Below are 576,716 nucleotides of genomic sequence, written 5' to 3' on the forward strand. Positions count from 1 at the left end.
ACTTCAGTGCGTCTAATGAATTAAATTTTTTTAAATGTCTGTTTTACTTATGTGCTTGCTGTTTTTATTTTGCTGATTTCATTTGTTTATTCAAAAAGGAAGAACAGGCAAGGGAATGATCTTTATTTAAATAGTTCAGTAATTCAGGACTGAAGTCCTGACCTATCAGTAAAAGCATTTGACCTATTTCGCAGCAAGTCATTTTCCCCTCATTAGGAATAATATTAAAGTTATGTTCCCAAGTAGGGATTTCACATGCAATCACGTTACAGTTATGATAACGAAACAAAGATACAACTGTAAGCATCTGTATTTAAACATTAGACTTTAAGATCTGTTAAATTACTTTAAAATCTACTGATCTTAAAATACTGAAACACATAAGAAATTATACTAAGAAAGTATAAAATCATATAAAAAATACAACTGCTAACATGGAACCAAAAATTAATGTTTATAATAACTTTTTTTTTTCTTTTTTCTTTTTAGAGCTGCACCTGCAGCATATCAAGGTTCCCAGGCTAGGGGTCAAATCGGAGCTGTAGCTGCTGGCCTATGCCACAGCTTCAGCCACAGCAACCCAGGATCTGAGCCACGCCTGTGACCTACACCACAGCTCACGGCAATGCTAGATCTTTAACCCACTGAGTGAGGCCAGGGATCAAACCCACATCCTCATGGGTACTAGTTGGATTCGTTTCTGCTGTGCCACAGTGGAAACTCTTATAATAACTTTAATTTTGTTGATAATTGTGCTTGCCTTCCTAAAATTTACAACTATTTAGAGATAAATTTGAAGAGACGAATTATCAAATACATATATGGCTGTTATTGGAAGTCAAGTGATGCTGAGTAGCCAAAAGCCAAATGTCTACTACACATATGAAGTATTTGGAGACCGTTGCCTTATGTCCCCTGAAACTGATAATTTTAAGTTTAAACATACCATTTTCTTTCACCCACCCCTAATACCAATGTCTCCTTTCATGATGGCCCCTAGGCAGACTGAGCACAACAAGCTCTGAAGCAAGCATGGATTGATGTCACTTGGATTGAACACTGAAGACACTGAAAACCCTAGCCTTTACTGACCTTCAGAGAAAGTCATTGCTTGAGTTCCTGCTGTGGCACAGTGGATTAAGAATCTGACTGCATCAGCTAGGGTTGCTCTGAAGGTGTAGGTTTGATCCTCAGCCCAGGCAATTGATTAAAGGATCCATTGTTGCCACAACTGCAGCATAGGTCACAGCTGTGGCTCAGGTCAGTCCCTGGCTTGGGAACTTCCATGTGCCGCTGGTGTGGCCTTAAAAAAAAAAAAAAAAAAAAGCATTCCTATTTAAGCTTTTTCCATTCCAACATCAAAGGCTAAAAGGGAGTGGGGGTAAAGAAAGAGAGAGATGAACACATAAGAGTTCACAAATGAGCCTATAGGTCAGTTTCCTCTAAGCATGTCCCTAACTCACCATCAGGTTGAAACAAAGCCCTAGAAAAGAGGGAATGATAGTTCAGCCACATATGTAGACTGAAACATATGAATAGTCATAGCTAACTCAGAGCTACATAGTATATAATATGTGCTAGGTGCTGTTGTAGGTGGCTTACATGTATTAAACTTACCCTCACAAAATGCCTATAGATAGGCATCTTTTGTTAGTTCCTTTTGAGTATGAGTACACTGGAATTTAGATTAAGTAAGCCAAAAGTCACATAGCTAATAAGAGGTAGAAAAAGGATTCAAACCCTGGATGTCTAGCATTTAACCACTATACAGTATTTTCTAAATAGTCTTAAAATTTGGAATGAAAGATGTGGGAAGATAGGACCAACGTTTTAAGACTGTAGGAGAATGCTGCAGAGGATCACGTGAAGCTCAGACATTCTATAATAGGTCACCCAGCACTTTCACATAAGTCCCAAAACTCCCTAGAAGGCATTATGAAAGGGATTAAAAGCTGCTGTGAAACCCCTAGAGAGAATGGCCTGAGAAATTAACAGACTCAATCTAAAGGAAGGACTTTAAGAGTTGGATGTTAGAAATCAGAGGTTTGGAATAAATTCCTCAAAAAAAGAAGCAAACCTACTTTGGAAGGTTGAAGAAGCAGTAAACCTAGTCCTTTGTCCTGGGTGTATCCCATGCACACACCAACCAGAATCAGAACCTTCACCCAATGTGGTGAACACCACAAGAAGCCACGGGATGGGGATGCTGTAACTCCCTCCTCCGTTAACAGGCGGGGTTCACCTGCCCCGAAATACACCTGGGTTTGCCTTCAGCCTCCAAGCCATGAACTTTGAAAGTGGCTCTGAGCTGCACTGAATATTAATTTAAAGAGTAGCTTCACCTCTCTTCATATGCTTTCTCTTTTCTATACACCTTAACTCCAGTAACTTTATGCTTCTGTCTCACCAAAACAAACAACAACAAACATAAAAAACAAACACCAAAAATGAAAACCACTTACAGGTGATTTGTATAGAAAAACCTTTTATTGATAAGGCTTCAGGAGAGAAGAATCTATAACTTAAAATTTGGAGTTCCTGCTGTAGCACAGCGTGGTCAGTGGTGGTGTTTCTGGAGCACTGGGACACAGGTTCAATCCCCAGCCCCACATAGTGGGTAAGGATCCAGCGTTGTCATAGCTGCGGCGTAGGTCACAACTGTGGGTGGGATCTAGTCTCTGGTCCAGGAACTCCATATGCTGCAGGTGGCCAAAAAAGAAAAAAATTAATCCTAAATAATCACTTATTTTTTAAAGAGAGAGGGAGAAAGTCTAGAAGGAATGAGGGAGAGGTGATGAGGAGAGAGAAAGAAAGAGAAAAAAAGAGAGAGATTGAGGTAAATAGAGAAAAAAAGAAAAGGAGGAAATACCCTCAACCGTTTATTGATATTCCTTCCTCTTGCCATGATTTTGGGCCTTATTTCCTTCCCTACCTCTACTCTTCTGAAATTAAGAACCAATTCTACCAAGGTTTTTTTTTGTTTGTTTGCTTTCTTGTATTTGTATTTTTGCTTTTTATGGCTTCACTTTTGGCATATGGAAGTTTCCAGGCTAGGGGTCGAATCTGAGCTGCAGCTGCCGGCCTATGCCACAGCCACAGCAGGGCCAGATCCAAGCTGTGTCTGCAATCTATACCACAGCTCACCGCAATGCTAGATCCTTAACCTGGTGAGCAAGGCCAGGGATCAAACCCACATCCTCATGGATACTACTCAGGTACTTAGCCCACTGAGCCACAATAGGGACTTCTACCGTTTTCTTTTTCTTTTTTTTTTTTCCCATGCTCTTTAAACAGAGTAATTTAGTTCTCTTTTATCCTCACATACAGCTACAGTCTCAGTTACACATAGCCAAATTCATCAAGTTGCTTAGTTCAACAAAAGAGCCTTTCGTTTTAACAAGATACACTCTCCTTTGAAGGCAATTGTTACAAATAAATACCGCCTCACAATTTTATAGGAATTACACATTTAAAGTAAATCCAATTGCTAAATCTGTCATAATTTTTATTCAGTATAATAAGCATGATGTTTTAAGTCTCCAAATTACACAGAATGCATTCATTCCTCTATATCATTTGGTTTCAACACTTCTGAAAACCTGACTTTTGATATGTGTTTGAGATTTTGTCTCACATGTTTAAGTTAATCCTTTCTCAACCCATAGCAAAGCAACTAACACATTAGAGGGGGACCAAGAATAGGACCCAGGACGGCAATCTAGGTTCCCAAGGAAAAGCAGAGAGCTCAAAAATCTTTTTTTCATGTTAAATTTTACCTATGGCTATTCCTAGTCAAGTCAATTAAAATAATCATTTATTTTGATGGCCTAGGTCACAGAGAAGTGACCTAGGCCATCAAAATACTGAAAAAATACAACACAGCATCTTTATCCCTGCATCTTTATTTTACTTGCAAGAGGAAGAAGATAACTGTGGGATGGGTAATGACTAGGAATTGGGGGAGAGAAAAGAAGGAAATGACAAACTTTAATGTTTGGTCTAAAGCTGGCCTTGCTCAACTAAACTGGAATTAGAGGCATCACCAACTTTTGGGAGTTAGTCTCACTAGTTCCAGCAGATGGCAATGTTGCCTAACATACAGTTCAAAAAAAAGCAAGAAAAAAAAACCAAACCCCCAACTTTCCTGAATCTCTGAACCCTTTAAGAAGAGAAAACTTACAAATGATTCCTTTTTAGAGTTAAGAGATAATTTTTTTGTCTTTTTAGGGCCACACCTGCGGCATATCGAAGTTCCCAGGCTAGGGGTTGAATTAGAGCTGCAGGTGCTGGCCTATGCCACAGCAAAGCAGGATCCAAGCTGTGTCTGCCACTTACACCACAGCTCACAGCAACACAGGATCCTTAACCCACTGAGTGAGGCCAGGGATAGAACCCACATCCTCATGGATCCTACTCGGGTTCATAACCCACTGAGCCATAATAGGAACTCCAAGTTGAGAGATAATTATTAAAGTATAACCCAATGCCTTAAAAAATCCCTGTTTTTATTTAAGAGAAGCCAAACACAAACCCAAGTCCCAGCAGTCCCAAAAGTCCCAGACACCCTCTGCATGCCCTAGCCAGAACAATTATTAGGGTCAGCCTGTGTCTGGTTTGGCATCAGCCTTAAGTATCTGCTGGAATCCCAGGTCGCCACATAAAACATCTGCCCCACAGCCTTCTCCCTTACTCCCGGGCATCTTCCCCTGAAAAAAGTAGAGGCTGATCCCAACCCCTTCAAATCCATACCTGGGTTCCTGGGAACCATCTCACACATTTCTCCAGTCCATCATGAATTCTTCCTCTCCTAACCCCCAGAGGCTGCAGTGCCCTTAGCCTCGAGTCAGCATTTAAAAACAGCCTGGGATTGTTCCCATCTGTGTTAGTTTCAATTTACCAATTAGGCAGTACACTTGAGATCCTGGTATGCGTATTCTGAATTTCCCACCATATATAACGTGGCACCAGATTACAAGGTGGTGCTAGATAAAAAGTTATTGGTTGATTAACTCCTCTCACCAACTCTTAAAAATGTCTGCCAGCATGTGGCGTGATTTTCAGTAATGCCCTATGAGGCCTGCCACAGGTCTGGGCTAGACTCTAGATAGGGACTTCTGCTCCTAGCCAAACCCTGGCACAGGATTTTGGTGTAAAGTAAAAAAAAAAAAAAAAAAAAAAAAAAAAAAAAGCAGCTTGTGTGGTCCCTGTAACCAAAACCCCATCTTTTCACACATGAGGCTCACGTGCTCCACATTTTCTGAATTTTCCAGAGCTCCCTTGCATGGGCAGTGTCTCAGGCCTGGGCCTCCCACTCAATCTGAGCACAAGAGAGCTATTTAACTAAGCCTATCTGAGTTCGACACAGTTGTATCATTTTTTATTCAGGCCTCAGTCAAAAGTTTTGATTAATTAATATATTTCTACCAACTCTTTGCCACCTGTATTCTCTTTCCCAAACCTGCCCTGTGATACTCAGTACTCTGGAGCTCCAGCTTCTTATGGAACACTCCTCATAAATAACTTAAATTGTGACCCATTTAAGCTGAATTTGGGAATATCTAACATACTCTATGCATGCTGGGTTCAAGAGCAATTTCAAGCAAATCTGACCTCAGTCAGCCCCATTCTTGCTGCATTACAGTTCTCCTTAGCAGTTTCTGCGGTCATTCTTTTCATTTGTTCATTTGTTTGTCTTCATTCTTTCATTCTCCACATATTTATTGAGTGAATACCTATCAGGCACCGGACTCAGTGGTCAGTCAGAACGATCCCTATCCTCAGAAAGCTTGTGGTTTGGGGGGAAGAGATGACATTTAAAAATAAACACATAAATGAACATGTAATATGTAAAATATGTTCTTTGAAGGAAAAGATAAGGGTGGCTATGGGAACGAGTCAAGAAGGTGGTGATGATGGGGCAGGTCATTTAGCTAGAGGCAATGGTTAAGGATGGACTCTCCAGGGAAGTGACATTTAAACTGTGGTCCAAAAGATGAAGGGTTGTCCAAGGGATCAACATATGCAAAATGACCTGGCAAATGGATAGAGCAGGACCTTTTAATGTCAATACAAATCTTAAGTGGGGCATGCATTAACTTCTCAGAAACAGAGTGCCTTGTACTTAATTTTAGGCCAACCCTAGATCCCAGACCCCTCAAAGAGGCCACTGACATTTAAATAATTAAGAGTAATGATGAGTAATAGTGATCACTCTCTTCCAGAATTCAGCAGCACTTCTCACATATTTGGCATCTCCTTAAACTTCAGGTAGAGAGATCACAAGGGGGGCTGGGAGAGAAGAAGGCAGAGTTTTAGCTTGCAGTGCCAACACCGGAGGAAGCTCACAGCAAGAAAGGGTCCCCTTTGAGCAGTTCCAAACACAGTTATAAACTCATTTTATTATGCTTTTGAAATAAGAAAATATTATCATAAATATCTGCTCTATTAGTGAAATCACAATCTGAAAAAAAGGCCAAATGGTACAGTGGATCTACGGAAGTTACCTATTTCTTTTGCTTTTCTACTCAATTTCAAAATAGAGCTTGCAGTGATACAAAGAAAAATTTAAGATGCAGAATCATCCCACCACAATTTTGCTCTTGATTCCACAAAACACATCATTCCCAGGAATCTCTGCATTTTGAAATAAACAGTATAGGCACCTGGAAGTTAACAGTAAAATTCCATTTAGATAGCAAGGGTAATCTCCAAGATCTACATTTTCCTTACTGGTTTTTGAAAAATGCCGCTCCCCAAAGAAAAGTAAAATACAAAGGTATGCATGTATAAAGTCAGAATATCCCAAATATTTTATACAAATTTTTAAAAGCTCTGATCTCTCTGCTCATTTTTCATGAATACTTATAATACTTTAAAGAAATCACATTGCGGAACCAGATAAAATTTTACTATGATCATCACTAGGAAAAAAAAATGTAGAAGAATAGCTGTATTTCTATTTCAAAAAATATTTAGGTTTGAAGATTCAAGAAGTGACATTTACTGTAAAGTGCTATTCCCAAAACATATAACTTCATTTTAACTTTGGCTTTATACAGATTTTCTCAAACATTGTTTTTAAATTGCAAATGACAAAGTAAGTGGTTTCACACTAAATTCTCAAAAGAAGTATAAAGATAACAGGAAACATTCAAATTTCTTTTTTTTGGAAAACACCTATGAAATATTAGTTTTCTGCCACCAAATTAAGTTAGCATTTCATTCCGAAAACAATGCATTAATATGTAACTTTTTGAAATAATCCAGTTTTAGGCCAAGACTCTTGCTGAACTTGCCGAGTCAAGCCAGCATCTTCCCCATAGCTGCGTTTTTCCTCTCGGGACCCCTGGCAGGGCATTTGTGAGGACTCCCCTGGCTTTTCAGAGTCAAAAATACTTCCTTGAGGTTCAGATTTAAATTTTTGAACAATTAAAATCCCCTTTAGGAGTTCCTGTGGTGGCATAGCAGAAACAATCCGACTAGTAATGCATGAGGAGGTGGGTTCGATCCCTGGCCTCACTCAGTGGGTTAAGGATCTGGTGCTGCCATGAGCTGTGGTGTAGGTAGCAGACGTGGCTTGGATCCTCCATTGCTCTGGCTGTGGTGTAGGCTGGCAGCTGCAGCTCCAATTTGACCCCTACCCTGGGAACCTCCATATGCCGTGGGTACAGCCCTAAAAGGAAATCCCCTTTCAACTGTATGACTTGTCCCTATTTACAAGTTCAACATGACTTGGGATTCAGTGTTATAATTTAGAGGATTTTAAATGGTTGGAGACAGGCAGGGGACCAAGACTTTCTCTTCTCCCCAAGCCCTCCCTCTTCAATCTGAAGACTTTATCCCTAACCACAGGAAAGTGGAGTACTTCGGAATGAGTAAACTATTCCAATCCAATGAGTTAGGGTATGTATGTGGAAGAGCTCTATAAACTGTGGAACATCCTTCCACTAACAGTCTTAACTTTGTCCTTCCTCTCGCTGATCACAGCTGTAATTTGTGAAAGTGTTATGATGCTGGGGTTAACCCCTGAGCCTCCTCATTCAGCTGAAAAGGTCCAAGTTTCTAAGGATTATCTGTAGAGTGATAAGGAGCAATGGACATTGGAACGAATATCAGCCTAGGGAGAAAGGAATCTCGCCTTCAGAATCTCTCTAGAATAATATTTTTCAGGCAAAACTCCTAAGTCCTCTTTTGGGTAATGATGAACCCAAATGATCTGAAAAGAAAACTCTCACCAGAGACCCGCTGATTCAAGAATTCAATTCCTGCCCAGTTGGAATGCTGCCAACATTTTCCCATTCCTAACAAGAATTGTCTAAAGTTTAAAGAAATCCTTTATTTCTAAAAGGAAAAAAAAAGGGGAAGTAGGAGTTCCCGTCGTGGCGCAGTGGTTAACGAATCCGACTAGGAACCATGAGGTTGCGGGTTCGGTCCCTGCCCTTGCTCAGTGGGTTAACAATCCAGCGTTGCCGTGAGCTGTAGGTTGCAGACGCGGCTCGGATCCCGCGTTGCTGTGGCTCTGGCGTAGGCCAGTGGCTACAGCTCCGATTTGACCCCTAGCCTGGGAACCTCCATATGCTGCGGGAGCGGCCCAAAGAAATAGCAAAAAGACAAAAAAAAAAGAAAAATGGGGAAGTGTTAGTGTTAACATTACTGATAAGATTTAGAAATTGCCCTTGTGTCTTGGTGTGTTCTGCTAAATTTCGAGTCAGTATTATATGTGATAGCCTCAGAGGTGGACGCCTGGTCAGGTGGAAGTGCCTCAGTCTTAGGAAAAGAGATTTTGGTGGTGGTGGAAAGCCAGGATGCCAAACCTTTCTTCTAGTGAAGTTTTTCATTAGGATTTTAAACAGGGTTATTGAAGAATACTTTAGATTCTTCAAAAGGCAATGATTAATACAGGACCCCCTTCTCCAAACAGCATTAAAAAAAACCCTACATGTCAGTGTTTCTCTTTATCTTCTAAGTGAGGAAGGAAGATGGAGGGGAACAGAGTTTGAGACAAAGCTGCTCCCTGTGTCATTTGTTTGAATCATACCTTGAAATTACCCCTATTTACAGCTAATTATATCAGCCTTGTCCTAACAACATTCTCCAAGGTGTGCTGCTCATTGCCCAAAAGATCTTAGTTCAATTATGAGTACAAATCCCAAATGAGGAAATTCTGAGCCAATCCAGCTTGTTTTGTTATTTGCTATTTTCCCCTAGAAACATATTAATAATACAATAAATTTCCTTGGAGGGCAATGCTTCTGACAAGATAAAATGCTTCAGAAACAGGTACAATCCAATGGTCCCTCCTTTCTCAGCCCTGAAGTTTCCTAAGCTCAAGGTCATTGGTCATGTGAGGTTGGAACCAAGCATTGCTATAGCCACAGATTCCCCATCCCTCTGATCTAATTCTCTGGTTACAGAATAAGCCACTGAGCCATTGGTCCAAAGCTGCAGCTTGGGATCAGATTCTTTGGCAAGGAACCGGAGCTGGGTTTTTTTCATCTTCTTCATAAGTCTGGCAAAGGCAAGCAACACAGAACTAAAGATCATGGAAAATCCACAGAGAAGAAAGGCTGCAGTGTAGCTGCCGGTCGTATCTACAAGCCATCCTGTAACAAGCAACAAAAAATGATATTGCTGAGTTGAACATTCAGTTATTTACTCACTCTATAATCTAATAATTTGTGAGGATAATAACAACAGACTACTAGCACTACCACTATAATTTTGACACAAAAAAGCAGTTCTCCTAAAAAACTGCACAGCAGCAGAAAAATGCATTCTATTTTCTAGGGAAACTTCTAAAATGGTTTTTAGGTAAAGTGCTTGGACATGTCAATTTCTTAATATTCACACAATAAATATTAGTACTATTAATCCCATGAAATATGGTAGAAAAGATTTTAAAAAGATCATTCAAATTACTATGTTGGGATTATTCCTTTATCTTGGGTGTTAGGAGAATATAATTGCACAGAATGCTAGTAGTAGTACTCCCAGCATCCTCTACTGCCTATATCCTAAGTAACATAAGATGCTTCTAGATACAGCAGAATTCAAATTTTCTATTAGATCCAGTCATCATACCCCACTCAGTTTGAAAATCAGATCTTTGGGCCAGCTTAGAAGTTTCAAATGCAAACTTTCAAAAGCTTAATTCTGTAATCACATCTTTTTTTTTTAATCTTTTATTACAACAAAGTAACCACAATATCCATTCCAGCTCTAAATTTGGAGAACCAGGGTATACGATACTCAAAATATAGGTCACAATAATCAGAGACTCAATGGAGTAAAATCAGAGGAAATTATTTTGCAGTTAAAAAGGTTTTTAATTCCTCCCAAACTTTACTTATATGCTAAGAAAATCCATCAGAGAAGTATATTTCTCCTCTCACCTACCTCAAATCTGTTAATCAAAAACAGTATGCAAAGAGTGTTAGAAGCCCCACAAAGTTTCCTGTAATCCAAATTACTCTCAGTTTTTTTTTTTTGTTTGTTTTTTGTTTTTTCTTTTTAGGGCTGCACCTGCAGCATATGGAGATTTCCAGGCTAAGGATCGAATCGGAGCTACAGCTGCCGACCTATGCCACAGCCACAGTGACACAGGATCTGAGCTGTGTCTGCGATCTACACCACAGCTCACAGCAACACCAGATCTTAACCCACTGAGTGAGGCCAGGGATTGAACCTGAAATGTCATGGTTCCAAGTGGGATTTGTTTCCGCTGCGCCACGATGGGAACTCCCAGATATTTTAGTTAACATGTGATTTATTTGTGCATTTCTGTAGCAGCAAATAGGAGACTGAGTAGAGAATAGACATATGTTTATTTTTTGTCTTTTTAGTGCTGCACCTGCAGCATATGGAAGTTCCCAGGCTAGGGTCAAATTGGAGCTGCAGCTGCCAGCCTATGCCACAGCCACAGCAATGTCAGATTCAAGCCGCAACTGTGACCTATGCTGCACCTTGCAGCAACGCCGGATCCTTAACCCACTGAGTGAGGATACTAGTCAGGTTTTTAACCCACTAAGCCATGGCGGGAACTCTGAGAGTAGACATCTTAAAGATAAGAGAAGTATTACAATAGCATCCCACACCCCAATCCTCTAATACCTGGCATGAGTATAATGTCTGATTTGCCAAATGAAGGCCATGGTTTGAAAAAAAGGATCCAGGAATCTCAACTTATGTCCTGTGACTTTGTAACAGAATTACACTATTCCTGAAGGTTAGTAAATACAAAAATTGGCTATGGAGGGAGACTGTGGGAACATCTAAGGGGCAATTCCCCGAAATGAAGCACTAAACATACAGTCCTATATCATGGAGTCTAAACTGATGAGAAATTCTCAGCTGCAGCCATCAAGCAGCCTCAATTTTCTCAAGTTTGCTGCTTTAGCAATCGCTGAGGTTTGGAAATAACCCTGACTCATCTATTCACAATGGAAGCTAAAGCAGAAATCCTGCCTTCTCCAAAAAATTCCCTTCCTCCTTCTAGGCAAATGCTTGGCTCATTTATCTTTTATCTGTCTTCAGAGACCTTCTTCACTCTCAGCTTTAATCTAGGCAGATAATAATCTGGACTAATTATTCTCAATCTTTGGTGTACATGAGTATCATAGGAAAACTGGCTAAGAATATAGATGCCTAGAACTCACCCCAGTGATTCAGATCATGCAGGAGGGCCAAGGAATCTGCATTCTAACAAGGGTCCCAAGGGATTCTAATGCAGGTGGTCCCAAGACCTCATTCTGAGACACCAGTCTAGACCACACACTCTAGGAAGGAGGAATGGATTCTGACCTGTTTGCTGCTGCACTGACAACTTATAGTGCCAAGCACAGTGCTGGTGTACCCAAGCAATAAATATCTGTTGACTTATTTAATGCATGCAATGAATATTTGTTGCATTACTTATTTAATCATGTTTTTAATTTCTATAGGATTGTATAGGTTACAAAACATTCTAGATGCTTTAACTTATGATTCCTAAATCTATATCCCCAAATCCAGTCTCTTTCTAAAGCTCAGATTTCATCCTTAAACAGTGCTGTGGAGCATTTTGTGGGGTACTTCAGGTATCCGAGTATGCCTAAATATTACATTTATTATTTTTCTGGCAAAGCTACTCTCTCCAACTTTCTTATTTCTTTCAACTATGCCATTATCTCCTAAGTTATCTTGGGCTTCTTTCCCTCCTCCAACCCCACATGCTAAATTCAGCTGATTTTTTTCCCCTAAATTTCCTCCTTGCCCCCCAGAGCTCACTCTCATGCTTCTCCCCTCAAGTGCCAGATCCATTACTAGATCATGCTTTCTAAAAATATACCCATTACCTTTGCACACAAGTTGTACTGCTATCCATAGTCTCTGAAGAATATATCCATAGTCTGCTTCAGCTGGCATTCAAGACACTCCACTATGACACCCACACTTTATCATTTCACCTTCACCACCTACTGCCCCTGTTGGAATCCTGTACTCCAGCCAGATTTCCCTCTGAATGTGCCCAACTTATTTATAAGTTGGAACAGCTGCTCATTCCATGGCTCCACTCACCAGTGTGGAATGGAATCAAGATCCTAATTTGAGACTTTTTCCTTCCAAGTAGGCTAAGGTGCCCCAGTTAGTTGGATGACGATTATAAAACAAGGATGTAGGTGCAACCATGATGTTCTGATGGCTCTTGCATCCTTTCTCCTTCACTCTTCCCAACTTACTTCCAATCCTCATGGTGTGTGTGTGTGTGTGTGTGTGTGTAAGTTCACTACATTTATATCAATATGACAAAGAGAATAAGTGACTGGGGGTTTTCTCTGGAAACTTACCTGCGATGGGCGGGCTCACCAAATAGGGCACTGCGTGAAGGAAATATACTACACCAAGTGCGGATGACAAAGAGGTGGTCCCCACTATTTCGGCAGTCACTACTGGTATCAAAGTCACATAGGCACCATCAAAGTAGCCAAAGGTACAAGCAAAAGGCACAAGCAGGGGGAGACTTTGAAGCATCGGGAGGCAGAGATAGCAGAGCCCATCCAGTCCCACGGCAAAGAGGTAGCAAACGTACTGGTAATTCTTCAGACACCTGTGGATTTGAAGAACAAGAATGAATGCAATAAGTACAGGTTCTACCAAAGAGCTTTAGAGCCACGACCAGGCAGTAGTAAGCACTGCAGTTATTTACAGAGATGGCCTCATCATTGTGGGTTTTCTACATTGTCTTCCTGTCTTTCTTTTCCTATGTGCAAATGCAAGGATGTATCTTCCCAGGAAGCATGGTATGGTAGAAAATAATACATGCTCCAAAATCAGAAAGATAGAAGTTTGAATCTAGTTCTACCAATTAGTTCTACTAGTATTTTCTAGAAGTCTACCATATTCGATGCTTTCAAATATGTCATCCATTGGTATCTGGCACATCATGTATGCTCAACAAACCAAGTGGTTATATCAAGAGGAAGCCATGATGTGAAGACATGAAAACGATTTGCCAGAGATTAGGAAGGTCTTCTACTAGGATTAAGTCTTATTTCAAGACTTCCGCACTGGTATTTCCATGAAGATTTTCCTTTGTAGGTCCAAACCCATCTGTGATATCAATAATTTTAAAGACTCTGTATAATATCAGCAGCACCAGCGATTTATGCTTTACAGATGTTTTTCCACCCATGATCTCATTTGAGCCTCACAAAATGCTACAAGGTCAATGGGCAAACATCGAGCTGGCCCGTTGGACAGATGAAGACGCTTGAGGATCTGAGAGCTAGGTGATTTTTCTCTAGGTCACAGGGACCCTAATGTGGGGGTAGAACCAGCCCAAGAACGTGGGTCCCATGCATCTCAGACTAGAGACCCTTCACCCAGACCTATACCAGGCTGCTTCGTATTGAGTTATTTGTTTGCAAAAATAGATACCCTTTGCTCCCGCCTCCTTAATCACTAAAAATGTGAATTCAATCTTAAATATTATATTCATAACACTAGAGAAACACATTTGGATCCTGATTAATTTCCAAAGACCTAACGCGGAGATGTCACATGATGATAATAGCTCTCCCAGGTCACAGTGCAAGTGCCAAGAGTCTATCACTTAGGAGCTTGCTCTCTTCAATCCAAACAGATCAGCATTAGCTGAAGAAACTACTCAATACATTTCTTATAACTTTGGTTTCTAAGCCTAAATTATAATGAAAGTATTTGCTATCCGCACTGGCAAACATAAATATGTGGCTACAGGCAACGTGTTATTACTGACTTGATCCTCCTGCCTAGACTGGATTCTGTTCCTCTCTCTATTGCCAGCCAGTCTCTGGGGTGGTTCAAAAGAAAAACTAAATGTCCAGCCAGAAGCTGTCTTACCAGAGGACTCACCTGACTTAGGATAGAAGTAAATTTGTCACCAGAACTTATAGCTACCCCAGGTTCTGCCATTTAGATATAGCCACCATTCTAAACCATCTAGAACAGGTGTCAGCAGGGAGTTCCCATTGTGGCACAGCAGAAACAAATCCAACTAGGAACAATGAGGTTTCAGGTTCGATCCCTGGCCTCACTCAGTGGGTTAAGGATCCGTCATTGCTGTGAGCTGTGGTTTCGTTCACAGATGTGGCTCGGATCCTGCATTGCTGTGGCTGTGGTGTAGGCCAGCCGCTGTAGCTCTGATTAGATCCCTACCCTGGGAACCTCCATACACTGCAAGTGCAGCCCTCAAAAGAAAAAAAAAAAAGAACAGTGTCAGCAAACTATGGCCAAATCCAGCCCAACACCTTTTTTTTTGACTCACTATACACTAAGAATGGTTTTTGAATGGTTGGGGAAAAAAATCAAAAGAACAAATAAAGTTTTATGACGTAAAAAGTACATGAGAAATTAAAATTTCAGTGTCCTTAGATAAAATCTTATTGGAACACAGCCACTATATTTTGATCACATTTTTCTTTTCTTTTCTTTTTTTTTTTTTTTTTTTTTTGTCTTTTTAGCTATTTCTTGGGCAGCTCCCGCGGCATATGGAGGTTCCCAGGCTAGGGGTCGAATCGGAGCTGTAGCCACCAGCCTACGCCAGAGTCACAGCAACGCGGGATCTGAGCCGCGTCTGCAACCTACGCCACAGCTCATGGCAACGCCGGATCGTTAACCCACTGAGCAAGGACAGGGACCGAACCCACAACCTCATGGTTCCTAGTCGGATTCGTTAACCACTGTGCCACAACGGGAACTCCCTTCTTTTCTTTTTTTTTTTTTTAATGACCATGCCCTTGGCCTGTGGAAGTTCCCAGGCCTGGGACTGAATCTGAGCTGCCGCTGTGGCAATGCTGGATCTTTATCCCACTGCACTGGGCCAGGGATTGAACCTGAGACTCCACAGCACCCCGAGCCACTGCAGTCAATTCTTAACCCACCACACCACGCTGGACACTTAGTTACATAGTTCTATAGGTGCTTTTGTGCTACAACAGTAGAGCTGGGTAGTTGGGATCCATATGACCCACACAGCCAATGTGACTTTGATAATCATCTGACCCTTTAAAAATAATATTTGCCGACCTCTGACTAGAAGAACCAACCAGAGAGTTGCCTTCAGATACTGAAAACTTGTTAAATTATTCAGACCGAGTATTCTAGAGGGTAAGGTCACAAAGCTTAAAGTCCCTGGTGGGGAACCAATGGTGGTTTCACGGATTTTACCTTCTGTCAGTTAGCCATCCAAATGTGATATTGCCAATAATGTCTATCACCCCAAGTATGGACATAAGAAAAGCAGCTTGCTGGTGACTCACTCCAACACTCAAAGCATAAGGCACCAGGTACACAAAGAGAGGGCTGCAGCCGTAAGCCATAAACAGAACAGAGATGGCTAACACAACGAAGTCTGACATCAGTAAAAAACTGTACTCCTGCTGCAAAGAGCCACAGAGGCAGGTGTGCACCCATTTTTTCGTCCAAGTCGAACAGGGAGACCCCTGCTTCAAGTCTTGTGTCTGAGTTCTGCACACATGGTTCTGCTCTGGAGTCGAACGGTCCTCTTTAAGAGTAATTGGCCGCATCAAGGCACCGCAAACACAGAGATTCAAAACGAAGCCCCCCAGGATGAGTAATGCTCCCCTCCAGGAGAACTGTTCAATGAGGAGCTGAACCACGGGGGCCAGGATGAAGATGCCAATGCCACTTCCCGACATGGAGATGCCATAGGCCAGGGCTTTCCGTCTGTTGAAATACTTGCCAACCATGGCAATGGCTGGAGAGTAACAAAGTGCAAATCCAAGACCTGGGGATAGAGAGAGCTCTGTGAGTGCTGGGGGTACACCGTGAAAGCCAAAGAAGGACATTTCTCAAAATAACACTGTGGATTAAAGCGAACCTGACCTTCAACTAAACCCTTGTAAAAGCGCTATCTACACCAAGCTGAAAATGAGTCTCCCCTCACCCGCCATCCACTATTTTGGAAAGGAAAGCCCATGTATGACTTTCTTCTTGGGAAGAAAAGTCGTAAGGAATATGACATAAGTAAGATGAAATGAACTTAAAAACCATTATACCAGCTAAATTCAAAATAACGAGAAAATCAGGATAACGCTGACCTGAGACATTTATTCTCCCCACCAATACTTCTTTTTTAACACGTTAAAATTAATTTTAATAAATTAATTTATCTTTGAATAATTTAATAATACTTAAAATATCCAGGGAATGACTTCAATTCTTGAGTGCCTGTGAAGACACAAACCTGATCATTTGGACCACTCTAGAATTTGGATTGAAATAGCATATGCGACCCCGGGAAAGTTCCAGAGTAATTTTACACGTTGGGAAACAACGTGCTAATTTTATAGCATGGACACACGGCAACCTGAAAGGGTCCCTTAGAGTCAGAAGAAAGCCTCTTAGAGATTTTCCACTTCTATTCCTTTTAAGTGAAGTAAATCTGAAGGGCTTTAAATCTGGAATCTAAATGTCAAGGGAGGAAAAGGAGAACTACCTGCAGCTGCTCCCATCTGCAGTGCAGATGCAGTGAGCCATGATCCCAATTTGCCTGGACTTAGGGGTCTCCTAGATGTAAGACTTTCAGCACCAAGACCAGGACAGTTCCTGGTGAACGGGGATGATGGGACACCCTCCCCTCACTGTCAGGCCCTTTGGGAACTGGGTACAGAGAAGTGGGTATCTCTTTTAGTGACAGAGGTAGATTTACAACCTCACTATGAGATTATATCCTTTATTGGCCTCATCATGCTACCCCAGTGGCCCAGACAAGAGTTAGTGCTACTCTCCCCTCTGAGTGATGGGGCTATTCTAGTGCCACCAACCAGACCACGTTGATCCTACAGAGTCCCCTTAAGTGTGATTTATGGCATGCATACATGTTGCTTCTCTTTCTCTGGGGCTCATTCTCTAAAACATACTTCCATAACCTTGAAAGAGACTGTACAATGTAAGAATAGTCACAAGGGACTTTCTTTTTAAAATTGTAACCCCCCATTTATTGGATAATAATACTCACTATAAAGTAAGGGCACCGCAGGTCAACCATGGATAGTATTTCAACGTCTCGGCAAAGATGTTTGGGAGAACGATCATTGCTAAACATTTATGTTGCCCTGGCTAATAGCTCTCTGCTTCTGAGTAAAGAATCTCAGCCCCACACTGCTCCCAAAGCCAGCCGGCCCTATGGTCCCGTGGCTGAATTAAAGTGGCGATACATTTGCACCACAGTACGATGGTCAATTGCATTTCTAGCTCTTTTGTTTAACTGCTAGGTAGGCAGACATTCAGCTAAATTATGCATCTAACAAAATGAATATTTTATGAGTTACTGCTCTGTCGGTAGGCTTGACAACCCCTGAATTGGGGGGTGGGGGAAAAGGGTGGTACAAAGTGCCCTTACCTGTAAGAACTCCCAGAGTGAGGTAGAGATGCTTCAGACTGGTGGCAAATGAGCCCAGGATGAGACCAGTAGATGCAAGCAAGCCACCCAGCATGATTCCCACTTGACAGGATAAATGGTTACTGACAACACTCCCAAGTGGAGCTTCAAAAACAATAACAAAGAGGTTCAACAGAAAGGCCTTGAGGGCAACGTGAAAAGGCTGCAGTGCCGCACTGGCAGTGCAGAGAACGATCCATCTTTAAAGCATCTAGTCCACCCCACCCATTCTACAGACTTGGAAACTGAGGAGAGAAGAAATGACTTGTCCATGGTCACCCAGAGAATAAGCAGCAAAGCTGGAATGAGGATCAAGTCTCCCGACTTGCATTTAAGTGCTTATCCACATCTCCTTTCCATGACAGTCACACTCCCAGGACCAAGGGGTGTTTTTTAAACAGTGAATCAGCTCCTTGTTTAAACTACCTGACACCTACACAGCAATGTGCCTTGTCTGTTTCATACAGTATTGATCATACACAATTAGCAATAAGTATGACAGTTCAATGGTAGGGAAGGAAAGTGGGTGACACTGTGTCACCAGCAGTGTTAGGCAGGAAAAGGCTGGGGAGAGAGACTGTAGACAAATTCCACAATCTGGCACTGCTTCTGGCCTTTAGGAAACCCTGTGGATGAGAAATCAAACCCCAGAAAATCTAGGAAATGCCATGATGACATTTTGGTAGGCCTCTCTATTTGTGGTTCAACAGTGTGTCAGAATGGTGTCAGCTTCCAGGTTTATAAAATAATAATTGAAACTGGAAGAGGTCAAAAAGAAATTGAAGTTTGGGGGATATGACATGCCCACGACTACCTAGAAGTATGTTGCTCAGGGGACCTGACACCAAGAGCAGGGTTATTTCACCCTGTTCATCTGGCTCCTTGGCCTCCCAGACTGATGGCAGAGGTGATGGGTGGGGAAAGCATGTAAGTTTCTTTCTAAAGAACATTCATGCCAACACCAGTACTCCCAGTAACAAGATCTGAAGAAACAATTCTCTGGGCATCTGTGGAGTATAATTTTTATATTGATCAGATTAAAATTGGGGACTGATTCAAATGTACATGATAGATTCAGTCATCAGCCTAATATCCCCTGTCTGGTTAGAAGAGTGGTTGGCTGTATGTATAACCTCTGGAGAAAATGAATGAGCGAATCCCCTGAAAATAGATAATTCTCTAGGCTGCTGCTGCTATGGTTATTGAAAAAATTTACACCAAACTCAATGAATAATGTTCATTTCTCTGTTCATCATAGGGCAGACATGGCATTAATGGGTGTCCTGGATGTGACTCTCCAGCCTCTTGTCCATACTCTGAGCTCAACTAATGTTACCAGGTGAGCAAGTGGATATATGGTAACTGGGTACAAAAGGCCTCAAGGCCTTGGAGAGACTTTAAAACCACCGAATCTCGCATGACCCTGCTTTAGCTCAACGCCTCACATGGTCATTGTGACCATCTGGATCACTGAAGGCCATTTATTCCTCTTTGGGGGATTATAAATATTCTCCAAAAGATAACAGTGAGAGAACTGAGTCGCCTGTATCCTCTGTGAAAGACAAGCATGGCTGTCTTGGCGTGTTCACAAAGGCTGTGACTAAGCAACTGACCCTGAAAACCAAGCGATCACCTTACTGGTTAAAAAACACAGGCTAGAAAATCCAAAGATAGGATTTTTTGATCCCTTATGACCTTCCAACATCATCAGTAGTAAGAGTCAACTTTAGCTGTCTCATGAAACATTTTAGTCCTAGAGTTGCTCTTAAATTCTTCCCAAAGAAATATATTTCAACACAATTCAATGGATTCCTGATTCCGTACATTTCTTTTTGTCTCTTTTTTTTCCCTTTAGGGCTGCACCTGCGGCACATGGAGGTTCCCAGGATAGGGGTCTGATTGGAGATACAGCTGCCGGCCTATGTCAAAGCAACGCTGGATCCAAGCAGTGTCTGCGACCTACACCACAGCTCAGAGCAATACCAGATCCTTAACCCACTGAGCGAGGCCAGGGATCGAACCCGTAACCTCATGGTTCCTAGTCGGATTCGTTAACCACTGAGCCATGACAGGAACTCTGTGACTCTGTACATTTTTAAAAAAAATAAATATGAATTAGTACTCAGAATGGAATAGATGACATTATTGGAGTTAGTAAATAATATCATAGTTCTCTTTGCCAAGACATGGCTTAAAGAGATAACAGTTTTCTAAAACATTCAGGAGCCATCTAATTGAAAGGATTAAATGTGCCTAGACTGCAAATAGAGCATTTCAGTTTGACACAATCTCAGAATATCTCTACAGCACTAATTTAATAACTTTGGTTGGAAGTTTTTAAAAAGAAAAATCTCAAGGTTAGTTTTCCTTTATTATACAGATGGAATGAGAGATTCCTTGAATCTTGAGAACACTCTGTACAACCTAGATAGTACATTTCAGGTCTCATGAATGAAATTACAGCCATGGTGAATATGTTTATTTCATGATTGCACCATCCTATTCTTATCCAATACTTCTCTAAGAATGAAGACTTATGCATGAATAATGAAATCCATGAGCCAAATTTTAAACCCTCTGAAAGAAAAGAGTGAAAACAAGACTTAAGATGCAATGCACATATTGTTGGCACTCATTTAAGGAGATCACAAAGAAATGGCTCATAGTGCTTTCCAATGACTGTTTACATGGCTGGGGAATGAGGGGACCACAGCATTCAGAAGAAAGCACACACATACTGTATGGATAACTGCTTCCAAAATCAGGACAAGTCTTATGATGCCCAGCTCCCTATCTCAACATGGAAGAGCCAAATGGTATGTGTCCATTTGACTGTATTAACTAGCCAGTCCATCAGCCAAGACCATTAATTCCAAAGGCACTTTGGCTGGGTTTGGCTAAAGGCAGGATGATTTTTTTTTCTTTTTTACATAGTTTTAGCCAATTTTTACCATGCCCTTCTACTCAGAAAAACTGGTAATCAAAGGCAGAGGAAGGTCATTGTCATGAATGGTTCAAGGGGAGCCAGTAACTGTCTATCTCTGGAAATACTCACCACAGAGCATGGTCACACAGTCTACAATGGAATGGATCCAGGCTGTCTGTGCATAGTCCTGAGAGAAGTATGTCTGGAACTCCACAAAAAAAATGGAAATACATCTGAAAAATACAATGCAAGCATTTTACACATGAAAAAATAAATGAACCTGGATTTGAATCAGAGTTTAAAGTTTTGGTTGAATCAGCTGTTTCCAAAGTTTTTTTAATTGGTTTTCAGTGGTATGTTACTGGGTTTTTATTTGTTTTCAGTGGTATGACAAGTGGGAAGTTAGAAAGCTAACAATTGGGACATTTTAAGAAATAAGCACAAGTTGGAGTTCCCGTCGTGGCTCAGTGGTTAAGGAATCCGACTAGGAACCATGGGGTTGCGAGTTTGATCTCTGGCCTTGCTCAGTGGGTTAAGGATCCCGCGTTGCCGTGAGCTGTGGTGTGGGTTGCAGACGCGGCTTTGATCCTGTGTTGCTGTGGCTGTGGCGTAGGCTGGTGGCTACAGCTCCAATTCGACCTCTAGCCTGGGAACCTCCATATGCTGCAGGAGTGGCCCAAGAAATGGCAAAAAGACAAAATAAATAAATAAATAAAAAGAAATAAGCACAAGTGTTTGTCCACTAGAGGGGCTGAGGAAGCCACGTGGATATGAAGATCACTGCTGGAGGGAAGGTCTTATGGCAAAATATGGCAGGTCAAAAACATGGATTCTTATTCATCTTAATATTTTATTAACATCTGTAATTTCTAAGAGGCTGTCTTACAAGTTACTATTTGATGATAAAGTGCTATACACCACACAGCAATTTCCCTTCTAGGTTTTAATCAAAGATAATAAACAGATGATGAGAATAACAATAACACATATAAAAGCATATATTCTGGAGAACTATTCATAATAGCCAAATATTATAACCAATCTTTTTGTCCATCAGTAAAGTCCTGATTAAGTAACTTATAGCATATAAACAAAATGAAATATTATTAAGTATCAAAAATGATTTGATTTGTGTTTATTGATTTGGAAATACATTCACAATATAATGTCAAGTAAAAAAGTAAGTTCCAAAATAGTTCATAGAGTAAGGGCTTATTTTTATAAAAACATAGTTCGTGTAAGTAGAAAAAGCCTGAAAGCATACAAACCAAAATGTATCCAGTCTTAAATATGAATGGTGAGGTTATAAATAATTTTTGTCTTGATTTGGCATTTTGAATGGTTTTACAGTGAACATGATCTCTTATACGATCAGAAATATATGTGTATGTGTATATATACATGTAATGGGGATATATACAGAGACATAAACAAAGAAACGGAAAGTTTTATGTTGAAAAAACAGCTAATTATTTAGGAAAAACAAGACATAAGAAAGCTAGAAGCAATAGCTTGTATCACTGTACAACTTGGAATGAAGCGCACACAGATTAGCACGGTGTCCTAATTCAGGACAGGAAGCTTTTAGAGTTCCATGATAGCTGGGAAAGAAATCAGGCCTTGCAGCTTGAGGATGAGATAGGAGGTTATCTGTCTCTTGTCAGGACTACATTCCAACTCATATGCTTCAGCAGCCCATAGTATGGTATGGGTTGGAATAAGAATAGCCTTTGTATTCTATTCTCCCTTTCCAGTTGCTGCTGGATGTGAAGGTGGGTGATGGAGAAGTTAAAGAAGCGGGAAGAGAATCATGTTGAATCAGGGCAGCTGTGTTATACAGATTTATGGTCTTAACAACCTAAACAGTTGCACAGAATCTGGCACTCTGAATCATTAAACCTGGTTTAATTCAGCTGTCACTGTCTTAAAATTCCTAATAATTTTATCTTGGAATTTTTGTAAGTGAAATCCAACGGGACAATGGAACATGCATGTGAGCAGAGGAGATCCACACATTCTTTAGTCTGCAATTCTTTGCCTTTCCATTCGCACATAGGGTTAGAGATGCCCCCAGGCACGGAATTCCAGTAGACTCTCATATGGGAGTCCACTAAGACTCAGAGTGAGTACAAGGTAAGTGTCTTTCTTATACCTTCAACTGAATGAGCATGAGTGTAGGGGAGTGAGGGAGGCCCTGCTTTCCTTTCAAACCAAAACGTACTTCAAATGCACAAAGAAGGCAATAACGTTCCAAGAAACAAAAGGGCCAAGGATTTCTATCAGATCCTTTCTTAATTCCTGGAGCTTCTCTGTACCAGCCAACCACTTATGCTAAAAATGATGACACAGAATAAAAGGGAAAGATGGAGCTACTGGTAAATAAAGATGAAGCGGTAAACATGCTCTAATTTAACATTTTCATTTTTCTCTATTTAGAACAACACCCAACAGAAAATTTAAAACATCATGAAAAATAGAGAAAAAAGGAAAAACTTTGTATGTCAGTACATTTAACGGTCCTTTATTTCCTGCCTTCTGAATAAGGGGTCCTGCATTTTCACCTTGCGCTGCCCCACAATTTATGCTGCCGTCCTGGTGAAAGGAAAGAGAAAAAGGGACAGGATATGGTGCTAAATTCTAAGTTCAGAAGATGCTGGGATGGGGTTTGATGTGCAAACTACAGACAGGGATCAACACTTGAGGAAGGAAAAGGAGAGCTTAAGCAAAGAGAGGGCCTGGCAGTCCTCAGCCAACCCCCAAAGTTGGGGGGACTTGACACACCTCGCTCCATCAATAATTGGATGTGGGCGCCCCTGAGAGAGCAAGCTCCTGGGAGAGGTAGCTCTCTGCAGGCAAGGGGGACCCTGTGGACCCTGAGAGCTGCAGGCTGCCTGTTGACATACACCCTGAAGCTGAGGCCCTTTGGATGGCTGACTTCCCTTTCTTGTTCTCCACACTGAGCACTGTATGTGATACTCTCAATTAAAGGGACATCAAAAATGGTCCTTCTCTTGGAGTCTGTGCTGTGGCTGCAGCGGGTTAAGGATCCTGTGTTGTCTCTGTAGCAGACAACATGCTACAGTAGATCGGATGCTAGGTTAATAAGTGTATCAGATTTTGGAGTACTGAAACATAGTCACAAATAACAATACAGAGAATGATACCATAAACTACCTGGCTGACTATATAAATTTAAATTTAATTAAAATATTGCAGAACATTTTTTAGAGCATGAATTAACTGCAACAGCCTTATACTAGTTTCAGTTCAGTGCAACCACAACGGAAAACTCTAAGATATTTCATAACGTCCTAAAGATTGCTAGATTAGTAGTAAGTCTATTATTTTCTCATAACTATGAGGTCTTCAAGTTAAGTGGAGAATGATTTCTTGGATTTAGCCTCATTATCAAAATAGTTAAGTTATCCTTAGCCCACAGGTTCTCAACTGAAGTACTACTGACATTTTGGACCTGATAATTCCTTGTCGTGGGGGTTATCCTGTACGTTGCAGGATTAGCAGTACTGCTGGCCTCTTCCCAGAATGTCTCCAGATATTGTCAACTGCCCCCCTAGAGAGTAAAATCAATCTGTTGAGAGTAAAGATCTAATCAGTTGCCAAGTTCTGCTTGTTCTCCCTTACACGGATCTTCCAAATGACGCCACAAATCTCCATCCCCTTTGTCATTTCTCGTTCATGCCAACACCTCTCTCCTGGGATGCAGCCAAAATCGTCCTAACTGATTTTCCTGAATTCGTTCTTGGCTCCCTTCATATATTCCATACTTAGTGGTCAGAGGGACCTCACTAGAATACAAATCAATCCTGATGCTCCAAACTTTTTAACATGACTTAAGAAACCCTGCATAAATGGGCCCTTCTTAGTGTCTCTCCTTTCCTTCCACCAATTCTTCCTAAGACTTTTGACATACGATGCATGCTTTTTCACACCTCTGAGCATTTTTTTCCCCCAGGATGCTCTCCTGGCCTCCTTCATTCTTTCAGTCTTGAGATAATAGTCAACACTTCCAGGAAGGCTTCCTTGGTTACCTGAGTCTGGGCTTGATACCTTAAGTATTTACACTCCATGCTGGACACTTACCACACTGTATGGCAATGCTCTTTCTATGTGTTTATATTGTCCACTAAACTGCTGCTCTGTGACAGCAAAGACCATGCCTGTCTTATCTTGCCCTGAATATCAAGAATCTGGTACTATAGCTTCCATGTACAGGGTGATCATTAAATATTGTTCAAGGTTCAAGGTATGGAGGGAAGGGAGGCTGAGAGTTGGTAAAGAGGTGACTGGAAGATAAAGAAACGAAGTGGTTGAGTAGCAACTTCAAGAAGGTGAATGAGAAAGAGGAAGAATGAGAGTTCCCTTGTGGTGCAGCAGGTTAAGGATCCAGCATTGTCACTGCAGTGGTTTGGGTTCTTGCTGAGGCTTGGGTTCCAATCCCAGGCCCAGAAACTTTTATATGCCATGGGTGCAGCCAGGAAAAAAAAAAAAAAAAAAGGAGTATGGCAGCTACCTAGGACCACACGGTTAGAGACGGTAAAGGAGAAATGTAAGGAATTTGTAAAAGGGAGCTGCAGAAGCTGGAGATGTGGAAGAACCCAGGACAACTATGAGAAAAGGGTCCCAGAGGATGATAAGATATTTTGGAACTTTAAATCATAAGTTCTTCTCTTCACTAAATCATTTTGGGATTTAATATTTGGGTGACTGTGTTTGGCTCTTACGACATTTTTTTTTTTTTAATTTTCTGTTGTTGTTCTGTTTCCTGCTTAATGGTTTTTCTCCCAACTGATTTAACTTGTCACATCAAACTTTAGGTATGCAAAATTCAAAGTAACACCTGAGATTCTTGTCAAAACACCTGAGTAGGCTTGTCAGAGATAAAATTTAATAACCATAATGCTTCTGAATGACTGTGACTTTTACAAACTATGGGAAGAATGATTGTATTTTAATTTGTTCTCAAAAGAGAAAGGACTATGAAATTTTTCAAATGGTAGTTTCATGATTTATGCCTTCTAAGTGCAAGCATTTCCTTCAAGAAAACACATTTTATTGGGAGCACATGCACTTCTCACTCAAGAAATTATTTTTGTTGTCCTTTGGAATATTTGTGTATCTCACAGATGTCAGGAGAACTGAGTTCTAATCTCTGATTCCCACATTGAATGACTGAGAGTTTTGATAGAGCTTCTTAATCTTTCAGGGTCTTGGTTCCCTTGTCTATAAGTTAAGCACTTTGGTGAGCATGACTGTATCAGTCAGAGCAGATTAGATCATGCTGCAACAAGGAACAAGCCTGAGCATCCTTCAGGGGTAGATAGGGGTTGTTCAAAATATCACCCAAGTGTTGTCCTTTATGAAATAACATTCTCAAAGATACGTTCTCTCAAGGGGTCAATATACCTGCTGTCTCTGTCTTATCACTCTGTTCTATCTCTGGCTCCTGTAGTGCTGGAAGCTGACAACATCTGATTTTGGCAAAGACTTTTTTCTGCTTGACGAAGTTTTATCCACTAAGTAGACACAGTAAGTAAGCCACTGGGAAGTGTATCCCAGTGGTTAAAAGCACCACCACTTACTAACCCTATGACTTTGGACACATTATTCAACCTCTGTATGTTATTATAAGGATTAAGTGACTTAATGAAAAGTGCTTGGAATAACGCCAACAAGCACAGAGTAAGTGCTCAGCTAATGTTAGCAATTATTTATAGGAATTCAGCTATTGTTTAAAAGAGTTCCCACTTCCACAGGACTCTAGACATCTATTGCAATTAAGTTAATTTATGCCCTGAAGCCTTAGAGAAAAACAGTTCTCAGAGCTGGCCATTTTATTTGAACATTTAAAACAAATGTGGCTTTTTAAGTATCAGTTCCAATTCAATTTGTCAACTTACTAATAGAATGTCATGTATTTTCACAATGAAATATGATTCTTAACATAGATAATGTGTTTGGTAATAAGATGTCTTGAAGAAAAAAAACATGTCATTGATGCACATTAACAAACACAGGGAGTAAATAAATAAGAATCCTGCTTTAATAGCCTGCATAAATTTAAGCTTTACATAAATTTTATGTGTAAGGAAACATCATCAGTTATAAGGCAAGAGCTGAAATATCAGGTTTAAATGGCCTAGATTATAATTATAGCATTGTTTGTAAAGCAAAAATCAGGAAACAATATAAATGTCCATCAATAAAAATACTTTACATAAAATTACGGACACATCCATATGGTGAATAAAAAAATTTTTTGGCCACATTCATTGACACGTGCAAGTTCCCAGGCCAGGGACTGAACCTGCAACACAATTGTGGCCCATGCCACAGCTGCAGTGCCAACACTGGACCCTTAACCCTCTGCACCACAAGGGAACTTCCCATATGGTGACATTTTAAGCATCTATTTTTCAGTGAGGTACAGCCATATGTGCTAATGTGGAAATAGTTTCAAAAGTTATTATTAAATAAAAAATAGTTAAAAACATTCTGTATAAAATGATCCTATGAGTGTAAATGAAAAGAGTATGCTCTATATATGGATATAATGTTTTAAAAAAAATTTTTGACAGACCTCAAGAAACTATTTATGAGATTAACTTTAGGCAATGAAACAGGGATTTCAGGAAGTGAGGAGAAAAATAATTTAGCTTACATATTTCTGTATTGTTTGAATTTTAACCTTCTAGATATATGGTTTAACTTTTAAGCACATTATTTAAATTGAAAAGGAGGGAACATTCCCAAACTCACTTTAGGAGACCAGCATTATCCTAATATCAAAACCATAAAAGACAGTACTAGAAAAGAAAACTATAGGCCAATATCCCTGATGAGCATAGATGCAAATATTCTCAATAAAATACAAAGAAACTGAATTCTGCAGCACATTAAGAAGATCATTGACTAGATTCAAGCAGAGTTTATCCCTGGGATACAAGGATGGTGTAACATATGCAAATCAATCAATCAATGTGACACATCATATTAATAGAATGAAAGAAATGAATTACATGATCATCTCAATAGACAAAGAAAAAGCATTTGACAAAATTTGACATCTATTCATGATTTTAAAAAACTCAATAAATTAGGCACAGAAGGAACATATCTCAGTATAATATAACTATAAATCACAAGCCCACAGCTAATATTATACTCAAAGGTAAATGGTCAGAATCTTTTCTTCTAAAAGGAGGAAACAAGACAAGAGTGCTTACTGTCACCATTTCTAGAAGTCCCAGCCTCAGCAACCAGGCAAGAAAAATAAATAAAATGTATTAGAATTGGAAAGAAAGAAGTAAAATTGTCTTTATTTGCAGATGATGTGATTTTAAAATCCTAAAATCCTAAAGATGTAGCAAAAAAGCTCTTGAGTCTAGTCCATGAATTCAGTAAAGTTGCAGGATATAAATTATCATATAAAAATCACTAGTGTTTCTGTACACTAACAACAAAATTTCTAAAAAAGAAATAAAGAAATTGATCCATTTATAAAAGCATCAAATACAATAAAATATTTAGGAATAAATTTAATTATGGATGTGAAAGATCTCTATGCTGAAAACTATAAGACATCAATGAAAGAAACTGAAGAAGAAGACAAATAAATGGAAAGATATCCCATGTTCATGAACTGGAAGAATTAACATTGTTAAAATGTCAATACCACCAAAAGCCATTTATAGATTTAATGCAATCTTTATCAAGAATCTGGTGGCAATTTTTACAGATGTGGATAAAAACACTTTTAAAATTTATATGTAAACACAAAAGACCCTGAATAGGCAACAAAGTCTTAAGAAAGAGATAATGCATTTCAAGGTTTCTACTGTATGAGAATGCTGTAGTCATCAAAACAGTTTGGTCCTGGCATAAAAACAGACAAATGGACCAATGGAACAGAACCAAGAACCCAGAAATAAACTTAAGCATCAACTAATATTTGAAAAGGGAGAAAAGAATACTAAATGGAGAAAAGACAGTTTCTTCAATAAATGATGCTGGGACAACTGGATAGTCACACGTAAAAGAATAAAACTAGACCCATATCTTAGACCACTCACAAAAATTAACTTGAAATGGATTAAAGAATTAAATATAAGACCTGAAATCATGAAATTCCTAGGAAAAAAGATAGGAATAAAGTTCTTTGACATGGATCTTGGTAATAATTTTTTTTTGATATGTCACCTAAAACACAGGCAACAAAATAAAAAAATAAACAAATGGGACTACATCACACTTAAAAGCTTCTGCAAAACAAAAGATTTCATCAACAAAGTGAAAGGAATAGGAAAAAATATCTGCAAACTGTACATAGGATAAGGGGTTAATATCCAAAAAATATAAATAATGCATACAACTCGATAGTAAAAACAATTTACATAATAAGACCTAAATAAACATTTATTCAAAGAAGATATTCAAAAGGCCAAGGCCGACAGGTACACACAAAGATGCACAACATCACCAGTCATTAGGAAATGCACATTAAAACCACAATGAGACATTACCTCATGGCTGTTAGAATAGCTATCATCAGAAAGAAAGAGAGAAAGAAAGAAAGAAAAGAAAGAAAGAGGGAAAGAAAGAACAAAGGTTAGCATGGATGTGGAGAAAAGGGAACCCTTGTGCATTGTTGATAGGATTGTAAATTGGAAGAGCCACCAAAGAAAACAGGATGGATAAAAATAGAACTACCATGTGATCCAGCAATTCCACTACTGGGAATAGATCCAAAAAAAATGAGAACACTAACTAGAAAAGATATCTGTACCCCCACGTTCATAGCAACATGATTTATAATAGACAAGACATGGAAGCAACCTAATGTCCACTGATGGATGAACGGATAAATATGGTGCGGTATGAATACACAATGAGGTATTATTCAACCAGAAAAGAGGAGGAAATCCTACCATTTGCAACAATATGAATGGACTTTGAAGGAATTCTGCTAAGTGAAATAAGTTAGACAGAGAAAGACAAATACTGTCTGATCTCACACATATAAGGAATTTAAAGTGACAACAACCAAACTCATATAAAAAGAGATGAGATTTGTGGCAACTGGAGGCAGAGGGTGGGGGAAAGGGAATTGGAAGATATAAACTTCCAGTTATAAGATAAATAAGTACTAGGGATATCATGTACAATATGATGACTACAGCTAACACTGTTGTATGGTATTATAGGAAAGTTGGTAAGAGAATAAATCCTAAGAGCACTCATCACAGGGTGAAAATTTTTTCCTTTTTTCTTTTCTTCTTTCTTTCCTTTTTATTGTAGTTATATGCAAAGATGGATGGTAGCTGAACCTATAATACATGTAATTCAAAACATCATGCTTACAAGTTATTATTATAAAATGACAAACAACAAGCTCCTACTGTATGGCACAGGGAACTATATTCAATATCCTCTAATAAACCACTGTGGAAATGAACATGAAAAAGAAAATATATATACATATACATGTGTATCTATCTGCCTCTCAGCCTCTCCCAGGACCCTCTGAAAAGACACCTTTGCCAGCCACAAACTCTTTTCTTGTTTCCAGTAGCCCTTCTTATAAAGCACTGAGCTCACTTCCAGAACTTTCCTCTCATGGTAATGATGAAAGCTTCCACGTGTAAGAACCAAGATGAAAGAGAGTCCTGGTAACTCTATGACCTCTTCACTCCCAGAACACAAGATTCATAATATAGATGGGAGAAAATGAGACTCAACCATCATTTTTTATGTTTATTTTATTTTATTTTAATTTTTTGTCTTTTTCGGGCCACACCCATAGCATATGGAAGTTCCCAGGCTAGGGGTCGAATTGGAGCTACACCTGCCAGTCTACACCACAGCCACAGCAATGCAGGATCAACACCCCCTCATTATAGCAAAACCAAACATCTTGCTTCTTTCCTATATTATCTATTTGTTATGGGGGAGGGGACATCGATGCTTTTATTGATGATGCCATCAAGTAAAGTAATGTAGTGCAAATCACTTTATTTTGCTGCCAGGGGAGTGTTGCCAGAGAAGGGCAACAAAGAGTTCAGTTTGAATGAAGGCACCTCTAGAGCAAAGAGCGAGTACATGTAGATTTCAAGTGTGTATTTATTCCAATGTAAATCAGATGAATGCATCTGAATGTAAGCACGTTTAACTGAAGCATGTTCAACACTACTCCCTTGGGTTAAAAAAAAAAAAAAAATAGGAGCCACAACCAAGTGAGAGAATAGAATCCCTGTGTTTCTGCTATTTCCCTCCTTCAACCTAGAAAGCAGCCTCCACTACCACAGCCGAATGCAAAATGAAGCAAAAGAATTTAAATTCTAGGCTTTAAGCTTCCAATGGCTCAGTATTCTGGTGAGCTGAGAGGGTTTCAAAGACTATTTTGAGCCTATATGTTTGTCCTTTGTGGGATGAGCTGCTTATGAAAATAAATGTCTGGCATAGCCATGATATTTAGTCTAAAAATGCCCTTACACTCCAGGTTTGTGTCAGATATTATAAAAGAGACCACCAGACTTTTAAGTGTCAGAAGATCAGAATTCCCTGCAAAGAAAAAGACATCTGAGCAAAGGAAATACACACACAACACAAAACATATATAAACATACATATATTTTCACAGTGACAGGTTCAGAAACAGAATAAAGCCATCTTAGGGGAAAAAAAAAAAAAGGATAAGTCAGAGCATCTAATAATAAATGAAGAAAAAAATCCTACTTACCTGGTTACTGCCCGGGTGCAGATGGTAACAAGGAAACAACCAGCCACAATCATCCAGCCCCAGCCTCCATCTGGAGGAGAGGTAGACCGAGCTCTATTTACTTTTGCCATGGTTTTTTTGATCCTTTATTCTTCTTTTCCAAGTTACTCCAACAGCCCAGTTATGATCTTGGAAGAGTGTGCCGTCTAGTGACTTCCTGTTGGCATTCAAGATTGGCATAGAGTGCTACCTGGCACATGGATTACTGGCCATCTAAAACCAAAAAGCAGGACATATTTGAATGTTACTGCCATATCCAAAGTTGGTTTTTCACTTGGTGAAAATGATTATTACCTTCCTGTTAAATATGATTATTTGGGAGTTCCCGTCGTGGCGCAGTGGTTAACGAATCCGACTAGGAACCATGAGGTTGCGGGTTCGGTCCCTGCCCTTGCTCAGTGGGTTGACGATCTGGCGTTGCCGTGAGCTGTGGTGTAGGTTGCAGACGCGGCTCGGATCCCGCGTTGCTGTTGCTCTGGCGTAGGCCGGTGGCTACAGCTCCGATTCAACCCCTAGCCTGGGAACCTCCATATGACGCGGGAGCGGCCCAAGAAATAACAACAACAACAACAAAAGACAAAAAAAAAAAAAAATATGATTATTTGTAGCTATGAAATGACTCTAAAGTAGCTATGAATGATGGATGGGGGCAAACACTATAGTTGTCTCTGGAAGCCACTCCCATTCTTCTTTTTAATAATTGATGCTCTCAACTTTTAGCCAAATCCATGGTGACCCAGTTTGATACCATTTTCCCTACCTTGAAGGTAGATGTGGCAATGTGGCTTAGTCTGGACCAAAGGGATGTGAGCAAAGAGTAATACGTGCCACTTCTGGTCCATCAGCTCAGAGGTAAAGGCACTTTCCCAAGACGTCCACCACCTCCTTTCCCACAGACTGGAACATGCATGTGGCACAGAGACAGCTCTAACCACACAGGCCCGGCATCGCCCCAGGGGCTGGCAGAGCTGCCGGCCAAAAGGAGCCTGAGTCCTCAAAGGACTCTGTGGAGAAGAGGTGCTTCTCCAGCTCTGGGCTTCACACGCCCCTCACTGTTACACCAAAGGTAAATAAGCTTCAGCTTTAATTAACGCTCTCTATTTTGGAGTCTTTCTGTTACAACAGCTCAGACTATATCCTAATTATTACACTGAATGAGTCTGACAGTAACTGCTTTGGCAGTTCTGCCTAAGAATGCCATAATTCTTAAGGGAAAAAATTGAAGCAAGAAAAAAATGAAGAATAAATGCAACAGAAAAGAAAGCCCAGAAGCTGTACATAATAATTCAATATGACTAAATAAGGGAGCAAGGAGGGATGGAGAAAAAGGATTGTTTGCCCACCACTCCAACAATGGGGTAATTTAAGATGTTTACAGTAAATGTTTCTATGAAATAAAGCCAAAGGACTAGAGAAGACTTTAAATATCTATACAGTGAGTTAGCAACTTAGCTAGCTTGTCACATTTTGGGGGTGGGGGGGTGTCTAATAGGAGCTACAGCCTACACCACAGCTCACAGCAATGCCAGATCCTTAACCCACTGATTGAGGCCAGGGATGGAACCCACCACCTCATGGTTCCTAGTGGGATCTGTTTCTGCTGAGCCACAATTGGAACTCCATCCTGCTGCATTTTTAATAAGATAATTTGTCTGTCTTACTAAGCAGAAGTCAGCAAACTACAGCCCTCAAGCAAAATTTGACCTGCTGCCACTTTTCCTAAAGAAAATGTTACCAGAACAAAACAATACCCATTTTTTTTTTTTGCATATTGTCTTTGTTTTCATGCTACAATGGCAATGGAGTAACTGTAAGAAAGTAAAAGCATTTAAGCAAGCAAATCTAAAATATTTATTATCTGGTCTTTTACAAAGAAAGCGTTCAGACCCCTATTCCAGAGAGGTGTGATGCATTGCTCTGCAGAAAGCCAATTTTGGGAAGATAGGGTAGGAGAGAATCAATATTTATGATGATGGTGGCAGAGCCCAGCATAGAATGAGAAGAACTAGCAATCAGAGAAGATTCAGGTCCTTCCTGGTCCTAACTCTCTATCTTATGGGTTTAATGAACTCACGCATCCTACCCGACCTCTCTGAACCTCGGTTTAAATATCCATAAAATGGAGTCAGTATTCTCACGGAATGCCATATAGATTAAAATGAGATAAAACATGAGGAGTATCTGCACAATACTATATATAACACTACTCTATATAAGAAAGATAAACAATAAGGACTTATTGTATAGCACAGGGAACTATATTCAATGTCTTACAGTAACCTACAATGTAAAAGAATCTAAAAATATTACATATGTAAATATATATATGAATCACTTTGTGTACTAAAACTAACACAGCATTGTAAATCAACTATAGTTCGATTAAAAAAAGTAATTGGAAGGGACTGGAAAAAAAAACCAGATGAATGGATAAAGAAGATGTGATACAGACACACACACACACACACACACACAGAGAAATAAATATACAAAGCCATAAAAAAGAATGAAGTTTTTCCATTTGCAACAACATGGATGGACCTGGACGGTATTATGCTTAGTAAATTAGTCAGACAGAGAAAGACAAATATTGCATGTTTTCACTTATACGTGAATCATGAAAAATAAAACAAAGGAATAAATATAAAAAAGAAACAGACTCACATATAGAGAACAAACTAGTAGTTACCAGTGAGGAGAGGGTGGGGGGAGGGGCAATTAGAGGAAGAGGATTAAGAGGTACCAACTACTAGGTATAAAATAAAGAAGATGTAAGGTAGAGCACTAGATATACAGCCAATATTTTATAACTTGAAATGGTATTTAATCTATAGAAATTATTGAATCACTATGTTGTACACCTAAAACTAATATAATATTGTAAATCGGTTATGCTTCAATATAAATAAATAAATAAAATAAAACACGAAGGGTATCTGGTACCAAAATATGCATCATTTGCCATGTGACTTAACCTGTTTTCATTAATTCATCACTCATTAATTCAATTAATATGTGCATCCACTATGCACCAAGTACTATTCTAGGAGCAGGTCTTAAAGCAATGAAGAAAATGAACAGTGGCTGCCGTGCCTTCAGGAAGCTTACTTCCTAGTGGGACAGGCAGTCGATAATCTGTTGAAAAATAATTTCTGAGCCTCAGATTCTGGTCTGTACAAAAAACAAAAAAAAATTCCCCCCTTCCTACTTTGTGGGACTGAAGTCAGATTCAGAAGAGAGCAGTCACAAACTGGCAGTAATGAGCAATTCAAACTTCAGGACACTTTTGTTAGGCCTACAGTGTTTTTAAAATGTTCTACTCTGGCGACCAATATGAGATTTACTAGATGCTACAGACTGAATTTCTCCCTTCAAAGTTTGTATGTTAAAACCTAATCCCCAATGTGATTGGAGTTAGGGCCTTTAGGAAGTGGTTAGGTCATCAGGGCCCTACCTAACCTTACAGAATGGGATTAGTGCCCTTAGAAAAGAAACCCCATGGAGTTACCACTGTGGATCAGTGGGTTAAGAACCCAACATAGTGTCTGTGAGAATGCGGGTTTGATCCCTGGCCTTACTCAGTGGGGTCAGGATCCAGCATTGCTGCAAGCTGTGGCATGGGTCCCAGATGCCATTCGAACCCCTGTCACCAGGGCTGCAGCATGGCAACTGCAGGAACTTTCATATGCTGGCCCAGGAACTTTCATATGCTGTGGGTGTGGCTGTTAAAAAAGAAAAAGAGACCCCAGAGAGCTCCTTTGCCCCTTCTGTCATATAAAGTCACAGCAAAAACATGGCCATCTATGAACCATAGTAGCTGGACTGAATCTGCCAGCACCTTGATCTGGACTCCCAGCCTCCAGAACTGTGAGAACTAAAGGTTTGTTGTTTAAGGCACCCCAATCTGGATATTTTTCTATAGCAGCCTGTCCCAACTAAGATACTTAAAAATTCCAATTTCCAAATTGTCCTGAAAACCTGAGAGCACTAAAGATTACAGGCTGGTATTCCTTCATGGCAGCCATTGGCTGGAATCAATTATTGGTACCCCTCCTCTGGATAAAGCCTGTACACCCCCCTTCACCCTGTCCCTGACTTCCTGCATTGTCCAACCCCTGTCCTGTTTCACAACTAGACAACACCTGCCAGGCCTCTGGAGGCAATAAGATCTCCCACTTCTGCCTATACCATGTTGCCATAATCAAAGTTTCTTGAACAGCCACATGTGAGTCATGTTTATGGCATGATTTACATCTAGCACTCTGGTCATTTCAATAGGACTAGCCTTCAAGATTCTACCTATACCTGCATACAAACACATACAATGTAGGAATTCCCATTGTGACTTAGTGGTAATGAACCCGACTAGTATCCATGAGGATGTAGGTTCAATCCCTTGACCAGCTTGGTGGGTTAAGGATCCAGTGTTGCTGTGAGGTGTGGTGTAAGTCACAGACATGGCTTGGATCTCTCATCGCTGTGGCTGTGGCACAGGCCAGCCAGCAACTGTAGCTCCGATTGGACCCATAGCCTGGAAACATCCCTATGCTGTGGCTGCAGCCCTAAAACAAACAAACAAACAAACAAACAAACCAAAACAAAACACACACAATGTCATAACTCACTGAGACCGGACACAATTAGGTGCTATGAAATGACAGAATTGGTTGTACAAATGAAAAAGCTAAAGCTTAAAAACCTCTGCCTTATAAGCCTAGCCTCTTCATAGGTTTTTCCAAATAGTCCCCAAGGTTAAACCATTTTCCAACTTAAGATTATAAATCCACCTACCCATAAACGGCCAGTGTAAGACCACCCTCAGTCAGTCCTGCCCAGGGCTATAAAAGGATGTTGAGACAGGCAGTACCATGCAACAGCCCTTCCGAAAGCAACATAGTGCATCGGATAAAGAATTAGAAAGTTATTCATATTCCTTGAAGAGCATTCTCAGTTCTGAGGCATTATCCTCAGAAAACAATTTAAGGGAAGCTAAACACTATGGGCAAAAAAACCCCAGCTGCTCTATGAATTACATACAAAACCAAAACTACCTAAATACTTGACAACTGGGAAGTGTTTTGAGAATTATGATACATTAAGCAAATGGGTTGTAGACAATCCTTTAAAATTATAAACAAGAAGATAATACTATAACATGGGAAAATATTTATGACGCAATGCTTAAACAAAAAGAGGACTCTAAAATTGTGTGTACACTGTGAACGAAGCCGTGCAGAACTTATATAAAAATTGGGTATTTGTAACTGTCACAAAGAATGCGAAGAACATGCAAAAAGAAATATAGGTAAGATGGTATAATTAAGATACGATTCATTTGAAAACTGCATTCGGTACCATTTTACGTACAATTTTCTTAAAAGATATTTCAGGTTATTCCTGCAGTGTAAATAGAAACACAGAAATCTCTTCTGTATGGTTTCTCCAGGACTAAAAATAACCATATCTATTATTGATGCTACACACTGAAAACTAGAAAACTAGGTGATTACACTGTAGAAGACAGCCTGAAGGTAACAAGCCCCTGGCAAAATAAAATGCTCCGTATCTTTACAAAGATATTAAGCGTCATTAATTTTTACCTTGTCTCTGCTATTCCCAGATGACTCCATTTTCATTTGTTTCAGTTGGACAACCTCTCTGGCATTCTCACCTTTTTAAAGTTAAGCAAGTTGGGGGGCGGGGGTGTGTGTGCTGGGGTTTGGAATGGAAATGCTATAAAATTGGATTGTGATGATCATTGTACAACTATAAATGTAATAAAATTCATTGAGTAATTTAAAAAAGTGAGAATTGACTGGTGAGGGTCTCTCAAAAATATAATCGCATAAATCCAAATAAAAAGTGTTAAGTAACTGCACAGTGAGCAAAGGTCTGTCATAAGTTAGAGTCAAGCTGTGTAAAACCACAGAACAAGGAAAATCCTCACAGAGTCCCAGGGTAGGGAGAAAGGACTTCTCTGAGAGCATCAGGATGTGAGACTGGGGAGTTCCCGTTGTGGCTCGGTGGAAACAAATCTGACTAGCATTCCATGAGGATGCAGGTTTGATCCCTGACCTTGCTCAGTGGGTTAAGGATCCAGCATTGCCGTGAGCTGTGGTGGAGGCTGTAGATGTGGCTTTGATCTCGTGTTGCTGTGGCTGTGGTGTAGGCCAGAAAAGGAAAAAAAAAAAAAAAAAGGTGAGACTGTTATTAATAATTCCTCATGAATAGCTGCCCTTGAGCCTCACGAGCCTTGGAGATGGGCACTAGATTCCCTCTGCCGCAATGATAAAGCCCAAGGTCACAGAGGTGAAGGGACGCTCCTGTCAACATTGTATCTGAGTGGCAATGGAGACAAGTAGCTCTGGCAGATTTTGGACAGTTCACTTGCCCATCTGCCCTCCAGATTTCGAAACTGTTATTGGGCTTTTCTGTCAATAAGCCATGGTGAAGCTTAAGCACCCGTGCATGTGAGGGACCATGACCAAAGGAAGCGGGGCAGGGAGAAGGTTAACCATGAGATTAACTCAGGGTATACTCCTGTTCACAAAACAACACGTGAGTTTCTTGCAAAACAGGTCATGTTGCAGATTTATAGGTCTTCAGAAGGGGGGCACAGGCTAAACAAAGCAACCCTAGTCTCCTAGAGACTTTGGAGCAGCCTGCAGTTTCCCGAGAATATGAGCCTGAGCATCTCGTAAATAATTAACCCACCTGACATGACACAAATATAATGGAAAAATCTTTATTGAGTTAATCGAATAATCAAAACTAGAAGCAAAGAAAATAAGTTACCACCATGCAATCTTCATTTTACTACACAGCCTCCCATTTGTTTTATTTTGACATCTAACCACTAAAATATAATTGCCTTCTGCATCTCATTCTGGCTTCAGAAAAAAACAAACAAAAAAACTGACTCAAAAGAGGCTCTATATTATGATGTTCCTTGAAGATTATTCCTTAACAGAGCAGGTTGGGATATATTTCCAATTTCACTTTGTCCTCCTTGCTTTCAAATCTAATTATTTGCAAAGAATTCAGTCTGTCGCCTTCCAGTAAATCACTTCGTGTGTGGGGTGTATCTTTCACACTGCCCTCCGTAAAGTTTTCTGAAGTGATCCTTTTTATCAGTAGAAAAACTATACATTACATAGTCAGTATGCAATTGGAGAAAAGGCATTGGTTTAGATTGACACCCAGCACTGTTTTTCCACTTTCTTTTTTCTTCCTCGATCCCTTCTATTTATTTCCAGTGCCTTAACCTTTAACAGGACCCTTAGTTTTTAACTTGGTTTGCAGCCACAAGAGAGGTAAAGGTACCTGGGTAGAAAGATACCAAGAGTGGGATTCAAGACCACTGGGTTCAAGTGACATTACTTAGTTGCATGACCCTGTGTGAATAATTTCCCCTCTGCTATTGTTTCTTAATCTATAAAACCAGGGCATCAAATTACGGATGTCTAGACTTTAAACCAGGTGAATGATTATCAAGTATCTCTTTCCCAATATTTAAGATTCCTGGTTGACTATGCACACTCAGTAAACTCTGACTTAACCCTTTGATAATACCCAATACTGCTCTGAAGGAGGCAACTCCTCTTTGTTATTACTTAAGAATCATGAAATCTGCCAGCCTCTCTCTCTCTCTCTTTTAAGGCACTTCTAAAATATTCCTGTACTACAGATAATATTTTCGAAATATCTCTTGATGTGTTGCCTTTTTTTTTTTTTTTTTTTTGGTAAGCCAGTTTCTCCCATTGGCCCCCTTCTAGCATTAAGGCTAAGCCAATAAGTTTATTGCCATAGGGAAAAAGAAAATGGGATCCATCCAGAATGAATCGCTCTATAAGTGAGAAGTCGCAGGATTGTGTTGTAGGGAAGTTCCCACCACACAGAAAGAGGGAGTAGCGGCCTCCCGAGAGAGGAAGGGAAAATATTTTTTTTTAAGGAAGAGTGATGAGCAGCCCAGGGTCTCAGGGACCATGTCTCCCTCCCACCTGAGTCCTGACCAGAGGTAGGACTTCCTTGGCAGAGAGGAAGCCAGAGACAGTGCCCGTGGACTGTCCCTCACTTCCCATGTGGCACAGGAGTGACCTGAGGCTCCCTCATGTTCTCAGTGGAGACTTGGAAGGCAGCTAAGAGAGGAGAGGCAGGGCTGGGACATGGGGGGAAAGTGACTCTGTGACCAATAACCTGAGCCAAGTGGATGTCGTGGCTGATCCTCAAGAAATGCAACAGGAAAGGTGAGGAATCTCCCCAGGGGCTGGACAGAGTACAAACTGTAAGTTCCACCAGCAGTAGATAAGTCAGCACTGTACTCAGTGAGGACAGAAGCCAATACCTAGAGACCAGCAAGGTGAGTTTCATCAGCAAAATGCCCAGTGACCAATACTAGGGACAATTCTGCTCAGGCCCATGAAGAACACAGAGATCTGCATGCCCACCACCTCCTCCACCGTTACCATGAGATCCATGAATTCTCCCCTAAACCAAACACTCCTACAGGAGGGGCAGGGATAAACACAATACAGGGGAGACAGGACCTTTATACAGAGATGAACCTTCAATTTGGACGAATATTGATTCAAAAACAGTGTGCTGGAGTTCCCGTCGTGGCGCAGTGGTTAACGAATCCGACTAGGAACCATGGGGTTGTGGTCCCTGCCCTTGCTCAGTGGGTTAACGATCTGGCGTTGCCGTGAGCTGTGGTGTAGGTCGGAGACGCGGCTCGGATCCCGCATTGCTGTGGCTCTGGTGTAGGCCGGTGGCTACAGCTCCAATTCGACCCCTAGCCTGGGAACCTCCATATGCCGCGGGAACGGCCCAAGAAATAGCAAAAAAAACAAAAACCAAAAAAACACTGTGCTAAAATGAAAGAGCATACTTTGGAGGGGGCGGGCAGGTCAAGCCTGCAGCATGCAGAAGTTCCTGGGCTAGGGGTCAAACCCATGCCATAGCAGTGACAACGCTGGATCTTTAATCCACTGAGCCACCAGAGAACTTTGAAAGAGATTACTTTAAACTTGCAAAACCTGCTAAAAACTTTTTCAGACTGAGGTAAAATTTACTTACATAAAACACACCCACTTTAAGTCTACATTTTGATGACTTGACAAATGTACACACTCATGTAGCCACAGTTGCCACAATCAAGATAAAGAACATTTTCATCATCCCAAACATTCCCTCATGCTCCTTTGCAGCTAATCTCCATCAGCCTCAGTACTGTGCCACTTTCTGTTGATAGAGATGAGAATATCAAGAATATCATAAACATGGAATCCCACAATATGGACTATTTTGCTTCTGGCTTCTTTCACTCATGATAATGTTTTGCAATTCATCCAGGTTGCTGTGTATATCTGTAACTGATTCCTTTTTATTGCTGAATAGTCATCTGTTTTATGGATGTATTACAATGTATTTATCTGTTGATGGACATTAGAGAAATTTCCAGTTTTGACCATTATGATTAAGGCTTCTGTGAATATCTGTATACAAGTCTTTTGTGGACACGTGTTTTCATTTTCTTGAGGAAATACCTAGGAATGAAATCACTGGGTCATACCATAAGTGTATATTTAACTTTAGAAGAAACTGCCAAACTTTTCTCAAGATGGCTGTACAATATTACCAGCAAAATATTAGAGCTCCAGTGTGTAATGGATTCTCACTGTGGTTTTAATTTGCATTTTCCTGACTACTAAATATGTAAACCATTTTTTCCTTCTTTCTTTCTTTCTTTTTTTTTTTTTTTTTTTTTTTTTGTCTTTTATGGCCACACTGGTGGTATATGGAGGTTCCCAGGCTAAGGGTCAAATTGCAGCTGTAGCTGCCGGACTACACCACAGCCACAGCAATGAGGGATCCAAGTCACGTCTGCAGCCTACACCACAGCTCATGGCAATGCCAGATCCTCAACCCACTGAGCAAAGAGAGGGACTGAACCCACGTCCTCATGGATACTAGTTGGGTTCGGGAACCACTGAGCCACAACAGGAACTCCCATTTTTTTCATGTTTTATTAACTATTCATACATCTTCTTTTGTGAAGTTTCTGTTCAAATATCATGCCCATTTTAATTGAATTGTCTTTTTATTATTGAGATACAAGAATTCTTTGCATATTCTAGATATAAGTCTTTCGTAGATATATGAATTGCAAATATTTTCTCCTATACCATGGCTTGTCCCTTCATTTCTTAATGGTGCATTTTGAAGAGCAGAAACTATTAATTTTGGTGAACTGACACTTATTATTTTTCCTTTGTAGTCAATTGTATTTCTACATTTTAGTAGTGAAAACTTAGGAATTGAAATTTTTAAATACCACTTTAGGAGTTCCCTGGTGGCCTACTGGTTAAGGACTTGGCATTGTTACTGCTGTAGCTTGCATGTGATCCATGGCCTGGCCACATGCCGTGGGTGCAGCCAAAAAGTGAAAATTAAAAAAATTAATAATAAATAAATAAATAAATATCCACTTTACCTTAGGCATTTCATCAAAAACAATGAGATGCCTAGGAATAATTTTAGCATAATATTTGCATTATTTATATATTAAAAACTACAAAACTGCTGAGAGAAATTTATAAAGGTCTCAGAGAGAGAGCGTACAAGTGTTCATTCCATGGAAGACTAAGATGTCATAACTACCCAAGTTGATTGTTTCAATGAAATCTCAATTAAAAGTCCAACGGTTTTTTTTAAAACAGAAACTGACAAGCTGATTCTAAAACTCACATGAAATGCAAAGAACCTAGAAAATCCAAAATAGTTTTCAAAAGATAGAACAAAAGTTGAAGGCTTATACTAAGTTCAAGACTTACTCTAAAACCAAAGAAATTGAGTATGACATTAGTATATTAGATTAGCGGAATGGCATAGAAGGTCTAAAAATAGATCCACGCAATTACTCATATGGAGTAAAAAAATGACTCTCTAGTCTGCCTCACACCATATACAACACCTGACTTGAAATAATATACCTACACATGAATGCAAAAACTATAAAAACTTCTAGAAGAAAACTCAGGAGAAAATCTTCATGATTTGGAGACAGATAAAGGTTTTTTAAGATAGGACATAAGAAGCAAAATGAACTCCCCACTCTTGCCTTCACAGAGGCTTGTGAAGAGGTTTAGATTTATAATAGCAACAAAGAAGCCATTTGTTGTTCTTGTTGCTGTTTCACAACTGTGTTGCAGTATGAGCAAGTCTCAGCCCTGCCACAACTCACTAGAGAAGATTTCCAAATGGACTCTGCTATTGCCTCCACAGTGGGAAAGTACTCTCGCAGGATACACCATTTTGCAGCCCTTTGGGTGTCCCACTTGCATCTGTTTACCTACTCCAGTCTCTGTAGAAATAAGAGGGACTGAGAGATATCATTTCTGATCATGGAAACTCAACGTCCTCAACCACAACTTGTTGGCTGAGGACTATTTGGTCCCATAGCCAGCCTATATATATGACCATCTTCTTAGCCAAATATCAGCCTCACTCCCACCTATCCCATAATACTATAAATTTCCTGCAACCCACTGGGGAAAAAAATTAAGCTTTATTACCTTTTTACCTTTATCTTTTATGCTTTTTTCTTTACCTTCAAATTCCTTCTTTCCTCACTTTCCCACCTGACTTTCTCATTTCTGCTTCAACTGCCTCCACCCTACCAACATCCCTCAAAGTAGTTTCTCCCTTTTAGAGACCCTTGGGGATCTCTGTACATGCCCCTCTTTGTCCTTATCAAATGTTGTTATCTATTTAATCTGGCTCTCTCTATCACAAGACTGTTCATAACTCCACAGAACACAGAAGCTATCTTTATTTATTTTCATTTATTTCTTTATTTTTGCTTTTTAGGATCGCACCCATGGCATATGGAAGTTCCCAGGCTAGGGGTCGAATTGGAGTTGTAGCTGCTGGCCTATGCCATAGCCACAGCAACGCCAGATCTGAGCCGCAACTGCGACCTACACCACAGCTCATGACAATACTGGATCCTTAACCCACTGATCGAGGCCAGGATCAAACCCGAATCCTCAGGGATCCTAGTCGGGATTGTTAACCGATAAGCTATGAAGGGAATTCCCAGAACAGAAGCTATCCTAAGTCATCTTTGCATCTCCCCCAATTTTCTCCACCTCCAAACCCCAACACACATACACACACAACACACACACACCCAATGTCTCTGCTGCAGAGTAAGATCTCTATCAGCGTCTAATAAATGAATGAAATAAATTCTGCCCTCACCAGAGAGAACCCCAACAAAGTCATAAGAAATAAATTAAAAGCATAAATAACAGTCACTAGTTTTAAAGCGGTAATTCAATAGAAAGAAACAGGAAAAGTACTTTATCTTCATCAAAAAGGTCTAATCTTCAGACATCAAGCAAGAAAATCAACCACCCCAACTAGAAAATAAAGACTATTTAGCACAGCCCGCTTCTCTCTAAATGATGCACACCCAGGAACAAAGCATCCATGTTGTGGAGGAACCAGACAGTATTTAGAGGTCAAGCCTCTAACTCCTGGGCCAGCAAATAAGCCACAAAGTTTAACAGTTACAACAATTACTCTTTGGGGGCACTTAATTCACCAGACTCTGAATTCACTATTATATATATGTCATCTCATTTTATATGCATCCCAACCCTGTGAAGGATGTATTATAATTTCCATTTTACAGATGAAAGTAAGGAATGTTCTAACTATCCAAGATTCATCCTTGAACTTTTTTTTTTCTTTTTTTTTTTCTTTTTAGGGCCATACCCAAGGCATATGGCAATTCCCAGGCTAGGGGTTGAACTGAGGGTACAGCTGCTGGCCTACACCACAGCCACAGCAAGGCCAGATCCAAGCCACATCTTTGACCTACACCACAGCTCATGGCAACACTGGATCCTTAACTCACTGAACAAGGCCAGGGATCTAACCCGAAACCTTATGGTTCCTAGTTGGATTCGTTTCCACTGTGCCATGATGGGAACCCCCAAAGTTTATGGTCTTAATCTCCACATGTTATTGCTCTCCACTGGCCTCTAAGCTCCCTCATGGTGGAAGCCACCAAGGTCATGCTCCACCTTGTGTCTCCAGTACCTAGAACAGTGCCTGGCAAATACCTGCTAAATGCTGTGGTGAAACAGAAGCCTCTAGTAGAAGAGAAAGACATCTTACTTCCCAGAAACATTTTTTTTTTTCTTTTTTGGCCACCTTGTGGCATATTCAGTTCCCAGGCCAGGGACTGAATCTGAGCCACAGCTATGACCTACACCCCTGCAGCATTGCTGGATTCTTAACCCACTGTGCTGGGCTGGGGATTGAACCTGCATCCCAGAGCTCCGGAGATGCCACTGATCCTGTTGCGCCACAGTGAGAACTCCCAGTCACATTTTGTTATACCCTCTTCCCAAGGATTAAATGTCTGGTTCTACCCCATTCAACACCCCGCTTAACATCCTGGTCCAGGGGATGTGTATTAAAGGGCCATCTTCCAGGTCTTCCATGAGGGGATTCCAACATTTTAATGCACAGGCTTTATAGAACTGGAACAAAGTGTTCCAGCTGAACCTTGCAGGCGCCTATCCAGGGGCAAATACAAATCCAAAAAGAAGTGAACATGGGAGGACGTTAAGGAAACCCCACCTCCCTGCTGGGGTTTGTACCGTTTCTGGCTCAGGGACCCAACTGTTTTTTTCCACTTGGAGTCCCTGGGCCTTAGGGATGCCTCCTAATGCATCTGGATTTATTTGCTTTTGTTGTTCAATGATATTCCACATATGCTATGAAAAATATATATTGCTTTTAGATGTAGAAAGACCAGTGATTTTGAAAGACTATTTGCTTTTTTTCCCCTTTTATTTTCCTTTCTGCTTCTCTCTACCTAGTCCTCAAACAGATCCTGGTAACAGGGGAGTAAATAATTACCGACTTCGACAAGACATTTTTGGATGTCTGTGAGGACCTTTGGGCACTAAAGTGAAACACCACCGACCTTTGCTAATAAAGCTGCTGACATTTCTACATTGTCTATGAAACTCTGAGGACAGGAGCACTGCACAAAAGACCCAGAATAAACAGCAGAGAGATTTATTTGGTATTTGGTCCACAGAAAGGGAGGAAAAGGTACAAATTGTGATTCACAAGAGGCAGAGAGTAGAAAGCAAGCTTCTTTCCCACCCTGTCGGTTCCTAATCCACAGAGTCGCTGATTCTAGGCAACATCAGAAAAAATGCTTACTCTCAAGTCTAATAGTCTGTTGACACTGCAATTCACAACCAGGAGCTTGCCCTCAGTAACCATTTTCTGCAGAAATACAATTCTTTCCTATTTGGAACTACATGTAAAAGAAGTGATAGGCCTGAGCTGTAGCCCTCTGATAAAAAAAACATAACATGCAAAAAATAAGATTAAATTAATAAAAAACATGAAATATATCTAGTACACAATCAAGTATTCCAGCGCTTAGCACATGTCTGGTGCACAATATTTGCATGGTTCAATAGAGACATTTTTGTGTCTAACTCAGTGACCTTGAAGAACCCTTTAATTCTAATTTTACACTCTGACAGCCTATGGAATTCAGTCAGATTATGTTATATCGGAGGCTGCCTGGCTGCACAGGAGACCCTCGGAGCTTGAGGTGCTTTTCACAGAGTCTTTTTGTTAGTTGACAGAGAGCCTTTTAGCGAAGAATCCTGTCTATAACACAACATTTTCTTTGCTCTGTAATCACTGTTCCTGCCATGCTGTTGACATGGGAGGGGTGCTGAGTGAAATAGTTCAGTTGGCTGGAAGTTAACCCCTCAAGTCACAGGCTGTTACGGAGAAGGAGTGTTTAAAAGAAAGTGCAGGCAGAAGAACTCAGGTCAGCACACAGCATGTGAGCTCCCTAAAAGCAGGGGCCCTGGATGCTTCAGGGCCTAGGATGATGGCTGGAAGAGCATAGCACTCAGCAAATATTTACGGAATGAATAACCCCAATTTTTAAATTCTGGATGTTATCTCAAGTCACACGGGGAGGAAGTACAGGTCGCTTGAGGAAGGGGGGGTGGGGCAAGAAATTACCCATCCTTTCTCTGCTCTTTTTGGCCACTGTCAAACCAGATTAACGAGCCTTCCAGCATCTGGGTAACAGGACCCTAAGTGACTATATCTCCCTGAGAACACAGGGGTTTGGCCAAGCCCTGACCCCACACAGGGCAAAACCTGGGAACAGAACTTCACTGCCAGGCTGGCCTTCTCTTCTTGCTTTTGCAGAGAGACTAAAAAACAAACCTGGGCTGCTGGGAGGCTCACCTACAGGGCCTGGCGCTTGGCCACTGTCTGCCCCACACTGCACAGACCATCAAATTCCACAGGCCCTTAGAGATGTTTATGTTTGTGCTCTGCAGACTCTGCTCGCAGCTTGAGCCATGGCAGGTCACACAAAGGACAAGGTGTGGCCAAGCTGAGAATGCAGTGTACTCTTGAGTGCAAGACCCAGGACCTGAATTTCTTTTGGGAAATGAAAGAATTAGAAATGCTTTTACAAAAATCCCTTCAAGATGTAGGTGGTCGTGTTTTTTTGTTTTTTTGTTTTTTTGTTTTTCTGTTTTTTTTTAGGGCCACACCCTCAGTATATGGAAGTTCCCAGGCTAAAGGTCGAATTGGAGCTACAGCCACTGGCCACAGCCACAGCCACAGCAACTCCAGATCTGAGCCACGTCTGCAGCCTCCACCACAGCTCACAGCAATGCTGGATCCTTAACCCACTGAGCAAGGCCAGGGATCAAACCCTCATCTTCATGGATACTAGTCAGATTTGTTACCGCTGAGCCACAACAGGAATTGCCTGTCTCTATCTTGACTGAAATAGTTAGGACTGAACCAGTTCATCCCACTTCCTTCTAGTTTGGGATCCATGGAACACCTTGTTCACAAAGGCCTTGGAAGTAGTTTCCAATGTTTTTGCACATGAATTCCCTTTTTACCTCTTAAAATATTTCTTTAGCCAATGAAGGCAATTGATGTTTTTAGAATGAGTTATCTGTGAATGAAGAAAACATGTAAAGACAAGAGTTAAAATGAATTTCATGGTATTTTCAAATACCTTTTTTAAATGTTATGAGTCACTAAGACACTCACAGACATTTGAAGAATTGTGATAACTGTGTAAGATACTATTCTGTCCACTGACAGAATGCTGTCATGTGCATGTGGATTTGCACACCCTGTACTCATTCTGTTGTCTCCTCCAATGCCTGAGACCTCCAGATTATTAAACAGCCCTTGCCGTGTTTATTAAGGGTAGGGCTAGTGCCTTGAAGAACATAAATTCCTTCTGGTTTACTAGGTATATTATTTAGTCAAGGTCCCAGTAGGAACTGGAAAACTGAGGAGACTTCCACGCAGATATTACTTATGAAGATGGGAGCAAGTATTTGTAAAATCTAACCAAGGTCAGTAGAGTCCCCTGGGGCCAGTAACATTACCACTTCTAGGCCTGAGAAGCAAAGGGAGAGAGCAATTACTGGAAACTTCTACAGGGTCACTGGATAAAGGAAAGCAGCCAGTCCACAAGGATCTGACAGTAGAAGAACCAAGGAAATAAATGCACCAACCTCACTCTCCTCCTACCTTCCAAGTGCCATCAGTGGCTGAATGCAACAGGAACCCAACCCAGCTTATACGTCAGCCTCCCAGGGCAGAGAGCTGGGTAGCGATGGGATAGAGGGGCAAATGGAAACTGTCCTGCACGCCAGGGCAACCTGTATGCTTGCCCTCAAGTGCACTAGAGCTGTGGTTAAAAACAAGGTCAAGTCCTGAGCCAATCAATGCTGGGTTTTGCCATCCAATTAGACCAGGCCAGTCAAGGTTACAACTCAAATCTTTTGGTGTATTTCAAATACAAAACTCAACTGTGGAACCGACTTCCTCCTTTTGTTGCCCATATTTAGACGTTCCCTTAGTTTTAGCCAGTGATCCCCTTTAAAAGGGCAACTCTGGGAGTTCCCGTGCTGGCTCACGATAATGAACCCAACTAGTATCCATGAGGATGAGGGTTCAAACCCTGACCTTGCTCAGTGGGTTAAAGATCCATCATTGCCGTGAGCTGTGATGTAGGTCTCAGACTCAGCTCAGATTTGGTGTTGCTGTGACTGTGGTAGAGGCTGGCAGCTACAGCTCGGATTCAACCCCTAGTCTGGGAATATCTATATGGAGCAGCTATGGCCCTAAAAAGACCAAAAAAAAGGCGGGGGTGGGGGGCAACTCTAGGATCTGCATCTCTTCTTCCCATCTTTCTCCCAAGTTGTTCTCCCAAGCCTATAAGGTACCTCAACCTCACATGTTTTAGCACTGGCTATTCTCTTCCTGGAAACATTTTATTTTCAAGCTTTCACCATTTTCCAACTAGTGTTGAGTATTTGACTTCTCCCCAAGTCTCTCAAGTGAGTCCAACTCTTACCACTTCTGCTGGTATCCTCCCCATATCTGCCCTCCGTTTTTAGTTTCCCATGACCTTGTACCTGAACAAAGTCAGAGCCTGTCCCAGCTGGCCTGGTTAATCCGGACTCTACCACTCAGAGTTTTAGACCTTCTCTGCACTTACTAATTATGACTCAGGGTCTCAGTGCCTCAGTTTCCTCATCTGTAGGGTAGATCCATGGAGGGTAACTACACCTGGGGACAAAGATATCCTCTCCATGACTGCACATGGCAGAAACTCCCGCAAAGCTTGCACCCCTGGCCTCTCTCTACTCCTCACTTACTTTTCTCTGCAGGAAGAGGGGACAGTTATCTGACTCTTGGGCTTGGGAGAAACAGGTGCACGTGCTCAGCTTTCTTTTTTCCCCCTGTTTTTTCCCTACTTGAGATCTGCCTACTAGTAAAGTGTGCTCATCCTTCTCAGCTCTTCCACCCTATAAATTAAAAGGAGGCAGGCACCCTTGAAAGGAGGCCAGTGGTTGTTTGAGGGCTGCCAGGAATGGTGACTGGGTAAGTCCATCTTTTATGGGGGTAGAGTGCTGCAGTCCTGCTTGGCTGGTGGTTCTAAGCCTCATTCCCCAATTATCAGTGTTATTAGTGCATATGCCAGTATTGTGATTTCTGATTCCTGTTTTCACCTCTAAATTGGTTTTGAATGTAGTGAGAAGACAAGTGTTTTGGTTTTGTTCTTGCTTTTAGGGTTGCACCCATGGCATATGAAAGTTCCCAGGCTAAGAGTGGAATCTGAGCTGTAGCTGCTGGCCTACACCACAGCCACAGCAATGCCAGATCCAAGCCTCATCTTTGACCTACAACAGAGCTCATGGCAATGCCAGATCCTAGCCCACTGAGCGAGGCCAGGGATCAAAACTGCATTCTCGTGGGTGCTAGTCAGATCGTTTCCACTGAGCCACGACGGGAACTCCGACAAGTGGTTTTTATTAATCCTTTTGATCCCAGTTCCTACCTCATGGAGTTGTTGAGAAAATGAAATGAGATAACCCATAGTCTATTACAAAGCATAGGATCTACTCATAGTAGGCATTCAAGGAAATGTCACCTCTTTTTACTATTATTGTTGTTGTTGTTACAGACTGCCTCCATGAGACTTAGGAAAGGGATAGGAATTTAAAAGTTCAATATCCTATGATTATCATAATATTTTCTATCAAGATAGTGTGGGAGAATAACAGTTACAACCAGCAGAACGTTGTAAACAGCAAAAGAAAATCTATTGCCATTTCTTCTCCAAAGACTTCATTGACATGTGTGCTGAAGCTGGGTATGAAAATTTTCTGAAAGACCATTTCTCTGAAGAGGCTTCCAAGAGGCCCTTAGGCCATGATACAGCTGTAAATAGTAACATAACTTGGCTCAGAAAAAAAAAAAAAAAAAGTTTTAAAAAGAAAAAAGAAGCCCAGATTCCTCTGACAGGATACCCCTCTCTAAAGAGTTCCAAAGGTTTTCCCTGCCCTCGTTACATCGCTGCTCTTTGAGGCCGTTAAGACTGTCACAACTATGAATGCTGCATTACAGTTTAAGCAGATAGACCTGTGCACTTGGCCTGGGGTCAGACACGGCTGGCTTTGAATACCCAGAGCAGACCATTCATAGCTGTCTGACCTTAGCTTCCCGAGTCTGTCTCCTGTTCTGCACACTAGAGTTAATAGTTCCTCTATTACAGCTTTAATAAGGATTAAAGAGCAAAATTCATGTAAAAGCGCCTGACACCTATTAAAATATTCACATAATAACCATACATTAACTTCCTTCCCTTTTATAACAGCAGATACATTTTCCGTCTTCATTTATTTCTTTCAATAATTTTCAAATTAAAATGTGAAGCAGACAAAGAAAAAAGCAAAGCAATGGTACAAGCTATACAATAGCATACAGTAGGCACTCAAAATACGCTTACCTAAGTTTTTTGTTTTGGGTTTTTTTTTTTTTTTTTTTGCTTTTTAGGGCCGCACCTTTGGCATATGGAAGCTCCCAGGCTAGGGGTCCAATCAGAGCTGCATCTGCCGGCCTACACCACAGCCACAGCCATGTAGGATCCGAGCCCATGACTGCGACCTACTGCAGCTCATGGCAATGCTGGATCCCTGACCCACTGAGTGAGGCCAGGGATTGAACCTGCATCCTCATGGATACTAGTCAGATTCATTTCCGCTGCACCACAAAGGGAACTCCCAGGCTTACCTAAGTTAAACTTATACCATTTACTAGTTTAAATAATGGCATGATTAGCAAATTATTAATAAATAAACATCTTTATCATAGGGGAAAGCAACCATGTTTCTCTTAGAGTGTCCAAAAGAAAAGAAGCTGAGCAGAGACCCAAATGTCAATTTTCTCTTATGACAAAGGGACAATACAAAAGAGCTAAATAATTGAATGAGGGAGAGTGGCAAAGAGAAAATGATGGGAGAAGAAATAAATCCAAGAAATGCTATGCTCTTTGAACATTAAACTAGTTTTCACTGCTTTGCAGTATTTGGTTGGTTCTTTTGAATTGCACATGGAAATTCTTTGCAGGCAAATATCTGTATATCACATATCTGTGTTCATGTTCTCTTCCCATTTTAGTGACTGTTCCTAAGTATTACACAAACGCTACATCCCACCCATGGATTATTATAAAGCCTTTACAAGTGCCAATTATGATGACTGTAGCAGTCACCCAATGCTGATGGGTGAATTCATAATCAGAACACAAAAAAATACAAGCTATGAATACAACTACAGAACATACATACACACAAGGACAAAATGAGAAAGAAATGCAGAGAAACAGAAAATAGTAGTGTGAGGAAAGTAAGGTTATGAATGATTTATTCCTGTATTTTCTGAACTTCTTGGAATATTCTTATAACCTTCTTATAAAAAGTAATAAAACTGCTTTTACATAGTTGTAATTAAGCGTGTCTTCCTATTTTATTTTTCCCATTCAACATCAATTCCTATACGCTTTTTTATACATTTGATAGAGCTGACATTTGTCATTTATACATTTACACATTTACCATCCATGGTTATGTTTGCCTTCTTCATTTAAGCTTGTCAAGACTTTATCCTCCTGGCATACTTAAGAGGGCTTTGCTTTGGAACCACACTCTTTTTTTCTTTTTTCTTTCTTTTTTTTTTTTTTTTCCTTTTGGGGCCACACCTGCAGCATATGGAGGTTACCAGGCTAGGGGTCTAATTGGAGCTATAGCTGCCAGCCTACACCACAGCCACAGCAACGCAGGATCCGAGCCTCCTCTGTGACCTACACCACAGCTACTGCAATGCCAGATCCTTAACCCAGTGGGCGAGGCCTGCAACCTCATGGTTACCAGTCATATTCGTTTCCACTGTGCCACAATGGGAACTCTGGGACCACACTCTTATATGTGGATTAAAAGTTACCCCTCATTTCTGTTCTGCCCCACAGGCTGGAAACAAGAAATCTATCTGCAAAAAGAGAAAGTTTAAAATAATGTTTTAAGGCTGTCTAAGGAAACAATCCCATTGACAGAATTTAGTTTGGATTTTTTTCCTCCAAAAAAGTGAATGTGTGTGTGTGTGTGTAAAATAAAGAAATTTATTCCAGTGAGGTCTTTCACTATAATTTTCAAAATTGTTTTCCTCTTACAAAGTGATGCAATATTTGATGAGTAAATAACAGGGAATGAAAAAGTTCACTTTAGGGCAACTGTACTAGACAGAATGTGAATCCCATGTTCTCTTTCATGGCATTTTAGGCTCAAGGATATTGCTCCCTTTTCTTTGATAAACTTCTTGAGAGAATGCTGACAATGACAAAACTGCCTTCGCCGAGGGCTAGGAGAAGAACGTATTACTTAATATTTTCAGGATAAAAATAGAGGTTTGACTTATACCGAATAGTTTTAGGATCTTAGAATGAGAATATAAAATAAACACTTTGATTTTTACAAAACAATTAATATTGAAATTGAAAATAATTAATACTGAAATTGAAATCGAAATTCAGTATAAGATTGAAAAGTACAGTTTCATCTCTAATCAATCTTAACCCCATAGTCTCACGTAGAAGAGAATGTTAAATAATACACATTTAATTTATTTGGCTTCTCTTTTCTCAAGAACACAACCAATCAAGAACACAGCAACAAAGGCTGGTAAATGGCCAAAGGCTACATTTCAAAGTCCAGTCTGTTTTTAACTGCGTCTTCTACACTAAAAAGTTTGGTTTTATGAGATTCATGCCCACCAATGATAAGCTATAATCAAAGCTATAATCACAGTGAGGGAGAAAAGCTGTCACACACAAATCTGTAAGCAAGTGTGAGGTCATTGTTAAGAGTCTAATGGCGGAGTTCCCGTCATGGCTCAGTGGTTAACAAATCTGACTAGGAACCATGAGGTTGCAGGTTCGATCCCTGGCCTTGCTCAGTGGGTTAAGGATGCAGCGTTGCCGTGAGCCGTGGTGTAGGTTGCAGATGAGGCTCGGATCCCACATTGCTGTGGCTCTGGTGTAGGCCAGTGGCTATAGCTCCGATTAGACCCCTTGCCTGGGAACCCCCATATGCCATGGGAGTGGCCCTGGAAATGGCAAAAAAAAAAAAAGTAAAAAGTCTAATGGCAGTAGGAGAGACCAAAAATGAAAAGAGAAAAAGACAAAAAAAGAAAAGAGCCAGGAAATTCAGCAGCTTGGAGTCATTTGGTGTAGAGGGAAATGCATCAACATGTCTTAGTCCAGAGTTTCCCAACTGCTGGACAGGGTTACAGGTAGGATAGGGATCTGTATTAGTCAGCTCAGGCTGCATAACAAAATAATAAATGTCAGGCTTAAACAGCAGACATTTATTTCTCATAGTTCTGGAGACTAGAAGACCAAGAGCAAGGTTCTGACAAGTCTGGTTTCTGGTGAGCGCATTCTTCCTGGCCTGTAGATGACCACCTTCTTGCTGTGTCCTCACATGGCCTTTCCTTGGCAGGTGTAGGGAGTAGTGGGGGTGGTGTTTGGCCAGTGGAAAGAGATATGGGGAGCTCTCTAATGCTTCTTCTTATAAGGACAATAATCCTATTAGAAAGGGCCCCACATTTATGACTTCACTGAACCTTAATTAATTCCTTAGGTGCCGTATCTCCAAATGGCTAATAGCGACACTGGTGGTCAGGGCTTCCACATACGAATTTGAAAGGGACACAAACATTCCATCCACAACAGGTTCCCTCAGTTGGCCAGTGCCCAGGCCAGGAACAGACTCACGGTTTACCCCAAGGTGGCTAAGAAATATCATGATTTTTGACGTCTGGCTCCATGAAAAGGAGGAAGCACTGTTTAATGGACCCTGCATGCAACACTGCACTATCAACCATTATGGTAATAAATCTCAATGACCCCTTAGAGTGAAGAAAAAAAAAATCACGATAATAATCAATGCTTAAATAACATTCACTATGTGCTGTACCTGCTCTTAGTGTTTCTTTACACACATTAACTCAATTAATACTCACGACAGCCCTCTGATATATGAAGTATTATAACACCAGGGGTCAAGAGACAGTCCTTTGTCACCAAATTGCCTGAGTCCCCACCTCAGCTTCTGCACTTTATTTTTTTATTTTTTGTCTTTTTGCTATTTCTTTGGGCCGCTCCCGCGGCATATGGAGGTTCCCAGGCTAGGGGTCGAATCGGAACTGTAGCTACCGGCCTACACCAGAGCCACAGCAACGCGGGATCCGAGCCGCGTCTGCAACCTACACCACAGCTCACGGCAACGCCGGATCGTTAACCCACTGAGCAAGGGCAGGGACCGAACCCGCAGCCTCATGGTTCCTAGTCGGATTCGTTAATCACTGCGCCACAATGGGAACTTCTTTTTTTTTTCTCTCTTTTTTTTTTTTTTTTGTAGCTTCTGCACTTTAAGCTCTGTAACCTTGGTCAAGGTACCAAGTCTCTCTGAATCTCAGGTTCCTTTTCTATAAAATGGGGATGGACAAAAAAGTGTACAATTCCCAAAAGATCTGAAAACCAAACATTTTCCATATGTTACTATTCATTTTGTGGCTATACCCAAACACTCATAGTTTTTATTTATATTTCTTAGTGGACTATTTTTATGACAGCGTGATTTGTAATTAGTGAATCACAGGGTACCCCCCCATCACCCCACCACCCCAACCCTGTTGGAGGGTTACAAATATATGCTCTACAAACCATAACAAAACACCTGGTTCTAAGGATTTCTGAAAAGAGTTCTGACTCGCAGTTGTTGTAAGAATCTACCAAGTTAACTAACAACACTTAGAAGAGTGCCTGGCACATGTGGTAAATGATAAACAAGTATTAACTGGTATTGTTGTTACTGCCATTCTCTAGATAAGGAAACAGAGGCAGAGAGAGATTAAACAGTCTGTCCAAGCCACAGTTGGCATGTGGCACAGCCGAAAGTGAACCCAGACAGCCTGGTGCCAAAGACTGTGGTCTTAAGCACTGCATTGTACCATCTCCACAAGTTATATACATTTCATTTGTGGTTCAATCATGTTCAGTGTGCCATGTTTGAGAAGGCAACAGCCTTATAAAATGTTTTTAGAAATCCTGTCCAGCTCAGTTTCAAGGGAATCCAGCTCCATCAATCAGAACAATCCAAGGGCAAGCCCTGGAGCACAGAGGGCTACGGCCATGTCAGTACTACCAGATCTGCACCTCCCTGGCCTAGCTCACTGAACTGGGAGGCCCCACCCAATCCAAAGGAACCAACCAAAGGCTGAACCAGACTCTGAGACTCTACACATTTAGAACTGGGAATGGGGATTGAGTCAGGCCAGAGCTGGGAGGTGCTGTGAGCCAGGCGGGGGAGCCATTCTCTGCCATGAAGTACATGGAGGAGCCAAGAGCCAGAAGAGGAAGGAAGCAGTTCCATGGAAACCAGTGGTTCTCAACCAGGAAAAATCTGGCCCCCCCATGAGGACATCTGGCAATGTCTAGAGAGATTTTGCCATCACAGTCAGAGTGCTTCTTTTTTTTTTTTTTTTTGTCTTTTTAGGGCTGCACCTACAACATATGGAAGTTCCCAGACTAGGAGTCAAATCAGAGCTGCAGTCGCCAGCCTACACCACAGCAATGCTGGATATGAGCCACACCTGTGACCTACACCACAGCTCATGGCAACGTCGGATCTTTAACCCACTGAGCAGGGCCAGGGATCGAACCTGTGTCTTCATGGATACTAGTCAGGTTCGTTATGGCTGAGCTACGACGGGAACTCCTGCACAGTGTTTCCCTGCAGAAAGGACAGTGGTCTGACTACAACAGCAGGTGTACGCTTGGGAAATTAAAGAAATAAACTGAAGTGGAAACAGTTTCAAAAGAATCATCAGTCTACACACCTATAATACAGGCTTGCACATCAGTGACTGTCCTGGGCCTAATTCATCCTTTGAATGGATTAAAGAAGAAAAGTACCTTGGGAATGTATACTCCTTGGCAACCCATTCCTAGAAACATGGCCTTATCAGTTAAAAACAAAAACGCAACAAGCAGCATTTTCCCCATATGTGCAGTACACTAAAGCAGAGGCAGGAATCTCTGACATTCGTGGCAATCAGCCAAAAGAGTTTTTAATCAATAAGCTCCTGGTCTCCTCATTCTCTTCTCTGGGTAAGATGGGGGGTTGGTGGGCAGCAAGCTGACGAAGGAGGGTCTGAGGGTGTATGGAAGAGCCCCATACGGCTTACTTATTTTTTTAAAAATAATTAAAAAAGAAAGAAAAAGTCCACCAAGACAGAGAAATGGCCTTCCCCTTCCCCTCAGTCATAAAAGCATCATTAAATCTTTCTGGAGGAATTCCATCGTGGCTCAGTGGTTAACGAATCCAACGAGGAACCATGTGGTTTCGAGTTCGATCCCTGGCCTCGCTCAGTGGGTTAAGGATCCGGCGTTGCCATGAGCTGTGGTGTAGGTCGCAGATGTGGCTCAGATCTGGTGTTGCTGTGGCTCTGGCGTAGGTCGGTGGCTACAGCTCTGATTAGACCCCTAGCCTGGGAACCTCCATATGCTTTGGTAGAAGCCCTAGAAAAGGCAAAAAGAAAAAGAAAAAAAAATATTTCTGGGGAAGAAAAAACAAAGAAGAGAGTCAAATACACATGCCCATTATGTGACTGTGACCTGTAATAGAAAAATGCCTAGAAACAAAAAGAGAAAAGGAAATGAATACTTTTAAAACTGAGGCCTCCTTAATGCCTTGTCTCTCTTTTTCCTCCCCTGCTTTTGAACATGGATGATGTGCCTCCCTGAGGAAAAGTTACTTTTGTAGTCAGCAGGTCAAAGGTCTTAGATCCCAAAATAGTCAGTACACAATGTTCCAGAGAGAGGTGTGTGGCTTCCTGGTACTGAATGAACCCCTGCAGGTCAAAAAGACACTGAAGGATGAAATCTGAAGCTGTAGGCTGAACACATACCCTTTCACTGCCAACGGTTGGTGCTTCAGAGGTCCATGGACAGCCACCAGGGACTCTTTTCACACCCGGTGGGGAAGGAGGCTGGGTGCTCTGTGGGATCTGTACAAAGGGTCAGATTCCTCTGAGTGGGCTCGACCATCCCGTTCCTCTAACGGGAAATAACATCTGACCAACTAGTTGGGTGTTTAAAGGAAATGCCCAGGATGGTGCGATGAAAGGACTCCTCAACATTTTAATTCCATAGATGAATATCACCGTCATTACGGCAGCCACTACTTTGTGAACATTTGCCTGTGGGCCAGGTACTGTGCTCAGGGGGTCAGACACGTGAAATAGAGTCATTCAGAAGGGGATCTGGGTACCTGCTCTTCAGCATCGGTGCAGCTTGGCATCATGGTACCACAATTTGGTCCAGCAGAATTTCAAGTTCCTTTCTGAATTAATGCCATGCCTATACAACGTATTAATAAGGGCTTGGGGGTGAAACCCTTCACCTCCAAACTGGCAAGCTGTGGGAGGGATTCAGTGAGGCTTTGAATGCAAGCTGGCTTTCATTTGTTGGGTCATTGCAAAGCCTGTGTCTGGGATAACGGCAGCAGCAACACACCAACAACAGTGATGGTCCTCCCCCCCACCAAAAGGATGCCTTAGAAATCTAAAGAGGTTCCTTTTTCCGAGTTGTATGGAGGATTTTCATAGGATCACCTCCCTCTTGTAGAAGAAGTTAGAAGCAAGGATGACTAGGATGCAGAGAGCTCATGGTGAACTCAGATACAAACTATACCCAGTAATACCAAGAGCTGTACCTTATTAGGATAAGTAGATAAGTAGAAGCTTTGCTATGACAAGAGTCAAAATGAAAACTGACCTGACTAGGGAGTGGCTTACATCCCTCAGCACAAGCTATAGTATGGCCTCTTGGAAAAAAGACTTGTGAGAGGACAGAAAAAGTGATTGAACTTTTTTTTTTTTTTTTTTTTTTTGGCTTTTTAGGGCCATACACAGCCACAGCAATGTGGGATCCAAACCAAATCTGTGAACTACACCACAGGTCAAAGCAATGCCAGATCCCCAACCCGCTGAGCAAGGCCAAGGATCAAACCTACATCCTCATGTGTACTAGTCGGATTTACTTCCGCTGTGCCACAATGGGAGCGCCTGAACTTTTTACTTTTAAGTAATCACCTCTAGAAAATGTGGGTATATTATAACGGCATTGTATCATGAAAAAGCCTTTGAAATTACTCTTGGTATTGTTTTCCAGTCAAGTCATTTAAATAAGGAAGCCAGGCTCACCTTTTTGTAAACACAATATTTTGAACCTAAAAGTACCGCCTATTTTAATAATCAATAACACACATTAGACTTGGTTCCCAATGACTTCTGATGTTTCCAAAAATTATATTCACCTTCTTGGAGATTGACCATAATAGCGGATATTCAAAAGAACAAGCTAAACATTTAAAGTGGTTTCAAAAAATGAGGCTTTAAAATATCACAAACTATGATAGCTTGAACTTAAAAATTCTTAAGGCTTTTAAGAGGATAATACCATTTGGATATATAGTTCATACTATATTTTTAAATATTTTATTACATATGTTCATACCTGTGAATATACAATAAGATCAGTTATTTCAGATATGATGGAAAAAAGGTGTAAAAGTTATTGTTGACTCATCCCTAAAGATATCAGTCCAATGTCCTTCTATGTTCTGTCTGCGGAGTTAGGCTGTGCAGCCCTCCCAGCAAGTAGATACATTCACCAACCTAGAAGTCCTCTGAATCTCTCATTCAAGGGTTTTTATAGGGCTCAATCTCTAGCCCCAGTTCTCTCCTCTCCCAGAAGATTAGTGAGCACACAGAGCTGAATATTCCAACTCTCTAATCACTTCTGGTCTTTCTGGAGACCAGCCCTACCTCAAGGCCATTAAGGGGGCTCTGCCCTAAATTACTTCATTAGCATAAACTCAGGTGAGCTCCAGGTGCTCCATAAGAGTAATGAAAGATACTCCAATCACTCAGGAAAACCCAAGGGTTTTCAGAGTGCCTTGCTGGTAGCGGGGACAAAGGCCAAACATACTTTTTATTATACTTAAGAGTGCGTTCCCATTAAAGTTTCAAGTGAACAATGAGACACCAATATCAAATGCTTTCACTGACATGTGGAATCTGAAAAAAGGACAGATGGAACTTCTTTGCAGAACAGATGCTGACTCACAGACATTGAAAAACTTATGGTCTCCAGAGGAGACAGTTTGGGGGGTGGGGGGATGTGCCTGGGCTGTGGGATGGAAATCCTGTGAAATCAGATTGTTATGATCATTATACAACTACAGATGTGATAAATTCTTTTGAGTAATAAAAAAAAAATGAAAAAAAAATAAAGTTTCAAGTGAGATACTGAGATAAAATTAATGTGACATTCTATTGTGATGGGCCAGATGACCATCTTCAGAATTTACAACCCCCCCAAAAAAAAATATCATTTTATAGTTCTTGGGCTCCTCATCCAGCTTGGAAAATACAAAAGGACTGGGAGAGTGGAGATTGAAAAGAGGACTTTAAAAAAGAAAAAATAAATAAAAAAGAAAAAAAAAAAGACAGTTTCTTCAGAGATGGAGGATACCCCCACTCCAAGCTTAGGGGGAAAAAAGGGTGTCAAACAAACCACTGGTGGGCCTAGTTGGGACTCTGCATTTGAAAACACAGTAGAGGGGGATCTGACTGCAGGTCCAAGGGGTCAGAAGAGAGGCTGGCAAATGGCTTTGATCTTGTCATAAAGGTGAGTTGCAATCTTCCTGGGGAATCGTAACTGCACGCCCCTCCCCTGGAGTGATTTCAGAGACCGCAGGCAAGTTTCCCACAGGCCAGTTACAGACTTTGCAGTTGAAGGAGCTGCCTGGAGTTATTATCCTCCTGCTCAAGAGGGCATCCTGGCCAGGGACATGGTTCTCTAAGGAACAGCAAGGGTCCGTAAGCCCCAAAGACAGGTGCAAGGGAGTTGCAACCAGCCAGAGGGGAAATACTGCCTGCTTCACAGAGGCTGTGCCTAGAAGGGATGAGCCAAAAAATAGAATAAAAATGAAATTATCTCCGAGATAAAGAGAGTACATACCAAGTATGGCTGCTACCTGGTCTTTTCATCTCCTCTCCCATTGAGTATGGCCCATTTTTCTTTTCTTTTCTTTTCTTTTCTTTTTTTTTTTTTTACAGCAAGCTAGGGGAGAAGGAACATTAGGCTGGAAAAGAAGGAAGGATTACACCTCCCTCTCCTGCTACAAACAGCCAACTTTATAGTGGCACTGCCTGGGGCAGAGGTAAGAACTGACATTACATTAAATTCTACACCTTTATTCTTTGCCTGAGTTAGATATTCCAGTTTCTGAATTGAGACTGCGACTTGAAGTGACGAGGAATAAACAGAGTGGGACCTGTCCAAATGTTCATGCAGAGATAGGGGAGGGCTGTCCCCCACTGAATGAGTTTTAAAGAGAAAATGGAGATTTAAAAAAAAAAAAAAACAACAACTTGCCATTTTATTACATCCTGCAAGTGATGCCTGCTACCATATCATATACACAAGAGGAAATCCATCACTGAGACCTATAAAAATTTTACGGAACTCATCTCTGCAGGCGATACCAATTGAAGTACAAATAGAGTCAAGAAAAGTTTAGACCAATTCACAGATAGTATCAAAAAAGATTACCAAGAGGAAGGTGGATTATTTGCAAGACACTGTCACACTTTGGACCTAACATGACATCCATGTCCTCCTCCCGGCTTCATTGTTTATGGTGTCACACAAACAAATAAAAGATCAATTTAATGTTTTAAAGCTGCAGCATGTCTTAATTGATTCTAACCATTATATACCAAGATGGAACAATCTATCATGACTATTGCTTCACTGACCAAGGCATTTTAAATAAGACTCTATAAAGATGATGATAAATGTATATAGATTATCCACTAAAGGTTATTATTGATCCTCCTTTGAAGTTATCCTTTATCTTGACCTGAGACATGAGAGTTTAGGCACAAGGATGGGAACAGTCCCACCATGCCCAAAAGAACTTGTAAAAACTAACTATAAATAATTTATTGTAGTACGTCTGCACTACTTAGCCATGGTTGAGTATCCATAAAATGAAATAAGAAGAATAACTTATATTTTCTGCATAGTATAATGGGCTTGCAATTCATAAGTATTACTGTATTTAAGCCTCAGACAAACTCGTGGGAAAAACAGAGACGGTAATGGTCATCTCTTGTTTCTGTTTTTGCTTTTTTTCTGCCCAGCACCCAGGCCATATTGGTTAGGCTGCAGCATCTTGGTTTTCCTGAGATGCTGCAGCCTAAACAATAGGCATCTTACCCATTCTCAGGTCATGTGCTTTGTTAGAGATACAAGGAGTCATTCAGAGATTTACAAACCAAACCAGACCAATGAGAGTCAGCCTTGCAGCATTTCTGGAACAAATGGGAAGAAAAGCCTTCTTTGGATGGGATTCTCAAGTCATAGAATAGAGCAGCTGGTGGCTCTCCACTGGGAGAGATCCCACCTAAAATGAACTAAACCCAGGAAAGAGAAGGAGTGAGAGATAGAGAAATACATATTTCTGAAATTGTGTAAACATCTGAATCAGCTATAACTAAATTCCATCCCTGGAGCTCTCTGTTCAGTGAAAAACTGAATTCACTTTTTGCTTTTAGTGAAGACGAATTTGATTTCTGTCACTTGCACCCAAGCTTCTGACTCATTTTTTGAAATACTGTTATTCTTGTCTCACAAATATGGTTTGGAGCTTATGTGATGGTCTAAGATCATGCAGCAATGTGTGACTAGGCCAAGATGCAAACTCAAAGCTGTCAAATTTCCCATCTGTACTTCTTTTTAATTCTTCAGTTTGGTTCCCCATCTCATAGAGTTATACTATCAACGTTTTATAGGCCTAAACAAACACATTTTTATCTCATTTTTGCACAAACACTAAAATAATCAGATGAGCCAACAGCCATATCAGAAGCAGGAGAATCAGGAGAGTTTGTAACATAAAGCAGATAAATAAAGGGTTCTCACTAAAGCAATTTCATCAGAGCAGACTAGTACCACATCCATCTTCAGTTCCTCTAATGCTTACAAGTCCTAGAGGCCTAGGAAATTGAAGCTTTGTGAGCCCTGGAACACAGTAAAAATAAAGATAAACCAAGCACTCATATTGGCTCCATTCCTCTTGGTAAACTAATTCAAGCATCCACAGAGGAGTTTTTCCTCTTGGAGAACTCTAATACAGTGATGTTCAGTATCAAATTTTTCAATTATCTAATACCAAAGTCTGCCCGGGTTATTAAATAACGCAAATGTTTTAACTCCAGCAAAGAAATCAACCAGTGAAAAAAATCAAAGATGTAAAGCTAGTTCATTAACAAAAATATATGTCCTATCTCATACTGTTGATAGGAGTATTAATTGGTTCAATTTTTTACAGTGATATTTTGAAATAGCTATCAAAAGTTTAAATGAACTTAACTTCTGACCCAATACTCCTGCATTATTTAGGAATCTGTCATATGGTAACACTCCCCTAAATGCTCAGATGTTTGTGCAAGGGTGCATTAGCATTATTTATAACTGCAAACACACTGGAATAAGTTTCTATTAGCAGGGAATCAACTGGATAAACTGTGGATAAACATTCAGATTCTCATTTATTATAGGTCGAACACATATGTTTATCTCTGGTCTCTCCTAAAACACCACTCACGGTAAAGGAATAAAAAGAAAGAAGCCACACAGATAAAAAGAACAGGAGAGAAGATGATAGCAGATAAGAGATGTGAACCAAATACTGGAAGCTTGGAAGTAAATGAACAGATGGCAGACGACTTGGCAAAACAGAGAACACTGAAACCTAAGCCAACAGGGAAGGAATACAGTAAAGAGTGAGCCAACTGCAGAGTCATAGAAAGACACAGGGATGAAAAAACAGAGGGTTTCTAGAGGCAGTGAATGTGGTTAAAAATAGGACTGATGGAAAATCTTTAAACTTTCTCTCCCATGCCAAGACCATTAGCCTCCTCATCTCCACTGGTAGAAAAAAAATGGTGTTTACTCTTGGCAGTGCTACACGCTATGCTACTGGGAACAGCAGCTACGGCTAGGGGTGGAGGGGGAAGGTGAGATGCCCTACGAAAACCATGTGAACAGTGACTACCCCATCCCCAAAACTGGCCTCATGTGACTCCCAGAACACTAGCGGCCAGGCTTCTAACCTCAGGGCAAAAAACTGAGATAAATCTTTGGAGAAACTGACCAAACTGAGAGAAAAGATACTAACACTTGGGTGATGCAGGAATTACATTCAACAAAACTGCTGGGTCCAGAGCTCCTCATTCACAACGCCAATTCACAGATTCTTCCATCCAATCAGCTTTCATTATTATTTTAAAATTATTTCTATTTTTTTCCATCCAATCGGCTTTTTAGTGTCTCATTCTCAAATGAGTGTAGACAACCAAAGATCACCAGATAATTAAAAGCCTCTCATCTAAAAGCTAGGATAGAGGGAATCAGGAGGGGCTAGGGAAAAGAACTCAGAGGAAATAAGGACAATGACACTTCAGGGCATGAAAGAGAAGGACAAGGTTGGGAAAGAAAGTTTTGTAAAAACTTCAGTTAAAAGCTTCAGAAGACATAAAGAAAAGATAGCACACAAGTGAAACAAGAAATGGAGGCTATAAAAAAGAAACATTCAGGAACTAAATAAGAACTCTTGGAATTAAAAATATGATAGCAGAAATTTAAAATTTAATGGAAGGCATCCCAAGAGAAAAGGAGACATAAACTGTTATGTGCCATGTCTCAGAAGTGGACTGGACTCCAAAGCTGCTGCTGTGGCCACAAAACCAGCTTTTTTTGTGCACTTCCCTAGGGTGGGAGCATGCAGGACTGTGGTGCTCAAACTGGACACTCTTTCTAAGTCACTGAGGACTCCAAATGCTTTTGGTTTATATGTGTTATATCTATAGATATCATATTAAAAAGGGAAAATGAGAAACATTAAAAAAATAATAATAATAGGAGTTCCCGTGGTGGTGCAGTGGTTAGCGAATCGGACTAGGAACCATGAGGTTGCGGGTTCGATCCCTGCCCTTGCTGAGTGGGTTAACGATCTGGCGTTGCCGTGAGCTGTGGTATAGGTCACAGACGCGGCTGGGATCCTGCATTGCTGTGGCTCTGGTGTAGGCCGGTGGCTGCAGCTCCGATTGGACCCCTAGCCTGGGAACCTCCATATGCCATGGGAGCGGCCCAAGAAATAGCAAAAAAAGACAAAAATAATAATAATAATAATAATAAAATTTAATGGAAGGATTGGAAGATAAAATTAAAGAAATACCCCAGAAAGTAGACAAAAGACACAGAGACATAGAATATTAGAGAGAAAGAATAAGAAAATTATTGCATTGGTTCAGGATATCAAACATTCAAATAATAGGTGTCTCAAAAACAGAGGAAATACATGATGAAAAAAATACCAAGGAGTTCTCCTAGGCCACAGCAGGTTAAGGTCTGGCATTGTCACTGCAGCAGTTTGGGTGGCTGCTGTGGCAAGGCTTTGATCCCTGGCCTGGGAACTTCCACATGCCAAGGGCACAGACCAAAAAGAAGAAAAAAAAAAAAAAGAAACACCAAAAAACATGTCCCACATTTAAATGTCCAACAAAATTAATGTAAACTTCTACAATCTCATACCATTTACAAAAATCAATTTCAGGTATACTATACAACAAAATATGAAAGACAAAACTATTAAGCTTTAAGAAGATAATATCTTGATGAATGGGAGGAAGGGAAAGAATTCTAAAAAGAGCTCCAAGAGCCCTGATCGTAAAGGGGAAGAGCCCCGATATATTTGACTAAATTAAAATTAGTAACTTATGCTCATCAAAAGATATGGCTAAAAGAGTAAAAAGACAAGCCAGAAAGTGGAAGAATATATCTGCAACATACATAACCTACAAAGCATTCCTATCGAGAATGTAAAAAAAAAAAAAACCCTATTAATCAATATGATCCAATAGAAAAAGGACTTGGCTAGGCCATCCACCCAAATGGAAATCCAATGAATACATGAAAAGATACTCAACTTTTTTGCTATCAGAGATACACAACTTAAAAACACAATGAAAGAAGTGTAAGCCCTAAAGTAAGCTATGAACTTTAGTTAATCATAACCATAATTATAATGTATCAATACTGGCTCATCAATTGTATCAAATAAACCACATCAATGCGAGATGTTAACAGGGGGAACCTTGGGGGGGTCAGAGAAAGAGTACATGGAAATGCTATACATTCTCCACAATTTTTTTGTAAAGCTAAAATTGTTCTAAGATACAAAGTCTAGGAGTTCCCACGTGGCACAGAGAGTTAAGGATCTGGTGGTGTCACTGCTATGGCTTGGGTCACTGCTATGGCGTGGGTTCCATCCCTGGCCCAGGAACTTCTTTTTTTTTTTTTTTTAATATATATATATATTTTTTATTTTCCCACTGTACAGCAAGGGGGTCAGGTTATCCTTACATGTATACATTACAATTACAGTTTTTCCCTCACCAGGAACTTCTGAATGCTGCAAGTGTGGCCAAAAAAAAAAAAGTCCAATAATTACACACACACCCACACACACACACACACACACACGACACCACTACATCAGTTTGACAAAAAAATTTAAAAGATATCAAGTATTGGCAAGTATGCAGAGCAATGAGAACTCTCATACACAATTGGTAGAAGAATACATTGGTACAATTATTTTGGAAAACCACTTGGCATTATCTAATAAAGTTAAAGACAGGATTCCCACATGACCTCTGCAAAGTATGTACCAACAGAAATGCATATAGAAATGCACAAGAGCATATGCATGAGAGTGTTTATGCGGGCATCTTTTGTAAAAAACTCCAAACTAAAAAAGCCCAAATGTCTATCAATAGCAATAATTTGAACAAAGGAATACCATATAGCAATGAAAATGAAAGAATCACAGCCACATGTGCCCACAGAGATGAATCTCAGAAACCTAATGATAAGCGAAAGAAACAAGTCCCAAAATAACAGGAACAATGGTATTCCATCCTCACAAACTGCATTATTTAGGGATATACATTAAAATGATAAATGTATAAAGAAAAACAAGGATGTAACATCCACAAAACACACGGCAGTGGTTACCTAGTTGGGGGGATGGAAATGTGGTCAAAGAGATCCACACACAGGCAGTGGGGCTGGAGGGGATACTGGCGATGTTCTATTTCTTAATCTCGAAGAAGAAAAAAGAGCAAAACACTTTGAAAATGTAACTTGCCCCTCTGGTTTTATCACTGTTGGTCACTTGCTTTCGCCAGATTAGTCGTTTCTCACAGCAGCCAAGTCAGAACATCAATAAACCAAGTTCTAGGGCCAGAAGGGACTAGCTCCCCTAAACGCTTTCATAGAACTATGTGAACTGTTTCACTCTCTGCCTTTATAAATGGTCCACAGGAGAGCTCTCTGGTTGCATCAACTCTGTAAAGTGAGGGTAGTTGACAATGATGATGGGAAGACACTGACAAGACTCTGACAGTGAACATTTTTGTTAAACACAAAAGGATATGATCAAATCTAAGCAGAGGTTTTCTTAGTGATTGAAGTATTTATTATGTGAGTGGTAAGATAGTTAGGAACTGTCTTTCACCTGTTTGGTGACATTAAGATATTTGAAGAGTTCTTCCTGTGGCACAGTGGGTTCAGAATCCAACAACAGTGGCTTAGGTTGCTACAGAGGCATGGGTTCCACACCCAGCCTGGGACAGTGGGTTAAAAAAGGATCCAGTGTTGTTGCAGCTGTGGCATAGGTCACAGCTGAGGCTTGGATTCAATTCCTGGCCTGGGAATTTTCATATACTTCGAATGTGGCCATAAAATAAATATATTTGGAAGGAAAAAACAATGTACATAAGAAAAGAATTGAGGGATTGAAGATGGGTAAATGGGCAAAAGGAATAAGGTACTATAAATAAACAATATAACTACATTAATAACATAAAATACAAGAGAAAAGGGACTGTGAAAGATCCTTTTTTTTTTTTTTGCATTTGGCTTTTTAGGGTCTTACCTGCGACATATGGAGGTTCTCAGGCTAGGGGCTGAACTGGAGCTGCAGCTGCTGGTCTATGCCACAGCCACAGTAACACAGGATCTGAGCTGCATCTTTGACCCACATCACAGTGCATGGCAAGCCAGATCCTTAACCCACCAAGCAAGGCCAGGAATCAAACTTGCATCCTCATAGACACCAGTCAGGTTCGTTACCACTGAGCCACAACAAGAACTCCTCCTTTTTGATACTGTACCAGAAACTAGAGGTTATGATCAATCCATTTAAAAGAAAAAAGTGTTCTGACACAAAAAGAAGTAAAAATTACAATTATTCTCCCCACCACTACCATAACATTAGGAATGCATCTGATTGGTTCTGACCTGTATAATGATGGCAACCCCTGGGACTAAGAAAATTTGGAGGAGCGTATTTTACTTCCCTACTTCTTCCTCAATAAGAATGAGTCACTTTCTCAAGAGAGTCGTGTCCACAGCTGCACAGAGCAATCCACATTTTGTCTCCTTGCCCCAACTATTCACGTTCTCTGTGCCACTGGGTACAGAAAAATCCCACGGAAGCCCACTCTCTGATCTCATCTCTTGTCCAACTTCTATGGAGTTTGAATTCTAGAAGGAAAGCCAGTCCATCAACATAAGACTGCATCAAGACACATGTAGAAGGTAAGAAACCATAGATTTACAGAGTTCTAAGGGGATCCTAGGAATCAACTAAGTTACGAGTACATGGTCATCTGGTACCCGTGAGCCAAAGACAACTTCCCAACCTCTTTTGTTTAGCCTCCCTGGTGATTTTTTAAAAATTAAAACCAGTATTTAATGTTTAAGAACCAGGCAATTTCACATAAAAATCCAGATTTCTTGCTTTGCTTTGATAATCTAGAGATTCTAACAACTCTGGGCCCCCATTTGGGCAACTGTATTTGGCTTCTATACTTATTACACCACTTATTACGCCCTTGATATAGTTCAAGATTCTCATTTTGCAGAGAGGAAAAGCTGATGATGCTCAGCAAAGTGACTCAAGATATCACACAGTAAGTTAGAAACATCAGTGAGATGAGAACAGAGGCCGGTGGGCCCTTGGCTATGTAACCCTGGAGACAGAAAGGTAGGCCGTTCTCCAGAGGTCATCCAGTTTGCCAACACCTTCATCCCTAAGGCTCAGAGCCATCTAGTCATATGAGCCACAGAGCAATGCTTTGCCATGAAGCCTGGCCCACCTGCAAGGAGCCCAGGAATTCAGAAAGAGCTAAGAAAAGCATGGTTCTAAGCTCTCAACTCTCCTCTACTTGTTTGACTGGAAGTAAACGCCTTTCATAGCTGCAGCTGCAAGTCAGGAAGGTGAGCACTGAATTCCTGGGCAGTTCTGACACTTTGTGAGCTGGGGAGGGAGGGGAACTGAGGGAGAGGAGGCCTGCAAGCCTCCACCTCTAATCTGCGCTTTAGTTAAAGAATATCCATGCTCTGCTTCTGCTCAGAAGTGATCTACTTGGTCATGCACCATGTTGACAGACACTTTCTCCTTGGCTCAAGGAGAGTATCAAGCTTCATTGGTTTTACTCATTCTTTTTTTTTCTCTTTGGAAGCTCCTGGGTCAGGGGTTGAACCTGTGCCACAGCAGTGACTTGAGCCACAGCAATGGCAACAATGGATCCTTCACCTGCTGGGCCACCAGGGAACACCCTCTTCATTTGTTCTTAAAGAATACAGGTGGAAACAAAGAAATTCAGAGGTTAACAGGTAGTATTCGTACCCATAACAAACATATTTTATTCTTAAGTCGAACTATAGTGTATTGCATTTTTTTGTATCAAATTGCTGAAAACTCAAAGACCAGTTTTCAGCTGAGCTAGAAAAGCATAATGGTGTGTGTGGTAGGGGTAACTGGAAAGCAGAAGGAGAGAATTCCACTTGGTGCAAGGAAAAGAGCACTGAAGTAGGGCCTCAGGAACCCAAGTCTTCCTACATATTCACAGCTGGTTAGAGGCAGAATGGAATTAAATTCAGATCTCTTGACTCCTAATCTAGCACACATCTTATTTCTGGGTATTGCTATCCTGTGTCCAACTACTGTTTAAGGATAGGAAGGGTGTAGACATCAGAAAGACAAAGAAAATCCAAAATGATTTCATTAAGAGCATGTTTTCTTAATTAAAGAAGACCCTTTCTAGTAAGATATAAATGAGCATTTTCCTATTGAGGCCAGAACTATATTTGATGTATATATGTTAACAATGTATTTATGCCCCTAATTTTTATTTTATCTACCTCTGTACTATTTGAAAATTTAAGAAACAAATATTACCATTACACTCAGTAAAAATAAAGAGAGTAACATTTCTAGTTCAAATAACTGAGTTAATTACATTAGCTATGGTCTCTCATTTATATACCATTGGCTGAAGAATAATTACTGGCAAGGGGAGTCATTTCAGATATACAGTTACAGTTATGTGAACAAATTAAGTTGTAAAACTATGTATGGTCTACCACATTTTCATCAAATATATATAATATATAAAATATCTACAAAACATCTGGAACATTACATTTTCAAAGGTTAAGATATAACAAAGGAAAGACCAAGGCAAAGGTATACAGCAGAACGAGGGAGAATGTTAACATAGATAAAATCAACTCACTTCCTGTGGGGAGGTCACCAAGGTTGGCCTTAAAATTTCTAGACATAGATGGTAAAGGAAAACCAGGCAGTTACAAGATTTGTAATGTCCAAAAGGTAAAGACAAACCAATTGGACTAAAGCCAGACAATGTTTCCTAACAGTAATAATAATGACACTTACTCACATGGTACTCTCCATTCACTTAATCTTCTCAATAATGACCAAAAGGGAGGGCTAAAAGTATTAGCATCATTGTACAGATGGGACAATAGAGGCACACAGAAATTAATGGCCCACCAAAGGTCACCCAGGTACTTGAACTCTGCCTGGAAGGCTGGCTCTATGGGCTCTGCAAATCCCATCTGAGGCTGGAATTCAGACAGTAATTTGTCTGAATGTATGTATGTATGTATGTATGTATGTATTTTGTCTTTTTAGGGCCTCACCTGTGGCATATGGAGGTTCCCAGGGGAGGGGTCAAATCAGAGCTGTCACCACTGGCCTACACCACAGCCACAGCAATGTAGGAGCCTTAACATCCACAACAGCATTCTTACAGCAGGCACAGAACAGGGCTACATTCTGGAGGGCTTTTTAGACTGGACTACGGATGTAAAGTTGGATGGAAGGCAGCACTATTTATCAGATCACATCCCTCCTCTGCTTCAGACCTCCCAGTGGTTTCTCCATTGCCCTGAGACTATCACTTATCCTCCTTACAGCACACAAGGCCTTGAATGACCCTGTTCAAATCTTCAAATGTTAGCTCTTACAACTTTTCCCCTCAGTCATGCTGATGCAGCTTCCCACATCCTCTTTAACTTCTCTGAATGTGCCAAACTCACCTCTGCCTCAGGGCCTTTGCACTGGCTCTTTGCCTGGAAAACTTCTCCACCCCCATCATCTTTATGAAACTGGCTCCTTGTCATTCAGATCTCAGGTCAAATGTCTCTGCCTAAGGGAGCTCTTCCCCACCATTATAACTTATGATGTACCCTGCGCCCCCCACCCCCCCAACCTCTAGTACCTCTCTATTAAATTAGGCTGTTTCATTTTCTTCATAGCACATTTATTACTATCTGAAGTTGTCTCATGTATTATTTGTTTATTGTTTGTCTTCACTTAAAAACTGTAATCTCCACAAGGGAGGAAATCTTGCCTATCTTATTTACTGCTGGGTTCCTAGCACCTAGAACACACCTAACATACAGCAGGTCCCCAGTAAAAAAAATTTTTTTTGTTTGTTTTGTTTTTTAGGGCTGCACCTGTGGCATATGGAAGTTCCTGGCCTAGGGGTCAAATTGGAGCTACAGCTGCTGCCTACACCACAGCCACAGCAATGCAGGATCTGAGCCACGTCTGAGACCCACACCACAGCTCACACCTGCGCCAGATCCTTAACCCACTCAGTGAGGCCGGCAGGGAGCAAACCTGCATCCTCATGGACACTAGTCAGATTTGTTTCTGCTGCACCGCAACAGGAACTTCCAAATATTTAATGAAATTGAAAAATTAACTGAAGACAACATGATCCTTACCATGCTGCTTTTCATCTCTGTTATCTAGGCTGGCTACTCACATGGCCCAGTCCTCAACTGCTTGAAAGCCCGGCCTCAGTTAAGGTGGTATAAGGAGTCTATGGCCTGCACAACCACCATTTGATGCTGGAATTTAGGCAAGAGTGACACCCGCGGAAATATTCCTGGTCCAGCTGTGAACTAGAGGCCACCTGTGTTCACCAGCTGGTGGGCAATGCCCCAGCAGAATTCAGCAGCTCGCCCAGGAGTTTGCAGGATTGCAGAGCCGCACACTGGAGGGCTGTCAAAAATGTGTCAAGTGCCTGGAGTACTTGGGATTATAGAAGGAAATAAACATCAGTCATCTTGGCTGTGCATCTGCCGGGCATTGATACAGTTGATACCACTTTCGTAAGGAGCATGCATTGGAGTTTCCAGCTGCCAAATCTCAGACTGAGGCCAACATGACATTTATAAATATTAATTTGGCAGAAAATCAAGAATTTCCCGACTTTGTATCAACTAGGCTTCCAACTGTTCAAAGAAGCCAGCAGTCAGCTTTCTCTTATCTCTTCATCAAGGGTTGACAAGATGAGGAGCAACCGTGACAGGCAAAGCTTAAGGAAACACGTGCTCTAACCACAATCAAAACCTCTAGCTGAGGTCAGGTCATGGAGTTCCCATCTGTAATAAAGACCTTGTCAAAAAAGACAGGTGCTTAATTCATTTCTCTCTAATGTTCTCAAAAGCAGCCCCATGTCATTCAAAAGAAGAGGCATTAAATACAATGAGGCAACACTCTCTTCCCGTAATAACTCTAAATTAATTAACTTATAGCAAAGAATTTCTTTCTCATGTAACTGGCTTCCACCTTCTTCTTCTTTTTTTTTTTTTTTTTGGCTTTTTAGGGTCGCACCTGCAGTATATGGGAGTTCCTAGGTAGCTAGGGGTCTAATCAGAGCTACAGCTGCCAGCCTCCACCACAGCCACAACAACACAGGATCCGAGCCACATCTGCGACCTACACCACAGCTCACGGCAACGCCAGATCCTTAACCCACTGAGCAAGGCCAGGGATTGAACCTGTATCCTCGTGGATACCAGCCAGGTTTGTTTCCACTGAGCCACGACAGGCATTCCCCTTCCATCTTTTTGTAAACATTATTTTCCCTTGACATTAAATACACCTCACCAAAGTGGTAGATCCTTGACTAACCTCATTACATAAATGTAGCCTTGTTTTATTTGAAAAAAGATTTTTAAATAAGTTGGACAAAATGGGCTTCAGCTAAAAAGACTCACAGACAACTAATGCAGTGCCCTCTAATCTACTGTTGATATCCCAATCCCACTTAGAATTACAAATGGTCCCTGTAAAATTCCATTAACCTGTGAAGAACCTCTCCAAAGGGCTCCGTGCCTTCTCCGTGTGGAAGCAGAGAACAATGAAGTTGATGAAGCGGGAAATGATTTCACTTGGAGAGGGTAGAGCAGAAGGGAGTGTCTGGTAAGTGCCTGGAGCATCTGGGTTTCTAGCTGTGCATAAAGAAAGAAGAGACACCAACAGGTGAGTCACCGTCAGTGACCTAAAAAAGGCCACAGGGCTAGGTGGGTCAGGACAAGTGGCTGTGTGCACAGTCATTGGAGAAGACAAGCCCCCAGTCAAGTGGAGAAGAGACTGGGAGGAAAGGGGCTTGCAGGGGAGTTTGCAGTTGTCCCCAGATGACCACTATGGCCTGCACGAGGCTGGGGCTACAACAATGGAAGGGAATGGCAGCCCTCAGAGAGTCTTTGCAGGAACATGAGCCCATGTGCCCAAAGGCTGAAAATGAGGGAGGAAGGGGACAGAAAGCCAAACCCCAAAGTCAGTGACCGCTTCTCCTTTGAGAAGTTTGAGAGAAAACTGAACACAAGAAGAAATGTTGAGATGTAATGAACAGTGATGCCTTACCCAGAGCGAACATGATTAAAAAGTGGAATCAGGGAGTTCCTGCTGTGGTTCAGTGGCAATGAACCTGTTTAGTATCCATAAGGACGCAGGTTTGATTTCTGGCCTCACTCAGTGGGTTAAGGATCCGAGTTGGGCGTTGCCGTGAGCTGTGGTGTAGGTCACAGATGCGGCTTGGATCTTGTGTTGCTGTGGCTGTGGCGTAGACTGGTAGCTGCAGCTCCGATTCAACCCCTAGGCTGGAACTTCCATATGCTGAGGGTGCGGCCCTAAAAAAAAGGGGGGGGGGATCACACTTTTGCCTCCTGGATACATGATCTATCCTCAGCTTCACCTCCTTCCACCTAAAAGAAACCCCAGATTTAGTGATCAGATCTCATTACTCCTTCTCACATCCACAAAAAACCAGCACACGTCCCAATAGCTCAAGCTTGGCCTGTTCCAATAGTCTGAATTTACTTCAAATTCTTGACCCTCAAACTAGGCAGTCAGAATTATTATGTCAGAAGAAACACTCCCCCCCCAAAAAAAAGGCTACCACAAAAGGTCACTGATAATTGATTAAAATAATCACATGTAAAGAGGCCCTGAACTAGTGCCTTTCCTTATCACCTCTTCCTGGTTCATCACTCTCTCTACTCCAAAAAAAAAAAAGTTTCTCACCAGCCTTTTCAGCCAGTACATGATCAAATATAGTAATTGAAAAAAAGAAAGGAATAAAGGAATAAATGATATTATTGTAAGCTGGACAAGCCTCATTTTCATACGGGTGGTAATCTGCTTCATGAAAGGGTTTCTTCCAGCTCTTTCTGAACTGGTACACATGCAACCTTTACTGCCTTTAGAGCAGACATACGCACTTGCTATGAGCCTTAAAACTATTTAAAAAATTACAAACTATGTAATTTCACAGAATAGGAAGAAAGCACCCTTCCTTTTCATTTGTAATCAACCAAGATGACCAGTCAAAACCTTGGTGAGTAAACATTACCTACAAAGGAGATTTCTGGGTGCTAAAAATCTAAATGCAGGAGGAAGATGCTCTCGGGCACCAGAAAGCCACATGCTGAGACCTGGTAATAATGGTATCTGTACTCTAAGCCACTGCCAGGAAGTCCTGTTTTTGCTTCACTGGGTAGAGGAACGCATGGCAGCTGGGCCTCAAGCACTGGAGCATCGGTGGACAGCCTCAGCCCTAGGAGGGTAGCAACGTGACGGCGCAGCAACAAGTCCAAAGTCAACAAGTATGAGGACCCACGTGAGGGCTGCACACCCAGGGGCAAATGGGAGGTACCGTCAACCTCTGAATTGATACAGCTTGATTCTGAGTTTCAAGCATTTTTTCCCAAGCACTTTTAACTACACATTTTATACATGCTTAACAAAGAAAAAAGTGAGAAGAGAACAAAAAGACAATAATAAAAAACATCTACATCCTACCAGCTAATAGTCACGGTTTATTTGGAATAAATTGTTTGAATTTTTAAAATATTATATATGTGTATAAATACATCTTTTTAAAAACAAAACTGACTTCACATTCATTACCATGGCAATTTAAAAAAAACAAAAACAGGAGTTCTCCTGGTGGCTCAGCAGGTTAAGAACCTGGCACTATCTCTCTGAAGATATGGGTTCAATACCTGGCCTCGCTCAGTGGGTTAAGGATACAGTGTTGCTACGAGCTGCAGTGTGGGTCACAGATATAGCTTGGTTCTGGCATTGCTGTGGCTACAATGTAGGCCTACACTGCAGCTGTAATTTGACCCCTCGCCCAGGAACTTCCATATGCCACAGATGTGGCTGTAAAAAGAAAAAAATAATAATAATAAATAATAAAAAATTATAAATTAAAACAAAAACAAAAAAGCTAGCCAGTGTTAGTAAGGATGTAGAGAAGTTAGAACGCGTGTGTATTGCTGGTGAGCATGTTAAAATAGTTCATATACCAGGAAAAACAGTATGGGGTTTCCTCAAAAAATCAGAAGTAGAATTACCACAGGATCCAGCAATTCCACTTCTGGGTGTACACTCAAAAGAAAGGAAAGCAGGGACTTGAACAGATATATGTACACCCATGTTCATAGAAGCCTTATTCACAATAGCCAAAAGATAGAAGCAATCGAAGTGTCCAGAGGAGTGGATGAACAAAATGTGGTATCTACATATAATGGGATAATATTCAGCTTTAAAAAGGAAATTCTGACCCATGGTGCGACATGGATGAACCTCGAAGACATTAAATGAGGTGAACAAAGCCAGTCACAAAGGGACAAATACTCTATGATTCTACTTATGTGAGGTACCCAGAGCTGACAAATTCATAGGCAGAGAATGGTAAGTTGCCAGGGGCTGGGGAGGGAGAATGGGGAGTTATGGTTTAATGGGAATGGAGCTTTGGTTTGAGATGATAAAAAATGTTCTGGAGATAGATGGTGATGACAGTTGTACAACAATGTGAATGTACTTTAATGTCACAGAACTATACTTTTTTGTTGTGTTGTGTTTTTTACTGAAACATAGTTAATTTACAAAGTTGTGTTAGTTTCAGGCGTACAGCAAAGTGATTCAGTAGTGAGATACATATACATATCTGTATATATATGTGTGTGTATACACATATATATATATTCTTTTTCAGATTCTTTAGAACTACAGTCTAAAAATTGCTAAAATGGTAAATGTTACATTTTATATTTTTTACCAAAAATTTTAAAAACCCTAGGACCCTCCTGTCTGTACTTTGCTCTTTTCACTGTATTTGATGCCATGAATGTTAATACATGTCCTCTGGCTGATCACTCAGACATGACTGCAAAGTATTTGACTGTATGAATGTACCATAACTGATTTCACCAATCCTCTATGTTGGACACTTGGTTTACCTCTGATTTTTCTCTCCCCAAAAGATGTTATGTCATTCAATCATGTGACACATCAGGTTGCATTCCATTCCTGATGTTCCTCCCTTTGGACTCATTATGGTCATTCACAAATATTTTGAGAATCTTGTATTTTAGTCAGCGAAATTTCCGTACCATGAAAAATATTTATTAACTACTTGTTTCTGTAATATATTAATAATTAATAACAAAGGTAATGATTAATACTTACTTTTAAATACCTGTACACTTTCAGACTTACTATGGAGGAGGAAAAAAAGTTAGAAACATTACCAACTGAACATGACACCATGGGCAAAATTCAAAATACTTAGCAAGAGGCTGACAGAGGCACCGTCACTCAGAGGAGAGGTTTGGCCGAACCATGTGTCAGCCAGCCCTGTGCCCACCATCTGACCAGTAGCCCTGACTAACCCCGAAGAAACCATTTCACCATGAATGTGGGGTTATATGGGAGTTTTAAAGTAAACGTTTCTGAACAGACCCTATTTTTCTTGGTTGCCCAAAGGAGAAAGAGCAGATTTGGGAAAAGAGGAGCCAGACCCTGGATTGTAACCTGTGGGACTTTGAAGTGGACAGTCCAGAGGCACCGTCGGATGACGGGTCTGGACCCCAGGAGAGAGGTCAAATGGACACCTGGAGGTCAGAGCACACAATCACAGTTAGTTACTGAGATCTTTAAAAGCAGGCCTTTCCGATTCCTGTGGGGATCTCCTGTTAATGGCAGAGTCAAATCAGAGGTCTGGGGGACAGCCTGAGATGCACATTTCTTTTCTTTTTTTTTTTTTTTTTTTTTTCTTTTTATAGCCACACCTTCGGCATATGGAAGTTCCCAGGCCAGGGGTCGAATCACAGCTGCAGCTGCTGGCCTACACCACAGCCACAACAATGCAGGATCCAAGCTGTGTCTGCAACCTACACTACAGCTCACGGCAACACCAGATCCTTAACCCACTGAACGAGGCCAGGGATGGAACTGCATCCTCACAGAGACAAACATCAGGTCCTTAACCCGGAGAGCCACAATAGGAACTCCTGAGGTTTGCATTTCTGCTAAGCTTGTGAGTGAGGCCTGTGCTGGTCCCCAGACTACAAACTGAGGAGCAGGGTGCTTGAGGTGTGGGCAGAAAAAAGGAGAGAGTAGGATTTTGAGGAACCCCCGTGTCCCAGGAGGAAGAGGAGGTTGCAAAGAAATTGAGACAGGTCAGAAGAAGCCCAAGAGAGCTTGGGGTCCTTGAGGCCAAAGAAAAAGGAACAACGTTACCAATCCTACGGGTGGATCAGGTAAGCCCTTCAGAAGAGGTACTGCGCCCGTCTTAGTCCGCTCGGGCCATCACCACAAAACGCCCCAGAGCGTGGCTTAAACACCAAACATTTATCCTCCCACAGTTCCGGAGGCTGGCAGTCTGGGGTCAGGGTGCCAGCCTGGTCGCGTTCCAGTGAGAGCTCTCTGCTGGCTTGCACACAGCCGCCTTCTCGCTGTATGCTCACCTGGCCCCTCCGTGGTGTGTATCTGGAGAGAGAGGGATTTCCCTCTCCTCCTCCTCCAAGCCCATCACAGGGCTCCACCCTCATGCCTCATCTAAACCTAATACGTCCCAAAGGCCCTACCTTCTAATAGCATCACATTGGGAGTCGGGCTTCAACACAGGAATTGGGGGTTGGAGTAAAAAACACTGCATACCTAACAGTGCCCACTGGACTTTGTGTAAATGTAAAGGTGCCCCGTAGGTGATGGCAGCAACTTTAAGGGATGATGCAATTACCTGAGGGCACAGAGATTCATTAGGACAACCCCAAACCACTTCTGTAATACTCACGGACTGTCATACTCTCAGGTCCCTCAGGTCAGGAATGCTGAGTCCCTGGCATGGTAGAGGCACTGCCTCCCAGCTCAAAGCAGCACCCCCGGGAGTTCCCGTCATGGCTCATCCAGTTAAGAACCCAACTAGTATCCATGAGGATGCAGGTTCGATCCCTGGCCTCGCTCAGTGGGTTAAGGATCCCGCATTGCGGAGAGCTGTGGTGTAGGTGGCAGACGTGGCTAGGATCTGGCATTGCTATGGTTGTGGTGTAGGCCGGCAGCGGCAACAGCTCCAATTAGAACCCTAGCCTGGGAACTACTAGGTATGGCCCTAAAAAGACAAAAAATAAAAAATAAAAAAAAAAAAATAAAGGCAGCACCCACGACACACAACAGATGGCAGGCGATCCCAGGAACACACGCCAAGAAGCTCCTGAAACAGGAGTCCAGGCCACAAACATTCACGTCCCTAATATCCATTAATTTGCTGAAACACAGTCCCCCTGGGCACTAAACAGAACAGTCAGAGTCAGAGGGCTCTAATCCCTGCCAGCAGCCTGCATTCTCTGTCTCTGAAACTATCAATTTTGCTGCACTGTGCCGGCCCAGCCGAAGTTCCATTTGTGGAAACTGAAGATAAATGCAGTCACAACTGCTTCTTATCCCCATTTTCCCACAAGAAGCTCAAAGAAAAGGCACATGGCTTCCTAGGGCCACGCTCCCAGGCCTGTTATTCTAGTGACCTCATCAGAGTCACCCTGCAGAAAACCAGGCTTGCAAGAGCCTTGCTTCCCTCCCCATGGGATGGCTTCCCCGAGAGCTCCTGGCTCAGCTCACAGCTCTCAGGCCCCGCCATGGGATCCACTGACTAGGACTAAATGGCACTAAATGTTCTAAATGGCACTCAGTCTTCATTAGGTAACCTCGGAAAGTCACCACAATTGATACAATGAGAGATGGAATGTCTCACCATGCTTTATTTTCAATTAAAACCAGAATTAAGGGAGGTCCTGTTGTGGCGCATAGGAAATACACCCGACTAGTATCCATGAGGATGCAGGTTCAAATCCTGGCCTCACTCAGTGGGTCAAGGATCCAGTGTTGCTGCAAGCTGTGGTGTAGATTGCAGACATGGCTCAGATCCTATGTTGCTGTGGCTGTGGCGTAGGCTGGCAGCTGCAGCTCCGATTCAACCCCTAGTCAGGGAACTTCCATATGTCACAGTTGCAGCCCTAAAACAAACAAACAAAAAAAACAGAATTAAATAAACCAGGGGCTGCCTTGGAGACTGAATAATGTTGTATAAGTGTGACTATTTGGTAAGTTAAGGCAAGAGACAGAGCATAATGCCAAAAAGAAGCTACCTCAACTTACATATTGTAATTACAACAATCTTGCCTATCCAGAAATATCAGCTACGGGGAAAAGGCCTAAAAGCAAACAAAATTGAAATCTGTGCAATGTGGTCACAAGAGCACATCAAGGCGTCTGATCCATTTACTTTTCCTGTAGATATAATTCTAACTGGCCTACTTATTTGTTTTTCAAGGCAGCAACAAATTAAAATGCAAACCCCGAGAGGGCAGGGATTTTTGTTGGTTTTTTTCACTGCTGTATCCCTGACCCCAAGAACAGAACTCAAGTGTCTGCCGGATGGTGAGAGAATGAACCTTTCCATGTTCTCCTCCACTGCAGAGCCCAGCCCCACCCTATTGGGTCACAACTCAGCTATTTCACACTTGAGCCCCCAAAGACCTGTGATTTTGCAATCCCTGCTTTAAGTGTTATGACAGACCACTGGCTTGTAAATGGATATTCTAAATAACCCATATAGTGTCTGGTAGGAATAAAAACATTCCCTCTGTGATCTTGTTTCCAGTAGTTCTTTGCTTAATGTCTTGTTTTTACCTGGCAAGGTAAACATCTACCTTGTTTCCTACCAGATTATAAACCTCTTCACACTAGTTATTGGTGCAAAGCGGTTAAACTGAGCTGGGAAGGGAAATTTTAACTCCGTGCCTAGCTTTCACTATTTGAAGGCTCTGCCAACAGAACTCCATCTAGAGAAGAAAAGAGTCTCCTAAAAAAAGAATTGATAAACGGAAACCTCAATTAAAGATTCAGGAGACCAGGAAAGGAAGCACTTGTGCCCTGTGACACTAACAGTGCCCAACAGGAAGAAGAGAGCCCCCTCTTCTTCCCTGGCAAGAGCTCAGCCAGTGAAAAGCCATGGACCCTTGTGTTCACCAGCACCCTCCCGACTTCCTGTCCCCCCCATAGACGAGTTCTCGGAGATCCCCTCCTGGCTAAGCGGAAACGAATTTGTATAACATCTCTGTGGAAGCAGGTTCGATCCCTGGCCTCACTTGGTGGATTGAGGATCTGATGTTGCTGTGAGCTGTGGTGGAGGCTGCAGATGAGGCTTGGATCCCAAGTTGCTGTGGCTGTGGCAAAGGCCAGTGGCTATAGCTCCAAATCATCCCCTAGCCTGGGAACTTCCATATGCTGAGGGTGTGGCCCTAAAAGACAGAAAAGAAGAAAAAGAAGAAAGAGTTCTCTCTTTCTCTGGCTGTGTGGGGACTTGCATGTGGCTTGCCATGGCCACAGACCACAAATTGTAATTCTCTGCTGATCGCAAATAAACCTATCTTTGTTAGAGAATTATCTGGCTGTCTGTTTGTTTAAGGCCAACAGTGTGAGTAATTGTTTTTAATCTGCTCTCATTACCTGCCATACCACTGGCACTAAGTGGCTTTGTCATTTCTCTTTAAAATACAGCACTTCTTTTGGATTAACATTCTGTTCAAGTTACAACAGTTTTGTGGCCAATCTGATGCTTCTAGTAATGGCTAGGAATTCACTAAATCCATAATAGGCAAACAGTTCTTGCCAAGGCCTGATTCAAGAAAAATTCAAATGTTTAAGAGCCATGTTTTAAAAATTCAAAATGAAAATAGCTTAGTGTCTTCTACTGGGAGAATGTGGAGATTAGAAATGTACATTTTCATAACCTACAACACCAAGTTTATTGAATAGAAAACTATTACTACTTGTTTAATCAGAAGTTCCTGTCCAGGCACCTCTATGAAATAACCCTGCAGGGGCAGGTGGGCAGTTTTCTTGCTTGCTTTCTTTCTTTCTTTTTTTTTTTTTTTTTTAAGCAGAAGTTCCCAGGCCAGGGATCGAACCCATGCCATAGCCGTGACAATGCTGGATCCTTTAACCGCAAGGCCACCAGGGAACTCCAGTTTTTCTGATTGTTGTTTCTATTTATGCAGAACTCTACCATTCACAATGTGGGTTATGGGGCATTACAGATTCTCCAAACCACTCCTCAAGGGATCGACCACACATGCCCACAACCCGAAAATAACAGAAATTGTACATTACCCCACAGACTTTAGAAACAGCCTTTCAAGAAAAAGGAAAAATTAAGAAACTCTGGGATATTAAATATATCTAGTGCTGATCACATCTTATTTCAGAAACATTAAAATGAGGAGGAAAGGCATTCTCTTTGTGTCTGAGTGGTTAATGAACCCAACTAGTATCCATGAGGATGCAGGTTTTAATTCCTGGCCTTCCTCAGTGGGTTAAGGATCCAGTGTTGCCGTGAGCTGTGGTGTAGGTTGCAGACGTGGCTCGGGTCCCAAGTTGCTACGGCTGTGGTATAGGTTGGAAGCTGTAGCTCCAATTTGACCCCTAGCTCAGGAACTTCCATATGCCACGGGTGAAGCCATAAAAAGCAAAAAGCAAAAAGGAAAAAAAAAAAAAAATGAGGAGGAAAAACTGTGCACCTTAGACTTGGGGAACCTGAGATTAGACTCTTCTGATGAAAGTGACTTGCCCAAAGTCACTCCATGATTTGCCTGCAGGACTAGGATGGGGGCATCTAATTTCTTTCCTGAAACAGTAGCTGACCACCAATACATGCAGGCACTAGAAAAACAGAGATGAGCAAGAGGCAGCCCCAGGCTGTGGTCCCCACCTCTCACTGTCAGGGGCTCTGCTCCCTGCCTGGGCAAGGCAGGACAGTGCCAGGCAGAAAGCCAGAGCAGCACAAATCGCTTCCCTTTCCCCAAAGGGTTGACTGCCAGGACACTCCACTGCTGCTAAACCTGGGAGTATCCTAGTTCCCAGAGCCCAGCCCCTCAGCCTCACCCAGGTAGGTCTTGGAGAGGACAGTGCGTTCCTGAGCCCCACCTCTACCCTCTCAGCAGTTCTGGCTGCCTGGATAAAGGCATGTCTGGCTCCCTTAGGTGATCTATATCTGCAGAGAAGGTAGCCAGGAGCACATCCCCCAACCCATTAGCTGTGCAAGCCTGGCGTGCTGCAGGAGGGAGTGGGGTACCTTTTATCCCCTTCTGTAAAGTCTGAATTATTTTAGACGTGATTTTGAAAATGCACATCTGGAAAAAGAAGCCAAGAAAAGCAAATACAAAACGTGCAATTTGGGTACAGAAATGTTTGGGTTGAAATCCAGGCCCTCTGGTTGACTTGCTGTCTAACCAGGTCTCCATTCTGCCACAGCACTTGGTCCACCTCTCCCATCCGCCATAGTCCTAGTGACACTGTGTGATCAGTCTGTTAGTGGGTCCCTCCAGGTAGGGGTGGTCCCACTCTTTTCCTTTTATCATACATGACACATTCATGTTTAAAATTACCTCAGGAGGAGTTACTATTGTGGCTCAGTGGTTATAAACCTGACTAGGATCCATGAGGATGTGTTTGACCCCTGGTCCTGCTCAGCGGGTTAAGGATCTGGCGTTGCGATGAGCTGTGGTATGGGTCAGGATGTGGCTCGGATCCGCGTTGCTGTGGCTGTGGAATAGGTCAGCAGCTGTAGCTCCAATTCACCCCTAGCCTGGGAACTTCCACAGCTGTGGCCCTAAAAAGCAAAATAAATTAATTAATAAATAAAATTCCCTGGGAAAAATTACAGGCAGAGGACACGACTGATATCGTATACACTCCACTCCCAAGTACGACTTTTTAAAAATCCATCTAAGAGTAAGGGCAGTTCCTTCCTCTGACTTCCTGTCACAACACAGCCTCATTCATCCGTGCACCTTGTGGGAGGTAGGGAGACTTGGGAAGAAGTATTTCAGGAACTGTTGAAGGAATTACATGGGGGGTAGAATCATAAGAATGAAAGGCTTTCTACTTCCTCTTCAACCTCAATAATAAATACTCCATGTTCACACTGAATCAGCAGAAATCAGTATCTCTCACTTCATTTTTCCCATCAGTTTATTCACAGGATGTCCCAGCATGAGAGCCAGAACCATGAATAAAAAGCAGATGTGTCTGAACAACAGGCCTTCAGGGAGTTGCTCTACATCCAGATAGAGAAACCTCATGAGCAGTAACTCATATTAAGGGGAGGATGAAGCAAGACGCACAAGTTTAGTTTCTCCACTGGACTGTACAACTAGTGGGGAGGAACTGATGTGGGCTGGATTTCCTCAAAACCCAGCATAGGCTGAGCCATTCGAACACCGTTTTTATAACTGCAAAGGGGGCCTGGGAAAAGTAAGTTAGGGGGTATCAGAATGGTTCAGATTTTCTGGAAATAATTTATGATCCCAGGCACATAAAAAGAAGAATGAAAAAAACCCATAATACCAAAATAACGCAACAATTGTATCATTTTCACTACTCAAAACCCTTTCACGAACCAATCAGATAACTCATGTAAAAATTTCAAACTCTTTCACCCAGCTATTCTCCTTCAAAGAAACTAGTATAAGGATATAGACTAAAAGAGTTCACGGCACAGTGATGTTCAAAGCAGGGCAATTTGCAACATCAAAAAAGTGATGCCCGGGAATTCCCGTCCTGGCTCAGCAGAAACGAATCTGACTAGGAACCTTGAGGTTGTGGGTTCAATCCCTGGCCTCACTCATTGGGTTAAGGATCCAGCATTGCCATGAGCTGTGGTGTAGGTCGCAGATGCAGCTCAGATCTGGCATTGCTATGGCTGTGGCATAGGCTGGCAGCTGCAGCTCCGACTGGACCTCTAGCCTGGGAACCTCCATATGCCGCAGGTGCGGCCCTTAAAACAAAACAAAACAAAAAAAAAAAGTGATGCCCTATATATACTGATTTCATTACTTGATAGGTCTCTTGACCACAAAGCCTCAATACAATACAAATACAATCTTGGCCTCTTCATGAGGCTCAGATGACACAACATGTACAAGAACCTAATACACATTTGTAAATCTCTATTTCAAAAGTGTAATGCAAAAAAAAAAAAAAAAAAGCTTATATTTGGGGAAAGAAACAATAGAAAGAAAAGCATCACGTATTCTAAAGATACTTACACAACTGTGTTTTGCAAATCTCCAGTGCAGTGAGCCCTGAACTAATGAGCTAAAGACAATCAGTGGCAGATAACAGAGCAATTGTCAAAGGCCCCACAGCCATCTGCCACTATGTAGTCACAAAGGCCAAAACAATGGAACCGCTGGGTGAAACTGAGCCCACATCTGTTCACTATCCCTACCCATGAGCCTTGCTGTTGTGGATCTCGGCTTCACTGAAATCAGAAATAAAGTGTTTTGCAGAGTGCCTTGAGTGCGACGGTTGCTTGATTTGTATTTAGTGAGTAATAACGAGAATGCATGTAAGCCTGTAGCAAGTGCCTAGAACAACTAAATCCCTGGTAAACAAAGATCTGTTATTCTTCTTAATCATTACCAATACCATTATTAAATAATTACCATTTGTATAGCTCCTTAAAGTTTACACAAAATGCTATTAACTCCCACAATGATCCTGTAAGAGCAAACAGTGGCTCACAGAAGTTGCTGATTTGTCCCAGTTCACACTGCCAGCAAATGCTGAAGTCAAGGACTTGACCATCATCCAAGGCTCTTTCCCCTTGACAAGTCTGGAATCTTTCAATGGCCTCAAGCCTTCTTTCCATCATGGAAGTGAGTCCCAATATCCAGTCTTTCCCAAATGGCTAACCAAGAACTACGGTGATCCCGTTCCCCCGCCAGTCGGACTGACTTCAGGAAAGGGCAGTGAGCTGATCCTTGGCAATGACTTAAGGAGATCCTGGGAAAGGTTTCCTCACTACTGAGGAGACCTGAAGACACAGCTTCTCTCCTTCCCCCGGATGTTCCTATCTCAATGTGACCCTGCAAATTCCTGTACCCATCTTGGGACTGTGGCGGGAGTCAGGCTGAGAATGAAAACAACACGGGGCACGAAAAGAGCCAAGAGAAGAATCACAGAGGAACAAACGCAGAGCCAGACATTCCACTGCTGGACTTTCTACTATACAAAGGAATTTTTTTTCCTTACTAGCAAAGCCAGTCCAGGTTGGAGTTTCTGTTCCTCACACCCCAAAACATCCTACCTGATGCATTATCTACACATGGCACTTGGGTGTCAGATCCGGCATGCATATGTTTTTCTCCCTGTGTGTAGTAGCTCCATATCTTCACATATGGGGATTTCTAAGCTTACATCATATATAATTTTGATTTCCTCAAAACCTAAACAGGCAGAAGAAAAAAGGAGACAGTGGTATGCACAGCTGTACAAAGGGAACATATATTGCTGGTTCCCATCCCATGGCTAACTATAGAAGCAGAGGACACCACACTGAGTCCCACGGAAGTTTCTGGCCCCTCTCCCACGACCCCTGCCCATATAAATCACAGCAAAGCTCGACATCTGGAAGCCTGATGATCCTCAACTGCCTCTCTCTGCCCAGAGAGTGTCCTACTGCACACGACCAGGAGAAAAGACAAAGGAAGGTAAAGCAAGAGGAAGAGATTTCATCAGAACACGGGTAGTCTTTTCTTTTCAGGATGATAATGGCAGTTTGGCTAAAGCACTCAAAATTGTTTGTGGGAGTTCCCGTCGTGGCACAGCGGAAACGAATCCAACTAGGAACCATGAGGTTCCAGGTTTGATCCCTGGCCTTGCTCCGTGGGTTAAGGATCCGGCATTGCCATGGGCTGTGGTGTAGGTCACAGACACAGCTTGGATCCCACGTAGCTGTGGCTGTGGTGTAGGCCGGCAGCTGTAGCTCCAATTCAACCCCTAGCTTGGGAGCTTCCATACGCAGCGAATGTGGCCCTTAAAAAAAAAAAAGAAAAAAATTGCTTGTGAAATGTGTTGTTTTGCCAATTGACACTTCAAATTCTTTTGTCAAAAATCACAGTGCAAAAGAGAAGCTATTCAACTGTTCTTTGACAAGGTTCTATTGAGACCACCAAGTGATTTCTGCTGCATGCCAGGTATCGGCTAACTTTTTGTATCTTTCCCTAAAACTATAATGTTCTTGATTTGCAGCTTTCTAAAGTCTGGACCAGTCCTTAGGGCTTCTCAGCACCATCCTTCCAGGAGAAGCGGGGACTAGTGAACATCTACCCAACATCTCTGTTGATATCAGCCTTGCCCTTGACCTCGTGAGCTTTACCTCCAACCCATTTCACAGATGTACTCCCAAAGCCACATCATCAACATATCATCATCTGTGCCTACCCTCACTTTTGAAATGTAGGGTTGTTGTGAGAATTAAATATCTGTCTCTAAGCCCAACTTTCTACCCCACCTCAAGTGTCCAGCTCCTCAACTCCCATTGCACCTGCTTTTCAACCTCCTTGAGCCCTTCTGCCCCTTGTTCCTCCATTTTCACCCATTCCATCAGCCTGTCCTGCTCTCCTTTTTCTTCTCCTTCAAGGCTAGAGTTCATGATCCACCACATCAATTTCTCTCTTTCCAACACCCCCTATCCTTCCAAGGCACCAATCCCCAATTCCACACCAATCCAAGTATGTCCACATCTATAACAGGTAAGGCAAGTTTTGCTGGAGGAAATCTCTCAAATTTGCAGATTGACGGCACAACATAATGATGATTTCCAACACAGGCTAAGTGCTCACAGTGACTCAGTAACAGTATACTGTACCAATTCCATAAACACATTGGTTATTGGTTATTCAAAATCTCAAGTATTTGACGTACCTGCCATTTCCAGCAAGAGAGCCTTGCATCCTGGTTCTGCCTCCTAGGAGCTGGACAACCTCAGGCAAGCAAGTGGCTTAACCCTTCCATGCTTTAGTTGTCTCATTTGTAAAATTAGGATAGTAATTCTATCTCTATGGGGTTGTTGCAAGAAATTAGTGAGTTAATATATGTAATTTTAAAACTGCATAGAGTGGAGAAAGTGTCCAAATCATGTCAGTTACTATTTTAGAGAGAATTGGGTCTTTGAATAAAATTTTCCCCTATTTCCTTTCCTTCAGTTCCTCCTCCAGTTTATTCACATCCACATGCATCCTTATTTCTTTTCAGCCTTTCTCAAAGAAAGATGCACCCACTTATATTTAATTTTCCAGTTAATATCCCATCTCCTCTTTTCTATAATTTAAGCTGGAGCTTTACACTGGGTCCTCTTTGACCTGTACATTTACTCCAGAGTCTCTCATCTTGAAAGCAGAAAGGAAGAATGGGCGAAAGGAAGGAAGGGAAAAGAAGCAAAGAGAAGGGGTGAGAATTCCACTCCAGGCTTACCACCCTTTCTAGCTACCGCCAATTACTTTCTTCCCTTCTCACCCCCTGCCTCTTTAGAACCTGTCTACACTGGGCGTCTGTCTGCTCACCTCTTTTTTCATTCCCATCTCCATGGAGTGGAATTTGCCACTTGCCTCCATTCACACCATTCAAGCTGTTTTTGACATTATCAGCAATGGCTCCTAATTGCCAGTGGTAGCTCTGCCACCCTTAATGAACTTACCCCTCTGTAGCATCTGGCCCTGCTGACCTCTCTCTCATTCCTGAACTCTTTCGCCCCTGGATTTCCACAACAGGAGTCTCAACAGGAATCTCACCCATTGAGCCTCCCTTCCCTCAGACCCATGCCTCTTACTTCTTTTGCTAGATCCTTCTTCCTCTGACCTCTCATTAGAAATGAGAGGTCAGAGGAAGACCCCCTCATTAGAAATCATTAGAAATGATGTCGTTTAGAAATGACATCATTAGAAATCATATCATTTATTCGTTCATTCACTTACCATAGGGGAGGTACCCTGACAGCTGCTAGAACCAGTTAAACAAGGACAGATGAAACACAACTCCAGAAGACAGGATTCGAGTTGAGACCAATAACTCAGACAGATGCGTGGTGCCTTCTGATGTCATGCAAGGGCAGGGACACTGTAAATAAGACTCCATCCGTGCCCTCATACTTAGTCTCATGAAAAAGATCAACACGGAACTAGATAGTCAGAGGACAAAAAGAAAGGTACAGTGACCCAGGTGTGCTCCGGGTAGAATGTGAACACACCCTAGTTACTCTCCACAATTTCTGGACCCATTTCGCACCTCCCACTTCCCACACTTCCCAGGTAATCACATCCCATCACATGATTTTAACTGAACCTATTAGCTAACATGCACAAATTTTGTGTTAGATGCAGAGAATTTCAAATTGCCTGCCAAACATCTCTACCACATGCCCTAGAGAGCACCAAGCACCAAGAATATTTACATATAAATAAAGCAAAAGGCTTGAGGAATTAGTCTCATTTGCTATCTGTACCCCTTCAGTAGACTCCCTAGTTTGTCATCCTCTTGGACTTTTCTTGAAGCCCAATTAAAAATTAACTGTTTGAAATAGACTCACAGACATAGAGAACAAACTTATGATTTGTTGAAGAGAGGGGGAAGAGATAAATTAGGAGAGGGGATAGGGAAGGGAGGAGGGGGAGGAGACAAACTGGAGCTCCGGATTAACATATACATAAAATAGATAAACAGTAAGGGCCTACAGGATAACACAAGGAACCAATTCGATATCTTGTTATAAACTATAATGGAAAAGAATCTGAAAAAGAATGGATATATGTATAACTAAATCACTTTGCTGTACACCTGAAACTAACACAACATTGTAAATTAACTTTATTTCCATGTTAAAAATTGGTTTAAAAAAACAGCAAGGAGTTCCCGTTGTGGCACAGCAGAAATGAATCCGACTAGGAACCACAAGGTTGCCGGTTCAATCCCTGGCCTTGCTCAATGGGTTAGGGATCCGGTGTTGCTGTGAGCTGTGGTGTGGGTTGAAGATGCGGCTCGGATCCCAAGTTGCTGTAGCTGTGGTGTAGGCCAGCAGCTACAGCTCTGATTTGACCCTTAGCCTGGAAGCCTCCATATGCCATGGGTACAGCCCTAAAAAGGAAGAAGAAAAAGAAAGAAAGGAAAAATAAATTTAAAAACAGCAAAAAAAAAAAAAGGAAACACAAGCAAGTTTTAGGACCAAATCTAGTCCTACTCCACTCTTCTGTTTAAAAGCCTTCAAGGATTACTCTTAGTGGCCAAAGCAAAATCGAAGCTCCCTGTCCCTCAGGGTGATACTCAGAACCACAAATGATCTAGCTCTTGCCTGCTCTTCTGGCATCTACGTGGCCATTTACATACCCGGCGCATCAGCCACATCAAACCACCTGAAGAACCATGTGGTTCTTTCACTCCACAGTGTACTTTCCCACCTCATTGCCTTTGTACCTATTGCTCTTGCTGCCTAGAACACCCTTCCTCTGGTTGTTCGCCTCAGGAATTTCTACATTTAATTGTTTGACCAATCTAGGCATCGTTAAATGCCTCTGGCTCTAAACTCCCACAGAGAAGTCGTTTCTGGGGCTCATCATGGTGCTGTAATTCTTTGTCCACACACCTGTCTCCCCTAGGAGAGTGGAAGCCTTTGCATAAGAAGCCTGCCTACTCCCTGTGAGCCTTCAGCATTGGGGGCAGCCTGGGTACTCAGCCTAGTGAAAAGGTAGACTCACTGAGTTATTTCAACATTGTTTAATCATGATATTATTTTATTAGTGACTTTAAAGGTAATTCATTCTATTTCATCAAATGCTTCTTCCCTAGAAGAGATTATTTGAGACTATTAAAAGGATCAAAGGCTAGGAGCTTCCTGGTGGCCTAGAGATTAAAGATCTGGAGTTGTCACTGCTAGATTCTGGTTCAGGTTCGCTCCCTGGCCTGGGAACGTCCCCATGCTATGGGCACAGCCAGAACAAACAAACAAAAAAACTATAAAAAGCTAAATTGAAACTTTACCATTCAGGTAAATAGCTATATTTGGAACTAATTAGGTATACTGTCATGCAAGAATTTATAAAGAAAGCAGAATGTGCCAGGACACTTCTGAGATGCCAGTTTGTGTGCATCAAATAAATGAATGTCATCTGAAATTTTATTCAGAACTTCAACTCAAATAAAATTGGGATATATGGTTACCTGTATTTTATCTTGTTTGAATGTGGAAAATAATCAAAGAAGACAAGACAATCTAAAGAAATAAAAAGGAGAGAAAAATAGGGGCGGCAGTTCCTGTTGTGGGGCAGCAGAAATGAATCCGACTAGCATCCATGGGGATGCAGGTTCAATCCCTGGCCTCACTCAGTGGGCCGGGGATCTGGCATTACCATGAGCTGTGCTGTAGGTCACAGGTGCAGCTCGGCTCCAGTGTTGCTGTGGCTGTGGTGTAGGCCAGCAGCTACAGCTCCGATTCAATCTCTACTAGCCTGGGAACTTCCACATGCCATGGGTGTGGCCCCAAAAAATAAAAAAGAAAAGAAAAATGTGTCGGGCTTAATTTTGGATGCAATGACCAGACTCATTATCATTGGAACATGCTAACTATTAAGTGAAATATTTTTTGACAGTATCTTATTTATAATTATTTATTTATTCTTTACCTGGGCACTTTGACTTTTTCTAAGAATGTTTATGAATGTTTTCATTAAGTTAGTACATTGCTCCCTGCTGACCTTGTAACTAAATTTGCCAAACAGCTGGCCAGCACTGAGGGCAGGGTCTGTGTCAATGAAACGAAAAGAAGCAAAGCTTCAGACTCAGGCAGAATGGACCTTACCCCTGGGTTCACTGGGATCACACCCAGAACCTAGCAGTTACTGCTCTGATTCCAAAAAAGAATATGAAGACATGGGGGAAGTGTCTGGATTTTAAAAGTCAAGAAACCACAATACTTCTTAAATCATTTTATGCCAAAAAATGCCACAATGGGTGTCTACACCGCCATATCCATTAGCTAACCACTCAGCTTTTATCTTCTCATTCTGCACGTGAATACCCATATAGAAAGAGCCCTACAGTTTTGTGCAGGATGTAGCATTTTTGAAGAGGAGATCTTCCCTGGCTGGCTTCCACAGCCTATCCTCTGACCCTACCAGGCTGCCCCCCAACCCCACCCACACATCTACATACACTCAGGCTCCAACTCTTCCAACAGTTCTGCACAAGCATATGTGTGCAAATAGCAAATTAAAATATAAAAAGGAAACAGCATTGACCAATGTGTATTGGGTTAATGTGAGTACAGAAGAGGGTACCTGACCTAGCACAGCTATTCCCCAGGATTTTATCTTTGACTCTCTGTAATACTCCCTGTGGGTAACTAGTTACACACACACACAACTTAACTGAGTCTCTATGTGGATAGCTCCCAATCTATATTCCTTTTTTTTTTTTTTTCTTTCATTTTACAGCCACACCCTCGGCATATGGAAGTCTCCGGGCTAGAGGTCCAATCAGAGCTGCAGCTGCCAACCAACACCACAGCCACAGCAATACGGGATCTGAGTTGCATCTGCAAACTATACCACAGCTTTTGCCAATGCCGGATCCTTAACCCCCTGAGCAAGGCCAGGATCAAACCCGCATCCTCCCAAAGACAACATCAGGTTCTTAACCTGCTGAGCCATGGTGGGAGCTCCCAATTGATATTTCTTGCTCAGAATATCTAACTGCTCATTTGGCTCTCTCTCCCCACAAGTTTGAGGGATATAAAGTTAACAAGACCCAAATCTTTCCACACTTTTTCAACACAGATGTACAGTAGGAGCTAGAAACAATTAGCCGCTACCAGAACCACATAAACCAAATTTGTCAGGGAAAGAAAAGCAGAAACTTAGAAACATGTGGCCTAGGCATTTACAAACTTGTTTTCACCAAGACATCCTTTGTTCAAATAAAATCTTGCTGGGAAACCCAAAATGTGAAATCAAGAACAGCCCACCTACCTGGGTTGCAGAAGAGACCCCTGAAAGGATTCTGGATTCCTTTCCCCGCCCCACAGTCCCCATGCCCTGTAAGAGCCCCAGAAGCTCCTTGAAAGTCCCAGAAATCTGCAAAACATGGTTCAAAACCTAGCAGTCAAGACCCATGACGCTGCTATTTTTAATACAAAAAAAATCAACAGTAAAAGCACAATCTTGGAAAGCTAACTGGTAACTTTGGGTAAAAATTTCTCTAAGTATTAAAAATAAAAGAACAAACATTAAAAATAAAGACAGTTCAAAGAAGTACTCTAGATCTCTTTTTTGAGTTCTATGTCTACCACTTCACCATATTTTCTCAAAGACAGTCTATCCCAATGATGAGGAAACACCTAAAATTAGTCATATTTTGTTTAAGTCACACAAGACTAGGTTTAAACTGCTTTCTTCCTCAGATGAGTCCCACAGAGTATATTTCTTATACGAAGTCCTATATTTTCAAAATCAATTTGGTACAATTAAATAAAAGGAAAAGGACCCAGAAGCAAATTTGAGCATTAGGATTAACAACTCAACCAGCTTAAGGAAACACATAATAAACAAGGACATACCTCTAAGTTACTATAGAGGAAACACACCCTTATAGAGGAAAACCCCAACTTACTCTCCTCAAGAAATATATCTATATGATACCACAATCAACAAGATCACGAAACAAGTTGGACAGCTGACTGGTTGGTTGACTATGATGATACCAATTTGGTTGCTTTGGTTATCATGACATGGCCCGCACATAACGTCAGTGAATCCCACAGAGGAGAAAAAAAAAATCAATGCAAATCCACCCAACCATTGGAAAAGCTTCCCATATACTAAGTGGACACTGTACAGAGAAATTACAAAAAAAAAAAAAAAAAAAAAAAAACAAAAAACTTCAGAAAAAAAGGATCACGTTTAAGTTTTTCATCAGATATGACAAAAAGATCCTACACCAACCATTTGTTTCAATAAAATTTACTCTGAAAAAGCATAAAATGATTAGGTATTAGATCAGTGGCTCTCAACCCTGGCTAGCCAGGAGATTCATCAGGGGAGCTTTAAAAATTCCTGATGCTGGGGAGTTCCCGTCATGGCTCAGTGGTTAACGAATCTGACTAGGAAACATGAGGTTGCGGGTTCAATCCCTGGCCTTGCTCAGTGGGTTAAGGATCCGGAGTTGCCATGAGCTATGGTGTAGTTTGCAGACGTAGTTCAGATCCCGAGTTGCTGTGGCCCTGGTGTAGGCCGGCAGCTACAGCTCCGATTGGACCCCTAGCCTGGGAACCTCCATATGCCGAGGGAGAGGCCTAAGAAATGGCAAAAACACAACAACAACAACAAAAAAAAATTCCTGATGCTGGGAGTTCCCATTGTGGCTCAGCAGAAACAAATCTGACTAGTTTCCATGAGGACGCAGGTTTGATCCCTGGCCTTGCTCAGTGGATTAAGGATCCAGCGCCATGAGCTATGGTTGCAGACATGGCTCGGATCTGGTGTTGCTGTGACTGTGGGGTAGGCCTACAGCTCCAGTTTGACCCCTAGCCTGGGAACTTCCATACGCCTCAGGTGCAGCCCTACCAAAAAAAAAAAAAAAAAAAATTTCTTTAATCTGAGAAAAAAATTTCTTTAATCTGAGTAAAAATTCCTGATGTTCTAGATCTATCCCAGTCCTATTGAATTGGAAATCTTGAGGGTGAATCCTTGGCACCAATATTTTCTTTTCCTTCCTCAGGTGATTTTAACGTGTTGCCAGGGTTGAGGACCCTGATATAGTATTGTTTATATAAACTTTCGATATTTTTAAAAATTTATTTTATTGGAGTATAGTTGATTTAAATGTTGTGTTAATTTCCACTGTACAGTTAAGTGATTCAGTTTTACATAGATACAAATTCCTTTTCATATTCTTTTCCACTATGGTTTATCATAGGTTTCACATGGGATAAACAATAATGGAAAATGAACATAGTTCCCTGTGCTCTATGATAGAACTTTATGTTTATTTATTCTATATATGATAGTTTTCATCTGCTAATTCCAACTCCCAATTCATCTCTCCTCCACCCCAATACAACCATGAATCCACTGATCAACAGAGTTGTCGAATACCAATCTGAATGAACCACTCCTTTTTGATAGCATCGATGCTTGTGAGTTTGACTCCCCCTTTCCATGATGGTAATAATGGTGGTTAAGGCTGCTTTTTGCTAGTTGTCTGATTGACTATATCTGACTAAAAATGCAGCACTCTCTTCTTTAAAGAAGATCTAACTCTGTTCTGAGCGTGGGTTTGGAAAAGGTTTTTGGTAGTTCCTTCCAGGGCTGTGCATGCCATTGTTTTAAAACAGAACCGAAATGGCTACTTTAAGAAATACAGCTGGTTTCATTGATAAATATAAGCTCACTTCCATGAAAAGTATTTCATCAAAAAAAATGTAGAATTACAACAGCACTGGTTGCCCCCGCCCCCAATAAGTAATGATGGCCTTAATCTGTAATACATTAAGTAAACCAGAAAATAGTGAATCATGCTCAAAAATATTCTGAAGAATTATAAAGCCTACAAATGTTTAAGTATGGGTAAAGTTAAGATGTTTTAAGTAGCTACTTTGTTTACATACATGAACCAGGGAGCCATAAGACAGTTTGAAGGGAAATGGGGTGTGATTTTTAAATGATTTACAAGCTTGAAAACTAGGTTCAAGTCTTCTCTATAATTTTAGGGACTGATATGACATCCATAAGAGGGGCTCATAAATATGGAATTTCTCTCCAGAGCCAGAAGGATGAGCTATTTTCAAGATGCGCCAGGGTACCCTAAGAAATTGAAATATTAACTCTTATAACTGAAGCTGTCGGAAGTCAATAAAAGCAGAGTCAAAAAGTTGATACATCATGTCTCAAACATTTTATTTCAATTTTAGTCACATACGTAAAAGTCAAATCATCCACAAATCTTCAGATATCAGGTCACCATTGCAGTTCTGTGTTGCCTTTCTTGGTTACATTATGCCCAGATTTCCTCCTTCCAATTCCTAAATGCACTTGTACCTTAAAGGCACTTGTGAAAAAAACTTGAGGGCAAAATCTTCCTAGTTTATTTTTTTAACTACAGTTTTCCAATTTTTTTACAGCTATCTATTCTATACCTGGGGAACAGAAGTTTGCAAAATTTTTTTTTTTTTCTTTTTTAGGGCCACACCCACAGCACATGGAAGTTCCCAGGCTAGGGGTCAAATCGGAGCTGTAGCTTCTGGCCTACACCACAGTCACAGCAACTGGGTCCTGAGCCACATCTTCAACCTGAACCACAGCTCACGGCAATGCCAGATCCTTAAACCACTGAGTGAGGCCAGGGATCAAACCCACATCTTTATGGATACTAGTCAGGTTCTTTACCACTGTGCCACCATGGGAACTCCCCTTATGACCATTTTTAAAGTTAAGATAAAATTCACTACTTTAATCATCTTTAACTTTAAAACTCAGTGGTTATTAGTAACTTCATAATGATGTAAAACCATCACCACTGTTGAATTCCAGAACCCAGTGATCACCCCAAAAAGAAACCCTGTACCCATTTACCATTCATTCTCAATACCCCCCCCATCCCATAACCTGGCAACCACAAAGCTAGGTCTTATCTCTACGCATTTGCCTATTGTGGATATTTCATATAAATGGAATCACACATGTGGTCTTTTGTGTCTACTTTCTTTCACTTAACATTTTCATGGTTCATCCGGGTTGTAGCTTGTTGATACTGTTTTTTAATATGGCTTATTTTTATAAGTCTATATGGCAATCAACTTAGTGTTCATAGATACGGCATTCTTTATTTAGTGCTCCCATTATATCAGTTTGTGTAATATTTAATTAAATTGCAAAATTACAAGAGCAAGTAAATAAGACTGTGACCAGACACCACTCTATGTGTGCACCTGAGCCTATAAAAGCAAAGTACACCAGTTTATTATGATGACAGTTATTTGCTACGGCGGCCTCTGTGCTCTAAGCTACAACCAGTACATGTTTCCAAGGGAAAAGAGAGTTAACCCTTGAGTTGGTCGGTTCTCCATTACCTAGGATGGAGCGGTATGCATGCAGAAGGTGTAAAGGTGGTGTCTATTAGACATCCCAACACAGCCTCAACTGTCCCCTAAAGGAAGACTTCCATATGTCCACATCTTCAAAAGAAGCAACGATGTGTTCCCATAAAGATGGGGATACCCTTCTATACCTAGATAACAGCTTTACTACCTTACCTGCCTTTCAAAGCTCAGCTCAAACATGTCCTCCTCTATAAAATCTTCCCTAAGCCTTGACTCCTCTGCGTGTCCTCTCTCCTTGCTTTTAATTTCCAAAGTAATTATCTATCGCTTACAGTGGTTATAACTGGTATTATATAGCTAGTTACATAATGTCCTTTCTTCCATATGATGCCTAAGCTGCTTCAGAATAGGTTTTGTGTTTTGACATCCCCTACAACCACCGGCACAAGAAAAGAGGGCGCAAGCCACAATCTGCACAAATCTGAAATGAGAAGTTCAATAAATATTTATTAAGTAAATAACGAATGAGCACATTGATTAAATTATTAATTAATGGTGTGTAAATTGCCACCTGGCTATACAGCAACACGCCTCTTCAATGTGCAGCAAAAGGGGGGTGGGAGGGATGAGAATCTGATGGGCAGAGTGGTAGGCAAAGGAAGAAAATCAACTCCTTTGGGTGCCTAGCAGCTATCGGAAAACATGACTCTCCCCCAAGCGCTTAACAGAGATCACTTTCAAACAGGACATGGTTAGATAATGATATTTCCTGATATCCTTTGATGTCAAACAAATTAAAAACAGACAGAAAATCTTTATGCTCAAAATCTCCAATGTCTTCAAGTGTGGGTTTGGTTTTTCTCCATTAAATTATTAGACCATCTGAGTGAGTTTTTCGATATTCTAGAAAGGTACTCATAAGAACAGAGATTCCAAATCTGCGATTTTTAAAAGCAAAGCAATTGGTTAGGTAAGGAATGCATAAACAACCGCAAAAGCTGCACTGAATACTTTTTTTGGCTGTATGCGACTGAAAAACTGCCAAGTTCATTTTGATAAGCCTTTGTTAAAAACAATAAACATGCCTAAGCTTGCAAACCATGCCACTTTGAAAATAAAAGCAATTGAGAGAATTAGAAAATGTTTAAAATGTCTGATTAAAAAGAATCCATTCTGTGGTAATGGATTGACCAATAAGTCACAACGCTGGGCTGTCTATTAATATGGAAGGGGGGGGGACAAAATGTAAAGTGAGACAAAATAAAAGCAGATCAGCATCTTCATAAATAAATAAGAAGCTACATCTTAAAACTAATACAATTTTTAGTCTGCAACGCTGACATGGGGGCACCAACACTATTGAGAAAACTAATCCTCTCAGGCTTCATTAAGTTTGATGTCACAACAAGGTCCTTGCACCAAAGGAAATGTAATTTCAGGGACTCCAAAAGAACATACATAAAATAACCAAACGTGGGAACTTCTATTCATGTAGAGTTCTCATCCATCTGTTCGTTAAAGTCAAAATAACTTTATCTGAATTTTCCACGATTATAAAATCAGCAAAATCACCGGATTCCAAGGAAGATAATTTGGAATATTTATGGTCATTTCCCTACTTTAAACAAAACTGAAATTCTCTTCTCTCTGCCAAACAAAACCCTGGAAAAGTTCTAGTGAAAACCGTAACTTGAGGTCCATAGGATCAAAGGTCTTTGTTTCGTTCACTGACAAAACTCAAGTGAACAGAACAGCACTGATCATATAGCAGGCATTCAATAAATACCTTTAAACTAAATTGAAAAAGTTTTTTAAAAAGGCAATGTACTACTAAAACGCTAAATAAGTCTGTTTGAAATTCCTTTCTCAGCTTTGTTATAGGTCATGGTGTTAATCACAACAGACAAATTGTCCTCATATAAGCCACTTTTCTCAAGCCTGCTCCAAAGTCACAAATCATACTTTTAACTCTAAACAATCATCACCACAGGGAGGTAAAAATCAGAAGAGACTCCAAGGAGGGATGAGGGTAAATTTTGTCCAACTGTTTTGATTACTTTTCTTCTCTTGGAAGGTCACCTGGGATGTATTTGCATATTCATCTTCTCATAAGAGGAATGTATTATATAAAATTATGGGTTTGTATTTTTTTTAATTATACTACAAAAGTGGTTTAACTAACCTCTCATCTATTTCAGAATCCCACCAGTTTTTTTTTTTAAGACAGATAAAGAAAAAAATAAGAACAGGAAAATGATATGATTAAGTGATTCTAGTCATCATTTTTGTTCAAAATGCCTAGAAGCAACATGCTTTGAAAAATGAATTGAGTCAGAGAGAGAGGGCCTGGATTCTGGTGTGGCTCCATCACTAATGAGTTTAACCAAATCTTGCAGGAAACTCAGCTTCCCTGGCTGGAGTTGAAGAGTTTGACTGGATGATCTCTAAAAACCTTTACAATCCCCAAAATCCTGTTATTCTAAGTGACCAAATCCAGTCACTTATCACTCCTCGGGAGAGTCAAACGCCATCTGCCTAGTTTGGCATGACATGGTGATCTCTGATACCCTTGGAGATAGTGTGGTTTTAAATTTGGAAGTCTGAAGACTTTCCTCCTGGGTTAAGCTGATGGAGCCACCAGAATGCCCAGCTCTCGAGCAAAGGAAACATTAAGTTGAACTAATTCTGAGTCCCTTCAGAATGGAAGGCTTAAACCAGTGTCCTACCAGGTCCCAACTGACTCAACACTTTGTTTTTTGTTTGTTTGTTTGTTTTTAAGGAAAAAAATAAGTTACAAGAGGTTCAGAAAGTTGATTTGTGAAACCCAAAGGCTAACCAAATAGCCCAGGACTTGCTGGAATTGTGCTTTTAAATTTTGCCACGAATACCTTTCCCTGAGTCTGCACTACAGATATCACTGATTTTCTTTAAGGTCAAGAAGCAACACAGAAATTAAGTCAATTGAAGGTTTTGCCCCCCCCCTCCCCATGAGGGACATGAGGAAGAGTTAAAAAGATAGAAAGAAGATACTCTGGACACGTAATCCAGAAGAAAGGCAGTCTCCCCTGCCTGAGAAGTCTGCATTTGGAAACCCCAGGAGATGAGGATCAAAGCCGCTCCCTCTCCAGCCACCTGCCCAGAAACTGCCCGAGGGCCGGCCCTACGTAGTCGGGGCCAGTGGGCACGTGTCTCCCGCCTGACCCAAAAGGCGCTTGGAGGGACCGGGTTGCGCTGGCGGGCTCCCCCAGCGTCTCCGGGCGCGGGGGCGGAGGGGAGCCAAGGGAGCGCCCTCAGCCAACCTCCGCCCACCCAGCCCTAGAGCCCGCCGCCCAAGCGCAGGATGCCCAGGTCACCTGTGCCACTGCGTCCTCTGCACAGCCGAGCCGGGAAGCAGGCAGGGGGTGAGCCGGGGGGATCCCCGGCCCCCGCGCTGGGGATCCGGGCGCCAGAGTGGCCGGCCAGGAGACTGCGCCCCAGCAGCCCGGCGGGCCAGGCTCCAGTGCTCCGCTGCCCGCCCAGACCTTGCAGACCCCCTGTCCGCCCTTCCCCTGCCCGCCGGGCCCCGCCACATGCTCACCTCGCGTGGACCGCTGCAGCCCGGGCGGTGGCGCGCGGACATGCCCCCGGGGCGCACCCAGCGTGCCGCGTGCCCGCGCGGTGGCCCCTTCCCCAGCCCCAGGCTCCGCGGTCCGCGCTTCGGAAGGGCGGGGAGCCGACGGGGCGGAGGCACGGGCGGGGCAGGAGCTGGGGGTCCCCCGCAGGCCGTGCGGGAGGCGGAGAGCGTGGAGGGGAGAATTGCAGTGCTCGACTCCCCCGGAAATGCACCGGCAAGTTCAGCGCCCCCAGCTATGCCGTGGACTCTCTGCCCCTCGGGTGAATGGACTTATCACCGGGCTCCGCACTACGTCCGGCGCCCTGGAGAGTGGTGAGGGGCGCGTGGGAGGAGGGCCGCCCCGCGGTTATGTAATAGACCGGCCCGCTGTGACCCGAGCCAACTCGCTTGGGGGCTGCCCGACCCTCTCGGGGAACAGCGGTGCGTGCCCGCGACCCAGGCGAGCAGTGGAGGGCCAGTGTTCTCAAAAAGAACTTTCCCCTGCAGGGTCGAAGAGCGAGCTCTGGAGAAGGCATCCAAGGGCTCCCTGAGGTGTATTTGGCAGGGGTCTAGTCTCTGCTAGCCAGCCCGTCCCGTTTCACAGCACAGGAAACAGGCCGCCAAGCGTTAAAACACCGTCTCTTGGAGTAAGGTGGACCTAGATTCAGTGTTTCTGAAAACCTCGGGACCTTAGGCAAGTTACTTAAATCTCTGAGCCTCAGTTTCTTCACCTGCAAAACGGCAATAGTAATTGTCCACTTCCTGTGGTTGCTGAGGCTAAAATGAGTGAGGCGCAGATTACACGCCCCCAGTAAACGGTACTGCCCTTGATTGTGCGAAGATTCGCCCTACTCCCCTTAGAGTCAGCTGTCTCCCTGGCTTGACGAAGGAGCTACCGGAGACCACCAAGAGGCACCCCAGGTAGACAGGTGCCCTGCTAACCTTCCTGTAAATTAGGCTCCCTGTCAGGAGCAAAGGCTTCGGAACTGACTACGTCTGATTTTAACTTCTTGGGGTCGACATGGTTGCTACTCACTGTCATCATCTGGGACTTTGCTTGAAATGCAAAACCTCAGGCCCAACCCCAGGAGGCTTCTAAGAAGAATCCGTAGGTGGTTCAGTCGGTTGTATGTCAAAGTTTCAAAATGAGTTCGACCTTTTGGAAAATTTGAGAAGGGGGCTAGAAAGTTATTGTGCTGCTCAGTGGCCACATAATACCTTAGGGTATTTTTAAAATAGACTACCAAAGCCCTTCCTCATTTTACACTCTGGCTGTTCTGTCCCTTCCTCTCTCCTCCTTCTCCTGCTCTTTCACTATAAATCTGGATCGAGGTCCTCTTTTCACTTGCAAAATCCTCTAGGTTACTTGTAAGTAATGATTAGTGAAGTTGGTCTAAAACACACAGAAGAATTAGCAAATATGGCTTGTAAAAGAATTCATTAACATTCAAAAGGGACTTAAAATATTAAGGCAGTGGTGAGCTCCGGGCTCTCATCTGTGAAGGTCTTTAGGTTAAAGGCTTGAATACCTTTGCAAGTCAGAAAAATTCTTCTCTTAGTTAAACATTGTTGTGGGTGGCAAAGAAGCCCCACTTTACATTTAAATAATGTAGGACAACTAGTTCCTTTAAAAAGTTTTGAAGAATAGAAAAAAACTTCACAGGCTTTCTTCCTTCTAAGTCACTAGTTATAGGGGCTCTAGCAAAGCCCAAAGCAATTGTTTTATTTTATTTTTTTTGTTTGTTTGTTTATTGTCTTTTTAGGGCCATACCTGCAGCATGTGGAAGTTCCCAGGCTAGGAGTCGAATCAGCGCTTCAACCTACACTGTGGCTCATGGCAACACTGGATTAACTAGTATGGATACTAGTCGGGTTCATTATCCCTGAGCCACAACGGGAACTCCCCCAAAGCATTTCTTTTAGGTCACTGAATGCTGTGTGTTTGCGTTGTTCAGATTAGGTTCGGCCGATCCTATCTCTGGCAGAATGATTTTCATCTTTTGAGAGGTGAGTTAATTGTGGATTGTTGATGCTCGTGCTGATAGTGCCTGATAAAGAAGGTTACTCCCATCTGCCTTTCCCTTGCCCCCTCCCCCACCCAAGGCTGCTGAACAAGCTGGTACCATGGGGAGGTAGAACAGGGGAAGATGGAATGAGGCGAGGAACCTCCATTCTCTGAGGCTGGAGGGTCAGAGGATCTGGGAAGGGGAGGAGAAACCCTCCTGCTTGTCTTGGAACCCAACCAGGGAAGAAGGAGGAAATGCAACATTTCTCCCAAACAGCACTATCCAAAAGAATTTTCTGCAATGATGGAAATGTTTACACAGTCCAAAATGGCTATAAAAATGTGGCTGTTTACATTTAAATTTTAATTAAAATTCAGGCTTTTTGTGTGTTTGTTTCTTAGTGCTAGTCTATTGCAATAACCACTTTTCAAGTGCCCTGTACTGATGGGTGGCTAGTAGCTACCATACTGGACAGCATATAAGACATTTCCTTCATCATGGGAAGTTCAATGGGACAGCAGTGCCTAGATGCCAGGATTGGAGTGAGAAGGTGAGCCCAGATATTTCAGCCTTTCCAAATTCCCTAGTCAGAATCTCATCTGTCCTAAGGCACCTAAAGGAGGTGATAATTAAACCTAGGCCATTGAGTCCTTGTGAGACTCAAAATGAGATAATGCATAGAATGCACTGAATGCCATGCCCTGCACATTGGAAATGTGCAAAAAATCTTAACCAGTATTAGTATTAATAGTCATTGTATATTTTAAAAAGTTGGGGTGACCCAGTACTACAGTTGCATTAATATCAGTTAAATAACCTTTGGCCGATGTTGTCAGCCACTCTGGTACTTCAACTGCCTTTTTTTTTTCCTTTCTTTTTTTTGGGGGGGGGCACCCCCATGGCATGTGGAAATTCCCAGGCTAGGGGTTGAATCAGAACCATGGCCACCAGCCTATACCACAGCGACAGCAACATGGAATCCAACACAATAGCTCACGGCAATATTGGCTCCCAGATTCACTGATCGAGGCTGGGGATCAAACCCTCATTCTCATGGATACTAGTCAAATTTGTTTCCTCCAAGGCACAATGGGAACTCCCTCAGCTACCACAGCTGTGCTCCCTTCCCGGGGCTCTTCTTCTCTTCTCTGAGCTGGGCACTACGTGCACTGTTTTGGCCTGGAGGCACAGCATACTTGGTCAAATCTCTACCATTTGTATGCAATAAATAACAAGTGTGTTAACTAAAATCACATTGCACCATGGTTCAGGAGAATCAATTTACAGATGAGATTCTCAGAAGCATGACACCTTAGGGTACATCCATTATGGAAGGAATTGTTTGTTCCTGTTATTTGGTCAAACAAGGATGTGTGGACTCAGCAGAGAGAAACGAGAACATTGGCTCCAGATAAGTAATATTTGGGGTGTCTCCGTCAGACTAGACGCTACCAGAAGGTTGGGGGTGGGCAGATGGAAACTTAAGGCTTTTGCTTAAATAGAATTTAAAAGTGCACTTCCATGGCTAATAAGGATTCTAAGGATAACAACGAACAGCATAAAAAAAAGATGCCAGTATTTTATGCTGTTGGTTCTGCAAATGAGGCCAGTACATAGAATGGGAGATTGTGAAATTCTTCCCCAGACAACAAGAAACAGAGTTCTGAGTAAACTTCTCAAATTCCTTTTCTTCTGACTTCTTCAATAAGATCACTTCCTGTGGGCACCTTTTAGATCCCAGTTTCTTAACTGTCTTCTTTGGTTCCTTTTTTATCGCTTTACTTCTTATGAACATTTTCTTAGATTTCAGTGCCTATTTCCCTGCTCTCCTTTCTTCACTCATATTTCCATCCCCCCTTGTCATGAGTGTGGCTAACACCTGCTTGACAGAGGCAGTGCATTTCCAATTTCTGACCTTGCTCTGAACTCCAGTTCTTGTCGCCAGACCCCCAGTGGATATTGTCACTTAACTCCTCCCCACTCCATCACTTCAAGTGTCAACCCATCAGGAACTAAAGTTGTCATTACAGTCTTCTCTAGCTCCCTGCAAACTTTCTAGTTTCTCTTCTCTAACATCACTGCCTTGGTCTCTGGCACTAAAACTGTCTCATTGAGAGAATGCCTTGACACTACAGAATCATTTTAACCCATTTTTCTTCTTCATGATGTCATAGTATATTGAAAGACACTGAATTTGGAATTGTGGGACCAAAATGAAAAACTCACTTTTGCGCAGTTTCTGTTGTGGCTCAGTGGTAACGAACCCAACTAGTATCCATGAGGATGCAGTTTCAATCCCTGGCCTTGCTCAGTGGGCTAAGGACCCGGCGTTGCTATGAGCTGCAGTGTAGGTCGCAGACTCAGCTCAGATCTCGTGTTGCTGTGGCTGTGGTGTAGGCCAGCAGCTGCAGCTCTGATTCAACCCCTAGCCTGGAAACTTTCATATGCCACAGGTGTGGCCCTAAAAAGCAAAAACATAAAAAAGTAAAATCAACGCTTGCTGAAAATACAATAAATACAAACACGCCTCCCTGGACCACTAGTTTATAAGCTGTTTGATGGCAGGAAGGTTCCCTGTCTCATTTACTGTTCCCCTAATGCTGACAGGTTAGGAACTTCAATAAATCTTTGCAAAATGAGTGAATGTTGGTGATGCATCATGTTTGTTGTCACCTCTATTGTTCTCCCTCTCAGAGATTCATTCCATTACTACTTAGGACATGTTTACACCAAACAAAGTCAGCAACCATGGGCAGGATCATGATAGCCCCATTTATAACCCTGTACTCTTTCTCCCTAGTTCAGAGCTGCTGTGCAGTTTGGGGGCTCTCTGACCCAGCTAGCGCTTCTTCTGAGAACACATCTGAGATAAGATTACATTTACCTGGACAGTAGGAAAGAGAGAGAAGCTACTGGTTTATTCATCCGACCAGATGTTCAGTATGACCAGAAAAACGGTGAGAAATTCCCCCTGGTCTGACCCACAGTCTTCATGACCTACCTTTTCTTAATCCTATAGGATCAGCTCACAGGTTCTACTGATTTTAGTAACACTGAGCTTCGTTTCCCAGTTAATTTCTTCAAAATCTTTCAAATGAATGCTCAGACTTTTATGTCACTTGTTTCTGAAGTATGAGTTTGGGTTTAGCATTTTGTTTCTCCATATCAAATGTAAATAATATCATTTGATTTTCATAATGTTAAGAGCTGACATACATCTCTTACCTGTCTCTGAACAGCTGGAGGCAGAGATGTGAGGGACGCATTGATGGTTATTGAGTTCCTATAATGTCCTGGGCCCTGTGTATATATTTCATCCCATTCTCACAGGACCTGTTTTCCAGATGAGAGAAAGTGGCTCAGAGGGGTTAAATAAATTGTCCAATAGTATGCAATTAGGAAACTGTGCTGGTATATGAAGCCAGGTCTGTCTAACTCTGGGGCAGATTGCAAAAACAGTTGCGATTCTCCAGCACTGTTTCCATACCCTTTGCAATGTGAATCAGCTCCCCCCCTTCGGAAGTGGGGCCTGCTTCCTGACCCCTTGAATCAGGGCTAGTCTGGTGACTGTTTTAGCCAATGGGAAGAGGAAAAGTGGTGGGCCAACACTGAGTCTAGACCCCAGGGGGCCATGCCCCACTGGCTCTTAGAACCCCTCATCACTGTGAGAAGGAGCCTGAGCTAGCCTGTTGGAAGATGACTGGACACATAGGGCCAAGCTCATTTAGCTCAGTCAGCTCAGCCAAGACCCCAAACACCAGGAGAGCCAAGCTAAGATTAGCAAAACTGGCTACTACACTCACAGCAGGCTTCAGCAGTATGAGCTAGCCAACCAAGGCCAGCTCAGATCAGCAGAATGGCCCAGCCAACCTGCATACTCACACACAAAAATAAAGGTTTCCACAGAGTTCCCATTGTGGCTCAGGGGTAATGAACCTGACTAGGATCCATGAGGACATGGGTTCAATCTCTGGCCCCTGTCAGTGGGTTAAGGGTCCAGTGTTGCCATGAGCTGTGGTTTAGGTCACACATGCTGCTTGGATTTGGCGTTGCTGTGGCTGTGGCATAGGCTGGCAGCTGCAGCTCTAATTCAACCCCTAGCCTGGAAACTTCCATATGCCAGAGGTGCAGCCCTAAAAAGCAAAAAAAAAAAAAAAGGAAAAGGTTTCCTGTGGTAGCCACTGGTTATGGTGGTTTATCATGCAGCATTTAATCAAGAGATAACTAATATAAGTTTACAATGTCTGCAGATCTCGCATTTACCTCTCTTGCAAACACATCTATCAGAAGTCTTTCTCCCCCAGTTTTTATCATGCTGTTATGTTCTTTTCGATTACTCAAAAGCGGGGGGGAACCATGTTATGAGCAATAGATTAGAAAAGAAATTATTCGTGTTTAATGGGCCAACTTAATAAGCAACTGAATTGCAAACTGAACCACAGTGCGTGTCTCTCCATTTCTATCATCAGACAAACCCAGCACAAACAAATTAACCAGGATTTTTGAGTGTCTAGCCTATGCACAGTACAAGAGTATTTTAAGACAGTTTCTGTCTTCAAGGAATTTACAGTCTAATTGAAGTATAAGTAGCCATGCAAATGAGAGAAGTTGAAGAACAATACAAGATTTCAAAAACACCTTCACCACATTACATTTCAGAAGAGAGTGCGGAGTTCCAATCATGGTGCAGTGGAAACGAATCCGGACTAGGAACCATGAGGTTGAGGGTTCGATCCCTGGCCTTGCTCAGTGGGTTAAGGATCTGGGGTTGCCGTGAGCTATAGTGTAGGTCGCAGATGAGGCTCGGATCTGGTGTTGCTGTGGCACTGGCGTAGGCCAGCAGCAATGGCTCCAATTAGACCCCTAGCGTGGGAACCTGCAGGGTGCAGCCCTGAAGAGAACAAAACAACAAAAAAAATTATATCCAAAAAGAAAGAGTGCAAGATCATTTTGATAAAGGAAGTCAACAGTTGGTAGAATTCAGAGGAAAAGCTAAATGCTTTGGACAGAATTGCCTAGGTGAGGATTGACTTTAGAGGTAGGGCTGGAACTCCTCGGAGCATTTCAGTAAGGAGATAGGAAGGCTCTCATAGGAGGTGAAACTGCAGGTTAATAATATTGGTGGTGGAAAAGTGCAGGGTGTATTTGGCAGTGAGTAAATAAGTCGTTTTGACGAGAACAGGGAAAATCAATAGGACAAAGTGACTGATTAGATATGGAGTGAAAGAGACATGAGAAGCATGTGTGTCTCCAGCCAGGAGGACAGTGATCATTAACAGAGAGAGGAGTTAAGAGGTAGCAGTTGGTGAACTATTCAATATATGATACATGGAGCTTCAGATGGGAGTGAAATACCCAGCAGACTGTTGGAAATTTAGGTCAAGGGCCAAGAGAACAGGTCAGAGTGAGAGATAAGACTTGGAAATCTTCAATGCAAGAGGGCAGAGATGAAACCGGAGCAGAAGGGCAAGGCTTGGACCTTGGGGAATGCCCGAAATGTCTAGTAGGGGAGATAAGATAGAGGCACAGCTGACTGCTAAGTGGGATGCAGCGAGTGCTACATGAGTCACAGAAGGGTGAGAGCCATTCAGAGACAGGAGAGGGGTTACACTAGCAGAGCGGAAACATTCTCCTTCAAGAGAGGAATGAGTGATAATGAGCAGGACCTTCTCACAGCAGGACCAGACGGCTGCTTTAAGTCATTTGAAGCGATGCGTGATTCTGGTGGACAGCTCACCTGCTAACATCAGAAACACAGTGGAGACTGATTAAACTTCATTTGGGAAAAAAGAAAAAAAAATCAGCCAGCTTTGTTTGGGGCTGAATTACCCTTTTTGACTCTCTGTGTTGATCTTCTTAATGGATTAATTAGCAAGTTGCAGCTTCACCTCTACTCATTTTGATAAATTCGGGAAGTGCGAATTGAAGAAAAATTTTGATGAGGATAAAGCCAATCCAAATAAATAAGGCATCAAAGTAAATGAACAGTGGCCAAATCCCTTTTTAATTTCTATGCTAATGTGTACCTTAAGTGTTACACAAATTAGCACATACTGGGTACTACGGTATCTGTTTCTTCCAGCAGAGACACACATTTATACATTCATATTAATTAGTTGTCATGGTTGTAGATGATGCCATGATAACATCATTGAGTTAAGGAAGTCCACATCATCCCAACTGCTGGAAGAACCACTCAGAGGTTCTAGCAATATCAATAATAGCCATTGGTTTAATTTTACTTTAGTAGAGTGTGAAAAATAGAAAAGCACAAAGTGAAAAATCAAAAAAGGCTACCTTGGTTTTCACAAGTTTATAAAAAGGGAGCCCTAAGTCTGCCAGCAAACCGCCTGCCAGATGCTTTAGAGTGTTTCTGACCAATCTGAAGGTCAGTTGAAAGCAGTGGCTCTTGTAACCAGACACATCCACATTAACTTTCTAGTCTATATCTGCTCCAAGTGCTCTGCTCCAGCAACACTACACAGAGGAACCAGTATGTCAACAAGCTGGTTAACATAGGCTCAACACCCTAAAATTTAAGAATCATGAACTATGTATTCTAAGGAGACCCAAGAGCAGTTGGAAAGGGAAAGGCGCCCGGGTAAACAGGACCCAGCCCTCCACTTTTTCCTTTTCTCCCTAAGTAGAACAGTTCTACTTTATGGTTTTATTGTATTGGGCTTCCAGTCCATTCCATTCATCAAGCCAGAAATCTTTCATCCCTTACCTCCCACATCAGTACCTCTTCAGATCTTACTAATTATCTCATCAAAATATACCTCAAAATCTGCCTCACTTTTTTTCCACCTGCACTGCCAACACCCTCATCCAGCCTGCCATATTCTTTTGCCTACTCCTGCCATAGCCCCTTAACCCACCTACTTTTTTCCGCTTTTAGCCTCTGCCAGTCCATTCTCATGAGAACATCAACAATGTTTTTCTCAAAACTTAAGTTAGATCACAGTGCCTTGCAGCTTAAAATTTTTCTGTGGCTCCCAAAGCACCAATCTGACCATGGCCCCTCAGTGTGTCATGCCCTGTCTGTCTCTACATCATTTCGTGCCATACTCCCCATGTCTTTTTTTTTTTTTTCTTAGCCTCAAGCCAAGGAGGCAGAGGCCTTTGCATTTGTTCAAAAGCTCTTCATCTTTTTTTGCAAAGACCTCAGCTAAAATATCACCTCTATTCTATTTAAACGCAGTCTCCTTCCTCCATTATTTTCTGTCTTAGAACTTTTTTCCTCCTTCCTAATTTTTATTCCAACTTAAGTTGTTGCCATTTGCTTTCATTTTGTTTTGCTCTAAAAGCCCAGTGAAAATAGGAACCATGCCCCTAATATTCTCCAGTATGTCTCTGGTACCTAGCGTGGTGCCTGGCATGTATTAGGAACTCAGTTATTGAATGAGTGGTTAAAAGATCCAGAGTTTTCAAGGTCTGGAGTTTCTGAGATAGACAAGCTAGACATTTTGGATGGGGCGAGACGGTGCATTCAGATATTAAACTCCCTCCCAGGGTTATATTGGTGACTACTGATTTGAAATTTCCAGGCTCATTGCTCTCCCAGCCTAGTGGAGCCAGATCACATTGTTGCTGGAAAACTTCTATGAAGCTAAGAGATTGTTTTTTCCCTTATGAAGAGAGATTAGTGTTTATCTGTAAGTACAGATTTATCACAATAAGAAATACGAGTTTGAGCTCTTTGGAGGAGAATGCCAATTGATTATACAGTGTGCATTATTAATACGTCTTTTGGTTATATGAAAACTCATATGAATCCCATGTAATCTCATTTTAAAAGTATGGGCTTTTGGCCAAGAACATTATGATAATCTATTTTGGCATTAGGCATCATCTGGAGAGGGTCTAAGGCAGGATTATTGAATTAGATTTGGCTGCTTGCTAACAGCACATTGCATTTCCCATCATCAATGGAAGTGGATGGGGGAGAGGAGGGGAAGGTGTCACGCTGGGAGGGTAGGAATGGGTAAGGATAATGAGAACTAGCTCCAAGTTTCCTTCCAGTTAGTTGCTCCTGATTCTTTAATTCCAGCTGAGCCAATTCCAGCCTAACGAAATAGTCATCAAGGGCCTTCTGAGTGCCAGGAACTGAGCTGACAGAGTGACCATGAACAATTTAGACACCCACTCTGTGCTAACAGAATCTGGAGACAGTAAATAGGAGGTGAACACGACTTGGCAAGACCAGGTGGTGACATCAGCCAGCCCTTGGCTGTCCTCTGGAAATGTCAGTTTGGCACAAGAATTAGCCACGTATAGTGAACAAAGACGTAGCTCTTTCTTGAATAAAATATTTCTAGTCTCAGTTCTATGGAATGACCATTGGATGCCTTTGAAGTGGCCCCAGGATTTGAAGTCCCAGTTGCCTTCCCTTGAATGTTTCTTCATCTCCTTATTTGTTTGAGCTCCTTCGCTGTACCTACATATTTATTGTATTTCTTGTGTGCTATTGGCCTTTTTATTTTATTTTATTTTTTGTCTTTTTGCCTTTTCTAGGGCTGCTTCCTGTGGCATATGGAGGCTCCCAGGCTAGGGGTCTAATCAGAGCTGTAGCCACTGGCCTACGCCAGAACCACAGCAACGTGGCATCCAAGCCGCGTCTGCGACCTACACCACAGCTCACGGCAACACCGGATCCTTAACGCACTGAGCAAGGCCAGGGATCGAACCTGCAACCTCATGGTTCCTAGTCGGATTCATTAACCACTGCACCATGGGAACTCCTTTTTTTTTTTTTTTTCTAAATTTAATAGCAAAATCTGTATGCACTTCTCTTACTAGACTTATGAAATAATAGAATGTCTGACTTGCCCAGAATTTCTTGGTATGTAATCCTGCAGCTGTTTTCCAGTGCACAGTTGTGCTTGTAGTTACTCCCTTGCATTTGGTAGCACCATCGTGGTGCCTATTTGTAACCCATGGCAGCCAGAGTAGGGCATCTTTTGTTTTCTCACTAGCCCCTCTTCAGTAATCATCGTTTTCCACATTAGGTTCTACCTTCATTGTTGGTATAAATCATACTCTTTTTTGAATTGTCTCAGCACCAAACATTGCCAAGTACGTGGCTCATTTCACACCTAGCTTTTATTTAAAGTTGACAGTGCTTGTCTCACTAGTTGTCGTGCATTTCCTCCACTTTTTTTCAGCTATTTTATGACCGAATGGAAAAATTACAGATTATGTAAGTCTCCAAGCCTGTTATCTCATTGTAAAATTAGAGGGTTTAATTAGGTTAGAGGTTAAGCTGCTGGACAATGAGGCAAATTTAGCTCCCAGATGAGCTTCGATTGGCTTTCACGTCATTTCAATAATTCATTGGGGCAGCTTTCTCAAATTGGGAGATGTCCCATGAAACTCTAGATTTCTGGCTTCTCTTGGAAAATCAACACATGAATTCCCTGGAAAAATCTGGCCCCAGAAACTCCCTGTCTCAGTCTCCCATCCTTCCCACCTTCACTAATGAGAAGGGAGGAAGACACAGCCATACCCCTCGCAGTTCTTTCCTAACAGCACCCGAAGATGGTTATGCCTCATGCTACGTTCCTGCTGAAATATAACAGGAGACTTAGAAGGACCAGACTCAGAAAGGGAAACTCTCTTAAAGGCCTAGAAAATTGTTTGAGGAAAGAGGGAAACAGCGACCTCACCTATGCCGTAGTCTTTGGTCACTGTTCATATTTCGGTCATGCACTGTTCAATATTTATCACAGTTTGGGTTGAGTACATTTGCTTTTCTAAAAAAAATTTGAGGAGAGGGGAAGGAGAAGACACGGTGGTTTATCTTGTCTCCTTGCCCTTCCTGGTTCTCTGAATCCACCTTCCCTAGAGCAATTCTTTCTGTTTGGTGACTTTAGAAGATGTGTGTATGTTGAGGGGAGCATGTCTTGTTTGGGGGTTGCTCTTTTTTTTTTTTTTTACTTTTTTGGCTGCCCCGTGGCATATGGCATTCCCAGGCTAGGGATCAAATCTGAGCTGCTGCTGTGGCGATGCTGAATTCCTGTAATGGTAATCCACTGTACCAGGCTGGGGATAGAACCTGCGTCCCAGCGCTCCAGAGACACCACTAATCCTGTTGTGCCCTAGCAGGAACTCCTTATTTTGGGTTTTTTTAAAAAAGAGAAGACCTCCTATTGTGGCTTTGCAGCCTTAGGACCCTGCATCGTCTCTCTGAGGATGGGGGTTCAATCCCTGGCCTCGCTCAGTGAGTTAAGGATCTGGCATTGCTGTGAGCTGCAGCGTGGGTCACAGATGTGACTCAGATCTGGCATTGCTGTGACTGTGGCATAGGCCAGCAGTTGTGGCTCCAATTTGACCCCTACCCTGGGAACTTTCCTATGCCACAGGTGTGGCCATTATAAAAAGAGAGAGAGAAGAAAATTCTAGCCTGAAGTGTTTGGAAAAGACAGTCTCCACTTTTTCAAACAAAAAAAAATTTTTATTATAGTTGGTTTACAATGTTCTGTCAATTTCTGCTATACAGCAAAGTAACCCAGTCATACATTCACTTAATGACAGTCCTCACGGGCCCATTTTATCTTTTTATCTCTGATCCCCATAGGCATCTGAGTTTCCAATGGATAATCTTTAAATCCCCTTCCCTCTTGATACATCTAAACATTTCTAAGCTATTCTTTCAAGGAGGTTGAGCCTGTACAAGCAGGTTCATCCTTTTCTTCCTCTCTTGACAGAGTATCACCCATCTAAACACAAAGATACAACTCGTCTCTGTCTTCCATTAAATTCTCAGCACCCAGAAAATTCCCTAGCATGTAGAAGGTACACAGTAAATATTTGTGGAATGAAGGGTTAGCAATTGCCTTCAGGAAGGGTCTGTGATGATTAACAGAGCAAATTGGTGTTTAAGAGGGCACAGATAATCACCTTAATTGCAATAGCATTATATTTTATGTTACCCAATAGAGAGGGAGAGCCAGTTTAAAATGCTTTGGTTTAAATATTTTGCTGTTTAAAATCACTAGGAACATAACCTCGGTGCAAATACAGTTAGGCTTTCAGGTTTCATTTTTATGTCTACAGAAGGATAGGTATATATCCCAAGCAGTAGTGGAGAAAAACAGTAAAGCTGAGTCTTAAAGGAATAATGAATTTGCTTCCTTGACTAAGACAGGCTTCTATAAAAGCACTTTCTGAAAAGCAGGTTTCTGAATGGAGCCAGAATGGGGATAGGTGACAGAACGCTACCCCCTTGTGTTTAATATTAGAACTTACACATGGCCTTTTCTGCTGAAGCAGTGACAGTCAGTGCACTGGGTATTATGGTGCTGGGGAGTAATGGTGAGCAAAACACAGCTCCCAAAATCTCACAAAGGAAACATTCACCAATTGTATACTTATGCAAGTAGTTATGGAATTTCAAACTGCAGGAGCTGTTTTGGAGGAAAGGATATGATGCTTTGAAGATTCTGCTTTATTCTTGCCTCCCAAGATAATTTAGCATAACATAGATCAATTTATTAAGAGCCTTAGGTGCCCTCACATCACGCTAAGCACTTTTCATGCATTATCTCATTTCATCCTCTCAAAACTATGAGCAAAATGATGTGTGGATAAATAATTTGCACAAGATCACAGAGCTAGAAAGCAGTGGGACTAATATGTTTAATATTTAACTCCCATATTCGTTATTAACTGAAAAAAGTAAATAACCCAAGAAACTAAAACAGTATTTCTTAAATACTGAGGAGTGTCTGCTAACTGCTCTAGTACCTATAAAAACGTTAGCGATGAACTTTGTATATCTTTAGCTCTTACATGACTATAAAACAAAAACAAATGACGTTAAGTATAAACAAAACCGAAATTCCTGTTATGGCTCAGGGGAAACGAACCTGACTAGTATCCATGAGCATGCAGGTTCCATCCCTGGCCCTGCTCAATGGGTTAAGGATCTGGTGTTGCTGTGAGCTATAGTGTAGATCACAGACGTGGCTCGGTTATGGCGTTGCTGTAGGCCAGCAGCTGCAGCTCCAGTTCCATCCCTAGCCTGGAAACTTCGATATGCCACAGATGCAGCCCTAAAAAAAAAAAAAAAAAAAAAAAAAAAAAAAAAAAGATGAACAAAGCAACTACTATTCAACAAAGTATATTGTTATTACTTCAAATGAAAAGCAATGATGTGGCACTCATCTAAAAATAAACACCTCTGAGTTGCCAACCATAGATCAGGCACTGTTCCTATCATTGGAGGTTCAGTGATAGAGACAAACAAGAAACGAACAACAAGGAAAATATATAGTGTGTCAGCGAGTGATAAGTGCTGTGGAGAGAAACACAGCGAGGAGAATGGTTATCAGGGTGGTGGTGGGGATGGCGTTTATGCAGAAACCTGAAGGAGGGTTGGAGCATGCCCTGGGGTTATCTGCAGGGAGGACATTCCAAATGAGGCAAAGGGGGAGACCCTGAGGTGTGAATGTGCTTGACGTATTGGAGGAAAAAAGGAGGCCAGTGGGACCAGAGCAGCGTGAACCAGGGAGGAAGTTATAGGAAAGGAGGTGGGTTAGGGCAAGGGCAGATTCTAGGCCAGATGATGATGTCTGCCGAAGCTACCTCTTGGATTCATCTCCAGTGGGCTGCCCAAAGCAACTTATTCCCTCCACACATAACCATTTACAATTCTCCAAATAGATTGTACTCATTCATGCTTCCATGACTTTTCTACTGATAGTGGCTAATTCCTTTTCATCCTTCACACCTGTCAAAATGGTTATCCAAAAGTCTACAAATAACAAATGTTGGTGAGGATGTGGAGGAAAGGGAACCCTCATACACTGTTGGCGGGAATATAAATTGGTGCAGCCACTGTGGAAAACAGTATGGCGATTTCTCCAAAAACCAAAAGTAGAACTACCGTATGATCCAGCAATCCCACTCCTGGCTGTACATCCAAAGAAAATGAAAACACTAATTTAAAAAGATGCATGCACCCCAAAGTTCATGGCAGCATTATTTACTCTAGCCAAGATGTGGAAGCAATCCAAGTGCCCATCAACAGATGAATGAATAAAGCAGATGTGGTGTGTATGTAGACAATGGAATAATAGCCATAAAAAAGAAGGCACCTAGGGGGCATTATGCTACGTGAAATAAGTTAGGCAAAGACAAATACTCTAATATATCATTTATTTGTGACAATTAAAAAATAAAACAAATGGATATATCAAAACAGAAACAGATATACAGATACAGGGAACAAGCTAGAGAGGAGAGGAAAGGGAGGAGGAGCAAGATAGGGGTAGAAGGTTAAGAGATACAAACTAGTATGTATAAAATGAATAAGCAACAAGGATATATTATACAAGACAGGGAAATATAGCCATTACTTTGTAATCATTTTAAGTGAATATAAGTCTATAAAAGTACTGAACCACTATGTCGTAATGTGAAACTAATATAATATTGTAAATCAGTTAGACTTCAATTTAATTGATTAATTAATTTAAAGTTCAATCTGGAAAGTTTAAAATAAAAGAATGCTGCGGCATGGGGGAAAGTACTCATAAATAATCAGCTCAGAGGAAGACTTTGAGAAAAAGGCCTCGGTTGACTTCGGAATAAACTCGCCATCCTAACGAACCAGCTGGCAGCACTGGATGGAGTGCAAAGATTTGTGGACATTTACCAATTACTTCATAAACTCACCAGTACATATGTATTGAACATCTAGATGGAAGCCATTGGAATGCAGTTGGTGAATAAGACAGTGGAGTTGCAAGAAAGAATTCCACACACCCCTAAATTTGGATGATTCAGTGCAGGGTTTAACAACTCATAGTTCTCTGCAAGACCACTTAGCAATAGCATTCCCATCCTGGAGCTTTGTGTTGAAGGAAATGAAGAAGATCTTTTTTTCAAAGCCTTACCATCCTAAATCCCAGGCCTCAAGGTCATCGAAGGGTCAGTACCACTTTGCCTTGTCTGTCATTGAGAACTAGCCTCATATTGATACTAATACCTACCATTTTATGGAATAAATATATTTGCCATGCACTGTTCTAGGTGTTTTCCATGCATTTATTCACTTCTTCAGTCTGCAGAGTGACCAAGTGAGGTTAGTATAGCACAAGGGCCTCCAAAAATAGTCTGCGGGTTGTTCATTGTATAAGATTATTGCCCAAAGGAGCCTGAGGACAGTAATCCAATCACCACTCAGCTTGCCAGATTAGGCCTGCAGGGCATCTGTCCAGGGAAGTCTTTTTTCTTTCTTTTTTTGCCTTTTCTAGGGCCGCACACACGGCATATGGAGGTTCCCAGGTTAGGCTGTAGCTTCCAAGCCTACAGGGTTGGAGCTGTGTCTGCAACCTACACCACAGCTCACGGCAACGCCAGGTCCTTAACCCACCCAGGGATCGAACCCGCAACTTCATGGTTCTTAGTCGGATTCATTAACCACTGAGCCACGATGGGAACTCCTGTCCAGGGAAGTCTTTATCTAATTAGCACAAAGGTTTTAGGAGCCAGGTACTGAGCTGAATGCTTTGTGTGGATTATCTCATTTAATCGTTTTGTCCCCAAGCCTCTGTCCATTCTGTTTTCAAGATCCCAGTGCTTCCTACACAAGCAGAGGACTCTGTATTGCTTACATTTTAAGAAATATATTATTTCCTAAATAAATATAAATATAAAAATAAATATATTCATTATACATGAATCATTTATCAACCTACCTGTGAACCTACTTGCTTTGATTCTGTCTGTCAAACGATGCTTACAGATGCTAACTGCTTGGGCAGCTTTAATTAAGCAACGAGGTCAACTAGGGGACACTGTGTGACTTTGGAATAAACTGTTAATACAAAACATAACAAACTGTTTTAAAACTATATTTTCTGCAGCTGTAGTAGAATATTTGCATCTATTAATTTACTCATTTTTCATCCAACACTTCTTTTTTTGTTTTTATGCACAATATAGATACCAATGAATATGAATCTTTAAGCCTTCAAAATTAGTAACAATTGGCATGGTGCATCCCAGAGTACAGTGCATTTTCACGGATATTTTTCATTTGATACTCATAAAACCCCAGAAGGAAGGTGTTGATTTACTTTTATCGCTTTCTAGAGGATTAAGAAGCCCAGTGAGATTTGCCCATGATCCTTTAGCTAATAGGTGGAGCCAGGTTTATAAACCAAACTGAGTGTCAAGTAGATTTCACAATATTACAAAATCCCCTGTAGAATTTGGTTATTCCAGTCCTGACAGGGATATCATTATTTATTGCCAGCTCAATAAGATTCTAGCTGTAATAATTCAGTATGAAGTAAATGTTTTTTAAACATATCTAAAAAGTAGTATCTACCTACCCAGAAGCCACTGTTGCTTGTAACAGCATATGATGGCTAGATCCATGACATAGTATATGTGCGGTGTCAAAGAAGCCATAATGGCTGCTTTATTAGAAGTCAGTTGGCTTTGCAGTGAAAGAAGTTCTCGAATTGATATAATTTAGTTAATTTCATTAACTAGTATTGGGACAGCCCAGGAAATTCCCAAGAAAGCAATGCCATCTAGTGGTCAAATCAGGCAGATGGACTATACCTGCAATAAATTGCAAATATATAGAATAATTTAGTTAGCTAATAAAAAAGAAAGGAATGAAATATTGACATGTTGTGGATGAATCTTGAAAATATTGTGGTAAGTGAAAGAATCAAGACACAAAATATTACATGTTGGGAGTTCCTGTTGTGGCTCAGTGGGTTAAGAACCTGGGTAGTATCCATGAGGAGATGGGTTCAATCCCTGGCCTTGCTCAGTGGTTTAAGGATACAGCATCGGCATGAGCTGAGGTGTAGGTTGTAGAAGCAGCTCAGATCCCGTGTTGCTGTGGTGTAGGCCAGCAGGGGCAGCCCTAAAAAGAAAAAAAAAAAAAAAAGGTTACATGTTGTAAATCCATTAATATGAAATATCCAGATAGGTAAATTCATAGAGACAGAAAGTACGTTAGTGTAGCAATGTATATACCTTAATTTTAAAAATACCAAAATACCTTACTGTTAAAAAAAGTTACCAATCGTGTGAACTTTCTGTGATTTGTAATCTTTTTGCTGGTGGAGGGTCTTTTCTCAGTGTTGCTGACTGAGCAGGGTGGTAGTTTCTGAAAGTTGGGGTTCCCATGGCAGTTTCTTTTTTTTTGCCTTTTTTAGGGCCGCTCCCGCAGCATATGGAGGTTCCCAGGCTAGGGGTCCAGTCAGAGCTGAGGCCGCCAGCCTACACCACAGCCACAGCAACGCCAGATCCTTAACCCACCGAGAAAGGCCAGGGATCGAACCTGCAACCTCATGGTCCCTAGTCGGATTCGTTAACCACTGAGCCACAACAGGAACTCTGTGGTAACTTCTTTAAATAAGGCAACAAGGAAGTTAACCACATCAGTTGACTTCTTTTTGTGAACCATGAATGATTTCTCTGTGGCATGCAATGCTGTGTGATAGCATCTTACCTGAAATAGAATGTCTTTCAAAGTTGAAGCCAATGCTCTCAAACCCTGCCACTGCTTTGTCAACTACATTTATATAATATATTTAATCCTTTGTGGTCATTTCAGTCTTCACAGCATCTTCACTAGGGGTAGATTCCATTTCAAGGTATCACTTTCTTGGGAGTTACGTTTGTAGCTTAGCAGGTTACAAACCTGACTAGTATCCACGTGGATGCAGATTCAATCCCTGGCCTCTCTCAGTAGGTTAAGCATCTAGCACTGCCATGAGCTGTGGTGTAAGTCACAGATGCAGCTCAGATCCTGAGTTGCTGTAGCTGTGGCTGTGGCCAGCAGCTGTGGCTCTGATTTGACTCCTAGCCTGGGAACTTCCATATGCCATAAGTGTGGCCCTAAAAGGCAATAAATAAATCACTTTCTTTGCTCATTCTTAAAAAGCCACTTCTCATCTGCAAAAGTTTTATCATAAGATTGTAGCAATTCAGTCACATCTTCAGGCTCCACTTGTTATTCTGGTTCTCTTGTTATTTCCACCACATCTGCAGTTACCTCCTCTGCCTTGAACCCCTCAAAGGCATTCATGAGGGTTGGAATCAACTTCTTCCAAACTCCTAGTAATGTTGAGATTTTTGACCTCTTCCCATAAGAATGTTCTTAATGGCATCTAGGATGGTGAATCCTTTCCAAAAGGCTTTCAGTTGCCTTTGCCCACATCCATCGGAGGAAGCACTACCTATGGCAGCTGTAGCCTTATGGAATGTATTTCTTGCATAATAGGACAGTTGAAATGATTCCTTAACTCCTGGGCTATAGAACGGATGTTGTGTTAGTAGGCATTAAGACAACATTAACCTGGTTGTACATCTCCATCAGAGCTCTTGGGTGACCAGGTGTCTTGTCAGTGCACGGTCATAGTTTGCAAAGAATCTTTTTTCCTTAAGCAGTAGTTCTTAACAGTGGGCTTAAAATACTAAACTATGGTATAAGCACAGGTGCTGTCATTCAGGCTTGTTGCTCCATTTACAGAGCACAGACAGAGTAGATTTAGCATAATTCTTTTTTTTTTTTTTCCATCTTTTGTCCCTTTTAGGGCCGTACCCGCTGCACATGGAGATTCTCAGGCTAGGGGTCTAATCGGAGCTACAGCTGCAGGCCTACGCCAGAGCCACAGCAACGCCAGATCCAAGCCATGTCTGTGACCCACATCACAGCTCATGGCAATACCAGATCCTCAACCCACTGAGCGAGGCCAGGGATCAAACCCTCAACCTCATGGTTCCTAGTCGGATTCGTTTCTGCTGCGCTACGACAGGAGCTCCTGATTTAGCATAATTCTTAAAGGCTCCAGGAGTGGTAAGTGAGAACTGGCTTTAACTTAATGTGATCAGCTGCATTAGTCTCTACCCAGAGAATCAGCCTGTCCTTTGAAGCTTTGAAGCCAGGCACTGACTTCTCATTTCCAGCTATGAAAGTCTTAGACGGCTACTTCTTCCAATATGAGACTGTTCTGTCTACCTTGAAAATCTATTGTTTAGTGTAGCCACCTTCCTTCACGATCTTAGTTGGATCTTCTGGATAGCTTGCTGCAGCTGCTATGTCAGCACTTGGTGCTTCACCTTGCCCTTCTTTGTTATGGAGGTAGCTTGTTCCCTTAAGCCTCATGGAGCTCTGCTAGCTCCACATTTTTCTGCTGCAGTTTCCTCACCTCTCTTCAGCCTTCCTGGAATGGAAGAGAGTTAGGGCCGTGCTCTGGATTAGGCTTTGGCCTAAGGTTGTGACTGGTTTTGGTCTTCTATCCAGACCACTAAAACTTCCTCCATATCAGTAATAAGGCTGTTTCACTTTTTTATCATTCATGTGTTCACTGGAGTAGCACTTTTAATTCCCTTCAAGAACTTTTCCTTTGCATTCACAGCTTGGCTGACTGACACAAGAGGCCTAGCTTTTGACCAGTTTTAGCTTTCAACATGCCTTCCTCATTAAGCTTAATCATTCCTCACTTCTGATTTAAAGTGAAAGACGGGCATCGCTTCCCTTGACCACTTAGAGGCCACTGTAGGGTTATTAATTGGCCTAATTTCAGTATTGAGTCTCAGGGAACAGGACAGCCCAAGGAGAGGGAGAGAGGTGGGGAACGGCCAGTCAGTAGAGCAGTCAGAACACAAACAACGGTTATTGATAAAATCCTTGGTGCCCTCAACCACAACAGTAAGATCAAAGATCAGTGATCACAGATGACCATAGCAAATATAGTAAGAATGAAAAAGTTTGAAACAGTGCAAGAATTACCAAAATGTGACACAGAAACAAAAAGTGAGCAAATGCTTTTGGAAAAATGGCGCAAGTAGACTTGCTTGATGCAGGGTTGCCGCAAATCTTCAGGTTGTAGAAAACACACTGTGAAGTGCAGGAAAGTGAAGCACACCAAAACCAAAGTATACCTGTACTCTGGTCACCTGGAGAGTAGGGTGAGGACCAAGACAGGGTGGCGGGCACGAAGACTCCTGGAAGAGGTGGTTTCAGAGCTGGAGTTTGGTGGAACCCAACACACTGCTCAGAGAACTCAGCTTAAATTTAAACATGCTGCCATGCAGCCCAACCAATGCAGCAGGGTGTGTCTTCCTGAGGCCTTTTGAGCAGTGAGATCCAGGCATTAATATTCTGAAAGGCGGCCCTCACCTAGTGCCACTAACACAGAGCTGGCTGTGAACTCCCACACCCCTGTGACTGAGAGCTGAGAGCAGTCTGGAGTCCTGGTCACCCCAAGCTGGGGTAGGTGATGCTGAGGGCTGGTGCATGAGCAGCTCTGCCCGATGGAATCAAAGCCCTGAACCTGGCATGCTGACCCAGAATCAGACCAGAAGTGAGGGAGCAGAGCCTCCATTCAGAAGTCCGTACGCAATGCTTATCTCTTCTTCCCACCTAGTGTTTTTCTTTGCTTTGCTGCCTTTGGATGGTCCTCTTATTCACCATTATTCATCATCAGGCAAATATTTAGTGAGTTCTAGAACCTGTCTAGACCCTGGAAATATAAAAGACAGTATTCTTGCTCACAAAGCACTCATAGTCTTTAAAGGAGAAGAGATCTGTTAACCGTTCTCATACAATTGCCTAATGGCTTTAGTGATGATTAAACAGAAAGTACAGAGGTTCATAGGAAGAGTCCTTAACTCTGACTGAGGAGAAGAGGAGGGCTGATGTTCTTCAATCTTATCAAATCCAACACCCTTTCCTTTTAATATGAAATCCATTGTAATATCCTCTTGGCTACCCTGAAATGAAATTCCTGGATATAACTTACCTGTTAGAGAAATTTAAAAGAGTCAGCATAATACCCTAAAATTAATGCAAATGAACAAAAAGAGATAGTAATTTATCATACAAATTGTTTCAACAAGTAAATAATCACATTAAAAGATAAAATAGCTTGTACCTATAGGTAGAATGAGCATGGATGTGACAGCTAGAATGCAGAACAATGCAGTTATATAGGGTTGGTAACCTCAATGCATGGGCATACACAAAAATTTGTACAAGAGTGTTCATAGCGGTATTATACACAATAACTAAAAAGTGGAAACAGCCCAAATGTCCATCAAATATTGACTGGATAAACAAAAAGTGGTATATCTATACAATGGAATATTATTCAGCAATAAAGAGAAATAAAGTACTAACATGATACAACATGAATGAATCTTGAAAACATTATACCAAGTGAAAGCCAGTCACAAAAACCACATATTGTATGATTCCATTTATGTGAAGTGTCCAGAACAGACAGATCTACAGAGACAGAAAGTAAATTAGTGGTTACCTAGAGCATAGGGGGAGAGTTGGGGAGAAATGAGGAGTGGTTGTTAATAGGTATGGGGTTTTGATGGGAAATGATGAAAATGTTCTCACCTCTGTGACTATACGAAAAGCCATTGAATTGCACACTTTAAATGGGTGAATGGTATCATTTGTAAATTATGTCGCAAAACTATTTTTTAGAAGCAATTTACCAAATATATCATCTGAAAGAACTTCCAATGGCCAAAGCTAGAACAATTTGAGGAACAAAATCAATAAAGTCATATTAGATTATAACCCTGAGAATAAAATAAATATCCATACAGACATAAATAAAGGATTGAATACATAAATAAATGAGAGAGAAGAGACAAGTCGTCCAGGTAGAAGAATTTCAAATAAATTATGTAGATGTGAAACTCAACACCCCACTGCTTCTATGTGGCTTCACATAGTGACAGTCTTCCAAGAAGTCAGGATGACAAGGGGAGAAAAAAAAGAAGCTTTGCCGTGGAGAAACCTGACAAACACTGCCTCAGCCTCATCAGTGACAAGTCCCATGGGTAGGACCTGCCCTCGATAGAAAGTGACACTTTAGTCCGTGGTCTTCCTCTCAGAAACCTGTAACCCATCTAATCTTGAAAAGACATCAGACAAACACCAACTGAGGGTCATGCTACGAAACACTTGCCCAGTAATTATCAATATCAAGGTCATCAAAAGCAAGGAAAATCTGAGACACCATCACAGCCAAGAAGAGCCTAAGAAGACATGGCAATTAATGCAATGTGGTGTCCTGGATGGGATCCTGGAAGAGGAAAAGAACATAAGGTTGAAAACTATGGAAATCTGGATGGGGTATTGTTAATGTTAGTTTGTGTATTGTGAGAAACATACCAGGCTAATGTAAAATGTTCACTACAGAGGGACCTGGTGTACAGTCTTCATGGGAGCTCTCTCTACTATCTTTACATTTTCTTTGCTAAGTCTAAAACTGTCCTAAAATAAATAAATATATATATATATATATATATGTCAACAAACAATGAAAGCATAGATGTATATTATATTTTATGCATTTTGGGAAGTATAGATAACAACATAAAGGACACGCATCTACCCCAAATCCAGCTTATTTCTCAACATATGTAGCCACCTGTTCAACTCCTATGCCTTTCTCCCGCTTTCATAACCCTATCTGGAACTTCATGTTTATTTTCCATGCATATTTTATGTTTCTAATATCTAAGTATATATTGATACCTAATTTATAGTATTAAAATATCTTTCCATGAGTGCCTACAAATGCAAATGAATAGGAAAAAAATGGAAATGTATGCACCAAACTTACATCAGTGCTTTACCTCAGGGGAGACAGGAAGGGTGGAAATAGAAAAGTGCTAAGTGGGACTCTCATTTGATATGTTATTGAATCATGACAAGGAGGTCGTGTTACTTTTATAATATTTAAATTGGCAAAACCAGGCAAAGAAACATGGTTTAGATCACATCATTCTTCTGCTCAGAAAAGCTTTCACTAATTTCCTTCACCTCACACAGGGCTTTGTAGTCTAGAAGCTCTCACTAAATGTTCATTGATGCTGAGATGTTACGAGCTCTGACCTTCAGGATTCTTTGCTGTCCTTAATCTGGTGATTCTCGGAGTTCCCGATGTGGCTCAGTGGAAACAAATCTGACTAGCAATCATGAGGACATAGGTTCAATCCCTGGTCTTGCTCAGTGGGTTAAGAGATCCAGCATTGCTATAAGCTGTGGTGTAGGTTGCAGACACGGGCTCAGATCCCACATTGCTACAGCACTGATTTGACCCCTAGTCTTGGAACCCCCATATGCCTTGCATACAGCCCTAAAAACAAAACAAACAAACAAAAAAAACCTGGCGATTCTCAACCCTGACTGCACATTAGAATCATGTATGGAGGGTTAAAAGTGACCTGACCCCTTCCCCAACAGTTTAATTGAAATCTCCACAGATAGGGCCAAGGAATCTGCATTCTACCAAGCCATTTTTATGCTCATTAATAGCTATATCACAGACCAGATTTAACTTACCACTTGTCTGAGACTTCTGGATGATTCCTGACCTCATTAGCAAAACAAGTATCCTGTGTTATGAGAAAAACACAGCATACCAAATAGAAAATATGCTCAAAAATTTAAACAATGTTTGCTTTTATAATAAAATCATATGGATAGGAATCAAATGTCTAGGCAAAATACTGGTCAAATTCATTGCATTGTCATGGGCACTTAGAAGGCTCTCAAGAAATACCTTCTGGAGTTCCTGCTGTGGCATTGTCAAGTTCCTGATCTGGCGTTGCTGTGAGCTGTGGTGTAGGTTGCAGACATGGCCCGGATCTGGCATTGCTGTGACTGTGGTGTAGGCCAGCAGCTACAGCTCTGATTCGACCCCTAGCCTGGGAATTTCCATATGCTGCAAGTGCGGCCCTAAAAAGACAAAAGAAAAAAAAGAAAAAGAAAAGAAAAGAAACTTACGGTTAACAGAGGGCAAAGATGTGGGGAGAGATAAATTAAGAATTTGAGATTGGCAGATACTCACTACTATATATAAAATAGATAAACAGCAATGTCCTATTGTATAGCACAGGGAACTATATTAAATATCTTGCAATAAGCTCTAGCAGGGAAAGGATCTGGAAAAGAGTTTTTTATATATAACTGAATCACTTTGCTTTACTGAAACTAACACAACATTGTCAATCAACTATCTTCAATTTAAAAACAAAATAGGCTGAGGAAAGTCTACTATGTGCCAGACTCTGTGCTAACTCCCTAGAGTCTTTAAGACTCTACCAAGATATGGACTTTGGGGTCATTAAGAGCTGTGGTCAACAGAGAAATCCTGGCACCTTGCATTTTGCCTCCACATAGTCTTTTATTCATAATCTTTCCTGATGAGGAAAATGAATTGTCTCTGAGCGGGAACATGTGCCAACAAGTCTCCAGGGACCCAGAAAACAATGTTAATGTCCTAACAAAGAGACCAGGTAAGTGCACTGCAAGGAGATGGGAGGTGAGAATCCTATGTGCATGGCGCTTACCATTCACTCTCCAAGACAGCTGTGCACATCTTCAGAGTCGTGATTTCTGAGTTAACATCCCAAACCTTCTATATGCTCCTCCAAGGACAGAGGAAAGAGGGTAAATTATGTCCCCCAAACTTCAAAGCAGCAAAACTGTAACAAAGTTCAAATGGTCTACTTTTGCCAATAATGCACAGTGCCAGTGTAGTCCTGCCATCTGTTATACATTCTAAGTGCCACAACTGCTACATATTCTTAAGTAAATATTTAAACTGGCTGTCAAGATGGAATTTTGTCCATAGCACATTTTTAAAGCATTTAATTCCAAGTTTGATATGGAACAGAAGTATGAAGGTTGTTTTTCAAGGTTAGGAAGGCTTTTTCAAGTAGAATGGAATGCAAAGGTCAATTGTATGCATATTTTGTTTCTCCACCAAAACCAGAAAAGTTTGCCCTTCACAATCATGCCACCTGACTTTCTTTGTCAATGTGTGTTATTAATCACCACCATAATGCTGACTTAATTTAAACACAAAAATGTGGTGGGGTCATATGTTTGGAATGTTCTTTATAGTGCCTGCTTTTGGGTGATTAAAATACTAAATTTAACTTATTTTTGAAAGAATGGTCCTCATTCTGCGATCAGTTCCTTTTAGGAAAGTGAGGATTATTGAAAATAAAGTAATGGGGAAAAAGAAACAAACAAAGGAGAGAGAGAGAAATAATCACTATGTAATGTTGATCCTGGAAGCAGAATATGTGCCTCAAAGTCTTGACAAACACCCCTGATCAGTGGGCTGGGGGGTAGCTAGCCATTGGAACCACCAGCTGTGATTTCAAGAACAAAGAGTCTTGGCTCAAGTGATGTGATTGATTCAAATGCCAAAAACATTTTGGGGGTTTTTGTATACCCCCTGTTGACTCTTTGTTTAAAAGTGCCACAAGGGAGCTCTAGGTAGTCATAAATTGCATGAAATACAATTAACAAAAGCTTACTTCAAATAAAGTTTTTAATATGTGTTTATTAATTATTAATGATAAGATATCATAGCAATCTATGAACACATATTGCAAGTCCATGAAACAGCTATTCAGATGTAGATGTAAATATACATATATATATACTTTTGCTGTGAAATGATGATTCATAAACCTTCAGCTTTCAAAATAATGGACTTTGTACTTTCAGAATAATAGCGTTTGCAAAGAAAAAACAAGTGAGTTTTTTTCTTTATAGTTTCACTTCATTTTCACCTCATTAAGTGGTTTAAACAAAAAAGCATGCTTCTATTTCTAGATAAATTAGATGACCCTGGGGAGAAAATATTTAGCAGTTACATAGTTTATTTTAATGATTTTTAATTTAATATGGTACAGGTTTTTCAGAGCAATAGTATTTATAGATATACTGGAAATTAATGGGGGTTTGTAAAGATACCTAAATACCTAAGTGAGTAAGTGATTTGCAGCCCTTTGAGAATTTTGACATTCTCAAGCCAGAAGAATTTAGAACTCTTTCAATTCAGAGGGTGCACTACTTTAGTTTAAAAAAAAAAGAAGAAGAAGAAGCTGGAGTTCTCCTTGTGGCACAGTGGAAACAAATCCGATTAGTATCCATGAGGATGTGGGTTTGATCCCTGGCCTCTCTCAGTGGGTTGGGGATCAGGTGTTACCATAAGCTATGGTGTAGGTTGCACACATGGCTGCAGCTCTGATTCAACCCCTAGCCTGGGAACTTCCAAGTGCTATGGGTGCAGCCCTAAAAAGCAAAAGCAAAAAAAAAAAAAAAAGAAGACGCAGTAATGACTTTTAATTTATGTTGAAATTTGAGAGAAATGGAAAGACATCTTTCAAGATAATGAGAGGTACCTGGATTCTGCCAACCCAGAGGTGGGATTGAGGATTAAAGACAGTGCCAGGCTTGGAGTTTCCGTGTGGCTCAGCAGGTTGAGAACCCAACATAGTGTCCATAACGATGTGGGTTCGATCCCTGGCCTCACCTGTAGGTTAAGGAGCTGGTGTTGCTGCAGGTTGGGGCATAGGTCACAGATGCGGCTCAGATCCCAAGTTGCTGTGGCTGGGGTGTAGGCCTCAGCTGCAGCTCCAGTTGGACGCTTAGCCCAGGAACTTCCACATGCCTTGGGTGCAACCCTAAAAAGAAAAAAAGAAAAAAGACAGTGCCAGGCTCATGAGAGATGATTAATAAATACTTGTTGAATTTAGTAACTTCTGTCATGGAGACCTCTAGGAACATGCTTCCTGTCAAAAAACTTAGCGTTTTATCATAGATTTTTATTGTTGTCGGAGAAAATTTTATTGTTGCTATTGGAGAAAATTCTGAGGATCCCTGAAATGATCGAAAGTTATGATTGCTGTTTTCCTACAGCCTCAAATAATTATAATTATACTGCAGCATTGCCCCTGCCAGTTAGTATGAAGGTCTTCAGGGGAGAAATAGAATCTTTAAGTTTTTGTGCAGATTGTCCTAAAAGTTTCCAGTGAGTTTGCAGAGCATTTCAAAAATCCAAAGTGTTTATTTAGTAATCAGAGACGACAGCAGTAGTAAGTGTAGGCTGACCTTACGAAGGTGTCTTTTATCAGTTCCACACTTGGAGAGAGGATTGAGGTTCACCCGAGATGAACCTCAGAACACTGTCCTGCAGACTAAACTCAAAAGGCCAAAGGAGGTATTAGAAAAATGTGGGGGTGGAAGAGAAACTGCAAGCCAGATTGCAAAACCGTGCTGTTTGTGTCTGTTGTCTTGAAGGGTACGAATCATTCTGTAGCGGCCGTGGTTGACTGACCACTGTGTAGTATCATTATTTTGAACAAAGAGATAGCATTTGGGTTTATTGAATCAGTGGTTAATCATCAATGATGCTGTTTGCCTGAAATTAGGGTGTGGCCTGCTAGAGAATCAGGAAGGTTTATTTAAATGTGAGTATGATTGTTACTGTTAGTAGTAACATAACCTTGAAGACAGTGATTCTCAAATTTCAAGTTTTTAAGGATATTTTTTTGAAGATTTTTAAAATGCATTCTGGAACCCCAACCCCAGCGATTCAGATTCAGAAGGCCTGGGGAAAGGCCCCCAAATAGGCATTTTAAGCATACTCTCTAGGTTATTCTGAGGCATGTTAGCCTACACCACACTTTAAGAGCATCTCCTAAAAAAGATGCTCTTCTGAGCATCTCCTATAAAATCCATCTGACATCTGAGATGCTATACTTATTTAAGCAATTGTGCTGCCCTAAGTTATTGAGAATATAGGATTCCATTTGAAAAAGAAAACTGGACTACACCATTTCTAGGGACAAAAAAAAAAAAAAATTGAACAGGAATAAAAATAATAAAGAATTCCTCTTCTAGGAGTTCCTCTCATGGCTCCGTGGAAACAAATCTGACTAGTAGCCATGAGGATGCAGATTCGATCCCTGACCTTGCTCAGTGGGTTAAGGATCTGGTGTTGCCACGACCTGTGGTATAGGTCAGACGACGCAGCTTGGATCCCGAGTTGCTGTGGCTCTGGGGTAGGCCAGTGGCTATAGCTCCGATTAGACCCCTAGCCTAGGAACCTCCATATGCTGTGGATAAGGCCCTAAAAAGACAAAAAAAAAAAAAAAAAAAAAAAAAAAAAAATTAAAAATTAAAAATCCTCTTCTGTCTTTAAGGATAGCAATGGATTTAGACGACAAGGTCTTCCTGATGTAAATCATAATCAAGACAAAATAATAAGTCATTTAAATACTAATTAACTATTGAAAAGAGGTTTTATTTGCTGGAACTAAAAACTGCATCACTATGAAAAATTTTAAATCTAATGAGAAATACTAAAACCCAAATACCATAAATTTCTATATACCTCTTTCAAATTTAATAATTGAAAGGTTAGTTTAAAAATCACATCAAGATGAACTGTCTCATAAGAAATATAAATCTTCAAAAGTAACACCAGAGCTAAGAAATGTAAGTTACTCTCTAAAATGGAAATTTACTTCAAATCATAATAGAGAAAATTGATATAGGAATCACTAATTGTTCCATTTTGTAAAAATAATTTTGGCATGGTTCTACACAAATATTTTGTAGACTCAAGTGTTCCTTCTTGGACACATTATCTGAACTGTATGGGAGTTTAATCAATAAGCTCTTTGCTGTTAGTTTTATAAGCACTCTGGTATGTTTGTGTAGAGCATGGTAGAAGTTCAATGACAGAAAAACAGCAAAGGCCAAAGAGGGGAATGTTAACATTATTTGAATAACAAATAAGGAAGGCCCTAGAGCTAGGACCTCAGACCAGCCAAGGTGAAAGTTAAGCCTGGGCATGAAGAAATTTCAGTGAGATAAATGGTAGGGGTGATAGTTACACAATCAGACATTGCAGCTATATACAATCCTTCTGGAAAATGGAAGCAAATATTTGGATCATTTGGACTCAGAAAAGCCTTGATTTTTTTTTTTTTTTTCCCGAGAAGCCCATTTCAAGACTCTTTATTTTTTATTTTATTTTATTTTATTTTTTGTCTTTTTGCCTTTTCTAGGGCCACTTCTGCAGCACATGGAGGTTCCCAGGCTAGGGGTCCCGTCAGAGCTGTAGCTGCCAGCCTGTGCCACGGCCACAGCAATGCAGGATCCTTAACCCACTGAGCAAGGCCAGGGATCGAACCCGCAACTTCATGGTTCCTAGTCAGATTCATTAACCACTGAGCCACGACGGGAACTCCCCATTTCAAGATTCTTGATGATTGGTATGTGATCCTGGGCATGTTCCTTTACCTCTTCAAGCCTCAGTCTCCTCTGGAAAATGGAGACAGGAATCCCCACCCTGTTCATTTTCTGGGTACATTAAAGGAGATTATGTACGTGGAGTGCCAAGCACATGAAAGGCTTATTCCCTCAGAGCTGTCAGTGTTATGAAGTCCTTTCCGGGTAAACACCTTTTATTCTCTTGTGATAACTTTGGAAATGGTAGGCTCAATGCCTGATTCTTAGAAGCACAGAAACTCAGGTTTAGAAGGATTTTAAAGGTTGTCTCTGTCCCAAGTCTTCTCTCTTTATCCAGTGCCAAGTCAGAATCTGTGAGAGTTCAAGAGAGTTCAAAGCAGGCTAACATAATTTGGCTCCTTCCTAAATGATATTTCCTAAATGGTTGTTCAACATTTATTTAGGAATTTAAAAATTAGAATAAAAGCAAAAAGTATAATTTCTACTTCCTAGATTTGGTAACTTTGCTTTGGGCAAAGCTTTTAGCATAGTTTTACAACATATTAGTTGAATGATCAAAATTAACTTTCGCCGAGTTGAAATGTTAGATTCTGTCATTGCTTCCAAATTCTCTTTTGTAGCACTGAATCAATGAGAAAAGCTGACATTAAACATAAGCAGGAGTTCCTATCCTGGCTCAGCAGTTAACAATCCCAACTAGGATCCATTAAGAAGTGTGTTCGATCCCTGGACTCACTCAGTGGGTTAAGGATCAGGTGTTGCCGTGAGCTGTGGTGTAGGTCGCAGACCCGGCTCAGATCCTGCATTGCTGTGGCTGTGGTGTAGGCCAGCCACTGGAGCTCTGATTAGACCCCTAGCTTGGGAACTTCCATAAGCTGCTGGTGTTAACCCTAAAAAGATAAAAGAAAAAAAAAAGCAGTAATTAAACAATGGGTTAGCATTTTATAATAAGTTAATAAATCTCCATCTCCTAAAGTGTGCAGGCCAGTGTATTTGGGATTGCTTGGCGTCCAAAAACTAGACACAGTTTGGTGTTTTCTTTTTAAAGCAAATCTGAACATCATATGCCCCTTTCATAAGGTCAATTTTTTCTCTCGAAGGGTGATGATATCTTGATAATATCTGTCTTGATGGCCACTATGCCAGATTATGCCACAGAGAAAATGGTCCTTAAGGATCTCTGAGACCAAATTTTGTGATGGAGGAGGATCCCTACAGCCTGAGTTTGCTGAGGCTGCCGTCCTGCTTAATTAATGACCACAGCTGTGACTGCCAAGGACAGCTGAGGTCAGGCATGGACTGTAGAAACACAGGCTAAAGGATGGGAAGAATTATGCAATTAACTACATGTTCGGGGCACAGTCAACAAAACTCAATTGTTCTCGTCAACCAAGCCATTTTCTCTCTGGTTGCTGAGAGTTGTGTGGGTAGAATCTACAGATAATTGCCTCCCTTCTCCATTTCATTTTGCCTGTCTCAACATTGCATAAATAACAACTTGATAAATTCGATGTTGATGTTGGCATATGGACAGACAAGAGTGAGTGCTTGTTTCAAAATTTGTAAATCCAATATAAATAGTAATCAAACCCCAAAAGAGAATGCTTAAAAATATTCCTGTTTAACATTCACCATCCCTTTTAACTTGCCTAATTTCAACCCACACATTTGTGGGGCTTAATGCAGAAACACTCTTGGCCTATATTTAAAATTATGTGACATTTGGCAAATTGTTCAAGTATTGAATTTAAAAATATACTCTGTGTAAATTATAGTTCTAATATAAACGCCAGATCCATTACTTGCAGGATTAACTTGGGGTTCATCTCTTCTCCAATACACCATGTATGCACACGTGTGCACACACACAAGCATGTACACCCAGCATAAATGCTAGAAAACATAGCCTGAGAACATACCATGAAAAAATATTTAATATGTCAAGGTAAATAAACTTGAATAGCTAATGGAAAACAGTTATTTTAAAATCTAAGTTTTCGGAAGTTTCCTTTGGGGCTCAGCAGTTAACGAACCTGACTAGCATCCATGAGAATGCAGGTTTGATCCCTGGCTTCACTCAGGGTTAAGGATCTGGCATGGCCATGAGCTGTGGTGGTAGGTGGCAGACGAGGCTGGAACTCCGAGTTGCATCGGCTGTGGCATAGGCCAGTCGCTGTAGCTCAGATTCGACCCCTAGCCTGGGAATTTCCATATGCTGCGGGTGTGGCCTTTAAAAAAAAGCAAATAAATAAATCAAATTTTAAGTTTTCTTTAAAATTACAATTTAAGGATTTCTTAAAGATACACAAGAAGATGTAGACCACCTGTTTCACTTATGGAACGTGCTAAAATAGACATAATTTATTAGCCATGTCCTGGCAGTCAAATGGCATGAATTCTTTGGAAGCTGACCTCGGTTAAAATAGCAAAGCAAATTTTATGAACAGAGTGAAGGAGAAGAAGAGAAGAGAGAAGACAATGGCTAATACAGGAAAGGTCCAATTCTTTCTAGTTGCTTTAAAACCTAAGGAAAATTTTTAAACAAAGAAAACTGAGGCAACCAGGGCTGAGGCTGCTGGCATTTATATCTGCTGGCACTTCTTACTAATGTAACCACATCAACTCTGTGATGCACAAATTTGACTAAATGCACTTGGTTGTTGTGTTCAGTTATTAGGTGAATGTGATAATTGAAGGAATATATGGGGAAAGGAGGTGGAAAAGCAAAAACAATGAGTAGAATATTTTACAAAATTGAAAATAACATTGGTTAGGTTAAAATAAAGAACATCCAATTAACATACACGACTTCACTTTGTGTTATATTTAAACGATTTTTCAACTTTTAAATTTAACTTGTTTTTGAAAAAATATCTTTTCTGAAATATAGTTCATATACCATTTAATTAATTCATTGAAAGTGTATAATTCATTGATTTCTAGTTGTGCTGTACACCTCAATTTTAGGACATTTTTATCACCAAAAAAGAAACCTCATAACTATTAGCAGTAACTCCTCACTTCTCCCAAATCCCCAGCCCTAGGAAACTACTAATCGACTTTCTCTCTCTATAGACTTGACTGTTCTTGACATTTTATATAAATGGACTCATATAAAATCAGATAATATGTGGTCTTTTGAGACTGGCCTTTTTCATTGAGCATAGTATTTTCAAGGTTCATCCATGACATAGTACGTATCAGCACTTCATACATTTTTATGGTCAAATAATGTCTATAGCTATAAATTTCCCCCTAAACACTGTAAAACAAGCATGAAATTTTGGTGTGTTGTGTTGTCGTTTTCATTCATCTCAATGAATTTTCTGATCTTCTTTGTGATTCTTCTTTGACCCATTGATTATTTAGAAGTGCATTGTTTACTTTTCACATATTTCTGAATTTCCCAAATTAATGGATATCCTCAGATTTTCTAATATATCCTGGCCTAAATTTTTTTGAGGTGATTTTCAGAAAACTTTATGAGACATTGAGACGATAACTCTTTTTAAGGATCCATCCCTGCTATTCAACAACAGTCAACATTAGGTTGATTTTCCTTTTTTATAATACTAATATAACAGAAACCTAGTTTATTACTTTGAGGAATGTATATCCTATTACTAATATTAATTCCAATACATTTGTAAGGAGAATATTTTAGCTATTTTGTGGTTTCCAAAAACTGCTAGACATCGTAGAAATGAAGTATGTTTATCTATGAGCAACTGATGTCTTAATTACAATTCATCCTTATTTTACTTATTAGATATTACACTGAGGTAATTCACCTGGAAGAAAGTAACACGTTGGCATTTCTTAACTTTTAAAATCTAAATTTTCATCTAAGATCTGATAACAACTTACTCTTAACCTAAAGTTGCTTTGGCTTTATCTGTCTTGGTTTCCTCAACTATAAAGATAACACTACCTATTTGTCTAGTTAACAAGGATACTGTGAGGACAAAGTAGCTAATAAATGAGACATTTTGAAAATTAGATATACTTAACCTACAGACCTTGCATAAAAATAATATAATTGCTCACATGTGAAAAAACCAGTTAACATTTACAAAAGGCCAAAAAAGAGAGACAAAGTACCAATCCCATCTGTAACTCTTGGGGGCCGAGGCAGGGGTGGTCTGAGTGGCGGCTTCCTCTGGGAGGGCCCATGGCTGACTTTTACAGAAGCACCTAAGCCAAACAGTTCTCAGCTTTTTTTTCCATTATCAATCTTCACAATCACATGAGGGAAGAACTCATTCTACAGATGGCCTTCAGAGGTTAAGGGACTCACCCAAAGTTATATAACAAGCTTGAAAGACCGTCAGGCCTCAGTGAAAGCAGGCTCATGACAGAGCTCTTGCTAACTCACTCAGCTGCACTGCCTTTCCAGAGACAGCAAGACAGGTTCTCTTTTGATTGGACAAATTCATTATAATTACCAGTATTAGAAATAAAACCTCAGGATTAAGAAGATCTTAAAGGATTTCTATGCACATAAAAATGAAATATTTTTTCACCTATAATATTGGTAAAGACAAAAGGATTGTTAATATCTAGTGTGGGGAGTACATAAAAAAATAGGCACTATTAAAACATACTTATAGGACGTATACCCATATATTTTAGAGGATAACTGCCAAGATATATAAAAATAGAGAGTTTTGCATTGGTCAACATTTGGCACAGTTATGAACAGTGTATAGTACTGAAAATAAAGGAATTAAGTCAAAATCTCTTCATGACAATAGCCAACACTTACATGGTACTTGGGTTGTGTTTTCAACATTTCACATGTATCAACTGGTTTAATTCCCCTAACAATCTTTGTTTGCATTTAACAGATGAGAAAAATGAATCATAGAGAAATTAAATATCTTGCCTAAGCTCATGTAGTAGGTGACTCCAGAGCCCTTTAACTTCCTTATCTTACTGCTTCTTGTTCTGAATGTTTAGATTCCTTCCTACTCTCCAAGAATACTGTAATCATGCTTGTACCCTCCAGAGAGCAGATGAGAAGTGCCTTCTCTGGGCAATATGACCATATCCAGAGAAAAGATCCAGAGATACTGATAGTAGGGATTCTCCAAAGAAATGGCTGAGCTGGACCAGTTTTCAGTGATGCTCAATCCACAAGCTTCACTTCTTACATAAGGTTTCAGTCAACTTTTTGTTGCTCCCTCCTTATGTCTGAGCACACTTGAGGACCACAAGACATTTAGGGAAAGTCTCTAAAATAAAAGACAGAGACCCAAACTGACATAAAAAGCAACTTGGAAGAGAGATTATTCAGAGATATGAAACATAAAAAATAATATTCTTTTGAGAAGTGAAACATAGGCTACAAAAATTTAGTACAAAAGGGCTCTTGGATATTCAAGCATAATAACAGAAATTAACTCAATAAAAGAGCTAGAAGATAAAGTTGAAATGGAGCAAAAAGATTAAAGATGGAAAATAGAAGAAAAAGAATATGAAAATTAGAGAACCAGTACAGGAAGTCCGGTATTCAAACAGTAGTAGTTTTTAATAGAATGAAGAGGAGATGGAATTATCAGTGAAATAATATAAGAAAATTACTCAGATATGAAAGATGTGAATTTCTAGTTTGAAGGAATCTGTCATGTGATGAACATAGTCAAAGAAAAATATATTCACACTAAGGCTATCACTGTGACTCTTCAGAATACTGGAAACATAGAGTAGTTTCTTTCAAGACTTTAAATGTTTCAACCCCTTCTCTTATTATTTGTATGTTTTCTTAAGTTTCTCAGAAACTTGTTTCCTGATATGTAAAATCTCCACAAGCCCTGACCTCTTTCAAAATTTTCTCTTTGATTTTGATTTTCTGCAATTTGAATATGACATGCCTAGGTATAGATTTTTGGTATTAACCCTGCTTGGATTTTCATGCTTCCTGAATCTGTGGTTTGGTATCTGTCATTAACTTTGGAAAATTCTCAGCCATTATTTCTTTAAATATTTTTTCTGCTCTGTTCTCTCTTCTCCTGGAGTTCTAACTATGCATATGTTATACTTTTTGAAATCGTCTTACAGTTCTTGGGTATTCTGTTCTGTCTTTATCATTCTTTTTTTCTCTTTGAGTATCAGTTAAAGAAACTTTTATTGACTTATCTTCAAGCTCACCGATTCTTTCCTTAGCCACATCTGGTCTACTGATAAGTCTATCAAAGGTATTCTTCACTTCTTTTACAGTATATTTAATTTTTAGTATTTCTTTTTGATTCCTTATTAGAGTTTTCATATCTCTGTTTACATTACCATGTTCTTGCATGTTGTCTATTTTTTCTATTAGAGTCCTTAATTAAATTCCCTGACTTATAATTCCTATGTCATATTGGAGTCCAGCTCTAGTGCTTGCTTTGTTTTCTCAGGATTTTTATTTTTCTTGGCTTTTAGCATGTCTTCTAATTTTGTATTGAATTGTATTTGGTAATAGAAACAGGTTAAAAGGCCTTTAGTATGAATTTTATGTTAACCTGGCTAGGAGTGGGCTGTCTTAATGATTGCTGCAGCTGGTGCAAGAAGGTGCAAGAAGCCACAAATTCCTTTAGAGTCTTTGCTTTTGACTCTTCTGTTGACTTTAGGTTTCCCAATAACTTCTAATTAACTAGAGTCTTCAATCCATTGTTATTATTCTGAACTCCTTGCTTTGGTGGTAAAATGTGAGGAGGGAAAGCATTCCATAGTCTTATGACTAAATTTCAGGCTTTCAGTGAGCCTGTGTTCCAGGGCTATGATTTTCACAAGTATTTCCTAGCATTTCCATCCCCCATTTCCCTTCCCAGCTGCAACCCATTCCCCTGCCCTGCCTTAGAAGAAATAAGACAAGAGGAGACTGAAGTTGGGTAATTGCCCTTCCTCATGAGATGAGATAAATCTCTAAGTCTTTTCTCCTGGAAAGAAGGCTTTTCTCATGAAAAGCACTCTGCATGAATTTCAAAATGGTTACTTTACCTTTCCTTCTGCCAGAGATACAAGGAATTTTTTTGGCTCTTTACCATGAGGATCTGGTGGGGCTCCAGGAGGTACAACCCATGGAAATATGGAGAAACCCTAAAGCTATAGCCTCTCCTTCCCCCTGAAATTTCTCACTCTAATGTTAGTCCTCACTCAGCCTCCACCAAGTCGTCAAAATTACCATTTATGTGTTCCTACCGGTTTGTGAATGATATGTAAATATGATTTCAGCTTTGAGTTTCTGTATTTGCCTGTCTCTTCAGATTTCAAAGTGATTTGTCCTACAGCCTCAACTCACTGATGGGTCCAGGAAAAGTCACTGGTTTTCAGTTATCTTTTTTCTTGTAAGGGTGGGAGCAATGAATTCCAGGGTTTTTGCATGCTGGAGCGGAAACTGAAGGTTGAAAATTTCCCAGAGGGGGGAGATGGGGTTGGGGTTGGTCACATACAAAAATCAGGACACAAAATGGCATCAGGTCTTCTCACAACCATAGTGGAAGCTTGGCTGTAATAGGGCTATGCCTTCAACATTTTGAAGAAAAATAATATCCAACCTAAAATCCTATAGCTTGCCAATCTATCAGTTGGGTAAAAGGATGGAATAAAAATATTTTTAGAAATTTTTATACATGCAAGTACTCCAAAAGATTTCCCCTCATCACCCTACCCTTTTCTGGGAAGCTATGCTCAAAACAGTGAAATAAAACAAGAAAGAAAGGCATATGGAGGTTCCCAGGCTAGGGGTCTAATTGGAGTTACAGCTGCTGGCATATACCACAGCTCACGGCAACGCCAGATCCTTAACCCACTGAGCGAGGCCAGGGTTTGAACCTGCAACCTCATGGTTCCTAGTTGGATTTGTTTCTGCTGTGCCATGATGGGAACTCCAAAAAAATACTTAAAATTTTGAAAAAGGAATTCTCACTGGGACCTAGTTGAGAATTGTCTGGTGACATTAACTGAAATCACCTCAGTTAATACTAGTTTGGAATGTTTAGTGTTTACCTGATAGAATGAGTAAAAAAAAGAGACAGCGTCTTAGTACAAATTTGCATTTATATTTGTATCACAAGTGATGAATACTTGAAAACTAGCCTTTTAAAAAAAGGCCCTACATAAATAGTTACACTGTGGCATCACCAGTATACACCTTTTGGAGAATGAAACAAATTGAGTCCCTTGTGGGTGTAGGCGCTATGATTTGATAAAAAAAAAAAATCCAGTGCTAATATCTTATATAGATTCAAAAGTGCTGTGTATCAAATTTGGTGTGGTCTGGAAACTACTAAGTGTCATGCCTCATGACAGGAGGCATTGACAATGAAGAGACTAATAATAGTGAGTAGGAAAAAAGGTGCATTACTGAATTAAGATATTATTTCACATAATATATGATTTTATTTGTTTAATTTTTATTTTTTGTCTTTTTTGGGCCACACCCGCAGCATATGGAGGTTCCCAGGCTAAGGGTCAAATCAGAGCTGCAGCTGCTGTGCTGTGCCACAGCCACAGCAATGCCACATCCAAGCTGTGTCTGCAACCTATACCACAGCTCATGGCAACTCTGGATCCTTAACCCACTGAGTGAGGCCAGGGATTGAACCTGCATCCTCATGGATACTAGGCAGATTCATTTCCCCTGAGCCATGACAGGAGCTCCACACATAATGTATGATCTTAAATACATATGTGAACTAAATTTTCTAAGTTTTAAAAAATGGATCAGCTATCAGAGTTCCTCCCCAAAACATCTTTCATTTTCATTGAGATGGGTATGAATGAAAGCAAGATGAATTTTACTGCCATTCTCAGAAGCTGAGGCCATAACTTATTCATACTAGTATTTCAAGCCCATCTAAGGAAGTCCTTTTCTTTCCTATCACATCACCCTTTTTCTTTCTTTTGCAGTATGTATTACTATCTGATTATTTTCTTGTTTATTGCTCTATGAGCTTACAGTCAGTTTCCCTCACCGGAAAGTAACCCCAATAAAAGCAGAGATCTTGCTGTCTAATTCACAAAAGAATGTATCCTAAATTTACCCAATGCCTCCCATATCAGAGGCATTCAGTCAAAATTAAAATAGATGGAGAGTGAATGAATGAGTACCTGGTAGCCCCAAGGAAAAAACCTTCTTCAGCAAATTTGGAGGATCACCAAATCTGATCATTGGGAGGGAAAGTGCCTTTTCTCTAAACAATTACCAGTAAAGGAGTTTATGGTGATCTCTGGTGTTGAAACTTCTCTACTCACTAAACAAAATCATAGTTGAGTTGTAGCTCTAAGTAGCCTTTGTCCTATGGGAAAATTCTCTAGAGTTTATACAACCATCTCAGTTACAGAGAAATGTGGTCCACTAAGCAAGTACTGCATGAGGTTTGGCACAGTAGAGAAAATAAACATGATAATGGAATGGTGTTATGTATTCAAAAGCACAATAACCGGTTGACTTACTTCAATAGGATATTTTGCTCTATTATCACGGTGAAGCCAGATTAATTCTAGTTTCACGTTACTTGAAATTCTTTGATGGTTCCACATGGACTACAGAAAAGACCAGCATCTTTAGCATGGAATAGGAGTCCTTCCATAATCTGGCTGTTTTTGTCTCTCCTGGTATCTGGTTTCTCACTCACTAACCACAATCCAGCTGAAACAAACAGCATCCAGTTTATTGAATAAGCCAGGCTGTTTCTTCCTCCAATGCTTTTCTCACCCTGCTCTCTCTGCTTGGGCAGGCCTCCCCTTCCGGTCCACCCCCCTGCTGTCCTCTACTTGTTGGTCAAGATTTTATGAAAACTTTTCTTACACCCTCTTCCAGGAGAGGGGACCTGTGCCTCCTACTTCGGCTTTCTACCTTCAATTAAGGACTTTTATAGGACCTAGCCTAGGGCTTCTAAAACTTCATTTCCCATTACTCTTTCCTTTGTTACTCCAGGCACACTGGCCTCCTTATGGTTCATTCTCATTTTCCGGAAACAAAAGAATTTCCCCCAGGTGTTTCCACAGTTTGTGTGTTCCCAACATCATTCAACTCTGCTCCCATGTCACCTCTTAGAAGATGTTGTTTTTGGAGTTCCCGTCATGGTGCATCAGAAATGAATCTGACTAGGAACCATGAGATTGCGGGTTTGATCTCTGGCCTCGCTCAGTGGGTTAAGGATCTGGCATTGCCATGAGCTGTGGTGTAGTTGGCAGACACTGCTTGGATCTGGCGTTGCTATGGCTGTGGTGTAGGCCGGCAGCAACAGCTCTGATTAGACCCCTAGCCTGGGAGCCTTCATATGCCATGAGTGCGGCCCTAAAAAAGGACAAAAAGACAAAATAAAAAAAAAATAAAGTCATTTCTTAAAAAAAAAAAAAAAAAATGCTGTCTTTGAGCACTCTAACCAAAGAAGTTTCTCTGCTTTTCATTTTCTCAGTAGAACTACCTCCCTCTTTCCCTCTCTGATCCCTTTTACTTTTTCTTTGTAGTACTGATCATATCATGTAGTTAGTAATGTATCGGTCTTCCCTTCTAGAATGCAAGCTCTGTGAGGATGGGTCTTTGTTTTGTTCACTGCTGTAAATATTTGTAAATGAATGAATTGAATGAATGATACCTGTGACAAAATGAATGAATTGAATGAATGATACCTGTGACAATTAATTATATGTGTTGGTTTAAGATTCCTGTCTTCCCCTTACTAGACAGCAGGGGTTGTATCCTGGTTCCTCCCAGTCTCCTCAGTGCTCTTCCTGGCACAAAGTAACTTCTTAAAATTCCTTGTATGGCTGAATGATGTCAAGTATAAATTACTTGTAACAATGGTTCCCAACAAAAGGACTCTGGAGCCACACAAATATGGATGAAGAATACATAAGCTGAAGAATACAAGTAAATATTTCCACAGTCCCTTTATCCAAAACTCTTGGGACCAGATGCATTTCAAAATTCAGAAATGTTCCCTACTGAATACCCCTAATAGCATCTGGGGCAGTACCCTGTAATCAAACACATTAATAGCTTTGCAACAAAATATCTGAGGAGTCCTCCAAAGTGTGGTAAGTAATGCTCAAATCAGCTTTTTCTGTCAAGTGAAATATCAAGATGAATTTTAAGTTTGGAATTGTGGATGTGGGGCTGTGGACATGTACTAGCATATGGAGATCTGTGATATTTTCATGCTAGCATGGGTTCCCCATAGTCCAGAAAATTAAAAATCACTGACGCGATGCATTAGTTTAGAAAATTATCTAATTTTTTTTCCCAGTACAGCTAGCCTCAGTGAAGCAGTTACTGTGTCAGCCATTGTGCTAAGCTCTTTAAATATATAGGTAAAAACTACTATTTGTCCCACTTTCTGATGGAGAAAACTAGGGTTTGGAGAGAGGGTTAGCAACTTGCCTACACAGCTAGTCAGTGGCTAAACTGGATCCAAACTGAAGTTGTCGTATAACCAAAAGCCATGCTCTGGACCATCTGGCCACCTTGACTTCATGTGGTTCAGGATAAAAATTCTTGTCTTGCCAAGTTTCTTCATAGTGCTGAGCACAAGAAAAGTTTCTGTAATCCAAGGTAAAACTCCATTATTGTTAAAAAAAAGTTGGCTATATGTAGCCAACATTTAACTGACATTAGTATAATGGAATAATTTATTTCCTCAACCTAACCCATGTTTAAAACATTTGTAATGAGAGATCAAGTGATTCCAGATAAGTAAAAAATTATTTAGTCATATGATCTTCTGATTTCTTTATCAAACCATGATCCAAGGGGTGCTGTTCCCTCACAGATGAGAGTAAGATGGATGACGGTAGAATAGAAAAATCTAAAAAAGGCACTAACACAAATAATATGTAGCTTTTCATACTTATCTTTTTCAAGAACATCTTTGTTGCTTAAAAATTTTAAAGCCAAATGGAAGTTGACCAGATGTATTTGTGTGACCATATTTTGGAACTCTTTTTGGAATTATCAAGTATAGTAGTAATCTGTTGGGAATAAGGAGCTAGTTGTATAAAAACAATAAAGCTTACTGAAAAAAAATCCCTCCATAGGGCTATAGCTTCAACTGAAGATACAGTATTTTGAACCGGCTTAGCTGAAAGCCTCAAATTATGAAACATAGAACAGCAAAAATACAACATACATTCATTTTATGATACAGAAGCAGATAATATGGACATAAAGGTTAAGTAATGAAAATAACATATACACTAAAAAAAAAAAAAAAATCACAACAGAAACAGGCTTTATTTCAACCAGACAAGTGAATGTTTCAATTAACATCAACTTCTTCAAGACTTGAAGACATGGGAATTAGAGATGGTGCCCAGAAGGCAGAGAAGGAAAGTTTCATCATGGAGCAACTGTTCTGCCCTTCAAAAAATCAACTGAAAGGATTTCTTAGTTTTAAATCATTAGATCTCATGTGTTTCAATATTTATACAAGACTCTCATTAGAAAGTTACCCATCGGTCCCAATGATTTCATTTAAACAGAAAAAAAAAATACATCAGTATCATATTCTTTTCAAATTTTAGAAAGTGGGATTGAAATATAATTTTCAGCTTAAAATATTTCAACTAAAAAAAACTTTATTATTATTTAAGATGCCTTGTTACAAAGCTCCTAGGTACATACATGTACAAAACACAGATATGACTATATGGACACCTCAAGCCATGACTTCTCCTAAACCTCCCAGTGTGTACAGTTACTCTGCTAGGAGACTTGCCCCTGTAAATCCCAACATCTGTACAAGGATTTGCTGCCATTCATATGCTGTGCATGGATGAGGACATTCCATCAGAGAACGTCTCAATTTAATATGACCTAACATAAAATAAATCCAATGCAACATTGTAGATTCATAAGGGAAAGTCAAAATTGCATATAATTTTCAACTTTTTCAGGACTCACTAAATTTGTGAACACTCAGGGTTTTCTCTTCAAGGGCACTTTTGAGAGCTTTAGATCTCGTGCTTAACTTTGTACTGAATTGGTCAGCACCTTGATTAATATAAACAATTACATGAATGAACAGTATTGAGAGGGGTGGGGAGTCATCCAAGGACAGAAACAAGGGGAAGGATTCTCTTTTTTCATAAGACATTCAAACAGAAAAAAACAAGACCAAAAAAGGTAAACAAACAAACAAAATAGTGTTCACAGTAAAACATGCCAGATTTGTAGTTTCATTTGAAACCAACAGCAAATCATGAAACGTCATGAAAAATAAGTAAAGGTAAAATCTCCTAGAGTAATTACTAAATGAAGTTAAAATTACCACACTGATCAGTAAACCCCAGAAGAAGAATAAACAGCACTTACATTTCAGGTCCTTCCTAAACATCGTACAATTTCTTAGAGTTAATGCATCAAATTGGTATGTTTGGCCTCGCTGCACAAATGATTTTTTTTTTAAAAATACAGTATACAGAAAAAAACTCTTGTATTCCCCATTTTGAATCAGAAGCTCAAAATCCAAGAGTAAAAGATCAGCTAGAAGGATTTTAAATTATTTACAAATCCAGCAGGTTCATCTGCCATAATGGCTTGGCTTCCGTCCTGTAGTGGCTTTCACCCTTTCCAGAGCTCAGTTCCCTGTTCTCCCAGAAGGCTGTTCCATCTATGGCTCATCTCTACTGGTCATCAGTCATTTTGAACAGTTCCAACAGTGCCCCAACAGCTCCGAAATAACCCTACAACAACAACGGGAAAACTTCTGTACAATTATCTCTGATCCTTAGCCAACTACCTGTTTTTTGTTTTTTTTTAATAATTCCAGGAATGCTACCCCCAAGGCTGTAGATATGAGAAATTAAAACTTGAACTCTGCCATGAAACATGATACAATAACAACAATAATAAAAATAAATGTATTTGGGAGTTCCTGTCGTGGCACAGTGGTTAATGAATCTGACTAGGAACCATGAGGTTGCAGGTTCGATCCCTGGCCTTGCTTAGGATTAAGGATTAAGGATAATCCTTAAGGATCCGTTAAGGATCTGGCGTTGCCGTGAGCTGTGGTGTAGGTTGTAGACGTGGCTCTGGTGTAGGCTGGCGGCTACAGGTCTGACTACTAGACCCCTAGCCTGGGAACCTCCATATGCCGCGGGAACGGCCCAAAAAAATGGCAAAAAAAAAAAGAAAAAAAAAAAAGAAATGTATTGGATCTCTACTTATCTATATACATTAAATAAGTTAACTGATGTAAAGTGCTTAGAAAAATGTCTGGCACTATAGTGTGTGCTCTATCAGTGTTGGGTATTTTTAGGATTATAATTATTTCATTTTAATCCTTTTCATGGCAAAAATTCACATTATTACCCCCATTCCGCAGATGAGAAATGGAAGGTAATAAAGTCAGTGACCCTTTCAGGGTCACAGGACTTGTGCCAGGGCTCAATAACAAATTTGTGTGACTTCAAAGTTGTCATGTCTCACAGGAGAGAGCCCTAAGCTTCCCTCAGTAGATCTTGGAAAGGCATCTAAATCAGCCCAAGCTTCTCTTTGCTCATCTGTAAAAGAAAAGCCCACATATCTGTGAAAATAAAAGAAACTGAAAAACAGAAATTTTTAGAGAAACTGGATTCCAAAAGGCAGGGGACTCTACTCTCCTCTGGTATTTTTCCTGACCGAACAGTTGCTTCCTGCAGAGATGGGTGGTTCAGACAGTTCAGATCTTTGCCTCCACTGCCACCAGCTAACATTTATTGAGGACTCACTATGTGTTAGAAATTGTTTAACATGGATTTACTCCCAATAACTTCATGAGACAAATACCATTATCACCCTGTGTTCCAAATGCTAAAGCAGAATGTTGAGGTATCTTCATTGCCTAAGGTCTCCAGGTCAGTGAGAGGCTGTGGGCTTAATGCCTGGCTGGACCACTTCTCTTAGGAGGTGCTCACTCATATAAGTGAAATGAAGGAGACCGAATGAGTGAGGATTCCAGGCACGGCAGGAAAGCCACCTGGAAAAAGTACCTCCCAAAAGTTCCCTTGGCGTAATATCCTCTAGGAAGGCCTGCCTAAGCCAGAGTGAACCTAAGAATATAGGGAATTGTCTGAGAAGTACCTACAAGGAAATGTAAAAACACTCCCACTTTCACTGGCCATAGAGATTGAGTTATGATACATAGCAAAAACCTAAGCCACAGAGGCCTAAAGATTGTACACAGTAGTGTGCATTTTTTCCCAGAGAAGTGGGTTTCTGCTGAACATCAGATCTTATTTTCTTCTTTAATTTTTGCTTTTTAGGGCTGCACTCATGACATGTGGAAGCTCCCAGCCTAGGGGTCGAATCGGAGCTACGGCTGCCAGCCTACACCAGAGCCACAGCAACGCGAGATCCAAGCCATATCTGCAGCCTACACCACAGCTCATGGCAGTGCCAGATCCTTAATCAACTGAGCGAGGCCCGCATCTTCATAGTTACTAGGCCGATTTGTTTCCGCTGTGCCACAATGGGAACTCTAGATCTTATTTTCTGACTTAACCACCAATTAACTACCTCCGTGCCCTTGTAGAAGGCTTATTTATTTATTTATTTATTTGTCTTTTTAGGGCCACACCCGCGGCATATGGAGGTTCCCAGGCTAGGGGTCCAACTGGAGCTACAGCTGCCAGCCTACACCACAGCCACAGCCACACCAGATCTGAGCTGCATCTGGGACCTACACTGTAGCTCACAGCAATGCCGGAGTTTTAACCCACTGAGTGGGGCCAGGGAGCGAATCCACGTCCTCGTGCATGCTAGTTGGGTTCGTTAACTGCTGAGCCACAGTAGGAACTCCTGTAGAAGGCTTTTAATCCCTGATGGCTTCCAGGGTTTGTTTTCTGTTTTAGTCTGAGAGCATGTAAATTTAGGGTTGCCAGATTAAATCCAGATAAATACCAGATAAGATAACTGAGTCCTGTATTTTTATTTTTTTATTTTTTTTATTTATTGTTCTGCTTTTTAGGGCCACACCTACAGCATATGGAAGTTCCCAGGCTAGGGGTAAAAGCAGAGCTGCAGCTGCCAGCCTATACTACAGCCATAGCAACGTGGGATCTGAGCCATGTCTGCAACCTACATCACAGCTCATGGCAACTCCAGATCCTTAACCCACTGAGCAAGGCCAGGGATTGAACCTGCAACCTGAATACTAGTCAGGTTTGTTACTGCTGAGCCACAACGGGAACTCCCTGTGTCCTGTATTTTTAATCACTAGAAGGACTAAAGGAGTTGTTTTCTTTTTCTTTTCTCTCTCTCTTTTTTTTTAGGTTTTTATTATTTCTATTATAGTTGATTTACACTGTTCTGTCCATTTTTTGCTGTATGTTTTCCTTTTCATTTTAATTACTTTTAAAAGTAGCATCTTACAGGGGAAATCACTCACTAAGCATATAAAAAGGGAGCTGTTCTGGCTGGGGTTGGGGGGAGTGAAAATTCTGAGACTCCATTACCCTCACTGCCCCCACAAAAATGTTACATCATTTCATGTCTTAGCCTGCTTGTTTTCTGCCTTAGAGCAAGAGCATCTAAACTTTGGGCTGCCAGATAAAACACAAATCAATACCAGATAAAATAACTGTGTTCTACATTTGTAATCACTAAATATGGTAACGTGAGATGGACTAGAGGATTAAACAAAAAGAAAATTTTTCTGTGGTATTAATTTCTGTCATTGGGCCTTACCTATTTAGTATTTAACTTCCTACTGTTTTATACGCTTTAATAAAATGAAACATAGGCTTTGGAGAGCTCTTCATAACTTATAAATGCATCAGGAACTTTTCAAATAAATAATTCAGTTTGGAGATGAGAAAAATGCAACAGTAGTTATTCATTACAATTGAAATTTATAATGCTAGTTCTTCCAGTGTTCTTTCTGCTGCAACATAGCCAGGGTATTGAGTAGCTCCTGTGATAAATAGCTGCTCTCCACAGTATTGATTTTAAAGGGGGATAAGGAAGGTGGGAAGAGAGGAGGGCCCTCTACTCACTCTTAGAAACCTCTGATTTGTATTAGCGTAGAAACTGGATATAAGGGACCCTCTGAGTTAACCTGAGCTCTCTACTCCCTCTGTGAACAGGCTGCCTAATGTCTCGGCACGCTAGCCTCTCAAGGCCACCAGGCTACTCTTTGTAGCCTGAGTGCTTCTGTTCTCACCAGCTGAGTTGCTTACTTCCCAAGGGTCAGCTGTATTTATCCTCAAGTTTGTTTATGACAGTTTTAATGTTAATGGAATCATCTCACTATAGACCACCCAAGCCAATAAAAAGAGTACACAGGAACGGTCCCTTTTATGAAAATCCAGTTAAATTATTGAAAAAGATTAAAAAGGTAGTTACCAATAGTGAAAGTGGCTAGGAGAGTAAATCTTAAAAGTTCTCATCACAAGGAAAAAAATTCCTTGTGTGTGGTGATGGGTAATTAAACTTACTGCGATGATTATTTGATAATATATAGCTATATCAAATCATTATGTTGTGTACCTTAAACTTACACAATGTCATTTGCCAATTATATCTTGATAAAAATGGAAAGAAAAACGAAACAAAGATTGAGAAAGTCAGTTACTAACCATTGCCCTCTATTTAGGTGCATGCTACGTAGGAAAGATTGGAAAAATCTAGAAGGACCCTACAACCAAATTCCTTCATAAATATCTTCAGTTTCTTAATCCATTTTAAAAAACAAATCAGAAATCAAAGAAGGTTCATAATACGTGTGGATTATGAAAAAAAGGATATCACAATGTTTTGATCAGCAGGACCCTTGCTCAAAAACAGGCCTGGGTCCTATATCAAAAAATTGGTGAGGGAATGAACATTTATATATTTTATATTAAAGTAGTGAAAGCAGGGAGAGATTTTTTAATGATTACTCACTTTAACTGATTTTTTAAAAAACTTAACCAATCACTAGCCCTGACTGTTGGATAAGAGAGCTTCCATTTTATGTACTGTTCTTCCTTATCTTTTGCATAAATAGAAACTAAGGGACCTGATCCTATTGATCCTATGTTAGACAACCTGAAAAATTTGCACATAGGACAACTAAGTCCGTGTGAACTCAACCTACCTCATGTTCCAAGAACAGAGCTTTTAGCTGTCCTTTGGACCAAAAATCCATGGCATATGCTAGCAGCTTCATGGAGACCATATTGATTCTGAGAAAATTCCCAACAAACACAACTCTGTCAATATTCTGGAAAAAAAAAAAAAATGAAAGAAAACCAATAGAATCATGGCACAAGAATAGCATTTAGCAATGACCCCATATTCTGTATATCACTGTACTCCACCGCCTTGCAGAGTGAAATTTTTTTAAGTGGAATTTTTTCAGGATTTCCAAGATGACGCCAAACAAACCTCATAATGTATTCCACAGGAACTCTAGGGTGAGAATTTGGTTGGACAAGGTTGAGACTGACCTTGGGCTTATTTACAGGCATTATGTTAGGCTGCCTTAGGTCTGATATGAAATTCAGCTTCCAACATTCATATATAAAATTGTGACGAGTTCAAGTTCGGCTAAATTTGTTTGTGTATCTCTTTAATCCCCAAACTTTCAACTGTAAATTAAGATATGGGTTATTCCTCTAAGAAGTCTGGTCAGGTTGCTGTGTGCCAAACACTGGCAATATGAAAAAGAATTTTTTTTTTTTTTGGTCTTTTTAGGGCCGCACCCATAAATATATGGTAGTTCCCAGGGTCGAATCAGAGCTGTAGCTGCCGGCCTGTGCCAAAGCCATAGCAACACAGGACCCGAGCCTCGTCTGAGACCTGCACCACAGTTCGAGGCAACACTGGTTCCTTAACCCATTGAGTGAGGCCAGGGATTGAACCTGCATCCTCGTGGATGCTGGCTGGGTTCGTTACTGCTGAGCCATGACTGGAACTCCAAAAAAGAAATAATTAATACCCAGTTTCTACCTTTAGGATATGTGGTGGAATATCTTGTTTGGTCGCTATGTGGGTTACAATATGATAACGACAAATACATTTGTATTTTTGTTGTCATGGATACAGATTTGCATTCTGAACACACACCTCACACTGCGCTCAGCCTGTCTGCCACACAGATGCTGCTCAACACTCACTCACACAGAGTCAGTTGCTATGGTCACTTGTATCAAAGGCAAGAGAGTCTTGGAAGCTGGCATTATTTTCTGTTCAGTCTATCAAGAGCTATCAGGGTCTGGGAACACTGCCTTCTATCTGTCTCAAGTTTTAACAATGCATGTTCATGAACTCATTAACCACTGTGAAAATTTTCCAAGGGTGGATGGGGGAGAGGTGGTTTTAATAAGTTTCAGCAAATAAAAACTGTGGCCACAAACTGCCCAGACTGAGAGGTGGCAAGAAACACTCAAAACTACAGAACAGATTGAAGAGGGATTTAGTTAAAATTAGGAGTTTCACCTTTTCCTCCAATACCAGGGAGTCCCAGGCAAGACTTGTTCAAAGCCTCAGGCCTGTATTACTCTGGTAGGAAGCCAGAAGAAATGGCATTAAAAGCTGATGCATAGTCCTCATTTCAAATATATTCCAAGAGGGAAAGATATAAATGTTAAAAAAAAAAAAGAAACATGGAAGACTTCTTTGTAAAAATAATGTCGAAAAAAATAATGTTGAAGTAGGAAAGGTATAAACACTCAGAACCCATTTTAAAAGAGACTGATATATTTATGTCAAAAATCAAATATTTGGGAGTTCCCTTTGTGGTGCAGCGGAAATGAATCCAACTAGTATCCATGAGGATGCAGGTTTGATCCCTGGCCTCACTTAGTGGGTTAAGGATCTGGTGTTACCATGGGCTGTGGTGTAGGTTGCAGATGTGGCTCGGATCCCTAGTTGCTGTGGCTGTGGTGTAGGCCAGTGGCTGCAGCTCCGATTTGACTCCTAGCCCAGGAACTTCCATTATGTTGCAGGTGCGACCCTAAAAAAAAAAAAAAGAAAGGCAAATATTTATTCAGGGGAAAAACATCACCATGAGCAAATCCAAATGGAAAGCAATAAGCAGACAACGTTTTCAGTACGTATAACATAGAATAATCAGTAAGAAAAAAGACCAACAATGTGATAAAAAAATAGGTGAAGAGTATGAATTGATAGCTCACACATACACAAAAAGGGAAGTACCAGTGGCTATTAAATAGATGCAAAATATTCTGCCTCACTTGTAACAAGATACAATTTTTTTCTTTTTTTTTTCTTTTTTTTTTTTTTGTCTTTTTGCCTTTTCTAGGGCCGCTCCCTAGGCACATGGAGGTTCCCAGGCCAGGGGTCTAATTGGAGCTGGAGCCGCCAGCCTGCTCCAGAGCCACAGCAACGCGGGATCCAAGGCACATCTGTGACCTACACCCCAGCTCACGGCAACGCTGGATCCTCAACCCACCGAGCAAAGTCAGGGATCAAAGCCACAACCTCATGGTTCCTAGTCAGATTTGTTAACCCCTGCGCCATGACGGGAACTCCAAGATACAAATTAAAGCCAAACTGAAGTAGTATTTCTTACCCATGGATTTGAAACAGAGCAACAAGTTTGATAACCATGTATAGAGAAACTTGAACCCTTATACTCTGCTAGTAGGAATACAAATTAGAATCATTTCTATGGAGGGAATCTTATAATATCTGTCAAAATTACCATCTACAGAGCCTTTGCTTTTGCAACTTCCCTTCTAGTCATTCATCCTATAGATATACCCACATGTATATAAAATGCTATAAAATATTATAAACTATAACACTATAGTTTATGACATTTTATATATAAATTTATATATTTAGGTAAAAATATACATTTAATTATAGCAAAAGTCTAAATAAGGCTAAATATAATTAGGAAACTGATCAAATCAAGAGCAGCATATCTACATGTTAGGATGCTACATGGCCATTAAAAATAAAGCAATTCTACATATACCTACATGAACAATCTCAAGATGTATTATTATGTAAAAATGCAAGAAGCAGTATTTCTAGAAATCCATATTGAGGTATGTAAAGCAGACTCATCTAATGTCTGGGATTCCTTACTAGTATTTTAGTTAAAAAGAGAGGGAAGGAGGAAGAGAAGCAAGAGGAAAACAGAGATAAAGCATTTGTGGCAAAGTCTTCTTAACTGCTGAGTCTGGGCTGATGACTCTATGGGGATTCTTTATACTATTCTCTCTCCTTTATGTATGTTTACCAATTTCATCATAATACATTGATTAAACCACCAAAGCAAGGTAGAAAACAGTACGTAGAGGGTGAAGCGTATGGCATGTGATTCTATCTCAGTAAAACTGATGTTTTTTAAAAAAAGAATTTACATGGTGTTTGCTACCCTTGAAGCATATGTTTACTCTCTACTGCAGTAAAAGCGAAACAAAGCAAAACAAGCATAAGCAATGAAACAATGGTTGCTCTAGTGAGGGTAAAACTGAGGAACGGGATGGCAATGGTGACACTTCCTTGTATACCCTCCTTCTTGTGCTTCAGAGCTCTGAATTATGTGTTCATATTCTCTATTCAAAAAGATGAATACAAACTCAAGTTAATGATGAAGCATTTCATAGTGTTCTGATAATCACAGAAAAAATATTTTAGATTCAATAAGTGTGGTGTCCCTCTAAGAAATGACTGGAATCAAAGATTCTCCAATGATCATGACTCTAGGGAGCAAGGCAATGGGAGCAAGATGCTTCCAGTTCCCGGTATGTCCACGGGGAGCCTGCACTGGCAGGATGCCAGCTAACCAAGCCCTTGCCCCAGGCGATCCACGATTCCTCTCATTCATTGAACACCACAGAAACACTCAAAATAGTTACTCCAGCTAGTATGTAGCATGGCTACACCTTCCAACAGCCACTTGTGCCATACTCCAACAATACATGGTATTGGAGTTGAAATCAAAAGTGAAAAATAAAAGCAGTTTCTTTCTCCCTAAGGTGATTATGATACCTCTAAAAAGACCTGTTGGCTCACTCAAGCTCTGTGGAAAGTAGGGGAAAGGACATCTATTGCTCTATGGGGCAGGGAACATTCCATGGAAATGACCTTTGAGAGTCTGTGAGTACAGCCAAGTACGCACAGACTGGTCTTGGGGCCTGTGTGGCTGCTTGGAAAAACTCTTTTTAAAGATTAATGTCAAAAAATAAATTCTCTGTTAACACAAGTCCCATGATCACAGTGGACTTTGAAAAGTCATGTCTCTGGAATACATTCTTTCATCTGAATGCCAGACTCCCATTTCCACTCTGTCTGAAATAGGGGTTTCGAAAAAGCAGGACCTTGATCCATAGGCTAGTGACAGATTTTGTTCAGTATTGTGAAAGGAGGGTGTCAGTCTTATAACCCCAGAGTTCAAAGGCAGGGCTGTCACCCACTTGTCATAAAGGGCTGCCTCACGCCCTGTTTAACATTCTACTCTTCAGTTAGCAGGGGGCTGCAAAGGGTTTCTGCAGGACTTCTACTGTTCTCTTTCTTGATCTGAGTGGTGGCTTATATAGGTGTGTGTGAAAATTCATCAGACTGTGTACTTGTGTTGAGCCTTCTGTATGTATGTCATATTTCTATTAAAATTTATATTTAAAAAACTCTATTGCTAATGCTACTACAATTCTTTAATTCTTGTACTGTTACCTCTTCCATGCCCCAAGCCTTCTATCTTGTCTTCCTAACCCAACTCAGTGAGAACAATTCTACTTTACACATCGTGTATTTCAGAGAAGGCTTCCATTCTTTCCAAAGGAATTTTGCAGTGTTTCAAAACATGTTACCAAAGCTTTGTCTGTCATCAGCTCCACTCTTCCTTGTGACCGGGGCTCTGGCTGGCCTCAGCTGTAGCAAGCTCTCTGTGCTTTGATAGCCCTGTACAATGCTGCTTGAACTCCATGCCACAAGGCAACACTGTAAAGAAGCTGAAAGCAGAGAGAATATCGAATATTGCAAGTGGAAGGTTTTACCTGCAATTATTTGCAAGGATGCACAGAGACTTTCCTCACACTTCAATAGGTGTGTGTCCATGAAGTTGGAGAGGCTATGGCATAGACTGTCACCTTGACCATGTTTCCATAGTTAGATGGTTTTGTTCGTCATCATCCAGTGCCTACTTAAAAATAAAACACATACTCCTCTCCCTCTCCCAGCACACACCCCTCATATCCTACAAGGTGTGACTATGACAGAGAGCCAGTTTCCCAATGTTGTGTAGTTTTATGAGGGTCAACAGTTACTGCACTGCCAATGATGGTGTTTATGAATGGCACACGGCTCTCTCTGGGTTAAGGCCTTACCTCGTTCAATGCACACATCCGAGCAATGGAGCCAATGTTGTTGGTGATGGTGACCAGTGTGGCCCGGGCGAGGTCTTCCTTGCTGATGGACTCTCGTTTTTCCTTACTCATCATGTTGCCAAAGCTATGTTGGAAATATTAGCGAGAGTGTTCAAAATCATCCTCAGGTAGGCCCCATGCCTCCACCAAAGAACTGTGGAGAGCTTTATGAGTAACTCTGATCAAGCTCAAATGACCTGATTTGGCTACCATGGTTTTCAAGCAGACAGGATTACGATGTGAATGGTTGGCTGCCCTTTGCTTAATAGGGACAACTTAGCATGGCTATTAATGGGGAACAATTCTTTTTTAATGCCTCTAGATATCTGGACAAGAATGGAACAGGGGAAACTGTTGCAGTGTTCCAGAACCTTCTTTCAAAGCTGCCTTATTTTAAGCACAAGCATCAAGAGCTCAACCGCTCAGTGCTTCACCAAGGGCAGGAGATCAAATCTGAGCTCTGACTCCATACATCCTTGCACCAGGCTGGTGGGTTGACATTAAAAAAAAAAAAATAGTAATAATTAAATGACCAGCCAGGGTGGAGAGGTTGCCTTGTGTTTAATCGTGACTGCTCCTAGCTACTTAGTCTCTACCTTGATGCTACCGCAGATCCTTGAAGGCCAAATCGTTCATAGTCTCCTCCGTAAATGTCCTTCACCAGCTTATCAACATTGGTGCTGTCGCCTTTAGCTGCCATTTCCAGAGCTTCTTCAAAGGTCTCACAACCAGTCAGCAAGCAACATAGGCCTAGGAATGTTCCACCTCCAAGACTGAAGGAACAATAAGGTTTATTTTTAAGTTTTACTTTAAGAGATGCCCATCCGAGTCCCCAACTACATCAAGACCACTAATATGGGTTAATAAAAACAGAAGAAAAAACAAAGGGGCACTTGAATGAAAGTGCTGGGTTGAAAAGAACTCTAGGGTAGATTGGATAAAACAAGAGGGCAGAGACGAAAAGAACCATCAAGGAAAACTTGCCCTGAAGTTTGAGAACAAAATCAGAGAAAGACTCTCACTGATTTCCGTTGTGAGACCTTCAACTAGCCACTGACCTAAGTGCTTCGTATAATCTTCCCATGCATAAAATGGGGCCACATCATGTTCTATCTCCCTTATTTGGGTGGTCTGAAAGCAGCAAAGAACCAGAGCAAAGATTGCTATTAAAAAAAAAAAAAAGTAGCTAAATACAAACTCTTAGAAAGAAACTGTGTGTACATGAAGCATAGCCTCTCATCTATAGGGACAGACTCTGTGATGACAAAACTGAACTAGGACTCTGCCAGCAATAGCCAGCCCCAAAGCTCTACCTTTCATCTGACCTTGCTCCTCTAGCAGACATGATCTTATTTAAGCTCCACAGAAATTTCAAAAACCACGGATGGATCTCATATTGGATTTTTTTCTAATAAACTCTAGAAAAGGTTATTAGTATTTTACTTACCACCCAATGGTCAAAAAATAGTAACAACAATACCAAAATGGTTTCAAGGCTCAAACTATGTTTTAAAAGCTTTCAGTTGTTGGGGAGGAGGGATTCCTCTAAAATAATCTTTGAAGACAAAATTAGAAACCAATTATGATAGTTGAGAATGAACTCAATTGGGTATTAACATCAAAGTGATCTGAGGGGAAGAAAAGCATATTCAGAAGAAAGCTGTCACTAGTGAACTCCTGGCAGGAAAAAAAGTACTGCTATGGCCACGGATGGGTTTTACTCTTTGTTTACCATGCAGAAGAGTAAATGCACACCAATTTGTTCTGAAGTCCCAAGAGCTACTAGCCCTGGGAATTTCATAGTGTTTGGGTACTGGCTTTTAATCTAAGAGAAAGTTGAGATGGACATTGTTTTTAAAACTTAAATTTGAAAAAAAGAAAATTTAGGGTAAACTATATTTATTGTAACTCTTGACAAAGTACCAGATTACAGATGCACAGTTCTTTACATCACATCTAAAGCATAACTGTACTATTTCTTAAAGAGTGATTCCTATAAAAATACATACTTGATTGACATGATGGGTTCTCATGGAAAATGAGGTAGTTAGGCACCACCGGTTACAACTCTCCAAACCATAGGTGCAGTACCACGAGGATAAAAAGAGCTCCTTGGGCATTACTGCCTTGATAGGTCCATCATAGCAGATATTTTGAATTTCCTCTAAGAAAGTGTTTCTTGCATTTAACATGGCATGTCACGTTACGTGGGTGGTTTCAGTTGACCCTACGAAGCTAGTGTGGTTTAAGGGGGTTTGGAGATTTGTGTGTCATCTGAATTGGTCTTGTTTTCTCTCTGGATATTTATATATTTTAAAGTCTTTGCTCACATCTCTAGTTTTTATCTTTCATCCAGACTACTAACCTTCCTTTGAACATCAGGCATTTGTATTGAGGTGTTCAACAACCGACTCCAAACAGGCACCTGAAGACACTGGCTGACTTAGAAAGAAGGCAACTCATCATCTGATGTGTTGGTATGAGTGAAAAAGGACCAGGGCTTTTTATGACTGGAAAATGACAGGTGACTCCAGACAAAGAATCGGAGCTGAATGAGGAAAGCGAGCATGCACTGGCACAGCGGGGACACTGCAGACAGGAGGAAAGAATGCACAGTCGCACAGGAGCACTCAACCTGCTAACCATGATTTAATCTACTGATTCTCTCGCTCATGATCAGATACAGCTGTTTGTTTCAGCAGACACATGGCAAGACCTTCAGCAAATCAGAGACAAAACAGCATTATTAAAAAAAAAATTCCTGGAGTTCCCATCGTGGCTCAGCAGATACAGGCCAGTGGCAACAGCTGTGATTCAACCCCTAGTCTGGGAACCTCCATTTGCTGCAGGTGTGGTCCTAAAAAGACAAACAAACAAACAAACAAAAACCAGCAAACTTGTAGTGAGGAGTTTTAGGGAGAAGTAGAAGGAATCAATTACTGAATGCTTGTGCCCTTAAAATAAATTCCAAGAGAATAAAATAAGCTGCATTAATTTCAGCCAAGTTTTAAAATGCTTTACATTCCTTTTTTAATAGATTACACATTCTAACAATGTCAGCTGTTAAGTCCTGTTTTTTGCACTGGCTTCTATATTAAAAATGGAGTTGTGTCAGTAGAAAAAAATGTTGCTACTAACTTAGGATAAAATTACATATAACACTGAAACGAATGATTTAAAATCATATGTTTAAAAGAAAGCTGATATCCTATAATGACGTAGCTTCCTAAAAATAAAAATGCTTAATGGGAAGTTCCCACTGTGGTGCAACGGGATCAGTGGCATCGCCACACTGCCAGTCCCCAGGTTCAATCCCTGGCCTGGCACAGTGGGTTCAAGGCTCCACAACTGTGTCGCAACTGATCCCTGGCCCGGGAACTCCATATGCTGCAGGGCAGCCAAAAAAAAAAAAAAAACAAGCTTAATGGGGAAATAGGGTATATGAGAATACGAGAATTACCAAATAGAAGCAGGAAAACTTAGAGTTTATGCCATTTGCTTAACTCAGTGATTCCCAAAATATGATCCACACACTGATGTTCACTGTTGACCAAATCACAGGCACAGCTTGTCTTACTGTGCTTCTCCTTATTGCACTTTGCAGATTCTTCATTTTTTACAAATGGAGGGTTTGTGGCAACCCTGCATCTCAAGGCTATAGGTGTCATTTTTTTCAACAGCATCTGCTCAGCATCTGTGTTGCATTTTCCTAATTCTTGCAAGACTTCAAACTTTTAAACTTATTAATATAGTTGTTATGGTGATCTGTGATCTTTGCTGTTCCTATTGCCAAAAGATCATGACTCGCTGAAGGCTCAGATGATGGCCAGCATTTTTTAGCAATAATGTATTTTTTAATTAAGGTATATACATTTCTGAAAACATAATCCTTAACAGACTACTATACAGTGTAGACATATCTCCAAGGTATGCCTATAGTTTAGATTAGTGTTTTTATTGTTTTTTGTTTTTTTTCTTTTTAGGGTCGAATCCACGGCATATGGAAGCAGAAGTTACAAGCTAGAGGTTGAATCGGAGCTGCAGATGTTGGCCTACACCACAGCCACAGCAACTCGGGATCCAAGCTGCGTCTGTAACCCACGGCAGCTCACAGCAATGCTGGATCTTTAACTCACTGAGTGAGGCCAGGGAATGAACCCGCATCCTTGTGTGTACTACTCGGGTTCTTAACCCGCTGAGCCACAACAGGAACGCTATAGATCAGTGGTTTTCTAACTTGGGTCACAAAATATCCTTTGGCAGAAAAATTCTGGTTAGACAAGGAGGATGTGGGGACCACAGACCTGATGTTCCATTCCCCTCCCCCACCTGTGGTGGCCCCAGAAAGGGCCTGCTAGTAACCTTCAGTCTCCTGTGGCACGTTTTAAACTACTGGTTAAAGAGAGCTTGTAAGGAAGCTTGGACATCCACACAAGATTTGCTGATGACTGCAAAGCCCTGGTCACTAATGGGCATTTGCCAATAACTCAAATTTATAGGTATTATTGTACAACATAACAGAGACCAAACACTATGACTGGCTCACTTGACCCGGATCCTTGGAACCTTCAAGTTTGAGAGAGTGTACCTGCGACATAATTCATAAATTTGTTAAGTATTAACCAACAAAATTATAAATATCTCTCATTGTGGAAAATGTTCAGTTTGTTGTTACCTTGGGGCTAACTCTACCAATTCAGTTACTCCTTTTGAAGTTTGCAGTTTCTTAAAAATTATACCTTGCTTAGGAGATCACTCTTTTAAGGGAAAACCAGCTCAGCTGGAATATTCCTTTGTATCTGATACTTCTGACTGTTCTAATGAGGCCACAGGGCCCGTGGAGTCTTATGTGAGCAAGTAAGCTTAGTTCTAGAGTCTCAGTGAGAAAATGTATTGCCTAATGGCGGTTAACGTGCACACCAAAGCTTATATTCTGGACACAAACAGGCTCAGTCAAACCAAGTGTGCCAGGGTTTCTTTTTTTTTTTTTTCTTTTTAGGACCACACCCACAGCATATGGAAGTTCCCAGGCTAGGGGTCAAATCAGAGCTGCAGCTGCTGGCCTACACCACCGTCACAGCCAGATCCTTAATCCACTGATCAAGGCCAGGGATTGAACTCATGTCCTCATGGATATAGGTCAGTTTTGTTTCCATTGCACCACTATGAGAATTCCATGCCAGGGTTTCTTAACACCACTATTAACACTCACGGCTTGACACTTTTTGGTGGTGGGGGGCTGCCCTGCGCATTGTAGGGTATTTAGCATATCCCTAACTTCTGGTCCTAGATGCTGGTACTACCCCATCTCCGGTTTTGACAACCAAAAAAATGTTTCTAGGCATTGCCAAACTTTCCCTGGGGGGCTCAATCTTCTCTTCTCCAGTGGTGAGCCATTGATTTATGCAGACCCACCACAAGTCACGTTAATGCAGAAGAAAAGCAGAGCTCTCTTCCTAATGGCTGAATAGAATGGCAGAATTTCAGTACTGGAAAAGCCTGTAGAAGCTAAGGAACAACTCACTCCAGGCCACAAACAAGGATATGGAGACCCTGAGAAATGACATGACATCTTCATCTATCAAAACCAATGGTTTCAATATCATGTCCCCAAGCACATGTCTCAGAGCATTAGTTCTTTAAGTTGTTCCTCCAAAAATGGGTTCTGTGGGCCAATAAGTTGAAGAAACACTTCTCTTATAAGCAAGGAGAACCTGTTTCATTTTGTTTGCGCTAGGATTTCTCAAAGATTTCTGACCCTGGATCCTTCTGACATGTTGAGTCGCCATTAACAGGAGGCTATGCCCATGTGCCTTTGGGGTGTGTGTACACTAAACAAGGCACTCTGCCCAGCTGTGGTTGCAGGGCTGTTCTGTCCATGGCAGTCTCAAATTCCCTGGGAGGTGTGCCAACTATTCTCATTTGCAGCTGGAGCATTTACCTGAGGGTAAAAAACACTCCTTGTAAACCCAGTTTGGCTCACTGATTGGAACGACATTATTTCAAGCCATTCTTCCTGCGCTAGGAACTAAGGTAGTTTCAAAAGAAGGGTTCTTGAAACCCTCTCAGCCCATCCCAAGCATCCTTCCATCTGGATTCTGCTGTGCTTATGGTCCCTGCCCTTCACCTGGCACCTACTAGGTACTGCTTTTGGGCAAACTTTTGGTATGTGTGACCTTTCTTCCCTCAACATGACCCGCTTCCAGCAAAAGCAAGGGCTGTACTTTATTAACCTTTATATAAATCACTGTGTGTAACATATCCAATAGGTCATTTCTGATTGGCTGAGGAGGGTAAGATCTTTCTTTTAAAAACATATTCAATAGAAAGAACCTTTTTAGAAACCGGTTTTCAAGGAGGAGGCCTGGGTTGAAGCACAAAAAGGTTCTCCTAGTGGAAACCATATTTACCTGGTCCCTGTCACTCTTTTATAGTTGTCCTTGGAGTACACTGCTAGAATGCTCACACCTGAGCCCATGTTCACCAGCAACATAGGGTATGGGTTATCCAGGCAGTACGGCTTTTTTTGACACAATTCGGGATTTGTGGGATTCTCAAAATAATAACATTCCGGCTTGCCGTTGAAGCCGACGGAGTCAACATAAAGCAGGCCCTGAATGAGACAGTCCAGTTCATCCAGTTTATGGAGCTGCAGGTCAGCGATCTGAAAGAGAATAAGACCTTGTGAGAGAGGCTGCCAGCACCTCAGGGGAAGAAGCTGCAGAGGCTTTTTGGCTGGACTTAACGTGTGTCATGAACATGAAAAGCATGGAGACATCCTGAAAACACCATGTTGTGAAGTCTGGTTGAGAATCAGTCACTCCACTGGAAGAGCAGCCTGTACGGGATGTCGTGTCTACCCAAGGTGCATGCCAAAGGACAGGACCCTACCTGATGGCTGGAAAGCAGCCATGTGGAGTGGGTTAAATGGTTACCTCTGAAAGATAGGTCCATGTCCTAATTTTCAGAACCTGTGAATGTTATCTTATCTGGAAAAAGGGTCATTGCAAGATGTGAGGAAATTAAGGATCTTGTGATAAAGAGAGCACCCCGGGTTATGTGGGTGGGCCCTAAGCTCCCTGACAGGTTTCTTTAAGGGATACAGGAAGACGTGACACACACAGGGGAGAGGGCCACGTGAAGACTGGGCAGAGACTGGAGTTTTGCATTGCCAAGGAATGCCAATAGCCACCAGATGCTGGAAGAGGCAAGAGCTGGATTCTGCCCAAAAGTCCCTGTAGAAAGTGTGGTTTTCTTCTTTGCAGAACAGATACTGACTCCCAGACTTCGAAAAACTTATGGTTTCCAAAGGAGAGAGGTTGGGGGGTGGGAGGATGCATTGGGGGTTTGGGATGGAAATGCTATAAAATTGGGTTGTGGTGATGTACAAGTATAAATGTAATAAAATTCATTGAGTAATTTAAAAAAAAGAAAAAAAAAAAAAGAAAGTGTGGTTCTGCTAACCCCTTGATTTCAGCCTTCTGGCTTCCAAAACCATGAATAAATTTGTTTGTTTTAAGCCATGAAGTTGGTGGTAGTTTGTTATAGCTGCCGTAAGAAACTAACAGCATACTGCAGGGTGAGGCGAGTGAGAAGGTCCTGAGAACAGAAAGAATCCTATGCTTCTTGGCAGGATACGAGGTTCTGAGGGAGGCATGTGAGCTTGGGAGCTGAGGACAATCTCCTTTGAGCCCACAAAGCTCAACTCTTTTTCCCAAGCCTGGGCTTTGGAGTTAGACAGTCCTGGCTTTGAATGCTAGCTCTAACACTTAGGGATGTTGGATAAGTTACTTAACTTCTCAAGCCTCAGTTTCCTCCTCTGTAAAATGGGGATAATGCCTACCACATAGAGTTGCGAAGATGACATGAGATTAAAAGATGTAAAATGATTACACAGGGCTTGGCATATACAAAGGACTCAAAAAAAAAATGTTGGCTCTTTTTTTTTTTTTTTTCTTTTGTCTTTTTTGTTGTTGTTGTTGTTGTTATTGTTGCTATTTCTTGGGCCGCTCCCGCGGCATATGGAGGTTCCCAGGCCAGGGGTTGAATCGGAGCTGTAGCCACCGGCCTACGCCAGAGCCACAGCAACGCGGGATCCGAGCCGCGTCTGCAACCTACACCACAGCTCATGGCAACGCCGGATCGTTAACCCACTGAGCAAGAGCAGGGATCGAACCCGCAACCTCATGGTTCCTAGTCGGATTCGTTAACCACTGCGTCACGACGGGAACTCCGGCTCTTTTATTTATTTATATTTTTGGGGCGCCATGGGTGTGACACATGGAGGTTCCCAGGCTAGGGGTCAAATCAGAACTATAGCTGCCAGCCTACACTACAGCCACAGCAACTCCAGATCCGAGCCACGTCTGCGACCTACACCACAGCTCGTGGCAACACCAGATCCTTAACCTACCGAACAGGGCCAGGGATTGAACCCACATCCTTATGGATACTAGTCAAGTTCATTTCTGCTGAGCTGCAATGGGAACTTGGCTCTTTTATTTAATAGCTGAGGTGGTTCCAGACTGCCTTTTCATGCTCCTATGAAGCAAAAACTATTCTCCTAGGTATCAGGCGAAAATGTAAAATGGAATGAGTTGGTTGAGGGCTAACCTTAGGGAAGCGTGAGCACTTTGCACCCTCAAAAATTTAATTCATGGTCCTCAAGACTGCTGGTCCCCCCCAAAAATCTAACATTCATCAACATGAAACTGAACCAGTGAAGGAAGATAATGTATAAGGTCTAAGTTCTAACTCAAATTAAAAAACAATCTCTTTAAAAAATAATAGCTTGTAAATGAAGTCAGCCATACAATGAGACACCAACATCAAATGCTTTCACTGACATGTGGAATCTGAAAAAAGGAGAGACTGAACTTCTTTGCAGAACAGATGCTGACTCACAGACTTTGAAAAACTTATGGTGTCCGGAGGAGACAGTTTGGGGGGTGGGGGGATGTGCTTGGGTTGTGGCATGGAAATCTTGTGAAATTGGATTGATCATTATACAACTACAGATGTGATAAATTCATTGAGTACTACTAATAATAAAATATAATAGCTTGTATTTGTGTCTACTATATGCCAGGCACTTGTACTAGATCATTTAATTCTCCTAAAAACCCTATAAATAGGTATTATTATCCTTATTCTGTGGTGAAGGCTCATAGAGCTTAGGCGACTTTCCCTAAGTGATACACCTAGCAAATGCTTCCCAATGACTTGGTGTTCTTTTTTTTTCTTTGTACAGCCTTACCTGTGGTATATGGAAGTTTCTGACTAGGGGTTGAATCTGAGCTGCAGCTGCCGGCCTAAACCACAGCCACAGCAACACTGGATCCAAGCTGCATTTGTGATTTACACGGCAGTTTGTGGCAGTGTTGGATCCTTAACTCACTGAGCGAGGCCGGGGATCGAACCTGCATCCTCAGAGAGACTGTGTTGTGTTCTTAACCCGCTGACCCATAATGGGAACTCCTGTTCTTATTGTGTCTTTGTTTATGAGTACTGCTCTGCGATCTGGAAACCACCTATCCAAGTACTAGGCTTAGATATTTTACCCCAAAGGCCTCATCTTCACTGCAAAAGTTAATAGCTTGAAGAAAGCTTTTGACTTTTTGTTACTCAGCTGAATGTCCCATTCAACAAAATCCACTGAAGCCCCACTTGAAGAGCAGAACCAGTTAGAATAGGTTACTAGCAAGATGGTGCAAGTTTTCTTGATACACAGAAACAATCATTCTAAATGACACTTGGTGATGAAGTCAATCTAGCTCATAAATGCTTCCAAACATTTCACTTTTTACCAAGTGAAACTTCTGGGCGAGACACATGTAATTATTCACACGTTCGGAGGGTGATACTATAGGTATAAGACTATCTGGAGACCTGAAACGCTATAGTGAGACACAGCAGTGTAAATGCTATCTTCGTAGTCCTCCTGGATTCCTCAGCCCTGTCAACGTCTTTCCCATCGCACTTACAACATTCTGGCTTGTTAATTGGTTCACTGGGTGCCCTGGACTACCACACTGAAAGGCCCGTCCATAACAATTGCTTAATAAACTTCTGTGAGGGAGTTCCCATCGTGGCTCAGTGGAAAGAATCTGACAAGCATCCATGAGGACGCAGGTTCAAACCCTGGCCTCGATCAGTGGGTTAAGCATCCAGCTTTGCCATGAGCTATGGTGTAAGTTGTAGACATGGCTCGGATCTGGCATTGCTGTGGCTGTGGTGTAGGCCGGCAGCTGCAGCTCCAATTCTACCCCTAGCCCGGGAACCTCCATGTGCCACAGGTGTGGCCCTAAAAAAAAAACAAAAACCTGTGAGATGGAACAGGGAGAGTGGTCACCTCCCGGGTCACCCCAAACTGAAAAGCAGTGATTTCATCAGCCAGTCTTGGGACCATAGGTTAACCTGCTTAAAAATTAATCAGAGGTCTATCCACAGTATTGACAGCAATACCCAGAACCAACATCACAAACATGAACAAAGACACAGTCCGTTCAGCTGGACTTTTTGAAACTATACTCTGGGAAAAAGAAAAACCTGTCAAGACGAATAAACAAAGCATGTAGTTTTGCTCTAAAAGGAAAGTCTTCACCTTTCTCCTCAAAATCACTTTCAAATAAAGTGCTAGCAGCAAGTCAACATCTCTTCTATACCTTTTACTAAGGGATGGATATTTCTGAAGCCTGAGGTCATGCATCCTCAAAGTGGGAAAAAGAAATATTCATCGCTTTCATTGAGATCTCTCTTTAAAGTCTTCCCCATCCAGGAAAAATGACAGGCTCCCAAGTGTGAGCCGTGAGCCAGATCATCACTTGAACTTTCTAACAGGCCATCTGAAATTTAGAACAAGATGAGAAATACTCCAGAGTTCCTGTCATGGAGCAGTGGAAATGAACCTGACTAGTAACCATGAGGACACAGGATCGATCCCTGGCCTCACTCATTGGGTTAAGGATCCGGCATTGCTGTGAGCTGTGGTGTGGGTCGCAGACAAGGCTCGGATCTGGCATTGCTGTGGCTGTGAGGTAGGCTGGCCGCGATAGCTCCAATTTGTCACCTAGCCTGAGAACCTCCGTATGCCTCAGACGCGATCCTAAAAAGCAAAAAAAAAAAAAAAAAAAAAAAAAAAGATGAGAAATACTCCTTAGACTGTGCAGGTCATTAGCGCAGCTTAATTAAATCTGTGGAAAGCCCAAAACAGCCATGTTCAGATCCCAGCTACTAAGAAACCCTCTTCCTCTGGGTTTAGTTTTCTTTATTTTGGAGGCAACAAAAGCAAATGCTACAGGAGCCAGTAAAAGAGTGAAGTCCCTTGACTAAATATTAAAGTAACAGAATGACGGGGATCATGGCACAGAAGATAATTCACACATATTTAAAATTCTCTGCAGCCCATTGTTTCCACCTGTTAATGGGGGCTCAATGTTACCAAGTGCCCCGCCCCCTATTTCTCATGAATCAGAAATCTAGATTTTTATGTGAAATCTTCCAATTTTTAAATGCTGGCAGCTAGTTTTAAATTAAAAAAAAAATACTGAGAGCCAACAAAACACATCTGTGGGCTATGTTTGACTTCCTACTAATAGGTAGTACATTCTGACTAATTTTATATGTATTCTAATGTTGATGCCTATAATGGATCTTAAGGGATGACAGATCCAGTAAACATGCAGATGTACCTTCAGCTGATGTGAACATAACCTTGTCACCAGGGTGTGCTGGTAAATGTTTTAACAACCAGCTCTCTGGAAGCAAGAGTCCTGGTTTATAGCATTTACCAATTTCTGTGGTATAATCATTCCCACTGTGGCTAATTTCAAGTTACCAACATGATGTCACCAATCACAGAGCTGGGAAGACATGCATGCAACAGGCTCTTGTGAGCCTGGAGGAGCTAATCCTGCATCCGCTGCTCGGAAACTAGGAGATCTGCCATTCTTAAATCATTACATCTAAACTACTCTCCAGACCTAAAAACAGCAAACCAAAGTTTGCCCTAGGATTCAAACTCTGTAAATAATGGTAGTAGGGGAAGAAATCAAAATTTAAAAAAAAAAAATGTTTTTCAAACTTTAACTGTGACAAACTAACTTTGCTTTGCCTGGAACCAAAGTCACCCAAGCAAGCATGGGTGCAGTGGGGTTCTCAGATTTTTGGTGCCATCAGAATCACCTGGAGGATTTGTTAAATCACAGATTGCTAGGCCCTACTCCCAGAGCTTCTTTCCTTTTTCTTTTTTTGCTTATTAGGGCCGCACCTATGGCATATGGAAGTTCCCAGGCTAGGGGTCAAATTGGATCTGTGGCTGCCGGTCTATGCCATAGACACAGTAATGCCAGATTTGGGCTGAATCTGTGACCTACACCGCAGCTCATGGCAACACTGGATCCTTAACTCACTGAATGTGGCCAGGGATAAAACCCGCATCCTCATGGTTACATAGTCAGGTTCCCTGAGCCATGAAGGGAACTCCACTCCCAGAGTTTCTAATTGCATTTCTAACAATATCCCAGGTGGCACTGATGCTGCTGGTCCTGAGACCACACAGATTTTGGAGCTGAAAGCTGGGATTAGTCCATTACCACACCCTGGAACAGTGATGACAAGCATTCAGCCAAATCACACACTCTCCGTAATAGCAGCTGCCCCACCTTACGTGCAGGGCTGCTTTCAAGATTCAAATGAGAAGGCTGTGTGAACATGCTTTGGAAACATGAGTTACACATGAACTATAATTATGTAAGAGATAAAATAATTCAAATCTTCTTATCTCAAGTTGAAATGAATTTGGAAACATCATTTCCAAAGTGAAGACTAATCACTTGAAGGAATTCAGTGATTCTCTGTATACTACAATTAGAAAAAAATACGTTTTTTTAAAATTGTTATTTCCCCAATACAATTTTTTTTCTACGGTACAGCATGGTGACCCTGTTACACATACATGTACATGTTTACACACAAGGCATGTTCAGGATATAACTGTAAGAGGTTTTCCTTATGCGCTTCAGCTCAGTCTGACAAAAATAACTAAATAAAGAGCTAAATAAATAAATCTAGTAAAAACTATCCTGAAAGGTTCCATACCTATCTCTTCTATGAAAGGATTCTTGGGACCTACAGCAAAGTAGATACATCACTCTCTTGTGCTTGAGAAATGCGTCATCCGATTATTTTTCACAAAATGAATAAAATACACATCTGTGTGATACCTCACACCTCCCAAGGTCTTTTGCTGACACTGGCTTCATAAATCATATTGGAAGTGGTGGAAAAGGTTGTCTTACCAAACCAAGAACAATTTGCATATAAAATGGTTGATTGTGAATTATAAATTACACTCGAGGCTCTTTTCTCCTCACACGGGAGCGCTAACAGAGACCTGAGAGAGAGATGAATTTCAAACATGTTCTGTGGGTGAGAAAAATAACAAAACATCAAAGACGATTTCTTCTTCCTGGCACCCAGTGATAAAAGGGGACCATACATTGAGTGGCCAAAAGGGTCAAGCCAGAATGAGATGGAGAAGGACGGTGTCTACAAATGCTTCAGCTCCTGCAATATCACAAACTGACCCCTGGATCAATAGTAGGAACCCAGCTAATAATGAACAGTTCACTTTGATTTAGAATTTCACACATCCACAATTACCCTATCCCCTCCTGATGATTTTTCTGCCATTATTAACTTTTTTTTAGGTTGTGTCCTTGGAGATTTCTGGCGTAATGAAGGCCAATTCTTAACTCCTCACATATTGAAAAAAATGTAGTGAAGCAATAAGAAAATCTTTTACTGTTCCCGAAACCTCATGTCCACGAAAGAAAGTTACTGTTATATCCTGCTTGTTTAGAAGGTAGGTCTTTGTTTTTTTCTTATTTTTTTTTTTTGTCTTTCTGCCTTTTCTAGTGGTGCTCCCGTGGCATATGGAGATTCCCAGGCTGGGCATCTAATCTGAGCTGTAGCCACCGGCCTACAACAGAGCCACAACAACGCGGGATCCGAGCCGCGCCTGCAATCTACACCACAGCTCATGGCAATGCCGGATCCTTAACCCACTGAGCAAGGCCAGGGATTGAACCCGCAATCTCATGGTTCCTAGTCAGATTTGTTAACCACAGAGCCACGACGGGAACTCTGATCTTTGTTTTTTTCTAAATAATTAAAAGAGTCACTTCTAACTTCTAAATAGTGTTAGTCTCGGGCTGAACACAACTCACAAGGAAAAGTTATCTCTTGTAATGAAGAGCTAAGTGGACAAAAAGGATGACTTTTTCTAAGTTGTCTATTAGTAGAACACTTTGCATTCTAAAGACGATTCTGTGGAAGTTGGGAAGTGTAGTCATGGATGAAAATATTAGATTTGGTTAATAAAATATTCTGGTAGGTTCTTTAAAACAAACCACACAGAACATAGATAGTAGGGACAAACAGAAAGTTAAGTGAAACCAGGAGTGAGTGCCCCGGTGTATGTAGTCTCCCCTTAGAGGACCACTTTCTTAAATGGTGGGATTCCCCACTGGCTTACCAATTTTGAGTGCATTTGTTCTTTAAGTTTTTCTTTTGTGTTCCATTTCGCTGAATCATTATCATTTTGCAGACTAACTTTTGCCAGCCAGAAATTTGTTTGTGACAGTGATCTTAAAGTGTTACAAGGAAGGAAGGAAAGAAGGAGAGAGGGAGGAAGGAAGGAAAAGAAAGAAAAAGGAAGAAAGAAATGCAGCTTTATTCAACTGAAAGTATTCTACACAGGGGTCTAGTTTAAAGCTTGTGTCACAGCCTTATAGCTCTTACGCATTCTAAATCGGATGAAGACTAGTTAACTAAAGATTAACTAAGGATTTAAGTACATTTATTATGTATGAAAAGGATATTGTCATCAGACATTACAATTGCTAACTATTCAGTGTTGGCTGAACATCTGTTTTTAGATAGCCCTAATTATTCAGATTTAAAAAATATATATACATCTGTAAACTTGTATTATGCCTGAGACAGTGATTTTATACAATGACAGGACTTTTCAGGCATGCGTATATATACGCTACTTTATTCTTGGTCAGATTGTTAACTACACACAGTAGTATATATTGATCCTTTACAACTAAGTATGTACCTTCAACTTTCCATTCTGGAAAAGGGAAGAGCTTGAATACATTATCACTAAGGGCCTTACCACCTACTGTTTCCTCTGCCTAAAATACTCTTCCCCACACCAGCCTGCTTTGCTCTATTACTTCTCCTGGTTCCTGCTCTGGTGCTACCTCATCATACAAAGACCTTCCCAGCACCCCCTTATTCATTTCCCCCCTACTTAGCACCATTTGATAAGCTCTGTATTCACTTATTTGATTATTGACCATCTTCCTGCACTAGAATATAAGCTCCAGGGGGTGGAGGGTTTGTTTTCTTCCTAACAGTACTCATTGCATAAAAAGAGCATGATAAATACTTGAGTGAAAGAATGAGTACTTAGGAAAGAGGATGAGAAAACCTATTCATCCTCACAAACTTTGGAAGGATAAGGGCATATCACAGTGCACAGACAAATAGGCTACAGGAAGAGATCTGTCTTCTTCAATTGTGTCTTCACTTTGGCCAAGACTGAGCATGGAAACAAAAGGCAGCCTATATACTTCTTTTATAGATGGCCAGACTCTTTGGCAAATACTCCAGACTTATACCAGTCTGTTTATTAGGCTCCAGCAGCCTGCCTGAAGGAGCTGAGGCTTCTTTATCTTGGTTGCAATACGATCAGACCTTTCTCAGTTCAGAACCTTGAGAAACACACTTGCTCGTGGCCAAAACAGATTAAGTTTCTTCCAGGACATTACCCCAGAGGAGGGACAGAACCTTTGATGGAGCTTGATCAAGTACCCAGGTCACCCTGGTTCACTCACATCACTAGGGAATGGGTCAGCATTTCCTGAGTGAGAACCGAGCTGACACCCAGCCCTTACCTAGGAGGCATCACTGGGCGCCTCTTTCCGATTTAGCTTTAGTCTCCTTATCTGTGTAGACACCCTACTGCCACCTTCTGAAGGTGATGAAACAGGCCCACTGGAGGGACAAGTCTCCCTCAAAGTCCCCCAGTGAGTTAAATGAGAAACAGAAATGAACTTGAATTTATTTTCATGTCCCTGAAGCTTAAACTTCTCAGTTTCAAAACTCTTCAATCACTGGGCCCCCTTGGTGGAGAAAAGATCCCATGGATCATTTAAGTAAGTGGCAGCATCAAATTCTACTGCTGGGTAAGGAAAGGGGACACAAAATGAAAAGACAAAACCTGAGTATAATCAATCTAAGATCATGCTCTAGAACTTTATTGCCAGCTCTTTAGAAACTACTTATCAATGAGGTAAATGATGTTACTTTTGATGACACAAATAAAAACTGCATTTATAGCTTTATTAAATACCATGACTAATGCACTGATTTAGTACTCATTAATGATAAACTTTCTGGCAAAACTAATCCCCAAATCTTTCAACCCTTCCTTCTATGTTCAGTCACATCTGTTACTTTACTTTATTTTCTCCATCTATTATTTCTCTGTATTATCATTTTATTCCCTACGAGATGAAGCTGGACAGTATAGAGATTATCTGGATCACAGATATGGGGAAACTGGAACACAGAGGTGTTAGCGATGGCTTAATAAAGAGAAAGTTAGGGACTCCTTGTTGCTCATTAGTATCTTCCATTTAGCCAACTCTGTCAAACCTAAATGAGCAACACTGAGTCAGAATGTACTGCCAGTCAGGATATAGCCTTATTCCTATTTTGTAGACCCATACCCCCTAAATCATATTTATTAATAAAGGAATTCACCTATACAAAATACCAAAAATTTCATTTTTGTTTGTGAGCAAAACTTCTGAAGGACAGTCATAAAACAAAAAAAGATACAAAGGAAATGGGTAGACAGAAGTAAGAATTTTTAGTAAGATGTATGGAAAGCCTTTCCTGCGAGTCTCAGTCTATAATATCTATAACTGTCACAACAATTATGCCTTTCATGAAACTGTAGAAAGAGTCTGTGGAAAACTCTAACCAAAATACATCAGACGGGGGTTTATATCACTTTATCTTTTTTTTTTTTGGCCCTGCCCACAGCATGTGGAAGTTCCAGGGCCAGGGATTGAACCCGCAGCTACAGCAGCGACTCAAGCCACCACAGTAAGAATACTGGATCCTTAACCCTCTAAACCATCAGAGAACTTCTATATCACCTTTACCACACTGTGCAAAAGTTACTAACAAAAATGATGAGGAGTGGAGTTCTCATTGTGGCTCATTAATAACAAGCTCAGCTAGTATTCATGAGGATGTGGGTTTGACCCCTGGCTTTGCTCAGTGAGTCAAAGATCCAGCATTGCCACAAGCTGTGGTATAGATCACATATGTGGCTCAGATCTGGCACTGCTGTGGCTGTGGTGTAGGCTGGTACGTATAGCTCAGATTCGACCCCTAGCCTGGGAACTTCAATATGCTGCAGGCACAGTCCTAAAAAGACAAAACACAAAAACAAAAAAAAATGATGAGGAGGACAGTTAGTATTTATTGAGCTTAACTAAGTGTCGGGTACATATTATTTCATTGAGTCCTTCATGGAACAACCCTATGAAGTAAGAACTATTTTTATTCTCATATAGATTAGGAAACTGAGGCACAGAGGGGTGAAGTAAATTCAGCCTAAGTGCCAAGCCTTGTAGTCCAGTTATCCCCTAGATGCCATGATCATGAGCATGAGAGGTTTGCTTTCTTAAAGAGGTAGTTTTGTTATTTGAACAGGGGTAATGCAGACATACCGTTCTGAAGTCCTCTTCAAACTTGAAAGCCCCGCCTCCCGTGGCACAGAGGGTGGTGTGGAGGCTGGAGAAGTTCTTCTCGCTGCCCATCTGGATGAACCTGTGCATCGCGCAACTGGGAAAGCGGATGAAGTGCAGGTTTCCCTTCCGTCCACACATGGTCAAGTTTTTCAGTTCCAGGTGGACATCTCGGATCCCGGTTTTCCCATAGGCAGTGTTAGAAGTCAGATACTTCCTGATGCTCTTCAGGTTCTCCACTTCCTCCTGCTCCTCTTCAGCTGTAATATCCTTGGGTTCAAAGTAGACCAGCTTAACTAGAGTCCCACCGATGTCCATGCCAAACCATGGGAATGCTAGGGGACAGAAAGACAGAATGCCCTTGAATTCTGTACATTCAAAGAAATGTGCCGGTTTTGAATATTCAATAATGAAAGGCAGGGGTGTCGCATGTGCATTTACTCAATTTACCTGAATTCAACTATGTGTGCTTAAAAGAAGAGATAGGTGAGGAGAAATTCACACCTTAAACGGTGCTCATGATTCTGCCAACACTCCACTCAGAGATGGCCTTGGAATTGATTATGAGATGCGAACAGGTTTCCCTAAGCACGTCTCAATCCCCATGTGCTTCTTAGGGCTCCAGATCTCACCAAATGGAGTACAAGTCCAACTCTTTTTTTTTTTTGCCTTTTCTAGGGCCGCACGCGGCATATGGAGGTTCCCAGGCTAGGGGTCGAATCAGAGCTATAGCCACTGGTCTATGCCAGAGCCACAGCAACGGGGGATCCGAGCCGCGTCTGCAACCTGCATCACAGCTCATGGCAATGCCGGATCCTTAACCCACTGGGCAAGGCCAGGGATCGAACCTGCAACCTCATGGTTTCTAGTCGGATTGGTTAACCACTGCACCACGACGGGAACTCCTACAAGTCCAATTCTTAAAGATGCATATTTTGTGTACACTCTGGCTCCCAGATGCTGTTTTGCTGGAATCTCAGCCAAAGAAACAGTGATCTGTTTTGAAGCCAGAGGAAACACTGACTATGCTAGGTGAACCCAGAGATAGTGTGTTTATCTCTATGCCTCATGGTGTCTTTGTGGGGTGCTCTTCAATGATCATTTCTACAGCATTCAACCTGTGCCTACATGAGCTGACTATATGATGTGACTCCATTGCTTTAGTCTACAGAATAAATAGGGAGGAGAAAGGGAAAGACGGTGGACTCTGCATGAGGGGCAGGCATGATGGATGATCCCTATGGCGGCAGAACCCTCAATAGAACAGCTTGACTCAAAAAACTTCTCTTTCTTCCTTAAGGAGGGATACACCCTCCATCTCAAGTGGCCTGCGTGTGTCTCCTCCCTCAGAAATTCTGATTTAATTCTGGGGTGGGACTGGGGCATGAGTATTTTTTAAAGCTCCCCAGAGGTTCCAACTGGCAGGCTTGCAAACTTCTAAACCACAAGAGCCGTGACCATTGAGGATCAAGGCCACAAATAAGCACAGCTCCTGACCAGTATGCAACCTGAAGGCAGGCTTTGTGTTATATATTTATATATTGACATATATTTATATTTAGTCTGCTGCCTTATATAACACAAGACAGGCTTTGTGTTATATATTTATATATCGACATATATTTATATTTAGTCTGCTGGAGAGGTTTATCTTTGACAAAATGGAATTCCATCACAATCCTTTTTTCTTTCTTTCTTTTTTTTCTTTTTAGGGCCACACCTGCTGCCTATGGAAATTCCCAGACTAGCGGTGGAATGAGAGATACAGCTGCCAGCCACAGCCACAGCCACAGCCACGCAGGATCCGAGCCATGTCTGCGAACTATACTACAGCTCACGGCAACGTTGGATTCCCGACCCACTGAGTGAAGCCAGGGATCAAACATAAATTCTCATGGATTCTAGTCAGATTCCTTCAACGGCTCTGCACTTGAAGGAATTAAGAGAAAGGGCTGAGCTCCCTGAACTAACTTTATTTGGAGGCAACCTGGCAAGTTAATGCTGGGCTGTCAAATACTCTGCAATGAACAGAGAGCAAAGCCAAACGGAATCCAAAATTTGGACTTCTCCCTTTTCATCTTCCTCAGCAGACTCCAGGGGCTAAATCTGAACTTATATTAAAACTGAGTTTAAAGACCCAAGAAGCTTAAATGGCTTCTTTCTAAAAGCTTATTTTCTTCAGCCCTAGAGAACATCCCTTTGAGCCCTGGTCATACTGTGCGCGTTACACTTAGAGATTATGTTGCCAGGAATGTAACTGGGACCTGTAGGACTTCTTTTTCTAGGCTGCTTGGCTCTCGGGGTAGGTCTGTCGGGGAGGGGAGAGGGAGGGGGATACAGGAGGGAGCCATCCCTGTTTTCATTTTAGCTGTGACCCAAACCAGCTGCAACTTGGTAGGCAGTAACTCTAACGGTCTAGAAAAATCCCAAACTCTCCAAAAGATTAAGAGCAGCATATTCCACGGACCAGACCAAGTTAACAAATGTCCTCTTATCTTTGCAAAAGTTTGCACAGCAAATCCCATAACTGTCCAGAGCAGATTGGGAAGTTTGCCTATCGAGCAGGAGAGAAAAGAAAGCCGGAAACAGTTCCTCCCTACTACTTGGTTTAGCTCACATAGGACATTTCTTGGTCTGTTCTCTCAAAATCACCATCAGCATGGCCCACAGTGTAGGTAAAGCCCAATTTAGGATTCCGAACAACTGCTTCCCAGAAGCAGCAGCCAGGAACTAGCTCACTTTAACTCCCTCCGCTTCTCTGGATCTCAGTGTCCTCATGTGAATGGAGTGCACTGCACAAGAATGGCCTCCACTTCCCTCCCTCTTATAAACTTCCCATGGATTCTGTACGAAATACACAAAAATCACAACTACCCCTAATCACAGAGGCCAACCAGAACCCTAGTTTTAAACCCCACTGAAATATGCCAAGATTATGTCAATAGGTGCCTGGGCTACGCAATCGAGGTTGCAGGTGTAATTCATTCCTATCACAGTAGAACCGGACTATTCCTGGACAGGATGGGGGAAGGGTATTTGGGAACATTGCTAGGGTAACTATTTTTTGAAAAACTCTGGCAACGTCTATTAAAATTATAAGTATACATACATTTTAAACGCAGCGAATCTCTCTCAGACCCATATTTTAAAAGGGCCAGTGTTCGGCATTCAAGGATAGGTACAAGATGTCCCCTGCAGCACCCCTGAGAGTAGCCCCATTTAAGGCAAACAAAAAACCCAAGACCAAAACAATTGGAAACAACATGCCTGCCCTGTAACAGAGAAACTCCAATAAAGTATATGACTTTCAAAACTGTGGACTATGAAGGCAGACGTTTAAAAGAATGAATGAGATCTATACTAGCTGCCTTGAGAGATCGTCCCCATCTTCTATTAGTGAGTAAAGCAAGAGATAATCTAGATGTGTAAATAATTTATTAACCCTCTCTGGTTTGGAAAAAAAAGGAGGGGAAGAAGGGAAGAAGGAAAGGAGGAAGGGAGGGACAAAGGCAGGCAGGCAGTAAAATAGAAGGAAGATATGTAGGTGTTTGACTATATGAGCCTGCAGGAAGGTACAGAAGGCCACCCCTCCAGGTTAATATTGTGAAGGGTGGCAGGATAAGCAGGTTGTGTAGGTAGAGACTAGAAGTCAGGGGAGAGGGAATGGAGAAAATTCTACCCTTAGGATTTTCAGTACCTGAAAAAGTAAAACAGGATAAGTACTCAGGGACAGTGGAAACCAGGAGACTTCTTAGCACAGATAGGTAGAACAAGCTGTTGTGAGACCCACAGAACCCCTGCGTGACCTTTACTTGGCTGGATGTTGTTAAGTACAGGCAACTGAAGAGAGGTCTCACTTTTTAAGACCCGACAGGGGACAGCTAAGCATTTTATTTACAATTCTGGTTTCTTCTTTATGCTTCACCTCCCGCTCGTGTGTGAGCTATTTCAAAGCTTTTGTTAACAACTCAGCAACATGGGGGGCGAGGGGGTCAGGGAGTGTAGAGTTGTGAAAATTCAGTTAAATGTCATTATCAGCAGTTGGGATTGGAATACTATGGTCTAAATGGCAATAGAAATGGCTTCCACGTACCTATTTTCATTTCTTACCTTCATGAAACATTAAATGCTCTCCTATTCACATTTTAATGCTTTTATAGGACACTGTCATAGTTTAAATGTTCATTTTTGTCTTCCTGATATCAAGGTCTATCTAAACTATACCTCCCATATGCAAGCTGTGGGTGGAGGTGGACGAGGAGGAAGGAAGAAATCCCAAGGCAGCTATAATCCATGACTCATGTTTTCTTTAATCCGGAGTATGCCGATGCTTTGATAAATTGGGCAAAACTACTGATAAAAGACTGCTCTGTGTTTGCCAGAAGAGATGTTCTTTCTAGGTACAGAATGTTTGCATTCACCTTTTACTCCTCTTTTTTACACCAAGATGTCGGTCTAAAAAATATCTAAAATATTCATCAAGGATGTTCAGTGGCAGACCCGGGGCAAAGTGCACAAGAAGCCTTCCACGAATGGGTTAACCGACCTACTCCTTCAAACGGGTTTCCTACCATAGTGAGGTGGGTATGAACTTTGTGAGCCAATGTTCACGAAATAAGGTGCTGTAGATAAGTAGCTGACTTTAGGTCCATCTTCTCTTACCATATTCTAAAGAATAATAAGAACAATTTCCTAAAGAAATTCTTGCCCATGTGTACCAGCAGACATATATAAAGATGTTCACTGCAGCAATTTGTAATAATGAAAACCTGGTAACAATCTAGATGTCATCAATATGTAGATAAAATATGATGTACTTAGATGATAGAATACTGTATAACCATGAGAATCCACTAGATTCATATAGCTCAAGATGGACAGAGCTCATAAACAATGCTGAAGGAAAACTTCTTCTGAGCAGAAGGGATATATAGGTTGTTACTTTCAGGCCAGGGCAGGTAATTGTAGGTATGAGACCCTCCAGAGCTTTCCCATAGTGATGAGAAGCATTCCAGGTAGTGCCTGACCTGTCAGCCTAAGTCCTGTAGTAAGGAAGCAGCTAGTCTTCAAGAAATACACAGCCTGCGTATGAAATACCACCCCCCGGAGTTTCCATCATGGTGCAGTGGTCAATGAATCTGACTAGGAACCATGAGGTTGCAGGTTCGATCCCTGGCCTTGCTCAGTGGGTTAAGGATCCAGCGTTGCCGTGAGCTGTGGTGTAGGTTGCAGATGCGGCTCAGACCCTGAGTTGCTGTGGCTCTGGCGTAGGCTGGCAGCTACAGCTCCGATTTGATCTCTAGCCTGGGAGCCTCCACATGCCATGGGAGCAGCCCTAGAAAAGGAAAAAAAAAAAAAAAAAAAAAAAAGAAAAGAAATACCACCCCCCACCTTTTTTTTTTTCTTTCTTTTTTCTTTTTTTCTTTTTACAGCTGCACCTACAGCAAATGGAAGTTCCTGGGCTAGTTGTTGAATCACAGCTATGGCTGGAGCCTTCCCAACAGCCACAGCCACAGCAACACCAGATCCTAGTCACGTCTGTGACCTATGCTGCAGCTTGCAGCAATGCTGGATCCTTTACCCACTGAGTGAGGCCAGTGATCGAACCTGCATCCTCACTGACACTATGTCAGGTTCTTAACCCACTGAGCCATAATGGGAATTCCAACCTTTGTTTTTTTAAATTATTGAGATTTGAGAGGCTGGCCAAGCATTTTGTGAAACCATCACTTATGATTAACTCAGAAGGCATATAATAAAGAATGAGGTACGTGGAAGAGGTTGAAAGTCAAATGTTAGTAGCATGTGTTGGTTACTACTGGCTAATGTTGGCTGCATTTGAAAAGGCATTAACCTAGCAGTAGACAGAGATGTGCTCAGAAAGCAATTGATGGGTTACAAACAAAAAGGGAAGAGAATAGTTCAAGTCAGACTTTCAGGGTTAGAAAAAGCAGCTGCTTCTCTTCCCCAACAGATAAACAATAAAACTGAGAGGTGAAAAAGGTCAATTAGCACTTAGTTTGGGGGTGAGGGTCAAAGGAAGGGAACAGCTATCACAACTGCTCTTAACACTCTGAAAGGGTTAAAATGTCTCCAAGCAAAGATGTGCTAAGGTTGTTGCTTCCTAGGTAGAAGAGCTCAGAGGAAAAGAGACTAGAGGCGTGGCCTCCCCAGCAAAGCCACAGGTTCAAAGTATCATCACTTAAATCAATACAGAAAGGCATGGAAGCAAAAGCACAAAGGCACCCTATGAAAAAGAAGTATGCCAAGAACTCAGGGCTTGTCTACTGGCATATGGAAATAAACTGGGGGCAAAGAGAATAGAAACCTACTTTCTTTTGAAAAGACTTGTACTACTGGAGTTCCCTTGTGGTGCTGAGGTTGAAGGATCCAACATTGTCAGTGCAGTGGCGCGGGTTTGATCCCTGACTTGAGAAACTACCACATGTGGTGGGTGTCTCCCCCCTGCAAAAAAAAGAATTGTACTATATTAAAGAAACCAAGAGCTGGCACCTGAGCTGGCTAGGGAAACTGTTACGACCTAAAAGAACTCTTGAGTCCCCAAACCTCTAAAGCCAAGAAGCAGCTGGGGAGTTCCCATTGTGGCTCAGGGGTAACAAACCCGAGTAGTATCCACGAGGTTTCGGGTCCGATCCCTGAATCGCTCAGTGGGCTGGGGATCCAGCGTTGCCCTGAGCTGAGCTGTGGTGTAGGTTGCAGACACAGCTCGGATCTCACATTGCTGTGGCTGTGGTGTAGGCAGGCAGCGGCAGCTCTGATTTGACCCCTGGCCTGGGAACTTCCATATGCCTCAGATGCAGCCCTAAAAAGCAAAAAAAAAAAAAAAAAAAGCCGCTGGGAAAGCTGCTCAGATCCTTTTGGAGGGCATAGTCTTCACTCGAGATGCAATCAAGGAAGCTACTAGACAAAGCCAAGGACTGAAGAGAATAATGGATGCGGTAAGCCCTCCCAGAGAGAAGAATCAGGACCCCAGAGAGACATTTTTCACCTATAAGGCAGGAATCTCAGAATTGTCCAGCATTTTAGAATGGCCGAGGACCAGTGAATGGATGTCTCCCATCTACCTCTTTTCTGAATAGCAGGGTATATTGAGTTTGCCAATTATTATTTCACCATTAGATATTAATATAAATGGGGGGAGGGGTCAACAACAAGTAACTTGCCTTTTTTAGTTAAAAGTCTCTAGATCATGAGGACCCATATCCAGAGCTGGTATTGCAATAACTTTGCATTATCCCCTACTTGAGTGACATGCCTGCTGTGCATGATCTAGATGCTGTGACAGGGTGGGAGTTGGGGGTCTCTCCTTTGGAGAGGGAATGAGCACTTCACTTGCCAGAGGGAGTCAAATATCTGGTAATCAGAAGAGCAAATTGTGGTATTTGCTAGTGCTGTTGGTTCCCTTCCTACCTGGCCCATGGGGTCAGACTGCAGCTCCTGGCCTTTACTCATGGAGGCAGGCAATGTGCCTAATCTGGCCAGTGAGTTAGAAATGGAAATGGTGTGTGTCAGTTCCAGGCAAGAGCACTTATGGCTAGTGTCAGACATTGCAGAACTCTCTGTTACCAAAACATTCAAGATAATGATTGCTCCATCAGTGGGGACGCAGAGTGAAGGTGAGCCAGACTGAAGCCCCAGCTACCCGTCAATAGATTTACAGGGTGAATGAGAAATAAATCTTCATTGTTTTAAGGCACTAAGATGTGTGTGAGGGTTGTTACTACAGAATGATCTCACCTATCCTGACTAGTATACTTTTTATCAAAATCTCTGGCTGGCTATTTTTTTCCCCCTGGGAGCCTCCTTCTCCTGCAGAACCAGCTCCAGGGATTGCAAACATTGCTGATAAATATGCGGTAGATGAGTGTTCATAAAAAGGTATGTAGGCTCTGTTACATTTATCTCTCTAAAAATACCTCCAAACACAAACCTGAATTGGCAATCTGATAGTAGTTAAAACCCTTAAATGAATATGTATTCTTTTTTTTTTTTTTTTTTTTTTTTTTTGTCTTTTGTCTTTTTGTTGTTGCTGTTGTTGTTGCTATTTCTTGGGCCGCTCCCACGGCATATGGAGGTTCCCAGGCTAGGGGTTGAATCGGAGCTGTAGCCACTGGCCTACGCCAGAGCCACAGCAACGCGGGATCCGAGCCGCGTCTGCAACCTACACCACAGCTCACGGCAACGCCGGATCGTTAACCCACTGAGCAAGGGCAGGGACCGAACCCGCAACCTCATGGTTCCTAGTCGGATTCGTTAACCACTGCGCCACGACGGGTACTCCGAATATGTATTCTTAACATGTGGTGAAATATTTTAAAATGTTTTGTTCGTCAATGGCTTTAAGACACAGCCTATTTTTTCAAGACCTTTTCAGAACACTAGAATAGTCTCTGAGGGGCACTTAACGCTTCCTGTAATAAATTTCAAGGGTTACACAGTGAATTCCAAATAGCATAAATAACTAGAGACCAAAAAAAAAAAAAAAAAAAAGAAAGAAAAGAAAAAGCCCCAAACTCAAAAAAAAAAACCAAAAAACAACCAGAGAGAGAGAAAGAGAGGGCGAGGAGAAAAGGTTTCCTGCCAGACAAAGAAACCATTTTAAAGAGTTAAGGAGGCCTGGCATGAGAAAAATCTATCTCCTCTCTAACAACCAGCCACAGAGCTTTACGAGGTGTTCCTGGTGAGGCGAGGTCCCCTACCAGCAATATTTTTTCCTGTGTGTAAATTAGGCGCTCTGTGCTTAAGATGCGCTCTTCTGAGCACCGGTGTGACTCAGCAACCAGCTCCCATCATGGATAGTTTTCCCTAGGCTCACCACGTTGAAATCCATAGTAATAATCGTGACTAGGGAGCAAAAGGATGGAATTTCTTTCCCCACTATCTGATAATACATCTGTTAAGCAAACTAATAGGTGGAAAAGCTGTTTGAGGACTGTGTAAATCAACAACAACATAAAAGACTTTTCAAGCACTTTGGAGATATGTTTACGCTACAGGAATACTGATTACCTTCGAGTTGCCTAAGGGCTTCTGCAAGTTAAAAAAACAAAAAAACAAAAAAACTTTAACTCAGATCCATTAGTAATACGCAATGTATTTCTTTAAAAATTTTTCGAGTGCTAGCCTTCTTTTCAGTATGTCTACATTTGGTTGATACTGTAATGAAATTCTGTTCTAATATATTCACAGAAACATTGAATTTTAAGAGGTGGAAGGGACCTTTGGTTGAGTGCAACACTGTTTACAGATAACAAAATAGAGGTTTTTATTTAGGAATTTATCTAAGGTCAGTCACAGGTAGGTATCAGAACCTGTTTTCAGTTTCATGAGCCAACAAATTCTCCATTTCGCTGGACTAGTCTGAATTGAGTTGTCTCACTTGCACCAGATGGAGTGATTGTGGGCAAGTTTCTTTCTTGAACCATTAACTAATCTGTAAGACAGAGGTGGATTAACCCATCACTTAAGTTCTGCCTAGTTCTAACATTCCATCATCCTGAATACATACACACAAGGTCCTCTAAAACCATACTTTTAACAGTATAAAACATAAGAGTTGAAAACCTAAGATCTATTTAAGGACCTTGAAGAAAATGGTAAATGTAAAATTTAATAAGGGGGCTTCCACACCATTGTAAAGAAACCCATAATTATTGCACATAGAGCACTCTGCTAAACATTAAATACTCTATGCAAAGAAACTTGAGTCATGGTTTCTTTTGAATTAATGCTTCCAGATTTCTTGAGTTTGAATTTTACTCAAATGGCAATACCCAGTGTTGGCAAGGGTACAAGAACGCAAGCACTTGCGGAATACAAATGGGAATGTAAACTGTTGCAAACCTCCCTCCCTCCCGGCTATTTGGAAACACACATTAAAAAGCTCCAGGAAGTTCCCATTGTGGCTCAGTGGTAACGAGCCCTACTAGTATCCATGAGGATGCAGGTTCGATCCCTGGCCTTGTTCAGTGGGTTAAGGATCCGGCGTTGCCATGAGCTGTGGTGTAGGTCATAGATGCAGCTTGGATCTGGCATGGCTGTGGCTGTGGCCAGCAGCTGTAGCTCTGATTAGACTCCTAGCCTGGAATTTCCATATGCTGCACCTGTGGCCCTAAAAAGCCAAAAAAACCCTCCAGATTCCTACACCCTTTGATACATTAGTTCCACTTTACCCTAAAGAAATAATTATGTATGTATTTAAAAATTTATGTCATAAAATCATTAAAGTTTTACTACTAATAATGAGAAAACTAATGTCATGTCCAAAAACAGAAGTCTGGTTCAATAAATGATTATCCATTAACACAGAGGAATAATGTATCACCATTAAAATCATTTTGTAAGATGGCAATTCATGATGTGAAGAGAATGTTCATATATATTGTTAGGTGAAAAGTGCAGGTGATTACATGGTACATTTCATATGCTTACAATTTTGTAAAAATTAAACAGCTTTTTGTACCCAGAAAAGAAGTCTAGAAACATCAGGCAAAAGTGTTAAAAGGCATTATGGATAGTGATTAAGGTTTTTTTTTTTCCTTTCTGGTGTCACTGATGATACTTTGCAGTTTTTTACAATCAGTATGTTTAACCTTCGTTGATCACAGTTATTTTAGAATTCTCAACCCAAAACCTCTACATAATAATGTAAAAGAAAAAAATTGTTTTAACTTTGCTTCAATGACGTGTGGATAGGAAAAAGAGTATGCCTGCATTTTTCATCTCATCAGTTCCTTTCTCTCTCAAGCAGTATTCTACCAATATTAAGGCTGTTACTGAAATCCATTAGACACAAACCATCCAGAATAACACAAACGCAATTGGCCAAGACGACAGAATAGAAAGACCCTGAGCTCACCACCTCTCATGGGAACACCAAAATTACAACTATCTGCAGAACAACCATTGATGAAAAAGACCAGAACCAACCGGAGAAAATCTTCTACCATGAAAGATATAAAGAATGAACCACAATGAGATGGGTAGGAGAGGTGGAACTGCAATATAGTCAAGTACCATACCCTAGGGTGGGTGACCCACAAATGGGAGAATAATTATAACTGTAGAGTTCCCTCAAAGGAGTGAGGGAATCCAAGCCCCATGTCAGGCTCCCCAGCCCGGAAGAATATACAACCTAGAAGAAATGGACAAACTCCTAGAAATGTACAATCTCTCAAGATTGAACCAGGAAGAAATAGAAAATCTGAACAGACCAATTTTTAGTAATGAAATCGAATCACTAATCCAAAAAACTCCAACAAACAAAAGTCCAAGACCAGACAGCTTCAAAGGTGAATTCTACCAAACATTTAGATAAGAGTTAGCAACTACCTTTCTCAAACTATTCCAAAAAATTGCAGAGGAAGGAATGTTTCTGAACTCATTCTACAAAGCCAGCATCACCCTTATACCAAAACCAGACAAAGATATCACTCACACACACACAGGTTACAGGTGAATATCAGTGATGAACATGGATGCCAAAGTCAACAACAAAATAGAAAGCTAAATCCAATAATACATTAAAAGGATCATAAAACATGATCCAATGGGATTTGTCCCAGGGATGGGAGGATGCTTCAACATCTGCAAATCATTATGATACATCACATTAACAAACTGAAGAATAAAAACCATATGATCATTTCAATAGGTGCAGAAAAAGCTTCTGACAAAATTCAACATCATTTATGATTAAATACTCTCCAAAAAGTGGGTATAGAGGGAACATACTTAACATAATAAAGGTCATATCTGACAAATCCACAGCTGACATCATGCTCAAGAGTGTCAAGTTGAAAGCATTTCCTCTAAATCAAGAACAAAGACAGGGATGCCCACTCTCACCATTTGTATTCAGCATAGTACTGGAAGTCCTAGCCATAGCAATTGGACAAGAAGTATAAGGAATTCAAATTGGAAAGGAAGAAGTAAAGCTGTGCTTGTTTGCAAATGACATGATATTATACACAGAAAACCCTAAAGACACCACCAAAAAACTACTAGAGCTCATCAATGAGTTCAGTAAAGTTGTAGGATACAAAATTAACATAAAGAAATCTGTTGTATTTCTATACATTAACAATGAACTATCAAAAAGAGAAATTAAGGAAATAATCCCATTTACAACTGCATCAAAAAGAATAAAATACCTAGGAATAAACCTATCTAAAGAGCTAAAAGATCTATACTTGGTAAAATATAAGACACTGATGAAAGAAATTAAAGACAACACAAATAGATGGAAAGATATAACATGTTCTTAGCCTGGGAGAATTAACATTGTCAAAATGACCATACTGTCTAAGGCAATCTACAGATTCAATGCAATCCTTATCAAAATACCAAGAGCATTTTTCAGAGAACTAGAACAAATAATTTTAAAATGTGTATGGAGGAGTTCCCACTGTGGCTCAGGAGTAATGAACCTGACCAGTATCCATGAGGATTCAGAGTCCATCCCTGCCCTCAATCAGTGGGTTAAGAATCCAGCATTGCTGTGAGCTCTGGTGTAGGTCACAGATGCAGCTCAGATCCCATGTTGCTGTGGCTGTGGTGAAGGCCCACAGCTGTGGCTCTGATTCAATCCCTAGCCTGGGAACCTCCATATGCCATAGGTACAGCCCTAAAAAGAAAAAAAAAATGTGTATGGAGACACAAAAGACCCCAAAAAAGCCAAAACAATCTTGAGAAAGAACAGATTCAGACTTCAGACTACACTACAAAGCTATAGTCATCAAAACAATATTGTTTTGGCACCAAAAAAACCGGATCAATGGAACAGAATAGAGAGCCCAGAAATTAACCCATGCATTTATAGTCAATTAATCTATGACAAAGGAGGCAAGAATATACAATGGAGAAAATATGGTCTCTTCAATAAATGGTTCTGGGAAAACTGGAGCGTTACATGTAAAAGGATAAAATTAGAATGTTTTCTAACATCATACACAAAAGTAAACTCAAAATGGATCATAGATCTAAATGTAAGGCTGGAAACAATAAATCTCCTAGAAGAAAACACAAGTGGAACACTCTTTGACATAAATCACAGCAACTTTCTTTTTGGATATGTCTCCTAAAGCAAACAAAAGCAAAAATAAACAAATGAACCTGATTAAACTTAAAAGCTTTTGCTGAGCAAAGGAACCTATCCACAAAATGAAAAGACAACCTACTGAATGGGATATATGCAAATATATGACCAATAAGGGGTTAATATCCAAAATCTATAAAGAGTTCATACAACTCAACATCAAAAAAACAAACAACCCAATTAAAAAATGGGCAGAAAACCTGAATAGACATTTTTCAAAGACATACAGATGGCCAACAGGAACATGAAAAGATGCTTAGCATTGTTAATCATCAGAGAAATGCAAATTAAAAGCACAGTGAGATATCCCCTCACATCTGTCAGAAATGACTACCAAAAAGACCACAAAAAATAAATGTTGGCATGGAATTGGAGAAAAGGGAACTTTCCTACAGTATTGTCAGGAATGTAAATTGGTACAGCCACTCTGGAAAATAGCATAGATCTTTCTTAAAAAACTACAAATAGAACTACCGTATCATACAGCCATTTCACTCATGGGTACACATCTGAAAACAACCAAAAACACATTCAAGAAGATACATACACCCAATGTTCATAGCAGCATTATTTACAATTGCCAAGATATGAAAGCAACCTAAGTGTCCATCAGCAAAGGAATCAATAAAGAAGCTGTGGTATACATATACACATATCACACACACACACACACACACACACACACACACACACACACACACACACACACACACACACACACACAGGAATACTCCTCAGCCATAAAAAATGAAATTCTGCCATTTGCAACAACGTGGATGAACTTGGAAGGTATTGTATTTAGTGAAATGAGTGAAACAAAGACAAATACTGTATGTTCTCACTTACATGTAGAATCTAAAGAATAAAACAAACTAGTGGATATAACAAAAAGAAACAGACTCACAGATACAGAGAACAAGCTACTGGTTACCAGTAGAGAGAGCAAGGGAGAGGGGCAAGATAGGGTAGGGAAATGAGAGGTACACACTAATGGGTATAAAATAAGCCTCGAGGATATATTATATGACATAATAAAGTCAATATTTTATAATAACTATAAAGGAGTATAACCTTTAAAAATTGTGAATCACTATATTGTAAGCCTGTAACTTATATGTAATATTGTACAGCAACTAAAGTTCAATTAAAATTAAAAAAAAAAAAAATGACAGGGAAAGCCTGACACCTAAGAGCAGAGTCTTTTGGCCAGTCAGATGCTTGATGTCACCAGGGCTCCTCTAGGAAGGAGGAGACCTGATTTACCCACCTACTCTCAGGGCGATACCAGTATATTAAACTTGGCAATTCAGAACACACTTAAGGGGCACAGGTATGGTTTGTGGGGATGGATCCCTGGATCGCCATGGGAAAGGCCACACACTCCTACGTGACAGTAACCCTTCTTCCACTGGCACAGCCTTAGAATCCCATCAGCTTTCCCCATCTCACTAGGACAAGGGTGGGGACAAAAGGGCTGATCATATTCTCCTATGAGAAAGGGGAAAAGAGTGAGGATTCCTTTCAGAACTCCTGAGGCAAGAGAGGTATTCTCGCATCAGCCACCAGAACTAGCTTGTGAATTTCACCACTTCTGCCATGCAGGCCCAAATCCACTCTTAGGCAAAACAGGCTCAGTGCCTACAATATTTTTAGGCAATCATGAAAATATTGTAATTTCTTTCAAAATCAGAAGAAAACATATGAATTTTCAGGTCAAAGAAAATGGTGTAATATATCATATCAATACATCCATCTTTATACCATGAATTATAAAATATATATATATTTTTTTATGAAGCATGGGGCCCATAAAGGCAAAAGTGCCTGAGCTTCATGAAGATTAGCCTCTATTTACATTTTGCTCCACATTCAACCGCAGGTTAGAAATGACATCCCAGACAAGAGTCTACTTTGCATTTGCAATTTGAACTGGCTCTTTATGGTTTGCTGACAATTGTATTTACTTAAAGCAACTTCCATTTTAGTACTTTATGCAACTAAATTTTTTTTGGCCACGTCTGAGGCATTTGGAAGTTCCAAAGCTAGGGATGGAACCTGTGCCACAGCAGCGGGCTGTGCCACAGCAGTGACAATGCCGCATCCTTAACCTGCTGAGCTACCAAGGAATTCCCTGTGCAATTAAATTTTAAAGTCAAATGTTTTCAATTATATATATATATATTTTAAACGATGGGCTGTCTTCAACCACACTGTTTCTCAAATTTTGCCACCATAAAAACCATCTAATGTACTTGTTAAAAAATACAGACTTCCAGACCACTGCCTTGAAAGTCTCATACAGTGAGACTTAAGAATATGTTTTCAGTGAGGGCCCCTGGAAGTCTCAGGAATCAAGTTCAAAACCACTGTTCCAGCCGGATTGAAATGAATGCTACAAGCAGCTGGACCACAATTTGAAAGTGAGACTCAGAGTCTGAATGAGCTGCCCTTCCTCGTAACTGCCAGGAAACTCAGGCTGCCAGCTGAGGGCAATGCACGGTAATGACCCTGCAGACCTCCCCATTCCCAGGAGGGATTCGAAAACATCTAATCACTTGTTAATGAAATTATTTATGGACAATTTATAAACAGGAGTGCCACAGGTAATTTTCACATTTTAAACACAGCTTCTGAAGTTTCCGGTTATCATCCACCCATGACTAAACCCCATGTTTATGGGTCTGGAAACGTTCCACATATAATTAAATTTCATCCACATGCTCCTCTCCTCCAGTGACTCCTATCTTAAAGGTAACCACGCATTCTTCCAGAAAGAAGTGAGCTCTGGCAACAGTACTCATGTATTTAGGTCAGGCAGGCAGACATTCTTGGATTTGCAACCTACGGCAGAGACAACCACATGAAATTAGAACAACAAACTTAAAAGCTATGTTTGGGAAGGTTCTTTTTTTTTTTTTTTTTTTCTCCCAGGTTAAGATTTAGGAGGGAAAAAAGGTCTTGCAGGGTGCCATTCTGGGGGCACCAGTAAATGTATTCTTAGCTTGGATCTAGGCCAGGAGGAAACAGGACCCAGGTGGAGAGGACTCAAAATATCAAACCCATTAGGTTAAAAAAATTTTTTTCTTGAGTCTCTTTCTCAAGTCCCTGACTGGCTCAGTGAGGTGCAGTGTCTCTCTCAGGTCCTGGAACCTTTCCATGCTACCTTCTTAGGAGAGAAATCAGAGCAGAGGGCTGTCATTCCAGTGGCCACCGAGCTCATCTTCCCCCATCACCCCTGCAGTCAATCCTGTATTTCTATTCCAGGTCTTAAGGAGGGGAAATGAGAAGCAGAGGAAATTTGCTTCCCATTCCACAGTAATGTTCTCAGGCTGAGCAGGTGGGAGGGAAATACAATGACAGACCCTTATGGTCACCATTCCCATTTCTCACCAAGAAGCTGCCTGTCCATGAGATTTTCTGGTGGCTTAGTGGCTAAGGACTTGGTTGTCATTGCTGTGGCACAGGTTCCATCCCTGGCCTGGGGGACTTCCACATGCCATGCGCATGCCCCAAACAAACAAACAAACAAAAAACTGTCCATCTTGCCCAACTAAGGCAAGAAGGGTGAGTATCCAACTTCCGTGTGGTTCTCATCTCCAATTATGCCACCTTATTCATCAGAAATACAGTCCCTGGACTAAAAAGAAGATTCCAGTTTTGACTATGCAGAGATAAGCTCGGGGACATGAGTACGCCTGTGTAGCTGTCTTGAGTGTGATCATTTCAGCCACCAGAGCTGATCACAGCATCCACCCAGGAATGGTTCTTTCCAGCTACCTAACGCCCTGCACTGAGGCTCAAGATGGTAATCTCATTACCTGCTTAGACAAATCCCAGTTTAAACCACCAAGAGGTTTAGCTTGCTGTCTTGACAAGCCACCAGAGCATGCTTACTTACTCCAGGGATGCTATTGACAATTTAATACCAGGGAGTGGTTAATTAAAGAGGCTTCAGGGAGAAGAGCATTGCTAGGCAGCACTATGGGGCAGAATAACAGGGCTACCAGAAATGGGCTTGATTCATTTCTTTTAGCTTGACTATGAAAGCCTGGCAAATCTTTCAAGGTGAGCTGGGTGCAGATGGAGAAGAGATGTGCCAACTGCTCACAGGGCAATACAAGCTGAAATAAAGAAGGGGTCACAAGCACCCTCCTCAGATAACCTAAGACCAAGTCACAGGTTTAGGCATCCACTGATTCACTGAACAGATCTTTCGTTCCTAGACAGTGGGAGACACTGGGGCACAGAGTCAGGAAGCAGCGATGACCCTGCTTCCCTGGCACTTACTGCATTCTAGTGTGTGAGGATGGACTGTTAATCAAGAATAGTCTGGAGAGAAGGAGTGAAAACTCTGCTGAGTGAAATTCACATGGTCCTAATACCAGACACTACTTAATTAAAACAACCCTTCAATATATATGAACAGCAGCAGCTCTGTGCAGGGTTCCTTCTTCTTCTTCTTCGTTTTTTTTTTTTTTTTTTTTTTTTTGGTCTTTTGCCTTTTAGGGTCGCACCCGAGGCATATGGAGGTTCCCAAGCTAGGGGTCGAATCAGAGTTGTAACTGTCAGCCTATGTACGCCACTGCCAGAGCAACGCCAGATCCGAGCCACATCTGCCAAGCTCACGGCAACATCGGATTCTTAAGCTACTGAGTGAGGCCAGGGATTGAACCCACGTCCTCATGGATACTAGTCAGTTTCATTAATCACTGAGCTTCGACTCCAGGGTTCCTTCTTAAGCACAGTAAATACCATAAAGTAAAGCCTGATACTTCCTAGCCATTCAAGAACCTTGTCATTATACTGTAGATAGAGTTTGAACATACGAAAGGTTTAAAAATCACAGGATGTTAGTGTTGGACAGACAAAAGAGCCCTTTAAGGAAAACGAACATCAAAACCACAATGAGATATCACTTGAAATCCACTAGGACGACTGTCATTTAAACAATGGAAAATAACAAGTGTTGGTGAGGATATGGAGAAATTGGAATCCTCATACACTGCTGGTTGGATTATAAAATAGCACAGTTTCTTTGGAAAACAGCCCGGCGGTTCTGCAAAAGGTTAGGCATAAGCTAGTATATGATCTCGCAAGTCCACTCTTGGCTATGTACCTAAGAGAAATGAGAAGACATATGCCCACACAAAAATCAGTATGTGAATGGTCAGAGCAGTGTTATTCAACATAGCCAAAAATTAGAAACAATCCAAATGTCCACCCACTGATGAATGGATACATAATATGTGATAAATCCATACAACGCAATGTGGTTTGGCAATAAAAAGGAATGAAATGCTGCTATATACTAAGACATGGGCGAACCTTGAAAACACTATGCTATGGGAGAGGAGCCAACCACAAAAGACCATACATTTTATAATTCTATTTATATGAAATATCCACAATAGGCAAGTCTATAGAGAGAAAAAGATTAGTAGTTGTCTAGGGTTGGGAGTTGTGGGGCAAAAGGGGAGTGAATGCCAATAAATTTTTTTGGGGGGAGTGATGAAGTATTCCAAACTCAATTGTGGTGATGGTTGCACTTTATGAATATGCTAAAAACCACTAAACTGCACACTTTAAATGGATGAATTGTATGTGAATTATATCTCAATAAAGCAAATTTTATATATAAAGCTCTGGCCCAATCCCTTCATTCTATAGATGACTTTTAAGATTTAAGTGCTAAATTATAATAGTTTTTGAAGGAAATCTTTTGAAATACATGATCCACTCTCTCGTATTCTTAAAGAAAATATCTTCTTCTCCTTCCTTTGGCTGGACCCAGAGCATATGAAAATTCGCAGGCCTGGGATTGAACCCGCGCCATAGCAGTGACCCAAACTGCTGCAGTGACAACTCCAGATCCTTAACCTGCTGAGCCACAAACGAACTCCCAAGCTTAGCTCTCTCTGATGACTCAGGTTCATTTGAGAATCAATTATTATACCCACTATATACTGATGCCCTTGGGAACCACATAAATTTGTGCTTCCCAGGCTGTTACGGTTTGAGTATGTTTCTATCTCTGCTGTAGCTTTCTATGTCTTGCTTCTCAGCTAACACTGTTAATTTCTTGGCTGCTGTCAGTGTACTGCAATGTCTATCCCAAACCTGCTATGTATGAATGCAGAGAAATCAGAAAATCAAGTCTGCTAAAGCTGTGACTTTGGTGAGAGTAAACAGACTCAGAGAGAGCACAGGAAGTACTCCAAGTTTAAAATGCATGAGCACTTCCAGTTTCATCTACTTTCCAACAGTGATTTTTGGTGGCTCAGAAATGTTTGCTTCCTTTCAGGTTCTCAGCTACCTTCTGGCTTATTGCTTCCAAGACACCAGAAATGATCATCATGGTGATTAGTAATAAACCTTTTTTTTTTTACTGTAACAGTTTTTTTTTTGGCTGCACTCATGGCATGTGGACCAGGGACTGAACCTGTCATAGCAGCAACCCAAGCCACTGCAGTGACAATGACGGATCCTTAACTCACTAGGCCATCAGGGAACTCCTACTATAACAATTTTTTATTGAAGGCACAGATGTAATATCTAATTATGAAAAGAGATTAATTTATTGTGAGTATTTGAAATACTTCTTCTCTACCACTAAGGCGAGCTTTTCAAAGTCTTTAACTTTGGAATTTTTTTTTTTTTTTAACATCTTAACTCTGGACGTCACATATGAAAGAGATAAAAGCAACATCTTATTTAAATAGGTTTATATTACAAAACATATCACACATTTAATGTAAAGCTAACCAACAAGAATGATGCTATTTCGATGAAGATAAAGGCTGGCAAACTGTCACTTACAAATGATAGCTTCAGTTTCATGAACTTCAGCATCGAATTTATTTCTGAATTTCTTTGGATTACACAGAAATCTATTATTTATAGGGAAAAAGCCTCATTCACCAAGAGTAGGTGCAAATTCTTACTATTTTCTGAACAGCCTTCCTTGCAACCTCAGAAATTTCTTTACTCAAAACTGCTTCAATAGCTTGAAAAGATTTTCTGAGAGTGTTTCACAAAAAGCTGAATACCAAAAATATCTAACAACTCCTCAGTTTGCTTGTAATAAATATAAAAATCAAACAAAAAGCACCTAAACCTTATAGGAAGTGCTAAAAGTCTAAGACAACATTAGCAGGACTTGACAGGTTACCCATTTACTTCTGATGACATAACTGACCTAAGCCAGAGTGAGAGCATTTACCATGCAAATACTCCTAAACTTTGCCCCAAATTTAGACAGGTGTGGTACACGTGTGCTGAGGTGGTGAAGTTGTGCAAAGTCGTGGACACAGATACACAGGCCAAATTTTAAAAATACTTCAGAGCTCCACACCTGCCAATCAATGGTCTGTTTATAAGAATTCAGAAGCAGCTTATTTCAGGGTCTATAAAAAAAAGTTAACCCAGCAGCAGCATTGTTCCAACTAACATTAAAGGGCTTACTATGTGCCAGGTGCTGTACTACGAGCTTCATATGCAATATTCAATTTAATTCTCATAACCCAATAGAGCAAACATCATTATTATGCACATTTTATAGATGATGAAACTGAAGCTCAGGGAGCTTAAGGAATCCATCCAAATATTACTGAGGTGGTCTCCAGCTTTTTAATTACAGCTTTTAAATAGACACAAATAGTTTTAAAGAGATTTTTGGTATTTTTTTTTTAGGGCAGCACCCGTGGCAAATGGAAGTTCCCACGCTAGGGGTTGAATCAGAGCTGTAGCTGCCAGCCACAGCCACAGCAACACCAGATCCGAGCAGCGTCTGCGACCTACACCACAGCTCATGGCAATGCTTGATCCTTAACCCACTGTGTGATGCCAGGGATCGAACTCGTATCCTCATGGATACTAGGGTTTATTGCCACTGAGCCACAAAGGGAACTCCTAAAGAGGATTTTGAATGAAATATTTGGAATGAATTATGTGGAAAGTTTTGGACTTTTAGGGGCAAAAGTTCTGTCCTGTATATAACTGATGCATAACAAATATCCGTTGACTGGAAAACAAAAGAGCAAATCCAAACACTTTGAACAGCATTACTTATACAACCTGGCATAAAAATCTGATATTAATGATGTCCTTAATGTTATTAGAAGGTATTAAATGACATCATTATTCCATCAAAGAAGGCAAGGATGTATAAAATACATTTGAGGGAGTTCCCGTCATGGTTCAGTGCTAACAATGCCGACTAGGATCAATGAGGACACAGGTTTGATCCCTGACCTCACTCAGTGGGTTAAGCATCAGGCATTGCCGTGAGCTGCAGTGTAGGTCCCAATACAGCTAGGATTCTGCATTACTGTGGCTGTTACTGTGGCTGTGGCTGTGGTGTAGGCCAGCGGCTGTAGTTTGGATTTGATCCCTAGCCTTGGAACTTCCATATGCCTCAGGTGCAGCCCTTAAAAAAAAAAAAAAAAAAATTGCATTTGAAGCACATTTTTTGTAAAACTGACAAAAGTAAGTTTTGGTTCCCAAGTTCTAGCAGTCCTACAGATAAGAATTCACTGATTTGATTCACTGGTTTGATCCCTAGGCATGCTTGACAGACAAGAGCAATGCTAGCCAGGGCCAGGATCTTTTTCTTTGTTTCTGTAGTTAACTTGAAATACAGGGCACAGATGGAGAGGTTGCCTGGAATCTCGAATTATCTGACAAATTTCAGCAACAGCCACGTGGTTCAACCCTGAATCCAACACTTCCAGATTCCCATGTCTGTGCCCATCTCCACAGCCTAACTGTCTTCAGGATGAGTGCTAGCTTGCCTGCTCCCACCCCAACTCCAGAGGAAAGGAGAGGGGTGGAATTCTTTTAATGATGTTCCTAACTTCTCAACTGCAAGACAAAAACTACATGGGAAATCCCCATCACTTCCAGTACAGTGAAGTTTGGGGTGATCCCAAAGTACCTGTTTTGGGGCACAGGACTATTTCATTCCAAGAATGAGGCTTCAAATCTCAATGACCAAAAAAAAAGGTTAAAGAGTAATCATAAACAAACAAAGAGATCCTCTAGGGCAATACAACATCAGATTTTCTTCTATCAACAAACAGGATGTAATGGTTTTAACTGTAGTTAGATAACTGAATTTATTCATCTAATTGTGCATCATAAAATCCTATTATCTCAACTGGATATGATGCCTTGTTAACTGTTCCAGCAAATAACAGATTATGATTATGTTTTTTTAAAGAGTGCTTATCTTTTAGATACAAATATTTGCCATTGAAATGATATGATATCTGAGATTTGCTGCAATATCATGCAGTTTGGGAGGGGCAGGTTTGCATGTCATAGACAAAATAAAATGAGATTGGACATGAGTTGATAATTATAGAAATGAGTGATGAGTACTTACCAGTTAGTTACACTCAAGTTTTGTATAACATTTGAAATTTTCCTAAATAAAAAAATTTTGTTTAAAAATCCCAACACTCTCCAGATATTCCTTCAGGACAGTGAAAGGACAAATGGAGCACAATGAATTCCCTTTGGAGTAAAATTCAAATGGGTATGAACTGGGGAAGTCCCTTTTTTGCCTGCTAGATCTGGCTTTGAAACCAAACATACACACCAAGCTGCTCCTCTTGGCTGGGACAAATTTCAACCTGCCTGCCCTGACCAGAAACATGAAATAAAGACATTCTGGCAACTCCACCCTGCTATTATGGTACTCCCCAATCCATAAGCAATTAACGCAAATAATTCAGGTCATTCAAAATAAAAGCAACAGTGAATCATGAATTCAGTATAAAGTATAAAAAAGTCCAAAGTTATGATTTTTCTATGATTAATATTAACATACATAAAGATGCTTATGTTATTTTCTTCTCCTTTCCTTGGTTCCCAAGCTGCACTAGTAGTATGTGAACACTTGCGTGTCCTGCCTACTGGGTAATCCAGCACTAAGCCCAACTATTTTTGAGGTAGGAATTTCAGAGGGAGAAAGGGAGGCAGACAATACTGTCCATCAATAACCAAGGGGGATTCAGAATTCCCTGGTGGCACAGTGGATTAAGGGCCCCGTGCTGTCAGGCAGGGCAAAAAAAAAAAAAAAATATATATATATATATATACACACACACACACACATTACACACACACATATATATCCAAGGGGATTCACTGCAGAACCCCATACCCCTCTTCTCCTATGGATACCAAAATCTTCAGATGTTCAAGTTCGTTATATAAAATGGCATAGTATTTGCATATAACCTACATACATCCCCCGGTTACTTTAAATCATCTCTAGATTACTTATCACACTGAATACAATATAAATGCTATGTAAATAGTGGCCAGTGCATGGAAAATTCAAATTTTGCTTTTTTGGAACTTTCTGGAATTTTTTTCAAGTATTTTTTATCCATAAGTGGTTAAATCCCTGGATGCAGAATCTGTGGATACAGAGGGCTGACGAGAAAGTGATTCTAAATTCCACCCTTAGACTACAGTGGGTGCTCAGATGTTTGTAGAATATTTTTTTTTCTGAGAATGAGGCTCCTTCATCTAATTTCTTATCTTCCGGCATTGTCCTACATAGCAGAGGACATATTGGGCTTTTTCTCCCATTCTCTGCCTCAAATGCTTTAATAATTCAGTTTCCATTACTGATGCTCTCTGGGACTTTGAGTGACCTGTGACCTGTGTTCTGGTTAGTGGTGTACTGGTTAATGTTTAACAACTGGATCTCTGAAAATAAAACCCTGATTTTCAGCATTTGCTCATTTCCATTGTGTAAATACACCCAGTATGGCCAATTTCTAACTACCAACACAAGGATACTGAATACAGAGTTGGGAAGTAATGTGTACAACTAGCTCCCAGAGCCTGCAGGAGCTGGTTCCAGCACACCACTGGGACTCCAAGAAGGTCCTGGCATAATTACCAGTGATAACCTCTACCACTCTTTAAGAACTGCTGATAAAATATTATGTGGTCACTCCAATGAATAAATCACACATGGGCCACTCATAGCAGAAAGTTTCCAAGAAAGGTAAGAAGATGTGATATCTCCTTGACCAAACCAATATACCCTCCTTCTCATAAATGCATAATATCTTATTAGATGTTTTTCATCAAACATAGGTCACTGGGGAAATATGAATGGTAAATAGCCTCAACTATGTTCAAGTCCTCTGACTCGTACATACAGTTTAATGACTTAAGGAACTATCATAGCATTTGAGTAAAATCAAGCCAAGTAATTGTCTTTGGCCGACACTACAGCTTAGAACCATGTGAAACCAACAATTATACCCAGAGTCTAGCATAGCTCCTGGCCCAAAGGAAAACTGATTAGCCCCTGAGGGACCCATGGAGAGTATTAGATCTCAGCATTCAAGATCACCCAGGCCAATATTCACCAGATCTTTTTCATGACAATCTAAAGAAGCCATCCTGCAGTCTAAGTTTTAATACTTTCTGGCAGCTCAATACAACCTATACTAAATCACGTTGGTAATGGAGTAACCCGTCACATGGGAGAGCATAGCTCTTGGTTCTTCAGAGGGTAGGACCCCAAGGAAAAGCAAAAATAAAATAGCTGGAGTTCCTGTCATGGTGCAGTAGAAACGAATCCGACTAGGAACCATGAAGTTGCAGGTTCGATCCTTGGCCTCGCTCAGTGGGTTAAGGATCCGGCGTTGTCGTGAGCTGTGGTGTAGATTGCAGACATGGCTCGGATCTGTGGCGTAGGCCGGTGGCTAAGCTAGGATTAGATGCCTAGCCTGGGAACCTCCATATGCTGCACATGCAGCCCTAAAAGGACAAAAAATAAAATAAAATAGCTGTCTTTAAATACTGAATGAGTTGTGTTGTCCTGCAGAAGATAGATTAGATACACTGCACTGGGTAGGTATTACGAGGAGGTGGATTTTGACATCTAACATCACGACCCATAGTGATTATTGAGTGCTTAGGTTTTGATGGAAGACTCACCATACCACTGACCCATATTGAGCGTCAAGTGGAATTAAATCCATCCCTGCCTTTTTTTTACTACTCCAGGCTGTAAAGGAGTTGTTTGTCCAGAAGCCCCAGAGGATTCCTAGTAACTGGCACTGCCCAGGCTGGCCACAGCTCAGAAAGGTCCATGCAGATCCAGACCATCCTGAGCCACTATCTAAAGTCCTGTGGCCTCAGATTCAGTGTAGAGTCAAGGCCAGGCACACGGAAGGTTCGCATGCTGGTCTGGCAGGCAACAGGCACCCAGAAATATCCATCTCATCATCTGGCTGAACAAAATCTGCTAGGCTGAGGGTTAAAAAGAAGGCCCAAGGACTGGACGCAGCTGTTTTGAATTCTGAAGTCTTGTTCAATGCATGCAGCTTTTATAAAGGAGAAATGCTCCCTTTCCTAATCTTTCTCCTCTCTTTAGTGCCTATCTGTCTCACTCAAGGGCTGAGATATCAAACAGGAAAGATCAAAGGAAGACACTTCCTCTTTTAAAAATAACTTTGCCCCAACACTAGATTAGCAGTAAAATAAATTACACAGTCTGTTTATTCATCAAGTTACCAACATCACTTTCAGGTAGGGCTGGCCTCAGGAGCTGCAGTGGAGAAATCTATGAAAGTGACAGTGAGATAAAGATGCAATGCAGGCCAGGCATCCAGCTTCTAGAAACCCTAGAAGGAATTAGGGAAGCTTCCATTGAGGAAGTGATGTCAGAACAGGCTGAAGGATACCCTGAAACCCAGTCCCCAAAAGTTCTCAGTCGGAGCAAGAGAGATTGATGAAAATCCTAAGACTTCAGAAAGTTTTGAAAGCCTCTGTGACTAAATAACAGCAAGAATACTAACATTAAATACCCTTACTACTAGCTAGTATGAACAGGAAAATATCTTTTACTGTGCACACACCAGGGTCTAGGCATTCTACTGTAGACTTTATCTACATTGTCCACATCCGGTCCTTACAACTGATAAGAGGGACGCCGTTATTACCAGCCAACAAAGTGAACCTCTGAGAAGTTAAGCATCTAACCTGAGATTACACTGTAGAACGAGGCTCTGAATCCCGGTCTGGTGGCTCCAAAGCTCTTTCCAAGACAGAACACTAGCCACACTCCTGGGGAATCCACTAGAGGTCTGAGTCTGATCTCCTGGCCCAGCAGAGTCAAAATCTGAACTCAGTTTTCCCGAGTCCCAGAGCCCTCCCTCAGTTTCTTCATCAGCAGAAGGAAGATCATGACCGTACCTGTCATAGGCTGTTCAAGCTGCTGTTATGGAATTACCATTCATGACAGGAAATAAACTTACAGCTTATAAATGACAGAAATGTATTCCTCACAGTTCTGGAATCCAAGATCAAAGCCTTGGCAGATTCACTGTCTGGTGAGAGGCTGCTTCCTAGACAGCTGTCTTTTTTTTTTTTTTTTTTTTTTTTTTTGGTTGCACCTGCAGCACATGGAAATTCTTGGGCCAGGGATTGAACCTGTGCCACAGCAATGACTTAAGCTGCTGCAGTGACAGTGCCAGATCTTCAACCTGTTGTGCCACAGGGGAACTCCCAGACAGCTGTCTTTTGCTCTAGAGAATTCTCTAGTCTCGCCCTCATGACCTAATCACATTTCAGAGGCCCCGCTTGTCAATACCTTGGGAGTTAGGGGGGACAGACACAAGCATTCTATCTACAGCAGTACCTATCTCACAGCGTGCTGGATGTTTGGATGAGATAATCCATCGAAAGGGTTTAGTTTCTTGGCACATAGTAAGTGGCCCTTAATGTTGGCTACTGTTTCTTCCACAAACACATGAATGAACTTTCTGCCACAAGGTGTACAGAAGGCACACACTTATCTTTTCTGCAAGTATTACTGAACGTATTCCCTTTTGGCTTACATGGCCTAAAAGAAAAGCCTTGGTTTTGAATTCTTGGCAGGGCCATTCACTGACCTTAGACAGGTTGCTTCACTTCCCCGCGGCTTTCTTTCCCCATCTGTAAAATGGAGTGTGGGAGTGGTAATCACATGCTTTGATCAAGACACGGTACAGAGCAATGGGGCACAGAGCTGTTGCTCAACAATAGCTACACTCTAAGAACCCACTATTGTGAATCTTTTCACCCTCTTTCCAAACTCTAGAGAAATCTGTAGAGGCCCAGATTACGATTTTGATGTAACTGCCTATAGCAATAACATTTCCTTCACCCCTTGGAATCATCAGCTGCTTTAAAATACATTTCTCAAATACAGGAGGAAACACAGATACACATACCCATGTATGATTAGCCAACTCCAAGCATCTAAAAGATGTCATAAATTAAGTAATGAGATACCAAGCTCTACAGATGCACTATCTAAGCAAAGGTCTACTTAGAAATTCTGTGAGCTATATCTGATTTACAACACTGTCCTCCCAAAGTGAACACCGGCCTACACAGTAAAGCTAAAGCACATAATTAAATACAATGGAAGTCAAACATTGATTGATTTTCATGGTAACTGGATTGTATTAAAACATACACATACACTATCAAAAGTCAGGCTATCACACACATACAGAAAAAAGCAACCCCAAACCCGATCATTAAAACCGGTACTCTTCTGTTTCTCTAAAAATTCTGTCTCCAAAAACCATGTTGGATTTGTATTCATCTATTGAATGTCCCACATGTTAAAAATTAACGGCACTCTTTCCATCTGTGGTTACTACTCCAAACAAAATACGCTCTATATTACTGTTGAAATTCACTTACTGCTCTTCAGAAGAAAAGTGGTGCTCGTGTCTCTAACAGAGTCTGATACCTGACTTAACCACTTACTTAGACGCTAAACACTTGGGCCCTTAAATTCTTTGCAGTTCATACCTTCACTGACAAACTTGGAAATCTGAGTAGCAATTCTAGAGTGTGCGCCCTTGCTTTCCATTTTGGTCTCTTGTTCTTGATTTGCAAAGCTTCCTGTCCTTCTAGAAGTTCTGGTTATGCTTTTAAAAATGTATATAATTCACATTCTATGTTGATACAACCAGAAAACCCTACCCATTTATCTTTTTATCCTGGTTTTTCAAATTAGCTGGATGCAGAAGTAGGGGACATTCTGAGTGCCAAAGCTAAATATCCTAATATTTAGAAAATTGAAGGCTTACACTTTGGCAATGGTGGCTAGCTATAACTGGTAACAGATTTGGGTTTCTTCGGTCTGTACCCACGAGTGTGTTATGTGCTCATGAACTCTCAACCATTTTCTGCTAATGTTTCATCTGCATGATCTTGGCATTCAGAACTTCCACCAGCAGGATGTGGGCACTGATCTAGCCCTCATTCCTGCCTACTGCCACACACTTCGAAGGAAGAGGGCAGCTCGCATTCTCAAGTCTTCTGATGATACTCAAATATTTGTCTTTCTGCAGCATAGTGTTTGGTGGCTCAAACAATTATCGCCTTTGTGTTTTTCTCTTTCCACTAGTGTGGCTCATCTACAAGTGTCCTTGGAGACTAAAATATCCAGGATTTCAAGGCAACAGCTATATACTACTTTGTGCCACCTCTGTTCCTTCTCCAAAAAGTATACACTTGTCAGTTCTATCAAAAATAACTTAAAGAGTTATTGGAGTTCCCATTGCAGTGCAGCAGGAATGACTCCAGCTAGGAACCATGAGGTTGCAGGTTTGATCCCTGGTCTAGCTCAGTGGGTTAAGGATCTGGCGTTGCCCTGAGCTGTGGTATAGGTTGCAGGTGCGGCTAAGATCTGGCATGGCTGTGGCTGTGGTGTAGGCCAGCAGCTGTAGCTCAGATTAGACTCCTAGCCTGGGAATCTCCATATGCTGTAGGTGCAGCCAAAAACAAAACAAAACAAAACAAAACAAAACAAAACCTAAAGAGTTATGTACAAAGTTGTTGTTAAAGCACTGTTTATGATATAGAGAATACCTAGCTGCAGTCTAAAGGGATGAGAGACAAGTTAAATAAATTATGGCTATACCTATATAATGGGATATTGGGAATATAATACAACCTTTAAAAATGATATTTTAATGCCCTAAAAAAATGCTTTGGCTATTTTTTTTTTTTTCTTTTTTGGCCACACCCATGGCATATTCCCAAGTCAGGGATTGAATTGATTGATGCTGCAGAAAAAAGGTACAAGTTACAGCATCATCACCTCACTGAAGGGACTGAATCCAAGCCACACCTGTGGCAACACCAGATCCTCAACCCACTGCACTGAGCCGGAGATGGAAGTGTGCTGCCAGAGAGGGAATGCCCACTAAAATTTTTAAATAAAGTTATCAAAATTTTATCTTAGTGTGATCCCATACTACTTTTAGCATATGGCACATTTTATTTATTTATTTGCCTTTTTCTTTTTTTTTTTTTTTTAATTTTAAGGGCTACATGGTGTATGGAGGTTCCCAGGCTAGGGGTCCAATCAGAGCTACAGCTGCTGGCCTACACCACAGCCACAGCAACAGGGGATCTGAGCAGCATCTGCAACCTACACCAGAGCTCACAGCAATGCTGGATCCCTAACTCACCAAGTGGGGCCAGGATTGAACCTTCGTGCTCATGGATACCAGTCAGATTCATTTCCACTGCACCACACAGGAATTCTCTATATGGCACATTTTAAATAGCCATTTTCTCTGAGTAATGGTACCGTGAGTACTCTTTCCTTCTGGAAATATCTGTATTACCCAATATTTTTTGAGGAAAGGGGGGGAAAAGGGACTGGGGTGTTATAGCTAATCAAATAACACTTTTTAAGTCTCTCTAATTCTAGACTACCCACTCCCTTTTTAACTAAGAACATCAATCTGAGGTGTCTCTGCCAGCTTAGTCATCTTGTCCTATGGGTTAATGGTGGACAGTGTCCTGAATGGTGGTGACGACAGCTGGTGTTTACTGAGTAACTGCTATGCGCCAAGCAGGAATCTAAATTCTTTGTATATAATATCTTGTTTAATCCTCACATCAGCTCCATGAGGTAGTATGAATAGCTCCATCTTACCAATACTGAAACTGAAGCCTAGAAGTTAAATAATTGGCACCAGGTCATCCAGCTACAATTCAAACTCAAGCCCTCCAGAGTTTGAATAACTATATACCATTTATAAACATTAAGCTCTCACAGCACTTTATTACAGCTTTCATTAGTTTCAAGGTATTCAGGAAGGGAGCTGACTCTATAAGATGCTACCTATGTATGCTTCGAAGAATCAGAGTACTGAGGACATACCAAAGGAATCTCCCTATGGATGCTCCACTGAAGGACTTCTGCCAGTCTGTCCTATGGAAGGAAATGGCTACTTCAGTGAGGTGATGATGACATCACTTGTACCTTTTTTCTGCAACATCAATCAAATAGTCAGGTATCCAAGATGCAAAGCATATGAAAAAAAAAAAAACCTGTATCATCTATAATAAGACTTCCGACTTAATTAAGGTGATAAGACCAATACCATATATGAAACAATCAGCACAAGGCAAAAATAAATTAAAAAAAAAATAATAGGGAGTTCCCATCATGGCTCAGTGATTAATGAACCCAACTAGGATCCGTGAGGATGTGGGTTCAATCCCTGGCCTCACTGAGTGGGTTAAGGATCTGGCATTGCTATGAGCTGTGGTGTAGGTTGCAGATGAGGCTCAGATCTGGCATTGTTGTGGCTGTGGTGTAGACTGGCAGCTGCAGCTCGGATTTGAACCCTAGTCTGGGAACCTCCATATGCTGCGGGTGTGGTGCTAAAAAGCAATAAATAAATAAATAAATAAATAGATAAATAAAGTATACAACTTGGTACAATTTAAGTAATAGTAATAATAAAATGCTAAGCCATATGGCAGACTGGATAACTAATGTAGAAATCATGGAGAAAGAACTATCAGCTCTGAAGTATCTTAAAATTTTGAAGGTACAAGAAATAACACTTGAAGATTATCTGGCCAATCCCTGAATTCCAAGATGAGAGCTAACTTGGTTGAGGTCCCATGGTTGTTAAGTAGCAAAGGCAGGTAAAGTAATCAAGGAAGCTTGATGAAGCTGTTAGTCCTAGGAAAGCTTTCCAAAGATAAGCACAGTGAGTGAAGTGATGGTACTTTTGATGAAAACAGTAGACAAGATTCCCCTTTCTTGATTGAGCAAAGTCAACCTGCCACTATTCTGATTTTTCTTTTTCTCTTTTTCTCTTTTTCTTTCTTTCTTTCTTTCTTTCTTTCTTTCTTTCTTTCTTTCTTTCTTTCTTTCTTTCTTTCTTTCTTTCTTTTTTTCTTTCTTTCTTTCTTTCTTTCTTTCTTTCTTTCTTTCTTTCTTTCTTTCTTTCTTTCTCTTTCTTTCTCTCTCTCTTTCTCTCTCTCTCTCTCTTTCTTTGCCTTTTATGGGCTGCACTGGAAGCATATGGAGGTTCCCAGGCTAGGGGTCTTATGGGAGCTGCAGCTGCCGACTGACACCACAGCCACAGCAACTCTGGATCCTTAACCCACTGAGCAAGGCCAGGGATTGAACCTGCGTCCTCAGGGATCCTAGTCAGATGTTTCCACTGAACTCCCTTGATTTTTAGATTCCAAGATTTTCACTAATCCGTGCCTTGAGGGATCAGATGTAAATTTTTTAAATAATCAAAAACTACTGAACTGTTTGTTTCATTCCATTCATTGTTTTTAAACTTGAGTATTTTAATGTGTATTGCACCCTACCCAAAACATTACCAAACAGAAACACACCTACCCACATATGCACTCCAGGTGCCTGAGATAAGTAATATCTGGCTGCCTTAAAACACCTCTGGTTTGCCAGAAGCAAACTCTAAGCAAACTATAAGTCCAAAGTTGCAAACTATAAGCAGGAATCAATTATTTGTCCAACTTTGATGCTTCTGCTCTTAAATTTCATTTAAAGCCCGTAAGTACTCTTCTCAATAATTGCTTATGTAAACTCTATCAGTCATCAGAAAATAGAGATATGCTTAAGTCTAAATAGAATTGTCTTAGATTACCTAAACATCAACTGCTTGGGCTTTTTTTTTTTTTTTTAAAGATGCTAGAATGTTAATAGGGAAGGAATAAAGATATTAAATTCAGCTTAATTTTAACTAAGAAATGTTGGTAATAAACATAGCAGATGTGCCTCAGAACATGTAAAGTTTATTTCAGAAATGTTCATTCAAATTTGAGAAATACATAAGTAAATATATATAATACACATCTATATGTATAACTGAATCACTTTGTTCTACACCAAGACTAACAAGATATTATTATTATTATTATTATTGGTGTTTTTCAGGGCCTCACCCACGGCATATGGAGGTTCCCAGGCTAGGGGTCTAATTGGAGCTGTTGCTGCTGGCCTACGCCAGAGCCACAGCAACGCCAGATCCAAGCCACATCTGCGACTTACACCACAGCTCAGGGCAGCACTGGATCCTTAACCCAACGAGCGAGGCCAGGGATTGAACCGGTAACGTTATAGTTCCTAGTTGGATTAGTTAACCACTGAGTCACAAAGGGAACTCCCACACAATATTATGAATCAACTATACTTCAATAAAAAAATTTAAAACAAAATAAACTTCAGAAAAAGAAAACATGATAAGATAAAAAAATCAATTTTGATAAATTCTTTTTAAAAGCTGATAAGTATGGTCACTACACTTAAAACTATGGTTTTCATTAAAAAAATACAAACTACTTTAATACCAGACAAAGTACACAGGTATAAAGTTATATTCCCTTGTGTTCTAAAATAATACTTCTTGTGGATTTGCAAGCAAAAGTTAGGGCTCAAGAGTATTTTTTCTCTGCCTTCATGCTGTTGTTATGATAATGTATTTTCAATTCCTTAAAAACTATTTCAAGAGGTATAATACACTCAGTCATAGAGCATTTAAGCTAGCAACACTAAGTAAAAACTCAAAACAGTTCTCCTTTGTTATATTTTAGCTATTTACATTGCAAACTCACAAGCTGTTAATGTATATCAGAGAAATAATTAACTAAAATGTGGCTTCAGAAGTAAAACTGGTTAAAAAATCTTAAGTAATCAATACTAAACCCATTAAAGAAAGTCATTTTCTAACAAGCCTCAACAACAAAAGTAAACAGAAATTCAGGTGTTGATGCCTTCCTTACAACCGTAGCCAATCTGCTGTATAGTTTCTAAATGCCCGACGTGACATTAACTTTAAACCGAAATATTTCAGACCTACAAAACACAGGCATCAAAGTTACTGCGTCCCAGTTGGGTTAAAATGCTTTCCAAAGTCTCAGAGACTTTAGTTAAATGCAGAAAAGCTAAAAGTCCAAACTGATAAATAGAAACAGAAAAAAGTGAAGCTGTTTGTCAAATAAAAAGCTTTTTCGGACAAATCCATTTCAGACAAAGCATATCTAGAAATTTCCCTATAACAAAAAGTATAACCTATATGTAAAAGGTGCATGTTTGAATGCAATCATTAGTATGCATTCTACTTACTTTGCTTTTTGCCATTTATAAGCTTCATTAAGAAAGAAGAGCCAGAAAGAGGTAACCAGTTGAATGAAGTTTGGTTCAGATAAGAAAAACCAGTTGTAAATTCGATCTCAGAGAGATCAGCGGGGAAGGGACTCTTCACAAAGTAACATCATAAATACAGGCTTTAGATTGTGAAATAACGCCTTCCAGCTTTCCGTTCTGTACATTACCATTATAAACCTTCTACTCTACCTCCCCACGCTCCAGAAAAAAAATCCACCTCCAATCTTCATTGGTCCACATAGTTCCGGCCCACATGGTATCAGTGGGTGTGTCCCTCCCAACAGGTCCTCTCATTGGCTGCGCGGAAACAGAGTTTAATAGGCTGTGATTTGGGGGGTTGTCAAACTCCACGCCTCCAGACCTCGCGCTCGCCAATAGACCCAAGGAGCTGGCAGCTTCTCTGCGATTCAAAGGGCAAGCTGACTGCCTAAGCGCCAACCTGAGACAAGCTCTCAGAAGGGGCGAGGAGAAAGGAGAGGGAAACTCCCGCTCTCCCCTACCTGCTGTACCCTTACTCCTGGACCCCACCAAATGTTGACACGTGCATTTTCCGACTGACAAATTAGTAAGGTGGCCAGTGCGTTCGTCTTCTATAGAGCCGTGACCTAGGAGCAGCTCAGACTCCGAGTCCAATCGTCCCATTCTACAGATGCAAGCGAGCAAGGGTTAGGCTCAGGCAGCGATCTATAGTGCTTGGAGCCTCTGGGAAAGAATCATTCCCGGGCTCCCCCCAGGAACCGTCTCTCTAGGCGAGCGCCGGGGTGCAGGGTGGGGGTGGGGGGCGCTGCGGTGCCCGCCCCGCGGCTCCCGGGTGCCGAGCTGCGCTTGCCTCGCGCCCGCGATCCCCTCCCGGCGGGACTTACGCGGCCTGTTCTTCCTGCCCGAGTCCATCCTCCTCCGCAGCCGGCATTTCTTGGCCGGGGAATCGTGCTGAGGGGGCGGCGGCTGTGACTGGAGGTCGGGCTGGAGCGGGAGGCGCTGGGGCGCCGCGTCGCCGCCGCCCGCAGGGCCCCGGCCGCAGAGGCGCGGCGGCTGCACTGACGGCGGGTAGAAGCCGTTGTGCAGCAGCCCGTTCAAGGCTGCAACGCCGGCGCCGACGGGAGTCCCCGGGGCTTGCGGGGCCGAGAGCTCCGGGTGCCCGCCGTGGTCGCCCATGCCCGGGGCTGGTGGGACAGTGCGCGGGCCCCGGCTCATGCGGCCTCTCTGGAGGTCATTCTCCGGCGTCTTTATTTCCGCGGATCCTCCTTGCGGCTTCCGATTCAGCAGCCGCAGAGCCGGCGCCGGGGGATGGAGAGCTGGGTGCTCCTCCCCTCCTCCCGCGGGTTCTCCCACCTCCTCCACGCCCTGCCCCCCGCGCGTCGGCCCCCCGGGGCCGGCCTGGAGCATGCCCGCTCCGGGCGCGGAATCCGGGATCCCCGCACACCCCGAGCCGGGGGCCCCGCAGCCCGCCTTTCCCGTATACCCCAGCCGCGCGACTTCAAACACGGCTTCCTCGCCTCCCAGACCTGTCCCCGCTACTGAGCATGCCCAGTCCTGCCCGCCACCACCACCACCGCCACCGCCACCGCCGAGCTTCAACATGGGGACTGAAGTTCTCGGGCTTTGCAAAAGAAGAGATGGGCGGGTTGGGCTTTGTATGGCCGACTGAGCCAAGAGCGGACTGAGGTGGGAGCGAGCAAGGAGCTTCAGAGTAATGCGGCGTGGGGGAGAAAACATGTATTTGTAGAGGTTTTGGTTTACTAATCCTGCCCCCGTGAGCTGGATACCTTTGCAAGGTCATTCACGTTGTCCCCTCCTCCCTGAAACCTTTGTGAGTTTGTGTGAGTGTGTTTAGTTAAGTGACCAAACTACTCACAGGCCTGAGGGGAAGGAGGAGAAGGATTATTTATGGAAAGGTAGGCGGATTTGGAGAGGGAGGAGAGTGTAATTTCTTTGCTGGCACACACAGACACCATTTGGCCTGGTGGAGTTGTCTTTTGCAGGGAGGAAACCTCAGAATACAGTGTAAGGACAGTGAAGGACACAGCTGTAGGCGGGATTAACCGGTGTTGGAAGAGACCAAGTAAACAGAAGCCGCCCCAAGCTATAAAAAGCACTTTCCTCACCCAGAAAGGACGTTTAAGAGACAATGTCACCCTATTTATAGAGCAAGGAGTTGCCTGTGTTTTAAGTAGGGAAGGCAGCATCGCAGGGTAGTCAATACCACAGCTTTGGAGTCAGAGTTGGGCTCAAATTCCAAGTCAGCCACTGAACAAATACAGAGAAAGTCATTGCTCAAGTGAACACACCTGGCGACAGGAAACAGGACTGGGCACGCTCAGTAGGCAGAACAAAGGTGGGTGGTGAGGGCCTTCCAGAAGTTGTTCAATCCCTTGATGCCTCAGCTTTTAAATCTAACTAGGACTTGTCATGAGAAATCTACCTGAAAGTACCTGGTACCATGCTGGCACACAGGAAATGCCCCAAAGAGGTGGTTATCCAACAAAGGGAACAAGCCATGCTCACAACTATATTTATTGCATAACTTACTTGTGTATGATATCCTCCATCATCTGTACTTACCTAATCCACAGAGGAGTCAGAGGCCTCAGTGCATTCAGCAGCAGCCAAGGCCTACATCTCCACAGAGCCTGACCTAGAATCAGAGCTTTAGAAGCCATGACCACTTGAGTGCTCTGGTCCATTCACTCATTTTTTTCCCCCCCAGATAAGGAAACTGTGCCATGGAGAGAAGGCTGAGGCTATGAAGAACAAAGCTAAGAATAAACCTTAAATCTCCTAACTATTTTTGCTTCCCTGACCTTATCATACTATTTGAAGACATTGAGGAAAAAAGCTTAGGTGTTTCGGCCCCTGCCTACCTCCCCTGCCTCATCTTGAGCTCCCAGTGCTCCCTCTACAGAGAGCCTTTCACTTCCTCAAACAAATGAATATCCCTTTGCATCTGCTGTTTCTATTGCCTGTTCCCAGAACTCTTTGTCTACTAGGTTCCAACTCAATCCTCAGATCTCTGCTTCAACCTCTCACCTTGAAAGAAACGTTCCCTGACTCTTAGAACAAGATTAGGGCTCCCTACTTCTACACTTGACCTTTGTGACTCTATCAGTTTGTAACTCTACAATGGGGATAATAACAGAACATGACTGAGTTGTTACAGTGATGAAATGAATATATATGTAAAGTGCACCATAAGCATTATGAAAAAGATAATATTTGATAGTCTGTCTACCCCCATACACTGTAATTTCCATTAGGGCAGATGACTTTTATTCACATTGCATCCCTAAGAAGCTCTTGGTAATTATTTGGGACTGAATGACTTAGGTGATATTTCACCTACAGTAGTGATCACTTTCTACTGTAAATTTGCTAGAAAACAAAAGAAACAGAAACCATCCATTGTTAATCCTAAATTTTCAAATATAACGTTTTCCAATTCTCACAAAATTTAAGCAGTTTAGGAAGCACTTTACATCAGAGATGTGAACAGAGGCTTTAGCAATGCAGTATCTCCAAGGGCATATTAGGTCCAGCTAGATTCCCAGGCATGATGAGGAAGGCCTGAGCCAGGTGGCTCAGACCCAGGTAGGGCAGAAGTACTGGTACTGGGGACAGAACGTCCTCCACCTGCTTCCTTTTTCCTTTCCTGCTCCGGCTGGTGCCCTGGATTAGTTAACATGCTGCATGTGGTAGAGAGGAAGCCAGGTGGCATCTCACAGGTTTATTGGGGGAGCCCAGGGGTGTCGGATGTGTAATTTTGAGGCATGAGTTATCACATGCTCCAGCAGGGGCATGGAACAAATATTTGGAAGAGAGTGAGGGAGGAGAAGCCCACAAGGTACTTTCCCCTCTCTGTTCATTCATTCAGTCATTTACCAATTATTTATTTTTTGCTTTTTAGGGCTGCATCCACAGCATATGGAAATTCACAGGCTAGGGGTCGAATCGGAGCTGTAGCTGCCGGCCTACACCACATTCACAGCAACATGGGATCCGAGCTGCGTCTTTGACCTACATCACAGCTCACAGCAATGCCAGATCCTTAACCCACTGAGCAAGGCCAGGGATCAAACCGTCATCCTCATGGATCCTAGTCAGGTTCATTAACCACTAAGCCACCCAATTATTGGAACTCCCCAATTATTTATTAAGTGTTACTATGTTGTTGGCACTCAAACTAGATGCTGGGAATACAAAGACAAGACAGATGCCTTCACTGCCTCCTAGGGGTTTACAATTCATTGAGCAAGAGGCAAGCCAATGCTTCATCATCTGTATACATTAGAATAAGAGGGAGTTTTTCCTTTTAAACTTTTTATTAAAAACAGCATATGAACAGAAATATATATGTATCCTATGGGTAGAGCTCAGTGAATTTTGCACAAATGAACATCCTGTGTAACTAGCACCTGATCAAGAGACAGAACAGTTTTTTTTTGTTTTGTTTTTGTTTTTTTTTTTTAGGGCTGCACCCTCAGCATATGGAGTTCCCAGGCCAGGGGTCCAACTGGAGCTGCAGCCACCAACCTACGCCACAGCCACAGCAATGCAGGATCCAAACTGCATTTGAGTCCTACACTACAGATCACAGCAATGCCGGATCCTCAACCCATTGAGAGAGGCCAGGGATCGAACCCGCATCCTCATGGATGCTAGTCGGGTTCGTTAACTGCTGAGCCATGATGGGAACTCTAGATGTTTTTTTTTAAAGAGCAGATTCTGGACCCAGGTTCATAGACTTTCAGTAGGTTTGGAGCAGAGGAGTCTGCATGGTGATGATGGTGATGATGATGATAAATATTTAAATTAAAGAAACAAAATAAAAATAACTTTTAAAAATGAGATTATATTGCAGATGGTCCTTGCTTGGAGGAACAATGAATGAAGCAAAGTATGTCACCTATGCCATGGAAGGTAACTCCAAAGGAGTCGAGAGAGTGAGCAATAATGGAAGAGGGGAGGAGAGAGGAAGAAGATGGTGCTGAGATGGATGGATGTTAAAACACATTTCAGGGAGGAAATGACCCTTAAGCTGAATTTTGACCAACAATGAGATTTCATTATTTCAACCTTTCATTATTTCATAGGTCAAAGGAAATCCATTCAGAACTGAGGGAATGGAGATTCTGCCAGTGGGTTGGAAACTATCGGTCATGTTTGGGAACCAGCCATGAGTTCAACAAGTATGAAAGACAACCTATGAAGGGAGGAGGTGAATGAGGGCCGAAAAGGTTAGATGGGGCCCAAATCCCAGATGGCTTTCTGCACCACAGGAAACAATATGGAATTCTTTCCTGAAGGCCATGGGAAACCAATGGAGAGTTTTAGGTTGTGGAAAAACCACTAGATTTACATCCTAGAAGGATCTCTGGCAGCGGCCTGGAGAATAAAACAGGGGAGAGGATTCCTATTTGGGAACCTAGAAAACCACTAGAAACAAGCAGAAAAGAGGTAATAAGGGAGTGAGTGAAGGGCACACCATTCAGAGTGAGATCATCAGGTGGATTCAAGAATTATTAAAAGTCTAAAGGAACCCAGGATGATTTTCTGTGATTCCAGTTGGGGCAACTGAGAATGTGGTGCAACAACATGCAAGATAAAATACGCAAAAAAGGAGCATATTTTTCTACTATATTCTCTCTAGGTTTTATACTTTAAAAAGGGTGACACTTTGGGAGTTCCCATCGTGGCTCAGTCGTTAACTCATGAGTCCGACTAGGATCCATGAGATTGCGGGTTCGATCCCTGGCCTTGCTCAGTGGGTTGAGGATCTGGTGTTGCCATGAGCTGTGGCGTAGGTTGCAGACACGGCTCGGATCTAGCGTTGCTGTGGCTCTGGTATAGGCCGGTGGCTACAGCTCCGATTGGACCCCTAGCCTGGGAACCTCCATATGCCGAGAGAGCGGCTCTAGAAATGGCAAAAAGATTAAAAAAAAATTAAATAAATAAAAAGGGTGATTCTTTAAAAATATAGATCTGGGAGTTTCTGTCGTGGTTCAGCAGTTAATGAAACTGAATGGCATCCATGAAGATGCAGATTTGATTCCTGACCTCGCTCAGTGGGTTAAGGATCTGGCGTTGCCATGAGCTCTGGTGTAGGTCGCAAACACAGCCCGGATCCCAAGTTGCTGTGGCCCTGGTGTAGGCTGGCGGCTACAGCTCTGATTGGACCCCTTGCCTGGGAACCTCTATATGCCGCAGGTTCGGCCCTAAATGAGAGAAAGACAAAATAAATAAATAAATAAAAATAAAAATATAGATCTGATCATGACTTTTTTTTTTTTTTTTTGGTCTTTTTGTCTTCTTAGGGCTGCAGCCATGGCATATGGAGGTTCCCAGGCTAGGGGTCAAACCAGAGCTGTAGCTGCCACAGCAATGCCAGATCTGAGCCACAGCCACAGCAATGCCAGATCTGAGCTGCGTCTGTGACCTACACCACAGCTCAGGGAAACGCTGGATCCTTAACCCACTGAGCGAGGCCAGGGATCGTTTCCACTGCGCCACGATGGCAACTCTAAATCATGACATTCTTGTACCTAAACTCTTTCATGGATGCTGCACAATTCATAATGCATTGAAACTTTTTAGCAGGGCACATCCAAGTCCTTCTTGTCCTGCATGCCTCAGCCTTTAGTTCCTTTCACTGCCATCACACCCAATGCTCCTATGAAACCACAAGTGCAGTTCCCCAACGGTACTGTGTGATCCTCGCCTACTCCTTGTTCAAGACTCAACTAAAGTACTCAATGGAAGGCCTTCTCTGAGCAGATCCCCCAGGATGGTTGGGTGCCTCTCCAGTGTTAAGTCATATCAATATCTGCCTAACTCAGTCTGACTTAACACTTACCACATTTCATTGTTGTTTGTTTGTTTTTGTCTCCTCAAGGATGAATGAAATAAATGAAAGACACTAAATCCTCCTCCCAGCCAAGATGTGGGCTTTTTTTTGGACCAGTTGGGTGTTTTAAAATTAAAAGTTTGGATTAGGATGCAAGTAAACTAAATTTACACATCTATGTTACCTGTCTGACTTCTGAAGCATTTCTGATAGCCATCAGCCTCCTAAACCAGAAATAGGGGCTCTCATCTTTGAATCTCCAGTATTCAAGACAGTGCCAGGCACAAACTGGAGCTGAAAAAAAATGTATGGAATCAAGGGAGGATACAATTCTCTCCTCACATGGGTGAAGAAGCTGAGGTTCTACTTTTTTTTCCTGCATCTTTGACATGCAGAAGTCCTAGGCCAGGGATGGAACCCTTGCCTCAGCATTGATAAGCTGGATACTTAACCCACTGAGCCACCAGGGAACTCTGAAGGTTTTACTTTTGATGAGCATGGGCAGTAAAACTGCCCCAGGAGGTGGGCCCAGAATCAGGAGCACAATGCTGATTGGCCTAAGTCTGTGGTTGACTTAGGAACAGTCTGGCCAATAAGATGTCAGGGAAAGTCTGGGGGATTCTAGGAAAAGTTTCCTCCCATAAAAAGGGGGAGGCCAGCACTAGTTTTTCATTCCTATAAATAAGACTTGTAATTTACTGTAATTTTCTGAAGACAGATAAAATCTGTCTACCATGCCATCATTTCACATTATCACTGTAGAAATTCTAGTTCCTTGCTAAGATGGAAATAAAGTCAAATTTGCCCAAGCTTTCTACCACTTAATAACCACCTGATGACACAGTGTGAGCTCGGAGAAAGGCACAGTTTTAAAAGAATTGCTAGAACTTTAACTGGCAGAATAATATTGATCCAGGAATGACATTTTTTTTCATTTTTGCTTTTTTGCTCTCGGTGTCGGTGCCTTCCTTAGAGATTCACAAGGGGCCACCTTGTACAAGAGACTGTTTTTGAGTATATTGCCTCCTTTTTTTTTTTCTTTTTAGGGCCATACCTGTGGCATATGGAAGCTTCCAGGCTAGGGGTCGAATTGGAGCTACAGCTGCTGGCCTACACCACAATCACAGCAACTTGGGATCCAAGCCTCGTCTGTGACCTACACTACAGCTCATGGCAACACCAGATCCTTAACCCACTGAGAGAGGCCAGGGATCGAACCCACATCCTCATGGATCCTGGTTGGGTTCGTTAACCACTGAGACACTAAGGGCACTCTCTATAGTGCCTTTCATATTTCTTTCTTCAGTGCCCTAGGGAGCAGAGCTGCCACAGGGAGTCAGAGGCCACCAAAAACAAACAAAAACTGCTCTGGTGAATAATGATGTAACGGTGAGAGGCTGCAGACCCCTTCATCAGAGCCTCTCAATTTTCTTTCTTCATAATTGAGCAGCTACTACACAGCAGGCACCAAGCTAAGAACCAAGAATACGGTCTTGAGCAAAAACAAAGCCCGTGTCCTTATCTAGATTACAGAAAGGCCTTGCACATAATCACAACAGGGAAAGTGTAGGTGCACCCCAGGAAGTACGAAAATGTTAAGACTCCCAGTACCATGATGGCACACACCAGGGTGACCTGTCTTAGTCTTAAACTGTAGCAGATGATATTTAAGCTGAATTCTGATTTTTGAATAGAGGGTAACTAACGAGGAGGTGGATGTGGAGGAGATATTCTTAGCCTCTCTTACATCGTAAACATGGTAGGCACTTCATAAACACTCGCTGGCTGAAAGAGTGAATTGACCCTGTCCCTCTCAAGGGAGCAAATCAAGTGGAAGGAAGATGATTCACTTTAAGAAACTACTGGAGAGGGTTTTGGTCAACCCCATCCTTTTTACTGTTTTTCTATTTGGGTCAATTTTCTTCCCAGTGATGGAGTATTTTCTACTGAATACAACTGTTGCCTATTTTAGCTTCTTGTTGTTGGGTTTTGTGGATATCTATCTATCTATCTATCTATCTATCTATCTATCTATCTATCTATATATATATATATATTTTTTTTTTTTTTTGGTCAACAGAGGTAGAAAAATATAGCATCAGCGGCTGCTACCACTCATAATAACCATGGGTACAGGACTGAAAACCCACATGAAAAAACTTCCTGTTAGTTGCTAATATTTTTTGAGCACCTACTAATTATGATTTGGTGAGGAGAAATAGAGTGTGGCTGCCTAGAAATTTGATAAAGTATAATCAGAGTGGCTCCAGGTATTGGGTATAAGTGTAGGAATGGAGCTGAGTTTAGTAAAATCAAAGTAGTCTTATTATCTAGCATTGATTGAGTTCTTACATGCCACACACCATACTAAGCACCTGCAAGGATCATCTTTTTAGTTAGCACAGTAGTCATATGAGTTGGTATTATTATCCTCATATTTTGGATGAGGGAACTAACACTTAGGCTACCTTGCCCAAGTTCACATAGCAGAAAATGTGTAACAGATATTTGAAGTCAGGTCTGGGCAGCTCCAGAACCTGCACAGCTACCATGCCTCCCAAAAGGCGGTGTATCTCCTGTGACCTGCAGACTTTATACCATGGCTGCAAACACCTGATGTAATATTCCACTGCCTGCACAGCATTGCCTTTCACAATGCTGGGTCCCTTTACTTCCCAACTGTTTTTTCAGGCTAGAATCTTATATCTTTTGTTCCCAAAAGAGCCTTTATTCCTTTAAAAAAAAAAATCCCCAGCTATGCCAATCTATTTTGTATATTTAGTCAACAAATATTTTCTTTTTTTTTTGTTTTTTGTTTGTTTGTTTGTTTTTGTTTTTTTTCCTTGGCTGCACCAGCAGCATGTGGAAGTTCCAGAGCCAGGGATTGAACCTACACCATAGCAGCAAGTCAAGCCACTGCAGTGACAATGCCAGATCTTTAAGCTGCTGAGCCACAAGAGAATTCCTCAACAAATATTTTTAAATGATGCTACCATGTGCAAAACACTGTTCCAAGTTACGGTGATAAGCAAGGCAAAAGGGCCCTCCCAGAATGCAGCATGCATGCTTTTTGGGGTGGGGGGCAGGGGAAGACAGAGAATAAACAAGTAAATAAATAAATCCAGACTGTGTTAAATGGCATAAAGATTAAACCAAATGATGTGAGAGAGAATAACCTGAAGGAAAGGGCCAGTTTAGATGGGACTAGTTGAGGAAGCCACATTGATTCTGGTTTCTGAAGGTTGAAAGATTGAGATTTGAACTATCATGTGAAGAAATCTGGAAGAGCAGTCTAGCACATGGAAGAGGGAAAAAGTGTGTGTCTATATCTATAGATGTGTGTATATGTATAGTCATCTCATCACCAAAGTTCCAGAATCTGGGGGATGCTGGTGAATTGGGTGTATGCACATTACTTTGACAATGACAGCAGAGGAAAGGGGAGTCTTCCCAAAATTAGGGACATACAAATTTCTCTTACAGCTTCCCTGTTTTCTGGGTGAAGTCTCCTCTGAATACTGAAGTTTCTTCACCTGCAAATAACAAAGGTTGCTTTATCTCATTTCCACATAAAATGAATTAATCCAGGGTGGACAAAAATTACTGGAAAGGCTGAAGGAGCAGCCTCTAGGCAGGGCTCCCAGCAAAGACTCCCAGAATTCCACCATAGGATCAGCTTCCTAAGGGGCTGCTGTAAGGAACTGCTACTTCTGGTACAATAGTAAGCCACATGCTCCTACCGCTGGGTCCAGGACTGACTGTCTCAGGCTGAACTGAAACCTTCCAAATTCATGCCCTGTGTTCTGTCTCTCCAAATCCATGACTTCCAAGACAAGGTACTGGGACCTCTGCTGCCACTGCACTGCCCATCAGATGGAACATAATGCAGCCTCCTCCTCAATCTGGCTTTCCAGATGCTGCCCAAGAGCATCTGCTTGGCTGAGCCAAGCTCTGTCAGGACCCAAGCTCTAAGGAAGCCTGGGAAATGAAGTCTTCAATTTTCTCACATGTAGCATGCATTATGGCTTATTATGATGGGTTGAAATGGAGATGAGTGAGCCTGTCTATTTATCTGCTACAAACCTCAATAGAGAATTTTGATAATTATTTTGCCTTTATTTTTTTAGGACCATACCCGTGGCATATGGAGAGGTTCCCAGGCTAGGGATCAAACCAGAGGTGCAGCTGCTGGCCTATGCCACAGCCACAACAACGCTGGATCCTTAATCCACTGAGTGAGGCCAGGGATCGAACCTGTGTCCTCATGGATACTAGTCAGATTTGTTTCCACTGAGCCATGACGGGAACGCCCCTGATAATTATTTTGAAAATTACCTGGGTGGTCTGGTTTCCCTGGGACTTTTCTACATCCTAGAAACTCCCTCAGTCCCAGGCAAACTGGGACAGTTGGTTACCCCATGAGGTAGCCAGGCTTGAAGCTCCCTGTAAATTCAGAAGGACTGAAATTGAAAGCAGGACTAAGCAAGTAATAACAATGAATTAACACAATATTGTAAATCAACTCCAATAAAATTTTTTTAAAAAGTCAACAATGATACTACATTATGCTGTTATGAGTTCTACCCTTGAAGCCACTCAGACATAGGTTTGAATCTCACCTCCTCCTCTCAGTTAGTTGGCTTCTTTTATCTAGCACTTTCCAACAGAATTCTGTGATGAGGTAAATGCACTATATATACACTGTGGTGACAGTCACTAGTCACCTTGGTTTTTGTTGTGTTTTTTTTTTTTTTGTCTTTTGTCTTTTTTTGTTGTTGTTGTTGCTATTTCTTGGGCCGCTCCCGCGGCATATGGAGGTTCCCAGGCTAGGGGTTGAATCGGAGCTGTAGCCACCGGCCTACGCCAGAGCCACAGCAACGCGGGATCCGAGCCGCGTCTGCAACCTACACCACAGCTCACGGCAACGCCGGATCGTTAACCCACTGAGCAAGGGCAGGGACCGAACCCGCAACCTCATGGTTCCTAGTCAGATTCGTTAACCACTGCGCCATGACGGGAACTCCCTGTTGTGTTTGTTTTTTGTTTTTGTCTTTTAAGGGCCGCACTTGAGGCATATGGAAGTTCCCAGGCTAGGGGCTGAATCAGAGCTGTAGCTGCCAGCCTACACCACAGCCACAGGGACTTGGGTTCCGAGCTGCGTCTGTGACCTACACCATGGCTCACAGCGACGTCGGATCCTTAGCCCACTAAGTGAGGCCAGGAATCAAACCCGAATCCTCATGGATACTAGTCAGGTTCATTACCGTTGAGCCATGATGGGAACTTCCACCCATGATTTTTGAGCAATGATGTGTGGCTGGCTTGTGTGTGAAGGACAGATTGTTAGAAGACTACCAAAGAGCAAGGGCACCAGTTACGAAACATTCGCAGTAATCTAGGTAAGAAAGTTCACTGTTCTGAACTAGAGGAAGGACAGAAACAGCCTGGGTGTAGCATGTCATCTCCAAATTGATCATTATGAAGACTCTGTAACAAGATGGAAAAATGTTCATGATGCAATATTAACTGATGAAAGCAAATTGCTAATCATATCTGTACCACTATGACTATAAATCAAGAGAATATACTCAAAGATGAAGTGAGGAAGGGACAAGAAATAATCAAGAGTTTGATTTCCTAGGATTTTAAATTATATTTTCCTTTGTTTTAATTTATATAAATAGTCTTGTAACTTTGAAGGAAAATAGTATACAAAAGTTACAATGAATGACTAGTATCCATGAGGATACAGGTTCGATCCCTGGCCTTGTTCAGTGGGCTGGGGATCTGGTGTTGCTGTAAGCTGTGGTATAGGTTGCAGACACGGCTTGGATCTTGTGTTGCTGTGGCTGTGGTATAGGCGAGCAGCTGTAGCTCCAATTCAAACCCTAACTAACTTGAGAACCTCCATGCAAGTATGCCCGTAAAAAGCAAAAAAAAAAAAAAAAAAAAAAAAAAGTACAAAGCAATGGTTGTAGCATATCCAGAGAATTGAGCAACCATTACCAAAATCAATTTTAGAACATTTTTATCACCCCCAAAAGAAACCCTATAACTATTAGCATTCACTCTACATTTCCCCTTACCCCTGGGCAAACACATGACTCTACTTTCTATCTGTACAGATTTGCCTATTCTAGATATTTCATTTAAACAAAATCATAAAGTACATGCTCTTCTTGGTCTGGCTTCTTTTACTTAATGTTGTCAAGGTTCCATCCATGTTGTAGCAGGTGTCAGTACTTCATTCCTTTTCATAGCTGAACAATATTCCACTGCATGGATATATCACATTTTATTTATCCGTTTATCAGCTGACGGACACGGGTTGTTTTCACTTTTGAGCTATTATGAATAATGCTGCTATGAACATTTATGCACTAATTTTTGTGTGGATGTATGTATTCATTTCTCTTGGGTACATACTGACTTTTAAAAAGTATAAAAATGCAAAGAGGTATGAGGGATAATTTGGGGGGCAATGGGTATATTCTATATTAGGATTGTGGTAGTGGTTACACATTTGTATATATTGGTCAAAACTCATTAATTGTACACTTACATGTATTTGTATTTAAGTTATATCTCAGTAAAGTCAACCCTCAAAATAAAGGATGGAATAGTAGGGAGACAGACTTGAGATATACATATATATATATATATTTAATATATACTCATATATATTAAATGTTTTAACATTATATAATGCTTTTCTGTATACCAATATTTTCACATATATTTTCTCAATAAAGAAACAAAAACTATGACCATTTCAATAGGCCAGTGAGATAAGTAAGAAGGTATTACTGTGTCCATTTTAGATATGAGGAATTTAGACCTGTAGGGTTTGGTTACATAGATTGTCCAATATCACAGAGCTGCTAAGTAACAGAGGCAGAATTTCTTCCACCTTTGCAGTTTTCAAATGTTTAATCATATTTACGTATAAAAATTGAAGAAGCTACGTCTGTACAGATTTCATCTTTGGACACGGAATAAAGAAGTTCCCCCACATGCTGGGTCTTCCACGACCCAAAATAAAAATGAAAAAGTGAAGACTTAAATCACAATAACTAGAACAAGACCTGTGAAAAGCAAGAGATTTAAAAATATTCCACCTTTGACTGTAACACTCTTTTAAGTTGCGCTAACACTTGAGCTTTGGTTTTTCTTTGAGAAGACAGTGTTCTATATCTCTTCTTGTTCTTACCAGTGTCTGTGGGTCCTATGCTATGTGCTCAGATCCTTTGCCTGCCATGCCCCTGCCCCACTCGATGGGAGGAAGGCCTGGCTCCTGAAGGCTGGCTCTCTCAGGATGCAGGGTCAGTTGTCCTCCAGATGGCTTATTCAATGGGAAGCACTGGTGAGAACAGCAGTCTTCTTCCCTTGCCGCCTTGGGTGGCATCTCCCCAAAGCTGCTGCCCCTCTTCTAGGGACCCCAGGACCTTTGGAACATCCTGGCCTTGACTCTGTTTTCTGCTGGGTGATCTTTGTTCCTAGGCTCTGATGATACCACTTTTCCCCTGTGTCTTGCCAGCCTAAGGGTGACTGATGATGGCTTCATGCTGTTGCTAATGTTTGCGTTGCCTCACTGTCCTCTGATTAGCTTCTCTGCCTCTTCTTTCTTGTACCAACCCTCTCTTTTGAACACCTGGACTGGACCTTGGGTGATGGTCTATCTATGATATTGACTCAGGACTGGACCTATAGGACCAAACCTGAAAACAGTTTTAAGGTTTTAACCACTTCTTTGGCATCCCTTTCTGGCCCACCCCTCAGTCACATTTAGATATGACACTGATTATTCCATTACGGATGGGTATATTTGTGTCAGAAATGCAACGCTCAGAAACTTAAAATTTACTTATCAAATCAGCTAGTCTGTGATCATCTAACAGCTGAAATAATGTATTTAATAGGTCTGGAGTCTGAATAAACATTTAGTTGCCCAATGGGCATATAACATTTACCATGTTAAATTAGTATAGTGGAAATTTTATTAATCAGTATATAGTTTTTTTGTTTTTCATTTTTTAATGTTTTACTGATGTATAATTGATTTACAATGTTGTGATGTTTTCTGCTATACAACAAAGTGATTCAGTTATATATATACACACATCCATTCTTTTTTAGATTCTTATTACAGAATATTGTGGAGAGTCCCCTGTGCTATACAGAAGGTCCCCACTGGCCAGTCATTCCGTTTACCACAGTGTGCATGTGCCAATCCCAAACCCCTAGTCCATGCCTCCTCCCACCACCTGTCCTCTTTGGTAATCATAAGTTTTTCAAAGTAACAGATATATATATATTTTTTTGTCTTTTTGCCATTTCTTGGGCTGCTTCCGCGGCATAAGGAGGTGCCCAGGCTAGAGGTCCAATCGGAGCTGTAGCCAACAGCCTACGCCAGAGCCATAGCAACACGGGATCCGAGCCGTGTCTGCAACCTACACCACAGCTCATGGCAATGCCGGATCCTTAACCCACTGAGCAAAGGCAGGGACCGAACCCGCAACCTCATGGTTCCTAGTCGGACTTGTTAACCACTGCACCATGACGGGAACTCCCAGATTTATATTTTTAAACAACATGAGAAACACCCATTGATTTCTATAAAATCAAAATTAGAGCTGTCATTTCATCTGTTTTCTAGGCTTTGCTTTAATAGTTTGTGTAAGTTACTAGAGTACAAACATTATTAAAATGTGTGAAAAAATATACTTTTTCTTTGTGTGTCTTGACTAGTCTTTGTCCCAGACTTCTGTTTCCTTAGAAAATACTATTTCCTCTGTAACCTGACAGCCTTCTCATTGATTTTCTTTTAGACTGTTCCTATGCCACAAATTACACCCCAAGTACTTTCCTAGACATAGCTCTCAACATCCTTCATGTCTTTTTCCCTCATCCTCATGGCTCTCCCATCTTAGTGGCAGCCACCTTGATGCTGTCGGGCCTGAGTGGAAAAGCCACATCTTTGATGTGATCTGTGCCAAAAGGTGGTGACCTAGCAGTCTTTTGTTGCACACAGTTTTCTCACTCTTATTTCCTCCTATTTGAGGTATAGAAGTAGCCTACTTCAAGACCTCAGATTTACACAATTTTCCTATTTTCTTTCATTTCTTCCTGCAAAGTGCCAAAACTTGCCAGCCAATTGTGGCCAACACACACTAGCAGTTTGATGCCTTCCAACTGCTTCTTTTGGAGCTGACAGTCAGGAAGCATATGGCCTGCCTCTCAAGTTATTGCAAGCGAGAATTTTTGCCAAGTGTTTTGCCAATGCACAGCATGGTTTGCCACCTTTCCTGCCTCTGGAATCAGCATCCTTTTTTCCCACAACTGGCATGCTAAGCCAGTGCCACTTATTTTTTTTTAAGGCATGCCTCACTTCAAGATGCCTTTTGTGGTTTTTGTCACAGAATTAATTCTAGTTGCATAAAAAGTATGTCCAAATCTCAGTACCTTAATAAAACGAACACAGTCAAGCTCATTTTTCACTCTACAGGTCAGTGTAGGGATGGAAGCAAGAGTGGAGACCAGGAACCCGGCTCTGTGCTGTCAGAGATTAAGACAATAAGAGGTCCCACCATCTTCAATGCATGACTCCCAAGGGTGCTCTGAGCATGGATATCCAGCCAGCAGCTGGGAGAGGACGGAGAGCATGGATGATCACATGGGACATTTTAGGAGTTAGGTGTATAAGTGGCATAACACTTTGGACACGTTTCATTTGCAGAAATCAATCATATGGCACAAGAGCCAAGGAGGTTACATAAGTAAGTTGAACAGGAACCAGGAAGAACTCAGGTAGTGCATATTCTTCCTCGAATGAGTAGTAGCTACTCAATTCTAATTGATTATAGTCATGAGGGAATCTGGGTTTTCCCTGCAGGGTTGCCAAATCTGATTTTTCTAGAGAAGTCAGAAATCCAGATTCTTATGTGACATGTTGTGATATTTAAATGTACATGTGACAGATAGTCTCTGAAATGGCCTCCAGTGATCTTCTCCCTATAGGTACTTATGTCCTTGTGCAGTCACCTACATAAGGTATTTCATTGTATCAGGGGTTTTCTGAAGGACCAGTAAAATATGATGGAATTGATGATATGTGACCTACTTCCATGGCTAGGTCATAAAACATATGAAAGACTGCCTTGCTTTCTTTGGGATTACTCACTGTGGGGAAGTCAGCCACTGCGAAATGAGGACACTCGAGCAGTCTGCAAAGAGGCCTCCATGGCGTGTAACTGAGATCTCCCATCAACAGCCAGCACCACCTTGCCAACCATGTGAGTAAGCCACCTCCAAGTGCATCATCCAGCCCTAGTCAAGCTTTCAGAGGATACAGCCCCAGCCAACATTACATCTGCAACCTCGCAGGAGACTGTGAGCTAGGACCATCCAGCCAAGACACTGAGATAATAGATTTTTACTGTTGTTTTAAGCCACTAAGTTTTTTTGTATTTTGTTGCTCAGCAATAGGTAACTAATAATGGTCATAACCCTTTTTTTTTTTTAAATTTAAACACTGTATAAAAATTTTCTGCTGAATTCAGGCTGCCAATTTACAACAACTATAGAGAAAAAAGCAAGAAACAGTGGGCTCCTGTTTTCTCATTCTTGCTTGCTTTGAATTGAATTCTTCAAGTGTAATAAATCCGAGGGGAAAAATGATTTAACTGCACTATTTTTGCCAGACTCAGTTAGACTTGGGTTCAAACATGATTCCTCTACTCACTGGTTATGAGACCTTGGAAAATTTTCTTAACCTCTTTTGGCTGCAATTCCCTCATTTGTAAAAGACGAATAACAACAGAAGTACTTCTCAGGAAAAACTGTGAAATACTTTCAAAGGAGAATAAGAAAAGATTAGTGGGTATCCTATCTAATTTATTCATCCAGATTATGTCTGAATTTCATTGCCTTTGAACTATTTTATGATTCTATAATTTGTAGAGAACAGAGTAATGCAAATATTCTTATTCACAGAAATGCCAGTTGTGTCTTATGGTATGCAACTAATTACTGTCCCATGGATAAAGATCACTTCTGCATCAATCAAGTAAGTTCATGTTTGCATTCCTCACGGTTTAACATATTCGTCTGCTCTCTGGATTCTTATTTGGACTAGTTGTAACATTTTGGTTATTATATCATTAACTGATGTTAAATAAAACCATAGACACATGTTCATTTTATATTTGTACATGAATCATGATCCAGTTAAAAAAAATTGTCCTTCAACAGATTTCAGAGTGTTGTTATGATGAACAATTAATCAATGGATGTAAAGCCCTTAACACAGTGCCTGGCACAGAGTGCTCAGTAATAAATTAGCTCATTTTGTAATGCTGAGCCAGAGGGTAGTAAAGAAGCAATGATATGAGGTCACCAATTTAGGTGGGACAATAGTCCACAGGTCTACCAATTCTAACCATTCCTGTTATCCAAAAAGAATACTCACAGAAAATAACTTTGCAAACCAACAAAACAGCAGTCAAAAGTCTAACTTAGACTCTGAAAAATCAACTAACCTATCCCATCCCAACAAGAATGATAATACTTACTTCAACAGTTGTTGGGAAGGCTTGCTAAAGTCACACACGTGAAATGGGAGTGCTGTGAATGAGCCGGCTGTTGATCTGCAAGCAGATCTAGAAAGCACATGTCTGAGTGTTCTTTTAATTCTCTGCCTCCTGGTAGGTAAATGAAATGCCTGAAGTGGGCCCCATATAAGAAACAGACAACTCGATCTATCAGTTTTTGTTTTAGAGATTAAATACTTATCAGAGAGAAAATATTTTTTTGTTATAATGTCAACTGAAAATCGTCACTTGCCATCTGCCTCTACAAGGACTAGGTCACTAGTCACTGCAGTCACTGACCTACAAACCCTGAAAGAAGTTCAAGGTGGAGATCAGGAATGAGGCACTCTGTGCTCTGGGAAAAACTGGCAGAACAGGCCTTCAGATAGTGAGATATTTTCAAGGGAAGATTTTAGGAGCCCAATTTCTTACATCTTCTCATCTCTAGAAAAGCACTAAAATCATTAACAGAGACATCTGCTCCTCGTGACTAGCAGCAGGCCTCTGCCAAAACATGTGCTTGATTGCACGTAGCCCCACTCACCAAAATCACGTATGTGCTGACCTCCCTTGCTACTTCTTTGGAGCAATTCCTCAGGGCTACGTCTGACGGACTCTCTCCTGGGCTATAGTCCTTATTTGGCCCCAAATAAAATTTAACTCACAACTCTCAGGTCATGCATTTTTTTTTTTCCCCAGTCAACAGTAAGAATAAGAGAACAAATCTGATGATAATAGGAAACTGGATAACTGTAAACTGGCTTAGTACCAGAAGAGAATGGAATGGAAAGGCTATTGAAGGGAGGCAGCTCCAATCACACATTCCCACCCAGGAATTCAGACACAGGTTTTATTTAATTAATTAATTAATTTGGCCACACCCATGGCATATGGAAGTTCCCAGGCCAGGGATCAAACCCATGAAATAGCAGTGTCAACGCCAGATCCTTAATTTCTAGGCCACCAGGGAACTCCCAGGTCCAGATTTTATAAGAGCAGCAAGAAATCTCAATTATTATGACATTTATCAGCTCAAGCAATTTATTAAGCATCCACACCAACCAATCAAAACACATCTGCCATTTCTTTGTGACTTCTGACTTAGGCCATCATGTTTTGGATGTGCTCTTTGGATCGCAACTGCTTGTTGATGACACATCATTAATTGCTTATCATGGTTTTGAAGCCCTTTTTACTGGCATGAGTAGAAGATGAAGTGCCACAGAACTGCTGGTCATGTTTGCTTATCAGACCGGGGTTGTTGCAAGTCAACAATGAGAACAAGTAATACTTCTGGCTCTTCCATCAGACCTTGGGCATTTTGTTCTGCCCATCACACTTTACTTTGTCCATCATTATGTGTAAATGTAAGAGAAAGGTTCTAACTATGCTCTATCTTTTTAGGAAGCTTTATAGAAAATAGATGACTTTGGAGTCATACATAGACTTAAATCCCTGCTGCACTGCTTAAGAGCTAACTGACCATAGATGATTTGCTTAACATCTCTGAGCCTCAGGTTCTTCATTATAAAAAAGAGAATAGTAGGTACATAAGGAACCAGCCTCCTTTAATCTTTCTGCTCTGCCATCTTTAGTGAGTGGTTTTCAGTCCTTAGGCTGTAAGGTGGCTGTTGTATCTATAAGCATTGTTTCTCAGTTAAAGGCAGGAAGAAGGGAGGAGAGTGAAGATGAAAGAAGTACATGTTGGAGTTCCCACTGTGGCTCAGAAGGTTAAGAACCTGACTAGTATACAGGAGGATGTGGGTTCAATCCCTGGCTTCATTCAGTAGGTTAAGGATCCAGAATCGCTGCAAGCTGTGCTGTGGCAGATGCGGCTCAGATCTTGTGTTGCTGTGACTGTGGCATAGGCCAGACAGCTGCAGCTCCAATTTGACCCCCAGCCTGGGAACTTCCATATGCTGCAAGTGCAGCCTTAATAAGAAAAATAAAAAAATAAAAGGCACATGTCAGGGAGTTCCTGCTATGGTGCAATGGGATTGGCGATGTCTGCAGCATCAGGATACAGGTTCCATTCCTGGCCCGGCACAGTGGTTTAAAGGATCTGGTGTTGCCGCAGCTGCACTGTAGGTCACAGCTGTGATATGGATCTGATCTCTGGCCTAGGAACACCATATGCAGTGGGGCAGCCAAAAAAAAAAAAGAATATGTCAGGTAGGTTTCTTCTTACCAAAACTCTAGCTTTCCTGGAAGGCACACCTAGCAGACATTTGCTTATTGCCCATATTAACCAACTCTGGTTACAAAAGAACTTGGAAGATACATTTTTTTTTTAAGCTGGGCACATTTCCACTTATTCATGAATTCCACTATTGAATGGGAGATTGGCTACTGTCCTAAAAAAATAACCAGTATCTGCTAAGGCGCTCGATAATCCTGGGTATTGTGTTTATATTAGCTTTTATTTCAGCTGGTCTTTCCTTTGTCATCATATCCAAAGAGCATGTGTGTGTGTTTATTCAATCTGGTTTCTTACTTGTTTTAACAGGTACATCAGAAATATATTTTTCCCAGATAGATTTAATAAAAGGTGAAAGAGGAGTTTCCATGATGGCTCAACGAAACTGAATCTGACTTGCATCCGTGAGCATGCAGGTTTGATCCCCGGCCTTGTTCAGTGGGTTAAGGATCTGGTGTTGGTGTGAGCTGTGGTGTAGGTTACAGACACGGCTTGGATCCAGCATTGCTGTGGCTGTGGTGTAGGCCAGCAGCTACAGCTCCGATTCAACCCCCCAGCCTGGGAACCTCCATATGCCATAGATGTGGCCCTAAAATAATAATAATAAAAAAAAGGCCCCTCCCGCCCCAAAAAAGGAGAAAGAAAGAAAGAGTATTTTTATATAAGTAACTATGCCAAAAAAGTACCTTTGGGTTTTCTTTCTTCTGAAGATTGTTACAATATCCGTTATCATTATGATAATAGCTAAAATTTACTAAGCATTTACTGTGTGCCAGAGACTGTACAACATTCTTTAGATTATTGTAACCATCATAAAAAACTCAATAAGGTAAACTTCATAATCCTTACTTTACCAACGAGGGAACTGATGCTCAGAGAAGTTAATTTGTTTAAGATCACAGCTAATACACAGGGGAGCCAATATTTGAATTTTGGATCTGCTCTCTGTCACCAGATTATACTGTCAGATTGCAAGATATTCCTCAGCTACTTCTGGAAACTCTTCCCATACTTAATTCTAAAGCTGAAATCTTGGCCTCATCATTTGGCCAATACCACAGTAATAACTGTTGTAGGTCAGAACCATCAGTGGATGGTAAAATTAGTGGGACAAAGGTTGATGAGAAATAGGATATATGCATATTTTGAAAGTATCTCCACACAGGATACTTATTAATTATAGAGAGAATAACAGTAACTTTACAGTGGAGAAATCAGGCTCACACCCCTGTAACCAAGTAATCAAAGTTAACCTTACTAGTAAGGAGACACATCAACACAAAGTGACTCCTGAAATAATCTCCCAAGAAGGGCATAGCATCACTTCTGTGTAATCCTTGCTAAAAATGCACAAGCTGAATTTAATCGTGAGGGTATCATACACACCCATCTTGAAGGACATTCAACAAGGTGGCTGGCCAGTACTCCCCAAAAGTTTCAATGTCATGAAGGATAAAGAAAAACTGGGGAACTGTCTTAGACTGAAGAGGACAGAAAATATGACAGCTAGTTGCAATGTATAATCCTAGATTGGATCCAGGAGCATTAAAAAAAAAAAATTAGTATGACAATATGTGAAATCTGAAAAAGATCTATATATCAGTTAATAGCATAGTATCCAAATAAATTTTCTGTTTTTCATAATTGTATCATCATTATGTAAATTATGAACATTTGGAACTGCGTGAAGGATATATGAGAACTGATTTTTGTTTTTTGGTGACTTTTTCTTGCATCTTTATAAGTCTGAGATTATTTTAGAATGAAAAATTAAAAAACCCTTATCCACCCAGTTCACCTGTTAAAGGTTTACTTATCATTAGCATATGTGAGCTACAGATAAATGGACTGCAAGTACATCTCCACCAGCTTTTGCATCTGCCCTGCATTCTGTGTTCTCTAATAGGCTGTCACGTTCCTTTGTTCAGATGGTGCCATGCTCAATGGTGCCAGATCTAAGAGAGAAAAATTTATACCCTAGATAACATACATTTGTATATGCATTATGACAATTTCCTGGCAAATGAAGGAAAACTGTTTTTTGCTAACAAAATCAATGTATTGGGTCAGTTTACCATCATATGGAAGTGAAGTGTCTTGGGAAGGACATTTGTTTTCTAATTCACCTTATGGGTTAGCAGTAGCCTAGAACTCCATTCTCTTCAAAGTCACCACCAGGGCACAACCTCTCCTCTTCCAGATTAGATCTAATCAAAGGCCATATCCTGGCAGGAGGAATAACCCCATTCCTCATCTCTCCTTCAGCTACAGAATGGAAACTTCTCTCAGATTTTAGAATGTCCTGAGGCTCAACATCCCCAGATTGGTTGTGGGAAGATGACATTGACCAGCCAAAGGGTTAAGAGGAAATGCAGCAGGAGCAGTGAAACCTCAGAATTGTAAGATGGGCAGGTGATTCTCAAACTTTCCCCGTAAGGTTCCTGAATAGCAGAGGAGAGCTATGTCAGGTAGGATGCTTCAGGTTGCAAGCAATAAAAAACACAGCTCAGACTAACACATGGTGAAGAAGTTTCTTAAAAGACAGTCCAGAGCTCAAAAAGGGCTCCACTCCATTCCTTTGATATTCTTTTGGTTCAGTCTTCCTTTGTGTATCGGTTTTGTCTTCAGGCAAAACATTGTTAACAAATAGCTCACAAGAACAAATGGGGACATACCTTTCTTGGTTCATACTCTATAGGAGAAAAGGAAAAGCTTTCACCCACTGTACACAGAAACCTTTCCCTCCAGTCTGATTGAGCCAACTTAGGTCACATTCCCACTCCTCTACCAACAACTCTCCAAGGGAGAGCTGTACTCTGGACGACTGAAGTCTGAGTTCCTAAACTGTTCAAGGGCAAGTTGATGGGATTACCGTGAGTGGTTTAGAGTAAGCAAGATACACTCCAAACCTGGGAATGAGGTTAAATTCCTTTGAGGCATGGGTCTTCTGAAGAAATAACGGATACTTGAACAAAATCAGGGACTTGTCAGGGAAAGGAATAGGCACAACTGAAACTGGGGAAGTGAATTCCTATTGTTTGTTTGGTTTTTTGGTCTTTTTTTTTGCCTTTTCTAGGGCTGCTCCAGCGGCATATGAAGTTTCCTAGGCTAGGGGTCTAATCGGAGCTGTAGCCATTGGCCTACGCCAGAGCCACAGCAACATGGGATCCAAGCTACGTCTGCGACCTACACCACAGCTCACTGGCAATGCTGGATCCTTAACCTACTGAGCGAGGCCAGGGATTGAACCCGCAACCTCATGGTTCCAAGTCGGATTCGTTAACCACCGAACCACAAAGGGAGCTCCCCTATTGTTTGTGAATCAAGAGTTCTGGTCCAACATGACCCTCAACAAATAGGATATTTCTTTGCATGTCTTCTTCCATTTTAAATGGGCTTTACTGCTTTGGAAAATAATGTGGAGGTTCCTTAAAATATTAAAAGTAGAACCATCAGAGAATCCAGCAATCCTACCACTGGCTATATATTCAAAGAAGTTGAATGCAGGATCTCAGAGAGATATTTGCATACCTATGTTCATGACAGAACTATTCACAATAACCAAGTGGTAGAAGCAATCCGAATGTCTACCAATGGATGAATGCATAAACAAAATTTGGTTTACATAAAAAGGAGTATTATTATTATTCATCCTTAAAAAAGGAAATCCTGTCATAAGCTAAAACATGGATGAACCTTATGGACATTTTGCTAAGTGAAATAGGCTAGTCACAAAAAGACAAATATTGTATGAATCACAAAAGACTGTCAGATAGTTCTACCAAGGCAGGTTGGGATGACATTTCACAAATGTTAACAAAATAATTTTGTCTGCTACCACATTTCATTTAATTTTCAAAAATCTTTTCCTGGAGTTCCCTTGTGGCACAGCAGTTTAAGGACCTGGTGTTGTCACTGCAGCAGCTCATTTGATCTCTGGCTTGGGAAATTCTACACATTTCAGGCACAGCCAAAGGGGGAAAAAAATTCCTGCTTTATCTTAAAAATTTATATACATTTCTAGTTATATTCTTTCCTCCTTCCTTCCTTCCCTTTAAAAATTTTTTTGGCTACACCCATGGCATACAGACATTCTGGGGATCTAACCCATGCTGCAGTAGTACCCAAGCTGCTTCAGTAACATCAGATCCTTAACCTGCTGTGCCACGAGGTAACTCCTCTAGTTCTATTTTATAATGTCTGGGTTGGGTTTATCTTAGAATAAATTCCCTCTTCTAGTTTTGTGGGAAATTGATTACTCTAAGAAGATATTTATTTTGTGGCATCCAGAAGCCCCTGACACTGCCACAATTAAGGGAAGGTATAGGATCCAGAGGAATGGATTTTCTGGAAGATAATCCCTTCTGTGTCCAATAATAGGGAGCTAGTTAAGTGAACTGTAATGCAGCCACATGACAGACCATTAGCCATAAAAAGGCTTATGAAGAGTCTAATTTTTATTTATTTTTTCACTTTTTAGGGCCACACCCACAGCATATGGAAGCTAATCAGAGCTGTGGCCACCGGCCTATACCACAGCCACAGCAACGCCAGATCCGAGCTGCATCTGTCACCTACCCCACAGCTCATGGCAACACCAGATCCTTAACCCACTGAGTGAGGCCAGGGATCAAACCTGTGTCTTCATGGATGCTAGACAGATTCGTTAACTGCTGAGCCACAACAGGAACTCTTGAGAGTCTAATTTTTAAATGGGGGAAATATTTATTTTATAATAATAAGTAAAAGTAAAAAAAGAGTAACTATAAAAAAAATTAAGAGTAAGAATAGTGGGGAATTGAAACATATGTATAGGAAAACACCTCAAAAGAAACCTATGAAAATGTTAAACAGGTTAACAGTGGTAGGTGGGTGGTGGATCTTCAGGAGAGTTTCTCATTGAACTTGTGTTTTCTTGAATTTTTTTTTTCATAATTTATGATACATCTAAAATGTTTAGTAAGGTAAAAGTGAACTGGGGTAAACACAGAAACTATGGCTCCAAGGTCTCACTTATGAAAACATAAATATTATAACCACTATTTTGGCTGTTCAGAGGAATTACACTACCTCCCACATCCCTGATTTATTTTTAATGTGTTTTTGACAGCTGAGGTCAATATAAAAATACTACTGAAACATAAAAAATAAAGATAGATCCAAAATTAAGTGGCTTCGTTTTCTCTGCGACTTAACTCCTTGCCCATTTAAAATTTTCTTTCTGAGTAATAACAAAAATTCTCATTAGCACTGCAGGTAAATTAATTTAGAACAAAACAAAATTCTTGGTTGTTTGAAAAAGGATAAAAAGAAGTCTCCCAGAGTTCCCGTCGTGGCGCAGCAGAGGCGAATCCAACTAGGAACCATGGGGTTGTGGGTTCTAACCCTGACCTCGCTCAGTGGGTTAAGGATCTGGCATTGCCGTGAGCTGTGGCATAGGTCGCAGACATGGCTTGGACCCCACGTTGCTGTGGCTGTGGCGTAGGCCAGCAGCTGTAGCTCTGATGTGACCCCTAGCCTGGGAACTTCCATGTGCTGAGGGTACAGCCCTAAAAAAAAAAGCAAAATATAAATAAAAAAAAAAAAGAAGTCTTCCAACTGAAAATATGAAACTACCGTTCAAAGGGATATAATTCAAAAATCTGAAAGCACATTTATGTGTACAAAGTCATTTCATTTTAATTCCCCCTCAAGGCATGTATTAAAATCTGAGAGGGTGCCTGGGTTTGTTCCATTTAAATACTCTTCAACAGTGTTGTCATTCTGTTTCTGGCGAGCACAGTTTGACATAAACATACACATGGGGAATTCCAAGATTAGAATAATTTAGATTCTGTCCTTGGGACACACTGTGTTTGTCTAATGTAAGATGATGGAATGTCCCCGTGTGAGAGGTCTGGGTTCAGAATGCAAACAGATGAGATCCAGGGAACTCAAGCCCCTGGATCTCATCCGCTTGCAGTCTCCATCAGAGTGGTCACAGGGCTGCTCTGACCTAGAGTCTGAAGCTGCTGCTTCCCAATACTCAGGACCACCTGCCCCACAGTGACCGGAGCTTGTCCTCCCATGCTTCACCCAGTTGGGCGGTGTAGGTCTACCTCTTACTTAGGACTAAGGGGCTTTGGATCAATCGGTGACTTAACTTTTGTGGTAGGAAAACTTACTGAAAATCAACTTTTCGTATTCTCCATACCCTGTGCTCATCACTCTTTCTCGGCAGAAGACCAGTCGTATGTTCTTACCTCAAGGAAAGCAGACATTTCCATGGAGTTTTTATCTTGTTAAAGTTTAAAAACTGCTGTATTCTTTGGTATGTTCTCAGGAGAGAAAGGGAGACTTTCTGAGGGCAGTAAGAAGGAAGAGACAAACAGACCTGCACTAAAAAAGGGGGCCTGGGGGTGAGAGGCTTCCTGTGAGCTGAGTGGCCTCGGTGCAGTGGCCAGAGGAGGAAGCTAGTGCTTAGAGAGGATGGCCATGTGGGGAGGTGTACCTTCAGATAACCCAACCCCTCAGAGATCTTTGACATTGCAGGTCACAGAGAAGCCACAGGGTGGCTCAATCCAGAGGAAACTCACTAGCACAGAAAATGGGCAACCCTTAGATCCTTATGCAGAGGGAAGAGAGGACCAGAAAGGCCTGCTCTATGTGTTAGCGCTCTGGCAAGACCCAGAATCTTGAGTCAAATCCTGTGAGGGAAGCCCTGGAATGGCTGAGATGTCATTTCCTGTCATTCCAGTGGAATCATGCTAGGAGTTAGTTTTAATTAAATTTCAGAAAATAAAATAACTGGACATTTTTTAAAAACTCATTTGAATTTGTGCACACCCCTGCTAGGTCTGTCTGAGCCTCTATTTCTTCATCATATCTTAGAGATCAAACACTGGCCTTATCGGGTCATTGTAAGGATTAAGCCAGGTTAACAAGTGAGGGCCCAGGAGTGTGCTTGGGAATATTTACTAGGTTCTCAATTGCTACTGATTCTCTAAATTTTTTTCCCCCTTCTTTCCAAGACAGGACTGTCAGAATGAATGGCATCAGGACCTAGGGAAGACCTTGGACTAGAGATGGCAGAGAGGCAATATTTTTAATAGTAATAATAAGGACAGCTACTTTTTTTGGGTCTATCAATTGGGGACTTTTTAATGGAGGTAAAGTTGATTTACAATATTATATAAGTTTCAGGTGTACAGTATTCACGATTTTTAAAGGTTATACTCCATTTACAGTTATGTTATACTGGCTATATTCCCTGTGCTGTATAATGTACCCTGTAGCTTCTTTTATACAAAGTAGTTTGTAGTTCTTAATCTTCTACCTCTATCTTATCCTTGCCCCCATTGTTCTTCTCACTGGTAACCACTAGTTTGTTCTCTATATCTGTGAGTCTGTTTCCTTTTGTTATATTCATTAATTTGTTTTATTTTTTGGATCCCACATAAAAGTGATAACATACAGTTTTTGTCTTTCTGACTTAGCCTTTTTTTTTTTTTTTAAGGCCACACTTGTAGCACATGGAGGTTCCCAGGCTAGGGGTTGAATGGGAGCTGTAGCCCCTAGCCTACACCACAGCCACAGCAATGTGGGATCCAAGCCTCATCTGCAGCCTACACCACAGCTCACAGCAACACCGGATCCTTAACCCACTGAGTGAGGCCAGGGATCAAACCTGCGTCCTCATGGATGCTTGTCAGATTCATTTCCGCTGAGCCATGATGGGACTTACTTCACTAAGCATAAGATCCTTCAGGTCCATCTATGTTGTTGCAAGTGGCAAAATCTCACCCCTTTTTATGGCCAAATAGTACTCCATTGTTTATACATACACACACCACATCTTCTTTATCCATGATGATTGCTAGTATTTATTAAGACCTTATTATGGGCCGGACATTCCTGGACTACACATCTTGCCAGTGGTTTTTAACCTGCTCTGCAGAGTTCTAAGATCCATGGAGGGTCTCAGGAGCTGCAATGAAGAACCAAAGGGAGACCAACGAGTTCACATGCAGGGCTGCTTCCTTTGCTTCACCTAGGTCAAGTGATCCTTGACATGAGATTTTGCTTGAAAAGCAGTATGTCTCTTAAAAATGTCTGAACACTTCTACAGAGGTATTGGATCAAAATGGCAATGTAAACAAATACATGTTCATCCAGCCTTCCCCTCCTGATCTAAACCCTGAAACTAACGTAAAGGAAAGAGAGAGAGCTATTTAGATAGATAGAGACATATAGATATCTGAAGATCATACTGACTTACAAGATGAGTTGCTCTAAACAGATCAAAAATTCTGCCGGAACTGCTGAAGGACGGGAAGTAGGACTGGGATAACACTGAATGAGGGACCCACTGCCAAACTTTAATGAAGAGAGCACCTGTAAATTGTGAGACAAGTTTCAGTTCTGCTCCAAGCTTGGGTAAAGTGGAAATGGGGGCAGGAAGCAGTCCCAAACCTACATTTGTGATCTGGGAAGTGCTATAGCAGTAGGAACAATCAGGTAGGTCCCCTTCTCTTCCTTACATCTCTGCCACGCAGCAAACAGCAACGGCAATTCCAATGGGACAACCTGGGGATTACGAGCAGGGGAGTAACCAAGAGGCGTATGTACCCTGGAAAGAAGAAGGTGAGCTACGGGTCCTCTCAGTCTGGGAGCATGTTCTGCCTCTCCCCTATGACCACAAAGAGCAGAAACAATGAATGGATAAGCACTCAGATATACAAGCAAACATAAGACAGCCAAGAATTACCAAACATTTGAAGAAAAATGAAAAGGAGTACCAGAAGGAAAGAATGAGGGAACGGAGGAGAGGAAATATTTTAAAAAATAGCAGAAGAAAATATCTCATCAATAATGAGACATGATGCCTCCAATGAAAGGAGCCCATGAATGCTGCTTACAATGAATGGAAAAACAAACAAAACCACTCAGTCACATCTAGACACTTGATGGGAACATTTCAGAAAACTAAAGATAGATGACACTTTAAAAATTATCCTAGATAAAGAAATTAACAGCTAACATAAAGCGTATTATTTGGGAGAGGAAGGAGATCTATAATGAATTTTATAAAAATTATAGAAAAGCCCTGACAAAGCATGGGAATAGAGTCCAAAGAAGTTTTACATAAGGTTCGTCCCTAGGGCCTGGCTCACAATTCCAAGATTAGTGTCACCTGGGAGCTGGCTGTTCATTTTTGCTTAATTATCAAGGGGTAGACTTTTATTTTATTATTATCATTATTTTTTGGCCACCCTAATGGCATGTGGAAGTTCTTAGGCTAGGGCCTGAACCCATGCCACAGAAGGGACCTGAGACACTGCAGTGACAATGTGGGGCAGACATTTAATCATGTGCTTGGCTGAGACTTTAGGGCAGTACAGTACCTCCAGGCCTCTCCCAGTTAGTTTACACCTACTTTAACGACTGATTCTGAGACTGAAATGGGTAATACTCAGGACACAGAACCGACCCCTCACACCCCTACTTACCAAGATGGAGTTGGTGCTGTTTTTCTCTCCTCCGATACTCTGTCTCCCTTCCATGCTACGCTTCTCCCGCACAACTTCAGCTCAATCCAGGAATAGTGCTGAGTGGAGAATGGGAACCAATTACCAGTCAGGTTACATATAAGTCCACATGATGGTGAAGGTTTACTGCCCCTTAGGGCAGCTCGCAGGGAGGTAGGGCATGAGCTAATGGGAAATGAGAGGGTCAGGGCTGATAGCGAGTGGCGAGGACAACAGAGAAAGGAAGACTGCTCTGGTAGAGGGGCTACAGGATAACATTTCCCCAGGGCTATGAAGTAGAGGTCCCAGAAGAAAAGAGGATAAGCTGAATGCAGATGCAGTATAGAAAAGCAGATTCTGTCAAGTCAAACAGGACTTGCTCGCAAATACCGAAATGCTCACAATATGGTGCTAACTAAAAATAATCTGCCTAAAAAAACCCCTGTGAATATACTTGATCTCTGAGTGTGAGTATGTGTCTTTTTTTTCCCCCACAGCACTGCTAGATCCAAGCCATGTCTGCGACTTATATCACAGCTCACAGCAACGTTGGATCCTTAACCCAAGGAGCGAGGCCAGGGATCGAACCCATGTCTTCATGGATATGAGTTGGCTTTGTTACCACTGAGCCACAGTGGGAACTCCCAGTATGTGTCTTCTTTAAATCAGTTATATGCCTGCTACTGTGGATGCTGAGGACAGAGTAGAGAAGAGGAATGAATGGACATGGTTTCTATCCACAAAGGGCTTATAATTTAGCACCATAGATAGCTTTTAAAGCAAACAAAGGTAAAGAGTGATTATGACTGGTTATAAAATTAGGAGTGAGTTAATTTTCTTCTTGACAAATCATATTTTCCATATTTTCTACAATAACTTTGTACGCCTTTATGAGAGAAAAGCAATAAATCTTACATTTTAAGTGCACAAACACTACCGAAAAACCAAAACGAAGGGAGACCAGGCTCGAGGGAAGCCATTCATATTCAACAGGCTAACAATAGCTTTATTTATAAAACAGAACGTCAGTTTTATTTATTCAGCTATGTCCAAGGCCTTATGATAGCAAACGATGTTATACACAGAGTAAAGAATAAATCCTTGCTCACTAGGGAGATTAAATTATTGTTTATGTGGTGCTTATGGCAGAGGGAGCTGAGGGAATGGTTAACCGACAGATAAGCAATTCATTATATTTCTCTGATGAATAAAATAAGGGCTAACTGGAGGTACATATATTTTATAAATATGCAACGTAGCTTATTGTAGCATTTTCTATCCTTTGGTTTAGGAAATGTTTCCCATCTTAGACGAAGATTAGGGCAATATTCTATACATATTTTCAGCAGCACATTGCCAAAGCATTTACTAGGGTGATAAAATTTGAAGAATGCTTATTACCTATGTTGTCAATTTATTACCTTCCATGTCAAAAAGATCCTGTCCAACATTTTCTCTTAGGAATGCAATAGTGATAAATAATAATAACAATAATAATAGAAATTACATTAAATGAACATTTACTTTGTGCCAAGACTTTTACATTGACTATTTTCATGGGGTCTTTACAACACATCTCTAAGGTAAGTCCACAATCTGTTATCTAAAACCCTGGGGGCCAGATTCATTATATTGAAAGTGAGGTTTTTTTTTTTTTTTTTTAATTTAAAAAGAAATTGGAATTCTGTGGAATATGGTACATATACTACAGATTTTGTAAAACTATAAATGGGTATGGAACACATTAATGTTTCCGCAGAAAAATCCGTGAAATGAAGATCATAAATAATATCAGCTTTGCTGATAAATAAATCTATTGGTAAGTGGAATAGCAGGATAACTATATACTATAATAAGCTTCAAATTTCTTATTTCTTTTGTTACTTGTGATAAAGCTTCTTATTTCCTTTTTTTTTTTGGAGTTTTAGGGCCTCAACCATGGCATAAGGAAGTTCCCAGGCTATGGGGCTGAACTGGAGTTGCAGCTGTGGGCCTACACCACAGCTCACAGCAATGCCGGATCTTTAACTCTCTGTGTGAGGCCAGGGATCAAACTCACGTCTTCATGGATACTAGTCGGATTCATTACCACCGAGCAAGGATGGGAACTCCAAGCTTCTTATTTCTTTTTTTTTTTTTTTTTTTTTTTTTTTGGTCTTTTTGCTATTTCTTTGGGCCGCTCCCGTGGCATATGGAGGTTCCCATGCTAGGGGTAGAATCGGAGCTGTAGCCACTGGCCTACGCCAGAGCCACAGTAACACGGGATCTGAGCCGCATCTGCAACCTACACCACAGCTCATGGCAAGGCCATATCCTCAACCCACTGAGCAAGGGCAGGGACTGAACCCACAACCTCATGGTTTCTAGTCGGCTTCGTTAACCACTGCGCCACGACGGGAACTCCCAAGCTTCTTATTTCTAAGGAAAGTTTTCGGTAAGATTTAAAACATACTGATGAGGAGTTCCCATCACGGCTCAGTGGTTAACAAACCTGACTAGAATCCATGAGGACAAAGGTTTGATCCCTGGCCTCACTCGGTGGGTTAAGGATCTGGCATTGCTGTGAGCCGTGGCATAGGTTGCAGACGTGGTTCGGATCCTGAGTTGCCATGGTTGTAGCCGAGGCTGGCAGCTGCAGCTCCAATTTGACCTCTAGCCTGGGAACATCCATATGCTGTGGGTGCGACCCTAAAAAACACACATACAAAAAAAGAGTTCCCATCGTGGCTCAGCAGAAACAAATCTGACTAGGAACCATGAGGTTGAGGGTTCAATCCCTGGCCTCGCTCAGTGGGTTAAGGATCTGGTATTGCCATGTGCTGGATCCTGTGTTACTATGGCTGTGGTAAAGGCTAGCAGCTGCAGCTGCAATTCGACCCCTAGCCTGGGAACCTCCATATGCGGGTACGGTCCTAAAAACAAACAAACAAACAAAAACTTATATTGATAAAAATGAATCTGTAACACACAAACATGCAATAAATATGACTTCTGGTTGCTTTAGAATCTTAAAGAGATGATACTGCTATTACCATTGTCTATGACACCAGGCTGGAGCTGAACACCTGATGATAAGCCAGAAACAGGATTCTCCAGTGATGAAGAAGCACTGCTACAGGGGCCTTTTTATTTTTTTATTTTATTATTATTATTTTTTTTGTCTTTTTGCCATGTCTTGGGCCACTCCCGCGGCATATGGAGGTTCCCAGACTAGGGATCGAATCAGAGCCAAAGCTGCCAGCCAGTGCCAGAGCCACAGCAACTCAGGATCTGAGCCTCGTCTGCAACCTACACCACAGTTCATGGCAATGCCAGATCCTTAACCCACTGATTGCAAGGCCAGGGATCGAACCCACAACCTCATGGTCCCTAGTCGGACTCGTCAACCACTGAACCATGACGGGAACTCCTACAGGGGCCTTTTTAAAGACTTGCCTCAGTGTCACTGGTCTCCTCAACACAGCCTCTGGCTAATCAGTTTCTCTTTAAGTGAGCAAATTGCCATGGTCTCTTGCTCACTAATAAACGCACATAGTTCAAGGCTGGCAATTAATCAGCCTCACATTTTCACCATTTGCTCAGTAGAGATTTTTTTCACCTGTGCCCATAATGGTATCATCATTATTATCACCATCTTCATAATGATCTATACTTAACACCATCTCAGCAATCTCCCCATCACTCAAAGTACATACAACAAAGGCATCATCATTAGTGTTCAGTCTTTCTTCAATGTCTGCTTCTTCCAACTTCTTTATACTTTTGGCTGATAAGCTTTTGGCAATAAATAATGAGGTTGTTTTTTTTTTAAGTAATGAGTTTTGATATCATTTTCTTCTCAACCAGAGTCTCTAAATCCTTCAAAATCATCACTGGCCAGGTCGTTTTGAAATATCATTGTAGCCCAAAGTCTATGCCAACATTAGTTAGAATTGCCTTATTGACATCATTCCAAGCCCTAGCAACTGTGTAGATGACCCCCTTAAGACGAAAGTCTTTAAGGAAATATTGGATTTGCAGGCTTCTGTTACTAGAACCAAAGCAAAACATGCTATTTAATAAATAAATAAATAAATAAAAAGTGGGAGTTCCCATTGTGGCTCAGCAGTAACAAACCCGACTAGTATCCACAATGATGCGGGTTCGATCTTTGGCCTCACTCAGTGGGTTAAGGATCCAGCCTTGCCTGAGCTGTGGTGTAGGTCACAAACACGGCTCGGATCCTGAGTTGTTGTGGCTGTGACTGTGGCTGGCAGCTGCAGCTCCAATTCAACCCCTAGCCTAGGAACTTCCATATACTGTGGGTGCGGCCCTGAAAAGATCAAACAAATAAAAAAAACCATGTAAGATGCACCTAAAAACTGTGTGCCCATTAAAAAATTTCAAATAGGTCCATCTATTTTACTGGCAAGAAAATAAATGATGCAAACACTTATGGAAGTTCCCAGGTTAGAGTTCGAATTGGAGCTGGAGCTGCCAGCCTATGCCACAGCCACGCCAGATCTGAGCCATGTCTGCAACGTACACTACAGCTGAGGCAACGTCAGATCCTTAACTCACTGATTGGGTCCAGGGGTTAAACCCACATCCTCATGGATATTAGTTGGGCTCATTACCGCTGAGCCACAATGGGAATTCCCCATACTCAGTTTTTGGATTGAAAAACTAACTATATTAGTCCTGCATTTGGAGGTAGCTTTGCAGCAGCAATGAGGTGCTCAGTCTTCTTTTAATAGAATTCCGGAGGTGTTCAGTCCAAACATTAAGAGGCAGTAGAATACAATGGTTAACTGCACAGACGCTAGAGCCAAACTACCTAGATTCCAATTCCAATTCCACTGTTCACTCTTTATATAAAAAGTTATTATTTAACATGTGCCAGGCACTTTTATAAATACTTTACAAATATTACCTTCATTAAACCCAACACCTCCATGTAGTATATACCTCTACTATTCCTCACAAGAGCCATGTTTCAGTTTTCTGCTATGTTAAATGTGAGATACTAATAACAAAATACTTCATAGGGTATCCAGGATTGAATGAGTTTAAAGTGCTTAGAATAGTATCTGGCACACAGAAAGTTAGTTATTACTACCAATAGAGGCTGTGAAATCAGCTTGATGAAACTTAGCAATTTTTTCATTTTATGCTAATGTTTACTTCAAGGGGACAGATGGAATTATTAGGAATGGGGACTAAATCTTAAGCATCTCCCAGTCAAGCGAGCTCTGTGCTTCTAAAGGAAGACACGTTGGCTGGTGCTGAAATGGAAAACGTAGGAAAAAATACCTCTGGAATCTGACCAGTTTTCTGCATTTGCTGGGCCTTCTCCCAGGATCACATTAACATCATCTCTTGCTGTGATGGCTGCAAGAGTCTCCTAACTGGTTCATCAGCATTCTTCTTGGCTGCCTCTATTCTCTGCTCCAGGAGATTAACCTTTTCAAAACACAAAGGCAAATTGTACAGTATTGTGCTCATGCTTAAAACAGTTCATTGGTTTCCCATTGTTCTTAGAATAAGGACCCAAATCAGTAACTTAGCTAAGTCTTGTAGGATCTGGCCTTGTCTCCATCCCAGCCACACCAGCCATCATTCACTGTTCAGCAAGTATCTCTCTGATCACCACCATGTATTTATGGAGTCATCGAGTATGCATCAGTGACTAAGAGAAACACAATTCTTGTACACAGAGCACTTACCTTTTAGGAGGTGGGAAAACAACAATGACAACAAAAACCAGACCTATAATAATTATTATAAAATATAATAATTGTTGGTTGTAATATGTATGGAAGTGGAATTGAGCCTGCAAATTAAAAAAGAGGATAATTTGGGATAAGGGAGAGAGAAAGTCTTCTCTAAGAAGGTAACAAGATAGATAAGATCTAAAGGAGGAAGACAAGTGAGCCACATGATAAATGGGGAGAAGAGAATTTAGGTGGAGGGAAGCCATGTAAAGGTTCATATAGGCTGGAGAATCTGGTGTGTTCGAGGTACCCCGAGCAGATCACCTCATTGCACAAAGTTAAGAGAGGAGTGAGACTGGCTGCTGCCTGATCCTGCAGAGCCTGGTAAGTCACTGTAAAGAATCAGCATTTTTTTTCCTTCTTCTTTTTAGAAAAGCTCAAAGCTATTTTTAAAAGTTGAAAGAATGACACAATGTATATCGTTATACCCTTTATCTGGATCCACAATTTACTGACTTCTTGCCACATTGGCTTTTTTTGTTGTTGTATTTTCTTCTCTCTGTTCTCTATAATTTTGTTCTCCCTAACATTCTTTCTTTCTTTCTTTTTTTTTTGGCCAAATCTTTTGCAGGTAAGTAGTTGCAAACACTGTGATACTTTGCTGTTAACAGCAAATATCTTCCAAAAACAAAGTCCTTCTTTTACACAGTCACAAATTATCACATGCCTCAAATTCAAGACTAATTCAATAGCATCTATTCTGTAGACCATATTTAAATTCCCCCAAATGTCCACAAAATATTTTCTGCAGTTTCTTTTTTACAAAAAAATCAATGAACCAATCAAGATTCCCAGATTTCACTTAGCAACATCTGTCTCCTGACTAAAGCAATCGTCTACCTTTTGTTTTTCTCTTTCCCTAACACTGACTTTTTTTTTTTAATGGTTGCACTCACGGCACATGGAAGTCTCCGGACCAGAAACAAAATCTGAGACATAGCTGCAACCCACACTGCACTACACTCTGTGAGGTCTTTTAACCCACTGTGCCTGGCCCAGGATCGAACCTGTGCCTCTGCAGTAACCAAAGCCACTGCAGTCAGATTCTTAACCCACTGCGCTACAGCAGGAACTCCAACCCTGACATTCTTGAAGAGCCTAGGTCTGCTGTCTTGTAAAATACTCTACATTCTTTTTCCTTTCTGATTGTTCGCTCTTGATGAGATTCAAGTAAAATATTTCTGGCACAAACAGTACCAGGTGAGAGACTGTCCTGTTTTTGCTGATGCTGTTTCCTCACTTGACTAAGGTATATGTAATAAAAAAATCTCTATATTGTAAAATTATCTTTTCCCTTTTTCCCTAATTAAGAAATAATCACTGGGAGTTGCCTCAGTAGGTTAAGAATTCAGTGGTGTTGACACTGTTGTGGCTCAGGTTCGATCCTTGGCCCCAGGGAATTTCTGCATGCTGCAGTTAAAAAAAAAAAAAAAGAACTCATTCATTCAGGCTCTCTTGTGGCAGGATCTGGTGTTGTCACTGCAGTGGCTTGGGTTGTGGCTGTGACACAGGTTCAATCCCTCGCTGGGAACTTCCACGTAGGGAACAGGACCTGAAGCAGTTGGGATGCTGTAATGGTCTGGGCAATGAAAAGGGAAAGGAGTATTTATTTCATTTAACACAAAACAACAAACAGATACATGTGTTTATGAAGTGGATGAGTGGTGAAGGAAAAGGAGGACTCAAAAATTATTCTTTCTCATGAATAACTGGGTAGATACATGGTGGTGTCATTTACTGAGTCAGAGATCAGGGAGGAGGGGATTTTCGTTCTAGAAAGGAAAATCAAGGATCCATATTTAATATATTAATTTGGCAATCTCTCTTATACATCTAAGTGGAGAACTTAAGTGGATAATGAGATATTTGCCCCTGGTTGGAGCTCACAGGTCTGAGAAGGATAAGGAATTTAGGAGTCATAGGTATAAAGATATTTAAATCCAGAGTTCCTGTCGTGGCTCAGTGGTTAACGAATCCGATGAGGAACCATGAGGTTGCGGGTTTGATCCCTGGCCTTGCTCAGTGGATTAAGGATCTGGTGTTGCCTTGAGCTGTGGTGTAGGTTGCAGACTTGGCTTGGATCCCGCATTGCTGTGGCTCTGGCGATTAGACCCCTAGCCTGGGAACCTCCATATGCTGAGGGAGTGGCCCTAGAAAAGGCAAAAGACAAAAAAAAAAAAAAAAAAAAGGTATTTAAATCCATTGGAGTTGATGAGGTTGCCAAGAAAAAGACTGTAGAGAGAAAAATTGGTGGGGAGGGGGAAGCTCAGGGCCAAGCTCTAAGGATTCCCATAATTTAGATCTTAGGTAGAAGAGACAGAAAAGGAGGTTAGGGGGGTTAAGAGTAAACAAAGAGAGAGTAACATTTTGCTGACCTAAAAGCCAAATGAAGAGTATTTTAAGGCTGAAACATTTAACTGTGTGGAATGTTCCTGGGAGCTAGAATAAAAAAAAATCAGAGAATCCACTGGATGTTGCATCTGTCCCGCCCCTGTGCCTGGTATTATGTTCCCTATGCCTGGAGTGCTTACTCCTTTCTTTTTTTTTTTTAAACTCCGTTACAGCTGTAATTTCTCAATTATTTGTCTTTTTGTTTTTGCAATGTTTTCTCAGTTATTAGACTATAAGCTCCTTGAACGTTAGGGTCTGTTCTGCTAGCTCTCCTCCACTGTTTCACCAACTCTTAGCCTAGTGTTTGAAGCATAGCAGGTTTTCAATAAATACTTGTTGAACAATAAATAAATGTAGCATCTGGAGGGCTCAAGAGCTGAAACCAGTAACAACTAGTAAAAGCAATAAAGGCATGACAAGGCATGGAAGGAAGTACAGAGTTAGGGTTAGACTTACCTTGACATAGAGGTCCCTAAAGACTTAAGTTTCAGCCTGAACCGTAAAACAGTTTTTACTTTATCTTTTCTCCTTTCTTCCCTTTCACACCTACTTTCTCTGTTCATTTTCATTCCTGGCCCTGAATCCTCATCTTTATTCCACACTGGCTCACCTCAAATATGATTATTTTGTGGAGAAAGAAGGCAAAATGAATGAGGAGACAGTGAGAAGTTGTAGAGGATAGGGGGAGGTTATGGGAAATATAAACACAGAATAAAAGGAAGAGGAGAGTAAGCTCATCAAACTAGGTACTATTCTGCAAATGTTACCAACCAATAAGAGTCGAAAATAAAGACCACATGTGAGCGGGTGGGGCTTGAATTCATTCAGGTCGGTTTAAAATCTCAGCTCCACCATTAATAGATGTATGTCCTTGAGCAAATTAACCATATGAACCCAGTTTCCTTGCAATCTATAAAAAAGACATAATAATAATACCTACCTCACAGGTTGTTCTCAGGATCAGTAGGACAATCAATTTTAAACGCTTAGCACGGCACAAGGTAAACAATTAACGTTAGCAGTTACTTTTCTTTAAAATGAAGTACAGCAGGGAGAGACGGCCTAAATACTTCCTATATGACTGTAATAACACGCTTCAAAAGAAGAGGATCACTTTAAAAGACGCAGAGAAGATACAGTGGCACTTACATTTTGGGCAAGGCAAAGACCTTGCCTAGGCAAGGAAGATAGTCACAGTACAGCGCCTCTCAGCGGTAGCTGGTTTATATTTTCAGAAAGGCAAAAATCAAAACCAAAAAATAAAGAACGCTTATGAAAAGCTATCCTAGGAATAATCTGTTTCATCCACAAGTGCCGCTCTGGACGACAGGTAGGATCATGCAGAGGAAGTGACCCTCTGCAGCTCTCGTTCCCAGCGGCTCCCCAGATGCAGAGCCTGTTCCGGCCCGCAGGGACAAAGTAGGGTAGTGAGTAGCCCGCCATTCCTCCGCCAGTCCCTAAGGGAGTCGCGGGGCTAAGTGCAGTGGCAGCAGTCTCACCTCCGGGCCTTCGCCACGTTTTTACTTGCTCCAGGATGGACCTGGAGACTAACCGCGCAGCCAACAGAGGGTGGCACATTAGGCAGCGCACTACCCAACCCCGCGAGAGGAGCCCCGCAGGAAACCCCGCCCACTGGCCGCTCTCCCTCCGCCTCCGCCCATTGGTCGCCCAGCATTCAGAGACCCGCCCCCAGATTTGAAAGCTTCTCCCGGGAGTTGGCAGGAAGCTCATAGCGTGAGTCCTTGGCGCCTCCCTGGCGTCTTTCCCGAAGCTCCGCCTACTCCCAACATGCAGTGCGGGGTCCTGGCCGCCATTGTTTGAATTTAAAAACGAAAATAACTTAGTGCAGCTCGCAGGTCGGGCGGCAGGATTACGTTTGCAGGTGAGGGTGCGAGGAAGGCGGTTGGGGACTGCGTACAAACCAGATGAGGTGGGGAAAGGCCTCAGGCAGTGAGGTGCTCAGCACCTCAGCACCTTCCCACGGGGCTTGTGACGCCTTTGAGTTTACTCTGGAACTGGGCTGCGGAATGATGAGGACGCCTAGGGATCTTGGTGCTCATTGGAGGGTTGAGCCAATTTACTGCAGTTAAGATTTAAATTTCGTCTTCGCGGCTTATTAGCTTTAATCTCTCCGGGCCTGAATTTCATTTGTTAAAAGGGAGTAATACTAGAACCTACCGCTTCGGGCTTTCATGAGGATAAAGTGATATAGGTAAAGCTGTTAGAAACAGTGCGGGTGTGTATAGTAAGCACTATGTACTTGGAATCATTGATACTTTTCTTATCATTGCTGCTGTTATTGAGGATCAGGCCTCCATTGCCAGATATAGTGTCCCGAATCCCACAAATGAGACCGTGTCGTTTGCTCATCAAACGACACGGTCTCATTTGTGGGGCGGGAAGGGGAGTGTTGTGGTGGTCACCAGTGCAGCTATTTCTAGGCTGCTGCCGTTGCCTGGGGTTAGCCCTTGCTGGGCTTTGCTGGGCTAAGCGGAAGGGGGCGTGTGTGGCGCGTGCAATGACTGCTGTCATATATCAGTTTGAAAAGTTTCCCCCATCTCATTCTACTTTTTGATTCGTGATTCCTGCCTGGTGCAGTTCTCTAATATTCCTTGTTGAAGGACTAGTTGACAAAATTTCGTGACTCGTGACTTGTTTTTAATCCCCAGAGTAATTAAATTCAGGTTAGTTTCTGTTCTTAAAACAAGGTAGCATGTTTACTCCGAAGCTGCAAAGCAGTGTATATATACATTTTATTAGATGTGCAAGACCTGAGACTTCATCAATTAGTTGTAAAGACTTTTTTTGAGGCTATATTTTGTGGATGACATTCAGTAACTTCATTAAGTAGTAGATTTTCTTTTTCATCCGTCTTCAGCCATGAGATCCCACTAGAGAGAAGATAAAAGATGCGCTTTCTCAGTCATGGGGACGAGAAATGAGATCTTAAACCTTGCTGTTGCTAAAGATAACACCACTAAAAGAGTAGAAAGAGTAGGACCAATTTTTTTCTTTTCTATAGAGGATCTTATGTATTACTGTTTAAGCTCCTATGCAGGGAGTCTTTATCACTACATCTATCTGAATTTGTTATAGGGGATACAGAGTAGTATAAGACAAGGTCCTTGCCCTCAAGAAGTTTCTAGTCTAGTTAGTGAGGCCACTCATAAGTAAAAGTTAACTAGAAGTACAGGCAATGACAGTACATCTCAACAATTTTTTAAGTGTTAAGAGACAGTTTATTCATTGAAAACTGAGCATATGAGCAAGTACAAATTACTATACCTTTTTTGGGGGTTTCAAATTCTTTTTTCTTTTTTTTCTTTTTAGGGCTGCACCCGTGGCATATGGAAGTTCCTAGGCTAGAGGTGGAATCGGAGCTGAAGCTGCTGCCTACACCATAGCCACAGCAACGTGGGATCCCAGCCACATCTGTGACCTACACCACAGCCACAGCTCATGGCAACACCGGATCCTTAACCCACTCAGCGAGACCAGGGATTGAACCTGTGTCCTCATGGATGCCAGTCAGATTTGTTTCCACTGAGCCACAAAGGGAACTCCTCAATTCCTTTGTAACTTAGTAATTTCATAAAAGATTTATCAGCGTTTTCTTTTTTTTAACCAAAAATTAATTGAAGGCAAAGAATGAAGCTTACTTTCCAGTTTCCTGGGCGTTTCCATGAAATTAGAGTTATGAAATGTCAAGGCAGTACTTTCATTTTTTTTTTTTTTAGCTTTTAAAAGAGTTTTATTAGGCTATAGGAGATGCATGCTGGAATATTCAGTATCCTCTATAAACTGTAAATTGAGGCAATGTTAATGTTTTTCTTTTACTTGCAGACCAGAGTTCTCTTGCTATTTTTTTTCTTTAGTACTTTCATGTTTTTGCAAACTTTTCCCCCGTGTTCTAGGTCAGTGGTTATTTTTTATTCTATAATATACCTTTTTTTTTTTCTTTTCACCCATAAATTGCATGTTTGAACTATTGTGTCAAACTGAATTAAATAATTTTCTCATTTTAATAACATCACCGAAACAGTTAAAATGAAAGCAAGGATGTTAGAGTTGTTTAATTGTATGGTTGGTTGATCCTGTAGTTTGCTGTTTTTTTTTTTTTTAAAGTAAATGTATAATTCCTTAAGCCTTTTTGCAATTTAAGAAAAACAGAAAAACAAAAACAGCCATGTTGTATTGAGTTTGGGGGGGTTTCAGGGCTGATCAAGGAAAAAGATACCACCACAAGGTGGCAGTAATACACAAGGAGCTTTCCAGGGGTAGCGCTTTGACAGGATTGCATGCTCGGGAAGTTGCCTGCATCTTGAGACCTTCAAGAGACTATAGTGAAGGGCTGGCACCCGGAAGGGGAAGAGGGCAAGGGATTAGGAGAGGAGCTGGACAATGAGACAGAGAGCCGTGTCCCTGTGATGTTGCTCAGTAGTGAGTCCCTTTGTCGGAGAACTCCAAAGGGCAGCAGTGGCTTGGGGTCTTTATAGTCGTGGATTTTATCTGTGGCTAGCAGATGGTGGGCGCAGTTTAATGGGATGTATAAGCCAGTTGGGTTCTAAATGACTAAAAATAAACTATATGTAAAGCAAATGGTTGTGTAAAAATTTGAGTTTGACATCTCAGTGGATTTTTGAACTAATGCTCCCAGTCTGCTGTGAAGAAGCAAACAAACTAGGGCCAGTATACATCTTTGGCTCATTTACTTAATGCCTGTGGATGCCTATTACTAATGACCTCATTGAGCCAGGAACCTAAGTTGGCAGTCACTGTATTTCATAGTATTCAAAGAATAGGGTGCTTCCTCCATTTCTCCCTGGTGTTGTGCACCTGGTAGATTCTAAGTAAATATCTGAATGCTGGTATTTTGTTAGTGAAGGTTATGCCTAAGTTTAAATTTAGTGACCTGATGTTTTAGCTGTAATAGTTTACTGATGATTATTCCATGTTCACCTTAAGACCTGTGATGTATCAGGTACCGTTTTAAATATGTTCACATATGTTATTTGACTTTTTACTTGGATTATTTGGAAGGATTCAATTGAAAGTAATTGTCCAGATAACTGAATTCAACTCCCAAATGCTAAATAAAGCATTACAAAGTCTATAACATTCTTCAGAAGATGCTAAATAACTAAAATAACAAGGTTATCATTTATTCCAGCCTCATTATTTTCTTTCTGAGAGGATTTCAGGCAGAGACTGAGTGTTTTATATTGTCTTACTTTATAGATTACCTTTAGTCATGAAATCTCTTCTGTTGAATCTACCCATAGGTTGGATCATATAAATAGTAGTGGTAGACTGTGTCCAATATTATTTGATTTAGAATCTGTAAATCATTTGGTCTTTTGTCTTTTCCATGGGTCATCATGTATAGGTGAAATAGTCTAATGTTTTCCTTTTGGAAATCTGGTATTTGGGTAGAAGTAGCAGGCTGAACTATGGACGGCTTATATGCTAAATTAGTAAGGTAAATTACTGTTATTTTTGCAGAATGGAATCTAATTTAAATCAAGATGGGATGCCTAGACCATCCTATGTTTTCAGTGCTGACCCAATTGCAAGGCCTTCAGAAATAAATTTTGATGGTGTTAAGCTTGACCTCTCTCGTGAGTTTTCCTTAGTCGCTTCAAGCACTGAGGTAAGTACAAGAAAAGTATTATGCTGATTATCATGATGTAACAGTTCCTTTTCAAATAGTAGGTACAAAATAATAACTATTTATGCCCTTACCTAGTAGCCATTTGGGAAAAACAAAACAAAACAAATCTAACTTAAATGAAAAAAAATTTTTTAAATTTCATTCCTCAATAACAGTGGTTATTTACTAATGGGCTGTATAAGTGCCTTTAGCGTGCTACACATCTTCTTAAGATTTGGAATCAAATTAGACACTGCTGCCCTCATTTCCTGTTCTTCATTGTGTTGGGTTATACTTGCTTTTTATCACAACAACCATTGGAAAAATCTAGATTCACTAAGATATAACATCAAAAGACATAGTGTGATCTAATGTTGAAACTATACTTGTTTAATAGTTGATGGTGTTCAACATATGTCAGGTACTGCTGTGGTTCCCTCAAAAATGTCAAATATTCCACTATGCCCCTAGGAATTGCAGGCCTTTGTTTAAAAAATAATGCAGATTTGAAAGAATTAACTTAGTAGGGTTTAAGAAGTAAAAGCCCTTCTACCACCCTACCCACTCTATGTGCTGTGTTGTCTCTATAGGCTTTTTTTACACGTATAACTTTCAATGCATTTATAGTCTGTTTATCACAGATTAAATTGTTAATTTTAATGCCTCAGAGAAATGAACTAACCCATTTTATAAAGAATGATGCATGGAAACAGGGGAGTATAGGGAACAGAAATAAAAGAATAATAATTATTTAATATCCCATCATGTGCCAGACTCTTTTACTTTAGCTGATTTAATTGTAAATAAAGAAAATAAGAGAGGGAGGGGTAAATGCCTCTTAGTATATAAATGGAGTTATACATAACATAGTCTTTTGTGTGTGCCTTCTTTCACATAACACAAGGATCAGTAAACAATGGCCTGTTTTTGTAATTTTGAATGTAATTCAAACATTACAGTCGTATTCATTGGTATACTTATTTTCTAGGTCTGCTTTTGCACCATGACGGCAGAATTGAGTGGCTGTGACAGACTGTACAGCCTGTAGAGCTTAAAATATTAACTGTTTCTGAAATTTGCTGACCCCTGACTTAGCATGATGTTTTTGAGATTCATCATGCATCATGTGTCAGTACTTTATTATTTTGTAATGCTGAATAGTAGTTCATTGTGCAGATATGCCACATTGCCATTTACAATTTGATAAACATTTGGGTGGTTTCCATTCGGGGGCCATTACAATAATGCTTCTCTGAGCATTCATGTGCAAGACTCTTTGGACTTGTGTTTTCCTTTCTCTTGAGTAAGTAAATGCTTAGGAGTGATTGTGAGTCACGTGGTAAGCAGATATTCAACTTCATTAAGAAATTGAAACTGTTTTCCAAAATGGCTGTCCCAGCACCAGCAGTATATGCAGGTTCCAGTTGCTCCACCTCTTTGCTGATATTTTATAATTTTAGTATAGTACTACCTTATCGTGGTTCTAGTTTTCATTTTCCTAAATGAGAACTTTTTCAAGTATTTCTTGGCTATTCCTATACCTTCTTTTGTAAAGTGTTTCTTCAAGTCATTTTTCCCCATTAAAATTTGGGTTGCCTTTTTTTTTTTTTTTGGTCTTTTGGCATTTCTTGGGCCACTCCTGCTGCATATGGAGATTCCCAGGCTAGGGGTCCAGTCGGAGCTATAGCCACCGGCCTATGCCAGAGCCACAGCAGTGCGGGCTCCAAGCCACGTCTGCAACCTACGCTACAGCTCACAGCAACGCTGGATCCTTAACCCGCTGAGGAATCGAACCCGCAACCTCATGGTTCTTAGTTGGATTTGTTAACCACTGCGCCACAACGGGAACTCCAGGGTTGTCTTATTTTTGATTTGTGAGAGTACTTTATGCATTATGGATATATATCCTTTATCAGTATCTTGATTAGTAGAGGTTTTTAATTTGAAGAAGTCTGATTTAGCTTTTTTTTTCTCATATGGTGATTTCTTTTGTGTGTCCTCTCTAAGAATCTCAGCCCAAGGTTATGAAGGTTTTCCTGAACATTTTCTTCTGGAAATGGTTAGAGCTTTTGTTTTAATGGTTATGTATGTTACCCATTTTGAATTAGATTTGTGTATAGTTGATGTAGGGAATCCAGGTTGATTCGTTGATTGATTTCTTTTTTACCTCCATTTATCTAGTTATTTTAGCATTATGTGGTGGAAAGACTTTCTTTTCCTCACTAAATCATTTTGGTGCCTTTATTGAAATTAAATGGCTGTGTATCTGTGTGTGGATCTATTTCTGGATTATTCTCTTTCACGGACCTATTTGTCCATCTTTATGTGTATACTTGACTGTCTATTTCTGCAGGCTTATAGTAATACTTGAAATCAGGTAGCATGAATTCTCTAACTTTTTCTTTTTTAGAAATATTCAGGCTTTTCTAAGTTCTTTGTATATTCATGCATTTTACAATTGACTTACAAGTTTCTACATAATAACCTACTGAGATTTTTGACTATAATTGCAATGAATCTGAATCAATTTGGAGAGAATTAATTTTTTTGTTTTGTTTTGTTTTTTGTTTTTTTAGGGCCACACCTGTGGTATATGGAAGTTGCTAGGCCGGGGTCCATTTGGAGCTGCAGCTGCCGTCCCACACCACAGCCACAGCAATGTGGGATCCAAGCTGTGTCTGCGACCTACACCACAGCTCACTGCAATGCCAGATCCTTAACCCACTGAGCAAGGCCAGGGATTGAACCTGCCCCTCATGGATGCTAGTCGGGTTTGTTAACCATTGAGTCATGATGGGAACTCCAAGAATTGATATTTTAATAATGAGAATTTTATTTTATTTTATTTGTCTTTTTGCCTTTTCTAGGGCCACTCCCGTGGCACATGGAGGTTCACAGGCCAGGGGTCGAATCCGAGCTATAGCCGCTGGCCTATGCCAGGGCCACATCTATGCAGGATCCGAGCCGAGTCTGCAACCTACACCACAGCTCACAGCAACGTCAGATCCTTAACCCACTGAGCAAGGCCAGGGATCGAACCCGCAACCTCCTGGTTCCTAGTTGGATTCGTTAACCACTGTGCCATGACAGGAACTCCAATAATGAGAATTTTAATCCATGGTCATGGTATATTTCTCTGTTTAGGTCTTTAAGATCTTAGCAATGTTTTCTGTTTCTCAGTGTAGAGGCCTTTAATAAGGTCTTTTGTTAAATATATTCATAAACATGATATTTGATGCAATAAACTTTACTTATTCGAAGTACAGTCTTGGACAAGTTTTGATATGATGCATATACTCATCAGGTTATCATACAATCAAGATAGTGACTATTTCCTTTACTACTGAAAATTTCCTTGTGCCACCTTGTAATCAGTCTCTCCCTCCCATCACACTTCCAGGTAACCACTGATCACATGTTAGTTTGTACCTGTAGAGTTTTATATAAATGGAATCATAAAGAATGCACCCTTTTCTGGTGGGGGGTCTGGTTTCATTTACTCAGCATAATTATTTTAAGTGTTATGCATGCTGTATGTATCAGTAGGCAATTCCTTTTTATTGTCTGTTGTTTGGCTATGCTACAATTCATTTATCCATTCACTTGCTGATGGACATTTGTGTTTATAGTTTCTGGATATTCCAAACAAAGCTCTTATGAACACTTGTGTACAAATCTTTGTATGGGCATATATTTCCTTTTTTTCCCTGCCTTGGATAAATACCTAGGGTTGGAATGGCAAGATCTTTTTAAGAAACTACTGAAGTTTTCCAAAGTGGTAATAGCATTTTATATCCCCAGCAGCATTGTGTGACTTTACCTCCACTTCCTCACCAACATTTGTTGTGGTTAATCTATTATTTGTTTTTAAATAGATTTTATTTTTTAGGCAGTTTCAAGTTCCACAGCAAAAATGGGCAGAAGGTACAGAGAGATTTCTCATATACCCTCTGCCCCCACATGTGCATAGCCTCCCTCATTGTTAATATCTCCCACCAGAGTGGTACATTTGGCACAACTGATGAATCTACATTGACATAATTACCCAGGGTCCTTACAATATAATTATATTATGGTTCACTCTTGGTGTTGTATAGTCTGTAGATTTAAACAAATATATAATGACATGTATCCATTGTTATGGTATCATATAGTGTATTTTCATTACCCTAAAATTCATCTGTGTTTCACCTATTTGTCTTTTGCCCACTCCCATCAACCACTGGTCTTTTAACTATCTCCAAAGTTTTGCCTTTTCCAGAGTATCATATAGTTGGGATATTACTGCATGTAGCCATTTCACATTGGCTTCTTTTACTTAGCAGTGGGCATTTAAGATTTCCTCTATGTCTTGTCTAGGCTCGATAGTTCATTTGTGTTTAGGTATGACATATCTCATTGTATGAATGTATTGCACTTTATTCATTTACCTGTTGAAGGGCATCTTTGTTGCTTCCAAGTTTGGGGAACTATAAAGAAAGCTGCTCTGAGCATTCATGTTCAGGTTTTATGTGGACATGAGTTTTCAGTTCCTTTGGGTAGGCACCAAGAAACGTGATTGCTGGATTATATGGTATTAACATGTTTAATTTTGTAAGAAACTGCCACACTATCTTCCAAAATGGCTGTGGCATTTTGCATTCCCACCAGCAATGAATGAGAGTTCTTGTTGGTCCACATCCTTACCAGCATTTGTTGTTGTCAATGTTCAGATTTTAGCCGTTCTAGTAGGTGTGTAATACTATCTTGTTTTCATTTGCATTTCCCTGATGACATACAACGGGGAACATCTTTTTATATGCTTATTTGTCATGTGTGTATCTTCTTTGGTAAGGTATGTGATAAGGTCTTTGGCCCATTTTTAATCCATTTGTGTTCTTATTGTTGAATTATAAGAGTTCTTTGTATATTTTGGAAAATAGTCTTTTGATATAATTTATTTATTTGGCCATGCATGTGTCAGTTCCCAGGTCAGGAAATCAAACCCATGCCACAACAGTGACCCAAGCCACTGCAGTGACAGTGTCAGATGATCCTTAACCCACTGTGCCACAAGAGAACTCCAGAAAATTTTTATTTTTTTGAAGTCCAGCTTATCAATTATTTCTTTCATAGATCATGCCTTTGGTGTTGAATCAAAAGAAATCATTGCCAAACCCAAGGTCATCCAGATATTTTCGGACTTTAATAGTTTTGCATTTTGCATTTAGGTTTGTATCCATTTTAAGTTAATTTCTGTGTGTCTAACCTAGACATTGACATTCCTAAGTCAATGTCTAGGTTAATTTTTTTTTGCAAATAATTGTCCAGTTGTACCAGCACCATTTGGGTGTTTTTTTTTTTTTTTTTTTTTTTTGGTCTTTTTAGGGCTACACTAGCGGCATATGGAGGTTCCCAGGCTAGGGGTCGAATCAGAGCTGTAGCTGCCGGCCTACACCACAGCCACAGCAAGGCCAGATCCCAGCCACATCTACAACTTACACCACAGCTCATAGCAATGCCGGCTTCTTGACCCACTGAGCAAGGCCAGGGATCAAACTAGTTCTCATGGATACTGGTCAGGTTCGTTAATTGCTGAGCCACAATAGGAATGCCTTTGTTGAAGAGACTGTCTGCTCCATTGTGTTGCCTTTGCTTCTTTGTCAGATAGCCACTATATTTCTGGGCTCTCTTCTGTCCCATTGATTCTGTTCTTTGACCAGTACTACCCTTTCTTGATTGCTGTAGCTTTATAGTATTTATTGCAGTATTATCAGTCTTTTGACTTTGTTCTTCTAATTTTATATTAGCTGTTCTGGGTAGTCTTTATTTTTAGTCATTCTGATAGGTATGTGTTTGTATCAAATTGATATTTGCATTTCCCTAATGACTGAAGATGCTGAATACATTTTCAAGTGCTTATTTCCCTTTTATATATCCTTGGAGAAATGTCACTTTAAATCTCTTGCCCATTAAAAAAATTTCTTAATTTTAAGTGTTCTTTATATTTTCCAGATACATCTGTATATCACATATATTCCTTGCAAATATTTTTCCTGTAGCTTGTTTTTTCATCCCTTAAATGTTTTTAGAAGAAAAGTTTTTAGTTTTGAGGAAGTCCGTTTTACCAGTTTGTTCTGTATTGTGCTGTATGTCATAGCTAAGAAAGCTTTGCCTGACTCAAGGCCACAGATATCTTCTTCTATGTTTTCTTTAAGAAGTTTTACAGTTTTAGTTTTACATTTAGGTCTGTTATCCATTCTCAATTAGTTTCTTATACAATGTGAATTGTGCATTCAAATTCTTTTTTTTTTTTTTTTTGCATATCGATAGCCAGTTGTTCTGGCACAATTTGTTGAAAAAGCTATCCTTTCTGTACTGCATTTCCATTGTACCTTTGTCATAAATCATGCCCTTCGATGTGGGGGTTTATTTTCGATTACTCTGTGTATATTGTTTCATTGATCTATTTGTCTGTCTGAAAATACCCAACTGTTTTGATACATGTAGCTTTAAAATAAGTGTTGAAATCAGGTAGTAGGGTGTTAGCCCACCAAATTTATCCTTTTTCACAGTTGTTTTGAGTATTCTAGGTACTTTGCATTTCTTTGTGAGGTGTTTTTTTTTTTTAAGGGCTGCATCCGTTGGTTATGGAGGTTCCCAGGCTAGGGGTCTAATCAGAGCTGTAGCCTACTAGCCTACACCACAGCTACAGTGACGCCAGATCTGAGCCGCATCTGTGAGCTACACCACAGCTCATGGCAACTTCAGATCCTTAACCCACTGAGTGAGGCCAGGGATCAAACCTGTGTCTTCGTGGATGCTAGTGAGATTTGTTTCCACTAAACCATGACAGGAATTCCCTTTATGTGAGTTTTTAAATGAACTTGTTAGTTGCTACCAAAAAAAGCCTCCTGGGATTTTGATTGCAATTGTATTGAATCTGTAGATCAGTTTTGGAAGAATTGGCATAATAACAACATTGAGTCTACCAATAATGAACCCAGTGTATATCTGTTTATTTGGTCTCCTTTAATTTCTCTGACCATTGTTTTTTACTTTTCAGTGTATAGGTGTGTTACATCTTTTGTAAGATTTTTCTCCAAGTATTTCATAATTTTTGAAGTTATTGCAAATGCTATTGCTTTTAAAAATCAATTTCTGTTTCTTCCAAGCATTTAGAAAAACAATTGATTTCGCATATTGATCTTTTATTATGCTACATTGCCAAACTCATTTAATAGTAATAGAAACTTTTTTTTTTTTTTTTGTCTTTTGTCTTTTTGTTGTTGTTGTTGCTATTTCTTGGGCCGCTCCCGCGGCATATGGAGGTTCCCAGGCTAGGGGTCTAATCGGAGCTATAGCCACCGGCCTACGCCAGAGCCACAGCAACGCAGGATCTGAGCTGAGTCTGCAACATACACCACAGCTCACGGCAACGCCGGATCCTTAACCCACTGAGCAACGGCAGGGACCGAACCCGCAACCTCATGGTTCCTAGTCGGATTCGTTAACCACTGCGCCACGACGGGAACTCCAGTAATAGAAACTTTTTTGAAGATGTTGTCAGATTTTTATGTGTAGATGCTCATGTTGTCTGAGTAAAGATGATTTTATTTCTACCTTCCCATTCTGGATGCTTTTCATTTTTATTTTCCTTTCCTTTTCTTTTTCTTCTTTTTCTCCACCTCCCTCTCCTCCTCCATCTTCCCCTCCTCCTTTCCCCATCCCTCCTCCCATCTGATTTCTTTGGCTAAAACCTCTAGAACCTTTTGTATAGCATTGAGGAGAAGTGGTAAGGGCAGAAATCCCTGTGTTGTTATTCACCTTGCTGCTCATCTGTGATTCAGTTTTTCATCATTAAGTAAGATGTTAGATATAGGTTTCTCTTAAGTGCTCTTTATCAGGTTAGGGAAATTCCCTTCTATTCCAGTTTGCTGAGAATTCTTATTAGGAATGGATGTTGAATACATATATCAAATTTATGTCATCATTCAAATGCCTTTTTTGAGACATCTATTAGAGATAAAAGTTTCCTCTTGGAGTTCCTGCTGTGGCACAGTAAGTTAAGAACCTGACTGCAGTAGCTCAGGCTACTTTGGGGGCACAGGTTCAATCTCTGGCCTGGAGCAATGGGTTAAATGATCCAGCATTGCTGCAGCTGGCATAGGTTCAATCCCTGATTCAGATTCAATCCCTGGCCCAGGAATCCCTGCCATGGGTGCAGGCATTAAAAAGAGAATTTATTCTTTTAATGTGTTTAATTATCCTAATTAATTTTTGAATGCTAAATTGACCTTGCATTCCTGGGATTAAGTCATTTTTGGTTAGGATGTACTATCCTTTTTGTATATTAGCTAACATGTTTTTCTCTTTTATTTGGTCACTCCACGGTATGTGGAGTTCCTAGGCCAGGGATCAGAGCTGAGCCCGAGTTGCAGCCTAAGCCGCAGCTGTGGAAACACTGGGTCCTTAACCCACCGTGCCAGGCCAGGAATTTAACCTGCATCCTAGTGCTCCCAAGACACTGCTGATCCTATTGCACCACAGTGGCAACTTCAGATAATATTTTGTTAGGGGATTTTTGTCTCTTTCTCAATTAGGAATGTTGTTCTGTAATTTTTTTCTGAGGATATCTTTGTCAGGTTGTGGTATCAGGTTATGTCAAGCTCAAAATTAGTTGAAAAGTGTTCTCTCTTCCTTTATTTTCTTAAAGAGTTTGTATACAGTTTGTGTGATTATATTCTGAAGTGTTAGAGAGAAATTGCCAATGAGTTACTAGGGCTTGGAGTTTTTTGTTGGGGTTATTTTGTTTGAAGGTAAATTGTTTCTTTGAAGGTAAGTTTCTTTAATACATATAGGGTTATTCAAACATTCTACTTCTTGTGTCTTTTTTGGTGAGTAGTGTTTTCAAGTAATTGTTTCAAATTATTTTTTAAAAATGAACTAAGTTCATTTCCTCCAAAGAATCAGTAAAGAGAATGCTATGTAGCAAAAAAAATTTATAAATGCATGACAGAATTGAGCATTTCTGTTAATAGATCATTCTGGTTACTCGTGGTATATTCTATACATCTATATCACAAACGATTTAGAGCCCTATTGTTTATATTAGTAAGGTTAGTAATTTCAGAAAGGAAACATATTGTAAGCTTCAAATATAAATATTAAAAGGCAGAGGAAATTGAATCTTTTGTGGTTTTTTTAAACAGCTTTGTTTTTCTTTAAATATATAATAAGGTTAAAAACATGAGTCACTGCTTAGAGGTTTTGTATAATCTCATACTGTTTTATAGCAATCAGCCAATTTAAAGAAATAATCTCTGCAAAGCCGTATTTTGTATTTTTAAAATATTTTCTGGGAATTCCCATTGTGGCTCAGCAGAAACAAATATGACTAGCATCCATGAAAACGAAGGTTTGATCCCTGGCCTCACTCAGTGGGTTAAGGATCTGAAATTGCTGTGAGCTGTGGTGTAGGTGACAGATGCAGCTCAGATCTTGCGTTGCTATGGCTGTGATGTAGGCCAGCGGCTACAGCTCTGATTTGACCCCTAGCTTGGGAACTTCCAATATGCTGTGCTGTAGGTTCACCCCTAAAAAGACAATAAATAAATAAATAAGTAAAGTATTTTCTCCTTTTTAAGGCAAACAGTTTGGAATCCAAAGATTATCTCCAGGTTTGTCTTCGAATACGACCATTCACACAGTCAGAAAAAGAACAGGAATCTGAGGTTCGTGTTGAATTTAATTGCTTCCTAATATTTTACTTTCATTAAATGGGCAAAATACCGTTTATATTTATTATTGTGGGTTTTTATTGATTTATGTTGTAGGGCTGTGTGTATATTCTGGATTCACAGACTGTTGTGCTAAAGGATCCTCAAAGTATCCTTGGTCGATTAAGTGAGAAAAGCTCTGGGCAGATGGCACAGACATTCAGTTTTTCCAAGGTAGGTACCCATGTGAAACTAAAGATTTTTAAGGTAAAGGGACTTGGCTTAGGCTAAATTAATACCTAATTATATATAATGAGCTATATACATCCTGTGGTTGTGGAACAGATTTTAGGTATTGGTATTTTTTTCTCAATGGTAGAACTCAAATTTCAGATGTATAAATACGTAATTGAAAATGAGTAAATCGTTGTAGAGTTCTTACATTCTTTTGGGGGGTTGGGGTGATATTCTTTTCAAAATCTAGATGGAAAGTTATTATCTGGATCAGATTTCTATCTTGAAAACTTTTTGACAGTAAAACTATCAAGTGCATTTGTGGGAATTAGGGATATTGCAACTATTTTAAGAATGAACCTTGTAAAACAGGTCTTTTAAAACTTAAAAACATGAAAAGGTAGAACTCTTTGTGAATGTTTACTTGAATTTTCTAAAAACACTTGTTTTAAAAAATGCTTATTTAGGTTTTTGGCCCTGAAACTACACAGAAGGAATTCTTCCAGGGTTGCATTTTGCAGCCAGTTAAAGACCTCCTGAAAGGACAAAGTCGGCTGATTTTTACTTACGGGCTAACTAATTCAGGAAAAACTTATACATTTCAAGGTAATTGGTTTTATTTTTGCTAGAAAAGAAAAAAAAGGCACTAATATTTACTCATTTTCAAAATATTTGTTTGTGGCTATGTTTTCATTACCTAGCACATTGCTCCATTTTTAATTTGTAATAGCATATTGAATGTGTATTGCCAATGGCTTTTTTTTTTCTTTTCTTTTTAGGGCCCCACCTGCGGCATATGGAAGTTCCCAGGCTAGGGGTCAATTGGAGCTGCATCTGCTGGCCTACACCACAGCCACAGCAACGCCAGATCTGAGCCACATCTGCAACCTACACCACAGCTCACGACAGCGCCAGATCCTTAATCCACTGAGCGAGGCCAGGATCAAACTGCATCCTCATGGATACTAGTCAGGGTCGTAACCTGTTGAACCACAATGGGAACTCCCTTCAATAGCTTTTAATTCAGATTGACTTAATTGTGAAACTGCCCTATGATAAAGGATTAAACAATGATAAAAATTCAGAAAAAGGATTGACATGACATAGGGAAATAAGCATGGATAACCAGGGAAACACTTTATATTTTACTTTTATACTTTTTGATAATGGATAACAGCCAATCTTTTTTCAAAAATTTTTATTATTTATTTATTATTAAAGTGTAGTTTATTTACAATGTTTCATCAGGTCGCGTTATACAACAAAGTGATCTAATTACACATACTTCCCTTGCTGTACAGTAGGATTCCATTGCCTGTCCATTCCAGATATAACAGTTTGCATCCCCAAAATGTCTCTCCCTCCCGTCTCCCCTTTTCCCACCCTGGGAACCCCAAGTCTGCTCTTCTTGGCCATACTCTCTTTCTGTTTTCTGTCTGTTATTTTTAGATGGGATCATCTGTTCCATATTTTACATTCCACAAATAAGTGATATCATATGGTATTTGTCTTTTTCTTTCTGGCTTAGTTCACTTAGTAAGTCTCTGGCTCCATCCATGTTGCTGCAAATGGCATTAGGCTTTTTTTAATGTCTGAGTAATATTCCATTGTATATATATGTACCACATCTTCTTAATCCATTCATCTGTCAATGGACATTTAGGTTGTTTCCATGTCTTGGCTATTGTGAATAGTGCTGCTGTGAACATAGGTGTGCGTGTATCTTTTTCAGTGACAGTTTTGTCTGGATATATGCACAGCAGTGGAATTGCTGGATCATATGGTAGCTGTATATTTAGTTTCCTCAGGTACCTTCATGCTATTTTCCATAGGATTGTGCCAATTTACATTCCCCACCAACAGTGGAGGAGGGTACCTTTTTCTCTGCACCCTCTTTGGCATTTATTATTTGTTGTCTTGTTAATGAAGGCCATTCTCACTGGTGTGAGGTGATACCTCATTGTAGTTTTGATTTGCATTTCTCTAATAATTAGTGATGCTGAGCATTTTTTCACATGCCTGTTGGTCATCTAAATGTCTTCTTTGGAGAAATGTCTATTTAGGTCTTCTGCCCATTTTTCAATTGGGTTTTGTTTTGTTTTGTTTTTTGAGTTGCAGGAGTTGTTTGTATGTTTTGGAGATTAGGCCCTTGTCTGTAGGAAAACTCAGTAATCTTTCAACTTCTCCCACTTTTGTCTCAGATTTTTTTTGTTCATGCCTATTGTTTGTATAAAAGGGGCCTTGGTAGTTCAAGAATGTTTTTTCTTTCCTAATTGTCCCAGAGAGTATAAAACAAAAATTCTTTACATAGGCACAGAAGAAAATATTGGCATTCTGCCTCGAACTTTGAATGTGTTATTTGATAGTCTTCAGGAAAGACTCTATACAAAGATGAACCTTAAACCGCATAGATCCAGAGAATACTTACGGTTATCACCAGAGCAAGAGAAAGAAGAAGTCACTAGCAAAAGTGCATTGCTTCGGCAAATTAAAGAGGTATGGGGGTATTTTAATATGTAAAATATATGTAATTATGACCTTTTATTAGCTCTTTAGTTGGTTTCCCTGTATTGGAATGTTTTGTGGTGGTCACGGTCATCTTTTCTTTTTGAGAAAATAGTAAAAACTTTCTTGAAGACATCTCGCATTTTGTATTATACAAACAGCAGAAATGTTTAAACAATGTAAATGTAAATGGTTCTGAAATCTTTTTTGGTTGTTATAGAAACAGCAGCTTTCAATATAATGATGTTTTAAAATTATTTTTTTAATTATAAAAGTAATATGTAGACACAAAATCTAAACAAGAGGATGTGAAAAATAAAAAGTGAAAATTTCCAATAATTCCATTCCTGAAGAGCAAACCACTATTAACAGATGTGAACATATCCTTTTCGATCTTTTTCTTTCTATACAAAAAAAAAAAATCTATGTACAGAGCTTTCCATATATGTCTTTATATATACACATAAACACAGTCATATATATAGTTGCATATGTCTTCATATCTTTATATGTAGAATATAATCTTTTTAAAAACTAAAATGAGATTTTCTATACAGATATTCTATAATTTGCTCTTTCATCTAACATATCTTAAATCTCTTACTGCCTGAATTCACATGTCTGTTAGGTTATGGTTTTTTTTTTTCCCTTCCTCTTTCTTTTTAATAGTTTTTTAAGAAAATTTTTTTATAAAGTTATACTAGTCTGTTTACTCCTCCTGTGGTTTTTGGGTTTCGTGGTATGTGTTCAGATAGTTATTCTATTTAAGGTTGTTAAAAACTATTAACAGTCATTATAAACATATTCAAAACACTGATGGGGATTTATTTTTTTTTTAAAGAAATTTAGAAATTAGGGCTTCAAGGTAATGTTGCTTAGTGGAGAGCAAAGTTCAAAGTCCGTGATTATGGCCTCTGTAAATAAAATAGTACTTTAACAGAAATTATGGAGGTTGGTGGATAATTGAATAGATAATTCATAGAGTAAGTTAAAGTCATTAATAATGAAAAAAATTTCCCTAACAAGTTATCTAGATAAACAACATATTATTTTGCCTTCGAATTATTAAAATGTTAAAAAAATGAGATGCACTTTTTTTTTTTTTTTTTTTTTTGGCTTTTTGCCATTTCTTGGGCCGCTCCCACGGCATATGGAGGTTCCCAGGCTAGGGGTCGAATCGGAGTTGCAGCCACCGGCCTACGCCAGAGCCACAGCAACTCGGGATCCGAGCCGCGTCTGCAACCTACACCACAGCTCGCGGCAACCGGGATTGTTAACCCACTGAGCAAGGGCAGGGACCAAACCCGCAACCTCATGGTTCCTAGTCGGATTCGTTAACCACTGCGCCACGACGGGAACTCCGAGATGCACTTTTTAAAATAGTTTCTTTTTATTGAGGTATAGTTGATGAACAATATCACATGCGTTTCAGGTTTACAACATGAGATACACATCTTCACTTTGATGTATTGATTGTAAAATGCATTTCTTCAGAGCAATTTGTCAATACTATATTAAGAGTGAGAACTTAATATTCATATCTCTTCATTCACCAATTCAGATTTAGGTATATAGGCTAAGGGAAAAACAATTAGATTACAGAAGAGAAAAATAATATGTTAAGGTGTTTATCCTCATATTATTTATCCTCATTTAATTAAGTTGTTTCATATCTGTTCAGTTATGCAGCCACCAAATGTTTACAAATGGTTTTTAATTATAGAGAGGAAAAGCTTATAACACAATAAGTGTGGGGAAGAGAATAAAAATAAATATAATGAAATATTAGTAGTTGTTGCCTCTGAGTGGCAGGAATTATATATAATGATATTCTTTTTTATGTTTTCTGTGGTTTTTCAAGTTTCCTATCATAAGAGTATTTTTTAACTAGGAAAAAAAATCAGTAGAGGTCGTTGAATTGAGTAGATGAAAGGCTGGTATCTTATTTGGATAGGTAAGTAGCATACTGGCTATTTAACCTTAGCTAAAAATGTTTTTTAACTTAAATAAAAAAATCTCTGTTTTTCAGGTTGTTGTACATAATGACAGTTATGATACTCTTTATGGTAAGGTTTTCTTTTTCATTTACTTTTAAAACATTGATTATTTGAAAAACTTAATTTTTGAATCACTTCTGGGGATTTAAGTTTTTTAATGACATAGTAACACTTGGAAAATGGTACATAACTCTATGAAATACCAGTCACTGTAAAGTTGTTTGAAATTAATATCACCACTCTCTCTTTCACTGGTTAACTTTCATGCTGAATTCAAGAGACACTGTTTTTTCTTTGTCCTTTATAATTTAATTGCATTTTGATTTATTAGCATATTTGCAATAAAGAAAAATAAGCCAAATTTTGGTTAATACAAATATTTATATCTGCTTTGGTCCAAAAAGGTTAAGGTTATTTAGTTTTTCAAGTCCAGGAGTCTTGATCTGTCCTGTTGTCCAATTTTTGATTGCTTAATTTTGTAATTATCTTTTTTGTTGTTGTTTTTTGTAGGAAACTTAACAAACTCTTTGAATGTCCCAGAGTTTGAAGAATCCATGAAAGATTGTGAACATGCTAGCTTGAATATGGATAATAATATAAAATTTTCTGTGTGGGTTTCTTTCTTTGAGATTTACAATGAATGTATTTATGATTTGTTTGTTCCGATATCATCTAAGTTCCAAAAGAGAAAGATGCTACGCCTTTCCCAAGATGTAAAGGGCTATTCTTTTATAAAAGGTATGCTAATGAGTATTTTTTTTACTTTACTGCTCTAAAGTTTCTTTCTAGGCTTTGTTACGGGAAAGGAAACTGGACATTGAAAATTTTTTTTTGCTAATTATTAACATCAAAATAATAAAAGTGGTTTGTGATTTGAAAGTATGTTTTTGTATGTTAATGAAACCTGAATGTAAAGTGTCTAGTATTGTCTTTGCTTGAGTATTATTGATTTGGAATTTAGGGGATGGGAAAAGGTATGTGATATTTACATTATTCTGTTGCATTGTTAAAGTCCCAACTTAGGAACTAAGTAAATGTTTCTGTTCCACAGTGTTTGCCTAGCCTTTTAAAAATTACTTTCCTACAGTAGGAAATACATGTTAATAACATCATGTATATGTATATATACAGTTAAAAAGCTTCATTAATTATACTTACCATTACTACAAGGAATGCACTTTGGTGTTTTGTATATTCTTTTCATTTTTAAAAAATGCTAGTTATGACAACAAATTTGATTTTATGTTTTACTAAAGAATTGCAATCTGTACTATCTCATAGCTAGGTTATTTTCTTGGTTTAATCTAATTCTAAGGAATCTTACCTAGTTTTAATTTTCCTTCTGGCAAATTCTTAAAAACATTTACTTCTGTGTTTATACAACTTAAATACTAGAAAATCATGAAAATATCCTCTTGTGTATGTTTCTAGTGAAGTATGGAATAGCTGAATTGCCTAGGGTCTGTTATAAGAAATATTTTGTTATATGTCTTTGGGAAACAGATTATAAATCTTCAAAAAGATTACATTAGGCAACAAGTGCTGTGTTTTTAATATGTTGATATGTACCCTCTTTATTTTTTAAAGATCTACAGTGGATTCAAGTATCTGATTCCAAAGAAGCTTATAGACTTTTAAAACTAGGAATAAAGCACCAGAGTGTTGCCTTCACAAAACTAAACAATGCTTCTAGTAGAAGGTAAGGAGTAAACCCTATGGTATGGGCCTGCGGCGTTCGGTGTTCTCTGCTAATTTAAATACAGTTTATTTAAGATTAAAGTGGACAGTTCTCTGATATGTTAAATGAATTCATAGGCATGATAACATTCAGTAAACTGAAGAGCACTAAACACATAAAATTACTAGGTCCATTTCTTGTTCTAATATAAGATTTATTAATTTGTATTCAGTCTGAGGTATTTGTATTCTTTCTTTAGATGACTATCTAAGCCCAATATTTTAAGTTACCTGTAATGGGGGACTTTTTTCTGTGTTTTTCCTACTTAGCGTCGTGAACTCAGACATGGTATGCAAACTGGTCAAATCTCAAGGGATTAGGAAGGATGTTTTAAATGGAAGGGATTGGGGATGAGAGACAAAAAGAAATAAGACAGGTTTTCTCTTAAGGGGGAAAAAGCCTTGTTCCTATGTATGGCATGAGGATAATTTATGATCCAGATAAGCCTATATTTAAGCCAAATGTATGCTGTAGTTTAGGTATATATTGAAAGTTGATTAGCTGTACACAATAACCTTTTAACTAGTAATAACCATCTTTGTAAGCAAATTGGACTTTGTTATAAGTAGTTCTGTTAATAGAGGTTGGAATGTTAAGAGGAGCAGGTTTAAAGGTTTTGGTGCTAAGTGGAAGAAAGATGAGATACTTGGTTTTAGGCAGTCAGGTGTATAGGTAGGTGACAGTGGAGTACTGAATTGAAATCTCTGGCAACTTGTTGGGGAATGCAGAGCTGGAGCTATGGCTAGTATTAGGTTATAAATAGATGTTGATTTAGATGCTTGCCTCTTCTTTTTAGAATGCAGAAATTAAAAATGAATGATAATATTTGATCTTCCTTTTAGTCACAGCATATTCACCATTAGAATATTACAGATTGAAGATTCTGAAATGCCTCGTGTAATGCGAGTCAGTGAGTAAGTTGAGTATTCTTAAAAGTGTAATTATTTTGAGTTGTTTTGTTTTGAAGAACTTTTAAGTTAAAAAAAATTTTTTTTGGTTAATTTAGATTGTCTTTATGTGATCTTGCTGGTTCAGAACGAAGCATGAAGACACAGAATGAAGGTGAACGGTTAAGAGAGACTGGGAATATCAATACTTCTTTGTTGACTCTGGGAAAGTGTATCAATGCTTTGAAGAACAGTGAAAAGTCAAAGTAAGAGTTTCTGAATGTGTTAATAGCATGTTAAGTATTATAATATTCAGATTTTCTGCTTTGCTGATTTTAGAAAGTTCTCTTGTTTTTAATTGGCTTCTTTTGCAATGATTATGTATGGATTGTGATTAAAATAATTAGAGATCTTGGATTAAAAAAAAGATGGAAATAAAAAACAATGTCAGTCAATGCCAGTGGCTCATTCAAGTAAACATAGTATTGCCCATAGCACATATATGTCAACAGACACCTTAGATAATAACCTTCTAATGATGCTGGTTTAGCATTTAAAACCATGTTATTCATACTAACTCATTGTGTTCTAGATGTGGTAGACTTCTGCATTAATTAGCATTTTAGGCTGAGTGAATTGTAAATCAGCCTTTAATATTTCTAGTTCAGATGTATTTACGGCATAATTGCTCTATGTTAGAGAACACAGCCTGGTTCAATGTGGCTTTCTTTACCACTAGTTTTGTCTAGTGGGTTATTGTTAGTATTAGTGTTATTAATAGAAACAACATGAATAAACAAAAATTTACAATTAGTCCTTGACTGTGACAATTCACTAACCTAGAATTTGAGTCCATGATAGCTAGATTATTTCTTTGTAAAATTTATCAGCATTCCTGAGTTCATGAGATTTGTTTTAACTTAAAATTTTTTTAAAATATTTCTCCACAGGTTTCAACAACATGTGCCTTTCCGGGAAAGTAAACTGACCCACTATTTTCAAAGTTTTTTTAATGGTAAAGGGAAAATATGTATGATTGTCAACATCAGCCAGTGTTTTTTTGCCTATGATGAGACACTCAATGTGTTGAAGTTCTCAGCCATTGCACAAAAAGTAAATATAATTGAATTTCTGCAGAATTTTTTAAGCTTATTAGAATATTGATGATTTTTTTTCTTGGAGTAGATAAAACATTTTTCCATTTATAGCTGTAAACTTAAAAAATAATTGAAAATTAAAAATTTAGTATTTGATTAGGTAGTAGCACATGGGAAAAGACTGAAAGTTACCCCTGCTTAAGAGTAAAATGACCTCAGTAATAAATAAACTTACCCATTACAAGTAGCAAGTATTCTTAGAACGAACTGTCTGCTCTACCATCTATCTGGGTATTTGGTGGCTAATCAGGAAGACCCCAGCTGGGAATAGGACTAAGAACTTAAGTTCTTACTAAAGGGACAAAGTAAATTTACCTGATAAATGTATAATTTTCTTTTTATCAAATGTTTATTTAAAGCTTACAAATTCCTCCTTGTATATTTGTTTGCATAGTTTTTTTTTAATTCTCCAGTTGTCATTTGACTTAAATTTTTCTGTTTTAAAAGTTACATTAAATATTTTAACAGGTTTATGTTCCAGACATTTTAAATTCCTCTCAAGAGAAGTCATTTGGACCTGTCAAATCTCAAGATGTATCACTAGACATTAATAATTCAGATAATAAGGTAGTAAATGAAAAAAGATCCACAATTTCATGGGAAAGTAGTCTAGAAGATGTGGCGGAAGACGAAGATTTGGTTGAGGATCTAGAAAAGGCTGAAGAAAAGCAAAATGTGGAAACTGAATTCACTGATGAAGAGCTGGATAAAACACTAGAGGAAGATAAAGCTTTCATTAGCCGTGAGGAGAAGAGAGTAAGTATTAAGAACTCCTACTTCTAAAATTGGCTTGTTATTATTCTGAAGTTAGGGTAAATAATTCTTAGGGCTCTCTCTCCCATTATTTTTCAACCATACACTAAATTTATCTTTCATCTTTATGTTTTGAAAATTTTCAGATCTGCAGAGAGGATAATACAATGAATACCCATTTGTACTTCACTGGGATTTGCCAATTGTTAACATTTTACCATATTTAATTTTCTTTCTGTGAGGGTTTGAATATACATTTTTTTGCCTGTGTCATTTGAAAGTAAGATATGAATGTAATGACACCTTACAACTAACTATTTCAGCGTATGTTTCCCAAGGATGTGGACATTTTCCTCATGCTCAAAAGACCATTTTCATATTGATCTCCTCAAAACTGAAGTTTATATATAATGTCGATTAAACTAAAATGTTAGAGGAATTCCCTGGTGGCTCAGCGGGTTAAGGTTCTGGCATTGTCGCTGTTGTGGCTCTGGTCACAACTATGGTGCAGATTTGATCCTTGGCTCAGGGAACTTCCATATGCCATAGGTGCAGGAAAAAAAAAAAGTTAGTAGAATTTCTGAGTTTACTTACTTTATTTTTTTTAATTTTTAAAAAATTTTTTGGTCTTTTTTTGCTATTTCTTGGGCCGCTCCCTAGGCATATGGAGTTTCCCAGGCTAGGGGTCCAGTCGGAGCTGTAGCTGCCGGCCTACACCAGAGCCACAGCAAAGCAGGTTCCGAGCTGCGTCTGCAACCTACACCACAGCTCACGGCAATGCCGGATCGTGAACCCACTGAGCAAGGGCAGGGACCGAACCCGCAACCTCATGGTTCCTAGTCGGATTCGTTAACCACTGTGCCAAGACGGGAACTCCCTTACTTATTTTTTTTTAAATTTTTTCTTGTCTTTTCTTGGGCTGCACCCAAGGCATATGGAGGTTCCCAGGCTAGGGGTCTAATCGGAGCTGTAGCTGCCAGCCTACCCCAGAGCCACAGCAACTCGGGTTCTGAGCTGCATCTGTGACCTATACCACAGTTCACGACCTACACCACAGTTCACCGCCGTATCTTTAGCTTACTGAGCAAGGCCGGGTATCGAACCAGCAACCTCATAGTTCCTGGTCGGATTCCTTAACCACTGAACCACAGACGGGGTCTCCAGAATTTCTGAATTTATTAGGAAAAATAATGTGATGGTTTACAAAGGGTGAATGTATATCTTATAACTTTAACAAGCTACTTTAAAATCGAAGTTTCATCAAAGTTTTTTCTAATGCTTTTAAAAGTGAAAATGATTAGGCTTTGCCTGCTTTACATTGTTAACATTTTAATTAGAGGATTGTGAGTATTAAAGATCATTATGGCATATATTGATATTAGCATATTTATAATTATAATTCATTTAACTGGAATTACCAAGCAGAATTTTCCACCAAAAACTTTATTACATGCTAACAATGATGGAAAACTTAATTGTTGAGAATTTCCTGAGGTAGTCCCATATTTGTGCAGATTTCTCTAAGTTCCCCACATTTCTTCTTTAATAGTTATTTACTATTTATTGTTTCAAACAGTGGGAAAGCCTGTGGTTATTTAAAATTATAAAAGTATTATATAATCATGGTGGAATCTAGAAAGAGAAAAAGGAAAAAAATTAAATATAAGTATCTCTCTAATCTACTGCTCATGCTAGGAGGTTTTTACTTTACCTAACAGTATTATAACCTGAAACTTTAATCAAAAACCTTTAAAAACAATATCATACTCTTTTCTGAATGCTGTAATTTGTTTTATTACATGTCTACACTGGCTATGATGTCAAGTTTTAATTGCTTTTTTTTTGGTTTGTTTTTTTAAGTTTTATTGACGTATAGTTAATTTACAAGGCTGTTATGGTTTCTGCTGTACAGCAAAGTGACCCAGTCATACTATGCTAGATTTCTTTTAACTGAATTTGTCACGGCAGCTGAATGGAGATCCTATGTGTTTCAAAATGTTTGTTACTTTTAACGCAGTTACTCTCATCTTATTTCTAATTGTCTCTCTGAGGAAACTTTTTATTTTTTATTATTATTATTTTTTTTAACTACCAGCTTACATATTTTTTTGGAAGTTGCTTTTTTATTTTTTTATTTTTTTTTTTTAATACTTGATTTACAATGTTCTGTCAATTTCTGCTTTACAGCTCAAGTTTTAATTGCTTTATTGTTCATTTTTCATACTATTAATTATTATATGTACTTTCAAAGACTGTAGGATTGTTGCTCACATTTGAATAGTTATGAAAGCCCAATAGGATAAGTTTATGTAACATCTCTCTTTGACATTTTGGAAAGTGTTTGGAGGTTCTTAATAACTACTCTATATAAACACTTCAGCTTTATATTTTGACAGTCTGATTTTAAGCTCAGCCTTCAGCATTACCACACACCTGATCCTTACATTCCCTACCTATGAAACATGGATGCTGCTACCAAGCTTACAGAAGGTTGTGTGGATTAAGTGAAATAAGAACTCCCAGAGTAGTTCCTGGTAGAAAATAGATGCCCAAATTTTCCTTTCTCTTTTTTCTTTGTGTAGCTAGACAGTGAATTACTTTGTTTTTAAAATGTGGAAGGCCTACGAAATATTTCAGATTAGTGAATCTCTGCAAATACATAATTTTCAGTGAAAATATTATCTCTTTTAAAAGGAATGCATAATTATAATTTAAATGAAAAAAGTTTTATTTTTGAAAACTTGTATATATTTCTTGGGATATATTGTTTTTTAATTAGAATTTTAATATTTATATTTTAGAAACTTTTAGATTTAATAGAAGACTTGAAGAAAAAACTAATAAGTGAAAGAAAAGAAAAGTTAACGTTGGAATTTAAAATTCGTGAAGAAGTTACACAGGAGTTTACTCAATATTTGGCTCAAAGGGAAGCTGACTTTAAGTACGTTTTTTTGTTCGTGTCCTAGTATTGAGAATTTTATTTACTTGTTAAAATGGGTTTTTTGCTTTTTATTTTTTAGAGGGTGACTTCTGAATTCTGACCATTATACAGGCTTGAAAATAAGCCTTTACTAATCCCCATGGTGATTGTTAATTAAACATGAGTGATTATTTAAATTGATTTTTAATTTATAATCTACTTAATCTTAGAAATTTAAAATAAAACTCAAAGTAGTGCTGTTTCTGTTTCTTAATGGGATTAATTTCTGTTATGAAGGGAAACTCTCCTTCAGGAACGAGAGATACTAGAAGAAAATGCTGAATGTCGTTTGGCAATCTTCAAGGATTTGGTTGGTAAATGTGACACTCAAGAAGAACCAAAGAATGAAGATGATGCCATGAAGGTTGAAACTGAAGTATGTTAATTGAAATATTAAATCCATCAGGTTTTGTTACCAGGATTTAGTGTACCACATCAAAGATGAGAAACATCTTTAGAATTAAAAATCTTAATGTGCATCTTTATTATAATTAAGGATACTTTATTAGGAACGTAAGCACAGATAGTTTAAATATAGCTATTGAATTTGGAAAAAATATGTATCTTATATTTCTATCTCAGTTTGGCATTGTTTCAGTCTTTGTATTGATTGTAGGTAGATTCCTTTTTGTCTGATTATGGCCTACCCCTCTCAAATTGATCTTAAAGAATTTTAAATGGCTGAGGGACCTAAAGGGTCATTTAGTTGTGTTCTGATTAAAACTAAAACATTTGAGAGTTCCCGTCGTGGCGCAATGGTTAACAAATCCAACTAGGAACCACGAGGTTGCGGTTCTATCCCTGGCCTTGCTCAGTGGGTGAAGGATTTGGCATTGCCATGAACTGTGGTGTAGGTTGCAGACATGGCTCAGATCCCTCATTGCTATGGCTCTGGCGCAGGCCAGCAGCTACAGCTCCGATTAGACCCCTAGCCTGGGAACCTCCATATGGCATGGGTATGGCCCTTAAAAAAAAAAAAAAGACAAAAAAAATTATTAAAACAAAAAACATTTGTATATAGAAAGATCTCTCTTGGCTTGGCTGACTAACTGGTTCATACTGTTAAGTCAACATTATTCTTTTCTGCTGCTTCTGCTGAGCAGAAATTGATGGCATCATTTTGGAATGGTTGTTTTGCTTTTTAATTACTCAGTTTGGGGTCTGGGATGGTGATGTCTAGGCTCTTGCTGTCAAACCATCTTTTTGTGTCCCTGACATAGTTGGGGATTTGGTCTGAATTGTGAAAATGGGCATTTCTTTCCTCAGCTGGCCCAACAAAGCCTTTAAAGACTTATTATATAACAAAGTGTATCTGAACTAGGTAAGCATAATTGTTGTATAATGACTTATTACAGTTTGACATTGTTTTTGTGGAGAAATATAAAACAGAAAATAAGTGATGGAGCACAACTTTTTCATAATCAGAGATACTTCTAGATAATTTATTTAAAAAATTTCAAGTTGTGAGTTTTTTTGCTACTTGTTCTTAAAACTGTCTAAATCAGATAGTACAACACTGAAATAGTGAAAGCCACTGTTAACGTTAGGTATGTGGTTTTTGCTATTTTTAGGAAAGACATAATTATGTAGGAATTGAAGATATTATTGATTCTCTTCAAGATGATGTCACTGATATTAAGAAACAGGCTGAAATTGCTCACTTATATATTGCATCTCTTGCTGACCCCCAGGAAGCTATTGCTTGTTTAGAAATAAAGTTAAATCAAGTTAAAGCTGAATTAGCTAAAACCAAAGAAGAATTAATTGAAACCCAGGAAGAGTTAAAAAAGAGAGAAAATGGTAAGTAGATTTATTTTACCTCTATTTTGATGTTATAAATGCATAAAAAGATAGTTGGTAAGTATGAGGTTTATGCAGTTTATTTACCATAGTGGCCAGAAAATGACCAAGGCCACATACTTAATATTTTGCCACTTGTATGAGTTTACAATATTTTATTAATCAAAAGTAATTTTTTGCCTTTTTTTTTTTTTACTTTTAGACCAGTATTATTAGAAAATAGACTTCTCAAAAAAAAAAAAAAAAAAAAAAAACCAACCTAAGTACAGCTTTATCAGCAAATTAAGAAGTCTCATAAGAAATTGTAGTTCTGTAGACTTTGTTCCTGTTTTCCTTCTGAACAGTTCCAGTGTGGTAGATTCTCCTCTGGGTTGTAAGTTTGAGATGGAGTGACTCCTGTGGAGTGGTCTTAAATCTGCTAGATTAGTGCTTCATTCTAGCTCTTGAGAGCATTTTGTTATATATAGGATTGTTTGTCACATCTGGGTTTGAAGTATTGGATGAAATACTTTCCCCTTTCTGTGTGAAACAAGATGGGTGGGAAATAGCTGGTATGTGGTGCCTCATTGTGAAGTGAATTAGAAAGGAACTAGCTACTTCTCTTCTGACGTTATACTGGAATATTTTTTTTTTAACTATTGAGCATACGTCCATTCATTTTTATCCTGAGTTTTGGAAGAGACTTTTTCAGAAACATTACTCTCTGGTGGTAGAATTTGTAGCTGAGTGCCACAGTAGATTCTAGTGTTATTAAAATTCTTTTTCTTGAGTAGAACAATAAAGGGTCTACCATGGCAGCTTATGTTTCATGATTATGCAATGCTATATTTTTTAGATGCTTAGATACTTATTTTTAACATTCTTACTTTTTCAGAATCAAAAACTAATGTAAACTCATTGGTTCAAGAGCTTGATAAATCTAATAAGGTAATTCTTTTCAGCTTTATTTTGTCTTGTTAAGGAACTTAGTAAAATAAGCAGCATGAATTATGACTAGGTATATCTATTTTAAAAATAAAGAAAAAGTAATAAATGAACATAAAAGAAATTGACAAGTATAAGTGTCTTCACCTTTATACCTCTTTCCAAAGATGGCCACTGGAAAGTTTCTTCAGTCTTTCCAGAAAAGATGTATGTGTGTATATATATATTTAGAACACACACACATACCTTTTAACAGATTTAAACAAATAGTATTGTAGTTGTGTGTTTCACTTTCTTCCCTTAGAAGATGTCTTAAAGATAATTCTGTGGCGGCATGTACATATCTATGATTCTTTTACCAGGTGCATATGTTGATTAGATATATTTACGTGGTATTTATTTTGTCAGAAGTTACTGAGTGTTTTAAAATTTAATATATGACCTGAGTAGTGTGCAGCATCGGAATCCTAAAAATCTCTAGCACTTTGTACTTTTAGATTAGATAATTTAATAGTTGTAAATGGATTTGACATTAATAGATCTAAATATAAAATTGCAGGTATACATAGAGGTGAAATGAATTTAAAGTTCTAAACTTAATATTTTTCCTGACCTTTTCTGGCATGGGGCTTCTTATCTTAACCTACATTTTTCCTTCTAAAGAGCTGAATATTTTAAGATATGATCAAATATAAATAATTCAGGATCTTGATATCTAATACTCAGCACTTAAAAAGTAACCAAAATAAGTACTTAGTGCAAGACATTATAGCTACTGTTTAGACAATTCCTGATCTTTTATTTTTTTCTAGTTATAAAAATAGCTGCTAGTTGTAAAGATGCATCAATATTAAACTTTGGGAAATAGAAAGTACAGTAGTCCTCCATAATGTTTCTCTTACCTCAAAAACAAAACGAATCCCACTTGTGGGTAGATCTTGGAGACTTTTATACATGTCCATTTTTATAGAATACTTACTATGAACTCTTTTAAGTTCTTTGCCTATACTTATTAAATCTCAGAACAACCTTATGCTATAGTTATTTTTATTTTTATGGAGACATTAATTAACTTTCCTTGAGTCACACAACTAGAAGTTAGAGAAACTGTATTCGAATCCAAACCATCTGACTCCTGATTCCTCTTATCCAATATGATACATTGCTTCTCTTTTGTATATAAATATTATTTTTAAATGAAAATAAGGTAATGCTATGCAAAGTCTGTTAGTATTTTTTTTGCATAATCTTAAAATCTTAAAATTTTAAATCTTAAAATTCAAAATCTAAATTGCATCATATTTGCAGTCTAGCTATCCCAAAGCACATCCACTAAACCTTGTTTTTTTCTTTCCCAAAGAAAATAATTATGCAGAATCAAAGAATTCAAGAGTTGATGGATAAAACTGATCAAAAAGAGGATACTATCAACAAATTTCAGAACCTAAAATTTCATATGGAAAACACATTTAAAGGCAGTGTAAGAATTTAACTTTATTCACCTGTAAATTACCTTAAAAAGCCCATGTTTGCTTTGAAATAATTTAAAATAGCTTATACAGTTGAGACTTACTTACAAAGAATGTTGAATTGCTTATGCCTGGCATTGAGTTCAGTTTATTATTGTGCAAAATCTGAAATTTTGAGAACTTGGAAGAGGGCACCTTGACCTTCTTGTATGTAATAGCCTACCAACTAAGCTGATGGTGCCTTGCATGTAAGAGGGACAAGACTGTGTAGCCCTTAAAGTTTAAGCCTCAGCAAATTGGATTGGGAGCTCTGAAGTGAAAGAAACTTAGATGTGTTTAAAAATCCACAGGTCAAAAAGAGCCTTATCTCTGTGTAGCTCTGTCTCTATCCATGTGTCTATCTCTATAGAACTAGAAATGAATTTCAGTGTAGTTAGGTTTTCTGAAGCTTGTTTTTATTTATTTATGTATTTATTTTTGGTTTTTGGGCCATGCCTGCGGCATATGGAAATTCCCAGGCTAGAGGTCATGAAGCTTATTTTTATTATATACAATTTTCTAATGTTATATTTTTAATAGTAAGGATATTTGCTTTTAAAAATTATGTTATTTACTATGGCATATAAAGCCTTTAAGAATTTTAAAACAGCCTTTTATAAATAGAAATTTAGGTAATTTCACATTCAGGTAGTTGACTGTAGGATGAACAGACTTTTTTTTTCATTTTTAAATTTATTTTTTATTTTTTTCTTTTTCGGCCATACCCACAGCATATGGAAGTTCCCAGGCCAAGGATCAAACCATGCCTGCACTGCACAGAGACAAGCTGAGTCATTAACCCACGGTGCCACAGAGGGCACTCCATCCTGTTTTTAATCCTTTTTTTAAACAACGGTTTTTTGATTTTTCTCATATGTTTTTTATTGTAGGTGCTTTCAAATTATTTTTTGATATAGGAATGGTAAAATATATATTAATAACATGTTGAGCAGATTAGTAGCTAAAATTCTCTGCTTTTGTATGTCTTTTCTCTAAGAGAGGCAAGAGTGGTGTAGTATGTAGTCCCTGTATACTTGCAGTTTCATTTTCTGTAGGTTGACCATGGTACAAAAGTATTAAATGAAAAATGCCGGAAATAATTCATGAGTTTTAAATTGTTCACATGATGAAATCTTGTGCTGTATTGCTCCATCTTGCCTGGGACGTGAATCATCCCTTTGTCCAGCATATCCCACCTATTAGTCACTTCGTAGGTATCTTGCTATTAGGTTGGCTACTGTGGTAGCACAGTGCCTGTGTTCAGGTAACCCTTATTTTACTTAATGGCCCCAAAGTGCAAGAGTGCTGATGCTGACAATTTGGATATGCCAAAGAGAAGCCGTAAAGCGCTTCATTTAAAAGTAAAGGTAGAAGTTCCTAACTTAATAAGGAAAGAAAAAAAATCACATGCTGAGGTTGCTAAGATCCATGGTAAGAGTGAATCTTCTTTTTGTGAAAGTGTGAAGAAAGAAAAAATTTGTGCTAGTTTTGTCGTCCCACATCAAAGTGCAAAAATTATGACCATGGCGCATAAGTGCTTAAAATGGAAAAGGCATTAAATTTGTACAGTAAGATATTTTGAGAGCAAGAGAGACTGCATTCACATAACTCTTATTATGGTATATTGTTATAATTGCTTTATTGTTATTAGTCTTTTACTGTGCTTAATTTATTTATTTTTTTTAATTTTTTTTTTTTTTTTTTGTCTTTTGTTGTTGTTGTTGTTGTTGCTATTTCTTGGGCCGCTCCCTAGGCATATGGAGGTTCCCAGGCTAGGGGTTGAATCGGAGCTGTAGCCACCGGCCTACGCCAGAGCCACAGCAACGCGGGATCCGAGCCGCGTCTGCAACCTACACCACAGCTCACGGCAACGCTGGATCGTTAACCCACTGAGCAAGGGCAGGGACTGAACCCGCGACCTCATGGTTCCTAGTTGGATTTGTTAACCACTGTGCCCCACGACGGGAACTCCTACTGTGCTTAATTTATAAATTAACCTTTGTCATAGATACGTACAGGATAAAACATTAGTACATACAGGGTTCAGTGCTATCCATGATTTCAGGCATCCACTGGATCCTGGAATGCATTCTCTTCAGATGAGGGGGGACTACCTTATTATAAAATTAATGATGGTTGATCCTCCTTTGTAGTGTGGCAGTTAAGATCCAATACCTACCAAGTTTCTCTGCATAATCTCAATGTTAGATGGGCTTTTGATACTACAGGGGTAAAATAAGGAGCATTCTCAAGAGAAAATTAGCTCATCCTCCATATAAACTCTTGTAGCAGACCTCTCTTTTGGTATTTATTACATGCATTTTTCATTCTATCTGACTTTTCTGTCAATTCTGTTCGATGCATTATATGTTAATTAACTAACAATAATCAGCTGCTTAGAATTAATGTTAATATAATTATTAACTAATTATATTGATAATGTAATTAATTGTATATGACTTATAATGACGTATGTTGTTAGGTATCTTCGTCAGATCTGTTATATGCATTATTCAGTCCAACTTTCTGAACTAGGAGAAATACCCTTTGTCATGAGGTAGAGAGTAAGGAGGAGAAGTATAAAATGATGTATTTTAGTCAAGAAACACTGAGATTCTACTGTGTGGCAGGTATTGTGCTAGAGTCTTGGAATTTTCCAGTAAGAGAGAAACAAAATTAATATAATGAAATGTGCAAGAGTAGTCAATACGGACAAGAAGCTGAGAATAGGTAGAGCTTTAGAGAATATTTTCTGGAAATGAAAATGATTAAGGTGAATCGTAAATGGTGAGTAAAATTTAGCCAGTTGGAAGGCAGGAGAGCTAACAGTTGGTGGGTGTGGGGTTTAAGAATTTATAAAGGTCTTCCGGTTACAGGAATCAGAAGGCACAAAGTCATGGACATGAGAGGCTTTTCATTCAGTGTAGGAAAGTATGAGCAATTCACTTGAGAAGAAAGTTTGAAGCAAGGAAAGGTGAATAAAGAGGCTGGGAGCAGTTGATTGGGGTAAGATGCTGCAAGTCCTTAAATACTGCATTGAAGAGTTTGTGTTTTATGCTGTAGGCAGTGAGGAGTCATTAATTTTAAGGAGAAGAATAACAAAGGTGATTTTTTTTTTGAGTAGATATTTTCCGAAACTTGGGAGATAGGATTGAAATTAAATTAGGCTAAAGGTAGAGAGACCGATTAGAAGCCTCCTGGAGGAGTTCAGGTGATAGTTGATAAGGTTTTTTTTTTTTTTTTTTTGTCTTTTCTAGGGCTGCACCTGTGGCATATGGAGGTTCCCAGGCTAGGGGTCTAATCGGAGCTGTAGCCAGTGGCCTACGCCACAGCCACAGCAACTTGGGATCCGAGATGCATCTACGACCTACACCACAGCTCATGGTAACGCCGGATCCTTAACCCACTGAGCGAGGCCAGGGATCAAACCTACAACCTCATGGTTCTCATTAACCACTGAGCAATGACGGGAACTCCTGATAAATTCTTCGATTTAGGATAGTTGAGTAGTGGTGATAGAGATTAAGAGGAAATTGATTTGTGAAATAAGAGGAGGTAAAACTCTTTGAAAGTTAAGGCTTAATTTTTTCAAGTAACTGAATTGCTGGGCTTCTGGGCTCTTAGCACTTTGGTATGGTTATTCATCACCTGCTTTTGCTCTGAGCATTCAATCTGGATTTTAAGTCTGGCCTTTGGTTTGGTGAAGGAAAATATAAACAAGAAGAGCCAAAGATAGATCACTTCTGGTGACTACAACTTTGAGAAGAAAATTTTGGAAATTTAGTAAGAAGTTTTATCTATTTCTGCAGTGTATTTTCGTACCACAGTGTGCTAATAATGTGTATATAAGTAGTAGTAAAACAGCAGTGTAAAATGAGCAGTATTCCTAATTTAATAGGATAGGCTCCAGACCCTGTTTTATCAGTGTAACTTACAGTGTGCTAAGTTGTTCACATAAATACATAAATAAACAAATGCAAAGTAATTTGGAACTTAACCTCACTATCCTGATTAACTGTTGATCTAGGGTCACTGTTCCAAAGCCTGTTTTGAAACAGGCTCGCAATGATTAAGTTTATTTTGAATGGTTCTTTAACATCCTACTAACCAAGCATAGCCTAGTGAGAAAACAATCAGTAATTGAGCTTGTAGAAGATAGATTTTTTTTGTGTGAAGATTGTATAATTTGAAAGAGGAAAAAAAGAAAAGTTCATTATACTAGGTCTAAGAGTGTGGAAAAGGAAGCAACTTGAAATTGTCACAAAGTGTTTGAAAACAAACTTTGTCAGAGATCTGATCCCTCCATCCCAGGATTTTGTCATTTATCAGTGACACCAAGATATTAACTGTGAAAAAGCATGCAGGTTGTTTTTCATGACATCTTTTTTTTTTTTTTTTGGTCTTTTTGCCTTTTCTAGGGCTGTGCCCATGGCATATGGAGGTTCCCAGGCTAGGGGTCCAATCGGAGCTGAAGCCGCTGGCCTACACCATAGGCACAGCAATTTGGGATCTGAGCCACGTCTGCGACCTACACCACAGCTCACAGCAACGCTGGATCCTTAACCCACTGAGTGAAGCCAGGGATCGAACCCTCAAGCTCATGGCTCCTGGTCGGATTTGTTAACCACTGAGCCACGACAGGAACTCCATGACATGCTTTTTTTAGGGATATCTAAAGAGACTTTTTTACAGAAAAAAAAAAAAAAATCCATTACTTTATGGTTTTCGTGATTTTATCTGTATCTCTTAAGAATACAACATTTGCTGATTTTACAGTATAAAATAAGATTTTGTTTTCTCATATTGTTTTTTTTTCCCTAAAAAAATGGTAGGTGGGGATTTAATTAACCTCTCCATTAAAAAAAAAAAACCAAAAAACAAAACCTATCTTTACCTTACCTGTAATTACTTTATAAATATGCACTTAATTGCTGAGGTTTCAGCCTTCCTCTTTTTGGGTACCTTTTTTTCTGCTAGCCTTTTAGGGAGGCATAGTCTTTGCTTTGAAAAATAAAAATCTAAATGATTTTTATCCATCTAGATAAACTAGGAACTCAGTTTTAAGGCAGTATTGAATATGCATAGGCTGAAAGCTAAGGTTAGAACTTTTCCTGAGATTTGTTAAATTGCAAGACATTGTTACTTTGAGAAGCTTTGGCTATAAAACAGAACAACTGATGAGTTTCTCCAGTGGGATCTTGAGATTATAAGTATCTATAAGAAACAATTTTGTTACAGTGTTTTCATATTTTTCCTTCCAAAGCATATTTTGTTTATATGAGGTTAAGTGTTTTAGGGTTCTATGGTTATCTGTAAATAAGTTTCTAACCCACTTAATTATTTTTGAAAATCTAAAGATGAATTTGTTTTTAGTAGCAGGGTGAACACTTAACTGACTTTTAGGACAAGACCTTCGTCCTCAGTGCATGTACAAGTTAGTTAATATTACTCATTTCCTAGAGCCTTTAGTTATTTTAGGGTGAGATTTAAGAAATAACTTAGAAAATGTTTTAACAAACTTGAAAATACAGTTTTTATGATACAGTATTTAATCATAATTTATACAGTTTTTACATTTATTATAGCTTTCCACGTGTGAACTAATTTTAATTTATTTTACTTTAGGACAATTCGGATACATCTTCTTTAATAATAAATGATAATTTGGTTGGTAATGAAACAGTTGAAATGTCTGAGGACAGAAAAACTAAAACCTTTTCAGGAAGAAAAAGATTAAATGAAATTGAACTTCAACAAGATGAACCACCAGCAAAGAAAGGTACTTCTTCAGTTGCCAGCAGGAGGGCTGTAGGAAAGCAAACTCCTACACTAGTAAACAGAAAAGTTGCAAATAGAAAGAAATTTACTTGTCTAAGAAACAAAGTCTGAGAAAATCTAAATGTCCCTAATTTTTACACTAATGTAAACTATCTAGAGAATGGGTGTATTTAAAGGGGCCTTTGTTTTTGTTTGTTTGTTTATTTTTTGGTTGTGCCTACAGTGTTTGGAATTTCCCTGGCCTGGGATCAAACCCAAGCCACAGTAGCGACCCAAGCCAGGTCCTTAAGCCGCTATACCACAGAGAAAGCCCAAAGCTGTCTTTATTTTCATAAGTAGTTTTTTAAATATTGTGCTTTTATCACATTAACATGACTATAATTCATTTATTTCTGTGCTCATGGTAGTTACAAGTCATTACTTTGATTTTCATAATTATAGTACCTTTCCTGCTAAAACTTCTCCACATTGCTTTTTCTTCTTTATTTATTAAGATCTTGAGTTAATTATTAGTAAAGATGAATGTGGTTGAATTGTATTTTCCATAGAATTATGAAAAAATTAATACATTTTCTATAATATAAAGTGTTGTCATCTGCAAGCAGGGATTGTTTATTTCTTCCTTGCTGATTTGGGCACTGTTTGTTTCTTTTTCTTGCCCAATTGCTCTGGCTAGGACTTCCAATACCATATTGAAAAGAAGTGGTGAGAAAGGGCATACTTATCTTGTTTCTAATCTTAGAGGAAAAGGTTTCAGGTTTTCATGGTTGAGAATGAAATTAGCTGTAGGTTTGTCTTTTTACTATGTTGAGGTATTTGCCTCTCTTTCCAGTCTGTTGAGAGTTTTTAATCATATAGGATGTTGGATTTTCTTAAATGCTCTTTCTGCGTCTAGTGAAGTGACCAGATGATTTTTATTCTTGATTTTATTAATATGGTATATCACATTTGTTGATTTGCATATATTGAACTGTCCTTGCACCCCTGGGAAAATCCCACTTGATCATAGTGTGTGATCCTTTTGAGTGCTGTTAAGTTTAGTTTGATCTTGAAAATGCCTTTTTAATTGGACAAATTCTTTACATAACCTACTATCATTGCTCATCTGGATGCACAAGAACCTGCCACAGGCAGCCACTCCGTGGTAGGGGAGGGACATACTTAAGGGCTTCAATCTCATTACTATGTGAAATTTGACATTTATCTCTTGTGGAACAATTGCATGCAGCAGGGCCTGCCAGATAGGGACTTTGTAATGAAGCAAAGTGATATGTTTGGCTCACAAATGTATTGCTGGGGTGACCATTAACTTCCAGAAATTAAAAAAAGTAATAATGGGAGTTCTGTTGTGTCTCAGTGGTTAACGAATTGACTTGGAACCATGAGGTTGCAGGTTCGGTCCTTGGCCTTGCTCAGTGGGTTAAGGATCTGGCGTTGCTGTGGCTGAGGTGTAGGCCAGCGGCTACAGCTCTGATTAGACCCCTAGCCTGGGAACCATATGCCGTGGTATGGCCCCAGAAAAAGATAAAATAAAATAAAAATTAAAAAAGTAATAAATGCCTGGAAAAGTGTTTGCATGTACAGTACATTCCAGATTTACCAGATCAGTATCTTTTGTATTTATTCCTAGGAATCTGCATTATAATAAACTTTCTTGCTGATTCTCCAGTAAAACTAGAGAATTATTGTTGTAATAAAAGATAGGGTAAAGAGAAAATCTTAAAATTAACTTACACTGGGAATCTCTGTCGTGGCTCAGTGGTTAACAAATCCGGCTAGGAATTATGAGGTTGCAGGTCGACACCTGGCCTTGCTTAATGGGTTAAGGATCCGGCATTGCTGTAAGCTGTGGTGTAGACCGCAGACGCGGCTCGTTTCCCGCATTGCTGTGGCTGTGATGTAGGCTGGCGCCTACAGCTCCGATTAGACCCCTAGCCTGGAAATCTCCATGTGCCGCGGTTGCGGCCCTAGAAAAGACAAAAAAAAAAAAAAAAGAAAAAGAAAAAAAATTAACTTACACTAAAATGAAATTACAGTAAAGTAACCAAATTAACATAACTGAGGCATGTTGGATTATAAATTTGCACATATCTAGAAACAAAATAAGTTACTGATTATAAAAATTTTATGTTTCTGATGCAATGATATCTTAGAGATAGGAAAGGAGAACATAAGTGATGCAGCTAAATTTCAGAAATAATTTATTTAGGATTATTGTTCATGTATAGAAAGTTGAGTTAAAAACAGTCTGCTGCCAGGAAGTTTGGAATCAAGTGAATGAGAGCAACAACTAAATATATCATTTTAATATAATGTGCTCAGATGCATAGGATAATATGATGGGACTCACTAAAAAGAAAACTAAAATACACTCTTTTTAGATTCATTCGACAGATACCAACTGAAAGTAATAGTTTCTTGTGGGGAGAGTTTCAGTTCAACTCTCCCTTATAACTGTCTTCTGCTTTTGTGGATTTCATATTGTACCTGGAACCTTTAAGTATGAAGAATTTGATTCTTAACATGTTTAGTGAGACTACCAAATAAAAATATATATATGAAATTAGAAGATAAATGGCCAAAGGAGAATTAAAAGATCAAAAGGACATGTGGAGTTGATTATAGCAAAACAGTTGTGTGTAGAAAATGCATAAAAAGTGTATCAGTGTCATGTTGTATTAAAATTCAAATGTAAACATCAAACCGTGACATGAAATAGAATAGGAAAAACAAATTAAAAACCCAAAGAGTCAGATACGTACATGTTTGAAGTAATTTTCCTAATGTATAAAACATACATCAGATCAGTTATTGTAGTAGTAAAAATTGTATGAAACAAAAATATAAACTTGTGTATCTGAAGATTATGTGTCAAGATTTAATCCTGCAATCTCTGAGAAAAATTTGAACATAATTTGTACTAGACAGTTGTATAAGATGAGTTAATTTGTCAAAATAAATATTAAGAATTTAGTTTTAGCTAAGTGCACCTTCTTTGGACATAGTTTAATTTATACTTTGTTAAAATTCTTGTATTTATGTACAAATGCTTTAATATACCTTATATATTAACTTATTTGGACCTCTTAACACTATCCTGTAGAGTAAGTAGAGCAGATAGAAATATCCTTATTTTAGAAGTGTGGATATTAAGCCTGAAAAGATAAGCTTTTATTTATTTATTATCTTTTTAGTGCCACACTTGGGGCTAGGGGTCAAATTAGGGCTGCATCTGCCAGTCTACACCACAGCCACAATAACACCAGACCCAAGCCGTGTCTGCAACCTACACCACAGCTCATAGCAATGCCGGATTCTTAACCTATTGAGCAAGGCCAGGAATCTAACCTTTATCCTCAAAGATACTAGTTGGGTGTGTTAACTCCTGAGCCATGACGGGAACTCACAAATTTTATTTATTTTTAATTAGCTGAACTCTTCTGTACAGATTTTCATTTTCTAGTAATGTCTGTATCCCAGGCACAGTATCTGTATCTTTACAGTAACTTTGAGATAGGTGGTGGTGTTATTATTTCCATTTTAGATTTGAGAAAATAGTCATGGGGTCAGGCAGTTTATTGACTGGAATACAGCCAGTGAAGGGTAAGGCTACATTAGACTAGCTAAAATTTTAACCATTTTTCTCCTAATTTTAGCTATGAAACCAGTTTGCAGATCACTCATTTAGTAGATCTAGTATACTTGTACTTTAAAACTGTTCTTTAGTCTGTTTGAGGGTTTGATTTCTTAGAGGATGTCTCATACCATAGTGATAATACGGATTTGTGGTAAACAATTTAAACAACATTAAAAGTTATAAAAAGAAAGAAGAAATAACTGGTAATCCTACTCAAAAGTAGCTACCAGTATTTTCTTGTACAACCTTTGCTAACTCTTTCTGTCACGACTTAATAGAACTGTGATTTTTACATGAATGGGATTATGCTATGTGTTTTCCAACCTGTTTTTTTCCTCAATAGTTTATTTCTGTTTTTCATTAAAAGTTCACCTTCATGTGTTTCATGTGTTTGAATATTGTCTTATATGGTAACTTTTTGGTTTTATTAAGGTTTGCCAGATTAATAATATATATTTTTCTTAAAAGGACCTACACATGTTAGTCCAGCCATCACTGGAGACCAAAGGAAAAGTGAAGAAATGCAAGAGAGCATTTCAGAAGATGAGGAAAACATTAGGGTTTTACAAGAAAATAATGAGCTGAAAACACGTATACTCATTGTTGAGAATGAACTTAAAAATGAAAAGGAAGAAAAAGCAGAATTAAATAAACAGATTGTTAGTTTGCAGCAGGAACTTTCTTCTTCTGAAAAAAAGAGTTTAAATTTTAGTATAGAGGTTCAACAAATTCAGTCAAATTATGAAAATGCGATTTCCGAATTAAAGCTCCAGAGAGGTATAAATGAAGAACAAGAGGAAAGGATCATGAAATTGTCAAAGGAGATAGAAACTACTAGAAGAAACATCACAAATAATGTTTCACAAATAAAATTAATGCAAGCAAAAATAGATGAACTACGTACACTTGATTCAGTTTCTCAGATCTCAAACATAGATTTACTCAATCTCAGGGGTTTTTCAAGTGGTTCTCAAGAGGATAATTTGCCAAATACACAGTTACATCTCTTGGATAATGATTATTTGATAAGTAAGCAGGTTAAAGAACATGGTATTCAAGAACTTAGCAGGGAAAGTTCTTTCCGCTGTACTGTTGAAGCCATTTGGGAAGAATGTAAGGAGATTGTAAAGACTTCCTCCAAAAAAAGTCATCAGATTGAGGAATTGAAAGAACAAATTGAAAAATTACAGGCAGAAGTAAAACACTATAAGGATGAAAACAATAGGCTAAAAACAGAGGAGAGGGAGAATAAAAATCAGGAAGGTCTACTGAAAGAGAAAGAAAGTCTTATACAGCAGCTAAAAGAAGAATTGCAAGAAAAAACTGTTAATCTTGATGTTCAAGTACAGCATGTAGTTGAAGGAAAGAGAGTCCTTTCAGAACTTACACAAGATGTTACTAGCTATAAGGTGAAAATACAAGAACTTGAAGCATTATTAGAGACCCAGAAAGAAAAGTGTAGTCGTTCAGCCCAATTAGAACAAGAAATTTTGGAAAAAGAATCTATCATTTTAAAGCAAGAAAGAAATCTGAAGGAATTTCAAGCAAATCTGCAGGATTCTATCAAAAATGCGAAAGATTTAAGTGAAAGAGAAGTAAGGTTGAAAGAAGAGGTCACACGATTAACAAATAATTTGCAAGATGCAAAGCATTCCCTTCAGGTAAAGGAAGAAGAAAGAGAAACCAACTGGCAAGAAATAGAAAAGTAAGTTAAATGTTCATAAACTGTTCATATAAATTTAATATAAATTTTAATATAATTTTGATATAAATTTTAAAGAACTCAGTTGGGCGTAACTTAGCCTGGTAAAGTATAGCATGCGTGGTAAGTGAAAAACTTGAACTTTGTATAAATCTTTGGAACCAAATCTTATATGCAAAGATCTGTTTATAAAATCTCCTGAAATCCTCCTTGAAGGATTCATTCATGCTTTGGACATTACAAATTTGTGAAAAGATCTAATTTTGTAGATTGTTATTAGCTCACACGTGTGATCCTAAGTGATTAGTGGTGTGTCATTATAGAAAAAGTTTTGTGTTTTTTAGGTTGAAAGAGGCGCTCTCTGTGAGCTCTGCTCTTACCCAGAATCTGAAAGTAGATCTTCAGAGGAAGGAAGAGGATTATGCTGAGGTGAAAGAAAAATTGGCTGATGCCAAAAGGCAGATTGAGCAAGTACAAAAAGAGGTAGGTTATTGGTAAAGTTGTATGGCCCAATTTAAGTGATAAATATTGTTTTCTTTATATATCAAGTGTAGACACTAATTTCAGTATTTATCAGAATATTTCTCAACTCCGTAATTTTTCTTGAAATGATAAGAACAGTTATTTTATAAAAGAAAATTGAGTCAGCTTAAACAAACTGAGGAATGTTCATTATTAAGAAAAATATGTGCCTATGTTAGATTGGAACCTTTTTTTTTCTTTTAAGGACTGCTAAGTTCAAGTCCCCCCAGAAAAGTTAAAAGCAAACTTTTGTTTGCATATAGTATTTCAGAGAGTAAGTAGCGCAGTTGTTTTCTGTTTTTTTTTTTTTTAATTAAAATGGGAACTATAATCACATGATTCCAAATTTAAAATATGTGAAAGTACATATAGTGAGTGAGGGAAAACTGCCTCCAAGGCATCATGTGTTACCAATTATTTTTTTTCTCATCAGTTTCCCCTCCTACTTTTCTTTTTCTTCCTATAAAAAAATGGAATCATCCTATAAACACTGTGAACCTTGTTTTTTTTCACTCAGTAGTGTATCTTAGCCTTCTTTCCATATATCTCAGGATATAAAGAATCTCCAGGAGTTCCCGTCGTGGCGCAGTGGTTAACGAATCAAACTAGGAGCCATGAGGTTGCGGGTTCAGTCCCTGCCCTTGCTCAGTGGGTTAACGATCCGGCGTTGCCGTGAGCTGTGGTGTAGGTTGCAGACGCGGCTCGGATCCCGAGTTGCTGTGGCTCTGGCGTAGGCAGGTGGCTACAGCTCCGATTCAACCCCTAGCCTGGGAACCTCCATATGCCGCGGGAGCGACCCAAGAAATAGCAACAACAACAACAAAAAGACAAAAGACAAAAAGACAAAAAAAAAAAAAAAAAGAATCTCCAAATGAGCTTTTTTATGACTACAAACATGTATTTACCATTAATCAGTTCCTTAGTGTTGGGCAGTTAAAATAATTTCCAGTCTTTGGTTGATTCACATCTTACAGTGATGTCATTTTGAACATTTATTAAGTCTTCCTGTGGTATAAATTACTGGAAGTGGAATTTATGGGTCTCTGGTTTGTACATTTGTAATTTCTATATTTATTATACTTTTAAGAGATTATGTCAGTTTATTCACCAGTACTAAAGTATGAGAATAAGAAAGTATCTTTTTCTCTACATACACTCTTATTTACAAAGTAGTATTTTATTATACTTCTTTGATATTTGCTAATTTGACAGGTAAATAGTATATCTCAAGTATAATTCTAATTGGCATATCTTTATGAGTGAACATTTTTTAGGTTAAAAGTCATTTGTATTTTTTTTCCCTCTGCTCTTTATAATCAGATTCTTTGTATTTTAGTTTGGGTTATTGCTTTTCTTTTTATTATTGCTTTCTGAGAGCTTATTATATATTCAGGAAATTAACCTTGTAAGGATATTTGTAGTGGATCTCTCCCTCTCCCCCACATTGCCATTTTTCTTGATTTTGACCATGGTCCTTTTTTGCCTTGGAGCAATTTATTTTTCTTTTATAACTGCTGGCTTTTATGTCATAATTTGACTTTTTCTAAAAGCTGAAATAAGGTTAAGCAATTATTTTTCATTACTTTGAGTTAGTCACAAAAGAACGCTTAAATGCCTAAGGTCTGAAGAATATTGATGCAACGCATGCTTGTGGATCTCACCTATTTCCTATTTTTGTTACCCCCACTGAAGTTACTATACTGAATGTTTTATCTTTTTTTTAATCTTTAGAAATATAATTTAAACCACATTCCTTTTTTTACCTCTAAACAGTATATTGTGTCAGGCTTTGATTTTTCACAACACACTCTTGAGATTAGTTTATGTATGGTTATAATTAATCACTTTGACTGCTGTGTAATACTCTGTTGTTTGACTGTGCCATTTAGCTATTCCTTCTTTTGACCATTTAGGTTGTTTCCATTCTTTGCTCTTGGAAACAGAATTGCTATTTTGTACATGCCCTTGATACACATGTGTAAGAGTTTGTATAGTTAGGGGTAGAATGGTTGGGTCAGAAGACGTAAAGGGGTATCTTATGGTTTTGAATTGTATTCCTCTAATAGCTAATGAAATGCAGCATCTATTTATGTTTTTATTTGCTATTTTCTTATTCTAGTTTTCACTGTGAGATCCATTTGTTCATATTTTCTTTTAATTTTGCTGTCCTTTTTAAAAAATTATTGTGTTGGTTCTAATTCTTGGTCAGTAAAATATATTGCAAGTACCTTCTAGTTTACCCATTGAAAATCAGGCCTCTTTCTATGAATATCCTCAAAATAAAAGCCACTTATCCTCAAAATAAAAGCCACTTATTTCTGTGATTCTTTTTTCACTTAGGTTTTTTTTGTTGTTATCTCAGTTTTTCTTTTCTTTTCTTTTCTTTTCTTTTCTTTTCTTTCTTTCTTCCTCTTTCTTTCTTTCTTTCTTTCATTTACTCAGTGCTTTTAAAAAATTGAAAACTTTTTTTTTAATCCAGGATTTTTTTTGTTGTTGTTTTCAAGAGGATTGATTAGTTTCTTCTAAATTACTTAAAATTGAAATCCTGGAACAGTTTTTTATTTAATGTAAGAAAACTCTCACAATAATGTAGTATTAATGTAAATCCAAAATGAATGGAAATAGAGTATGAGCTTTATGATTAAATAATAATAATTTTCATAACTATTAAGCCTGTACTAATAAGAGAAGCTCTTGCTCTAGACCTGGTACCCTCTGTATTCATCTCCTTTTTCTGTGAGCAGAGGTCCTTTTTTTTCTTTGTTTCTCCCCTGCCAGCTTCTTAAGCACTCTGATAACTGGAAGCTTTGCTCTAAGTCCTGTTGTATCATTTACAATGATTTGTAGAGATGTTTAAAATTGTGCTTTCCATTACTTTATTTATGGTTAAGTTCCCTGATTCATTGTTATTGTACTTAGCAGGATTCTGATTTAAGTACAGTGATAAGTACTGGGTTTTTATGATAATATGAAAAAATGCTTGTTATAAAGTTATTAGATCCAGTTATATATACAATAGGATTAAAACTGTGCTAACAATTTGTGGAATAATATAGACTACAAGGAGATAATATAAAAATATATTTTTTAATTTAGATAATGGTAATTTTTTAAAAGCTCTACTTGTATTATTAATTTCTTATAATGGATATGTACTCAATCATAATAAAGGAAATGTAATAAAGTTTTTAATTAATGAAAGAAAAATATGAATATCACCATAGATAAAATGTAAGATTTATATTGTTTCTGATAATTAGACACAGAAAGTTTCTAGGCCATGGGATAGATATTTCAAAAGTGGAGTAGTAGATTAGAAATGTAAGGTAGTAAAGATGACCTAAATTATAATTTAGCATAGGAAAATTTTTAATCAGATCAGCAAGTTAAAAGCAGTGAAGGAGTTCCCTGGTGGCTCACCAGATTAAGGACCTGGTGTTGTAATGACCATGGCTCAGTTACTGCTGTAGCATGGATTTGATCGCTAGCCCTGGAATTTCTGAAGGCCATGAATTCAGACAAAAATAGTAATAATTAAAAAAATAAAAGCAATGCATATTTTCTTGTTTGCAAGGTCTTGGATTTTTTGCTTTCTAGGAAGGTAATTTTGACCAAGTCAGCCTTTGTTTCCTCTACCCTTATATTATAAATTACTTACCTTTAGATTTAATATAGATTCTGAGCTTATAAAATAAATTTAGAATGAGATTTAATTTTAGTACCTCAGGATCAAGACTAGAATTTCTGTAGGTAGTATACAGGCTTGAAAGCTTTATAAATTCTGGGCAAATGACAAGCAAATGGCTTAATTCTCCAAAATATAAACTGCAATACTAGCCTATGCATTTTACAATCTTTTTTCACCTAATTTTCTAGAGGGAACTTTGGATTTATACTGCTACTACCAGTCCACATGTTGTTCATAGTATCGATAACAAAATACATAAGGAAGTAACCATTACTCTGCATTTATAGCCATCATGCATTTTCCTTATTTTTAGTAGATGAAATGAGTGAGGCCTGTGCATTTTGATTTTGACTGCTGATTCTGAGATCTGGTCTACTTCTCTTAACTTTACTACAGGATAGGGGAGAACACCATTCCTTTGTCTTTTCTGATCGATTTTTTTAATGTGTTTTTTGTTTTAGATTGTTTTAATGTGGGTTGTTTTTTTCTATTAAGTGATATTTTGGCTGGAGATTCTTGGAGTGTAGAAACTTCCTGTTTTAAGATACTGTTTCTGAACACCATGATTATCAGTAAGCAGTATCAAATACGGTGTAATTGACTTATATTCCTATGGAACCAGTTACTCAGTTCTTAAATAATGGCTTCTTTTTCTAATTCAAAACTTTTCATTATAATACATTATTAGGAAATATTTTTTTAAGAAATGAAAATAAAAGCGAAAGCCTTCTCCAGTCTCATTTCTCTTTTTAAAGACCATTCTTGACAGTCTGTGTTCTTTTGCATCTTTTTATATGCATTTAATATAACATATAAAAATAATTACTGTATGTGCTTGTATGTTTTTATTTTTATAAATGGGATCAGCTGCATGTAAATATGGCTTTTTAAATTTATTCTTATTAAATTACAAGTAACAGGGAGTTCCCATTGTGGCTCAGTGGTTAACAAATCCGACTAGGAACCATGAGATTGCGGGTTCGATCCCTGGGCTTGCTCAGTGGGTTAAGGATCCGGAGTTGCCGTGAGCTGTGGTGTAGTTCGCAGACGCAGCTCAGATCCCGCGTTGTTGTGGCTCTGGTGTAGGCTGGTAGCTACAGCTCGGATTAGACCCCTGACCTGGGAACCTCCATATGCCGCAGGAGCGGCCCAAGAAATGGCAAAAAAAAAAAAAAAAGACAAAAATAAATAAATAAATAAATTACGAGTAACATAAAAAATCAATTGACCTTCACCTTTTGATCTTATAAATTATTCCATTTTCATCTTCTATGTGTCATTATTCGTTTTTAAGGTATTTCTTGTATTACTGGATCCCATTACTTAATAAATCTTGGAAATCTGAGCCAGTGTTTTTCCCTTAGAGCATCCCTACTGATTTTTCCATGATAATGATTTTGATCTTGCATGCAAGGAACAATGTTGGTACTTTTTAGAGAACCCCTTAGAGTTTGAGATTCTTAAAATATTGTAAGAAGAAAATGATTTCTTCATATATATGTCCTTTGGAGCGTCAAGGAATTTTTTGATAATTTGAAGCCATATCATGTATATTAGAATCTGTAATTTTTTTTTTTTTTTTTTTTTTTTTTTGCTGTACCCATGGTATATGGAAGTTCCTGGGCCAAGGATCGAACCTGCACCTGCACCACAGCAGCAAACCAAGCCACTGCATTGACAGCCCTAGATTCTTAACCCACTGAGCCACACAGGAACTCCTAGAATCTGTAATTTTTCTAATGCACTTTAAAGAACATGAATCTTTGAACCAGAGGCCATGAATTTTATGTTTTATTTTTTCACTTTAAAAATTTTTTAAAAATGATTTTTAAAATTTTTCTATTATAGTTGGTTTATAGTGTTGTCACTTTTCTCCTGTATAGCAAAGTGACCCAGTCACACATGCATATATATATTCTTTTTCTCACATTATCCCCCATCATGCTTCATCACAAGTGACTAGATAAAAAGTTCCCAGTGCCATACAACAGATCTTGTTGCTTATCCATTCCAAAAGCAATAGTTTGCATCTATTAACCCCAGATTCTGGGTCCGTCCCACTCCCTCCCTCTCCCCTTTGGCAACCACTTCTGTTCTCCAAGTCCATGAGTTTCTTTTCTGTGGAGAGGTTTATTTGTACCATGTATTAGATTCCAGATATAAGTGATATCATATGGTATTTGTCTTTCTCTTTCTGACTTACTTCACTTAGTATGAGAATCTCTAGTTCCATCCATGTTGCTGGAAATGGAATTGTTTTGTTCTTTTTTATGGCTGAGTAAGTATTCCATTTTGTATATATACCACATATTCCTAATCCATTCATCTGTCGATGGACATTTAGGTTGTTTCCATGTCTTGTCTGTTGTGAATGGTGCTGCAATGAATATACGGGTGCATGTGTCTTTTTCAAGGAAAGTTTTGTCCAGACACATGCCCAAGAGTGGGATTGCTAGGTCAAGTGGTAGTTCTATATTTAGTTTTCTGAGGCACCTCCATACTGTTTTCCATAGTGGTTGTACCGCAGAGGCCATGAATTTTAAATAACAAAAAGCAATTAGTATGTCTAAAAAATATTTAATTTCTAAACATTACTTTATAGGTATCTGTAATGCGAGATGATGAGAAATTGTTGAGGGTTAAAATTAATGACCTGGAGAAAAAGAAAAACCAGTGTTCTGAGGAAATAGATATGAAACAGCGAACCATTCAGCAACTCAAGGTAACAGTTTTTGTTTTTGTCTATTTTTTTAGGGCCACACCTGCAGCATATGAAGGTTCCCAGGCTAGGGATCAAACTGGGGCTACAGCTGCTGGCCTACACCACAGCAACACCAGATCCGTGCTTCATTTGAAACCTGCACTACAGCTTACTGTGACACTGATCCTTAACCCACTGAGCGAGGCCAGGGATTGAACCTGCATCTTCATGGATGCTAGTCAGATGTGTTTCCACTGAACCACGACAGGAACAGCTTTGTTTTTAAAGATGATTTAAGTAGATTCTGTTGGTATATTTTAATGTTTATTTAGTTAAATGTATCAGGTTTTTTTTTTTTTTTTTTTTTTTTAAGTAAGCAATTGATAAATTTATTCGAGCCAATCTGAGGAGTATAACCTGGGAGATAGTCTTTCGGAAAGCCCTTAGGACTCTTCCACCTGTTAGAGGTCAAAGCGGAGTTATATACCTTTTGAGAGAAAGGTTTATATTGTTGATTTACACAATCCAGATCTTCAGGGAATGGTAGGTAATTGTGACCCCTTACACCTTAAGAAGGAGGGTATCGTCTAAGGAGTTAACCTTGCTGGCACCAGGAGAAAATGGCTGTTCATAATCCACAGGCGTTCCTGTGTCTTCCAAGAGGGTCTGGTTGATGCAGATTTGTAATGCTCACTACAGGGTAGGGTAGGGTGGTCCAAAGGGCACAGAGAGAATTTTATGTTTTGTTTTTTTTTTTAATTACTCAATGAATGTTATAACATTTATAGTTATACAATGATTATCATAACCCAATTTTATAGCATTTCCATCCCAAACCCCCAGCCTATTCCCCCCCCCCTGCCCCCAACCTGTCTCCTTTGAAAACTAAGTTTTTCAAAGTCAGTGAGTCAGTTTCTGTTCTGCAAAGAAGTTCATTGTGTCCTTTCTTTAGATTCCACATGTGAATGACAGCATATAATGTTGGTGTCTCACTGTCTGACTTCATTTATTATGATAATTTCTAGGTCCATCTATGTTGCTGCAAATGCCGTTATTTCTTTCCTTTTAATGGCTGAGTAATATTCCACTGTGTGTAGGTACCACATCTTCTTTATCCACTCCTCTGTTGATGGACATTTAGGTTGTTTCTGTGACTTGGCTGTTGTATATAGTGCAGCAGTAAATATTGCAGTACATGTATTTTTTCGAGTCATGTTTTCCTCTGGATAGATGCCCAGGAGTGGGAATGCTGGATCGTTCTATTTTTAGTTTTCTGAGGCATTTCCATACTGTATTCCACAGTGGTTGTACCAATTTACATTCCTGCCAGCAGTGTAATAGGGTTCCCTTTTCTCCACACCCTCTCCAGCATTTATTGTTTGTAGACTTTTTGATAATGGCCATTCTGGCTGGTGTGAGGTGGTACCTTATAGTGACTTTGATTTGCATTTCTCTAATAATTAATGATGTTGAAAATCTTTTCGTGTGTTTTTTGGCCATCTGTACATCTTCTTTGGAGTATTGTGTGTTTAGATCTTCTGCCCATTTTTTGATGGGGTTGTTTGTTTTTTTTGGTTTTGAGCTGCAGGAGGTGTTTTTAGGGCTGCACCCTTGGCATATGGAGGTTCCTAGGCTAGGGGTCTAATCGGAGCTGTAGCTGCCTGCCTACACCACTGCCACAGCAATGCCAGATCCTTAACCCACTGAGCAAGGCCAGGGACGGAACCCACAACCTCATGGCCCCTAGTCGGGTTTGTTTCTGCTGCGCCATCACGAGAACTTCTATAGGAGATGTTTATAAATTTTAAGAGATTAATTCCTTGTCAGTCACTTCATTTGCAAATATTTTCTCCCATTCTGTGGGTTGTCTTTTCATTTTATTTAGGGTTTCCTTTGCTGTGCAGGGACTTTTAAGTTTAATTAAGTCCCATTTGTTTATTTTTGTTTTTACTGTCCTTACTCTAAGTGGTGGATCTGAGAAGATGTTGCTGTGGTTTATGTCTGAGAGTGTTTGGCCTATGTTTTCCTCTAGGAGTTTTAATATCTGGTCTTATATTTAGGTCTTTAATCCATTTTGAGTTTATTTTTGTATATGGTGTTACGGAGTGTTCTAATTTCATTCTTTTCCATATGGATGTCCAGTTTTCCCAGCACCACTTATTGAAGGTACTGTCTTTTCTCCATTGTGTATTTTTGCCTCCTTTGTTATCGATTAGTTGACTGTAAGCGTGTGGGTTTAATTCTGGGCTTTCTGTCCTGTTCCACTGATCTATATTTCTGTCTTTGTGCCAACACCATACAGTTTTGATGACTATAGCGTTGTTATATAGTCTGACGTCAGGGAGCCTGATTCTTTCAGCTCCGTTTTTCTTTCTCAGGATGGCTTTACCTATTTTGGGGCTTTTGTGCTTCCAAACAAACTTTAAAATACTTTGTTCTAGTTCCGTGAAAAATGTCCTTGGTATTTTGGTAGAGACTGCATTGAATCTGTAGATCATATAGTCATTTTGATAATATTGATTCTTCCAATCCAAGAGCATGGTATGGCTTTCCACCTGTTGGTGTCATCATTGGTTTCTTTCATCAGCATCTTAGAGTTTTCAGAGTACAGGTCTTTTGTCTCTTTAGGTAGGCTTACTCCTAGGTATTTTATTCTTTTGGATGCAGTGGTAAATGGGATTGTTTCCCTAATTTCTCTTTCTGATCTTTCATTTTTAGTATATAGAAATGCAGTTAATTTCTGTGTATTAATTTTGTACCCTGCAACTTTGCGAAATTCATGGATGAGCTCTAACAGTTTTCTGGTAGCGTCTTAAGGGTTTTTTAGGTGTATTATCATGTCATCTGCAAATAGTGATAGCTTTACTTCTTCCTCTTCAATTTATACTCCTTTTATTTCTTTTTCTTCTCTGATTGCTATGGCCAGGAATTCCAAAACTATGTTGAATAGTAGTGGCGAGAGTGGACATCCTTGTCTTGTTCCTGATCTCAGCGAGAATTCTTTCAGCTTCTCACCATTGAGAATGATGTTCACTGTGGGTTTGTCATAGATGGCCTTTATTATGTTGAGGTAGGTTCTATCTATGCCCACTTTCTGATGAGTTTTTATCAGAAGTGGGTGTTGGATTTTGTCAAAGGCTTTTTCTGCATCTATTGAGAGGCTCATATGGTTTTTATTCTTCAGTTTGTTAATGTGGTGTATCACACTGATTAGTTTGCGATTATTGAAGAATCCTTTCATCCCTGGGATAAATCCCACTTGACCATGATGTACAATCCTTTTAATGTATTGTTGGATGTGGATTGCTAGTGTTTTGTTGAGGATTTTTGCATCTATGTTCATCAGTGAAATTGGCCTGTAATTTTCTTTTTTTGAGGTATCTTTGTCTGGTTTTGGTATCAGGGTGATGGTGGCCTCATAGGATGAGTTTAGGAGTGTTTCTTCCTCTGCAATTTTTTGAAATAGTTTCAGAAGGAGAGGTGTTAGCTCTTCTCTGAATGTTTGATAGAATTTACCTGTGAAGCCATCTAGTCCTGGACTTTTGATCGTTGGGAGTTTTTAAATCACAGTTTCAGCATCAGTACTTGTGACTGGTCCATTCATCTTTTCTATTTCATCTTGGTTTAGTCTTGGAAGATTGTACTTTTCTAAGGATTTGTCCATTTCTTCTAGGTTATCCATTTTATTGGCATATAGTTGCATGTAGTAGTCTCTTATGATCGTTTGTATTTCCATGATGTCCATTGTACTTCTCCTTTTTCATTTCTAATTTTATTGACTTGAGTCCTCTCTCTTTTCTTCTTGATAAGTCTGGCTAAGGGTTTATCAATTTTGTTGATATTTTCAAAGAACCAGCTTTTAGTTTCATTAATAATTTCTATGGTTTTCTTTGTTTCTATCTCATTTATTTCACTCTGATCTTTATAGTTTCTTTCTTTCTGCTAACTTTAGGTCTTGTCTGTTCTCTCTCGAGCTGCTTTAGATGTAAAGTTAGGTTGTTTACTTGAGCTTTTTCTTGTTTCCTGAGGTAGGCTTGTATTGCTATAAATTCCCTCTGAAAACAGCTTTTGCTGTATCCCGTAGGTTTTGGAGTGTTGAATCTTTTTTGTCATTTGCTTCTACGTATTTTTAAATTTCCTCTTTGATTTCTTCAGTGATCCATTGGTTGTTTAGTAACATGTTGTTTAGTCTCCATGTGTTTCTGTTTTTTTGCAGTTTTTTTCTTGTTGTTGATTTCTAGTCATACAGCATTGTGGTTGGAAAAGATGCTTGATAATGATTTCAATTTTCTTAAAGTTACTGAGGCTTGATTTGTGGCCCTGAATGTGATCAGTCCTAGCTGCTTTCAATATTTCCTGTTTGTCTTTAATTTTGGTCAGTTTGATTAATATGTGTCTTAGGAGTTCCCGTTGTGGTGCAGTGGTTAACGAATCCGACTAGGAACCATGAGGTTGCGGGTTTGGTCCCTGCCCTTGCTCAGTGGGTTAACGATCCGGCGTTGCCGTGAGCTGTGGTGTAGGTCGCAGACGCGGCTCGGATCCCGCGTTGCTGTGGCTCTGGTGTAGGCCAGTGGCTACAGCTCCGATTCGACCCCTAGCCTGGGAACCTCCATATGCCGCGAAAGCGGCCCAAGAAAATAGCAAAAAGACAAAAAAAAAAAAAAAAAAAAAAAAATGTGTCTTAGGGTGTTCCTCCTTGGGTTTATTTTACATGGTAATCGTTGTACTTCCTGAATTTGAGTAAGTGGTTCCTTTTCTGTGTTAGGGAAGTTTTCGGCTGTTATCTCTTCGAATATTTTTTCTGTCCCTTTCTCTCCCTCTTTTCCTTCTGGCACCCCTATGATACGAATGTTGGTGCGTTTAATGTTGTCCCAGAGTTCTCTTATACTGTCTTCACTTCTTTTCAATCTTTTTTCTTTTTCTCTTCCAAATCAGTCATTTCCTCTAGTCTGACCTCCACCTTGCTTATTACTTCTTCTGCTTCCTGTATTCTGCTCTTGGTTGCTTCAAATAAATTTCTTATTTCAGTAACTGTATTTTGCATCTCTGCTTGCTTAAGTTTTAAATCTTGTTATTTCTTTGCTGGATGTTTGCTATAAATTATCAGTCTGTGCCTCCAATTTATTTCCAATGTCTTGCATCATCTTTACCATCATCAGTCTAAAGTCTTTTTCCTGGTGGCTGACAATTTCCAGATCACTTAGCTGTTTTTCTGGGGGTTTTTCTTGCTCCCTTATCTAAATTATGGTTCTCTACCTTTTCATTTTTATAGGTTTTGGTGTGGTCTCCTTTTTGCAGACAACAGAGTTATAGCCTTTCTTCTGATGTCTGCACCCCTTGTGGCTGAAGTTGGTGTGGGGGCTTGCTGTAGGCTTCCCGATGGGAGGGACTAGTGCCTGCCCACTGGTAGGTGGAGCTGATTCTTATCTCTCTGGTGGTGGGGCTTTGTCTCTGGGTAAGATTAGAGGCAGCTGTGTGCCTGTGGGGTCTTTAGGCAGCCTGTTTATTTATGGATAGGGCTGTAATCCCACCTGGGTTATTGTTTGGCCTAGGGCTTCTCAGTGCTGTTGGGCAGGACCAGATTTTCCCAAAATGGCCACCTCTAGAGGAACACATACTGCCGAATATTCCCAAGAGCTTTGCCTCCTATGTCCTTCCCCCACAACGAGCCACAGTCACCCCCTATATTCCCAGGAGCTGCTCCAAGAACTGTATTCCGGTCCCACACAGATTCCTACGGAGTCCCTGCTTTACCCTGGGATGCACATGAAAGCCTGTGTGCACCTTTCAAGATTGGCGTCTCTGTTTTCCCCAGTCCCATGGAGCTCCTGTGCACAAGCCCCTCTGGCTTTCAATGCCAGGTCTTCCAGGGCTCTTTCTACCAATGCCAGATCCCCAGGCGTGGGGACCTGACATGGGGCTCAGAACTCTCACTCCTGTAGGTGAGTCTCTGTGATAGTTACTTTCTAGTTTGGGCTGCCCTCCTGGTGGGTATGAGGTTGCTTATATCATATTATCACCCCTCCTACTGTTTTGATGTGGCCTTCCTCTTTGTCTTCTGGAGTAGGATATGTTTTTTGAAAATTTCCAGTCCATTTAGTTGAATGTTGTTCAGCATTTGGTTGTAATTTTGTTGTTTTTATGAGAGAAATTGAGCTCCAGTACTTTATTCTGCCAATTTATTCCCATCTCTAATCACTGGATTAAGGATCTAGCATGGTCTTGCTATGAGCTGTGGTGTAGGTCAGAGATGCCAATAATTCTATGTTTGAAAACAAATTTTTTTTCTTATTGTGCCTTAAAAATACCTTTGATTCATTATGACTTTCTAGGAACTCTCAGGTGGTAGAACCCCTTCAATGCTAGTTTTAACCTGTTAGGCAATCCAGCCATCACTCCTCTCTCATCTGACTTCAGCACTGTCTTCTCACTTTGTAAGTTCTAGAATACTCACTACAGAACCTGAAATCTCGGAATCCTGTCATGAAACAGCTGGAAGGAGTTTCAGTGTACATAAATTAATCTTGTGTCCTTTTCAAACTTCCTTGCTACTTCCTACATATAGGGGATGTGGGGGCCTTATTATTTTCTGCATTTTGAGTCTATTGATAGGGAATTTATTATAGTTTTCTTTGTTCCACCTGGTTAAGTAAATAGCAAACTCCCATTTCCCCCTTTACTCTTCTTATGGTATGTAAAAGAACATACATGCTATCTTAAAATGTTGAGTAAAGAGAAAATGATTTGGCATTTTTGAGGTAAAGGTATAAAGTTTGGGGGGTATTGTTTTATTTTGTCTTATTACAATTCTCACCTTGCCCTTTTCTCTTAGGTGAAACAAACTAGTCAGCCTTGTAGGAGATAGATTTCAAACTTAATACTAAACCCTCTTTTTAAGTCCCACTATTAAATATTGGGGTACAGTTAAGTTACATTTTCATTTAATTTATGTTTTTTCATTTTGCAGGAGCAGTTAAATAATCAGAAAGTGGAAGAAGCTATACAGCAGTATGAAAGAGTGTGCAAAGGTCAGAAACAAAACTTTAAGTTCTAAAATGACTGCAAAATAAATAGTTAGATTAACAGTTGGTTTAACATTTTGCTTTGAAAATTCTAAAGGAAAATGAGGACAACATAAGATGTAACTTTAAGAGAAAAGCATTTATTCTAAAGAGTAACTTACCAGCGTAAAGTTTATCCTTGAAGAAGTAGAACATTAAGAAATACTCAGTCAAAGTAACATTGATTTCTAGGTAATGGCCAGTATTTTGTGAAAAATAAAGTCAATATTATAAAGATCACAATGTCTAGGAATGGCTTTCTAGACAAAATTATATAAAGAACATACTTCAAGTAAAATAGCTTTAAAGAATTTAATATTTTAGATTCAAATTGTATATGCTGATTTTCTTCAAATTATATCAAATTTTTATTTGAAATATTATAAAATTACTTTTATAGATGATATATACATATTTCTGCTCATAAAAGCATGCAGATTCCTCTCTTTCTTGTGACTCACCCCTTAACTTCTTAGTTGTGTGAGTGGTAGAGCTGGGATTTGAACTCATGTCTGTTTCACTTTTTTTTTTTGGTCTTTTTAGGGCCACAGGTGAGGCATATGGAGGTCCCAGACTAGGCGTCGAATCGGAGCTGTAGGTGCTGGCCTACACACTGCCACAGCAGTGTAGGATCTGAGCCACATCTGCCACCTACACCACAGCTCATGGCAATGCCAGAGCCTTAACCCGCTGGGCAAGGCCAGGGATCGAATCTGCATCCTCATGGGTACCAGTCAGATTCGTTTCCACTGAGCCACGACGGAAACTCCCTGTTTTACTCTTAAGTTTCAGACTCTCTTCACTAACTCATACTATTTGTGCTTGGCCAACTAAAGAGAATGGGTAAGAAAGCCAGATTATTACTTATTTAGATGACTTGGACTTTTATGGGATTTACTTGGATCAGTAAAGTTGGACATGAAAATAAATCTCTGTTCATAGCCCTGTTTGTTCCTACCTTTTTAGGCCATGGTTTCGCAACATCTCCTGCTTCCATAGTCTTTTTAGAGTTTCCCTTTATTTTGACTTCTTTGTCACTGTTGGGAGATGTAAATAGATCTTACCTATTCTGAAAAATATTCTTTGGACCAGGACATAGTGTCTGTCATAATTTTTTTTTCTTTACCAAATACTGAAAAATGTGGCACAGACCCATTTTGAGTACTCGAATCTTCATGTACTCTATGCTCTTACTCCTAAATCACTTGTAACCTACATATTTTCAAATCTTTTAGCTTTGCAAGATTTCAAATCTTTTAACAGTCCTTCCTTTCCTTTCCTCTTTATTTTCATGTTACTGTCTAGTCTCTTTCCCTCATTTTCATTTTTTAAGTAATATTTATTGTGTATGAGTGTACTTTTTCTAAATATAAAAGTAACGTGTCAGAGTTCCCGTCATGGCGCAGTGGTTAACGAACCCGACTAGGAACCATGAGGTTGTGGGTTCGGTCCCTGCCCTTGCTCAGTGGGTTAAGGATCCAGCGTTGCTGTGAGCTGTGGTGTGGGTCGAAGACTCGGCTTGGATCCCACGTTGCTGTGGCTCTGGCGTAGGCCAGTGGCTATGGCTCCGATTGGATCCCCAGCCTGGGAATCTCCATATGCAGCGGGAGTGGCCCTAGAAAAGGCAAAAAGACCAAAAAAAAAAAAAGTAATGTCGCTTCCTCTTTTTTGAAACTCTTACCTCAGACCTCAGCTTTTGTGATTTATTCTGCTGCTTACTGCCTTTCTCTTAGAATGTGCCTCAGCCATTTTGACAGATTCTCTGACTGAGGCATCATCATCTTTTCCTCTTTGTTTTCTCTCTTGAGAGTTCATTAACTCCTGTGATTTTAACTGTATGAGACATTATCTGACAAAAAAGTACATTTTTAGTTCTTCAGGCTTTCCTTGGCTTCTACCGACATTTCTATTTAAATACTCAATCCCATTCTCTTAGCTATCTTGTTAATTTTTAAAAATTGAGATTACAGACTATAAAATTTATCCTTTAAAAGTGTACTGTGTCGTGGATTTTAGTATATTCACAAGGTTGTACAATCACTACCTCTGTAATTCCACAACATTTTCATCACTCTGGAAAGAAATCCTGTATCCAATAGCAATCGCTCCCCATTCACCTCTTCCCCCACAATTCTGTTCTCTGTGTCTTCACATGGCCCTCTCCTCTTGGAGTTGTCTGGGTCTTATCCCTGTCTCTCTCTGTCCAGATTTCCCTCTTCTTACAAGGACACCAGTCATATTGGATTTAGGACCTAATGTCATGGGGTTTTTTCTTTGTTCCATTAATATGGTGTATTGCATTGATTTTCATATGTTGAACCAAACTTGAATTCCTTGGATTGAATCATACTTGGTCATGGTGTCTAATGCTTTTTATGTATTGCTGAATTCAGTTTGCTAGTGTTCTGTTGAGGATTTTTGCATCTGTATTCCTAAGGGATTCTGTTCTGTAGTTTTCTTATCTGGAGTGGTTTTAGGGTCTTAATAAATTCTGAACCTGAATGTCTTTCTTGCCAAAATATCTTAACCTGATCTCAGTTTCTACTGCTAATCTCTGCTGTTTGAATTTTTTAGACCAGAGGTTAGCAAGTGGCACCCCACTGATAAATCCAGCTCACTACCCAATTTTGTAAATAAAGCTTTATTGAAACATAGGAATACTTTCGTATTGTCTATGGCTGCTTTCACATTAAAGTAGCAGAGATAAATGGTTGTGACAGACCTTAAAATAGTTACTATCTGACCCGTCACAGAAAATGTTTGCCACTCCTGGTTTAGACCTTAAATAATACCATTTCCTCTCATGCTCAGATCCAGTACCTAAATTCTTTTACTTCTAGTGGCTACTCATATTTGTCCTGTCCCATTGCTGCTATGCCTTACGTCAAACTCACTCTCTTGTATTGCCATATAGATAGATTAATTTTTTAACTCTTCTTTCATTGTGTCATTTTTCCTACTAACAGTTTTCAGTAATTTCATATTGTCCAGATAATAGAATTTCACCCTCAAGCTTGGCATTCTAGCCTACCTTTTTCTAGCCTAATACAGTACAAATTTTCTGTTCTATGTAGACTAATTGGTTTTGTTCCCTAATCTTGCCTATGCCATTTTGCCTCTGTTTCTCTGATGAAGAAGGCCAATAAAAAGACCACAAAGACCACAGAGGAAGTCACTAAAAAGCCCCAGAAGCAGTCACTAAAACAATTGAAATTGTGAGAAATTTTACTTTAATCACATGCAAATCTATCTCTCCTTCTTCTTCGTTTTTTTTTTTTTTTTTCCTGGTCTCTTTAGAGCCACACCTGCAGCATGTGGAAGCTACCCAGTTAGGAACTTTGAATCCAAACTGCAGCTGCTGGCCACAGGCACAGCTCACAGCAGTGCTGGGTCCTTAACTCACTGAGTGAGGCCAGGGATTGAACCCATGTCCTCGTGGATATTAGTTGGGTTTATTACTGCTGAGCCATGAGGGGAACTCCCTAACCTCTTTCTTTTTAAAGCCTACATAGTATCCCATTTTTTTGTTTTTTGTGGTTTTTTTTTGGTCTTTTTTTTTGCCATTTCTTGGGCCGCTCCCATGGCATATGGAGGTTCCCAGGCTAAGGGTCGAATAGGAGCCATAGCCACTGGCCTACCCCAGGGCCACAGCAACGCGGGATCCAAGCCACATCTGCATTCTCCACCACAGCTCATGGCAATGCCGGATCCTTAACCCACTGAGCAAGGGCAGGGCTCAAACCCGCAACCTCATGGTTCCTAGTCAGATTCGTTAACCCCTGAGCCACGACGGGAACTCCCAGTATCCCATTTTTTTGATACTTTCAGGTCACTGTATATTTAATATGACCTTTTTTTTAAGCAAGAGAAGAAAATTTTATTCTCTTGAAAAAAAGCATTAAATAATGTGACAAAATTTATTAGAAGAGATAAAACTAATTCTGATATTCACAGAGGAGAATACTATTACAAGGTATGGCGTCCCTCATTTCCTCAAAGACATAATAATGATCATAAATAAAATATAATTTCAAAGTACAATAGAAGGACTTAATGTATAATTTCAACTGCTCTGAGTTATTACAGCTTCATTGTTTTTCTCAAATTTTAATTGAAATTTGGATTCAAAAGATAACATTAAGAACACCTAAATACCTTTTGTTAGATTCAGTATTTTTAAATATTTTGCATTTTTAATATTTTATTTTTTATTTAAAAATTTTGAATTTAAAATTTTTTATATTTGCATTTATTTCTCTCTTTCATATGTATACATTATACTGAGCCACTTAAAAGGAATTTTACAGGCATCAATAGTACTTTATGCTTAAGTGCTTTCTCACAAAATTTGTATGATAAAAACATTGTCTTGTGTAATGCAATATCATATCTAAGAAAACTAATACTCAGCGTATCTCATAACTACTCTGCAGTGATATGACCTCTTTTGATGAAAAGACATTTTTTGGTTATTTCAAACATTATTTTTTAGTTGTTGTAAACATTACCCTATATATATTTAATACGAAAATCTTTGTGTACACATGTAAATATATTTTTACAAGAAGTTTCTAGCAGTATACTTGTTGGCACAAATGATGTATTTAAAATTTTGATGAATATTGCTAAACTGCTCCCCAAAGTCATTATACTAGTTTATATTTTTAATAGTGTACAGTGCTGTTGGGAAAACGATGCTGATAGACTTGCTTGTTGAGGGTTGCCACAGATGTTCAGTTTGTAAAAAACACAATATATACAGAACGCAATAAAGTGAAGAACAGTAAAGTAATAGTTTTATTATTTTTATTAACAGTTTAATTAAATTGGAGAGTTCTTAATTTTATCTGAAGAGTTCTTTTCAATTCACTTGTTTTTGCAGTCACCCAAGCATCCATCTATGCATCAGTGATTTGATCCTTTGTATATGCCATTACTGTGCTAGGAATTGAAAGTATAGCAGTGAACAAGGCAGAGTTTCTATGTGGAACTCATATTCTATTATAGTTAATGAAAGTGTATAATGTTTTTGTCCATGCCTGCAGTGTGTGGAAGTTCCTGGGCCGGGGATCAAACCTACGCCACAGCAATGAAACAAGCTACTGCAGTGATAACTCTGGATCCTTAACTCACTGTATCACAAGAGAAGTCCAGTAAAAGTGTATTTTAATTTTAGAAGAAACTCAAGGAAATTTGCGTATCTACATGAAGATGTTAGTAATTTCTAAAATGTTCTTTCCAAATTCTTAGATCTCAGTGTTAAAGAGAAAATAATTGAAGACATGCGAATGACTCTAGAAGAGCAAGAACAAACTCAGGTAGAACAAGATCAAGTGCTTGAGGCTAAATTAGAGGAAGCTGAAAGACTGGCAACAGGTAAAACAAGTTGCTTAAGTATCTCGAAGCGTACTCTTCCATTTTCTTTATTTTCCAAGATTTCTTTCCTTTTAAAAGTGCTTTAATATTTATATAATTTATAATGAAAATGTATTTGGTATGTTTTTGGAATATTCCATCACTTGTCACTGTGATGGATTGTTCTGCGTTAAATTATATGTAAATAAAGAAGGCATAAACTGTATGATAGCTTACAGTGATAACTGTATGATAACTGTATGATAGCTTACAGTGTTCTCCAGATGTTAAGAATAAACTTTCAGTTGTGTTTCACCTCTGTACAGTGATTGGTTTCATCTTATATGTTTATTTCAATAAATACTCTGATTCTATACCTCAGAATACCCTCAGTTGAGGATATAGCTCTGGGATAGAATCTTTGACTGCAGAATACCATCAGTGGTTTTTATTTTATTTTTTTTTTTTAATTTTTGAGAACATGAAGTTTCTTACATATTTGCATGCATTTATACTGTATACTCAACACTATTGAGTGGGTTATTGAGAAATTGCTGTAGTATTCTCTAAGAATTTGGTAAGCTCTTAGAATAATCTCAGTTCTATCTTGGTAAATGTACTTCTGCTTCTGGGCTCTACTGTTTCTTGTCTGTATCCCATACCACACATATCTCTACATGGTATAACTTTTATATGTGCTTTTAAAAATAATTTTATGTTTTTAAATCAGAATTGGAAAAATGGAAGGAAAAATGCAAAGATCTGGAAACCAAAAGCAATGAAAGGTCAAATAAAGAACTTGAGGATAACACAGATATACTTAATATAAAGCTTAGTAAGCTTCAAGATGAGTTACAGGTATGAATTTTATATGTGTGTGTATATGTGTATCTATATATTTGTTATATTTCTCAAAAGAGAAGAATTGAGCAAGTATTTTATAATTAATTTACATATGGGTGAAGTAACATCTGGGAAATGAGTACGTAGATAAAATTTTTCAGAACTCACTGAAATGACATGAAGAAATTCCCAAGATGAAAATTACTAAATCCCAATAAAATGCAGTAATTGGGTCTTCAATTTTAAATTTTACGTATTTAATTCCTAGTCATCACTTTTTTTTTTTTTTTGTCTTTTTTTGTCTTGTTGTTGCTGCTATTTCTTGGGCCGCTCCCGCGGCATATGGAGGTTCCCAGGCTAGGGGTCTAGTCGGAGCTGTAGCCACCGGCCTACGCCAGAGCCACAGCAACGCAGGATCTGAGCCGCGTCTGCGACCTACACCACAGCTCATGGCAACGCCGGATCGTTAACCCACTGAGCAAGGGCAGGGACCGAACCCGCAACCTCATGGTTCCTAGTCGGATTCGTTAACCACTGCGCCACGACGGGAACTCCCCTAGTCATCACTTTTTATGTCTTTTACCTATTTTTCTATTCCTGAACTTCAAACTCATGAAATACTGCTATGGAGAAGATGACTATTAGGAAAATTATTTTGATTATTGTAAATTTAATTATCAAGTAGGAAAAGAATGGAACTGTATATCTGAACACTGGAATACATTTGAAACCATACAACTACATAGAAGATATTCTGTTTTGTGTTAATTTTTTTTTCCATGTTCAGCTTTCATATACTGTGTGTAGAATACAACATATGGGGGAAATGTTTTTTTAATGAGATTTAGCAGGTAGTACATACAATTTTGCACATTTTAAAAGAAGTTGCATTCATAACTGCAGTTTCGAAATTGAAGAAAATATAGTAATGATTTTGAAAAGACTGCATCTAAATTATTTTCTTAAATTCAGGCTGTATATAATCAGATACTGAACAAATACTACTCTCTCTTTTCTAACTGTTAATTATATACTTTAGAATTTATCCTTTCCCTTGTCAAAACCCCAAAGCAGCTGGAACAAAGTAAATACTCCATTAATTATGAAAAAAATACATTAACTACATTGAGACTGTTCATTTTAAGGATACTGATATATTTTACATTGGTCTAAAATGTTATGATCACATATCTTAGATAATAAACTGTGCAATCCTGGAATGGACTTGCTATAATTTATCCAGTACAGTGGCTTTAGAAGCTTTTTAAACAGTGGGATTTTTTTTTTTTTTTTTTTTTATGTGTCTTTTTGTCTTTTCTAGGGCTGCTCCCATGGCATATGGAGATTCCCAGGCTGGGGGTCTAATCGGAGCTATAGCCACTGGCCTATGCCATAGCCACAGCAACGAGGAATCCGAGCCGCGTCTGCGACCTACACCACAGCTCACGGCAATGCCGGATTGTTACTGAGCAAGAGCGGTGATCGAACCCGCAACCTCATGGTTCTTAGGCAGATTTGTTAACCACTGCACCACGACAGACACTCCAAACAGTGGGATTTTTAAATACATAGTTGTTAATGTGATGTTATTGTTTTTGTTTCAAATGAAGTTTTACTTCTACATATAAACTACGTGTTTTTGAACCCAAAGGCTCTATGGCAGCTCTTTTTTTTTTTTTTTTTGGAAATTTACCAAGTGTATTTTCTCTCCAGCTGTTACCTGCATTCCTTAAAACTAATAAATATTTGTCCTGTTGCATAAATTCTTTATTTGAAGTCCTATATACCCAGGAAAATTTTGTTTTTGGAACCAAACAATTAGAAATAATCACCATAAATCAAACATATGTATAATCTGGCATTTAAGAAGACTTGGTTCTCTGTAACTCTTTCAGAAAAAAAATTTTTAAGGGCCACATCCACAGCATATGGAAATTTCCAGGCCAGGGGTCAAATTGGAGCTGCAGCTGCCGGCCTGTGCCACAGCCACAGCAACATGCCAGATGCGAGCTGTGTCTGCAGCCGACACCACAGCTCATAGCAGTGCCAGATCCTTTACCCACTAAGCTGGGCCAGGGATTGAACCTGCGTCCTCATGGTTACTAGTCAGGTTTCACCACTGATCCACAACAGGAACTTCCTCAGAAATTTAAATTATTTCTTCTTAAGCTCACTGATGAAGGAAATTGTGAAATGGACCTTACATCAAAATAAAGTTTATAAACGAGATTCTGTCTAGGAAGGCAAACCAGCAGTGTTCTTTTTATAATCTGAAACAAATTCTAATCTTGTCATTATTTAAAGAAAAATTCAGAGTTCCCATTGCAGCTCAGTGGGTTAAGAACCCAATATAGTGTCTGTGAGGATGCGGGTTCAATCAAGATCTGGTGTTGCCACAAGCGGTGGTATAGGTCCCATATGTGACTCAGGTCTGGCACAGCTGTGGTGTAGGCTGCTTAAGTACAGCTCTGATTCGACCCCTAGCCCTGGGAATTTCAATATGCCCCAGGTGCAGCTGTAAAAAGAAAAGAAAAAGAAAAAAAACCTCTTATTTTTAAGTTTTTGAGGAGGTGAAATGAAAAATGATACATTTATGAAAATGTTATAAGTACAAATTTATTAACTGCTTTTTAAGTATGTGGTGGTTACCTGTCCTATTTATACATTTAGGAATCTGAACAGAAATATAAAGCTGATAGAAAAAAATGGTTAGAAGAAAAAATGATGCTTATCACTCAAGCAAAAGAAGCCGAAGATCTACGAAACAAAGAGATGAAAAAATATGCTGAAGACAGAGAGCATTGTTTGAAGCAACAAAATGAAATGGTTAGTAACAGTTTTATACTTTAGCTTTTGTAGTCTGCCTGCTTTCTTTAGCTTATTAAATATTTTCCTAGGAGGCTTAGATTCTTATAGTGTCTACATGGTTGCCTGAATTCCTTTTTTTTTTTTTTTAAAGCATTTTGTCTGTAAGATGATTTTTCTATCCCAATCTTGAAGTTCCATTTATGTTCTTATTTTAACTTTTCAGTCCATTTTGCAAGTTGGAAAAATAACTAATTACTCTGTCTAGATTCAGAACTTAAGTCTCTTCTTGACTGCCGCAATGTTGTTCCTACCCATAAGCTGATTTTGTCAGGATCTGTCTGTCCCATAGCCCATCCAACCTTCCTGAACATTAAAAGGCAAGAAGTGGAATCACAGCTGTTGGCTATCATAGTCACTTCCGCTCCAAACCAGGATTGGGCCCTCTTTTCCTAATCAGTGGTATACCTCTGGAAGCAATGTCATAAGTAAACCTCCATTGAGTTTTATTTTGTTTTTTGCTTTTTAGGGCCGCACCCATGCATATGGAGGTTCCCAGGCTAGGGGTCAAATCGAGCTGTAGCTGCCGGCCTACACCATAGCAACACCAGATCCAAGCTACGTCTGGGACCTACACCACAACTCACGGCAACGTTGGATCCTTAACCAACCCACTGAGCGAGGCCAGGGATCAAACCCACAACCTCATGGTTCCTAATTGGATTCGTCTCCACTGTGCCACAATGGGAACGCCCTTCTTTGAGTTTTTAATCCTAGAAAAAGCTAGCTTTCTCTTTTCTCCCATGTATTTCTTTACAATCTTATCTTGGATATGTGTCTGCCATATTTAAGAAATTATTTACTTTTTTTAGCTTTTAAAATTGTTACATACATAACAATAAGTAAACAAAACAAACATGTAACTCAATGAATTATTGTAGCGCCAGTGCCCACTTTAGTACCACCCACTTTTAAGAAATAGAACAATATCGGCATCCCAGAAGCCCCCTCTTCTCAATAGTAATAACTATTCTTTTAGTGTTAAACTTTAATTTTGCTTATTTTTGAATTTTTTGTTCCTGGCTTCTTTCACTCAGTATTACGTTTCTGAGAATCATCCACACTGTTTAATGTAGCTGGAGTTAGTCTATTTTCATTGCTGAATATTTCATTGTATAAGTATACCCCAGGCTATTCAATTTAAAGTTGAAGATATATGGATTGTTTCCTGATTTGGGCTGTCATGAGTAAGTTCTTCTATAAACATTTTTTTTCTAATTTGTCTTTTTTGGGGCTGCACCTGCAGCATACGGAAGTTCCCAGGCTAGGGCTCTAATCGGAGCTGCAGCTGCAGGCCTGCACCACAGCAACAACACCAGATCTGAGCTGCATCTGCAACCTACACCACAGCTCATGGCAGTGCCAGATCCTTAACTCACTGAGTGAGGCCAGGGATCAAACTCGAGTCTTCATGGATACTAGTCATGTTCATAACCCACTGAACCACAACGAGAACTCCTCCTGTAAACATTTTTATATATTTCTCTTAGTACACATGAGCATACATTTCTGTTGCATATATAGTCAAGAATGGAATTGCTAGTTGATAGGGTAAACATGTGGAACTCTAGTAGAATGCCAGACTGATTTTCAGTATAGTTGTACCCATTTATACTCAAACTAGTATTGTTGGATCTTTTGTTTATTGGCTCTGCCTATGAAAGTCCCCTTGCTTATTTATTCTGTATTAGACTGTCTTTTTTTGTTGATTTATAGGAGTTCCCTATCCTTTCTGATTAGGAGTGTGTTACAATTACTTTCTTTCAATCTTTGGTTTACCTTTTTACTTATCTTTTTAAAACAGAAGTTCTTAGAGTTATTTGAATTCATTTTCCCCATCTTTTCCATTATGAATCTTTGTGAAGATGTTCTCTTACATTATTTCCTGAAATGTTTTGGATTTTACCTTTCATACTTACCTCCTAGAATTGGTTTTTGTGTTGGAGTGAGATAGGGGTAAAGGCTGTTGTTATTATAGTAAATGTAGATTCCTATTTGACCTAGTAGTACTAACTGAAAAATTATTTTCCACTGCTCTGTAACTTTTATCATAAATCAGTTGTTCAAGGATTAACTTTTTTTATGGTATGTGATTATGATTAAAATTTTTTTCTTTTTTTTTTGTTTGGGTATTCAGTTATTCCATCACCCTTTGTTGAAAAGGCTGTCCTTTCCTCCACTGGATTTCTTTGGCATTTTTATGGGGTGTCAATTGACCATACATTTGTGGACCCTGTCCTCTGTTCTCTGATTCCTGTGTATCCTCACACCAATATCATGCTGTGTTTTTTTGTTTTGTTTTGTTTTTTCCTTTTAGTAAAGCTTAAGAACAACCTTTATTTTTTATTTTATTTTTGACTGCACCTGTGGCATGCAGAAGTTCCAAGGCCTGGCATCAAACCTGCACCACAGCAATGACAACGCCAGATCCTTAACCCACTAGACCATCAGGGAGCTCCCCACAATGTCTTGATTATTATTGTAGTAGGCTTGTAATGCCATAGTGTGATTGCTCCTACTTTGTTCTTCATTTTCAAAATGATTTTGACTTATATATCATTTGCATTTTCATAGTCTCTTTAGAGTCAGCTTTTCCATTTCTATAGGCCCACCCAAGTCTACCTGGATTTTGACTGAAGTTGCTTTGATTCTGTAGATCTATTTGGAAGAACTGACATTTTAACAGTACTGAGTCTTTTTTGGTCCTTGAACGCAGATTCTGTTTACTTAAGTGTTCTTTAACAACTTTTTTTTTTTTTACTTTTTAGGGCTACGCCTGTGCTGCATATGGAGATTCCCAGGCTAAGGGTCAAATTGGAGCCACAGCTGCTGGCCTACACCACAGCCACAGCAGTGCCAGATCTGAGCTGCGTATGCAACCTACACCACAGCTCACAGCAACGTTGGATCCATAACCCACTGAGCGAGGCCAGGGATCAAACCCACAACCTCATGGTTCCTAGTTGGATTCATTTCTGCTATGCCCCAACAGGAACTCCAAGTGTTCTTTAACTTCTTTCAGCAATGTTTTGTAGTTTATCATGTTTAGGTCTTGCATATATTTTCTTTAATTTACCACTATTTCATGATATTTGAATCCAGTGAAAATGGTATTTTTAATTTTGATTTCCCTGTTGTTTGTTGCTATTGGTTTTGTCTTATTATAACTTTACCATCTAATTTTGCAAATATTGAGGGAAATGTTAGAATTAGTTTAAAAGCTGTGATCGTTTATTGAAAGAAATGTCCAATAAGCTTTTTTTTTTCTTTTTCTTTTTCTTTTTTTTTTAAAGTGAGCTATGGGGTAGGATAAATTCAGTATGTGGACATTTAAGATATGTAAAGACATTATGTATTTTGTTTTATAAGTAAATATTTTCTCTTGACTACATAATTTATTACCTTGTTCATGGTCTTATTATTGTGTTATTTATAATAATTTCAAAAAATTATTAGATTCAAAATGTACAAAGGTTTACTTTAACATTTTCTTTGTATTCTGTTTAGGAAATACTTAAAGAACAGCTGGCCAAGAAAGATGGTAGCCTCCAACAGTGGCGAGAAGAACGAGATCAACTGGTTGCAGCTTTAGAAATACAGCTGAAAACACTGATCTCCAGTAACGCACAGAAAGATAATGAAATTGAGCAACTAAAAAAGATCACATCAGAGGCTTCTAAAACAGTCAGTAGAATCTTTTTTTTTTTTTTTAAGATTCTTCTCACTTTATTTATTAATTTATTTTGGTCTTTTTGCCTTTTCTAGGGCCGCTCCCACAGTATATGGAGGTTCCCAGGCTAAGGGTCCAATCGGAGCTGTAGCTGCTGGTCTACGCCAGAGCCACAGCAACACCAGATCCAAGCCGAGTCTGCGACCTATACACCACAGCTCAAGGCAACGCTGGATCCTTAACCCACTGAGCGAGGCCAGGGATCGAACCTGCAACCTCGTGGTTCCTAGTCAGATTCTTTAACCACTGAGCCACGACGGGAACTCCAGTCAGTAGAATCTTGTTCTTTCTTTGCCTTTTAAAATATAGAACAATTTAAAAATTCTTTGATTATTCTTAATAAAAATGTAAGTAGATCAGTGGGAAGTCATAGTTTGAAAAGATTATTTGGATGTTTGGCATGAATTTTGAGTTTTTCAGAGTTATGATAGTTGACTCATCAATGACTAATTGAGAAATAGTACTTTCTCCAATATCTTGGTCGTTATCTCTCAGGTAGAGTAATTAGAAAATAAACTACTGGTGATTTAGTCTCTGGCTTTAATATGTGGAAATGTGACTCAGCCTGAACTCTTGGTGATATTTAAATACTTGAGTCCATCCTAAATTTATGATAAAGAGAAATTGTTTTTGAGAATAGTGGTGAGATATGAATCATTCAGGAGTTACTTTTGTAATATTACCTTGGGGCTCAGGACCATGGATGAAGAGAGTATTGCATTTCACAGATAGCTATTTCCCAGGTAAATTGAATCAGGGTACATCTGAAGATAGTCTTTCCAGAGTAAATGATCTGATTTTAAAATCTGTTGTTGTAAAGCCTTCAGACTATTGGAAAATAAATGTGTGTATCTGTCTCTTATATCAAAAGAATTCATGATTGTAAGAGAAAGATTATTTGCTCAAAAAAGATGTATTAACATGTATAAATTGTACAGAATAGAAAGTTAGAGAAACTAGGTATTAGCTGCTGTCTGTGTGGTTTGGGGACCTTTGGGAAAATTACTTAACATTTCTGAACTTTAGAACAGAGATGGTGATGTCTTCTTAATAGAATTGTGAGAATTAGTTGAACGAGTTTGTAGACCAGTTAGCACGGTTTTTATCATGGTAGAAGTCAGTACATGCTAGTTGCTTTCCCCACTGTGAATGCAGTAGAATCTTTTTTCATTTGACAGTTATGGGTAGGTAACATAAGAGATGCATTTGACTTTTGATTTTGATGGTAATGATAAGGTCCATGTTGGAATTTAATAAGTTTAAGAATGTAATCTGATATTTCTTTTTGGATCCCTCAAGTAGGGTTTAGGAATAGAACATACCCTATGACTGATTAAGTGGGATGAAGAGGGTGCTGCAGGAGAAGGTCTAGTTATCAGTATGGTTGTTTCTGTTCTAATGATATAGTTACATTCCTAAGACGCCTCTAATTTTTCAAAATTGTGTTATCAAAGTGATTTTAGGGGTTCAAAGTCTAACTCAGTACAGACCAGGGTCATGTCATTTAACATCTCTACGTCTCTCTTTCCTCATCTGAAAAGTAGAAATGATGATTCTTGCCAAATCTAACTCAGAATTGCAGAGAAAGTAACATGAGAGAATATGTGTAAAAGACCTTAAAGTTGAAAATAATCTTTCAAATTTCGCTTTAGATCAGACTCAGAAGAGGCTTGGAAGTTACCCAGCCTTTCCTAAGTCTCTGAGGATGAAAGAGAGGAGGAAGGAGAGTTGGTCATTGACGAAGTCTTATTACTTCCACTATTTAATCCACCAAAATCTTGATTTTATATTCTTTAGGTGAAGTACTTTAATGCATTTTCAGTTACAGTGGTTTATTGCTCTAATGTTTCCCTACTTTAGGAAAAACAAACCATGGATGTCCAGCCCAGACCTATGAGTTCAGTGGATCCTGGCAAGGTTGAAACTGAACCTCAATCAACAAGTTTGGAAATTTCCAGGAATGAAGTAGAGGTGGGTATTTGATAACACAGTCCACTTTTTATCCCTCTTTATCAGTGACCATTAATTATTAAATAACACTTGCAAGTACAATTTAATCGGTTGTTATAGATGCCTTGCTATACAATTACATGTGTTTGCTATTGGCTTTGGGAAGGAAAACTAAAAGTTTTTGAAGGGAGATGCAGTTCTTTTGAGGAATTTTGATCCCCAAATGATATTAATCTCCTCTCAAAATGATACTGATCTTAAACAACAGGTTTTTTAATAAAGCAAATTTGATCACCCACACCAGGAGCACATGGCAGGTGTGGCAGCCAGCAACACCTCCCTCTTCTGCTGGGAAGCAGCCCAGGAGCCCTCTGTACCCTGTCTCCACCCCTGTTGCACTGTGTAAACCCAAAGGTATATTAAACTCTCAAACCTGAAAAAAAAAAAAAATGATCATCAGAAATAGGAAATCCTGGAGTTCCCATCATGGTGCGGCAGAAACGAATTTGACTAGGATCCATCAGGATGTAGGTTTGCTCCCTGGCCTTGCTCAGTGGGTTAAGGATCTGGTGTTGCCATTAGCTGTGGTGTAGGTCACAGATGCAGCTGGGATCTGGTGTTGCTGTGGCTCTGGCGCAGGCTGGCAGCTACAGCTCAGATTTGACCCCTAACCCGGGAACCTTCACATGCTGCAAATGTGGCCCTAAAAAACCAAAAAAAAAAAAAAAAAATCCACAAAAGGTAAATATGTGTTGACTATTTTCTCTCATAAGTGGTCCCTTTAGTAAGCATTCTAGTAAATAGTATTTTTTTTTTTTTTTTTGGAAATTTTACCCTTTTAATAACTTTGTCACCAGCTCCCTTATTGCACAACTGGTTAAGGATCTTGCATTGTCACTGCTCTGGCTTGGGTTGCTGCTGTGGTGTGGGTTTGATCTCTGGCCCAGGAACATGCTGTGGGTTCAGCCAAAAAAATTAAGTAGGTACTAAGAGAAGTAAGTCAGACAAAGAAGAACATCGTATTAAATCACATATATGTGGAATCCAAAAAAATGGTACAAATGAATTTATAAAAAAAATAAAAATAACTATCACCAAATTCCAATAACTCATAATGAATTTCCTTAATTTGTGGTGGGCTTGGAGTTCTGTGACTCTGTTGGATAACATAGAGTTTCTCAGATTGCATATGAAATAGATAAAAATTCTGTGTCACTTTTCAAAAATAAAATCTTAAAATACCTATTTTAAAAACGCATTTATGGAGTTCCCTTCATGGCGCAGCAGAAACGAATCCGACTAGAAACTGTGAGGTTGCGGGTTCAATCTTTGGCCTGCTCAGTGGGTTAAAGGATCTAGCGTTTCTGTGAGCTGTGGTGTAGGTTGCAGATGCAACTTGGATCTAATGTTGCTGTGGCTGTGGTGTAGGCCAGCAGCTGTAGCTCCAATTCAACCCCTAGCCTGGGAACCTCCATATGCTATGGGTACTGCCCTAAAAAGCAAAAATTAAAGAAACCTGCATTTATTTGGAACATTTCTTTGTTGGGGATCTTACTGAGCATTGAGGATAAAGTCACAATCACCATCCTCAAGGAGTAAGAAATCTAGTAAGACAGCTGTTTAATGCCTACCTTGTTTGACCTACGGACAAAGTGTTATTAAGAGAGTACTAAGAAGGAACACTGACTGAGGAAGAAAGAATGAATTTTGCCGGAGTGGTTTTGTGGACATGGATTAGAGAAGATGACATCATACTGGGATCTGAGGGCGAACAGGAGTTTTCCAAGTAGAGAATGAGAAGAGGAAGGGCGTTTTTAATCTGGGGAAATAACACAAGCCATTCCTACAAGGCTTCTTCAATCAAGTTTCAGAAGAGTCATGTTACTTCCACTCCATGCTATTGAACTTGGAAGGCATTAAGGCCAGCTTATATTCAAGGAAGGGGAATGAGATTTCATCTCTCAATGAGAAGAGTAGTAAAGAATTTGCAGTGCTCCACTCTGATGCAGTGGGTTAGGAATCTGACTGCAGAGGCTCAGGTTGCTGTGGAGGTATGGATTTGATCCCCAGCCTAGTGTACTGGGTCAAAGGATCTGGCATTACTATAACTGTGGCTCAGGCCACAGCTGTGGCTCAGATTCAATCCCTGGCCCAGGAACTTCCTTATGCCACGGATGATGGCCATTACAAAAAAAAGAATTTGCATCAAACGTTAGTTTAGCATAACTAGGTTCTCATTAAAAATCCTAGCTTCTCTCCTTTGAGATTTCTGATTTAGTAGGTTTGTAATCTTTTAAACAGTTTGTCTAGATTAATTCCTATGATGGTGCAAGTTTGGGAAATACTGATCTCTAAAGTTTCTCTCAGTTTTAACATACCATGTATAAACCTGGAGAAGATAGATATCTCAGTCTTTCTGTCTTTGCTGTGATGAATTTGACCCAGCAAACTTAATCTTTTCCAACTCATTGTCTTTAATAGGCTCCTGAGAGAATTTTTGGCAATTTAGAAATTCATGTTCTGCAAATAAGGTTTGTTTTCCTTTTGAATTCTGTTGTAGGATGGATCTGTAGTCCTTGACTCTTGTGAAGTGTCAACAGAAAATAACCGAACTAGTCGATTTCCAAAGCCTGAGTTAGAGATTCAGTTTACACCTTTACAGCCAAACAAAATGGCCGTGAAACACCCGGGTTGTACCACACCCGTGACGGTTAAGATTCCCAAGGCCCGGAAGAGGAAGAGTAATGAGATGGAGGAGGTAAATACTCAAATATTAAGTGGATTCAACAAACAAACATTATTATTATTAAGCTTAGTTGTAATATATAAACTCTGTTACATTGCCCTCCTGTTCATATGCACTGCTATTAGAGACCAAAATCATGATTTATTGTATATTTAATATACTTTAAGAATATTATTGTGGGGAGTTCCTGTTGTGGCGCAGTGGTTAACGAATCCGACTAGGAACCATGAGGTTGAGGGTTCGATCCCTGGCCTTGCTCAGTGGGTTAAGGATCTGGCGTTGCCGTGAGCTGTGGTGTAGGTTGCAGACGCAGCTCGGATCCCGCGTTGCTGTGGCTCTGGCGTAGGCCGGTGGCTACAGCTCCGATTCGACCCCTAGCCTGGGAACCTCCATATGTCACGAGAGCAGCCCGAGAAATGGCAAAAAGATTAAAAAAAAAAAAAAAAGAATATTATTGTGGTCCTCACACAAAAAGCTTATGGATTTAAAAATATATAATTTATTTCTTGTTTCAGTGAAGCTATGATATAGGCCAAATGATGGTGAATCATATTAGAGAACTATTTCAAGATAACAGTCCTATTCAGACTTAGTCACTTTCCTTTTAATGTAAGAGAAGGTTGGTAAAGAATTTAGAGAAGTTCCTGCTGTGGCACAGTGGCTTAAGAATCTGATTGCTGCAGCTGGATTGCTGAGGAGGCATGTAATCCCTGGCCTGGAGCAGTGAATTAAAAGGATCTGGTGTTGTTGCAGCTGTGGCTTGGAGTCCGTCCCTGGCTCAGGAATTTCCATATGCCAAGAATGTGGCAAAAAAAAAAAAAAAAAAACAGAGAAGAGAGGAACGTGAAGAGGAGGGAAATAAATAAGAGAAACTGAAATGGCTTACTTGCATGGATATAATCTTTGTCATTTAATGAAAAACTTTTGTCTCTATGGTCAGAGAAGGTTTTGGAAGAGAAATTCTTTTTCTGTGAGCCAGTATTAAAATCTGGGTCACTATTTAGTGACAAGCTAAAACTGATTTGCTTCTTCCTACTGCAGCTTTCTGATTGTGGGGTTACCAAACTTTCTGTCATATCCTAGCCATGCAGGTTTGGCAAGTCACATAAATTTAGATCCTCATTTTCCTCCTTTTGGGAATAAAGAATTAGATCTAATACATTTTAAATGCTTTGCTTTTGCTTCACATGTGGTAGATACATAATAAGTGGCATTATTTATTTTAAAAGAAATTATTTTAAGTTTAAAACTATAATTATAAATCTCTAGCACAATAACTTTTTCTCCAACTTATTTTTTTCACTCCTTTAAAGAATAGTATATTTTCAAGCTGGTGGAAGAGCAGAAATAGCATTAACCATACTCCTCAGGCTCTTTGTCAGGTAATACATTTGCTGAATGAATATTATTTAGCATATTCCCTGCTACATGTAGAACACCTTTAGAGATTGTTTTGGAGAGCCTTAATTAACTTTTATTCTAAATGTGTTTAGTTTACACTTAGTACATTTTAGATACCATTAAGATACACTTGACCCTTGAACAGCATGAGGGCTAGGTGCCAGCTACTATGCAGTGACAATCTTGTGTAAATGAAATTCAGCCCTCTGTATGTGAGGCTCCCCATCTGTGGATCTAGCCAGTTGCAGATCATGTAGTTATGTGGTATTTATTTAGTATTGAAAAAAATCAGTGGATAAATGGACTCACACATTTCAAACTTGTGTTGTTCAAGGATCAACTATATAGTAAGTAGTTTAATTTCATCATCATCTAACTAACCCTGTGTTGACCTTTTCTTGACTTATCTTTTTCAAGGGAAAAGGAAAAATTGGTGTACTCAGAGGGTTAAGATACAATTATTTTGTTCATTTTACTGTTGGTTTATACTCCCCATTTCAGAATAGATAACAGATTGTTGTAGATAAATCATGTAGAAACTTAACAGTTTTAACTGATTTTGCTAGCTCTTTATTACTGTAATAAACTGAGTGTTGTAAAGTCCTTAGGAAAATCATTTATATGATGCTGTATTCTAATCTGTTGAAAACTCCAAAGAGTTCTTTATGAACACAAGTATGATAGAGTTATAATCTTTTTTCCTTTGCTTCCCTCTGTTTCCCATCTGTCTTTCTCCTTTCAGGAAAGCTGCTGCTTATAATCCTTATAACCTTGTAATTTGACCTTTACGGTTCAGTCATGGTCTCAATGCTTCTCTTCTTGCTTTTTTTTTCCCCTTTTATGCTTATAATCTTTAGTACAACTAGGATTTGCATAAGTTCAGTGCAGTTAATATATTACAGAAGACTTTGTCTTAAGTAGGGATATGTGGAGAAGAGAGTATGATGTCATGCCTATTTAGTAGGGAAGATGAATACGTTTCTTTAACATTTTGTCTGTGCTTGTGATGAAGATTTTTGATTGTTTTTGTTTTCAGTGTTGCTAAATATCAATTAGAGGTAATGCACAGCATGATGTGGAAGTTGGGGAAAGAGTAGATAAATTGTGCTAAATTTTAAAGACTGGGATTTAAATAAAAGATGTTATCTTTCCACTGTTTTTTATTTAGCTAATATAATTTTATTATGATGTGTGCGAAAAATTCATAACTTCAGTCATTTTACAGTAAAAACATCTTAAATGATCATCCTGTGCACTTAAACTTGCATATATTATGTATCAATAGTATCTCAGTGAAGTCGGGAAAAAAATACCACCATTGGTCAGGCTTTCTTAACTTCAGCGCAGTGGACATTTTGGGGCCAGACATTTCTTTGTGTTAGAGACTACTATCCTGTTATATTGTAGGTTTTTTAGCAGTATTTCTGGCCTCTACCTACTAGTTACTGAGAAGCCTGCTCCTTATCCTCAGCAATGACAACCAAAAGTATCTCCAGACATTTGCCAATGTCCTCTGGAGTCAGAATTGCCCCCAGTTAAGAAACACTTTTTTGGTTTTTTTTTGTTTTCGTTCTTATTTCCCCCCCTCCCCCCGCCCTGAGTCTAGAGGGAGAAAGAAAATATTGTCAAGAAATTAATCAGTGTGAAATTCATTATTTTTAGGACTTTGTGAAATTTGAAAATAAGAAGAATGCGACACCCAGAACTAATTTGAAGTCCCCTATTTCTGAGCATGTAAATTCTTCTGTCAAAAAAGAGCAAAAGGTTTGTCTTTTAAAATTTGTCCAAAATTGACCATTTTCATAACTTATATTTACAAAGTAGAAGATCAAAATAAAGATTTCAGATTTAATTAGTAATTATCCAGAAATTGAGTTTTGTTCAGTTACAACTCATTTATCTTCCGTGTCTTATTCATCTGATTCAGCTTACAATATAACCTTTAGCATTTAGCAAGTAGCAGGTACCTCCTAATGTGCTCACCTCTGACTTAGCACTCTACCTGTCACACTCCTTTTACCATTCTCTGGCCCTTTCATTCCTCTTCTTGTGTGGTTTTTTGTTTGTTTGTTTGTTTGTCTTTTGTCCTTTTTAGGGCTGCACCCTCGGCATGTGGAGGTTCCCAGGCTAGGGGTCCAATTGGAGCTGTTGCTGCCAGCCTACACCAGAGCCACAGCAACACCAGATCCAAGCCTCCTCTGCAGCATACAGCTCATGGCAACGCTGGATCCTTAACCCACTGAGTGAGACCAGGTATCGAACCTACAACCTCATGGTTCCTAGTTGGATTCGTTTCTGCTGCCCCACGACGGGAACTCCTCCTTGTGTTCTTGATCCCAAGTTCTCTGCCTGAGAATTCATAACCTGTGTCTGGCCTCTTTAATTCAACTGTGGCTGTAACTGTTTCCTTCTGACATTCCTCATCAATAATAACAAAAAACGTTTGTTTATTAGGTTTCCACTCGCCCATCATCTAAGAAAACGTACTCCTTACGGAGTCAGGCATCCACAATCAGTATAAATGTGCCCACTAAGAAAAAAGAAGGAGCGCTACAGAAATTTGGAGACTTCTTACAACATTCTCCAACTATTCTTCAATCAAAAGGTTTGTAGAGTAGTAATTAAATGGCTTTGTATATTAGGTATATGGTGTTTTCTAATATCTGGTAGGTGTTTAAACTCAGTAACAGTGACTATTATATTTCAAATAGACATTGTCCTGTGTTAGGTACTGTGGAAGGAAGCATAAAAGGGTGGTAAGTCTTACAGCTCATGGCAGAGTAGGCTATTTAATGTAGTTATAGAGATGCCAGCAAACTTCTATAGTAGTATTGCAAGAAGAGAGCTATTTTGTTTTGGGCCATGGGAAGATTTTATAGAGGAGATGGGATTTAACCTGGATTTTGAAATGTTGGAAGATTATACCTCCTAGAGATAATCACTGTATATATTATGGCATATATTCTAGAGGTTTTTTCTTCTATGTGGATAAGCATTACCTAATCACATATATCAAAAACATTTCTATAAATATCTATTGTTTCGTTGCAACAAGTATAGTACCAGGAGAATGTAAGGAATGTGCAGGCAATTCCAGATCGCAGTATGCATCTGGCATGTAGAATGTGGAGAGATTATTGGGAGGAAGAGGGCAGAAAGGAGTGAGTTTTGGTGAGATGACCTGAGGGTTAGCAGTAGAGTCTACCACTAAGTTGATAGTCTCCACCGCTAATAGTCTCTCTAAATTGGAATCTAGAGGTTGGGAGAATGAGTAGGGGAAAGGACTAAAAGCAGAGGATAGTTGAATTGAGTCAAATTGATTGTGTAAAAATAGTTTCTTTAAAAACATACCGCAGAGATTCCCAAACTTTCTTGGTTCACAGTGCCCTTAATGTCTCAGTAATTTTTATCAATGTGTTCATGCACCCAAAGAAACACCTATAGTCCTATCTTTAGTACTTAAGACCAAACAACCACTGAAAATTCAGCTTCTGAAAATCTAGGTTGCCAAAATATGTCATCATCAAAGGGAAAGTAATGTGATGATACCCTTTTTGAAAGTGTGAACTACCCTGAGCTATTGAGTCTGTGTTTTTCTCAAAGATTTAAAATACTCCAGGAGTTCCTGTCATGGCTCAGTGGTTAACGAATCCGACTAGGAACCATGAGGTTGTGGGTTCGATCCCTGGCCTTGCTCAGTGGGTTAAGGACCCAGCATTGCCGTGAGCTGTGGTGTAGGTCGCAGACGAGGCTCGGATCCCACGTTGCTGTGGCTCTGGCGTAGAATGGTGGCTACAGCTCGTATTCAACCCCTAGCCTGGGAACCTCCGTATGCTGCGGGAGCGGCCCAAGAAATGGCAAAAAGACAAAAATTAAAAAATAATGACATAAATAAAAAAATATTCCAGGGTGCTCTTGTGAATTTGCTGTGGCATATCTTGGTGTATGGTTTGGGAATTTCAGACTTACCAGACCCATTTAGATATATTTTTTGAAAAATATATGCATTCATTGAAAGGTATAGTTTGTATAAGCATAGAAAATATCCAGAGAGACAAACAGAAAATTGTTAAGTATCTAAATTTGGAGAGTTGGGAATTGTTATTTTAGCTTCTTAGGTATTTTATTTAAATACTGACCACTGCTTATATATTAAAAATAAATACCTTTTTAAGGACTGGGAAGTACCCCACATGGTAACGAGTCCCTTATTTTGTTAATTCAGCTCCTTGACAGCTTCCCTACCTATATAGCTGGTGTGGATGTTTAAAAAAACTTAATTTCTAGGAATATAAAGTATCCCTGTTTTTGTAACTATAGTACATGTCTGTAAATCACTTGGAAGTACAGAGAAAAAAGAAGAAAATGGAGATTAGTTCTTAAAGTTCTGCTGCTCTGGCAATTACTATTAATCCATTACTCAGTATCACTGGTCTTGCAGTTTATCCCTTTTGTCTTCCTCCTGTCCATTTAGTACATGGAAGCCAAAGTGATCTTTTCAAATTGCAAATTGAATTATTTAAACTGTAATTTTGTATTTTCTTATTATCTTTTTCAGCTCTACAAGTGCAAAATATCTGTCTTTATTTCAGCTCTATAAGTGCAAAATGTCTGGTTTATATTCTCAGCTGCTTAGTATAGTGGCTGGCGCATTAGTAGTGAGGAGTCTGGAGCCTCCAGCCCCAAATCCTATATGTGGTTTATTTCAGGCTGACCATAGAAAAACAAAGGTTTTACTGATTAGGCCTCATGGTGAGAGCTGCCCTCCCCACATGAAATGCAGTTTCCAAAGGGAGTTAGTTAGGGACTTAGCTTTCCTGCTGGCCATATCCTCACAACATATCTGCATTCCTAGCCTGGATGCCTTCATTTGGATCCTCTTTATTGGGGGCCTTCGGTAGAGAATTTCCTCAGGCACCTCTGCCAAAGACCTTCTTACGATGGGAAAGAGGAGAGAATCTTGAAGACATTTTTCTCCACTCTGTTTTCCACTTCTAGCCAGTCCCCGCTGGTGTCCAGCCCCAAGTCCATAAAACAGTTGTTTGTGCTCACTTGGCAATGAGGTGACTCCAGCTTCTGTCCTGGTCCACCTGGTCCATCGTTGCATGGGAGGGAGTATGGAAGGGAGGTGGTAGTGGCACTTTATAAGGTTTAGCCTCTTGCTTACTCCACTGTAGTAAGTGGTTACAGACTTGATTGTAAACTCTGATTTTGACTTGTTTTAATTAGTTGCCCCAACATCTGGCAGCTCAGCTCTGAGGCTCAGTTCAGCCCTTGACAAATAGACCCTCAATTCAGCATATTTCTTTAAATGTGTTTATTTTATTTTATTTTATTTTATTTTATTTTATTTTATTTTATTTTATTTTATGTTATTTTATTTGCCACTTCCATGGCACGTATAAGTTCCTGGGCCATGGATTGAGCCCAAACTGTTGGAATGACAACACTGGGTCCTTAACCTACCACACCACAAGGGAACTCCCTTAAATGTGTTTTCTATATTTAAAAATATATATGGTTGATACCATATGTATATGCATTTTACATCCAGGAGTTTTTCCAAATGGAAGTAAATTTTCAGTTAAAATCAGTATGTGTCTCTTAAAAAAATATATGCAAAGTAAAAACTTAAAAAATTCTTATTCTGCTTCCCAGAAGCAGTCAACTGTTAACAGTTTGGTTTCCATCTTTTACTCTAATGTGTGTGCTCGCACACATGTGCATATATTAAACTAGAAGTAAAAGGCTCACAATGAACAAGTTACTTTCACTTAATATTCATTGTGGACATATTTACGTGTGAATACTGAACTAGCTCTGCCACCTGATTGTTAATGCTGCAAAGTGCACTATATGTGTATCCTGCTCCTTTCCTTAATGTAGCATAAACCTCTTCCAAGTCATTAAAAACTTCTGGGTTTTATTGGTTGTACTGTAATTTACTAAATCTTTTCTGTGTTGAACATTAGTGAAATATTTTATTTATTTGTCTTTTTGTTTTTGCTGTTGATCATCATTTCATGAGTTTATTAGGCATTAATTTTTTTCCTTCTGAGTTTTTTGTTCATATCCTTTAAGCATTTATATAAATTGTAGTGCTTTATAATATGGTTCTTATTAGGATTTCAAACCTGAATTAAAAAATTATTTCAGGATTTAATGTATTTTTTTCATAGCAAAGAAGATAATTGAAACAATGAGCTCTTCAAAGCTCTCAAATGTAGAAGTAAGTAAAGAAACTGTGTCTCGACCAAAACGAGCCAAACGGAAATTGTATACAAGTGAAATTTCTTCGCCTATTGATATATCTGGCCAGGTGGTAAGCTATTTCAGTTGTCCTAAAAGTAAAATTGTTCATTTTCTTTTTAATTGTGAAGTATTCATAATAATTTGAATCTTAAAATGGTTTGAGTTTTTAATTCTGTAGATCAGATATTTTAAAACATGGTTTAAATGTTACTTTTGGACTTAGATATGTAAGTTTATAATAATTGAATAAAAATGCTGCATTAGTGTGTATATTTGTATATGCATCTGCATTTGTAAACTCATCAGAGGAATTTTAATTCCATCAGTAAAATTATCACTGTTTAATAGGTTATTGGTTTTTAACGTCTCTTTTTCTTATCTTTATTACAAGAGTTGTACAAATCTGGGCCTGAGTCTGCCTGAGAAATACAGAGTAGATATTCAGTCATTTCCTCCCACTTTTCCTCTAAGGCTTCTAGGTTCTCTTAAGAAGAGACTAGTTTGTCACCCCAACTCTATGACTCATTCTCCTCACTCAGAACAGGCTGTGCTATTACAGGGAAAGTTCTAATTTTCTATCATGGTTGCTTTTGCCAGTGGATGAAAGTGAATATGGAAAAGTAATTAAAGGAAAAGCCTTCAATAGGAAGTGGCCAAGAAAAATCAGGGGAGAGACCTTTTGCAACGGTAGCTATCAGATGTAAGATAGACACTTGAAGCAAGTAGTAAGGATTAAGGTTGTTATTAGAACACGCTTTTGGAAGTACTATTCCCTTGGTTACTTTTTTCCATCTATCTGATAAATATATAATGACTGAAATTATTTCTCGGTTGCAAAATAATGCTCTAAGTTGTATACTTGTTACTGCAAAAGATCATTTTTTTTTTTTTTTTTGTCTTTCTATCTTTTTTAGGGCCTCACCCGAGGCCTATGGAGGTTCCCAGGCTAGGGGTCCAATCAGAGCTGTAGCCGCCAGCCTAGGCCAGGGCCACAGCAACGCAAGATCCGATCTGTGACACCACAGCTCATGGCAACACTGGATCCTTAACCCACTGAGCGGGGTCAGGGATTGAACCTGCGTCCTCGTAGATGCCAGTCAGGTTCGTTAACCACTGAGCCATGATGGGAACTCCCAAAAGATCATTTCTTAAAAATGATTTGAGGCACTTGTCTCCAAATATTTTAGTAATTATTTCAAGCTAAGTATGTCCCTGAATTCAACAAAAAGTGTAGATTATTATAATTCCAGAATTATTAGTGTTTAAAGAATCTTTTATAAAATCTACTTTAGGCATGATTTTTTGTAGAAGATATATACGTGCAGTCTAGAAGGACAAGACAATACTGTAATATATTTATTATTTCAACGATTAAGAAAATGAACACATTAAGTATAAGTAAGCTTTTGGTTTTATTTTCATTTATAAAAATTATGAAATTGTTAATTTCAGATTTTGATGGACCATAAAGTGAAAGAAAGTGATCATCAGATTCTGAAACGACGACTTCGAACTAAAACAGCCAAATAAATCACTTATAGAGAATGGTTTAATATATTTTATATTCATAATCATTGTAACTTGCATCCCTGACTTTTTAAAGTTAATTGTATATACTGTGATACGTAAAATCCCTTTGTATATACATTGCTATTTTATAATAGTATAATTTTAATTCAATAAAGAAACTGTCAGCAATAAATTTACTTATCTACTTTTCTAAGGCTTTTAAATAATAGCTTCTTTTCTAACTGTATGTATTTTTCCATTATCCCAGACATGGGACTAGTGAGTATCTGAGGAAAGATGCTGTTATTTTTGTTTGTTTTTCTATACATAGATGTTATAGGACAGAAATTTGGTTTACTTATATTTAACAGTATTTTAGGAATTGTTTTAGTGTGTCTGTTAGGCAATACAGGTGAATTTACGTACCTGTTTTATAGCTAAGATTCAGGGAGTAAGTGTATACACGTTTCCTAGTTGCTAAATTTTTATGTACATAATTTAGAAAAGATTTCTGGTCTTTAATTAGAATGTCTTTGATTTTTAAATAATTGAATAGAGTTGGCTTTCTGATATTTTATTTTTGCTTTTTTAGGGCCACACCCAAAAAAGGGCCCATGTGGAAGTTCCCAGGCTAGGGGTTGAATTGAAAGTGTAGCCGCTGGCCTACACCACAGCCACAGCAACGTGGGACCCTGACCCACTAAGGGAGGCAGGGATCGGCACATCCTCATGGATACTAGTTGGATTCATTGCCACTATGCTACCTACCATGGTAACTCTGGCTTTCTGATATTTTAGAACAGATGCTAGAATCAGAAAGTTAGGAGTTCCTATCGTGGCACAGCAGAAATGAATCCGACCAGGAACCATGAGGTTGTGGGTTCAATCCCTGGCCTCGCTACACCACCCCTGCCATGAGCTGTGGTGTAGGTCACAGACTCGGCTTGGATCTGGCCGGCAGCTGTAGCTCCAATTGGACCCCTAGCCTGGGAACCTCCATATGCCACAGGTGTCACCTTAAAAAGACAAATGACAAAAAAAAAAAAAAAAAAAAAAAAGAAGCAGAAAGAAGGGGAGAGGAGATAACATCTAGAGACCAAAAAAATAACACTGATATCTAGGAAAGATAGGATTTTAGGCCTGAAGAGACCTTAGAAATATATATTCTTCATTTTACAGGTGAGAAAACTAAGAGCAATAAAGTTTACTTTCTCAAGATATCATGGGTAACATATGTTAAGCTTTGGTTTAACAAAAAAACAAGAAGCAAAAACAAAGCAGAGCCCTCAATAATTGTTGCCAGCTGAGACTTTTTAAGAGCACACATTTATACACCTAAAACCTTCAAGTGTTCATTGAATTTTAACATTGTTTACTATAGTCATGACCCCGAGTCAGGAATAAAAGTTGTCTTTGGTGTCTTGTTTAGGAGATGCTTGTACCATGTTTAAGGAAAGTTTTCATCAAAATGATTAATTTAAAACTGAATCTCTTTAAGCATGAAAATATTTTTATTATGCCACATAGATTCATTATGCTAAAATATGTACATAATTGATCCTTATTATTTACAGATTCCATATTTGCAATTTGCTTATTTGCTAAAATTGTCACCCCCAAAAACAGTACCTAGGCACTTTTGTAGTCATTCTCAGACATTCCCAGAGTGGCAAAGAATTTGAATCACTCAACACACATGTTCCCAAGCTCATATTAAACAAGGTGACACTGCTGCCTTCTTTCAGCTCTCATATTGTAGATAAGTTTCTGCATACCACAAAGTAGAACAGGAGCCACAAAGGAGATGGAGTTTGCCAGATTGGAAGGGCTTGAGAAATACCTTCGGCTTTCCACACATTTATACTAACAAAGCATAAAACCAAGTCTGCATAAGTTAAAAATAGTAATCAAAATGCCTATTGGAACAAGAATCAACACTTAACACATCATTTATAATGTGTGACATCACAGCACATATGGAAAGAAACAGGAAAATGGGTCTCATGGTAAAGGGAAAAAAAAAAAAAGCAGTGAAGAAAAACTTTCACATGGCCCAAATTTTGAATTTTGCAAAAACTTTGTCAGCTCTTAATGTGCATATTCAAGATTTATTTCTTCAGATATTTTTTCTGTCCCTTTCTCTCTCTTCTCCTTCTGGCACCCCTATAATATGGATGTTGATGCGTTTGACATGGTCCCAGAGTTCTCTGAGACTCTCCATTTGTTTTCAGTTTTTTTTCTCTTTTCTGTTCTGCATCAGTGATTTCCACTAATCTGTCCTCCACCTCGCTTATTCATTCTTCTGCCTTCTGTATTCTGCTGTTGGTTGCTTCTAAAGAATTTTTTATTTGTTATTGTATTTTGCATCTCTTCTTGCTTAAGCTTTGCTTTGCTGTATTTCTTTTCTTTCTTTTTTTTTTTTTTGGTCTTTTTGCCTTTTCTAGGGCCACTCCCCACGGCATATGGAGATTCCCAGGCTAGGGATCTAATCGGAGCTGTAGCTGCCAGCCTGCGCCACAGCCATAGCAATGGGGGATCTGAGCCTTGTCTGCAACCTACACCACAGCTCACGATAACACCAGATCTTTAACCCACTGAGCAAGGCCGGGGACCAAACCTACAACCTTGTGGTTCCTAGTCAGATTGGTTAACCACTGTGCCATGACGGGAGCTCCTGTTGTCTTGTATTTCTTTGCTCAGTGTTTCCTGTAAATTATCCATCTTTGCCTCCAGTTTATTTCCAATGTCTTGCATTATCTTCAGCCTCAACAGTCTAAAGTCTTTATCCTGGAGGCTGAGAATCTCCTGATCACTTAGCTGTTTTTCTGGGGTTTTTTCCTTTCTCCCTTATCTGAGTTACAGTTCTCTGTCTTTTCATTTTTGTAGGTTTTTGGTGTGGTGACCTTTTTACAGATAATAGAGTTGTAGCCTCTCTTATTTCTGTCATCTGCCCCCTTCTGGCATCTGCCTGCTTGTGGCTGAAGTTGGTATGGAGGCTTGCTGTAGGCTTCCTGATGGGAGGGACTGATGCCTGCCCGCTGGTAGGTGGAGCTGATTCCTATCCCTTTGGTGGGTGGGGCTTTGTCTCTGGGTGAGATTCAGGTGGCTGTGTGCCTTGGGGGGTCTTTAGGCAGCCTGTTTATCGAAGGGCGGGGCTGTGATCCCACCTGGATTGTTGTTTGCCCTGAGGCTTCTCAGCGCTGATGGGTGGGGCCAGATTTTCCCAAAATGGCCACCTCCAGAGAAAGGCACACTGCTGAATATTCCCAAGAGCTTTGCTTTCAATGCCCTTCCCTCACACCAAGCCACGTTCACCCCGTTTTCTCAGGAGCTCCTCCAAGAACTGCAGTCAGGTCTGACCAAGATTCCTGTGGAGACTTTGCTTTGCCCTGGGACCCAGTGCACATGAAAGTCTGTGTGCGCCTTTTAAGAATGGGGTCTCTGTTTCCCACAGTCCCGTGGAGCTCCTGTTTACAAGCGCCACTGGCCTTCAGTGCAAGATGCTCCAGGGGCTCTTTCTCCCAGTGCCAGATCCCCAGGTGTGGGGGTTTGACATGGGACTCAGAACTCTCACCCCTGGAGGTGAGTCTCTGTGATGCAGTTACTCTCCAGTCTGTGGGGCCTCCCACCCAGGAGGTATGGGATTGCTTATATGGCATGTAATCACCTCTCCTACCTCTTGATGTGGCCTTCTCTTTGTCTTCTGGAGTAGGATATCTTTTTGAAAGTTTCCAGTCCATTTGGTTGAAGGTTGCTCAGCATTTCGTTGTAATTTTGTTGTTTTTATGAGAGAAGTTGAGCTCCAGTCCTTCTAGTCCACCATCTTAATCCCATCTTTGCATATTAAAGATTTAAAGGAAATGTCATCTTAATGAGTAAAGACAGGAAATCTCAGCAGAGGTTGGAAAGTATAAATAAATTCAGTGGAATTTTTAAAATAAAAAATTTGGGTAGATTTAACAGAAGATTAGAAATGTCAGAAGAAAGTCTGAGTGAACTTGAAAACATCAATTAAAATTTTCCAATCAGAGAAGAAAGGAGTTTGGAGAAAGCCTGAGGGTCCTGTGGAACAGTATCTAATGTATTAACAGACGTAACTAGAGATCCAGGAGGATAAAAGAATGAAAATAGGGCAGAAGAATACATTTGAAGAAATAATGGCCAAATATTTTACAAGTTTTACTATAGATAAACCAGCAAAATTTTGAGAAATGCAACAGATTGTCAACAAGTCTGGAGAAAATATTATAGTATATGTTGGCAAAGGAGACCATATATGCACACATATATATACACATACGTATGTGTTTTGCAGCAACATGGATGCAACTGGAGATTCTCATACTAAGAAAAAGACATATATCAATTATATGAGGAATCTAAAATATGGCACAAATGAACCTATGTACAAAAACAGAAACAGACAGACATACAGAAGAGACTTGTGGTTGCCAAAGGGGAGTGGAGGTTCTGGGGTTAGTAGATACAAACTCATATTTAGAATGAGGTCCTACTGTGCAGCACAGGGAAGCATATGCCATCTCTTGGGAAAGACCATGATGGAAGGCAATATAAGAACGGGAATGTGTGTGTGTGTGTGTGTGTATACACACACATGTATATATATATATATATATATATATATATATATATATATATACACATACACACAGATACACACATTTACAATGTGCCTATTTCTGCTGTAAAGCAAAGTGATCCAGTCATATATAAACAACTATAACAAAAACTTACATTTATTTTAAATGATTTTTATTTTTTCCATTATATCTTGTTTACAGTGTTCTGTCCATTTTCTACTGTACAGCAAGGTGACCCAGTCACACATACATATATATAATACATTCATGTCACATTATCCTCCATCATGCTCCATCATTAAGTGACTAGATATAGCTCCCAGTGCTACATAGCAGGATCTTACTGCTTATCCATTCCAAAGGTAATAGTTTGCATCTATTAACCCCAAATTCCCAGTCCATCCCACTCCCAATCCCATCCCCTCCCCCTTGGACAAATAAAAATTTTAAAAAATCTCTTAAAATTGTAGTGAGAACAGTAATACTAGAATGAGTGCTTCACTAAAGAAGATATAGGCAGAAATCAGTATACTGTTAGTATACTTAAGGAAAGACAGTCAAGGTTATTGATTATCATTGGAAGGCAAATTAAAGCCATGAGTGGAGGGAAACCTGCAGTGAGAGAAGGAAGTCAGTGATTGCGCTAAGGCTGTGGTCAAGAGATCCTGTGGTCCAGGATCAGAGGACATGAAGAAACTTCTTGGTGCAATGGCTGTGTTCTATGCCTTGATTGTTTTGTATTCTGTATGTAGTTTCCAAAAATAAAATTGTCTTTAAAATGGATGAATTTTATCATATGAAATTTTACCTCAATAAAAAGCTGGAGAAAAGAATTAAAAAAAAAATGAGATACCATTCCGTGGAGATTAGAATAGATGAAATTAGAAAGACTGCCATTACCAAGTGAAAGATTCTGGCTTCTAGCACATAAATATTTAAAAGAATTTTTTTTTCCCCTGTGGAGTAACTGCACTCGTTCTTTATTGTGGCAAGAGGTTATAATTTGGAAAATGTTCTGGAGGCATCTTTTGACAAATAACTGTAAGGTATGGTGAGTTAAAAATAATAGAATTATAATTGAAACATTTTATTAAAGCTTACTTTAGGATACATGTATTAATAATTCTACTTGATGAAGTGGTTGATAGCCAACTTGGGGGACAGTTTGAAAATGTGCAGCTGTTTGGTATTCAAAATGGAATATAAGACAAGTGTTAAGCTGAGTTAGTTCTAATTGCCCTGGGGGAGATCATTAGAGGACTCCTGTTGTGAACACTTTTGTAAAGGAAATAATAAGTTTTAATACTTAATCACTTTCTAATTTATGTTTTACACGTTTAAGATTTTACTTTTTTCTTATATAAGGTTATACCTGATTTTTGGTTAAAAGCCAGTTTAGCAAATGTTTATCAAAAGTTGATAATAGGAATTCCTGCTGTGGCACAGCATGTTAAGAATCTGACTGCAGCAGCTCAGTTTGCTGCTGAGGAGCAGGTTCGATCCCCAGCCCCGCAGCTGCGGAATGGGCCACAGCTGTGGTTCAGATTCAGTCCCTGCCTGGGAATTTCCATATATCTAGAGTGCAGCCATAATATTGAAAAAAAAAAAGAAAGTAAATGATGATAAATACTATTTAAAGCATAACAGAAAAAAGCTAAATATTTGTATATCTAAAAATGGCAAGAGGATATATATTGCCGAGTTCTTTTGATTACAGTTTTTTTTTCATCTTCAGTAGCGTTCAAGAGAAATTAAGACTTTAAAGTTAAGGAAGCAACTTCAAAGAAATTTAGTAAAATATTATTGGTAGGCATGTTAAACTAACCTGATATTTTTGGACCTATGGCTTTCAGAGGTTTGTTCATCACTAAATCCAATTATATCAGGTTTTTTGTTTTGTTTTGCTTTTTAGGGCTGCACCTGTGGCATGTGGTAGTTCCTGGGCTAGGGGTTGAATCGGAGCTGTAGCTGCTGGCCCACAGCCACAGCAACGCAGGATCCAGGCCAAGTCTGCAACCTACGCCACAGCTTACGGCAACCCCAGATCTTTAAAACCCACTAAGCAAGGCCAGGGATCAAACCCGAATCCTCATGGATACTAGTTGGATTGGTAACCCCCTGAGTCACAACAGGAACTCCCAATTATACCAGTTTTTGGAAATTCCTAGTTCTCTATACTGAATATTCTCACTGATCTGAGTCTTGGATCTCAGCCAGAAGGAGGAACCCATGAATGGGATGTTCTGGTTATTAATCTTTCTTATCAAATTGTGCTTCACCTCCTAGCTGCCCAGCTTTCCTAATCCTGGTGTTCTTTACTGCTTTGGAGCAAGATAGAAGTACTTTAACTATTTGATCTCTGCCTACAACCATCACTGCAGATGTAATTGCTGTGATTGCAGTTTGATTATGATGGGCCTTTTCCTTCCCCTCCACATACTGAGTGAAGCTTAGAGGCTGTTGATATATATACACTTTGGCCAAATCCCAGAGAGTAACCAGACTGGTCTTTAAAGCCTTTCATGTATTACGACTAGCACCTTTGAACCAATTTCTAACCTCTGTCTCAGAGTCATACTCACAGTCAAGTCCCTAGTTTCCCAAAACATGCAACTAGGTGTTGCTTAGACCTGTTTAAAGACCAAGCGGGCCAAACATTCATAAATAGGAGCCTTCACTGTGGCTTTCTGAACCCAAGGCTTGGACTAGCAGAGCTTACTCTAGTGAATAATTAGCTTTGATCCATTTGGTCTTTTGTTCTAAAATTCACTTTTAATTTTGTCTAGTTATACCTTCCATGTGCATTGAGAACATAAATTTATGTAAAACAACAAGTGGGCCTCATGGTATATACCTAGCATGACTAGGTCCTATGCACTTCTAATTTCAGACATATAATTTCTATGCAATTTGTACACAAATTCAGCAACATGATCGATGTCTAGTCCCATGAAACTAGGCCAGTTAGGCCAGTGGTCTAGAAGTGTATGGTTCAAGAATGCAACTTATGGAGTTCCTGTCCTGGCTCAGCGATTAACAAACCCGACTAGCATACATGAGGACGTGGGTTTGATCCGTGGCTTCACTCAGTGGGTTAAGGATCTGGCGTTGCCATGACCTGTGGTGTAGGCCATCGGCTACAGCTCCAATTGGACCCCTAGCCTGGGAAGCTCCATATGCCCCATATGCCGCGGGTGTGGCCCTAAAAAGACAAAAAGACAAAAAAAAAAAAAAAAGAGAGAGAGAATGCAATTTATATACTAACACTTCGACCCCCTGTATTATCATTCTATTTATCGTTTATTTTGTGACTCTACTTGTCCTTAGATATTTTTTTTTTTTTTTGGTCTTTTGTCTTTTTAGGGCTGCACCTGCTGCATATGGAGCTTCCCAAGCTAGGGGTCAAATTGGAGCTACAGCTGCTGGCCACAGCCACAGCCACAGCAATGTGGGATCCAAGCCGCATTTGTGACCTACACCACAGCTCAGAGCAACGCCAGATCCTTAATGCACTGAACGAGGCCAGGGATCGAACCTGCAACCTTATGGTTCCTAGTTGGATTCACTTCTGCTGCACCACCTCGGGAACTCCTAGATAATGATTTTAAAACTTACTTATCAACAAAGAACCATGACTAGCCATTAATAACGCCAAAATGGTGGGGTTTTTTTTGTTTTGTTTTGTTTTTTTGTCTTTTTGCCATTTCTTGGGCCGCTCCCGTGGCATATGGAGGTTCCCAGGCTAGGGGTGAATCGGAACTGTAGCTGCCAGCCTACACCAGAGCCACAGCAACGTCGGATCTGAGCCTCGTCTGCAACCTACACCACAACTCATGGCAACGCCGGACTCTTAACCCACTGAGCAAGGCCAGGGCTTGAACCCGAAACCTCATGGTTCCTAGTCGGATTCATTAACCACTGCGCCACGATGGGTGTTCTCCAAAATGGTGTTCTTGAGATAAAATAAGTACATGGATTATTCGTCAGAATTAAAACTAATATTAGACTTTTTTAATAGAAAACAAATGAGATATTTAAAACGTTTTCTCAGCTGGTGTATTAAGTGGCTATTTTAAGACAAGATACATCACTGGCCAGTAGACCATGGATCTATTTAGTAGGTCACAGGCATGTCCTTCATGTATCTACCTATAGCTGCAGTCACACTATAACAACAGAGTTGAGTGTTTGTGCACCTGTGGTCTGCAATGCCTGAAATTTTTACCATTTGGACTCATACAGAAAAATGTTGTTGGCTCCTGTAACAGACAGTCCAACATAGATATGCCAGTTAAGTCCAGTTACCAAGTGGTACTTATCTAGCAATATGCCAACATTTGTTTATCATCAGGCAATGTTTCCTGCCACTTCATGGCATATTCTTCTGGATTAAATGTCATGTTATAGTGCCTGGGACATAGCTATATTTTTTGAGCATTGACTGTTTTTTATCTGTTTTGTCAAAGATAAGTTTATGATACACTTATTTTAAGAGATGAATTATCATAAAATAAGAGGATGAACCTAAAAGTGTTTAGGATTATTTTTAAAAGTAAATTTTGATTAAAATTTTAATAGTTTTAATAGCACTTATAAATAATTTGTGCAGCATTACTGTTTGAAGAACATAGTTTGGGAAGGACGCCCTAAGTCCTTGTGTCTACAGTGCAGTCAGAGGACCAGCAGCATGGGCATCACTTGGAAGCTTGCTAGGAATGGAGAATCTTGGGCTCCACCCTAGACTCCTGGATGAAATCTGCCTTGTTAAACAAGATCACCAGACAAGTCGTGTACAGTAAAGTTTGAGGCACACTGCCAGTTATATCTCGTCAATTAAAAGTCCCCTATTTAAGGTGAAAAGCTCAAGGAAGACTTCATTCTTAACAAAACTATTTTTGAATATCCTAGTTTTTTAAAAAAAACTTAAAAAGATTGAAGTGCACAAAAATGTATACAGCTCAATGAATTATCACAAAGTGAATACATCTACTAATGAAAACTCAAAGCAAAAATTCTATCATTACTCTCAGTTCTATCACTGCCTCTCCCTATCACTAAAAGGCAACCAACTTTTTAAATTTCTAACAGGGCAGAATGCATAAAATGGGAAAAAAGGATGCATTTGTTGTGCCTGATTCCATTTGTGCTAAATTATACTCATGAGATTTATCCACAAAATTTGTATAGTTGTTTTCACTTTTGTTGCTATTTAGTATTGCATTATATATCATAATTTATCCATTCTGTTTCTGATGCACATTAAGGTTTCTATTTTTTTTGTTATCTACAAATAATGTTGCTATAAACATTCTCTGCTTATCCGTGAGAGTGTACCTAGGAGTTGAATGCTAAATCATAGAACATATTTGTATGTTCAACTTTGGAAGATGCTATCGGTTTCCCAAGATGGTTGTGCCAAAGTATATTATCACCAGCAGTGTATGAGAGTTGCAGTTGCTCACAATCGCTTGATAGTGTATGATTTTAATTTGCATTTCTTTGATTACTACTGAGGTTGAGAGACTTTCATAGATTTATTGACTATTTGACTGCCTCATTTTGCTAAGTCTCTTGCCCATTTTTAAATTGTGTTGTCAGTCTTTTTCGTATTTATTTGTAGGAATTCTATATCTTCTAGATAGTGAGCTCTTTTGTCATTTATATGTGTTGCAAATATTTTTATTTCACTCTCTGTCTTGCCTTTTCACTCTTTTAATGATACATATTTCTACAATTTTCATTTTTTCTTATTTTTTTTTTGTCTTTTTGTCTTTTTAGGGCCACACCAGTGGCATGTGGAGGTTCCCAGCCTAGGGGTCTAATCAGAGCTTAGTTACAGGCCTATGCCACAGCCACAGCAATGCCAGATCTGAGTTGCTTCTGCAACCTACACCACAGTTCACGGCAACACCAGATCCTTAACCCACTGAGCAAGGCCAGGGATCAAACCTGCATCCTCATGGTTCCTAGTCGGATTCTGTTGTGCCGTGATGGGAACTCCCTTTTTTTAAATGTATTTATTTAAAATTTTTTTATTTTTTGTATAATTTTTCAAGTTGATCAGAACCATCCGATATTGCCAAAAGTAGAACTGGTCTCCTTTTTTTTTTTTTTTTGTCTTTTTGTCTTTTCTAGGGCCACACCTGCGGCATATGGAGGTTCCCAGGCTAGGGGTCTAATCAGAGTGGTAGCTACTGGCCTACACCACAGCCACAGCAACGCCAGATCCAAGCTGCATCTGTGACCTACACCACAGCTCATGGCCACACCAGATCATTAACCCACTGAGCAAGGGCATCAAGTTAATTAACACACCCATTGCCTCACGTATTTACTCTTTTCTCTCTAGTGACAAAATTTAAGTTCTAGAAAACTTCAGTTACACAGTATGGTGTTATCTGGCAAATTAATTTTTTTGTTTTGTTTTGACTGTGATCATGGCATGTGGAAGTTCCTGAACCAGAGATCAGACCTGCCGCAGCAGCAACCCAAGCCACTGCAGTGACAACGCTGGATCCTTAACGTGCTGCACCACAATCGAACTCCTTCAAAGTAAATTGTTCTTATTTATTTATTTATTTTTTATTTATTTTTTTTGTCTTCTTAGGGCTGCACCTGCAGCATTTGGAAATTCCCAGTCTAGGGGTTGAAGTGGAGTCACAGCAACATGAGATCAGTGCCACACCTGTGACCTACACCGCAGCTTTCAGCAACGTGAGATCCTTAATCCACTGAATGAAGCGAGAGATTGAACCCGCATCTTCACTGACACTATGTCAGGTTCTTAACTCGCTGAGCCACAGTGGGAACTCCCCTGGAAGGAAGTTTTAATGAGGAGAAGATGCAGGGAAAAGCAGGGTCTGAGTGTGCACCTAAGACACCTCAGGGCTCTGTGTTCTTAGGTGAGTATTAACACTCATGGGAAGAAGGAATCCCACCTTCATGGCTTCTTGAGAGAATTAAATGAGAAAACATGAGAAAGTTTTTGGTAAATATATAAAGTATCAAAATCATGTCGAAACTACTAGTATGGCAGTTTTGCAGAGGGACCAGTCCGTGTGTGTGTGTGTGTGTGTGTGTGTGTGTGTGTGTGTGTGTGCAGCACATTCTGTCTTATCATAGGGAGAGTCAGGAAGTCATTTGGATTTAGATTTCTTATATTCTTAGCAACTCCTTGGTGATTCCCCCCTCTGTAAATTGTAAAGGGGCCTCTGGAAAATGACAAGAATTTACCTACACAGATTGCTCTTTTTCCTTTGTGGCGATCTTGCAAGAGGAATGTCCAGTGTTCATCTATTTAGAGCTGCTTCTAACTCAGTGTTTCTTAACTCTAATTGCACATTAACTGTATATCTTTAAAAAAATACTAATGTCTGGGTTCTGGTCCAGATCTGATGGAGTTAGTCTGAGGAGGGGCCTGGGTATTGGGATTGTTGACAAGCACCACTAAGTCATCCCAAAGGGCAGCCTGGCCCGAGAACTGCAATTGATAAGGTTGTCCACCAGGTGGAGATGAAGCACTTCTCTGTGAAGAGCTCCATCCAGACAAAATCCATTCTCTGACTTTATAGCTGCCTCAGCTCCAATTTATATAACGCGCCATGCAGGGCAAAAATGTGGGAAGATAGGTAAAATTATCTTTGGTACTGTTGATTTCCATCCAAAGAAGTTCTTTCCACTGCTGGGGTAAATTCCAGGAACTAAACTGACAGAGTAACATGTAGTTAAAAATACACCTTATTCACCTAATTAACTGAACTAGCAGGTAGAAATATTTTCAATTGTTTTCCTACCTTACTTTGATAAAATAGACCATACGAAAAAGGAGGGTATTATTGTTAATATAAAGTGGAAAATTTTGACATAAGGTCATGCAAGCAAATCAACATCAGCAAAACTAAATTAGCTTAAGATGTGCTCATAAGGTTTTTGGGAAATGTGCAGATATAATAATGATACTTAAATTTATTCTTAAGTCTAAAGTGCTTGATTGGCAGCTCTGGTTTTCATTTCTCTATCTCATACCTACCCCCATCATAGAAGCCGTAACATCTACAAACTTGATCTCTGTCTCCTTGTAGCTGGAGATGGTCAGTGAGACGTAGGTAAAATTCGCTGGAGAGGGTTTCCCTTCGTGAATAAAACAACAAAGAAATTTCCTTTCTCTCTTTTCCCCTTCTCCACTTTCTTCATCTTCCTGGGGACATTAAACTTGGAGGTGGTGCAGCCATCACTATCCACGTGATGACAAGAATGAGGATAGAGCCAGTGGTACCAAGAGTGGCAAACTGGACAGACTGGAGGAGCCTGGGTCTCCATGGGTCCCTCTGGGCAGCTACTATGCCAGTTGGGGTCTGACCGTCTCTAAACTTGTTAGAGGGAAAATGCCTTCCTGTTATTTGTAGATAAATTTGTTCCTAATTTACCCATCACTGAAAAGTTCTTATTGTGGCACATAGACATAAATATATTTCATCATTTTGATCTTGGACATTGTCATTTCTAGTTTTTATTTAACTTTCAAGTCAAAGAAGCCCTTTGGGCTTTAGAAAAGCCAGGAATTTAGAAGCTCAGCTTTCTTTTTCAGTTATTTATAAAAAGCATGTGTATGTATGTATGGGTGTGTGTATATCTAAAATTTAAAAAGTATAAAAATTGTAAATACCAGGCGATCTACCATGGATTCCTGCCCCAACCTTGTTTTCTGAGCCAAAATACATAATTTGACATATCACCTGGTCATAGGGTGAACATTTTTGAAAGAATGGTTCTCAAAAATCCAGGAGGTCCAGTCATCTTAACTGACAGCCTGTGATTTCTTCATGGTCTGTACCAGGTCAGAGTACACAGACCCTGCTCTGGCTGAACACACCGTCAGGAGAACAGAAACAAGAGACCACATGGTAATAGACCAGTGGGACATCAAGACAGGCTGAATTTGATATTAAAGGCAAACATCAGACAAAGGTCTAATTGAAAAAGAATGGGCAAAGAATAAGATTTCTGCATTTTGATAAAGCAGAGTGGCAACTGGCTATTTGATGGCCAGGATTTTGGGGGTAATCGCTGCTTTGTGGTCCAGTGCGGGAGGATTTCATAGGAGAGGATTTCCTGGAAATCAGGGGTTGTTTAAAAAACCTGGGAGAACTGGGTTGGCAAAATGAGGGGAAGATACAGGCCTACGATGCCTCCTTGGAAAAGTCATAAAGGTGTGGGTGGCCCTCCCTGGAGCTCATCATCGGACTGTGTTCCCTGGAGCTGCCCGACACTCCCCCTGTGAGCCGCTCAGGGGACTGTGAGGCTGTACTTCCAGGCAAAGGAAAAGGTAATTGACTAAAAAGTGGGAGGAACTAAATCCTTTTAATTGCTGAACTTCATTAGGGTGCTGATGCTCTTCTTACTTCCAAGCTTTTATTACATGCGGGTAATTCAAGTCTTTATCTCCTCACCTAATCTCCCTGAGTTTCACCCTCATTTCCACCTGCCACCTGGATTGTTACACAGTCATTTCAAACTCACCATGTCCTGAAGGGAACTTATTAAAAGTGTCTTTTTTCCCTATCTATTCTCTTTCTCATTCCGTATTATTTGGCAACTATTTATTTAGTTTTATTAAGGTATACATCACAAAATTCTAAGATATTTCAAGTATACAATGTGATGGTTTGATGTATGTACACATTTTGAAAAAATCCTCCCCACAGAGTTAATTAACACATCTATCACCTCACGTATTTACTTTTTTTGAGAGAGAGAACATGGAAGTTCTACTCTCTTAGGAAGTTTCAATTACACAACACAGTGTCATCAACTACAGTCACCATGGAGTTCCCATTGTGGCACAGTGGAATTGAATCCGACTAGGAACCATGAGGTTGCAGGTTTGATCCCTGGCCTCGCTCAGTGGCTTAAGGATCCGGCGTTGCCGTGAGCTGTGGTGTAGGTCGCAGACGCAACTCGGATCCCTCGTTGCTGTGGCTTTGGCATAGGCTGGCAGCTATAGCTCCAGTTGGACCCCAGCCTGGGAATCTCCATATGCTGCAGGTGTGGCCCTTAAAAGAAAAACAAACAAAAAAAACAAACTATAGTCCCTATGTTATAATGCGGTCCCCAGACCTAGTTTTTCATATAACTGAAGATCTGTACCCTTTATCAACTTCTCCCTATTTCTCCCAAGTCCCAGCCCCTGGCGACCAATTATCTATTCTCCCTTTCTAGGAGTTAAACCTTCTGTAAAATTTTTAGATACCACACATCTGATACCATGCAGTGTGTGGTATTTGTCTTTCTCTTGGATGACTATTTATTGTGTGCTGACTCTGTGCCACCCCCTTTGCTAGTGCAGATGGTATATGGATGAGCAAAACCAAAAGACATGGTTCTACCCCAGTATAGAGGGGCAGACTCCACTAAGCAAATAAGCACACAAACAATTGCAGGTTTCAATCTGTGAAGACAAAAGAATGGACACAAGGAGGTATCTGAGAGTCAACAGGGGAATTTCTGTCTAATAAGGTGGCATGTTAGCCACCTGCTCACCCACGGCGTCAGCCTTTCCTTGCCTCTCTTACCATTTACATAAACCCTCAACCACATCTTGCCTCTTCAACCTTGTGATATTTCTCAAGCTCATCTCCTCTTTCTCTTCCTCATTATCCGAGTTGAGACTGTCCCCATCGTCTGCGTGGACCAAGCCTTACTCCTTGAAGCCAGGCTTTGTACACTGTCCCCCTTGCCCTTCAGCGCACTGTACATCCATTGCCACATGGCCTCCAGACAGCTTCACCCACAACCAATGCCTGACCATGTCACTATCCTGCCTAAAGCTTTTCTAGTGGGTTTCTATTTTGTTGTGGAGTCAGGTCAGATTTTTAACCTTGTCATTTTCTTTTTTTTCTTCATGGACTTTATACTTAAGCAACACCAAGCCATTCCTAGTTGCTTGAGCACATTGGCGTTTCATGCATCTGCACTTTTGATCATGATGTCCTGTCCTTGTGGTTGCACCTCACCCTCTCATCTTTGTCTAACTTCCAGTTTGCTTCTATCTCACCTGTCCCTCCTGCGCTCACAGTGGTTCAGGCTGATTTACCCTCATTATATTTGTAGATTTCACATTTGCCTCCCTTTCTAGAATGCAGGCATGTCGGGGGTAGGAGGGTGGGTTTTACTTTATCTCTGTGTCTAGCAATGTTCTTGGTAAAGGCCATATGTGATGGAGCTCCGTATGGGATGGAAATGGAAGTGAGAAGATACTAGTTTACCCGGAAAGAAATGCAGTTTGATGCCCAAGACAAGGAAGTAACTGATGATTGATGGCTTAATTGTTTAGTTGGCCCTAAAAGTCAGCAGGACAGAAATTACAACTCTGTTACATAGTCACATAGTCTCATCAATCCCAAATGGGCACGCTTGCTTGAGCCACTATATTGTGAACATGTGGAGGGCATTATCTTTAAGCTAACACTGACCAGTCGTGCCTTCCATTTTCAACAGGAAAGCCCTTGTTTTACCCTAACGAGTGGTCAGGATGGTTGTGATAATGGCTGCTTAATCCTGACTCTGTCCATAAGAGCATCCTGGGGAATATGATTTATGAGCTGGGTTTTTATCATTCAAATTGGGAATTAAAGAGTAGTCTCTTGCTGGCAGTACACTGAAGGTCTTGGTGATTTAGAGCTTCTGAGATGGAACATTTATGGACCCCAGTGTTTGGACAGCTGGACAAGTGCAGCTATATTTGAGACATACTAAAATTTTTCTGCTGTTAATCTGATATTCAAATGTAATGGGCATCAGGTGTTTCATCTGGCAGGTCTACATGGAAGTGGCCTGAAAAACATACTCCATACAAAGGGTTGACATGTTAGGAAGAACTTTGGGCAAAGTGTCAGAAGAACTGGTTTCTAGCCACAGCTCTGCATCTGTCATCTGCCATTTCCTTATCTTATGAAATGAGAGGGCTTCAGATTCAATGGTTTTTCAGATTTTGCTTGTCTTCAAAAACTTGCACAAATGAAATTTTATTTGGATATATAAAACAGATGAAATATAAAACAGATGAAAGCTGAGTAGCTCTCTTTGACAGTGAAGATGGGTCACTCCTCACCCCAAGGTGACAGAACGGAGCACAGCAAAACCACTGGACTTGATTTCTAAAATTCCTTCTATCTGTGACAGTCTGTGAGTCTAAGTGGATTCATTTTACAGGCAGTAATCATCTAGTTTGCGGTTAATCTTATCCTTTCCTTTGGCCTATAGGAAGGATGAAATGGAATTATTAACTGCCTTTGTTTATTCTTTCCACAGACTTTTTTTTTTTTTTTTTTTTTTTTCTTATTTGGTTGTACCCGCGGCATGTTGAAGTTCCTCGGCCAGGGACTGAACGCACACCACAGCAGTAACCTGAGCTGCTGCAGTGACAATGCTGGATCCTGAGCCCACTGAAGAGAACCCAAGAGAACTCCTCATGGACATGTGTTGAACACTTACTACAGGTAAGGTAATTTATTAGGCACTTTGGAGGAAGAATACAAAGAGAAAACTTTAGAAGGACCCTTTAATTTAGTAGGAACAGTGTGTACAGGTAATTGTATCTGCATTTATCGAATTTGCTACGTGATAGGGATATATTGCTTCCAGTTCTGAAAAGCATTTCCATGAACGTTGGTCCAACACCATTCCGTGTTCCTTTGTACTTGCTCTCATCACAACCTTATTTCCTTTAGAAATTTTCTTTTCTAAAACTAATAAGGAGATGATTCCTCTACTTGTTTTTAATCTCTGAATTAGCTGATTTGGGATATGTATATATATATATATATATATATATATATATATTGTCTTTTGTCTTTTTAGGGTCACACCTGGGGCACATGGAGATTCCCAGGCTAGGAGTCCAATTGGAGCCACAGCTGTTGGCCTACACCACAGCCATAGCAATGAAGGATCCAAGCCACATCTTTGAGCTACACCACAGCTCATGGCAATGCAAGATCCTTAACCCACTGAGCAAGGCCAGGGATCGAACCCACATCCTCATGGATACTAGTTGGGTCGTTAGCCACCGAGCCTCAGTGGGAACTCCAAGGATATTTCTAGTTCTGAGATATATCCTTGCCTTGGCTAAGTGTAGGATGATAACGTCATTAACATTTTTCTTTTCAAACAGGCGTTTTAAACCCCAACGTCCTCCCACAGCAAGCCGTGTCCCAGGTCTGCAGGAGGTCATTTGGGACATAATTCTCGTTTTTACCCATCCCCATGCAGGGGCTGTTATCAAATTTTGCTATTTCTTGCCCTGCAAGATTCCCTGGTTTTCTCCTTCCTGCTTTCTCTGCCAAGCCTGATTCCTCACCTAGGTTCTGGTCATCTCACTTCTTCACTGCCGTTTTCTTCTCCCAAGTCTCTTTCTCCTTCTCTTTAGTGTTTTGCATGACTCAGTAGAAGTTCTTCTCAGCCTCCCTAAGGTAAGCTGTTTGGACCCACTGCTTTGTCCTTGTCTTTCTGCCACTGAAAATTCCCAGGTGCACATTTGAACAAATGTCAGCATTTTGATACGGCTCTCAATGGTCAGATATTATTTTTCATTGGCTTTTAGTCTTTTAAAAACATTTTTGGGAGTTTCCATTGTGGTGCAGTGGAAATGAATCCAACTAGTATCCATGAGGATGTGGGTTCAATCCCTGGCCTTGCTCAGTGGGTCAGAGATTCAGCAGTGCCATGAGCTGTGGTGTAGGTCATAGATGCAGTTTGGATCCCACATTGCTGTGGCTGTGGTGCAGGCTGGCGGCTATAGCTCTGATTTGATCCTTAGCCTGGGAACTTCCATGTGCTGCAGGAGCAGCCCTTAAAAAAAAAAAAAAAAAAAAAAAAAAAAGCGCAAAAACCCTACCATTTTTGGTTTTCTTCCATGGATTACAAAAGAGTATCTGTTGATAGGGAAGTTTTAAACATACACAGATTTTTAAAAAGTAAGTGAAAATCCCATGTAATTCTACCTCCCTGGGTCGGGGGGTAGGGGGGTGTGTGTATGTGTGTGTGTTGGGCAGTGGGGGGGTTAACATCTCTGAGATAGATCCTTTTGGAGTTCTTTCCTATGTCTTTACATTTTTTTCTTGAACAAAAATATAAGCAGATGTACATACTGTTTTGTGGCTTGCTTTTTTATTTAACAAGATATGGTGAACATCTGATTTTATTCAATATTTTCCCTCAATATTGTTAAAGACTGGGTCATAGTCTATCAGATGGATGTGCTATGATTTGTTTAGCCTGTCCCACTTTGTTGGTGAGCTGGGTTCCCCAAGTTTTTCCTATTAAAAACATGCTGCTCTGAACAGCATTGCTGCTAAAGTTTCACAAACATCAATGAAATGTGTTAAGAGAACGTATTTGCACTTACCCCACTGTGGTGGCCAGATTTCACTTTGTGTTTTGGTCAGACTTTCTCCTGGTCCACTCCCCAGCTCCTCACTTGCTCCCTCTTGGTCACCTAAGACCTGCTTCATCGCTTTGCAGTCACACTCTCTCACTTTACACCACCGATTTCACCCGCTGAGCAGTAATCATTTTCACAGTTCCACAGGCGGAGGGAAAGCAGACCCAGCTGCTGCCTTCTCTTTACAGCGTTAGTCTTGTTTCTGTCTCTGTCTTGGGGACATAGCATGAACAAGTCCCTTAACTGCTTGAGCTCCACACGACATGGTGCTGGGGAAGCCTCTCCAATCCCTGTGTGACTCCCACACACGCAGCTCTGCTCAGACCCTCACCTCAGCCTCGTGTCCCAAAGGACACGCCCACGCAGGGGTGAGACAGGATCCAACACCTGGAGCTAGTGCCTGCCTCTGGCCGTGAGAAGAAAGTTGGGACCTGAAGGGTTTCATTTCAGGAAGTCCAGGCACATTTTATGTTATGACATAAAAATGCTTTCCTGGAGGAGGAAATAACTGAATTGGTTCCATGAGACCTTTGGATTCTGCCTCAGTGTCTTGGGAGCCATCCAGATGGGAAGCAGGTGGCAAAGTTGGTTGAGGGGACCCAAGCTAGTTTGTCCTGTTGTCCCGCTAGGAAAGAAAACATAAGAATTGCTGGAAGGAAGTGAAGGGCTTTCTGAAGGAAGCAGAGGTCTGTCTTAACACAGAGTTCCTAGTCTCTTTTTTTTTTTTTTTTTTTTTTTTTTTTGCTTTTTCTTTTTTTTTTTTTTTTTAGGGCCATATCTGTGGTATATGGAAGTTCCCAAGCTAGGGATTGAACCAGAGCTACAGCTATTGGCCTATGCCACAGCCACAGCAATTCCAGATTTACCATCTGCTGCTTACGCCACTCCTTGCAGCAATGCCAAATCCTTAACCCACTGAGCGGGACCAGGGATTGAACCCACATCCTCATGGATACTAGTCAGGTTCATAACCTATTGAGCCACAAGGGAACACTCCTCTTTCTTTTTTGAGAGGAAGCAGCTTCTGGACCTGGGAGGAAGAGCCCAAGAGGATCCTCCAGAAGTTGAGAGTCAAATTGAACATGTGGACTTGCTTCTGAGCTCTGAACAGAGAGGTCTGTATAGAGGCACAGCTGAGTGGGCGAGGGAGAGACAGTAGGAGCCAGCTGGGTCCCCCCTGCATGGCGTGGCAGACACACTGGAGTTTTCCTATTGGCCCTGGGTGAGCTGAGAGGTGCGTCAGGAGCAGGGACTGTTCTGTCACTTGACCTCTGCAGGAGGCCTGTGCTGCTGGTGGGTCAAGCCAGGGCGGCTCACAGGGTTTGATGGGGGAGGAGACAGGACTGCCTGTAGGATCACCCAAGATACCCCACTGGGTTGGAGAAAATTAGCAGAGGAATAACCAAGAGTCTGATGAGTAACATCTTTATTACCTCTGTGCACTCAGATATTTGGCTTGTCCTCTGCAGCACTTAGACAGGGGTCAAGGGTGAGCCCCCTAGATGTGGACAGGCAGACCAGGAGTCAGGTGTGTTGGGAAAAGGACTTAGGGCTGCACAGGGACCTATGATGATGCTGCTGTCACATTCTAAACCTAAAAGGACAGAAAACTCTGCTAAAATTACGAGGTTGCATCAAGTTTCCCATATTGGTTTAAATTTAATTTCATCATCTGGGAACAAATGAGTACACACTAAAGAAAAATTTAATATTTGTAAAAACAAAGTGAATTTTATGCTTGCATGTAGATTATTCATGGTTATCTAAGCCACTTCTGCTCACCTATTTTTCAGGTGACAAGTGAGTCCCCAAGAAAGTAATTTATTCAAGCATTTAGTATGGAGCAGCAGTGTTGGTTCTGGAACCCTTGTGCTTACTCACTGCCTCCAGGGAAAAGTCACGAGGAAGACACTGTTGCCAAAGAGAATCTGGCTTATTGACATGCAGTGAAGGAGAATGAAGGTCATGGAGAAACGTGGCGGAGTGGGGAGAGGGATGGTCTTACAGAACTTAGAGGATTTGGGCTTGGTGGCAGGTGACTTGGGTTTGGGGGCAGGTTTAAGGAAGTAGGTCTTGGCTGTCGATGCTGAATCGGATGCTGTCTGGAAGAAAACTCTGCTACCCATCCGGCAGATGCCGTATCTGAGGAAGGCTCTGCATGGCCACTCTGCTTTGGGGCATCCTCTGCTAACACAAACAATCAACTTGAAGAAAGATACGCAAGTTAAAAAGAGCAGCAGTTAACTTACAGTGAACGTGTAAATTTTTCTTTTATAATGATTTTTATTTGTTTCCATTTATAGCTGGTTTCAAACGTGTAATTTGATGTCACTGTTTTTCCCAAGTGTCGGAGATGGTGAGACCAAGTAGCTTTTTGGAAATTTGAACAGTGTGAGTGATGAGTTAGATCAGGGGAGTTCCTGTTGTGGCTCAGTGGTAACGATCCAGACTAGTATCCATGAGGATGTGGGTTTGATCCCTGGCCTCGCTCAGTGGGTTAAGGATCAGGCGTTACTGTGATCTGTGGTGTAGGTTGGCAGCCGCAGCTCTAATTTGACCCCCTAGCCTGGGAATTTCATATGCCGTGGGTGCAGCCCTAAAAAAAAATTAAGTGTTGGTTTAGGGTTAACATCTAGGCTGTCATCACAGAGAATAAATTGCCCACCAAAAAAGAGATCCAAAATACTTGTTTTTCCTCTATTTTTCCCAGTTGGGATTTATCCTGCCTTTCTTCTCCATGGCCCTCATAAAATAAGACTGAGAACCTCTGTTAGCCATCTGACTATAAGCCCAAGACCTAACCTAGACAGAAAAGAGACTATTGAAATAAAGGGCTTGTACACACATTTTGATTACATTGTACCTGTGGTTTAATTAAAAATGAAATATTCCTATTTACCTGGGAACAACATCCAAATACTCAAGAGCTCCTCCTGAAAATACCATTTGCATCATGCCTCAGCTTTGGGGAGCAGAGGGATGTGGAACATCGAAAATGGAAGTGGGAACTTTTTCCCTGCTCCTTAGTTGGTATGTGAGTTTGGCCTCTGATTTTGGAAGAGGATAAGCTCCTTGGAGGGAGTGTTGTTAGGGAGCCCAACGTTTCTGGGTTGGTGGACAATAGCTCTACCATATGGAAAAGCCAGGGAAACGCTTGGGGATGTGGTGTTTCTTGGCATTGCATAAATTCATTCCTGACTAAACTCTAGGGCCTGATGAACAATATATGGCTTGTGAACTATAAAGAGACCAACTGGCTTCTCCACACATCAGTCAATCTAGATAGAAATGCCATTTTTGGGCGTTTCTGTTGTGACTCAGTTGTGATGAGCCGGACTAGTATCCATGAGGACTCAGGTTTGATCCCTGGCCTTGCTCAGTGGGTTAAGGAGCTGGCGTTGCCCTGAGGTGTGGTGTAGGTCACAGATGCACCAGGTTGCTGTGGTTGTGGTATAGACCAGCAGCTGCACCTCCAATTCGAGCCCTAGCCTGGGAACATATGATCAGGGTGTGGCCCTAAAAAAAAAAAAGAAATGCCATTTTTTCTTAAGTTTTATCAAAAGAAGAGGTGAACTGGATGGGCTCCTCTAAGTGAATTGAGGTAGGAGGTAGATGGGCCCCTCGGCTGAGAACAACTGGGACTTGTTAAGCCACATAAATTGGGTCTTGCTTCTCTTTGACCCTTCAAGGAGAAAGTTAATTGCAAGAGCCAAAGTAGAAAGGTAAGAATACCACTTCAATCACTCCTGGGGTCAAGGAGACCTCCCCAATTACACATGCACAGTAAGACTCCTGGGGTCAAAATTGGGGGCACCAGACCATAATAAGTCCTGACACCGTCCCAGCACCCTCTGCTATGAAAACCGTCTTTGCCAAAAGATGCACAGGCATGTCAGGGAGTGTCCTATGTCCAGTCAGTTGTGAGAAATAAAACAAGATAACTTGGGTAAAGGTAAACAAAGACCTGGAAGAACTGTGCTATTTAAGTGATTTAAATCACCTTTCGGGCTCGCTCCCCACTCAGGGGGAGCCCCGCACCCAAACCCCTCGTTAGAGTATTACTTCTTTGCTTCTGACCTAAATAAACCACTCCTCTATGTGCTCTGGAGGCAGAATACTAACTCAGGTAGTCAGTGTAGGAGCCTGGGCTTCGATGCATTCTTTGATATGGCCATTGATTGCCATCTGTGGCTTAAGGGCTCCAGGAAGTAACATCCCCACAGGCCTTGTTTACTATAGGGAGTGTACCTACACCCAGATGGACATTAATCCTTAAAGCCCTGTGACTCAGTTTACAGGAAGAAAAGGGCAAAGAAACTATGTGACTTACGGGACATTGCCACCCCTAGGACCCTATTGGACAAGGACTGATATAGGTAACTGAGCAAGGCCAATGGGAGAAGACCACATCTCTCTGGACCCCATCCTGTACTCCCCCCCTTTAAGGAATTAAAAACCCGTATAGGACAACAGAGAAAGGGGGGTCTTCTCATCCCTCCCAGTAACCCTGGGAGCTATCTGCTTTCCTTTAATAAAAACTTTGCTTGCTTGTGGTCTGTGTGTTTGCGTAGTTCATTATTCGACTGCTGTGAACAAGAACCCGGACTCCGGTACCATCTTTCCAGCATCACTCTTCCACATGTTGTACTGTGTTGCTACCAATAAACTTTATACCTATTTTCACAGTCTTTGCCTCCTTGAAACATTCTTGCTTTCGATAGGGGGCAAGAATAGGGGCAATTCTTTTAGCCTCTAGCTCATCTAGTAATTAGGATGCCTGGTTTTCATCCAGGCTGCTCGGTTTCAATTCCTGAGCAGAAAATTAAGATCTCCCTCCAAGCCATCATTCACTGCTGTTTCTCTGAAATCAGAATCATCTCAGATGCTTAGAACCCTCTGAAAATGGCCAGCAACTGAAAAGGCTAGAGATCAGCTAGGAGCTGGGGGAGGAGAATGAAGCTGGGCCTGGGGAAGATCACCTGTGAGCCAGTCAGCATGGAGGCCCCGCGGGAGGCAGGACACATGGTCAGGGCCAGCGTGGGCTGCTCCTGGAGAGACAAAGTGGAGAACATGCCTGCGCAGCGCCCAGCTGTCTAAGGGTCTGGGTTCTGCTCAGAGGATGAGTAGGGCCCTGGGAGCTTCTGTTTTTCAGGTTGTGAAGTTTCCTCCTTTCCTGCAGAGATGGGGAACGGGGAGCAGGAACCCCATGAGAAGACACGGGGTGTGCCAGCTGAAGGAGAAGCTGTTGCCCCATCCCTTTCTGCTTCTTGGATCTTTGCTCTGTACCTTCCAGCTGTGTGACCTTGACTCTGCTACCATCATTGTCTGTGTATCAATTTCCTCCTTTGTCAAGGGGAATTGTAAAGGTCTTCTTCCTAGGCTTGGTTTGAGGAGGAAGATGGGTTTTTAAAAGGGCTATGGTGGGTCCTAACACATAGATGGTTTTCAGTGAATATTGGCTCAGTCCTTCCTCCCTGAGCAGAAAGTAACATTTTCCCTCTAAGCAACCCGACAAGCCTGGGGCAATGGGGGCTGGTGGGTCACCTTGGAGGGAAGGGAATTTCACATAACCAAAGCTCTAATTCTTGCTTTAACATGGATTACAAGGAACTGAGAATTTCTCAGTAGGAGGCCTGCCATTTGGATCCCGTATAACTCTTCAAGCCACAGGACTGAAGACACAGACTTCTAATTACCTGGAGCTGGGGGAAGGGGGTCTGATTGTGTTGATTGACGACACTTATGAACGTAGACACTGGTTTATTCATTGTTCCCCCCTCTACATGGCATGAGGGGCAGGTAAAACCTGGCCTTTCCAAGTCTCTGCAGGCAACCAGCAGCTACAATTGTCAAGAGAGTTTCAAATTCTAGTTCTTTATCTTGTTCCTGTTTCCATGGATCTAGGTAGAAATTAGATGGATGAAAATAAAGAAGGCTTAGAAATAGTTGGGGTGAAGAAAGCAGGCATACTAGTGATGCCGGAAAGATGGTACCGGAGTCTGGGTTCTTGTTCACAGCAGTTGAAGAATGAACTCTGCGAACACACAGGCAGCAAGCAAGCAAAGTTTTTATTAAAGGAAAGCAGATAGCTCCCAGGGTTACTGGGAGGGATGAGAAGAGCCCCCCTTTCTCTGTTGTCCTATATGGGTTTTTAATTCCTTAAGGGGGGGGGGTACCAGGATGGGGTCCAGAGAGATGTGGTCTTCTCCCATTGGCCTTGCTCAGTTACCTATATCAGTCCTTGTCCAATAGGGTCCTAGGGGTGGCAATGTCCCGTAAGTCACATAGTTTCTTTGCCCTTTTCTTCCTGTAAACTGAGTCACAGGGCATTAAGGATTAATGTCCATCTGGGTGTAGGTACACTCCCTATAGTAAACAAGGCCTGTGGGGATGTTACTCCCTGGAGCCTTTAAGTCACAGATGCTAATCAATGGCCATATCAAAGAATGCATCGAAGCCCAGGCTCCTACACTGACTACCTGAGTTAGTATTCTGCCTCACTAGGAAGCGTTAAACTTTTTTCCCCCCCGGTCACCATTCTAGCTCTTCAAATGCACAGCCCTTTATGAAAGCCAAGCTTCTTGCTATAATGACTCACTCATCTTGGTCTCCCCGGACTTTTCCTGGATATGTCATTGAAAATCTCTAATTCCAGTAAACCTTTCTGTCCTGGGCAATTGAGACAGTTGGTCATCCTCCTAGAAAGGAGCAAGAAAAAATCATTGAGACAGCCTCAGTGAACTCTGGGGATACAGGCCAAGTGTAAGGGGAGTTGGGTGGGGGGTTGGCTGTTTGAAGTAGGCCCCCAGGGTCACAAAGTTGAACTCTTCAATTATTGGAGAAACCTGGAAGTTGGGGAGGTCTGTGGGGACACTGTGGGTAACCGATAAACAAAATAGTCAAAAGCCACAAAAAGGGAAACAAAATCCACTCCCCACCTGAAGCGGGAAGATAGGCTAGCCTTAGAAAAGACCTCCTTTGGGACATGGGGCAGAGGAAATAAATTAGTTTTCTAGGGGACTTATCTGCAGAGCAGGACTTATCAAAAACAACTGGAGTGCTTATTCAACAGTTTCTTGGACCTCACCCTGAATCTACCAAACATAATTATTAGGGGCAAGGACTGGGCATCTCTCCTTTTAATAAGCACCTTGGGAAATTCTAATATGAAGTGAGGTTTGAGGATCATGTACTGTGGGGCAGGATCTTCAAATGTTCCCCATCACTTTCCCCTGGCAATGAAAAAAAAAGTTTAAATATATATCATCAGTATATATATATATATATATGCATCTACTTTAAAACTTCTACTACTCCCACTCATCTTTTAAGGTTTCACATTTCATGCTGATAGGGATAGAGTAGGCACAGGTGGTTGCAGAAGTCCGAATCATAGATAAAGAGGGAAACCTGGGGAATATTGGGAGACTACACTAGGTTGAAGAAACAAGGCCGGCTTGACTAGTGGAGGTGTGAGAATTGCCTCAGGTCATTGGCTGGGGGATGGGATGAGGCCTGCCTTCAGATTCAGACCAAGGGCAAGAGTTTGAGGACTGCCCTTCAGCTGATTTGAATAGACACCTTACCTGATACTAAAGAGAAGCTACAATTCCCAGAAAGGAAGAGGTGGGCCTTTCTAACCCCCACTCCCCTTGAATGATAAAACTGTGGCCCACCAGATCCTCAGGGCAGAGCTTCCTTGCCTTCCCACTTGCATCTCTCACAAGCATCCTACCTTAATAACTCTATGTCTTGCCTATCACTTTGCTCCTCACTGAGTTTATTCTGTGTGGAGACATGAAGAAACTGAACTTCAGTGAGTCCAGACACTGGGTAAGTGATGCTAGTTTAAAACGGTGAGTTTTAAGTCCCAGTCTGGCTTTAGGTTGGTTCGAATCCAGGCACATGGGTTCTAGTCCCAATCTGTGTCCTGGCTAGGTTCAGACTGTCAGTGCTGTCGGTTTCAATACCTCTTGAATGGTTTAATCAGGTTGGTTTATGTTTTTATCGTACCTTAGATCTTTCTCTTCAGAACATACTCCAGGCTGCGAGACTGGTGTTTCATGAGGACGAAGGCATATCTCTGCTTTACTAACCTTTGTACTCCAGCAGCATGGCGCTTGGCCCTTAGTAGGTGTTCAATAAAATATTGGTGGAAATTGAATTTGGGACTCCTTAAAAGAGAGCGTGAGAAAGAGCTTGTCCATGGAACAGTGCTGGTTAATGCTAACACTGCTTATCCAAACTGCTTCGTGTTTCCATGGAAACTCAACCAGTAGTTCATGTAGCCACCTCTACCTGTCAGTGCTAGGTACCCAACGAGAGTTTAAAATCCCATTTCCTGGTCTCCAGCTGTTTTTTTCCTACAATGGCAGAACTCCTGGTGTAGGAGAAAGGACCCTCCATTGAAAGAGCAGCGGGAGACATCAGTAAGAGGCTTTCAGGCCAAAGAAGTAAAGAGGAAGGGAGTGGAACAGCTTCATTCTTCAAAGAACATCTCCCCTCAGGTGGCATGAGTCAGGGGGAAGCCTCCTTGGACTGGTAGGCGGGTGAACAAATCCACTCCACTCTCTTGGGGTGGGGAGGTGGGGAGCTTCTTGTTGAGTTCCGGTGATTGCTAACATCAATTATGCCATCACTACTCAATAGCACCTTTGAAAACAGGGATTGCTGGCTTTGGAAAAACCTAGATAGTTTCTTTATCTACTATTGATGGAAAAGATCAACACAAAAATGAAGATTGAAAGACAAGGGGTGCTTTCACGGTTATAGAATGGCTTCGAGGCATGGAGGGGGGTACTGTGTATATTTTAGGGAAACTGAAATTGTGGAATGTTGTAGCTGGAGAGATCTTCGAGATTCAGATCCTTCAATCAGCATCATCGCTGGATGATGAGGTAGGTGATGTGAAATGATCCAAACTAATATGCTCTTGTTACAGCCATTAGGTCATTTTTGGCAAATGTAAGCTGTTCTTAATGGGTAGAAGATGCTGAGGGTTATATATGTCTGCTCTTAACTTTCTACTAGATGATGACAGAAGCAAATTTCAGACCAAACCCGCCACACACATTCCCAGCAAGCAGGCCCCGCAGTGGCTACATCTAACCTTTGAGGTTGGCTGACCATTGTTAAAGAAAACAATTATTCATGATACTTGTTAAAACTAAGGCCGACTTTATTCAGGGTTATTAAGATGTGTATAGGGAAAAGTGCAATGACGTTTCTCTCTAAGGGAGGGGGACTGGTTTCAACTCCTAATACAACAAGGATAAGTCGGAACTTATACCCAAGGAACAGTGTGTGTGCAGGGGCTGGTGGATGGAAGATTATCAAGAGGAAACATCAAGGGTAAGGAAGGGATTTTGGTTAAATGGATCTCATGGGATTCTTATTGAAGGCCGGCTGGGATGATCAGAGGTCACCTGGGAGTGGTGAAGAATGAAGACCTAGTTGGGTATGGAGATGTGGAGGGTGGGGGATTCTGGCTAAACTGGAATAAGATTCTTGCTAAAACTGGGCTGTTGAGGACATGCCCAAGGACGGGGCTTAGTTGAAAAAGAGCTTAGAGGATACTGATTAGAGTTTGGTCAAGGAGAAGTCTTTCTCACCATACCTCTGTGAGAGGAAAACATGGCTAGACTCAGATAACTTGACAGTTCTATCCAGACAACAAGAATCCCCTGAATCCGGAGTTCCCTTGTGGAGCAGTAGGTTAAGGATCTGGCATTGTCTCTGCAACAGCTGGAGTTGCTGCTGTAGCATAGGTTTGATCACTGGCCTGGGAATTTGCACATGCCATGGTGATGACCAAAAAAAAAGAAAGAAAGAAAACTCCTCTGAATCAGTACTGGATCAGTAGCTGTTCTGTCTGGAATCAAGCTTGGGGTACATTTCAAAGATTATAGACTGTGGCGCTTGCTAGATTTGTTTAGCTTACTCATCCTAGAGCAGGAAGAGACTTTAGTGTACTTTAGCCAAGCCACACATCTTGAAGACCATTCATACTAGTGGAAAACCATAGCTCATTATCACTACCAGGAACTGATAAAGGTGGATGAGACAGTTATAGGTGCCACCTCTGAGGTATGGCTCTCTGTTGCATCTTTCAACACTAGCTGCCACCTGTAGGGTGCTGTTCCCCTTAGGGCAATGGACCACTCAGGATTATAGCTTAGAACTAGCTGGCAGTGAAAGCCAAGTACTTAATATAAATTAGAGGCAGCAGGGTAGTGAAACTCAGGATTTTAAAAAGTCAATAACCATAACTGGGATAATACAAGGCATTCTTGAGCTTTCTTTTGCAGTACACCAGTCACATATGGTAGTGATCTTAAGAAAACCCATAACAACAACAAAGGCATAATTTAAGACAATTTACTCTAATGAAGTGGCAAAGAACATTCCTAATGTATAGCAGAACTTAAAATATTTGCTGCGGTCATTGCCTCTCTCAAAATATTCCTCATGGACAGAAGTTACTTCCAGAAGCTCTCATTTTCATTCAACTCCTAGCCTTAAATATTCTTCCAAACCCAGACTCAGTTCTCTTTTCTTTCACAATTATTTTCCCCCTTTCTTTTGGAAGTACAGGCTTTCCAACTGATTTCTCACCATTTTTGCCATCTGCATAATAAAGCACAGAAGTGAGGAGGAATTGAGGAAAAGGCAGGGTCTTTGTTAGCTGGGGGAGGGGAAAAGAATGCCCCCCCACCCCGTTATAACTTAAACCCCAGATTCATGGATGGTATTATCTCTAAACATAAATTATTCCTTTTGGCTTTCTTATTTCTCTTAATCACTTCCCTCCTATTACTATATATAATACTACTACCGTTAAAAACATTTTATGTGATTTCCTCTAGGTATAACATATTTGCCAATGGATTTATTACAAATTTCAACCACTAATGGAATTACTGTTTGCCTTGTGCTTAGAAATGACAGCAATAAAATGTATTCTCAGCTCCCTCATTGCAATGGTTAAACACATAAAAGATGATAAATAGAGCAACAGGTAGCCTGTAACTAAATAATTCTCCTTGGAGAGTTGGCTTTAGGTCCCTTGCACAGAGGGAGTCAGGTTATTTGACCTGGTAATTAATGGGGATATGAAATGAAAGATGGAAAATCCTTTGTCTCACTGTACTTCTACACTTCTCAAAGAAAAGAATACCCAGAGAAGGACCAAGGTTTTCCTAAGATTAAACTAGCTGATTAGTGGCAGAACCAGGACCCAAATCTGATGCCCTTTCTTCTTTTTCATGCTGTCCCTTTGCAAGATTTCGTTTAGCAGAAAATGGTTTGTATTGACTAGGATGTAAGAACACAGAAAAGGAATTTTATTTCTATGCATACATGGAATTGAGCGCTGGGTGACCAGGACTGTTTGGATAAAAAGGAATAACGGAGAAGAATGCATCCGCATGCAGTATAATGCAATTTGGCATCTGTTCTCTGGTTTGCTCATAACAAAAGCAACTCAAGCCCATCTACCTAGGCTGTTGCTGTTAGTTAAGCTGCACAGTAGCAGCTGGGAAACTTTGCTCTAAGACTTCACTTGCGCTGCTGAGCTTGCTGCACAGGCTGGTTGATGCCCAGAGCCTCAGGAGGAGGAAGTCTACTTAGAAAAGTTGGCAAAGAAGACTTGCACTGGGTGGAGTTAAACAGGCAATGAAGACTTAATTTGAGACTATTACCCTAGGGATCCAGACTGCAACAGGGGAGAGAGTGAACTCAATTCCATGAAAATAGAAGCCTGGAAGGCTTTAAATATTGAAGGGAGCTGTTGGGAAAGTACTGGAACATGTTAGGAGGTTCGTTGATGTGATTAGGCCACCTGTGTTTGCTTATTGACAACAGCCTCCCACTGCCCACAGATGAGAGAAATAGGGGCCCTGTTTTTTGTTTTGTTTTTTGTTTTTTTGCCTTTTTAGAGCCATACTTACAGCATATGGATGTTCTCAGGCTACCAGTTGAATCAGAGCTGCAGCCTCCAGCCTACACCACAGCCACAGCAACATGGGATCCAACCTACACCACAGCTCACAGCAATGCCAGATTCTTAACCCACTGAGCGAGGTCAGGGATCCAACTGGCAACTTCATGGATGCTAGTCCGGTTTGTTACTGCTGCGCAATGATGGGAACTCCCTAGGGGTCCTGTTTTTTTTTTTTTTTTTTTTTTGGCTTTTGTCATTTTAGGGCTGCAATAGTGGCATAAGGAGTTTCCCAGGCTAGGGGTCTAATTGGAGCTGTTGCTGCCAGCCTATATACCACAGCCACAGCCACACCAGATTCGAGCCATGTCTGCAACCTACACCACAGCTCATGGCAACGCCGGATCCTTAACCCACTGAGCGAGGCCAGGGATCGAACCTGCAACCTCATGGTTCCTATTCGGATGTGTATCCTCTGCACCACGACAGGAACTCCTTTTTTGATGATTACAATTTCAAGGGTTACTCCCTTCCCTGATTGCTAGGTCATAGAAGAGTTATATCTCAAAGAGGCAGAGCAAGAATTGACAATGACAGATTTTCTCAAGTTAATGCTCTAAGCATAGGGAGGTCAGTCAGGGGTCTATCATCAGAAAGTAACTAGTCTAAAGGTTAGACAAGCTGAGGGGTAGGTTAAGGCCATCTTTGTCAGGGGGTTGAGGCCTGGAAGCAGGCAGGTGCAGGTGGGTCAACTGAGATAAACTGGGTTATATTGGGAAGGGTCCCTATTCAGAAATTCCCCATCCCAGGTGGGCCACCTATAGACATCACACGGATCACAGGGATTCCTTCTTTGGAAGTAGCTTTACCCTCCCAGGCCTGTCCACTTTGAAAACCAAGCAGTGAATGGATCTAAGGGAAGGGGGAGAAAGAGCCCCATGCATGTGGCCGGCTCAGTGAAGTTGGGTAAGAAAATGTTTGAAGGAGTAAAGAAAGATGGTTTTACAGCATTTTTAAAGTATAATCATAGTGAACATTAGCCTTCAACAGAGAGAATCTAGAACATTCCATCTTTGCACACCTGCATGAACATCCAGTGAAGTTCTCCCTCTCCAGTGTTTATCTTCATATCCACAGGCACCATGCTCAGCCCTGGCTGGCTGGGTCAGTGGCTCGGCTGGTTTCCTGCATCCATTGCACAGGATGTGCCGGGGTCTGGGTCTCGGTGCTTTTAGACTGGAGGGAGCCCATGGCTTGGCTTTTCTGAGACTAGGTGGCTGTGAATATTCCCAGGCGGGGCAGCTGTACTGCTCTCCCCAGGGGTTATTCCTTGCACTGCCACAAAGGATACAGTGAAAATGGTGCCCCCTGGAGTTGCTGAAGTTGAAGGTTGCAGCACTTCATCTCCTCTCTTTCAAAGTCTACTTCAACCTCTCCCTCCTCTGGCCAGTGGGCATGTTTCCTAAATGGTGAAGACTGTGGAAGGAAGGCCTGATGTCCTGGTTTCCTTGACCTCTGAGGTGAGGGTTCTTTCTGAATCCCAGGGTGACTGCCTAAAGCTGCTCCAGAAGTTAGACTGGGCAGGATTCAAAATGGTATCCTCTGCTCAAGAAATCCCTTTCCAGAGCATCTTGTTTCCTCTACCTGGCACACAATTATTTTTCACAACCCAGCTCAGATATCCCCTCTGTGACATTTTCACCTCTTCCCCAGGCAGAATGAGAAGGCTGGGGTTGGTCCCCTTCCTCTGAGCCTCTCTCTTGCACTGCTTATCCCCTCCAACAGGAATGATCATCTCTATTGGCTCATGGATATTATGAATTTTAAGTTTGCATACAGTCCTCCAAGATTTCTCTGAAACAACTGACAAAGCTTCATTCCAAAGGAAGCAGCATTTGGAAATGGGCACATTTTAATGCTGAAGATTTTCAGGATTCTGATACCACATCTACTAGATAAGTGCCCCTGATGAAATTTGGGCTTTGACTATTCCATTGCACCTCAGTTCTGCTGCTCATCCATTGTGCCTGAATTTCTATGGGGACAGCATTTAACTTTTGGCTTAAATGGCACAGTGGTAAGGATAATGTCCTGTCAGCACACTATGAATTGACTCTGTCCCTCGGATAGCATTTTGTTTTGTGAGACGCCAAAGTCGAGTATAATGGGAATTGTTGTCACCATAGATTGGGTAAGGGTGTTTTTTCTCAGATTCAGTACTGGCTTAGAGGCAGGACACAGAATGAGTGTGTAGAAGTGCACATTTGTTTAGAAGGAAAAGGGTAAATCCAGTGGTGTTCCTCGGGCGTTGGTCTGGGTTAGTCTTGTTTAATACCAGTGTAAATAGTCTGCAGAAGGGCTTGTACAGTGAAATCTCCAAAGTCTGCAGCTAATGCTGAACTATTCTGGGAAAAACCAAGCTGATGAGTACCAATGGCAGGGAGGACTTAGGAGAATATGCTAATGGATGGGGAAGTGGTAGGTGAGTTTTAAGTCTGGGCATGTGCCATGTGGTGGACAAGAACATTGAAAATGTTTTTCATTTTACTGTATTGTTTATTTTTGCCTTTTGTCTTTTTAGGGCCACAGCCTCGGCATATGGAGGTTCCCAGGCTAGGGTCTAATCGGAGCTACAGCTGCCAGCCTACACACAACCACAGCAATGGGGGATCCCAGCCTTGTCTGCGATCTACACCACAGCTCACAGCAACGCCGGATCCTTAACCACTGAGCAAGGCCAGGGATCGAACCAGCAACCTCATGGTTCCTAGTTGGGTTCATTAACAACTGAGCCATGATGGGAACTCCAATTTTTTATTTTAGTTTTTATTTTTTAGGGCTGCACCACCATCTGCATATGGAGGTTCCCAGTCTAGGGGTCGAATAAGAGCTGTAACTGCTGGCCTATGTCACGGCCACAGCAATAAGGGATCCGAGCCACATCTGTGACTTATGCCACAGCTTACGGTAACACCAGATCCTTAACCCACTGAGAAGGCCAGGGATTGAACCCGCATCCTTATGGATACTGGTCAGGTTTGTTGACCGCTGAGCCACGACGGGAACTTCCAAAATATTTTTTAAAAAATGATTCCAAAATGTGGTGCAGGAAAAGGACTCTGGAGTCACGGTAGATTCTTGCCTAATGACATAAGACCCCATGCTTCTTCAGCCAAATATGTGCATTATCAAGAGGGCAAATAAGGACAATTATTCTAGGTAGGACATTAGATTTTCTAAAGCTTAGGCTCTTGATCATGCATTAATTGATGTGTTTATGGAGCACCTACTATGTGGGACAGGTGTTTTGCCCTGTGTTAGATAAGAACAGGCCTCCAAGAGAGATAGATGGCCTGATAAGCTTGCATCATCTGATAAGTGAGAGTGATGGGATGAAACCAGTGTGGGTCCTTTAAATGAACAGGAGCATGGCAGGCAGCCCAGAGAAAGAAGCATCCAAGAACCTCAGGCACTAGTGGGAACAGCTGCTGATAAGGAAACTGAGCATTGGTGTCCTAAGAAGGATACACTTTACTCCTCTGTTGATTTGATACAAAAATTGCTGCCACTTAGAAGGGTCCACTGTGTGCTCTTAGGCTCTGTGCTAAGTGCTTTATTTTGACCATGTTGAACTTCATCTGAGCCCTGTGTTCCCCTCATTCTTGTGTTCTGGGAAACAGCTAACTGCCCTCACATATGCCAAGGTAGGACCTGTTTCCATCCTTCTTGAGACTCCCTTTCTTTGACAAAATGAGCATTCTAATAAAACCATCATCTCCTTCTTTGGGACATTTTGTCTTTCACAATTTCAAGTAATCAACAACACTTAAGTATTTGATCACCTATCCTCTGTACGTTTGCTCCTCAGGCATTATGTTGGGCTCCAGTTGTATAGCACTAAGCAAGGCAAGCATAGCTCTCTCCAGAACCCCCAATTCACAGTCCGGTAAAAGCATCAGATGGTTAGAGAAGGAATTAAGCTAAAGTGTGATGCTTGTTGAGATAGGTGATGTAAGTGCATTATTGATTGTAAAACAGAAAAGGAATTAATCCAGCATTGAAAAAGGCAGGAGTTCCTGTTGTGGCGCAGTGGTTAACGAATCCAACTAGGAACCATGAGGTTGAGGGTTTGATTCCTGGCCTTGCTCAGTGGGTTGAGGATCTGGCCTTGCCATGAGCTGTGGTGTAGGTTGCAGATGCAGCTCAGGTCCCACGTTGCTGTGGCTCTGGTGTAGGCCTGTGGCTACAGCTCTGATTAGACCCCTAGCCTGGGAACCTCCATATGCCGTGGGAGCGGCCCTAGAAAAGGCAAAAAGACAAAAAAGAAAAATGCAGTGTTTGCATTCCCATTAAATGCTACTTTAACTTATATATATATATTTTAAATTTTTTTTTCTTTTTGCCTTTTCTAGGGCTGCTTCCCATGGCATATGGAGGTTCCCAGGCTAGGGGTCGAATCAGAGCTGTAGTCACCAGGCTACGCCAGAGCCACAGCAACGTGGGATCCGAGCCGCGTCTGCAGCCTACACCACAGCTCATGGCAATGCCGGATCCTTAATCCACTGAGCAAGGCCAGGGATCGAACCCTCAACCTCATGGTTCCTAATCAGATTCGTTAACCACTGCGCCACGACGGGAACTCCTAATTTACATCTTAAGATACAAACATTGGCGTTCCTGTTGTGGCTCAGTGGTTAATGAATCCAACCAGGAACCATGAGGTTGCAGGTACAATCCCTGGCCTTGCTCAGTGGGTTGAGGGTCCAGTGTTGCCGTGAGCTGTGGTGTAGTTCGCAGATGCGGCTTGGATTCCATGTTGCTGTGACTCCGGCGTAGGCCTGTGGCTACAGCTCCGATTCAACCCCTAGCCTAGGAATCTACACATACCGTGGGAGCGGCCCAAGAAATCGCAGAAAGACAAAAACAAAAACAAAAAGATACAAACATTGCTTTTGCCAAGGAGCAATACAACTCTTCATACAGAGGCCTGATGTAGTTGAGGAAGGGCTTGCCATGCCTCTGTCATGGCTGTTCAAGGGCTCTCAGAATGAATTTACAACGGAGAACCTTTGTTCCTTCATGCTGGAGAGGCCTTCACCATGAAACCTCAGGCCTGCCATGGTTCCCAGACACAAGTTTGAAGGTAGAAAAGGGCAAGAAAGTGTGTTTCCTTATGTGACGTATAAACCTGAGTTGATCTGGACTTTTGATGTTTGACAGAGAGCAACAGGAATGACCAGGAGCTGATGGTCCACGGAGAACATAAAAAAGAGCTCAGAGTCAAGGCCTCTGAACAAGGAGCATTAAAAATATTTCATTTGAGGGAGTTCCCGTTATGGCTCAGCAAGTTTCATACCTGGCTAGTATCCATGAGCACAGGGGTTCAATCCCTGGCTTCGCTCAGTGGTTTAAAGATCAGGCTTTGCTATGAGCTGTGGTGTAGGTAAAGACGAGGCTTGGATACTATGTCGCTGTGGCTGTGAGTTAGGCTGGCAGCAGTAGCTCTGATTTGACCCCTAGCCTAGGAACTTTCACATGCTATGGGTGTGGCCCTGAAAAGAAAAAAAAAAATTTCCTTTGAGCCTCTTTTGTTTAGTGGATTACCATGGCAATAGGCTATTGGGAGGAGAAAGTTTTCCTTATAAGTTTTTTTATGTGTTTTTTTTTGTGTGTGAAAACCTAACTCAGAACTGGATTTGGTCTAGAAATTTGCCTGACTCCCATAGTGTGGGAAACACAGTTGTTCAATATTCCCAAAGATTCTGATGCCCAGTTTTTCTAAATTTTTAAGTTATTTTGGAGCTTTTTTTTTTTAAGTTAATCATTTCTTTTTTTTTCATTTTTTAAAGTTTTATTGAAGTTTAGTTGATGTACAATGTTGTGATAATTTCTGCTATACAACAAAGCAATTCCATTACACATATACACAATTCTATTCTTTTTCAGATTCTTTTCCCATGCAGACCTTCACAGACTATTGAGTTCTCTGTGCTAGAAAGCAGGTCCCATTGGCTCATCATTTCATATACCATGGTGTACATATGCCAATCCCAAACCCTCAATCCATCCATCCCCCTACCACCTGTCCACTTTGGTAACCATAAATTTGTTTTTGAAGTCTGTGAGTCTGTTTTTGTTTTGTCTTTTGTCTTTTTAGGGTGGTGGCATATGGAGGTTCTCAGGCTAGGGGTCCAATCAGAGCTATAGCTGCCGGTCTATGCCACAGCCACAGCAACATCAGATCCTAGCCGCATCTGCGACCCACACCACAGCTCACAGCAATGAAGGATCCTTAACCCACTGAGCGAGGCCAGGGATCAAACACATGGTTCCTAGTCAGATTTTTCCATTGCTCCACGATGGGAACTCCCTGTTTTTGTTTTATAAATAAGTTCATTTGTATCCAGTTTTTAAGATTCCACATATAAATGATATCATATAATGTTTGTCTATAGCTGACTGACTTTGCTTAGTATGTTAATCTCTAATTCCATTCATGTAACTGGCATTATTTCACTCTTTTTATGACTAAGTAGTATTCCATCGTATACATGTACCACATCTTCTTTATCCATTCCTCTGTCAATGGACATTTATCCATTGCTCTGTCTTGGTTATTATAAATAGTGCTACAATAAATATTACAGTGCATATATATATATATATAAATTATGGTTTTCTCCAGATATATGCCTAGGAGTGAGATTGCTGGATCATAGATCAGTTCTATTTTTAGTTTTTTGAGGAACCTCCATACTGTTGTCCATAGTGGCTGCACTAACTTACATTCCTACCAACCGTGTAGAAGGGGTCCCTTTTCTCTGCACTTCCTCCAGCATTTATTGTTTGTAGACTTTTTGATCATGGCCATTCTAAGGTATGAGGTGATACCTCAGTGCAGTTTTGATTTCTCTTATAATTAGTGATGTCGAGCATTTTTTCATGTGTTTTTTGGGCCATCTCTATCTTCTTTGGAGAAGTGTTTATTTAGATCTTCTGCCCATTTTTTGATTGTTTTTTTTTTTTCTGATATTGATCTGCATGAGTTGTTTGTATGTTTTGGAGATTAATCCCTTGTTGGTTACTTAATTTGCAAATATTTTCTCCTACTCTGTGGGTTGTCTTTTTATTTCGTTTAAGGTTTCCTTTGCTGTGCAACAGCTTTTAAGTTTAATTAGGTGCCATTTGTTTATTTTTGTTTTAATTTTCATTACTTTAGGAAGTGGATCCAAAAAGACATAGCTGCATTTTATCTCAAAGGGTGTCTGCTTATCCTACGTGTTCTATATTCCCTAAGATTCTGGTGTCCAGATTATTATTATTATTATTTTTTGTCTTTTTGCCTTTTCTAGGGCTGCTCCCCTGGCATATGGAGATTCCCAGGCTAGGGGTCTAATTGGAGCTGTAGCCACCAGCCTATGCCAGAGCCACAGCAACTCGGGATCTGAGCCACGTCTGCAGCCTACACCACAGCTCACAGCAATGCCGGATCCTTAACCCACTGAGCAAGGCCAGGGATCGAACCCTCAACCTCATGGTTCCTAATTGGATTCGTTAACCACTGCGCCACGATGGGAACTCCAAGCTTTCAATTCTTAACAATGTCACAAAAATTCCCATGGCCATTACCTTTAAACACTATGACTACTATAAAAGAGAAGTTGTTGAAGTTCCTGCTGTGGCATCTCTGCAGGGATCAATGGTGTCTCTGCAGCACCAAGAACGCAGGTTTGATCCCTGGCCCAGCACAGTGGGTTAAAGGATCCGGCATTGCCACTGCTGTGGGTGTAGGTCACAACTGTGGCTCAGATCTGATCGCTGGCCTGGGAACTCCACATGCCATGGGGCAGCCAAAAAAGAAAAAAATTAAAAATAAGTTGCCCCAAACCTGGTGTAGGAAGAAATATTTGTATATGATGTAATTTGCAGTCTCCTTTCTGGGAAGAAATGAACATTCCCAATAAAATGTGGGCAATTTTCTGGTAAACATTAGTAGAACAAAATCTTGTTCTGGGAACCCCGTCACCTACTCACCCTGCTGACTGGCATTCAACAATCCAGTGTCTTTAACAAGCATTCTTTTCTTTTTGTACTTCCCTTTAACGGTTTCCCATAAAGAATGAATTTTTGATTGTCTTACTTTTGCCCTTGCAGCAAGATTGTAATAAACCTCAGCAGTGCCCATAACTAAATAGCCTGAAGAGTTTCCATGAACACTCCAGACTCGCATCTTTGCTATGGAATCCAGCTTTATTACAAATCCAGTGGATGAAGATCCCCTCAACTCTATTGCTTACCAACCCCTTTCCTGCTTCTCCATGATCTCTTCTACCCCACAATGATTCCTGTTCGTAGCTGATCTGGACCAGAGACACCAAGAGGACTCAGTCTTTGCTTCTATTGGAGCCTTATTTTGGAGCTTCTTTTTCCTTAAATGATTATGAGCCACACCTCAAATGCTAAGTGCAGTTTTTCAGGAAAGATGTCATGGGTGGGGCTGGGGATGGCTCATAAGGATAAGCTTACCTGCCCAAGATCCTAGCCTGGAAAGAGGAGAGATAAAATCCCAGTTAATCTATAAGATCAACTGACTGATCTGGTTGTCAGTAGATACCTTTCCACCAAATCTTGAATATGAGAGAGCAGCCTCTTTTGGAGCTTAAATGAGACATGCTCAGGATAAATGAAAGGAGATAACTACTTCCTCCAAAGGACAGTAAGGGGAGAGAAATATTAAGAGATTAAAAATGTTTTGTTATATTTGCAGATAAAAGAGCCACGATTAAATTACCCTGAAATGCTTGGAAAGTGCTGTTCCTGTTAAGATTGTAATCAGGGGCAAATAACTTTTCAAATATATTGTTGAAGATGTTGTTGGGCTAAATGGACCATTGATACAACCCAGAAAAGGTATCATTTCTTGTTTTTGTTTTGGCTAGGGGAGGGTTGTTTTTATCATTTTGATAAAAATTATAGAGAAAGTCATGTTACTTATTTAGCATCCTGCTAAATTTCCCTGTGACAAAGGAAGCAGGGCAGCTGGCCATGAAGAAGGCTCAAATAGCATTATATATCATTCCCTAAGGTCTTCATCATCAAGAAGGTTGAAGAGTAGGAGTTTGCATTGTGACGCAGCAGAAATGAATCTGACTAGTATCCATGAGGATGTGGGTTTGATCCCTGGCTTTGCTCAGTGGGTCGGGGATCTGGCATTGCCATGAGCTGTGGTGTAGGTCACAGATGCGCCTCAGATCCTGTGTTGCTGTGGCTGTGGAGTAGGCTGGCAGCTGTAGCTCTGATTTGCCCCCCCCACCCCCAAAAAAAGGAAGGTTGAAGAGTACAGAGGCTCTGAGTTCAGACTTGGGAGTCTGAATCCCCCCCACCCAGCTCTGCCATGTGCCAGACTTCCAGACTTAAATTTTTCAGCAATTCAATCTCAGTCTGTTTCCTCTTAAAGAAAATGAGAACACCTTCTTCACAGTATCTGAAGTTATCTACTCCTATTTTATTTTTATCATTTCCTCCTTTTTTTTTGGCAATAATTTCCCTACTATAGAGAAAAACCTATCCTGAACTTTGATCCAAAAAGTTTAAATAAGACTGATTTCACAGAACAATGTCAAAGGGTCAGCTGGTGACCCAGACCTGGTAGTAAGAGAACTTTTACCACAGTGATTGATTTGGTGATGGACATGTGACCAGAACAAGGACAATCAGAATCAGTTCTGGAACTTTTGCCGAGGTTGTTGGGAAAATACCTCGAGGGCTGTGAATTAGTCAGCTGGCTGCCATGATAAAATAGCATAAACTCAATGGCTTAAACAACAGAGATTTCTTTCTCTCAGTTCTGGAGACTGAGACTTCCAAGATCAAGATGCCAGTACAGTTGGTTTCTGGTGAAGATTCTTCCAGGCTTATAGGTGGCTGCCCCCTCACTGGGTTCCCACATAGTGGAGAGCACAATCTCTCCGGCATCTCCTCTTATAAAGACACCAATCCCAACAGATTAGGTCTCTGACCTCACAACCTCATTTAACCTTAACCACCTCCTCAGGGCTCTATCTCTAGAATAATCACATTGGAGGCTGGAGCTTCAACATATGAATTTAGTTGGGAGAGACACAAACTTCATTGATGGGATGTAAATATGGAGCTAATTGCATTCATCTCATAATGCCGTAGTGAGAGCCTGGGAATAAAGCTATTTAGAAGGAAGTAGAACCAAAAGAAAAAAGTGTCCTGATGACATTGCTGGATCCAGTCGTATGTTTAGCCATCTATGTTCCAAGATCTCCAGGTACAGAAGGTTATGATTTTCTTTTCCTTAAAATGTTTTGAGCTGGATTTTTGCTGTTTGTAACCCTATGACTCTTGACTAATACTGGGTTATTGGAAAGATACAATGAGATTGCACCTATAAAATATTTAACACAGCTCCTAGAGAAGAATAAGGACTCAATAAATATTAGCTGCTATGATTATTATGTGATTGTATCAGCGACAGAGGCAAATGATTCTGGATTTTCTGAGACATCTAATGGAAATGTGAGACAACTTAATCATCTGAAAAGAGTTGGGAGGGTAATTTAGAAAACTTCTAAGTTCTGTCAAAACTCATTTTTGAAGAGCAGAGGGTGCTTGGACAGATTGCTCTTAGCAAAAAAGGAAAGAGCTTCAGCAGTACACAATTCATAACTTTTAGACAATATGATTTGTCTCTCCAATGAGTTGAAGAAAACGCCAGCAGAGATATTTTTAAATGGAGAGCTGCAGTTATAGAAGGTGATTACTTTTGGTCTTCAGCAAAATATGAGTAGAAGGGAGAAGAAGAGAAATAGAAAAACAATGTTTCAACAAGACATTTAGCTCTTTGAACAAATCTAGAACAAAACTAGTGGTCTTATGTTTGATTTTCCTGCTTGGTGAGATGTTACACTGATGAAAAATAGAATAACTCACGACATCAGTTCTGCCATGTTTATGATTAACTTTCATGAACATCACTGGATTTACTTTGATGGGAGAAAATTTGCTTATGGAGACATTTTCTATCCAGATTGTTTGAGAAACTATATTCTATTTAAAATTTTGATTTTGAGCATTACAAGTTTAAATTGATTTCTCTCATATAGCAGAAATTTTTTAAAAGGGGTTATGGTATTTTTATTATCTATAGCTTAAGACAACTCTGCAATGCTTTGAGGTATTAACAAGACTGCAGTCATCACCAAGTGAGGAAACCTTAGCAAAATATGTGTGTGTGTGTGTGTGTGTGTGTGTTAAGAAGGAACAAGAAAATTTTAAAGCAATGAACATGTATAATGATGTGTAGGAGTGGAGAACCTGCAATGATAATTTTTATAAGTGACTCATCCCAAAAACTCTCTAAGTGTAGAAGACCCAGGGCTTTAGAAGAGGCTCTAATTTTCCTAACATCAAAAATAACAAATGAAATATAAATTCTCAAACTTTTTTGTCATTTCAAGGAATGAGAAAACATAAAAAATCTCTGGATGATACAGGAATGTATTTATTCTGTATTTCCATTTTAATATTATTGATATAAAGCCAACATTCCTGTTTCATAGTAAGTACCATGTTTGATATGACAAGGATTTTTAGCCATGTGATCTGGATTTATTTTTGGTGTTGCCATTGGCAAGGGCACACTCTTACATTTGGGAGCATCTTGAGTTTAAAAAGCCAATGTGGAATTGGTTTGCTGACATCAAGATGCCTAATTTCTTGAGAGCAGAGCTAGAATGGCCCAGATGAAGTATTCTCATGTCCTTCTCAAAACTTTCAAAATTGTAGGTATACAATTTTACTTTGTATGTAGTCTGCTGGTAGGAAAGAAGTTAAAGTTTGCTTTAAAATTCAGAATCATGTGCTGAATGTTCAAACTTTAGTGTACAGTAATTGCCAAATGGGTGCTTCCTACGTTTATCTACCTATAGTGTGGTGATATTTAAAAAAGAAAGAAAGAAAGAAAGAAAGAAAAAAGTCTACTAAAAATGGTGGCAAGGGTAGTTCATTCATTGTCTTCTATCACTGGACGAGGCTTTTTACAACCCAAGCATGTTAAGATAGAAGACATAGAATGATGTGGAAGACAAGCACCATCCTTACCCTAATGGAGCTTCTCGTTTAGTGGGGGAAAGAGGCCAAAGATACAGCCTAGAGAATAGAACAGGGACCCAAGTCAGTGACATGACATGGACTGGTGGAACCTGTGATAAACCATCAAGAGGGTGTACTCACTAAAGTTCTTCTATTTTTTTTTTTGTTGCTGTTGTTTTGTTTTTGTTTTGTCTTTTGTCTTTTAGGGCTGTGCCCACAGCATATGGAGGTTTCCAGGCTAGGGGTTCAATTGGAGCTGGAGCCACTTGCTTACACCACAGCCACAGCAATGCTGAATCTGAGCCTCATCTGCAACCTGTAACACAGCTCACAGCAACGCTGGATCCTTAACCCACTGAACAAGGCCACAGATCAAACCCACATCCTCATGAATGCTAGTTGGGTTTGCTAACTTCTGAGCCACAACGGGAACTCCTAAAATTCTTCAAGTTTAATGAAAAAGAAGATGCCATATGGGCCATGGAATGCATCCCTCTGAAAGCGCTTTCAACCTACCTACCATTTGAAACTTCTACATTAAAGGAAAATTGCACAAATAATTACGTAGGTGGAAGGACTATCAAGAACAGTGTAAGATGACATGAGGAAGTAGCTCCTTATAATCCTGGGGAAAGTTCCAATTTATCAGTGACCTGAAAGATTAGGAGGGGTTAGTTAGGCAGGTTAGTAGAGAAAGTTTACTCTGAATGGAATAGTAGCCCAGATTGTGTGATGGAAAAGTAGCAAGGGGGGGTGCTGAAATTTTAAGGTCCCATGTGAGATTGAACAGACCATCTTGAGAAATTAGAATTGTCCTGAAACCAATGGGAATTCACTAAAGGATTGTTAAACAATGGTTGGAGTGTGTAGAACTGAGTGGAGAGGGAGGTCAAGACCGGATGTGGCAGGAAGAGTTAGGATGCTATTGCAGTATTTCAGATGAGTTGGGCTTAGACCTAGTGGTTAATGGTTGAAATGGAAAGACATTCCATCATTTGAGATTAGGAATAGCTGTGAAAACTGTGTTATGGTCCCTTGCACAGATAAGATGTTTACTTCTTATATAATTGATGTCTGCACATAGGGGCCTAGAATTAGACTGGTGGCTTCACGATCCCTGGGAACCAGATCCTTCCATTCCTGTATCCTCTACCTCCTGGCCCAGGATGGCTGCTTGACTTCCAGCCATGGTTTTTTTTTTTTTTTTTTTTTTTTTATTACAGTCAACATGAAGAGAAGAAAAGTGTATGTCCACTCCTTTTAAGGGCATTTGTAGCTTGGGGTTAGTAGATGCAAACTATTGCCTTTGGAGTGGATAAGCAATGAGATTCTGCTGTATAGCACAGGAAACCATATCTAGTCACTTGTGATGGAACGTGATGGAGGATAATGTGAAAAAAAGAATCTATATACGATGTATGACTGGGTCACTTTGCTGTATTGCAGAAATTGACAGAACATTATAAGTCAACTATAATATTTTTTTTAAAATAAGAGCATTTATAGAAATTTCACACAACACTTTAGTTACCCACCACTAGATGGAACTTAGTCACCTGGCCCATGTGGTTGCAATGAGTGTTGGGAAATAAAATGATTATTCTAGGACTACAGGTCTAGTTGAAAACCTGGGGTTTTATGATTAAGGACAAAGGGAGAATGAACAATGGAGACAACTAGCATCTTCTGCCACAGAAGTAGATAAAGCTGGGATCGGTTTGGGAGGTAAAATTAGCAGGATTTATTTAATGTGGGAAAGGTGAGGAAAAAGAGAAGGAAGAAAACTGATTTCCACTTTTCCAACACAATCGATGGGATAAGCAGTAGTACCTTTTTTGAATATAAAGAAATGGAAGTATGGGCAGGTCTGAGGCAAAGAACTAGAATTTATTAGCTGCTAGGAGCTGGTTTACTCTCTCCTCAACTTTATAGAGAAGCAATATTTCAGTTGTTGTTATCGTACCCTCTCAGATAGGCTTTATGACCATTTCGGTGTGTGGGCGTCAGAGTGTACATGCAACACATGTTTCTATTTTTATGAAATAGTAGTGTTCAGTCACACCATTATATACCTTGAATTTTTCACTTAATATGTCTTGGGAATATTTCCAAATACATGTAAGAAGAAGTGCCTTACTGTTTTTTAACCATCACAGAATATTACATTGTATAGCTAGCTGTGTCATAATTTAACCAGTCCCTAAGTTGTTTTTAGTGTTTCCTATTATGAAAAATACTAAAATGCTAGAATGCATGTCCTCTTACATATGTCATTACCACATGATTGAATATAATTGTGGGATGAATTCCTTTAAGCAAAGTTGTTGGGTTCAAAGGCACACACATTTGAAATTTTGATTTGCCTGTTTCACTTCATGGAAGTTTTAGCAATTGACTCTCCCACCAGCAATACATCTGAAGGCCTGTTTTCCTATACTCTTGCCATCTCAATGTGTTAAACTTTCTGATCTTTGCCAGGCATATAGCTTAATGTTCATACTTAGATTTGGTTTAAATTTGCCTTTTTCTTACTATGAGTGATATCAAACATGTCAGATGTTTAAAAATCAGTTCTATTTCACTTTCTAAATATGACTTCAATTTTGCTATTGTAGTGTTAATCCTTACACTACCAATTTGAAGGAACTGGTGACGTGATAAACAGATTATATGTTATGTTTTGCAAATGTTTTCCTTTTATTGTTTATTTCTTCCTCACAGTAAATTCTTTTTGTAAATTAAATTATTTTTAATTGAGATATAATTGACATAACATTATGCTAGTTTCAACTGTACAGCATAATGGCTTAATATATGTATACATTGGAAAATGGTCATTACAATAAGTCTGGTTATGATCCCTCACCACACATAATTATAAATTTTTTTTTCTTGTGATATAACTTTTAAGATCTGCTACCTTGGAGTTGCCATTGTGGCTCAGTGGTAACGAACCCTGTTAGTATCCATGAGGACTCGAGTTCAGTCTTTGGCCCCGCCCAGTGGGATAAGGATCCAGCCTTGCTGTGAGCTGTGGTGTAGGTTGCAGACGTGCCTTGGATCCGGTGTGGCTGTGGCTGGCAGATCCAACTCGGATTGGACCCCTACCCTGGGAATTTCCATATGCCGTGGGTGCAGCCCTAAAACAAACAACCCCCCCCCAAAACCCCTCCGATCTTAGCCACTTTGATATAGACAATACAGTGTTACTTAACTATAGTCACCATGCTATACATTACATCTTCCAGGAGTTATTTTAAAGTTGGAAATTTGAAACTTTTGACTCCTTTCACCTGTTTCACCCACCTATTCCTGCCCCTTTCAAACCACCAATCTGTTCTCTGTATCTATGAGTTCTTTATTTTTAAGATTTCACAACATGAGATCATACTATTTGTTTTTCTCTGATTTACTTCATTTAATGTAATGCCTTCAATTTCTATCCCATATTTTTGAAAATGGTATTATTACTTTTTATGGCTGAATATAATTCTATTTTACTATTATGAATGGCTTCTTACTATATAGATTCCACATGGGCAGTTTTTGGTGTTTTTTTTCATATTTTTAAAATTATAAATGATCTACAATGTTCTGTCAATTTCTGCTCAATATGTGTACTTTTTGGTACTTTTAACCTTATTTTCTTTTGTGTACATAATTTTACAAAATGTGTTCATACCATGTATATTATTTAGTTATCTGCTTTTAATCCCACTTAATAATGGACATTTTACTCTGTCATGCACTAATTTTTTTTTTTTTTTTTTTTTTTTTTTGTCTTTTTGCCGTTTCTTGGGCCGCTCCCGTGGCATATGGAGGTTCCCAGGCTAGGGGTCTAATCGGAGCTGTAGCCACCGGCCTATGCCAGAGCCACAGCAACGCGAGATCCGAGCCGCGTCTGCGACCTACACCACAGCTCATGGCAATGCCGGATCCTTAACCCACTGAGCAAGGGCAGGGATCAAACCCGAAACCTCATGGTTCCTAGTCGGATTCGTTAACCACTGCGCCACGATGGGAACTCCATCTGTCATTCACTATTTGAAAAATCATTTATAATGGTTTCATGTATAATTTTGTCACTTGGAGGTATAGTAATTTAACCTATCCTCTTACTGTTGTTTACGCTATTTCCATCTTTAAAAATATCTAGCTACATATTCATGGTAATTTTGTTAGGGTAAAGTCTCACTATAAAATTTGTAGGTCAGTAGTGCAAAAGTCTCTCCTGGGCTTCAAGGCCTCACCAGCTCCACCATACTCCCCAGTCCTAGGAGCTGGGGCTCCAAAGCAGGGTCTTAAAGATGTGGGGATGAGGCCGGAGGGCAAGTAACAGACATTCAGTGGCTCTGCTGCTCCTGCCTGAGGATGTTACCAAACCTCCAACCAGAAAGCCAGGCATGATTTGATCTTCTATCAAAACATTCAAATATTGCAGGAGAATTGGCTCTTTATTTGGGTACCCACTTTGCAAATTATTTAACATGGCCTCTTTTTTTTTTCCACTCTCCATTTTCCTGCTAGTGTTAACAGTCTTTCAGCTCAGAGGATATTAAAAGGGAGTGTGATTTATCTAGAAAAGGAATGGACAACCCCCCAAAATACAGTGACATTTGGGACTTCATAGTCCCATTTGGGGGAAGCCTTAGGAAGTTTTGGTTGTACCAACATAGCTGCATCATGGTAGGAACCTAGATTTTGCTATGGAAAGTTAAATATGGCTAAAAGAGGCGAGTAGGATGCCAACTCAATAAGGGGAGGACAGTGCTGGTTTTGTATGGTGTCAACTGGCTTAAGCTGGACTACATCTCCTTTACGTTTCCCTGGTGGGGTTGATACTGAACCAAGTTCACTCTGCTTGCTGCCCCATAGGCCAATAAATTCAGAGACAAGTCGCTGGGCAAGGAATAAGGACTTTAATGGGAAAGCTAGCAGACTGAGAAGATGGCAGACTACTGTCTCAAAAGGAGACTTCGGACTCCTTTTATACAGAGCAAAGGGAGGGGGAGGGACCAACGGTCACTCACTAACGGTCACTTGCTTGGAGGAAGGACCCACTGCCATACTGACCAGTGCTGAGCCGGAACACTGAAGTTTGCTCACTAATGGTGGCTCGTTTACAGAATTGGTAAAATGGATACTTGGGTGAGATTCAGGAGGTGGGATTAAAGCAGCCCCATGAATCCCCATAGGTGGTGGTTCCATGCAGTGAAGGCAGAAGCCAGTGGCTTCTAGCTTGCTCCTGTTCTCCTCTGTTTTGCCTCCAGCCTTTCCTGCCTATCTGCCCTGTGGGCCAACAGCAGCCCAAGCAACAGCTTTCCTCAGACTTCACCAGCTCTCATCTGTGTCTGTTCTTACAGATAGCAATGCTACTGCTCAGATTTTCCTGCCAGTTCTGTGTTCCCTCACATGACTACTTTGGGAGGGCTCAACACTGGCTTTTCTCTGCTCTTCTACCTCCTCAGTCTGAACTTTGCTTCCTCATCTCCTCCCATCATTGCATTAGATTTAATTCTGTAAGTTATTAGACCATAAACTCTGAGAAGGTAGGCATGCTGTCTGTTTTGTTCATAGCTATAGCCCCAGGGCCTGGCACCTAAAAGACATTCAGTAAACATTTACTGAATTTGTAAAGGACTTGCTAGATGTATTTGGGCTATAATTAGCACACAATGAATGATAATATTATTTATCCAGTATCAGGTTTTCAAATATGAGGATGTGGCCTGAGAAAGACGGTACACGAACAACCTGCTTTTACTATCTGCCTTAAAAAGTTGATTAGGGAAAACTATTTTTTAGATATTTTGGTCAGCATCTGAGGGTCTCCTGGGTCTTTAAGCTCATCCCAGTTCCTGGAAAGCCCTAAATTGCCTTGAGTGCTGTAGGTAGGGTGGTGGTCTGAAAAATTTTGGCTTGGATCTCACCTCTCACTGACACCTGCGTCATAACTCTTCTCTGATTTTCCTGAATTTTTTTTTCATTCTTCAATATGCTGCGGTCGGCAGAATTTTCTTTACTTCTGTAAAGTGACATGGACTTCTTTAAACACTCTTTTTTAAAATTTACAATGTATTTCATGTGCACAGCAAAGTGAATCAGTTATGCATGCATATATGTGTGTATATAGATCTCCATTCTTTTTCAGATTCTTTTCCCGTATAGGTTATTAACAGAATATTAAGTAGACTTCCCCATGCTCTATAACAGATCTTTGTTATATATTTTTTACATAGTAGTGTGTATATGTTAGTCCCAAACTCCTAATTTATCCCTTTCCCACATGTTTCCCCTTTAGTAACCTAAGTTTGATTTTGAGATCTGTGGGTCTGTTTCTGTTTTGAAAATAAGTTCATTTGTATCATTTTAAAATTAGATTCCACATATAAGGGACAATAGTACATTTGGCTTTCTGTGTCGGGATTACCAAGTGGTATGATAATCTCTAGTTCCATCGATGTTGCTGTAAATGACAATTATTTCATTCATTTTAAGACTGAGTAATAGTCCATTGTATACGTGTACCACTAAATACTCATTATTTTATACATAATTGAGAGAAGAACCATTTGCTTTTTTTTTTTGGCTCAGAGTATCTTTTTTCCCTATTTCCTTTTAAAAATCACACAGCTTAGGATTCCGTGGATGAGTGTACATAATTGTGGTATGAACGTGTTATTGTTAGAAAGGTATTAAGTACTTAAATGAATCCATGAAAGACACATTCTGAATTTCAGGAGAGGGTAATTTTCTGGGAATAGATTTTCAAATATCTTTAAGTTTTTTAATATACTATATGCTACCTAATATATGCCATTTTAACAGATCATAATGGTAATTCATAAAATATTTATTCTCTTGTTTTGCTCTTTCTTCAGTGTCTTATTATGGAGAGCACATATTTATAGCCTATTTTATGTTCTTCCATATGGACTAGAACATTTTGGCTGTTTCTGGCACTTCTATTTGATTAGATTTAGCATTTTTTACTCTCCTCATTTTCAGTCATTTCCTTCTTTTTCACATATTTCTCATTATCTCCATTATGTTAGAATTTCACTTTGGCCTTCCAGTCTACTCAATATCTTTAATGTCCTGCATGCACATCCCTCATGGAATTTTAATTGTTTCTTCTGTTATTTGTCTTCACATTTCTATGTCTCTAATACAATTTATTTTTTAATTGTAGTTGATTTACAATGTTGTGTTAGTGTCTGCGATTCATATACATATCTTTTTCAGATTCTTTTCCATTATGGGTTATCACAAGATTTTTTTTTTTTTCCGTTATAGCTGGTTTACAGTGTTCTGTCGGTTTTCTACTATATAGCAAGTTGATCCAGTTACACACACACACACACACACACACACACACACACACACACACACACACACACATATATACACACATACTCTTTTTTCTCACATTATCATGCTTCATCAGAAGTGACCAGACATAGTTCCCAGTGCTATACATATATAGCAGGATCTCATTGCTTATCCATTCCAAAGGCAATAGTTTACATCTATAACCCCCAATTCCCAGTCCATCCCACTCCCTTCCTCTCCTCTCTTGGCAACCACAAGTCTGTCTTCCATGTCCATGATTTTCTTTTCTGTGGAAAGGTTCATTCGTGCCATATATTAGATTCCAGATATAAGTGATATCATTTGGTATTTGTCTTTCTCTTTCTGACTTACTTCGCTCAGTATGGAGTCTCTAGTTCCATCCATGTTGCTGCAAATGGAATTATTTTGTTCTTTTTATGGCTGAGTAGTATTCCATTATGTATATATACCATGCCTTCCTAATCCACTCAATCATCTGTTGATGGACATTTGGGTTGTTTCCACGTCTCAGCTATTGTGAATAGTGCTGCAGTGAACATGCAGATGCATGTGTTTTTTTCAAGGAAAGTTTTGTCTGGATATATACCCAAGAGTGGGATTGCTGGGTCACATGGTAGTTCTATGTATAGTTTTCTAAAGTAACTCCATACTGTTTTACATAGTGGTTGTACCAATTTACATTCCCACCAATGGTGCAGGAGGATTCCATTTTCTCCATACCCTCTCCAGCATTTGCTATTTGTGGGTTATCTCAAGATAGAGAATATAGTTCCCTGTGCTATACAGTAGGTTCTTGTTGGTCATCTATTTTATGTATAGCAGTGTGTATCCGTTAATTGCAAGCTCCTAATTTATCCCTTCCCCTTTCCCCTTTGGTGATCATAAATTTGTTTTCTATGTCTGTGGGTCTTTTTCTGTTTTGTAAATAGGTTCATTTGTCTAATATTATTTCTTAATTTTTCAATGTATTTTTCTCTTTCCTTCCTACCACAGAAGGAGAGGAGTTGGATCTCTAATAAGTGGGTACCCATCTTCTTCTCTAGTCTTCCTAATCTAGAAATATGTATTTCATTACATCAATTTTCATTGCTTGCTTGGCATTGTATTATTAACAGCTCTTCTAGCATATTATTAACATCTCCTTTCTTACAGTCTTCTTTGTCTTCCTTTTACTATGTATTCTTGATTTTTCTTTGCTTAATTTTTTCCAAGTACTTAGCACTAGTCCATTCTGCCAAGTTCTGACTGGAGTCTAAACCACCTTTCTGTATGTTCAAATAGACCTACATATTTTTTCTGCCCCTGGAGGCCAGAGCCACATTACGACTTTGGTAGGTCCTAGGTAGTTTTGCCTTTTTACCCCCTCCTCCATTAAAAAAAAAAAATTATAGAATTTATATTTTAGAGCTGCATTGGCATAATAATGAATATAATCTAGGCCATGTTGATCATTATATATTCCCTGTTATTAAATTTTTTCCTCTGAATCTTTAAAGAATTAAAAGGAAAACATTTTTGGAGTTCTCATTGTGGCTTAGCAGATTAAGGACCCGACGTCTTTGTGAGGATATGGTTTCGATCCCTGGCCTCACTCAGTGGGTTAAGGATCTGACATTGCTGCAAGCTGCTGCGTCGGTTACAGATGCAGCTCAAATCAGGTATTGCTGTGGATGTGGTGCAGGCTGACAGCTGTAGCTCCAATTCAGCTCCTAGCCTGGAAAACTCCATATGCCTCAGATGCAGCCATTAGGAAAAAAAAAAAAATATTTTTGTAAGTCCCTAAAGGTATCATGGGTCCTTGGCACTGTGTCTGTTAGGCCTAGTGGCTCCTGGAGCCCTCCTTTCTCTCGCTCCACTCTAGACTTCTTATTCTCTAGGCCATGACATCTCCCTTTACCTTCATTCTGACAATTCCTCACATATATTGGATCCTCTTTATTATTATTATTTTTTTAAATCTCATGTCTTTCTCCCCCTGTATTATTCCCTCATTTTGATGGAATGCAGCTTTTGGAAGTTTCCTGATATGTGGTGTCTGGGACGTGAATTTACTTGTTAGATCAAGGCTTCAATCCACACTCATAATTGGTTGAAGTGTGGCTAGGTATAGAAGTTTAGGTCAGAAATAAGTCACCTTCCAAATTTTAACCAGATACATGTCATTGTAAATAATTCAAAAACATATAAACAGAAAGGAGAGGGTAAAGATGGCCTGAAAGCTTCACCCTAAGTTAAACTGTAGTATTTGGGGATCCCATTAGACATAAGGCTCACTGGTGTGGGGATTCTCACTTGTTCCAGGATTTTCAGCACATCTTACTGCCTACAGGGGAGGCTGGGGGGCCCCACAGACTAGAGCCTTATTGAATGAACATTTCCAGGGAGTAAACCTCCAGTCTTCAGTCAGTGGGGAGGGGGTATGTGTGTTCAGACTTTCAGAGACTCCCCTGATTTTTCACCCACTGGACCCACCACAGGGGCCCATCAGCCTCCAGTCCAGAGCTCCTGAGGGTCTGCAGTAGGGAAGAGCCTGCTCACGCTCTGCCACTGCTGGTTAGACTCTGGCTTTCTCATGTTTGCCAAAAAGTTACTGATCGCACACACACATTCTTGCTTCCAAACTTTTATTGCTGTTTTCTCCCTGTCACTTTTACTTATCCTTGTAATTTGACCTTGTAAATTATTCCCTTTACTGTTATTTTAGGAGTTATAGGAGGGGAGCGAGGCAAATGCCTTGTTTATTTTTCGATTATTAGTGGGAAGTGTCTCATAAAATTCTTCTACATACTTTTATATACTATTTAATATAGTGTCCTAGAACACTTAGAGAAGAGTAACTGTTTTGCCTTGTATGTGCATGTGTGTGTGTGTGTGTGTGTGTGTGTTGAAGATAAGAGGGCATCAGATACTTAGTTGATTCTTAATTTAATGCTATTACTATACTTCTTTAAATCACAAATTTAATTTACCTTACTCATTTTCCCCACATGTTATAAATAAGTTTTAAAATCAATTCTTTCACACACTGACATTATATCTATGTCAAAAGAAGTTCCTTTTCAGAAATAAATAGAACCTATCTTGCTTGGGACTTACTTAAAAATATTTTTTTTAAAGTGTAGCAGAACTCTTTCTTCTTTTTGTTAGACATGCTTATGTCCCACATACACACATTGGGAAAATCTAAATTTTAAAAACCATGGAAAAATTTAAAATATAAAATATATTGTAGTTCCAATATGAGTTACAAAAAGACATCTATAATCATTTTCAGTTTTTTTTACCTCTTTACTTATGATATTAAAGTCCTCTCATATAAGTCCACTTATGTCTGTAGTCCAGACTAATAGAATCAACAAATGTTAAGTGCCAAGATTATTTAAATACATATATTTTTCATTCTAGAATCTCTTGGGTAAGTGATGGAAACTCATATTAACTGAAATCCAAAAGTTAATTAATTTTTATGGATACTTGGGAATTCTAAGACTTTATTCTATTCAGCTCTAGTTACAGCTGGATCCAAGGCAGGTGTTGAAAGATTTTGGTCAGGGTTCTAGTGATATATACATATATATATAAATTTTATCATATCACTAATTTTCAAATGAATCCAAATGAATGTCAGTTACTTGGGGTAGTTTTTAGGAGGCTAAAACATTAAAATAACAGGACTTTTAAATAATTTTTCTTTTTTATTTTCTTTCTGGATTAGAGCCACAGGAGGATATCAGTCTGGTAATTTTATAATTATTATTCATTCACTGGTCCCCATCTGATATACTTTCTCTTTTTTTGTTGCTTGTCTTTTTTTTTTTTTTTTTTTTTTTTTTTTTTGTCTTTTTGTCTCTTTAGGGCTGCACCGATGGCATATGGAGGTTCCCAGGCTAGGGGTCCAATCAGAGCTGCAGCCGCTGGCTTATGCCACAGCCACAGCAACACCAGATTCAAGCCACGTCTTTGACCTACACCACAGCAACGCAGGATCCTTAACCCACTGAGCAAGGCCAGGGATTGAACCCACTACCTCATGGTTCCTAGTTAGATTCATTTCTGCTGTGCCACAGCAGGAACTCCTGATATACTTTCTCTTATGGACATGTGTATTTTTTTCAGTCGCTGAGCATCTTAAATCCCTTGGATGTTTAGTCTTTCCCCAGCCTTATTAGCCATAGTGGGATGGAGAGTTTGCCTTACCTGGTCAGAGATGAAAATGCCAAACTTGGCCTTTCCTAGACTCTCTTGCAGCTAGGACATGGTCCAGTGCCTTACAGTGACTTGGAAGCAGGAACCAGTGATTCTAACAGGTAGGGACTGGGAGCCTCCACTCAGATTGAATTTCTCAGGCAGTGGCAGCCTAGGGTAAGTATGGTATACAGAGTGTGGTGCTAGAGGGCTTGGCGGTGCAAGACGTAGTCTTTTGCTGGTAGAGATGTCCACACTTCATAAGTTGTTGCCATGTAGTGGTAGGCATTGCTCCTGGGTTTCATAGATTCTGGCTCTCCATCCATATTGGTAATTTCATGATCTACCCAACTTTATAAATTTTTTCCTTATCAAAATCAACTGGAGTTAGTTTCTGTTCCTTGCAACTGAGATCTATGAACTAATGACCTTCTCTTTCCCTGTGTCATCTCTCCTTTAGTTCTATACTTACTTACATCTTGTAGCATTCCCCTTGGCCTCTGCTACTTGAATCTTTTGATATTAGCTGGGTGAGAGGGTCTGGGAGAAGAGACTGGGAGAAGAGGATGGAAGGCCATACTGGGTCTGGGAGGCAGAGAAAGTCTAGAGAGGACTAAAAGTTTTTTCCCTCAAAACATTCTCTTTACCACGCATTTGATCCCTAGAGAAACTAAGTGCAGGAGGGGATGCTGGGAGGGGGTGGGCCACTTACTGGGGAGTCCTGTCCTCCACCCCCTTTGGGAATAAAGCCATGCTTTACCGGATCCCTCAGAGCATCTGGGCGGTCCCACAGGATAGGGAGTAGAGGGAAGGGGAGAGCCCTTGGTCTGATCTTCAGTTTCTCAGGAACAGTAACAGCAGAGAAGTAAATGAGGGATAATAGCGCCACCACCAGCCAGTTCCATAATCACCTATCCCTAAGACAGCCATGAAATTTGCAGGCAGGGAGCCACTTTGCTCCCTCTGTCCCCAGTCCCTGGACAGGCAGCACTGCTGGGAAAGGATGGCTGGGGAGGAGATGAGGGAGCAGGGTCAGGTGAGACAATGTCACTGCAGAGGAATGAGCTGGTGCCCAGGTCAATGCCAACCCAGGGGAGGTGTGGGGAAGAGGGTGGTGGGTAGTGGTGCTTTCAGACACAGACTCTCCTAGAACGGAGAACACAGGCTCAGTGTCCCTATCACCAAGGAGACCAATAGCCAGGGGGGCCAGGGGAGGCTAATGTCCCTGCAGTCCCCTCCACACGCACAGCCCCAGAGGTCGGCAGAAGAGGTGATGGCACAGACTTGATAAGGGGCATAAACATGCCTTGCACAGCGCCTTGTGGAGAAATGCCAGCTTTGGGGATGAAGGGAGGGCTCAGAGCCCAGGGCAAATGGAGGCCAGAGCCCCCACCTCCTCCCCTCTGCAGCCCCCAAAGTAGAGCCAGCCCCACCCCCCAAGGGCCCAGAGGTGGGGGGGGCAAGGGAGGGAGGCGGGGGGGCAGGGGGCAGGTGGAGGGGGTCAGGGTAGAGGATATAGTGCTGGTTTGCTGGGGTGGGAGTCGGGGAATGGGGCGAGTAGAGTGGGGGAGGGCCCTACAGGGAGTCCCCCACCTGGCCCAAGAGCCCCTCCCCGGAAACCCCATGGACCCACACTGAGGCTGTTGCAGTGAAGCTGGGAGGAGCTGCCTGCCTGGGGTCCCCACCAAACTCAAGTGATGGTGGCGACTCCGCTTGCCAGTTCTAGTAAATAGCCCTGCATTGTCACTGGAGTTGTCTGTGTTTATTGTACAGAACCCGTCAACCTCCTTGCCAGGGAGATGAGAAGAAGAGGGCGGTAGGGAGCAGGACTCTGAGGAAGCGCAGGCCTGGCTGCGATTTGGCTCAGGTGGGCGAGCCCTGCCTCAGCTCACAGCTACCACTCCTCTGGTCCCACCGTCGTACTGGAGTCTGCACGGGGGTCCTTGTAGTCTGAGAGTCTCCATAAACTGCTTTAGCTCCTCATGTCCGTGACCCACAATAATCCACAGGTCCTTCATGATTTGCTCTAAAGTGCTTCTCTTGGTGGGATGGAGAATGAGAATTTTTTCTCGCAGATCTTCAAGTTCCATTGACAAAAATGAAAATGTGTAGAACCCGCTCCCATAGCTCCTTGAGTTTTTGTCCATCAAAAGGCAGGAATCTATTGGCCAGCATATTCAGGATGACATCCTGTGGTTCTCATGGAAACTGCATTCAGCCTCTTTGCTGTCCCATTGCCATGAGCCAGGAGGTAGAAACTCTCCTCCACTAGAGTTCTCCTGACAAGATGGAAAGTTTCCTCAGCCTCCATCTCTTCAAATATTTCACTGGGCTGGGATGATCCAAGTCTCCATGATTCCTGCTTTGCGGGTCACTGTCTGGAGGCTGGAGTAGTTCTGTCAAGTCTCATCAACCATCTTCACGGCTGGTGCTTTTCCTGCCAGGACGTGCTGGCCACCTTCACCGTAGCCGATGGTCTGGAGGAGACCATGCAAATCTGAGTCTCTCCCGGGCAGAGACGGCTCAGAGGGCCCGCAGCACGTTGGACTCACTGCTGTGCTCAGAGTTAAGGTGTCCTAAGGTTGGCTTGCATTTGGAAAGAGCTGACAAGTTTGCTCCAAATAAAAGGAAAATCAGTTCAAAATTCACCCCATGAACTGGTCTTTATGATGGAATCAAAGCACCGTGCCAGACAAAATTAAGAGTAAACAAAAGCAAATGCCAACAAATTGAATTTTAAAAGAAATTAAGTAAAAGGAAAACAGAAAAGTAGAGATAAAAGCATAAAGAAAGAAACAAGAACAAGAAAAGAATAGGGAGGAAAAAGGAAAAACTAAGAAAACCCACAGTGCCACAGAGGGAGAAGCTAACTTTGGTCAAAGTCTCTCAGGTCACTGAAAAGCAGCTTTTGGGCTAGAAGGACTTATAACCTAGGCTCAGCCAGAGATTTATTTGGTTCTTGAAATTTTAAAACAGTGGTTCTGTATGAGGTCATAGGAAGAAATTGACCTATCATGACTGGGATCATCCACAGTGATTTCTCATTTTTCGGTCTCAAGAATCCTTTACTTTTTTACAAAAAGAAATCAAGGACCCCAAAGAGCTTTTGTTATATGTGGTTTAGTGCAATCAGTATTTATGTCGTTAGAAATTAAAACCTGTAGGATGTTTCAGCAGCATTTTCATTTCTAGTTTGAAAGGCTGTAATAATTTTTGGCTTTTAAAGAGCTCATAATGTCTACACTTAGAATATTTCATCTTTTTTTTTTTTTTAAAAAAAACAACTCTCAAAATGATGTCACAACTTAACTGGCATTATGATTCTATACCAAAATATTCTCTTACATAGGACACAATGTGGTCCTTTATTAATAATATCTGAGGGGAAGCTAGCTATCGTCACATTTCCATTTCTTGTTTACAGTTTTGCCATGCTTCCTTGCAGTGGATTCCTTCTTTCCATGAGTCAGAGAACTCACTGCATCAGTTTCATCATCTTTCAGTGTAGAGGTTGTATCTGTGTGCTGAGAAAATCTGTCTTCTACTCTCTTTAAGCCTACAATCCACTGTGCCCTTTGTCCTCTTGTTGGCTTGGGATGGGGGATAGTGGCATCTGGGTGTGGTCACCGGTAGCTTAGAGGAGGGAACCAAGGTGGCCCAGAGTGATTTAAAAAAAAAAAAACGTTTTATTGATTATAATATAGATATAGGAAAGTGCATAAACTATCAGTGTGCCGCTTGGTGGCAGCTCACACAGTGAACTCCCGTACTTAACCAGCATCCAGATCAAGAAATAGGATGTTACCAGCTCCCCCAGGCCCCCTTTCCAGTCACTTTCTCCATGGCAGGAATCACTAGTAAGTCTCCTGACAGCACAGATTAGTCTTGCTTGTTTTCGAACTTTACATAACTGGAATCACACTATATTAAACCTTGTGTCTGCTTGCTTTGCTCACTGTTTTTGTGAGATTCATCTCTATTGTTTACTCTGTTCTGAATTGCTATATAGTAGTTCATTGTGTATTCATTTTGCTGTTACCAGGCATTTGGGTATTTCTTGGGTTTTGGATGTTAAGAATAGTGCTTCTCTGAACATCCTTCCAGTGTTTGATGAACATTTACATGGCTTTCTGTTGGATATATACCTAGCAATGGGATGGATTGCTTAAGAGGGATGCATTTTTGTTTTTGTTTTAGTAGACACTGTAGTTTACACCAGTTTACACACCCACGATGACCTAGTATTGCCTGCCTTTTAATTTTAATCTTTCTGTGCGTGTGTGGAGGTGTAACATTGTGGTTTTAATTTGCATTTCCCTGATGCCTAGTAAAATAGAACACCTTTTCATATGCTTACTGGCCTTCTTCTTTTCTGTGAAGCACCAGTTTGAGTCTTTTGACCGTTTCTCTATTGCATTGCCTGCAATTTTCTTATTGGTTTGTAGGTATTCTTAGAAGTTTGGTGTGATTTTTTTTGTTGTTGAAATGGCCCTGGATATACATTTCCTCTCCTCCCCACCCATCCTTGTTAACTCTGATGGCACCTCCTACTGTTGTATCAACTCCTCATTCCTTCCCTGCCATCGGACTCCCTTCTTCCTTGAATGTGCCCTGCCAGGCCTGTTCCCATCTCGGTGTGCTGCACTGGCTCCTGCTTCTGCCCGGAATGTTCTTTCCCCAGAGATCCACATAGGCTTCTCCCACACTTGCTTTGAGTATTTACTCTCAGTGTCACCTTCTCAGCGAGGCCTTCCCTCATTTACATATTTGATGTTACAGGATGCAGTACAAGATCTATCTGCAATCCCATTCCATTACTCTCTTTGGTTTAAACTTTTTAAAAACCTACACAAAATTAGAAATATTAGTATAGGGAGTTCCCATTGTGGCTCAGTGGTAACAAACCTGACTAGTAGGCAGGAGAGTGAGGGTTCAATCCCTGGCCTTGCTCAGTGGGTTAAGGATCCAGCGTTGCCTTGAACTATGGTGTCAGTTGCAGATGTAGCTCAGGACCCGAACTGCTGTGGCTGTGGTACAGCTGTAGCTCCAATTCAACCCCTAGCCTGGGAACTTCCATGTGCTGTGGATGCAGTCCTAAAAAGCCAAAAAAAAAAAAGGCAAAAAAAGGAAAATATTAGTATAGAGGCCCTTGCTCATAAATCTAGCATCCAACATCTATAATTATCAACATTTTTGCAATCTTATTTTGTCCATAAGTACTTCAGCCTGCACCTTTAATAGATAAATACCTGAAATACCTGTATTTTAGAACACAGATATCATGCCATCCTCAAATATAACAAAAAGTAATAGTATCATATAATACCAGTCCATATTCAAATGTCCCATTGGTCTCAGTCTTATTACAGTTGATGTATTTGAATAAAAGTCTAAATAACGTATACTTGTTGCTTTATTATTTTTTCATAACAATAATACCATTCAAAATGCTGTATATTCTGCTTACTTACTTGCTACTTTTCTGTCCCTCTCCTATCACTGAATGTGAGCAGTGATTTTTTTGTCTGTTCTGTTCTTTGCTGTATCTCCAGCACCTGGAATAATTCCTGGTACATAGCAGACATAAAATACATGTATATGGAAGGAATGAGTGAATGTTTTGGCAACATGGATATAATAGCCCAAGGGGCTGGCTGTGTTAGGATGGTCAAATCTGTTATTTTCCCTCTATAAAACTTTGAGCAACTTTTCTGAGCCTCAGTTTTCTTATCTGGTGCAACCAATAACACCAACTTTTTGGGGTTATTTTGAGAATTAGACAAAAATGAGTGTACTGTACCTGGCAGCTATAAACTCTCAATGTAGCTACTATATTTCTTTTTCTTTTTTCTTTCTTTCTTTTTTTTTTTTTTTTTTTTTTTTGGTCTTTTTGTCTTTTCTAGGGCCACTCCCGCGGCATATGGAGGTTCCCAGGCTAGGGGTCGAATCGGAGCCATAGCCACCAGCCTATGCCAGAACCACAGCAAGGCAGGATCCGAGCCGAGTCTGTGACCTATACCACAGCTCACAGCAATGCCAGATCTTTAACCCACTGAGCAAGGCCAGGGATCGAACCTGCAACCTCATGGTTCCTAGTCGGATTCGTTAAACACTGCGCCACAACAGGAACTCCACAGCTACTATTTTTATTTTTCATTGTAACTGCCTTTGTTAGGCATGTCTGTGATGTATAAACAGATGAAAGGGCTGTAGTAAAGAACTTGGCTTTGGGGAGTTCCCGTCGTGGCGCAGTGGTTAACAAATCTGACTAGGAACCATGAGGTTGAGGGTTCAATCCCTGACCTTGCTCAGTGGGTTAAGGATCTGGTGTTGCCGTGAGCTGTGGTGTAGGTCACAGACTTGGCTCAGACCCCGTGTTGCTGTGGCTCTGGTGTAGGCTGGCAGTACAGCTCTGATTAGACCCCTAGCCTGGGAACCTCCATATGCCGCGGGAGTGGCCCTAGAAAAAGCAAAAAGACAAAAAAAAAAAAAAAAAAAAAAAAAAGAACTTGGCTTTGCTCAAAGAGAGGTTTGGCCTTTGTCCCTGGCTTCTGGGAGGTAGCCTCTAAGCCCTTGGGAATTTCTGAATGATTGGAATGTCTCTTTTATTCAGGGCCATGCTTAGTAGTTTATGGGAATGATGTGGCTCCTGGAGGGCTCTTTGCATCACTTGATATTAGCCCTACCCTGGGATAAGGGAAAAGCTGAATGATGAGTTCAACCACATGGCCAATCAGTCAATTAATTATGCCTTCATGTGAAATTGTAACTGAGCAGGACCCTGTGGGGCTCCTGGGCACAAAAGCCTTTCCGTGTCTCAGAACACGGAATTTCCTATTTCTTAGAAAATAGGCCTAATTCAGCCACCATGCCCTTCCCTGAGTTCCTAGGGACAGGTTCCGGCAGTTGCTAATCAGGGAAGGAAGGGGATGCAAAGACAAGAGAGGAACAGTCAAGCAACAATAGTACAGCTTTGGGGCAGGGTCCTGGTTCCCTCTCAGGGATACACATAATAATATAGGCATCTTAGACGCCTAAGAGAAAAGTTATATTCCTTATGCTTCTTTCAGAGATGAATACTCTAAAATCAAAGAGCTTAGAGTCCTTCCTTGTGCTTCTCCCTGGCTTAATTGCACCCTAAACACAATCACCCATAACCTAAAGATTAGGCACCCTGAGCACAATTGCCTGTGGGTTAAAGATTATTAGCACATGATGTTTTTCAGGAACTTTTCTAGTTTGTGCTAACATCTGATCAATATTCCTTTTTCCAAGTACAGTTATTCTAGGCAGTAACCCAGAAGACCACAGCCATGATCATACCAAGATCTCCTGATACCAGCTTTGATGACTAAGATTCCCCCAAAGAAAAAGAATGCATGTTTGTCCCAATCCTGAGTCCTCTCTGAAAACCTGTTTTTCTCCTTTTTACTATAAAACTGCTCACAGTTCTTTCCAATGGAGGGGTGGGCACAGTCTTTAAGGCATTAGCCTTCTATAACCCTCCTTTAGCTGCCAAAGCAATAAAAGCTATTTTTTCCTCCTTTACTCAAAACTCTGTCTCTGTGATTCAGTTTGGTACTGGCAGATGGAAGCAGAATTTTGACCACAAAATGTTTTTTTTAAATTATTATTATTTTCTTTTTTTATTACTCAAATGAATTTATCACATCTATAGTTGTATAATGATCATAGCAATCCAGTTTCACAGGATTTCCATCCCACAGCCCAAGTATATCCCCCCACCCCCCAAACTGTCTCCTCCGGAGACCATAAGTTTTTCAATGTCTGTGAGTCAGCATCTGTTCTGCAAAGAAGTTCAGTCTGTCCTTTTTTCAGATTCCACATGTGAGTGAAAGCATTTGATGTTGGTGTCTCATTGTATGGCTGACCTCACTTAGCATGATAATTTCTAGGTCCATCCATGTTACTGAAAATGCTGGTATTTCGTTCTTTTTAATGGCTGAGTAATATTCTATTGTGTATATGTACCACCTCTTCTTGATCCACTTCTCTGTCGATGGACATTTAGGTTGTTTCCATGTTTTGGCTATTGTAAATAGTGCTGCAATGAACATTGGAGTACATGTGTCTTTGCCAGTCGTGGTTGCCTCTGGGTAGATGCCCAGGAGTGGGATTGCTGGATCAAATGGTAGTTCTAGTTTGAGTTTTCTGAGAAATCTCCATATTGCTTTCCACAGTGGTTGCACCAATTTTCAATCCCACCAACAGTGTACTAGAGTTCCTTTTTCTCTACACCCTCTCCAGCACTTATTGTTTGGAAACTTTTGGATGATGGCCATTCTGGCTGGTGTAAGGTGGTACCTCATAGAGGTTTTGATTTGCATTTCTCTAATCATGAGTGACGTTGAACATCTTTTCATGTGTTTTTTAGCCATCCATATGTCTTATTTGGAGAACTGTCTGTTTAGATCTTCTGCCCATTTTTGGATGGGGTTGTTTGTTTTTTTGGTATGGAGCTACAGAAGTTGTTTACAAATTTTGGAGATTAATCCCTTGTCAGTCGATTCACTTGCAAAGATTTTCTCCCATTCTGTGGGTTGTCTTTTCATTTTGTTTAGGGTTTCCTTTGCTGTACCGAAACTTTTAAGTTTGATTAGGTCCCATTTGTTTATTTTTGTTTTTATTGTCAATACTCTAAGAGGTGAACCTGAGAAGATGTTGCTGTCATTTATGTCAGGGAGTGTTTGGCCCATGTTTTCCTCTAAGAGTTTTATAGTGTCTGGTCTTATATTTAGGTCTTTAATCCATTTTGAGTTTATTTTTGTGTATGGTGTTAGGGAGTGTTCTAATTTCATTCTTTTCCATATGGATGTCCAGTTTTCCCAGCACCACTTATTGAACAAGCCATCTTTTCTCCATTGTATATTCTTGCCTCCTTTGTCATAGATTAGTTGGCTGTAGGTGCGTGGGTTGAATTCTGGGCTTTCTATCCTTTTCCACTGATCTATATTTCTGTCTTTGTGCCAGTACCATGCAGTTTTGATGATTGTTGCTTTGTAGTATAGTCTGAAGTCCAGGAGCCTGATTCCTCCAGCTCCATTTTTCTTTTTCAGGATGTCTTTGTCTATTCTGGGTCTTTTGTGCTTCCAAACAAACTTTAAAATATTTTGTTTGAGTTCTGTGAAAAATGTCCTTGGTAATTTGATAGGGATTGCATTGAATCTGTAGATTGCCTTAGGTAGTGTATTCATTTTGATAATATGAACTCTTCCAGTCCTCGAGCATGGTATATCTTTCCATCTATTTGTGCCATCATTGATTTCTTTCATCAGTGTCTTATAGTTTTCAGAGTACAGGTCTTTTGTCTCTTTAGGTAGGTTTACTCCTAGGTATTTTATTCTTTTGGATATGATGGTAAACAGGATTGCTTCCCTAATTTCTTTTTCTGCTCTTTCATTGTTAGTGTATAGAAATGCTGTCGATTTCTGTGTATTAATTTTGTACTCTGCGAATTTGCCAAATTCAAGGATGAGCTCTAACATTTTCTGGTTGAGTCTTTAGGATTCTCTAGGTATAGTATCGTGTCATCTGCAAATAGTGATAGTTTTATTTCTTCCTTTACAATTTGGATTCCTTTTATCTCTTTTACTTATCTGATTGCCATGGCGAGGACTTCCAAAACTATGTTGAAGAGTAGTGGCGAGAGTGGACATCCTTGTCTTGTTCCTGATCTCAGCGAGAATTCTTTCAGCTTCTCACCATTGAGAATTATGTTCACTGTGGATTTGTCATATATGGCCTTTATCATGTTGAGGTAGGTTCCTGCTATGCCCACTTTCTGAAGGGTTTTTATCAGAAATGGGTGTTGGATTTTGTCAAAGGTTTTTTCTGCATCTATTGAGAGGCTCATATGGTTTTTATTCTTCAGTTTGTTACTGTGGTGTATCACACTGATGGATTTGCAGATATTAAAGAACCCTTGCATCCCTGGGATAAATCCTACTTTATCATGATGTTCAATCCTTTTAATGTATTGTTGGATGCAGTTTGCTAGTATTTTGTTGAGGATTTTTGCATCTATGTTCATCAGTGAAATTGGCCTGTAATCTTCTTTTTTAGTGGTGTCTTTGTCTGGTTTTGTTATCAGGGTGATGGTGGCCTCATAGAATGAGTTTGGGAGTGTCCCTTCCTCTGCAATTTTTTGAAATACTTTCAGAAGGAGAGGTGTTAGCTCTTCTCTAAATGTTTGATAGAATTCACCTGTGAAGCCATCTGGTCCTGGACTTTTGTTTGTTGAAAGTTTTTTAACCACAGTTTCAGTTCTTGTGACTGGTCCGTTCATCTTTTCTATTTCATCTTGGCTTAGTCTTGGAAGATTGTACTTTTCTAAGGATTTGTCCATTTCTTCTAGGTTATCCATTTTATAGGCATATAGTTGCATATAGTAGTCTCTTATGATCCTTCGTATTTCTGTGATGTCTGTTGTTACTTCTCCTTTTTCATTTCTAATTTTATTGACTTGAATCCTCTCTTTTTTTCTTGATAAGTATGGCTAAGGGTTTATCAATTTTGTTGATATTTTCAAAGAACCAGTTTTTCGTTTCATTGATCTTTTCTATGGTTTTCTTTGTTTCTAGTTCATTGATTGCTGCTCTGATCTTTATGATTTCTTCTACTAACTTTAGGTCTTGTCTATTCTTCTCTCTCGAGCAGCTTTAGATGTAAAGTTAGCTTGTTTATTTGAGCTTTTTCTTGTTTCCTGAGGTAGGCTTGTATTGCTATAAACTTTCCTCTTAGAACGGCTTTTGCTGCATCCCATAGGTTTTGGAGTGTCGTATCTTTGTTGTCATTTGCTGCTAGGTATTTTTTAATTTCCTCTTTGATTTCTTCAGTGATCCATTGGTTGTTTAGTAGCATGATGTTTAATCTCCATGTATTTGTGTTTTTTGCACTTTTTTTCTTGTTGATTTCTAGTCGTATAGGGTTGTGGTCGGAGAAGATGCTTGATATGATTTCAGTTTTCTTAAAGTTACTGAGGTTGGATTTGTAGCCCAGGATGTGATCCATCTTAGAGAATGTTCTATGTGCACTTGAGAAGAATGTATATTCTGTTACTTTTTGATGGAATGTCCTATAAATATCTATTAAGTCCATCTGGTTTAATGCATCATTCAGGGCCTGTGTCTCCTTATTGATTTTCTGTCTGGTTGATCTGTTCATTGCTGTAAGTGGGGTGTTAAAGTCCCCCACTATGATTGTGTTATTGTCGATTTCTCCTTTTAAGGTTGTTAGCAGTTGCCTTATATATTGTGGTGAACCTATGTTGGGTGTGTAGATATTTAAAATTTTTATACCTTCTTCTTGGAATGATCCTTTGAACATTATGTAATGTCCTCTTTGTCCCTTAAAATATTCTCCATTTTAAAGTCTATTTTGTCTGATATGAGTATTGCTACTCTAGCTTTCTTTTATCCCCATTTGCATGAAATATTTTCTTCCATCCTCTCACTTTCAATTTGTATGTGTCCCTAGAAGTGAAGTGGGTCTCTTGAAGACAGCACATATATGGGTCTGGTTTTTGTATCCATTCAGCCAGTCTATGTCTTTTGGTTGGGGCATTTAGTCCATTAACATTTAAGGTAATTATTGATATATATATTCTTATTGCCATTTTATTAATTGCTTTGAATTTGTTTTTGCTGCTCTTTTTCCTTTCCTTCTTCTCTTGTTCTTTTCTGCCTAGAGAAGTTCCTTTAGTATTTGTTGTAAGGCTGGTTTAGTGTTGCTGAATTCTCTCAGCTTTTGCTTATCTGAGAAGGTTTTTATTTCTCCTTCAAATCTGAATGAGAACCTTGTTAGGTAAAGTAATCTTGGTTGGAGGTTTTTTCCTTTCATCATGTTAAGTATATCATGCCACTCCCTTCAGGCCTGCAGAGTTTCTACTGAAAAATCTGCCGATAGCCTTATCGGGGTTCTCTTGTATGTTATTTGTTTCTTTTCCCTAGCTGCTTTCAAGATTTTCTCTGTCTTTAATTTTGGTCAGTTTGATTATTATGTGTCTCGGTGTGTTCTTCCTTGGGTTTATTTTATATGGTACTCGTTGTGCTTCCTGGATTTGAGTGAGTGGTTCCTTTCCCATGTTAGGGAAGTTTTCAGTTATTATCTCTTAGAATATTTTTTCTGTCCCCTTCTCTCTCTCTTCTCCTTCTGGCACCCCTACAAATATTGATGTTGGTGCATTTAACATTGTCCCAGAGTTCTCTGAGACTCTCTTCATTTGTTTTCAATCTTTTTTCTCTTTTCTGTTCTGCATCCGTAATTTCCACTAATCTGTCCTCCACCTCACTTATTTGTTCTTCTGCCTCCTGTATTCAGCTGTTAGCTGCTTCTAGTGAATTTTTTAATTTCAGTTATTGTATTTTGAGTCTCTTCTTGTTTAAGTTTTATATCTTGTATCTCTTTGCTCAGTATTTCCTGTAAGTTATCCATCTTTGCCTCCAGTTTATTCCAATGTCTTCCATCATCTTCAGCTTCAACAGTCTAAAGTCTTTTTCCTGGAGGCTGAGAATCTCCTCATGGCTTAGCTGTTTTTGTGGGGTTTTTCCTTTCTCCCTCATCTGAGTTATAGTTCTCTATCTTTTCATTTTTGTAGGTTTTTGGTGTGGTGACTTTTTACAGATAATAGAGTTGTAGTCTCTCTTACTTCTGGTGTCTGCCCCCTGTGGCTGAAGTTGGTATGGGGGGCTTGCTGTAGGCTTCCTGATGGGAGGGACTGATGCCTGCCCACTGGTAGTTGGAGCCGATTCTAATCCCTCTCATGGGTGGGACTTAGTCTCTGGATGGGATTAGAGGCAGCTGTGTGCCTGAGGGGTCTATAGATAGCCTTTTTACTGAGGGTCAGGGCTGTGATCCCACCTGGATTGTTGTTTGCCCCGGACTTCTCAGCGCTGATGGATGGGGCCAGATTTTCCCAAAATGGCCACCTCCAGAGAAAGGCACACTGCTGAATATTCCTGAGAGCTTGGCTTTCAATGTCCTTCCCTCACAACAAGGCACATTCACCCTGTTTTCCCAGGATGTCCTCCAAGAACTGCAGTCAGGTTTGACCCAGATTCCCTTGGAGACTTTGCTTTGCCCTGGGACCCAGTGCACATGAAAGTCTGTGTGTGCCTTTTAAGAATGGGGTCTCCATTTCCCCCAGTCCCGTGGAGCTTCTGCATACAAGCCCCACTGGCCTTCAATGCCAGATGCTCCAGGGGCTCTTTCTCCCAGTGCCAGATCCCCAGGTGTGGGGGTTTGACATGGTACTCAGAATTCTCACCCCTGTAGGCGAGTCTCTGTGAACCAGTTAGTTTTCAGTCTGTGGGGCTTCCCACCTGGGAGGTATGGGGTTGTTTATATCATGAACTTGCCCCTCCTATTTCTTGATGTGTCCTCCTCTTTTTCTCCTAGAGTAGGATATCTCTTTTTTTTTTTTTTTTTTTTTTTTTTTTGTCTTTTTGCCATTTCTTGGGCCTCTCTCACGGCATATGGAGGTTCCCAGGCTAGGGGTTGAATCGGAGCTATAGCTGCCAGCCTACGCCAGAGCCACAGCAATGTGGGATCCCAGCTGCGTCTGCAACCTACACCACAGCTCCCAGCAACGCCAGATCCTTAATCCACTGAGCAAGGCCAGGGATCGAACCCAAAACCTCATGGTTCCTAGTCAGATTTGTTAACCACTGCACCATGATGGGAACTCCAAGGATATCTTTTTTAATGTTTCCGGTCCATTTGGGTGAAGAATGCTCAGCCTTTAGTTGTGAATTTTGTTGTTTTTATGAGAGAAATTGAGCTGCAATCCTTCTATTCTGCTATCTTCTTGACCACAAAATGTTTATAAAAACTCCAGACACTGAAGACTGGGTGAGCTTGCTGGGAGGGTAATAGGTGCAGAGGGTAAAGAATCTTTGTTTGGAAACCTCTCAGACTTTTCCCAACGTATCTCTTCATTTGGCTAATTTTCATTTGTGTCATTTCTCTGTAACAAGCTTTAACCATGAGTATATGGTTTCTGTTTGTTCTGCACATCCTTTGAGTGCATGATCAAGTCTGAGGGTAGTTTTGGGAACCACCTGAATTTACATTTTGTGTCACAAGTGAGGTCAGCTCTTTGACTTTACAGTTGAACTCCTTCCTGACAGGTAGTGTCAGAAGTCTTGGGGACACTTGGCACTCTGAAGGGCTGCACCCTCAAACCTCACCTTTGGGCTAACTGGAAGGAGTTGGTATTAGGAGAAGTGGGGTTCAGGGGAATGGCTCACTGAAATATGTGGTTTGGAAAGAGAAAGGATGAGAGAGCAGGGCTTGACAAACATTTTATTCCTGGATGGACGCAGGGTCACCCATGGTATGGAATGGCAATTGTGTAGTAAGCAGTTACTGGAAGTCATAAAAGCTGTCAGTGGAATACAGAAATGATGACTCTAGCTCCTAGGGAGTTAGCTCATTGGATACATAAGGAAATGCAACGTAGCAAGAAAAAGGCAGATACCCAGTTCTTTGCTTATTTTTACTTATAAAGGGGTAAAATGAAAGTAATGGAGAGGAGGGTTGGATCTTAGTGACCAAACTTAAAGTTTGGCTGGTCAGAGCTTCTGCCTCCAGCCTTAGGACCACTACCACTGGGTGAAGTTACAACTGAAAGAAAAAGTGTTGTGTTCACCTGGACCCTGGGACAAAATTAGATACTGGCTATTTTGTGCTTCAGCCTCTAGCGTCAAGGCCCATACTGATGAGTAAAAAAGAAAAGCAGAAGAAAGTCTTGGGTAGATCCTAACACTGGATGGAACTTGGATCCAAGCCTATTCATGGCATAACCTTTGGCTTCAGAGTTGCTGCCACCAGGTCAAGTTAAAATGAAAGTAAAAGAAAGTGGGGGTGACTTCTGGTGTCGGGCAAGCTTGATTCCAGCAGGCTGAGCTCCCACTCCAGTCTCCATCATTTACAGTGAGAACAGTTACATTGAAATAACAGTGAGCACATCACTGTATATGTGTATGAAAGGAACAGGCTTCACTTTACCTCCTTGAGCTGCTGGAAAGTGCAGAACTTAGTCTAAAGTCAGGTCTGAAATGACATTTAGTAAACACTTTTGCAAGGTGTATCACAATACTAGATTTGGTGTCCAGAGATCTGCTTTTAAATCCCTTCTTTACCATTTATTATCTGTTTGACTTTAGAATTTGTATTAGCCTGTTTGGGCTGCAAAACAGAATACCAATGACTGGGTGGCTTAAAGCACAGAAATTTATTTTTTCACAGTTCTGGAGGAGAGACTAGGGTACCAGCAGGATTGATGAGTGAGGCCTTTCTCCCTGACTTGCAGGTGTCTACCTTTTCACTGTGTCCTCACATGGCTTTCTTCTGTGGGTTCAAACGGAGAAAGATATCTTATGGTGCCTCTTCCTCTTCAAAAATTTTTTTAAATCTATTTCCTTTCTCTCTCTCTAATCTCTTTCTTTCTTCTTTTTAGGGCTGCACCCATGGCATATGGAGGTTCCCAAGTTTAGGGTCGAATAATAGGAGCTGCAGTTGCCAGTCTATACCACAGCCATAGTAATGTGGGATCCGAGCTGTTTCTGTGAGTTACACCACAGCTTACGGCAACACTGGATCCTTAACCCACTGAATGAGGCGAGGGATCAAACCCACATCCTCATGGATACTAGTTGTGTTTGTTGCCTCTGAGCCATGAGGGGAACTCCTCTTCCTCTTCTTATAAAGACATCAGTCCTACAGTATTAGGGCCTCATTTATGACCTCATTCAACCCTAATTACCCCCTTAAAAGCTCTGTCTCCAAACTCAGTCAGATTAGAGGGTTGACACTTCAAAATACAAATTCAGAGGGGATACAGTTCAGTCCATTATAGAAATGTTGCTTAATTGTAGTTTGTATCTCATATGTATCTTACTGGATAGGTCTGAAGGTCAAATATGAAGAGGTATGTAGTAGACATTTAATTATGGATTTTAAATTGCATATCAATTTATATTTTAGACCTCTGCTAAGCACTAGACTGTTGGAAAGAGGGGGGGTGATGAATGAAATTAAAAATTTTTATGAGAAGATTGAGTAGATTACATATATGCTTATAAGTTTATTTTTAGCATTTGTGAAGAGCACATAGAAATTTTTGGAAAAAAAACTTGGATTTATATGTATTCTTTTCACAATGAACATAAAGGCTAAATACGCCACCTTTATTTATTTATTTATTTATTTATTTATTTATTTTTGGTCTGTGCTTGTGCCACATGGAAGTTCCTAGGCCAGGGATCAAGCCTGTCCCACAGGAACGACTCAAGCTGATACAGTGACAGTACTGGATCCTTAACCGGTTGCACCATAAGAGAACACCCTAAATAAGCCACTTGTAGTCATGATGGATGGGATTGAACATCACTGGAAGTAATTGCTGTTAGAAAACATTGAAATTAATGAAGTGAAGCACAGATGTATAGCATTGTATATTTTAAAACATATTTGTACACTGCACATCTCTCTCCAAAAGGCTTTGGGGTAGTTTCCCTGAAACCCCCACCCCAAGCCCAAAAATGCACTTAGTTGTTTCAATTTCCTATGGCCGATTGACAGTAGTCGTGGAGTAGCAGGGCTGGCAGTTTGAGCAATTTGTCATTTGGGTGACTTTGAGAGCAAGCTACAGCCAATTAAAAGAACTTTTAGGCTGCAGTTGGCCTGATACTTTTTGTGCAAATCCTACAATGTAACCTACACTGTGAACACAACCAACTTCTCACTGTAATCTTTCCAAACAATATTTGCCGCAAAATTCAGGTGATTTTCACCATATGAAAAACAAGGAATCATGTGGTGATAAAAAATTTTTAATTCTCCTTTATAGGACACATTAGGTAGCCACTTGCCATGAGCCAAGAGCCAATGCCTTCTAGCCAAACCCCTCAGGAAAACATCACTAGTTGTACCAATGGGGCTTGTTGCTCGCTGTATCAAGGGGGAAAGCACATCTTAAGGAACCAAGGGGCTTCTCGGTAACAGGGTAGAAATAACCTGTTATAGGGTTTGGTTTGTTTTAGGTGATTTTTTGGCAGGTTTAAGGAAGCAGGAGTTTGCTTTGGATGGAATCTCAGGAGGCCGGGTTCATTCTATTTAAAAAAAAAAAAAAAAAGAGCAGAGAGGAGAGAAGCCATCAGGGATGGCAGGGGTGGAGGGCTGACTGTGGGAGAAGGTGGACAAAATTAAGGAAGCAAAGAGTATATCTTGTCCATTTGAGGGATGGGGTGGTCAAGCAGTAGGCCCTTTGTCTGGTGGTTTGTGGAGTTAATGGTGGTAAAAGAGGGCTAAGCATTAGGTTGGGGCCAGGTTATAGAAGGTCTTGAGTGTAGGAAATGGAGAGCCATTGAAGACGTTTTTAGGGGATGACAAGAAATATTAACTAAGACTCGCAGGTCACCCTGATGTTCCTAACAGAGTAGTGGCTTTTCATACTATTCTGAACACGCTATAGCAAGAAATACATTTTACCACAAAACCTAGTACACACACACACATGCACGCATGTATGCACGCATGCTTGCCTGGAACTTAAGTTTAACAAAACATGATTCAGCTGTAGTACGGGAGCTGCCTTCTACTTCCCATTCTGTTCAACTGCCCTCTACCTTCCTCTAATGCTGCTTCACTCTGTTCTATTTCATGGAGGCTTTCACTCACTAAGTTGATTTTTCCTCCTACTCAGGAATGGCCCAAGATTTGAAAAATATTGTTTTAAGGAGATGAACAGTGTGGTGAGGGGAAATAGGAGCAGGGGGCTGTTCTAGGTAATAGCAATAGTTCATTTACCAAAAAAATTCATGAATTCATTCCATCAAGAACATGTATTAAGTAACTTTTACATACCAGGCGTAAAGATACAAAGATACTCAGACCCAGTAGTGCCCTTGAAGATCTCAGGGTCAACCAGGGAGGTAAGCAGTCAATTTGCTGCTGCAAGTCTTTAATAGATATTTGAGAGTTTTGCAGAATGATCTGAACTACCTGAGGAAAATAGGGAAGGGTTTACAGAGAAGAGAGCATTTGAGGTGGTTCTTAAAGACTGAATTTACCAGGGGGAGGGGAATGGTGGAATGTATCCTAAGGGGAAGGATCTTGTGACAATGACAAGGAGGTTTGAAAGCACAAAGTGTGATCCAGATTTAGTAAATAAAAATAAAGCACACCAAGGTAATTTGAACTTCAGATAAAAAGTGAATAATTTTTGGCAGAGGTATATCCCATCATTCTAGGAGGGGCAAGACATTCTATGTGGCTGGAACAAAGGTGAATCTGGGAGTGTACTGGGATGACATTGTGAAATGTTATGAGAGAATAAGAATCTCCTCTACACACTCAAGCTCACGTTGAAGGCTAATTTGAGGAATAATTTTAATTGCTTGAAAAGAAATTAAAAAATAAACACAGCAAAATATGCAGCCCTTGAGTCCTTAGCTTATAAAACTAGAATCCCAGTGCGTGGAAATTGGGATGATTATTAATTATTAATGATTATTAATTGTATCTGAGTAATTTCTCATCTTCTATCCTGCTGATTTTAATTGTTTCCAAGATGTCTTTCCCTGTGTTTAGCTGAGAAGAGGGAATGAACATGTGTACTGATTTCCTATTATATTCTAGCCTGAAGTCACACTTAGGTTGGTAACAGTCCTGGAATGAATAACAAATGTATGATCAACCAAGTGAGTCTTTGCTCTGTTTAAGCAATTTCCCTGATGTACTAGATGCTAGAGGTGCTAGTTGTCTATCTTTCATCCTGTCCCGACACCCTCCCACCACTACTTGTAGAAATGGTTCCCCTTCCTCATCTACTCTTTACAATATCATAGGGATGGCCCCTGGAAGCAAGTGACCCAGTATGGACCAGGCAGACTTCAGTCTCTCTTGTCATAATTGTACTTGTGACTTTAAACTTAGGAGCTCACGGTGGCCGTGTTTTTCTGTCATATGGACTAGAAAATCAGAGGAAGCCAGTCAGTATTGGGAGGTGGGGTCAGGGGATTAGACAGCAGTTCAGTGAAGGAAGGATAGACAGTGTGAGCATTTGTGTTAAAGCAAAAGTATACTAGAGTGAGGAAGTAAAAAGTGAAGACACAGAGAAAGGAGAGAGAGAGATACAGACACTGACAAAGACAGATAGATGGCTAGACATGGATGGATAGAAAGATAGGTGGACAGATGGATAGATGAATACATGGATGGATGAATAAAGAGAAGGATAGATGGTGGATGGGTGGATGGATAAACAGATAGATGGAAAGATAGATGGATAAATAGATGGATAGATATATGGATAGATGCATAGGTAGATAGTGGATAGATAGATAAAAGGCGGATAAATAAATGGACAGATGGATGGATAGATGGATGGCGGATAAATAGATAGATGGATAGGTAGAGAGGAGGTAGGTTTGGTTGCATTCATATCTTTGAGTTTTGTGAGGTGCCTTTTTACCTTCCAATGCCTTTATGTTTAAGATAATTATGGTAGAGTCTGTTACTTTGAATTAATAAATCATATCACTAAAGTTGTATTAAAAACCACTGTGATTATTGTGGTTTAGTGGGGATTTTGAGAGGGCTATTTACTCACCAGGTAAAAGCTGACCATAGAACGCCTCATGTCAAACAAGAAGGAGCATGGTGTGTATTCAGCTACATGTGTGCACTGCTGCACACAGCAAAAACTACCCAGGCACATGTTTCCTCTTTTCTGCCTGGAGCTAGTTCTAGATTTGTTCTAGGAAAAACCCCTGGGTTTAATTCGAAGCCAGTTTATTTTGGTTGGTTGGGCAGTTATTTTGAGGTACTTTTAGTACTCCATAAATGGGTGTTTCTCAAGGTGCATTCTGTGTTCTATGAGGCTACTAGTGTCAGCAGTGGAATAAAGGAGGGAGGGCAGTTTCATGGTCTAGTCAAACTCCAGTTAGGGAAACCACTTTGTAGTACCTTGCAGAGTCCTCGCTTTGCTAATACGCATGGGGAATGGCTAAAGGGTCAGAGCTGATGCTGTATTTCCTAAACTCATCTGATCACCGAAGGAGTATTTCCTTGGATGAGCATCTCCCAGGACACACAGTGGCACAGGATGGTTGAGCCCCTATGAGAGTGGCCACACTATGTGTAGGAAGGAATGTCTCCCACCTGGTGCTTCTGGCACATGACTTTACTTTCCAGGTGACAAGAAAATGGTCTGAGTGCCAGTGATTCACCAGTAGTACTCTCGACGTTGCTAAGAGAAGAATATATTATTTAAAAAGCATCACCTAAGAGAAAGGGAAAGCTTGGCACAGTGTGTATCTAGGTCCGGGTGTCCACAGACAAGAGATCCATGGAGAAAATTCAGCTGCTCTGTAAACCCGGGTGAAAGAGAAACTATGTCTTTGTTATCATTAACCTCTGACCCAAATTTAGCATTTCCTACAGCTATGAATGTGGCAACAGACCCCAGTAGTATGAGCAGAACGTGTGACTTAGTAGTAGAAATCATATTATGTTACAGTTGTTGCAGATTTCTTGGAATATCATTTATGCTTCTTGCTAATTTGAAATTATGGTAATTACTAGGCCTGCCATTATATTTTGCTATTTAATGCATTACTAAAAAGCACATATTTACCAACATGTTTTTGATAATAAACCTACCTCTGGAGCACATTGCCTGGCTCATGGTAGGGCTTCATGAATATTGACTAATGTTAGCACCAGCTCCCCCACCATCTTTGGACTAAGCTCTCATATTTGTTGTGTATTTTACTTCAATTCCAACTTTAGAGTAGAAGGCCAAGTAGGTATTTAATACTGATCAAGTCAGATAGAATTATTTGCCTTATTAGTTTTTTCACACATGATACATATTAGAAAGTTTCAGGGCTTTATAAGAACCATCAACCTGTTTATAAATTCATTTATGCATTCACCTGTCAAATACTTAACTTCCAGCTACTCTTCCTTGGTCTCTGTTCAGGTAATATTGGCATTGCTGAAGTGGAAGTGAAGGGGAAGCAGTAAATGAGAAGGCTTTATAATCTGTTTGTTCAACTGTGTCTTATCTCCAGAAAAGTCAAGGGAAATGCTATCATCAGTTTCTAGCACCCTGCTGTGAGCCTTGGGGCACCAGAGAAGCTGCCAAACAATACAGGCTCCATTAACAGTATTGTTTTTACAGGGTCACTTTCACTGACTGAGGTACCCACTTTCTTAGGTTACCTGGGATTTAAATGCCTTTTGTATAATCTTCACTGGGTCTTTTGAAAGAGAAAGTGGTAGACTGACCAGGTGAGAATACAACCTGAAGCAGGTGGAACTGTGGCCCCTCAAAGATCGCCCATGAATGTGACCTTATTTGGAAATAGGGCCTTTGCATATGCCATTAAACTAAGAACATCTGAGATTTAGGATTTAAATCCCATGACAGTGTCCTTAAAAGTGACAGAGAAAGAAAAGATTCAGAGGCACACAGGGAAGAAGGTCATATGAAGAATTGGGCAGAGACTGGAAGGAGGCAGCCACAAGACAAGGAAGGCCAGGGGCTACTGGAGGCTGGAAAAGGCCAGGAAGAATTCTTCCCTAATGCTTCTGGGTGGGGGAACCTATACCACAGCTCATGGCACTTAACCCACTGAGCCCACGAGGTCAGGGATTGAACCCTCGTCCTCATGGATACTGGTTGGGTTTGTTTCTGCTGTGCCACAATGGGAACTCCCCAGACATACATTCTTAAGCAGCCTCACCATGTTTTCCTTGATTCAGGGTCCAGCCCCAATTGGTTTTGAGCTTCATTTATTGATATCTCTCCAGCTATTTGGTTTTCTTTGACTTTAATAATAGAACTGAAGGCAACAGAAGATCTAATAATTTCTTCCTACCTCACTCAGAGAGTTGTGTCAGTGGCCTCATTCAGAGTGATTATGCCTCCCTGATCTGTACTGTATAAATAGGTTTTCCCTCTTCGGGTCAGGATACTGGAGCTGACACGAGATCTGGAAGGAGAAATTTGAGGGAGGCCCCCTCTTTCTCTGAGCATTGCTCTGCTCTTATCCCCAAGAACCTTTCCCTCTGCTTGCAGGAGAGAGAGGGGGAATTTTACGCACAGGAGTACATGATAAGAAGGCTTTGCATAGGGCAATGGTTATGGGTGTGTCACAGCATGGGGTGGTACCCTTCTGGGGAACATCTGTAGAAATGACTAGGAGTCTGTTGGGAAAGAATTCAAGGGAAGAGAAGAGAACGGGAGAACGCAAATTTGGTCTGGGGAACATGGCTCACTGTGAGAAGGAGGGGACGAGTTTTAGACCGGCCTTCCCTCCCTCCCTGTCGGAGGCACCTGTGCTGGAGCCTTGAGGAGTGGAGGCTGGGGTGAAATACATTACAGCTCCTCCGTCACTGCAGTTTCTGTATGTGGTGACTCGGGTACATGGAGGGTGTCAGCAAACCTCTTGTCTCAGGAAGCAGGTGGCCTGGCCAAGGACAGCAGGCTTAGCCTGGGCTTTGGAGGGAGCAGCGGTAGGCATCATAGCATGTGGAGCGAAAGGAATGAGAAACCTCCATGGACAGTCCATGGAGATCCCAGACATATTCTGGGGGTGGGGGGTAGACTAGGGCAGGGTGGATTCTGCTATTGTGGGTGAAGATGGAGCCAGAGAAACCAGGTTTTCTCTCTTCTATTTCTCTTACGAGACCTTGGTTTTGACTCCAGGCTGGAATGACCTGGAAAACACTGATAACAGCAGGGATAAAATGCCAGTCACATCTGCTGAAAGCCTGTCATTGCTAGAGCTCATTGAGAAACCATAAGCTGGCTTTTAAAAGCCAATGAAAAGAACTTATAAAACTTGTTGCAATGTAGTGAAATTGATCAATAAAGATAATTTATTTTGCATAGATGTGGAAAATAAACTTGAATTACAAAATAAATCTCCAGGGCTTGAACCCATTAAGGGCGTCATATCCTTTCTTAGACTTCCATCGTACACTTGCAGTCACATGGCCCAAACTAGACTTGCCACAAGAAGGCAGCTCCAGTCCTGCCCCCTCCTCTGCTCCAGGCACCAGCTCGGTGATGAGGATGTGTAAAGCTCCAGGGCCTTCCTGGTTCTCTGAGTGAAGGGATGGTTCCAAGGAGATGTGAGTTGGTACAGCACTCCCCTGCCCCCCACCCCCCTTACTCCCCCATCTCACTCAACCACCTCAGACTTGACAGGCAGGAGGTGTCCGGTATCTGGGAACATCTCAGCCTCTCCCCTTAGGCCTCCAATTCAGGGTCACTTTAACTGTGGATAAGTGTGCTGGCTTTTCCATCAAGTGCTGGCTACTGTGGGCCAGGTGCTATGCTGGGCAGAGTGGGGAAATCTGCAGGGTGCCACACACCGCCTCCACCCTTAGGAGTGTCTGGAGAGAGAGAACACACATTGACATTAGAAAAGGAAGGGGGAGAGTTCCAGTTGTGGCACAGTGGAAATGAATCCGACCAGTATCCGTGAGGATGCAGGTTCGATCTCTGGCCTCGCTCAATGGGTTAAGGATCTGGCGTTGCCGTGAGCTGTGGTGTCAGTCGCAGACATTGCTCAGATCCTGCATTGCTGTGGCTGTGGTGTAGGCTGGCAGCTGCAGCACCAATTTGATCCCTAGCCTGGGAACCTCCATATGCCATGGTTGTAAGCCCCCCCCCCAAAAAAAAGGCAAAAGGAAGAGGGAAGACAACAGGACAGTGTCATGTAATGGCTAAGAGCTTGGGTTCTGAACTCCCCGTGGCCCTGGGATGACCCTGTGGATGTAAGTCTCAGACCTCCTTGGCAGCTGCATACACTACCCTTGCGGAAAGGAACTGGTGCCCTGACAGGTCCCAGGTGTTGGTGGGGGACCTAGACAAATGTGAGGAAGGACTTCTAGGAGAGCACGGCTCCCCTGAGCTGGGGATGGTTTGCAGGTGAGGCCTTCCCCGGTGAGGGCTTCACCTGTCTGCATCTGCTCCTGGGTTGCTGTGAAAATGAAAAGAGCTAATTGATGAAAAGCAGACAATTAGCATAGCTTCTAGCACATAACAATCTCTCAAAAATAGGGCTATTATTGCTTCAACAGCAAGAATTGCCAGACTCCTGAGGATGGATGGCCATTCCTGGAGCTATTCACTAAAGGGAAGAGATTAAGACAGTAAAAGGCTGCTGGGGTGGGGACCTGAGAAGAGGTGACAACAGGCAGATGTGCTTTGAGGTGGCTCTGAAAGTGTCACCAGGGCCTCCCCTTGTGACTGACCTTGGATCCCTGGACACAACTTTTTTTGAAGATCTGTGGCACCGCCTCAGGCTCAACATCTCCCCCGCCCCCCCCCCCCCCCGCCAACACACACACACTTGGCTGCTCTAGGCCTGGCGGAGAGCTGATCTCCTAGCTCTCTCCCCTCTTCTTCACAGCCTCCTAAGATGCTCTCTGCAATATTACGGTCTGCACCAAACCTCCAGTGACCCAGGAGAGCAGGAAGTGTTTTCAGCTGCTGGTTGCAAGGAGAGGGTGGAGCCTGGGGAGAGCCCAGGTCAAAGTTCAGGGGGTGTGGAGGGAGCAGGGGATAAATACTCCCCCCTCCCCCGATCAGTTGGAGCAGAGGTTTGGTGCAGACCGTAATATTGCAGACAGCATCTTAGGAGGCTGTGAAGAAGAGGGGAGAGAGCTAGGAGGTCAGCTCTCTGCCAGGCGTAGAGCAGCCAAGTATGTGTGTGTGTGGGGGTGTTGAGCCTGGGGCGGTGCCTCTATCTGTGCCTGTGAATCCAGAATAGGAATAAGGCTGCAAATTAAGTTTCAGGAAACACACAAAATGAAACAAGGCCTTTTAATTTGTACTTCCAAATAAGCAGACTGCTATGTTCAAGCCATTCAGCTGCTGTGATGCTGAGCTGCAGCACCCACTGGAGCTGTGCTCTCACAACTGTGGTTGAGGAATCCAAGTGGTGACAAGAGTCTATTAGGGAGCAGGCTCCTGATCCTCGTGGCATCTTGTACACCCAGGATGCCGCAGCCTCCCCTTTCCTGCCAGCAGGGGCAAGCCCAGAAAGATGAACCTGAGAAAACATCATTCATTGCCTTTGGAAAGGAGAGATTGGGTGACCTTTAGCAGGGGCAGTTTTCACAGGCCCTGGACAGTGGAGGGCTCCAATGGGCTCTCCCACCAGGTGGGCGTGCCTGGCCCCCTTCCCTGCCCCTCCCAAGCCGGCGGGTGCTGGCCTCTTCCACCCTTTTCACAAGTGAGTACTTTAAACAGTAAAAATATTTTCCTTGTGTGTTTCTTATTTGAAAAGGAATATGCAGAAAATTTGTAAAACTCAGAAGACTGCAGAGGAGAAAAAGATTGCTCGCAATCTCTGAATTAAGGAATGTCTCTGTTAGCATTTTAGTGTGTAATGAGTTGAATTTTTTTTTTTAATTAAATAACAGCCGGTATCATAATTCCTCTTTGGGGTGAAATTCTTTTTTCTCTTCTTTCCTTTTTTTTTTTTTTTTTTTTTTTGAGAAAGATAAACTGGTACATTTTGTAGACTCTGCATAGGAGAACATGTCCTGGGTGCAGGAGGGAGAGAGATGGGGTGTGGGGGCTGGGTGTCCTCAGACAAAAAGGATTCCGAGGTGGGAGGAAGCTGGGTGACCTGGCTTTTTTGGCAACAAGTGCAAAAGGCATTTGTTGCATTGTGTGAATGGATAGTTTGGGGGTGCTGTGGGGAGCAGTTAATTTCAGGTGTCAGTCAAAACAAGCTGCATAAACATGGAGTCTGGGCGGTGGGAACTCAGGAGGCCCTGAGCACAGAAGCCCACGTCAAGTTGCAGAGATCCGGAGGCATTTGGACTGCTACAGCCTGTGGTGGAGTGACAGGGGTGAGTCAGCTATACCCAGAAATTTGGGGAAGGAAGACATCCAGCTGGGTTATGTGTCTGTCGTGCTGAAAATTTATCATTGGGATCTCATTTGCTTTTTTGATCGTAATGTGCCAACGGTAAGCTTTTGATTGCCGAAACGTCCACTTCAAAGACATCCATCTCCAGCAAACACATTGCTAGCTACACACCTAGATAATGAGCCAGGATCATTCTCCCATGAAGTTTCCCCCTTTTATAGAAAGCTCTGGTTGCCCCCATATAACTGACTGTTTGACAACTAGCTTTTCCTTCCTGTGCTTTAATTCTGGATCTTGATTTTGTTTTTTGAAGGCGGGGACTGAATTTATTACTTATTTTATTAACTCTGGGGGCACAGCCAGAAATTCCTGTACTTTCCTTATGTCATTGATAGAAATGTTACTGACTCAGGTTTTAGATTCTTTTTATCAGTAGAAATTGATAAAAGGCCAGACTGGGAATTCAGGCAAGGCTTTATTAGGACTAGGAGGGAGTGAAATACAAGTAACAGATGCCTTTGCTTGCTCCCTGGGGTGGGGGTGGGGTAAGTGGGTTCTTACAAGGAGTGAGGGTAGGGGCAGATTCGTAGGTCAGCTGGAGGGGTGGCTTAGGTGGTGTGCCACCCCCTTAGTGGTGCTGTGTGCAGGGATTATGCCCAGTACTCTGCTTTTGCACCCCAGAAGTGGCATTTGGTTTGTGGCCCTTTTGTATCTTAAAGAAAAAACTTTTATTGCAGTATGGTTGATTTACAATGTTTTTGCTTCTAGTGCACAGCAAAGTGATTCGGTTTTGCATATGTATACATTCTTTTTCATATTCTTTTCCACTGTGATTTATCACAGAATACTGAATACAGTTCCCTGTGCTATACAGTAGGACCTTGTTGTTTATCCACTGTATGCATAATAGTTTGCATCTGCTAGTCCGGAACTCCCATTCCAGCCCTCCCCCACTCCATCTCCTCTTTGGCAAGGAATCTGTTCTCACAACCACATGTCTGTGAGTTCATATCTATTTCATAGATAAGTTCATTGGGGTCGTATTTGAGATTCTACATATAAGTGATAGCATATGGGACTTGTCTCTTTTTGTATCTTATTGTTCTTAATTGGCCCCATTGCACAGTGGTTTTCAATCTCCTCGTTGTTTCTTTGTATACTGTTGTTCAAGGAGATGTTTGTCCAGGTGTGAACATTCCAGTAAAGGGTCCCAGGTCCCAGTTTAATCTCAGAAATAACAGCAAAGTTAAAAAATAAGAGATTATGGAGAGAGAGTAAGGGTCTATAATCTGTTTTTCTTCAAGTGAGTTGCGGCTCTTAATTCACTGAGTCTTCTGGGTATATTTGTGCTTTATCTCTTTTTCTTGATTTAGTTGTTCTTTTTTTTTAAATAAAATTTACCATGTTATTTATTTATTTATTTAGTCTTTTGTCTTTATAGGGCCGCACCTGCGACATATGGAGGTTCTTGGGCCAGGAGTCGAAATTGGAGCCGCATCTGCTGGCCTATATACCACAGCCACAGTGACACCAGATCTGAGATGTGTCTATGACCTATACCACAGCTCGCGGCAATGCTAGATCCTTAAACCATTGAGTGAGGTGAGGCCAGGGATCGAACCTGCCTCCTCCTGGATGCCAAGTCAGATTCGTTTGCTCTGAGTCATGACAGGAAATCCTTGATTTAGTTATTCTATCGTTTCTGTTTTATTGAGCACCTCTACTGTTTTCTTTTTCCTATTTTTGTCATATATTCTCATCTTTTATTTTTTTTATTTTTTAATTTTTTTTTTAAGATAAAACAAGTCAAATTTATTAGATTTGTCCACAGTCAGCAATGGTGATCTTGCTGGTCTTGCCATTCCTGGACTCAGAGCACTCCATGGCTTCCACAATATTCATGCCCTCTTTCACTTTGCCAAAGACCACATATTTGCCATCCAACCACTCAGTCTTGGCAGTGCAGATGAAAAACTGGGAACCATTTGTGTTGGGGCCAGCATTTGCCATGGACAAGATGCCAGGACCCGTATGCTTCAGGGTGAAATTCTCATCATCAAATTTCTCTCCATAGATGGACTTGCCACCAGTGCCATTATGGCGTGTGAAGTCACTACCCTGGCACATAAATCCTGGAATTATTCTGTGAAAGCAGGAAGCTTTATAACCAAATCCTTTTTCTCTAGTGCTCAGAGCACAAAAGTTTTCTGCTGTCTTTGGAACTTTGTCTGCAAACAGCTCAAAAGAGACTCAGCCCAAGGGCTCGCCATTGACGGCAATGTCGAAGAAGACCATGGGGTTAACCATGGCTGAGCGGCACTGAAGGATCCAGGGTGGCGGCGTCTGCAAGACCTGTTCTCATCTTTAAAAAAATTTATTTTTTACTAGCTGTTTTTAGAATGCGCACTTCAATTGTGCTGCTCCTTGGATATGCTCATTTAAGATGTATTTATCTCTATTATTGTAGTTATATCTTACAAGTCTTTAAATGTAATGTGTTCCTTATTACCCTGTTCTAAATATTCTCTCCCCCCCCAAATTTTATTGAAACATAATTGACACACACCATTGCATAAATTCAAGGTGTAAGCATAGTGATTTGACTTATATACATCATGAAATGATTACCTTGATAAATTTAGTGAAGTTATTCCCTTCCCCACTGGCAACCACGTTTGTTCTCGTTATCTGTGATCAGTTTCTGTTTTGTTACGTTTGTTCATTTGTTTTGTTCTTGAGAGTCCACATATAAGTAAAATTATACAGTATTTGTCTTTGTCTGATGTATTTTTTTTTGGTATGATAATCTCTGTGTTGCTGCAAATGGCAATGTTTCGTTCTTTTTATGGCTGAGTAGTATTTCATTTTATGTATATATACATACTACATGTACTTTATCCGTCCATCTATCCATATACACTTAGATTGCTTCCATCTAGATCTTGTGTTTTAAATTCCCCAAGAAAAAGTGAACCCACAAAACACTAGGCACCCCACCCTGTAAGACAGAACTCCAGAACTCCAGGTGCTTTCTCTCTCTCTGACCCTCCATCTGTCTTTCCCTCCTTCTCTCTCTCTTTTTCTCTCTCTGTTTACCTGAGACCTTTCTCTGTGGTCTCAGGTGTGCCATGTCGCTTCCAGGACATGTAAATAATAAGCCTTGATTTTTCACATTTCTTCGACAGTTATTGTTGATATTTTGCAGTTATAATAACAACCACAAGAGTCAGTCCAACCAAAATATTGGCTCCAAAAGAGAAATGTCTGTGTGGCTCACCACAAGTAGCACAGACCCAGTTTAATGTCCTTGGGCATTTCTAGCCATAGCATCACTATCAATAGACAGAAACTATATATACACACAGTTATTATATATATACACACAGTTTTTATCCTTTTATAATTTTTCTTTATATTCTTGGTTATTTTCCCTGTCCATTAAAAATATATAATATATGCACGTGTGTGTGGATATATATGTATACATATAGATAAATCTGTACACACATACATATGTATATATACACATGTATACATATACTGTGTAAATACATGTATGAAACTTGAAATGCTTAAAAATTGCAATATTCCATCATTTAGATGAAGTTTTAATGCCTGAATTTGGATGATGACCATGTCAGGTATTTAAATCATTGTAGTATATTTCCCATTGTGCAAAACCAGGGCCTCAGAATCCCTCTTCCCGAACCAACCTGGTTCTTCTGTGTTCATTATTGGAGTTGGTTCAAGATGAAAGCTCTTTGCCCGGTGTGACATAGACACTCAATCCACTGTATGAAGGTTTCTTTTATAATGCCTTGGGTAAGTGACTTGGGGCTTCCCATTTCTGCTTCCAATTTATTTCTGTGTCTCCCAACTTTTTTTTTTTTTTTTTTTTTTTTTTTTTTTGTCTTTTTGCTATTTCTTGGGCCGCTCCCGCGGCATATGGAGGTTCCCAGGCCAGGGGTCTAATCGGAGCTGTAGTCACCAGCCCACGCCACAGCCACAGCAACGCAGGATCCAAGTCGCATCTGCAACCTACACCACAGCTCACGGCAACACCGGATCCTTAACCCACTGAGCAAGGGCAAGGACCGAACCCGCAACCTCATGGTTCCCAGTCGGATTCGTTAACCACTGCGCCACTATGGGAACTCCCCTGTGTCTCCCAACTATTATATGTACCATGAGTTCAGCCAAATGGAGTGGTCTTTGATTCCCAGATAAAGCCATGGTTGTTCTTGAATTACTTTGTACATAGCCAGCATTATTACTGCCCTAATAACACTGCAACAGTCTTCAATGATCCAAGAGCTGTAAAGACTTCTAACCATTCATGCCTCACAGAATTTTATGTGATTTACTTCTTCATTTAAATCCTCACAGCCCCTCACATCATAATAAATTCTAGTAGGTGTTTTGTCTCCAGGACTGTTTTTTTAAATTATAAACCGCTTTTAAATTTTCTCTTAGCCAACATTTTTGGGTTTCAGAACATCTGGATACAATGTAAAAAGACATAATTTTTCCAATGTTGGGCTTACCCAGTGCCAAAGTAGTGAATTTTTTTCCGTTTTTCTAAATTTAATTGATTGGAAATGTGATGTCTTTCTCTCCAGTGTGAAATACTTATTCGTGTTTTCATTGCCCCAGTCAAGTCTGTATCTTAGCAACTATATTCCAGGAACTTTTCAGTAGCATATGCTTTTATTCAAAAGTTGATAACTATATCTTTCCCAAAGCCTAACGAATATCTAGACAGCCTCGGGCTCACTAGCTTGATGATCACAAATTTTATGGTAGAAACTCACATCTCCATAATATTATTATTCACAATAAAATAGAAGTGAGAATAAGGCAAGTATCTCCTAAGAGTGCTCAGGTTATGGCACACTAAAAAACTTCAACTTCATTTTATGGCAAGCTCAGACATGGAAGTTTCCTGTCAAATACTGCCTTACATTACAAAGAAGCTTCCATAATATGTAGAACTCTGACATAAAAAACATCCTGAAAAAAACAACTCTCCTGACTTCGAATAGAATTTAACGAATCTACATTATATGCGTCATGTAAACACAGACTTCCTTAAATCAATAAGGATTTATTAGTTGTCCTAAACTAACTAGTTCTTCCCATTTCTCCTTTAGACTTAATGCAAATATCTCCCTCTTCAAACTGTCAGTTCTTTTCTGTCCTCAGTGGAATGGGCTCATGGCTAACTATCATTGTTTGTATGATATTCTTTCATTGCTTGAAAACTGATAGTCACCTTCTGTTCTAGTAATAGTAGAAACTCTTTATTTGGTTAACTTTTCCTCAGAAGGTCTGCTTAAGCCCTTTTTGTAATTGCTCTCCTGTAGACCTCTCTGAGTTCACTAGGTTTTGTTCAATTCTGAATTGAACAGAGTTGTTTAATAATGTTTGTTTACCATTGTTCTAGGGCAGGTCACTTGGTGATCCTGCAGGAGGAAGCACCCAGATGGAGGAGGTGATTGTTGCTTGGTTGGCCAGCTGGCGCCGGGGTCCTCATTTCTGGAAGTAAGGTTTAAACATTTCTTCATTTGTTCCGTCACTCAATCATTTATTCAACAGTAACCTTGGTAACAAATGCTAGGTGCTGGACAAGTATTAGAAGTGGGCAAAATCCATCTCAAGAGTTTTTACTGCTGAATGCTGCTGTGACAACTGTACTTGCTATTTCAGTTTTTAATCTCTAATAAGTAGTGTGAACAAGTTCTGAGGGGCTAGGTCAGAGCACCTTTAAAAGATAGCTCTTTCTACCTGAATCAGAAGCAGATTTCCTTTCCCTTTAGCTATTCAGCCTCAGAGTCCCAGGACACAACCAAGGGCCCTCAACTCATTTCTACATGAGGGCAAGTCTGCTGTTAAGTGGGCCTTGATCCTCTCAGACTGAGGGCAGTATCTTTGTCTGTTTGCGGAATTTTTTTTTTTTTTTTTTTTCTGCCCATGCTCATGGTATCTAGGTGTTCCTGGGTCAGGGATTGAACCTGTGCCACAACAATGACAATGTTGTATCCTTAACCACTAGACCACCAGGAAACTCCTTCCTTTGTGTAAATCTTGAGGTTCTAGTTTCTAACTTTTCCCCCCATCGTCTTTCTCAGCTGTCAGTTTCATATCAGTTGGACACTTACATTAATTCTCTAAGTAGGGGTGTCATGGCTTAAGCAGAAAGTATTAATGTATTTAAAAAATCATCACAGTGCATGTATTGAATGCCTAGTATATTCCATGCCATGCTAATTACTGTTCACTCTCACAAGGGGCTCACAGCCTAAGAGGTAGAGGCAGGGAGGGATAAAAATGAAACTACAAAGAACTACGTATAGAGTTTTGGGACCAAACAGAGCAATAGGGATAGAGTAAATCTTGACCTGAATTTCAGAAACTCAGAAGATACCAACTTCTTTTTCTGGCCATGGTGGAGTAACAGGTATAAGATTATCCTCTCATAAGGAAATATAAAATGGTAAAAATAATATGAATCAGCTGTTTCAAACCACAGGGATAGATTCTTGAGAATAGGAAATTGCATGAGATGAGCTTGTCTCAACTTTTTTGCCTAGATGCATTTTCCAAACCTCTGCACAAGGATGGAGAATCCACAGAGACATCTGTTGACTCACTGGGAGGAGCAAACAGAGACCAGAATTTGGTGCTCTTGGGTGACTGGGATTTGCTGGCCAGGGCACCTGAGAGGAGGAACTGCTTTGAAAAGGTCTTAAAGAAATCTGCATAGGGGTTCTTTTAAGTCTTGGGACAGACTTTAAGCTGCACATTGAAACTGACGCTATTAATGACCTGAACCTAGCCAGAATGCAGATTAGGACTTGAACCCACATGTGGGGACTCGAACCCAGGCTAAACCCAGATTGGGACTTGAACCCAAGGTTTTAAATTAGAATCACTCACCCTGTGCCTGGACTCACGGGGTTCAGGTTCTTCATGTCTCCGCGCAGAAAGAATTCAGCAAGAGACAAAGTGATGGGCAAGAAAAAGATTTATTAAGATAGGATGCTTGTGAGAGATGCAAGCGGTCAGGCATGGAAGCTCTGCCCCAAGGATCCGGTGGGCTACAGTTTTATCATCCAAGGGGAGTGGGGGTTGGAAAGGCCCTCCTCTTCCTTTCTGGAAGTAGAAGCTCCTCCTTAGTATCAGGTAAGGTAAGGTGTGTATTCAAATCTGCAGGTGGGTGGTCCTCAAACTCTTTGCCCTTGGTCTGAATTGAATGCAGGCCTCCTCCCCTCCCTTACTCAACACCCTGGGGCAATTCTTAAGGCTCCACTATTGAAGCAAGCCTGCCTTGTTCTGATGGCCTTTTTTAGCCATTTATTTACTTAAGGTGATCTCCCAATGTCACCTAAGTTTCCCTCATTATCTGTGGTCCTTTATTGGGACGTCTAAACTACCTGTGTCTACCCCATCCCTATCAACTCCTTCAAGGTGAGCCTCTGTGATACCTGGCCCGAAAAGAGTTGCTAGGGGCTGTGAGCTGACTGAAGATTCCAGAAGGTCCGTTGTGCTGGGAGGTATTAGAGTTCTGAAAAGCCAGAGTATGAGGCCAAATATTCCAGACATATAACTAAGAACCCAGAAAGGCCAGACCTTAAGAATAGGGTTGCTCTCGCCATAGACAAAGGGCTGCTTTAGATATCTTCACAAAACCTAAAACAAGTCTCATTAAGCTAAAGCCGGTCAGTCAGTAAGTTAACTGCATGCCAGAATAAAACTCAAGCTCGGCAGAGCTTCCGTGCCTGCCCACTTGCATCCTTCTATCTTGCATTCTATCTTAATAAATCTATTTCTTGCCTATCCAAACAAAACAAAACAAAACAAAACAAAAAAAACAACCCAAAAAACTCAAGCTCGTTTAAAGGAAGAGAACCAAATGCAGACACTCAATAATGTATCATCCACAGCATATACCTCATGATGAAAAGTAGCAGATATGCAAAAAAGCAGCACCACAATCAGGAGAAATATCTGCTAATACACGTAGAAGCAGAGATGGCATATATGTTGGAATTATTAGGAGGGACTTTAAAGTGACTGTTATAAGTATGTATATGCAAAGTCTTAAAGGAGCAGAAGAATCTTAAGAATAATCAGATTGAAATATCAGGAGAAAAATGAAAATTAAAACCAAAAACCAAATGGAAATCCTGAACTTGAAAAAAAATATGCAAACTAGGAGCTCCTGCTGTGGCACAGTGGGTTAAGAATCCGACTGCAGTGGCTCAGATCACTGCAGAGGCACAGGTTTGATCCTTGGTCTGTCCTGGTGGATTAAAGATGTGACATTGCCACAGCTATGCCATAGGTTGCAGTAGTGGCTTTGATTTGATCCCTGCCAGGGAACCTCCATATGCTGTGAGTGTGGCAGAAAAATAAATAACCTCAAGAGAATAGATAATAGTAAAATGTAAAATATCAGGCAATGATGTTTCGACTATTTGTTTTAAAATTTATTTAAGTATAAATTTACATAATTTAATTTTAAATAGCAGTTTTTTTTTTTTAAGAACCAGTTCTCAAAATTCCTAAAAATTTGGCCATCATGGAGTTCCTGTTGTGGAGCAGTGAAAACAACTCCAACTAGTATCCATGAGGATGTGGTTTCATTTCCTGGCCTTGCTCAGAGGGTCAAGGATTCTGCATTGCCATGAGCTGTGGTGTACGTCACATGAGGCTCGGATCCCCGTGTTGCTGTGGCTGTGGTGTAGGCCAGCAGCTGCAGCTCCGTTTCAACCCCTAGCCTGGGAACTTCCATATGCCTTGAGTGGGGCCCTAAAAACAAAACAAAACAAATTTGGCCATCATGTCTTGTGGACCAGTACAAGCCAGTTCTAGCACACCAGTGGACAAGTTTCAAAAACAGGCTGAATGAAAAAGCCTTCAATTCGGAGCTCCCGGTGTGGCGCAGTGGTTAACGAATCCTGACTAGGAACCATAAGGTTGAGGGTTCTATCCCTGGCCTTGCTCAGTGGATTAAGGATCCGGCGTTGCTGTGAGCTGTGGTGTAGGTTGCAGACGTGGCTCGGATCCTGCGTTGCTGTGGCCCTGGCGTAGGCTGGTGGCTATAGCTCTGATTAGACCTCTAGCCTGGGAACCTCCATATGCTGTGGAAGTGGCCCTAGAAAAGGCAAAAAAAAAAAAGAAAAAGAAAAAGCCTTCAATTTATAGAAGCTCTAAAACAGGCAAAGCTGATCTATGGAGATAGAAATGCAGAATATTGGTTGTCTTTTGGCTTGGGGTGGGGAATAAAATTGTTTCTGGGGAATGAATAGGAGAAAACTTTCTGGGGTGATGGAAAAATTCTATATCTCGGTAGGATATATGTTTTTATTGAACCATATATTTATGATCATTAATTTCTTTTTATATAACCTGAATAATAAAGAAGAACAAAGTGAAATTTGCCATGCCAACAATAAATTAGTTAATAAAATGAGGGCAAAATACACACACACACACACACACACACACACACATCAGACAAGCTAAAAGAGAGGGCCCACCATTAGCAAAGAGTATGAAGAAGTGGAAAAAGTAGATTATATTTGGCATAATCCATCAGTTCTGCATGTCTGGAGCATCAGGCTTAATGAGAAACCAGAGAGACAGGTTGAGCCCAATACCAAATGACTTCATAAAGTGCTCTATCATGTATCCCCACTATCCTGACCTCGACAAACATTTTCTGTAAAGGGCAATATAGGACATTTTTAGGCTTTGCCAGCCAGATACTGGCTCTGTTACATCTTCTTCCTTTTCTTCCCCTTCTTTTAAACCCTTTAAAAATATGAGAATTATTCTAGCTTTCCTGTTATGGCTCAGTGGTTAAGAACCTAAGTATCCATGAGGATGTGGGTTTGATCCCTGGCCTCGCTCAGTGGGTTAAGGATCCAGGATTGCCTTGAGCTGTGGTATAGGTCACAGATGCAACTGGGATCCCATACTTTTGTGGCTGTGGCATAGGGCAGCAACTGCAGCTCTGATTCAACCCTAGCCTGGGAACTTCCATATGCTGCAGGTATGGTGTTAAAAAAAGATCTGTTCTTAGGTCTAGGGTTGTACAAAAAGCAATGAGTTGACTTGGCCTGTGTTCTCTTGGCCAGTTTGCTGACCTGGTTCCCAAATCTAGCACTTTGGGACCAGAGAGACTTAGGAGTACACAGAAAAAGAGGTGACTAATTTGTTCCGGGGATGTCTCCTCAGGAGGTGGCATCTGAGTTGAGTTTTGAAGGATAAGAAACAGTTCACAAATTAAAGAGCAAGTTACAGGAGAGAGAGTCAGGCTCTGAATGTGATAAGCATATGCTCTGGGTAAGGCTTGGCTGGTCCTGAGTTTCTTCATCTGTAGAATGGGTATTATGACACCTACCCTTCTAATCTGGGAAGAAATGCAATGCAGGTAAAACAGAACATACCACTACTGTCACCACTACCAACCAAAAAACCCCCAAAACCTTGCTTAAAAGAGTTCAAAATGCCTTTAGAGAGTTCCTGTTATGGCTTAGTGGGTTAAGAACCTGACACAGTACCTGTGAGGATGCCGGTTCTATCCTTGGCCTCTTTCAGTGGGTTAAGGATCTGGCGTTGCCACAAGCCGTGGTGTAGGTCAAAGATGTGACTCCAATCTGGTGTTGCTGTGGCTGTGGCGTAGGCCTGTGGCTGCAGCTCCAATTCAGCCCCTAGCCCAGGAACTTCCATATGCCAATGTCATGGGTATGGCCTTAAAAAGAAAAATAAAAAATGCCTTTCAAATGTGGTTGTTATCTCAGACCCTTCCTTTTGCATGAGCCAGGATGACTCATGCCCCTCAAGTGCACAGTAATTGCTGAGATGTGGGGGGTTTGTGCTAGAGTGTTTGGCGCCTACCACACTGCTCTCCAGAGAGAATGAGTCAGGAACAGATTTTGGCATCTCCTTGTTGATTGTTATTTGAGCCATTTGCATATTGATGGAAGGCTAAATTTGTTCAGCTCCTTGCTTCTTAAAAGTACAAGTCATCAGGGTGGGAGTATGGGAAATTGGAAGAAGGTGGTCAAAAAAGTACAAACTTCCAGTTATAAGAAAAGTACTAGGGATGTCGTGTATAACATGATGACTGAAGTGTACACTGCTGGGTGTGATAGATGTGCAAGATGTTATGAGAGTAGATTCTAAAAGTTCTTATTACAAGGAGAATAAATTGTTCCTTTTTTTTCTTTTCATTGTATCTATATGAGATGATGGATGTGAACTAAACTTTTTATGATAAGCATTTTACAGTAGTATATGCCAGTCAAATCATTATGCTCTAAACTTACATAGTGATATATGGCAGTTACATTTGAATAAAACTCAAAAAAAGTATAAGTCAAATGACTTTTGGGTTTTGTGGGGTTTTTTTGTTTTGTTTTGTTTTGTTTTTTTGGAGGGGCAGTGTCAGGATCTGTTTCCTTCTCCCCAACTAATAATAATTTTTCCATCATTTCACCATGCCTGACATTCCAATACAATGGATTCTTTCAGTGCTTCCTTAGAATGAAAACAGGTTTTTTGGGGGGTGGGAGATGGAGAGTAGGTCCCCATAAACTAGCTATAAGCCAGAAAAGTCATTTTAGTGTGCTAGGTCCTAGGAATGATGCAGTAGAGATCTTGGGCTCTGAGAAGACCACCTGGATCCAAATTCTTTGTGCAAATTATTTAGCCTTTCTGGTTCTCTGTTTCCTCATGCGGGACATGAGGATAATGACGCCATTAGTAGCTGCTGTTAGGACAGGATGCACAACTCTGTGTCAGGAGTGTAGCACAGTGCCTGCCAGGCAGTAATACATGTCAACTACTTAAGGCCAAATTGGAACAGAGAGATGTTTTATAGCTGGAGCTAGGGGCAGGGCGAGGGGAATGCTTAGATAGAACTAAATATAAACATCGTCTAAGTTTTTTTTTCTTTTCTTTTTTTTTTTCACATGCTGGACCTCTGAGTAGTGTCTCTGGACCTGGTGTCTCCCACCATGAGCCAGTACTTTAGAATGAATGATTCCCCGTCTCCCACTTGCACGGATGTGCAATACAGTCTTCTCCTTAGACACGGAGCGGTCAGTCTTCTGTGCCCTACCTCCTGCATCTGTTTATTTGATCATCTTTTCTGCTCTAGACAGTAAGCTCCTTGAAGACAGGCAGGGCTTCTGTTGTGTTCATCTTTTCGTTTTTATCACTAGCACAGGGCCACTGGATACATAGTTGTTGCTTGGTAAAATATTCTTTGAGTGAACACATAAATGATTATTCATATTCCATATTTAGTTCTTGGGAAAAATTAGTTGCTTATATGTGTGGGCAGATGTTTGTACGTATTTATGTTCACAACTACATTCATCAAGATTAGCTGCCAAGTACTGTGTATAAACTCGAGCAAATTCTAGAAGTACTTAATCTGTTATGGTCAATCCAATTTATTCTTCAGTTCTCAAGAAAACAAAAATCCCAAAGTGATACAGCCATTTAAACTCAAAAATCTCAGAAAGTGGAAATATTACCCACTGGAGCATATGATGAGCCAATTTAAGGTGAGAATTTGAGAAATGAAATGCTTTGCTTTTATTGACAGTGAGCCAATATGATATGAAAACAAAAGAAGAAATTTGGTGAAAGAGGCAGCCCATTCTATCTTTGAAAAATCAGTTAAAAAATAAGATTAACTGATGATTTTCCTGAAGTTACTTGTCAGTTTGTTCAGAAAGGTTGATTTGGTAGCATCAGCCTTAAATTGGTATCCAGGGTGTACCTTAATTGTATTACTTTTCAGAAAAATGTTTCTGTCAATCAGAAAATGATTTAAGAACTAACCTGCTTGCAAAGTGGAGGGACAAGGAGAGCTGTGTTGGTTGGCCAGGAAGACAGCAGGGAGAGAGTGTGCTCCATGTGGGAGTGGGTGGATGGGGGAGGAACGGAGTGGCCTTGGGCCTTAGGTTCCTGTTGACATGTTTCCTTTTTGGGGAAGTCCCATTGTAGTTGAATGAGTAAGGAGTCATGAATTCTAGTCTTGGGCCTCCTGGTTTATTTTGAAGGCTTGTGGCCAGGGAGAGACATCTTTTGCCTGTGTCTTGGTTTCCTTAATTGGAAAATGTTAAGAGCTGAACTGGCTGACATTAAAGGTCTTTTGTTGTTGTTGATTAGCTCTTAAGCCTAATTGATTGTACAAATGATGCCCCCCCCCCAAATTCATTTCTGATATATTGATGGGATTTTAAAAGCTCTTAGGGAATGTTTACAAAGTCAGAGATATTTTGTGTTTGCAGGAGCAGTACTGTTTGCCATTCAGGGCTACCTAAGATGCTGCCAGACCATCTGGCCCTGGGGCTAGGGGCGGCCGGGGATGCTCAGGAAAGAAGCGTAGGGTAGATCAAATGTTTCCCATCAGCTCTCCTCTAACTGTGGGCTCATTATGAGCTGACCCTGGTTGAACTTTGTGCTGGACAAGGCCCATATGACCAGTGTGTGTGTGGATCACTACCCAGAAGTCAGTGAGATATAGGGAGTTTTGGTATGTGGGAGGGTGGTAAAAGACTGTAAAGATTTCTGCCCAAGGGAAGTAGAAATACACAGATTGATTTTGGGCTACTTATGCCATTAATAGCTGTTCAGGAGTTCCCATTGTGGCACAACAGAAATGAACCTGACTGGTAACCATGAGATTTCTGGTTCATTCCCTGGCCTGCTTAATGGGTTAAGGATCCAGTGTTGCCATGAGCTGTGATGTAGTTTACAGACATGGCTTGGATCCCACTTGCTATGGCTGTGGTGTGGGCCAGCAGCCATAGCTCTGATTCGACCCCTCGCCTGGGAATGTCCATTTGCCACGGGTGTGGCCCTAAAAAAAAAAAAAAGCTATTCCGTGCCTAGTTTGGATGTAATGCTGAACAGCACAGCTAGAGTTCCTGCCTTCATGGTATATTTTGCCCATTGAAGGAAAACAATAAATAAATGGCAAACCTATTACATATGGTGGGGGAAGCGTGGGGTCCCATGGGTGCACAGGGTGGGTCATCTAACTCAGGTGTAAGTTTGAGAGGTTTTCTGGTTTTCAAAGACATTTAAGCAGAAAATCGAAAAATACATGAGTGGGAAAAGCAGAAGTGTTTAAGGCAGAGGTAGCAGCAGGTACAAGTGCTGGAGGTGTGAGATGGCAGGGCATGATCTAGGATCTGCATGCAGCTGTATGTCTGGAGAGTAAGAGAAGGAGACGGAGAGTGAATGGTGGCAGCTTGCAGAGGTCTGCTTCTGGAAGGCCTCTTTAAGCTGTAGGAAGAAATTTGGTCTTCATTTTTTTTTATTTATTAATTTTAATTTTTATTTTTGTCCTTTTTAGGGCTGCACCCACGGCATATGGATGTTCCCAGGCAAAGGGTCCAATTGGAGCTACAGCTGCTGGCCTACACCACAGCTCATGGCAACGCCGGATCCTTAACCCACTGAGTGAGGCCAGGGATCGAACCCAAATCCTCATAGATATTAATAGTTTGGTTCGTTACTGTTGAGCCACAACTCGGACTCGTGGAATTTGGTCTTTAAATGCACCGGGAGTCTCTGAAAAACTTTAAGCAAGGTGGTGATGGGATCAGGTGTGTGTTTTAGAATGTTCCCCCTGACTGCAGAGTGGCGGGAGGATTGGAGGGGGCAAGAGTAGCAATGGGGAAAGATGGGAGAGAGGGCTAGAAGGCTTTCGAAATCCAGGTGGAGAGAGTGTGGTACTTTGGATTATGAGGGGGCAGTGGGATTGGAGAGAAATGATGGATTCAAGACATGTTTAGGAGGTGGACTAGGCAGGACGTACCGAATGAGGTGATGGGGAGACACACACATTTAGTCCACAACAGGAGGTGAAATAATTTTCAGTGTTACTCTACATTCTGAGACCCTGGCACATAGTAGATTGTGAAGTAATGTTGGAGGTGGCTAGTACATAGAACTTTTGGAATTGTTTCTCTAGATGAGGAGGGAACAGCCATCTCTTTCTATGAGAATTGGCCTTCTCTCTGTTTGGTCCCATGATTTGTAAATATTGCTTTCCAGGCTGTGATTTTTGTCCTCTGTGACCCTAGGCCTCCTGGTCTTGGTTGACTGGATTAAAGGTAGAAACTCAATTTAATGGGAAAATTTGGCTCTTTCTCCCGAGAAATGAAAATTGAGGGTGTTCAGAGAGCTGGACCTTTAACGTGTACACTTGGGAGCTGCAGGACAGACATATTTTCTACCGTGTAGATTGGGAAGCAAAGAAGAGAAAGAAGCATGAAGGTTATGTAAAGTGCACATGGGAGGTGGAAAGAGAGGCCTAATGTCCTTCCCTGTCTCTTCTTCCAGTTCCTTCTTCAGACCCAACTACACTTCTGCTAGAGGGTCCATGAGAGACTTATGTACCCCTCAGAAATTCTCACCTCCCCATTTTTTTTTTTTCCAAGACAGCTTGAGTTGGTTTCTGCTACTTTGTAACAAAGAATCTAAGTAAAGCACGGAACACACTAGATAGATTCTTGACAAAACATAGATCTTAAGACCTTCTTAACTGTACCACCCTTGAGTATAGCTCTCTTTTCATGCTTGGCTTGGGTATGCCATTTTCTACAGAAGCTTTCCAGTGGTGATGTACAATTAGCTCAGTGGTGGCTCTAGATAGCCACATTTTGGCCATGACTCACAGAGCAGCTCCTTTCCTTGGTAGAGATCAGAAAAAAGCTGAGAAATAATTGCATCCAGTTCCTTTCTGAATCAAAGCTGCTTTGATTTGGCTTTGTGCCAAGCATAGCTGCTCAGCTCTGAAGGATCCAGTCCTTCCAAGAACCTTATTAGAATCAGGAGTACTGATAACATTTTATAACCTGCTGAGGGCAATGTTTTTCTACAAATAATGCTCATAAATATCTTAAATTTTCTATAAATCTAGCTATGCACCCAAGATGTTTTGGCAAGAATTACAGAGCATTTTGGGACTTTTATCACTTGCTGCTCTCTGAATTTAGTAACTGAGTGAATACGTTATGTATCAAATTCTTGCTTGTTTAAAGAAATAAAGAACTGTGTTTTCAAATTGAAGTCATTTTAAGGTTGTGCAGCTGTTAATTTGACAACAAAAACAAAAACCCCAGCAACTTAGCCATATTTGGGGTGAGTCTGCATAGCAAAAGAAAGTCAGGGAGTTGAGGCAATTAGCTATTCAAATCATGGGAGTTTAGAAGGGGACATACCACATTAAAAGGTCTGGCATTGGAGTTAAAGATACCACACCTGTGTTGGCACCGAGCTTTGCCTTTTTTCTAGCTAGGTGGCCCTGAGCCCATTTTATTACCTTTGTACATGCCAGCTTTCTTTTCCACAAAAGGGGACTGCAATTGTACCTACTTGAGAAGGTTTTGCAAAGATTATGCAGGGTGGTGCATATGAAGCACATGGTATGGTGATGGGGCATGGTGAAAACCCATTGCATGTCAAGTAATTATTTGTATTTAATGCCTGGATGAGGCAGATTGGGGGAGTGGGTGTGTTCTATGGGATGGCCCACTGTTAATTTAACAATCCTCCAAAAGAGGGTCTGGCAAACTACATGCCTGAGAGCCAAGTCTGGCTGGCAGCCTGTTTTCACCTGGTCTACATCTAAGAGTGGTTTTCACATTTTTAAAGTGACAGTTCCTGGAAAAAAGGAACTGTTAAACACTCTCTTTATCTTTTGTTTTCCGAAACAAATCTCAGAGGACCATTCTGCCCTGTCATATTCTTTTTTTTTTTTGCCTTTTGTAGGGCCTCTCCTGGGGCATATGGAGGTTCCTAGGCTAGGGGTCCAGTTGGAGCTGTAGCCGCCGGCCTACACCACAGCCACAGCAATGAGGGATCCGAGCCTTGTCTGCGACCTACACCACAGCTCACAGCAGTGAGCGTTAACCCACTGAGTGAGGCCAGGGATCGAACCCGCAACCTCATGGTTCCTAGTTGGATTCCTTAACCACTGCACCACGATGGGAACGCCCTGTGCTGTCATATTCTGAAATAAAAGTTGTCTCCAATTCTCCTTCTGTAAAACTCATGAACAGTTTGCCTGGGTACCTCAGGTCCCCTTCCGTTTCTCTGAGATGTTCCTTATTAATGAATGTTGACCCTATTCCAATGGTGTGAAAAAAAATCATTGTAATTGACTGGTGCATTTTATTTATGCTGCAAGGTTAGTAAAAAGCAACCCCTCCCCAAATACATGTCACAGGGACTTTTGCCCTTGACATAAAAAATATTCACCATCTGCCTTTACAGGAAACCTTGCTGATTCTTATGTCTGGAATGAAAGGGTCCTGGCCCCAAACTCTCCATCAGCCATGGACATTCCTTTGTAGACCTGTTGAACTTATTAAGTGATTCCTATTAATAACTCAGATACACCTCAAGAATAGTCCAATCAGAGCATTGGAATGGGGGTAGGACATGAGCAATTCGGAAATTATAGCAGATGAAGAATGGTCTAAGGTACTTGTGCTGGCTGTTTTCTCAATATTAATCTCATTTAATTCTTCATGAATGAAGAGTTGTAGAATATACCACACCAAATTTGGCATAAGGATTATTTGGAGATGATCATCTGAGAAATAGAATGATACAAGAGAAGCAGACACAGAAGCTTTGAAAACTGAATAGAAGTTACTCTTTTGTAAGGGAAATTTACATTTAATATTCATTTATATTTATGTTAATATTTAATATTAATATTCATTTATATTTATGTTAATATTTAATATTAATATTCATTTTTATTTATGTTAATATTTAATATTTATATTTATATTAATATTTAATATTAATATTCATTTATATTTATATTAATATTTAATATTAATATTCATTTATAAAGGAAACTTGCATTTGTAAGAGTAGCTCCCTTTCTGTACCAAAGAGTAGGGTGCCCGTAAATCTTGAGAAATCCTGTCAGTAGAGGAGGCACTGATGTAAATCTGCATAGCAAACCTTACTCTTGTTACAGTGATTTTTCTGGCAACCTCCGTATCACTGGCTTCCCTTCCACCCACATGTTTCCTTTTTTTTTTTTTTTTTTCTCTTTAGCTGAAGATGATATTGAAGCTGGAGTTCTAAGCCATCTCTTTGAGTTACTCATTTTTTCCCCACGAGGTGTATAATGTACATTTGTTTTTCTCTTGGGAATCTCTTTTATGACAGGGATCTCAGCTAAGAACTCAGCATAGTGGAGGGAATTATTTGTCCTCTCCTATATAATCTTGCAGAGTAGGTCTTTATCATCCTAATTTTACAGATTAGATGATTGAGTTTGAAGTCAGGTCACTTGCCCAAGTCACAGAGCAAATAACTGGAATGTCAATCTCAAGCTTTCTGACTCTAGAGTCCATGTTTCTTCTCCTAAAGTTATATTATGTTCAAGAATTTGAAGCTCCTTTATGTAGAATATTTAATAGATGGTGGTTCTCTCCCAGAAGGATGGAACTAGGCATATTCTGGCTCATTGAACAGAAAAACTTTAAACACATTGGGCTTTTAACTTCACAGGGTCCAGGCCAGTGAAGTTTTTCCATCTGACACTCTGTATCTAAAGATACAATTCCAAGATTTAAAAAATCTATAATTCTTGGTATAGAATATTTTAATATATAGAGGACAGACTTTTGCAGAATCTTGATCAGTGATTCTCAATAGTGATTAGGATGGGAGATTAGACCATCTTAAAGGGGGAACACATCAGAATCACCAGAGATACTCTCATTGTAAATATTCTAGTAGGTTTCAACAACTTTGAGACTCAGTCTTACCTTGGAGAGTGTGTCCTTAGGTTTGGGGGATGAAAAAAAATATGTGAATACTACTGCTTAAATACATGTGCCACAAATTATAACTTACACATATCTAAACTGTAAGAGCATTTTGCACCCTAATGCAGAGAATTAATGCTATTGTTTTGTTCCACTTAAACATATTTGATATTATTTTTTTCAGCTTTATGTTCTTTTCAAATATTCTCGTACTGTGAAACTATTTTTGAAGTGGAACTATTTTTTTTTTCTCTGCCTGCTCAGCTGTTGCAAGTGAATAATTGATTTGAATTTAATACTACCATTTCTGGCCCCTGGAAACATTCCAGTATAAGCTTCCTGTAAGTATTTAAAAATTCATTAAAATATTGATTTTTATTTTATTTTGTTTTTCACATTTTTTTCCAGAAATAAAAATGATTAAACAAATCCTAGAATAGGTTCTTATATAGATGTGTTAATTTGATATAAATTATTTACATTTCTTGCCATGCCTTGCTGCCTACCTAGGCTGGGACTGGGGAGTAAATTACTTGCTTTCATTATCTTTGAAATGGTGATTAGAGGTCTATCTTGGCAGAAACAGTGTGCTGTTAGAATATTAGTTCTGGAAAACCGAATAATATCTGTTGGTTTTAAATGTGAAGGTTTATATTTTTGAACTACAAGAGTAATGTTTTGTGATATTCTGAAAACTTTGCATGAGCATGAAGGAATTATTTTGGGTCTGTGAATTTTCTGTTGCTGGTATCCTAGGCAGAGAAATCTCTTTGACATTCAAAAGATGTTTTAAAAAAAATGGGTTTGTCTTCTATGGATGTAACTTGACTGTATTTTCAAAGAAGTTTCAATTTAAATAAAAATGATTAGAGATTAACATTGAACAATGCCTGAAGGTTACAATAGGGGCCCGCATTTATCATCATTTTCAGCTTTTTTTCTTAAACAAAATTCTTGTTTTAACTTAGTAAAACATACAAGGAAATATAAATTTTAAAACACAAAAACTTTAGAAGGGAAATATACACATATCCAGAATAGATGAATTAAGGCTCATTAAAGCTTTTTATAAATGATCATTATAAATAGCTTCTGTTTCCTTGATTAGCTTTTTTGTATCTACTATGTGCTAGGTATTAAACTAATTAGTATATACTGCCTTGTTTCATTTTCATTCTCTTAATAATTCTTTAAGATAAGAACTATTCCTGCCCCCCCCCCCCATTTTAGAGAGAAAAAAGTTGAAATGCAATGTGGTCAAAAAAATTGCCTAAGGTCTCAAAGCTCTTTCTCTAGTAGAAGAGGATTTGACAACAGTTCTGATTTGAGTGTAGAGTTTTTCTGATTACTGGTTAGCAGTCACCAGGGTCTGTTAATAAGGTGTCATCAATGTTGTAGGCCGGCATGATGTTCTATAGAAAGGAAAAATGACCAAGGTGCTTTCAGATGCCATTGCGTCAGAGAGCAGGAGGTGACTTGCTCTGGGGCAAGAGAGTGGATGTACAGTGCTGTCCTTTCCACAAATAACCAAACTGCTTTTGATCTCTTGACAAATAGTGATTGAGGAGAACACATATACCAAATCAACTGCTTCATACTGAGGTCCAGAGTCTCTGTTGCTCTGTGCCATTTAGGATAATTCATCCAGTGTAGCTGTTGCTTTGAAGGTACCACAAATAGTCCACTGTCATATGCTAGGAGGTGCTTTACTATTAAGTTGAATTGGCCATAGGACCACCACTCTGTCTACAAAATAGTCCTCACAACAGTTTTAAAAAGTAGGTGTTATCCTCATGGGATGCTGGAGGAAAATGAAGCTCAGTAATGTTCTTGCCCAAGGATGCATAGTAAATAGTGGCCATGAATGGACCAAACCCTGGTCCATGTCTCTCTGAAGTGTGTGCACTGGCCAGCACATTACATAGCCTTTCTTTGTGGCTCCTACCAGGTCTATCGACATGGGAGACATTATTTTTATGGGCAATACCTAAATCTAGTGATTGGTCACTAAAGTGAAAAGAAATGGTGAAGCTAGACACTTCAATTGATTAATTTTATCAACAACTTTGTGATTGATTCAGTTAAAGATTTTAGGAAAATGGGGCAAGATTGTGAAATAATCATACAAAATAATAATTCTTTCAGGCTTCCTTAGTCTATTTTGGATAACTGAATTTATATATTACAGAACATAGGTATGGCTATTTATGCTGAGAGCCAACTTGGACTCAATTTGTTTGCTGAAACTTCAAATACTATAAGGTAGCACCCTTAGTAGTCAAAGTCATATTATTTTGAGCCATTAACTTTGTGTAGCATGTACTTCATACTACACAATTGCTTTGTTAATTTTGAATCACACTTTTTTCTTTTTTTCTTTTTTTTTTTTCAGGGCTACACCTGCTGCATAGGGAAGTTCCCTGGCTAGGGGTCGAAATTGGAGCTGCAGCTGCTGGCCTACACCACAGCCACAGCAACTCACGATCCAAGCTATGTCTGTAACCTACTCTGCAGCTCATGGCAACACCAGATCCTTAACCCACTGAGCAAGGCCAGGGATTGAAGCTGCATCCTCAGGGACACTATGTGCGGTTCTTAACCCACTGAGCCTCAACGGAACTCCTGAATTGCTCTTACTTTGATTGTTCAAGGTGGGTACAGCAGAGTTTTTCTGGAGTTTTAAGATTAAGGCTGACAGATTAAACTTGTTTCTGTAATCTATTTTTGTTTTGTTTTGTTCTGATGTTAAAAGAGACTATTATAAACACATTCCATTCAAATTAAATACTATAATGGATTATGTGTGAATAAATTAAAGGATCTAGTCTTTAATAATAACATCATTTTATAGCAGCAGTTCTATAAATTGATATCTTACCTATTAAAAAATGTAATTGAAAAATAAAATACACTGTCACCCAAATAACAATTCATGTTACAAATAATCAGTTTGGTTGGAGCTACAAGATTTTTCTGGCACAATAGTAAATTAAACTTCAGCAAATTTGTCAAACTGATGAAAATCCCAGTCCTATGTGTTATGCTTTAATAATGTAGAAATATGGAAACTAAATGTTTTCTTTCTTTTATCCATATTAGGGTGAACAGAAGAATAATTTCACAAGATTTCTAGTTTTTTTTTGGGAAAATGAGGTTATATGTGTGAGAAATGCTATTTTATTAGTACCTTAAAACTATAGTATTTATTAATATTTTCTTCATAATTGACATTCCAGGAGTGGGTGGCTACTGATGTAGGAGACTACTAGTGTAGGCTTACCCTATCAACTATGCCATCAGGGATCCAGGGACTTTCTATCTTCCTGTGCTATCATTCTTAGCAAATTAATTTTCAATCATCTGTTTGTTGCCTCATGGTTGCAAAATGGCTGCAATAGATCTGGCCATCAGGAAAAAGGGGGAAGGATTGTTGCTTAAACTTGGCCCCTGTCCAGTGGTGATGAATAGAAATGCAGAGACAGAATTTTGGGTGAAGGAGAAAAAGATATCTTTTATTGCTTTGCCAGGCAAAGAATGCCACAGCAGACTAATGCCTTAAAGACTGTGCCCTCCATTGGGAAGAGTTGCAGAGAGTTTTACAATAAAAAGGAAGAAAACAGGATTTCAGCTAAGAGTCAGGATTGGGACAAACATATATTCTTTTTTCTTTGGGGGAATCTTAGTCATCGAACCTGGAGTCAAGAGATTTGGCATGATCATGGCTGTGGTCTTCTGGGTTACTGCCTAGAATAACTGTACTTGGGAAAAGGAATATTGATCAGATGTTAGAACAAACTAGAAAAGTTCCTGAAAAACATCATGTGCTAATAATCTTTAACCCACAGGCAATTGTGCTCAGGGTGCCTAATTCTTGGCTTACAGATGATTGTATTTAGGGTGCAATTACACCAAGGAGAAGAGCAAGGAAGGGCTCTAAGCTGTTTACAGTATTAATTTCTGAAAGAGGTATAAGGAATATAACTTTTCTCTTAGGTGTCTAAGATGCCTATATTATTATGTGTATCCCTGAGAGGGAACCAGGATCCTGCCCCAAAGCTGTACTGTTGTTGCTTGACTGTTCCTCTCTTGTCTTTGCATCCCCTTCATTCCCTGATCAGAAACTGTCTGAACCTGCCCCTTGGAACTCAGGGAAGGCCCTGAAGGCTGAATGATGTCCATTTCCTAAAAGCAAGAAATGGGGGACACGGAAACGCTTTTGCACCTAGCAGCCCCACAGGGCCCTGCTTGGTTATAGGATCGGGATATCTATGATGTTTTATCAGTCTACTTTCACATTTATCTCCTAGACCAGAAGTAAGTCATATGTCCATGTCTAATTGCAAGGAGGCTGGACAAGTGAGGAACAGGTTTGGCATTGTTGTCATGGCCAACAACCTTGACTTATCCTCAGGGGCTAGGCAATTCCTGCCTCCAAACACAATTGAGATGCTGTTGAGAGAAAAGAAGCATGTGGATATTGGTTTCACTTCAGAGGTTTCTCTATGTTTTGTCAGCAATCTTCTGTTCTTGCCCTATTTTCTCAGAAACAGTCTTGTCAAAGATGCCACCTTACTGATTCTCAGTGGGTATGTATGCTAACGTGTGGATGGGAGGGATTCAGATGTGGAAAAGATCAGTAAGGACACAAAGGTCACAAAATAGCTCACGAAAGAATAGAATCAAAGGAGAGTAGCATTAAGATAAGTGGTATGGAAAGGAAATGGCATCCCAACCAGAGGGATACATCTGTGAAGGCAGGGGGGTTGGCTGAGCACTGTCTAATGGAGAAGAAAATCACCTTCTAAGGAGAGCTGAGGCTGTCCAGTGTGCCTTCGTATGCTGATGCTTCAGCACCTGGGACCTTGCTGACCTGGAGAGACTGTCCCTTTCAGGGCTAGCCAGTTCCTAGAGATAGTGAAAGACAGTGAGTGAATTGCCTGCAAGAATGTGCACACCAGCCAATCCAGAGCCCATCCCCTTCTACTCCCTCCTTTACTGAGCTCTTACACGCTGGGCCACTATCCACCTGCCCTAATCACACCAGGGCCAGGCAGGAGAAAACAAGTGCCACCTATACCCCAAAGCCAGCTGAAATCATTTACAATAGCCAATCCTATGCCTCTTCACCCTGCCTCACCCGCTCCTTCCATGGAAAGCACAATGAAGTCTCTCCTCCATGTTTTCTCCTCATTCCCTCTGCCTCCTGACTGACCTGGTGCTTCCCTGTGTGGCTCCTCCACTGAACCATGCAGTGCTTCCTATTTCTAAGGATCTGTGAGTATAAACTGCTTCCTTCACGGCTGTCATTTCCTTGTCTGTGTGTCTTTTCATACCTGACTAATACACATCCCAGTACATTCTACAACACTATCCTTTTTCTTTTGTTTTCACCTTATCTTTATTTTATTATCAATTTTTTATTCAAGTATAGTTGATTTACAATGTGATGTTAGTTTCAGGTGTATAGCAAAGGGATTCAGTTATATATATATATAATTATATATATCTACATGTCTTCTTTTTCAGATTCTTTCCCCTTATAGATTATTACAACATATTGAGTATATTGTGCTATACAGTGGATTGTTGGTTGTCTGTTTTATATGGAGTAGTATATCCTTATTTGAAAGTGCAGCAGCAGGACTGGGAAGAGTGAGAAATAAGGCCTCATATTGTGGTTCGAGATGTCCAGTTTTGGTGTGGAGGGGAATGGGAAGCTTGCTGAAGAAGAGAGAGGCTTGGAAGTATTCCCGAACTAGCCACAGGGGTCAGAGGACTGTTGGGTTATTTGGTGGCATATGGATTTTTCTTTCAGAGAGTCTTCAACACTTGACTATGTTAATATGTGAAAGTCAATGAACTTTCAAAGTGATCTTCAGTTTGCTATTCATATCTGAGAAAGATCAGTGAGTTTGTTAGAAAGATTGAGGCTAATAACCTACTGATGAGAAGCAGTGAGCTCATTTGTTATTTCGTGTCTACAGTTGACACAGGTTTTTCAGCCTAAGAAAAAGAGATGTATGGGGAAGGTAAGGCAAACTAGTCTTGTCCCTTCACGCAGACTCTTTTCCTTTTTTTATTCTACCATGAAACATTTCTGTTGACCATGTAAATATTCTGTTGTTGAAATTCTAGGAACCCTTCTTTGTTTTTTGTTTTTATTTTGTTTTGCCTTTTTGCCTTTTCTAGGGCCACTCCCGTGGCATAAGGAGGTTCCCAGGCTAGGGGTCTGATCGGAGCTGTAGCCACTGGCCTACACCACAGCCACAGCAACGCGAGATCTGAGCCTCCTGTGACCTACACCACAGCTCACAGCAATGCTGGATCCCTAACCTACTGAACAAGGCCAGGGATCGAACCCGCAACCTCATGGTTCCTAGTCGAATTTGTTAACCACTGCACCACGATGGGAACTCCTAGGAACCCCTCTTTGGAAGTCTGGAGTTAATGAACCCAAGTGACTGTTAATATTTTATGATTGCAGTAGCAGGGAAAACCAAAACTAATAAAAACTTGTGGTGGTTACCATTTTTACTAACATCAGTTTTCCTACGTAAATAGTCTGCAGTTAAAATGAGAAGAGAGGAAGCACTGAGGGTACAGAGCTCTGACAGTAGTGGACCTTAGAAGTATTGTTACCTGGCGCTGAATTTCCAGGAATTTCCTCTGGCAAGGTGCTGTGCTTCCAGGCAGGCGTGGGCCACTTGAGAGCTGAGGAAGAATTGTGATAACTGTTAACTCTTCAATTTACTTAAGCAAATAAGATCCAATTAAAGCTAGTTCACACATCTTTGGTAAAGCTGAAGATTCAGAATCTTGCTGTTAAAATTCAATCTACCAAGCTACCCTAAATCATTTTCTCCTCCAAATTTAGTGTGGTAGATATGCAAAGAGGCAAATGAATATGGTAACTGGGAAAAAGACTCCCTACCCCCATTTTTTTCCTGTTAGATAAAAGCCAGAGCCCTTAACAGACGAAGATACAGAGAGAACACATGTGGCCATCTGAAATAATGGAACAGCGATTTTAATTCATAAAAACGTAATTGTAATAGCCATCATTATTAGGTGCTCGTTCCAAAGCTGTTTAAGAGGAAGAACATGTTGTTCTGATGTAGTAAAAAGACAGGAAGGCAAAACTCCTTTAGATTAGGTTTGGAGTTTTTTTTTTTTAAACCTATTTTGTAAATGGGTTTTCCACCCAGCTTAAACCAACCGTTTTGTTCTTCAAAAGTCTGATTTTTTTTTTTTTTTTTTTTTTTTTTTTTTTTTGCTTCTTAGGGCCATACCAGAGGCATATGGAGGTTCCCAGGCTAGGGATCCAACTGGAGATACAGCTGCTGGCCTGTGCCACAGCCACACCAGATCCTTAACCCACTGATCAAGGCCAGGGATGGAACCCACAACCTCATGGTTCTTGGTCAGATTGTTTCCACTGCTGGACGACAGGAACTCCTGGATTGTTGTTTTGCATTTTAAAATACAGTCCTTCCCCAGGGCACTGTCTCTGTGATTAGAGGGAGAATTTTTTTTTCTTTTTCTTTTTTTTAAAGTTCCCAGGCCAGGGATTGAATCTGAGCCACAGCCGCGTGATGCCCTTGGCAGGGGACTGAACACACACCTCTGCAGTCACTGGAGCCTCTGCAGGGATTCTTAACCCACTGCCATGGTAGGAACTCCTACAGGGAGAATTTTACATCCCTTCTGCCCCAGATAGGTGTGTAGAGGAAAGAAATCCAACTGAAAAGGCAGCTTGGCTCTGCCACCCAGCAAATTAAATAAACCCTCTCCCCTCCGGGCTCCACTTTTCTCCTCTCTAATACGCTAAGGATGGGATGGTCCACGCAAGGTGATGCCCAGTCTCCGTGACTGTGTAGCCTAGGCAGGTAATGTCATGGGGGAAGAGGAGCAAGTGCCTGGCAAGGCAAATGAGGCGTGTATGCTTGGGTGAAGGACACAGCTGCCACTCAGCTCAAGCCCACAGATGCTGCCATAGGGGCAGGGGCAGTGTTGTGAACTCTGATTTTTTTCAAGGCTGGCTTCCCAGCAGTCAGTCCTGTTTGCCCTCAGACCTATTGCTCCACTCCCCCTTCTCTGCCCTGAAATATGGGGGCTAACCACCCCCCACTGCCTGCCTCCGGCCCCCAGGATGTGGTTCCTGGGTTCCCACAGCAGCTGGCTCAGCTTGGCTTGGCAGGTGGGCGGTGTTGGAGATGGGCGGTGGGGAGAAAGAGAGAAGCCAGGATATTTCTGACCCCTCTTTTCTGCCCTGGATGATGAATGCCTCCTGCGGCAGGGATAGTTCTGCAAGGACCCCAGCTTTTGCAAGACAGGCCCACCGTGGTTCCACTATGGTTCCCTGTGTGACCTTAGTTGTCGCCGTCCCCTTTTGGCACACCCCTCTCCCCATCTCTGCCCTCTCCTCCCCTCTAGTCTAGCTGTGAGGCTTTCTCCAATCTAATCCCTCAGGAAAGTTCTGGGGCACCAATTACGGCCCAGAATATGTTCCATCTTGAGGCAAGGGGCAGACAACCATAATGTGTTGGTCATTAGATAACTCTCTGAGCATTGGAGCACTCATCCTAGTTTCAGCAGATGTGACTATTTTAACCATATTCCCAGGGGGTAAGGTAGGGTGGGAAGGACCTGGAAGGGAGTTTTACAGTTTTGTTGTACTTAACAGTTCCTTGGGGAGAGCACAACATACCATGCAGGGCCACCCAGGGAAGTACCAGAGTTGGTCATGATGTAGAGGGAGAGAGGGGAACTTGGATAAAGGCCTTTACTGTGGTTTCTGTAGGAAGGAATGGGCAAGGCAGGGTGAGAAGGTTTAAGATTGGCTAATATGAATTCTTTCAGAAGGCTCTGGTGGCTTAGGAGCTGCCCTTATGGTCTGGTGCCTGGCGTGATGAAGATAGTGGTATATTGGCCTGCAGTATATGAGCCCCATACGGGTGGTGCTTAGCTTGTGAACTTAATTTGCTGCTGAAGACAAGGAACTGACCAGCTTTCAGCTAGGACCTCATAATGGATCAATATAGCACATCCAAAAAAACTATACTACAGTGACCCAAATGAAAACTTTTCCAGCGAAGCCTTCCTGAGTTATAGAAAAGTGTTGCTTTTTCAGAGAGACTGAGAAAAACTGTCTAGTTGTCTATCTTCATAAAACTGCTGAGTGCTTGGGGGCAGCCAGTATTTATCCCAGGGGGCAGGGCTAACAGCAGGCCCCTGACTACACCATGGCTCCTTCTAACACTTCTCCAGCCTCACAGAGGTGAGCTGTGCTCTGAACTCAATTGACAGTTTTCCCTAGGCCCCTCCATATGAGGTATAAGCACGTTTAGCCTAATCATCATTCTGAGAACATCTCCTTACGAAAGATCTTTTCTGGAGTTCCTGTCGTGGCTCAGTGGTAACGAACCTGACTGGTATTCATGAGGACTGGGTTTGATCCCTGGTGTTGCTCAGTGGGTTGGGGATCTGGTGTTCCCTGTAGGTCACAGAAAAGGCTCAGATCCTGCTTTGCTGTGGCTGTGGTGTAGGCTGGCAGCTGTAGCTCCAATTGGACCCCTATTGGGAACTTCATATGCCTTGGGCGTGGCCTTAAAAAAACAAGAAGGAAAGAAAGATCTTTTCTATCTCAGCACACTCAGAGTTGAAAATGTCTAGCTTTGAGGTTATAAAAAAGATTGCATAGTTTTTCTCCTTCACCCAGATTTGTTCAAAGTGCAGCAGCAGCAAACCACAGACTGTGTGCACCAAAAGGAGTTCATCTCATTCTCTTTGGAAACAGGCTCAGAGAAATGAAGAGACTTAACTAAAGTCATGAAATTAGTGTGGTGGCAGGGTCAGAACCAGGATCCAGATTGCCTTGCGAGTAGCTGAATATTCCAGTAAACCAGTTGTCCCATTTTACAGGTTGTTAAAGCTGAACTGTATTTGTTAAAAGTTATGGGAGGGACCTTTCCCTGCCCCTTTCCCAGTGAGGGCAGTGAAGATGTCCTGAACTTGAATTAAGCAGTAGATCTGTGCCAATTACGCAAAATGTCTGCTCAGGTGTGCGTTGTCTGCTCAAAGAGAGTATCCTGTTTGACCCAGTCTGTGTAGCTGGGTGAACAAACCTGACTTAGCAAAAGAGCAATTGTAAATGACTGCTCACTGATGGTTTATTTAATGTGGATGCTGCTTTATTTATCATCCTCCTGAGCAAGGTAGGCTGCTTGGAGTTTCCCGAAAGAAAACATTATCAGAAGGGCATCTTTCTCAAAGAGGAGTCATATGGTACCTCTGTGAACAAGAATGGAATGAAAGCACATTTGCACAAAGTCTGCCCAGATTCTGTTTACAGTTAGCCCAGCTCAGGACCCCGGGGACAACTTCGTGGTTTTGGCAGAGAACCCAGTTCAGAAAGGTGACCTTATCTGCTTTTCCAACAAGTCACGCAGTTGTCTGCTTTCCAGTGGCATTGAGCCTGTGTCTGCAGACAACTTCTCATTGTCAGTTATTAACAGTGAACTTGAACTGTGTAATTGCCAACAGCATCATTAATGTTTTATAGACAAAGACAAGCTCCCGTTTGAAAACCTTTGGTGGCCCCCTACTACTCAGGGACTGATGCTAAAACTCCTTGGTTTGATGTGCAAAGAAAGCCCCTCAATGTTCTCCTAATAACGAGGTATTATTCTCTCATACCTCTTAGGCTTCATCCAGTTTGGACTCATTCATTCAACAGATATGTATTGACCCTGCCAAGGACCAGCACTCTGCTGGGCAGCAGGGAGAGAATGAATCAGAGGGCCCTCTCCGTACCGTGCCTGCTGTCAGCACTGCCAGGCTCTCCCTGGGTTTTTCAGCCTTGTGTCTCTGGTCTCCCTGTTTCCTGAGGGCAGTGACCTCCCCTCATCCTCTCATCACATGATGGCCTCTTATTCCGGCAGACCCTCTCATCCGAGGTTGTCCCTGGTCTCCCTCATTCCCATGTGTTTCTGTGGTACCTTCCATATCCAATCCTGGATTCTGGCCAGTTTTTAGAACTCAGATTATTCAGAATGCTCTGTTGTAAGCTCCTCATGGATGCAGAGGGATCATCTCGTATTCATCTTTCCATCTCTGCTGGCTGGCATGGTGCCTGGGAGCTGTGTGGGGATGAATGGAGGTGTGCTGGGCTCAGGAGACCCATGACACCATCTTTGGCCTCCTGGTCCTGTGGCCAGCCTCTTCTGATTTCCTCCACATTTTTTGTCTCACTTATAGTGACTATCGTAACTTTGAAGTCCAAAGAGAATATCCATTGCCTGTGATGTGGAATCTTAGAATAGCTTGAGCAGAAGTCAATGTGTGGGAGTTTTCTCCATGTTCACTGACTCATCTACCAAGAAACATGGGCTTAAAGTACGCTTGATTTCTGAGTGTGTTCATTTCTGAGTGTTTATTAATATTATATTGACTTATTCTGATAAGGAATCTTGGTTATTTCCATTTCCGTTTACTGTTTTTATTTTAAGCTTTTAGCAACTGCTTTGAGGAGAGTGAAAAGTATTTTGTTTAAGAGAATAAAGTGAATTTTGTGGGAAGGGCATTTCTCTAAAGTGGATTGCTCATGTGGCTGTTCGAAGGACCTAGCTATTTATATAAAACATCCTTTTCATTTCAGAAATTGTTGACTGGACCTAATCGCTTTTTGATTATAGTGCTAATTACCATGGATTCTATCATTAAAAAATGAGATATTTATTTCTGTTGCAGTCTTGAACTAAAGAAAGGATATGCCCTTCCTTAAAGGCCCATATTTGCATGTTTATTTTCATACATTAAACCCATTGTGAATTACATGGGACTTTCTCATACATTTTTAGAATTTGGGGGATTGGAACTTAAAACTAAAGTCATCTCTATATATCTCTACCTATATTTATATCCATCTAAATTTATGTCTATACCATATCTAAATTTATGTCTCTATCATCTGTGTACCTATTATATATCTGTATATCTGTCTCTATCTATCATCTATCTATTTATCTGTCTCTACCTATCTACCTATGTATCCATCTAACTTTTCTATATAATGAGAGGCAGTAGGCTGTTTTATGTTTATTTTTTGGCTACAGTGTGTTGTTGGCTTTTTTACCTCAATTAATTTTGGTTTTATAGTCTTAAGGTTTTGTGAGAATTCATAGATGAGTTTGCTCACCCACTGTTTCTAATCTTTGAGGAATAATAGAAGATGTGAAAGATGCCAAAGTATTGGAAAAAATTTCTGGGTGAATTTGATTCTTTCACAAAATAGAGAAGAGGATAGAATATGTAAACCGAAGACCAGTTTGAGATGCTTGAGAAAAATACTGGGAAGGAGTCTAGCATAAATTATTGAAAGATAGTTACTGAATATCTAGAACAGGAAACAGTAATCACTCATCCTCAAGGGTTCATGAAAAATATGTTTGTTAAACTAATATTACTTTTTAACTGCTTTATTAAGCAGGGTTCCTCATCACTTTTTTTCCTGACAGTTGCATGCCACTCTACCTTTTCTTCCGCCATTTTTGGAGCTTGAAATCATGTTTTATCCACTCTTGTCTATTGAAAGTTTATTCATTTATCAAGATACAATTCAATGTTTTAGTGAAGCCTTCTCAAGTCCCCCAATCAGGGTTTAGTACAACTTCTCCTAGAATATGTCTGTATATCTCTTTTTCCTTCTTTAATTTTGCATTACATTTTAGTGTTCTCTGTTTATTGAAGACAAAACTTATACAACTCAGCCCATGGCTCTCCTCTAGGACAGCTGTGAACTTAAACATATCAGAGTTGCTTTCTTCTTGAGTTCCATCCCATCTTCATTTTCTTTCAGCTTATCCTAATTGGATAAAGTAGCTATTGAGTTACTCTTGCTCTTTCAATCTCTTATCTTCAAAAGGATGGTACCATGGACCTCAAGCAGCCCCAGTGTTAGAATCTCTTCCTTCAGTGGGATGTAACTTTCATATCTTATATCTTGTCTCTGTGCTAGAATTGTGATTCACACCAGGAATACACGTCTCCCATTTCTCTGTATGGCTGGGAAGCCTGCAGTTTGCTACATGCTGCTGTTACTTAATCATGATGGTAGTTAACAGTGGTACATCCTCTGGTTTAAATATATCTTCTTTGCTCTTCCTTAAAAAAACATGTTTGTCTCAATCAAAATTGACTCTACCATTCATTCATTCATGTACTTGGCAAACATTTACTGAGCATGCACTAGGCGTGGAGATACAAAAATAAATAAGATACCTTTTCTGTTTCCTAAGACCACTCTGCCTCTCAGCCAGATATATGCTCAAGAGGAGCATCTCAATTTAGTGTTCTAAGACAGTGCCAGAGAGAGGCACGGACCTCATGGAAGCCCCTTGGGACAGTTGTGACCCTGCTTGTGCAGTAAGATGGGATAAGAGAAGGTGCCCAGGAGTTGCGGTATTCAGGCTGAGCCTACAAACATGAGTAAGAATTCAACAGGAATTAGCCATGTAAAAGTGGATGGTGGAGGTGGGGAAAAGTTATTCTGGGCAGAGGACAAGCCAGGAGCAAAGGCATGGAGGTAGAAACATCATGATGTGAGCTGGGAAATAAAAGCCATTTGGTATTGTTGGAACATGGAGTTCAAGGTAGGAAGTGGCAAGAGTTGAGGCTAGAGAGTAAGTCTCAGGTCAGATCTCAGAGTCTTAACCAAAGACCTTGGCAGATACCTGTCCTGAGTTCTATCCCAGCAAGTCTCAGTAATAACTCTTATTATATTTTCTTCTTTGGGTTAAAAACTTAAGTTTTCTTTGTTTATTTTCCACATGTACCTAAAGCAGGAGCTGATGTATAGTGACTACTGAATTTTTTAGGAATTTTTCCTTTTTTTTTTTTTGTTTGTTTGTTTTTGTTTTTTTGTCTTTTTGCCATTTCTTGGGCCGCTCCCATGGCATATGGAGGTTCCCAGGCTAGGGGTCGAATTGGAGCCGTAGCCACGGCCTATGCCAGAGCCACAGCAACGTGGGATCTGAGCCGCGTCTGCAACCTACACCACAGCTCATGGCAACGCCGGATAGTTAACCCACTGAGCAAGGGCAGGGACCGAACCCGCAACCTCATGGTTCCTAGTCAGATTCGTTAACCACTGCGCCGCAATGGGAACTCCCAGGTTGATTGTTAAACATAGCTGTTATTAAAAACTACAAGCAATTAATTAAGCTATTAAATAAAAATATGATAATTACTCAAAACTCACCACTTTCCACTTATTTGACTACAGTTCACTGCACTGTAGAGTATCTGTACTCTTAAGGTTGTGTCTGTTGCTCCTGTGTGGTAGAAAGACTGTATAATGGTGTACTTTACTGCATTCCCTTCCCAGTGCTGTTTATTACACCAGGTTGGTAGCTTAAAATCGGCCATGGTGGGAATATTTATACCTCAGAAATCCGCCAATTCTATGAGAGATGGATTTGTTGTTTTGTTGAATTCTAGACTTAAGTTAGCGGTGGAGCAGATGTAAATAATGCAGATTAAACATAAAAACATAAAATAATGCAGATTAAACATAAAAACATAAAAAGTGAAAAAAAAAGGCAAAATATTCTTCTGGTGTCTGAAAACTATTTCTAATTCATCCAGGAACGCACTCACATTGTTGCCAAATGAGTAAAGTTCTAACATATGTCTTTGTTGTTCGCTTTTGTCCTTACTTGTTAACGTAAATGAAAACATTAACCAGAATTTATTTCAGGAGTTCCCATTGTGGCTCACGGGTTAAGAACCAGACATAGTGTCCATGAGGATGCGGGTTCAATCCCTGGCATTGCTCAGTGGTTTAAGGATCCAGCGTTGCTGTGGCTGGGGCGTAGGCTGGCAGCTGTAGCTCCGACTCAACCCCTGGGAACCTCCTTATGCCACAGGTGTGGCCCTAAAGAGATAAATAAATTTATTTCAGAACTATGCTCATTTGTAACCATAGGTGGGATGCGGGTACATGAGTTTCACAAAAATCAGCAGAAGTATTTTGTCAGAATCAATTGCCTGCATGTAATTTGTAATAAAGAGTATCAGATATTTATCAGTAAGTTGTAAATTTTTTTATATGCGTAAATTTTATAATAAACTTGTGGGTATATAATTTTTTTTCTCAATGAGTTGACTCTTCAACATTTTCCAACATGCCATGGCCTAAACTTATTCCTAACTCCAATTTAGCTTATTTTCTTCTGTTGATTCCCAAGTTCTAGTCTACAATTTCCATTTTTTCCTATATAATCTGCAGAACTTCTCATCATATTTGGTTTTACAGAGATCTGGGCATTTTTTCTCTTCTACCCAAACCTTCAGTTTCCATTACTCTTAATCACATGGACAACTCCCTGGGAAAATAACTCTTCTCTCTCTTTTTGTGACCTTGAGTCATGGCCTGTCATTCTATTATCAGGTCCAGAAGATGGAAACTAATGGTGCAACCCCCTTTGTATTCCCCATAGGAGGGGCTGCCACTGGGGGAACGCGTCAGGCTTATGACAACCACATCTCTGTCATTCCAAGGAGCTTTCATTGAGGTCCTTGTGTTTCTTACTACAAGCTAGGAAACTAGCACCTTCTAGTACTGGTCTTTTCATCCTAGAAAGTATAAAGCACTCTTTGTCCTCTAGGGGGTGCCAGTCCTTCTGGAGGTACAGCTCCAGGCTATAGCTTCTGTTTCCTCTCATTACTTCTTGGTCACATTCTTCCACCCACCCACCTTTCCCCAGGATCCTCGCTGTCATTTATGTCTCAGATTAGACGGATTGTTGTTCAAGAAGGCTTCCCTGAGGGGTAGCACTCATAGGCACTCTGCTGCCCCCTGTCTTCTGACCAGAGTGCTGCCCTGAGTAAACGGTCTCCTCCATTGCTCTGTGAGGACAGAGTCTGTGCCCCTTTTCTCTATGACTTTACTTCCAGCTACCAGCACAGGACCTGGCAAAGTGTAGGCACTCAGGATCCATGTGCTGAAGGAAGCAATGAGGAAATAAACCCGTGAGTCTGGATGTGAGTCCTCTTGATTCAAAGATCTACGAACTGAGAAGACAAATGTTCTACTAACACATAATATACAGTAGTGAAACACACTCTTAGTGGGGGAAAAATTCAGCCATTCCCAAAGGGGGAGACTGGTGGGTGGGGTACGTAGTAATCTCTGGTTTCTTGCAATTTTGAAATTTCGCTGGGCAGATGCTGCCAGGTCCTCCCCCTCTCAGGGTGGAGAGGATTCTTAGATTAGCCTTGGGTCCTGCTCCCTTGATGTGGCTCCCAGTTCATTACTTTCTGAAACTTTCTGGCTTTTCTCCGGGAGTTGTCTTTCTTTTTTCATAAGCCCGTTGGCCACTTCTGGAAATGGAATTGGAATATATCCTTTGAGTAAATGTTTAGCTTTTTTCCTTCCCAGAGAAAGTTGGGGATCCACAGACTATATCCCAACTTGAGCAACATCAGTCTCCTTGAGCTCAGGCTGGCAGTGCTTCTGTCAATACACTACTTTATATGTTTGTGTGTTTTCTCTGTGTGTTATTTGAGTTTATTCAGTGTGGCAAAAGGCACACTAACACTTCTTTTTTAGGTAGGTTTTTCTCTTTAGAACTTAATTACTCCTATCTTGGTCATAACTGGTTTCTGTGGACCATCTTCTAAGTTTTATAGAAGCATTTTTTCTGTGTGTGTGTGCGCACACGCACACAGAGCTGAGAAGATACTTTATTTCTTCCAGAGGTTTTAAGAAGGGCTGTGAAACCAAATTATTGATTTGATCCTTACTCTGAGGGCATGTCTAACTGCAGTGCCCTAGATCTTTGCCCCCAAGATTTACCTTAATTTGAATATCTTTTACTGGTTGCAGATGCTAGATATGAAAAAGCAATGTATTTTTTAGACCTGCAGGTCCCTGCATTTCTGGACTATGTTCCCTCTCAGTTTTGTTTGCAAGTTTGCTAGTTCTTGCCCTGATAGCCGACTTATAGTTACCTGATCATAAACCTGAAAAGCAACCAGCTGATGCTTTCAACATTGTGTCTAGAAACCACCTTGGATGAGTTCAAAAGCTTATTAGATACATTTTCTATCTTCCAAGTGCCACAGGTGACAGTTTTGTTGCAGGAAGGGGGACCCCTTTCAGGACCTGAGCATGGGCTCTTGTCTAACTCAGAAGTTAATTGTCCAAAGAGACACACATGCTGACAAAGCGAAAGACTTTATTGGGAAGGAGAACCTGGGTAGAGAGCAGCAGGATAAGGGAACCCAGGAGGACTGTTTTGTCATGTGGCTTGTAGTCTCTAGTTTTCTGGGAATGGGGTTAGTTTCAGGGTTGTCTCTGGTCAGTCATCCTTCTGGGCCCGTACTTGGTCTGGCCCAGGGTTCTTCTCGGTGGTGCATGCACCTGTCAGCCAAGATGGATTCCAGTGCCAAGATCCTGGGAGGTTGGTTGTCTCTTTCTTCCCATTGGCCCCTCACAAATTATCCTGGTTGGTCTTCAGGGCAGCACCATGTTCCTTATCAGGGCCTCCTGTTGTGAGACAACTCATGAAAGCAGCTATTGTGCCTGGCCAAGGTGGGCCATTTCAGTCAGTGGTCCCCTGACAGTTTGACCAAATATTTCATGTCTACATAATGTAGACAAGCACTTCTTACCCTCCTAATCTAACCACCTTGCTAGATTTCTTTAGTAATTTCTTTGCCATTTTCCCAGCCTATACACATCATCTAGCTCAAGAGTTAATGCCTCATAACGTAGGTTTTTATTACAGCTGGACCCACTTCTAGGGTCCAATTTCTGTATCACTTAGCTATTGCTATATACCAAACTATCTCCAAATTCACTGGCTTAAAATAGCAATCATTTATTAAATTTTAATTATGAATGGCTCTGATCCACATAGCAAAGGGAACGGCTGCAGGGGGGTGTTGGTTGCCATTAACATAATCTACCCCAAAAATTAAGGCTTTTTATCCCGGAATTATAGAGAACACATTTTTATTTATCTGTTGGATAATGGTGTTATTTTTTCTTCACACATTAAATAAATGCTTTGATAAAAGCACACTGATTTTTTTCTAAAAAAAATCAAAGGCAGGTTTTTAAGTCCGCAAAAATCAGTAAATGAAGGGAACTGTGGCTTGAAAGTTGTAAATCCAAGTCTTAAGCGACTAAGATTTCTTTAGGCTCTTACTTCAAAGGGTAGAGAACGAAGCAGGGTGGCTTGATGGAGGAAAATCTTCTTTTTATTGGTGAAGTCACTCTAGGAACCAATATGTTTTCTTTCTGCCAAAGCTCATAGAAGGAACAGACAGAACTTTGAAGTCAGTTGAACTAAAACCTTTGGAGGAAATTACTCAATAAGACAGAGACTGAGAATGTAGAAATTGGACCTGGTGGGAAAAGCTTCAGACCCATATGACCTTGAGACCTAGGGGCTCTGGGATGTAGTGAGTGAAAGAATGCACATTAAGGGTTCTGCACTTCAGTGCTTTGTGAAAAAGAAAAGCTTGACGTTCATAATAGGAAGAAGGGTTATAAATGCAACCTTTACATAGAATTTTAAAAATCTTGCTCTTTATATTTCTTTTATATTATTTGCAGTAATTAGCTAATGTTTGTATACTCCAAAATGTTTTTGCCAAAACATCATTGGAAAATATGTGCTCCATTCTTTGTAAGTGAATAAACTAGTCAGTGGGGGCAGAACTCCCTCCTCCGGGGCTTAACATAACAGAAGTTCATTGCTCACTCACATCACAGTCTCAGGTGGAAGAAGGGAGGTATTGCTATGAACTCACATTTGGGAATCTGTGCTCCTTCTGTCTTGCAGCACTATGGTGGATCCTTGTAGTTTTCTCTGTTCACCTGGAAGATGATGGAAAAGAGTGAGGTGGTTTTAACGTGGCCACATATCTTTCATCATCTTTTTATGTGCATACATTTCATATGTGCTTGATGAAGGGATATCTTATTCCCTTTCCTTTGAGTGGGGACTTGCTTCTAATGAATAGAAAAACAGAAGTGATGGTATGTAGATTCTAAGACTCAATCATAAAGGCATTGTAGCTTCCTGCTTGCATTCCCTCTCTTTCTCTGGTTGTTCACTTTTGGGGAAAGCCAGCTGTCATGTCACAAGGACACTCAGGCAGCCATGTGGAGAGAGAGGCCCACATGGTAAGAGCTGATTTTGCCATTGCCAGCAAGGAAATGAGGCCTACTGCCAACAGTCCTGTCAAGGAACCACCTGGGAGGTGGGTCCTCAAGATCCATATATATATAGAAGACGCAGTACCACTTGATGGCTTGACTGTAGTGATCTCATGAGAAATCCTTAGCCAGAATCCCTCAGGAAAACCAGTCCCAGATTCCTGACCTTCAGAAATTGCATGAGATAATAAATGTTGCTTTGAGCTGCTAAGGTTTGGAGCAGTTTGTTATGCAGCAGTAAATAAATGACTAACACGGAGAGTGAAGAAAAGTGCAGGGAGGAGTTTTATTTTCCAGGCCCGCAAGAACCATAAACTACTTCCTACCTCATTCAGTTGGCTAGAGCTGACTCATATGATCACAACTAGTCACCCAAGTGCAAGAGAGGCCTGGAAATGTAGTCTAGCTGGGAGCCCAGAAGGAAAGAAAACACTTGGATGAACAGTTGGGCAGGCTCTGCTATATTTAGTGAATTTATATTTAAGAATGTTTGGATCACAAAGAGCTGGTGGCTGTTTATCCAAGTTCAGACAAAATTCTTAGAGAAAGGAGTTCCTGCTGTGGCTCAGTGGTAACAAACCCAACTAGTATCCATGAGGATGCAGGTTTGATTCCTGGCCTTGCTCAGTGGGTTAAGGATCCTGCATTGCCATGAGCTACAGTGTAAGTCACCAATGCGGCTCAGATCCCACACTGCTGTGGCTGTGGTATAGGCCAGTAACTGCAGTTCCAATTTGACCTCTAGCCTGGGAATTTCCATATGCCACAAGTGTAGCCCTAAAAAAGCCAAAAAACAAACAAACAAAAAAACAATTTAGAGAAAGTAAATAGAACCTTTGAAATATTAGTATTTATGTTAGTCCCTCTCACAGGGTGATGCTAAATATCTCTGGAGTTACTTGGGAAAATATTGAGGCTTTGGTTTTTTCTGTCATCATCATCATCAGTGGCAGTAAGAGTAATACCACTACCAACAATTAACATTATTGAATACCCAGGCATTGTATAAAGTGTTTCATTATTCATCACAACATTTGAATGTGTAGGGAGAAGTATCTCAATTTTACAGATGGGAAAATGAAACAGAGGGAGCATAGGCAACATGCTCAGAGTCTCATAGCAGTTGCATGCTCTTTAACCCAAGACTGTATTTCCCCAGATCTAATGTGCTTGGCCTGTGTTAGCAGGGTGTTGAAGGGAGGGTCTAAGCTTGGCCAAGTGTTCATAGTGGATTGTGTGGAGAAGCTCTGACATGCCATCCCAGGCAGGGGCCACGATAGTCTGCACACTCTTCTGCATTGGGGAGTAACACCAGGGCTCTATTTGCTTCCAATATAGGTATCATCCTAAAAGTAGGTAGGATGACAACAACTAATTAATAAAATTCCATAAAAAGGAACAAAATAATGCCATTTGCAGCAACATGGATGGAATTAGAGACTCTCATCTTGAGTGATGTAAGTCAGAAAGAGAAAGACAAATACCATATGATATCAGTTATATCTGGAATCTCATATTATAGCACAAAGAACCTTTCCACAGAAGAAAATCATGGACTTGGAGAATAGACTTGTGGTTGCCAAGCAGGGAGGGGAGGGAGTGGGAGGGAGTGGGAGCTTGGAGTAAATATATGCAGAATGTTGCCTTGGGGATGGATTAGCAATGGGATCCTGCTGTGCAGCACTGGGAACTCTGTCTAGTCACTTATGATGGAACATGTAATGTGAGAAAAAATAATGTATACATGTAAGTGTAACTTGGTCACCATGCTGTACAGTAGAAAAAAGTATATATACAAATAAATGATAAAAAAAAAAATTCGGAGTTCCCGTCGTGGCGCAGTAGTTAACGAATCCAACTAGGAACCATGAGGTTGCGGGTTCGGTCCCTGCCCTTGCTCAGTGGGTTAACGATCCGGCGTTGCCGTGAGCTGTGGTGTAGGTTGCAGACGCGGCTCAGATCTTGCGTTGCTGTGGCTCTGGCGTAGGCTGGTGGCTACAGCTCCGCTTAGACCCCTAGCCTGGGAACCTCCATATGCCGCGGGTGCGGCCCAAGAAATAGCAACAACAACAACAATAACAAAAAAGACAAAAGACAAAAGACAAAAAAAAAAAAAAATTCCAGCTGGGTCAAATTCACATATTTTGTCTTCAGCACAACTCTAGGTAGGATATCTTCCTGCTTCTATATACCAGGAATACAAATACCTACCAAGTGGGCTTGTTGTAAGGTTCGAATGACATGATATATGCAAACATATCTAGAATATTTCTTGGCATCAGTACAGTTTTTTGAAGTCCTTCTATTACCAATACCATTATTTTCTGGGGGAGTGGAGGCTGGATCTTATTTATTATTTTATGTCCTTAGTGCCTAGCACAGTATTGGGCACAGAGTGATGGCTCAATACGGTTTTGTTGAAGGCACAGATGAATAAATGATCATTTTTTCTTCCCTCTTCCTTGGAGTGAGGAATTCAGTGTGTGATGTGCGGTTGAGTGATTGTCCTTGCTCTCTGGGTGCTGCTCAAGTGTTCATAGGCTTTCATGCCCAGTATTTCCTGGCAGTTCCCCACCAGGACACCACCACTGCCCACGCCTGCAGCAGTGGGAGGCAACCCTATTAAAGTACTTTGTCCAATTCAGGATTGCAGAAAATCTAAGGAACTCAGAGGCTGCCCAGGGGAGAGCAATAAAAATTGATTAAACAGACCTTCTGAAAAAAGGTTAAGAGAATTGGAAGTATTTCAGCTAGAGTGTCCGGAGGAGGGAAAAAAGACATTTTCAAGAAACAAAAGAATTATCTTGCCAAATTGTTTCTTTGGCGATTTTTTTTTTTCCAAGTGGTTACAGTGGGCTATTCCACTGAGGACAGCAGAGAGAGTGCTTTGATGACTTTCCTGTTTGACATTAACTCTCAGCCTCTTCTCACCCTCTCTACCCATGGGATTGCAAGGGCCACTCACTCTCTGAAAATTCCTTATTGCAGTGGGACATCCTCTCAAGAGCATTATGAGTCTCAAGTACTGTGAGGTTACCAGGGCAAGGTAGTGAGGAAACAGTTAAAAGGTTAGATGATACTCATCCCCTGACTTGGCACTTCCATGGGAGAAGACCATGAACCCAATTGACCAGAAGCCCTAAGACATTTAGAGACTTCTACACCTAATTTCTTTGCTGACCTCCCAAGGACTTTTCAAGGTCAACTCTTATAAATCTGCTACATTCCGTAACACGTGCATGAGTAGCATCCTCATTCTATTCTTGTTGAATTATCCTATAATGTGGATGGATGGGTAGAGGAAGTTTTTCCAGGCCAGTGGAAGTTTGGACATGGATATTAGCCCTACCACTAGGATGGTGATGTCCCTTGCCTAAGCCTTGAAGTTAATTTATGTTAACTTTACCTGGCTGGGTAACAGAGCAGGTGTTCACTGAGTGCATTCTATATGCCAGGCTTTGTGTTAAGACATACAGTGGTGAATTGTGTGTATGTGACTCTTGCTGACACAGGTCCTAATCACAGGCCAGTGGGGACAGAGACAAACTAAGGGGCAATTGCACTGTAGTGAGGTAAGTGCTATGATATCATATGAGAAGCCAACCTAACCCAGAGTGAGGGGGTCAAAGCAGGCTCTCTGGAGGGTATGATGCCTAAGTGATTCATGATAAAGATGAATGAGCTATTAACGATCACTAATTTCTTCTCTGGCTGCCTCGTCAGTCCAGGTATCTCTTAATTTGGACATTGACATCATTATCTAATCCATTCCGTCACCCTCCACCACCATTTATTACTTCTTATTTTCTTGTTAAATTACTACCTCCATAACGCAACCATCACCTGCATGATTTAGAGATGAAGAAAGTCTCTAGGTATAGTTAACCCAGATTAAATTAATGTCAATAATTATACGTCGAGAGTCAGTATTCTTCCTGAGGCACTCTAGTAAGACTTCCAGGCAGCCCATATGGTAATGAATGTCTGATCGCAAGGTTCATATAGGAAAGAACCTGTACTCATTTGAACCACAGAGCAGACCATCCATTCAGGGAGCCCAGGCTACTGCCTTGGCATTGGGGCACCGTTGTAGTCTTTATTAATTATTTTTTTGTTTAATAATAATCTGACTGAAGGCCCCAGTGTAAGGATAGAATGCTTTGAAATTAAATTGAAGCTACTCAAAGTTAAATAATTAATTATATTCAGCTTTGTAGTGAATACACAATAGGGTGTGAGCCCATCTCAGGGTGTTTCCCCTTCCTTGGGTTGGTGCCCACCCAGAGAATGGCCTTGAGAATGGCCTACACTGGCTACAGCTGACTGGTCCAGGGCTAGGCACCTGTCCAAGCTGGACCAATCCCATTCCATCCCAGGAGGTTTTGAGTTTGGAAAAGAAAGAACATGAATCAGCTTTTCTTGGTGGCAGCTGCTATGGGATACACATCTCAGGCGCTGCTAGTGGCTACAAGTCTTTCCTGTGTGCGTGCGAATGATGTATGATCTTCTCTGATGTGAAGAGAGACCTGTGCTAAAATGAGGGGGGAGAGGACAAGGAGTGGAGAAGGGAGGAGTGGGGAGAGGAGGAGAGAGGGGAGAGGAGAGGGGAAGAGAGGGGGTATTTTAAGGTCTGTAAGTGCCTGGCTCCCATCATTCCCCAGGTCCAGTTATTTGTGTCTATCTTGCAGTTTGGTATGTGAGATACGTCAATAATCTTTTTTTGTTTGTCTTTTTGTATTTTCTAGGGCTGTACCCACGGCATATGGAAGTTCCCAGGCTAGGGGTCTAATCAGAGCTGTAGCTGCCAGCCTTCGCCAGAACCACAGCAACATGGGATCTGAGCCGCATCTGTGACCTACACCACAGTTCATGGCTACGCCGAATCCTTAACCCACTGAGTGAGGCCAGGGATCGAACCCACAACCTCATGGTTCCTAGTCAGATTCATTAACCATTGAGCCACAAGGAGAACTCCATGAGATAGGTCAATAATCTTTTAATAAAATCCTTGGTCTGGGAGTTCCCGTCGTGGCACAGTGGTTAATGAATCCGACTAGTATCCATGAGGATGCAGGTTTGATCCCTGGCCTTGCTCAGTGGGTTAAGGATCCAGCATTGCTGTGAGCTGTGGTGTAGGTCTCGGGCGTGGCTTGGATCCTGTGTTGCTGTGGCTCTGGTGTAGGCCGGTGGCTACAGCTCTGATTAGACCCCTAGCCTGGGAACCTCCATGTGCCGTGGGAGCGGCCCTAGAAAAGGGAAAAAAAAAGAAAAAAATAAAATAAATAAAATTCTTGGTCTGGCTAAGCTACATCAAGGTGAGATTTTGGACTCCTGCAACTAAGAATCCCCATGAAGGCAGGTCTGGAGGGTCGGTGGTTAAAAACTTTTTTTTGGTTTTTGTAGGGCCACATCCACGGCATATGGAGGTGCCCAGGGAAGGCGTCTAATTGGAGCTGTAGCTGCCAGCCTACACACAGCCACAGCAACACCAGATCTGAGCCAAATCTGTGACCTACACCACAGCTCATGGCAAAGCCGGATCCTTAACCCACTGAGCGAGGCCAGGGATCAAACCTGAGTCCTCATGGATATTAATCTGGTTAACCACTGAGCCATGACAGGAACTCCGGAGGTAGAAACTTGCTCATCACCACATGGTGGCAGATGGTTGTGGGACAGAGCATGAGGCTCTCTGACCCTGCTGTGAGCTGGTCCATTAGGAAATCTTTGGGGGCTCCAATTGTCTTAAGAGGCCACACACTTAGCTCAGCTCCCAAAGTTCTTGTTTCATACCTGCATCTGAGCCTCAGTCCCAGGCTGTGCCATCTGATGGCACTCTCAGCCATCACCCTCTGGCTGTTTCTAGTGGCTTCACTAGGGGGCAGTGCTATGTGGTTGTTCCCCCCTCAAGTTCTAGAGTCAGACAGACTGTGCTTGGGATTCCAGTTCTGTTCTTTAGGGGCAGCAGGAATGCGGCCTTGTCTAATGACTCGCTCCTCTCGGCCTCAATTTTCTCATCCACAGAATGGAAGCCTCACTTGTGTTGTCAGGATTAAAGAAGACTTTTCATACAGAGTATTGGACAGAGTACTGGGCATATATTAACCACTCAATAAATATTAGCAATTATTTATCTAACACAAACCAAGTCTACGAATGGGAAAGGAATGTGCTTTCCCACTCAGCTGGTTTAAGGCAATGGATGAAGTCAACTTTTCGGAAGCATAGTTACTCTAATCCTGGTATAAAAATGGTATAAAAATGCTTCGATTGTGTTTTCATGTCTCAGAGGAGACCTGAACAAGATAAGGGCACGTTATGATGGCATTGCTGCTTGTGACGTAATCTGACAGGCTTGCTCTCTCTCTCCTCTTGCGGAAACCATAGCAGAAAACCTTACGAAACATGCCTTGCTCTGTTATGCCTCATTTTATCTAGGAAGCCCAAAGATGCTCTCCAGGGCGTTTAATTACCCAAACTCTCCCAAGAAACTAACGATAACAATCCAAGGTTGCTCTGAAGTTGCGCTTATGCTCAATACAAAAGGTCGTAAAATCTGCCCTGCTCATGGTGCCTGCTTATTTTTTCACAATTTGAGGAAAAGATTGCTGATTGTCTGAAGAGTTTAAAGTCAGCCAGATTTCTTTCTGTCCGTGTTTTCTTCCTCTGCTGAGGCCTCTTTCTCCACCACATGCCCTAACTCCCCAGTTCTTGCTCCCCTTGATTTAATGAGAGATTTGAAAAAATTGTTGTGAGCAGCTTTAGGGTCAGATATATCTGAATTTCAATCTCAGCTCTAACATAGTAACCTTCCCCTTGTAAGTATATAATATGCACTCAATAAATGAAAAGTATTGATAATTATTGGAATTTCTCCTAGTTCTTCTACAAAGACACCAAAGTAGCGATTCTTGAACTGTGCTCCGAGCATTATGATGAAAACATTATAATTGTACTCATTAAAAATTTAGATTTCTTGGTCTCACTCGAAAGCTATTGACTCTAGGGGAGGGTCACAGGAACCTGCATCTTTTTATGAGCTCCTCAGATGATTCTTATGGACATTGAAGTCTGAGAGTCCCTGGGATTATACTTGAAGATGACACAGGTGCAGTCAATACACTGTCTTTCTCAGTAGTGTTTATATTTTGACCTGACTTCTGACAGTAGGGGGGCAGGAGAGAGAATTTGGGACTGTGTCTCAGGCACTGATGAGCAGGAGTTGAAAAGCTTCGATGAGCTCAAGGGATGTCTAGTCTCCTGAAATCACACTGGGTTCACATACAAGGTCAGCCTCAAAGGTGAATCCGAGTAGCAATATCCTGATGTGGATGGTACCGACTGCCCTCCTTGGGCATTTGGTAATGTGTGTGTGTTGTGGCGGTTGGTTACCAAAATGACTGGGGTGGGTTCATAGATACAAATGTTCTGACACACCTGGAGTACTTCTGCCCAATGGAGAGTGTCCTGTCTCATGTGACGTAATGTTCCTGCGGAAGGCCATGGGCCAAGGGAGGCAGAAGAGACAGCTTCCACCACTGCTCACTTGCGATGGCAGAAGCCCATTACCTAGAGCACCTGGAAGCAGAAGACTGGGTATTCTGTGTCATGTAGACCTGTTCTGCTTCTATACAGATGTGCCCCCATCCCCTCTTTGCCTTCCACCTGCAGGTAACACCTCTCTGCTGGACCATAGAAGGTGTGGCTATAGCTGGAAATGTCTCCTGGTCAGAGGGAGGCAGAATGACAATAAAGCTAATGCAGCTTGAGCTTCAGAGCTCTTCTTTTGCACAGACCCCTGTAGGTTCTGGGAGCTATAGAGTGGGGGAGAGAAGGCCTGACTGCCATCAGGAAGCTTCTGTCTGTATAAGCATTCCTGGTGACTTGTTTAAGGAGATCACACAAGAAAGGCACCCGGATCTCCAAGGGGCCAGTAACTTGTGATTGATTTTCTCATTCTTAGCAAATATTCACATTTGTACCTAGTTCTGTACTTGCAATTGCATTTGTTTTCTTAAAAAGCCCCTACTCTCCAAATTGTATAAACTTCAGGTTCCATAAGACCTAGGTCTGCCCTCTTTCCTGATTGGGGCTCATTAGCTCCCTAGATGTATGTTTTGGGGAATTCATAGACTTTCATGTGAATATAAAACAAAGATCTCATGGTGGTGTTTTGGGGCCATAGGTGAATTGAACATTGATCTCCATCTTCCATTTGTCATGAATGGTCTCATGGCAGTACATCCCCCTGCATTTCTAGGTGCTGACTCAAGGTGCCCTGAGATTGCATCTGTGCAGGCTGATTGACCCCTGCAGGGACTGGTCAATGGCTGAAATAAGAGCTGGGATCAAGCCAGTTGATGTCATGCATCAGGAAAGACAGTGGCCACCATGGCCAAGTCAATCAAGATGGTTCTCCACAGCTATGTATCATGCCACTCCAAAGTTAGTTCTGTTGCAGAAGATTCCAGTTTCCAGGAGAGTCATTAAAGGAATCAATAATACCTGGTGGATGACTCATCCATCTATTACCCAGAGCTGGCTGCCATGGAGTAGCTGGTAAGTCTTTTGACAGATAATCCTGTGGACAGAAAGGGAAATGTGAATTAATTTGCTTCTCTCAAAGGAAAATCATGTGTTGACAATACCAGCCCAATTACTTTTAGAGCATTTTATCATCAAATTTGAGAAGCTACTTGGCATTGACTTTCACTTTAATATTCACCTTGCTTTTGCAGAAATTTTCCATCAAAAGAACTGTAATTTTCAGAGAAGTTCTGTTTAACTATTTGTTGAAGCTATCCTCACTTCTCTTTAAAAGGACCTCTATTCTCCTTCTACGTCTTGGTGCCACAAAATGACCTTGAGAGAATCTTTTACCCTCTCTGGGCTTCAGCATATTTTGTGCTAAATTTAGGTCAGTTCAGTGGTTCTTAGACTTCAGTATACATCATTGAGTCATCAAAAGGGCTTGTTAAAACACAGATAGATTGCTGGCCCCAACTCTTGGGTTTCCGATTCAGTAGGTCTGGGGCGAGACTGAGAACTTGCAAATCGAATGAATCTTCAGGTGATCTCGCTGCTTCTGTTCTGGGACTGCCTTCTGGTAACCCCTGGGCTGGACAGACAGACCCTAACTCTGATTATCAAAATCATCTGGGGGAACTTCTGACCAATGAGGATGCCTGAAGTCCATCCCTGCCCGCATTAAAATCTCTGGGAGTTTAGGCCAGGGCTAGGGTGAGATGAAAGGCATCCAGGGTACAAAAATAAGGATGCACTCAGTTTTAGGGTCATGCAAGTGCAGACCCTGTGAGTGAGCACTTCCTTAAATTTTGCACCCTAGGACCCTCACTCACCTCCCTCTAGTTTTGGCACTGTTGGGATTAGAGTTGAAAATTTGTATGAAATGCCTCAGACTAGCTGCTACACAAATGTCTACAAAGTTTGCTAGAGTAACAAGAGGTGGGCTGGGCTATGACACATTTTTATATTAGCCTGTTTCTTTTAACAAGGGATGCTAGCTAGCACTGTGATATTTCTAAGGCTAAAGAGTCAACAGGTTGTGCTTTTAATTGGTTTCAGCTGAATTCCTTTCTTGGGTAAAAACTTCAGTTTGTTAATGGTTAGCTGCTGATGAACCACTGACCTATGCTGGGAAAATGTAAAGTGGAATGGAGGGACTGTTGGAGTCAGAGCTGGTGGGAAGCTCACTGTAGTATCCCTTCTTTTCTTGTCATTCATATGTATGCTTGCAAATAATGTTTAGTGAGAGCAGATCTCAGAGGCAAACACTGCTTTTTTTTTCTAAAAATAATTTATTTTGAAATAATTTCAAACTCATTAGAATGTTGCCAGAACAATACAAAGAATTCCTATATACCCATCATCCAGACTCTCTAAGGGATAACATTTTGCTGCATCTGCTCCATTACTTGTGTTTTTGGTCCGATATCCTATCAGACATATGTAGCATATGAAGCGTTTGGGTCTCTTCGAGTGTGGAAGAGTTCCTTGGTTTTTCCCTATCTTCCCTGTCCTTGATGGTTTTAAAGAATACAGCCTTTTCATTTTGTAAGATGACTCTCAACTGTCTGACATTTCCTCACAGCCAAGCTCAGGATGTGTATTCTTGACAGTGTACTATAGAAATAACCACTTTTCAGGGCATGGCGTCGGGGGCACTCTCTTGGCTGGTCCCACTACCATGATGTGAAGCTTGACCACCTGGTCATGTTGGTGTCTGTCAAGTTTCTCTACCAGTTTTCCCCCTGCACTTAGTTAGAATTTCGTAAGGGGTATTTCCAGGTTATACCCATATCCTTCCACTTCTGTGATGGCTGCAAATGGTGAGTCTCCATTTCCATCATTCTTTCTACATTTATTAATTATCATTCTTCTTAATATACATAGACTCTCTGTGTTCTCCAGAGAAGCATAACATCTGTCTGTCTGTCTATCTATCCATCCATCCATCTTCTATCTACCTATGTAGAGAGATATTTATTATATGGTAATGGCTCATGTAATTATGGAGACAGGAATCCCAGAATCTCCCACCTGTGAGCTGGAGACCCAGGAAGCCCAGTGGTATAGTTTGAAGGCCTGAGAACTAAGGTTGCTGATGATATAGATTCTTGTCCAGGTATGAAGATCTGAGAACCAGGAGCACCAAAGAAGGGCAGGACAAGATGTCCCAGCTCCAGGAATCAGGCAGAGAGGGGGCAAATCCAACCTCCCTCTTTCTTTTTCTTCTCTTTAGGGCCTCAGTGAATTAGATGGTGCCCTCGTACACTGGGAAGGGCACTAGGCTTTACCCAGTCCACCAACTCAAATGCAAATCTCTTCCCAAAATTCTCTCACTGACACACCCAGAAATATTTAACTGGATATCTGGGCATCCGTGGCCTAGTCAAGTTGATATGTAAAATTAACCACCACACATGGACTCCTATTTTATTTAATGATTTGTAATTTGTTCCTTTCATTATTTATTTGATGCTCAAATTTTCCCCAATTTGAACAGTGGGAGCATTTTAATGACATGTTCCCATCATTCATTGATTGTTTTCTTACTTCCTGGCACAAAAAAACAATGCTCCAGGCTCATCTTGTACTTTCTGTGCCTAAGCTCAAAAATGAGCCATTTCTCCAGGGACACACTTCTAGAGTCCCCAAACTCCCTTCAAATAGTGTTTATAAATAAAACTTACATGATAAGAATACGTTTGTTTCCAAATTTTAGCATATTAACAGATGTTAAAAACTTTTAACATATTAACAAATTTATATTAACATATTAACAAATGTATATTAACAAATTAACATTAACAAATTTTAGCATATTAACAGATGTTAAAAATTCAAACCCAAACCGTATCTCTTAAAAGAACAGATAAAAATGGGAGCATAGACCAAAGAAAAGTTTTCATGGCTGCTGTTTCTTTGTCCTTGAGTTATACCAACAGCTGACAAATGTGCACACTTCCTAGCATTTAATTTGCACCCTAAATCCTTTTAGTGTTAACTTCCATCTAGTTACTGGGTTTCCTTCTTTCTTTGGGACTTGTCTGATGGCCTAGATTGATGAGAACTCTTCTGGCTGTTGACCTCTCGGTATATCTCCTTTGAGATGAACTGGAGGAAGCAGAGTGAAGAATTCAGTCCACTTTGCTGGTGGAATGTAAGGAAGAATCAAGGAAGGACGGGCTTATTGAGGGTTGTTTATAATGTCATTCCTAATGAAACCAAAGGTGGTGTCCTGGGAAAGAAATCTGCTGATAGCATGTTATTCTGGTGGTGTTCTTAGAAATCGCCATTGTTTCCTGCTAAGCCTCCTTGCCAGAATAATTAACTTGCAACCAGGGAACTGCAGTAGGGAGGGTGGAAAGAGAGATAAGACACAATTGCTTCCTGTGAATTTTTGCTTTCCTGAAAAGATTTCAGGCTTTGCAAAGTTCTCTGCTATTTTTAAATGTTCTTGTTCTAATGAGAAGCAGACCCGGGCATCATGTAATGGTTCAGTTGGTATAATAATTGCATTACAATAAATAGCTGAGATACTTGGCCCATAAAACTGACCTATGACCCACTGTTCTCTTGCAACAGGGGACTCTTTAATAGCAACAGATTTTAAGGGGCTGATAGTCCTTTGGACCATTTCTTTTAGGCATAAATAAGGAAAAGTCTACGTTAAGGGCCCTGTGTTGGGTATGAGTAATTTTATGTCTTTACTAAGATGAGGAGTGTTATTATGCAGTGAAAATGATGCTGACACAATTTAGGCAGAAATGATATAGGAGAGAGTTGGTAAAATCAAACCTTTTGTTTTTCCAAGCAAGAAATTAAGGTATCTTGGTATTACTGAGAGGAAAATGAACAGCAAATCACAGTTTTTAAGAACATAGCCCTCTCTAGACTATGGCAGAAGAATACTAGTATCCTCAGATTTATAAAATAGATACGTGAAGATTATATTTATATTTTACACCCCCCCCGATTTCCATTATTAACTGAAGGTATTAGCTTATAGGAGAAAGAAAAAAAAAACAAAACCTGTTCCTAGGACCTAGTTCATGTGCATTCAAATGCTGTCATTCAGGTCCTGGCTCAAGGTGGGATGGAGGATGAGAATGTAATCAATCTAGCTGTGCCCTTAAATAGCTTATGATCATGCAGGGGGCCAGAGGGCTCGTATGTATGTATGAGTGTATGTATCTGAATGCCACACAAAGCTCAATGTGAAACAAACTCCAGGAGTGTTACAGCTGAAGTGTGACATGGGTTAAAGATGAAAGGTGTATTTAGATGAACGTGTGTGTGTGGCTATAGATGTTCCTAATGGAAGGAACACTGTTGGACTTGGCACATTGGAGCAAGAGGGCTGGCTGGATGCCAGTGGGGCCTCACACCATGGCATTCACCCTGGTGAATTCACCAGTATCCTAGGGCCTGGCTCACGATATTTTAATCTCAAAGACTGACTTCTCGGTGACCCAGAGCTGCCTCAGTTTAACAAAGCTTATGTGTTTAATGTATAAATCTAGAAAATCAATTTATTAATCTACAATGGGAATTATAACTCTCACTGGACAGGTTATTTCCATTAGCCTGAGCAGAGTGTTTCTTTCCTTGGAGTCCTACATAAGCAGAAGTTCAGTTGGAGCCATGAAATCAGAATGAGGATGTTGAGTTACTATGTTTCAAAGTGTAATGGCATCACACCTAATCCACTCTTGCATCCATTTCCTAAATTAGAATGCCTTTGCTAATAGGACCTATATGGATGCATTCTTGAGTCATGATGAGACATTTCTCCCTGGACATTGCTTAGATCAGCACTGCTCCTGGGGCCTCTGATACTCTTTATGTTTCCATGGATGACTGAAGATCCTTCACTTTCCCTTGAATTAACACACTTTTTTTTCCTTTGCTTTTTAGGGCCATACCTGAGGCATGTGGAAGTTACTGGACTAGGGTCAAATTGGAGCTGCACCTGCTGTCACAGCCACAGCAATGTCAGATCTGAGCTGCATCTGTGACCTACACTGCAGCTTGCAGAAATGCTGGATCCTCAACCCACTGAGTGAGGCCAGGGATTGAACCAGCATCCTCATGGATACTATTTCAGGTTCTTAACCCACTGAGCCACAGTGGGAACTCCAACACACTCTTTTTAAGAGGAGAATCTCCTCTTCTCTGGAGAGATTAGAAGTGAAAGATTTGAACCACAAAATGGATGAAATTAAGAATTGTTAAAAATGACACACATACATACATTTAAAAAAATTAACACCTATCAATGTAAATTCATCCCCTAATCTTTTGATATAGAACAATCATATCACATTTTCTTTGGTCCTTAGTTTGCATTAAAGGTACCCATTCTGCAGCTTCCATGATTTCTAAGGGATATGTGTATCACAACCATGGATGGGCACTCATGAAGCAATCTGAGGGCAGAATCTTTTTAGGTTTTTATGATTCTCCCCTCACATTAGGCTTTTTAAAGTTTTCTTGCATGTGTATTATTCAATGGCACTTTGCTGCTTCCCTTCTCCATGTTTTTTTCCAAAGCTTTCCAAAGCTTTAAATTTTATAGAAACAGGGAGTTCCCATTGTGATGCAGTGGAAATGAATCTGACTAGCATTCAGGAGGGTGTGGGCTTGATCCCTGGCCTTGCTCAGTGCGTCGGGGATATGGCATTGCCATGAGCTGTGATGTAGGTCCCAGATGCAGCTTGGATCTCATGTTGCTGTGGCTGTGGCATAGGTTGGCAGCTGTAGCTCCGATTCAACCCCTAGCCTGGGAACTTCCATGTGCCTTGAGCACGGCCCTAAAAAAGCAAAAAACAAATAAACAAACGAACAAAAAAATTTAATAGAAACAGTTATTTTTCTTTTCACACTCAGGTTTCATCAGTGTACATATTGTTTAATTAAATAACTTAAGTAAATTGCTTTAGAAACAATATAATTGACTCCTATGCTTACACTCAACCAACCCAGTATATCAGAAAGCACTCAAGCACCGAAACTGAGCATTCAGTATGATAGGTATCAGTCAGATGCATTTAGGGAGGCTGGGTTAGTCCAGGGACCTTCTACTGTGGGTTGTTAATTGTTCACTCTGTTTACAAGTTAGACCTTGCTGGGCCAGGAGTCACGTCGTCTCTGCTGCTGCATTTCTCTTTACAGGTCCATTCTGTGCTATTGAGCAATCAGAGTGCAGCCTCATTTCCCTTCATTAGCAGCATGTGCCTCCAGAGATTAGTTTTTTTCCTCTCTCTTTTTTAGGGAAAGAGGTGCCAGAGAAATCCTTTTGGAATCACTAAAGTGAGCCACGCTCTAACCCATGCACCAGAGGGGAAGATGTGATGACCTTGGACCTCCAGGGAGCTTCCCTCAGGGTCAGTGGAAGGTGTGGAGCCCCACTGTTCAGGGAAATGGGGGCACTGTCAGATCCTCTGTATTGAAAATGAAAAGTTTCCTGCTTCCTTGTGTTAATTCGTGGGGAAAGCAAAAGGCTTTGGTTCTAGGTTTATGATTATGAAGTGGTGGCTAGAACCAATCCTGTCTCGGTATTCCTTGGGTGGGCTGATGCTCTGAATTGGGATGGGTATATTAAATGGAAAAACTGACCTATGAAAGTTTGGGATCCCAATTATGAGTTACTCTAGACTAAGCTTAGCACTGAGAGACTAAGGTCTTCATCCCTGTGGACCAATGTGGTCCATGTGGGGCTGGGCCAGCCATGCACTTGTTGACAATGTTCCAGAACTTGGATGTATGACAAAGGGAAGGAAGCATATTCTTTCAGTGTCATGATGGAGCATTAACAGCGTCATCCAAGTAGCGTCATTCGCTACTTTTGTTTTGACTTACTATTTTCTATTGATCAAGTAAGGCTCAGATTTTATTAAGTTTCAGGTTAATGGGTGGATTTTGTTTGGTACAGATGAAAATGAGTCTGTCTTTTAGAAGAGATAACCCTGAAGATTGCGTTTTTAATGCTTTGTAAGGCTTTATAAGTTATATATCCGACCCGGTATCTTATTTGAACACTGAGAAAATCAAATACCAAACATTCAAATTCCTCAGTGAATTAATTGAACAAGGCTTTGGCATATGCTCATTCGTTATTTGCTTGAGTCTGCTTTGAGAGTTCCTGTCATGGTGCGGCGGAGGTGAATCTGACTAGGAACTGTGAGGTTGCAGGTTCGATCCCTGGCCTCGCTCATTGGGTTAAAAGATCTGGCGTTGCCATGAGCTGTGGTGTAGGTCACAGATGTGGCTTGGATTTGGTGTTTCTGTGGCTGTGGAGTAGGCCAGCAGCTGTGGCTCTGATTGGACCCCTAGCCTGGGAACCTCCACATGCCGAAGGTGTGGCTCCAAAAAAAAGAAGAGTCTGGTTTGTATTGTACCTTGATACCCTTGATACACCTCTGTCAGGCTGATTTAGAATCTGTTTTTATTGGTGATCCCATGTGGGAAAGCAGAAAAAGCATCTCTTCCTGGTGGGGAAGGTTGGAGAGTTGAACTGAGTGCTTCTGTTACTCCACTTACATTTCCAAGCTCTTGGAAAATTCAAGAGGAGGACAGAATCCCCAAGATTTTCTGCCCTTAGTAAAGGAGGTGGGTGAGGTGGCCGTGGTGGTGGTGAAGATGGGGCTCCAGTGATTAATTGAGAAATAAAAGGGATCTAACTACAGTTCTGCCTTGTTTATGGAAGGGCTTATATATGAGTGAGTTAGAGCAGTGCATGACTTTTGAATTACTTGGGTAGACCCCATTCTCTTCCCCTTGTATTTCTGACAGTAGCACTTGTAAGGGGTCCTGAAACTGCCAAGATAAGGGGGTGATACCAGTGTTGTGGGTCTTTTAGCACTCAAATAAACACATGCCTTCTGGGCGTGATAGTCCAAAGGGTAGCTCACTTTGAATCACTATAATTAGGCTATCTGATCTTGAAAAATTTCAGAATCAGGTTAGAAAATAAATGTGGTGCCCTCTTCTTTTGTATGTTTAGCTTGTTCTGAAATTTATGTAGTTGGCAGTCAGGTGCTAGATCTAGCACTGGAAGCATTATGCCCATTATGCTCACTGCTCCTAACATTTGGTAAATATTTCCTATCACCAGGCACTCTTCTAATCCCTTACCCATAGGAAATTCATTTTCCTAATTAAAAGAGATCAAGTTATGACACATTTTTGTTCTAAAATAAACACAATGGCCTCTGTTACAGGTCAGGTTTCCCATGATGCAGACTATGAGATGGGATGCGTGTTTAGAAAGTTAATTAGGGATCTGCCTGGGGATCGGCATCTTGGGGGAAGTGTTGGAAGCAGGATGAGTCAGAGGGAGAAGTTGGGTGGTGATGCTGTTACAACAAAGACCTCAGCTGATCCTGTAGGAAGCTCTGAGGTATTTGAACTCATGCATTGACTAGTTTTTGAATGTTTGCATTGACTAGTATGCAAGCTGACCCCATGAAGGGGCTCTGATTTTGTGCAGAGTGCTTTTCCTCAGTAGGGAAATGTCACTGAAAGGGTGGGGCCGGGGAGGCTCTGTTGTGAGCTATTGGTTGTCAACACTTTGAGAGTCTGGGAGAGACAGCTTTTAGTCCTGAAATGATAGTGGGATCTGGGCATCCATTAAGCAAACTTTGGCTTTTGTTGTGTTTATAATACAGGCTAATCTAATTTTTGTATTTGAATACCTGCAATTTCTAGATACCCATGTTTCTGGGCATTCCTTGTAGGTATTTTTAAGGGCTCAGTTGGCTCTCTCCTACTTAAATGTTATTTCCTGGAGTCCCAGCTACATTTATTTAACTTTCTTCTCATCCCAAACTACATTTATTTTCTTTTTTTATAATGATTTTTATTTTTTATGTTATAGCTGATTTACAGTGTTCTGTCAATTTTCTACTGCACAACAAAGTGACCTAGTCACATATACATGTATAGATGCTTTTTTCTCACATTATCATGCTCTATCACAAGTGACCAGACATATTTCCCAGTGCTATACAGCAGGATTCCATTGCTTATCCATTCCAAAGGCAATAGTTTGCATTTATTAACCACAAATTCCCAGTCCCTCCCCCTCCCTCTTGCCAACTATAAGTCTGTTCTCCATGTCCATGATTTTCTTTTCTACACAATGGAATACCACTCAGCCATAAAAAAGAACAAGATAATGCCATCTGCAGAAACATGTATGGAACTAGAGACTCTCATACTAAGTGAAGTAAGTCAGAAAGAGAAAGAAAAAATACCATATGATTTCATTTATATCTGGAATCTAATATATGGCACAAATGAACCTTTTCTAGGTGATATCATCAACACTCAGGCCTTTAGGTTCATAGGAAAGTCCACTATGCCATTTTTTATGGATTCCCCTAAGTAATTAGGTGGGGCTATTATTTGATAGCATAGTTCCTTTCCTAGACCTCTTGGTGGTGTCAGAATTTTGTGACTGGATGTTATCTTAGCTCTGGCTGCAGTAACAAAATACCATATATTGGGTGGCATAAACAAAAGACATATGTCTTATGGTTCTGGAGGCTGGGAAATCCGAGATCAAAGTGCTGCAGATTTGGTTCTTGGCTTGTAGGTGGCTGCCGTCTCCCTGGGTCCTCTCATGACAGAAGAGAAGATGTTCTTTTCCTTCTTTTTCTTGTAAGAACACAAATCCTTCATGAGGGACCCCACCCTCAAGACCTCACCTAAACCGAATTGCTTCATAAAATCTCCACCTCCAAATACGATCACACTAGGGGTTAGGGCTTCAACATATAAACTTGGGGGGAACACAAATATTCAATCCATAACACATCCTACCATAAAGTTATATCAAGAAATTGAACAGAAAATCCATAAAACGTAAATGTCCCCCCTCCGCTTTCAATAATGGACTGATCATCCAGACAGAAAAATAAATAAGGAAATGGTAGACTTGAATAACACTATGACTAAATCGACTTAACAGACATATACAAAACATTCCATCCAACAGCAGATAGAAGGAATGTACCTCAGTCTAATAAAGGTCTTATATGACAAACTAGCTGCCATCTTACTCAATGGTGAAAAGATGAGAAAGCTCTTCCTGTAAGATTTGGAACAAGGTGAAGATGCCCACTCTCACCATTGCTATTCAGCATCATACTATAAGTTCTAGCCAGAGTAATTAGGTGAGTAAAAGAAATAAAATTCATCCATAACTATTATAAGGTGATGGATAGGCTAATTAGCCTGTTGTGGTAATCATTTTATAATGTATATGTATATCAAAACATCACATTGTCTACCTTAAACATGTATAATTTTTATTTTTCAATTTTTATCCTTCAAGAAAGCTGGAGAAAAAAACATGACTACCCATTGTTGTGGGTAGATTGACTCCATGGAGTCTGAGAATTGCTGAGTGACCCCAGATTGAAAAACTGTCTTCTCTTAACTGAAACATTTAATTCTTTATTTTATGTCCCAAGTGGTGTGGGAAATCTCATGGTACACAGCTTTCAAGAATTCCAGGTAGAGCTGGAGGGAATTTTTCCACCTTTCCTTTCCACTAGCACCAGCCCTACTTCTCTATTTACTTAGACCACTAAGTCTATTATTTTTTTCATTATTTTTCTTCTTTTGCTCTTTCTTTTCCCTTTCCTTTTTGTTGTAGGGAGAACACTTAGCATAAGATTCCTTTTTAACAATTTTTAAATGTCCAGTACACTATGTCAAAGTGTAGCAAGAGGTTGTATAACTGATCTCTGGAATTTATTCATCTTGCATAACTGAAACTTTATACCCACTGAATAGCAATTCTTCATGTCTCTCAGTCCCTGGCAGACACCATTCTAGTCTCCGCTTCTATGAGTTTTGCTATTTTGGATTCCTCATGCAATATTTGTCTTTCTGTGACTGACTTATTTAATTTGGCATAATGTCCTCTAGTTTCGTCCGTGGTGTTGCATATGAGAGGATTTCCTTCTTTTTAAAGCCCAAATAATATCCCATTGTGTATCTATATCTACCTATCACATTTTCTTTATCCATTCATCTATCAATCTTGGCTATTGTGAATAATGCTGCAGTGAACATGGAAGGCAAATATCTCTGTCAGATCCTGATTTCAATTCTTCTGGATAAATGCCCAGAATTAGGATCACTGGATCATATGGTCATTCTCTCTCTTTTTTAATATTTTGGAGAAACTTTGTGCTGTTTTCCATAGTGGCTATACCATTTTATACTTTCACCAGTGGTATATAGGGTTCTCAATGCTCTACATCCTCACCTACCCTTGTTATTTTACTTTGTTTGTTGATAATAGCTCTCCTGACAGGTGTGGGGTGATATCTTGTGGTTTCGATTTGCATCTTCCTGATGACTGGTGTTGGTGAGTATCTTTGCATATACCTATGAGGCATTTGTGTATCCTCTTTGGAGACGTGATAGACTATGATTTCTTGACTTTGTCTTTTTAAGGAAAACATTAGTGATGCAGTTTTTCTGCAAGGCAGGCCAAGAAAGTGTTATTTACACCTCCAGATGTCCCTTGAGAGGGATGGTAGCGTGCAGGTGAAGAGCTTGGGCTCTCTGCCTGGAGTGAATCCTTGAGCAAGTTTCTTTTCTTCTTTGTGTGCCTCTTTCCTCATAAAGTAATACCTTCATTATAGGATTATTGTGTGATGAAATGAGATACTACAAGGGTAAAACTATTCTCTGGCAAAGCTTTAGTGATCAGTACACATTAATGATTAATTTCATATCCTTTGCTGTATATTTAATATTTTAAATGTCTCCACTTATCACTTTTTCAATTAGTTTTTTTTTTCTTTCTTCCCACTTAGAAGAACTAGACATGCCCACCCAGCTTCCTTTCCTACACATAAGAGCTTACTCCTGTAGTGATCCTGGCATATACAGATGCTGTATGTTGGACGACTCCAAAACCTATCTCTGGTGAGAGTCTTTTTTTTTGAGTTCAGGAACCTGTTTTTGACTGCTTTTTAGGAACCTCTTCCTGCACATCCCAGAGATACTTCAAATAACAATGATTTCAAAACCAGACTTAGGATCTTTCTTCCCAAATTTTCTTCTACAATCACCATACACCAGTTTTCCAAGGCAGAAATACCAAAGTCATATCATATTCTTGCTCTTCCTTCATTCCTCATCTGCAGTTGTCCATCAAATTCCTACAGATTCTGTCACCGAGGTGTTGCTTCACCTCAATTTTCATCTCATTCTTTCTAATTACACTTCTCAGTGTAGGTTCAGTCTCTCATTACTTCTTTAGTGGATATTTCAATGGTCTTCTAACAACTCATTTCCCTGGTCCCACTGCTGTCTTCTCCAATTAGGCTGACATATAATTTGTCAACCAAATCAGGACACTTTTGAGAGTGAAACAGGGGTGTTATTAAACGTTATACTCAAACATCAATAGGGACTGTCCCAGGCAAATTAGTGCATATGGATACCCCTCTAATTTATCCTGCACAGCTGTCACAATGTTTTTGGAAAACACTTGTCTGACCCTGTCACTTGCTCTCCCATATATTGTGGTCTAAGGGGAAAGTATGTACTGTTTTAATGACTGGAGCATTTTGCTCTGCTTGGCTAAGACTTCTTGTTATAAATCAATCAATTAGCTCTCAGCATCTCTTGCAGTTTGGGGTAAATTTTAGCAAATAGAAGTCTTCCCAGGCTTGGATCTCTTCTAGGTATCATAAAAAAGCAAGCTTTGGGATTTGCCAAGTATGGGATATGCTGAGCTGATGCTGGCATTACCTGAGCCTGTTCTGCACCACCCCCCAGCCAGGGCCACCCCTAGCTGACAACACCATCACTGAGCCTTCAGCTGTTACCTCTGAGCTGCTATCAGATCAGTGATTGACTAAATCAACACATGAGCAATTTAATACATGACTGAACAAGGCATAAAGTGGCCAGTGATCCTCACTAAATATATTAAGGTTTTTCATATTAACTTTCTGATTTTCAGGGAAAATAGCAAAAGAAAAGATTTTTTTTTCCTGATGAGAATGTATTTACTTTGTGTGTGTGTGTCTTTTTACGTCTGCACCTGCAGCATACACAGGTTCTCAGGGTAGGTGTCGAATTGGAGCTGTAGCCGCTGGCCTACACCACAGCCACCGAGATGCCAGTCTGAGCCACGTCTGCGACCTACACCACAGCTCACAGCAACGCCAGATCCTTAACTCACTGAGCAAGGCCAGGGATTGAACCTGCATCCTCATGGATGGGAGTCAGATTTGTTTCCACTTAGTCATGATAGGAACTCCTGCAGTTACTTTCCATTCACCGAAGAAAGAGTTCTTTCTTACAATGCCTCTGAGGAAACCAGCTAACCTTTTAATTAATATTTGCAATCTTTCCTAAATATTAAGTTTTTCATGACATGAGAAATCCATATTCATTGCAGAAAAATGGAAAAATACAGAATAGCAAGAGGAGAGAAAAAGTACCCATCTTCCATGTACATAAAATTATATTAATATTCTGTGCATTCCTCAGATGTGTTCTGTGTGAATGAGTATATGAACACTCACATATAGCAAAAATAGGACCACACTGGGCATGCTAAAGGGTAATTTCTTTTTTGGCTTAGTGATAAAAAATGCCTTTTACATCAATAAGTGCATTTCTGGGTCGTTATTTGTAAAGGCTGCTCCATATTCCAGTGTATGATTGCTCCATTCTTTTCTAAACAATCCTTTAGTTTCTGACATTTAGGAAGTTTCTAACTTTCGTGCCATTAAGAACATGTTTACTGAATCTCCTTGAATACCCATCATTTTTTCCATTTTGATTATTTCATTGGGATTAATTTTGATATGAGGATTTGTTGCACCAATTTTAGACCTTTGAGCTCTTGGGGCTTGGCATTTGTGTGAGTTGCTGAGCCTCCCAGCTGCCTATCTGGGCAGCTTCATTGATGGAGCTTCAAATTCTTTGGTTGCTAATTAGAAAAGGATAAGTTTTAAGCTCAGAGGAATGCATTAAATATTTTTTTTCATTACAATATTTTGGCTGTGTTTGTGCAAGCAAGCTGGAATGGGATATGTTCTAGAGAATTTGTTCACAGAAAAATTCGAGCCCAATATATATATTTTTTCCTCCAAAGTATTTTTGTTGTGGTTTCCTCCTTAACTCCTGAGTCCTTGGGAAAAAACAGAAAAACAAACAAACATGGCTTCATTTCCTTTATACAGTTTACTTGGCTAATGGACTCTGTCTAATGATTGAGTACTTCTAGGGAAGATATGAAAAGCCATATTCTGGATATTTATAATGTTGAGTAGATATCTATCCAATAGAAGCACTTTGAACTAACTAGGAAAAAATGATCAGAATGTGGCATATAATTGAATTCATGTATTATTCTTCAGTAGTTCTTTTGCAGAATGTAGTATGTTTCTGAACCCACTGAAAGTCAAGTTTGTGTCAGATTTCTTTGTGATTGGTGTCAAGTAAAAATTGTTAGCATGACTCAGAATGTGATGGATTGTGGAGGATTGATTCTTCAAGAGAAAAACTGCCAAATGATTCTCAGAAATGGCAGCATTCTGAAGAGTATACATATACTCCATTTAAAAAGATAATGTCAAGAAGAAAGTCACATTTCTTTAGCTATTTCCTTAGTGACTGTCACCTTGATCTTTCACATTCTATATTACTTTCCTCTTATGAAATCAAAGAATTTTTTTCCCCTGAAATATGCCTCCATGTCCATCTTAACTGTCCAGAGAAGTCTTCCTTTCCCTTTGGTCTTTCAACATGGACAGGAGAGGGATGGGGCAGGGACTTGAGGCTCTGTTTGCCTCTGGGTGGCTTCTTGTCTTCTGAATTCTGAAACCCTACCACATTAACCAGAGAGATATGAATAATGATACAGGCATCAGTCTTTTTCTCTCTAGCATCAATTTCTTGAATCTATTAATAGTGACTTCATCATAGTGTATGATTGTGGCAAAGGCTCCAATCAGCAGAGCACTTGATTGATGGCAAATGCAATTACTAGCTGCTATTATCATCATGTCAGTAGAACTAGAAGACCATTCAGGTTTCCCAGTGAAGCACTGGGGGTTTGAAATTGTGGCTGCTCTAGTAATAGCCGGTGCTTCTCCTTACTGTATTTCTGCAATAGGCAATCAATCTATAGATTACAAGTCTGCAATTACCTCTTGCATCTGTAGAAACTCTTGTGTTTCTAGAAACCATGAATTCTGGGCATTTTCCCTCCTAACCTAACAATGCTGAAGCATATGGGAAAGCCTTAAGCACAACGCTATCCATAAAAGCCTGTGTTCTTAAGTAAATGTTGAAGATGCTGAGAGCTAGCAGGTTGGGAGTTGGCTTCTCTTGGGATGAAGTGTGTGACTTGCAGCAATTCATCCACTTGTCTTTCTGGATAATGATCCTTTCATCCTTGACCACAGTATGGGAAAGAGGGAGATGGAATTGGGAGAAGACAGCAAAAATGTGTGTTGGAGGAAGAAATCTTTGATTTAAATTTATATAAATGTGCACATTTTAATGTTTCCTACTTTTATATTGTTTTAAAAGGAGACAAAAGGGCTTGAATCATGAAAAGAGTGGTCTTGGCAGTTATCATACACAGTATACAAGAGTTTGGAGCTGCCATCTTCTTAACCAGACATATATATGTTCTCAAACTAGTTGGTCAGAGATGTGGGTGGCCTGGGAACCCTTGATTTTGTGGCTGGTCTGAAGTGAGGGCAGTCTAGTGGGGAACTGTATGCTTAAGCTGTAAACTTGACCAAATTCCAGGTAATTAGCATCAGAAGTCAATTGCAGTTTTAAACATCATTAGGAAAATATTAAAATAATACAATGCTTAGCATAGAATTGTTGCTCGAGAATGTTTAAAGGACTGTCAGTTAATTAAGACAAAGTCATATTCTATCCTGGAATGAAATGAAATGGATAAAGTCTATAATTTTGCAGCATCTAACTATAACAATACCTCCAGCATAATCATAAGTAGAGACAACTTTTTCCATGGGTTTTGTAAAAATATCTGTCAAAGAAGAGGTGCTGTGAATGAAGGCAAAAAGATAAGTCTGTGCAAATATCTGGGCTGAAATATTTAAAATTTTTCTTTGAAGAAAAATTAGAGTTGAGAACATCACCAGTTAGCAGAATTTACACTTACAAAATACTCCGGCACCAGTAGACAGCATATTTTCTCAGTTAAAACTATTATGGCTCTGGCTACACAAAGAGTCAATTGAAGATGTCAACAACTTCTTATTTGTTAATCATAAAGTTTAACTTTCGAGAAGATTGGAGGCAATTTTCTAAGAACTTAAAACTAATAAAACTATACTGAAACAATCTGTAGAAAACTGTCACTGACGTGGTATGATGGGAAAATATGGGTGAGAAACTTTATAGTGTGTGTGGCTCCATACTAGTTAATGCAGAATGAAAAGCCAAAGTCCTTAGGATGGCCTGCGAGGCTCTCCTAAAAGATCAGGCCTCTTTCCCCATGAATTCTTCTCCTAACCCTCTCTCTTGACTGACTGCACCAGCCACACTGCTCTTCTTGCATTCTAGCTGTCACTCACGTTTTCCAGCACACCTGTTGGTCATAGTCAAGGTTGGTAGGCCACAAAACCTGAAAACATGTCTCGAGTCTCCAGTGCTCTGAATGTGCCTTTTCTAACTGTTCATTATAAAAATAATTTCCTACTCCCCTTTACCCTTTTAGTAGGTTTGAACCACATGAAATGGCCAAATAATGGGGTTATTTAAAAGAGGAAGTAATTAAGTCAATTCCTCCAATTCTCTAGTCTCAAACTTTAAAATAAATCAACAAGTACCAGGCAAAATCAAAGAGAATGCAGTAAAATAAGAAGATACAGACACTGGATAGAAATATTTCTATATCACCACAGGAAGACGCATCTGTTCACTTGTTTATTGACAGGTGTTGTTAAATCCACAGGCTTTAATGTAATTAACCCCAGTTACCAAGGGGCTAATTATCTAGTCTAGTTCTCATCAACTTTAGCTTTCCTTAAACAAGAGGTTTACCCTGCTTCCTCCTCTCATGACTTTCCATTTTTTTCCTCTGATGACTTACTTCAGCCCCCAAATGCTTTTACTTTCAAAATTTACCAGTGATGCTTCATTGCCAGACTAACCAGCCTTTTCCCAGTCTTTACCCAGTTGTGCTTGAAGGGCTTTTAATAGTTGAACATCCACCAATTCAAAGAGTCCATTTTTTTGTCCTTTTAGGGCCGCACCCATGGCATATGGAGGTTCCCGGGCTAGGGGTCCAATCAGAGCTGTAGCCACCAGCCTATGCCAGAGGCACAGCAATGCAGGATCTGAGCCATGTCTGCAACCTACATCACAGCTCATGGCAATGCCAGATCCTTAACCCACCGAGCAAGGCCAGGGATCGAACCCGCAACCTCATGATTCCTAGTCAGATTCACCATGACAGGAACTCCCCAAGAGTCCCTTTTGTATTTCCATGATGTATTCTCTGTTTTCTGCAGTGCTGTGACCTTCCTAATATCTACCTCTTTGTATAGAGAGAGATCAAATTTCTAACCTCTCTAATCTAATCTAATCTCTGTGCTGCCATTGTCCACTAAACAACCTCTATTCTAGTTCTTCCCTCCTCTGCAGTCACTCCTCTCATGAGCTCATTCAGCCTGATGGTTTGTCACCTCTGTAGCACTAACCACCTCATCTCTAAATGCAACCCTACCCTCTTGCTCTCTCCTGTATGACACATTTACAGGTCAGTGGAGCTACATGCATTTAAAGTACCATCTTGCTGCCAAGGGTGAGAGGGGGAGGGAATAGGATGGATGGGGAGTTTGGGGTTAGTAGATGCAAATTATTACATTGAGAATGCATAAGCAATGAGGTCCTACCATGTTGACTATGATGAAAGATAATATAAGGAAAGGAATGTGTGTGTGTGTGTGTGTGTGTGTGTGTGTGTGTGTGTGTGTGTGTGTATGTATATATGATGGGGTCACTTCGCTGTACATCAGAAATTGACAGACACTGTAAATCAACTATATTTTAATAAAAAATAGTTAAATATAAAAAAATAAAGTACCACCTTGCCATCGACAGAGGAATGGATAAAGATGTCCTACATATATATGATAGAATATTACTCAGCCATAAAAAGAGTGAAATAATGCCATTTGCAGTAACATGGATGGATCTAGAGATTATCATACTAAATGAAGAAAGCCAGGCAAAGACAAGTATCATATGAGATTGCTTATATGTGGAATCTGAAAAAAATGATGCGAAGGAACTTATTAACAAAACGTAAATGGACTCACAGACATTGAAAATCACCTATAGTTGGTTACCAAAGTGGAAAGGTGGGAAGGGATAAATTAGGATCTTGGAATTAACAGATAGTACACTACCATATACAAAATAGGTAACCAGCAAGAACTTACTGGATAGCTCAGGGAACTACATTCAGTATCTTGTAATAACATATCATGAAAAAGAATCTGAAAAAGAATGTATAATATGTATGTACATATATATTCCTTTTTTTTTTTTTTTTTCTAAGGGCTGCACCTGTGGCATATGGAAGTTTCCAGGCTAGGGGTCTCACTGGAGCTGCAGCTGCTGGCCTATGCCACAGCCACAGCAATACCAGGTCTGAGCCACGTCTGTGACTTACACCGCAGCTCACAGCAATTACGGATCCTTAACCCAATGAGCTGCATATTTTTTTTCTTTTAAAGGGCTGCACCTGAGGCATATGGAGATTCCCAGGCTAGGGGTCGAATTGGAGCTGTAGATTGAATCCACCACCTCATAGTTGCTAGTTGGATTTGTTTCCACTGCACCACAATGGGAACTCCTGAGTTACATATTCTCTATACATATAAAGAGTATGTGTATGTGTATATACATATATATCTGAATCAGTTTGCTGTACACCAGAAGGTAACACAACATTGTAAATCAACTGTATATCAATAAAAATAATAAATAAGTAAAATTAAAAAAAAAGTATCACCTTGCTCTCCAAATCAACAAAGCAAAATTGAGTTCCTGACCACTTCCCTTTCCCAGTCATCCCATTTCTGTCTTGGGTATTGTTTCAGTCTCCCAGGCAACAAAGACTTCAACACAAAAGAAGAGTTAATGAATAGGAATCTGAAATCATTATCTTTTCTCCAAAATAATTTTGCTTTCAGCTCCTTTGTGTCTTCCACATGTACACTTGTGTCCCACATATGTGGTGGTTCAATAGCAGTCCTCCATTCCTCACTCTCCAAATGTGCTCTATTTCCCTCGGTCTTTCCCTACACTATTCCCTCAACTTGGTTTCCATGGCACTCATCTCATCTCCATTGAGAAACCCTACTCATTCTTCAAGGCGCAGCTCAAATCCCATCCAGAGCCTCCAGCCAGAATTACTTTCACCTGATGCTCACTTGCATTCCTTTAGCATCGAAGTCTTTGGTGGATAGAGATTTCCATGTTACCTCTCTCTCTCCAGAGCTTGATAGTGAGTCCCCAAAGAGCTGAATCCAGGTCTGATTCTTATGTCTTTTAATCCCAAACAGCATCTAGATAATGTTTATTAAATATTTAAAAAATAGAAGTAGCAGTTCTCATTGTGGCTCAGCAGATGAAGAACCCACTAGTATCCATGAAGATGTGGGTTGATCCCTGACCTCGCTCAGTGGTTTAAAGGATCCGGTGTTGCTGTGAAGTGTGATGTAGATCACAGATGAGGTTAGGATCTAGTGTTGCTGTGGCTGTGGTGTAGGCTGGCTGCTGCAGCTCCAATTATTTGACTCCTGGCCTGGGAGCCTCCATAGCCACAGGTGTGGCCGTAAAAAGAAAAAAAATATTAAGTATAGTTTATTTACAATATTGTGTTAGTTTCAACTGTACAGCAAAGTGATTCAGTTACACCCACACATATGTACAGATTCTTTTCCATTATAGGTTATTATAAGATATTGAATATAGTTCCTTGTGCTATACAGTAGGTTTTTGTTGTTTAAATGTTGTTTTCAGAGTTCCCATTGTGGCTCAATGGGCTAAGAATCTGACTAGTATCCATGAGGATGTGGGTTCGTTCCCTGGCTTTGCTCAGTGGGTTAAAGGATCCAGCATTGCCATGAGCTGCCGTGTAGGTAGCAGAAGTGGTTTGGATCTGGCACTGCTGTGGCTGTGGCTGGCAGCTGTAGCTCTTATTTGACCCCTAGCCTGGGAACTTCCATATGCCACAGGTGTGGCCCTAAAAAGACTATCTATCTATATCTGTCTATCTATCTATCTATCTATCTATCTATCTATCTATCTATCTATCTGTAGTTTTAATGGAATAGGATGGAGTTTTCTATGCAGGGGTTACAGAATAACCAGACCGATTCTTCCTTAAGCATTTTGAAGCCTTCTCCCACTTACTACCTGCAATTAAACATGAATGAAGAAGCATTGGACAAATCAAAATGCATAAAGCATAGCTAATAATGTAGGAGGGATGACAGTCAGCTAAAGATCCAGGCACACATTCCCAACCCATTAACAAGACTTTTAACTGTTGTTTCCTGAATTCCTGAACATGTAGAGACTGAAGAGAGTTACACAAGCAGGAACTTCTCACAAGGAAGAGTACCTGACCAGACTGCCAACCTCAAAACATATATCTCCTGCCAGAGCCTGCCAAGGTATTTTTGTTCATTCTTCCAGATCACTTGCAGGAGGAGCTCTGGTAACAGGCTGGAGCTTGTGTCCTCGCTGTCATAATGAAAGGCATTATTGATGAGTGCACTGAGCCCAGGATTTGGAGCAGGGATCCTCTACTACTGTTCTCAGGGCTGGCCTCAAGCTAACTGTGGATTCAGTGCCTTCTCCCGTCACCTGTCCTCAGGGCTACCCCATGTTCCTCCTTGTCCAGCCTCTCCCCTGCCTCTCTTCCAAAATGTCAAGATGCCTTACTCATCAGTAGTTGAAAAAGGCTTGGGGGTGCAGAGAGGAGAAATTGGAAAATTTACTGATTTTTAAATAAAAATAATGCATGCACATATATTTTTAAAGTTGAAGCGTATTCTAAGGGTAATAACTAAAAAACCATGGTCACTTGACTCTTGCTTCCTTACCTCCTAATTGCACCACCCAAATGCAACCATCTTCAGCTATTTTAGCAGCTTTTCCTGGCATTTACCTCCATGTCGAAATAATCTACTAATGTGCCTATTTACCTTTGCTTTTTGAATATAACATTATCAGCTGTTTTTCTATGAATGTAATTTAATACGTTTAGGATCCCATCCCCCATCTCCCCATCATTCACACACTTCTGCTCAACCCTCAAAATGGCTCTATCACAACTGGATATGAAAACAGTGTTTTCACCTGCTCAGTCATCTAGTGTATTCTGATGACATCTTCTTTCTTGTTCAACTTTTTAGTTTTTTCCTAAGTTAATGTTTGATGCTAATTTTAACTAACTAAATCAGCTCCAAACTTCTCAAAAGAATCTTACAATAAGGGAAGAAATCAAGTCATTTTTCAGTAACTTTTTTTCTTTTTAGGGCCATACCTGTGGCATATGGAAGTTCCCAGGCTAGGGGCTGAATCAGAGCTGCAACTGCAGACCTACACCATAGCCACAGCAATACTGGATCCAAGCCACATCTGTGACCTATGCCACAGTTTGTGGCAACACTGGGTCTTTAACCCACCGAGTGGGGCCAGGGACTAAAGCTGCATCCTCAAGAACACTATGTCAGGTTTTTAATCTGCTGAATCACAATGGGAACTCTCACTTTTTTCTTTCTTTCTTGGAGTCTACCCTCTGAAGTCTCCTGCTCCAATCTGGTCTAACTGCTTTGAGACCAACTACATAGCATTGTTTTGGGTCCACTTTCACTTTCATCCTAGGAATTGCCTTTGTCCCTCTCCTGTGTTGGCTGCTTTCTTTCCTAAGTTCCATGTATGTCTATTTCTTGTTTTCTGCTCTCATTTTGGTAAGGCACACACCTTCCAGTAGCTTTTAGAGGAGGGTGCACTGTAGATAAATTTCTTAAGGGTTTGCTTGTCTTAACATGTCTTTATTCTATTTCCTACTTAATTGACAGTATCAAAAATAATTTCCGCTCAGAAGTACATGGCTTTTGAGAAGTCCATTGCTATTTGGTTAGCCATCTCTGGTATGCGAGCTGAGGGCACCATCAAATTTCTTTCCCTAAATAAAGATATTTCAAAGTGCAGTTAGAGAACTTCAAAATTAAATCTTTTACATCACTGACCCCTTGCTTAAATGTTTTGTTCCTTTCTTTTAAACAAGGATCAATTTAAATGTCTTCCTGTTCACTCATAGCTTTGTTTTCAATAATTGCAATTTGCTAAAAGCTTCAAAAGCTGAAAAACTTGGCACCTAATATACTCCTAAAATCAGGAGGAGTAAGTACACTTAATTTTAGCATCCTGCATGCTGTCCTTGAAAGGGTCTGGGAAGGGTCAGAAAAGAGAGAGCGTGATCACTGGTTATCCAGATTTAACCATGAGTTAGTATAAGAGATCTCTTTCCTCCCAGTGCATCTCATATGCTACTAAGTGAGAACAGGGCAGAAGCTGGGAAGTCAAAGTTGAGTTCAACCAATCCCATACAGGCTGATTTTAAAGCAACTATAATTACTAACAGTACTTCATTACAAATGAAAAACATCTGGAAAATGGTAAGCTGGATCCAATTCCAGTGGGTCTATTCTTTTTTTTTTTTTTTTTTTGTCTTTTGTCTTTTTGTTGTTTTTGTTGTTGTTATTGTTGCTATTTCTTGGGCCGCTCCCGCGGCATATGGAGATTCCCAGGCTAGGGGTTGAATCGGAGCTGTAGCCACCGGCCTACGCCAGAGCCACAGCAACGCGGGATCCGAGCCGCGTCTGCAACCCACACCACAGCTCACGGCAACGCCGGATCGTTAACCCACTGAGCAAGGGCAGGGATCGAACCCGCAACCTCATGGTTCCTAGTCGGATTCGTTAACCACTGCACCACGACAGGAACTCCAGTGGGTCTATTCTAAGCAAACTAAGATGTATGGCCACTCTAGATAAATCATCTTTAATATCACAAAGATATCCATTTCTGAATTAATGGAAGCAGGGTAATATCCTGAAATAGGCAGTGGATATCTCAGTAAATTGCTCTGACCTGGGTAGTCTGAAAAAACACAGAACAGAGATGAGGGATTTGTAAGAGAAGAGGAGATAGTTGCTTGGCTGGAGGAGGGGGTGTGTGCAGAAAATAATATAGGTTGGTATGTTGCTAGAGGCTAATGCCATGGATTCATCTTATAATGGTTTGAACAAAATTTAATCCATAATTTAGAGATTTCATACCTTTTAGTGCTATAAACAAATATTCCAGTTGAATGAGGGCTCAGAAAACAGCAGAGGTGATGAAATTTCAACTTTCAAATGTAGGGTCTAATTTGCATGGAGTTAGACTTGTTTACTAAGTTAGGCTTCCAAAAAGGCTAAAACTTGTTCTGAAGAGTTAGAAAAATGTTGTAGACCTTGGTGAGTACCAGCTGGGTTCCCTTAGGTTGGCACATGGTGCTTTTTCATGAGAAATCCAAGATTGCCTCTGTGTCACCAAGAGCAGTGGCATATCTGAGGTCAAGTGAAAGCGTGACAGAAGGTTTCATTATGGTGACTTCTATAAAAAGAGAGAAAATGTGTTCACTTGAACTGAGCTCTGAAATAGGCATTTGCAAAATAGGGGAGTTGTTTTAGGACTGTTCATGTACTTACTCAAGTATATACTATGCATGTTCTTTTTATGTGCTAGGCATTGTACTTGCTGCTGGTCAACAAGGCAGACAAGGTTCTTGCCTTCATGGGATTTGGGGATGAATAAAAGGAAATATTTCTTTGGGTGGAGGTAATTCTAAGGCACTCATTACCTCTCCTTCTGCCCTTCAGCAAGTTGTGTGTTTCAAATGTAAGCTGGTGCCAAGGTGGACAGATCTTGACAGCATATTGAAGAGGAATAAGAGATGTTTGAGGAGTACATTCTTCATCACATTGATTTAATGGGAGAAAAATATTTAACTCATTGATATAAGTAAAGAACAATTACAATAATAACAACTCATTGGGTGCTCTCCACATGCCAGATACTGTGTTAGGAGCTTTCCATGGATTATTTCATTCAGTCTTCTCAAAATCTGATATAGCAGGCACTATTGTTATCTTTTTTTTTAAAGGAGAAAAGTGACTTATAAAAATGTTAAGTTACTTGCCCTGGGCCTTTGTAGTATATGGATGAACCAATAACAAAGCCTAGTGAGTCTGACTCTGAAATGTCAGTCTTAACTCCAAATATCCCCTGCTTCCATCAGATTCGGGCTAAGTGGCATCCATTTGTGTGGTCACTGGGGATCAATCTGTGTAGTCACTCTTTTCAGATGCTGGCATGGAGTGAAGGCATTGCTGCAGGGTCTGAAAGGTCTCATCCACCACTGTTCAGGGTATCCCTTTTTATCTAGTACTGACCTTATTCACGGCACAATGGATGTGTCATCTCGGTCTTGCCCATGCCTTTCTGTGGAAACTCTGTTCAAGAGTCCTAGCATCAGAGTTCCCGTTGTGAACAAGCAGTTAACAAACCTGACTGATATCCACGAGGATGTAGGTTTGATTCCTGATTTTGCTCATTGGGTTAAGATCTGGTGTTGCTGTGGGCGGTGGTGTAGGTCACAGACGCGACTCAGATCCTGCATTGCTGTGGCTGTGACATAGGCTGGCGGCTACAGCTCCAATTTGACCCCTAGACCGGGAACTTCCATATGCTGTGGGTGTGGCCCTAAAAAGACAGAAAAAAAAAAAAAGAGTCCCAGCATCTTAAAAATCAGCATATGTGTACTTAACAGAACCCAACTAGAAGAAGAAAAGTTTCAATCCCAGTTTGCTTCCACATCAAGTAAATATCTAATGTCAAAGAGATGGAAGCTGGTTCATAAATGGTGGCTCATAAATGGCTCATAAGCTGGTTCATGTAAGTGGCACTGAAGATCAGCTTGAAAAGCACCAGGGCATATTCAGAGAATGGAAAGCTGAGATGTAATCACTTACAAATCTTCTGTATGGATTGTGTGTTTGTGTGTGTTATTGTGTGAATCAAGCTAATGTCACAGATAGTAAATTATTCAATTAGGCAGCACAAGACTAAGCCCATAAAATGTGTTAATGTGACACATCACTTCACAAATGGGACTTTAGGATGGCTTGCTGGGATTCTCTAACATGACAAAAATACCTATTAACTTTTACTGCAGCTTGTCTTAAGATGGAGGTAGAACCAGCCAATAGTTCAAGAAAGAAGTGGAGGGGGCGGAGGATGGGGCACAGGTTAGATGTCGGTGTTCTCGAGCAGTGATTTTTTTGCCTTTGTAATTTGCTTTGTTACTTTCCTAAATTCTCTTCAGACAGGCAAATAAGCTGTCTCAGTTACTTAATCACTTGACAGTAATGTTTACTTTTTACTAAATTCTATTCTGGTGACTAGGCCATGTTTTAAAGAAATAAGTATCATGGCATGCAATAATTTATTACATATTGCCATATGCCATTTATTATTTATCTATAATTTGTTACATATTAAACATCGAAAATACTTCATACTCAAAAATTGGGAAATAAGTTAGGGAAACTGGACTCAATCTATATAATGAAATATTATCTAGCTGTTAAAATAATGTTATTTTATTTGTACCTAACATTATAGGTACATAATGTTAAAATAATGTTAGCAAAGAGTGTATAATAACAAGTAAAATAATGATTATGTTAAATGAATAAATTAAAACTTGTCTGTATATTGGGAGTTCCCTTTGTGGCTCAGTGGTTAACGAACCCCATTAGTATCCATGAAGATGTAGGTTTGATCCCTGGCCTTGCTCTGTTGGTCAAGGATCTGGTGTTGCGTGAGCTGTGGTATAGGTCGCAGACGCAGCTTGGATCTGGCATTGCTGTGTCTCTGGCGTAGGCTGGCAGTTATAGCTCTGATTTGACCCCTGGTCTGGAAACCTCCATATGCTGTGGGTGCAGCCCTAAAAGAAAAATAGATAAATAAAAATAAAACTTGTCTATATAATCTATTCTTTGTAAAATAGCCACAGAAAAAAGACTAGAAGGAACATTCTAAAATGTTGAGATTGTTTGTCTCTGGGTTATAAGATGTGGATGTCAGCTTTTTTTTGTTATTCTTTCTATGTTATATTACCTGTCATAAGTGTTATTTTCATAATCTCAAACCAAACAAAAAAAAATCTCATTTAAGAGACACTTGAATTATTCATAAAGTACCAACGGAAACTTTAATCAGCAGAGTCACCATTATATTTGGGTCTTCAAAACAGTTTCAATATGATGCAATTTAGTATTTTTAGTAAAAGTGATTTGTTCAAAGTATGAAAAAGGTATGATTTAATTATGGCCTTTGATACAAATTCCTTTTACGGCAAAAGAATCCAGGGTGCCTGGTTTGTAGTAGACTTCCTGTTGCGCTTGCCCTGGGTGAGTGCAATGCTGGGAGTTCAGCGGAAGGGTAGAAGATGCCCTCTGCTGGCCACTCACGTCTGTAGTTCCTCTATCCGACACCTCGCTCACGCCCACTCGTTCCCATGCTTCTCTTCTCATCACCACTCAGGTCGCAGAGGAAGGTCGTCCTGCTAAAAGCACCCTGCCAACACCCCACATTTCTTCAGGGAGCCCTTTCCCTGATGTGATTGTACCTCCGTGTAATTTACGTCCACCTGTCCTCCTCCTGCACTTGAAGCTCCATGAAAGGAGGGGCTGGGTCTGTTTGGTTCCCTGTTGCACTCCCAGCACCTGGCACAGTCTAGTGCATAAGAATTCAGGACATATTTGTTGCATGAACGAGTGAATCTATCACATTTTAGAGATGTCAGATATGAATTGCAAATGTGTAAAAATCCCCACACCATAGAAATAGTGCTTGAAGGAGAAACCCAGGAACTGCACCGTGCAGGGAGTTGGATGTGGAGTGGAGAAGTGAGGGCTGTGCCTTCCTTCAGACACATTAACAGAGAGTGTGTGTTAGTCTATCAGCCATATTCTTTCAGTCAAAGCTGAGGTTTATTAGTAAAAGTATAGCCTTCTGCTTGAGTTTGAAAGCAATGCGCTGACTACTTGGGTTTGAATTCCACCTAGGCTTTTACTATATCCGTGAGTATGCATGTTATTTAATACCACTATGCCTTAGTTTCTTCATCTGTATAATGAGTTATAGTACTAATTAAGGTTATTGTAGAGAGAAAATGAGATAAACCATGTACAGTGCCAAGCACTGTCCTGGAACATTGTGGACATTCCTTAAATCTCTTCAACAAAAGCAGTATTTTTATTATTAATAATTTTTAAATTTCTAGTTGTCAACTTTCTGAGATGAAAATTTCTCAATGACCACTAGATGGCATTAAGGTTAATTTAAAATATACACAATGTGGTGCTTATTCATATCATTAAAAACATGTGGGGAGAAATAACTTCATACATTTTGATTTGTAAGTTCTGATTTAATAATGAAAGGTTTTTCATTATTTTATGTAGGAAAATCCTAGAAAGTATCATATTTGATTTAGCTATGTTTCCATTAAGGGCTCACTAGGCTTCTATTTTTTTTTTTTTTTGAATTAAGCGATTTATTGTCGAGTGTTCTGAGTGGTGCTGTAAAGTTAATAGCTATCTTGGTGCATTAAAAACAAAATAACTGTTTTGTAGCCATGGTGGGATGTACCGATGGTCAAAAACCTGCCAAACTCAATGGTGAGCTGGATGGAAGGTTCTATGGGTTTCCTGAGCTGGGAGCTGAAGATCATAAGATTGTGATTTTGTGTGAAGCAGGTGAGAGTGTGGAGGAAGTGTGTGGGTTCACCCTGGGGGAAAGCCCACTCATTCCCTACCCTGCCCAAGGATGCAGTACTGCAAGGCAAGTGTCTGTTGCTTCCTCAGCTTTGCAGAATGCAGTAAGTAAGACGCAGAAAGTGCTGGCAGAGGAATTCCCATCATTGCTCAGTGGAAATGAATCTGACTAGGACCCATGAGGATGCAGGTTGGATCCCTGGCCTTGCTCAATGGGTTAAGAGTCTGGCGTTGCCATGAGCTGTGGTGTAGGTTGCAGATGCGGCTCAGATCCCACGTTGCTGTGATTGTGGCATAGGCCGGCGGCTTCAGCTCCAATTGGACCCCTGGCCTGGGAACCTCCATATGCTACAGGTGCGGCCCTAAAAAGACACACACAAAAATGCAAATAGAAATGCCATCTTCAAAAACACTGTGGTGGACTCACATTCATTTGTGGATGTTATCGAAGATGTTATAGAAGAACTCTATATTTAGGACCATCATAAAATAGGATAACTTAGATGGCAAGTGAACTTTGATGGGGTGCATGGCTGAGTATGAGCAAAGAGGTACACAAAGTTTAACTGAAGGAGAATGATACGGCTAATGAACCTTCACTGGGGAACCATCAACTTGGCAATTTTGTTCATTGTCACCTGTGAGCTCACAGGGGCAGCAAAGCAGTGTGTATATGCCACCTCCATAGCAGAAGATAGTACCTACAACATAGCATAGACTCAATAAATGTTGGCTGAGCAATGAGTGATAAATATCCAGTCCATTAGACTAAATAAAAATATCCTATTGGAGGTCAGCAAGGGGGCTTTTGGTCAAGTTATTATAGCATGTTTGTAACAAGACATTTCCTTTCATTCTAAGTACACAAGAGAATCTAAAATATGAATAAAAATCTTGAAAAGGGATATAAAGGCAAAATCCAGTTGAAAAATAAGATAAAGCCTTGTGTGAACTCTAATGACACAATCCCAAAGCAGTGAATGAGGCTGAGGATATAGAATACTGGCCTCCCTCTGTAGGAGCAAACAGTAGATTTGTGATTTTGCCCTTGTGGATAATAAAGTAAATGTTCTCCTTGTAGGATGGGGAGTTGGGCCCAGGCTCGCTGACTGCATTTAACTCCCCCAATTTTTTTATTAAGAATGTACTCTAAGGAGGGAGTGCCCGTCATGGTGCAGTGGTTAACGAATCCGACTAGGAACCATGAGGTTGCGGGTTCGATCCCTGCCCTTGCTCAGTGGGTTAACGATCCGGCGTTGCCGTGAGCTGTGGTGTGGGTTGCAGACGCGGCTCGGATCCCGCGTTGCTGTGGCTCTGGCGTAGGCCGGTGGCTACAGCTCCGATTCGACCCCTAGCCTGGGAACCTCCATATGCCGCGGGAGCGGCCCAAGAAATAGCTAAAAAAAAAAAAAGAATGTACTCTAAGGAAAAGAAATGTCAACCCACCACAATCTAGATGTCTAGCCCTCAGTTTTATAGAGATGAAAAGTGTGGGTTTTTTTTCTTTTTAGCAAATGTAGAAAGAAATTATCACTCTTGAGGATGATTCAGATAAGCCATGGTCCCAACATTGATGTAAAAAAAAAAAAATCCACAAAACCCAAGCATGCAAATATAGCTAGAAATAACAGATGGCCAAGGGACTCTCTCCTTTGTTGGTACACTACCCAGGAAAACAAATTATAATCAAAAGTTTGCTTAGTGAGCATGAGATCAGAGCAAGGGGAATTAGTTGTATGATTGAAACGTTTTTTTGTTTTTTTGTTTTTTTTTTTTGTCTTTTGCCTTTTTTATCTTTTGTTGTTGTTGTTGTTATTTCTTGGGCCGCTCCCGCGGCATATGGAGTTTCCCAAGCTAGGGGTTGAATCGGAGCTGTAGCCACCGGCCTACGCCAGAGCCACAGCAACGCGGGATCCGAGCCGCGTCTGCAACCCACACCACAGCTCACGGCAACGCCGGATCGTTAACCCACTGAGCAAGGGCAGGGACCGAACCCGCAACCTCATGGTTCCTAGTCGGACTCGTCAACCACTGCGCCACGAGGGGAACTCCCCATATATATATATATATATATACACACACACACACACACACATTCTTTTTCTCATATTATTTTCTGTCTTGTTCTATCACAAGTGATTGGATATAGTTTCCTGTGTTGTTCACAGGACCTCATTGTTACCCATTTTCAATGTAATAGTTTGCATCTACTAACCTCAAACTCCTTGTCCATCCTACTCCCTCCCCCTCCCCCTTGGCAACCACAAGTCTGTTCTCCATGTCTGTGAGTCTGTTTCTGTTCTATAAACAGGTTCATCTGTGCTATATTTTAGATACCACATATAAGTGATATTATATGATATTTGTTTTTCTCTTTCAAACTCACTTCACTTAGTATGAGAATCTCAAGTTGCATCCATGTTGCTGCAAATGGCATTGTTTTGTTCTTTTTAATGGCTGAGTAGGATTCCATTGGGTATGGTGCCACATCTCCTTAATCCATTCATCTGTCAATGGACATTTGATTGTTTTCCTGTCCTGGCTATTGTGAATAGTTCTATTAAGAATATAGGGGTGCATAAGTCTTTTTCAGTGAATGTTTTGTGCAGATATATGCCCAGAAGTGGGATTGCCAGATCATGTGGTAGTTCTATTTTTATTTTCTGAGAATTTTTTTAATTTAAAACATTTTCAGTTTTGCTGAGGTATAATTGACAAAATTACATGACATTGAAAGTGTACACCATGGTGATTTGATAAATGCAGGCATTGTGAAAGGATTCCCACCACCTAGTTTATTAACACACCTATAGCTTAATGTTAATTAGGAAAAAGTATCTTCTTTTGGTGGCAGAATTGGGAAAGGCTGTAAGTCAGAGGATAGTGGGGGTAATATCTCCCATATTTTGTGCCTTTAGGTATATGGTGGCCTTGGTTGGTATGGTCATTCCCACGTCCATTCATAGTCCAAATTAATACGATTAGGTAGCAGGGGAGAGAAGAGTAAAATAAGTGAAATTCTATTTCATCAGCAACCTTGTTTTTCAAAGATTTTTTTTAAAGCTTCTTTTCATCAGCAGGTTGTGTAATTCTTTCTCCTTCATTTCTTTTCAATACAATGTTGACAAACTGGAACAAACCTTATTCCTTTCAGGGACTTGTAAATCTGGGCCATCACTCAGGGTTTCATAAAACTCACACGCACAGATTCAAACCCTCACACAGCAATCCCACCAAAATGTACCGTAATGAGCCTTCATTATGTCACTCTGTGGCACAAAATGGATCCCATGAGATCTAGCTGAAAGTTGTGTGTGAAACAGACTTTTAGGGGTAGAGACTGGCCTGGTTGTGTTTGGAGACAGAAGATAAATATTTGATACTTGGTTTTATCAGGTTAAGGCTTGTATGTACTTGGAAAAACCAACTGTTTTTCCAAAGACTGGTAATTTATAGCAGAATAACACTCTATGCTTTGGGGGTGTAGCCTAGCAATCTTAATTTTTTAAAATTGAAGTATAGTTGATTTACAATATCATGTTAGTTTCAGGTGTACAGCACAGTGATTCAGTTATATGTATATAATATATGGTAATAATAATTACATAATATATAATTAAAATATACATTATATAGTATGTTTATATATATTCTTTTTTAGATTCTTTCCCCTTATAGGTTATTACAAAATATTAAGTATGGTTCCTTGTGCTATACAGTAGGTCCTTACTGATTATCTATTTTGTATATAGTAGGGTGTATAAATTAATCTCAGCCTCCTAATTTAACCCTGCCCCCCCTTTCGCCTTTGGTAGCCATAAGTTTGTTTTCTATGCAATCTTAATTTTTTTAAAAAAAGTTTCTCGGGTGACTAAAGCTTAGCCACCTTTGAGGACAGTTAACACATTTTGGACCTCAAGTTCTTCATCTGTGAAATGGGAACATTAACTCTTTCTTTAAATGGTTATTGACAGCATTATGTAAAATTACATGTGTGAAATGCTTTCTAAAGTGCAGAGCAGCCTAGAGACCTAAGGAGCAGTTTTTCTTGTCATGACCTGTTTGGTGGTTGTGTCACAAAGATAGGACTTTTGGAAGTGTGCAAAAAAGTAAAGGAAGTGTCAATGAGAGTAGAGACAGAGGTGGTAGGCCTGGGAACAAATGGAAGCCACCTCTGTGTTCTACAATGAAGAGTTCCTACAATGCATGCAATCTGTGGGAAACCAGGACTGTGAAAAACAAAAAACCAACAACCCGATACATAAAGCTGAATTTCTAGTAAAGAACAGCTCTTATGTCCATATGACGTCTGTACACACCTGTGTTCCTCCCTTGTAATATTTCATCCTGTCTATCTTGGCTCAAGAAATTGCAGGCAATTTGAGGTCAAGGTTTGGTCTTTCCTTTCCCACAGGAACTCCTAGGACAGTTCTGGTTAGAAAGAAAACTCTCAGCAGATGTCAATTGATGATTGGTTACAATTCTTGGACTTTCCATATTAGTAGTTGAAGCCTTTCACATGACTCAGTTTTAGAATGGGGTTAATTAAGGATGTCTTTCTATGACCAACTCTACCCCATAACATTGTTACAATGTTCTTATGTTGCATGGAAAAATTTACCATATTCTCTCTGAACATAAACACCAAGATTATACCCCATTCCTACATGAGTCATAAGGGGCTAACATCCACCCTGCTTTTCCTTCCTTTCAGAGCTTGTTTTGTAATAAACTCATCATGTTGCCAAAGCCAAGTCTCTTTCAAGTGGGGTCTCTTTTCAGAAGAAGTCAACTTTAGGAAATAATAAACAGGCTAATGGGGCAAGACAAAAGCCACACTTCAACTGATGGGTTCATTTTCCAACTTGTTAATTCATTGCTATATAGTCTCTGACAAACAGATTCTATGACTGTTCAGAAGAATGACCACCAAAGAGCCACTTTACTGGGGAAAAAAAGGTCAATGTAACAGCTACTTCATTTACATCTTATGTGGTTAAAGGAGGGGTAAAAAGTACTTGGTTGAATTTTTCTTTTCTTTTTCTTTTTTACTCACGGTATTGGCCCAGGAGATGTAGAAATGAGGATTTTCACAGTATTTTAGAAGGGTGTCTGTACTTGTCTTCTTGTTAATGAGGTGTCCTTGGATTCTCCTTAGGCTGGGGTTCCTGTGACTGGCGCTTGCCCTCAGGCTGTGGGCAAAGGAAGGGAGTTGAGTCAAGAAATCAAAGTAATGGCTGGGGAAACCAAAAGATGTTTCTAAGCATGCAGTTTGAAGGGCCCAGCCATGAAGCTTGACTTAATCTAAAGCAAAAGAATTAACAAATTGGTCAGGAACAACTAAAGTAAGAGGTATGACAGATTGAGGCAAGGAGATGATGACAAAGTGACGGAGGGTTTACAACCTTTGCCTGTGAGCAGGTGGGTTGGGGAGTGTTGAGGGCGCTGTTATATTTCTGTAGAATATGGAGCTGACAGCCATGTGGAACCCATTCAGAGTGCACCTTCCTTTGGGCTAAAACAGATAGACATCGACATTTTTCTCCAGCAAAGAGGTTTATTTGGGATTGGCACAGAATTAAGATTTGGGGCCTGGAACCATGGCAAGTCCCTGTAGATGCATGAGAAGGAGAACACTTCTGCAGAGGGGCAAAGGAAGTCAGGAGGGCTGTGGTGAACCCAGAGTCCATGGCTTTTCATTGGCTGAATTCTTGCCAGGAAAGAAGAGGAGTCTTTCTAGTTCCTGTTGGGTTCTGCTGTAGTCACACGGCATGAGAGCTCCCCCTCTGAACTCTCATCTCTATTTAATTGAAGTTTAAGTTTATTAATTTTATTTTTGTCTTTTTGTCTTTTTAGGGCCACACTTGCGGCATGTGGAGGTTCCCAGCCTAGGGTTCTAATCGGAGCTGTAGCTGCCGGCCTCAGAACCACAGCAATGCCAGATCTGAGCCACATCTGTGGCCTACACCACAGCTCACGGCAACACAGATCCTTAACCCACTAAGAGAGGCCAGGGATTAAACCTGCAACCTCGTGGTTCCTGGTCAGATTAGTTTCCACTGTGCCACAACGAGAACTCCAAGTTTATTAATTTTTTACACTTCAGAGTCACTTCTAGGCCTAAGGGAACCTAGCATGATAATTCCTTGTATTACCGCCTTAGTTATGCTGGTAACTTCTAGAAGAACAAATAGGTACAGGTAGTGAGCTGAAAGAAAAAGAATCACACTACCAGCTAGTTGACGACATAGTCCAAAGAAAAGAATGGTGCAAAATGTGTGGCTGCTTCTTTTTCTTTCTTTCTCATAAGGTTTCCAGGTTACACAATTTGCCTCTGTTGCATATTGGAAGTCCCTTCTTTTATTGGTTCCTATCTTTTATCTCTCTGTATGTTTTCCGCCCGTTTTTTTTTTTTTTTTTTAAACACTTCTGCACACACCCCTCTCCCCACCCCCAACTCTGGTGTTCAGATTCCATACTGGAAATGGCCATATAAGGTCAAGGTCAAGATAATCACTGGCTCTGTCCTGGAAGGGTGGGGATAAGCCCTTGCTGTCTGTCAGAGAAGCAAGTTTTAGACATTTAGAAGATCTTCATAGCGAAACTAGTGCAAGATCCACACACCTTACTCTTGATGGGTTCTCAATGCTTAACTTTGATGACTTATTCCGCTATCCCAGTAGTCCTTTCTTCACCCCTCATATCAAAGGCCCTCCCCACTAGGAAAGACATGAGAAGAAGAGTAGTGCCTGGGGGGAAGGAAAACGATGCTCTGCATCTTTATGTTGGCAAGTGAACGGGCTATTGCATGGAGGTAAAAACCAACAATGTTATTATCTGATTCTGACTGCAAAAGCTGAGAAATCATATTTCCCCTATATTGAAACACTTTACACATTGATGACTCACTAGTTTGCCCACTTAGCTCTTGAATTGGATTGCTTAAAACCTATTGTAGTGAAACCTGTATCTTCTTCAATCATTTAGGGGGAAGTCTTACAGTGTATTTCCTGGGGCTTACACTTAGGGTAACGTTCCCTTTAAGAAGAATTCAGAGATAGGATGAAACAAACTCCAGACTGAAGTCAAGGTGAAATAAGGCTTTGGGTTAGGAAGAATTATTCATGGGCTTCATAATTGACAATCTTGTGCAAGATAATTGGAACATCGGTTTAGAAACTTAAATTGAATTTAAGTTGGGTCCCAGCATTCAGAGATACTCAGAATGTATAATTGTGTTTGAAATAAAATCTAAAGGAATTTTGGGTAAAAATTTGAAGGTTAAAAAACTGGATGCTGGTGGGCAGAGACACAGGCCCCTGAATTTTAGAAAAATTCTCTTCATGGAGGAAAAAATGAATGCAACAGTAATTTTACCTTGGAATATAAGAAGGGTATATATTATGGCCAATAATATGCCCATATTCAATATGATTCTTGCCTTTTCTTTCCAATCTTTACCCCTGGAAGATATTGCTAATTGGTCAACTCACTTTTGCATGGAGCCTATGGTTGGTTACAATGATCAATACAGTTTTCCAAGTCACCAGGGAGAATCATATAATTTGATATCTGAGATACAGCTTACTTACTCTCCTTGATTTAGTTTAAGACACCAAAGGAGCCTCTCAGGTGGACTTGAAAGGCTTCTTTGTCCAAGTATCAGAGAAGCATTCTAGAATATTATAGGAGGAAAAAGAGAAGGTATAAAGAAAATTTTACTTTAGGTCAGATATGATTCTTTCACATAGCTGATGGCATATTAGTGAGATTTAGCATGGATGAAACTGCTCCTGGAGTCATTAAACGAGGGCCCAAACTGAACACAAAAGTCACTAATCACTCCCACATTCTAGTGAAACCTGCAAACACCCTACGGTTGAAGTCAGAAACCTCCTTCTAGGGTTTGTTGATGAAGTAGTCAAATCACTTCCCTTACTGCTAATCATTCCTGCCTTCCTGGTCTCTGAAAGAAGCCTGGGGAGAGGGAAAGAATCATCAAAGTCCTTCAAGAATTTTCCCATCCTCCTCACACGCAGGGAGGTGGGTTCCAAGAGAATCATTGGTGAAGATGGTAGATGTTTTGATGACTTGCTCTTATTAGGCTTCTGTGCCTGTCCGAGCAGAGGAAGTGAGGACTGGAGTGCAGACGTGGGTCAGAGAAATGGGACAGCAGGAGAGAGCCTTCCTGCTGACACTTGGCATGTCAAGGAAACATGAGGTTTCCAAGGGTTGGGAAGAAACCACAGAAGGTAGCTTGGCTCAGTTTGTCTATCCACACCAAAGTGGGATGCTTTTTGGGTGTAGGGACCTCAGTAGCTAAGGCTGTGACATTGACTGCTAGTGGGAAATACAGGAGAAAGGACGAAGGAAGTTGAACCAGAGTCAGATTTCCCATGTCCAGGAACTCTGCAGTGGGAGGCCCCACAGGCCCTCCAGAGAAGCCTGGCAAGGACTCCACAAGTCATTGCCATCATTAGGAAGCCTACGGCACAAAGATACTGGTTGTCAGAGAGTGTTAGTATAAAGAGGAAATAATGAGTTCCCATTGTGGCTCAGTGGAAACGAATCCAACTAGTATCCATGAGAATGTGGGTTTGGTCCCTGGCCTTGCTCAGTGCGTCGGGGATCTGGTATTGCCATGAGCTGTGGGGTAGATTGCAGATGTGGCTTGGATCCTGTGTTATTATGGCTTGGCATAGGCTGGTAGCTGCAGCTCCTCTTTTGACCCGTAGCCTGGGAATTTCCATATGCTGTCAGTATGGCCTTAAAAAGCAAAATAAATAAATAAATAAATAAGAAAAGAAAATAAGAATAGAAAGAGGACCTCCCTCAGATAAGAAGACGTTTGCCTTTTCCAATGTGGTGGCCAACCTTCAGGGTAGCCTACCATTATCCTCACCTCCTAGTAAAATAGTCTTGGGTAGCCCTTCCCCGCATGGGAGCAGGGATGACCTGTGTGACCGGTAGAATACTGTGGAAGAAACAGTGTGAGACTTGCTAGGCTACCTTATAAAATACATTATAGCTTCCACCTTGGTTTCCTGGATGACTTTACTCTGGAGGAGCCAGCTGCCATGCTATGAGAATATTCAAGTAACACTCAAAGAGAAGGCCTCATGCCAACAACCATCAGTAACATGCCAGTCTGTGTGAGTGACCCACACTGAAAGCAGATCCTCCAGCCTGAGTCTAACTTTCATGTGACTGTGGTTATGATCAACTTCTGACTGCTGTTTCATGAGTGATGGATGCTGAACCAGAAATGCCCAGCTGAACGGATCCTGAATTCTTGTTCTACAGAAACTATAAAAGAAAATAGATATAGTTATTATTGTTTCAAATTACTATGTTTTAGTGGTAATTTGTTTTTTGAATTTTTTTTTTTTTTTTTTTTTTGCCTTTTTTAGGGCCGTACCCTTGGCATATGGAAGTTCTTAGGCAAGGGGTCAAACTGGAGCTGCAGCTGCTGGCCTGTACCACAGCCACAGCAATGTGGGATCCAAGCTGTGTCTATGATCTATACCACAGCTGTCAGCAATGCCGGCTTCTTAACCCACTGATGGAGTGCAGGGATCCAACCCATATCCTCATGGGTGCTAGTTCGGTTCTTAACCTGCTGAGCCACAACAGGAACTCCTTTAGTGGTAATTTCTTAAGCAGGCATAACAGTTCACCTCTTCCCATCCCTATTTTCTGCCCTAACAATGGAGGAGTTAGAATCTAGAAGTGGAAGGAGGAGAAGCATGTAAATGGTGAGGCATCTTGAGCTGTTCAAGTTGTAAGTCTAACCTGCAGTGAAATGAGCAGAGCTTTGAATGATATAATGTTAAACTGGACTAGAAACTTATGCAACCTTCCTAAATTGACATTACTGGATAAGAAATGGGAATTTTATATAACATTTATTTGAGGGAAAAAAAATCTTATTATGTGTCTACTTCTTTGAAGGTGAAACACCTCAGTAAGCCACTTAGAAATGAATTAAGATTTTTTTAAAGCATAATTAAATGGAAATATTTTCTTTGTTCTCCACAACTCAGTTAGCTATGACTATGGCCAGTCATGGACTATGGTCCATGACCACTAGCACCTGAACTGTACAACTAGTCCTCCAAAGTAAGGATATCATGAAGTACCAGTTCTGCAAATGCAAACATTTAACAGATGTCAGAAGGAGCTACTTCTAAAAAGAGCCCTCCTTTCTGGACCTGTAACATGAAGAGTTATGGAAATATGAAAAGTCAGTACCATTTTATAAAAATTTCTTTGTATTATGAAGATGCTCTGACATTGATTGATTGCTCTAACCAATGTGAAGCTCGGTGCTCTGGGTAGCTAACCTAATCTTCGTATAAGTCAGTCTAACCTTGACATCAAGGGCAAGGGGAAATTGACCAATATGCTGTAGATAGGCACAAACTTAATATTCACTTTTTTGGAAAAATATGATGGGCTATATAGTTTGTGTATCATTGAGAGGAAGAAATGTAGTCACTAGTCTTTTAAGATAAGCTTCTAGAAATTACTTGAGGCAAGTTTGGAGATGTGGCAATCCGCAAAAGAGATTTCAATCTGTGTTGAGCTATGACAGGGGCAGGGTCATTCTTTCCTTTTGTTAAACAACACAAAATCTCTTTCCTTTCTTCCAGGACTGTCCTGTGTCCCAGCGCCTGCTGAAACAAGTCACCTAGGAGCCGTTCCATATGGTGATACAGAGAGATTTCCTCTGGTGTCAGCTCTGCGCAATATCCATGGATCAGGGTGGTACTAGCACCACAGAAGCCTGGGAGGTCACAGCTCTGCAGAATGGATTGTGTCTCCAAGGGAAGAGCCCTGGACATCAATTACTATTACTTTCTGGACTCAGAATGGAAGCAAATCTGGGTAGCCTCATCCTGTCCTGCTGTACTTGTCATCTGTATCGCCATGACAGGAACTCCCTCTTTGCTCCTTTTTTTATGTGAAATAATAGTTACTTATTGTTTAAGTCAGTTTGATTCAGATTTTTTTGTTTATAAATAAAAGCATCCTGACAGAGAAAAATTAGTTTCATTTGTACCTACAGCAAGGCCTGGTTTTCACTATCACATATGGCAGCTACGACGTCTCCTTCCTTTTATTTTTATTTTTTTGTTGATATGTAAGGATATGCAAAGTGAAATAAATGAAAAAGAAACAAAAATATTTCTTTAGAAAAATATGTATCTCTAGAGTTCCCATCATGGCTCAGCAGAAACGAATCTGACTACCATCCATGAGGATGCAGTTTCCATCCCTGGCCTCGTCTGTGGGTTAAGGATCTGGCATTGCTGTGAGCTGTGGTGGAGGTTGCAACTCTTTCTTGGAGAGTTGGATAGTTTTTCTCATGGGATGATGAAGGTGCAATAAGGTCAGAGGAAAGATGAGGGGCCTCATCAGGTTAGGTTCTACATGGCCACGTTGTGACCCTCCACCCTCCTTCACTCTGTGGTACACGTCCTTTGGCTGAGCCCCAGATCAGAAGTTGAGGATTACACTCTGCTTTTAGTGAAGGATGGCAAAGCCATAGAACACAAGGGTATAGTATTGGGACTGATAAGTAAATCAGCCATATTCTCAATCCCTTTGTTTTAGTATGCCCTGGATTTCTTGCTATTTGCATATATTGTTTAATTATATATGTTTATAAATTATATAGGTTATGAAAGAAGAACTTCTCTAGGGCCTGGGCCATGTGGAGGAGGATGGTCTGAAGGGTGAGAGACTGGAGACAAGAGTGATCAGGGACAAAGTTGGTGAAATTATTTAGTTAGGGTGGGATGAGTCCTGAGCTGAGATGGGCTAAGAGGATGGAAAGGAGGAGGAGGCAAGTCTGAGAAAGATTTCGGAGACAGTTATGTGACTGGTTGGCTGGCAGATTGATTGGCTGATAGGAAAAGGGAAGGAGTTATTGCCATGCCCAGATTCCTGGCCTGGGTGCTTACCATCGTGGGGAAAGGTCGTTCAGGATCGGAAGTGGTAAGTGGGAGGGCCTATGGGATATTCAGGACACGCAGGAAGCATTTAGACTTTTGGATCTGAGCTCAGGAGACATTTTGATAGAAACAAAGATTTAAGTATCATCAACTTGGAGTGGTTGATGTTTTGTGAGCAGATGAAATTGTCCGAGAGGCCCATGGGGACGAAAAGGAAACCAAAACCCAGATTTTTAAGAGATAGCAAAGAAAGTAGAATCCACAAAAGAGATCCGAGTATGCAGGGGAAAAAAGTCTTAGCACCAGGTGAACCTCAGAAATGCTAAGATAAAACAAACTGTTACATTTTGGGCTCCTATCCTTCCCAAATCCGAAGTTCTTCCCCAGGCTAATGCCGCATGCCACCCTGCCCACCCGGGGTTGGAACTACTTGGGTCAAGAGAGTGTGTGTTTCATGTTCCTTGTCTTTGTGGGCAAAGGAAAACTGAACAGGGATGTGCTTTTCTTCAAGTAAAAATAAGTCTCGCCGATCTTTGAACTAGATTTGTTTTTGAGTTTTAATCCATTGTAGGCAACAGTTTTTAGCTTTTCGTCTTGAACTATTTGTGTAAGTGAACACAATTATTTGGGACCTCTGTATCCATCCAATAAATTAATGAAATGACTACCAAATAACCTGTGTGTTGTTTGTTTTTCAATCAGAGTATTTATAAGATGCAAGGAAGGGATAGATTGAGATGAAAACAATGCCATAGGAGAAAACTTGTGAGGTTGAGTAATTTTCAGAGGGGCTTGGTATCATCAAAACGATTGTTTTCTTTAGAGCCATCTGAATTACACTTGGGAGATGTTGCTCACATCTCTGAGTGGTGCTTGAGCTGAACCTCAGACTGCAATTTTCTCAAAAGCAATTACTAATAAAGGGCCTTATTGAAGAGGTAATGAAACTGTTCATCATCACAAAAATGCTTTCCACCAGGTTTGATGGAAACACTTGCTGGGCTGGGTGGGGTATTTTGTTTTGTTTTGTTTTGAAGTCTCCTTGAGGCTATTTCTACCCAGCCAGGTGAGTAGTTGAGGCAGGAATTTGAAATGAACCAGACCAAAAAGTCCTATTGTTGGAGAAAATTGACATCATGCTTTCTTCTTTTCTTTTTAATGACCACACCTGCGGCATATGGAAGTTCCCAGGCTAGGGGTTGAATCAGAGCTGCAGCTGCTGGCCTACACCACAGCTGCAGCAACGCCAGATCTGAGCTGCATCTGTGACCTATGCCACAGACATTATGCTTTTTTTCAGAGTGATCCAGGCCCAGTATCTATATGAACCTATGAAATGTTCTTTGTTTCTTGCTCCCTGACTGAATACAGGCATGTCAATGTCACTCTTGTGGCACAGGATTAAAATGGAATGTAAACTTCTAAATGTAACCTGGCCAGGCCTGGTCATGCCACACCTGTCATGCCTTTCATTCTGCAGCCTCTGAGTATGGAAGTGTATTTCTCTGGGTTTGAGTTGAATTTCTGCCGCTTCTACTGTGATCTTCAGCAATTCAGTTAACATCTAGAAGTCTCAGTTTCCTTATCCATAGAATGGAGAAAATAATAGTAAAGAACAGCTCTTGTAAGAACATTGTGAGGACTGAATGAGTGAATACATGTAACATGCCTGGCAGACAGTCCATGCTCAGTGAACTGAAGTCATTATTTATCAAATGAGGAGGTTGCAGAAATCTATGTGTCTTAGACTGATTTGGCATATGACCTGGGGAAAGTTGTTTAAAAATAGATTTGGGGTGTTATTTTCCAAAGATTTTGGTGTAGTAGGTCTTGAGTGGGGTCCAGGAATCTGCACTTAACTGACCACAGATGATTCTGTGATGAGCATCTGCAAGCACAGTTGAGAACAATTGGAGAATATGCATGGTTTCCCAGAGCCTCTTAGAGCTTTGCAGTATTGAGATTCTAGTCTAAGGTATAGAAAAAAGAAAGTTCACTTGTGATTAAAGATGAATTCTAGGCAAAGCTCTGAAGGCTATAGGATCTCATGTGGTTTGATGGAAAAGTGGTGGTGGTAAGGCAGGAACCATGACAGACGTCTGACAGGCAAGGAGGTGTGGCCAGGAGGTGGGGAGTGTGTTTGAAGAGGGTCCCCCGAAGGTATAGTTTGGGGAGACTATTCTTGTGAGGTTGTGCATGGCAGCCCAGAGGCGGGCATGTTTATTAGGGGCAGCTGGTAGGTTTCAGGCTGGGTTCATTAGGACTTGTGTTAAAGTGACAGCTGTCAGAACAGAAAACCACCAACACCATCTCTAGGGAATTTTGAGCAACTGTTCACTGCATTTTAAGAGGTGCTCAAGTTCAGCTTTGGGGAATCGGGCAGAATCAACACTGCTGTAAACATACACATTTTACCACTAGATAGTGAATAGGGACTGCTTCATGAAAAGCAACTGAATATAAAGTATGCAATATTGGTAGCAATTCTGGAAAAGATTGCTATTTAAGCAGACTCCCTTCACCTCTCCTGAGTGGTGGTGGAGGGTACACCTGGACTCCGGGTGCAAGATGCTAGATTTATTCTTTTTCTCCGAGGTTCTGTTTTCATTTTCAAAAGTTTTGTCCAGCACAACACATACATTGAAACAGTGGGAAGAAAGGAGAGAAGTTCTGTGACATGCTGTCGGGAGTCCCGGCTGTGGATGCCTTTGGGCCCTGCTTGCTGGGTACCAGCTGTGTTGAGAATGATGCTAAGGCCCTGGTGCCTTCAGCCTTTTCTCTCTGCAGGGGCTCCTGGCTCCACCCTGAGAGTGAAAAGCTGAGAGGCTGTGAAGCCAGGGCACATTGCCACCTCTTTGTTTCCAGGATTTATTCTTAGGGGTGGTATGGGAAGGGGTAGGGAAAAATTCCTTAGGACAAATGGGTTTTTGAAAAGGAAGATGGATACTAAGCTTTGATGGATCCTGCCTCTGGGAACATGCTGTACTAAAAAAAAAAAAAAAATAATAGGACTTTATTTGTACTGTTTTTACTCGAACACAGCCTAACAACTCTGTATGTTGTTATGCTTCTCTTCCATCATGGCCACGATGTTTAGAGAGCATCATAGTACTTGTGACTCATATTTTCCAGTTTTTAACCAAATTTGCCTTTAATCTGGCCAGAAACTTCCTCAAGCCAGATTAGTTGCTGGCTGCTTCATTGCAAACCTCTGTATATAGTTTCTCCTGTGCTTAAAACATTTCCTGGAGTTCCCGTCATGGTTCAGTGGTTAGCAAATCTGACTAGGAACCATGAGGTGGCGGGTTGGATCCCTGGCCTTGCTCAGTGGGTTAAGGATCCCGCGTTGCTGTGAGCTGTGGTGTAGGTTGCAGACACGGCTCGGATCCAGCGTTGTTGTGGCTGTGGCGTAGGCCGGTGGCTACAGCTTCAATTCGATGACTCCTAGCCTGGGAACCTCCAATATGCCGTGGGAGCAGCCCAAGAAATGGCAAAAAGACAAAAAAAAAAAACCCAAAAAAACAAAAAACAAAAAACAAAACCCAAAAAACAAAAAGGATAAACATTTCCTCCTTCCTTTTCAATTCATTGCCAAACATATCTCACTTTCTGGTTGGCTTTTTGCTTCCTTCTTTATTTGTTTTTCAGGAAGATCTCGGGAGTAGAGGAGAAGTGGGTCAGGTGACATAGATAATCACTTTTAAATGTGGCTTTGTTGAGCGGAGACACATGGGCCTGCCATTACTGTGCGTTTTTCTTCTTTTTTTCTTTGAAATTTAAGCAGTTATTTCACATTATGAAATTCAAAAATCCACAAATGTCAAGTTAGGGTTCTCCATGATAATACAAAGAGTAGAATCTTATAAGTGTTCATCACGAGTAAGGCAGTGTCACCAATCCTTTGTATGCTTCATCTCTTTGAACCCTTGAAAAACTTTATGAGGGTTTATGGGGTAGTTGTTATCTCCATTTAAGAGGAAAGGAAACAGCCTCAGAAAGATTAGGTACTATATTGAAGGTGGCTGTTCTCTTGCTCTCTGGACATACCTTGCTGGGACAGGCCCTGCTTCACACATATGGCTGGCTCTCCAGTGCTCTTAATTACAGGGCTTATTCAGTAATTGCCTACATACTTGCCCCCTTCCCCAGCCTTTGGTTTCCCTGGTAACTGAGGAGGAGCCAAGCTGAGGTCAATTCCCCCTATAAATGGTAGCGTCCCGCCCCAGTTGCGAAGGTGCTGCTGTGTCCTGTCTGCTGACTGCTGTTCGCGGTAGGATGTTGCTCCAGGACCTTTGCTTTGGACTTGTAAAATCCTCTGTCCAACAAACTGTTCATATCTCTGTCGCTGTCACCACGATGAGCTCTTTCTTCAGACTCGAGTCTGGACAACTACAAGGCTTGCAGGCCTGCGGGGTGCAGCCTGACAGGTACCTTATCTAAAGTAAGTGGCAAACAGTAGCCTCTTTTAACATTTTTTAAAAAATTGAAGTATAGTTGATGTATAATATTATGTTAATTTCAAGATACGGCAAAGTGATTCAGTTATGGATGTATTTTTCAGATTATTTTCCATTATAGGCTGGTGCTATACACTATTTGTTGCTTATCTCTTTTAAGTGTAATAGTTTATTAATTCCATGCTCTTAATTTGTCCTTCTCCCCTTTGGTAACCACAGAACCACAGCGTTGTTTTCCATGTCTGTGGGTCTGTTTCTGTTTTATATACAGATTCATTTGTATTATCTTTTAGATTCCACGTATAAATAATATCATATTTGTCTGACATATTTTACTTGATACAATATTCTCTGGATCTACCCATGTTGCTTTAAAAGGCAATATTCCATTTTATGACTAATATTCCATCTTATATATATCTTACATCTTCTTAAATTGTTTATTGATGGGTACTTCAGTTGCTTCCATATCTTGGCAACTGTAAATAATGCTTTTATGAACATTGGGGCACATGTATCTTTTTGAATTAATGTTTTCATCTTTTCTGGAGATATACTCAGGAGTGGGATTGCTGAGTATATGGAGTTCTATTTTTAGTTTTTAAAGGAACTTCCAGGAGTTCCTGTCGTGGTACAGGGGAAACAGATCCAACTAGGAACCATGAGGTTGCGGGTTCGATCCCTAGCTTCGCTCAGTGGGTTAAGGATCTGGTGTTGCTATGAGCTGTGGTGTAGGTCACACATGCAGCTTGGATCCCGTGTGGTTGTGGCATGGCATAGGCCGGCAGCCGTAGCTCTGATTTGACCCCTAGCCCGGGAACCTCTATATGCCATGGGGTGGCTCTAAAAAGCAAAAAAAAAAAAAAAAAATTTTTTTTAAACTAAAAAAAAAAAAAAAAAAAAAAAAAAGACTTCATGCTGTTGTCCACCAGTGGCTGCACCAATTTACATTCCTATCAGCAGTGTACAAGGGTTCCCCTTTCTCCATACCCTCTTCAGCATTTATTATTTGTAGACTTTTTGATGCTAGTCATTCTGACTGGTGTGAGGACATGCCTCAATTGTAATATTTAGTGATGTTGACCATCTTTTTATGTGCCTGTGACCACCTGGATGTCTTCTTTGGCGAAATGCCTTTTAGGTCATTTGCCTATTTTTTGATTGTATCTTTTTTTTTTTTTTTGATATTGTATATTCTTGCCTCCTTTGTTGAAGATTAATTGACATGGGATATGGGTTTATTTCTGGGTCATCTGTTTCATTTATCTGTATGTCTATTTTTGTGCCAATATCATGCTAAAAAGAGAAGCATCTTGATATTAGATTTGTGACATTGTGAAAGACTTTTAATGAGCTGTGGAATATTATTGTTTCTGTGTATTTTCCCATAGAATTAAGGAGCTAGAAGAGACCAAAGCATGTGGATGTCTCTCTTTGAGTGTAAATTAGGTACAGTGACCAGACAATAATGAAACACCGAGGTCCCAATTCTTCCAGAAAGGCCTTGCTCTAGGTAATTGTAAATGCTAAAACTGAAGTCCTTGATCTCAGACATGGAGATACGAGATAATGTCAGGCACTTTATGAAACCCCCGTGTGGTCCCTTAAAAAAGAATGATGATACCACAATTATTCAGGAATAAAGATTGAGGGTCCCAACGTGAAAGTGGTGATGCCATTGAATTTTGACTACTGAAACACTGGAGCATCTTTGCATAGATATAGAAGGCTAGACAACTTCTCTTGGAAAACAACATTGCAGAAGAAGATAGCAGGAAAAAAAAAAAAGCTTTTAGGCCTTGGGGATCTCACTCAGGCAAACAAGTCACAGGAGTAAGGGGCTGGTTTTGCTGAGAGGCAGAGATGCAGTGAAATGGCCCTGCAAGGTGAAATAGGAAAATTCTACTGGGTGAGAAGGCTATAAATAATGAATCCACAATGCACTGTAACCTGAAATTTTTTTCAGGTAAATGGTCAGAGATCGAGGGATCAAAGTCAAGACTCTGGCCCAAAAGGAACAGAGATACTTGGTGGGGGTGGGTGTGGGGTAGGGGGAAACTTGGTTATAGGAATAGGCAGGAGACTTGACTGAAAAAAAGGAAAGGGCTGGAGAGTCGAGGGTGATTTGAGGCTCATCAATATGGGAAGTCATGCCTGGGGCTCTATTCCTAGTTCTAACTGACAAAATGAGACTTGGGGAGCAGCCTGGAATTGTACTTTTTATCATCGGCATGCTGAATCTTAGAACAACACCTACTGTAATCTGTGTATACAGATTATATATATAATCTGCATATACATAATCAGTGTTGAGATTAGATTAGTTGTGACTAAGACAAGGTAAGATTTTAGGAAGATCTACTTTTGGACCAAGCTGTGGTCAGCCAGGCAAGGCCATAAAGAAATAGCAAGGAGGTCGTTGGACTCTGTGAAGGACAACATAAACCTAGGTAGAGGGTGCCTAGTCCAGCAAAGTATGCCAGTCTACCCAGCCAGTCTACCCAGACTGGTGGATGCTCTGAGATTATGTGGAATTAATTCCAGAGCTGTTCCTCTTATCCTTTTTGTATCTTGTCTTTTCTTTCCCTGTGTTCAATTTCATTCTATTTCTAACCTTGCTTCTGTACCTTTCTTTTCCCAGAACTCTTTCTGGCTTTTGAGCTTTGGCTTCTGATAAAATTCTTCTGGCCAGTCTTCTTCACTAGCTAGCAGTATTGGATGTGGATCTAGATTGGCCACAAACATTTACTCTTTTCTCATGAGGACCCAAGAGAAGTTGTTGATGTTGTCCTTCTGAACAATTCCATCATTTCTGGACTGTTCCTATCCTGGCTTATACTCAATATACTCAGTAGAGCGGTATTTCCCACTGTATGCCCCATAGAATATTAGTCCTATGAGATGTTCTGTGAAGAGGGTTCTGTTGACCATTTATGTTTGGGAAGCAAAATATGTTATATCCTCCTCTTGGAGACATACCATTGATATTAGCACACTAAAGGCTTTGAGGAGTCTTTCAGTAAATGAAACTCTTAAAAATGTTCCATGAAGTTCCTGGTTCTGATACCTAAAATATTCTACATAGTGTTCTAAAGAACAAATTTGGGGAAATACTGTCACAAAGGCTCCTTTGTGCTAGCTTTTCTGCTTAAGTTGTTAGGCTAAGTGAGATTTATTGATGATTATCAGATCTACAAGAGAATAGAATGTGCTTTGCAAGCCTCTTGGTACAGCACATGACCACAACAGCCCTTTTGCATTTTACAGGATGTTTCTTAAAGTTCTATTTGTGATTACCTCACATTAGGAGGAGAAGAAGCAAGAACAGTTGGGCTTTCAGAGTATTATTCAAATATGATTTTGTCTTTAGGAATGAAGTAAAACATGCAGTGAATTTATTTGAATTAGAAATGCACAATAAAGTGGAAATAACTTCGTACTGGTTAACATGACCAGTCATAAAATATTGGTCTTTAGGATTAGCGAATTTCTCATGAAAGAAGATAAAACTCTTTAGCTAGTACTAATTAATTAACCTTCCACTTTAATCAGTGGGACATTGAAAGCCAATGAGAAGTACTTGTCTCTTACATTGTAATCTTGGGGGAGGGAGATTCTTGAGGTCTTTGAGGGACAATGATGCAGGGTATGGAGAGGGCACTATTAAATTTCTGAGCCATATTCACAAGTCTGGGGCTATTGGTTTTTGTGGAGCACAGTTGCATCTTTTATGCTTGTAACTCTTAGGTGTTCAACCAGACTCAGCAAGCAATATGAAAGACGATGGAAGTGGAATTCAGGATAAGCATAATTTCAGAGTGCTGGTGATTCTGTGGCCCATTGTATTCTGTCTAAGCCTGGGGGAAAGAATGAATGGGGATTTCTCATCATGGCTCAGTGGTAACAAACCTGACTAGTACCCATCAGGACGTGGGTTCAATCCTGGCCCTTGCCGGTGGGTTGGGGATCTGGCACTGCTATGAGCTGTGGTGTAGATCACAGACATGGCTCGGATCCCATGTTGCCGTGGCTGTGGTATAGGCCAGCAGCAGCTGCAGCTCCAATTGGACCCCTAGCCTGGGAACTTCCATATACCATGGTGAGGCCCTAAAAATACCAAAAAAAAAAAAAAAAAAAAAAAAAAAATTCGCAGTGAGTGTAAGCTCATGGGAAAGAATGTGAATCTGCTTTTCTCATTTGCCAAGTGCTTCTTCCAGCATGAACAGGTTCCTGTGTTGAGGATGACTTTAGGGGTTAGACATTTGCATTCCTCAAGAATATGGCCTCCAAATATAAACCAATGGCTTCAAGCGGAGCTCAGCTGAAGAATCAGTGATTTGTTCTGTTGAACTTATTAAGAGATTATATATTGAGAAGGTAGTACCTTTTCAAGGGATTTTCAGTGATAATTTGGCTCTGTACAACTTTTATCCTGTGCACAGGTTTTAGAGCTAAAATCACAGGAAAGGACACCCTGTTGAACTCAGGTATCTTGTTCTTAGGTTTTTTGGGCCATGCCTATGGTATATGGAAGTTTGCAGGCTCGGGATAAATTATAACTGCAACTGCTGGCCTATACCATAGCCACAGCAACGCTGGATCCTTAACACATTGAGTGAGGCCAGGGATCAAATGTGCATGCTCATGGATACTTGACAGTTGGGTATGTTTCTGCTAAGCCACAAAGGGAACTCCTTGCTCTTAGTCTTGATCATATTTCTGAATCCGCTTCTCAAGCACAGGTCTTGTGGGGGAGGGGAAAACTGAGTCAAGTTTCAGGAGGAGTCATGAGAGATGCATTTGTCACCAGCCATATATATATTCTAAGGATGATAATGGAGAATATCTTGTTTATACACATACCCTTTTCTAGGACAAGGGTGGGGTTATAGTGAACATGAGAGGTTGGTACCATTTTCTTGTTTGTTGACAACACTCAATAAAAATACCATCTTTTCTAAACTGCTTTATTCAACCACATGGCTTGGATTGGGAGGACTGTGGTAAAGAGTTTTTACCATCCTAATTCTTTTAGCTAACTTAAGTGCCCTTATACAAGAACTGGCCGAGTCAGCCCTTTCATTTTTGGGTGAAACTCTGTATATGGGAACTGAAATAAAATTTTAACCCTATTAATAAAAATAAACAACAAACGATAACATGTTTGTCTAGCACTTTGAAAGTGTCGGGTTGATTCATAGTTGTAACTTTAGTGTAATTCGCCCTGGTGAGGTCTACTCACAATGGTGAAACAGATTATAGCAACTCTGGAACAGATGGCTCTGTGTGTCTACATGTAGATCCACTAGCCATGGGCACAGATTGTTGTATCATTGTATTGTTGACCTAAAACGAATAGGCTGCCAGTTCTTTCTTGGGTAAAGATGGGTTTATTCAAGGTCCGCAAAGAATCAATTTGGAGTCTGTAACCATGGCAGTGATGTGTCAGTTTCCACACAACAAAGAGAGGAGAACTCTTTTAAAGAGGGGAAAAGGAAGTTGGCAAGGCTATAGTAAACAGAGTGCAGTGGAGGAAATGAGAGTTCAGAGTATAGTGGCTTTTCATTGGCTGAGTTGTGACAATTTCTTTGGCTGAGCTCTTGCCAGGCAAGAAGAGGAAGATGACTTCTTCCTGTTGGGCCCTGTTATTATCATAGGGTGTGAAAGCTTCCTTTCTGACCTCCTGACTCTATTTTAATTGATATTTCTGTATTAATTTTTACAGTATGTAATATGCAGTCATCTGTATTGATTAAGTGCTTTAAAGTATAATCTCTCTTTGCACAGATGCATAAGGAACAGGGGTTATTTCTGGGAAAGAGAGGTGGGAGGTTGTTAGGATTTTTTTTTAATTACATGCATATACCCCTAATTGAAAACAAGACAAATAAAACTGTGGATAGAGCCAAACTTTCCTGGCTGCTATGCCACCAGAATAGGGAGGGGAAGGCCCCGGGGCTGGAATGCCAAACAATCAGATGATTCCAAGGGAAACAGACACCCTCCACCATGGCTATTGGAGCCCCGGGAGGATTTAACTGGGCCAAGGGCACATGTTTCTAGGAAGCCTACAAGCAGTGAGTAATATGCATCCATTCCTGGCTTCCTCCAAGCAGGAAATCTTTGGGGTACCAGGAAGAAAACCCCTTTCTCCTGGCTTTTACTTTTGTTAACAGAAAGTGGTAAATGTGAATTTTAGGTCCACCTCCAGAACTGTTGTGATGGGCTTGCATTTTGTCATCCCTTTCATCTCCTCTCTCCTTGCCCTTTTGGAGATAGAGGAGTTAGCACTACAACCGGTGCTGTGTAGTATTGGGGGAGGGCCACAAAATAGAGAAGCAAGAGGGACAGGTATTCCTGGAGCCAAGGGTGCCCAGTGACTCTCTCCATGGATGGGCAGTTCTCTTGGCCACTCTGCCTTTATTCAATTATTCTGGAGGAATAGAGTCTTGTGTACTTTTCACCTTGATAGATTTTTTTTTTTTTTTTGCCTTCTTGGCATGTCTGTTTTCACTGAACATCTGTATTAGCTCTTTTATTTCTTCCAACTTTTTTTTTTTTAAGATCTCAGGTAGAAATTCAGACCGTTGCAATTCTGTCTGAGGCATTTTAATGATTTTTTTAAAAAAAGCTTCATTTATTTTTTTAAAAATGATTTTTATTTGTTTCCATTATAGCTGGTTTACAGTGTTCTGTCAGTTTTCTACAGTACAGAAAAAAGACCCAGTCACTCATATGTACATTCTTTTTCTCACATTATCCCCCATCATGCTACATGATAAGTGACTAGATACAGTTCCCAGTGCTATACAGCAAGATCTCACTGCTTATCTATTCCAAAGCAATCGTTTGCATCTATTAACCCCAGATTCCCAGTCCATCCAACTCCCTCCCCCTCCTCCTGGCAACCACAAGTCTCTTCTCCAAATCCATGAGTTTCTTTTCTGTGGAAAGGTTAATTTGTGCCATATATTAGATTCCAGATGTAAATGATATCATATGGTATTTTTCTCTTTCTGACTTACTTAGTATGAGAGTCTCTGGTTCCATCCATGTTGCTGCAAATGGCATTATTTTGTTCTTTTTTATGGCTGAGTAGTATCCCATTGTGTAAACATACTATATCTTCTTAATCCATTCATTTGTCTATGGACATTTAGGCCTTTTAATGATTGATTAAACTTGTCTTCAGATTCCACTCTTGGTTTCCACATACCCTCTTGTGAAGGCTTTGGGACTGTGTTGAGGAGAGTGTGAATGATTGTGTCTATACGTCCATGGACTGGATGGTGTCCTTCTGCTTCTCTGGAGAACCCAGGCTGATGCAGGCTCCTCTCACCCCACAGAGACTGGGAAGAGGGGTGTAACTCCTTCAATGGCTATGTTTTAAAGGGAAGGCTTCCAGGTTCTTGAGAAAGACATCCTGCAGTTGTAAAACCTGACAGAAAGCTGGAAGAAGATTTACATCTCTATGAGGCAGAAAAAGAACTTACAATTGCAAGTTTTCTGGAATAAGTGCTCTAAGAAAAGCAAGGTCAAGGGCCTATAGTCAGGGGAAAAAAGGCTGGTATAAAATTTACTCAAGCTGAAGAGATAAAGGCATTTTTGTGATGCGCTAGGCCCTGCTACGTGCCTTGAGATTCAGAGCTGTATGTATGCGTCAAAGGCAAAGGGCACATAATGTTTGTATAATATTTTTCATAGATTTTACATTTGAAAATGTGTTAGATACTCCCATGAACAAGAACTTAGTTTCTCCTTAGTGAGAATAATTAAATTAAATGAGAAGATAAAGCATTTTTATTAACACTGACTTATAAGCAAGGTCTGGTTCACAAAATTGATTTGATTGGCTGTCTTGTGAAATTTTCTTCGCTGCCAAAATTCCAGTTTATGGCTCTAAAGAGGATGTGATACTAAATAAGCCAATCGAGATACATGGATTCCTGGTGGGGTTTTATAACATACTGAATAAGAAGGTATCTGGCATAGTATCCAGTATGATATGTCTTCAAAAATGTTGTTGGAAGTAGAAATTGGACTTGTTCCCATTTCCTGGTCCCAGACCCAATGCTCAATGGTATTTCACTCCTTGGATATTTCTGCAAGCAGCTGGTAATCCTGTGTTCTTTGCATCTGAAGATGAGAAATTGCTTCTGTTCCTTCTTTGCCATCAATTCTCCAGGTGTTGCTATTCAGAGAGTTCCTCTGTTACTTGGATTGTTGGGAACTGGGGGGCAGTAGAGACATGTGAGAGGGAGTAAAGGAATGAAGGGACAGCAGGTGGGGTGATGGTAAAAGTTTTGAGGAGCAGGGAGGGGAATATGACAGGAATGGACATCAGGCATCCCTCATACATGCGGACAGCTTGCTGCCCCATCTGGTGGCACCGGGGTAGGTGGGGCAGGCTGAGTCCTGACCAGAATCTGAGGGCTATTCAAGTTTGCATAGTGATTAAAAGCCAGGGCTCTAGGGAGTCTGGTTGGAACCATTTATTTTCATTCTTACTTCAGCTAGTGTGACTTGGGGCATATTACTCAACATTAGTATCTTTGATGAAAGAAGGATAATTGTAGATGCCTCATCTATGGGCTTCAAATTGGATGTGTGTAAACACTGAGCACAGGAGCAGGTACATTTGGATCAAAAACCAACGACCAAAAGCATGCACATGTGTGGAAAAAGGCAGCTTCCCCTCTTCAGGTATTCAGAGGGCTTTCCTGCCAAGATTGTGATGCCCTAATTTCCAGTCTCTGGCCTAACAAGAAAACTCATTAAAGCAAATTTCTCTTTTAAGGGGAGGGTTTTGAACTAGCCTTTGACAGTGTTATGAGAAGCAGGAAGTGTGGGCCTGCTGTAACCAATGAGCTGGCTAAGGGTTTGTTTTGCACCTCTGATTATTCATTTTCTATGATTCAGAAATTGCCTAAATGTTTTAATTATGTTCCTTTCGTTGTATTTTAATGAGCTAATGAATTAATTTACCCACTTCTTTTTTTTTTACTCCTACAATAGGCCAATAATTATAACACCCAGAAAATCTTTTTAAATTGCCAGGGATCAAAATTCAGTGGAGTTCTTTCCTGGGTATTAAAATGAATGTGCTAATTTCATTAGCTAACAAGCATCTTTGAACACCCGCTGTGCTCTGAGAATTTGAGGGAAGTGAAATACAAAAGAACGAGAAGTCTACTTCAGCTTTAGTTTTACTTTAGAATGTCAGTCATTCATCTCCTCTCCTTTAATTTATGCATTCATTGACTTAATAACCATTTGGGGAGCACATACTGCATGCCAGGTGCTGTGCCAAGCATGTTGTGATTGGGTGCTATTGGAGCATAAAATATTGGCGAGAGATGAACTTGAGGTACAAGGGACCTGATCATAGACACTTTATGTACGGGTGAAGAGGAGCCATGAAGGTTCTCAACAAGGAGTGATGTAGTCAGATTTACATGTTTTATATAAATTGCTTTGGCTGTAATGAGGAAAATGGATTAGAGAAGGAGTTAACTGGATCTGATGAGACCACTGTGGTTTTGCAGGAGAAGAATGAAGGCAATCAAGTAGGGTTGGATAGGATTCCTATCTGCCTTCTTCCCACTTTCCAAGAGTCTTTGTTTTCAGTTGGGAATCTATGGAGTTCTGGGGAAGTTGAATCCACCTGTGGCTCCATGGAGGTTGAGCATGCGATTTAGCGCTAAGCCAATCACATTGGGTTCCAGAAGATCTGATGAGCATAGTCAAGTCCCCTCTAGAGCTGGGGACTGGCTTAGAGTTGAACATAGTACCTAAAAGATATTCACCAATCATGGTGAATATTAACTTTCCTGGGGATTCTATGACCAGATACTCTTTCTTTCTCTAGAGAGTGTAATGCACATATAAGAGATGGACTCCCTGGAGATCACATTATTTTGTGGAACCAGTTGCAGGTAGAGGTGTGAGGCTCAGAGTAGCTGCCAGGAGAGCTCCTGAGAACTACCCACTCAGGTCAAGAGAGTCAAACTGACCACTAAGAATAGCTGTGGTGGCCTCTATCTCTGTCATCACCCTTAAATCTTTGAAAGTTTGCTGTTACTTATTTCAGCAAACCAGTTTTATTTATTAATTTTTAAAAAATTTAAAGTAGATGTATAATGTGCCAATTTCTGCTATGCAGTTCTCTGTATTAATATTTGACATATATAAAGGGTTTCTTTTTTCCTCTCCAAAACCTTAGCAATACAAGGTGGCCATTAAATTCATAAGGGAGTTTGATACTGTTTGAGAAAATCATCTCCAGTTGGGAGGAGACATGGTTACCTGTGAAATCTCAAGGAATACCAATATTTGAGGATCATTGGGAGTGCAGCAGAAAGAAGACCTAAAAGAAAATGGCTGATGTTGGGGAAGAAAACCAGTAGAGTGTGATACTGTGAAAACCACAGCATTAAGTTCCAAAAAAGTTGGCGGAATTAGCAAAGTAAAGTAAAGGATTTGGCAAGAAAGGGTGAAAGAGCAACCAGTAGATTTGGTGGATGTAAGGTCAAGTAGGACTTTAGTAAGAATGGTTTCAGTTGAGTAATAAAAGATGAAGTCATGTTATTGGGTGAACTGGGAGAACTGGGCCAATCAATTCATGCATATGAAAAGACAGCATGAGTTTCAGCTGCTAGTAAACTTAAAACATTTTAATATCAGGACATTTCCCCATTATCTCGAAGTTTCAATATGGAAACCAGACACTCTTCTTCCCTAACCTTCCTTGCTAGAAGAGCAAGGATATGTAACTTGGGTTCTTCTAACCTAAGAAACCGATTTGAGATTTTGGTTCAGAAGACACTGAACTGAAGAAGGATGCACAGTGCAGCTTTGAAGATCCACATTGAAAATATTTATAGTACTGCATCTTAAGAGCCTTAGGATATCCCTACCCCTTGAGTCTATAATTTCACTACTCAAAATTGGAAATAATTATCAGAAGCCAAAGACATACTTAGGAAAGTAATCACTGTTGCATCTTTTATCTACATAAAAAAACCCCTAAATGTCCATCCTTTGTGGAATGGTCAAGTAAACCATGATACAGCTACTTGGTGGAATATTCAATCTGTAGCTTTCACGTTAGTGTGTATCACATAGTAGGTATTTGTTAAAAGTGTTATTAAAATGAAAATTTTAGAGACTATACATGGAAAAAGACTTTGGTTTGTGGTGATAGTGTTAAGAGACAAAACAAATTTTGTTTATATGCATATAGCTATGAAATATAAGACTAAATGAGTATATGGATTCTAAACTCAAAACTCAAAAATGAAAAGATTTGAAGTAGAGCAGAGGGTATATATGTGGTTTTCTCCCATCACTCTTTAATATTGTTACTATGATTTTTACTTAAACCAAAATAAGTTAAAAGTTCAAAATGAAAAACAAAAAGAAAAAAGAAAAAGAAGAAAAAGACAGATAAGAGCAGTGCATTTCCTGCTTTGCTCTGGCCTTCAGCTGTTCTAGGCCATTCTGCCATCTTAGATGATCCCATCCACAGGCTTCAAAAGGAATGTTTCTATTGATTAGCCCACCAAGCCAGGGAAATTGTGACCCACATCTCAGGAAGTTGGCTACTTCTGTGATATTGCAATCCATCAGCACTTTCTCTGGAGACTTCTACCTTCATGCACCTTCAGAGAGAGATGTGCAAGAACATCAAAGCAGGGGAAATCTGTACTTGGAGCTGTGCCCTACTTCTTTGTTGGACAGCTTTAATTGGGAGTCTGAGAGGCAACAGGGTCTGGGAAGGAGAGGAGGCTTTAGAGCTTGTATCGGCTGGTTCAGGTATGTGCAACAGTCAATCTTACTAGGATGGCTTAAATAGTTTTAAACACTTTTATTTGCCCCACTTAACAAGAGGTCTGAAGGTAGATCATTCTGAACGGCTTGGTAACTTACTAAGAAGATGAGTGGTCCAGGCTTTTTCTAGCCTATGTTTTCAGTGTGTGGCTCCTTGCCCCAAGAAGGCTGTAGTAAACCAGCATTCCTGGTAGAAGGAAGATAAATCACCTGAAGACTTTTGCTTAAATGTCTTTGACCAGAGTTGTGTCACCAAATCCCCCGTAGCTTCAAGGCATGCTGGGAGATTATTACTTTTTCTCTGTTTCAGACTTTCTAGTTCCTTATTATTTTTCTCTGTTTCAGACTTTCTAGTTCCTTATCTAAAAAGGAACATTCAGTAAACTTTCTTAAATTGTTGTTGTGAGGGTCCGGTTAGTGAGTCAGGAAAAGATCTCATCCAGCACCAGGAATCTAAGGTCTGCTCAGGATAAACTCCAAGAAGCTGGGACCTCAAGAGGCCCAATAGTGGAGTCACATTCAAATGAGGTGCATATGCGATTGCAAAACTGTTGAAGAACTGTGTATATGTTTTTCACTTAGAAAATAAAATTTCACTAAATTTTTAATTATTAAAAATTTTTATTAAAGTATAGTTGATTTATAGTAATGTGCCAATTTCTGCTGTACAGCATAGTGACTCAGTCATACATATATGTACACACTGTTTTTCTCATACTGTCTTCTATCATGCTCTATCCCAAGAGATTAGATATAGTTCCTTAATGCTGTATAGTAGGACCTCACTGCTTAGGTTTAAAAAAAAAATCAAGGCATCTATATAGTTGAGGGACAAATAGTCCTATAAGACCTCATGAAAGCGATAGTCTTTTATATTCCATATATCCCTCAATTTCCAGGATGCGATTCTTTGGAAACAATCAACACAATTTTTTTTTGGGAATGTATCTCCTGGAATTTATCTCCTGGTTTCTAAGTAGTATATTTAGGTTGATATTTCTGTTGATACCAGCACCAGATATCTACTGATAACTACTTGTATTTCAACCTTAGTATCCATTGATAAACTGATATGAAAAAGTGATAATTCTCTGTGTTGGTCTCTACTCCTCACCACACACATGCTTCCTAGCCCCCAATGGAGCTGTATTATCATTTCCGTTAAATCAGTATTCCGTGTTTACCTTATTATTTAGAGCTGAGTCATGTAGTTCCTTCAAGGATTAAACTTTGTCTTGACTGAAGTTAACAATTGCTTCACTTAAAAGTTGTTTTTTTTTTTTTTTTTTTGCTGAGTTTTTAATGTATCTATCAACAATTTATTTATTTTATTTATTTATTTATTTATTTTTGTCTTTTGTCTTTTTGTTGTTGTTGTTGCTATTTCTTGGGCCGCTCCCGCGGCATATGGAGGTTCCCAGGCTAGGGGTTGAATCGGAGCTATAGCCACCGGCCTATGCCAGAGCCACAGCAATGCGGGATCCGAGCCGCGTCTGCAACCTACACCACAGCTCACAGCAACGCCGGATCGTTAACCCACTGAGCAAGGGCAGGGACCGAACCTGCAACCTCATGGTTCCTAGTCGGATTCGTTAACCACTGCGCCACGACGGGAACTCCTCTATCAACAATTTATGCCAACCTTGGCACTATAAGTGTAAATCTGGTCTCGTTATGTTAAAATACACCCAGTGTCATCTTTTCCTTTTGGTTTTCTTTGTTGCTTTGTTTAAATATGGGCTGCCAGGACTTCCCATGTGTCTCACAACATAATTATGGGCTGCCATATAGTAACCGTTCTGGGATTTTTTTCTTCCTCATTGGCCTGGAAATTCTGTTCACTATTCTTCTGGGTAGAATGCCTGTCTTCTAGATCCTCTGTCTTTCTCCTCCTTGGATCATAACCTTCATTTTGGTGTCATACCTTGCATTAATTTATAGAGAAAGTTCTCAGGAGGTACATTATTGGAGATCCAGCATATCTGAAAAATATTTTCTTGTCCTGCCTCCACCCTCAATGCTTTAGCTGCATATAGAAATCTAGTGTGCATCTTGTTCCTAAAGACCTTGAAAGCATCTCCACTACCTTCTACATTATCCTTAGAAATTCTAGCTTTTTACATTGTGATTGAGAAATCTGATGAAATTCTGATTACTGATCCTTTCATGTGACTGTTCTTCCCTCTCAGACAGATCTTAGAATCTGCTCTTTCCCCCAAAATTATGAACTATTTTTTGATCTGATGTTCCTTTTTATAACCTCTTCATGCTTAATGGAGACAGAATTTTCTTTTTTGCATACTAATTATGTTGGGTAAGTTTTCTTCTTCATGCTCTGTCTCTTTCTTAGACTTATACTTCTGTTTATTTTAGCATGTCTTTCATGTGGAGGGTTTTCTTAAACTCGTCTTGATTCTTATTTATTTATTTATTTGGCTTTTGTCCTTTTAGGGCCACACCTGCGACATACGGAGATTCCCAGGCTAAGGGTCTAATCGGAGCTACAGCTGCTGGCCTATGCCAGAGCCACAGCAACACCAGATCCTTAACCCACTGAGGCCAGGGATCGAACATGCAACCTCATGATTCCTAGTTGGATTTGTTTCCACCCACCATGACGGGAACTCCCTGTCTTCTGATTCTTAGCTGTTGCTTCATGTGTAATATTGTCGTGCTTCTTTAGAAGCAGAGTACGTGTGTACTGGGTGTGGTTGTTGGAGAGGCTGGCTTTCTATATGTTTATCAAGCAAAGACTTGCTATCCTGTGGGGGATTCTCAAGTATCAGCATTAGTCTTTTCTTTGGGGTTGGTCAGTTTACACAGGATTCCTCCAATGCAGGCTTGGAGGAACTCGATGGACACCAGTATTCTGTAAACACATATGGCAAAGGCACTTGGAAACTCACCATGCACTTGGAAACTCACCATGCAGTCACCTGCTGCCTTTTGGAAGATCACCCACCATTTCCTTACCTGTGCCCTGTATCCCACTTTGAACCTCTCAGTTTTTCCCAGAAATTCCCAGTTTTTCTGTGTAGTGCTGGAGGGATTGTTGGTTGTCTGGCTGACAGCCTGGGAGAGGTGTTCTAAGAATCTATCTTTAAAAGCTGTTAGGAAATATTTAGGACATTCTAAAGGTATAAGGAATCATAGAGTTAACAATCAACCATATTTCCAGATACTTATATAGGAAAAAATATCCTGTTAAATATACTAAAATAAAATGTTGGAATGTACATGCACAGACACACCCCACACACGGTTTAAAATGAATGGCTGAACTGACATGAACATAGAGAAATCATGAGAGGTTAAACTGAAGTGACCCAGTGGATCTAGAGAGGTAAGCCAGTGCTGGAGCAACTGCTAATCCTTGATAATTTAGGCCTTGGATTTAATGGCCTGTCAGGGACAGCTGACAAAAGTCCCATGCCTGGGAATATGGTAGTTCAGATCAGAGACTCTTGTACATAGTTAGAATTCCCAGAGGGCTCTGCTTTCAGTGAAAAACTTGAGCTAAACACATTCTGCTCTGAAAAGGACTAGTGAGGCAAAGAAACTGAAGTCTACCCATGCCAGCTTTCAACCCTTTCCTTCTTCCAGGCACCTGCTATACTTCAGAGGGTTCTGAAACCTCCAGCTTCTGAGACTGGTGGTGCTCTGTATCACAAACCCTCTTGTTTCTTGACTTGGCTCCCCACATGCAGTTAGCTTTCTGCTCTTTATAATCCATTAAGGCAGCTGTCCCATCTCTACATGTTTCCACTTTCTGAAACTGCTACTTTTGTCTACTATTTCCTACTCTCTTGATCCTCACAGGTGTCTACCTTTATCCTGTTTCTAGAACATAGCAGCATTTTAGGAAAAAGGAGAGGTAGATACTTAGACATAAAATGTCAGGAAGTCCAAAGTGTAGACCTTTGCTGGTTCATTCATAGTCCATCTCATAGTAAAGTCTCTTCAGAAGATTCTGCACACATTGCTCCCTTGGCCCACAGTTTGCCACTCAAAGCAGCAGCTCAATTCTCTTATTTCCCACCAGCACAAACTGCTCTTTTACTGTCTCTCTGCACCCCCATTCTATCACGCTCCTTCCAACTCTAAACATTGGGATTTAAAAAAGTCTTCTAGCTGATACTAATGTGCCACAGAGGTTGAGAACCACTACTTTTCATAAATTAGTTGATATTTGAATCTATCTAGTGGAGAATATCAATGAACAATATGATGGTTAGTAATATCCTGGGCTGGGCTTACTCCAGCTATTCCCTTCACGTTGTTAAGCCATAATAGTTTCAACAACCTGGAGTCTGTCCCTCTCCCTTTCAAGTGTGTAGCCTGTGTGTGCACTTGCCCTGAACCCATGTTCTTGGATTGTAGTCAGAAACATCGCTGACTGACTTACTGTCTTGGATGATCACTTGCAGAAACTTCTGAGAAGGGAGTTTCCATTGTGGCTCAGTGGGTTACGAACCCAACAAGTATCCATGAGGATGTGGGTTTGATCCCTGACCTTGCTCAGTGGGTTAAAGATCTGGTGTTGCTTTGAGCTATGGTGTAGGTCACAGACATGGTTTGGATCCCTTGTTGCTGTGGCTGTGGCGTAGGCTGGCAACTGTAGCTGCAATTGGACCCCTAGCCTGGGAACTTCCATATGCTGTAGGCACTGCCCTAAAAAGACACACACAAAAAATTTAGACCTATGACTTTTATGAGCAAAGACAACAATAAGCCCTTCCTCTCATGTTTATCCCATGTCTCTTTGATCCAGGTCCATTCTGTCCCTCACAAAGACAATGCAAGCCATTGTATAATTAAAAATCTTCTGGTAGTCACATTACAAAACTAAAAGAGAAAGGTACAATTAATTTTAATAAAGTGTTATTAAACCCATTATATCTAAAATACTATTTCAACCTATAACAATATAAAATTATTAATGAGATTTTTACATTCTTTATTCCATACTGAATTCTTCAAAATCTGGGGTATGCTTAAACTTACAGTACCTCTTAATTCAGATGCTAAATTTTTTATCAGAAAGACTTGCTTTATGTTTGGATTTTAAAATGTGACAAAGTAAGTTCACAGTCCCAAGTAATTCTAAACCCATTTAATTTTTTCCAATAACTGTGTCAAGTATCAGTCCTAAATTAAATTAAATACATTTTCTCCATTGCGGCAGTCATAGTATTTGAAGTGCTTAACCATATTTGAAGTGCTCAGTAGCCACACCAGTGGCTACCATACTGGCCATGCCCAGGATGCTAATGCAGTAGTCCCTACTTATCTAAGGTTTTACTTTCCACTGTTTCAACTGCCCACAGTCAACTGCAGTCCAAAAATATTAAATGGAAAATTCCAGAAATAAGTCATAAGTTGTAAATTGCCTGCTGTTCTGAGTAGCATGGTGAAATCTCTTGCCATCTCACTCCATCCTGCCTGGGATGTGAGTCCAGTGTTTTCTGCCCATTAGTTAGTTGGTAGCCGTCTTGGTTATCAGACAACTGTCTGGTATCACAATACATGTATTCAAGTAACTCCTGTTTTACTCAATAGTGGCCCCAAAGCACAAGAGTGGTGATGCTGGCAGTTCACATGTGCCAAGGAGAAGCTGTGAAGTGCTTCCTTTAAGTGAAAAGGTGAAAGCTCTTGACTCAGTAGGAAAAGAAAAAAAAATTGTATGCTGAGGTTGCTAAGATCAAGGTAAGAACAAATCTATGTGTGTAATTGTGAAGAAGGAAAAAGGAATTCATGCTAGCTTTGCTGTTGCACCTCAAACTGCAAAATTATGGCCACAGTGAGTGATAAATGCTTAGTTAAGATGGAAAAGGAATTAAATTTGTAAAATAAGATATTTTGAGAGAGAGAGACCACAATCACCTAATTTTTATCAGTATGTTGTTGTAATTGTTCTATTTTAGCATTGTTGTTAGTTGAAAGTTTTATAAAAATTGTATATATGTATGTGTGACTGGGTTACCTTGCTGTACAGTAGGAAGTTAACAGAACGCTGTAAACTAGCTATGATGGAAAAAATAAAAATCATTAAAAAAAAAGATTTACTCTGAGTTCCTGTTGTGGCTTACAATAATGAACATGACTAGTATCCATGAGGACATGGGTTCAATCCCTGGCCTCACTCAGTGGGTTAAGGATCTGGCATTGCCGTTGAGCTGTGGTTTAGGATGCAGATAGATGTGGCTCAGATCTGGTGTGGCTGTGGTGTAGGCAGGCCAGCAGCTACAGCTCTGATTCGACCCCCAGCCTGGCAACTTCCGTATGCCATGGGTACAGCCCTAAAAAGGCAAAAAAAAAAAAAAAAAAAAAGATTTCCTCTCTTAACAACTTTCAAATATACAATACAGTATTATGAACTATTGTCATCATGCTGTATGTTATATCCTCATGACTTAGCTATCTTATAGCTGGAAGTTTGCATCTTTTGACTCATTTCAACTGTTTTGCCCATTGTTTACCCCCCACCTCTGGTGACCACCAGTCTGATCTTTGTATCTATCAGCTTGGGTTGGTTGGTTATGTGTTTGTTTTGTTTTTTTAGTCTTCATATGAAAGTAAGATCATGTGGCATTTGTCTTTCTCTGTTTATTTCACTTAGTGTAACGTCTTCAAGGTTCCTTCATATTGTCACAAATGGCAGGATAATACTCCATTGTGTATATATACCACATCTTCTTTATCCATTTGTTTCTTGAAGGACATCTGTGTTGCTTCCATATCTTGGCTGTTGTAAATAATGCTGCAATGAACATTGATGTGCATGTATATTTTTGAATTAGTATTTGTTTTATCTTCAAATAAATACTCAGAAGTGGAATTGCTGGATCATATGGTAGCTCCATTTTCAATTTTTTGAAGGCCCTCCCTATTTGCTTTACATGGTGGCTGCACCAATTTACATTGTCACCAACAAGGATTCTCTTTTTTCCACATCCTTGCCAACACTGTAATATCTTGGGTTTTTGTTTTTTGCTTTTTTTTTTTTAAATGATAGCCAGTCTAACAGGTGTGAGGTGATATCTTATTGTGGTTTTGATTTGCATTTACATGATGACTGGTGATGTTGAACATCTTTTTGTGTGTTGGTTGGCAGTCTGTATGTCTTCTTTGGACAAATGTCTATTCAGATCCTCTGACTACTTTTTTTTATGTGATTTTTTTTTTTTTTTTGCCATTGAGTTGTTTGTGTTCTTTATGTATTTTAGATATTAACCTCTCAACACATAAATGATTTGCCAATATTTTCTACCACTCTCTGGGTTTCCCTTTTATTTTGTTGATAGTTTCCTTTGCTATGTAGATGGTTTTTAGTTTTGATGTAGTCCCCATGTATTTTGCTTTTGTTGCCTTAATTCTGATGTCAAATAAAAAAATAATATAAGTGATGTCAGGGAACTTACTGCATATGTTCTGGAAGTTTTATGGTTTCAGTCAGATCTCACATTCAAGTCTTCAATTCATTTTGAGTTTTTTGTATGGTGTAAAATAGTAGTCTAGTTTCAATCTTTTGCATGTGGCTGTCCAGTTTTCCCAATACCATTTATTTAAGGGACTGTCTTTTTCCACTGTATATTCTTGGCTCTTTGTCTTAAATTAATTGACAGTATATCTGTGAGTTTAATTCTGGGTCCTCTATTCCATTCCATTGACCAGAATGTCTGTTCTTATACTAATAGCCTACTGTTTTTACTACTATAGCTCTGTAATATAGTTTGAAATCAGGGAGTGTTGTGCAGAATTTTTCTTTAGGAAAGTTTTAAACTATAGAGTCAATGTATTTTGTAGATTAAAAAATTACTCAGTTTTCCTGTTTCTTTTTGAGGCACTTTTGGTAAATTGTGTTTTTTAAAGGAAAATCCATTTTATTTACATTGCCAAAATATTTTTTTATGTAAATATAGGATCTTAAGTGATATCCCTTTTTCATTAATGCTATTGGTTTTACCTTTTATTTCTTTTTATTTTCTTGATCTGTCTTACCAGTGGCTTATTGATATGCTTAGTCTTATCAAAAACCCAATAGTTGTCTGTTTACCCACTCTAACATATCTATTTAATTACTTTCTTCTGTTTATATTTGATTACTTTCTTCTGTTGTCTTTATTTCTTTCTTGTGGTTCTTTTGGGGTTTTATTTTCTATCTTAACTTCTTGTAATGGATACCAGATAATGATTTTAAGAATTTTTTCTTGTGTTCCATTTGTGGCTCAGTGGTTAATGAACCCCACTGGTATCCATGAGGATGTGGGTTTTATCCCTGGCCTCACTCAGTGGGTTAGCGATCTGGCATTGCTGTGAGCTATGGTGTAGGTCGAAGACCCAGCTCAGATCCTGCATTGCTCTGGCAGTGTGGGCAGCCAGCTGCAGCTCCAATTCCACTTGCAGCCTGGGAACTTCTATGCCCTGAATGAAGCCCTAAAAAGAAACACACACACAGACGCACGCACACACACACACACACACACACACACACACACACAAAGAATTCCTTCTTTTCGAATACATATAAATAACTTTGTAAACTCCCTCTGAGAGCATCTTTCAGTGCTTTGTTTTCATATACTAAATTTTCATTATTCGATTAAAGACATTTTTATAAATTTATCTTTTTTTGAAACTGCACAGGTCATGTAGGAATCATTTGTTTAATTTCCAAAATATTTGAGATTTTTATGGTTATATTTTTGTTGATTTCCTGCTTAATGTAACTGTCACCAGAATACATGTTTATAAATTCAATGCTGTGGAACTTGTTAGGAGTTGCTTTATGGGCAAACACATGGTCAATTTTTTATAAGTATCCATATGCAGTTGAAAAGAAAGTCTTTTGGGTGTAGAATTAAGTGTGTTTGTACATATGTATTATCCATATAATATATATAAATCACAAAATTATATCATATAGGAGTTCCCTTTGTGGCACAATAGAAGTGAACCTTACTAGTATCTATGAGGACATAGGTTCAATCCCTGGCCTCACTCAGTGGGTTAAAGATCTGACACTGCCATGAGCTGTGGTGTTGGATACAGATGTGGCTTGGATCCTGGGTTGCTGTGGCTGTGGCACAGGCCAGGAACAGTAGATTCAACCCCTAGCCTGGGAACTTCCATATGCTGCCAGTGCTGCCCTAAAAAAACCAAAAAACAAAAACCACCCCAAATCACATATATGATTCTTATTTATAATGTTGTTTAAAGCTCTTTTATACTTTCTTTGTCTACCTTTCTATCAGTTATTGAGAGAGGAATGTTAATATCTCCCACTATGATGATAGGTTTTTTCCATTTATTCTTTCAATTTTGACAGTTTAAGACTCTGATATCAAGTGTATACAGACTTAAATTGTTAGTGCTTGTTGGATTGACGCCTTTATCAGTACTAAATATCTCTCTTTATCTCATGTTATGCTTCCTGCCTTAAACAATGGGTTCTGGGAGTTCCCGTCGTGGCGCAGTGGTTAAGGAGTCCGACTAGGAACCATGAGGTTGCTGGTTCAGTCCCTGCCCTTGCTCAGTGGGTTAACGATCCGGCGTTGCCATGAGCTGTGGTGTAGATTGCAGACGCGGCTCGGATCCCGCGTTGCTGTGACTCTGGCATAGGCCTGTGGCTACAGCTCCGATTAGGGCCCTAGCCTGGGAACCTCCATATGCCGTGGAAGCGGCCCAAAGAAATAGCAAAAAGACAAAAAACAAACAACAACAACAACAAAAAAACAATTGGTTCTACAGCAATAGTAATTATATCACCTTTATTTTGGTTTACAGGGTATATATTTTTCATTTTTTTTAACCTTCAACATTTCTGTATAATTTTAATTAAAGTGTTCTCCTGTAAGGAGAATATAGAGGTCTTTGTCACTTTTTTTCCTTTTTTTGGCCATCCCTGTGGCATGTGGAGGTTCCTGGACCAGGGATTGAACTTGTGTCACAATAGTGACCTGGGCCACTGCAGTGACAACACCAGATCCTTAACCCACTGTGCCACAGGGGAACTCCTGGATTTTGTCACGCTTAACAGTGTGACAGACTGTGTCTTTAAATGAAAGCATTTAGTCCCCTTAAATTTAATGTAACTAAATTATTCAGGTTTAAACATACCTTATTCTTTGCTTTCCATTTTGCCCACTTACTTTATATTCATTTTTTGTCTTTGTTTTCTTTTGTATTAACTTAAAAAAAATTCCCTCTCCTTCCATTAGTTTATTTTACTATTCCTTTAGTGATTACCTCAGAGATTATAACCTTTTTTATTTTTATTTTTCCAGTTTTGTTGAGAATTGATACACATCACTACATAAGATTAAGGCATACAGCATGATTATTTGATTTCTATATGTTGTGAAATGATCACCACAATAGGTTCAGCTAAGATCCGTCTTCTCATTTTGATGCAATAAAAAGAAAAGAAAGAAGGGAAATAAAATCTCCTTCTGATGAGACATCTTAGAATTTAAAAACACAGAAAAAATGATAAGCGGTGTGAGAAAGGCCTTTTGCATTGTCTGGAAAATGGTAAAAAAAAACTACTAATATATTTCAGTATGTCAAGATAAAAAATTGAGAGTAAATCCTATCTCAATATTTTTATTTATATTAGTCAATAAAGTTGTATTTATTTATCTTTCAACTTTCCAATATTCATTTCTTTCTCTATTTCTTTGCTTCTGTTTTCCTTCTACCATAAGAACATCCTTTATGATTTCTTATGGGTTCTCTGGTGACATTTTTTTTTTTCAATTTTTACTTAATTTTTTCCCCATAAAATCCAGGTTGATGGTTACTGTCTTTTAAAACACTAAATGCATATTTTCACTTTTACCTTCCACTCTTTTTAATGTGAAATTCTCTGTAATTCCTTTAAAGTATCTTTGTCACTTCAGAGATTTTTATTTTTGTCTTGCTTTTCACTAGTTTTAAAAGAATGTATGCAGATTTGGTTTTGTTTTTATCCTACTTGAGTTCATAGTGGTTCCTGAATCTGACTTGATGTGTATGATCAAATTCGGAAAGAAAAATTTTCATCACCTCTCCATTTGTTGATTCTACTTCATTCTTTCATTTCTCTTCTGGAAACTTTAATTATATACTGATGATATGCTTTATCTGTCTCCAATCTACTATTGGGAATTTTCTATTTTTTGTCTCACTTTTCTTTGGTCTGAATTATTTTCTTCTGATTTCTCTTTCAGATCACCAATTTTTTTTCTTTAGTTGCTGAATCTAATATCCTGTTAAATCTATTGACTTAATTTCTATTACTGTGTTTCCTATTATACAAATTTCCATTTGAAATAGAATTTTTATAGTTTTCTCTTTTCTTCATTTTTTTCTTTCCCCATTAAGCATAAGCATTTAAAATTCTATGATAGAAAAACCCATGATAGACAATCTGCATGTCTTGTGGGACAATTTGCTTTTTGTTTGTTTTCATTCACATATTTATTTTATGCCTTTAAAAAATCCTTGCTGGGAGTTCCCTTCATGACTCAGTGACTAGGATCCATGAAGAAGTGGGTTCGATCCCTGGCCTTGCTTAGTGGGTCAGGGATCTAGCATTGTCCTGAGCTGTGGTGTAGGCTGTGGTCGAGGCTGGGATCCCAAGTTGCTATAGCTGTGGCATAGCCCGGAAGCTGTAGCTCCTATTGGACTCCTAACCTGGGAACCTCCATATGCTGCGGGTGTGGGCCTAAAAAGAAAAAAAAAAAAACAAAAAATAAAAATAAATTCTTACTGGACATAGCGTGTAAAAATTTGTAGCAATAATATGAGGTTCTTGGATGGTCATATCTGTCTGCAGAGAGGATATAATTTTGCCCTTGGCAGCAGTTGATGCAGGGAAAGTCACCTTAATTCAGTTAGGGATGGAGCTGTTCGAAGTTGGGCGTCAGACTTCTTATTTTTCTCCTTTCCTCCTAGATTAAGCCTTTAGGGGGTTCCAAATGAAAGTGTGGAATGTTCCAGAGTTCCCACTGTGGCTCAATGGGTTAAGAATCCAACTGCAGCAGTTTGGGTCATTGCAGAGAAGTGGGTTTGATCTTTGGCCTGGCACAACTATGGGTCAGATTCAGTCCCAGGCCCAGGAACTTCCATATGCCATGGGTGTGGACATAAAATGGAAAAAAAAATGTGGAATTCTTAACTGGGCTTCACTTCCTGACAGACCAACTCTCGATTCCAGCTACAACCTATGAGATTTTCCAAAGGTCTGCTTCATTTCCCACTTGTTCAAGCTGCACTCTGTGCTCAGTTGTGTAGGCTCTTAGCTGTTGCTTTTGAATCAGTAAATGTCAGGCCTGCCTCTTCCAACTCCCTTCTGTCTGAAATCTTAATTCTCCAAGCACTCATGGTCTTGGAAGCTCTCAGATGCTTTTAATAGTTTGAAAAACAATTTTTGTCAGCTTTTCTAATTGTTCTCAGTAGGAGAGTTGATCTGAAACAACCTGGTTTGACATCTCAATGTAAAATTTTGTCTCAGTATTTGCCCCAACTTTACCTTACTGACTTTGTGTTCCTCCTCCTACCACCTTGCTTGTCGTGCTTGTGTGTCCCTGCCTAGGGCTTGTGTACTTGCTATTCCTGTGCCTGGGATTCTTTCTGTCTTCATCTCCATCCCCTTTCCTAGCAAATATCTGTTTTTATTTTATTTTATTTTTTTGTCTTTTTTTGCCATTTCTTGGGCCACTTCCGCAGCATATGGAGGTTCCCTGACTAGGGGTCGAATTGGAGCTGTAGCTGCCAGCCTACACCACAGCCACACCAACGTGGGATCCGAGCTGCATCTGCAACCTACACCACAGCTCATGGCAACACCGGATCCCTAACCCGACGAGCAAGGCCAAGGATCCAACCCTCAATCTCATGGTTCTTAGTCGGATTTGTTAACCACTGAGCCACGACGGGAACTCCCCGTAAATATCTTTTTAGTTTGGAAATCTAAGATCAAAAGTCAGTCCCCCAAATGAGAGGTCTTGCTTTCCAGACTGTCTCTGTTTTAGAAATTTCCACTTACTTTTTTTTGCCTTTTTTTTTTTTAAGGGCTGGACCTGAGGCATATGGAAGTTCCTGGGCTAGGGGTTCAATCAGAGCTGCAGCTGCTGGCCTACACCACAGCCATCGCAACAGCATATCCGAGGCACATCTGTGACCTACCCCACAGCTCACAGCAATGCCAGATCCTTAACCCACTGAGCGAGGCCAGGGATCGAACCCACATCCTCATGGATACTAGTCAGGTTCATTACTCTGAGCCACACTGGGAACTCCCTATAAATTTCCACTTAATCTTTGTATCACGTATCATAATTGTATTACATTATCCTGTAATTAGGAATTTAATGGTTTCCAGTCTATTAATTTTCAGCCGCTGTAACAAACTGCTACAAACTTGGTAGCTGAAAATGGCACCCATTTATTCTCCTCTGATTCTGAAGGCTGAAAGTCCAGAAATACATTTCACTGGGATTAAGTTAAGGCTTTAGCTGGGCTGGTTTCCTTTTTGGAAACTCCAGACTGATCCTTGTGATTACAGTAGACCCACTCAGATAGTTCATGACAATTTCTCGATCTTGAAACCCTTCATTTAATCACATTTGCAAAGTCTCTATTGCCATTTAAGGTAACATTCACAGATTTTTAGAATTAGAGTGTGAGTATCTTTGGGGAGCCTCTATTCAGTGTACCAAAGTCAGCATGGAAAGTCAACTCTACAAAGGCTGAAATTGCTTTTTTTCTATGGTTGTTGTTCACGATTGAATCTCGAGTGTATGGTCTATGGTAGGTACTTGAATATTGGTGGAGTGATTCAACTCCAGGCAGCAAGCCGCCTTTTGCATGTTGATGTAGAGGCTTTCTCAAGAAAAGTGATTGAACAGAAAATGATCATGGATTGACAGTTACACTGAACACCTACAATGTACTAGACAGTGTGCGAGGAGTTTTATGCTATTGCCTCCTTTAATTTTCACAAAATCCTTCTGAAATACATGAAGCCTATAGAAGTAAAATAACCCTGCTAAAAAGTCACAAAGCAAGTGAGTGACCAAACCCAAATTCAAACTTGGGTCTTTCTGACAGTAGAACTCAAGCTTTTAGCATATATGTGGAATGTTTCCTACAGTTAAAAAGCTCATAATTTAATGATAGTATTTAATACTTTGTTAGCAGTTTACAAAAATCCTGTCCTGGCACATGCAGTTTTACTTAAGATTCCCAATTAAGAGAAAACAATATGTATCCTGCAAAGATAGCATCCATGTTTTAATGAAAAAACATTAATAGACCCAATAAACATTTAGCATTTGACTTGACTTGGAAATGTTAGTGTATAAATTAACTATTGAAAATTATGTATTAATGAACAATGCCAAAGAATAGAAAAATCTACATTTTTCTTAAAAACACAATTGAAGGTCAGAGTACACCAGCTTATAATAACCCATTAACATGCTGCTTTTGACAGGTATTCTCCTTATGAAAATGTCACAAGGATCTTTAATTGTATGCAACTGAGAGAATATTGTCTTTTCATTATTTGATGCTGTTAAAAGAAATGGCTGAAATGTTAGAGCTGATGTTACAGAATCTCTCAGGTTTGCTAAGGGATAAATTATCCTTTGAGCCTATGACTCATTCATAGTATTTGAAAATCTGTGTTTCATGTTTTTTTTTAAAGTCAAAAGGAGAGACTTTATTCTTGGTCCTTTTGCCTTTAAGTTTTGTTGTGTATGGGCATAATCCTGATGTGAGAAAGTTTGTTTCAAAGAAGCTAGAAATGCCTAAATTTCTTTATGAAATGATGTCTGCAGAAGTGTTCACAGGTGGGTGGAATTTGGACAACTAAAAGGCAGTCTTGAATGGGTCATTGAGTAACGATGGTGGGAGCCTAGGTCTCCCTTCTCACCCTGTGACAGCACTGTCTCTTGTAAGAACAGTGACAACCCAACTGCCTGCCTGTTTGGGGTGAGAACACTCCTGGAATGAAGCCTATCTGTTCAAACACCTTTCTCACAAATAAGAGCACATTCTGATTCCCCAGAAGGGAAAAGAGAGTGCCAAAATGTTCCTCCATGGTTCTTTACTGAAAAATTTCAATTTTAAAATTAGCATGTTTTTCCTGACTATAAGATTAATACATGTTTGTTATTTTAAAAAATCAGAATAGTTTATTTTTACCCTCCCAAATATTGGTGAATATTCTGGTGAATATTCTGAGTATTTTCATATGTATATTTACATATACATGTACACACACAAATGCACATCCATATATAATATTTATAAAAATATGGATTTCCCATCATGGCTCAGCTGTTAATGAACCCAGCTAGTATCCATGAGGACGTGGGTTTGATCCCTGGTCTCTCTCAGCGGGTTAAGGATCTGGCATTGCTGTGAACTATGGTATAGATTGCAGATGTAGCTCGGATCCCAAGTTGCTGTGGCTATGGTGTAGGCTGGCAACTACAGCTCTGATTTGACCCCTAGCCTGGGACCCTCCATATGCCATGGTTGCAGCCCCCCCCAAAAAAATAAAAGACAAGGAAAATTACTCTTGTTCATAGTGAGTTTTAAACCTGCTTTTTTACTTAACAATAAATTGTTATTATCTAAGTTATAGAGATCTATTTTACATATTTCAGAGTTGAGTTTACTGTAACTTAACCTTTCTCTGTTGAGAGGCGCTTTGGTTGCTTTCATTGTTTTCTGTTATAACAACATAATAATCTATCTCCTTTCACATACTCTCTACAGATAGTCTTTCAAATTAAGTCAGGAAATATGCCTTTATTCCAGGTAACAGAGGTATGTACCTGCTTAAGAGAGACATTGTCTGAGTAGGCTTAGAGGAGTGAAATTGGCCATTAAACAGGTAATTAAAGGCAAAATGGTTATTAAAGAGAAACTCAACATAACATGAGGATATATAGTAAACAGATTTTCTTGGTTTGGTGTGTCAGGTACAGCCTATCAGAAGACAACTCATTTAAACCAATGCCTGAAGAATGAACAAAAAGTTTGCTAGTGAAGTTGATCTAGGGGCATTGGGTACTTTAGGTGGAGTGAAAAGCAAGTTAAGGGCCAGAGTCAGAGAAAGCAGGGGTGTTCATGACAGCAGGGAAGGTCAGGATGGAGGGACCAGGGAAGAGGCACAAAATGATATTTGACAGGGGCTAGAGTCTGGAAAAGAAATATTAAAGGTGATCTGGAGGATTTTAGGCAAAGGGATGAAGGGTCCCTCTAAGTATGAAAATTTATTTATAAAATTGATAGCACTCTATCATTGCTCAGAGTTTGAACATGAAAGCAAAGGAAGGATCAAGTTAAGAATCTCAAGGGTCTGATTTTATCAGTCTAAGTGCAAAATGTGTGCCACTTGTCACATCCTTTCACATCCTAAGCAACTTAGAGGAGGGAAGGTGTTATCAGTTCTGGACATCGTGAATTTGAGTTACATCTCAGTATCAAGATAGAGATGTCCGTGAGTAAATATAATAGCTTTAAAGCTCGTGTGAAAGGACCAAGCTAGAGACAGCTCTGTGAGTCATCAGCACTTGGATGGTAATTAAAACCATGGAAGAAGACAATAGGATGAGGGCCAACACAGAGAGCTGAGAAACTCTTGTAATGGAGGGTGGTGTGGGGGAGATGGTAGTACTAAGACTAAAGCCTGAGAGTACAGGGTCACAGAAAGCAGGAGGAAAAAATTCTGCTCTGGATGGATAAAGTGGTAAGTTGTGTCAAGTATTGAGGCAGGCTAGATGATGTTGGAATAAGAGGTATGGACTTAGTATCATGGAGACCCCTGAGGACCTGACTCAGAGCAGTTAGGTGGAGTTGAGGGGATGGCATGGGTAGTAGAACAAGGAAGTAAGGAATGTGAAAAATTCATGTGATACTTTCCTTAGGTTGTAATTCAAGTAGTGGAATGGATGAGCCATTGGTACATCATGTAAATTTTGACACATTTTTTTCCTAATTACTTTTTGGAAAGGTTTTATACATGTATTATCCTTCCTACAGTTTTATGAGTGTTTATTTTTATACATCTCTGCCAGCTTTAAGAACTTATCTGCAATTTAAGAAAACAAGACAAAGATAATTGATTTTTCCTTTGTATTTGACTACTATGAAATTTAACATCTTTTCGTATTTTTGACCATGTTTAGACCTTCTTTTGTAAATAATATACTTTGTTCATTTTTCTGTTATGTACTTCGATTTAAAAAATGATTTGTAAGATTTTTAGGTCTTTTTTGCTGCTCCCGTGGCATATGGAGGTTCCCAGGCTAGGGGTCGAATCGGAACTGTAGCCACTGGCCTATGCCAGAGCCACAGCAACGCAGGATCTGAGCCGCATCTGCAACCTACACCACAGCTCACGGCAACGCCGGATCGTTAACCCACTGAGCAAGGGCAGGGACCGAACCCGCAACCTCGTGGTTCCTAGTCGGATTCGTTAACTACTGTGCCACGAGGGGAACTCCGGTCTTGATGATTTTTACCTATGTCTGTTACATATGCTGCAGTATTTTATCCTCTTTATCCTTTTGTTTATTTTTTGTCATAGAGAAATCTTTAAAGTTTTATGTGTAAAATCGAATTGTTTTTTACATTATAGTTTCTGTCATTGATGTTTTTCTTAGAAAGGCCTAACTCACTGCAAGTCTATACTTTTCTTCTAATTAATCAATTTTTTTGAATTATTTATCATTTTGTATCTTTCATTCAAATTTTTAATTCACATATAATTCTTTTTTATGTGACATTCAAGATGGTGACTCAAGTTTATTTGCTTCCAGTAATTTGTTGTTTATCTCAGCATGCTCCATCTAATTTATATTTGGAATCTGAAGAACTAGTAGATTAAGTAGGTGAAAATGGAGATTGGAAAGAGAAGAGCATTCCAGGTTTAGGTAACAGTATATTCAAAGGCCCTGAGATAGAAAGGGGCCTGGTGATAAGATAAAGTTTTGTTTAAAAAAAAAAAAAAAAAAAAAAAAAGCCAGGTAGCACTGGTGCTCAGGACAGGACAGTGTTATATGAAATTAGAAAAGTAATTGTGGACTTGGTATTTTAGGTCCTGTTAAAGACATATTAGTTTTTCTATCAGGGCAACAAGAAGCCAAGGCAATATTTTAAGTGAGAGCATCATCATTTTTACATTTTGAAGAAAACAAAATGCACTTAGTTTGAAATTGGGACAAGGACTGGGAGAGAGCAAGAGTGTGTATAAGGAGATCATATGTTAGAAGCCTAAGTAATAGTTAATAGTAATTGATATTCAGGTATGGGTGAAAGAAATAGCAGAAATTAAAATTAGATTATTTTAAAAGGCAAATAATCAGGATCTGGATTAGGGAGAATATCAATCAGAATTTGGAGGTAGAAAACTACTCCAAGAAATGAGCAGGAAGGGATTAATAGAGGGGATTGAGTACTTCTAAACATTGGAAGGGCTGGAGGAACCAAGGTGAGGGACAGCTATCATTAGACCTCAGCTTTCACTGCTAGCTTTCAGGGAGTCAGCAAAGTTGAAAGGAAAGGACTGCCATGGTTTCGTATGCCCCTTATACCTGGGGGAGTGATTCGTGGGAAAATACCTGTAAACCACCATAAAGGTGTCTGCCTGCTGATGTTGCAGCAGTTCACTTCCACTTTCTAAATCTCATGGTAATGCCTCTTATTGCGGCAATCTAATCAATAATCCACTGGCAGATATCCTGGGCAATAGAGTTCCTGGTTTCTACTCTTTATCCTTCAGGGAAGAAAAAAGTATAGAAGAGAGAAAATGGCATTGAGTTACTAGCGGACAATTTGACTCAAGAAGTGAAGGAGAGAAAGGTATCAATGATGACACCTATGTTTCTGGCACGGGTAACTAGATGGAAGTGGTATCATTTGATAATATAGAAAACAGTGGAAGAAGAACACATTTGAGGGTACTGCAGGAAGTAGTATTGTCTGTAGAAATAGTAAACATTGATATGACACATGTTTCAAGTATTGTTCTAAGTGTTTACATATGTTAACTCATTTAATCTTCCAAAATTTCATGAAGTAGATGTTAATATTATTCTCATTCACAGAGGAAAGTGACACACCAAGAAGAAACTTAATAAAAAGTGTTGTCAAGGATGCAGAGAAAAGAAAACTTTTGTGCATTGGTGGTAGTACTGCTGTAATGGAAAACAGTATGGGTTTCCCCAAAAAATTATAACTATCATATAATCCAGTAATTTCCTTTTCTGGGTGTTTATTCAAAGAAAACAAAAACACTAATTTTTGTTCCCTGCTGTAGCTCAGCGATAACAGGCCCAACTGTTGTCCATGAGGATGTGGTTTCAATCCCTGGCCTCGCTCAGTAGGTTAAGGATCCAGTGTTGCCATGACCTGTGATGTAGGTTGCAGCTGTGACTGGGATCTGGTGTGGCTGTGGTGTAGATCAGCAGCTGTAGCTCTGACTTGACCCCTAGCTGGGGAACTCCCATATGCTACAGGTGAGGCTCTAAAAAGCAAAAACAAAACAAAACAACCAAAACTGAAAAAACCCCACTAATTCAAAAAGATATATACATCTCCATGTTAACTGCAGCATTATTATATACACACATGTAAGTATAATAATGGACTATATATGCATATATAATGATGATATATGTATGTGTGTATATTATTCAGCCATAAAAAGGAGGAACATCCTGCCATTTGTGACAATATAGTTGGACCTTGAGGGCATTAGGCTAAGTGAAATAAGTTAGAAAGTATCATGTAATTTCACTTACATACAGAATCTAACAACAGCAACAACAAACAATTAAAAAACCCAAGCTCATGCTTACGTAGAACAGACTGATGGTTGCCAGAGGCGGGGGGTGAGGGGCTAGGGGAAAAGAGTAAAAGAGTTTAGAAAGTACAACTTCCAGCTATAAAATAAAGGTCGTGGGGATGGAATACACAGCACAGTGACTCTAGTTAACAACACAGTACTGTACATTTGAAAGTTGCTAAGAGGGTAGATCTTAAAAAATTTCATCATAAGAATAAATTTTGTTGCTATGTATAGTAATGGATATTATACTTCCCCTAGGGATCATTTCTCGGTATATACAAGTCTTAAATCATTGTGTCTACACTTAAAGCTAATATAATATTATGTTAATTATATTTCAATAAAAACAGTTTTCAAAAAAGGTAGGAAAATTGTGAAGCGGTGGAATTGAGATTTCAACTTGTGTAATCTGGCACTAAGAGCTAGTTAAGTGGTGGAATTGAGATTTCACCTTGGGTAATCTGGCCTTAAAGTCTGTTTAACCCTTAAAACTACTATGGTAAAATGTATGAACTTGGTGTTGAGCATATTGATTTAGAGATGCCTTTGAGACATTTTAAAAGAAATGTCAAGTAGGCGGTTGTGAAGAAACATCAAGTAGCTTTTTGGTTTTGGAAGCTTAATGGTGAGATCTGGCTGGAAATTTTGAGTCATATTGTATAACACCTTGTGGTTATGATTGCCTAGGGAGTGGATATAGGGCTAAAGAAACTCACTTGATAGCTCTGTGGACAAGATTAAGCTTTCTTCTTTATTTTTTGCTTTTTAGGGTCGCACCCTATGGAAGTTCCCAGGCTAGGAGTTGAATCAGAGCTACAGCTGCCAGCCTACACCACAGCCACAGCAACTTGGGATCCGAGTTGCCAGCTGCATCTGTGACCTACATCATGGCTCATAGCAACGCTGGATCCTTAACCCAGTGAGCGAGGCCAGGGATTGAACCTGAGACCTCATGGATCCTAGTCAGGTTTGTTAACTGCTGAGCAACAGAGGGAACTCCCAAGATTAAGCTTTCTAAGGACTTGGAGAACAACACCTAAGGAGGTAAGAATAAAATTAGGAAACTGTGATACTCGAGAACCCAGTGGAAGAGACTTTTTAAAAAGAAGGGTGTGGTCAAGAATGAGTTCCTTGGTGACCTTATCCAGAGGTGATTTGTTAGAGTGATAGAGATGGAAGCTACAGTAGTGTGGGTTAGGAGTGAAGCCGGGAGAATAGAAACAGCAAGTAGACTATTATTTTGAGAAGTTTTGCCATGACAAAGCAAAAAGAGATTGAGTTGGGGCTGCAGAGGATTTTTGTTTGAAAGGTTTTTTTTTTTGTTGTTGTTTTTATTTTTTTTAATGTTTGCTTGTTTTTAAGAGGGAGAGATTTAAAACCTGCCCTATTTAAAAGCTGATGGAATGGATTCAATTGAAGGGGAGGAATTTAAATATATAAAAGAAAGATGGTCTAGTAATTCACATGAAATTTCTGAGAAGGGTTAGAAGGATGAAATCCAACACCTGTGGAAGGTTGGCCGTAGATAGGAGGTGAGCCACTTTGTTCCAATCCTAGGAAGTGGGAGGTGGTATTGGTGTGCAGGGGTGATAGCATGAGGTGACTGAGTTTTTGTTCGATGGCTTTAGTACTTTAGTTTTCTCTGTAAAAAGCTGCTAGAGCATAAGGGCAGGAATGTGAGGTAAGGGAGGATACAATTTGAAGGTGTTGGTCAGGAGATCATTCTGAGAAATATGATAGGACTGAAAGGAAGTGTGCTTACGAATTTGAAGATGAGCATCATACATATACTAGTGGAACCAACATGACCTGTTGTGTGACTTTTTCTGGTAGTGTATAGCTGTTCTGGTAGAGACGTGGTGTAAAGAGAGAGCTCAGCCCTCTCCAGGGATAAAGATTTTGTGAGAGAGGAGAAACAAAACATAAAGAGACAAAGGGTTTTATGGTATCGCTCAGAGTGTAATTGAAATGATAGACTGTTGACTTTAAGTTGGAGAACAAGGCAAACAGGGATAATGATTTGGAGGAAATTAGAGGGATCAATGGACTGAAAGTCACATGGAGGTCAAAGAATTGTCAAAATAGTAATAGAGAAAAAGCAAAGTGGGAAGAAACTGGGGTGCATAATGATTGAGTGGTAGAAAAGTTTTTATGTAACAGTCACATGGTCATGAGGCTGAGTGGCTAAGGTTGGGTCACTGGAGATGAGATCATGGAATGAGAGGGCTGGATGGGATGTCCAAGTGGATATTAGAGTCAATCAGGATTATGGAAAGATTTGATTTGGGGAGGAAGGCATTGACCCAGATGTATTTTATATTATATTATGTTAATTATATTATCTGAACAGGAGGGAAATAGCCAAATATTATAAAACTTGACTCAACAATGAGAATCAACCAGTTTGCTCAAGTTGTGGAATTCTTATTGGACTCAGGGACTGATTAGCTTCTAGAAGAAAGAATATGTTGCTACTGGCCTGAGGGAGGTGGTGTGGTATTGATAATAGTGGATTTTGAAGTAAGACAAAACTGAATTTGAATGCTGATTTCATTAGGCGACTTAACATATTCCTTTGAGCTGGAATTTCCAAGTCACTAAAAATCGGATTTTTAATGCCAATTTTATGGAGGTACCGTGGCTATGGAGATGCCATCAGGATGAAACCAGATGAAAAGTAGGACACATGGATTATATGCCTGGCATTAAGCATGTGCTCAATGAGTGTGAATTATTCCTCCTCTGTGAGGAGTTTTATCCAGGGAACGTCCATTATAGAGAGGAAAACTTGTGAGCTGCTCCACTGGATTTTGGTGGAAAAATAGTTTTCTAAATTATAATTTTGTGGAAAAAGACAAGCAAATGAATAGTTTGCCAAAGGTGACAAGATGCTGTACTTCCTAAATTTTTTCATAATATGGAAATTTAATTCCATTCTGTGGTGATTACAATTCAGTCTGTAGAGAGAATTGCACCTAATTGTGATCTTGTTATGAATAACTTTGTAGAGAGAGATGCAGCTAAACAATGAGGTTGATTACCTGAGGTTTACAGCATTCAGAGAAATGACAAAATTAGGCCAGAGTCCTTGGCTGAATATTGATTAGTGAATGAAAGCCAGGATTTTCTTTGAGATTCAAGAAGTATACTTATCTTCCCTGCTCAAATGAGTCTTATACAAGTTAGTGACAATTATAACCCCTAAGGGTAGAAAATACTGTTTTTTACTGGTTAATACTATCAGAGTACAATTTATTGAGTGTCCATCACATGCCCCTTGCTTTCTAAGCACTGACCAGTCTTTACAAACACTCTGTGGGTGAGACACTGATCTGCCTTTTCTAGATGAGGAGGCTGAGGCTGGAGAGTTGAAATGACTCACCCAAGGCTGGGAACCTGATAAATGCAGCAACCATGCTTATCTCTAAAGTCTAAGTCCGTCTTCTCACTATATTGCTTTGCCTCCAGGCAGAACTCTGGGTAGCAGAGATGTTATGTTTCTGGATTTTTCTGAAAGAAACACAGATAAAAAAGTTTTTTAGGAGACAGTATTTGTTAGGTTTCACCATAGAAGCAGAATCAATAGGATGTTATATGAATAGAAAGAGATTTATTAGAAGGAATTGGTCCATGCAGTTAGGGAGTCTGCAGGGTGGGCTGACAGGCTGGAGACCCAGGAGAGCTAATTGGTACAGTTCCAGTCTGAAGGCAGTCTGCTGGAGAATTCCCTCTTGCTTGGGGATGTTGGTCTTGTAGTTGAGCTTTCAGCTGATTGGTTGGGACCTACCTCCTTTATGGAGGGCAGCTGCTACTCACTTCACTGATTTCAATGTTAATATCATGAAAAAGCCCTCCAAGTTGATATACAAAATTAACCATCACAGAGACTTAGGTGAGTCTACCTTTTAAACCTCATTTCTTGAGGGGTTTCCTGGTGGCCTAGTGGATAGGACTTGGTGCTTTCATTGCTACAGCCTGAGCCTGGGTTCAATCTCTGGTCTGGGAACTGAGATCCCCACATCAATCTTCTGCTTGCTGTGCCCCCCTACCAAAAAAGAAATTAGTTAGAGTAAAACTCACTTTCCCAGGAGGCAGAGTTTACTAGGCACTTATATAATTTCCTAACTTAATCGTTAGCAGAGCCCACCCGATGGAGCTCATGGAAGATGAGAGTAGGTTAGCTGGTGCTGTAATATCTTAAGAATGAACTATGGCTTGGAGTTCCTGCTGAAGTGCAGTGGGTTAGGAATCTGACTGCAGTGTCTCAGGTGGCTGTGGAGGTGCAGGTTAGACCCCTGGCCTGGCAGCTGGCTCAGTGGGTTAAAGGATTCAGCGTTACTGCAGCTGCGGCATAGGTAGCAGTGGGGGCTCAGAGTTAATCCCTGGCCTGGGGAACTTCCACATGCAACAGGTGTGGCTATAAACAGACAAAGAATGAGCTATGGCTCATAGACTTAGAGAAATTAAAATTCTAATTGCAAAAATTCAACTTCTGAGATTTAGTTTTAAAAGCTATCACCCTAGGGAATACCAAGGGTCCCCTCTGTCAACATCATCAGCAATATTCATAATAGTAGTTAACATTTACTGCCTGTTTCTTGTGTGGTAGGTACTGGTTCTGAAAGCTGTGTGTGCTACCTCATTTGTCTCAGCACTAGGAGGAAGGTACTATTATTCTTTTATGTCTTCTTTTATGTATGTGGAAACAGAGTCACAGGTTAGCAAATTGGCCATGGTAACATAGCTAGTAAAGTGTGGATCCAGGATTCAGAGAAGGCAGTTGTTTTTGGCATGTGCTACGCATAAGGATGACTTGGAGTGCCAGGGCACATTTGCCAGATAAGCTCTCATTATTTGTCATAGTGTCTGAAACTGTCACCTTTAGAAGAATTAAACTTTTGGAAGATCAAATAATCGACGTTCGGTACTAATTGTGGATCAGGGGCCCATGTAGGTGTAGGAAAAATAGAAAGGATTATAAAGTGGACTTCTTACCTTGAAGGAGCTTGTGGTTGTCAGAGAGGGGAATTTTCCCTTCTACCCCTCTGGAGTTCTTATGACTGGATTAATGCAATGAACACAGGACAGATCAACAGGAGAAAAAGAAGCAAATTCTTTTTTTTTTTTTTTTTTTTTTGTCTTTTGTTGTTGTTGCTATTTCTTGGGCCGCTCCCGCGGCATATGGAGGTTCCCAGGCTAGGGGTTGAATCGGAACTGTAGCCACCAGCCTACGCCAGAGCCACAGCAACGCGGGATCTGAGCCGCGTCTGCAACCTACACCACAGCTCACGGCAACGCCGGATCGTTAACCCACCGAGCAAGGGCAGGGACCGAACCCGCAACCTCATGGTTCCTAGTCGGATTCGTTAACCACTGCGCCACGACGGGAACTCTAGCAAATTCTAATTTGAACACACAGAAGTGTCACAGAGATAGGACATAAGTGGCCAAAGCAGGCAGATTTTTTTTTTTTTTTTTTTACTTTTTAGACAAAGAAATGATAAATGTGGCAGAATTGATAGATTAAGGAAGGTTAGGCTTTGGGTGCTTGATTAGTGAGGAATCTAAACCAAGTTTAGGCTTAGGATAGTAAATTAAAGAAGAAATGATGTGGGGTGTTTCTATAAGCTTCTCAGCCTATTTCCTATTTCTGGACATAGGGTCATCCTTTTACCTCCAGATACAAGGAGTGCCCCTTTCATATGAGAGATTTATTTTTTGCTTTCGTGGACCCAGAGAGGAGGGTCAGAATGTCCCTCTTGTGTAGGCTATTTCTTAATAATAATAATAATCCAAAACAATCAATATGCCATTGAAGCATATTTTGGGGGCAATATGCCCTGAGACTCAACACAGTCTCTGTGAAGAGGCTTGAACAGAACTAGGAGGAAGAAATGCTGAAGGGCTGAATGGCTTCAGTCTGTTTGGTATGTTGTTTTCTCATATTTAGGGATCGGGCATCTGGCTGTTCTTTCTGGGGTTTTGAGTGGGCCAAAGAACTTGGGTCATTTGGCAGACTCAGGTAAATGCATTTAGCAGGATACTTACTAGGAATGGCAGAGTAAAATCAATCATAATAATAGCAGCTATGATGGAATGAGAACTCACTAGCTTCCTGGACTGGAGCATGAGGCATCAGGCACATTAATTGTATGTTGCTATTCATATTCCTGTACATCGTGAGCTTCCTATTCTGCCTTGTTTTTGCTGATTTTCCAGCCCCTGGTATCAGCCAGACACATGAAGGTCTCAGTACGTTTTTGCAAAATAAATGAATGGATGTGACAGTTCACTTATGATCATTCTTTGTTCTGTCCATCTCTCTCTCCAAATGTAAAGGTCAGAACTCGGTGATTTTTTTTTTTTTTTCTCCTGACCTAAGTAGAAAGAATATGGCCTTTGGAGTTAGGCAGATTTGAATTCTATCACCACTTTGCCATTGAGGTGTGACCAAAATTACTTCACTCGCAAACCTCAGTTTCCTTGCCTGATTCTGCAAAGATGGCAAGGGCAGCAACTTAGTCTTATAATCTTCCCTAATCACACTCATACCACCCATAAACTGAGAGCAACTAGGTTGCAAAATAGGCAAACAACAAAACCCATAGGCATCATTTACAATGAAATTATCACAAGGTAGCCTCATAAACTCCAAAGACAAATGTTAGGAATGGCCATCAGCCACCACAAACTCTGTGTGGCATCAGTATATGGGGTGAAGGGGAGGGAAGTATTGGAATGTCCGATGGATATGAAAATGGGAGAACCCCAAAATAAACAGCAAGTATTCACTGCAAAACAGTGCAGACTGAGTTTTACTATAACTTTTATTTTTGTTTAAACTGACTTGATTTTTGCCAATTCATTTATAGAATGAAAGCTTAAAAGGTAGGATGAGGTGTCCCTTAAAGGCAAGTATGTATCTTCTTTGCCACTGCATTCCCAGAGTCCAGCATGACTGGAACTTGAGCCATATATGTAATCTTAAATTTTCTAGTGGCCACCTTAAAAAAGTAAAAAAACAGCATAATGCATTTTAAGATGATATTTAACTTGACGTATCCAAAATAATATCATTTCAACAGGTAATCAGTATACAATGACTTTAAAAAAATTTTTTTTGGAGTATAGTTGATTTACAATGTTGTATTAGTTTCTGGAATAACAGCAAAATGATTCAGACATCCCTATATACAGCTATCCATTCTTTTTTCCCACAAAGGTTATTACAGAATATTGAGTAGATTTTCCTGTGCTGTATAGCAGGTCTTTGCCAGCTATCTCTTCTACACAGAGTGGGTGTATATGCCCATCTCATCTCCCCAGCTTATCCTCTCCCATGTATGTAAAATGATCAATGAGATAGTTCACATTCATTTATTTGGACTAAATCTTTCAAGTCCAGTCTGTATTTTTACACATACAGCACATCTCAATTCAGAGGAGCCACAAACCCAATGCTCAGAGGCCACAGGTGACATGGCTGATGGGACAGCTCAGCGCTAGCCCAGTCTGTGGTGTTTAGAAGCACCCTGGTGCTGCTCATTTGGCTACTAACTGGGGGAGGGGATGAATGCAGAACCAGGGTGAGTGTTGAAACTCAGAAGTAAGTGCCGGCTTCAGGGTGCTCCCATGTTTGTGGCTTAAGTTTTATTAGATTTTACATGAAAGTCAGAAATAAAATCGAATGCCCTGGGAACCAATCTTTCAGTTTCTAATTTGGCATGGTGCACTCTTGGATGAGGCATTGTCAGGTTCCTGGGGTGAGGGAGCAACCGCTGTGGTAAACATTTACTCGGAGTCCTCTCCCTGGGTTCCCAGGAGTGGGAGGTAATTAGCTCAGGAGGAGGCAAACATATTTCCATATTTCCAAAGGGTTGCCTCACTTTCATGTATACCTCCTTTAAAATGTTATCCTCAAACTGTATTTTGAAAGCTGACCCTGCTAACTCTGGCTTTCCAAATCTCTTTGAAGTCACAGTACAGTCTGAAAACAAAGCATTGTCACATTCCTGTGAGAGAAAAATAAATACAGATCCCTCACGTAGGGAGACCCCAGCCTCTGAGCTTCAGAGGTCAGTCTGCCAAGCAGGAAGCCAACGGGTGTCCAGGGCTCTCGTCTTCATCAAGATCACTCCAGATTGTTTTTTGTGCTCTGCTTTGCCCTTACAAAAAGCCTCCAGAATCCCCTTAATGCATGCACACATTTCCTCACAACTAGTGTACACATAAAGCTCTCTGAATTGGAATTGAGCTTACATGGAGAGAGCCTGGTGATCTAGTAGGATATTAAACCATGATCAGAAACAAATTGTTGCTCCCCTGCCAACAGATAGACTATAATAAACAGAGACAATCCCATAACCACAACATTCTGAATGGTTCTTTTTTTCTTTGTAACCTCAGTAGTGGGGCAAAGAACCAACCACATATTAGGTTGCTAAGGGGTGATGAATGAATGAATGTCACGAATTCTCCTCTCTTGCTCCCAGGCTTGCAGAGGGAATAGGAGGAGAAATCTGCTTCTAGGGATCACACTGTCCTTAGAACACATGTGTGGTGAATTCTTGTGAAAGGGGCCCGTATTTCAAAACCATCCAGCCACTAATCAAAGGGAAGAGAAAGGAATACATGTCCAAAGAGGTTACAATGCAGGCTCTCACACAGTCTAAAATTAAGATGAGTCTCACGTGGAACTGGACATCACCTAGAACCTGAAGAACATGACCTTCTGCAGAGCAGGACTGGAAGGTTTTCTTATCACTGCCAGAACCATCCAAAGGCAGGGAAGACCCTAGGATTGGAGCCAGCATGAAGACAAGTCAAGTTGATGGAAACTGTCACTATGTAATAGATTTCTGTTGGTTAAAGGCAATAAACTGCAGCATTGTTTATTTCTCTCTACCTCACCTGCATGGTTCAATTTTTCAAAGTATCCCTTAACCTAATGCACTTAAAAAACAGAAGAGGAGTTCCCGTTGTGGCTCAGTGGTTAATGAACATGACTAGTATTCATGAGGATGTGGGTTCAATCCCTGGCCTCGCTCAGTGGATTAAGGATCCTGCTTTGCCCTGAGCTGTGCTGTAGGTCACAGATGTGGATTGGATTTATTGTGGCACTGGCTGTGGCTGGCAGCTACATCTTGATTTGACTCCTAGCCTGGGAATCTCCACATGCCGTGGGTGCAGCCCTAAAAGAAAAAAAAAAAATCAAAAAACAGAAGAGAACTCCATTTATTGGGAATGCAGATGGAAAAGTAAAGATAGCAATGGCAAGGCTGTCTTAAGCCTCATCCTTCTGCCACTCCCGGGCACACCTTGGTGTGAGCACCATTCTTCTTGCAAATGATAGGCCACAACAGTTAAAAGTGTGAGTGCTTACCTTTCCAATCTCAGGCAAGGAGGTTAGTCCCAGGGCATAATTTTAATAGAGATCCAGCAAAAGCAACTGTAGAGCCCAACCCACATCAGCCCAAGCCCACCTTGTGTAGCTCCTCACTGCCACTTTTTTCCAAAGTTGCCACATCTGGGGAGAGATGTAGTTATGTTTATGTGTGCATGTGTAGCCTCTGTTCTTCACTAGCTTATCCTCTCTTAAGATCCAAATAGAGTGCCTGCTGACTTTCCATTCCTGATGTGTTTGAGCCACTTTTATACGCTTTGAACAGATCCTGTGTCCTTGCTTCCTCCCTTTCCTTCTTTTCTTCCTGTCTAGCAAGAATGGGGAATCATTGTAGAGAAAAATTTGCACACGCAGTCTCAAATGCATCTTTTAAAAATGCTAACTCTCCTGGTTTGATAATAAAAAAAAAATGGACACAGATGCACTGTAATACGGAAAACTAAAATTGTTGGCTGGTGTTTCAAGGCCAGATGGTGGGCAGTGAAGATTAAAATCAGGTTTAGGAATTGGGCGATGCAGGGATGTAGTAGATTTTGTAAAGTTTTTGTCAGTGGAGTTAGCTATTTTAGGGAAATGCAGGACCAAGTGATGTGGGCAAGCTTGGAGTCTAAGCTTTTTATTCAACTGTGGGAAAGAACAAGCCAGAAGTGAATTTTAATTAAGCCAAATGATAATTACTGGAAAGCAGATGTGGGGCAGGAGGAAGTCAAAAAATTTCCTTGGAATCAATGAAGGTGAATAGGGACAGATAAGCCAAAAAGAAGGTAGAACCACTGAGTCAGTTTTCCTACTTCCTGTTCTGGTTATGCATGTTCTTACTGATTGCAAGCAGCTAAGTGTTGCAGCTGGGTGCTACAGACCAAGAAGGGAGGCTTACTAAGTAAATTAAGCTGTCTTTCTGGCTACTGGAAGATGACACTTTATTGGGCCAATATATATATATATTTTTCATTGTAAAGATAAGATTGGCTAGAGTGCCATTTACTTGAAAACTACAAAATTTTGGTAGGAAATTAAATGCTGGGATCAGTAATTCTGAAGTTGACATTTCATATATTTTCTCTGAAGTTAGAGGTTCAATAACATTGGGATGACCAAACACATAGATCCATTTATTCACTGGTGTTTATCCTGGGTTTATTTTGCTCCATGTTTGGCTATCGTATTAGGCTATTAGGATTCCAGATCACTGTTGTAGTTCAAGTATATGGCTCAGAAATTGAAAACATCTCTCTCTTATCATGTCCTAAATGAGTACAAGTGGTCAATGCTTTAATGAGGTGAATTGGCATGGGGAAATAGGGCTCAGAAATGCTGGCTATGTTTCTTGATCACTGATGGCAAGACTGCCCCTTTGAGACTGGCACCAGCAGCTTCTAAGCAAATGATTTTGTGTTTGTATTTTTTTAGTGGTCATGCTTATTTTTCTAAAAAAGAAAAAGAACTTTAGTTACACAAAATTAGATTATTTGTAATTCTGAATCTTGCTATCATACTTTCACTTATTCCTCTATTTTTATGTGTTTTTTTTCTTTGCTTTCACTTATTCCTCTATTTTTATGTGTTTTTTTTCTTTGCTTTTACCAATCACCTCTGGTTCCAAATTTCATTTCTCCTCATCACAGGCACCCATTCTTGTTGTTGTTGTTGTAGTTAATTCAATCTTATAAGTTTTAGGATTATATAAAATTATTTTTACCACAGAGTAAAAATATATGCTATTTACAGATCTATTTTTCATGTGCTATGTTTGTTGTTGTACAGCCATTTTTTTTGTACTTAATGGACTGTTTTAAATATCTAATTGGAGAATGGTGTGGTTTGATTAAAAAGGAAATAACAGCTTCCGAATCAGGAAGACATATAAGGCTGAAGTACCCTTGCATTTCCCTTCCCATTTTTCTCTAACCCTTCTGAAAGTAGCATTTTAAAAATTAACTCATTATATCAGATCACTTTAGGGAGCAATTTGTTACACAGAAATAACATTGGACAAACCTTCCTAACTCTCATTTAGCATACTTCTTCCAGAAGGAAAGATTCTATAAGGGAGGTACGATTACTTGATTCAAGCCATAGAGAAGAAAGCACTCCCAAGTAAGAGTTCCGGTAAGTTTCAGCTCTGTTTCTCTTGTTCACCAATTAAACTTGGAGTATGTCTTGCTCTCTGTGTACAGCATGACCATACATTCACATTTTCCCAGGACGGTCCCCACTGAACTCTGCTGCCGTGCCATCTGTCTGGTGATTACTCGTTTTTACTCCCCTGACTGTCATAGGCATCCATTCTCGTGCTTTTTAACTTGTATCAAAGTTACTGTGTTAAATACGTATCTTATTCTGCTTCCTCTTTTTTAACATTCAACATGTTCTACCTCGTCATTTGCGAATAACATCTCTTGGTTTTCATTTTCTATTAGTGAGCACTAAGGTGATTCCAAACTCTATTACAGAGTGCTGCAGCACATATTTTTGTATGTCTCTCTGTGTATATGTCTAAGTTTTTTTTTTTCCTGGAAAATATTCTCAATTATATCCAGTTTGGGTATGGATGTACACATTTTTCACTGCATACTTTCAGCCTGCCCCCTCCCCATGAGAACACAATCCCCCCCAACATTTAAAAAAAGATCTATTAAAGGAAGCATTCATAATACTGACAGAAGAAGGTATTCTTTTTTTTCCTCCAGCTTTATTGAGATACAATTAACATATTACATTGTATAAGTTCAATTATACAACATAATGATTTAATATACACATATTGGAAAATGATTACCATGGTAGTGTTCTTAGCACCTTCATCACCTCACACAATTACTACTTGTTTTTGTGTGAGAACATTTAAAATCTACTCTCTGAGCAACTTTTAAATATATAAAGAGTATATAACTTTCAAGGGTTATTAATGACCATCACCCCACTAGACATTTGATCTCCAGAAATTATTCATCTTATAACTGAAAGTCTGTACCCTTTGACCAACCTCTCTACCATTTTCCCCACCTCCCAGCCCCTGACAACCACCATTCTACTCTCTATTTCTATGAGTTTAGCTTTTTTTATATTTTATTTTTTTTTTGTTTGTTTGTTTTTTAGGGCTGCACCCATGGCATATGAAAGATTCCAGGCCAGGGGTCGAACTGGAGCTACAGCTTCCAGCCTAAACCGCAGCCACAGCAATGCAAGAACCAAGCTGCGTCTGCAAATCTGCAACCTACACCACAGCTCACGGCAACGCTGGATCCCCGACCCACTGAGCAAGGCCAGGAATTGAACCTATATCCCCATGGATACTAGTCAGGCTTGTTTCTGCTGTGCCAGGGAATGGGAACTCCGAGTTTAGCTTTTTTTAGATTCTGTATATAAGTGATGTCAGTAATGTACAGTATTTTTCTTTCTTTCACATAGTATAATGCCCTCAAGTTTTCCAAATTGTCACAAATGGTACAATTTCCTTATTTCTCATGGTGGAACAATATTTCTATCCCTATCTACAACCTATCTTCATTCATCCATAGACAGACACTGAGGTTGTTGGCTATTGTGAATAACGCTACAGTGAACATGTGATATCTCTTTGAGATAGTGATTTCATACCTTCAGATGTATTCTCAGTGTACATAAGGGTTCCCTTTTCTTCACATCCTTTCCAGCACTTGTTATCTCTTGTCTTTTTCAGAGCAGCCATTTTAACAGGTGTAAGGCGATATCTCATTGTGGTTTCAGTTTGTATTTCTGATGATTAGGGATGTTGAGGATGTTTTCATGAACATGTTGACTATTTATATGCCTTCTTTGGAAAAATGTCATTCATTTCCTCTGTCCATTTTTTTAATTAGATTTTTTTTCTATTGTGTTTTGTGACTTCCTTATATATTTCAGATATTAACCCATTGTCAGATAGATGGTTTGCAAATATTTTCTCCCATTCTGCAGGTTGCCATTTCCTTTTGTTGTTTCTTTTGCTGTGCAAAAGTCTTTTAGTTTGATGTAATTTCACTTATCTTTGCTTTTGTTGCTTGTGCTTTTGGTGTCTTATCCAAAACAAACAAACAAACCATTGACAACACTGATGTCAAGGAGCTTTTTCCCTATGTTTTCTTCTAGTATTTTGTTGTTACATGTCTTATGTTCAAGTCCAAGTCCGTCATTTTGAGTAAATTTTTGTAAGTAGTGTAAGATAGGGGTTGCATATCTATCTTTTGCATATGGATATCCAGTCTATTGTCAGATAAGTCAAGCGTAAATGCATGGACTTATTTTTGGAATGTTGATTCTTTTTTTTTCTTTATTTTTTTTACAGAATAAAATACATACATTTACACACAATTACATTCACACAGATTATTATAACATGGATCTTAAGAAACAGATTAAGTGACTCCCACTGGAGAAGTGGAATGGAAAATATGCTGAGACAAATAGGAAATTTATTCTATACTTTATCCCAATTTTATGGCTTTCATCTTTACTACTTAGTTTTATCTATTACATTTCAATTTTTCTTTAAAAATTAGCATTATATTAAATTGTTATATTATGTGACTAAAATTTATAAAGAAGAAAGCCTTATATACCATTAAATATTTTATATAGCATAGTAAAAAGAATAACAACTGGTAAGCATAACAAAAATAATACACCCTCTGAAAATAAGTAAAATATAAAATGCATAAGTTGGTTAAAAAACAGTGTAACAATACAAATATGTCCTTACAATTTGTTCCATCTCATTGATTCTTCAATAAAGGCATTACACCATTCTAGGTGATGTGATAAACAAGACATTGTAGACTTTACATTGTACCATGGAGAGAAATGGTTATTAATAATACAATTGTAGAACTGTATTATTTAATTGTACAGTGGCATTATTTAATTATAATTATCATAAGTTCTTTGATGGAGAGGAAATCAGAATCAGATCTAAGAAGACTTCAGCATTCCAAGAATGATGTCAAATGACCCTCTTCATGGTGGATTATGCACTTATTTACTATGAGATATATTTCTTCTCCAGAGATTCCTTGTTTGTGTATCAATTATAGATTTTTGGTTTGCAGTTATTCTGAAGTTTTGATGTAAGAGTCTATATGTATATGAGATTGTTTTAAGTTGTTGTTCTCTTAATTGCAAGTTCATCTCCGGTGTCCCACATTTGTACCCACCTCTTCTCATGATTTCTGATTTTGATGGTATAATTGTGCATGGATGATTTCGTATCTTTACTGTATATATACCTTTACTGGTGAGCCTTGTCATTTGTGGAATTTTTGTTTCCTGTTGCTGATCTTTTCTTTCCTGCCTATAGAAGTTCCTTTAGTATTTGTTGTAAGGCTGGTTTAGTGTTGCTGAATTCTCTCAGCTTTTGCTTATCTGAGAAGGTTTTCATTTCTCCTTCAAATCTGAATGAGAGCCTTGCTGGGTAGAGTATTCTTGGTTGGAGGTTTTTTCCTTTCATCATGTTAAGTATATCATGCCACTCCCTTCAGGCCTGCAGAGTTTCTGCTGAAAAATCTGCCAATAACCTTATTGGGGTTCCCTTGTATGTTACTTGTTTCTTTTCCCTAGCTGCTTTCAAGATTTTCTCTTTGTCTTTAATTTTGGTCAGTTTGATTATTATGTGTCTCGGGGTGTTCCTCCTTGGGTTTATTTTATATGGTACTCGTTGTGCCTCCTGGATTTGAGTGAGTGGTTCCTTTCCCATGTTAGGGAAATTTTCGGCTATTATCTCTTGCAATATTTTTTCTGTCCCCTTCTCTCTCTCTTCTCCTTCTGGCACCCCTATAATATGGATGTTGGTGCGTTTAACATTGTCCCAGAGTTCCCTGAGACTCTCTTCATTTCTTTTCAATCTTTTTTCTCTTTTCTGTTCTGCATCCGTAATTTCCACTAATCTGTCCTCCACCTCACTTATTTGTTCTTCTGCCTCCTGTATTCTGCTGTTAGCTGCTTCTAGTGAATTTTTTATTTCAGTTATTGTATTTTGCATCTCTTCTTGTTTAAGTTTTATATCTTGTGTCTCTTTGGTCAGTGTTTCCTGTAAGTTGTCCATCTTTGCCTCCAGTTTATTTCCAATGTCTTGCATCTTCTTCAGCATCGACAGTCTAAAGTCTTTTTCCTGGAGGCTGAGAATCTCCTCATGGCTTAGCTGATTTTCTGGGGTTTTTTCTTTCTCCCTCATCTGAGTTATAGCTCTCTGTCTTTTCATTTTTGTAGGTTTTTGGTGTGGTGACCTTTTTATAGATAATAGAGCTGTAGCCTCTCTTACTTCTGGTGTCTGCCCCCCTGTGGCTGAAGTGGGCATGGGGGGCTTGGTGTAGGCTTCCTGATGGGAGGGACTGATGCCTGCCCACTGGTAGGTGGAGCCAATTCTAATCCCTCTGGTGGGTGGGGCTTAGTCTCTGGATGGGATTAGGTGCTGCTGTGTGCCTGAGGCTCTTTAGGTAGCCTGTTTACTGAGGGTTGGGGCTGTGATCCCACCTGGACTGTTTTTTGCCCTGGGGCTTCTCAGCGCTGATGGGTGGGGCCAGATTTTCCCAAAATGGCCACCTCCAGAGAAAGGCACACTGCTGAATATTCCCGAGAGCTTTGCTTTCAATGTCCTTCCCTCACAAAAAGCCACATTCACCCCTGTTTTCCAAAGATGTCCTCCAAGAACTGCAGTCAGGTTTGACCTAGGTTCCTGTGGAGACCTCACTCTGCCCTGGGACCTAGTGCATGCGAAAGTTTGTGTGCGCCTTTTAAGAATGGGGTCTCCGTTTCCCCCAGTCCTGTGGAGCTCCTGCGCACAAGCCCTGCTGGCCTTCAATGCCAGATGCTCCAGGGGCTCTTTCTCCCAGTGACAGATCCCAGCATGTGAGGGTTTGATGTGTGGCTCAGAACTCTCACTCCTGTAGGTGAGCCTCTGTGAACCAGTTAGTTTTCAGTCTGTGGAGCTTCCCACCCGGGAGGTATGGGGTTGTTTATATCATGAAATCACCCCTCCTACCTGTGGATGTGGCCTTCTCTTTTTCTTCTGGAGTAGGGTATGGGTTTCTGGTCCATTTGGGTGGAGATTGCTCAGTCTTTAGTTGTGAGTTTTGTTGTTTTTAGGAGAGAAGTTGAGCTCCAGTCCTTCTATTCTGCCATCTTAATCCCCTCTCTCCTGGAATGTTGATTCTGTTCCACTGGTCTATATATCCATTTACATACTAGTACCATACTATTTGATTATTAGAGCTTTGTAATATACTTTGAAATTGGGAAGTGTGATGCCTCTAGCTTAATTCTTCTTTCTCTCAAGTTTGCTTTGCCTATTTGGATTCTTTTCTGGTCTTATGTGAACTTTAAGAATGTTTTTACTGTTTCTGTAAAAAATGCCATTGGAATTTTTATGAGTTTTTTTTCATCGACTCTATATTTATGGCTTTGGGTTGTGTTGTTAATTTTTTTTTTTTGTTTTTGTCTTTTGCCTTTTCTAGGGCCGCTCCTGCTGCATATGGAGGTTCTCAGGCTAGGAGTCTAATTGGGGAGCTGTAGTCTCCAGCCTAGGCCAGAGCCACAGCAATGCAAGATCTGAGCTGCGTCTGCAACCTACACCACAGCTCATGGCAATGCCCAATCCTTAACCCACTGAGCGAGGCCAGGGGTTGAACCCACAACCTCATGGTTCCTAGTCAGACTCATTAACCACTGAGCCACAATAGGAACTCCATATTATTAGTGTTGACAATATTAACTCTTCTGATCCATGAGCAAGGAATGTATTTCCATTCATTTGTATCTCCTTCAATTTCTTTCATAAAAGTCTTATATCTTGGGAGTTCCTATTGTGGTGCAGCAGAAATGAATCTCACTAGTATCCATGAGGATGTGGGTTTGATCCCTGGCCTAGCTCAGTGGGTTAAGGATCCAGCATTCTGTGAGCTATGGTGTCAGTCACAGACACAGCTCGGAACCCGCATTGCTGTGGCTGTGGTGTAGTCTGGTAGCTATAGCTCCAATTCAACCTTTAGCCTGGGAACTTCCATGTATGGCCCTAAAAATAAAAAAATGTCTTTTAACTTTAGTGTAGAGATATTTCACCTCAATGGTGAAATTTATTCTAAAGTATTTTATTATTTTTGATGCTATTGTCAATGAGATTGTCTTCATTCCTTATTTTTCAAATATTTTGTTCTTTGTATATAGAAATAAAACTGCTTTCTGTGTGTTGATTTTCTGTCCTTCAACTTTACTGAGTTTGTTAGTTACAACATTTTTTTAATATTTAGGATTTTTCTATATTTGAAATAAAGATTATAGCATCAGTAAATAGGGATAATTTTTTTTTTTGTCTTTTTGCTATTTTTTGGGCCGTTCCCGCGGCATATGGAGGTTCCCAGGCTAGGGGTCTAATCGGAGCTATAGCCACCGGCCTACACCAGAGCCACAGCAACGCAGGATCCGAGCCACATCTGCAACCTACACCACAGCTCACAGCAACGCTGGATCATTAACCCACTGAGCAAGGCCAGGGATTGAACCCGCAACCTCATGGTTCCTAGTCGGATTCGTTAACCAATGCGCCACGACGGGAACTCCAGCAAATAAGGATAATTTTAATTCTTTCCAGTTTGAATGCATTTTATTTCTGTTTGTGTGTGTTTTTGTGTGTGTTTCTAATTGCTCTGGCTAAAACTTCCACTACAATGTTGAATAAGAGTATGGCATTATTGGCTTGTTTCTGAGTTTGTGGAAAGCTACCACACATCTATGATCTTTCTCTTTGTATTTATGTTCTTTCCTTTACTAATTATCCCTGATTCCAGACTTCATCTTTGGCAGTCATCAAAGAAATAAATGATTCAGGTAAATGATGTTAAAATAGTGAATGAAAATTTGTTAGGGAATGGATTATTAACACAACTCCCCAAAAATCTCACTATAAAATACACAGTACCTGCAAAAGGAAAAATAGTACCTTCTCGGTGGGAATACTAGCACCTGGGACCCTAACCATATGGTTAAAGTTAACATCACCAGTACTGGACAGAACATCACATGCCTCCTGATACGATGCATTGAAAAGTATACAACATTGCTTCTGTGGTATTCCTGCCCCAAATGTGTAAGCTGAATATAATCGTGGGGAAAAATTAGACTAGTTCTATTGGGGCACATTCTACAAAACAACTGAATAAAAGGACTAAATCCAACTAAGGAAGTAATTTATGAGACAGTGATGAAAGAAATTAAGATTACACAAATAGAAGGATACACTATTCTCATGAATTTGAAGAACTAATACTTTTAAAGTGACTATACCATCCAAGGTATTTGACTAATTTAATGGAATTTCTGTCAAAATACCAATGGCATTTTTCACAAAACTAAAACAAATGATTCTAAAATTTGTATGGAAATATAAAAGCCCCTAAATAAGGCAATCTTGAGAAAGTGGAAACCAAGCTTAATGTACCACACTCCTTAATTTCAAAGTATACTATGAAGCTGCAGTAATCAAAACTTTACCTCCAGATCAATGTCTGTGCCTCCATGAGCAACCGTAATTCTAACCCAAGATGTAAACCTGAATTGATGGCCATGTATGTATTGTGACCAGAGTCCAAGAATACCTTCATTCTTCATTCACAAAGTTATCCTGTAACAAATCTACTGCTTTTTAAGTAGTAAATATTTGGATTTTTTATTATGATTCAAACTGAGTAGCAGTTGCTTTTACAGCTGAGAACATTATCTTAATAAAAACATTTGGTTTCCAAAAGTAAAACTTTATTTCAAGATTGGATTTCTCTGTAATTTTAGTGACTGATAGAATAATCAAACTAGATATTATGTTCAAGTCAGTTATTACCTTTTATAGGTAGCCTTTTGTGTTCCTAGTACATAAAGAAGGAATAAATCAACCATATCAACATACTATATTTATTTACAGGGCTATGTTTTTACTACTTTTCAGAAATGTATTGTCTAGCACTGTTGCCTAATATACTCTGCGAATATTGTTTCCCTCTGTGTTTTCTGATATAATCTGGAAAAATAAAAACCAGAAGCAAACATAATCCTGTCATTCTATTTTTGTTGGAAGCAAGGCAGTTATTATTTGGTTTGGGGAAAATAAAGGCAGCATCTCAGATTTGGAAAATTTCCCGGACTTAAAAATAGCATTTGACAGTGTGAAGAGTAAGGCCAATGTGGTGTTCCTTTTGTATAGGCAGAATAAGCCAGTTTATTTGTAGTTAGATTTTTTCTCTTTGTATCATCACACAAATCTCATTCATGTGTGGAGATAATTGTAGAGACACTGAAAACCAGTGACAAAGCACCACATTTTGACAGTAAGCTGTTTGGAATTAACTCTCAAAGAGGATCAATGTGGTATCATGGTTGAGTTCAGCCCCTCCTTTTTTTTTCAGCCATATTCTTGGCTGAGGAAGTTTGGAAGGTCTGATTTCTGGGGCCAGGGATCAAGCCTATGCCATAGTAATAACTTAAGCCACAGCAGTGACAACACTGGATCCTCAATTTGCTAGGCCACCAAGGAACTCCTGAGTTCATCTTTTGAATCCGACATACCTGACTTTGAATCCATCTCTGATTCTTACTAGCTGTCTGACCTTAGTTTTTGAATCTCTGAAATGAGAATGATAACAACATCTAAATGACTAACTTGCTGTGAGAATTAAATGAAACCAAATTTAATAAGGCTTGCAGCTCTGGCCTGACCCACAGTGAACTCCTTCCCTGTCTCCAAAGAAACTACTAGCATAGAAATTCAAGAAACCACAGGGAATCATTTCACAGTTCATGCGAGGCATCCTGTATTTGAACACTATTGATGGGCTTGAAAACAGAAAAGAAAGGCAATGGAGCTACTGATGGACATAGGTGGTACAGGGAGAAGAGGCATTTGGCTGTAGGGAAAAATACTGTTACTGAAGGTACAGGGGAATATTAGCCATAGAAAATAATGAAATATGCCATTTGAAGTAACATGGATGGACCTAGGGATTATCATACTAAGTGAAGTCAGTCAGAGAAAGAAATATGATATCACTAGTATGTGAAGTCTAAAAAACTAATGCAAATGAATTGTATAAAAAAAAAATACAGACAGAAAAAAAACTTATGGTTACCAAAGGGGAAAAGAAAAGGGAGGAGGGATAAATTAGAAGTATGGGATTAACAGATATAAACTACTATACATAAAGGAGATAAGCAATTAGGATTTTCTGCATAGCGCAGGGAGTTGTATTCAATATCTTGTAATAACCTAAGATGGAAAATAACCTGGAAAGTTGTGTGTATGTGTACATATATACATATATATATACACACACACGTATATATATCACTTTGGTGTACACCTGAAACTAATGTAAATAAACTACATTTTAATAACAGAATGGGGGCATGGGTGTTTTGAACCTAGAACACTTCATTATCAAGAGATAAAGAGTCCCATAGCCTGTATGGGACTCAACACCTCGTATGGGAATAACTTTCCCTGTTTCAGACTCAAAATGTGTATTCTTGTCCTGCTTAAACATTCGTGTTATGTGGCACCTTCTTATCTCCGGCACTACATCTATCTCATTTGGAGGGGACAAGGTGTCTCTCCTGCAGCTCAAGAGGAGTGCATGCAAGCCAGCTGGCCTGCCTTGGTCACTAGGAGGGGTCCACTGGCCACAGGGACTGGTGCCCACTCTTGGAACTGGTCTTGCTCTTGTCTTTTCTCCTCATGTGTGAAGCATTTTTCCATCTAGTGCTTGACTGCTGTGTTTTCCTTGGCAACTCCAATACCAAGATGCCAAGTGTTTGGATTTCTGCTCCTGTTGATGGCAACAGATATCCTTTGACCAACACATTACCTCTTCCAATAAATCTCATTTTGGCTTTAAGTAGATTAAATTGGGTTTCAGTCACTTACAACCAAAGGAATCCTGATGGGCATATCTCTTATTCTTCAGCGATTTCCCTGCCTCTACAGCTCTGCGGAACTGAGAGTGGGTCTTCTCTATTCTTCACTGGAAGGGGCATTTCACTTTGCACCTCCTAGCCGTAAAGGTAGATGCGAAAAAAGGTAAGATTAATAATCTTAACTTCACTTATTTGTTGAGAATTTACCATATCCTCAAGCCTTATGTTAAGTACTTTCATGCATTAGCACCTTTAAATCCCCACAGCTCTATCAAGTAGGTAGTATTATAATTTATGTTTAACAAATAAGGAAATTAAGGCTTTGAAAGGTTCCATAATGTAAATCAAGTTCCTGCAGCTCATACAGAGTAGAATTAGAACACAGATCGTTCTCATTTTGGAGCCTTGATACTTAAGCTACTACTTTATGTTGTACTCAAAGTGCCTGTGTAGACAACAGGCTTCCACCATTCTGAATGAGAATATGAAACTGAGAATATGAAAAATTTGAGTAATTTTCTATACATGTGGCAGTGTAACTCCCAGGAAAGGAAACACAGTGAGTTGGGTCAGCATTGCAGCTTAATCACTTCCTCTTCTACCAAAAAAGAAGCAAACAAAAAACCCACAGTCTTTTATTTTGCCTAGAAGTGTTTCCAAGTTTTTATAAGGTTGATATAAATTGAGGTAAAACAGAACATTCAAAGAGCCATTATTTTTTGCAGGCCAAATTCTGTCCACATTTAGAGGAACTATCAAAATTAAATATTAAAATTCTGAGATATCATTGTTTTAAAAAGTCTTTTTTTTTTTTTTTTTTTTTTTTGCCATCCACTTTAAGAAAGATGAATCTCAGGAGAATGTCCAACATGTGGTTAAGGGTTTTTTTTCTAGAGAGTATTCAGAGTGGTTTTAAGCTAAAGACATGGCATTGCTCTGTGGTAAGTGCCCTGAAATTATTACAATGATTTACTGTGCTTTAGGTCCTACATTCTAAAACCAAGTTAAATTAACGGGACAAGATAAAATGGAAGCATCTACTTATGTGTGCTGGGTTTATATGCCTGTATTTGTGTAATATACATTACACTACTCTATCACTTTACCATCTTTGCTACAGCCAATAATTCAGCAATAACTTTACACCAGCTGAGGGGACAATAAATGGCAGACTTCAGTATATTTTATGCTGCATTAGTGCATTGCGGCAGCTAACTATCGACTCTGACTTCCCAACATTAGCAAACCTGAATTTACGGGCAGCTTCTTTCTCCTAGAGCACAAAGCAGCTCCTGTGGCCCATAATATGTTGCAGCTTCAAACCTAAATCAGCCATAGGTACAGGATTTTTAGGATTTGGCAGCTAATCCACTCAGCTTCTTCAGTATTAACAACAGCTTTGTCCTTTCTGAGAAATAAGCTATTTAGTTAGAGCTTTTCTCTTCCTACTTCTTTCCTAATACACACTGCAGTCCTTGTTCATTGTCTAAAATCTGTTTTCCTCATTAGTATATAAGCCATAAGGGAGTAGGAATCAAATCCACCTTGCTCACAGAATCTAGCATAGTGCCTGGTACATAGCAGATTCTTGATAAGCATTTGATGCAACTTTTACCAATACTTGATCCAAAAAATGCCATGCTAGATCACATTAGTAGTCCATACAGAAATGCATCTGCAATCTGACAATCTTATGGCCAATCCTTTATGTAGTGTTTATCATGAGCAAACTACCATGAAGGGAGAAACAAAAATAAGTGAGACCATTTCTTCCCTCAAGTTACTCAGAAGTTTAGGAGTAATAAAACAGTTGCAGTAGCTATAATCCAAGATGAATAATGTAGGTGCTATGAAAAGTGCAAAACAAGTGCTACACGGATTCACAAGAGGTAGATAGTAAATATTATTTTTGGAATCCCAAAAGGAGAAGGAAACTTTCAGATGGAATAGGGAGGATGGCCAGAAACTGGGGAAAAAATGGGAAGGGAGGAAGAAACAAACCAGAGAGAACAGCAGGAACCAAGCTACAGAAGCCAGAAAGTGCAACAATCTTTGGGGAAGGTCCAGTTTGCAGAGAGTTTGGGTTGTATGTCGGGTGCAGTCCTAAGAGTGTGGGGGTTGAACTGGAGCTACATGGAGAGTCCTTGGCTGTCAGGGCAAGGAAAGAGGAGCCTGGGCTTAACTTGATGCACATAGGATCCTGCATGACAATGGTCTGTAGGAGACCATAATAATCCTCACAGTTTTGTTACACCTTGATGGTCCCCAATTCCCTTGTATGATCTGTTGTATAATTTCAATTTTTTTGGTCTTTTTGCCATTTTCTTGGGCCACTCCAGCGGCATATGGAGATTCCCAGGCTAGGGGTTGAATCAGAACTGTAGCTGCCAGCCTACACCAGAGCCACAGCAACTGGGGATCCGAGTCTCATCTGCAACATACACCACAGCTCACAGCAATGCTGGATCCTTAACCCACTGAGCAAGGCCAGGGATCAAACCCTCAACCTCATGGTTCCTGGTCGGATTCGTTAACCACTGAGCCATGATGGGAACTTCTGGTATATTTTGGATATTAACCCCTTGGGTTTTTTTGGCTTGTTGTTATTGGTTTCCTTTGCTGTACAAAAGCTTTTTATTTCTTTTGCCTTAGGAGACTGATCTAAGAAGCACTGCTCTGTTTTGCCTCTGTTATCTTCTAGGAGTTTTATGGTATCATGCCTTATATTTAAGTCTTTAAACCATTTTGAGTTTGTTTGTATATGTGTGAGGGTGTGTTCTAACTGTGTTGATTTACATGTAGCTGTTTCCTGCTTTCCCAACACCACTTGCTGAAGAGACAAAACTTTTCTCCATCGTATACTATTTCTTCCTTTGTTGAAGATTAATTGACTATAGATGGTGGATTTGTTTCTGGGCTCTCTATTCTGTTCCATTGATCTATATGTCTGTTTATATGCCAATACCATGATGTTTTGATTACTATAGCTCTGTAGTATCATCTGAGGTCTGGGAAGTTATGCCTCCAGTTTTATTCTTTATCCTGAGGATTGCTTTGGCAATTCTGGGACTTTAGTAGTTCCATATAAATTTTAGGATTATTTGTTCTAGTTCTGTGAAAAATGCCATGAGTATTTTGATAGGTATTATATTAAATCTGTAGATTGCTTTGAGTAGCATAGTCATTTTAACAGTTCCTACAATATAAGAATATAAGATATCTTTCCACTTCTTTGAATTCAGTTTCCTTTATTAATGTTTATTGTTGTCAGCATATAGATCTTTCACCTCCTCTGTTAAGTTTGTTCCTAGGTATTTTATTCTTTTCAGTAATTTTAAATGAGGTTTTTAAAAACTTTCTCTTTCTGATATCTCATTGTTGGGTAAAGAAATGCAACAGATTTCTGTATACTGATCTTGTATCCTGCTACCTTACTGAATTTATTCATTAGTTCTAATTGTTTTTGTGTGGAGTCTTCAGGGGCCTCTCTATATAGAATATCATGTCACCTGCAGCAAATAGTGACAGTTTTACCTCTTCCCTTCCAGTTTGGGTACTATCTATTTCCTTTTCTAATCTGATTGCTGTGTCTAGGACTTCTAATACTATGCTGAATAAAAGTGAGAGTGGGCATTTTTGGCTTTTCCCTAATTTAGCGAAAGTTTTGAAGCTTTGCACTATTGAGCATTATATTGGCTGTGGATTCGTTGTAAATGACTTTTATTATGTTGAGATAAATTCCCTCTATACCCACTTTGAGAGTTGTTATCATTAATGGATGTTGAATTTTATTAAATGTTTTTTGTGACTCTTAGGATGATCATTCTTTTCTTTTGTTGATGTGGTGTATCACATTGATTGACTTGCATATGTTGAACCATGCTTGTGACTCTTCAGTGAATCCAACTTGATTATGATGGATCAATTTAATCATGGTGCATTTTTAATTTGAATGTAATTTTTTTTTTTGCTTTTTAGGGCTGCACCTGTGGCATAAGGAGGTTCTCAGGTTAGGGGTCGAATTGGAGCTAGAGCTGCTGGCCTATGCCACAGCCGGAGCAACGCAGGATCTGAGCCACATCTGTGACCTACACCATAGCTCATGGCAACACAGGATCCTTAACCCACTGAGCAAGGCCAGGGATCAAACCTGCGTCCTGATGGATGCTAGTCAGATTTGTTAACTGCTGACCCATGATGGGAAACTCCTGATTTTAATGTATTTTTAGATTCAGTTTGCTAATACTTTGTTGAGGATATTTTCATCTATATTCATCAAAAATATTGGCCAAGGCCCCTGTCTTATACAGTTAAGTTGGAGTCAAAAAACTGCATGCATATGACTTCATTTCCCAACAGTATGGACAGTTTATGGAACTAAAAGTACTGCGGAAATTATTTACATTAATAAATAAAACTTGGGTCTGGAAAACCACCAGTTATATCTCTAAATGTTTCTTATGTCTGCATGTTGGCCTCATTTTCTATTATCAAATGACTTCCCCTTGCAGCATGGATCATGGCTCCTGGCAACTTCCAGGGCTATATTTTAACAGCTTGGAAATTAGTGAGGAAACAGAGTTACTCTCTTTCTCCTTCTGCTTAAAAAATTCTGGTGAAGGACTCTGGAATTGGTTAGACAGCACCACAATCTCTTATCACAGTGAGCAGTCAAAAGAGACTGCTTGCTTTAGGTAACGGAGGTGGGCACATGGCCCAAGTTATGTTATGTACATGCTTGGAGGAGAGTTTAGATAGGGGTTGAGGGAAGAATCTCTATAGTGCGAATGTGACCACTTAGGGAAGAGATGTTAGAATTTTTCCAAACTCTTCATTTTATAGATAAGAAACCAGAACCCAGAAACAGTCAAATGTTGTTTAGGGTGAGCTGGGCATGGCCCTCCTGGCGAAGTATTCTCTGCTGGCTGAAGGGAGGATTATTTTCATCATGTCATTTGTTGAACATAGTCAGAAGATCTCAGAATTACTGAGTACCCAGTAGCCCTCCAGAAAGATGTTTTCCTATTTGGATTTTCTACATTTGAAGAGGGAGATGGAGCACCAGAGGGAAGGGAAGGTCAGGGAGATTTCAACTTGCATCCCTTAGAATGTTACTCCCTTCCAGCCCAAATGGAAAACCCTCACTGGGTTTGCTTGGGAGGGCACAAGCCATGTGAACACAAGCTTGGGAGGTTTCAATGGCTCTCGTAGCAGTCTCTGACATGATGCTGAAAATGACCTGTCACATTTCACAGGGGAGAAGACCCATTTACAGTTTTGTCCCTGAGCCCCCTTACTATCCTCTAGGTCCCTTCTGGGATTCTGCTCAGCCTGTGAGTGGCCTGGTCTTATTTCTCAGCTGGTATCCGTTCCCACACTGGATGAGCTAGAGGTGTTCTAGGGGTGTGGGAACCACACAATAGGGTATATTGGGAATATGGGAATCACACGATAAACAACATTTTCTGGGCCCGGGAATGGAAGATGTGACTTAAAATGAAGATGAACATTCAAAATATTTTGGAATGTAATTTAAGTAGTCTTTCCATGTTTATGATGAATCAGGAGATTTTTAAATCGTTTTGATTTTGTCATCAGTGTCCTCGGTCTGAGTCCTTGGTTCTCTAGGGATGGGCTTTCATTCTTGTCAATTTCTAGGGATTCTTTAGATGGGAAGTTTGAGAGAGGCACTGGTGAGCTAGTTGTACCCAGAGCTTAACTCTGAAGTCTGTAGAAGATCATGATACTAAGAATTAGGCTCCTCCCTTGTACTACAAGCTTCTGAAAGCCCATTTCCTTTTGGAAATGGAAAAAGCACTATTAGGGACAGTGTTATCTTCTGCTTGGAAATTCCAGGCTAAACAACTTGGAGGACCTTCATTTTAAAAAATCAAACTGATTTCCCTCTCTCCTCTCCTTTCATCATGTTTATTGCTTTTCTTATGATGTTTCCTAGTTCCCTTTAAGTATAGAATTTGGAAACACAGCAGATTTAAGAGATTTCCTTACAAAGAGAGAGCCTGAAGCCCAGAGAAGGGAAGTGACCAGCTGAAGAGCATGCAGCTTATCACTGTGGCAGAGGCAGGAATGGAACCTGGGTTTCTGACTCTCATTCCAGGGCTCTTTTCATGATCCCTGACCTCCAGAAATGCTCCCCCTTCAAAGGGTTAGACTAATCTAAAGTTTATGAGATCTTACTTGTCCTCTTATGGATGGATGTCTGCCAGAATTAACCTTAAATTGGGTTATGTTACTGTCTCAAGAGAGTGCTGTACTGAGATCCAGCTCCCTTTCAGGATGTATTTGCTTATTTTTCCTTGTATGTGTTGACTTTTGTGACTGCTGTGGTTTCTAGAAGATTTGGGGGGGCCTTTGAATCCACTTAAAATTTTTTTTTTAATTTTTTTGGCTTTTGTGTGTGTGTGTGTGGTTTTGTCCTTTTTAGAGCCACATCAGTGGCATATGGAGGTTCCCAGGCTAGGAGTCTAATCAGAGCTACAGCTACCAGCCTATACCAGAACCACAGCAATGCCAGATCTGAGCCATGTCTGTGACCTACACCACAGCTCACAGCAATGCCTGATCCTTAACCTGCTTAGTGAGGCCAGGGATTGAACCCACAACCTCATGGTTCCTAGTCGGATTCTTTTCTGAAGCACCACAACAGGAACTTCTGAATTCACTTTTTAATTTCCAGTGTCAGCAAATTCCTAATTTCTAAAGTGTCACTTCCTCATCTTGGTGACACCTGTAGAGTCTTCTCTTCTCATCTAAATTCTAGAACTTATAGGACACTAATTTGGCAAAGTGTCACCATCAAGACACAGAGCTTTTTCATCATCTGTGGGAATAATGATATATTCTCTTTCATTCTATGAATATTGTCAGTTACATTAATGGATTTGCTAATATTAAAGCCTCTTTGCATTCTGAAATGAATCCTACTTGGTTATGATGTATTATTTTTGTAATTTTAGATTCTCTTTTATAGTATTTTATTAAGATTTGGGGGTATCAATATTCATAAATAAGATTTGTCTAGTGCCATCTTTATTTGGTTTTGATATCAGTATTATATTCTCTTCTTAAAAATAATTTGAAGTAGTTCCTTGATGGCTTAGCAAGTTAAGGATCCAGCATTGTCACTGCTGTGGTGTGGGTTTGACCCCTTGGCCCAGGGAACTTCTGCATGTTGCAAGTGGGGCCAAAAAAATAAAAAGTATTTGGATACTTTATTTTTTTTTCCTTCTGTACTCTAGTACAATTTAAACACCTTAGAAATTAACTTATTTTAAAATTTCACAGAATTTACCCATAAAACCAGTTAACCATTCAAGCCTTTTTTTTTTTTTTTTTTTCTTCCTTAGAGAAGTATTTTGAAAACATTCTCAGCTTCTTTCTTTTTTTTTTTCTTTTTTAAGGCTGCACTGAGGCATTTGGAGGTTCCCAGGCTAGGGGTCAAATCAGAGCTATAGCTGCCAGCCTATACCACAGCCACAGCAATGCAGGATCTGAACCTCGTCTGTGACCTACACCACAGTGCATGACAATGCTGAATCCTTAACCTACTAAGCAAGGCCAGGGATCAAACCTGCAACCTCATGGTTCCTAGTCGAATTCATTTCCACTGTGCCATGATGGGAACTCCCATTTTCAGTTTCTTTAATAGCAGTTAGTCTGTTCATAAGTTCCATATCTCCTGGGGTTTAACATTTAACGATTTTAAAAATATGTATCTATAGTTATGCCTTTTTTCCATTTATCTTTTGTATGTTCTTCACTCTACCCTTAAAAAATTAGGTTAACTGGTGCTTTATGTATTTTTGATTTTCCCCCCAAAGCTTACATGTTATTTTTGTTTCCTAAATTATTAAATTATTCCTTTTATATTCATCACTTCTTTCTGTTATCTTTTTTTTTTTTCCTAGTTTGCAGCTCTATATCTAGCTTTTTTTTTTTTTTCCTGTCTTTTTGTCTTTTTAGGGCCATACCTGCAGCATATGGAGGTTCCCAGGCTAGGGATCCACTCGGAGCTGTAGCCGCCAGTCTACACCAGAGCCATAGCAACACCAGATCTGAGCTGCATCTGCGACCTACACCACAGCTCATGGCAACACCAGATCCTTAACCCACTGAGCGAGGCCACGGATTGAACCTGCAACATCATGGTTCCTAGTCGGACTTGTTTCTGCTGTGCCACAACGGGAACTCCTATCTAGCTTTTTGAATTATTCATTTAGCTCATTTATTTTACAATTTTATTTAATGCAGTGAATTTTCTTCTGAGCAATTTAAAAAAATATCCCCCACGGATTTTGGATATGTTTTGTTTTCATTATTGTTTTCTAGGAATGCTAGAGAAGTTTGTTTTCTATCTCCCCTTTGATCCAAGGCTTGTTTAATATACATAATTTATTTATTTATGTAGTCCAGGTGGAGAAATGTTTTTGTTTTGGGGCTTTAAATTTTATCATTATCTTATAGTTTCATTATATTTTGTTCAGAGCATGTTACTGTCATTAACACTATTTTTTAATTTGCTGAGATTTTCTTTGTGGATTTATAAGTCAATTAATATATATACTCATTACATATTTGAAAGAATATCTTCTAATATTTGGCTCTGGACCCTCTATATCACTTAGTATTTTTTGATCTACGTGATCTGTTTAGCTCTGAGAGAGGTGATACATTTTTGCTTACGAGTATGTGGCTGTCTACTTTTTAATACAATTTTAATAATAAAACATCTTTTAATATTTCTGAATTATTTGATTATATTTCTTTATACAGGAATGAATTGGATTTTTTAAACCTGTTTAAAATATTTTTTTAATAGATGATTGGAATATATATATATGTATATATATGGATATGACTTATTTGATTCCAGTTCGTGGTATCGCTTTTTATTTCATACATAAATATATTCATACTCTATATTACACACACCAAATTAAGTTTTTCATTAGACGGAATATTTCTATGTCTTATTTTGTGGGATTTAGGAAGGTGTATATTTTTGTTCTAGTGGTTATAACTAAGAAATACTTTTATTACATGATACCTTTAGTTTTCTATTTAAATATTTAGATAGTAGTTTCTTGATATGAGCATCCTGACATGAGTTGAGAATTATCTCTCCTCTCCTTCTCCCTTGCCCACTAATTTGTTGCCCAGGGTTTCATCTTTGTAATCTGAAACAAACACCTTGTACTTGATTTTTCAGTTTCAAATGATATTGTTTTATTCTTATCCAATAACCAGTGGCAGTCAGATACCTTATTCTATTTTATGCTTATTACCTTTCTTATTCTCCCATTTTTAGTTTGTTGCATTATTTCTACACTGTCAGAACATAGGACACTTGGTTATAGCTCTGTCTCCTTTTTGCCCATCTTTTACTTTTAATTCTTCGGTTACCTACATTTAATGGTAATCTGCGGACTTATGCCAAGTCTTTAAAACAATTTTGTATTTTCCTTAATTTTGGCCTGTGGTAGATTCTTTCATGTTAATAACTGGTTGTCTGTGGCCTACATTTATACTTGAAGAGTAGTTTGGTAAGCATTAAATCCCTTGGCTCACACTCGTCCATGAGATTGCTGCCTCAATTAAAACAGTACTGATAAGAAGTCTGAAGCCAATCTGATTTTCTTTTGTTTTTCTTTGGCTTATACAGGATTTGGACTTTCTGTGTTATAGCCCCAAAATATTTTATAATGAAAGCCAAGTAGTTGTATTGGAATATTTTTTGGTATTGAACATTTTGAACAACTTTTCAAGTTCTAGAATGCCCTTTCAGTACAAATATCAAAATAAATGTATATGTATATATATTTTAAAGTCTTCTATTACAACTTTGAATTATAGTTTGAAATATTTGTTCCATTGCTTTGGTTTCTTTTCTGGGGACTCATGTTTCAGATCTCCCTTATCTAACTTTTTTGTCTATCATTTTCTCTAGAAGCCTTATTTTTTTTTTCTATGTGATTTTTCTTTCATTTACTTCTTTTTATATGTTATTCCCTGTCTGTGCTGTTACTTGTGCTTACTTCCTCTTGTATATGTGTTTGTTCTTGTATTCCTTCTGATTTACTCCTTATCTCCAAAACATCATTTTTTCCTAATACATTTTTTAGTTCAGTAAGCATTCTTTGCCTGCTTCCCCTCTCCCCCACCCATCCCGTGACAATTCTTTAAGGTATTAGATTATATCCCTTTTTTCTTTTGCATATTAAAATGAAGAGGGTTTCTCTGGACTACTCTAAGGAGTTCCCATGGAAGGCCAGGGTCGTTTTCACAGTTTTGTGTCTAGACGGTTCCCTCCCCTATTATGTTAAAAGGCTTAATACATTTCTCTGTCTCTCAGAGTTAAATCTGATCTAGAAATTATTCTGCTTCAGCCTGTGCCCCTTGCCTCTAAGGCCCAGATCATCTAAAGTTCAGTTCGTTAGACGCCTGGCTCCCATTTTTCTGCTACAGGATTTGGAGACTTTCTGGGATCTGTGTTCTCCAGGCCTCTACTGCTGAGGTGGAGCCTTTATTCTCCTTTACCTCTGGAATTTCTGTCCTGCTCAATTCGGCTGCTATTTCCAGTAATCTTTTCTTAGAGTGAGGTCCTGTCCTTCTGGAAGGGAATATTTTACAGACATTTCTGAGTTTCCTGAGGGCTCAGACCAGTGAAACCTTGTGTGGTTTTGTCTTCACCTGCAACTCGAAGCCTCAGAAGAATTTTTCCCATTTTTGTTACAGTCTCCCATCTTTCAGCCCAGGGTTCTGGACAGAAAATGTTCTTCACTTTGGGGAATGAGCAACTTTGGATTTTTTTCGTTTGTGTGTCTTGTTGGTTACCTTTCCTGTCCCTTTTCACTTTCTGTTACTCCTGCCCCTCCAACCTTGATTTCGTGCAGCTCCTACTGCTTTTCAGTATTGGACCCAGCAGCCATGCTCCAGGGTTTACATAATTCCCCATCACCTAGTGCTTGATATTTAATGATATTATTAATACATTTAAAAAAATTCCTGTTATCCTTATTTGGAATTTAGGAAGAGTTTTGGAAAGATCCAAATTTCAACTAAATCTGTGACAACAGTACCAGAAATTCTAATGTAGAGTTAGAATAATGTAAACAGCTCTGGTTTCAAGAAGCATTATGTAGTCATTTCTGTGGCGATAACAAAATTAATCAAGTTCTTCAATTAATTTCAAATGGTTTATCTGTTCATAGTAAAAATGTATATTCATACAACAGTTTTAAACCTGCCTATTAATCTACATATAATTTTACATTTGGGGACATGTGCTTGGTAGGGCATTGTCTGGGTGTGCCTGCACACCAGTATGTGCACATGTTCAGCGTTATGATTAGTAACCCCAGATTCCATACACCAAATCCCTAATTCTATTGTTCCTGTGTTCCCCAACACTACTACACTCAATAAGAAGGAGGTTTCTATCTTATACTCTTGAAGATTTCTGTACTTTTCGTTTTCTATATATCAAATATTATAAATATATAATAGTTTGTGTGCTATATTAGGTTCCTAGGGCTGCCATAACAAATGGCCATGGTTTGGTGGCATAAAACCAAAGAGAAATGTATCAGAATTTTAGAAGCCAAAAATCAGAAAGTCAAAATGTCTGGAGGTCCATACCCCCTGGAAGCTTTGTGGGGGAATCTCTTCTCTGCCTCATCTAGTTTCTGGGGGTTGTAGGCATTCCTTGGTGTTCCTTGGCTTGTGGCCACATCACTCCAATCTTTGCCTCCATCTTCACATCTCCTTTTCTGTATGTCTATCTAATCTTCCTCTGTCTTTCGCTTATAAGGATACATTTGATTATATTTTGTGTTGAGTCAGCTTATTTAGGATAAGTTCCTTCTCTCTAGATCTTTAACATAATCACATCTTTCATATCACCATCAAAGGTAATATTTACAGGTTCTGGGGATTAGGATGTGGACATTTCTTTGGGATTATCTTTTAGCCCATATCTTGGACCATTCCTCCTACCAAATAGCTGCTTCTTTTAGTTCCTAAGCTTCACGAAGTCAAGGTCATGTTCTTTTCTCTCTTGATAAATCTCTAGTTTCCAGCACTGTTCTCAAGCTATTTAACTAATATTAACTCATAGTCAATAAATAAATAGTTGTGGAATATGTAAATAAATCCATGAATTGTGTATAATTGCATCTCTATGTTTTCAATTAGTCTGCAGCCCTAGCCTCTAGCAATCTTGTCTACCTGCAGCTGAATGAGGAAGTGTCTTAGGAATTCTAAAGGATCAGAACAACACTTGTATAAAGATATGGTATAATGTATGAGATAGCTCTTTTTGAACTGCATTAAGTACTCTCTAGAATTCTGGAAGCATTTCTTCATTTTACCTTACTTGAGAGCTCCATGAATTAACTTCATACATGACCTATAGCAACTATTTCCATGTCCTGCTGTCATCCGTTTTTCTTGTATGTTCAGCATAGTGAGGCTGTATTAAGGCAAGCATTGCTTCAGGGCTGATAGATTGTATATATTAGTGGCTAGCTCATTCTCCTACTTGTGTTCAGCATTTCTTTAAAAATTAATGTATACCCTGGTTTCTTCCAGTGCAATTTTGCAATAACTTCCACACTTAATCCTAACAAGCAAGACAATATAAATATTTTTAAAAATACTAGAGATCAAATAAAAAGAAGTGTAGATGTATTAGATACTGGGAATGAGATGATTATTGTAATAATATTCTAAGTTAAGCAATGTTATTACTGGTAGTTGAAAAGAAAGAACCATTATTTAATTAATAAAAAAGAAAACAATAAGTTTATTAGAGGATGTAAGGTTTTTCCTGGCTCTGGGCCCTAGGAGGAAGAATTTAGCCTATATATTTTACTTAAAAGTGTCACTGGTTATTAATTAAAGGCATCCCACCCCACTACCTAAGTTCTTTCTGAAGCTATCCTCAACTGCAAATTTCTTTGCAGCTTCACAGTAGTATTTCAAAGTCATGGGAAGGTTGAATGTCAGGCAGTAGTGAGTTTTATTAAGACTTTTCTCCAGATTCATTTTGCTTCTAAATAATGTACATATAAATAACCCAAGTGATTAAAAATTGTCTCTATAATCAAGATTAAGAAGTTTCTGTTGTGGCTTAGTTGTTAATGCACCTGAATACTATCCATGAGGACACAAGTTCCATCCCTGGCCTTGCTCTGTGGGTTAAGGATCTGGCCTTGCCATGAGCCACAGTGTAGATCACCGATGTGGCTCAGATCCCACGCTGCTATGGCTGTGGTGTAGGCTGGCAGCTACAGCTCTGATTCTACCCCTAACCTGGGAACCTCTATATGCTGTGGGTGTGGCCATAAAAAAAAAAAAGTTTCAGGAGTCTTCAAAATGTTTGGGAATTGATATACTCCCACTCTTGGCAGAAATCACTAGCATGCAAACATAGTTGGAATGTATCAATAATAGGAATAAGTCCCTGAAGAAACTTGGGTGTTCAGAGCTAGAACATAGGCTCCACTTTTCTTCCATATTTTGCATAGATCCCCTCAAGCTATCTAATTCCCATTGTCCTCCCTGCCTCTGATCACTTATCTCGGGTTTACACAGTCTTCCTTTTTTGTGTGCCAGTGGAAATGTTTTTCCTATTGCCTAAGATCAATTCCTCCACTGTGTTACAAGTCATGTCCTTTGTTCTCTTAAGGAGCTTGGTTCTACCCATCATCTGTTCTCCTTGTAATTTCAACTCCTCTCTCTATTAGCTCTTTTCTTTCTGTATGTTAAGTATTTATGTAAGAAACCATTATATACGATACCTAACTATTAGAATACAATAATGACCAAGGTGCCCAAAAGATGAATACCTCTAAAGAGATGGTATGATAATAGGACAGAGGGTCAAGTAAACAGGCAATTCTGATACAAAGTAACAAGTGTTTCGATAAGGTGTGAAATAGAATATTATAGGTTCCTTACTGTTCCTTCCTGAAGAAGTGTAGCCTAACTTCCTTCACCTTCAATACAACCTGGCCTTAGTTGTTTGCTTGACCAATAGAATGTTGTGGAAGGGACATTCAGAGATTTCAGCCTAGTTCTTAAGAAACCTTGCAGTAGGACTCCTCAGAACCTTCAGTATGTTGAGGTTCTTTGTAAATCTCCAGGAAGTAAAAATTAACAATTTGTTTTCCCCTCCTTCATTAAATGTCTTGTGGATGTTAGGGTTGGAGATACTATCCTATTGTGTTTCTCTTTTTGAATAAAACTTGAGGAGAACATAAGAGAATTGTGAGAGATAATGGTTTTGCTCTTACTTCTCAGAGAGATGATATGACACAGTAGGAAATACTGTAGGTTCTGGGAATTAAGCTATCTTGTGCTTCCATTTTAACTACTTCTTTGACATTAAATTCCTTACCTTTTCTAAGCTATGGATTTTTTTTTTATCAAAAAAGAAAAGTTTTGATCTCAATAATAGATTTTCAAATATAGAATCCACAGAGCCTCTGGATCCAGGAACCTCTTGGATTTGAAGTGGGAAAGAGAGGTATTCAAAGGGCCCCTGACCTAAAAGAGGGCAAGAACTACTAGACAAAATTCTTTCTAAGCCTATCCGAGGTGAACATCAGTTCAGTATCACTTCAAAAAAGACAAGGATTTATTTGATCTTTATCCTATTTGATTTCTAAACCATATACTCGCATTAGCTTAAATGAATTGTTCAATTGAAAGAAATATTTTATCGTTTTCTTGAAAAATTAAAAAGGCAAAAACTCACTTTCTCCTGCATACTAGAAAACACCCAATGGTTTTGGTATGCTTTGGGGAAGAACAGGAAACCCAAAGCTCAAACAGTTATATTAGTGCAGAATTGCTTGTGAATTATCAAATCAGAATTGAGGTTTCATTAAAAATGCTTTAAAAGTGATTCTACTCTTGAATTTTTAACTAATTTCATTTTATACATTAAGAAGAATACTGAGGGGAGTGAAGGATCTTCCCAACTCAAAAATCATTCACAAAGTGTCTGGAAAGCAAAATATGAGGCAATTATGTAAACATATAAGAATTAGCTTGAAATATTTAAATTCTTAATTGCACATTAGATAGGAATGGTTACTACTTTAGGGGCTTAAAATTGTCTAGTAGGGTTTGTCCTAATTAAATTAATTAGATGGATAGATATTTGATTTTTTCTTACTCATTTGTGGTGATGACTCTGACATGTGTTTTTACAGATGTTTTCTTCTAAACATGTACAGATAAGCTTTATTAGTTGAGTGGAGAAATAACTATTAAAATTCATTTTCTTCATTTCTTAGGTTGTGGAGAAATAGCTCTTTACTATTTCTTAGGAGTTATTTTTGGAGGCTTTTCGAGGCTTCTGGCTGTTAACTTCTCTGGTGTCAAGTTGAGTATCAAGTTTACTAACAGGGTCTGGGCATCCATGTACCAGGTGGGGTTATGGATTGGGGTATATTCCTTGTACCACAGTTTGTCACTTCTTGCTTCAGGTCTCCTGTTCCTTTCTTATCTCCACATCTCACTAAACCAGTGGCAGTTGCTGATATCACTTTCAGATGAAATGACAGGATCTAACTCTCATTGATCTCCCAAGGATAGCCTGCATTTATTCCTTCAGGGGCCCGATGTAGGTCGCTGGGATAATGGTCATTTATTTTGGTCTCCTCTATGGTTGATATAAGTGGGTGAGACATGGACCCAGATCTCTTCCTGAAAGGTATGCTTTCATACCCACTGTCTTCCATCCAGTAATTGTCTTTATTTCAGTTATTGTATTTTGCATCTCTTCTTGTTTAAGTTTTATATCTTTGGTCAGTGTTTCCTGTAAGTTATCCATCTTTGCCTCCAGTTTATTTCCAATGTTTTTCATCTTCTTCAGCATCAACAGTCTAAAGTCTTTTTCCTGGAGGCTGAGAATCTCCTCATGGCTTAGCTGTTTTTCTGGGGTTTTTTTCTTTCTCCCTCATCTGAGTTATAGTTCTCTGTTTTTTCATTTTTGTAGGTTTTTGGTGTGGTGACCTTCTAACAGATAATAGAGTTGTAGCCTCTCTTACTTCTGATGTCTGCCCCCCTGTGGCTAAAGTCAGTATGGGGGCTTGGTGTAGGCTTCCTGATGGGAGGGGCTGATGTCTGCCCCCCTGGTAGGAGGAGCCGATTCTAATCCCTCTGATGGGTGGGGCTTAGTCTCTGGATGGGATTAGAGGCAGCTGTGTGCCTGAGGGGTCTTTAGGTAGCCTGTTTACTGAGGGGTGGGGCTGTGATCCCACCTGGATTGTTGTTTGCCCTGGGGCTTCTCAGCGCTGATGGGTGGGGCCAGATTTTCCCAAAATGGCCACCTCCAGAGAAAGGCAGGGCTGCTGAATATTCCCTGGGAGTTTGGCTTTCAATGTCCTTCCCTCACAACAAGCCACATTCACCCCTGTTTTCCCATGATGTCCTCCAAGAACTGCGGTCAGGTTTGACCCAGATTCCCTTGGAGACCTTGCTCTGCCCTGGGACCCAGTGCATGCAAAAGTCTGTGTGCGCCTTTTAAGAATGGGGTCTCCATTTCCCCCAGTCCTGTGGAGCTCCTGCGCACAAGCCCCACTGGCCTTCAATGCCAGATGTTCTGGGGCTCTTTCTCCCTGTGCCAGATCCCCACATGTGAGAGTTTGATGTGGGGCTCAGAACTCTCACTCCTGTAGGTGAGCCTCTGTGAACCAGTTAGTTTCCATTTTGTGGAGCTTCCCACCTGGGAGGTATGGGGTTGTTTATATCGCAAAATTGCCCATCCTACCTCTTGATGTGGCCTCCTCTTTTTCTTCTGGAGTAGGGTATCTTTTTTAAGGTTTCCGGTCCATTTGGGTGGAGATTGCTCAGTCTTTAGTTGTGAGTTTTGTTGTTTTTAGGAGAGAAGTTGAGCTCCAGTCCTTCTATTCTGCCATCTTAATCCTGTCTCCCAGTAATTGTCTTATTTTAGGAGCGAGTGGTTTGTAGAAGGGAAGTGCATAATCAACACCCTGCTGGTTGTGCTGGTGCCAGATTCTTGTTGCCAGAGTTCATGGTCCCATCCCTGGAGCCTGAGAGTGAGAATTGGCCATTCAAAGAGTTTACTTTATCCTGACAAACCAAAGGTGCCATTTTATTCAGTCATGTTGGGGGGGGGGTCGCATTATGGGTTTTTTTTTTTTTAATCATAGCTTCTTCATGATGAGAATTTTATTTTGCTGGAGAGAGAAAACCACGTTTAGAAATAGGGGAACAGATAGTGATGATATGGATTACTCAAATGCTGAGATCTAAAAGGATCATAAGTAATCAGCTGCTTAGTCACAGTAGTGGCAAAAAAAAAAAAGAAAAATTAATCCCCAAGAGATGATAGGATTAGATTTTATTCTTTGAATACTATTTAATGGTCACCTCAGTGAGGCTTACTCTGAACATCCTATTTAAAATTAGACCCACTGACATTCCTGATCCTCCTTTGCTGGCTCTACTCTACCTTTTCCATAGCCCTTATCTTTTCTATGTGCCATAATTAACTTATTAATGATTTAAGTTTACTTTTCATCATCCCATGTTTCTCCATTAGGATGTAAGCTTCACACTGGCAGAGATTTTTTTCTGGTTCGTGAAAACTCTATTGAATCATGTAAAATGAAATACTGCTTTGGGGGGGTGAATACAGGACAGTGTCCCAAGAATATAGAACAGTGCCTGGAACATAGTAGGCCTCAACGAATACTTATTGATTGAATAATAGAGAAGCTGCACTGATTCTGCACATCAGTAGGACAAGCAAGAAGGAGTGTGTGGGAGATAATTTTTTTGCCTTTTTAAGGCTGCAGGTGTGGCAAATGGAAGTTCCCAGGTTAGGGGTCACATTGGAGCTGCAGCTGCCAGCCTACACCACAGCTAGAGCAATGTGGGGTCTGAGCCAAGTCTGCAACCTGCACCACAGCTCACAGCAACGCTGGATCTTTACCTCACTAGGTGAGGCCAGGGATCAAACCTGCATCCTCGTGGATACTAGTTAGTTTCATTACTGCTGAGCCATTGAGGCAGCTCTGGTATTTTCATTTATGGTTGAAAAATTTCTCGCAAGCTCTTCCAGAAAAACAGAAGAACAGAAAACAGACAATTATTCAAGAGCAAATATTTTTAATATGCTAATATGTATAAATTACTTTGGGAGGAATTGACATTGCATTTATACCTCTTCCAAAAGCTCATTTCAAGCATCCCACTGACCTCAAACCTGCTGGTAGTCTTCACTCCAGGGAGGCTATAGATTTTTCCATATCCATTTACCTTTTAACCTCCTTACTTCTATTCATACTCTCCATTGTTCATCATTATAAATCCTCTGTAAATATCTTCACTCCATTGGTTGACCCTTCCTCCCTCATCATGCCTTCTTGATGAACCCTTCACACTGTCTTAGACCAACTCCCTAAGAAATTTAATCAATATCTATTTTTTCGCATAAGGAAACCAGAGCTCAGAATTAAGAGATTTATTCAAGGCACACATAGTTAATAATGGTGGTAATTTTAATAATAATAACCAATATTTATTAAAACATTGATGCAAACATCTCATTCCATTTTTATAATAACCCTCTCCCCATGTAGATCAATATGTAGAGGTACAGGGAGGTTAAGTAAGCTGCCCAAGGTCACCCTGCCTGTCATAAGCCTATATTCAGTCATGCAGCAACTGTTTATTGAGCCCATAATCTCTGTGAACACTGTACCGGGGACTGAGTCTACAATGGTGAACAGAACAGACATAATCCTTGCACTAGTAATAACACAATAGTGGGCAATATTAAGCTTTTACTAGGTCCTAGGCATTATTTTATTTTACTCTCACCACAACGCTGGTGGTAGATACTGTTAATAGAATGTGCAATTTTCAGATGAGAAGTTGAATTTTGAAGAAGGACATTCCCACGGTCTTATTGCTGGTAGATGAACTGGTTAGGACAGGTGTATGAACACTGACTTCAAAGTTCATCCTTCTTATCATCATGTTGTGGTGGGCGTGGACACTAACAGTAAACCACAAACACATGAGACATTCAGGTTGTCTTACAGACCCACCGGAATGAAAATCTCAGGCCAGTGGACCTCTTATTACCCTTTGATAACATCACCTTCTTCTGGCCATGGGGGTTATGGAACCGTGTGTGCAAATGTCAGCCAGGTTGTTCCTTCTTATAATTTGCATGATGTCAAGCAAACCCAACTTCTATAGAATAATTTCCACTGAATGTAAAAAGAAAAAAGCAAAACAAAACAGCTGTTAAATTAAAGAGAAAGAAAGTCCTTATAAACATTCCAAACATTTGTTTTGTGTTGGCTGGAGTTAGAGTCTAAACAAAAGCTGCAAGTGTGACTAATAATTATAATCTAATTTAGTGCACTGAATTGGAAAGGAGTAATTACTGCATAGGACTTTTTGGAGTAAATGATTTATGGTTGACCTACAGTAGATTATTAATTTGGAAAAGGGAGGAATTTTAATGCAAATTAATTAAGTTTGGAGTCTTTTCTGATTAGGTTGATAGACGAGTGGAAAATTCCAGGGTTTTATGTTATTGGCTGAATTTGGTCTTGGGATATGGGATAAACATTCTGTTGGTGTTTGCACGCTTGGATGTAAAGATAATAGGCCTAATGCCAGACCAGAGCATTTCTGATCTGATCAGAGAAAAGCCCTGAGAAAAAAATAAACAAAAAAACTATCTTTCTTCAAGAGGAGAATGTACCCTCCTAAAATGTTCACATGCTCCAAGATACTTCTATCCTTTCCAATGTGTTGTTCTCTGATGCCAATGAGAGCCACAATTTCCACCATTTATGGAGTGCTTATAGTGAGCCAGATGTTATGTTCAGGGGTTCTCAGCCTTCCCAAGATTGACATTGTGTTGTAGGATGCTGCTCTGTGCATGTAGCCTTTGCTTCTTGGTACCAGATGCCAATAGTATTCCCCAGTTGTGACAACTAAAACTGTTTTCAGACATTTTTGCATATATTCTGTGGGGGCAAAATTGCCCCTGGTAAGAACAATTATCCCAGACATTTTATGGGTATTATCTAGTTCATTCCTTGCAATACCCTGCAAAGCAGGTATTGGCACCCATTTCATAGATAAAAACAGTGAGGCTTACAGAGGTTATACTTGACAAGCTAATAAATGTTGAAGCCAGGATTAAACATAGATCTGTATTAACCCAAAGCCCCTGTTTTCAGGTGAGGTTTTTTTTTTTTTTTTTTAAGGTTATTTAAGTCCCCCTCTCATTTTTAACAAATAAGCAGAAGTCAGGCAATTTAGTGATTTGATTAAAATTATACAACTAATTTTTAGCAGATGTTGGACCACAACCCAGCCATCCTTGAACAAGCTGGTCATGGCAAGTAGAGATTCAGCTGATAAGAGAAAAGCACATTCACAGTGACCTTGGCTATGGGGCTGATCTTAAATTTCTTTTCTCTTTTTCGAATGTCATTTTTATTTGTACAGCTTAGCTTTGGAGTATAAAAGGGTCTTTTATACTTGTGTCCATTAACTCTAAAACACATACTGAGATTTGAAAATTTGTTTTTTAGTATTAGAAAGAAACAGACGCTTGGATTGTTGCTGATTTAAAATTGTGTATGAAAGCATTCCAATGCGTTCAAATGTTTTTCCAGCCCATCCTCCCACCAGCAAGTGGAAGCCAAGTAATTCAGTGAGGATTCTGTTCTCTCAGTACCATACTCTGGTACTGCTGGGGGGCCAGTGGGTAAGGGAGTCAGTAGCTGCATGACTGTAATAAAACAGCAGCAGACAGCCTCAGATTAGATCTTTGCAATAGATAGATAGCTACTCCAGCCAGCATTATTATTCAAATCCAGTATAACCTGTGGGGCCTGATCTGAAATTTCTGCTCAGTGGGTGCCAAACCACAGAAATCAATGTTTTCTCTACAGTAGATAGGCAAGTGCTTTCAGAATCTGTTAGGCTGAAGAAATCTAATAGAGATATCTGCATAATTAGCCTTTTGACTAATCTTGTTCTTGCCTTGGGGTAAGAGGCAATGTAAGCTGCAAAAACAGTTTCAAATATTTGAACTGCAGGGAAAAAAACATTGAGGATATATAGACTTTTCAGATTCAGGTCAGGACACTTATTCCACAAATAGAATGTCCATGGAAAATCTTCAGCCTCGGGGAATATAGAGTTTTCCTGGTGGATTTCTTCAGTTTTAGAGATGCTGCTGGGTTCTGATGAATGTGTGCTCAGGAATTATCCAAGGCTAAGCATTCCCCCCCACCCACCCCTAGATGTGGTCAGTGAGTAGGATTGGAACAAAGGGAGAAATCAACAAGGGAGCATGAGAATTAGGCAAATAATACCTACCTGGTGATGATAGAAGATATAAAGGACATTATTTCAGGATTTAAAAATAGAGTACAATACACTTTTTAGATCTTCAGTTTGACTCTACTAGAAGGAACCACTATAGTAATACAGTGTAGAGTTCAAGAGCTCATTGGTAGAGTCATATCACCGGGGTTCTCATCCCACATCTCCCACTCACTGTGTGACCTGGGATGAACTGTTGAATTTCTCTTGGCTTTGTTCTCATCATAGGACAGGTTTATAATGAGAGCAGTATCATGCAGTTGTTTGTAAGGGTTAATTGAGACATTGTCAATAAAGATTTAGACCCAGGCATCACGCATAGCACTTAGTGAATGCTGGCCATTATTGGACAGTCTAGCTAACTTATCAATGGGGTAAATAGGGCTCATAAAACAATGCAGAGCTAGATTCCATGTTTTCTCCATTCTTAGAATCAAAGGACTTTTCTATGAGTTTCTAGAGCATCTCCTCAGAATACCATGACAAGGCAGGGAAATGACATGACAGGTCTAGTGACTAGAAATAGGGTGAGTCTGGTATAGGTGCAAGCTTTCAGAGCTCCTGAAAAGAAGCATAATCTCCTTTGAATATGAAGAACCTCCTTCTTCAACACAGTGACTCCTGGGAATATGAGCCATTGCTATTGAACATGAAAAAATTAAACTTTGATACCTATCTCGTTCATTCTGGACACTATTGGGTACACATATGCCTGGTTCAAAATCCTAAATGTCTATCGGAGGATATTTCTAGTAAAAGGTTAAGAGAGTTTCCTGTTGCAGCTCAGCAGAAACTGAACCTTACTAGTATCCATGAGGATGTGAGTTTGATCCCTGGCCTCGCTCAGTAGGTTAAGGATCTGGTGTTGCCATGAGCTGTGGTGTGTACATTGCAGATGTGATTTAGATCCCATGTGGCTGTGGCATAGGCTGGAAGCTGCAGCTCCAGTTTGACCCCTAGTATGGGAACTTCCATATGCTGTGCCTGCAGCCTTAAAAAAAAAAAAAAGAAAGAAAGAAAAAAAAAAAAAAAGGTTGGGATTATCACACCATGAGGAAAGGCAAAATGAGACCCTCTATGCATATGTTTAGGTTTAGATGTTGAATATGTTTTGATTTATAACATGCATCTTTGAGTACATAGGGTAAATACAGATTTTAACTGGTTAGCCTATCATGGCCACAATTGCTTTAGGTTTCACCACCTAATAAAATGGGTCTTTCTAAGCAAGATAAAGCAGTTGAACTAATAATCACTGAACCTTCTTTGAACAATCATTGAATAATTAAGTCAGTGAGAAATAAACCTCAGTTTCTCATTCACACAACATTAGTGGGGGAAAAAGAACTGGGTCTGATGGAAGGAGCCGGTAGAGCAGAGAATGTGGATCAGACCATGAAAAGACCAGCCACATGGTAAGTGCTGGAGGTCAACCAAATCTGTCTTATGATCTTCTGAGACCCAGTCCAATTCTTCCAACTTTCCTATAACCAAGTGCTTTGTCAGGTAGAGCTCACACCAGCCTAATCGCAGTTTGCGAGGGGCATTACTATATCTATCATCCATCTTAATCTTCAGAAACAGAAAGGCTGTATCACTGGCATATACCTTCCTGTGACTAGGATAAAAAAAAATGAGAGATATGGATGATTGCTGTTGATTTTTTCCTCTGTCCACTTTCCTCTTTTAAAATGTTCAATTTGATCAGACCATGTTAAAGAAGATTAAAGTAATCCAAGATCAATTCCTTGCTAACACAGATGACATCTATAATAAGGTTATTGCACATCCAGAGAATAGATAAACTCTTCCAGATGCTGAGGAAAATGCAATCATTTTTACATTACCAGGCTCCAGGAGTGGGTTTAGAGGTCATTAGAGATTATGGGTATTTATGGATGAGGTGACACTTTAATTCCAAGAGATTGGAATTTGGAAAAATGATGTCACTTTTTTTGAATAGTCAGGACAGCTCTCGAAGACTCTGTATATCTCTGATGTGACTGTTGGTTGCTTTGATAAAAGGAAAGATGATTTCTTTTAATGCTTGTAACCTTTCCCATTTCATCCTTCCAACTTTATGGTAATTATTTCCCTTCTTTAGTATTGTGGGTGAATTAGGTTGTCACAGGGGAAAAACACACAATCTGCAAATGCATCACTTTTGGGGGCTATGGATATCAACAAAGTTACACAGAAGAAGAAAGAATATGATTTGTCTTACAGTCTTTAAATTGAGTATATATACTTCTGAGTTTCTCTTAATTATGGGGAAGTCAGTTGAGGATTTTCCAGTATTTAATGTCAGCTTATACAATTTTTTAAAATTCTTTTTTTATTTTTTCATTAGAGCTGGCTTACAGTGTTCTGTCAACTTTCTACTATACAGTATGGTGACCTGGTTACACATACATGTATACATTCTTTTTTCTCACATTGTCATGCTCCAACACAAGTGACCAGACATAGTTCCAAGCGCTATACGGCAGGATCTCATTGCCTATCCATTCCAATGGCAACAGTCTGCATCTATTAACCCCAAGCTCTCAGTCCACTCCACTAGCTCCCACTCGCCCTTGGCAACCACAAGTCTACTCTCCAACTCCATGATTTTCTTTTCTGCGGAAAGGTTCATTTGTGCTGTATATTAGATTCCAGATATAAATGATATCACATGGTATTTTCTTTCTCTTTCTGACTTATTTCACTCAGTATGAGAGTCTCGTTCCATCCATGTTGCTGCAAGTGGCATTATTTCATTCTTTTTATGGCTGAGTAAGTATTCCATTGTGTATATATACCACATCTTCCTAATTCAATCATCTGTTGATGGACATTTGAGTTGTCTCCATGTCTTGGCTATTGTGCGTAGTGCTGCAGTGAACATGCAGGTGCATGTGTCTTTTTTAAGGAAAGTATTGTCCGGATATATGCCCAAGAGTGAGATTGCTGGGTCATATAGTAGTTCTATGTATAGTTTTCTAAGATATCTCCATACTGTTTTCCATAGTGGTTGTACCAGCTTACATTCCCACCAACAGTGCAGGAGGGTTCCCTTTTCTACACACCCCCTCCAGCACTTGTTATTTGTGCACTTATTAATGATGGCCATTCTGACTGGTGTGAGGTGGTACCTCATGGTAGTTTTGATTTGCATTTGTCTTATAATCAGTGATGTTGAACATTTTTTAATGTGCTTGTTGGCCATCTATATATCTTTGGAAAAATGTCTATTCAGGTCTTCTGCCCATTTTTCAATTGGGTTGTTGGCTTTTTTTACTGTTGAATTGTGTAAGTTGTTTGTATATTTTAGAGATTAAGCCCTTGTCAGTTGTATTGTTTGAAACTATTTTCTTCCACTCTGTAAGCTGTCTTTTTGTTTTCTTTTTGGTTTCTTTTGCTGTGCAAAAGCTTGTCAGTTTGATTAGGTCCCACTGATTAATTTTTGCTTTTATTTCTGTTGCTTTGGGAGACTGACCTGAGAAAACATTTGTAAGGTTGATGTCAGAGAATGTTTTTGCCCATGTTCTCTTCTAGGAGTTTGATGGTGTCTTGTCTTATATTTAGGTCTTTAAGCCATATTGAGTATTTTTGTGCTTGGCGTGAAGGTGTGTTCTAGTTTCATTGATTTGCATGTTGCTGTCCAGGTTTCCCAGCACCACTTGCTAAAAAGACTGTCTTTTTCCCATTTTGTGTTCTTGCCTTCTTTGTTGAAGATTAATTGACCATAGGTGTCTGGGTTTATTTCTGGGCTCTCTATTCTGTTCCATTAGTCTGTATGTCTGTTTTGGTATCAATACCACACTGTCTTGATGACTGTGGCTTTGTAATATTGCCTGAAGTCTGGGAGAGTTATGCCTCCTGCTTGGTTTTTGTTCCTTAGAATTGCTTTGGCAGTTCTGGGTCTTTTGTGGTTC

The 576,716-nt window shown here is 40.2% G+C and overlaps 3 protein-coding genes, 1 long non-coding RNA gene, 1 other non-coding gene and 1 pseudogene across 33 annotated transcripts; 2 read left to right on the top strand and 4 right to left on the bottom strand.

The window, feature by feature from the left end:
• On the bottom strand, positions 6,363-100,736 carry SLC16A12 (solute carrier family 16 member 12). 6 transcript variants are annotated; one of them, XM_021073516.1, is made up of 8 exons: positions 77,979-78,246; positions 73,253-73,399; positions 31,603-31,854; positions 20,976-21,079; positions 17,882-18,025; positions 15,685-16,264; positions 12,825-13,084; positions 6,363-9,602 (listed from the first exon to the last, which is right to left on the bottom strand). In XM_021073516.1, the coding sequence occupies exons 3-8, from the start codon at positions 31,710-31,712 to the stop codon at positions 9,340-9,342; spliced, it is 1,461 nt and encodes a 486-aa protein (XP_020929175.1). In that variant the 5' UTR covers positions 31,713-31,854; positions 73,253-73,399; positions 77,979-78,246; the 3' UTR covers positions 6,363-9,339. The 6 variants fall into 6 exon arrangements, with proteins under 6 accessions (XP_020929175.1, XP_020929177.1, XP_020929176.1 ...); XM_021073518.1 differs by lacking the exons at positions 73,253-73,399; positions 77,979-78,246 and adding an exon at positions 92,597-92,614; XM_021073517.1 differs by lacking the exons at positions 73,253-73,399; positions 77,979-78,246 and adding an exon at positions 88,556-88,805.
• Positions 100,897-156,662, top strand: LOC110256785. Of its 3 annotated transcripts, none has more exons than XR_002338770.1 (3): positions 100,897-102,811; positions 105,062-105,218; positions 155,996-156,662. It is a non-coding gene; the product is annotated as an uncharacterized LOC110256785 (long non-coding RNA). The 3 variants fall into 3 exon arrangements; XR_002338771.1 differs by lacking the exon at positions 155,996-156,662 and adding an exon at positions 153,936-154,203; XR_002338772.1 differs by lacking the exon at positions 155,996-156,662 and adding an exon at positions 109,809-110,797.
• On the bottom strand, positions 142,525-244,884 carry PANK1 (pantothenate kinase 1). Of its 9 annotated transcripts, XM_013983537.2 has the most exons (10): positions 244,825-244,884; positions 244,475-244,543; positions 240,474-240,623; positions 235,164-235,261; positions 171,433-171,785; positions 160,024-160,277; positions 154,210-154,386; positions 153,575-153,698; positions 148,369-148,494; positions 142,871-143,995 (listed from the first exon to the last, which is right to left on the bottom strand). In XM_013983537.2, the coding sequence occupies exons 5-10, from the start codon at positions 171,766-171,768 to the stop codon at positions 143,936-143,938; spliced, it is 1,077 nt and encodes a 358-aa protein (XP_013838991.1). In that variant the 5' UTR covers positions 171,769-171,785; positions 235,164-235,261; positions 240,474-240,623; positions 244,475-244,543; positions 244,825-244,884; the 3' UTR covers positions 142,871-143,935. The 9 variants fall into 9 exon arrangements, 8 of the variants coding, with proteins under 8 accessions (XP_005671322.2, XP_005671323.1, XP_013838991.1 ...); XM_013983538.2 differs by lacking the exon at positions 244,475-244,543 and having other exon boundaries at positions 244,825-244,877; XR_002338769.1 differs by lacking the exons at positions 235,164-235,261; positions 240,474-240,623; positions 244,475-244,543; positions 244,825-244,884 and adding an exon at positions 205,916-208,956 and having other exon boundaries at positions 142,525-143,995; positions 153,245-153,698.
• Positions 153,129-153,215, bottom strand: MIR107 (microRNA 107). The gene has a single exon (NR_031539.1). It is a non-coding gene; the product is annotated as a microRNA 107 (primary transcript).
• Positions 245,071-327,089, top strand: KIF20B (kinesin family member 20B). 14 transcript variants are annotated; one of them, XM_005671270.3, is made up of 34 exons: positions 245,071-245,207; positions 248,828-248,975; positions 258,602-258,688; positions 258,791-258,907; positions 259,375-259,513; positions 261,219-261,403; positions 263,442-263,478; positions 263,920-264,147; positions 264,997-265,108; positions 265,990-266,061; positions 266,154-266,300; positions 266,985-267,147; positions 267,660-267,947; positions 270,746-270,885; positions 271,162-271,300; positions 272,496-272,724; positions 273,599-273,651; positions 275,009-275,128; positions 280,782-280,935; positions 285,040-286,276; positions 286,618-286,756; positions 293,086-293,205; positions 300,152-300,212; positions 305,496-305,621; positions 306,331-306,458; positions 309,114-309,269; positions 312,816-312,992; positions 314,899-315,009; positions 317,549-317,746; positions 319,048-319,116; positions 320,798-320,899; positions 321,590-321,740; positions 325,315-325,457; positions 326,840-327,089. In XM_005671270.3, the coding sequence occupies exons 2-34, from the start codon at positions 248,829-248,831 to the stop codon at positions 326,915-326,917; spliced, it is 5,553 nt and encodes a 1,850-aa protein (XP_005671327.1). In that variant the 5' UTR covers positions 245,071-245,207; position 248,828; the 3' UTR covers positions 326,918-327,089. The 14 variants fall into 14 exon arrangements, with proteins under 14 accessions (XP_005671327.1, XP_020928274.1, XP_005671330.1 ...); XM_021072615.1 differs by having other exon boundaries at positions 325,315-325,454; XM_005671273.3 differs by having other exon boundaries at positions 272,616-272,724.
• Positions 409,239-410,159, bottom strand: LOC102166360 (annotated as a pseudogene).

This window comes from Sus scrofa, chromosome 14 (assembly GCF_000003025.6).
Source record: "Sus scrofa isolate TJ Tabasco breed Duroc chromosome 14, Sscrofa11.1, whole genome shotgun sequence".
NCBI classification, from domain to species: Eukaryota; Metazoa; Chordata; class Mammalia; order Artiodactyla; family Suidae; genus Sus; species Sus scrofa.

Excerpts from the sequence above, each read along its gene's own strand:
- SLC16A12 (XM_021073518.1), bottom strand. The coding sequence starts at position 31,712 with ATGGCAAAAGTAAATAGAGCTCGGTCTACCTCTCCTCCAGATGGAGGC. Across the intron at positions 13,085-15,684 it reads GGATGGCTAACTGACAGAAG|GTGTCTGAAGAATTACCAGT; the intron begins GTAAAATCCGTG and ends TCAAATCCACAG. Across the intron at positions 9,603-12,824 it reads GGTGAGCCCGCCCATCGCAG|GATGGCTTGTAGATACGACC; the intron begins GTAAGTTTCCAG and ends TGCTTGTTACAG.
- PANK1 (XM_005671265.3), bottom strand. The coding sequence starts at position 206,768 with ATGTTTTCTCCCCCACGCCGCATTACTCTGAAGCTCCTTGCTCGCTCC. Across the intron at positions 148,495-153,574 it reads GGATGTGTGCATTGAACGAG|AATATTGACAGAGTTGTGTT; the intron begins GTAAGGCCTTAA and ends TTTTTTTTCCAG. Across the intron at positions 143,996-148,368 it reads CTCTGTTCTTGGAACATGAG|GGTTATTTCGGAGCTGTTGG; the intron begins GTAGGTTGAGTT and ends TTGTTGTTGTAG.
- KIF20B (XM_005671270.3), top strand. The coding sequence starts at position 248,829 with ATGGAATCTAATTTAAATCAAGATGGGATGCCTAGACCATCCTATGTT. Across the intron at positions 248,976-258,601 it reads TAGTCGCTTCAAGCACTGAG|GCAAACAGTTTGGAATCCAA; the intron begins GTAAGTACAAGA and ends CTCCTTTTTAAG. Across the intron at positions 264,148-264,996 it reads GGGCTATTCTTTTATAAAAG|ATCTACAGTGGATTCAAGTA; the intron begins GTATGCTAATGA and ends TATTTTTTAAAG.